Source organism: Ciconia boyciana, chromosome 14 (assembly GCF_034638445.1).
Source record: "Ciconia boyciana chromosome 14, ASM3463844v1, whole genome shotgun sequence".
Classification (NCBI taxonomy): domain Eukaryota; kingdom Metazoa; phylum Chordata; class Aves; order Ciconiiformes; family Ciconiidae; genus Ciconia; species Ciconia boyciana.
In genome coordinates, this window is record NC_132947.1 from 17,397,061 (window position 1) to 17,966,389 (window position 569,329).

Consider the following 569,329-nt stretch of genomic DNA (forward strand, 5'->3'; position numbering starts at 1 on the left):
GAAAACCAAAGCAGCTTACGTTCAGATTAACCACTTTTTGGTCAGTTGGTCTCAAAAGAATGCCTAAGGATGGTTAAGTGACTTATTGCTGTACATGCAAAATAGGCGGGCCAGTTGTTAGGAAACAGTAAAACAAGACACAAACAAATCCCCTCCCGGATGAGAATTCATCTGGCAAATATCATTTGGGAAGACATTTTAACACCTTTGTTCCAGAATTGCAGAAGCGTTGGTGGAAAGGGACCACAGGAGGTTGTGTTAGAGATTTCCAGAGGTCCCTTCCCAGCACCACATTTGTGACCAACACAAGATGAGATCAGCCATGGCTCTGCCTACCTGAGCCTTAACACCCTCCACGGCCAGAGATTCCCCCACCTTTCTGGTGACCTGTGCCAAGGCTGCACCATCCTCCCAAAGAATGGGTTTTCCTAACATCCCACCTGAACCTTTCAGGACTCACTTTGTGGTTATTGCTCCTTAATGTATCACCAGGCACTGCCAAGAAGGATTTGACTCCATCATCTTTGCCCTTCCAGTACGTGTACACTGCTGTTAGATCAGCTCCTAGGTACCTCCTCAGGTAGAGAAAGAAACTGGCCCAGCTCCTGTATTCAAGGGCCCTGTGCCCATCTTGCTCATCTGTCATCTGTCACTGATGCCTAGAGAGGCATCAGTGACAGATGATGCCCACAAAATTGGCTTCTCAATTTTGTGGGCCCCAAAATTGGACACAGTAAAGACAGAACATACGATTTTAGGATGGAAACTCATCTACTAATCCAGTCTTAATCCAGGCCACGTCTGTTTTATTATTTACAGAGTGGGACTGATGTCTTTTTGGACAAGGTGATTTGAGAACTGTCCCAGTGTCGGTATTTCACTGTGTTAGCAACAGCCAAACAGGACTGAGTGGTGCACCCGAACTGGGACCATTCCCACCTGGTCCCCTCACAAGGCCAGTGTGAGCTCTGTTGTTGGGTGGCCGCAGCACACTTTGACGCCAGTACTGGAACTGCCCCCCTCAGCCTCTCTGGAAAGCAGGATTAAGTCCCGAGCTTGGCTATTCCCAAATCCTCCTGGGTGCAGGATGTAACCCCTGTGAGTGCAGGATGCTCAGCTGAACAGAGCTGCAGTCAGGCATCACCTGGAACACAACCTTGCTGCCTGCAGCCATCGTCGTGCACAACCTTTGGGATCACTGCCTTCTGATCTGATTTGAAATAACAACAACAATAACAATAACAATAATAATAAGAAGAATAATAATAACAATAACAATAATAATAATAGTTTTGGTCTCTGTAAAGAGGGATTGTGACAGTCTCCCTCGGCAAACTCCTCTGGGCTCAGGATACCCCCATACCTCACTGCCCACAGGGGACCTGCCTCGTCCCGGGGAGCACAGCCAGCTCTGCACCAGGATGCATGGAGGGGCCATCGTTCCTGCCTCGTTACCTGCAATGTGCTGGGTGGAGGCTACTGTGCTGTCCACCACATGCATGAACATCCACCGTGGCCCTGATTTACAGATGTGCCCCATCCCGAAGGAGAAACGTGTTACTGTTACGTACTTACCTTGAAACCAATGTTAACTAGAATCAGAAAAAGCAAAATGCAAATGAAGGTGGTTACTCACAGCATCTCAGCTAGGCAACAGCGAGAAATGCAAAAGAAAGCAATGAGAAAATAAAAGAAATAATACGCTTTGTTGGCTTGCACAGAACGTCAGTGGGAAAGGCGGAGGCTGATCTGCAGCTGAGTCTCCTCCCGGGACATTGGCTCTTTGGGTGCCTGTGACTTTCTCCTGGCCAGTGTCCCTGAAGCAGAAGAAGCAGCATCATTTGGGACCTGGTGGTACCCAGGATGTGTGCTTGCTTACAGAGAGGTCCTGAGGACTCCCGAGGTCTGCAGGTAGTTGGGCACAGGCTCCTGGGACGTGTCCCAGGGTTGGTGGTTGTGACCTGAATCATGTTCCCTGTGCGACTGGGGCAGTGACTTTGCTCTAGCAGCTGCTGCACACCAGCACCCACCACCACACGACTGCCTGCAGGCCACTGCGTGCAGCTCTGCGCCTGGGTGTGTGAAGAGCAGCAAGGTCTGAGCTTGCCACCAGGGACGGAGACCTCTGACATCGCATGCCACTCTTGCAAACGTCACTGATTTATCCAAGGCGCAGATTTTGCAGCAGAAGGTGCGGCCTCCCCACCCAGGAGTGCCCAGGCTGGGCAGCAGCGCAGTGCCATGCCATGCCTGCAGGCTAGTACCGACCGCGCTGCTTCTCCTGGACAGGAGCCCCGGAGATTTCCAATATCTGCTTAATATTCAGTGGCAGTACAGACTACCCAAGCACACCTCAGTGCTGCAGCACATTCGGCTGGGCGGGTGCGTGCGCCCAGGCCGGCGCACCGCAGGTCTGTGCAGCCCTCGGGCAGCCACACGCACCGTGCTGGGCATGCTGCTGCTGCAGGAACAGGCACTGGCTGCTGCGGGGACAGCTTTGGCAGCGGGAAGGAAGGATTCCCTTGAGGCTGAAGAAATGCCAAGTGTTTCCAGGCTAAACTTGTCCTCTTGCAGGGAGGGATGCTCCAGTGCTGCCTGCAAGAAATGTGCCTGCCTGGGTGCTGCTGAGCCCAGGGTGCTGAGGTTTCTGCCCACCTTGCGGGCAGGGGCAGGCAGAGCGAGTGTGGTTTCCCTCTAGCCGATGTGCCACCCTGCGACACAAGCCCAGGGAGATAAAGACTTTTCTCCGTGGTGGCAGCCCTCAGACAGGAACAGGGCAGCCACTCCACAGGTTTTGGAGGCAGCCTGGAGAGGCCATTAAAGGAGCAATTAACTGCTGTTAGCCTTGGGGTTTTTTGGGTACAGGGATGCAGGGCTTTGTCCACCACAGTAAATTAGTCTCAAACGCTGATGTAGCAGCCCTTTGCTTGTTGTGGCTGGCTGTACATTTGCGCATCTCAGAAGGGTCCTTCACTTGCCTGGTTCTGGGGAGGCTGGGTGTGTCTCTGATGGTTACCTGTGGCCCCCTTACAAGCCGGTGGCTTTGCTGGGGCTCTGGAGCTTTTACGCATGGAATAGTCTTCCCAGGCTGTTGTGGACGTTCGTCCCAGCACAAGGTGAGTGAAGGATCCCTCAGTGCCTTTCTACCATGCATCCTCCCATGCCAAGGGCTTGGCCACACAGTGCTGGGTCCCTGCTGGAGGGGAAGCTCGGCTCTCATCACCACCAAGTTGCTCTGTCCGACCTCCATCCAGGCTCCCTGTGCACAGGCTCTCTGGATGGAGGTTGGCAGGAACTGCGGACCAGGAGCCTCAGTTCTCCAATCCCTCTTTGATGATCCATTTGTGAAGCAAAGCAGAGGGGTACGTTTGTCTATAGGCTGTCCAGAAGCTGTCCTGCGGATTTTATAGTGGACGCACAAGATTGTTTCCAAATGTGGACCTTATACTCAGATATGTAACTCCCTGTCAGATGCACATCAGCAGACAGTTCTGGTTTCACTGCATCCTTTTTCTCTAGAAGCAAATTTCAAGACGGATTACTCATGCTGATACAAACCTGGGCAAAACCACCAGGGTTATTGCACTGGAGTCATCGGCATGAACGGACCATGTTCTGGCCATAGCAAGCGGTCACGGCCAGCCCGGGCATGCTGCACCTGGCAGTCAGGACAGCTCGAGCATCCTCAAGCATCCTCTCCCCATACACACCACAAGCGCAACCAGAGAGTGCCAATCTGTCACTTCAGACCGGAGTTGAGTGTGATGGGGCTGTTGGGCTGCTCAGCCTCAGCTCTTCTTCTGCCTCCAATGGTTCAGATGTTGACAGAAGGCTTAATGCGAGCCATGGGGTTTGTACAAGTACTGCAGTACGTGAGCCCTGCGTCTGTGAACCAGATACCACGCAGAACCATCTCAGGCCTGGGGTTTGGAGGAGGGTTTGAAGCCTGGGGTTTGGAGAGGGGTCTGAGGAGCAATTGCCAGAGGTCATATAAAATCACATCTTTTAGAGCAAAACTTAATGTGTCTGTCTCTCCCCTAGAACAAACCCCCTTAAGTTGATTCAGGAATGTCACAAAAGTGATTTTGATTTTGCAAAGTTTTGTGCTGCCTGAAGCAAAGATCAATTGCTTTGGGAAATGCTTGGGCTAAACCTGTCTCTGCCTGCATCAACCATCTCATGCCCTAGAAGGGGATATTCTCTAATGCTGAGCATCCGAAGGCTGGAGCTGTGGGATGTGTGCTCCAAAGTTATGCTCTGGCACCAGAGATGGGGGGTGACACCCGGTGACCACGGCCCAGTGCAAGGTGCAGGGAGAACTGCCTGGGACCCACCACCCAGCGAGGCTTGACCAGGGCTCTGCAGACAGGCCGCAGGAAGATTTACCAGCCCTCCTTGCCGATGCTGTTACATCCCCAGAGCAGATGCATACTTGCTGCTTGTGCTGGTGGCCCTCCCTGTGCACAAGCCCATCAGCTGCAGCCATGGGTCATCTTCAGCAGCTGGGGAGCGGGGGCCATGTCAGAGACAGGAGCCGGGAAGCAGAGATGGAGGCTGTAGAGTCACACCGGCAGTAAAAGCATCAGTTGTGTTTACAAAGGTCTTTTGGGAGGATTTTGCTTGGGAGCACTTGATGGTGGGCAGTGACACCCAAGCAGCCTGGGCAAGGGGGACATGCAAGTCCAGCTGCCAGGTCCTGCTGGAGACGGGGTGTCAGCCCAGCCCCTGCCATGCTGCAAAGCGGGTGAGAAGCAGAGCTCAACAGCCGAGTGCCTCTGGTGAGGCAGCAAACCAGAAAGGCACTGGAGCTGCCCCGGCAAGCCGCTGGCTGCGTGCAGGGCAAGTGGCCAGGGAACCCCCTTTCCTCTGGCTGTGGCCGTGGCCAGGTCCCAGCCAGCCTGGTGCAGCAGGAAGGAGGGGGAGTTACTCTGATGCAGCAGCACACGTCCTTCCCTTCCAGGCTGTTGAAGCACACCTAAGCCCCTGTGAAATACAGAGCCTGCAGGCAGCTGGAGGGGGAAGGAACAGACTTTTAAAGACCCTGCGCAGCCTGTAAGCATGCATGAGTAATTAACCAGCGTTAGCATCAAGGCAGAATTCAGCGTCTTAAAGACCAGTGTGGCCGGTTGTGTTAAAGTAGGCTGACTTTCCAGTGCAAGGTCTGAAGAGCGGCTCTGAACACAGGCAAGATGCTTGGATGCCTCTGCTCAGGCCTGTGGGCACTGCAGGACCCCCCGACTCCAGGACTCACCCTGGGCTGTTGCAACTGCCGTACGTCAGGCACCCTTCACTGGAGCCAATAGCACGGAGGTGGTGGGCTCCTCTGTGGGCAGCTGAAGCGGTGGGCAAACCATGCGTGGGATCGGAGACACCCCAGCCCAGATGCCTCTCGGCCCTGGCTTTGCTTGCTGCCTGCAGGGTTATCCTGCCCGCGCTTCCCGCTGCCGGGCTGCGGCAAGAGCAGTCGACCTCCAGCCTATGCAGGGGACCCCAGGGGTCCCACAGACCGGTGTTTCCTCAGCCTTGGTCTAGGGAGTCTGTAAGGCAGGCTTCAGCTGGAAACTCCCCATTCAAGGACGACGGTTCCCTTGGATGTGGTTATTTGAGGAAATTCCCCTGCCCTCAGGAGCTTCTATCAGATAAATTACATGATTGCTGTTGTAAATTTTCTTGTGGGACTATTTGGGATTATTAAGCAGTTTCCTGGGCTTTGCTACCGCAGATGATTGATGGCAGAGGAGATGGGGTGCTCCCAGGAATTGGGAATTTCCTGGCCAATCCCTCGCGCCATCGCGGTTCCCTGACAATGAGCTGCTGTGCATGGGGCTGTCGCTTGCCCTGGCCCCGTGGTGAGCCCTCTGCTTTGTCGTTGCTGTCCTGTGGACTGTCCAACACTACACCCTGCTCATGGTGCGGGTGTAAGTTTGTGATGGATCACAGAGCTAGGACCTGGGAGGCTCCTTCCCACAGGGCCCCCACGCGCCCTGAGGGAGGCTGTCCCACAAGGCACAGGGCTGTTCCCGGGACGCAGTATCGCAGCCCACCTTATCCCACAGACACGTACGGGGCACAAATTACACAGAGAAGTTCATGTCTACGGAGAACTTAGCCTTAATCTTCTTTTACTGCTGCTCTTCTGCAGCTGCAGTCCCAGGCTGGGAAGAAGTCACTGAGCCGGCAGCTGCGATGTGCTGCATCCTTCTGCCCCACGCCTGCATCGGCACCCACAACCCTTGCCGTGCAGACCCCATGCAGCACTGCTGCAGCAAGCAATGGTGGCAGGAGCTGTTGTCTTCATCTGGTCAAGCCTAAACCCAGGGCCACCCTGCGGGCAGCAGCTTTAGCTGGGAGAGGAAGGATTTTCCAGCAGCAGTTTCCCAGTGCTCTCAGTGAAATCCCCGGGACTTACTTTCTGCTCAGATTTTGTGGCTCCTGTTGCTTCAGAGCTGCCAGCTCACAGGTGCTTCTAATCGCTCCTCCAATTAACAAGAGTGAAAGGTGCTTTACCTGCTGCTCATCATTAGCCAAGTCCCTGAACATCCATCACCTACCTCCCGTGAGCTCTGCTCATCCTGTGTGTGCAACTAAAGCGGAGCCACCAGCCGTGACTGCCCCTGGATGGAGACAAAAGAAATAATTTCACAAATTCAAATTACACAGCCCTCAGCTCTTTAAACACTGTTTCTCTCCCGGCACATTTTCCTCTCACTGACTCCAACTGATTTTGCTTCCAGGCAGGTTTCCTCACGAGGCTCCTCTTTCCCCAGGCTCCTGTTGAGCACCCAGCATGACATGGGGCCTGCTGCCCACATGAGCTTCACCTGCTTTGCTTTACCCCAAAAGGTCATTCTTGGGACTTCTCCAGCCCTGGCTTCACTCTCAGTTCCTGGGGGAAGCTGGTTTGATATCTGACCCCCAGCACCTCCCTGTGTGGCTCTGTGGGATGATGCTGGTGTTGCCCCCGTGGTCCCTACAGACCCTTTCATCCCTTTGGGTCTCTAGGGGTTATTCTCTCAGGGCTTGCCCAGTTGTTCTACCTTTCCTTCTTTGCAGGCTGTGAAGCTAGCCAGGCCCATGCTTTAAGGGTTTTCCATATGCTTGTACCCAGAAATGGTAAAATCCTAGAAACGAGGCAACCTTTGGGACCAGCTAATGCCACGCTGCCTGGGACCTGGCTCTCCCAGAAACCTCGGCAACGGAGAGTCCAGCCCCTCCCCCCTCATGACTGGGGAGATTTTTCCCGGTACCTACCTTGAATTTCCCTGTGATAATTTAAGCCTGCTTCTCCTTACATTACCCGGCACAGGCAGATTAATCCTTTCCTCATTGCAGGAATCATTTACATTCCTGCTGACTGCTGCCGCAGCCCCCTCCACTCTCTCCTACCAATTAAGCAGTCCCACGTCTTGCTGGTTTTTCTTGGCGGTCATGTTTTCCAGGTGCCTGACATCTTTCCCTGGATCCTCTCCAACTGGCCCAAAGGGCAATGTCCAGACATGGCTGCCTTCTCCAGCCACCACTTCCCGGTGCCGTGGAGAAAGGCAGAGCTGCCTCCGGCATCTCCGAAGCCCTCCCGGTTACTCATCCCGGCATCGTGTTTGCCCCGTTTTTGCTGTTAGCCCCCTGCTCTGCTGTGATTTATTAGATTGTCAGGTCCTTTCCTCCAAAATTACTTACTTGCTTCTTGCTCCCCATTTCTTGTTTGTACGATGGCCTGGTTGTGCTGGGATGCTGCCGGTGTTGGGCTGTGCTGCATGGTGTCCTGCTCCCCAAGCCTGTTTATCTAATTTGTCAGTGAGGGTGGCATGGAGGGAGAGTTTGGGGTTAGGAATCTGCCTTTCAACATAATTCCCACTCTTCATATCTTCCTATTTTGTCTGCAAGTCCGGTATCCCGTTATCTCACCTACTGGCAGCTGCAGCCCAGAGGTGGTTATCCGAGCTGGGACCAGCACTCATTTTATAGCAGGGTTAAGCTGAATGTGATATGGAACGTGCTTCTAAGCTTCTTTTATGAACCCACGTCAGAAGCCTTACAAACATCAAGATAAACACACTGTGTTTCCCGTTCTTCTGTCAAAGGAGAAAATCAGATTGAGTTTGCCACGTTTTGCCCATGAGAAGTCAGTGTCGGCGGCTGCTCCTCCGCCTGCTGCCCTGCGGGGTCCTGAGGCTGCTTCGCTGCTTGTCCTGGTGTTTCCCAGGGGACCAAAGCTGCGCTGGGCACTCTGTGGTTTTCTCTTCTTTTCAAAGAAAGAGCCGCACAGCATTGCCCTTCTGCTGCTCCAGGCCCCCCGATTTCGGCTATACCCCTCCTGCTTCGGGCTCTCCTGCTGCCAGCTCTGCCTGCATCTGCTGAGAGGGCTGCCAGGCCTGGCCTGCCTGGACTGTTCAGTCTCTCCAAGCTCCCCAGCCCTGTTCCCAGCAGAGCTGTTGCCCTTTTGCCAGTGCTAATTGCACACCCCGGCTGATCCAGGCTGATGGCCTGAGGCAGTGAATGCCCCCAGCACCGCAGTATCCCTGTCAAGGGCTTCCCCTTCCCACCCCGCAGCATCAGCCCGTCCCCTTCCTCCCCACATGCTCTCATTGCCTTGCTCTCTGAATCCTTTTTCTTTTCCCTTTGGCCTTCTTGATTTCGCATTCCAAGCTGATGCATTTACATTCAAACCTGCCTGTCTGCTTCCCAGCTGCTCCCCAGCCAACTGGTCCAAGGCTGGACCCAACTGGTCCAAGGCTCGTAGTTTGGAGAGAGCACGGGATGCTCTCCATCTTGCCATGACCTTTGGCGTGGCCTTTGGGATGGTCTCCTGCAGCCTCCTTGCAGCCAGGCTGGTGAGATGTGGACAGCAGAAATGGCCAATAATGGGGGGTAGGAGAGGGCTGGAGCATGGGACGCTTGGGGTGCAGGGGGGCAGGACAAGACCCAGCAGGCTCGGGGAACTTGATATAAGGACAAGACTTTCCCCATGAGGGTGGTCAGCCCCTGGCCCAGGGCTCACAGAGGTTTGGGATCCCTGTTTCTGAAGATATTTGAACTGTAGCTGAACAAAGCCCCGAGCACCCTGGTCTAACTGGCCCTGCTCAGAGCAGCATGTTGGACCAGGCATCCCCAGAGGTCCCTTTTCTCAGTCCCAAGTTCTGGCTCTTTCCCTCCACAAGACAAGGAGCTCCTTCATGTCTCGGCTGCATTCATCCCACTTATTTCCCCCCACCCTCTGCATCCACGCCCTGGAGGTTAGAAGCGAAGCCAGACCCTTTGTCGTCTACTCGCCTCTTCCCCAAAAAAAAAACTTTTAATGCCTTGGGAGTATTTGCTGGACAGTCTGTCCCTGCTGTCCTGATTCCACACTGGCCGCTCGGGTAGGGACATTCTCCATCACCACGATGTCCCGGGCTTTGGGTGAGCCTGACGGAAAGCCCCTCGGTGTGCAGTGCAGCCGCCGCGGCAGGATGGCAGCCAGGTTCTCCCTGGATTGCAAACCAAATGTATCCAGCCTTAATATACAAAGCAACACATTCCTCCTTAATCCCCTGCCTGTCTTTCCAGAACAAGCTGCATCCTTCCATATTAATATTCCAGTCATGTGGCTGAGCCCACCAAGCTTTTGTTATGCCAATTAAATCATAATCTTGATCACGCATTAAGACTTCCAGCTCCTTTTGTTTATCCCTCCCGAGCACACCGGTGGGGCAGGCATGTGGTGGGCTGACCCCCTGTCCTCCTCTGTGCCCAAGGGCTGCGCTGGAAATGCCACCTCCAGGGTCACCTGCGGCTCCTTTGAGCTGCGGACACGGGGCTGCAAACCCATCCGTGCACCAGAGCCAGTGCCAGGCCTGTCCCGGGGGAGATGGGCAGCGCTGGGGCTGGTGCGGCCGGCACCCCTTCTGCTTCCATCCCTGATGCCAGGAGGTGGAGTGAGGGTGGCCAGGGAGGGAAGCAGAAGGAGGGTGAGCAGCGAGCACCCACGCTGGGCTCTGAACATCATCTGGCTCTGTGAAGCAGCCCCCAGCACTGCTGCAGGCAGCTGTCGGGCAGGGGTGGTGCTGCCTGGGGACTGCTGTCCCCACACAGGCATCACGGCAAGGGGCCAGCGGGAGGGACGGGACCCCCAAGGCCCCTTTGTGCTGGCTGCGGAGTCAGTAATGGTGCAAGAAAGGGCTCTGTGTGTGCGTGCACGTGTGTGTCTGTGTGCATGTGCGCATGTGTGTACATGACAGGAGTGTCCATCTCAGTCTGCAGCAGACTCCCGGCACAGCATCGGAGCCGGGAAAAGCCACGTTTGGGTCATTCCAGCTGCAAGGCACTACTTGGGCATTTTAAGTATCTGGTGTAAATCCAAGCTCTGGACATGCTTCCCTGGGGCATGAGCCCTCTCCCAGAGCTTTGTGCTTCGTCATTAATACTGGTTTGGAAAAACGAGCCCCCCCAGCCCTGCCCGGAGCAGCCCCAAGCGGTGGGGTGCTCCCTGCCCGTGCCGCGCCAGCGTGTCCTGTGGATTTAAGGCAGGGCTCTGCTCAGAGCGGCCGAGTTTTCATTACCCAGAGGCAAGCCGTCTCGCAGCAGAGCCCAGGGAAATCAATAGTGTGAAGGAAAATTAGCTCATTAAACAGCCATCAGCGCAAATGCGAGGAGCACTCATATCCTTCCGCTGCATCCGTATGATTGTTTGCTGCCCTGCCTTGCTGCCAACACCTCCCTTTTGCTGCAGCACCTTGCAGAGAAGCAAAAAGCTGTTGGGCCCCGCTGGCCCTCCGGGAGAGGAGCCCGGCCGCCCAAGCACCCCAGGCCAGGCTGTTTCCACAACTTTCCAGGGTGGGTTTTTTTTCCCCGTGGTCCCGGGGGACATGCGTGGGGTGTGAGCCAGCGGAGTGGCCTGCCCACAGGGGACCAACAGCATCCAGGGCTGCGGGAGTGGAGCCAGAGCCAGGCTCTTTGCTGTGCACTGGGAGGACAAGGGACAACGGGTGGATGCTGGGACGAGAGAGGCTCAGGCTGGGGCTGGAGACCTCCAGAAGTCCCGTCAGTCACCCCGCGATCATCTGAGACAGGGTCTCTGCTGAAGACGAACTGGGAAGAAAATAATAAGGGAGTTTTTTAAGGGCTCATATTTTAGGGCAGCAATGCTGTGCTGGAGCCCAGTGCCCTGTGATGGGGAAGTTTCTTCTCTGAAAGCAAAACTCATTTTCATTGTCCTTGATGCAATGAAATAATTTACTCCTTTTGGAGCTGTCATAACAATTCTTAGGGAATTAAAGCAATTTGATTCCTTATCGTTTTGTTACAAACCCTGGCGAACCAGCACAATTATTTAGCAGAAACTAATGGCACTGAATATTTCCAGTTCTCCATGTGGGCAGAGGGTTGAGCTGTAAATCCCCCGCCGCGTGCCTCTTGCCTGCCTAAATGCTGCCTTTCAAGCAGCTGCCTGTCCCCACTGCCAGGCGAGGGGCTGGTTTGGCACCTGCGGTCACCGACGCCTGGCTTGGTGCGGGGCCTCGCCCTGGAATGGCACCCCAAGACTCCTTGGGCACCGCGCACCCTGGCACCATGCAGCCCCGGCAGATGCGTGGCATGGCCCTGGGGCATCAGCTGTGTGTGACTAATGGGGAAACTGAGTCAGGGAGCGGCCAGGCCGTCACCTCCTGCCCACCACACCTGTCGAGGGGCCAAGGCTGCCGGCAGCATCTCCGTCCCCTGCCAGACAGGGGTCTGCAGTGGGAGGATTGGAAAAATGAGCCCCCGCCAGCCCCATCCCGATGCTCTGTGCTGGGAGCACACGGGCACAGCCACGCTGAGAGCACGGCCGTGCCGAGGGCTCATTAAGCACCGGCCACTGAAGAGAACAAAACCCAGAGCCATGAGGGTGTCAGTTAGCACCGGTTCATTACTGAGCCCGGTGCTGGCGTGAGGGAAGGGCCTCACTCGCCCCGTTTTGTCCCTGTCGGGCGGGCTCTCGCAGGGGGGACAGTGATGCAGTGCTGTCACTGGCAGCACCGTCCCATGGGAGGGAGGGCAGGAGGACAGGATTTATTCGGGCCCAAAGCAGATAAGTTGTGGGGGAGGAGGAAAACAGGGACGGGGCAAGGCAAAAGCAAACAAGAAAAACTTCAGACAGGTATTTTTGGGGCGAAAGTGTGGGTTTCCAGCAGGACCGGTCAGGCAGGTGGGAAGGAATAGGGGCATGAGGAGCAGCCACCTCCAGCAAGTTCCCAGCAAGGGCAAACTCCAGGGGAACGGGGCGGGGGGCTGGGGGTGCGAATGTGCTTTGAGGAGCCCCTGGTGCCCTTTCAGGCTGAGGGACCCTGAAGGACCCAAACCTCAGCCCAAGGTTGCAGCACACGCAGGAGAACACCTTGCGACACCGTGCAGGGAGGTGGCCATGCTCCCCTGCGTCTCCGCAGTGTCCCCAGCCGTCACCCTGCCCCACCGCTCACCAAAGGTGACCCTGTGTTCCCTGGCCCCCCGATCCTGGGTGACCCTGGCTCCTGCAGCTGTACACGAGGGGGCTGGTGTGTGGCACCCAGTGAGACAAAATTAGCTCGTCAGCTGCTGCCGCCCCTCCGAACGCTGATGGCTTTTATAGCCAGCATCTGGCTGCAGGCTGGGGCTCGTGCCGCCATGAGAGCAGTCGCGCTGGTGCATCTCAGCAGCTTGCAGCCACTGCTCCCCCTGTAACACCCCTGTCAGCACCATCCCGGTTTGCACCACCCCCGTGTGCACCATCCCCATGAGCACATCCGAGTGTGCGCCATCCCTGTCAGCACCATTCCCCAGGTGCACCATCCCTGTGCGGTCATGGTCAATGGCAGCTCAGAGGTGGCCACGCGCCATGGCAGTTTTATTGCCATCTGAGCTGCCACGAGGAGCCCTGTGCAGGAAGAGGCGCATGGCTGGACTGGCAGCACCTCTGCTCTCCTGCTCTGGGGCTCCAGGAAGCCCTTGGTTTGTAACACAAAGGGCCGGGCTGGGCCATTGGCACGACGGTCTCCTCACCACCCATGATCTCCTTCTGTCTCCCTGGAGGGGAGATATTAATAGAGAAAGACCCGGGTCCGGAGCAGAGATGGCTGCATCGGGCAGCGAGCCAATCTTTGCTAACCCTGGGGTGACTTTCTGCACCTTGCATTGCACCCTGCCCCCCAGGGAGACCTTCAGGCTGCCCAAGGTTCAGCCTGGATCAACCCCTCTGAGATGTCCTCTGCTCCGACACCAGCGCGGTGCCCTCATTCTTACTGCCACAAAATGCCACGCGGGTCGATGCTGCCTCTCCACATTCATAAAACCGCAGTTTGGGGTTCATAGCTGGAAATCTTGAAGCCAAACATCCTAAAAATGCTTCAGCAAAAGCGAATCTGTGTCCAGGGGTGCCCGACAGCAGCAGCATGTCCCCCGGCACGGGGCCTCATCCTGCGGCGGGGCCGTGCTGGGGTGTCCCCGCTCCCATGGCCTCGCTGGCCTGGCGGGGGGGCGGCACGGGACAGAGGTGGCCGCACAGCCCTCGCAGAGTCACTCGCTATCGTAATTAGAGGCAGTAATTAGGATGCTCCTCTCCGCCCTGCGCTGTGGGAGACTGGAGCTGGGGCTGCTGCTCGCAGGCAGTGCAGGCAGCGCGGGCAGCTCATGGCCTCTCGTGTTCCCTCTCCATTTCACTCCTCCATCCCCAGGCGTTCTGCTGGCGCAGGAGGAGGATGGGACCGTGGTGCTGCCGGCGGTGCCCAGCGCGTCACAGCTCCTGGTGCTGAGCTGCCTGGGCTGCCTGCCCTGCTGCCAGCCTGCGCCTGGCCCCCGGCGTTCCCAGGGGAGGTTTTGCTCCAGCTGAAAGGTCACGGGTAAAGTCAAACAAAAACCCAGCGACTCCTTCCCTGCCTGCCTGCCAGTGGGGCTGGGGCTCCCCTTCCTCCCCACCGCGGGCAGGCTGGCGCTGCCCGGGGCCTTGGCACCGGCTGCCTGTCGCAGAGCTGGGCTGGGGACGTGCAGCTTCATCAAACCCCGTCTGCAGAGGCAGTCAGGGTGTCCCTGCCCACCATGCGGCGAGGGGGGGGGTCAGCACGGAGCAGCGCCCCGGGAGACCCAGCACCCACCAGTTATCATCCCCAGGGTCCTGGGGCAGCCTGGCGCCAGCCACCGCCTCGCGTCCCCTCTGGCCCCCGCCGCCGTCCCCACCGCCGGAGAGCCCTGAGTGCAGCAGCACAGCAGTGCTCCGCTCCGACCTCCTCTCTCACGGCAGTCAACAGCCATAAATATTGCTTAGAACCTGAACGGCTAAGCAACTGCTTAGGGAGTGAATTACTACTTAATTACACAAAATTACGAAGAAATTTATTTTCAGAGTGATAGCGGGTCTGGTCTGATGTGAATTCCTAACAGCATGACATTATTCTCCCTGGGAAAGGGAGCTGCTGCCGTGCCGGGGTTTGTGCTGGCACCGGGACACAGTTCAGCACAGTTTTGCTGCAACAGGTTTCTGCAGAATCAAGATGGGGCTGTGGGTTGCAAACGGCCACGCCAGGGTGTCCCCACGTCCATGGTGTCCCCAGCCTCGCCAGGAACATGCAGGGGATGGATGTGCGTGTTGGCTCTGGACCAAATAACTAATCCCATCCCCAGGGCAAACCAGCCTGTAATTATCATCAGTGTTTCAGAAACAGTAGCACCAGCCATCGCCGCGGTGGATGTGAAATTTAAGGCAGAAAAGCTCTAGTATTCCTGAGGGAAAAAGGCTCCTGGCGTGCAATGTGCACTCGCAGCCCAGAAAGCCAACTGTATCCTGGGCAGCATCACAAGCAGCGTGGCCAGCAGGACGAGGGAGGGGATTCTGCCCCTCTGCTCGGCTCTGGTGAGACCCCCCCTGCAGTGCTGCGTCCAGCTCTGGAGCCCTCAGCACAGCAAAGACACGGAGCTGCTGGAGCAGGTCCAGAGGAGGCCACAAAAATGATCGGAGGGGTGGAACAGCGCTGCTATGAAGAAAGGCTGAGAGAGTTGGGGTTGTTCAGCCTAGAGAAGAGAAGGGGCTTATAAGAAAGATGGGGACAGACTTTTTAATAGGGCCTGCAGCGACAGGACGAGGGATAATGGTTTTAAACTAAAAGAGGGCACATTCAGACTAGATATAAGGAATACATTTTTTACAGTGAGGGTGGTAAGGCACTGGCCCAGGTTGCCCAGAGAGGTGGCAGATGCCCCATCCCTGGAAACATTCAAGGTCAGGTTGGACGGGGCTCTGAGCAACCTGATGTAGTTGAAGATGTCCCTGCTCTTGCAGGGGGGTTGGACCAGATGACCTGTAGAGGTCCCTTCCAACCCAAACTGTTCTGTGATTCTATGATTCTATAAGCACCATCAGTAGGTAGGGATGGAGCAGGGTCTGTGTGGGGAGGGCTGCGTCCTCCCTGTCCCTCATGGAGAGCAAAGCCAAGGGACGAAACCCAGCCCATCCTGCCCAGGACCTGCAGCCCTGAGCTCCTGAGGGTCACTTTCAAACTGTGGTGAGAAAAACTCTGCTCCGTGTCTCTGATTTGCCCCTCCCAGCAAGGTGCTCAGCTTTCCCCTGCAGTTTTTTGGTTAAACCTCCCTTGTCACTATTCCAGCTCATTTCTTTTGCTCTCTGTCCCAGGGAGGTGTCCCATGGCAGCGGGACCGGGCAGGGTCCATCTTCATGTGGGTGACCCAGTGGTCAGGGGGACCCTGCGAAGCTGGAGGGATGCGTGTGGGGTTGCAGGGCCAGGCTGACCCCGCTCGGACGAGCTCAGCCCCAGCACAGAAACTCTGGGTCTGGGGTGGGCCAGGAGCTGGAGAAGGACCTGGTGCCCGTCCCAGCCACCATCCTTCTCCCTGCCCAGCTGCTACCACCAGAAAATAAGGAGCTTTCCTTGGTGTGGAGCTATCTGGGGTTTATTAACCATGACCATGGTGAACAGGGACCTATAGACACATCATTTTGGCTGTCCCAGGCAATGCCACCGGACGCAGGCAGCAGGAGCAGGGCTCTGCCCACTCCGAGAGGCAGGTGATAGAGCTCACATGGGGCTCTGCCCAAAAAGATGCTCCTGAAGCACATGGGAGCTTCAAATAAGGCAGTTTTCAAGCTGTGCATAGAAATGAAGGTAGCAGTGGGTGATGGCAGACGCCGGCAGCTGCGGCAGTGGCAGCAGGGGCTGTGGTGCTCTTGTGCCCACCGGGCTTGGCAGTCACCGGCTGTGTTGCAGGGGTTTTCCCGTGGGGTGGCTGGCACAGCCAACATCTGCTCCCACTCACTTGGGTGCATCTGTCCCCAGGAATGCCTGGGCAGGGGGAGTGGCTGCTGCCAGGGGCACCACTGTCCCCGCCAGCCCCTCCTCACTCTTACACTGACCACAGCACCGGCACCGGCGCTGGCTCCGGGCAGAAGCTGGGTCTCCTGGGCAGGTGCCATGCCGCGATGGCATGGGGGTCCGAGGGCCTCAAGGGCTCAGGCTTATGGGGTGATGAGGTCCTTTGGGTTGGACGGAGCCTCAGGAGATGCTTTGTCCCCCCTCCTGGCCAAAGCAAGGTCACCTGTGGAGTTGGAGCGGGCTGCACATCTCCTAGGATGGAGCCCGTGCCACTGCGGGAGTGTCCTCAAGGGGACAAATATTCAGACTAGAGGTTTTGGAGTAGCTCTGCCTGGGAGTGCGGGGCTCACCGGGCTTGGCACGGACCACAGGGGCAGCAGGCCCTGCCTGCCTGCCTGCACTTCCCGGCAGAAAGCTGCGGTTCCTGGGCACCAAGCAAGCAGCCGTGCCGGGGCCGGGCTGCTCCCCGCTCCCGTGGCACACACCGCTGCCCCGTCCGCCAGGCACACCCAGGGCTGTGCCTGCGCTCCCCAGGAGCTCCAACATAAACCATTTTGGGGCCATGCCCGGCGTCCGGCCCTGCTGCGCCCCAGCCCTGCTTCTCCATCCAGCCGCCCCCAGGGCCCCACATGCCCCGTCGAGCCCTGAGCCTGTCCCCCCTGGTGCCTTGCAGCCCCTGGCAGGTTTATTACCAGGGTTTATTTTCTCTGTGCGTAGCCCTGCTGCCGGCTGTGACTTGGTGCTGGTGCGCAATGCACCGGCGAGACGCTGTGTTAGAGCTGCTGAAGGCGTGGGCTGTACCTGCAGCGGCCAGGGGACGGGGCACTGTGGCCCCCTCCGCCTGGTGACACCGTGGCACTCTGCGGTGCTGCCTTCACCGCGTCTCCAGCACGGACCCATTCGGACCAGTAAGCCAGAAGGAAGTATCCCTGTGACGAGTTCTCAAATCCTGTTCACCCTTCTGGGTTGTTATAAGGCTGTGAAAAGCCACCTGCCCAGAGAGCTCTTTCCCCCACTGGTATAAATTATAGCTGTTATTTATGAGCAAAAGACTGGAGGGAGTAAAATGCATCCCCTGCCCCATCCTGCCCGTGCCAGGGAAGGGACCCAGGTGCCAAAGCCGAGGCCAGGAGCACCAAACCCCCCAACAGCTGCCACCCGTGAGCCAGCAGTGAACTGGAAACGAGCCCCAGGAGCCATCTCAGCGGGCACGCGAGCACGTCCCGGGCTCCCCAAACGCAGCGGCTCCTGCCCACCGCCGACACCCGCTTCGACACGACCTGCAGCGCCGTGGCCCGACCTGCTCCAGGGCAAGGCCGGCAGCCAGCAGCAGGCAGCAGCACGGGTGGGACCCTGCCAGCCCCAGGGTGAGCAGTGGCTCTGCCGAAAGCCGCTTCTCAAAGGCAGGCGACGTTTTCCCAGCTGTTGGCTGGAGGACCCAGCCTGGGCCCGTGGGGAGGGGACCCCAGCGGGGTCCCAGTGACAGAGGGGATGGGACAAAATAAAACTGGGGCAGAAAACCCAGCAGATGCTGCACAGAGGTGCTGGGGAGCAACGGGGGGGGGCCTCAGCATCCCGCGCCAGCCTCTGCCGACCAGCTGGCTCTTGGAGAAGGAAACCTCCAATGGAAGCGGGGGGATGCGAGGCTCCCCGCCGCACCGATGCTGCTGCCCTGAAGTGCCCGTGGCTGCGTGGATGGTGTCCGATAGGAAGGGTTTTCGCACAGCACTGTGCACGGCGCCTGCCCTGCACCCACCCAACCGCTTCCAGACTCCCGCAAGGTGCCAGGAGCTGCTCCGGGTGCTCCAGGATGGCTGGACCGGAGCTTGGGATCACGGGGCACATCCTGAGCAAGGAGGGCCCCTGAGGAAGAGGAGTCTGGGAGGGCAGCACTCCTGCCCCACCCTCTCCCCCCGCCTGGGAGCCCCCCGACTTTCAGCTGGAGCCCTCAGTGCTCCTGGCTCTCCTGCCATCTCCGACACCCTCCCGCTTGCTGGCCATCACCGCCGTTAAAATAAATCGACAAAATAAACCTAATTTGGACCGTAACTATATTTTCTTAATCTGAAAGGAAGAGTCCTGCAGTCAATAAGCAGCAGAGTCCCCAAGGGCTCTTGCTGCCGAGGAAGAATCGAGCCATCGCTATGCTAACAAGTATATTAGCTAATGAAAACAGTATTTAAAATAATCACAATATTTCTTTATTTGCATGTAAAGATGACATAATAAAAGATAATTAGCAGCATGTGAAGCAGTTCTACTACTCAATTTTCTCAGTTTAGCTAATTAATTATCTTGGTAAAATGCATCATTATGGCTAATTTTAGAAAATCCAGCAGCTGCAAGGTCATAGTGGGAACAATTTCAATTTGTAATTGGAAGAAACATGAAAGTGAGTCAGATAATCTTTTATTAGATAATAATAATAATGAATCACACAGGCACGTATATTAAGTACTTTAAGAGGCAGAAAATGCACTGAATCATTTAATAATGTCGTCAAATGTGCTTCCATCACAGGCTGTTGGGGGAGCGTGGGGGCACTCGGCCCTGTCCCTGCCTGAAAGGACGCACGTCCCAGCGCCAGCTCGGGGAAGCCTCTGGCGGGACGCGGGGGCGGGAGTGCCGCAGAGGGGCTGCTCGGGGCCCCCGGCCCCCCCAGCCTCCACCCCCCAGCCGTGCCTGCAGCGCCCCAGGGCCGGGCAGGAGGGTGGCCGGGCAGGGGGGCCGCAGCGGACCACCCTCCCGCCGGCTTGGCTGGGGGGCTGCCCTGGGCCCCTCTGCCTCGCTGACCGCGGAGCAGCCCCAGGGCTCGCCGCAGCCCGCACGTGGGGGTCCAGGGCTGTGGGCAGCCCCAGGAATGAGGGGGAGGAAAAGCACGTGCTGATGGGTAACAGCTCCCTGGGGATGCTCCTGGGGATGCTGGGGGTGGGCACAGGCGGCCTGTGCTGGGGGAGTCAAAGCCCAGTGCGGGGCTGGGGCCGAGAGGAGACCGGGAGGGAGCAGAGAACCCCCGTGCCGGTGCCGTACCCCGGCCCCTGGGCGACGCCCCTGCTGCTGCTGGGGCTCTGCCCTGGGGGGGAGCGCTTTTACCACCCGAAAGCAGCCTGTTGCCCCCAGAACTGGCGAAGGTGGTGGTGCCCACACGCTGCGGCTCCTCCCGTCCCACCGGCGCTGGCTCTGGGGGCAGCCCAGCGAGCCTTTCCCTCTGCCGCCAGGATGAATTGGCCCATCTCTGCCTTTCCCAGTAAAACCTTTGTAAGAAAACCTGGTGTGAGCCCCAGAGCCGTGGTACATCGCCTCTTCCCATCACACCCCCGTCTGGGTTAAAGGCAGAGCTGGGCCCCCGTGTGCGGGGCAGGTGTTTTTGACACAGCGCACGTAATAAAGCAGAAAATATCACTGCTCTCGCTGGAAGCAGAAAGCAGGTCTAAACCTCGCGTGCACCCGGGTGAGCTTCCACCCAGCTCCCCTCGGCCGCTGCCTTGCCCCGGGTGCTGCCTGCAGCTTCTGGGGCAGCACTGGGAATGAGGGGTTTCCCCCAAAGCGGCATGCAAAGCCACGTTGTCGCCCCAGCCGAAAGCCAGGACCGAGACCCCCGGGATGCTCCTGGTTGCCACGGCAACACGCTGCCCTCCTCCTTGATGCTGGTGATGGGGCCCGTTGTCGTGGCGATGACCCAACCCACAGCCCTGGGGTGCCCTGCCAGTGTGGCCCATGGACACCCCAGTGTCACTGGCACAGCCCAGGGACATCCCAGCAGCACTGATGTGGCCCAGGGACACTCCGGCGGCACCGACATGGTCCAGGGACGCTCTGGCAGCACCAGCACAGCCCAGGGACACCCCATCAGCATCTGCCTGGCCTGGGGGACACCCACACCTGGGGGACACCCACCACCAAAGCGGGTGCGCTGGAGGGTGCCTGCAGCCACGGCTCAGCCCAACTCCACCTTCAGCCTCTTACCCCCCTCCCAACAGACGCATGTTCACTGCCAGCAGCCAAATAATATTTTCTTGGCTTAAAGCAGTAACTAAATTACATTTCACCCTGGAAAATTATTTGTAATGCAATTTGGTTCCATTTGTGGTCAGAACTAGCCATGCTGCGGTGAGAAAAACGGGTGTATTGGGCGTCAGCGTGCAGTGTTTCTCCAGCTTTCACTCAGCAAGTTTATAGGAATTTAGCTGATGAAGAGGATTGCGGACGGTGCTGGGGACGAGACGTCTAATCTGCATTCCCCGGGGCAAAGGTCCTGGGCCCCTCCACTCGCCCGGGCTGGGCCAGACACTGGGTGCGGGACATCTGCGGGGTGCATGCCCCATGGATCAGCTCCCCTCAATTAACAGCGAATTAGAAATTAATTCTAATTTCTGGCAATGGGAGAGGGCAAGGCTGACTGTCCCTGGGCTGCTCTGCACTGCGGCCACTCCTGCCTCCATCCCTGGGTTTGTTACTCCTGCTTTTACAGCAATTGTCTGCGTGGTGCCTCCAAAATGATGCCCCGGTGCACTACAGGAGTTTCATGACTCTTTACTGCCTCAGCATCAAATACCTTCAGTGCATGAGAGGAGCTTTAATAGAAAAACAGCCACCCAAATTGCTCCTTGGTGCTGCTCCCAGCCAGGCTCTCGTGCCCCAAGGAAGCCGGGCACAGAAGGAGGCACTTGAGTTGCTTTTGAGCTCCTGGGTTTGCTTGAAGCTGCAGTCTGGCCACCACCGCACACCCACACAGCCCCCCCCCCCAACACCTCCCATTTCTGTGGGCTCTGCTGATGAAAAGGCACTTACAACCCAAGGCCCTTAAGTGAGCTTTCCTTAAGTGAGCCCTCTCTGCTACTGGCCCTACACTTTGGGCCTGCAGAGAAAGATATTTAACTATTTATCACTCATTTCTGTGATTCTTCAGAGATCAGTGTGGGAGTTGCCCTTAACCTTCCCTGGTAGCAACGTGGTGAGTTGCTGAAGTTATCAGAGGGGGAGCTGGCAGGAAAACCAACGTTCACATTGCCCTGTTTGAGGTTTCTGGAATGGTCAGTTCAGTGTTTTTCTTCCAGCCCTCAGGTAAGGAGACATGTGGACAGCTCACGAAAGGCTAACGTCCGGAAGGCAGCATCTCACTTTAAGAGCTGCTGTGAAGTGCCACAGGCAATGCAGGGTAACTACCAGGTAACCACTGCCTGGTGCCTCCGCCGAGACACAGGCAGGGTCCTGCCAGACCAAACACCGCAGCCCTGACCCAGGGAACCCACGGCGAGTCAGCCAGAGCTTGTCGCCTCCCTGGGGAGCCTGGAGAGGGGCAGTGGGCGGTTTGGCTTATTGGTCCGACGCTGACAAACCCTGCCCTTGACCACAGGTTTCCAGCAGCTTTCCCAATTCCCCAGAGCTCGCTGGGTGCATCGCCTTCGCAGGACACAGGACGCTGCTGCACTGCTGCCCAGCTCTTCTCCTAATCCAAACAATTGAGAAGTCTAATTTTTTATCCTCACTCTGCACAGAAATAAGAGCTGTCTCTAACACTCACAGGACTCCGCGCTGCATTTTAACTGCACGGCTTTATCGCAGCAGCTTCCCCAGTTCCACTCGCAGGGTGCCAGCAAAGCCAGCTGCACAAGGGGACCTATGCCTGAGAGAGGAAGCAGCACATTGAGTAACCGGAGAACATTTGCATTGCAGGAGCATCGGGTCTCCCTTTAAAAGCTGTGTTTCCATGTTTTCATTCCCCACACCATCGAGATGCAACGTGATTTCCTTAAATATAAGCTGCTGCACTGTTACCATAGCTGCTGCGTAGTAGAGGGTGCACAATTTTACTACATCCGTCTGCTATTTCCCTGGGAAACATCTCTGTTGGCTGCTAATTTCAACCAAAGGCATTGGAAAAATATTAAAAATCAACAACTGCAAAGTTACTAGATAAGAATCTTTAAAATTTATTGGACTAACTGTGTTACATTCAATATTTGATGTGTTTCTCCTGGACAAAGAATTGGCATAAATACAAACAAGCCTTTGTGTGCCTTCCCTAAACAAATAAGAGATAAAGTACTAGAGACAAGAGAACATAGTTCACATCTTCATATTTACATTTTGCCTTTACTTTACAACTTAGCGCCAGGAATATTTACAGAAAAATACAATAAGAACAAAAAGATCATGTCTTGGCAACATACAGAAATTCATACAAATTGTATATGATTTGAAGCACATGGTATCCGGCATTCTCATTTCTAATTGCTCCTGCTAAAATCCATGTGGAAAAGGTCTGTGTTTGCCTTCAAAGACATCACTCAATTACACCATCATTAAATCACATCAGATTTGTCTGTTAGGTTGAAATTTAGTTCTCTTGTCTTTCTGGGCATGCAGAACCTCGCAGGAAAGAAAAGCAGTCACCTATGGAGAACCCAGCACATATAGCCAGTGGAGCAGCAAGGGGCTGCTCTTCCCTACGGCCTCGTGCACACATTGCTATCCACACAGACACCTTAATTTCCACAGGCGCTGTCCTTCCCATCTCCTGCTTGCTGTAAGGTTGTGATGCCTTTTTTAAAAGTACCTTTAAGAAAAACGCTTTTCTTTAAAACAGAGTCTTTATTAAGGTACTAAAATTTCTGTAATTTCATCACTGCGTTTAACAAGGTGACAATGGTCCCCCCTCTTTCTGCACCATTTAAAGGATGCCATCATTTAAAGCAGAATTATAAACCCAAAAAGAAAGGTCTTATGAAAAGAGAAAGTCTCAGTTTAGTTATTATGCAACATTTGCAAAACTCAGCTTTTGCAGCACTATGTTACCTGTGGAGCCTAGACTAACATCACGCTACGCACAAAGCAAGTGGTCAATGCTCATCACCTCCAATGAATAGGAACGTAAACCCAAGCCACACAAGTTGTCAAGTTGAAAACTCAATATAGCAGTTTGTGATGCAAAAAAAAAAAAGTCTGTCTTCTTGACTAACATGTTCTTGCAATCACAACTGAAATGAATCTCATTTGCTCTAACCTTTGGGGAAAAAAAAACCTCAAGGCTGTACCCTGGACTAGCTCTGAAGCCATCAGAGTTTGGCCACTGACAGGACAAGGATTTCATTCCCAAATTGGCATTTTACATTTTATCATTAAGTCAGAGACCTCTCCATGCGCAGGGGAAGGAGGGACACTCCTTGCAGACACCTTCCACCAGCACAGGTCTGCCAAGGGTTTGGATGCTGCGACTGGCATCCAAACCAAGTGGGATGGCAACACGTTTCTGTAATCGCAACATTTTTATACTAAACTGCGACTTTCTTGAAGGTTCACCTTTCCAGATAGCAAAAACCAACACTTATGGCCAGTGTGTAACGTGTTACCCAGCTGGTTTGACAAATCAAATTAAGCACGTTATGAACGTCTACTCCCCCAGCAGTAGGGCCAGCAGCAACAGTGTGCGCAAAAGGTACCTTCTTTCAAGACTTCTGAAAAGTTGCATTGCTTTCACGGGTGTTACTGCTCAAGTGGGTGCCATACCCATGTTTTAGATGAACAGGGAAATAGACCCAAGACTATTCTTCAGCCAAGCACAGGCCTTGTTAACAACTAAATTCTCAGGCAGTCCATTTGGCTATCTTGGACTTTGCGGAAAATATCCGGGGTTTCCCCAAATGCACACGTCTTTACGTTACCAACTGTACCCGAATGCCTGAAAGAAGTATCTTTTGCAGCTCATTACTATATAAACCAATGACTTTGCATATTAACATACACTTAGCTATGGTATGTGGGTTTTGTTGTTACGTTGTTGAAGATGTGCAGACATTTGATTGCTCAGTATGTTTATTTGTTACACATGCATTGGTCATGCCTTTTAAATCAGTGGACTAGTGTGTTTGGCCATTAATTAGATCCAATAGGTACATACAAAATGTGGGTAAATTTAGTGTCCGTGCATTAAATGGATACTGGCAAGAGTTCAGCAGAGGAATGAAGCTGTCCCGGTTTCCCTTCACAGCTTTGCCAATACACCCAAACACTGCCTTGCAGCTCCTCCTGCCATTTGCAACCTGGGCATCACGCAAGTGCGGGCCAGCCATCATGCTTACTTCTACAGTAGTTTTCTTTATGTGGTTTCATTTTTCCACTTGTGATTCATCTGGATCAAAATCCAGAGCTCCTGAGTTGAGAGGCTACTGTGCTTGTCCCCTGCAACGAGCACATCACCTTAAACCCCTTTGGTTGACATCCTGAAAGTCCTTTCACATGTATTTTTAGGGGCCTGTGTTTCCATTAACGCTTTGTGAAAAACCACATGAAAAGACAGGAGCAGGGTATGTCCTTGGCAGGTAAGTTGTAATGAAACAATTAAGACTGTTTCAGATCAGAACTGTTGCAAAAAGTAACTCTGAAATATCAAAATTAAATGCTTGACAGCTATTACTGCAATGCATATTAAAAAGCTAGTAAAACCACTTTTGGAATAACATGAGGAGCTCCCCAAATTCCTGCTCACACTCATACTCTTACAGTACCTGCTTACTGGAAGGAAAGGGACACATGCTGCTGCCAGTGATCACAAACCGCATCTACCCGGGAGCACCAGTGATGATTCATTACTGCAACACAAGTTAAGATTGCGCTGGGAGCCTGAGAGCACTCCCAAGGCTGCCAGCACCCACTGCAGCTTTTATATTCCCAATATTAAATTTGTAGTTGTAAACATCTTTTCCCAGCGCATCCTTCAAGTCCTGAACACGTGAAATCCACAACCTGAAAATGAAAACTTCTGACCTAGGTGAAAGGGAACCACCACTGCTGAGCATGAGAAAGCACAGTAGATTCAAAACAATTTTAAATTATAACTCCAAAGTGGCTTCCATGGAATGGCAAGTTAATGGGGAAAAAGAAGAATTCTTGAATTTTCTTTTCGAATTGTTTTAGTCTGTTTAACAGGAGCTTCTGAAAAGTGTTGTAGAAGCTGCGAAAACTGCTTATGCTATAAATATCAGGCAGGAGGCAGTCCCAGAATCTCAGATTTCAATCCAATGGAAGGAAAGCAAGTGATGTTTAGGCTTTTTATGGAAACGGTAAGTAGGTGATAAAGACAATTCAAAATAAATTAAGTAGTTGCATAAAAAAAATTAAAAAAAACAAGCTACTAAAATTAAATGTGACATTTTGCAACAGACCTGAAAGTCATAACCTTGTTTTTATATAACCAAGAGCTCTTATCTAGTAACAACTTATGTTGGAAAGTCAGGTAATTTCAGGTGTTTGTTGTCAGCATGACAGAAATCGCCTGTGTAGACGGACTCACTCCCAGCCACGGAGGGAACTGTAAAATACAGCATCTTGGCTATGAATTTCGTGACCTGATGTTTCCAAGCAATTTTCCTCTTCTTGCTTTTGGTACACGAATTGGTTACAAGCAGTGAAGGATCTTCTGTTGAGCTCTGAAGCGGGGCTGAAAGTGTCTTGAGTTCTGGCAGGGATAGTTAATGCTCTGAAACAGACTCTCTCCTCAAAGGAGAGATCCTGCTCCCTTCTCCTTTAACACGTGGGTGTAGCAAGATGTCTGAAGGCAGGTTTGTTTGTATTTTGTTTTCCACCCTTATATGCAGAGATGGCTTTGTTTTGATTGTTTTCCTCTCACAGAATGAGAAACTTACAGTTCCTAATTAGTCTGGAATAGATGATTGGGTGAAGCGATTATGTTGCTAGCATCCAGGAAGACTGGAATTAAGTAATCTTTTGAGGGTAGGTGAATTAAGTCAATATCCCAGCTGCAATGTTTTGGATTCATTTCTCATTCCTCCCACATGGTATCTGCTGACTTGTGCTAGAATATGATTTCCTGAATTCCAGAGGGCTGAGGAAATTTGTTGTTGTTATTTAACTGTTTTCATTACTGTAGCCACCAAGCTCTGATCTAATTGTCCTGGAAGGATAATGACCTAGGGGTTGCAGTTCTTGAGCCCAACCTCCTGGAAAAGCGAGGTATAAAATTCTGGCTCCAGCTGCCTGTTCCGGTATTTATTGACAATGTCTGCTATTTTCTGTTTTCGGCGGACATGTGGGGGGTTGTATGAATCACTTTCCAGCCTCTTTCTCCGACAAATATTTATTACCGTCTGCCTCACTAAAAAACCTGAAAAAAAGAAACAACATTTGAATCAAGTTTAAACAAATTCAAGCCTGTGCCCCTTTGCTGGCTTCGCAGCTAAAGACAATTTTGGGTTCTGTCCCATCTAGAAACCCAGGGGAGATACTCAGCACCACCAAGTCAAGAACTTTTCTCAGTGAGTAGTTCATAACAGATAACCATGGTCTCCAGGCCTGTAAGGACATTTTACTGTGAAAAATGAGTAAGAAAGGGACTAAGTCAGTGGTACCCTAAACTGGCTGGAGGAGGAGGAAGATTTCTCTGCTTTGCCAGAGCCAAGCAACTGCCCACAACAGCACCGTCAGGACCAAGAGAGGAAAGAATCCAGGGCAGCTAATACAAGAATCGCAGTACTACAGCCCCTGGCCGTGCAGCACGAGGACATGCAGAGCTCAGGTGGGTTGCACTGGGTAATGCCAGGGGAGCCTTCAGGATGAAAAAAGTACCCGTCGGTACTTTTTTCCAGTAGGAATTGCAGAGCCTTCCTTTTGGAACAGGGGATGAGGAAAGACTTGATAGGTTGTGGATGGAAACAGGTTGCTCTTCCCCTCACTGCTCTGCCACTGTTGTTACCTCTCTGTAACTCATACTGCTGTATATGGCAGGGAGGAGAAGGTCAGGAACCAAAGCAGTAACATTTGGTCAAAGCTAGCAGTGGACTTTATTCTATTTTATTCTGAAATGAAATTCCTATGCCTCTAATGAAGCAAGTGTCCGTTAACCCCTTTGCTGTTTCACAAGCACTTTCTTACAGGCAGAAACAGTGTCTTCCTTATTTAGAGGACTTGATTCCTGACTGCACACAAACCACATCTGCTGAACTTAGAGAAGAGACAAATTTCATTATATTAATAGTCCTGATGCAGCTGAAAAACCAGCCCAACACTAGGAACACACACCTGATTCTTTTTCAGTACAAGCCATTGTCATCAGCTGAATTCACAAGTTTTATTTGAAGGCCCAGTCTGGCTTCTATTTCCACATCACTAAGTTAAGCATGCAAAAACCAGAACCTGAAAGTCACCCCCAACAGACCCCTACAACATTATTTTTATGGTTATGTACAAGTATCCCAATGTTCGTTTATTCACTTCGCTCTGTCTTGTCAATTGCTGTCACTGGAGTGAGGTTTCCAGTTACTGACTCTGTAGTAGCACCGATACCAACACAGATCCATTAATCCATCCAGAAACACAGGAAAAGGCAGAGAGCACACACAGACCCCCTGTTAACACACGCCTGCATAGTAGGTTAAGTATTTTTATTGAACACATTAGAAAATCCTCAATTGCTGTGGCTTTTAATCACTATCTGGCTTCTAAAACAGAAGGAACAAACACAGCATGCCAGCACAGTCCAAAAATTCAGCAGTACCCTCTTGGCAGTCAACTAGCACCAGCACCTTGGCTCTCAATGCTAAACATTAGGGTCACATTTCTGATCTCTCTTATCTAAATAACAGGCATTTACCTTTTCCTTCTACTGTTACTAGTTCCAACCCTTCACTTCTCTCCTACTACAATCGCAGCGGAGCCCTGCTATGCTGTCAGCTAAGTGCTGACCCACCTGCTCCCTCTGCTGTTCCTGCTACCACTGTTGCAACAAGAAGTGTGTTTTTATTTTGTTCTGCCATGCCCAATACTTTTTCCAATGAAAGATTCCAGCCCATGTATTTTGCAGATATATTATTATTTAAAAAAAAATCAAAACATGAATGTTCCTAAAAATCTTTAGCTTACCAAGAGCTCTCCTACTGACTATCATTCCATCCACCAATGGGATAACCATATTGAATTTCCCAGTTGCTCCTTGTAGTTTTATCCTGAATAAGCCAGTGTTTAAAGGATGGATGAAGATCACAGGAACTTCCTTCTCAGGAATGGTAGATCTTAAGGGAAAAACCACAACTGTTAAATCAGTTTTATAGCACTGTTTCAATTAATCAATAGATGAAAAATGACCACTTTAAGTGTTAAAAGAATGTTAAAAAATGTCTTGTGGCTAAACCAGCAGGACTCCTGTGTGCATCCTCTGGACTTTAGAAGGGTTATAGCAACTGTACTGTTTCTATGACCTCCTGTCACCACAGAATTTGAGAGTCCTGCAGACAGGGCTTTAAGCCTCACAACACGTATGCAGCATTAACCACCTCACAAGGGAGTAAATCAGGAGGGAGGCTAATCACAGACTCAAGATAAAAGCTACACATTTTCTGTTCCTTAATTTATGTTTAAACTGCAGCGATATGAAAAGCTCTTTCATATTTTCAACAAAAAAGAATCCACTGAGGAAACTCATCTGTCTTTAATATGACTGCCTAGAGTTTTCAGGGTTGCCTGTGAAAGCTGAAGAATGCAAATAATCTCAGTCATGACTTCTTCTAAAGTGCAGCCTAAACTGTTGTCCGCAAGAATCAAGAAAATAATGAAAATAAGAGCAGTCTTACCTTAGGGAAGTGCTACTATTGGCTGTAGTTTCAACACCAGTGCTAGTCTCAGACACCAGATCAGGGAGGGGGAAGTTTTCTGTAAGAAGAGGATGCACTGAATAAAGTTTATCTACCCCAGTTTTTGGGGTTCTTTTTGGTTTCGTAGAAAGAAAGATTATTTATCATCAGTCAAAACCATGCAGTCCTCAAGCATTTATACCAGAGATGTTCTTGCACTGCTAGTGATGCAAAGTCTGTCTTTGTTTTTAAGCTTAAGCATTCATGGAGTGTATAGACACACCTCAGCCATCCTGCGTTCAACAGATTAGGTAACACATGTCCCAAACCCTCAATTCCCTCAATCCCAAAGATCAAAGTCTCTAGAGGAACAGTGAAAGCAGGAAGGAGATGAAGTACTTCAATCACAAAAAGAGATTTCAAATTATTATTCAACAGCATCTTCACCTATCCACAAGCAATCCACCTTAAGAACAGTGCTGGGAATTTCAAATGATACCACCACTCAACATCTACAGTTCCCTTGAGCCCCGCTCCAACAAACATGGTATCATTCCTCAAATCCAAGCTCTGTAGATCCTCACCGTAACCTACAACTCTGCTGCTATGCACTTGGTAACAAGTGACTGGAGAATGAAGGTGCAGGAGGAGGAACTAAGAACTCGGATCCCTGGAAGGGGATGTGGCACTTCCCATTGCCTTGTTTAGGGGCAGGAACCGAGACAGATGTTGAGAGTCATTCACAAAAGTACAGTTCAGACAGCAGGACAGTGCCAATGCCTCTTCCAGCAGAAAGAGTATAAGGCCCGAAAACACCTTTTGCCAGAGCTGGGATGCTAAGAATACACAAAAGCTGGAGCTAGCAGAGGGAGAGCACGGAGGGCCATGGAAGTACTTTGAGATAGAGCAAGAGGGAGGGCAGGCAGTTGGCACAGGGACGATAGCCTAAACTACAAAGTGACAGCTTTTCCACTGTCCAGATTCAAATATGTACCAGAAGCATAAGGCAAGAGCCAAGAACATAAGGAGCATAAGGCAAAGCCTCTGGGCTAGGAGCCCCTTTCATGAGCTCCCCCCTCCCCCCAAATCCAACTGCCATGCTTACTGAGGCTCACAAACTCATTTCTTCAGCTTCAGGCCCAGAGCTTTGGGAGATTCCTACAGCTGCTGAAAGAAGCAGCCAAGCAGAAACATGCATGTGTAGCACAGTTGCTGTCTCTGCAGTGAGCTGGCTTTAGCTGCCACCCAAGAAAGCAGTGGGTCAGGGACACCAGTCCAGGAATTGAAGCATCTGAGGGACTCTTGGAGCTAGGGGAACACCCTCTGGGCCAATGTCTGGATAAGGAAATGATGCTGCAGAGCTTGATGTTCACCTCCTAATCCCAGTAAAGCTCTGAGGGATGTGCTGTAGACAAAGTGGTCTTGAGAATTTACACCTATGCTTTACAGGAAGCTTCCTCTTGATTGTTCCCATTGTCTTGGTTGCTTTCCTCTGGGAGGAGCTAAGGGCTTAATTAAGGTCCACCCTTACTGCCAGACTGAGAACCAGGATTAGAAATCAAAGACAGAATAAAGCATCGGTTACTGGCCAGTGTTACAGGCTCTGCTGGGCTAAGCCAGTACAGAGAGGCTCTCGCATAGTGCTGAAGCCAGGCCATAGCTTAGAACCAGCACACGAGAAGCTCTTGGGGACAAAGGACTCCTCAAGCCTAGTAGCCAGCTTCCCACCATTGTCCATGCCATGGCCGTAACAGGATGGGCAACGCTGGGTCTCTCCCAGGTCAGTCAGTACCCAGAGTCAGAGAGGAAACACCAAACTAAAACATTAAGCTGCATGAGGAGCAGGACCCTGCCTGAACAAAGGTGCAGAAAGGAAGCTGGACTGCATAGCATGAAACGGGCACCCTGAGCACAGAATAAATGAGCCCTCCTGCAAGGGAGAACACAACAGAAAGTTTCAAAGGTACCATCAAACCCAGAAGGATGACGATCCCTTCAGCACAGAAGCAGCAGGTGTCAGAAGTCTTTTTTTTTTTTTTAAAAGGAAGAAAAACAGACCCACTCTGAGGAGACAGCAGCTATGGGGAACTCGAAAACAGGGGTGCACACTTGCCTTGCGTGTTAAGCTCAAGAAGAAGGTGCATGATGGCATTTCACATGTACTGCCAGAGCTAAAATAATCTTCAGACCTACATGCCACTGATTCACATACACCCCATGGACCACCACTCAAATATCAAATAACTGTTTTAGAATCTTAAAAGTGTTGGTTACAGGTATTAATAAGGATTTAGCATTTTATAGAGGAATGGAACAGAGTTTTTCCTCTGCTTCCTGCCCTGCGGTTACTTTAGCAAACAATAAAAACTTCTACGCACCTATATCATCATAACGTTCCACCCAGACCACATACACTTTGGTTTCAGGTCCCATCGGTGGAATGGTCCGGCCCTGAGGCACCCTCTTGGATCTGGAAGTAGGACTGAGCTGTTTTGAACACAAGGGAAGAGTAGCATTTGCAAACATCATGAGTCCAGCAACGCATCCAACAAGCATTTCCACAGTTGCTCCTTAGTCTTTCAGATCTCAGACAGGTACAACCTCTGCCAACTATTGAGACGGGGCAGCTGCGGTGGAACGACCCACTGAGAAACAGTAATCTGGGTCTCTGCAATATTTATATTCAACAGAAATTAATATATTCAATCTTAAAAAACTGGTTCTAGTTTTTCTTAATGTTCTAAAAGACCTTAAATCAGTAACTAAATATACATTTGGAAGTGAATTCTCTACAAGAAATAAGCAGTTGTAAATCCTTTGCTATCTGTTACAGCAGTTCATGGTTTTATGCTTTGCTACCATACAAAAGCAACTTCACATCTGATACTTTAGAGGCAACTGACACATACTATTTTAAACTGGGTAGGTATGAAAAGTGTTCATGTCTATCCATCCTAAATTTCCAAGCATGGATTCGAGTCTGAATTACTTTGTAAATACTGCATAAACTTTTTCCTGCATGCATTTCAAGATTTCAGTATGCAGAGCATTACTACTTAGCATGTTTAAGTTTTATATTTCATTAATGTAATCTTGCAATCTCCTACTGCAGGTGCAAATTCTGGCAGGACCAAAGCAGATGTTAAAGATTAATGGCTAATGGCTAGGAACAAGTAGCTCCAAATGCTAGGAAACCAAATCATATACTATCAAAAAACACTGTAGCATTACCAGTGTACTTCTTGGGGGGGAAAGCCATTTTTCAATGCACATTTTGCCTTACCCGCTGGGAGGGATTAAGATTGTCTGTATGATTGGGGAAGAGTTCAAGTGTCAGAGGCTGCTGCTTCAATATTCCTGGCAGCAGATCCATGTTGGAGTCGCTTTCTTGGTCAGAGACATTGCTTTCCAGTGAATCAGCTGTAAGCCAGAAGAAGAAGGGTGGGTTGTCTTTTCTTCTGCCAAAAAACCTAAACTGTCATCATATGTAAGGTTTTGAAACTAAAAAAGCTTGTCAGGTTTTTGAATCTATACATACATAGATTTATGGTCAAGTCAATATAGCACTCAAAAGCAGGAAGAGTATTCAGCAGTTGACAACTGCCAGTTATTCCAGAAACAGACAGCAATTAAAGCACACTATGGATTTAGAAGTATCCTATCCATTTCCTATGGAATACAGTCTCCTCCTCCCTCCGGCCATCATTTCCTCACAGCCCTTTTATTCCAGGGAACTTTTGCACACTGGTTTTAGTGTGCAAACGACATTGTGAAAGCTGCTGCTCACCTACATACCAGTTGTGCACGTGCTCCTCCACGTGCTGCAGGAGCATGTCATCAAGACAGGAGAGGAAAAAAAAATTGCATCACCAGTTGATGGTGAACCATACGTCCAACCTAATGCACCCAGTGTAACAGCAATACTGCTGTGCAAACCTGGACACATACTGAGGCTTAGACTGAGAAAGAGGGGCATAGAACAGATACCACCTTAGGAAGGAGTTTAAGGATTAGGATGTTGTAATTTAAAGATCAGTAGCTTTCTGACAAGGATCTTGCTAGACACACTACTAGTTAGCTTATTTAGGTTCTGCTTCTGAAAAAGCTCTCTAACAAAAAATGTGGTTTTGGTTTTTGTAAACAGCATGTACAAAGTTATCTTACTTAGGGACTCCACTGGTGATGGGACAACAAAAGCTATTTCTGTCAGGGCATCCGCATAATACAGCACCTTCTTCTGCCCATTGAAGATACTTGCCCCAACATCTTCTGAAATAATTAGATCATCTGAAATGGACATAAAAGGAAAGCTTAGTAAAAAAGAAACTCTACTTCTTGATACACTGCCTCAGGAGAAGACCTTCAAATAGAAGGTGCAATCAATGAGAAGAAATCACACATTTTAAAATGAGAAGATTTCACAGTCAAATCTCATGGCTAATAACCATTCTCAGATAAACTTTTTTCTAATCTTGAAGGAAATGGTATTTTGGATTGGGAGAAGATTTATTCTGAACATATTTCCATTGTACTACATACCCTATTTCCCTCAGTTTGAGTAGTCTAGTAAGCACACCTGCCACAAGAATTGACCTAGTAGCTATTTCTAACCATTCCCTCTAACAGACATCATTCAGTTAGTCATTAAATTTCCAAAGGATTCTAACTCTTATAACTTCAGTCTAATACTATTCTAGAATTCAAGACCGTTTCTACAGACTCTCCTCTATGTCCTTTCTTCTGCCAAGGAGAGTTAGAAAAAGGCTATCTCCCATCAAACCCAATGCAAGAAAGCTCCTCATTCTCAGCCCCCATTTATTCCCATCAACAGTTGGCCAGTACATCAGGCCTTCACAGTACAAAGAGAAAACAATTCTTTGGTGGAGCCATGCTGTAAGTAAATTACATCCCCATCCCCCCTTCTTCCTTCCCCATACCACCTCCAGAAAGACTAGCAAGGACTTTAAGCTGAATTATTTCTCTGATCCAGTTTACAGAAGCGTTCCTGGGATAGCTGCCTCAGCAAAACCAATGGAGCAGTGAAATTCAGCACGCTGACAGAGGTGGCCAGAGGCACACAGGAGCCTCTGAGCCATGCTTCACAGTCAGGGAAGCATTCCTGCATCTCCAGTCAGTAGCTCTAGGGAGCAGCACCACAACCCAAACCCAACTGTTTAAGAAATTCTTTGCTTTTGGGGGTGTCCAGGGAAACAAAACCAAAGCATATGCCTGTGAATTTATTTTACTCACGTCTTACTGGAAGCTATTCTAGAATCATAGAATCATCTAAGTCGGAAAAGACCTTTAAGACCATCTAGTCCAACCATAAACCTAACACTAAGCCATGTCCCTAAGCACCTAATCCAAACGTCTTTTAAATACCTCCAGGGATGGGGACTCAACCACTTCCCTGGGCAGCCTGTTCCAATGCTTGATAACCCCCTCAGTGAAGTAAAATGTCCTAATACTCAGTCTAAACCTCCCCTGGCACAACTTGAGGCCATTTCCTCTCATCCTGTCACTTGTTACCTGGGAGAAGAGACCGACCCCACCTCTCTACACCCTCCTTTCAGGTAGTTGTAGAGAGCGATGAGGTCTCCCCTCAGGCTCCTTTTCTCCAGGCTAAACAACCCCAGTTCCTCAGCCGCTCCCCATCAGCCTTGTGCTCCAGACCCTTCACCAGCTTCGTTGCCCTTCTCTGGACACGCTCCAGCCCCTCAATGTCTCTCTTGGAGTGAGGGGCCCAACACTGAACACAGTATTTGAGGTGCGGCCTCACCAGTGCTGAGTACAGGGGGACAGTTGCTTCCCTAGTCCTGCTGGCCACGCTATTTCTCATACAAGCCAGGATGCTAGACTCCTGAATGGGTTTTTAATCAGAGACATCCACAAAGAGAAAATACATTTAACAAAATAGATAGCTTTAGTCACAGCAAAGACTGGAGGAGAAAAAGCAAACAATCTTCACAAGTTGATCCAAGTCTACTTTAAATATACCATTTAAGTTTTTTAGCCACTGCTTGCTAAAGGTACAACTCCACTCATGGATTTTTCCAACAGCAGAACCAGATTAGAAGTAGCCCTCCCTCCCTCCCATCTCTGAATGCTTTTTCTGTTCCTTCTTCCCCCAATATGTTGAATTAATTCAGCTATTTGGTGGTCTGATCTAATCCAAATGGCTGAAAAAAATCCAAGTTAAAAAGCCCACATCAAAACAGGTTACCTCACTAATTTAGGGCGCTGCCTTCCACACAGCCGCAAGGGAAGGGAGAAGGCTCTGCCTCTGAGTAAAGCACAATCTGACCCTGTCCTCAAAGGAAAATTAAACCAAGATCTGGCCATTTTGTAACCTCTCCTGACTTGTTCAGAGAAAGCCATACCTCCGTTCTCTTAACCTCTCCCCAAGATTTCAAGCCTTCTATCATTTGTAGTTTTAATCTACAAATGAATACAGAAGCCTTTAGTTGGCCAGTAACAGGTGAAGAACATTTTTAAGGCACAGTGAAGGGAAAGCAGAGCCAGAGCGCTGCTTAAGCAACTGCAGCAGTAGTGGTGTTGCACCTGATGCAAATGCCAGATCAAAGATGCTGAACAAGCTGGACCAGCCTGTTCAATGCCTTTGTGTGGCCCACAGCAAAAGGCTGAGGCTCTGAAGATCACTAAGAAAAGGCCTGGCCCTTGGAGTAGTGACGATGAACCACACTGAAACCAACCCAGACACTGTCAGAATCCCAGGTACTCCAATTAAGTTGTTCAAGGCAGAAACTAAGCCAACCTCCAGTTCACCACCCTGGGATAGCAATTCACTACCCTGAGGATTATTTTGGTTGACAGAATGGGGAGAGGGTGGTATATGACAAGCCCAGAGGAGGAGTTGCTCTAGTGGAAAAAAGCAGAGTAAATTAAGCAGGACATAAGAGCTGTGTGTGGGCTCCAACCACTGTGACCTACAAACAGCAGTTTGTTTTCATTAATTCCTACCAAGCGTGATTACAAGGCTAACTTATTAGTCAACATCTCATTTTAATCTACTTACAGAACACTAAAAATTGCACAGTATTTCAAGTCTGTCTGCCAATATGCAGCACAATCTGTATCCGATTTCACCTGAATACTGGTTTTGGATAATATATTAAAGACTCATCAAGTCTGCTAAAAATACAGCACAGAGGTATTTCTTGCTGAGGCTACTTCCTCCCAACAACATATAGACATTAGTTTTGCTCACTTTGACTTGAAGCTTAATTTACTAGAAAGGAATGTGTAAATATTAAACATCAGCATTTATCTGAAAAAAAATATGCAAGTGCTTAGATAGGTATCCAGGAACAAGAAATTTTAAATTAATTGTCTCCTAAAGGAGCCTAAACATTTTAATTTAATATTACACCATTTACTATGTCTCACCTTGTTCAGGTCCCTCTTCATCACTGCAGCTATTGATTGACCAGCTTGTTGAGACATGGCCAGTCCACCCAGGGTGCTTCCCCACATCAACAGACCAGCCAAGAGACAGCAAGAACTCCAGGAAGTGCGGCTGAACAGTTCTGGAAGACTCCATGTTCTTCAGGATCTGAAACAACCAGCAGCACTGGGGTAGGTACAGGAGACTCCAGGAAGCAGCTCTCTTCCTCCCCACTTTTTAAATTAAAATTGGGTCACCAACATGGTTTTGCCCAAATATAGCTATTCAGCAAGCCTGGAACCCCAGGCTTTCTACGTGGACACTATTCCCCGTTGCCCAGCATCCTCCCATCCTGCCTGGCAACGTCCTACTTGATCAACTTGTCTTTCTGCCATCATTGCCGAAGCCTGTAACATAGTTAATAAAACTGCTAGAAAGGGCAATTTTGGTTTTATCCACCCATCAGGGATAAACCACAGACCTGTTCAGTCTACAACCTGCATTAGCACCAAATGTAACATGAGAATTTACTGGACAATTTTCACTACTAAACTGAGGTGAAATTTTAGGAGAAAGGTATTTTATCACTACTCACCTGTACATGACAAACAGTGATTTAGAAGTCAGGCTTCACTGCATATTACATTATGAAACAGATTTTGCAAAACAATTTTCAGCAGGACTGCGCATGCACTTTAATCAAACATCACATTGCACTGTTCACTTTAAACCTTAATCCTACTTCTTATAAAGATCTAGGATGTTTCCACATCCAGAGGCAATTTTTATCCCACTGTGACCAAGCGAAAGGTGAGACCTTCACCAAACGGCACGCAGGGAGACATGGATGATTTGTGATTTGATCTACCCAGAACCACTAGGATTTGTGCACCAGACAATGCTGTGCAACACATCCATCCTCTCTGGGCCATGTGAGAATTTGTTTTGTCGCAGGAGCGTCTTTGATTTTGGTTTGTGCAGGGGCAGTACACTGGGATGCAGGTTCCAGCAGAGCAGAAACTGCAGGGACAGAGATAGGCACTGGAGGGAAAGCTTCCAGACAGGAGGCTCCTCATATCCACATGGTCCTGGCACCCCATCCTAATGCCTCGTACAATATTCAGCAGTGACTAGACACACTGCATTGAAATATTACTATTATTCTCATTATTGAGTGCACTGAAGTCATAGCGATGCTTCAGAATGAATCGAGACAAGTGCAGTTTAGAAGACAATTTCAGAAAACAGGCAAGCTCAGGCTTTATACAACTATATGGTTTTATATCTGAGCCCATTCAAAAAAAGAATTTACAGTAAAACAAGGACAAGGAGATATTTTCAAAGGACATCTAATTATGTGAAGTATAATGATGTAAAGAGTATGCGGGCAGTTTCATTATCCTGTACAAATATGTATAAATGCTATGAGACCTGTCTCAACTGTAAAAGCCTACCACCACAGAAAAATATTTGGGCCCAATGCAATAACCAGCAGGCTAGGTGCCACTATTCGGGGCTGTGCAGCATCAGATAAAACATAGCTGACTCCACTCCTCATGAAAGGACAGTGGATCACCTCTCAGAACAGAATGAGGTCCTGAGCTGAAGTGGCACGAACTCACACACACAGAGATGGCTGAGTAGGACCAGGCAGCCAGCCCTGCTCAAAGCAGAAACCGTGTCACAACTTGGCTTTGATCTCCTCCTCTCTTGATCGTTAATATTGAAAACGAAACACGACAGAAATAAGTCACAGGTCTTTTCAAAGATAGGAGCAGTATCTCACTCAGCTCAGGTCCATAGAGACAAGTATGTTACTAACTTGACTGCCACCGCGACTTTGCACAACCTGAAAGGCTTAGGAATCACAGCAAGATGTCCGGGGATCTCAAAGCAGGAGTGGCATCTTTATACCGTGTCTAGACGTCCAGAATCTCCCAAATACAAGATTTTCTTAAATCTACATGGCAAAACCCACGCTAATTGGGTTTCTAAAGGCCAGCAAGTTCTGCAGGACTAAGTAATCTCATCTGTCTAAATCCATAAGAGCATACAAGCATCAGACGGGAAAAAAAAGCAGCCTGCTAGCTCAGCAAGAGCACATTTCAGCTGGAAGGCAAACCTTGTATATCTTGTTTCATAGCTGACTTTGGAGATGGAAAGACCGTGTACTGGCTACTCTGAACTTCAACTTGAAAACTCACAAACAGCACGATCCTGGTTTCAAGAATTAGTGTATTCCACGCAGAAGCAGAAGGTGCTATAGTGTTCTGTCAACTGTATGTTCGCAGTAACACGAGGAGATGGCACAATAATTTATTATGGAAGCTATGCTTCTACTCTTTACTATGAGAATTATGAATGGAATGAGGAGAAGGTACTATAGAAACAACCTTTTCTAATGAGCCCATAAGCCGTCTTAGTGAGTTTCTAGGTCACCGTCTAAAGAAGTCACAATTTCGATTTGCACAAATTAACCTGATTAACCTTATCACATTTGAATGTAAATAGTATAATGTAAAGACTTACAAAGCAATAATACTTTCTTACTTGCAGAAAGCTTTTCATTCCTTTAATGTGTGTTTAACATTAGAATCAAACCAAACTACCTGGACATTGCACATTGCTGGAACAAACCGCAACCTGGAACAAACTGCAAGCTGAGCCAACAAATCTGAAATGCATTTCTGATATGAGTATTTGAACTGTACAAATAAGGACAATAAGGACAGAACAGATAACAAATACTATTAATAGTTTTAATATATATAAAAAGATGTTACAACAATCCTAAATGTGGGTAATGTACTTCAACCTACAGATGAAAAGAGTATGCAGTGACTTGTTATAGCTCACACCATAAACAAACACAAAGCCCAGAACCCCCGGTTCTGATACTCCACTCTAGTCATCAGCAGTGATGCTTTATTCACTTGAGAATTAATTAGAAACAAGACAATATAGGCTAGTTGGCACCCTACACTTTCACTTACCTCCTGGCTTGTTTTCTGGCCTGCCTTCATGTAGAAAATGAAAACAGTATCAAAAGGACGACATGGTAGTAAATCCAAGTAGCCAAGGTCATCAAAAAACCCAGGAAGAGCAGAGTCAAGTGCAATCAGGTGAGGAGGTAGACGACTGTTAGCAGGTTCCTATCCAATAGACAGAGTTCAACAGCTTTAAAAAAAAATCTTTCCTAACTGAAAAGGTCTTTATGGCTTCCATAGTAATCCATTAAAATACAAAAAGACAATTTCCGTTTTCTCCTAAGAGCAAAACCATACACAAATTTCTGATGCCATATAATCCTGTTACTGTAAATGAGTAACAGCAAACATAACAGTTTGACAATTTGTTGCATTCTCCTCATTAAATAAAAACGGTATTCTGCCAGCGACATAACGGACATAACATTTTGCTCGAAAAGAGTGCTAGCTACCACAAGAAAAGCAGCAGATATTTTGAAAGTATCACAACTATACAGTCACATGTGTAGTTTCACATTATATACCAATAATATGTAAAATAATAAGCACTTTTAGACATCATTTTTGCAAAAGCTCCATTGTCTACTTTTGTTGACGGTTTTCTGGAAGGAAATGCAACAAATAAAAGGGAGAATCCACAGGTAAAAGGCAGAATTTCAAATTAAGAATACAGATCATCTCTATAAACTGTTGCTATTTTAACTTTAAAAAGAAAGCTCTACAACCTATATGTACTCCCAGATGTTTATATATGATTAAACCACTTCAGCACAATCATCTCTAGAGCAGAACTTCTAAGGCAGTCATATTTCAGAAACTCTTAAAGTACCACCCCAAAACCTAATTCAAGCTGAGGGAATGATTTCAAGTGTGAACACATGAATGTGATAGCTTATGTACCCACTGCAAAAATAAAAGATACAGCCACCTATTCAGAGCATGTTCAACTTGAGGCATGGCCTTTCACAACCCTGCTCTCAATCCCGGAAGACCGGAATCCATCACTTTATTTGATTAGACTACAGCTTAACAGTAGTTGGAATTACACAGAAGATCTTCCACTAACAAAACTTAGTTTTCTTCTTTTGCCAAGCCACACCATATGGGTACTGAGGCCATTTCCACAACACTAAGAAGTATCAGGTCACCTTCAATGCCTCTAGCGAGAGAAACCCGAAGTGAGAGAGGAACAGGCGTGCTGTCTGGAACTCCTGTGCCGGTGGTGGGGGCTTACACTCCGTGATTGGATCGGGAAAGCTCTTCTTCCGCCACTCCTCTTCACTTTTCTGATCTATAGAAGTCTCAAAAATAATCTGCTGGGCCATGCCATTCCTCAGCTTCTCGTGTCGCTCTTCAAGCTGAAAAACATTGCGTGAAATGCTGATTCCACCATGATCATTGAGATCCACTAAGAAAACAGCTCCATCATTTAGGAAAGCTGCAAGTCACAGATACAGCCGCAGCTGCAACTCCACCACCAGGATGTTTACTAAAGCACTATCAACAAGACCTTGCAATGTTACAAAGTGAATGTCTAAAAACCCTGTTTGCAAGGGAGAGCTGTTACAAATTGATGTATCCAGTGTTAGCTACAGCTTTTCCCTTTTAAGGGAACAGAAACTACAACACATTTGGCACTGTTAAACTTTAAAATATTTTGGAGACGCACACCCCCCTCCTCCCCCAGGAGGTCTCAAAAAAGCCCCTTCCATTTTCACAGAAGCAGCAACAAAATGCAAGTCATTGCTTCCTAGCAATACCAGGATATTATGATCTGTACTAAAACATGTTGAGCAGTGCCTCCCCAAAAAACCACATCCACAGCATTATCATCTTCCTGGAGAAATGCAGATTTCATTAGTTTGCAGAGGTTATTATTCCATTAATATGAAATTAGTCAAGCTAAAGGGTAAAACTATTTACAGTAAGACATTAGTGTATGATTTGTGAACAGACAAAAACCCAAGAACAAAATTAAGTCAGAGACTAAGAGTGAGTTACCTCCTCATTCACAATTTCATGTAAATCAGGAATGCTCAAATCAGCTTTCACAAATGGGATCTTGTCCACTTCTTCAGGAAAAGGGCGGTGCTTCACACTGTACTTCAATCCAACATCATTTTTAGGAGCTGGTCGAGGTTCTGGTACAAAAGTCTGACAAAACAGGGGAAAAGTTTTTACATTCAAGGCATCGTACCACTAGACAATACTTTATGTTAATAGATGGAAAATGTTCTCCCCCCCTCCCCGAAGTACACTAATCCGTTAGTGAGAGATACACTAAAAAAACATTCAGTAAGTATTTTAAGCTAATAGACTTGTATTAAAAGTGTGGCTGTAAATTTTAAGAGAGACAGTTCTGCCCATTTTGGTGGCTGCACTCCTGGAACCTAGGAACCCTGCTTACCACCTAAGCAGTTGCACATCCCAATAAAAGTGGCAAGCTTACATGGCAACATCATCTTTTCAGCCCATTCTAACTATATTGAGCGAAAGCTACCAACTGTTTGCGAAGCCTCCATTTTAACCCTGCTGACTATGATGATCACAATAAGTCAACCTGAGAAGTCCTGGAAGAGAACAGCAGCAATGCTGTGGGTCAGGAGTGAGAGGCACTGCTAGATTATCAAAAGGGCTTGCATCATGTACTGTAATACAATTTTGACACTGTTACTACATTATGTTCTAAACTGTTAGTATGTAATTCAAAACCTGAAGTTACCAATGAGAACAACAAAAGGCCTAGGTGCAGCTTTGCAGGTATATAAGGTCCAAGCAAGCAAGACCTTTAATTGTATCTTGAGTGCTGCTTTATAAATTTATTAACTACCAGTTATGCTTCAAAAGGGCAAAACATTAAAGTTACAGAATGCCTTTGAGATGGAAAAGTTCCCTTAAAACTGGTAAGGAGGTAAGCAGCAGGACATGACTTCTCCTTTGGTGGGCAGGTAGCACACCTGGACTGACACTATTCAGCAGAGTGGCTCAGCTTCAGTGACAGCACAGCTCCAAGGGCATCACGTGGAGGGTCTCCCCAAAGGCTGTTTTGCAGAGACCAGATTCATCTAAATGTGAACAGGACAGCTAAGACGGACAGGCCCTCATTTCAGCTACATTATTATTTCCTTTATTTTATTAAGGGACATGCGAAGAGTTTGAAGATTTGGAGTTCACAGACAGAAAATTTAATAACTGACGGACATGCTCCACTAGACAACTACAGTAAGAGATTTTACTGTAAAATGAGATTGGGGTATTTCTCTTCCACTATTCCTCTCCAGAGCCGTTCCTGAGTTCATCTAGATAATTTTTTTCCCACAGCAGGTTTACAGCCATCTTTGCAACATTGGGCTTTGTAGCTTGCATAGCTGTTCTCTCTGCAGCTTCTCATTCTATACCTGCAGACTTTGTTCCCTCTGCTGCAAGGGCTTTGCCTGACATCCTAAAATCGGAACCAACACTCATGCCTACACACTAAATACACTGTCTATTGCCCCATCACCTCACAGGATGCTTTCAGAAAAAAAGGAGAATGCCCCCTCCCCTTAAACAAGTCTAGAAGGCAACAGCACTTTCACAGCCTGTATTTAATGTTAATGACAAGTCGTAAAGAGTCACCAGAGATGTGTCACATTACCTACAGCTAAAGGCCCCGTGGCTCAGCCTTAATGTATAATCACCAGCTCTGCGGGGCTGTCTCACATTAGTGGAATTTCTGCTGAACATCTCTAAGTTAAAGATTTCTTTATGGGCTTTGATAGAGACCTTTTGATTCGCTTTAGCTCCTCTTGGTAAAAGACAGAGTTGCTGGGCCCATGCAAATCTTCCAGATGTCCCACGGATCAAAACCGTGACAGAGGGGAAAGAGTCATCTGCAAAGCACATGGGTTAAGAGAATAATACATCATCATAAATTGCAAACAGTTCACTGTGCAACAATTTAACCGGAAACAAACACAGGCATGATGACAGAGGTTTTGTTTTCAGGGTTAACTCCTCCCTGACCCTGAAGACAATTCCTGGTGAGGAGCAAGCAATCCTCCTCTCTGCAGCAGGGAAGTACTAGTCTACTTTGTGCTCCGTTCAGTAGTTGCCAGCTCAGTTTCATCGCTAAAAGTAACTTTCATCCAAATTCATGCAGATCACTGTTTCTCTCCAAATTACCTCCAGGAAATGAAAAAAGATTGTCCAGCCACTGCCTGTTTAAGTAAGACAAATAACCATATGGAGACACAGTTTCCATTATACTTCCATGACCTTCTGTAAAGGTTCCACACAAATAGCAGCAATAAGAACAGCAGAAGGACAAGAGATAATGGTCAAACTAAGACAAGGGAAGATTCTGACTTCATATTGTGGAAAGTTTCTCACCACAAGGAATAGGGACACAGAGAAGTCATCCTCATAGGTTTTCAAGATCTACTTGGACAATGTCAGGTTGCATTGTCCTGGTCTGAATTCGATATTGACCTTGCTTAGAGCAGGAGGTTAGACTGCAGATTCCCGAGGTGCTTTTCAACATGCACAATGATGGTTTTAACATTGCAGGGATTTCAGTCTTCCTTCGAGACTTAAAAGGCCACTGATATTAGCCACCTTAGAAGAGAGATCATCATACCTCTACAGCTTTTCTTTTTAAAATTATTTATATTTATCTTTTGTGCACGTAAACCACAAATTGACACCATCAGGTAACTAGCAGATATACATTCCTTCCCCAGTATTTCATGGGAAGTACAGGGTGCAGCATAGCTACATAAGCACACATAGGCAAACCAGACCAGCTCCCCACAGTCATCCACTTCAGTGATCTGCCTCAAAAGTGACCTGACATACTCATGCATTACTCCAATTAATCTTGTAATTCAAAAGGGATTTGTAAGCAAGTTACACACAGCAAGAAAAGATAATCTAATTTGAGATTCCAATATCTTTACAGGATTCCTCAGTAATGCATTTAGCAGAGGCAGAGTAAGGATGAGAATTGCTCAGCTGTTCTAGCATGCTCTAATCCATTCTAGTCAGGAACACGCTTGCTCAAACACAGACTGTGGGTAGACATGCGAAAATGGCTCCCAGCATCAGCACTTTCTGCAAGATTTATTTAGTGATTCTCAACGAGGTTGGAGCACTCTGGACCACAACTCAAAACAACAACTTCTCTTAGCCAGTTCATGAAGTTCTGTACAATCTGTTTTCAAAACTAGCATCTAGACTCCATCTTGTCCACAGAGAAGGAAAATATCTATCTGTGGCAGATCAGCAGATCTAACATCCGTTAGTCTTAAACTGGGGTAGCATATAAGAGAATTTTCATCTATTCTGTTAGGTAATGCCACGATACATAAAGACTTACAGGGGGAGCAGTTATTCAGTTCAAAGCATCATGTAATTTAATACCAGATTTTAATTCTTGCTGCTCAAAGCATACGAGGCTGACGCAGGCTAGATTCAGCTGTGAAAGCCAATACCTTGTGACAGATCTCCTTTACAGTAGGTGTCACTGATAGAACAGGATGGTACATGGGAAAGTTTTAACAGCTCCTAAGCAACCAAAACCATTTGAACTGAAAGTACCCACAGAAACATTTAGTAACAGGAGACCTAACGCAAGCAAAAGCAACTGTGCAAGCATAAAGGTGTCACATCAATCATCTGTTGAGCACTTACCCCTATCAAGCCTCCTATACTCTTTATATTTTCATTCTTTTATAAACAAGGATGTTTTCAAAATGTAATGCTATTGCTTTTGTCCCTCAGCAATAATTTAGATGGCAGTCAGCTGCAAGTATCTGATCTAACTGGGTGAAGGACAGAGACAACTGCACGAACAATTTGGATGGGCTTGTGCATGTTTGACTACCAGCAGCATTAAAGATATTCCCACCACTTCATCCCAGAACACTCCGCTCAATCGCACCCCTACAGAACAGGTAAGCCCCTGAAATGAGAGAGACACTTGATGAAGTGCCTTTGTTTTGCAGCTCTATATAGCGTTTTAACCAGAGGAAGAAGGAAATGGGAAGTATGAACTTACTCTGTTCATTCCCTAGAGGCTGCTCCAACATTGCCAGGATGACACTATTATCCAAAACGAAGTAACGGAAACTATGCTTGTTTATGGTAGGTAGACGAGAATATTTAATTAATGTGGTTTCATTCACCAAGCTACAAGGAGAAGCAGGGCCACTGGGAGAAGGAAATGCTCCAAGTAACTGCATAATACTGCAAGTGAGAAAAAAGTTAAGAGTTATGACAGATTAAGACGATGAACTGTTCCAGCCAAGCACAGACCTTCACTCGTATTCTTCATTTGTATCTTGACATAGCAGTTACCCTATCAGGGCAAGCCTGCCCTCTTCCAGCAGCTTGTTTTAAAACAACAGAACTAGCAACTTCAGAAAAGCATACATGAAAACCTATGAAGAAGGGTACTCTGCCTAGAGAATGAGTTTCTTAGGTTATAAAGATACTAAGATATGCTTTAAAGCACAAAAACCTGTACCCTTCCACAGCTTTTTAAATGTTCATTCTTATAAGATTATGGATGATTAGAGATAATCGTCCATACTGTAGCCCACTCATATCAAAAAGCAAGGCAGACATAGTAGATGCACTAGTTATGATTGTCTTCACTTTCTTCAAGTACAGATTACATTAAGTTAAAGCCCTTTAAGAAAGACTCAGAATCACACAAGCATGACTACCATAGATGGATACCTTCCCTGGGAGAAGGCCTCCAGGCATGGTCCAACGGTGCCTACCTCCTTGGAGCCGTGGCCTTGGGAGGCTCCTAGAAGTACCGATTTAAATAATCTGAAGTTGTACAGGATCTACCTAATACTATTAGAAATTGAAAATTTCTATGGCAGGAACCAATAATGAGAGTTGTTCAGTGTCAGACTGAAGATCATATGCTCTAACTCAGGACTTTACTCTTAACACCACCTCCCAGACCAAAAGTAAGTTTATTGAAGCCCTCCCCACACACTTTTCCACTTTAATCTGAGAACAGATAGTTTCATCTCTCTAAATGAAGACACACACTTTCAGGCAACAATAAAGGTTTGTCCACAAGTTCCAATGAGTAGTTTTTACCTTGGAAATTACACAGTTGTTTTTACTAACAGTAAAGTTTATAACAATTTTATTGCAAAGCAGAGCAAAAAAGAAAGCAGCTATTGCCTTTTGCAAAACATATTTATCCTACCCATCCTCAATCTGTCCTGTCTACCATCATGCTGTTCATCCAGTAAAACAGTGCTTTTCAACTTCTCTGGAGCAAATCTAAATTTTTCCTCTCTGTGCTTCCCCTCCCCAACCCACACATTATCTGTTACTGCATTTCCAGCAGAACCTCTCAAATATATTAAGCAAGCCCAAGGCTGTGGGCAGAATGACATCCCATCCTGCACCAGCTTACATCTGCTGCATGTGCCATTCCCTGCTTCATTACACGAGACAGTGTCTATCAGTTTCCCAATGAGTGTGGGGATGGCATATCTTGTCAGGCTGAGGATAAGGATAAGGGGGAATGGAAAGACAGAATCAAGTGGGAGATAGAGAGAACTGCTGTCTGCAGAGAGGACTGGCTGAGAACAGAATACCAGGGGCTGCAGGAGGGCTTGGGTTTTGCTCTCAAGGAAGAGAACAGGCAGGAGGGGAAGATCCCAGCAATCACAGGGATCTTTTTTCTGTTGAACACCTGTAATGGGAGAGGGAAAGACAGCTAAGGCAGAGCACAGGACAACCTTGCCCAAATGGCAAAACAGAGGGAGCTTCTGGCTGACTTTTCAAATGCTCTTGCTACATCACAGAGATCTCACCAGCTGGGAACTCCTAATTAAAACACTCTCAGACAAGGCAATGCTAAACAGTAAACATGCTCTGACAAATTACATACCATGTTAGCGTAGCTTCAGCAGCATCCTTCACTCTCATAGATGCGGGGTTTGGCTCCTTGTCCCCTTTGTACTTGACCTCTTGTTCACTGTTTTTGGATTTACTTCCCGAAATGCCCAGCTCCACAATCTCCAGTACCTCTTTTAAACAATCCTAAAACACAAGAGGAACCACCTTAAAGCAGCAGCACTCTGATAAACGTCTCCAAGACCTCAGTGAAACAGTGATACACCATCAATTAAAATAAAGTACTGCTGGTAGTACGAGCTCAGAAATAAAGGCAGAAGATTATTCTAACAGTCTTGGAATAAGATCACATTTGCTATAGGTATGATATTTTCTCCATCTATAGATGTCTACTTGTTTGTATTTTAATGGTAGAAAGTGCTCTGAATGAATATATACACACAATATATTCCATTACATATGTACAAAATTGCCAAGACAACTACTAAGAGTGCAACTGAAAAGTGTAAATATATTTAAAGAGATAATAAATGCATTTCTGAGAGACTCTGCAGAACTTTTAAGTTTTAAGCACATTAAGAATGAACTCATCTGGAAAATTGCAAGAAATCCTTTTCCAAATCTTTCAATTGCCAACAGATTTCATAAGTAAAATATATCATGGTACCTAATTCATCAAGAGAACAACAATAATATTCTAAAAGTACACGGCAAAGCTTCAACTAATCTACTACAGGAGAGGCCAACACTCATTAGAACTGCAGGTATGACTCAGAAGTGTTGCTCATTACAAAATAATTTGCTGAAAATCTTTGGATTGCTACATCAAAGGTTCAAATCTCATGGCTTGAGCTATAGAATAACAAGGAAAGTGTTCTCATTAATAAATTACTATCTAAAATCTGAACACAAGTAAGTGGTCAGTTTTTACCACCAGAGACCAGGCAGGGTTCTATGCCTTGGCCTGTGTCACTCCTTATATTCCTAACTGATGTAGAAAAAAAGGTGAAGAGGAAGATTAAAGTTTTCTGACAGAGCAAAATTAATCAGTGTCGAGATCCAAAGACTGGCCACGAAGAATTACAGAAAGAGTTTACAGTGTTGGTTAGTAAAATAGCAGGTGAAATTCAAAGCAAATATGACATGAGGCACCTGGAAAATTGCAATTCTAGTACTTGCAAATGTAATGGAAGGTTCCCATCTGACTATCGTGACTCAGGAATGAGCTATTAAGTGTCCAGTATGTACTACAAGAGTATGTAACACTACCTCGACATGCAGTGATAATTAAAATAAAAAAATAACCTAATGAAAGGAAAGAAAGCATTATGCAACTGAATGAACCCATACTGTGCCACATCCAGGGAAACCATCCTGTCCTAGTCACCTACTGCCAAGCCAGTATCTGCAGAAAGCATCTTTATTTCAAGTTCTGCTTGTGGGTTTTCAATTTTCATTTTTTATATACACATTTTTATATATGTTACAGAATATATAAACAAAATATAAAGATATACAAAATATACGTTCTATATAAATCTACATTAAATATTATATAACACATACTAATATACATATATATAAAAATTTACAAAGACTGAGCTGTCTCTGCAAGGAGACCAACAATGAAAATATGCTTTAGTCAGGTAAGAGCTGAGAAATGAGGTGGCACACAGCTTTTAGTGAAGTTTATCTGCAGCAGGTAGCTATACTATATATACACCATTAATTCCCGTATTTCTCTTTTCAGTTTCTGTTTTTTCAGGTTTTCTTTTCTTCTCTCTTTTTCCAGTTTCACAAAGCAACAAGACAGACCAAGACATTCTTAGAAATATAAAAGGTAATTTTAAAGCCAAAAACATTCTTGGTGAATAAAGCAATCAAAATTCAAAACTATTTTTGCATGGCAGCTTGTTTTGAAAGTCCTAATATACTTTTGAAAACCAAGAAAACCACATTATTTTAAAGTATCAAGAACAGACAGGTCAGGCACAAAAGGCATTAGAATTTAGAGTACTGAAAATACATACACCAGAGACTCTTACCTTTTCATCCAGCATGTCAGGGTGCTCAGTGAGCCAGACGCAGAGGCACTGGAAAGCTGCCACTATCATGGAGTGAAGATCACGGGAGTGGAGCGGGGCTGGGCGGCTGCACTGGTACACTATGTAGCTGCACACTGAACTAATAGCTCTCTTCCGATCAGAGGAATCAACCACCACTTTCACCTGTGTAAAGCAAGCAGGAGAGGATGAGAATTCCTCCACAAAAATCTTTCGGAGAAGAAATAGTTTTTAAAAGCATTTTTAAATGCAGTTTTAAGAAATAGGAATAAACAGTTGAGCTCTTTTATGATTACAGGTTAAAAGCTGTGGGTAAAAATATTTAACACTGATGGATATTGAAACTTAAAGGAAAGAAATGCTGCATTGAGGTGCCACCACATTGCATGGCTTGGTTTCCAAGAGCAAGAGTGGTACCAATATGGTTTGATAAGAAACTAATTGCAAGCTGAATAAATCTGCATTTGAAACTTATTTTCAGCAAATACCTCTCTCCTTCAGCTATAGTAACCAATTCTGTATCTCTGAGAACCCACTCACTGCCAAGTCTCCCTTCCACAGGGTTTCATTCTGCTTGCGTAACTTTCCACTAGGCTTATTTTGTCAGCACAGTAACTTTCACCAGTGAAAAAGGGACAGAAAACCCACCCTCAGACAAGCAGGTTGGCAAAAAACCCCATAACCCCTCTCCCAAAACTCACTGCAAAAACCCTTCAGCTTCTCTCCCAGCTCAGGGCTTCAGGGAACAAGGCTCCAAACCGGAGGGTTAGTGAAGCAGCATGTACACTGAGGATCTACATTATAAAACTGAAGAACTGAACTTCTCTTCTCTTTTCTTCCCAGCCTGTGACTTGGCACAGGAACAGTCAGTTAAAGCTGGATTTTTCTACTCTGTAGCATTTGACCATGCCATATAAAACTTTACTCATTAAGGTGCACTCTTATCCAAGCAGGAACACGGATGGTCTTGCTGGTGACAACACCGGAGCCAGGCAGCTGTACTCCACACAGCAGGGGGGTGACAATTCAGAGCCCTAGGATGAAGGCAGCATTTCCTTCAGAAGCATAAGATCTACAGTAAATAGAGTCCCCTCAAGAGGAGCTTATGAAAAGCAGGTTTGGTTGGTGAACCAGCACCCTTGCAGGAAACAGGACTTTTGAATTTACCAAGTCCCACTAATAACCTGGTGCTGAACAGACACAAGACAGGGCAGCCTCTAACCTGAGAAGGGCTTTGGGAATTGTTACCTCCAAAGGCACAAGCAGAACTGGTTCTCCACTCTGCAGTTCTGCAGTAAGCGGTGATCTCTCACTACCTTCTTTGTTACAAAGGGGAAAGATATCCAAGATACCCCAGAAGAAGAATTACTTCAGTTGCGTGAGAATGATACAAAGATTACAATATTTAATATTAACCTGGGTAGACATTTGAAAAGATAATATATTTTCATATTCCATCTCATTGGAAGCCAAGGAAAAAAAAATAACCCTGGCTTAACCACACAAGCTGCAGGAACCCCTGGTTCTGTAAGACCCCAATAACCATACATTAATTCATTACAAAACACTTTCAAATGCATCCCTCAGCTCATGCTGCTGCACTAATAAAATAAGCACTCAGTCCAACATGGCTCAGTGCTGACTCCATGCTCTAAAAAAATGCCTGAGACACACGTATTTCAAAGATCTGTCAAGTTCCCCAGGGGAATATGACAGGAAATGCTGAACTGTCACGCCAGGTCATCGTGGCTGCTGTAAATACACTGCTTAACAAAAGTCATGAAGTCCAGCTTGAGGACAAGAGCCCTCAAGCAGAAAAGGGCATTTCACCTCTCAACAAAAAAGCCCCCCCCGCCCCATAGCTTTAGTTCAGTTATTTGCTGTTGAATCAAGGAACTGTGTGCAGATAAAGCTCTGAAGGTGACACCTTCATATTAGAAATATGCTATCATTTTCTAAGCTCAGAAAACTATTTCCAAGATGATATGGAAGAAAAAAAGCAGGTATAACACTTACAAAAAGGGCAATTAAGTTAAAAACCCTGACATATTTGTAATCTGCCAACTAACAGCAACAAAATCTCTCATTTCTAAGTCTGGCTAGACAGTGAACACACAGACTGGCCCCCCAACCAAGCAAAACAATGATAAATGGTTTACAGTGGGGTTGAGAACTAATGGCTCAAGCCCCTACACTGCCACTGGAAGTTTAGTGGCAAGTTTTTCGTCAACTGTGCAACCTAATATGGTTGCATGATGCATCCCCTGTAGTGTAAAAACAAAACAAAAAACAAAGCCAGACACATGGAAATCCATGAGAAAGGTTAAGAGCCATCCAGCGAGCTCAACAAAACCAGCCAGAATCATACAGTAGAGCCACGTGTATCTGAGCAAGCCACCCTGAGCTTTACTTTCAGCCAAGAGGCATTTACAGGGCACACATCATTTGAGCCACAAAGCATTTACATTAGAAGATGAAGTACAAAAGTAGTACTGTTTTTTCTTGTGTCCAAACAGAACATTTGCTGACAAACTCAGACACAGACACCTGTTGGTGGCATGACTTGCACCTAAACAGGACTATAATCACCCTTTGAGAAGAGGCCAGAGCACACACAGCTTCACCTCTCACCTTTGCCAGTCCAGACAGAAGCTCCAGTGCAGCCAGAGAGATACTCATGTCCTGCCTCCACTGCGAGTTGAGTCTTTGGGTTACCAGGTGAATACTGCGTATCAGTAGTCCAGCAGCTGTATCTGTATTAAGAGCTAGGATATAACCCCAATACCACATACCACAGGGAGGGAAAATAACTAAGCATTAGTGACAATAAGCAAAGCACAGGCACAAGCCAAAGCAGCCACAATACACACATAAAATAAAATTATACACAACCCAGAATCCAGAAGTTTAGTTGGTCACTTCTGCACATCCTAACTCCCTTATATACACCACCAGACATTATACAAATACATTCAGACTAGCTTATCTGAATTTTTTTTTTATTTTTTAAAAAAGACATTTTGGATAATCCCAATAAAATAGACCATCTTGTTTTCAGTTTTCTTGTTTGAAGCATCCAGCTTCAAATTCTTTTCACAAATTTCATACACCTTTACTTTCTGTGCACAGGAAATAAAAAAATCCAATAAAATGAATATTACAAAAATATCTTTCAAGCTATGTCATGGTTTAAAGACTTAATAAGTCAAATATTTTTAAAAAAATTTTTAACCTTACAAAGGGATATTTTTACAAGGACTCGTCAATGAAAACCCATATGAATTAAACACACAATTCAAATGGTATGCTGAAAACGAGCACTTTAATAATTTCAAACAAACAAATCCTGTAGGGAAAGCACCAACATGTTTATATGAATCCCTAGAATATACTGAAATCTTCCTGCTAATCTCCCTCCTCTCCTGAGTTATAGAACTAGAGGAAAAAAACCATTTTTGGTTGGCAAAAACAGAGTTGTCAACCTAGGTTACAATATAATAAAGGTGATCTGTTCTCACATTTATTTGGTTAACATCAGTTAAACTGAAGACCACCAAAGGAGCAAGTTAAATTCCAGGATCTCTACATTTGGCCAGCTTACTACACACAGATTTAGTAGAACATGGATTTTATTACAAAGATTCAAAAATGCATGGTACAAGACATAGCAAACTAATGTTAATTAAGAAATTCTCTTGTTATAACAAATGACACATCACAAACATTCTGCTTACTTGCTCTATAAAAACAGGAGTCCCCCAAATACTCTTTAAATACAGTTTAAGAAAAGGTGCTGCAAAAGTCCAGTAAGCATTTAGAATGCTACCAAAACAAATGAAGCGATTCATTTACACTTGGTGTACATTTATCCCATTTTTGTTCGTGAAAACTAAGCGTCCTGAAAACATACGCTGAAGTAAAACAGTTTGCAAACACCTTTTTCATAAGCTTTTACATTCTTATTTTTAAAATGTTCACAGAGTCCTTTAGTAGGATTAAAAGCCAACCAACTAAAGGGCACATATGAGCACAAACTGGCAATAAACAAAGGGGCTATCCACCCTGGGTTCAAAACACCCATGCACATTAATGTATTAGCCAGAATTAGGAAGAGAAAAAAAACCCACAAACCACAAAAACATCATCCTGACATATAAAGACAGAGTTTTTTTCCAAAAGAGCTATACTTACCATAATCCCTCAGAAGGGCTTGTGCTGGTCTCTCACTATCTGGTGTTGTGGGCTCTGTACTGCCTCCACTTGCAGTGCTAATGCCACTGTTAGTACGACTGTGGCTTTTGAAGAGGTTATTTTCACCACCATTCTGCAAATTGAAAGTCAGTTTTGAGCAATAAGAAGATTTTTCTGAGTAGAGTTCCCTATACTAGAGGATGCTCTCAGATACAATGGAGAAAAAAAGATGATCAAACCTCAAGATGCTAACCGAGCACCTTACAACAGCAGGTAAAATGAGTAATGCATTCTTTCTGAAGTGGTAACTTCATAAACAAAAAATACTTACCGTTTCCATCTGACAGCCAATGGCTTCTAACAGTGCTGAATCTTGAACAATATTTAACATTGCACCTGAAGAATCAGATATAAGAAGGTTACTAAAGATTGCAGTAGAATATTCACTGCTAAAATTTACAAAGAAGCACTGAAGGTCTAACATACAGGATCGCCACCCTGTTTTATAAAAACTCTTATAAAGAGTTTTATAAAACATAGGATTTGCTTCAGGCTTAGCCATTTGAAGCAGATGAGAGCTGAGATAGAGTGCTTTCAGCTATTTAAAAAATGCTTTGAACATAGGTTTTTCAAATTCCTCAGTTCAGAAAGATTTTGCTTTCACAGAAGGGCTGGAATCATTCCTTGTCTCCCATCAGATTGTGCTCATTTAAAAACTCAGGTTACATTTAAGGATATCTACTGATTCTGTGAATAAAATAACAGTATTTGTTAGATAACCAAGAGAGCTAAAATGAGCTGCATAGTCCAAAGCAAGGGTTATACAGAACATAGCCTTGGCTATGTTCTTTGTGCCTAGCACAAAGAGGCTCCCTTCCCCAGTTTGGCCATTAGGAGCCAAAAGGCAGCTGGGGACTGGCAAACAAAAACATGTTTTCAAGTCTTAATGAACTAGCAGTACAGACAGCAACCTGCTGGAAGAGAAAGTGAATAATGTCTGGTCCATTCAGCAACCCTTAAGGCATCAGTGCAAGGGACCACGCTTGTCTCATACTGATGTGTGACCAGTGAAATGAACCCCCAAACCACCATAGCACAAGGAGTTTTATACTCATAAAGACATTTCTGCCCCTGCCCCACAAAAAAAACCAACCAAAAACAGGACTATCACAACAAACTACATCCTTGATAATCTGTGGGTTTGTAGAGCAAACTAAAAATTGCTTTCATTTCAATTTGGCTAAAATATAAACCCAATTTCCTAAATCAGGAGGCCAGTGAGGTGGCATATACTGAAATTCTCTCTACCTGGAAGTCATCCCAGCCTTTTGCTTTGTGTGCTTTGTTTTCCATCAGTGCCCAAAATACTGTATTGAAACAGCTGAAGCTCTAAGTGCAGGGGTAGTCAACCCTACTGCATCCAAACTAGCCAGCAGGCAGTTAATCTCTCCCAAGATGGAAGAGATGGCTACACAAAGTGTAACACTTAAATTAAAATTGCCAATGCATTCAGGGTGCCTTAAGTCAACTAGCGTGAACAGCCTGTATCTGCTTGGCAGCATCACCCCCAGGCAATGAGGAAAGAAGCAGTAAGGACACAGACCTGTAACAGGCTGACACTGATGCACCCAGTGGCATCAATTTTAATTTTCTGTCATGTTCCCTCCCCCAACAATGAGTGTTTAGGAAAACACCACTTGCTATAATGAAGGGAAATGCACCACTCACTGTCAAAAGTTTAGTGAGCAGCTGGAAACAAACACTGATTTTTGTTGAGAAGCCGGTGGCACGTGTGAGAATCTCTGACTAAACTGGAGATTCATCAATCCTCTCCAACCAAAGCCAGAGGAAATAACTTCACACACGGAAACAGGAGTTTAACAACAGAAATACAGGGGAGATGGATTGGTATGGACTATCGTGGAAGTAGTAATGGTAAAAACCATTTGAGACAGAGCATCTACCCAGCTGGATGCAAGCACCAACTTGCAGCGGAGGCGTACCGGAACGCAAGGGTAGGATTTACCAGAGCATCACCCTGCGGTTCCCAAGGTGCTGCAACCCCCTGTGCACCGATGCTCTGTGGGTCTTGCTTGGAGGATCGCTTTGAAACCATAAATATCCTCATCCCTTCACCAGCAGTGGCTGCAAATCATTATTTCAAATCATTCTCCCCTAGTCTTCCACCAGTAAAGGAAGTATGTCAACCACTGCAAGCAAACTTTCCGAAAGCCTTTGCAGACTAGATTTGTTTCTATTTACTTCATTGCTCATGCCATTTTCTTTCCCTCCCCTATTAATCAGGTAGGCTCTCTGTCTTCCAGAACAAGGCAGACACCTCCTACCGCAGTGCAACTCCATTTCCTTTTTAAACAGACAAAAGCAAAGTAGTATTGTAATTATTGAAGGACAAGAATACCATAATGTGGAAAAAGGCACTTCTAAATAAAGAGACAAAAATAAGGGGGACGGGGTGGAATAAAAGGCAAGTACATTTTTTACTGGTCTGAAAATATCTAACTTGACAGATTATGCACTATTGAAGCTTTCAGCTTCTACTTTCTGAGTATTCAGAATAATGTTAATACACTCATTTCCTCAAAGAGCAGCTTGTTGCCAAACTACAACACAACTCCAGACTCTATTCCAAAGCTTTGTCTGAGGATTTACACAGTGCTAAACAAATGTCATCTGCATTCTGCCAGTGCTGGACCACTAGCCATCCAGTATTTCAATTTGTTTCTAGGCTTAATCATGCCAAAAACTAAAGTGTCCCCTGTAACCCACTAGTCAAGAATCCTTCCCAACATTAAAACAACATTTTTTTCCTATTTCCATTCCTATTTATGACTGACTTTTCCTGCTAGAATGTGCTTTACTTCTGCCTCTACTTTTCACGTACTATTCCACATTTGTAAAAAGAGGGAGATAACTTTAACAAAAAAGTGAGGCTTTTCAAGGTGTTTTCACAGTATGAAGGAGATTACATAGATGACAACCTGCCAGGAATTTTATCTTTTTTTCTTGCAAAGCAACACATGACTAATAATCTGTCCTGGAATAATATGGTTTAAGACAGACACTTCTATAACACAGTTAATAAATTAAAAAAGTTGAAATAACCTAGTATCATTTGAGTGTTGTTGGGATCTGTTTCTGTTTGCAAAGCTCCTATAAGTATATTCACAAGCCTCAGCTTCAAGGAAAGGAAGGTTACTGGCTTATCATACGTTGAGCTGTCATCATTGCTGAACTTCCCTTCCAGGACAACCTGAAGGAAAAATACATTTATTTCAGTTTCAATTAGAGATCACACCAGCATGGTATTGGTTTCAAAAGTCAATATCCACAGCACACACTGGTACTGACAACTTCTAACACAGTCTTACTGTTACACACTTGCTGTAAGAGTTTCAGTGCTAAATAGAACACCAAATAAAACCCACAAGTCATCCAAATCCCACTCCAAAACATCCAGGAAAACAAAAATGGAAATGCAAAACAAAGTGGTAAGTTTACTACCTCAGACTTTATGGTTCCAAAGTGATGAGGGAGAGGCAACAGAGACAGCAAGATGTTAATTGAAGCTCTTCTTAGCTCTGTGGGGTTTACATAGATTTTAAACTTTGAGAGTTCTCTGCAAATCAAAGCATCATACAGTTAATCAACTTTTCACAGGAATTTGGAGCCAAATTTAATTAAGTTAAAATTAAACACACAGCCACCCAGTGGTCTTAAATAATTTGCAGTATACAGTGTAGCTATTTCTTTCTGGGCTCAGGATTTTTTTTTTTTAAAAACAGCAGCAATAACACAATGAATTCATGCAGGAACCATCACTTGCTAAGGATTCTGTACCCCATATAAAAGCAATGAGCTGAAAGTATTATTCATATACTGCATCTTCAAAGCAGGAAGTTTCCATCATGAGCCTCTACCGGCTTATTACAACTCAAACCCACCCAGGATTATCAGAGATCCACAGAACATGCCCCTGCACATATTGCATAAAACACAAGCTGCTTAGCGAATAGATCAACTTTTGTCAGTAGCCACCAGCAAATTCTTCTACTTGTAAGACCTATCCAAAAGAAGCAGTGGCTCAGATTTAAGACCAGAAGATAAATAATATTTTATGCATAACTTAAAAATGAAATGCAGTACCAAGACATAAAACATATGTTGAAGAAGGCATGCACAGAGTAGTATTAAGTGCCTTAAATTACTTAGCAAAACATCCAGAAATCCATAAAGGTCTGACAAGTGAGGTTATTATCTTCTGGTTTAAGAACCTACTCCAATTTCACCAGCCTAAATTATAAATTGTTCTATTTAATGATGTGCAAGATTACTCTCTTAATGAATTCACTGCAGCAACAGCCACTAATGAATATCCTGTGAAATTTTACTTAAAAATCAGTAGGCTTTCAATATATTTGAGCTAAATCACTCCTTTTCCCTATTCTTACAGGTACTGCTTTCCACCAGTGGATATGTAAATAACACAACTCACATATTTCATTTAAAATAAGCACTACTATTGCTTTAAAGAAAATTTCATTAAATAAAATTAAAAACCAGTGGTAATAGCAGCACTTCATAAGCTCTATCAAATACATACATAGTATGGAGCCCACATTACAGAATTCCTTCAATGAAAACTATTAAAGAATGACAGAAACCCCAAAAGATAAACACCTCCCCACATTTCTGATGAGATTTATATGGAAATAGCAATTTACCTGTCAGGTAAAATAGTTTCAAGAGCCGAAATGAAATAAGGAACCACGACATCAATCCCTTTCAGGTCACAGCAGAACAAAGGAGGGGAGTTTAAAATAACACTGGCAAGAACGGGGTGGCAAACGAAATCTGCTATCTGCAAACCCTGAATTAAAAGCATGTAAAATCTGACAAAGAAAGATAAGATTAAATTATTTGCACATAAAAAGCATCAGCGTCCCACATGAACAAGAATGTGCAGCCACTATTTGATCTTTTCTACATAAAATAAAGTTTCAAAATCAGAGCTAGGAAACATTTATATGAGCATTCCCCCCCAAGTTACTTTAGCACAGGCAAATGCACCTAACCAGCTTAACAAAAAACCCCTCACAAATCACATGTATTTTATGTGAAAAGCCAGTGCAGCACAGTTTTATTGAAACCTTTGTTGCAACTCATGGACCGGGAGCTGTGCAAATACAGCCCAGATGTTTACTAACAGCGCTTGGATCATGTGCCCTCCCACTACTCCCTTCCCCATGTAAAGACAGGAGTGAGACCTTGATTTTAACTCCCCAACACAAAGGAAAATACTGCAAAATCATTTTTTTGGGGGGGAACAGGACAGGACACATTGACCAGCAATTTGGAAAATGAGACCAAACATATCCATCATAACCAGTTCAAATGAAAAAGCAGGGGGGCAGGAACCCAGCTGGCCATCATCCTAAAGCAGTTAGCTTCTTTTGCATTTTCTTATAGAAATGTTAGAGAATACTTATATCCCCTTTATTTTACTTTTTTTTAAAAGCTTGCAAACACAAAGGAATCTCAGTGCTCACTGACTGGGAGACTGCTCACTGACTGGGTAAGAGAAACATGAACTATCTATACACAACACACTACAACATGCAAGAAATAAAATAGTTCAGTCTTCCAGGAAGTTTTGATGCCATCTGGGAGAAATGTACCTGAACAGTTTGAGAGAGTCATGGCTTAAAGTTGATTCTCTGCCTCTAGCCTTTGCTAGTCTCACTTTTTAACAAAAATTTGGAAAAAAAGGTACACTATGATAGGCAGGATTGCCTTATTTTATTAGAAACAAAACTGTAAACAGAGGTAGTTCAGAACACAATTGTTTTAAATAATGGAGTATTAGTGCATTTCTGTATTTAAAGAAAAAAAAAAACAACCCACAAACACATTCCACCCCAGTGTTGTGGTGTTTGACAACATAAGACCCTTCATGGTCTAATAAAGTGTACAAAGTCTGCACACTTATTTTTTCTACCTGAACAATATTCAGTGACAAATTAAAAAAAAACAAACAAAAACCAAAACAAGAATACAAGAGACAAGAAAGTATAAAAAGACAACATTCTTTCCAGCTGGGAGGCACTTTAAGGGACTTCCCTTCAACTGAACTTGAAGAAAACCCAATGAAAACCAGCATCATGAGAAGATGAAAGGAAATCACTATTTGGTTTAGCCAGGGATCCCCACCTACAGCATCTGAAGGCTAACCAGTTTTTTTGAATTGGCAACACCGGATTCAGACAGCAACCGAATGCTATTCATTGTGAATTAATTTGCACCATAAAGTTATACCAATAAAGCAACTGGAAGATAGGTTAGTACCGGGATAAGTAAGCTGGTAATATTTCCTCCCCAGTCTTCTTGCTACAAAATATCCTACACAGTGTCCCGCATGCCTCTGCCCTTCCCGCTTCATAGTTGTCTGGGAATTCACTTGCATCAAACATGGGGTTGGAAGCCATTGTGTCTGTGGACATTTGTGATCCTTTCCGGCGAAACTCCACGCTAGCTTGAGCTGCTATAGCTGGGAAGAGAAAAAACAGTGTTTCACTGCTTTTGTTACATATATTATAGGCTCATGGGATCCTGGACACAAAGATCAAGTCAAATTTAGTAGTTATCATGAAGCTGTTAGTTCACTATATTTGAGTCAGTGCCTCTGTTTAGAAAGTATTTGTGGGTGTAACTGACTTTTTTCTTTATAAGGATGACAATAACTGACCTTCATATTCTAGAGCCTGCCCCAATTTTCTGCTGGGAGAAGTATGCTTATATCCAATATTAGCCTCCTACCCTCTCTGGAGGACAAGGATCTTCCCTCATCTAGTTCTCATCTCCAGAAAAATGAAGTACCACCTTGCCTTGCTGCCTTAAAATACCAAAAAACATTTAGACAACACCATTATTGTGACCTCCAAGTAAGTGCTTAATTTTCAACTGGCCAACTGATCTCTAATGCTGCTCTGAACACCAAGCTGCTTTGATCCAGTTTTGTTGTATAAACTTACTTATTAAAAAAAAATCCAAAAATTCTAAGGACCCATATCAGAAAGAGAAATCTGCTGAAACCCACTTTCCTGATTTGGTCCCTCTCCCCTCACATGACTACAGAATTGCCAAATGAGTTTGAGGTTAGACAGCCTCCGGACAGCAGCTACCAGGGAGGCTGGCCCTCTCCTACTCCCTGTCCCACAATACGCTCCACAGAAGTCTCTCGGGAGCCTGCTGTTACCTAAACGGAACGTGGTTCTGCCGAGCTTTGTGCTCCCTCCCTGCAGGACGGTTCTGCCAGTCCAAGCCAGCTGAACTCGCATCTTTCCAGAGATATTTCTGGTGCCCTTTCACTGTCACGTGCATACGATGCAGGAGGCTACTTGCTTTACTGGCTTCATCCTTTCTTCCAGGATGGCAACCAAAAAAGATATATTGCTCTCAATGTGATTTTCCCCCCCCCCTTGGACAGCTTCATTCTTTGATTATTAATGGCAGAAAGAGCACATTCCTTCTTATTTTTAGCTAAGACTATATTGATTTTCAAAACTGTCTTATTTAAAAAATAAGCTGCAAAACCAAACAACAGATAATGCATGCTCCTAACAGAATCACACCAATGTAGTTCTACCAGTACCAGAGAACTTCTCATATCTCAAGCCTGGGACACTGGGGAACATCAGGTTCACAATCAGTCTTGCAAACAAAAGGCCCGTTAACACTTCAACAGTTGGAATAGTTGTTAATTTACAGATGGGGGGGGGGTTGTTTTATTTTTAAAGGAAACATCCTAATGACAAGTGTCTACTCTTAATTTATTGTCTTTAAATTCGTGGTTTAACCTACTGTTACCTTACAAATTTTCATGACGTAAGTAGCAAATAAGCACAAATCTTTATGCATCTTCCCATGAGCCATTTTTTGTCCTAAATAAGCTACCCAGCAATATATTGTAGTTGGAAAAAAACACTACATGCACAATGCATACAAATCAAACACTAGGTCTGTAAAATAAGCTTTAAGTAAAAAAAACATGGTTAGTGCAAAGTCCTGAAACTCATGACATGATCACAGACTAAAGTACAGAAAAGATGGGACTGATTCAGGCAGATTAATTTGCTTTTGCCAACAATCCTCCCCATTCAAAAACACACACAAAAAAATTACTTGTCTTTTTCAAGTAAAAGTGCAAAAGCTACAAAAGACAATGAAAATGAATTTACAAATAAAATATGGGATTATGGAAAAAGAAAAGCATGACCGCAATTAAGGAAAAGCTACTGGTTCCTACTTACAAGATTTATAAGAAAGAAGAATTTGGATAAAAGATGCTGCAAGATAATAGAAATAAAATGGAAACAAATCAAAGGACAGCAGTAGTTATAAAATACTTTTAAGATGGTGAAATCGTAATATAAGTTAAGAAGCTTTTAGCTTTTTTAAAAAATAGATTAAAAGCTTTATGATATAGCAAGCTCGTTAAACACATAGGAAATTGGCATTCAGGTCCAAAATTATGGTTTTGAAAGTACCATGCAAAACAATGAACAAAAAGTTACAAAATACTAATAAGATTTAGAGCTGTTCATATCAATGCACATCAGTTCTTTAAATGGAGGTATTAACCCTTCCCAGCTCAAGTACATTTCCCTTTGTTGCACTGTATATGGAGTATACACTAGGCTGTCCTAAGGCTTCTGTGACTTCTAAGGGGAAGGTTACTTACCTGCAGAGTCTCCTCACAGCAATACTCCTGCTTCCAAACCACGAGCTCCTGACCGTATTACAGCTCGGTCTTCCCTAACCCCAGTTGCTAACAACCCTAAACAGCAGCCAGTATACGTGGGCACGCCTCCCCTGACCACCAGCTTGATCAACAGTCTTCCAAAGCAGAAATAAAAGGCAGAACACTACCAGAAATATTAACATCTCAAAAACAATCTCCAGAGAAAGGAGAGGAAAGACTCCAGCAGCCAGGTACCAGGAGAGAATGCCACCACCTCATAAGAGCTGCTTCTTTGAATGTGCAGGGTCAGATCAAGATCTGTGACCAAGCCTCTCGGCAACACTCAAGATGTCCCTAATCAGAGCTTCTTATAGTTTGCTCCTAGACCCCCCAAAACATTCTTTGGGACATTAACATTAATGACAGTAGGGCCAGAAGAGATGAGGGTAAAACTATACCCCAAGACTCCCCCACTGCCAACAGCACCTGGGTGATACCAGCAACCCTCCTAGGTAAGACTCCTTCAGCTGCTATAAAACACACAGCTAGCAGGCTTGTGACTGATACTTTCAGTACAAGGATTAAAAACAAGCCCATCAGATTGGAAGATTCAGTTGCTGAAATGCTGGCACAAGGTATTCATGAGTTTTTCCCAATTCTCACAAGTTGCTAAAGACAGCAACTAGCAGCAGCATGCACCATATGGCCAAGCTTGTCTAACTGAAACACATCCTGCCAATGAAGTTACACTCAGCACATGTACACACACCCCAGAGCTATCCTATTCAGGGTTAACTTCATAAAGGCTTCATAGCAAGTTTCTTATGAAGGAGTTCTCAAGTACCAATCATAGGGAGCTATTTATGCCACACTAACAGCTAAATACATACCATGCAGCCATCTAATTCTAAAGACTACACCAGCAGGATCCAGCTTCTTTCAAACCCACTACGCATTTTCAAACAGATCATCTTTCCTCTCTCACCACAATACAGAGTAATGTTCATTAGCTGACTGCTATAAAGTCATAAAGCTTCACCATCAAGGTCTCATTGCAGAAACTAAAACCTGATAAAGGACACTCGAGGCACAAAAGCATTACACCAATGATGATAAGATCACTGTTTTGCTTCAGAATCCAAACAGTGACACAAGACTATCTTGAAGGACGGGGCTCAAAGAGCAAACAGGAAGACTGCTCTCCAGGTGATAAACTCCACCAGTACTCAGCCATATACAAGTGACCTCCAGCTAATCTTGTGGGAGAGAACAATTCTCTCTTCCCAAAGAGACAGACAAAACCACAGCAACCACAAACATGAAATACATACAGTTATCCTGAATCAGGCAAGGATTGGTACAAGAAGTTTACCAATGAAGATGACAGAAAATTGAACAGCAGTGGGGCAGCTGTTATACTGACAGAACCAGAGAAGAGTTGAGGCTGGAGGGGACCTCTGGAGAGGATATAGTCAGTGTTCCACCTGCCTGCCCAAAACAGGGTCAAGTAGAGCAAGCTTAGTTACCCTTTCACCCATCCAGATATTTTTTCAGCTCACCACCTACAAAAAGCTGCACATTTTTTCCACCACAGTTGTTTTTCTTGACTTCCTTTCTGGAGGTTAAAAAGTTCAAGTAGTAAGATGTGAGGCTCCAGGACAAGGAGAAAAGCAAGGGTAGATAGGTACTCATTCACATCAGCCTTGATCAACTGCTCTTTACTTCCTAAAGCTCATCAAAAAGACTTGTGTTGTAAGATGGGAGAATGACGACATGCTAGTTCAAGTGAATCAGCAGGGTTCGTTTAAAAGAACTGAACTAAATTCTGAACTAGAATTCACGACTGCAGCTCATCCACAGGGTTACTTGTTCAGCACTCGCATTTAGCTCATGAATACCTCTTTAGAAATCATGTCATATGGGTTCTCATTGAGAATGTGTCACATGACAGAAGAGGAATGAGAAACACACACTAGAAAACGCAGTGTTCCAGAAAGGTGTCCCAGGGCAGGGGATCTCTCTGCAGGACCAAGGAGCAATCTGTATCAAGATATTTCACCTCTTTCTTTTTCAAAGTGGTCCTCAGTCCTCCAGCCAGCAATGAACAGAGAAGTCATATCAGAGAGCTATGAGAGAAGAAATTCTTAACTGCATGGCATTGAAACAAACTCAACATTAGAAGGGTTTAAAGCTGTTGAGATCTTGTACAGCTACAGTCCCAGTCCTAAAAGAAAAATAGTGCATGTGGGCCAGTGGAAGACAATAGTACATAGCAAAGCTGATTTTAAGTGCAGACACTTCCCAATCATAAAATATTTAAAGCATCCATAAAAATAATAGCGCTTCCTGAAGCTAATGCAAAGATTATCAACAGCAGTGTCAAACACACTAAGAATATTCAAGCTAGTGCCAAAAGCATTACTGTACCAGGCTACGGAGCATAGCAGATGGACCATATACAGGTATAGAGCCAACCTGCAGCCAAAAAGAAGTCTTATAACAAGCAGATTTATTTTTGTCCTCTTTCCTAAGGGTAGGGATTGTGGCAGCTAACTGTCTCTTCTCTGCTGCCCTCTTTCTTCAAGCCACATCTGTATTTGGTAGCATGAGCAGAGGCAGGTGGAGGGGCACAACATGCAGATCTTGATTATTACTGATGGGCCCCACTTGTGTGATGGAGCAGGACCACAGTACACAACCCTCCAGGCCCACCTCATCAGTCCAGCACAGCACCTCCTGTCTTACACTGCTTGAGGAGGAAAAGACTTCACCTGGAGGCATCAAGCTTCACAGATTAGACTCCCAGAACAGAAGCTTTTCAATTTGGACTTAAACCTGATTTAAAAGACACTGATGCTTCAAGTCAACAGAAACTGCAGGAGCCTAGCCCCTTACAAGTCTTGCTACATTTTCCCACCTAAAGCAGAGGCTGAGCAAGAGGATTTATCCAAAAGGATCAATCAGGCAGTCCGACTTTGGTGCCTCTCTACAAAGTTTCAGCAGTATGGGTCCATCTTCAGTTCACTCTTGTCCAACAGCTTGCCATGGCATTGCTGTGACCAGTACTTTACACAGCAGTAACACTCTTGGCATCCTGGAAGGGCAGCAAACACTTGACTAAATTCTGTAAGTTAATTCTGTCTTCCAAATCGCTAGAAAAGCGGGACATAACACAGCCAGTTTTCTAGGTCTCCACCAGCATAATTCTCTCAGATCCACTGCTGCTAATAAGTGGCAGAACACATGACGTGCAAAGACTGGTCTCACTATGGACAGCTCTGAAGAGCATGGAGGAGGAACAGAATCAAGCGATTTTCAAATAGTTGTTTCTAGTTTTCAGGAAGGTAGTGAGTCCCTCTGTAAGGCTAGCAATTACCATTTTCTGACTGCTGGTAGGTGACTTAAGACATTGCATATAGGAATAGAAGGCCCCGGAACCCCTTGAAGGATGTCAATCGTTTCGATTGTGGATGACACTACTTCTGCTAGAATCACAATACCTCTGTTTACAGCTGACACTGTTGCATGAGCAGCATCCCAGCTGACATCCTTTTTATGTTAAGCACTTCATTAAAATTGCTCAAGATACAGGTTATGTCAAAATTAAAGTGATCCAATCAATCTGAAAAGCATTAAATTCAGAAATACATCAGCTGCATATGCAACTGAACACACCCTCAAATCATACTTTACTCCTTCCTAAGCTCAGCTATTTCTCTAGCAATGTGTCATGGGCCTTTTACAGAGGGACTTGAACCTCCTGCCACAGAAATCCATGACTGAACACTTTCAAAAACCACATGCTGCATACCCAGAATTACCTTTAACAGCCCCCAAATCCTAAACCCATCGCCTCCATACAGGGATTTGTGACACAACAAACAAGGAAGATCAGTTTATCTGCTGCTGTCAAGTCCCACTATAAACCCAACTTGCTACAACAAATCTCGTCCTGCTGTTTTCCCTTACTTAGGCCAGTGAGCTCCTGATAGCTAGATCTCTTGGAAGAGTTTAGCAGACATTCAAAATACTACTTGAAGAACGGGGAAAAATGCAAGGAGTGAGAAAGTTTATTCTTTTCTGAATATCACCACCAAAAGGAAGAAGAGTGCTAAAAAGCCTCCCTGAGCAGAGCACTAATTCTGCTATCATGTCTCAAAACATCTAGCCTCTAAAGCTGAGCAAAACATAGGAGACAAAATAAATCTACCAGTTAAGGACTGAAGACAACCAAGGTATCAAGCCATATATGGAAACACATCGCAACCGTCACTGAGAGGCAGCAACTTCACTTGCTATTTTAAGGACTTCTGTTTTCATAACACTCTCCAAAAACCAAGAAGTACTACTTTGTGCAGTACCTGGAGTGATGTTTGACAATTTTTCAAACATTAAAGAGTCACTATAAAAAGCTGCTGTTACTCAGACCTACTCAAGTGGATTTCAAATTAGGAAGTGGACTCTCATCACATTATTTCCTTCACTTAACAAAATTTTCCCCACTAGCATAATTGCGACTGCCATGCTTGTTAGAGCAAGGGAGTGTTTAATAGTAAAAAGTGATTTTTTTTTTTTAATTTTAAAGCCCCCAAACATCTGCTCAGCTAATAACAGGTGCTGGCTCAGCTGGGAGGGGTTAACTACAATACAGCACTTGAGATTTTTTTTTTTATATGCATATGTTAATCTTGCAGGTAGGAAATGTCAATAAAACAAGGAAAAAACTGTACGTATATTTTTCAGTAATATTTACCAGTCATGCTGCTGTCTCGGTTTATTCCATTATGAAGTTTACAGTGAACAAATGCTGCATCAAATAGCCACGATCCAAAGAGGTTCAAGATGCTGTTAACCTTTGGCCTGCGAGGAGCTGGTAGTGGCCGTGGCTCTGAACTTGTCTGGTTTGGGCTAGAGAGCGGAGAAGTAGAGGAGGGTTGGTGCTGCACTTTTGAAGTGTGTGCAGTAGTTACCTGTTTGAACAGAAGAACAGATCAGCTCCTAGAAGGAAGGAAGTTACTTCCTCCAACCGAGGAAAGCATCAAAAGGGTCAGCTACGTAAATACAGAACGTGAAATCTTACAGTGCTGGTTTTCATTGTTGCTTTATTCACAGTCACTGCCCGATGCCTTCGGTTATGGGGTGGAGTGGTGTTGATAGCAGTGTTCTGGGGCATGCTCAGCCTATTTACTGGCGTGGGTGGTGCGCTATCTGACCGGGGTCGTGAAATGCCTGTAGATCAAGAAATAAAGCAAGCTTTCAGCAAGAATGCCATAGGCTCATACACAGCAGCGCAGTTAGAAAGCATCTGGACCTTCCATAAATAGACAAGCTTTCTCCCTTGCCCCCCAAAACAGCAGTACTAAGAAAAAACATCTTTTCCCTTTTACTATTAGCAGAAATAAATGCACAAGCAAAAGAAAACCCTGCTTGCATTAGATAATAAATGATTAAAAAACACACCAAAGAACCCCACACCTTAAGAACATGGAAAATGGCACACAGGAGGACCAATTCTAGGAGCAGGCAGAGGGAAAGGGGCAAGGTTCATTTGCCAAAGCCAATTTAACAGCTCACTCCTGCCAAAATTCAGATGCCTCTCACCTTTGCCTTTCTTTCCCAACCATACCTCCCACGCCCTGTTCCGAGACAGCTCTAAGCTTTCTGACCCTTCAAAACCAACTTAGCTCACTAACTTAAGATGAAACCCATCCACCATGCAGTTTTCTGCTGTTTTTGTGAGCTGAATCAGGTTGCTGAACAGTTAAATACTAAGTCAGTACAAGAGATGGGGTAAGAATGCAGAGCAAGCTATAAGTTTTCTGGCAGCAGCAGGACATTAGACCAGTCTTTACCCAGCTTCAGGGAAATACCCATGGTGTATAAAGCTACTTTTCCCAGTCAGAATCAGAAGCAACTAGCCCTCTGCAAAACCTGAAGTGACAAACACCACTTTAATGAATACCACCACCCTCACACCCCATTTGAGAAATTAAGTGTAGAATTGCAGTGTGCTTGAAGATTTGACACAGATTTTTTTTTAACAAGTTAAAGCACACAAGTACTTTTCGTAACACATTACAGAACAACTAACTCCTGCTAAACCATTAGTGTTACACCCCATGCAGAGGCAGAGTATGCACTATGAAATGTATTGTTTTGGTACACTTTTTTGGAAAAGAGGATGCAGTATTTTGCCAAGTGCACACATCATGTAAGTACATATCAGTGAGGGTGAGATAAAAACCATGCGCTTTGGCACTTGGGGTAGAAGGCAATGAGATCTCCCATTAGCCTTAGCTGAAGGGGTCCATACTGCAGCTCTAAAGTCTGCCTGAGCACACTCTCACATCCACACCTACAGCTTGAATGTAATTTCACCAAAGGCTCTCCTGTGCCCGAGTGCATCATAGTCAGCAGTCTTTGTCTTTGAACTCCAGGTGGGCTATCATCACCCTAGGTGCCTCATCTTGCTACATGAGATCTTCAGAAGTCTGAAGTCCCCAGTTCAACATCCTATCAAAAGCTCATGTAGACAGCAAAGCTCCTGGTGTGCTTACAGGAGAGTCTGGGCTGCCAGGGGCCCACAGCAGTGCTCCACAGCTGGCCAGCGTGGAAGACCCCAGCCTCAGATACTGTCACACCCCCCCACCACTGCATCCAGACAAGGAGTTGTGTATGTGGCCAGTCACCCCCGTGGGAATGGAGTTGCAGGCAGCCAGATGCAGAACACAAAGACTACCACACCGTTAGTGGGTTAAAAGTCTCAGAGAAGAACCCCAGACTATTTTTAAGGTCCAAGAGGAATTAACTACAACAGCTATCCCAGTAGAGGTGCATGCACTGTGCAAAGCTAAAAGCTGCTCAGCTTCTTCCTCTGCCTCCACTACAAGACACCCGCCTCATGAGTCTTACATTACAAACTATTTTATTCCCTGAAAATTAATCACTAACCACACTTTCACAAAAAACCTTGAATATAGTATTTTTTCCCCTCAATACATACATACTATATTTAACAGCTTTTTCAAAACATTTTTAATTCAGCTTACACAGCCAGTAAAAGACACTTCAGAGGAACACCTTCTACCAATGCTCAGTTGGACTTTTTTAATTATTGTTTCAGTGCAGACTGCCAAATCCTGTTATCATAGGTAGGAAGATGGAGTTTGACAGAGTAACAAGGAGGTTGTTTTCATAAGGTTAGGCCATATATTGCCTATACAGAATCCTTCTTTAACAAATTGTGATATTATTTGACAGACTGCTGAATATTTTAAATCTCACATCTGGTATTAGTAAAAAGCAATCATTAGAACTCCTTAAAATCAGTGGCAAGACATCCAGAAGAACACAGTGGATGCAACAGGTTTCAAGATTCTATATCACAGCTTCAGAAAAATGATCATTTGCTCTTTTACATCACTTAGCTTTTTAAAGAAAGCTATTTCTACAAAAGTGGAATCTATAGTGACAAAAAATTGTTTGCAGTGGGGAATACAGTACCAATAAGCCTTTTCCTTGCATTATTTTTTACAGAAACACAGAATGTATTTCTAGTAAAAAGGATCTTTTAATTCAGTGAGACAGGAGGATCTTGAGGTACTTTGCTTAAAAGGACTAAATCATTGAGGTTTTTCCAAAAGACAAACAACATGTAAAAGCTGATAGTCTAATTCCACAGCCAATTTTTTTTTTCTGAACACAGTTTTTGTGTCTGCTCAAGTCTTCTGCAGTCTCACATCAGCTCACACTTCTGGCAGATGACAACATTTGTTTGCATACATTTAAGCAAAAAAGCAGTAGGAGACAGGCAGCTCTTCAGAATTTACAATAGCACATTATCTCTGAAGAATTTTTAATAAGCCTGAAGCATACCAAGAATAATGCGTCAGATTTCAGGTGCTATATAGTGTTACTTAAAACTTACCAGCCAGTGTTTACATCTACATTACCTTTCAGTCAAATTTGAGCTACTTAGTTACCAGTAGACACAAAGAAACACAGCTTTTCTCAGCAGTACTAGTCACCCACTAATCATAAACTAAGTGAAACTGGCACTTGTAGTATAAAGATCTGAAGATGACAGTCAAAATACAGTACCTTATAAAAACAGGTACTGCACACAGCTGTTGCCACAAAGTTTATAAACAAAGTGGTCAGTGCTCACAAAATGCTAAAAGCATAGCACTTGCATTGTTGATTAGACAAAAAGAGAAAGAAGCCTTGTTTGGGGAAGAGATAGCTGGCTTTATTTTAGACTTCAGATTTATTTATTTGTTTTGTATTTGAAATTAAAGCCATCTACAACTTCATGCATTCAAATATTATTATTGTGTATACAGATGGTCATTTAAAAGTGACCTGAGGTCCCTTCCCTATCAATTCCAGGATATACTTGCAAATGATAAATTGTTATGGCTGTATTTATGGAGAAGATAGCCATTTTATTATCTTTAAATAAAGAGAATAAAATAATGATTCAGTTACTATTCCTAGCTATCCACAGGTAAGACAAAAGCATTACCTAGGAATGCATCCACTAAACAGCTGATCCCACGCATGGCACGAAAGAATATTTGAGGCAGATGTTTAAGGCAGGGGTACTGATTCAGTTCTTGAGTCATCCCACTCACATTCAGAAACTGCTCCTGAAATTTGGGGGTAGAGCTAATAATGGCTGGGTTACTCAAATCCACAGGATTACTGCATACAAAGAGAGCAAAATATATTTTAGTCAGTTTAAGAACAGCTGTTAGGATTTTTAAAATACTTAAAGACACAATAGTTTAAGGCATTTAAATAACAACACAAAACATCATCCAATATCAATATATTTTTAGCTGTTACTCCATCACAGGAAGTCAACTAACTTCCTGGTTGTCTTAATTTCAAACATTATCCAAATTACACTGAATAATTTTATTAAGATCCAATGAACCAGAGCATACACTTGACAGAATAATCCCACCGCTGCAGTAATATTAATAACTTGTGAGGTCTTTTGAACTCAGTTTAAGAGGTCCTCACATTGATAGAATTATTCCTAAAAGGTAAACAATGAATTAAATACTGCCAGCAACCAGTGACAAGAAAGGGAGTAGGTTGTAAGAGTTTGAGCAATATTTCCTGAGTGATACAAATCCTGTAACAGCAATTCCAGATTTGAAGAGTAGGGTACTTGTGACATTACTATCACAAAAGAAAAACACAAACTTTTTTTTTAAGTTAGTCAAGAAGTAGATTTTGAACAGTGCAATGTTTATCTAGCTTTAATTAGTACATAATGTTTATATTAAAAGGTTATTATTCTGGCCATTCAGAACATTAATGTCATACCATTCCCGAGAATCTTTAAAACCAAGCATGCCGCTTGGTTCAGTTGTGTATTTAAGGAAGAGTAACATGGATGTTAAAATTAACTGTATAGCTTTCTTCATAGAAACAAACATACACCCATTTTAAAAATAATCTTTTGTAGGTTAAATTTAACACCCTGGAGAATAAATGGAAGCAGTATACGTCTCTGAGCTATTGTTCTGCTTTTCCTGTTTGCTATCTCAGAGAAACAAAATTGTATTGAAGTCTTGTTTTTCAGATCCTCCAAAATGCCAAATAGCTAAAAACTTTTTAATTAAATGAACCAGTTTACATTCTGAAAGAGTCAAAGAGTTCAAAGTTGAACAACCTACTCAAAACCTTGTCCTGGACTACTGCAGGGCACTGGTACAACAATTCTCTCGTGCTTTATTCTAATTAGGTGCTTAATCTTAGCAATCTTCAGATAAATTTTTCATCTGTCATGCAAATTTATAGAAATGATGCAAGAATATGAACAATGGATGGCTGCAATTACAATACCTCAGCATGTGTAAAAAGCGAAACCAAGTTTGTGCAACACACTCATTATCCATTTCAGGAGGAATCAGACCAGCATCTTCATCAGGAATTTTAAATGGAGGAAATGAAGGTCCATATGTAAAACGCAGCAATCTAGAAAGCAAGTCAGACAGATCTGTCATTCAGTTAATACTCCTCAAAAATTTAACAGTGCATTTGAGCCTCAAAGGTATCAGCAGTCCACAGGTGACCCACAAGCAACACCACCAGATCCCAAGTTTTCCTAGAGATCCCCGTTTTATACAATCATTTAGCCCTCTTAAAGCTTTGAAGGGTACGTGCCTTGGAGCCTGCTCAAAGGTCCAACCAAATCAAAGAGCTGCTAAGGCATAACACCCCATAGCAGCTCTCCCATCTGTTTAGCCAGGGGGGTTACCAATTAACATAGGCACACACATAACTGACAAGATGTTACATAAGAAGGGAGAAGGGGGGAAAAAAAAAAAGAAGGAATTTAAGCCTTTATTCTCTAGGATCTTTAGCTAAAGTGTCCAATGACACCAACAACTCACATTAGGTTACAGGTCTAAACTCCAAGTTACTGATGACTTGCAATTTACACCAGCACACTGAGCAACACTCGATGCCATCCTACAAGCAGCACAGGATTTGCAAGCCACAGAGCAGCAAGCTCTTCAGAAAAGATGCACTATGTTTTGCAGAAGCTGGGAGTTGCAGAACAGTGAAGAGCAAACCCACAGAGGGCTTCACAGTAATGCAGTATCATGAGAGTAATAGTTTTGACAAATGGAGATCTTTCTCTAGATGTCCTGTAACTACCTGACAAGTCACCAATAAGCTTCACTGAGCCACTGCTGTCTGATTCAACCCCTGCTTCATTCCCAGCTTTGCAAACTTACAGATCAATTTCCCTGATCAACACAATCTTGGTGTTCTCTAAAAGGATGGAAAAGATCTGAGTTGTACCTTCTCAATATTCGAGCACTCCCAGAAATCAGTTTTTGTCTTTCCCTAAGCTAAACTCACTTTTAGCACCATTTCTTGCTTCAGTTATCATGCCCTTATTTCTAAGCTAAGAGTTGCTTGTAATGGACAAGTGTCCCATTTCATCGTTGCCCACTTATAAAGACATAGTTTTACAGAGGTAAAGTCATTACAACTAGGAGAAATGAGGAGAGCAGAAGTCTATGGCCAACTCCTAAACCAAGAGTTAAATAGGCTGAATTACCATCTTCCACCTTCCCCAGCACTGGGCACTACAGTAACTTGGAGCCAACTAATGCAAAATACTAAAAATACAACTAAGTGTGTTTCAAATCACAGGCTATCATAGTAACTAGCTTGAATAGAAAAGCAAGTGAGCTTTAGAACATGAGGCCTTCAAGTCCAAACCAGAAACACACGCACCTGTACCAGGCAGTAACTGCTTTCCAGTATGCCACACTGATGCCCCAGCACTCATTTACATTTAGTGCCCCACAGGCATCACCCCATAGTAGGTTTCTGCTGAGGAATTACCTAGCTCTGACAAACCCAGAAAAGTCTGAGCACACCCCATGCAAAGTCATGCCTCATATCTCTGTTCTGCAGTAGACGGCACTACTTCACAATTCTCCCCTTATGAGCTGCAAGAAATCAGTTTTTCAAGGAGCACGGCCATTTCAGTTATAATCTTAACTGAAGTTTGGGACATTTTCAAGATTGACTGAAAACAGAAATAAATTGCAGTCCACACATCCAAGACAGTTAAAATAGACTTAAAGCACCCTAGATGGGTAAAAGAAGAATCTACTGGTATGGCAACACAACTAAGAGCCTAGTTTCATCCTGCTATGAAGTCATAGCCATGGACACAGATTAACACTGCGTATGTGTACAGATTTCCAAATATAATTTTCCATATGGTTTTAAGTTGAGACATTTACTCTCAGCTTATTGCTAATATCCCAATTCAGAAAACTGTTTACTAGAACAACACTAACTGTTTGAAGCTGGAGCTTCATTCAAGTATTAAAAGTGCAGCTTAAAATACCACTGAATTTAGAGTTAGCCTCAGAGGAGTTCAGCTTTCTGTGTATTAGGCGTAAACCAACAGTACTGAACAGCAGACTAAAACATTACAGAAAATCTGCAGATTACTATGCATCAACAGAACTAAGACTGCTAGTCAACAGTGGAAGATAAAGCGTGGGCATAGTGCATGGAGCAGAACACCAACGCATGTTTTGAGACAGGGCTGTTCTTTTCAGATCAGTGAATCATAAAATATTTTCTGTTATGCAACGCTACATCTAATGAGCTAAAAATAGCTAAAGAAATAGCGTGGGAAATATGCAGAACTTGTATTGCAGCTTTATTTCCCATAGGTTTAACAAGTAGCTGCATAACCTGGGGGGGAGGGGGAAAAAAAAAAATCTATCCACACTTGGAATTTTGACAGGTAATTCAAAAGCAAGAGTTTTCAGAGTAAAAATAAACCCTTACAGAAAAGCATACTATTGAATTTTTCACAGTGCAGCAATTTTAATACATCTTTGAACTTTCATAGAAATGGTTATGGACGTCTCAGGACAGCTACAAGGAGGAGACTCAGACCCCTGCTCCTCACCACTTAATCTAGTTCTTTCCTCCAAGAGGCTGAGATTTGTCCCGCAAAGACTTCATACCACAAAGACCCCAGTATTAAGGGCACTGAGACTCCCCTCTGTTCAGGGCCTTCTATACAGCCTAACCTCTCCTGCAGCCTCCCTGTTCCCATGCCCAGCAAGGCTTGGTACAGCTCTCCTCCAACATTCTCTGGACGAGAGTGCCACTGCTCAGAGAAGAGCCTGCAGTCTGCCTCTGGCCCATCGCATCCCTACTGCCAGGGCGCAAGCGCCAGGCAGCTATAGCACAGCTTCAGCTCCACAGGGCAGGAGAGGCAGAGTCCAAGAGTCACCTCAAACACGGCAACACGCAGTAGTAACAAGCACCTAATAATTTTGGTGGTAACTGCCATTAAACATACAGACTATAATGCTACACTAATATTAATGAGTCATTCTTCATGGGACATGATGAAGAGTCAGTGATGGAGATTAATATAAACACACTGTAAAGTGCTAAATATCAGAGAGATGCTGAGATTACACAATAACAGAGACAATCCAGTTCAGATCCAGATCTTCACTTGCGGAATGAAGACACGCACACAAACAGTAAAAGCCAAGGATACTAACAAGATCTCTCACTTTGTTTTGTTTGTTCACTTTTGGATTGCTGTGCATTCCACAAATAAGCAACTCCAGAGAAAAACATGTATAACCATGATCATCCCCATACATGTGTGTTTATTTCCATGGGATTTCTCCTACCTGGAAGTAAGGGCACAGATGACCTTGCTCCACTGCTCAACTACTGCAGGGTGATGTCGCCAGTTGGCCACCATCTCTTTGGCAGTTTTCCAGTAAGGTGGTGTCGGAAAGCACCGTGTACAAGCTAGTAACCACACCTCAAACAGCACGCCAATTAATTTTTCAGCCAGATTCTCAGCAATGCCACCTTATAACAGAAACAAAGCGCGCCTTTAGTGTGTATTCAATCTAAATAACTTAAACTGAAGTCTCCATGAGGAGATATTTGAAGCGTGTAAAGATTAAGTTCATTTTTTTCAACATTTTTTGTTTAAGAGTGATTCCTGATTGCTTCCTACAGCCAATTAGCCTTTCTACAAGACCAAACATAACATATAAAGCCCAGCCACATATGTGTGTCACTAAGGGACACTGGGAATTCACTGACCTTAGCCTGTCTTCTATTGCACTCTACCTATATTGATGCCTTTTTTTTTAAAATAGGTATAAACTGGCAATATTATTTTCCAGTAGACAGGCCAAACAGCAAGACATAGGTGTTTCAGTGAAACAAATAGGGCACAACATTATCTGAAACCCTTTACCATGAACTGTTCCTGTACAGAGTTCTGCAAAAATACATTTAAGAGAACACAGCTCCAAATCATTCAGTCTTTTCTGACAATGCTATATTTCAGGATAGTGTAGCAGAATTAGGAGCGAGCTATTGTGCTTTGGTGGCTGCTAAGAGCTTTTAACAGGCTTCTCCCCATCCCCCTCCAGGCACCTCAACATCAAGCAGAGCCAAAGGTTTTCCAGTAATTGAACCAAATGGAAGTTGAACATGAACCTTGCACAGTTGGAGCTGCTAGAAGAGTGTCATTGATCTGAAGAAGGAATAATAACAAAACCTCCCAGGTTTCTCTTGCCATAATTGTCGATTCACGAGCCAGTTTCTGAACGGCTTTCAAAACCTGCAAGCACAATCTAATCTGACTAGATCCTGGGTCTGGCCTGCAAGAGAAAAAAAACAGTACTTGAGTCTCTAAACAAGAACTATAAAGTGATGCATACAATAATCTGAACTTTGAGCAATTACAAGAGGAAACATCAATATTATTGAACAAGAGCCAAGAACATTAACTAATATGCTTCTATACACCCTAACTCTGTTTCTAAGCAGCCTAACTATGCCTTCATGAGTACAAGATGTACCGTAACATTCTTCCCTACATGACACAGAACTCACCACCGCAGAGTGAACACTAACTGGAGCAAACTCAACCCATTATTCCAAAGGAATTTATCTTAGACCAAACAATGAGAATGTAGTTGAGACATCACTAATTGTTACATACATAATTCAGAAGGAAAATAGCAAAATTAGGAGAAAATATTGTTAGCAAACTAATCTTAATTCTTCCTAGTTCTCCTCTTACTTCCAAATGTAGATCCAACTCTTATCCCCAATTCCTTGGATTTAGGGGGGAGAAAAAAAAAAATCTAGAAGAGGGTCATTAATAGGAAAATCAGACTAAAGGAAGAGGGGATAAGCAAGGAAGCCAGGGAACAAGTTGATATGACCAAGGTTTTCTCTATAGTAACAACCAGTTCCACACTACCACTGCTGAGTCACTCAACATGAAGTGTTGCAGAAGCAGCACAAAGCAGCATGCTCTCTTCCCATCAGTTTGGACAAGGCAGAACAGGTACAAAATAGTAACATGAAACATTCTGGACAGTATCTGAGGATACTGGTAAACAAAGCTGAGGAAGCCTATAAGTTTAAAGGGTGAAAGAGGAGACTACAAATTAGAGCATGCAATATATGCAAGCCATATTTCAACTTGTAAGCCATTTCCTCATCCTTCCTACCACTTACTGAAAGGATGACCAAAAAAAATCATAAAATATTACCTTCCACTGGACTACTAAGTAGTATTACAAGATTCCTACCAAACATTTTCAGTGTGGTATAACCCACAAGTCCTGTTGCATGGTAAGCATCTTAAGAACATGCTGATCCACTATACAGGAGATCTGCTTTTCTCAGAGAATAGTAGCTTGCATTGAGATCACTTATCAACAGACACACTTTAAAAATACTATCAACTCTTATTTTGATAGAATAAATGTATTACAGTACTGGAAACAAGATTACAAAGAGACAAGATAATATCTAATGCAAAATTGCAGACTACTTAATCGCAGTTCAGCACTTCAGTGGGTTGCTTGATGCTAGTGCTACATCCTAATAGATAGTCTCCGTAGAACAACTTGGGACAAGTAAGCCCTGCCTTGGTTATAGCACTATTTTTTTCCCTGAGCAACAACAGAGCAGATACTTTAATCAAAAGAGATCCTTAATCTTGACAGGCTTGAAGTTTCAAAGCCTGTTTCAACACTTGTTTCCCTAATGATTTAGGGAATCTGTATGAAGGGGGCTTACATGTAGAAGCTCCATATGCAAGATGACTAATGGGATATTTCTGAGCTAATCTGGTAAAGGCAACTCTAAAGTCCCCATCCATCTATGAGTTCCTCTTGTCCACATAGTCAACTGAATGGCAAACTTTGGTTGCAGCATTTTGCAGACTCATGTCCAGATTTCTACACAACCTGGCCTTTTCACTCCCATTCTCATGATTTCCTACGAGAAGCAGAAGTTATTACAAAAAAGCATCTACTACACTTGGACAGTCACATGTTCCACGGTCTCTCAAGCAATTCCAGACATTTTAGTTGCACAGAAGACCCTGGTATCTACACCTCAATCTCCTGGGAAGGGGAGGCAGGAGGAGAGAGTTCTCGTATTTGCCTTCTGTGCTTCCAACAAGAGTTTGTGGTACCGAAACTTTATCTGACAGCAGTAACTACTACTGCTGCTTAAGTAATCTGCAAAGCTTCCTGAATATCGTAGGGTTGTTAGAGACAGAAAGCTTGGAGGTTGTGTGGGGACTGCTCAAATACCTCAAGAAAAGAAGTGTTCATTTCATCAGGGTGGACAGAAGGTCAGTGCTGGAGGGAAGGACGCAAGCACCCTCTCTCTAGTCAGGCCAGCAGACAGAGGAAAGGCAATCTGACTCACCCATCTTTCACTGTTATTTTTCAGCACCACACTATTTCAAGGACTGTGCACGTAAAAATTTGACTAGTGAAGAATTCATTCTCTGCTATGCCAAGGGAATAAAGGTTGCCAGACAGCAGACTCTATTCTGCATGTATTAGAGCTTAGAGAACTTCTGCAGAAGTCTAATCCAGAAGCATGCTTTCCTCAGATTTGTGCCATTGCCCTGACCATCTTTTAATGGGAATTAAAATGCTTTTTTCACTACAAGTTAAGAGCAATGACAACTAAGGTTAGGTGGCAGACTTTGAACCAATCAGTAAATAGCAACGAACTCCTCATCTCAATTTGTATGAGTTATTATTCAAAGCCCTTTATTAACAAAGCCTGCAGGTAAAGTTGGATCACATTAATCCAAGCACAGCAGAGCACTTTGAAGGCCACTTGCGGTGATGCATTATTAATAATGATAAAAGCAGTTGATCTGGTACTTACAGACATACACTAAACATTGATCTTAAGTAATTTCAGGTAGCTAATATTTAGTACTGTTTCACAGGGCACCATTAAATAATCTCCTCTTACTCATCCAACACATGTTTTCAACAGCAGCAGGTAAACTTGTCATAAACTAGAAACGAAGTATGATGTTTGAGCACTCTGACAATATAACTTTGTCCAAGACCTAGAACCTAGAAGTGTGTGTATCTGAACATCATCATCCAAGGATGTCCCATAACACCAGGCTGTCAGATAGCAAGCACTCCTCCGCAGGATTCTTTCAAAACTACCACTGCAAGACGGTCAGCATAATTACGCCCATTTAACATGCAGCAAGATGCAGGCACAAAGCAGCCACTTAACTGCAAGATCCTCCAGCACATCAGAAATGTGGTCAAGTGTTGAGCAAACAAGGCATGGGATTGCCATGACATGCTCTTAGTTATATCAGTTTTACACAATACCAAGCACGTGGTCACACAGTGATGCTATTTAACCTTGCCCCTGCCCTCCAGTCATCTAATACAGATGGTTCTTGAAGTTCTTAGAACAGTAAACATTCAAGTCTAAGAATGATCTGTAATTCTAATTACCTAAACACAGCAGCAACAACTCAATTTGCTACTGAAAATTACAAAACAGGTTTGGAGAGACACCTTCCTCCTAACTTTGCAACAATAGCAGTCTTACTTTCATCATGGCTCATCAGGCCTCTGACAGGTTACCTGCTGACTACAGCTTCGAATTCCAGAGCCTCCTGAGTGTCCCAGCCCTAACACTTACCTTGGTACAAAGAGATTTTGGAGATGTTTGAGAATGCTTTGAACATAAAGGTTTGGTTCCTTAATAACTGGTAAAGGAATGGAGTCCTTAGGTAATACAAGAGCCATAATCCAATCTGTATATACATCGACACAGTATTTCACAGTATCGCCATCCAGAGGGAGGGTCAGTCCGTAACAAACCACCTCCATAGTCCATTTTACCTAACCAAACACAAAGTAAAAGTTATTAAAAATAAATATTAGCAAGTAAACAATAGTCAGTGCACATTGGTTCTAACTCAACAAAATAACAGTAGTTTTGTGGTACAGGCAACTCTAACATATACTGCATTAAAACACCAAGTCATTAATTTGTATATCATGACATTATGAAGATTATGAATAAATGGCAAATCACTCTAAATCCTGAATCTCTTTACTCTAACCTCTAGAGAGAACTCTTCAGAACACACAAGAGCTGATGTAATGGAAGATTTTCAAATTCTAGTAAATATTTGTACTATACAAAGACTTTTAAAAGTCATGTACTGTTGCTTTAAAAATGAAGGTAATTAGGCTTTGTGTTAACTGCTAAATTCCTTGGTTGTTTTTTGGGGTTTTGTTTTTTTTTTTCTTTTTGCTTTAGCCTGAACTTCCTGGTACAGTAGTTCACATAAACACTTACTACTAGGTCATGAAGTACACTGTTGCTATGAAATAGCTGTTAATAGAAGCCTTATGTAGACTACTAACCTACAAATACAGTACACTTCATAAAATTTGGACTATTAAAGAGAGGAAAATAAAAGAGGCTACAGAAAATCATTAAGTTGCTACTCTAGCATGAAGGAAACTATGATCTCTAAGGAAATGCACTTACTTCTTTGTCTGTTTTTAGTAAACTCTCACTTCCAACCGATGATGTAATTAAAGCTTGTCCAAGAGGACGCACCACTGCATTTGCCACTTCTCTCCCCACGTTTTCAGGATAGCTGTGAAGTACACTGGTATTACCCTGATCATTTTGAATGACAAGATGCAAGGATCTCCACTCTGAGTACATAGTGCCTCTATGCTACAATCCAAATAAAACCTGGGGAGCAAGGAATAGAGACATAATTAGTAGATATAACTATGACATGAGTTACCAAAACTGAGGCTGTTTGCCATGATACAGACCCTTGAAAATTCAAGATGCACATGTCCATGTCACACATTTGAAGACCTAGAAGAGATTCCAACAGCTGTTTTTCAACCTTAATATGTTTTTTTAATATAGCCATAAGCTTGTTTTTTTAAAAAAAAAATATTACAGTAAATTTCAGTTAGGGACTAGCAGCCCATTTGAGACACTTAAACTTAATTAGGTATGCCCTAATGCATTTCAAATCCTTGTAAAGTCAATACACACACAGAGTCACTCCCTAATCTACATTTGCCCCAAAGATTCAGGATAGAAAAGCCACTAGGAAGTCTCCCAGATAGCGCACTCAGAACTAGACAGAAGCACCACAGAGTTCTCCTTTCAACAACCTCCCAGTGCAACTGCAGTGGTGCGTTTTCCCTTATTGCAGATTGAGCCAGCTCAGGAAGCCAAGCTGACAGTGAACTAATCAGGTTTTTGCAGTGGTGGGTTTTGGGTTTTTTTTTTTGGCATTGTTGTGAAACCACAAGCAAGAGAGGTGGATTAGAATCATAGAATGCTTTGGATTGGAAGGGACCTCTACAGGTCATCTGGTCCAACCCCCCTGCAAGACCAGGGACATCTTCAACTACATCAGGTTGCTCAGAGCCCCGTCCAACCTGACCTTGAATGTTTCCACGGATGGGGCCTCCACCACCTCTCTGGGCAACCTGGGCCAGTGCCTTACCACCCTCATTGTAAAAAATTTCTTTCTTAAATCCAGTCTAAATCTGCCCTCCCTTAGTTTAAAGCCATTACTCCTTGTCCTGTCACAACAGGCCTTGCTAAAAAGTCTGTCCCCATCTTTCCTATAGGCCCCCTTGAAATACTGGCAGGCTGCTATAAGGTCTCCCCGCAGCCTTCTCTTCTCCAGGCTGAACAACCCCAGCTCTCTCAGCCTGTCCTCGTAGGAGAGGTGCTCCAGCCCTCGCATCATCTTCCTGGCCCTCCTCTGGACCCGCTCCAACAGCTCCATGCCCTTCTTGTGCTGAGGGCTCCAGAGCTGGACGCAGTACCCCTGGGGGGGTCTCACCAGAGCCGAGCAGAGGGGCAGAATCCCCTCCCTCGACCTGCTGGCCACGCTGCTTTTGATGCGGCCCAGTTGGCCTCCTGGGCTGCGAGCGCACATTGTTGGCTCATGGCCAGCTTTTCGTCCATCAGTACCCCCAAGTCCTTTTCCGCAGGGCTGCCCTCGATCACATCATCCCCCAGCCTGTATTGAAACTGAGGATTGCCCCGACCCAGGTGTAGGACCCTGCACTTGGCCTTGTTGAACCTCATGAGGTTCACAGAGGTCCCCTTCTCCAGCTTGCCCAGGTCCCTCTGGATGACATCCCGTCCTTCTGGTGTGTCAACTGCACCACTCAGCTTGGTGTCATCTGCAAACTTGCTGAGGGTGCACTCGATCTCGCTGTCAATGCCATTGATGAAGATATTGAACACCACTGGTCCCAGTACAGACCCCTGAGGGACACCACTCATCACTGATCTCCATCTGGACATTGAGCTGTTGACCGCTACCCTCTAGATGAGACCATCCAACCAATTCCTTATCCACTGAACAGTCCAGCCATCAAATTCATATCTCTCCAATTTAGAGAGAAGGATGTTGTGGGGGACCGTGTCAAAGGCTTTACAGAAGTCCAGATAGATGACATCCATTGCTTTTCCCTTGTCCACTGATGTGGTAACTCCCTCGTAGAAAGCCACTAGGTTGGTCAGGCAGGACTTGCCCTTGGTGAAGCCATGCTGGCTGTCTTGAATCACCTCCCTGTCCTCCATGTGCTCTAGCACAGCTTCTAGGAGGATCTGTTCCATGATCTTCCCAGGCACAGAGGTGAGGCTGACAGGTCGGTAGTTCCCAGGGTCCTCCTTTCTACCCTTTTTAAAGATGGGCACAATGTTTCCCTTCTTCCAGTCTCCAGGGACTTCACCTGACTGCCATAACTTCTCAAATATCATGGAGAGTGGCTTGGCAACTACATCAGCCAATTCCCTCAGGACTCTGGGATGCATCTCATCAGGTCTCATAGACTTATATATGTTCAGGTTCCTCAGGTGGTCACGAACCTGATCTTCCCTTGCAGTGGGAGGGGCTTTACCCCCCTGGTCCCCAACATGTTGTCCATTGACTCAGGAGGGGCGAGGAGAACAGTTGCCAGAGAAGACTGAAGCAAAAAAGTTGTTGAGTACCTCAGCCTTCTCCTCGTCTGTTGATACTAGGTCACCATTCTTGTTCATCAGTGGAGGTACGCTTTCTTTAACTTGCCTTTTCTGGTTGATATACCTGTAGAAGCCCTTCTTGTTATTCTTTGCATCCCTTGCCAAGTTCAGCTCCAGCTGCACCTTGGCCTTCCTGACCCCATCCCTACACAAACGGGCAGCGTCCCTATACTCTTCCCAGGTTACCCGTCCCTACTTCCACTGCCTGTGCAGTTCCCTCTTGCTCTTTAGTTTGACCAGCACGTCTCGACTCAGCCATGCCAGTCTCTTCCCTTAGAAGATTAGAAGCAGCAAGAGTTAAGCTATGCTTCCACAGTCACTCTCAGCCAGCGTTTGCCCAGAAGCAGGGCAGGGTATGCCCTTCTGCTCCAAGAGCAATGGATTGTGCTGCACCATCAGCACATACGCAACACCTACCTGCTGTACAGAAACAAGCTTGGGAGCCTGGCCAGAGCAAGCAGCCCCAGGCAGCAGGGAGGCACAGTGCGACAAGGCCAGCTGCTAGTCACAGGACTGCCATCCAGTCTCACCAGGCAGCACTATGCAGCTCAAGGAGATCCGCCATGCACTGCCAGTTTGATCTAGACATAAAAACATTCAGAAAGCCAAACCGGCACAAACATTTTGTCTGCCGAGATAGTTTTTACCTGAATCAAGATCTGATATAACTCATGTGAGATGAGCATCTGTGCCAACACAAAGGAGCAGTGAGGACACATGGCCGGGAGGGGTGGCAGGAGCATCCTTTCTGGCAGTAGCAGGCCTTTGTACCCACTCACAGCAACTTTAAAACTGCAGCTTAAGCAGGTGTACCACAGCAGCCTAAGCCATCAGAATTGGGACTGCTCTATCTCCCCCTTTCCTCCTCTCCCACCAACACCGGTAGTCTTTTATCATTTATCTGAGCCAGCTGACCATGTGAACAATGAAACAAGGAAAACAGGGTCGGCACAGGAGAAAAGCAAGGAGTGTTCAACAGCCACAGCTTAGATCAGCTCAAGCTGTTACAAATGGCAACCCAAGGACCATTCGCCAACTACGCTTAGCTAGCACATTTTGGAAGCCAGTTAGTTATACAGGGAATGTTTTGAATGCCTCCCTTAGACATTCCTTGGCCCAAAACCAAATGAGAAGCCAGGCCTGGAAATACACCTTCCTAGGGACAAGCCACCATTTAAACAGGTCTGCCTATTTAGCTGACTCTGAGTGTTTATTTACACCCAAAACCTACATAAAAAGCCTGATGATTCCCTTCAAGGGAAGGAAGAAGGCAAGGTAGCAAGATCTTGGTTTTCCAAACTACATCCTTCCTGGTCTGAGGCAGCAATCACGTGTGCTCATCTGATAGCAAATTAATCAGAGCAGCCACAGCCTGCAGGAAGCATATCCTCTCCATCCTTTAGGCATTTTCTCTCCTCTGGGGGCTGCAGCAGGGCGAACATGCATGCCACTGTAGTCAAAACCCTTAGGCTTAGAGGAAAACAACAATTCCAAGACACTAGCTCTTGGGACACAGAGAAGTCACAAAAAAACCCCTAAACAAACAAAAACCCCAAAATGAACATGATTCACAATCCTTAGCGATGGCTTCAGTCACTGCTTAACTTATTATATAGGTTTCCCTACTGCTATCTTTTCCCCTTTCTTCATATCCTATACCCACTGGGCCTCTTCATCTTCCCCTTTCTGTCCCACCTGAACACTGCCTTTGTCTCCAGCTTGTGTTTGGAGTGGAAGGAGGGACAGAAGTGAAATACCATCCACTTTGTAAGATTTCCCCTTCCCCTCTCAGGCCCAGAGCACTGCCTCTACCCCCAGAGCAGCGTGCCCCTTTCCCCGGCCCTGCTGCTCAGCACAAGGGAAGGGCGAAGGCACCCTCCATCCCTCCCATTTGACACTTGAACTCATTACAGAAGCATGTAACACCATTTGAGGTTTAAATAAGCTGATTTCAACCGATAAAGCAGCATGTACTTTCCATTGCCACACTCCAGCTGAAGGACTGGCAGTTAACAGCTCATGGCAGGACCTTATCAGCGTGCTGATAACTGCAAGCACACTTAGAGAGACTGCCCTAATACCAGAACAGGGTTCTCAGAAGCATGGAAGTGTTGCACAGTACAAGCAAATTGTAGGCAGCGCCTATGTAGGAGCTTTCTTGTCTAGAAAACAAAAGTCAGAGAGACAAGGATTCCCAAATCCTGCTGCATTTTGGAAAACCCTCACTGCACTAGGGCAAGGCAATAAGGGGACACAACCACCTGCCTTCGTGCAGCTTCCTGCCACGCTGAAGCAATGATGCAAAGCTCTTTTGGGTGGCCCTTCCACACTTCTGAGAGGAGCAGCATTTGTAACAGATACACAATAGATATAATACGCCACATTTAAGAGAGGTTTAGCAGCAGGACGGGGTAGCCAAAAACTCTGGTGCCACATACACCCAGCCTGCTGCCCAACCTTCATACATAAATTTAATTATCAAATCTGTATCAGATTAATATTCAAGACTTCCTTTGGTCTTGCCATAAAAGAAATCCTCTGTTAGTCTTACCAATATACAAGGAATACTGAAACAAGTAATTGCTTCAGATGCAAAAATCCTTTTGAGGTGGGATTTCCTACACTATTGATTTTATTTGCCTCCTACATTTAGCAGTAAGAAGTTTTTATTTGCAAGGAGTAGAAGTTACTTTTCATTTAAGACTCCACTTCAACTGCCATTTGAATTGGAAATTGCTGCCATCTGTTAGGATTGGGGTATAGCTAAACTCATCTACTATACAGCTTCTTATAACTGGACATAAGTTAAAAAAGGCTGGTAAGTCTCCCCACACAATTGTATCTGTTACGATGTTCTCTTTCAACAGATTCAATATACTGACAGTTCTATAACTTGCTTTAAACAAAAGGCACCTAATGTTTCATAGAAGCAGGACTCACTCCCTCAGAAGAGGCTGTATTTATCACAAATTACTTAAACAGCAAATTGAAAAAAAAATGCGACTGTCACACCACGCAAACAGCATACCCCGATTTTTACTTCTGTTTTTGCAATGCTTCTGCATTTCAGCTTCAAAAAAAGCATTCTCACTGGCCCAAATAACATCTCCTAAGTTTCAGGCAGCTGAATATTCATATTCCACATAAACATATGTCTTACTGAGGTTCAAATCACTAAGGACTCTCAGAATGACAGGCAACCTAATTAAGAGGAGGGGTGGGAAGAAGAATAAAGAAAACCCTGAAGTTTACCAAGCAGTTTTACACGCTCTCAAGTTTGGAAAGGGGTCATGTTAATGTTCCTGGAGGCTGCACTAAATAAAACATCCCCAGATTCTCACAGACAGACAGATCTGGAAAGAAATTGTCAGTATTAACACTGGCAGAACACTGAGAGATGTGAAGTTAAAATATTTACCATCTACTATGAAACTGAGCATAATTCCAATATTCCTTAGTGTGATAAATAATTTGGGTTTCAATATATTCCCTCCAGATCCATTTCAGCTTAGGAATTTTAGTAGCTATCACCATATAAACCACTGAAAATGGATGTTCCAGCATTTAAGACTAAAGATCCTCAGTTCATAAACACTGTAGAAGCTAGTGAGCATGAAAGAACTTACTAATGAGCCCATAAAACTCCAAAATAAAGATATTTAAGTTCTATTTCCAGTCCCCAAAGACTTAATATGAACAGCTGCAGCCAAAATATTTAAACTCCTGGATCAGTAAAGTTAGACAGTGAGAATTACCTAAGTAAATAACAGACCCACATTCTGCAACTACTTTGAAGGAATACACAGGAGCTCAGAGCCTAAAGCAGAGGTGAGGTTTTTGGAGTGTGTGCAGGGGAGCGGTCAGGGAACCAATATTGGTGTACAAAGCAGCTCCTCAGAAAGCATGTGCTGAGTGAGGGGAGTGTTGCAGGCAAACATGAACAGTTAGCCCTTCGTGCTCAGCAGCTTCATACATAAAGTGAAATGTTTGCCTACAATGCAAAAGGATTTCAAGCACAAAGACAAGCTGTCCCAAAAATGGATGCTTCTTAGGTTTTATCAGAACCAAAAAAAACAGAGCCTGAGCTGAAAATTCAACGGAGGCAATTGTTATTAATATAGCAGATGCAAAGACCACCAGCAGAGAGATGCTCAAGGAAGACTGAAGACCTAATAGTGTAAACCAGAGAAGCATCAACATGAAGGGTCTACACCATAAAGTTCTGGGATATTAGATATACTTCACAAGTATTTCACAGAAAACAAGCAATCCCTCTCTCTAACATGACCCCTACAACACCAATAGTACTGACATCTGCTCTCTAGAGGTGACAATTACTGTCAGAAAGCCATCTTGCCACAACCCATCTTCCCTGGATCACGTACCAAAGAGGTTTATGAGCAATTTTTCAAGCCAGCTGAGGCCTACGATGTCCCGAGCATGGACAACTGCCATGTGCCCACTTGTCCCACCTTGAGGCTGCTGCCCCTCTGCCCTCCAAGTTTCTGCTGCAGGGAGCGACTTAGATCTTGCCAAGACTAACTCAGCACCGCTCATATTAAGCCCACCGGGACTGAAGAAGCGCAGACCCCTCCAGGCAGCTCACCTTTGGAGCCCATCCAACAGGTAAGCTCAGCCCTAGGCACGCACCATGTGTAAAGGACAACAGGCAGAGCAGATAGCAGGCAAAAAATAAAAAAGGCAAGAGCCAAACAGAAGACCCATCTGAGAGAAACACTAGCAGAATGTTGGTATTTTGTTAAAGAATAAATGAAGATGCACGTCAGGATTACTATTAAATGAAAAAAAAAAGAGTCTAGATTCAAGGCAGGAAGAGATTAGGCACAGAAAAAGACAGGAACTCGTGTCATCCTTTCCCAGCCCATTCAGCCACAGTGCTACTGAGTAGAAGAGAAGAGGATCACAGCTCCCCTTTCCCAGGGAAGATGAATTCGTCTGATTTTATCAACTAACTGTAGAAGAAGTTAATACATTAATCTGATGCAGGCAAGGCTGGGTCTCAAACATAAGGTGCCATTTAAGCCTCAGGGCTTGGGTCTCACTCTCCCCAGCACTCCCTACGTGCTGACTTCAGAGACCCCACCACCATTCTGGTTCCCGAGAGCACCACTGGACACCAACCTTCCCAAAGCAGGAAGCAGGGCACCTGCCACAGAGAAGAAAGCTGCCTAAAAATTGCATACTGTAACATCTTAGGATTAACAGAGCCATAAGAAAGCAAAAACATCAGTCAATTTTGTATGTTTTGGTTACTACTCTGCTTTCAAGCTTCATTACTCAAACATCAGTACTACTTTGCTTTTCGCTGTCATTCTCATCTTTAAAAGCAGGGTTGAGAAAATTATCTTCCAGGCAGGTCATCTGAGAATTTAAGGAGTTTTCACATCCCTCCCTTGTGCCAAAAACCACGTAAGGAACTCCATCACAAAACAGTGCATTTCCCTGACCCAGACTGAGAATAATTTTTACTCAACTGTTTATTTTACATTCGCACTTCTTCCTCAGTACAGTTCCTTGTGCAACTCTACAAACTGCACAGCCAGGAAGGGACCTCCTGAAGCCGCTGGTCCCCTTACCCCGGGGAGCAAGCCTTGCTGTGCTTTTACTGCTGCTCACCGTTTTCCAGAGGAAACCTGATCTACTGCCCACAGGCCCTGACGATCAAATGAGACGAAAGATAAGCAAGGGAAAGCAGAATCGTGGCAAAGCCAGGAGGCCTGCAGCCAGGAACACAAGGCACCACCGGATTATTCGTAAGAAAGTCTGCAGGGAAACAGCGACAAAAACTTTTCTCCCCCTCACGACCGCACTCCTGCTCGCGGCAGCCGGCACGGGAGTAAGGGAGCTCGGCGACCGCGGGTGACACCTCACGCTCGTTTCGGGGACCCGAAACGCGGCTCAAACCCGGTCTCCGGGCCGGGGAGGACCCCAGGGCCGCGGGCCGGTGCGAGGGGGTGCCCCGAGGCCCGCTCCCGCCCGCCCTGCGGCGGCTCCGCGGCCCCGGCCGGGCCCCCGGCAGCTGCCCGAGGCGACCGCGGAAGCCCCTGGGGGCAAGCGCGCTCCCCGTCCGCTCCAGCCCGGCCCCGCCGCGCCCGCAGGCCCGGCCCCGCGGCCGCTAGCGCAGAGGTCAGCGCGGCGGAGGCTCCCGGGCGGCGCCCCGCCGCCACAGGCCCCGCCGGCGGCAGGAGCGGGCCGGGCGCGGGCAGCGCCACCGCGGGAGAGCCCGGGCCGCCTTACCTGCGCCGAAGGGCCCGGCGGGCATGTCGGGGCAGGGCCGGCCGCTCCGCCCTCAGGCCGCCGGCTCCATGGTGCCCGCGGCGGCCGAGGCGACACAGGGGAGACGCCGCTCCGCGCTGCCCCGCTCCGCTCGGCCCCGCTCCACCGCGGCCGCTTCCGGCAGCGCCACAAAGCGCACGGCGGGCGGCCGGGCCCGGCGGCGCCCTGCGCATGCGCACGGGCGCCCTGCAGCATGGCTCCCCACCCAAGTACGCGGCCCCCTCCGCCGGTGGCGCCGAATAAGTCGCGGGGGAAGGCTGCGCGCGTGCGCGGGTCGGCCGCGGCCGCCCCTGTCGCCGCCGCCGTGCTCTTCCTCTTAAAGGGGCCGCGCGCGCCTCGCCCGCGCCGTCCAGTCCCGCCCGCCGGCCGCAGCCCCCGGCGCCCTGGGCCGCCCCGCGGGTCCTCGCTGTCCTCAGCCGCAGGGAGGCCTTCGCCTTCGCCTTCGCCTTCTCCTTCTCCTTCTCCCCCCTCTTCTCTGGGCGCTGCTGCCCCTGGCCTCAGGGCAGGGCCCCGTGAGGGCTCACCGTGACCCCACACAGGGCCCGGGGCAGCAGCCTCGGCACAGCAGCAGGGCCCGTCCGCCCCCGGGTGCCCCCAGGCGTTGGGAGCTGCTGCCGTCTCCACGAGAGAGAGCCGGGCTTCATCCAGCCTGAGCCCTCATGGGCCGGGGGCCGAGAGCGGGCAGCGTGCCCCTCCTGCCCTCCGGCAGCCGGCGCCTCTTCCGACTGCCGCTGCTGAGGCCTCCGTGGAGGCCGAGGGGGTCGCAGCGGTGCGCTGGTGGCCAGGCTGGCCCTCACCCTGTCCTCAGGCACCGCTGCTGGCTGACACCCCCAGCAGCTGCAGCCGAGGCCAGCCGTAGCAGGGGGAGGTAACAACGAGCAGCATCAGCTCTGTCTCCCCTTTCTGTGGGCCGTGGGCCGTGTTTCTCCCTCCCAGCTTGCTTTGTGCCCACCCTGTTCTCGTCCGCTGTCTCCCCTGTCCCTTGGTATCGATGGAAGTGCTCTGCAGGCTCTGAAAGCACTGAGCCACAGCGTTAGGAGTCACCCGTGTTCAAAGACAGCCGGTAGAAAAGGCAGCGCAGGGCACTCTGCAGGGAGCAGCGCCCACGCCAGGCATCGCTTTGCATGAGGTGGTAACCAGACGGTTGAGGGAGGGTGCGAGGGCACGGGGTCCTGCCAGCCGCTGGCGATGGGCCGGAGGGCCGCAGCATGGCCGTTTTGGTGTCACTCCCTGCAGCGGTCGGTGAGCGGCACCGCACGGTTCACTGCGTATCCCCCGTGGGGGCATGACACCTTCACCTCATCTCCTGTATTCTCTGATCTCTGCAAACCGCTTCGGCGGGCGCATTGCTGGGGAGGTCGGCCCAGTCTTGCAGATCCCTTAGCGGCTGCTTCGCAGGGGCCGGGTCTCCAGGCCCCTTCTGTAGCGTTCACCTGCACTGCTCCTTATTCAGTGCAGCAGGAAAATGTCAGCCCAAACAAACAGCAGCCTGCAGAGAGATTTTTAACCCCTGCTATTGCTATCCATTGAAGGAACACCATGTATCACAGTGCAAACTGCACCCCTGTCCTGCAGCAAGACCTCTGTCCTTCTACGCGCCCTGTGCACAGGAGGCTGCTGATGGCAAGGGGCAAGAGTTTTACAGTAAAGATTAGCTCAGTGCTTTCACCGTAAATCTTTTCTGCCTGTTTGTTCTGCCCCCAAGGGGAGAGGGGGGCCCTTGCAGGACACAACCCTTCATAGTACCATGAATCTGATGCCTAATAAAAAGAAGTGTTCTGGAGAGGTGTTACTGAGGCTGCTGGGGTGCTACATGCAGCAAGGACTGAGAAGGCTGAGTGGAAAGAGAGTTTGGTGCACAAGCAGAGGCTCAGAGAGCCAACAACCACACGTGCAGAGACATGATGCAACCAAAACCATGCAGAGCTGGCTCACGCATTCCCCGTCCCCCAAACCACAGTCTGCCTCCTGAGCCCATCTTCCTCTCAGCCCCTTGCCTGCTATATCACAGAGGTGCAAACACTCCTTCCAGTCTCCTACGTTAAGCTCGACAGCAGCAGAGGAAGGGAACTCAGAGTTCATCTGCAGCAGCCCGTGGCAAGCCGCCTTTCTGCTCTTTTCCTTTGCGCTCACTACGTGTGGTTTTCAAAACCACTGAGAATGGCCTCAGGGCTGCCTGCTGCTGCCCATGTGCTGCCTCCCCAGCTCGGTGCAGTTTCCTCTGCTTGGATTCTCAGCGTCTTATCACAGGGTTCGTGCACTTTACCATTGTCAAGTTACCTGTATGTATGTATAAAAAAAGGTAAGAAAGATCACTTTCTCTTCCTTCCCTGTCCATGCAGGGTTCCCTCTCCAAAGCCAAGCCACAGCGGGACTGCTCTAGGAGCACGCTGGAAGATCTCCATCCCCAACACCTGCATTGATCCTGACGGGAGACTGCTGGCCATCGAGGGGCCAGTGACCCATGCAAGTGCTGACCCGAGGGGTGCAGGCCTGGCCGGGCTGTGCGTGCCGCAGGGGGAGCTCGGTCTTCAGGCCTGCACCGGGCTGCACGCACCCCCTGGCCGCAGGATGGGCTTCGCCAGCTAATTGCACCGGAGAAGGCCGTAGGCAGCTCCCACTCGGCACCTGGCGATGATGCCACCGGCCTGTCCTTGTCTTCATCTTGAAGCGGTGTGTTTTCATTAAACAGCCTTTTGCTCAACTGCAGAAATGATGAATGGAGTTGTTTACTTCGAGGAAAACCCTATAAAAATCCTAAAGACCACGATGCTGGTGGACTTCTCCCCTGCACTCTGTGCCGTGCCCTGGCTGGAGGTCCACGTGATGCTGCACGACTCGGGGTTCCCAGCATCCAAAGGGACATAAGATTCTACTCTTTTTTCTTTCTCCTGTTATCTCCAGGTCTTTTAATTTAAAGGTATTTTAATTAATATCTTACAGAGTCTGAGTGCCTTTCTTGCTGGGATCCCTAATGAGCAGCAGCCCCTGTGCTTTATATTTGGTGTTGATGGCAGGATCCTAGCCAGGAATGCCTTTCTGGAGAAAGGGCAGTGGGGAAAAGAGTGCTGGTGTCCCCGGCTGGCCCCACGCGCAGCCATGGGCAGCCGTCACACAGGTTTTGGCCTGGCTGAGCTCCCTGGGAAGCTGGGAGAAGGAGTTATCCATGTGTCCTACCCCTACCGAAATACTCCCTAGTCTCTAAAAAGAAGGGGCAGGGAAAGAAAAGGCTCAGCCGCAGTCGTGTTGTGTGCGGTGGTTACGGGCCTGCTTGCAGCGGACGTGGGAGAGTTTCCATCTTGTGTGAAGGCAAGCGTAGGCGCAGTGGAGCAGGGGGGCCCCGCGGCAGCGGGCAGCAGGGCTGGTGGGGTGCACAGAGCCTCTGCGAGCGGAGCTGCTGAGGCCCGAGCCACTCACCACAGGAGTGAGCGGTGAGATGAGTGCCTCTGGGATTTGGGTGCTGAAGAGTGGGCAGAGGGCTTGGAGGATTAGTATGGCAGCAGCATCGCTGCCCAGCCATCAGTGATTAACAAAGCAGAGGGGTCCCGGAGGGCAGCCCAGCACACCCCCATTTTCAGACAAACCGAGTTGCAAAATTTGGCAGAGACGCTGGGAGAAAGGCTGGCACTGCGGCTGCTGCACGCCCGGGACCTTGGGGCAGGCAGCATCCATTCAAACCCTCAACACTTAACGTGCTCAGGAGCCACCTCACCAAACCTGCCGCTTGCCCAGCAGCTGCAGGGACCCTGTCCCTCACCCTGGGATTGCGGCAACAAAGTAGTGCTTTGGAAAAATACAGGCGAGGCTTGCCAGGACGTAGGGGAACTCGCTGCACGGCAAGGCAGATATCCACACAGCTCGGTAAGCCCCCTCGGGGAACCTTTCCCCCTCGGCATGAACAAACAGGTATTAGCGGCTGCCGCATTTGCTTTGAGGGCACCGCTAGCCCCCGCGCTGGAGAAGACGTCCCCCACTGCCTTCTTATCGCTGTGGCAGCATGGTGGCTGCCCGGCTGAGGGGAAGGGAAGGAGCTGTAGGGCATTACAGGTGCAAAAGCAGCAGAGGACGGTGACTCGGGAGGAGACATTCCTGGCATGAGTGCAGGCAGTGATGCACAGGCAGCGGGTGGATGGCAAACCAATGCCTTACCTGTGGGGCCTATATAAACAAGCAAAGGGGAAGGGGCAAAGGAGGGGTGCTGGGGCACGGGCCCTGCCTCCTCTGACTGCTGTGCGTGCATGTCCCCCTCTTCGCTGGAAGCAAGAATAGGGGACGGGCAGCCCCGGGGCTGGGGCCATCACCTCTCTGCTCTGCTTGTAACCCCTGGCGCTGGCAGAATGAGCGCTGGGTACGGATCTTATAGATGCCAGGGCCAAGGTAACCCTAATTCACAGAAAGCCATGTTGTTACCCCAAGAATCAAATGATGAATATTTACACACTGGGGAGCCAGGGGAGGAGGGGGATCCGTCTCAAGAAACTTTTCTAACCTTTGCAACTAGGAAACTTTACCGTTTACTGCTCAAGCGTGGATTACCAGATTCCTGAATATATCGCAGGTGATGTTTTCTTAGTGGCACAGACTTTTCATACCACTGGGGGAAAATGTCCCTTTGGGATCTGATCAGTCTGGGCCTGGGTGCTCGTAGCATGGAGGTTCACGCCCTGCAAAGCCTGTAGCCTCAGAGCAGCACACTCGACTCCTTACAGCCCCATCTGGATCCTGGTGTGGGACCATCGGCCAGCGGGTGTGAGCACCACCCGGGGCTGTGGCTGCTCTGGTAGTGTCACCCTGCCGGGCCAGCACCTGGCTTGGTACTGCCGATTTGGCAAATGCCTCCTTCAGCATCCCTGGGGCTGGGGAGTCACAGGCTGTGGTGGGATGACCTCGGATGGGGAGAAAATAGAAGGGAAGAGAGAAGACTCATGGACTGAGATGAAGACAGTTTAATAGGTGAAGCAAAAGCTGCATGTGCAAGCAAAGCAAAGAAGGGATTTTTTCACTACTTCCCATCAGCCAGCAGACATCCAGCCACTTCCTGGAAAGAAGGGACCAGCATGCGTAACGAGTCCTTGGGAAGATGAAAGCCATAACCATGCATGTCCCCTTATGCCCTGATGGCATTAGGGTACGCTCTGCACCTGTGTCCCCCACAGCCCTGTAGTCCATGGATCCGATGTGCCGGGCCATTGAATCCACACAGTGCAGTAAATCCGGTTGTCCCTTTCACCCGCCCACCCAGAGCCAGGGACCCTCTACTCCTGGTCGGTGCATTCACTGTTGGATTCCTGTGGTTTTGGACTAGAAGTCCCTCCACCAAGATCTGGAGGAGAGGTGGTCTCAGCCCTTCTTCTGCATCCATAACGATGATGTAATCGATGTACTGCAGATGTTCAGGGGCATCACCCTGTTCCAGTGCCGTCTGGATCAGTCCATGACAAATGGTAGGACTGTGCTTCCACCCCTGAAACAGTCGATTCCAGGTGTATTGGACACCTCTCCACATGAAAGCAAACCGTGGTCTACGCTCCGCTGCTACAGGCACTGAGAAGAATGCATTGGTAATATCATTTGTAGCATACCACTTGGCTGCCTTGGACTCCAGCTCGTACGGGAGCTCTAGCACGTCTGGCAAGGCAACACTTGGTGGTGATGTGACTTCGTTCAGGTCACGATAGTCCACTGCTAGCCTCCACCCTCTGTCAGAATTTCACACTGGCTATATGGAACTATTAAAGGCTGGCTCTCCAACTGATGAATCAGATCATGGATGGGAACCAGGGAGTCTCGGTTGGTGCAGTATTGCCACCAGTCCACCATCATGGTAGCAACTGCCACCTGCTGTTCTTCAACCTGCGGCAACCCCACAATGGAGGCATCCTTCAAGAGGCCAGGAAAGATAGACAGATGTTTAATCTTCTCTGTATCGATGGCAGCTGCACCAAAGGCCCACCAGTACCCTTTTGGGTCCTTGAAGTACCCTCCCCTGAGGTAGTCTATGCCAAGGATACATGGGGCCTCTGGGCCGGTCACCACAGAATCCCAGAATCATAGAACAGTTTGGGTTGGAAGGGACCTCAAAGATCCTCTAGTTCCAAGCCCCCTGCCATGGGCAGGGACACCTTCCACTAGAGCAGGTTGCTCAAAGCCCCATCCAGCCTGGCCTTGAACACTTCCAGGGATGGGGCATCCACAGCTTCTCTGGGCAACCTGTGCCAGTGCCTCACCGCCCTCACAGTGAAGAATTTCTTCCTTATATCTAATCTAAATCTCTCCTCTTTCAGTTTAAAGCTGTTACCCCTTGTCCTATTGCTACCTGCCCTTGTAAAAAGTCCCTCTCCAGCTTTCCTGTAGGCCCCTGCAGGTACTGGAAGGTCTCCCCGGAGCCTTCTCTTCTCCAGGCTGAACAACCCCAGGTCTCTCAGCCTGTCTTCATAGGAGAGGTGCTCCAGCCCTCGCATCATCTTCGTGGCCCTCCTCTGGACTCACTCCAACAGGTCCAAGTCCTTCTTACGCTGGGGGCCCCAGACCTGGATGCAGTACTGCAGGTAGGGTCTCATGAGAGCGGAGCAGAGGGGCAGAATCCCCTCCCTCAGCTGCTGGTCACGCTGCTTTTGATGCAGCCCAGGATACGTTGGCTTTCTGGGCTGCAAGCGCACATTGCTGGGTCACGTTGAGCTTCTCATCAACCAACACCCCCAAGTCCTTCTCCGCAGGGCTGCTCTCAATCCATTCTCCGCCCAGCCTGTATTTGTGATTGGCATTGCCCCGACGCATGTGCAGGACCCTGCACTTGGCCTTGTTGAACTTCATGAGGTTCACACAGGCCCACCTCTCCAGCCTGTCAGGGTCCCTCTGGATGACATCCCTTGCCTCCAGCGTGTCGACCGCACCACCAGCTTGGTGTCGTCAGCAAACTTGCTGAGGGTGCACTCAATCCCACTGTCCATGTCACTGAGAAAGATGTTAAACAGCGCCGGTCCCAGTACGGACCCCTGAGGAACGCCACTCATCACTGATCTCCACTTGGACATCGAGCCGTTGACCGCAACTCTTTGAGTGCGACCTTCCTGCCAATTCCTTATCCACTGAGTGGTCCATCCATCAAATCCATGTCTCTCCAATTTAGAGGCAAGGATGTCGTGCGGGACAGTATCACATGCTTTGCACAAGTCCAGGTAGATGACATCAGTTGCTCTTCCCTTATCCACCAATGCTGTAACCCCATCATAGAAGGCCACCAAACCTGTCACCATAGGTTGCTTGTGCCACTTATCCGCTGTTAAGTTCACTTCAGCCTCCAATACAGACAACTGTTGGGCTCCCCCCACTCCTTTCTTTCAGCTTTTATTGCTGAGCATGATGTCATACAGTAGGGAATATCCCTTTGGTCAGTTTGGGTTAACTGTCCTGGCTGTGTCCTCTCCCAGCCACCTGCCCATCCCCAGTCTTGGCGGGGAAAACCCTTTTTCCCCTTGGCGGGGAAAACCCATCCCTGCAGAAATTGTGGCACGTAGGCCAGGAGCAACATACTTCATCTTGGAAGAACAAGCAGACGCCCCTCACCATGTCCTTCAACGTATGCGGTATGTAAAATAATTTATTTGTTTTATCTAATGCAGAACCGCTGTGTGGAGCATCACCCAGGTTTCAGATACGGCTTTCGCTCGCTGTTTGCTGTGTATCAGCAAGTGCGAAGTGCTGGATGCCCCTGCGCTCTTGCCACTCCAAAGCTCCTCCTTGGCTGCTGGACCACAGAGGACTGCTTGGTGGAGTTTGCACCATCACCGAGTTGTGGGGCACGCGACTAGGAGCAGAGCTCGACGGCTCACAAGGGCGCAGGGCAATAAGCTCAGGCTGCACCAAGCAGGAAAGGAGGTAATCGGTGACTGGACTGTGCATAGAAAAAAACCTTTGATGTAGGATGATAATCAAGCACAACTGTATATTAGGCACAGCTGAACCTCTGTAATGATAGCTTTAAATTTCTTTTGTGTGGACCACACATTTTATAACACAGCCACCAGGTACATTGGAATCTAGTCCATGTTAACTGTTTCCCTTCCCAGGCAAAAATATACCGAGATTCCAGATGCACCAGAATACGACTAAAGCTGCACACAAATCAATTGCTGTAAACCACTTTGCATTAGCCAGCACCATGGTTATAATTGTTGAAGGATCAGGAACTACTGGATGTGGTACAGTTACCCATTTATTCATTGCTCGTAAGTCTTGGACAAATCTGTAACCTGGTTTTCCATCCAGGCCTAGTTTAGGTTTTTGAACCGGCAAGATAGGAGTATTACAGGGATACTCACAAGGAATTAAAATCCCTTTTTGCAGAAAATCTTCAATTATTGGTCTATACCTTCCCTTGCTTCCTGAGATAATGGATATTGTTTTAAGGAGGGAGGTTTGCCTCCCTTCATTTCTCTCTGTATTGGATTAGCTGACTTTAATAACCCTACATCCGTAGAACTTTGGGTCCATCTTCTCCTTAGGGCACCCTGCTTGTGTCCCTTCTCACAATTGTTATCTGGCAGTCTAGGCTGAGCTCTTAACCCTTCCACCACATGTATGTACTTCAACAGCTTTGTAAGATAAGGTCACAATTCTCACCAGCTGGGATGTCTGACTTTGTGTTGTTCCTATAGACCACACTGGGTTTTGTAGTACACCTCCAGTTCACAAGTGTCATGATAATGTTGGTGTGAGAGCAGTTGGTAATTGTGCATACCACACGTGGCCCAGCGTGTGCTATGCAGTCCTTCCGTGGGGCCCCTACCATGGGCCCTCCTTGGGCTAAGAACAGGTGGTTTCCTTAACAGCACTCTGTGGTCCACAAGAACTTTAGAAGGTAACATACAGTCATTGATAGAAACTGAACAGCAATGTGATGTTGTAGAACAGCAACGTTCTGTTGTTGATGTAGATGTCTACAACGTGATGTTTAAAAGTACAAGTGTTACATCAGAATCAACACCTCATCCACACCACAAGGCGAGTAGCTGGTGCTGTTGCTGCCCAATGGTGGGACAGCTTTTGTGGGTTTAGCTCCAACGCCACTGCTGGTGTACACCTGTTCTCACACCCAACAATTTTTTCACTTGTTGCTACTCTTGTATTGCTAATTGTAGTAATGACTGTGTATATACGGATCTTTCTAGTAGCCAAAAAGCTTACTGATGTAAACTGCAAATTACAGTATCCTTAGGAAAGGTCAGCCAAATGTGGATCAAGGGGTGGAGTGTAGCGGTCCTAACCAGAAGACCATTGTACATCGAGGAGTCAGTGATCCACGTAATGGCTGACCTGCACAGGAGCAGACCAGCACCGGGCTGCACGCACCCCCTGGCCGCAGGATGGGCTTCGCCAGCTAATTGCACCGGAGAAGGCCGTAGGCAGCTCCCACTCGGCACCTGGCGATGATGCCACCGGCCTGTCCTTGTCTTCATCTTGAAGCGGTGTGTTTTCATTAAACAGCCTTTTGCTCAACTGCAGAAATGATGAATGGAGTTGTTTACTTCAAGGAAAACCCCATAAGACCCTAAAGACCACAATGGCAGGGGCATAAGGCTGTCTCTGCTAGCCTCTTTTTCCTTCTCGTGTTCCCTCCAGTAAAGGGTATTTTAATCGATTCCTCACAGAGCTGGAGCACCTTTCTTCTGGGGGCTGTACCAAGCACCTGGGCAGCGAACACGAGCCCGAGGTGGGTGGTAGAGGACAATGGCCATCCAGGCTACAGGGTGGCAGGCTCCATTGTGGCAGTTACATGACCTGCTATATATAGAGATATTTATATATACAAACCTATCTCTACATATGCAAAGCTGTACAAATATGTATAAATATATTCTACAGATACAGATGCGCTTTTATATATTTTTTTATTTGCAGAATGTAAATATATATAAAAGTGTATGTATGAAAAGATTGTTTAATTAGTGGTGACCTTAATAATTAAAGTTTAAAGGCAAACAGAAAGAAAATGAAACAGAAGAAAAGGCAAGATCAGGGACTGTGGTTTGCAGGTCTGCTGGGCAGTCCCAACCCCGTGGGGTGCAAACAATCTGTACATGGCCGGGGCTCAGGGCCAGGCCTGTGGGCTGACCGAGAGGCACCCACCCAACCCCAGCCGTGCAAAGGAGAGACCAAGCCTGTGTCTGGTCAGGAGGCTCCCACGCATGGCTCCAAGCCAGCTGGGTGACCAGCCGCTGTTACTGGGGCAGCCTTTGGTGTTTGTGCTGTGCAAAACACAGGCACACTGCCCACAGAAATGGAAAGCCAGAACTAAACGCCAGATTCCCAGGAGCATGTGTGCAGGGACAATAACCCAAAAGGGATTCCGGAAAAAGACCACGTGTGCTGGGAGAAAAGAGGGCTGGGCCGGGGGATTAGAAACAAAAAACTGGGGCCGGTATCAGGTGGGGATTCCCTTTGCCCACAGCTGTAAGTTGAGCTTAAAACTGCTTGTAATCACCATTTTGCAGTACCAGCTCGTACTAGCTGTGCTTTCTTATCCTTTGGCCAGTGAGGATTTTACGGTGTGCTTTCAAAACACAAGCCTGGCTGACCAGGTAGAAGACAGCAGCGCTCAGCAAACAGTCTTCAGCCACGTTTTGGAACCACAGCTCTCAAAGAAAGGACAACGTCAGAGAAACGCCATTGGCATTCAAAGAACAAAAAGAAAAGGCTTGTTTTAAATTTAAGGCCTTTTTGCATGCTAGAGAATGCCATCCGTCCACTAACTGGGCTATTAACTCTGGTCTACTAGTTACATTCTCCGAGAAGCCCTATTGTGGTTTACATTGTATGCAGCAGTAACTGGGATGAGATATTACTTAAACTCAACTGAGAATGGGGAAGTAAAAATGCAGTTTTCAACCCTATCTCAGGAAAGCTCCTTTCAATCTTCATGGCTCATTTTCAAATCTCATCTGAGACGGTTTGGTCTAGAGTCACTGCTTTCTCCCCATCCAGTGGCTCGGTACTGAGAGCTGCAGGCAGGGGGCATGGCCCCTTACACCCTGTCTCAGCCCCCTCATGCTTCTCCCCAGCAGCACAGCCAAGGCACCCCAGGGTGCTACCACCCAGCCCCCTTGCGAAGCAGGCGGTGAGCACAGCTGCCAGGGAGCAGCAGCGCAGCCAGGGAGAGGGGACGGGACTCAGCCCTGGCCTCGCCGCTCCCCAGCCAGGTGCTCTGCTCTGTCTCCTGGGACCCAGATGGACCCCTGCCCTCACTTGTGGGGGACCTCCAGCCTCTCTGCTTCGCCAGTAAAGCGCCTTCCCCTCTATAAAATCATCATGACTCATCACTATTTTACCATATTTTTTCCGTATTTCTATGAATTACATTCTTTGGTATAGCTTCCATACATTTGCCTGACAGAGACACTGAAGTCAATGGTCTGTAGTTCCCCAAATCCCTTTTAAAAAGCAGAATCACATTTGCCATGTCCCATTCCTCGCCTATCAAGGGCGTTTTGTTTTATGGTTACATAAGCAGGTAGACGACTTATTTCTTGTTTAGTCTACAACACAGGAGCTACAACACAGTGTGTCTACAACACACTAGTATGATCTAGTGCTAGCAATTTCTTCTTATGAGCAATTTGTCTTAAGATTTCTTCTACTTACTTCAGTTTGAAACAGATTTTCTGGCTGACTCATTCCCCATAAAGAAAAATCTCAGCCAGGAATAGCCTGAAGCTGTTCTGTAGTAAACAGCAATGCAAAGGCTTCAGCTTGGCTTCTTGAAAACCTTTCAAATTTTCTCTTGCCGTGAACCTCCATGCATTTGGATAGTGAACAGACAGAGATGGGGGTCATCTTGACCTTGGACCTCACGGAGAAGTTTATCATCACACCTGTGTCCAGCTGCTCCTCCCAGAGTCTGCTTCTCCCCCTGCCCCCTCCTGGCACCCAGCTGGGCAGAAATTCTAGGAGCATCATCCCACCCTGCACGCCCAGAGAGCAACCGCTGCCCACAACTGTCTGCTCCAGAGTCAGCTCTGAACCCTGTGACGAACAGGACTGCTTCTGGCCAGCTTGATTAGACACTAGATTTGTCATGCAGGTGTCCTGTAGACAAGCAAGGGGTGTGCTGTGACTGAGCTTCAGGAGGTCAAATATAAGCTACGGCTCTTTTATAAGCATTTCATCAGTTCCTTATTACACTGCACCATGCATTTTCTTATAGGCTGTCTTCTGTCATTCATGTTTTAATTCGCTAATTATTTTACACACATTGAGCATATTTCCAGTCCAAAGCTCCAGCCCAAACTACTCAGTCTTCAGGATCATGCATTCAGTTGATTCTATATCCATATTACATCAGTTCACTATATATCATATATATAATGTATCTAAGTAACATATCATTAATATATGTCATATATAACATACCTAAAATCATAACCATTCATTGATGTACATATACATATATATGTATAGCTTTAATCTAGATATTTTGACTACTTCCTTAGCCTGCTCTTCTGCATCAAGACAATACCCCAGCTGTCTTTTGCAGATTTTCTTCCACCCTTTATTGTAACCCTAGTGTTGTTGTCCCTCTTAGAGCTTTTTTGGGAAAAAAAATGTGAAAAAATGCTGTCCATCAGTTACATTCTCAGATTTCCCATTACTTCCACTGCACACCTCTAATACATAGCTATACTTTCAGGCATGCTTAGCATTCATTGCTTTAGTTTCCCTTAATACTTACTAGGAAGTGAACACAGGGAAAGTAAATACTAAACAAGTAAACATTTACTGAACAAAAGGCATGATTTTATAAAAGAAAAAGGAATTTGATGCCATCTATTTTCTAGGCTGGAAGATAGGGAGCCACCCCTATTTGCACACAAAGAGCCAACACTCCCAGGTGCTGTGCCCAGTGCGGCGCCCAGCTAGGACAGAAACAGGGGTGTGTGCTGAAAATGAGCAGAAGAGTCTTTCACGTTCAGTGGAGCTGCTGAGCAGGTATATGGTCCTTTCACTCCTGGTCTGTGCCCCTCGACCATAAACCATCTAGCCTACACAAGGCAGCTTTCTGCCTTGAGAAAACAGAGCAGCCAACCTCAGTGTTGCCCTTTTTTGCAGGTCATCAGTGCTGCCCCACTTCCACTTCTCAGTAAATGGTCAATACAATGGATGTGCAGTGATGATGTGGAAAGTGCTTTTCAACATGCCAGTGAAGTAAGACGAGTGCTCCTTCCAACTCTTTCACTTTCATGAAAGCCCCAGAAAGACACAAGTGAATCATCGGCTTTGATACAAAGAAACGAGGTTTGTGGAGAGCAACTTTGCAACCCTGCCCTCAGACCATTGCGTTACGGTGCTGTCTTACAGGGAAGGAGCAGCCTTTTGCAGGAGTTCTTTGAGCAGCCGGCTTGAGCCAAGCCAAGCTCCTTTTGATGCTGGCACACCATGCAGTGAGCTTACTGGACTCGAGCAGTCCACTGCTTTGGAAACACATGCCCTTACATCAGGTCCTCTTGCACAATTTACCTTATGGGCTTGCCATTCTCCATCTATCTCTGGCCTCACAGTGTAGCACCCTTCTTCATTTCCCATCTGTGACTGAAGATGAGCAGTCATGGCTTCTGTAGCCTGGGAAGATGCTTGAAAAGTGCAGCCAACAGGAGAGCCTCATCCGGGCGAGGCAGAGCTGCAGGCTGTTCCTGCAGGAGAGCAGGCTCCAGCTGCTGCTGCTGGGACAGCTCTGCCCTCTGGATCCAGACAGCTTTGCTCTCTGCATAAATCTGGAAAGGCATGGGAAATCACACTGGCCCAGTAGATTTGAATGCACCCAGTGAGGCATGTGTATGGCATAGTTACATTTGGACCCCACTGTTCCCCTGACTACTGTAATAGAAGACAGAGGTGCCTGCTAAGGGTCAGCCCCCGGCTCTTCCCAGGCTGTTACCTGATCCCTGCTGTCCCTTCCTGGTGTTTGGTGAAAACAAGCTGTCCATCATCCAGGACAGCCCTCAACGATTCCAATGAGTTTCCTGTGGGAAAAATAATGGAATAGGCTCCCTTTACCTTGCACTGCAGCTGCATATGCTGCATGCTTCTTTCTGTGCTGTCACAAAAGTTATCAGAGGGAGAAATGTTAGATTTTGCAGAATCAGACCACTCACAGCAGCCTTCTAGCTCAATTAGATGCTTTGATGGGGAGTCGGCTTTGTCAAAGCTGGTATCTCTGGCAGACACCCTCTCCTTGGAGAGGGATGAATGCAAATATGCAGAGAAGACACTCTAACACCTCTGACTAACAAAAACCAACAGTATTTGGGAAAATCTGATTTGGATTAGGCAGAAGAGAGGTTGACAGAGACAGACTGAATTCTAGCTGTTATTTTCCAAATACAACTTTCCTCTGAATGCAAACACTCCAAGCATTTAACTGCGCTAAACGTGCACATTGCACAAGTGATGGATGAGGGTTAAGTTGGCTTAAGACAGTTTTATCACTTTGTAGTGAACAATTCATTTTTCTACAAAGCTTGAAAATTAATTAATTGAATTAAAATACAATATAATTTCAAGACCGTCTTCGTATTTTGAACTACAGACCTGGATGGGTAGAGTAGCTGCTTCATTGCTAGTGATCTCCTAGATCGACTTGTGTAAGCTGTAAATTTTGGAAGAAAGAACATTCAGCCAAAGCTTTCTGAAGGATTTAGGCTGACATGAGAAAATGTGCAGTTACACCCTGCTTGTTCAGAAATAAACAACCACCCATGTTCTCCTGGTGTGAAATCATCTGGCCCATGCAGGGCTCATGTGAGAGCTGCCTCAGCAGCCCCATCCCCCTTGGTGCCTTAGCCCAGAGCCACACTGTGCCAGGGCACAGGGCACCCATGCTGACATGCAACCGAATGACTGCAAAAGCATCGAGGAACCCCAACCCTGACTGCCTTTACAGCCACTGATGCCCACAACATGGTTATTACTACATTGGATCATCAACACAACAGCATATGGTTCTCTAAGTCATTTCCAGCAGGAGTTCTTTTTATTGGTGTTTTCTCTGAGAAAAATAGGAAGTAACACTCTCTTCTGTGAGGACTGCAGAAAAAAAGACACAGGTCAGCCAAAAACACATGGGGAGGAGGTGGTGTTAGTCTAGTTAGGGCAAATGCTGCTACCTTTTGCAGGGTCCTGGACTGCTATGCTGTAGCACATGCACAGATTAAATAATCCATGTTGACAACAGCAAGCACAGCATAGGGACCAGCCACACCAGAGAGCCTAAAACCAGCTTCCTGGGCTGGAGGACTATTGCAATGATTGTACAGTCTTGTGGCAGGAAATTTCCCTCTTTCCACCTCTGTTCAACAGCCAATCTCGTTTGCATAATATCTAAAAATTTAAGCAGTGGTACTGACTGTTTCTGCATATAGTACCTGCACAGGTCCACACTTACCCCTCTTCCTTTCCCTCCTGTTCTTGGTAGCCCAGGCAAGCACAAAGGCATCGTGAAGAGCTGGAGTTATGCTTGGGCCTGTGCAAGAAGAGGCAGACAGCACAAGGCATGTTACTCTTTAAATGCTTTTATATGAAAAAGTGTCTATAAACAAAACCAAAAAATAAAAATTAATTGCTCAATTAGGATAAGGTTGGTGGGCTATGACATACATTGAAGGGATCTGTCCAAGAGACAAGCTACGTAACAGCCAGGGTCCAGCCAGAAGCCAAGGTGAGAGACATAGCTGGAGACAGGCACCCCCCACACTCAGGCAGGGAGGGAGGGCCCAGGGCTGAGCTGGAATGGGGCCCCTGGGCAGGGATGTGGGGGTCCCAGGTGAGGCTGGTCAGGACTACTCAGGCTTCTGCTGGTGCACTCAGGTCCATCACAGGACCATCTTAGCCAACATGTTTAGGGGCTGGCTGGTGCCCAGTGATCGCTTACTGCGCACTTCTCACATCTTAAGAGGGATCTGAAAGAAAATCACTGTCCTCGTAGGTGAGGTACAGCAGGTACAGCTGGTACTGTCTACCCGAAGTGCTCCAAGACTTGTTGAAGGGCACCTGGGCTCCCCAGGAGGGAGGTGCAAGAGGGGAACCTGCCAATTCTGGGTGAGGAGCAGGGAGTGGATATCAGACCCATGCACAGTGCATTGGGTAATCCCATACACAGATTTTTAGGAGGTACTGTCAGGGCCCTCAGTGCACTAATAGGCCTTAATGGCCCTGACCAGCCTCACCTGGGGCTTCCACACACACATCCTACCCATGGGCCCAGGAGTCCCATTTAAGTTCAGATCTAGGCCTTTAGTCCCTGCCTGAGCTATTTTATGAGAGAACTGTTCTCTAGCTTTGTCTCAGCTATGCCTGGCCCAAAGTGATCCTGACCCACAAAATTACTTTCCAGCTTGATCTTGTACCTGCCTCATCCCCATAGATTTGCCCCCAGCGATCACTGGGCTGTACCTGACCCTGGTTATCCTCACCAGACCTGACCCAACCTGCAGATTGATTTGGACCTGTCTTATCACCATGAACTTGCCTGATGATCTGGACTCCCAACAGAACCTGGCTACCATCTTTAGGTCTGTTCTGCTCAACTTGCTTGGGTATGATGGGATGGTGTGCTGGCTAGCAAGGCCCCTGCCCTGGCCAGCTCCCCCATCCCTCAGGGAGCGGCCAGCCCTCGCTGTTCCCTGGTATGTACACACTCACCTTGGATCCTGGTTTCTTTTTGGCAGTTCCTTAAAAGAAGGGGAAGGTGTTTGGGTTGAACTAGGAAATTTATGGGAGAGATGGTCACCACAGCCCCCTGAATTTCAGTATATAGCCCTGGCAAAGCCAGGTAATGGTGCACTGTAAATGAATGGGTGTGTTGGGAGGGTTGTACTACTCTCAGTTGGCAAAATGGAGCATTGCTTGCCTCCAGGCTTGAGTGTGTAACACTGCCTAACTCTGTGGTGCTGAACTGAATCTGACTCTCAGGAAGCAGACTTGGCTTTGCCTTGCATACTGTGACCTACAATGAAGTGGACCATTGAGGTGGATCACCTAGATCTGCAGGGTGGTCTCCAAAGACCTGAGGCTCAGGCAAGAACTGGGTTCACTCGAGCACCAGGAGCCCGAGAGACAACTAATGTACTCCACCTTGCTACCAACACCTGGGAAGCATCATGTGGCTAACAAGGCCAAAGAACTGGACTTGTCTGCCTGCTTATGGGGGTGTTATTTACCTAACATGCCTCCCTGGGTGTTCCTGTGTTGCCCTCACTGGGGTCTCGGTGGCGGGAGGTCAAACTGCACCTATTTGCAACTGCATGAGTGGAGGTTTCCCCAGTAAGGCAGCTTCTGATAGCACCTCAAAGCGGGGGGGACTGCTGGCAAATGAGAAGGCCCTGGCCTGATGTTAAGCTAGCTGGAGAGGGTGGGAGAAACTACCGAAAAATTGCTAGAGATAGCAGGTAAGTGGGAAAAGATGATAAAGTAGCAGCTAGTGCCGAGGGAGGTGGCAGGATTTCACAGGCTATTCAGGAGAGTGATGTGAGGAAGGGCTGAGGCTCAGAGAGAAGGGGAGGGGAGCACTGGGCGCTCAGCGATGCTGTGTTGGGCCGGGATGACCCCAGAGGCAGTATGGTCCAGTGCTCTTCTTTCTTCTACTGGGAACCCACTCGGGAACGGTTTACCTACATACCGTCTCAGCTGACTGCCTCCCCTCCTCCATTGCTCTTCAGTAACAGCCTTCGATTACTTCAGAACCGCTAGAAGCAGTACGTAGGACCACTGGGTGGCACCAGAAACCAGAATATGGATTAAGTTTGGGCAATATGCTTTTTTTAAATATTCGGGGGCAGGGCCCTACCAAGGGTAAGGTGAGAGGTACTGGGTATATGCTACACTATCCTGGGAACCAAATAGTTCCACTTCCAGATACTCCTAAAGAAGGGAAAAAAGGCAGCAAGAGGTAGAAGATAGCACATGCGCTCCTTAGGGGTGCAGCTGGAAATGCCGGGCGTTGCACAGAGCTTGCTGTCTGTTTGGGATGGCTACCCCCGTGGAAGGAGCGTGGCCCCGGCGTTAGGCAGTGGGTGCGGGACAGAGGGATAAACGTGACCTCGGGGAGCGCTCCCCCAACATTCACACTTGCACGTTGCCAGAGCCTCCAGTGCGGGAAGGAACAAGCAAATTTGTTTGGCCTACCAAGAATTTAGACTAAGCCTTACCTCTGCAGGGGAAAAAAAAAAAAAACAAACCACGAAACAAACCAAAACCAACGCAAGAGGTGTTTCGGGCTTTGGAGCGGCTCCAAGGATTGCTGCAGGCACGCTCCCTTGGTTTGCAATTCGCCTGTCTCCGGCCCCGGTAACCCGGGTCCCAGCTCCCTGTGGCGGGCTGCTGCCCCGACCTCGCTCACGACTGGGGCGCGTGGGCAAGCGTGTGGTCGGGGCTCCGGTGGCCCGGCAGCGCGCCGAGCCGACCGGGGAGTCTTCTCCTGCTCCGAGCGTTCAAGCGATTGCTGTGAGAGCGAGGGGAGCCGAGGCGGGGAGGCCGCAGGGAAGAACCGGGCCCGGGCGGGTCGCGCCCCAGAGGTGTGTGGGGGGGGAAGGCGCCGCTGAGGAGGCGCTGCCGCGCCAGGTGACGGGGGAGCGGCCGCGGGGAGCGGCGGCGCCACCTCCCGCCCGGGCGGGCCGCTGCAGGCCGGCGGGGCGGAGCCCAGCCCTCCGGGCGGAAGGCGGCCCGAGAGGAACTACCCCCAGAATGGCGCTCACCCCGGCTCGCCGCCCGGCCGCCATCTTGTTTGTAGTACCGACCCCCCGAACGGCTCCCGCGCATGTGCGGTCCCCGCGGCGCAGCGCGCAGGCGCAGAGTGCCCCACATGCCGCGGCGGCCGCAGCTGCTGAGGTACCTGCCGTCCAGGTGAGCCCCGCCGCCGCCCGCGGGCCCGGGCGCGGCCCGGCAGCGGCTCCGTACGCCCCTGGGGCCGGCCCCGCGCGTCCTCCGCGGCTACCGGGTGCCGCCGCAGCGGCGCTGAGGCGCTTGGCTGTCGCTCGGCAGCAGGTGCCGCGCGGCGGCTCCGCGGGAGCCGGTGCGGCGGCGGCGGCGGCGGCGGGCGGGCAGGCCGGGGTCAGCGGCTTGCGGCGGCCGCACCCGCGGGCGCCGTCTGTCCCGCCGAGCCCTGCGGCCGCTGCTGCCGCTGCTGCCGCTCCCTGACCCCGGGGCGCCGCCGGTGAATGGTTACGCCGCGAGGGTTACCTGAGCGGGGGTGGGGGGTGTTCCCGGGCGGGTCCCGGTGAGGCGGCCGCAGCCCGCAGGGGCCCGGGCAGTCGGTGCCGCCGGCGTCCCCCGCCGAGAGGCCGCCGCTGAGGGAGGACTGCGCTCCGCTCCTCTCCTCTGCCGTTGTGAGACGGCGGGGGAAAGTACCGCTCCCTCACGGAGCTGGGTTTAGGAAATAATCCCTCGTCATACCGAGCTTCGTTGGGAAAAATGAGAAACGCCTCGAAACGGCCCCTGTTTTTATCGCGGAGATTATTTTTTTTCATGTAAATAAGGGACTGGCATGCTCTGGGTTTCCTGCTTGCTCTCATCTGTAGCTTTTCTTTCTGGTATTCAGATCTCAAAATTCTCAGCTGTATTTACTTTGGACAGTGAAAAGAGGGTGTTTTTCTTTAGTTCAGTACAGTCTTGTCAGTATGTGAATAGGAAAGGACTAGCTTGTAAAAATTTTTTTGTTGACTTGCATCATCGCTTTAGGTCAATGGCTGTTTCTTTTTTTATATTTAATGTAAGTCATGGGGAGTAATTCAAAGCATTGTAGCAAAGTCAGACGTTTCTACTATCTTAAAAAATCATCATTATAAAGTCCAGTGCAGAAAATGTGCTGTTACAAAACAAATGATGCTGTGTAGCACTGTCACTGGCTTCCGGGGAGGTGTTGGGAGTGCCGTCAGCTGGCTCAGTGGCAGTGCCTTGGGGTGTTGCATTGCTGATTGAGAGCCTGGCGTCTGATACATTTTTTTGATTCCCCTCAAGTCTGAGGAGTCTGGAACTGGTGCATGATAGTTGTGATACAGTGCGGTCACAGCACGTGAATCACGGTCAAAGTTTGTAGCAGAACTGGGGCGACTCGGTCACACGCATCTTTGCTCCGTAGAACAGGAAAGGTCTGGTAAGTGTCAGGGGGTTGCGTCTGGGAAGCCCAGAAGAGTTTTTGTGCTTGAACACTGAGGTGATGAGAAGATGAGGGTTACAAGCGGAGAAGAATCTACTTTTGCTTCCTGTGTCAGGCACGCTTGCGAGTCTCCCGTGTTCAGATAGGAGGACTTGGGGGCTCATTACTTTAGCTTCGGCCTTCCCTTTTCTATAGAAACGAGAGGACAACAGTCTTCCAAATCCTGGAGCCTGTCAAACCATGTTTAGCCCTAGTGTATTGGTCTATGGTGAAAACTCAAAAGGTAATGTTAAGTTGAAGAGCTGTGTTTAAAATCAGCTTGGAGCTCTCTGTCACAATAATTTACTTGGACTAGGGGAGCAGAGCTTACCAAATGTGTGTCTCTTACTGAGTTGGGGGTAGACTCCTGAAGAAGCAAGACAATCACTACAATTCATTTGGATTATTGGCCATTGGACTGGGATTGTAGAGAGGACTCAGGATTTGCAATGACTGTTCCAATTTCATTTATTTGTTTGGGATTTTGAAACTTAGCTTGTGTGTGGCAGAGGAGGCACTGAAACTGTCTGTCTTGAGGGCAGAAACTTAGTGTGGGCTATACTTGGCATGTATTGAGATGTTTACAAGTGTAGAAGCTGGAAATGTTATAAAATGAAAATTAAACAACTGCTGGAAGCAGCTTTATTGGAGGCTGTAATTATATTCCAAGCTACTCATTTTGTATCTAAGGTTAAAAACTAATTGAAAAGAACAAACCTGTTAAATTTGCATTTTCCTAATCTCAGATCACCTTCAGAAATCCTCCAGTGCTTTTGTTTGCAGCTCATATTTTACATTGGTCATACATGACAGGATCTTTAATGTTTTTCATTGGAAAGCATAAGTGTAGTGGTACATTTAGATTTCAGAGACTTTATTACATACAACATGTATTTTGGTCCCTTAACGATACACTAGGAAATTTTCTTAAAGATGCTTCTAGGACAGTTTTCTTAAACGTTCCTCTGTTGCATGCTCAAGGTAAACATTATAGCAAAGTAATAAAGTATAGGTATGGTATTTTTCAGTAAGAAGCTCAAAAAATTATGATCATAATATAGTCTAAGCATAAAAATTTAAAAAAATGAATAGGAGACAGTGAATCAGCTTTAAAATTTGGGGGGGGGGGGTTCAGTTTTCATGTGTAACAGAATAGGGATTTTAATTTTTAATTATTTAATTGTCATTCTCACAAACAATAACTCAGCTGGATTGCCACCACTGTTGCTTCCTGGAAAAAGGTAAAGCCAAACACTCAATGAGTTCTATTTCTGTAGGCAGTGCTGACACCATGACCCTCCATTATCAGGGTTTATCTCGTGCTCATCATCTGTCAGCTCTGTTTTGAATGTAAGTAAATATGCCTCTGCTTCTTACAACTCTTAAGCCTCGTGTTGGACAGTTGTGCAGTACTGCTTAAGACTATTTGTGTCTGTAATTATTACAGCCTGGTTTAATCCGTGATAGTTAAAGGAGAACAGAGGAGTGTTTTGCTACTGTTTCTCTGTGTAACGTTGAAGAAGATGTTCCTGATATGTGTCTTGATGCATCTCAGTGGTCTCATTTTTGTATGAATGTGGTTTGGGAGGAATAATAAAATTCTGTATTGCTTTTCCCTGGGAATTCTCAGTATTCTGGCCAGATCAGGTCAGTTATTAAGCAAAGCAGTTGTGATTTGGTCCTGACATGGGAATGACAGGGTGACTGTGCCCTCTACTGTGCAAATCGGAGTTGATGAGAGATTTTAATAATCTCACTTGGTCTTCAGTTCTGTTCTCGTAAATTCTGAATTGTAAATGAGACTTGCTGGATTTTTAATAATATATTCTTATTGATCATTCACCTTTTTCTACCTAGTCATATTCCCTTGGCTTCTGTGACTGATGTAGCACCATTTAATGTAGTAATCCAACTGATGCTGTGGGAAGCATGGGAAGGAATAGCTTTGCTTTCATTTGGCTGTCGTCCTTACCACACTTGGATGCATTTCTGTATTTACAACAGGTTTTAGTTCGCCAAAGGGGTGTTCCTTACTTTACATAGTATAAATACAGTAGAGGTTATAAATGTGATGTTTAATTTTAAAGTAACCTTTACTATTCAGTCGTGTATAAACCAGACTCTCTTCGTAATTACCAGATGGATTAAAAATGTGCAACTAGTCCTTTTTTTGTTTTGTTTTTCCCCACAAGCCCTGGAATTGTGGCTTTTCTCTGGGTGTTTGAACAGAGGATATAGGCAATCTGCTGCTTCCTTTTCATCTGTATTTTGGTGGTGAAGCTGCGTCTTATATCTTAAACTGATCTAATGACCGGTTGGCATGCAAAAGGGCTGATCCTATTCTTGCCCTGTCTTGTACCACCTCCAGCATTTACTGGATGTTTTCCTGAACCAGTTCACTTTGCTAAATAAGCAGAGCACAGATCCAGTCCCTCTGTGTCCCCATCTCCCCAGAAGATCAACTTTTGCCAGGTAAGCAAGTTGAATGAGTTCAAAGAAGGGCTGAGGAGTACCAGAGATGTAATTGATTTTTGCAGTGTAAGAACAGCCATAGAATCATGTGGAACCATCTGGTCTGCTGGTCTTTCCTGACAGTGACCAAAAAGAGAGGAGCATAAGGTGAGGATAAATTATGTAAACCTTTGTCTGATAGCCCTCTTGTTTCTCGTCAGCTGTAGGATGTCAAGAGGTAGATGTGTTGTTTGCATTTATTTTGTTAACGGTTAATGTATTTTTCTTGTGTGAACTTGCCCATGTCTCCAGTCTATTCAAATGTATAGCACTGACGCATCCCAGGGGAGACCTTCCAAAGCACAAAATAATGTTGTAGGTGCTAACTACCTCTGCTTGTTTTCTTTTGAACTTGTCAGCTGCTAGCTTCATTTCATATCTCGTAGCTTTTGTATTGTTTGGAAACAGTGAACAACTGATCTCTGTTTACCTTCTCCATGCAACTGATGATTTTATAGGCTTCTGTCGTATGTCACTGCAGTAATGTCTGTTTCTAGGCAGAATAACCCTAGCCTAATTAATTATTCCTCATTATTCATCTTTTCAAATCTTGTTTCCTTTTTAAAAATATTTTCCCCTTCCATTATGTCCTCTTAAAATGAAGGCACAGGCGCTGCATCCAGGATTTAAGCTGCAAACGTTCTATAGCTTTATGTGGTGGTTTAATTACTAATCATTTCCTAATGTTAGGTTTATTTTTTTTATATGTCGAATGGTTGTGAGCTGATGCTTTTATCAGTCTGTCATGACTCCAGCAAGACTTTCTGAATGTTAATGATCAGTTTGGAGCACATCACTCTATATGTGAAATTAGGATCATTTTTCTTTGGACTGCTACTTTATTTGTGCTGAATTTTATCTGTCATTTTATTTCCCGACTATTCAGTCTCATATGTTTTTTCTGCAGGTCTTCAGTCAGCCCTTCTCTTTACTGTCAGAATAGCTTGTATCCTCAGGAGACTTTCACTCCACTCCTTGGCCCCTTTTCCAGATTGTTTATGAATACAGTGTATAGCAGACCACTGCAAAAGGCTCCTGGCAGTCTCCCTCCCTGTGAAAACTGACCATTCAAGCCTGCCCTCTGTCATCTGTTTTCAGTTAGTCCAGGCGAGGGCTTTCCCATTTACCCTTTAGCTGCAGAGCTGCTGAAGCTCAGTAGCTATCTGAATGTATCTTGTGTTGCAGTTTCATCACTGCTATAAACGCACGCCGTGGATGCCCCTGCTAACCAAGAGGTTCTGCCTGTCCTCGCAGCCCTGTCTGATGTTCCTCTCCAGCAGTCTTGCTGCCGTGCAGGGAATCCAGTCTGGAAACAGATCTGGCTGGAAATTAACCCAACAAATTATAAATTAATGCTGATTTAGTGTTGCTGTACTGATAGTATACAAATGTGTGGATTTAATTAGAATCAATTCAGTTGGATAAGTGCATATTTCTGTGCTTGCTGATGATGATTGAAATTGTGACCTTACAGGCTCAACTGTAGTCTAGACTCAAGGCAGTGTGTCTGTGCACAGACTTGCGCTTTTTATTTCAAATTGACATGAATTTGATGCTGTAGTTAGATTAGTATGACTTGTGTATGAATCGCACCTAGGTACTAATTCAATTGATTTTGTGACTGCTTCTTGGACATTTTCATTATGCTGAGGCAGAAAAACAATCTGACCATGGGTTGATACTTAGAATTTCTTAAACAAAGACAGTGAACAAGGATGGATTTTTAGTGCATTTCTGTGAATTAATAGGGATCTAGTATTACTTTTTATCCTATATATGGGCTTTATTCTAATTTATTAGGAACAATTGCATCATAAATATTTCAAAAACATGTAACTGGAAATTCACAAATTTTGCTACTGATGCCCTTGTGTTATTTTGTAAATGCTAGAATTATTTGGGATTTGTGTACATTTAAGTTGCCTAAATACAAATGCTACAGGTCTTTAATGACATTTTTGTTCACTAAACAGGCTTTTCAGGTGTGTTCTTGAAAATTTATATCCAGATTCACCAGTTCTGTTGTTGTACATAATAACAGTTTTCTGCTGAGGGGGTTTTTGGGTTGTCTTCATGTGGAGAACTGAAGTTAGATGCTTCTGTTTTTAACAGTTTATTTTGGCTGTCGTAGATTTGAAATGTATTGCTTGCTTAGCCAATAAGGTCTGTTTTTTTCAGGTTTTGTAGGTGCTTCTACCTTTGCATAGGCAAAAAGAAAAACTTGATTTGTGTAAATATATGGTTATATGACTTGGATCGGTGTGTTTCCTTCCAGAAAAGGAGGGCTTGTATGTGGTTTTGTGCTTTATTTTCCAGATGGTAGAAGACAGGGGCTTGGGGAGTGGTTTAAGTCTGCTTTTCTGTGCTGCCAGTTCAGGTTCTGCATGGTTTGTCTCTGCCATGGCTGGAGAATTAATACAACAGTGTTGGGAGTGTTGAGCAAGCACACATTCATCAGTTTATAGAGGTGTTTTTAAACCTTGTGTAGTACTCTACCTTTGCTACTTTGCTCATGTAGTTCATTCTGACATGGTTTTCATCAAATAAATGGTCCTTGTTACAAATTCGACTTCTTTTTTCCTTCAGTTTGGATGAAAAGGTTACCAAATACAATTCTTATGGTCCTCAGGAAAGCCAGGAAAAATTTTTTTTCTCATTTTACAGTGCAATTGAGCTTTATCCATGGGCTGACAGAGAGAAAGGCACAGGGCTTGGTGAAAACCTGCACATGGATTAGCTCAGCCACAGAACAAAATTATACTTTCCTGACATTTTTAAGATAAATAGTTAATTGGAAACATTCATTATTTTAAAAAATAAGTCAGTAAGAGAGCTCATATGCCCTAAATGGTTTTAGTTACTTCTAGCAGTAAATGGATGGAACGCCCAGCAAGTATTCAATCCAATTCGTGTTCAGCTAATGAATCAAATCATTTGCCATATCACCTGGCAGTGAATGGCCTCTCAGTTCTGTCCCCACAAAGGTGAGTGTGGTCCTGCTGCTGCTGTGAGATCTTGGTGCGTGGGGACTCTGGGAATACCTTGGAGTTGGGAGCTGAACTGTGGGACCACTAGGTCTGCTGTCTTCTGGTTTGCAGCAAGGACATTGCTTTAAAAGACAGCAAATTATCCTTCAGCATTTTACACAGCATAATACCTATATAAAGCAAATGCTATAGCTGCTTTATGGTGTTGGAAGAAACAAAAGGAAGGAGGGGTTGTTTAGAAGATTGCCTGTCAAGATGTCTCCTTGGTGAGACCTTGCGCTCGCCTGTGTCAGTCTGCTAATGCCGGGTTGTAACATCGTCTCCCTGGCTACAACTGCTGCATTTGTCACTTTGTAGTGTTTGGTACCACACTCATTCATACTGCTGTGTCATATAATTGAATGATTATGACTGAGGAGTCAGCATAGAATAATCTAGGACTGTCAACTGCAATTTTGCAGTTACTGACCCATCATCATGAAGATTTCAACCCAAATGTCTAAATTGCAAAAATGGCTGGAATTTTCCAGCAGAGTGAATATAAAAGCACAGTAAGAGAGGTTTGTAGGTTTGTCTGTACGAAAGAGTTAATGAAGAAGTTCAGATTGTCCCTGCCTCCAAGAAAAAGTTAAAGCAATTTGGGTTTTTGGAGAGCTAAGTGTCGTTTTGTTTTTTTTTTTTTTTTTTTTGTGGCATATTAAAAAAAAGAAAGTGAGGCCTCCATCCCCAGGGAGGAGTGAACATACGGTCTGTGTGCTGTAGCGACTCAGTTGTACCCCAGCCTGGGAACTCTGCAGTACGTGGGGTCTTGCCATAAGAGAGTGAAGGTTTAAAAAATTATTTTGACCACCCTGAGCAGAACCACTGCGCCAGCTGGGTGGTACCCACATGTTCGTTACCTTTTGGAGACTTAATTTCTGCATTTGTAACTGTTTTTAAATGGTCCTGGAGCTCATGGCTGTTCTGCTCCTGGACTTGGTCATGGGCCTGACCACGTGAAGCAGGAGCTGATGCAAGTTGACGGTGATTCCAGGGGATCACAAAGTTCTTCTCAACTTCTACTAAAATGCCACAAACAACATGCAGTCTGAAGTCCTGCTGCTGGTCAAGCTTCAGGAAACACCCAGTGCTTGTGTGATCTCTCTTGCCCGCAAAAGCTGTCTCTCTGATGTCTTCAGCAGTGTTCCAAATCTTAGAAAATGTAAACCATCAGCATTTCTCCTGGTTTCTACACCCAAAAGGGTTATTTATGTGCAATTGCTGACAGTGATGCTTGCAGTTGGAGAATGCTCCTTAAAAAAGGAACTACTGGGGCTTAAAGCCAGGTTGATTTTGTTGTCCTTTAGCTCAGGTTATCCATTGTATTTGAATATACGCTTGCCTGGATGTATTGCACGTGGTAAGAGGGTATGTGTCCAGACTGCTTTGTGCGAGTAATTGCTGACTAATTTTTCTGTGGATGTGCTCAAACTGAGGGAGCCATCTCAGATGTGGATTCTTGCTCAGAGGTGTTACTTGCCTTAAGAGTGATTGACTTTACTGCAGCACTCCCTGTCACTCAGCCAGTCTGTGTTCCGGGTTTCCACCCTAAACCTGCAAGGAAGTCAGAGACCTTTGCTGACATTATTTCCTTGGATAGGATCCTGATGGTTCTGAACTTCTGTGGTGGCATGCTGGAAAGCATAGGTGGTGGAAGTGTGGGAATAAGAAACACCATTCCTCCCCACCCCCCCTCCCCCACCCCCCAAAAAAAATATTCTTCCTTTCTGAAATAACTACACTTTGGGTGGTGAATGGAAGATTTTTTGATTTTTTATTTTATTTTATTTTATTATTGTTTTTTAAATAAAGATTACCTGGCTGGGTGTGGATGCACGCAGCCTTTCTGGCCCCTCTCTGGCCTAAGACAGTCATACCAAGGCAGTGATGGAGGCTTCTTGCACCCTTCTTACCAAATGTTTTTTGCTATTTTGGTTTTGTTTCCTGTTCATGCATGTTGAATATGAATGGATGCATTTTGTGTGATGTGTACTCCCATGTTGTCTTCATGAATTCTTTGCAAATGCATACAAATGTTGGCAGTGATTCCCAAATTTTGGATAGCCTGACAGTTGCTGTTGTGGAGGATTATTAACTACGTAATAGATCCTGTGTGCGTGTATTTCAGCAATCCTTTGAAATCTGGGAAGCAACAGCTTCAGTGGCAGAGCTGTCTGGTCATGTGTGTACTACAGGAGCTTCACTAGCATAATGAGACCATCAAGCCCTTCTGATAGTGATTCAGCTTATGCTGTGAGAAATGGCTTTTATTGTTATGCTTGGTAGTAATTGCCTAAATGAAGTGTTTCCAAGTGTTTCCTAGGCCACTATAATTATATGTATGCTGCCACTCTCACCAGTATAAAAATGTCTTTAAAACAATTTGCAGAGCTCACCAGTTGGTTACTCAGGAAGGGGGTCCTGTGCCTGTTCCACATGAATGCATTCCATTTTTGGCGGTGTTTTTAGGTGTTAGAAAATGATAGTTCCTCACTGATTTGGCAGTGCAGCGACCCCTAAAGACTTCTAAGAAGTCTGTTATCCTGCTTTTTTTCATTAACCATGATATCCCAAAGGGAGCAGAATTCCTGGAGGACACTTACCCATCTGTTCTTCACTATCCAGGTTTATCTGTAACACTTTGAGGCGGAGCAGAAGATGCTTGTGGAAGGGACCGTGAGCTGTGCGCTCGCGTTGCTTGTGGCCGAGCTGCAAACAGCATCCTCAGCTCCGCTTCCAGCAGAAACGGTGTGCGCAGTGGTGCTGCAGCAGAGAGGCAGAGCTGCTCTTCTCATCTATCCTAAGAAGCTCTTTTGGTCTGGAAAAAAAACCTTAATCTTTTTTTTTCTCGTTTAAAAAATGTTTTATGAGGTTGCAAAACAAGCACAAGACAGCCTTCAAACGTCAGCTTTTAAAATTGTGTTGTGCAGGATTTCTCAGGCAGATGAAGGAGGCATTCACTGAGCATTCGATTTTTTTTTTTTTTTTTTTTTGGTCAGTAGTAGAAGTATAGTGGAGGTTTCTCCTTTGGCCTTTCACAATATAACTGCTTTTTACCCTCCCTTGACTTTAATTGCTTCATTCTTCTATAATAAAAACAGCAGTTTCTTAACAGTGAAAGCAATAAAACAGACAGAGAACCTTGTACTCTCTTTAAAAAAAAAAAAAAGAAAAATTAAGAAATAGAATATAGTTCATTGTGTTTTATAGTAACCTTTGAAGAAATTCATAGTAGAATAGGAATAAGAATTTACGTAAAGGCAGGAGAAATACTGTCAGTACTTCATTTTCATAAAATAAGAACTGTTTAGGCAGAAATATTATTCAGCTTTTTATGGAGGTCTCCAGAATATAAATCTCTGCACTTTGTCTGATTGGTAGGTAGTAGTTGTTGGGGAAAAAGAATGAAATGGCTTGAAATATATGCACCAGAAAGCTTAATTCGTGACCTAAGCATTAATTGCCTGAACTGAGAAGTGTTGTAATGCAGGTATCTTGCTTTTCTGTAGTTTGATTTCTTTGATGTGATATATTAATATTTCTCAGATCTCTAGCCTTCAAACGTCATTCTGGGCTGTGGACTGATTGTAAACATGGCACTTATGCTGCTATTTTTATCATGTCTCCACATTAAAATGAACTGCTTATGTAGAAGCCATCATCAGTCACCTTGTTGGCCTAAAAATTATTTAAGTGAATACAGTCTTAGTATGGTCAAAGCTTTCAATAAGGAAAGGCTCACAGAGTTTAAATCCTGATCTTGGAACATTTCCTTTAGTGAAGTTTGAAGTATTTTTATCCTATCATAAATCAGTAGGCTCAAATTTTCTTTTGCATTTTTAAGAGCACCCCAGGTCTTCCCAGCAGTAGTGACTCCGAATTGCTTTTTGTAGTCTGGGGCCTTAGCTTTCAAGACTGGCACTCACTTTTCTGTAAATCAAGGGACTTGTTCCGCACTCTTGGCCTCTACATCCCTGCAGCATGGTTCAAGCATCCATGTGAGTAAAAGGTATGGGGAAAGCCAGGGTGTGGGGAGTGGAGGTGCTGTGCTCCCAGTGGCTGGTCGGGAGCTCTGGTGCCTCCGAGTTCCTGAGTGTAGTTGCAGCAGGAGGGGGATCTCTTTCTCTTATCTGGCCAAACAGACAAGGACCGCAGTGATTTCTGTGCGGCTATTAGAAAGTTCCATCCTTTTTTTTACTGGCATACCTGTATACTCATCATTTTTAAGGGATGAGCAGTTACATCTCATAAATGACAGCTGCTGCCTCTTCCTCTGAGCACCTGCATTAACACAACTGAGTGATCACCATCACCACTGGCCTATTAAGGAGCTTGGTTCTATAAGCAGCTGGGAGAAGCCTCACGATCGCTAGCCCTTGTTCTTGTGGGGGACTTCAACCTGCCGGATGTCTGCTGGAAATACAATACAGCAGAGAGGAAACAGTCTAGGAGGTTCCTCGAGTATCCTCGAGGCAGATAACTTCCTGACACAGCTGGTGAGTGAGCCAGCTAGGGAAGGTGCCCTGCTGGACCTCTTGTTCACAAACAGAGAAGGACTTGTGAGTGATGTGATGGTTGGAGGCCGTCTTGGTCAGAGTTATCATGAAATTATGGAGTTTTTGATTCTTGGAGAAGTGACGAGCGGAGGTCAGCAGAACTGCCACCTTAGACTTCCGGAGGGCAGACTTTGGCCTATTTAGGAGACTGGTCGACAGAGTCCCCTGGGAGGCTGCCCTAAAGGGCAAAGGAGTCCAGGAAGGCTGGATGTTCTTTAAGGAGGAAGTCCTAAAGGCACAAGAGCAGGCTGTCCCCAGGTGACAAAACATGAGCTGGCAGGGAAGAAGACTGGCCTGGCTGAATAGAGAGCTTTGGCTAGAATTTAGGAAGAAGAGGAGAGTCTACAACCTCTGGAAGAAGGGGCAGGCAAGTCAAGAGGACTACAAAGGTGTAGTGAGATTGTGCAGGCAGAAAATTAGAAGGGCCAAAGCCGAGCTAGAGCTCAATCTGGCTGCTGCTGTTAAAGACAACAGAAAATACTTCCTCAAATACATTAGCAGCAAAAGGAGAGCTAAGGAGAATCTCTAGCCTCTAGTAGACAGGGGAGGCAACACAGTGACAAAGGTTGACGAAAAGGCTGAGGTACTTAATGCCTTCTTTGCCTCAGTCTTTAATAGTAGGGCCAGTTGTTCTCTGGGTACCCAGCCCCCCGAGTCAGAAGATAGGAATGGGGACCAGAATGGAGCCCCCATAATCCAGGGGGAAATGGTTAGTGACCTGCTAAACCACTTAGACACTCACAAGTCTATGGGGCCTGATGAGATCCACCCGAGAGTACTGAAGGAACTGGCAGATGTGTTCACCAAGCCCCTTTCCATCATTTACTAGCAGTCCTGGCTAACTGGGGAGGTCCCAGTTGACTGGAGATTAGCAAATGTGACACTCTTCTACAAGAAGGGCTGGAAGGAGGACCCTGGGGAACTACAGGCCTGTCAGCCTGACCTCCGTACTGGGGAAGCTGATGGAGCAGATGATCTTGAGTGCCATCACACGGCATGTAGAGGATAAGCCAAGGGATCAAGCCCAGCCAGCATGGGTTTAGGAAAGGCAGGTCCTGCTTGACCAACCTGATCTCCTTCTATGACAAGGTGACCCGCCTAATGGATGAGGGGAAGGCTGTGGATGTTTTCTATCTTGACTTCAGTAAAGCCTTTGACACTGTTTGCCACAGCGTTCTCCTGGAGAAAGTGGCTGCTCATGGCTTGGACAGGTGTACTCTTGGCTGGGTAAAGAACTGGCTGGATGGCCGGGCCCAAAGAGTGGTGGTGAATGGAGTTTAGTCCAGTTGGTGGCCGGTCACAAGGGGTGTCCCCCAGGGCTCTGTGCTGGGGCCAGTCCTGTTTAATCTTTATCAATGATCTGGACGAAGGGGTCGAGTGCACCCTCAGTCAGTTTGCAGATGACACCAAGTTATGCGGGAGTGTTGATCTGCTGGAGGGGAGGAAGGCTCTGCAGAGGGACCTGGACAGGCTGGATCGATGGGCCGGGGCCAATTGCATGAGGTCCAACAAGGCTCAGTGCAAGGTCCTGCACTTGGGCCACAGCAACCCCATGCAACGCTACAGGCTTGGGGAAGAGTGGCTGGAAAGCTGCCTGGCAGAGAAGGACCTGGGGGTGTTGGTTGACAGCCACCTGAATATGAGCCAGCAGTGTGCCCAGGTGGCCAAGAAAGCCAATGGCATCCTGGCTTGTATCAGGAACAGTGTGGCCAGCAGGAGTAGGGCAGTGATCATGCCCCTGTACTCGGCACTGGTGAGGCCGCACCTCGAATACTGTGTTCAGTGTTGGGCCTCTCACTCCAAGAGAGACCTTGAGGGGCTGGAGCGTGTCCAGAGAAGTGCAACGAAGCTGGTGAAGGGTCTGGAGCACAAGGCTGATGAGGAGCGGCTGAGGGAACTGGGGTTGTTTAGCCTGGAGAAAAGGAGGCTGAGAGGAGACCTTCTCACTCTCTACAGCTCCCTGAAAGGAGGTTGTAGAAAGGTGGGGGTCGGTCTCTTCTCCCAGGTAACAAGTGAGAGGAAATGGCCTCAAGTTGTGCCAGGGGAGGTTTAGACTGAGTATTAGGACATTTTACTTCACTGAGGGGGTTATCAAGCATTGGAACAGGCTGCCCAGGGAAGTGGTTGAGTCCCCATCCCTGGAGGTATTTAAAAGACGTTTGGATGAGGTGCTTAGGGACATGGCTTAGTGGTGGACTTGGTAGTGTTAGGTTTATGGTTGGACTCGATGATCTTAAAGGACTTTTCCAACCTATACGATTCTGTGATTCTGTGATGGGTTGAGCAATGCTGTGCAGTCTTTCTCTCTCGTGCAGCGGCTAGATGAAGAGCAACGAGTTTTATTACTGGTGATTGGGTAATAAAAGGCAGAAAACAGCTTTCAATCTGTCTGCAGAGTCATTGCAGGGGAGGTGGCCTTGGAGCTCTTACTTCTTTCTCTGTTTCTTCCCTGATTACAGCTTCATTTGAAGGAAAACCAAAACATTTAAACTCTACCTGAGGTGAATATTTAACAGGAGGAGTATCAGGTGCCAGTGTATTGGGATGCAATGGAAAGTGTTGGTCCATTCATTAAATGGAAAATTATTCAGTGCTGACTCAAAAGATCCCAAGAGAAACGGCACTGCTCAATCCCAGCATGCGTGGCTTGGTAAAGGAATTATACAGAGAAATCCATTATCCTATGCTAGGCAGGAGGGTCAGACAGATGAATGAAACTGATCTCTTCTGACTTTGCTGTGTTGAATAATATTGGCATAAGAAGCATTACCTGAAGGGTCCAAGAAAACCAAGAGTATAGCCTGAAAATAGATTAGGATGAACTACTGAAACTAAATCAGATCAACACGTTGTTTTGAAAAGAAACGAATGCCTGAGCCTGTAATAATTCCCACTGCATCCTTCTTTTGACTGAAGCTCTTGAACAAGTAGAGGAGTAAAGGACTTCTCCACTGCTGTAGTGAATGGATACTTTTCTCTTTGTTTGCAGCTACCGGGCCCTAGCCTAGTGTAGTTCATACACAAATGCAGAAAATGTACATAAAAGGACTAATTAAAAAAAAATTAAAAATTGAGGTCAACTTGAGGTCAAGAGGGAAGAATATGAGCAGCTGAGATTTAAAATTATGTAATAAAAAATTATTTTTAACAAAATTCCCGATTCTGGGAGTGGTGGGGGAAGCAGGGCATTATGTAGAAGGTTGCCTGCACGTTTATGAAGGTACATGGCAGTATTAAGGCACGTTTCTAAAGAGGAATTCTGATATATCTCCCTGAGGAAGCATGAAAAATGGTCCTGTAGAGCAGTAAAATCTTAGACATAATCTACACTGGAGCTCATTATCAGCATAATTATTCTGGCAAATTCTTCGAGTATAAGAGAACTAAAAAAAAAAGAGAGAAAGGTGACAAGAGCGAGCAAAGGCGTGGAATGAGAAGAAAGAGGAGAAGACATTAAACAGTTTAGGACTTTGCACCTTGGAAAGGAGCCACTTGGAGGACAAAAGAAAGTAATAAAGCTTTATGAAAGCGTGACTGGCACAGAAGATGAGTAAAGAATAACCGGCATTTCTGAGAGTGAGGGCTGTTGGGACATCCAGTAAAAATTTACCTGTAAATCAGACAAAAGGAAGATTTATTTTATACAGTGTTTTCACAATGTTAGCTGTTGCCAGCAAATCATGCTGAGGCCAAAAGCACACAGAAGTCTAAGTTAGAAAAATAAATGGAAGGGAGGTGACAACGTATGTTTGTTTTATAAAAAATACATTATTTATGACAGTCAATAGAAGAGTTAACTTTGAGGAAATGTGGAAAAATCCTATGGCACTGAGTCATAAAATAACATTTTAAATTCAGTGTAGTGAAGTAACTCACCTGGAGAACAGCCCCCACTGTATGTATACAGTGATGAGCTCTGAATTGGTTTTCCAGTCATAGATGAAACTTGGGGGTTATAATAGGCAGTTCTATCAAAATATTATCTCAGTGTTTGGAAAAGGAAATTGAAGGTTAGATGCTTGTGGAAAAATAATAGTGATCACACTAGGAAACATACTGCTGTGTAAACCCATAGTGCACCTGTGTTGTGGATGGTGCGTGAGTACTGGTCTCATTGCTCGTAAAGACCCAGTGAAACTGGGAGAGATCCTGAAAAGGTTGACAAGAATGATCAAAGGTGTGAAATTAGTTCCTTGTAAAGAATGATAACTAGATCAAAACTCTTCAGGCTCAAAAAGCTATCTTTGAAGAGGATATAATGGAAGCATATATGACCCCATTATTCACTGTCTCTTCCGATAAAAAGACTAAGACCAACAAATGAAAGTAGCGGGTGGCAGGCTCAAAACAAAGTGAGATATTTATAAAGTGGGAGCAGGACATCCTCCTTTCTCTTTGGCGTTGAGGTTTTAATCTGTTGGAACAAATCCCTGGATTTAGGCTGCTTTATTCTGCAGTTAACACTTCATCAGAACGCTGTTCACAGGGCTTTGAAAGCTTAGCTCTAGAGCTCGGTTTGTAAGAGAAATCCTTTCGAATGTTGGAGTAAAGATATGACGCCTGGCAGGCTGAAACAGCCCCTCTGATAATTTTTCATTGGGCAAAATCAGTGTAACTTCTCAACAAAGTATTTTGGTGGAAATACCCAATAAAGTCAAATACTGTATGTACAGATCATAACATACAGCCTAGCTTTGTGTCTGGTATTTTGGAGTTGTTATTGGAGTATTAAAACTTCTGAGACAGCAAGAGCTAATGTATCCTCTTGGTCTGACAGTGAGTTGGGATGGTGGCATATTCTTACAGTTGTGGTAGGTAGTTTCAGCTTCACCTACTACAGAAATAATACAACAATAAAATACCAACCAGTGGCAGTAGTGTTAGTTTAGGATTGCTTCCCAGGATTTAGAAAAGGACAGACTGAAGGAGAAGGTTTTGGATTCATGGAAACTGGACATGGTTCCAATGTACACGTGCTATTTGTTTGTGGTTTATTACCTGTGGTTTGTTGTGCTCACATATTCACTGACAAAATTAATTTCTTGCCATTCTAGGCTGATTCAGATCACCTTGCTAAACATTTCTTTACTTAATTGTAAAGAGAGATATCACTTACCTAAACTCATACACTGCTCAGGTGAATTGTGCTTTGAGTTGTATTTCAGTTTGTCTGCTCCTGACCTAGAGAAGGGCTTCTGGTCACAAAAGCTTATTTCCAGCTAGTTAAGTAAAATATATTGCCTCAATCTGCAAATCTTTGAGCTATTCGGAGGTTGAAAGAGTAGGGAGAGGAGTGATGGGGTCTGTTGGTGTTGTCTAGATAACCCCTCCACTGTAACCGCTGTAACATGTGCTGGGCTGCAGTGTGAGCATGTGGCCTCCGGGACCTCGCTGATGTCTGCCTGGGGACACCTCGCTTCTGAGCAGGGTACAGCTGTGCCCGAGACTGAATCAGGCTCTTGAGATGGTGAGGGAATATTCTGTGGTAAGGTGGGTTATTATCATTTTACTTTTAAACTGTTACATATGATCCAGAGTAATTGGATTACTGGGGCTTAACTGATAACTTATGCTCTGTAGGTGCTCTTAGACCTCTCCACCATTCAGCTAAAACTGATTAGCTTAAATTGCTGTGGAGGAGGCTCAAAAGAGAATCTATACTTTGGTTCCATGATGGTGGCTTAAACTAATATGATATTCTTTACAATTGGGTTTGGCAACTGTTAGTGCCACAATTCACCTGACTTAATTACATCTTGCGGTATGACTACCCTTCTTCAGAACACTTTAAATCTCATTTGAGGGTTTTTTTAGAATTCATGGCTGTAGCATTGCAATACTGGACATGGGGTAGGTAAATATATCTGCCATTTTCCAAAAGGGTAAGGCAATGAATCTTGGAGAGGGAGGGGAAAAAAGTAATATTGGCGTGAATAAAATCAATCCAGAACTAACTAGGTGTCTTATTTTATTTCTGAGATGACTGTATCAGCAGTGTCTTTAAACTAAATTCTGCTTAAAAGTTAGTATGGGAGAAATGTGTATGTATGTAAACAGGAAGGAAATACTAAAACCAGGTGAAAATATTTGATAATTTCTCTTCAGGTGAGTGTTGGCAAGCTAGCCTGTCTTTAGAGAAGGTATTATCAACAGGCTTTTTTAGGGTTAGGGCTAGTGTTTTAACACTTGCTGTTTGCCTAAGGGCCTTGCATTGGGAAGGTCCTTCTCTGGACCACACACACTGACTTCTGGAAAGTTTGTGGCTGCTCAGAGCTGTTGAAATGGGCTCTCGGAAAGAGTTAGTCTTTGATTTAGCCTCCAGAGTGTGTTACTTGATACTATTTTTTGGTTTTGTCATGTTGGGATGAAAGAGTATTCTGTGTATAATAGGTAAAGATGTTCATAATTTTTTTTACTATCAGGGAGAGAGAGAGGCATCAAACTAGATTTCATGGGTAAGCCTGCCTTACCAGTTTTTCTGCAGCACAAAGCCTGAGAATAAATAACCTCTGTGTTTAGAAAGAACAGCAGCATTTCAGTGCACTGGGGAAGAAGCTTCTACAGGACCTGAAACAGACTGATGCTCGTCTGAAGTATGGATGTGGATGTACGAGCAAAGAGGAAGTCTCACTAGGTGCTATCCTTTTGCTGTTTCCTAGGCATTTGCTCTTGAACTGTATCAGACCAGACGTTGCACTACACAGGTCCTGTGCAGTTCTTCATGTGTTCTTACTATGGAAAGTATTGAATATTTTTCAGAGGCAGGGATCAATTTAATATTAAACCTGTTATTTTGACATATTTACATCTGCCCTGAAAACTCTACCAGGAGATGAATTTCTGCTCCATCTACGCCTTTAATGTGAAGTATCTGACTTGATTCCCTATTTATTATTAAACAGTTTTAGAAAGGGAATTTTTAAATAGTGTTGATGTGTGGCTGTAACAGTCTCTACTTTTGGATTTTCATTTTTCTTTTTATGCTGGTCTGTGATATTTTCAGGTTAAAAATCTCATTGTTTATACATCTACCTTCCACTTGCAGCAAGGGAAATTCCCATTGGATAAAAGGAAACAATTTTTGCAGTGAGAGTGGTGTGTAATGCTGGAGTCTACATCCTTAGAGATTTTCAAATCTGTAAGGCTCTGAGCACCTGGATCCAGCTTGGAGTACTCCTGCTTGGAGTAGGAGGTTGTGCTAGATGACCTCCAGAGATCCCTTCCAGCCTACGTTGTTCTGCGATTGCATTCAGATCCCGTAAATGGAAACCTTGCAATGCCTCTGTCATGCCATCTTCACCTGCAGAAGAGGCTGTGGACAGAGTTCTGAGAAACTTCCTCTTAGTAGTTCTTACTTGAGGAATTAGTTTTAGACTTTGGTGTAGTCAGCTTTATCCTTCGCTGTTGCCTTGGTGTGGTATGTCCTCCTTGTCTCATGCGGGTTTCTAGGGAATGAAATCAGGAATTACTCTGTTGTAACGCAGTCTTCCTAAATGTGGGGGGGTTAAACGTGAAACCTGTGTCATGATTCAGCTTCATTCGGAACTAGAGTATTGAAACTAAATCACTTGTATTGAGATCTACAGCTACTTTTGAAAGAAGTAAAATCTTTGTGTTTTAACATTTTCAGGGCTTTGTTTACAATAACTGCATGTCCTAGCTGGAGTGTCCATGGTATTGTTGTCCCAAATCTGGGTTCTTTACCCAGTGTGCAAGAAGCAGAAAAACACACAGAGTTGAGATATTTGTTTATTTCATGTCTGCGCAGAGATGGGTGCTAGGTGGTAACTCCACAAATCTAGCACACCCTCCTTGTGAAGTTACAATGTTTATATACTTTTACAAAACAAGGAAATGTTATACATTTTGCTACATACTTCTCTTAAAGTTGTGTTACCTTTTTATTCAACTACACGTGCTCACTAACTTGGGGGGGCAGCCAAACGTAGGTTTCTTTTCCTTAGGGGTGTGTATTTTAACATTATAATTGTATTAAAATCAGGATAGGTTACTTTTGGGTAGTTTGCTTCAGCGACTGGTGGATTAGCAGATGCTTCCCTTATCTTAGATTTACAATGTTGACTCTTCAGGGTTGCTGTATTAGCTTTTACTCGCTCCCTATCATTTCCTTGCATTCTTTCTCAATCCTCCTTCGGTCATTTGTCATCAGTATCATGGATTTCCACTCTAAGATACGTACTATGAAGCTCTCTTAAACTTGTGAATGTTTTGGCTGTATTCCAAGTATATGAAACGGAATTTCACTTAATGGGAATCACCTTAACTTACACTATTGTTTCTTAATGGAAACTAAACTCTGAGTTGGTCTACACCATGGACTTTGGTTTGGAGAAGTTTGGGTGAGGAACAGAAGAAAAGATGACTTTTACCTGATATTGTAGAAAAAATTATGGAGATTCAACCTACCTTTGTTCTTTTCTTGGTAGAAGTTGTTTACCTAGTCCAGTTTACTCACTAGATAGCTTTGACTTCTAACTTTGACCACACAGATTTTAATGTGAATCAGTGCGGGGATGAATGGGGAAAGGGAGGAGAAGAAGGATGGAGAAAAAGGGAAGAAGTTCTTTCCTGCCTAAAATGCCAATGGGGCTTGGATGTGGAGGGACAAGATCTCACCAGGGCAGGAAGCACCTTCAAGAGGATGTGTCTGTCAGACTTTGGCAGATCTCAGGCACTAATGGCCAGGGCTTTTGAAGGAAGATCTAAACTTGCAAGCATCCAGAGCCAAGAACAGCCACTGGAATCTGTGGAGAGCAAACTGAGTTTGGGTGCACATGGCACCTGGTAATTAGGTCCGAGATTCCTCCTTAGGCCTTATCTTTGGGAAGGCATATTTGGTACAGAGTGCCATCCTCCTTTAGTCTCCAGCTACTTTCAGAAAGGCTAAAAGTATTTAATTCCTATAACTATTCCAATAATTCCTAATTTGATGAAAAACATCACTTTCCTTCCAAAGATATTTTAGGTACCTATTTTATATGTAGTTTAATAATTGACTTCAAACAGAAGTCATTCTTATGAATAGTGATTTGAAATCAGTTACTGATGGCTAGGAATGAGACCCTAGAGACTTCCATGAGGCTGTGCTGAGGTTGTTAAACGCTGCTCCTTGGGCCTGTCAAGGGTGACAAGTTACTCGAGCAGCCACTAGTGGCAACGATCAACAGAGCTCAGGCCCATCATCAGAAGGAACTCCTTTTTTTATTTTGGGTAAAATGCCACTTGGTCATAAGAGTTTATGAAACAGCAGCGGATGGTTCCCCTGTGCCTGCTTCTATGCTCAGCTGGGACCTGGGCTGCTCAGAGCTGTGCAGCCACGTCAAGCAGGGGCATCTGAGGCAGACTCTGAGCCCATTCTGCTGCTGAAACCTCAGGAGCAACTGATGTCATTCCTGAAGCAGTTAATGCATTTTGCAGGAAAATAATTTTTCTTTCTTTGTTCTTTGTTGCCTGATAGAATGACCAACACTGAGGAAACCCACATGAATGCATTATTTCTAGGCAGCTGCCACCCAGATTCAGGCATCCGTTTATCTCTCTCACCTCTGCATTTCACCCTGAGGTGACTTAATCTGGTGATAGGGAGGGACTTGGCTGTCCAAAAACTGCCATCTTACTGTATATGGTTGGGGGTGTTACAGGGTGGTGGCTCCCTGCTCAGGTGATGCTGTTTCAGAATTGAAGAGTAACTGGCCAAATCCAGGCCCAGTCAAAAACAATTTGGTGCTGGTGGGCAGGTAATTCTGCAGTTTCCTTGCAGGCTGAGCACCCCAGGCTGTGCCGAGGAGCTTCTCGGCTATTTTCTTGTTTCAGCTTGTAGAGAAATGCATGGTAAGAGCTTCACGTAATGTGTTAGATAAAGACAGGCATAAGAGGGACGCTGTTTGGCCTGCCCAGCAGTGCATCTGGTCATCCAGTTCTCCAGCAGTGGCAGTGGGGGAAGCTATTTAGGGAGAGGCTGTGAGCTGGGCAGCTTTCTGCTGCTTTTCCCCATTGCTCTCCCAGGATCCACAAAGGTTGGACTATGGATACTGGAGGATATATCCATTTTATTATTTTTTCCCTGTCTAGTGTCTGTTTATGAACCTGTTCTCCTGAATGTATCAAACAATTTTTTTTAATCTCCTGAAATTATTTACCTCCAAAACCTTGAATATTTGAGCTCTATTAATAGTTCTCCTGGATGGTGGGTCGTATCCCCCTTTCTTTTCTCCTCACTCCCATCATCGCACTGGCTCCATTGCTCCTGTGATCACAGAGTGAGCTGCTTCAACTCACTAAAACAGCAGAAAGCAAACCTGTGCCTTAGGAAAAACATGCGCCACCCCCAAGTTTTACAAATACAGCAGAAATAAAAATGTGGTTTTAAATTAAACTCTTCAATGAGTTTAACTTTCAAACATTTTCACAAGGAGTGAACTGCCTGATGTATCTGTGGATAGCTCTAACTCCTGCGCTCTGTCTGCACCACAAAACATGCTGGTGTGGGATTTTCCTGGCGGCTTTGAAAGTGATGGCTGATGTCAGGTATTCGCTGGGTGACTGCGATGGCTCTGCCACTCCACAGTGCCCCTTGTACATCGCAGTGGTCGGGTGACCTCATCTGCTCTGTAGCTGGCTTCCTGGTTGTGACATGTTTGAGTAACATAGTCAGCAAGTGAACAAGTAACACAGACTATCGGTTTGAACATCCTTTGCCAAGGGACCATTCAAATTCTTTCTTTTAGACCTCTTAGCTTCCCATTTAGATTTGGTTTGCTGTGCTTTATGGGATTTCCTGTTTTGCTCATCTGGACAAAGTTTTCACTTCTTTTAAATTCCAGCCGTTCCCAGGATAGCCTCCTTAAACTTCCTATTGAGTCATGCAGGGTTTGTATATAAGGTGTCTCTGTCTTTGTGCTTGCATAGTGGCGCACAGATTACCCGAGCTTCCCATAACAGCACTTTTAACAGTCTCCAGGGTCCTTGTAGGATTCCTTCTTTTTGTTGCTTTTTCTATTCTTTTATTTTGTTTTGACAAGTTGCCTCATTTTTTATATAGTTTCTTTTCTTGAAATTGAGTGTCTATGAGCCAGATTTGCTGACTTTCTGTCACACTACAGCATTTAGCCTAATTGTATTGTTTCCTGTTGAAAAGCAGATCTTCCACTAGTATCCTTCAAAGGATCATTCCAGTGTAACCTATTCCACAGGATAATGTTTCCTAAAAGAGCAACTGTAACAGGCCTTGCTTCAGTTTGCTTCTGAGAAACAGGTCACTTGGAGCCCTTGTGTGCCCACTCTCACTTGAGGGAAGGGCCAGGGTCTGACACAAGTACATCCTGGTGACCTCTGTGCAGTTAACGTCTCAGTACCTGGGCAGATATACCTTGCAGGGAGCTGGTAGCCCCGGGCACGCTGAGCAAACTCAATTTACGGCTGAGGCAGTTGGCATTTTCCATCCTATGTCTCTGTTGTATTCATGCAGGTGTTTACAAACTGCTCCCCTTACTCATAAGGGAGGATGCTCACAATGGCTGGAAAAAGACGTGGTCAGTTGCTGCATCCCATATCTGTTTCCACCTTCTCTGAAATAAGACATTATTACCTGTATTATAAAAGGCCTTCTATCCACTTCAGAAACTTACAACATGAATGCCCATGCTGCTGCGTACTAGATGTTAATTTATAGCCCTAGTTACTTGTATCCAGGGAGCACCATGAAGACTGTAGTTAGTTAGCTATTTGTATATTTGCCTACTCTGTATGTTGTACATGATCCTCAACATAGACTGCAGAATTTGGAGCTGACTCCAGAGCTCATTATGTGTCTGGTCTTCATTATGTGAGCCGGTCCTGATGCTCATGTGATAGTCTGATAGGCTCATTCAGTTCACTAAAACAGCAGAAAGCTAGCCTGGCAAAAATCAGCATTAAATCTGCTCACATTGCAGTCAGGCATCCCAGACACTGCTTAAGGCAGGGTTTGGGTCACAGGTGCAAGGGGATGGAGTAGCAGGGCAGAGAAGAGAGCTGGAGGATCTGATGTTCCTTTTCAGAGACTGTGAGGTAAAACTTTAGTTCCTTTGTATCCTGAAATAATACCCTACAACAAGGCAATTCAGATTAGCAAACTGAGTTCTGTCTTATATTCTGTATATGCTTTATCTAAATGTATTAGATTTAGCAATTCTTGAAGCTAAGTGCAGGCCCCTGCATATCATCTGGCAGTGTCGTGAGCACATACTTTATCCACTCTGTGATTCAACTGAAGAGCTAACACTGCCAAAAAACCTGCTTTCTTACAATCAAATCTCAAAGCAAGGTCTTTATACTTGACAGATTTAGAAAAAAGGTGGTACACAAGGAGCTGAAGGAGCCTTTTCCTCAGTCAGTTCACTGATCCAAGTGAAAACTAGTCCTGGAAAAAACAATTGAGGAGGCAGTAAGCAGATTTGACTTGCCACGTTACTGCATAATCATCAGCCTGGTACAAGGGAAGGAGAGGAAGGAATTTCTGGCTGGCATAGGGAGGGTGGGCAGGAGCATCCCTTTTGGCAACAACCCACAATTATATTAAATGAATAATGAAATTACACCCTGAATTGATTCTGAGTTGCCCTATATCCGTTACTGGCTTTAACTATGTTAATTTGAGTTGCCTCTCCTGCGCTGTCCAGCTGCCTGAGAAGGGGCATAAAATTCAGCCTGACACACACAAGGATGTTTTCTGCTTGGAAGTTAATTCACAGACTGGAAATGATGGAAGTGACAGCAGTACAGCAGTTGTGATGGTTTTGAAGTAATGGTGCTGATACTTGAGAAGAGATTGTCCTTCAGATGATGCCGGATGGGCAACAAGCCAAACGGAAAGAGCTTGTTCTGGGAAGCTCCAAGGAGCAGTGCTACATGGGTAAGGGAAAGATGCATTTAATTAATGAGGAAGAAGGGGAAAAAGCACATAATAAAAATCTAATTTTAGCAATTTGTTTTTCATACAATGTATGTGTTCTTAAAATTTATGTCAATCTTGTGAATGTCCCTTTTGCCAGCAGCCTGCAGTTAGAGCAGATTAAAATAGTGAAACTGCATCCTGAGGGTTAAATCTGTCTTCTGTGTACATCTGTATTCTTATATTCAATAGACATAATTATTTAATACTAAACAATATGTATTTGCTCTGATAAAACTTAAAAGGTCTCTCCCATGTCTCATGGATAACTTGGAATTGGAGATGTTGAAATGTTTGATCAGCTTTTGACTGCAAGTATACTATTCTCTGATGGCCAAAATCCATTTATTCAAGTTTGAATGAAGTAAGAAGAAAAGGTTGGTTATGCTCTGTGAAGGCCTTAGGAGAAGGGATTTAGATGTATATACATATACAGCACAATGAAAAAGTGTTAGTTACCTGAATGAACTGATACCAGAAGCAGTTGTGTTGTCTTAGCTGCTGAGGAGGAGAACATATTCATTCTTCCTGAGCTTTGCACATGTCTGTGATGATTTCTGTACCCACATTAAGCTAGGTTTATCCAGGCTGCACTATATTACACTGCACATGCCAAGAGATGTGCCCAAAACTACTTGGTGCAATTCCTTCACTGCTGAATATATCTTATGACATCAGTTTTAGGTTGTACAATTTATATATATGAGTGAACACAAAGAGTTTAAGGTAGTTTTATTTTTAAAATGAAAGTGACTCTACAAACTTTTCTTATGCATTTGATCTGAATATTTTCTTCCATCCCGATAGCACCTCACACAAATGAGTTAAAAAAGATCAATCACAATTGCATTACAAAATATGAAAACTGAGGTCTGACTAAATGTTTGTTTAGCTATACCATAACTTAAGTGGTGGTTCCTCCCACACAGCAAGAAGGCTCAGTTGGGTGTAAAGGCTATATTTATCAATGCAATTTAATGTTCAGTAGCCAGTGAAAATGCAAATTTTTCAATAAGATAAATAAAATGCAAAATCAGCGTTAAATTTCAGTAAATTGAAATGTGCTGCTTGATGATAAAAATCATTGTTAAAATCTCATTTAAACAGGTTTCCAATCCATCTTGCTCTGGAATGCTTTATTTTGCTCAATGGGATACATGGTCACATTTGATTAATTTTTTCACTTAAAATGTAAAAATGCACAGTCAATTAGTAGGAAGAATAGTTGAAACAAAGCAGAAACAAGCTTGAAAATAAAACTGCAAAGGGACCTGAAGGATCTGGTGGAAAGCAGCCAGATTTAATCATAAGCTGCTTAAGAGTAAGGTGCTGCCAAAGAGACCGATTTCCCCACTTGCCTTGTGTCAGATCAGAGCCTGTGTGCACGCAGAGCAATTGAGTTCAGCTACCCATACTGCCTCTATGTGGGTGAGAGCTTGAAGGTGTTGTCGCAGGACAGATAGAGGAGATGGCGTGGGGAGAAGTTGCGGTGAATGCAGTGATGGTAGACAGTGCTGATGAAGAAGCTATGAATGTTTCGGTTGGGGCAAACGTCCAACTGGAGCCTTCTAGAGCCCTCACCCATACCTGGGTGGGACCTCCTGAACTACGGGGGTTGCAGAAGCAGGTGGCTCAATAGAGGAGAAAGCATCTTTGAACAGAACCATTTGAGCATGTCCTTCACCATAAAACTGATAAAAACAGCTCTGTGGTTTAGTTTGAGCTGTGTGAGCTGCTGACACTGCATAATGCAGGTATTGCTTTAGAGTGGTGCCACTGGGCAGGAAAGGGTCGTGGAAAAATCATGTGAATAACATGATTATACATTGATAATAATAGCCACTGCTTATTTCATTTGCAGTGGGGAGAACAGCTTACAAGGGAAGTGCTGCAAAGCTATTTGAAAGAGATACCATGACCAGAAAAGGCTCTTTGGGAGACAATAATTTGCATCATTTTCATAGGAGAAATTTCTCATTCCAGTTTATATCCTGGATATCACCACTCTAAAAATTCTTGGACTATACTGTACAGGGGAGCTCAGCGTGGTTCAGTGTTTTCATGGGCAGTGGTCCAAGTAACCCAACACAATTTGAAGACTTTTACATTTTTCTTGGATACTGGCTTCATCAGCTCTATAGTTGATGCCTGTTAATTCAAATGGTGACTAAGGATGACGTCCTGCTAGCTGAGCTCAGTTACGCACATGGCAGCATGATGCTTCTTGTAATTAGAATTGGATTCTTTCTCCAAAATTAATGGAAAGCTAGGCACGGACATTTACCTTACATTGTTAAATGTAGGTCTCATTTAAACTCCTTAGAAAGTATACTTAGCAACTGGCATTTCTGTCCTGGGTGAGGCCCAGATTTAAAGGAGGTAAAAGCATGCTGTGTTATGAAGCTGCTGTCACTCGTGTGCAGTAGCTGGCACTGTGCTGGTTAAGCAGAACGTAATTTCTCTCTGCAGGCTGGCAGTTTGTCTTGGAGGTGGAGCGCCATGTGGTGCATTCCCAAAAAAGCTGGAACACAGAGTGAGTAACCTAGGAAAATATTGTGAAACTGAATTTGGACCCTTTGCCTCTTTTGCTGGAAGTTTACCATGTCAGCCAGCATTTCAGGGTAAGAAAACAGAGTAGCCTATGCAGGTGGTTAGGAAGCACACTGCTGTCAAGAGGCTTGCAAAGGACTGAGGAGCAACATAACGGGAATGCCCAAGGGTCTCAAAGGCCATAAATGAAACTTATTTTACTTAAGATCTATATGCCAAGACTGCAGTCTGCCCAACCAGGCTGAGGAGCCTCGTCAGGCGGTTTGTCTTCCAGTGTGTGTGAGAGAGAAGCAAAAAAGACACAGGAAGTGGGAATCCCCTTATGTAGAAAGGAAGAAGCTGCAGTGAAAAGCTACGCAACACACAAGGCTGAATAAATGCCTGAGCTGCAAACCTGAGGACTGTAGGTTCTTGCACTGGCTGCAAATTCTGGGTTTGTCCCTGTCTTCCTTTGCACACCCTGGAGCAGCATTTCTTCTTTCCATCTTGTAAGAAGTGGGTAGCTGTGTCAGAGAGCAGTTCTTGGAAACCTAACCCAGATCGTCATAACTGTAAGTGTAGTCAGTCCCTAGAGAGGAGGCTTCTTCAGCTGGCCTCTGCTAGGCTGAAAAACAAGTAAGCATATATTTAGGTACATTTAATGCCATGTTCTGGAGCATAGCTTGATAACTGTCTTGTGTAATTTTGCCTCAATGTGGTTAACATACAAAGCAGGAGTATAACGGGCTATGGAGTTAACGAATTAGAAGCTGTAGTCTAGTTAATGTACAAGTCAAGAGATGAATGAACAAGAATTTTCAGCCTCTGAATACAAGATTTCGTTGCACTGAGTTCCTAAACGGCATGGAGTGATTGCACCTCTGTAATAGAATATTCAAGGAGGTGCCCGGAGAGTTGGATTCAAGATCCAACTCTTGCAGCTTGTAACCCTGTGGGGAGCGGTACTGCTAGAACTTCACCAAATAGAAACCGGAGCCCAAGTACCCACAGGCAGTGCAGTTTACACTGCTGGCTCTGTGGCTGCAGGTCTGTAGTACTCATGCTCTTGACTTACTGAACTTACTTTAACACAACTTCTTTCTTTGTCTATCGAAATTATGTAAACAGAGCACCCTTGTCTTGGAGTAAGCATGTGAGCACATATTTCAGATCTTATTTACAGGTAGATGGTTTCTTTCTGAGGCTCACCTGCCTTGGTTTTTTGCAGCCTTCTGTGTCTTACCCTGATTTCTAGTCTCTGTGCTAATGATTCACCAAATGTCTTTCCTTGATTCTTACTGGTTTTCAAAGAGCATAGAGTCTACTCCAGCCTTCAGGAAGCCTTTGGAAAGGGATGGAAGGTTTAAATTGGGGTGTTTGAGTGTATTTATAGTCATATATAAATTGAGGCAAGAGAAATACTTGCAAAGCAGGTGGTACTGGGACATTTATAGAAAAATGTATGATTTATACACAGATCATTCCAGGCAAACCTTTTGCTTTGCCTGTAGCCTGTCTTCTACAGAGCTCTTCTGTGTGCTATGAATATTTATGCTGCTTTGTTGTGGTATTTTAAACTTGCTTTCAGCTTATGAAATGACATGTTTGTTTCCTTAAATAACAGGAGAAGTGGAGGGAGAGAATTGATTGTTTCCTGGGCAGACGTGTCTGCAGATCTTTTACAAGGAGTCTTTAACATGGTTGGCCCAGAGGATGGCCCAGGTCACCAATACCTCACCCTTCCCTTTGCCTCTGCATTTGGAGATGTGCTTTACCAGGTCTCTCTACTACAAAGCATCTCTTTTGAGAAATTTTTTGGCCTTTTTTAGACAAATGTGCCCCTTTGCCATGTTTCAAACCAAAAGCCATGTTGCTGTTAGCATAGCAGGGTGCTCAGGTGAAGTTGTGGTGAATAATCATGTAGAGTGAGTCAGATCTCATGCTGTAATAACAAGTTACCCAGATTTGGTCCAGGGCAATCACATTCAGAGTGCTAAGACCTTGGGAAGAGAAAAGTGTGTGAATCTGCCTACAGACTATCCTCTGAACGGATTCAAATGCAGTCCTGAGGCTGTGACTCAGCCATTTTCTGGAGAGTTCAGAAGTGAGTGGATTGGGAAGAGTGGGTTCCACAATCTAAAAAATGCTGCTTGCAAGCAGTGATGGGGACCCCCTGTACCTTTTCCTTCGAGAAACCTTCAAAAAGCTTTGAGTTTCTAGGAAAGCAGAAAAAACTCAGATTTGCTGGATGAGCAGATTAGAATGAAAAGGTTTAGAAAAGAAATCCACCATCTGGCTGTTTGTGGCTGTGCAGACTTAATCTTTCTGTCCGATTTTGCTCTCAGATCAGCAATTTTCAGTGGCTTCCTGGCTCACGTCAGCATTCGGTCCCCTCTGGCCCCTTCAGAGGTCCTGCTCTTGCTCCTGCAGCCTGGGTGAGAGTCTCCTTCAAGCCAAGGAGGTCTCCCAGGATGACTGTGCTGCAGATTCATTGCAGAGCTTCCTGCTCTTCCTACATGCTCCCCTACAGAAGTTTTCCCAGCTACATGAGCCCAGTTGGTGTTAAGGAAGGTGGTCTCTTCTCTCTCAAGGAAATTTCACCTAATTCTAAGCACAGCATCCAAAACAGCAGCCTTTCTTGTTGCTGCCCAGCTTGTTTTAACAAAGGAGCAACACTTAGTGCAGGTATAACACAGCAGTTTGTTGCAGTTTGTTGCCTTAGCCCCTGGAGAACCCCCTTCCCCTGAAACAGTATTTGGAGCAATAGTGGACCAGGAAGACAAGCATCAGATTAATTTCTGAGTGACGTTGTTTGTGTGCACTGTAGTTGCATTCAGAGACCAAGTATGAAATCGAGGTGGTTGAGATAAAAGCATTTGATAATCCTTGGTTTGAACACCTACGTAGTTTTTTATTATTCTCATATAACAAATTGTTAACAAAGTAGTGCATAGGATTTACAAAATGTGTCTGTCTCCCTCTCTCTAGACTTTACACACTTTGTGGTCTGGCATGCTTGTATCAGCAGCAAACGATGTCCCCAGGCGGGTTTATACAGGATGCATCCCAAGGCTCTCTGGGAGTTACTGCTCTTTGTAGAGCTCAGGGGAAACTAGGAGGAACATCTGCAAAGTGTTAGCAAAAGTATCTTTGAGCAATGTAATGCAGAGCTATTGGCACTCTGGGTTGTTCTTTGGTCAGTCAAAGCTCAGTAGAGAGTGATTATTAGATACCCTGCTTCACTGTAGACTCTGGTTTAGGCAAAAATGCTAGGTGTGAGCCTAAGACTCATGAACCACAAAATAAGCGTAACTTACCTCTCCCTTGTGTATAAAAACCCACAGAGAAAAGTGGCTGGTGTGTGCATAGTTTTTTAATCCCTTTGAGTAGAGTGGACAACTTCTTGGTCTCTTGGGTGACCCCAAGAATAAGCATCACCTTCCTGCCTGCCATCAGGTCCAGTGGGTGTCTTCTCAAAGGAACATAAGAGAGGAATAAGCTCTCCAGATAATAAGGTGGTTGTTCTAGTACTGTCTGTCACCTGCTGTGGATAAACTTTGTGAGGCTTGTTTGAAACTCCTTTGGTGTCTGTAACCTTGTGGGATGCTGTTTTGGAGAGAACCTGGTAGATGTTGAGCTATTAATCAGTCCCAGTGTATACGGAAGTTGTAATTCCTTAGTAGAAAATACTTTTTGGTCTCCATAACGCCTTATCAGAATTACAGTAATTACCTCTTCCTCTGGGGCTTACAGTGCATTATATAATGACTCCTACCGCTCTTATGAATAAAAATTCATCATGGGGCAAGGGGGGTGTTACCTATAAATTAGCTGGTTTCTTGGAACTCTCACAACTGATGTGTTTTGCAGCAAAAAAATCTGAAAAAGAAGAATAATTTCAAGTTTCCCAAAGGAGCTAAAAAAGAGGGGAGTTGCTATGGCTGATTTTCAGAGGGAAAAGGCATTATGATTTGTTTTGTGACAGACTGCCTTCAGCCACACCAGTGTTAGTCCTGGCACAAAGTGGGATGACAGGAGTGTGCAGCTTTGCACAGCGTTTGGGGTGAGGAGAACCCCTCCTTCCTGGGGCAGTGCATGTATGTGTGGAATTAAGGTGGCTGGAGAAGCACAGTTGCAGTACCCTTTTTCCACTTTTTTTTCTTCTGTGGTTAGCAGCAGAATATTATCTTGGACAAATAATTTGATTTGTGACAGTATTTGAGAGTCTTTTTCTAGCACAGTCGGCTAACGCCCAGGAAGCCCACCACATGCCTATTCCTGTCCCTACTTATGTCCATTACTTCTTTTATTTAATCTACTGTAATATGTATAGTGTTCCTGAACAACCAAATAACCTGCACCATCAGGCATGATCATCTCCTATTGCCAGAGCACTCTTCAAATTGCTACAACTGCCTGCTCTGGAAATTCTCCTGTCTAGAAACACAGGTAGAGCCTCTAGAATAAAAATTTAAATCCCTGGTAAACTCTGCCGTATTTTTCCTCCATCCTCGTTGTTGTATTTATGCTAGAAGATTTCTTCCCTGACTCTGTGGCAGCAGTGATTTCCCATAGATGTATGGCAACCTCACATACTTTTAAGATTTTTTTCTTTCCTTTGATGACTCTGCACCACCTGATGGAGAATGATTGTTTGGGCTGCACAATTAACAGTGTTACCCTGCACGTGTTCGACTGGACCAGGACTATCTGGGGGCCATTTTTATATCCCACCTCATAAAACAAGGGCTGCCTTGGGTTCTGGGCTGTCTTATGTTCTGCCAACAAGGTACTTGGATCTCCACACCTCTCTCTCCCATGTGCAAATGCAGTGTTGGCTGCATGTCTCATGGGTTACAGGCACAGCCCTGTCTCTAGTGGCTGGATGCTGTGGTTAAGGTGTGTCAGGCATGGCAGTGAGATGTCTGTACTCCCCCATACTGAACACAGTTTTTTAGTCTGCTGACCCAGTCATTTCCAGTTCATTTCCAGGCAGACTATGGCTGAAGTACCAGCAATGCATGGAAGTGAATCCAGACTTTCTGAGTAGAAAGGCCTGAGCTTTCAGGGACAGCTTTCAATAGGCAAGGCAATGCGCAGGGTAAGGAGTAACATAACTAACACACTCAGTGCAAGCATGGCTGTTTGCCTTCTGCAGTTACAGGTGCTTTGTGTTGCACCAAGAACCAGCTTCTTTCAGACTTTCAGGCTTCAGTTTGGGCGTATGTATACGCCCATGTCTAATGAAAGATCTTAAAGCTTTCTTTGGCTAGCATCTCTTGTAATACTGTTTCTAACAATATGCTTTTGTTTCAGAATCACCCACTTGCTGCTCTGAGGGTTAATTGGCTCCACTTACAGCACCATGGATGAACTGCAGGATGTTCAGTTGACAGAGATCAAACCGCTCCTGAATGATAAGGTAATGCTAGCTGCTCCTTTGCTCTCACAGGTGTACTCTGGCTGACTTTATGTCTGGCAAGGAGCTCTGAATACCAGAATCTGTTTACAGCTTGAAGTACCTTAAGTACTGAAAAACAGTAAACAGTAAATGCTTCCCTACTCTGATAATCCACCACCACATAACTCTTCCAAAGTCTCAGGGACAGACAGACCACCACAGTTCAGGTGAGTTTGGAGTCCCGGCCAAACAGTATGTCATGCCTGAACTAAGGATTTACAAAGGCAGGGCAGAAATTGGAAAGGTGATACCATTCCTGACCTGGTGAAGCTGTAGAACCCTAATAAGTTCATGCTTGGTAGAGAAACCTTGGATCGTATCCCATTTTCTTTTTTTTACTTTTTTGTTTAAAATCTTTTGTCTTCAATTACCCTTTTATGTTTTGACCCCCAAAACAACCCTGTCTCCCTGGATTTAGTAATGGAGAGCCACTTCCTTTTAATATCTGCAGAGCCTAGCTAGAGCAGTCCAGATTCATGCAATACTGAAACTTTGGAAAATCATTGTATTGCAGCAGCTGTTTAAGGCTTTCACTCTGTCTTCTGTGGGCTGGAGGAGAGCCATCTGGGCTTTGAGAAGGCCGTAGCCTCACTGGATTCTGCCACGAACTGTTGCTCTGAGTGCCTAAGTCATTTGTGGCCATCCCAACAAGATCTAGAATCTTGCATCTGCAAATTGTGATTATGAGCAACGTGGTTTGGTCACTTTTGATACCTAACAGCCGAGTTTGATGGTATGTGAAGCAGTTCCCAAAGCTTTGCTGCTCTGAAATTCTGCTATGTTTTAGTCTGTGCTGCTTAGTTTTTGCTAATTTCTGCAGTGTGCTAGCATATCTGTTTAGTATCTGTAAAATCTAAAAATTAATCTGAAATCTGCAGTCCAGCTGCCTATTCTTACAGTCTAGTGCTGACTACTAGGCTTCCACCATAGCTTAAACATAACTTTTAAAAATGTTTCCAGCAAGGGTGAGCCTTGGAAGAACAAAATCAGTGTAGATCAGCAGATAAAAGTATGGAGAGGCCTTGAAAACAGTTTATGGCTTCAAAATGAGAGATAAACGTTTACAGAAGACATGCTGCCTAAATGCAGGGCCCCAGCTCTTGCTCATGATTCTCCTAGGATTTTCCATGTTTGAGTTCAAGAGGGTAGATTTCCCTTGATTCAGTGGGCTGACCTAAGTAGGAGGTATGAAAGTGTTGTTCCCTTTATAAGTTTTCAGTCTCTCTGTCAAGTATGGCCTGACCAGTCCCATCAGGTCCATGCCACGGTGTCATCTGCACAGCCTTAGTCTCTTAGCTAATAGCTGGGACAGTTCTGGTTTAAATCCAGAGTGCTTACCTAACCAGCCCAGTGGTGTTAACCAGCATACAGAAGGGCACATACGAAGTGATACTTGGTTTCCTTGACTCAGTTTTGAAGTTTCAGGAAGTATATACTATGTCAGTAGGAAAAAATATGTAAGAGTGAGTCCAGAACCATCATCAGCACTGCGTGGAAGAGAAGTGTGCTGTGGCTCTCCTTTTTACACTTTAACAAAAGAAATGCCTCAGGGAGCTACCGTCTCTGAGGTCTGGCCCATATTAATGCTTTCAAGCTTGAAATAATACACATGTGCTTTTTAGACGTATGGAGCATATGGGTGTGGTGCCATAATGTGCTGGTTTGCACAGCATATCAGAGTCCAAAAGGTATTGAGCTGGCAGTTCACTAAGATTTTTACTGACCAACCCACTTTGGATGTCGGAGTTTGAGCCAGCATGCGTTAATGGCCAGAAATAGTACAGAAAAACTCTTAAGGTGCTAGTGGGTGAGTGCTCATGAACTCTTCAGATCCAAAGGCTGCTGTACAGAGAAAAGGAGCTCCGGTGTCTTAATATTCAAACTCTAAAACCAGTGGAACTGCCTGGGAGATGGAAATGGGTCATACTTTGTTCACTTGTCTCAACTGTAGGAAGTGCCACTGGGGACCACTGAGTCCTGGTTTTGTTTTGTCTCAAATCTAAGTCAGCAGAAAATTACAAGCCTGACTTTTGAAGAATACAAACAATCCTATGTTTGTGTGTAACTTAAGCCTAATGCAAGTGCAGGGAAGTAAAATACATTAGATTATACATGTTCACCTCATTCAGGCTCACTAAAATGCAGTGACTTTATACTGGGAAAGAAAATCAACTTCAAATGTTCCCATTTCATTGAAAGAGAAAAAAAGAGAGTACTGCCTGTAACCTGATCAGAAGACTTATCCCAATGACACTTTATTATTCTGGCTGGTCCATATTCTGGCACCTTTGACTCCTATTTATATAGCCTCAGTGAAAAGTTACTGAAATGCAACAGCATTAAATTCAGGAGATGGAATGGACATCCCTTAGCCTGGATTGGGTCATTCCAGCTAGTTCTTTGCCTTTGAGGTGCAGCCATCACACCTTCAGAGGACTGAGAAACATGCCTTAATCTTAGACTTTCTCAAGTTAAGATAATGAATAGATTAATGGTTTAAAGTCAGATTTTGGTGTGTTAAAACCAAGTATCCGGGAGTCAGGACGTGTCAGCACTAATGCTACTTGTGCATCGTGGTGTACCGTGATGACAAGCAACACAGCTGCAGACCTTTGTTCTTTGCTTTGTGTCGTTTCCTCCCTGCTCCCCACCTGGGGAATCTTGCTTTTCTCAGTACAAATTCAGATCAGCCTTTTCTTTACTTAGCATGCACCATCAAAATCCAGTGCTGGGTACAGAAGTTTCTCATTTCTTCATAGGCTTTTTTACAGTCCTTAATCACTGTGGCATTGGATGACTAAATTTACCTTCTTTACAACCTGGTAGATGAGAAGGCTCTACTTTCTGTGTTTAACAGAGTGGGGAAAGAGACATAGACAGAGTTGTCAGAAATCTCAACTAACTTCAGGATCTCAAACTGAAGTTAGTTTGAGAATAAGAAGGGGCTGCTTTTTATTTTCTTTTCCCCTATCCTGAGGATTTGGTGCTTTGTGCCACATCACATTCAGAACATTGACACAGTTCAATACTTAACACTAGGGGGATTCTTAAAGCAGATTTAGAAATATCTCAACTTAAATGTCTCAGACTGAAGAACATAGGTAGCAACCTGTGTTCTTGCTAATGCGGCAAGGCTTTGGGGGGAAGAAAACAGGGCCATTTGTTTACATGTGGAGAGGAGTTAGAGTGCTCAGCCAGAAGAAACGTTTGGGGTGTTTCTGTTGTGCATACATAGTCCTAGTTGTAATTTTAGCACTAAAGTGCTATGCCTAAAACACATAAGCTAGAATGCTGTCTCAAATGATTTGCTCAGCCTTTTGCAGCATTTGACAGCACTCAGTAGTGTAACCTACTCTGGTCAGAGCCAGAGTCTTATGAAGCATGTGGGCATATGGACAAGTTACTGCAGACCTTGCAGTATGCCAAATGTGTGCTGTGCTCACCTGTATGCATGGTGTCACCCTCTGGGAAAAGGCAGTTGTGAATTGCTCAGCCCGGTTCCCATGCACTCTGGTTTCAGTAGCTTACAGGTCACTATGATTGCTGTGGAATGATACCACGCACACAGCAGTTACTGCAGAGTACCTGACTGCATAGCTTGTTTTCTTGCGCTCATTACATGAGATTGTAGTGGTAGTCATTTCAAAACTTCTGCATTCAAATTGATAATGAGCACCACAACCAGACAAAACACAACCTCATAGCCAGCCTGACTTTGGTCAGGGTCCTTCCTATGTGCATCTGTCCCTGCTGGAATGCTCTTCACTCTCAGCTGTGCCCACAGGTACTCTCCTTAGTTGGCAGCCTTGGGACAGCCCCCAGCAAACTTGCTGTATAGTAATGGACAGAACTTGGATGGAGTTTTCTTGTATGGGCTTCACATTTCATTGCTGTCCTGACTTAAGTCAGGCTAGACTGTGCTGAAGCAGAGGTCCCTGAGGGGAACTTTCATGATGTTGTTGGGGGTGTTCTGGGGTACTGTGCTGAACTTTTTTTTTTTTTTCTTTTCTTTTCTTTCTTCTGTTTTTTGTTAACAGAATGCGGCTCGCAACTTCCAGGACTTCGACTGTCAGGTAAGACACGTGCAGGAGACAAGGATCTGCGGGCTTGCTCCCCGTGGCCCATCAGTAATGCTGAGAGAGAGAGATGAAAAAGCTCTGTATCTTAATTTTAACTCCTGTTAAGGTTTAATCAATAAGAACTTGAATATGTCCAGTTGGCAGAAATTGCCCTTCACCCTTTCATGCAGAGCACATTGTTCTGAGCTCTGAGGTGCAGACCTGGACTGCTCTGCTGAGGCTCCACAACATCTCACAGGATGGCTGGTCTCCTGAAAAGCAGTTTCTTTGAGACATGCAATATGCTGAAGAGCTGCAGCTCTGTCACATCCCATCTGGTTCACTGGCTAGGAAAGGAGGAGCCTGCATGCTCTGTCTATTTCTGTTGAGAGGAGATGGAAGTCACCAAGCTGCCCCAGATACAGCACCCCTGCTTTGCTGGGCCTGGGTCATGACAAAGCCATGGTCATTTTCTGGGAGGTTATTCACCTGACAGAGTAGTGCAGAGATGAGCCTGATCACTCTGGTTGCTATAGGAATAATCCTTTTAGAGGAGCGGTTGCACCACGAGCATCCAAGACAGTGGACACATTCTTTGTTAGGCGGAGCACAGCACTGAGGTTACACAGTGCATTTTGTAGAGCACAGGTTCATTTACTGTGCCGGATTACCTTGCTGACTTCCCACTCAGCATGCTGATACGCAGCCAGCAGCTTTTGTTTCTCTTCAGCTGCAGAAGGCTTCTGTGTCTGTAGTGTTCTGCTTAGCACAGGACAGGCTCTTGCCTGTATTACACCAGTGGTGTGGCCAAGAGGTAGAGCTGTCAACATCACACGATAGTTTTTAATAAAAGTCTGTTGATGTAGATGATTCCAGAAAACCTGCAAGCCTATGCAGAACAGGAATATAATAAATACAGTCCTAAGAAGATAGTTTGTATTTTTTCCATCTCTTGATAACAGACACTGAAAGTACACCCCATCTGGGCAGGCACATGTCACTGTACTGCTTTAGCTTGATTCATTGTGAGTTTTAGTGTTATCTTAAAGCCTGTAAGTATAAAAATTACTAATCTTAGCATGGTGTAACGTTAGCGTCTAGTCTTAGAAGCGACAACAGTGTTAGGCAATGATTTTTCTGTTCTACTAAAGGTAGATAATGTGTTTAAAACACTTCCCTGTACCATCTTGTCTCCGTCTGTCTTTCTGCATCTTCTCCAGCTCTGCCAGAGGTACGGTGTGCTCCCATGTTGGACGGGGAATGGGTAAAAATAGGTGCAATGCTTTTGAGTAAGAGCGTTAGGGAGTACAGGCACCGCCTATTGGGGCCTGTCTGCCATGATTGGAAAGAATATAAATGCAGTGCCTGAGAGTCTGAGTGCATTAGCCTTCACTGCAAATTCTCTAGTGACCCAACAAAGCTCTGGGTTCGCCTGTGCCCTGCCTGTCTGTGAACAGGCATGGTCTTCAGAGCCAGAACAGAGTGGGAAAGTAGGAAGAAGTCCCTGTAACAGAGCTGTGCATCACTGCTGCCTTTTCACTCTAAAGCCCCAAGGGCTTTCCCTCTACAAGCAAAGCCTCTTTGTGCCCTTCTGTAAAGGACACTCCAAATCTGAAGCTGTGCGAGCCCCCAAGAAACTGCTGCACTCCAAATCTGAAGCTGTGCGAGCCCCCAAGAAACTGCTGCAATACCGACTCGTGCTCAGCATGTCCCGGTGCCATTGTTGTCTCGGCTGCCTGTCTGCCCCAGGGCTGAGCTGCGGGAAGAGCTACCAAGCGGCCCACAGCCAGGGAGGGGGGCTCTTGGGAGCGCTGGGCCGGGGAAGGAGGTGCTTGTTGCTTCTCTGTGCTTTGATTTAGATCAGCAGTGAGCTGGTGGCCATGGCAACAGTTGGGCAGGAGACAAGATGTTCCTTCCAGGAGCCCTCTTGGTAATTCATTTAGAATATTTTTTTTTTTTAGCAAGAAGCTAACACAGTGTCTCTTGTGACTGTGAATGTTGTCCTAGCCTCACCTTCCTCCAGCATCAATCCCTACAAGGTGTGGTTTCAGGGCACACCTGGCTTGGCCCCCCATCCTACCTGGAAAGTACCCCCAAGGGCTGGATTAAGTCTGTGTTTGAAATCTATGAGAGAGGATAGATGGTGCATTGGGTCCTTGGATTTTCTGCCTCAGTTGCTAATACCAGGAACAGTGCTTAAAACTTGGAGGTTGAGCTCTTCTGCTGTCCTGTGAAAAATTACTGCTGCTTTTTAATCTGGCAAAGCATGTCTGGCTGCCACATTCAGGCCTCTCTGAAATTGGTGTGACTTTACTTACCAGTGTTTGAAAAGGGGAAATTCGAAGTGAAGACTTTTGCTAGGGCTTTTCAAAGGAAAGGAGATCCTGGTGTGTAAAGAGAGACTTAAAAGCACTTAGGCTGAGGGCGGGGGTTTAATTTGTCCAGAATTTCACAGGGAGGAATAGCCTTGGGGACAACCTCAATTTTACAAGAACAGTCACAAACTGGCCACAAATTCATGAAGGATGATAACTGGAAGATGGTTTCCAGTTACAGTGCAGTGAAGTTCTCGATCAGCTTCTGATAACAGTAACATCTGCAAGTGACCTGGTGGGTTTTAAGACAAAATTTATCCGGTTTGTGGGATGGATTGTATTATCTTATACAGGGTAGTGTTTGCAGTATGAGAACATGGCATCAGTGATGCAAGACCTGCATTTCAGACCTTTTTATTTTTCTAATACTCAAAAGCAAGCTGTTTTAAATGGAGATAAAGCTGTGGCTTTGCATGGGGCCAACCACTTCCTGGGCTGTGCTTGCAAGGCTGCAGCCAGCAGGGTAAGGGAAGGGGGTGCCCTCTGTCAGCACTGATGGCAACCCTGTTGACAGTGCAGGTCGAGTTTGAGTTCCGCAGTATAAGACACTGACATACTGGAGTGAGTCCTGTATTTCAGCCTGTGTTATTCTGTGCCCTCGGCCATGAGGTGATTTGCTGGAAGTCCATCCCAGCTCCCTCCAGGACTGACTGATGCCCCTGCAGAGCTCTGCCTTGATATCGCCAGAGCAGTAACACAGCTGGCCTCAGCGTTTGTTCATCCTGCGGTGCCTGTAGACCTTCTTCTGGCTGGAAGCTGGAGTTTCAAAATATTTTCTGCAGTTGATCCATGCTTATGACTGGGAGAAGTGTTTAGTTTAATCCCAGCTCACGAGCATGTCGTTAGCACTGTCACTGACTCAGAGTTGTGTAGCACCAGGCACACAGGCTAGGTACGCTGTTTTCTCTAAAGCTTTAGCATGTGTTACTTTTCAAGGTAATATGCCTATTTAAGGTTTGTAAGATTTTTTTTTCCCCTTTGGGGAAAATGGGTGATGCTGTTGTGAATTTCTATTAAATACCCGGTGTGTTTGGTTTTAGTTTTGAATAACTTGCCAAGATCAGATCCGGGCAAAGTCAACAGAGCAGGCATCCTCTTGTTTCTGAAATTTGTTACTCTGGGTTAATGTGGTATGAAAGAGCTTTTAGCTTTTCTGATACAGCTGACTTTCAGATACAGATGCCCTGGTTTTCTTAAACTGTTTATCTACAAGCAACCTCAATTAACCCCGACAAATAACAGATTGCCTGGGCATCAGTTGAAACAACCCCCACATAATCTGATAACCATTTGCAATGGAGATAAAAAGGAGAGCTAGCATGGTGGCTTAGGGGTCTTTATCAATATGAATCTAGGTTATTCTCAGAAATAAAATGTATAAACCTAAATCTGAGACCTACATTTTACTTGAAAGCTATGTGAACCTAATGAAATCTAGGTTTGGCTTCTTCTAATGTTCGTGGGCAGATGGTGGATTAAATGGTCTGGGTTGCTGATGGACAGATGGTGTGGTGACCTACACAGTTAATAGAGCTGTGTTTGTGCTTTTATTATCTGCAAACCCTCTTCAGCTGCTTTAAGAAGTAGGTGATTTGCTTTAAATACCAATGAAGGAATATGCTGATATATTTGTAAAACTGTCCAAATAAATCTGCTTTATGTTTCAGTCTGACATAAGCTAGCATTTGATCTGATCTGTAGCTAGTACTTCCCCTCTGCTGCCTCCCACCCACGTGAAGGGAGAGAAGTGTTTTGCTCTCCAGCACACACCATGCAGAAGAGGACCTGGGGTGTGGAGATGAGTCTGGGATTTGGCAGAGTATTTGCAGGAAGCTCACAAGGTATGGAAGAGGTGGGAATAACTAAGTCCAGGACATGCAGAGTTCAGCTGAAATGGAAAAGACAAGTCATGCATAAACCCATGGAGGAAAGAAATTGAAATTTCCCTGTGCAACAACTTGCTATGCATTGCTGGAATTAATTGAAAATGTAGAGTTACTCACTGTTGCCTGTGCTCAGAGTAAAACACAGCAAAATGCTTGAAGAGTTAACGACAGACCTCAATGAGGAATTTTTTGCCACTTTTTTCCACTGAAAGTATAACTTTTCAGTAAGCACATGTTTTTACTGATTCAATTTTGGAGAAGTTCTTCCGCAAGTATGTTTGTTTGAAGCTTTTTAATCTGCATTTTTAAAAGTTTGCTTATCCTTGCCCAATCTCTTTGCTTTATTTTTGCTTGCTGTGCAGCAGGAGATGGTATTCTGCTATTGAGAGGTTATTGAAATGTCCCATCATGTGCATTTGCTGATGTCATAGACATTGAATTGAAACTGTGTTCATTTTTTAATGAAATCATTAAAGCCAGCTTGTGATTGCTACACAGTGGTGTTGAATACAAGATGTTTTAAAGCATCTTCTGTTTATTATAACGAAATAACATGACATGTAAGCACTTTGAGGAAGGGTTTGCTTTCTCTGTATGAATAACAGGGGAGCTGTTCTCACCAGCATTGAAACATTTTGTCTAGGATATTGAGGACCATTGTTCTTCTGATTTGTACAATGAGTTCTTTTGTTTTCTTGTTCAAAGTGCTAGAGTGAAATTAATTACCACACAGAAGATGTTTTGATCTAGAAAGCAAGTTTTTTTAATGCCTGCTAAATTAGGAGCTGCCCCTAATCTTATTAAAACTAGTGTCACCACTAAACTACTGGTTGTGACTTCTGCTGACATCACAGCAACAAATACTGCAAAGCCAAAAATTATTAAAATGGAATTTTATTTTTGAATTTTTTTTTTCATTATTCTTATTTCTTGGGAAGCTCTTCCTCTGATTCCTCCTGTCACTGGCCTTCCATCTAAAAACTCTGTTTTCTTAAAACTGCAGTGTTGAGTTCTGGAAAGCTTTTGCTAGCTGGACTTGGGCTGAAACATGATTTTTATTTTTAAACATATGAGCACAGTGCTTCCACAGGGTTTACTTAAATGTTACTTTTGCTTTCTGTATGCTTGTGACAACAGTGTGCTAAAGAGGCTGATTATGCAGATGGGGTGTTTGAAGTTCCTGTGCTTTTTCTGCTCTTGTCAGTGAGTTCTTCCAGCAAAGCAAGTGTATGTGCTTTAGGTTGAGAAAGGGATTTGCCTCCTTCCTGCCTTCAGAAAAATGGATGGTGCCTTTCCACTAACAGTGACTGATCTGTTTCCATCCATTTCGTTATGCAACACCCATTAATGGTATTTCAGAGCAGCTAATGAGTAATTGCAATACTAGTTATAATTCAATGCAGTTAGACTCCGTTCTAGTTCCCAGGGACATTGAGGGTTTGGAGACACAGAACATGGCCCTGCTTTCTCCTCTTCAGGAGATTTTAAGATGTTCATGGTCTTCAGCAAGATACTGAAATGTAGTTTGGCACATCATGTCACCAGGTGGACTGTCCTGGGCTGGAAACAGGGCTCCTGGCCTATCTTCCAGGTTGCCTTTAGGGGTTAAGATGATCTGGGGTCTAGCAGTCACACAAAATATTTTTAGACTTGCCTGTGTGTTAGCATATTCAGATCTTCCTTGTGTAGGATTCAGGTTTACAAAGGCTGTGTGTCTGCAGGTTGTGGCACCTGGAGCCCACTGTCCAGGGGATGGAAGAGTGCTGGAGGCATCAACCTGTTGTTTGCAGCCCATGGGGAAGGCTGCAACCTGATACTCTACTGACTCAAAACAGCGGTGCAGAGTGCTGGGAAGAAACAACCCACTGCCAGACTTGTGCAGATGAGAGCTGATCTGCAAGTGGTTTAATTCACCCTGAACTGTTACAGATCTAGGCAGGTCCAATTTCCTACATTAGCTGGGAAAGGGGGGATTTACCCTCAGAGCAGGAGTAAGCAGCACCACGTATTCCTAAGTCTGTGCTGGATGCCTTGCTCATGACATTGGATACTTGACTGAAGTGCAAGAAGGTTGTGGCTTTAACTGCTTCTTGTACCACATGGGCAGGGCAGGAGACGCAGAAATACATCTTGCTCCATCTCCAACAGGTAGGTGTTGTCATTAATTGCTTATCTGTCTCAATATTGTGTGGTTGTAGGAGTTCGTGATTTCTGATTTGGGAGCACAAACCCAACCTGTCAGCTGTACTCCTGTTGCAGGTCACTTGACTTCAGTTCATTTGGCTGCAGAGCCAGTATCTGTTCTCTAGCAGAATCTGTGTTTTGGAGGCGACTTGCCATTTCTCTCTGGCTGACACAGAGCATTGGACAGGGTGACAGATACGCACTAGGTCTGTCCTTCAGCATCATGTGCCTTTGGAACAGGAACACACAAATGCTTGTTTGTATATACAACAGCAGGTTGGGGATAGCCTAGGAGCACCTTTGTCTCCTGATGCTTTTGTGTTTGGGTAACCAGATTACGCACATCGTTCTTCTGCTGCTCTTGATTCTCACCCAGCATTTCTCTAATTTAAGACTTAATCCAATTACCCAAAGTACTAGAAACCATTGCCTGCTTGCATAGATCGTATTGTGTTTTCTATTAATAAATTTCTGCTCTGTATGGGAATGAATAATTTAGTTCAAGATGTTGCTTTAAATCTCATTTAGGCTTGCTTCCCACGCAGACGTCTCCTTCAGCTCTACTATTTCCAAAATAATTTTGCACAGAGAGGACATGGTAGGCACTTACCTACCAACTGCATTAAGGTCTGTGGTACTGTAATGGTAAGAGTTACCAGATGGTGATGTTTTACAGTCTTACAATATTTTTTTCTTAGCTTGTAGGCATAGTGGTGTTGTTTTAGTAATGAGTAGAAATTTGAGGGCAGCTGTTGCAAAGAGCAAGACAATGGAATCTCTACTTTAATCTGTCCATGGTTAATAGCTGTGCTAGGTTGCCTGAGGAGCATGCTGCAATTGTTTTCCACCTTTGCCAAAACTGGCAAAGATGACATAAAGTAAATAATAGCTGTAGCTACAGTATCACTGAAAAAGGGGAAAAGCTGACCTAAGTAATCTGCATCTCCTCCACCTGACAGCAAAGCAGCGGTGGCAGTTATCTTTGCCTTAGGTGAACCAGGACCTGAGTGTCCTTAAGCTGAATTTTTTGGGGGATGTTTCTAGCCGTCTGCTAGCACAGACATTCAACAAACTTGAGCAGAATGTGAGCAACAGACACCTTACTGCTCTGTGTTCTGCCAGATTTGAATTTAAAAAATAAATAAATAAAAAAAATTGAAGGGATTTCACAGATATGTTCTTTATTGTCGGTCTCCAAATTAAATCAATTCTCAGTTTTTCCAGGGAATTAATTTTGAACTTTGAGCAGCTTCACATTGGAAGTAAAACTCAACTGGTAATGCCAAAAAAGAAGCTTAATAAATTAGTCATGAAAAGCACTGGTAATATGAATTCTCATCATTAATCATTCCCACTGTGAAACAAGTGGTTTACTTCAGACTTTAATAACTTTTAAAACTTGAGCTCTGGTTCACACTCTGACCTGGAGCTGAGGGAGCGTGGCTGGAATTTGAACTGCTGCAGTCCGGCACCCAGGGAGCTCTGTTTGCTGCCTGGGAGTCCCTGGAGCTCAATGCATTAGCACCTCTGGAGCTGCTGTTGGATGCCTCATTCCCTCACTCAGAAATATTTTTTTCTTAAGATGGGGAATTTTCTGTGGCACTTGTCAGTGGCACTGTCAGTGCTTCCCTTTCTGGCCAAAGTCAGAGATGATTCCCTCATTTGAACCTTTTGCCTCATTGGGAATCATTTGATGATTCCCTCATTTGAACCTGGGCATGTGCCCACTTCTTCCCATAATCATTCCCACAGTAAATTTAGACTTTGGCAGTCATAGCTGGGTGTGTGTTTTCCTCCTCAGTTTAAGAATCATTCAAAGATGTTAAGGCCAAATAGGATAATGTCCCAGTCTAGTCTGACCTTCTGCAAATCCCCAGCAAGGAATACCTCCCAGCAGTTCCTGCTTGTGTTTAATTTGAAATGTTTTAAAGCTGCTGTTGGCTTGTGTCTTATCACCTTCCAGTGTCTGAGCCTTTATGGTTCACACACATCTCATTTTCTAAAGTGTAGGGTGCTCTGACTAAAAGCAGTGATTCTCAGGAGCTGGGACCATAAGGCTTATAGCAAAAATCAGGCTTGCAGAGATGGTCAGTAGCATTGGTGGCCTTTCTCTGGCTACTATCTGTTCTTCTGCCCAACCTCTACCTGAGAGTATGTCTTAACAGTATAGCTAAGGCAAGTCAGTGCTCTGCCGCTGTGTGTGCACTCACAGTGCTTATCTTCCATCCGAATGAGATCCTATGGGTCAGTTGCTTTGGTTTCCTGATGTAGTGGGACAGCAAACCCAGCCCTCCACTCCCATTACAGGTTTCCATGAGACCATCAGCTCACTGGACATGGGGTGGGGCAGAGGGATGAGAGAAGCACTCTTTTTGATAGCACTTCATCATCAAGTCACCCAATCTGTGACAAGAAGTTGCACCCAAAATCTCAGTTTTGTTTTGTTTCTGACAGTGGTTATTGTATTCTTGTGAGATCACAGAAGAGAGTTGAGGTCTCTCTTGGTGGACACTGACAGTAGAACACTAATACCTGGATACAGTCTACAGGAAGGAGAGGGAGGATGCAGGTGGATGTTAAAGGAAGCTTGTTGATATGATTTGGCTCTAACTAATGTTAGTGCATAACTTGGATTCCCCTTAAACTGAAATCCCAGGCCTAAATAAGAAATTTGTTTTGTCTGTAATTGTGTGAGTGCCCAAGATGGTGATTAGAGAAGCTATAAGGCTAGGAGACAGGACAAGGGTAGGAAGCTTCAGCTGCCCTGTGTCCATTAGATGTGGCTGTGGGACATGACACCAATACTCCATTTTAGCCGCAAACGTCTATGGAGCAACGAGTTAGGGAACCCCAGGGAGGAGAAGCCATCATTGACGTGATTCTGAGAAGGGCAGAGAAATGTGTTCAAAACAGTGTTTTCAAAGAGCTGCTCTGTGATGGGAACCATAATGTGCTCCAGGTCAACATCCTTGGGAAAAAGAAAAAAAAAAACCAAACCATGGAATACTTCACTGGTTTTGTACTCAGAGTTAAACAAGAACTGCACAGAAATGGAGAAGCTTGTTGAAAATAAGCTAAGCAGAGAGCAAATGCCCACCATCTATCACAGCAGACACGAGAAATGGTGCAGGGAAGCCAGCATGACTAAACAGAAGGGCATGGAGGCTATTGAAAACAAAAAAGCATTTTTCAAAAAGCTGGAGAAAATGGAAAAGGTTATAAACTCTAGCAGATTAAATACATGAACAGAACAAAGCAAGCAAAAGGGGATTTTGAGAGATGACTTGCAAAGGGGGAAAAAAATAATAGTCCTGATTCAAACGTATCAGAAATGGAACCATGTGAGAGAATTTGGAGAGTGCTAAGGCTGCTCAGGCTCTGAAAGGAGGACTCAGGGAATATCTAGCCACAGCAAAAAACTATGCAATATAGCAAAAAACTACTTTAATTTTTTCTGCATGCGAGCTTGCCACAGAGCTGCTCACAGAGGTTACCATGCTGGAATGCTTTTTGTGGGGAGTCAGCAGAGACCCTGCCTTAAACTGCGATGCCTATTGCAGAGGCTGTAAAAAGCTAAAATGTATGCTTTTATAGCAAGTTGACAGGACTGGATGTATCAACCCAGGAGTTTTAAATGAGTTTAAGGATTAAACAGTTGAGTTGTTAAGTGAGAGGTTATGCTCCTCTGTTGAAGGTGCTGTGCTTCACCTGTAACAGTTTTTAAAACAGATCCCAGAGGAGTTCTGGGAATTCATTGACCTGCTGTACCAGACAGACTGATAAAACTAGCAAGGAGTATAGTGGATGAATTACACAGATAAATATTGGGAAAGGGTCAACGTGGTTTTTGTAAAGGGAAGAAGTCCTGCTCTGCAGAGCTGTTGGAATCCTTTGAAGGAGTCAGTAACCATATAAATAAAGGCAATTCAGTTGATGTGGCCTACTTGGATTTCCAAAAGACAAGACCCCTTAACAAAAGGGGTCCTAAGACATATGTCTTAAGGGACTCGGGTGTCTGCATGCGGTCAGAGGAGAGGTCCTTTCATGGATGAAATATTGATTAAAAAAGAAAAAAAAACCCAGCAATTATTTTCACAGTTGTTTAAGGTGTTCCTCTAGTGATCTCAGAGATCCATGTTTGGACCTGTACTGCTTAAATCTACTCATAAATGATCTGGAAAAAGTGATGGAACGTGCAATGGCAAACTTTATCTGCCTTTGTGTAAACATAAAGTGGGATGCATGTTGAGTAAAACCATCCTACAGTGGAATATAAAAGGGCAGGCTCAGAGCTGATGATAACCTAGAGGCGTAAGACCTTAACATTGTGAGAGATGAGTGAAAGTGTCAGCTCAGGGCTCATGGCTTTCAACAAGCAAATCAATTCTTGTTCATCAGGAACAGAGAACAAAGCAACCTCATTGTGCTACCATGTAAATCCACAGCACGCCCATGTGTGTTTGACGTACTGCCAGCCCCCTTGTCTCAGAAAGGACAGAGCACAACGGAGCAGTTTTGGAGAACAGCAGTATGGTCAGAAAAAAGCTGCTGTACGAGGACTGGCCAGATAGTCCAGAGCACATCAGCCCAGAAAGGGGCACACGAAGGGGAATTCCAACAAGCTGTTAGGTCATGACTGCTGTGGGTTACGGAAATGGGATCAGTTGTTCTCCATCTTCCAAACCAAGGACTGGGGGATCTCATGCAACACCAGCAGATACAAGGTGGGGGCCAAAGTGGTTCTTCACCCCACATGTTGTTAAGCTTTGGCTTTTCTGGTCACAGGGTGAGGCAGATGCCAAAGGCGTGGGTTGCAGGGGGTGACTGCCCAGTTCGCAGAAGAGAAGGTCAAAGTGAAGATCATGCCTCCAGTTCAGGAAGTCTCCTTGAACTACAGATTGTTGGAGGTTGGGAAAATTAAGGGAAACTGCTACAAGATGCAAGTGTTTGAGAAGTATCACTACATGCTTGCTCTATTTTATTTTTCCACAAGCACACACTCTTAAAGTCAGACTAGGAGGCTGGACCTTTGGCATGACCGGCTACAGCTGGTCTCCATACCTCCTGATCCTCTTCTCATCCATGCCCCGAGGGAACTGCTAGTTTTTGAAGTGATGGTTCCCAGCTTATCTGAGTTGATCAATAGTAGCTGCCTGCGTAGGACTCATGTCTCTGCTCTGTCTCCCCAGCAGCACGCTGCTGTTCGGCATGTGTGCGTCACAAGCTTTGCGCCTACGGCCAGCGAGAGCAGGCTGCTGAGAGCAAGGCTGCCTCTGCTGTTGAGTTCCCATTTACAGTGGGTTGCCTGCAGCTGCTGTTTATTTTTTACCTACTGTACGAATAAGGGCAAAAGATAAAATCTCTTCAGAGAAACCTCTGATAAAGTTTCCATTCCCTAAGTGAAAATTAAATTTTATCAAGCTTTTCAAAACACAACTGCAGATCATCTTCTCTTGCCTTCATCTCCCTTATTTTGCAGACTGCACATTTGTTAAAGTCTGGCTGTCTCCTGGCCACATCTTTTCCACCTGCTTTCTCCTGTGACTGCTTCCCTGCACTATGGACCAGATCAGGGTTCAGACCATAGTTGGAGTTAGACAATCTCTGTTCAAGCTACGCTGCTGCAACATGTCAAAGCCGGCCTGAAATAAAGCATGCCAGTGTCTGAGAAATAAAGACGACAAGTGTCTGATACTTTCCAGCACTACATTTCTACATGAGCAGTGGGCAAATACCAGGAGAGAATATGCAGAATTGCGGGTGGGCAGTGGTTATGGAGGCAGTTTGACACAGGCAGGACATCTCACGGGGTGGCGGGGAGGGAAGGCTTATCTACAAGAAGGATGTGAAGAAAGCATGTTTGGCAAGGGCAGAGGGTGCAGCCTGTGAAGCTGCTGTTCTCTCACTAAGTACTCTGGCACCCATTGTAACTGGGTTATTTTGCTCCATGTTTGGAAGAGTAATAAACCAGTAATGATGTAATGAAATAATAACTTTTTTTTGGCCAATTCAAGGTAGCAGTTGTGTCTTGTAAGTGTAGAGACTGTCGTTGCCATCCTAAGCACGATACCTAAGCTCTGTATTGAGCATCTGCCTCATGCTGTCCTTTGGCTTTGATATGTGGAAGAGAGCTGTTTTGGAGAAAAGCAGGTGACAGGGAAGTCATGTGTGCTGTAATTCTGTGACGTGCGAAAATGTTTTTGTCCTTTGCAGGCATAGGTCAAGATAAAAGCCCTAAAGCTACAGGGAAAAGTTTCAGAAAAAATAAAGTTCACTGGGAAAATGGACATAGAAGTACCTGCAGGGAAGCTAGGGGTAAAACTCTCAGTCTTATCTCTCCAGGTAATCTTGAAAAAGGAGATCAGCACGATGTTGCAATGTGTAGCTAAAAAAGTGAATGTAAAAACCCTTATTTCGAATGTAGTGCTAGCTACTTGCTTTGTAGGGCTTGGAAAAAGCCTTTAAAAAGTAAAAGGCTTTAACCAGAGGAAGCAGAGGAGGGAAGCTCCTTCCGAGGAGGAGGATTTCCACCTTGCCTGGGAACTAGCAAGAGGAAAAAGAAATAACCTTAAGCACTCCCAGTCTAAGGCTTTGTCATTGTACAGGGCAGAGTAAGAAGTCTGCAGATTTAGCATCTTAAATTTTTTTAAGTGCTGCTCGCTGAGATTTGTAAAAGATGGGATTTCTCAAGTTGCTTCCATCTTCAGTGGACATTCCCTATATTTGAATCACTAATGAGATTGAAGGAGTAGCAAGGTGAGTACCCTTCAGTTTGGGCTGGTGCCTGGTGGTGACATGAAAAACCTCTTCTCAACAAACTGTCTCATTTCGCCAAATCACAGTTTACACAATCTGAAAAGTCAAAGTAAGTGGAAGAGCAAGGATTGATTTTTAGCTCAAGGAAACTCTTTTCCTTCCCTACTAGAGAGCTAAGACTCAAGCTCAACTGCAGAAAACAAAAATGCAGGGTGTTGCAATATGAAGCACATTGAGGTGCTAGAACAAAAGCTCTGAAGAGAGGTGGTGTTTCTGTTTCCAGTACCTTGTCCAGTATTCTACCTAATGGAAGCACGTGTGACCTTAGCAGTAAGTTTGAATGAATTCCAGAAAAGACACTGTATTGCTGACTTCTTTCAGTATGGTCAGCTCTTTTGTTGATTTCTGTGCTTTTCTCACTGTTGGCTCAGTTTGGGTTTTGTGCTTCTGTTTGATAGTCAACCTTTTGCTGCTGCTGCTTATAAAACCCTCCCTAGTCCTCTGGAAGTGCAGTTTCATGAGACGTGAGTCAGTTTAACCAGCCTCGTGCTCAGGGCAGAGTTATTTCTTCTTCCACCCCATGCACTCCCCTTGGGCTCTGAGCCAGAACCAGCATTTGCCAGACCTCTCTGTGAGCTTCTTTACTCATTGACCTGGCAGAAATCTAACAAAGTAAGATTGGAAAAAAAAAATAAAAGGCAGCTGGATAGCTTCCCGCCAGGTCAGTGAGTTAAAGCTGTTTATGGAGGATACCAACAACTGCCAGAGCTGGCAGAGACACCTGCTTTCAATGGCAGTCAGCCACTTGGTTAGGTCGGATCTGCAGGGAAGTGCAGCTGGGGGTTGCAAGCTCTGGCTGCTTTGGCACTCGCTGGACTCTTCCATGAGTTTGGTGCGCTTCGCCGTTTCAGCCGCGTGCACTGCCAGTCACCACCCTCGGCCTCGTCCAAAAGTTGCCAGTTTTGTTAAAGGACTCGTTAACACCTGCGAACTTGGAGAACACTAAAATCAGCGCCACTGCAATGGCTGCACAATGTGTCCCGCTGGAGTACAAAACAGGACTTGCCCAGCTTAGCAGAGCAGTCCAAAGAGCTGAGAAGATGGGCAAGGGACAGAACCTGGTGGTTTCCCAGAGGCTCAGGAGACGGAGGCTGCACCCTGGGCTTCCTTGTGCACCCTTGGTGCAAGGGCAGGCAGTCCTGCTGCATGGACCCAGACTCACTTTGCACACATGGACTAGTCATTTCCTACCTGTGCAGGATGCCTTGACCCACAGCCCCCTCCTAAGGAAAAGGGAGCCAGCTGAGCATCAGGCTGGATAACCTCACCTGCCTTATTCTCTTGCCTGCATCTAGTGCAGGCAGGTCACTGCTGCTTTGTAAGGGACTCCACGGGCACAGTGCAACAGCTGCATGCAAGTAAAACCCAACCCCTTTCTGAGGACGAGGGCAGTCACACGTGTCTTTTTATCCTTCAAAGCCAAGCTGGAGAAGGCTTCAGCTGATTTGGCTGTGGCAGCTTGCTCCTGTTGCCATGCTTCTGGGAGAAGGGGAGAGGCTTTGAGGCCCCCAAAAAGAAGTACAGCTGGGGGAGGAGGATCTTTCACTGCAAGAACTAAAGCAGTCTGGCCCACAGCCAGCCCTTGGGAGTGCCCAGAAAGGAGAGGCAAGATGAATTCCTGATGTGCTGCAAGCCACGTACGCTCACCTGTCCTGTATTTGGTCTAATCACTTTCAGGTTATTGGAAATTACTGTTTAAAAAAAATTCACATACTTTGTGTAAACTAGTAAAAAATATTTTTGAGGTTGTAATGTCCTGTCTTCAGGCTGAACCATGAGGCTATTCCCTAAGCAGATATTTTTTTAATATCAAGAAAATAATTGGTGCTTTTTACAGTGTCTGTAAGAGCATGTCTCTCCTTTGATTTCTGTAGGTGAGAGAAAGGACTTACAGGTGGCATTGTGTACCCAGCCATACTGCCATCTCCACAGCTTTTCCAAAGTCCGTAGTTATCCCGGATCAGTGTTTGTCTAAATGTGTTTGGAGCTATTTTAGTTAAACTCAGGCAACTTTGTGGGCACTTCTGTTTGTCATTGTGAGGTTGTGGCTTCTGTTTCTGCACTGGACAAGTATTGGAGAGGTACTCAGAGGCCTCTTGCTCTCTTATGCAAGGCACAGTGCAAAAAGCCCTCTATATTTTGCTTGGGAAAAGGCACATAGTTTTGCTGGCCAAAGAGATCATGAAACTGCTCCACTGATGCCCAGCTGGAAACCAGCATAACCTCCTGTATCTGTGCCAGCTGCTGGAGGAGCCTAAGGGTGTTTTACTGTCACATTACCAAACCTGGTAGCAGGGAAAAAAAGTGTTTGGTTAAGGTACAGTGCTCAGCCTTCCCTAGGGTGACAGGTCAGGGCTTGTGGGCCAAGCTGCAGCAAACATTAATGCAGCAGTGTGGTCAAGATCTGATGGGCTCTTGGCCAAATGGCCAAGGTGGGTCTGCAGTAGACAGGCATCCCAGGAGAGCAAGACATGTGGATCTGTATCTTTCATTTTTAATGCTGTTGAAGGGAAAAGCTACCACCCGCTTCTCTGTGGAGGGGTACAACCTCCCAGGCAGCCAGTGGTTGGATCTGCAGAGCTTGGGTCTCTTTGCTGTCCCAGCCATCTGCCTGCTCTATGTTGTCATGCTGTTTCCAAAACACTGGTACATGGTCCCCAGGGGCTGGGGCTGCTGCCAGCCTCTCAGACATTGCTGTGTCCCCTCGCATCATTTTGCCCACGGACAGGACGTTCTCAGGGGTGTGGGTTGGAGGCACACTGAAGAGACTTGTGGGCTGGGGGGTTGGAGGGAGAGGGATGCCAGCTGGAGACCGAGGGCTTGGTTGTGGGAGTGGAGCTGCATTCGTGATGCTGTGAACCCCTAGAGACAGGTGGACACATGACACCCGGCTTCTGCTATGGTGCAGCAACGTCACTAAAGGCCACTGAAATGAGATCTTGGTCACAGGAAGACAAAGCCCCAAACCCTTCACACATCTGTACAAAAGCAACCTGCTTTTAGCAGTAGTTGGAGAGAAAAATTTGATAGGGTTGCAGATTGCAAAAGCTATACTGAGCCACCAGCTGTGGACAGGAGAGCAGTGTTAAAGTGTGGATGAGGCCCTTGCTGCTGGCCCTCAGTTAGGGTTCCCTGTAGTGCAGGCAGCACATGTAACACTGAGGCTCCTTCTTCTCTCTCTGCAGGAACATGACATTGAGACAGCTTTTGGAGTGGTCCATGTCACCATGCGGGGCGCACCCAAGGGGAACAGACCTGTCATCCTCACATACCATGACATTGGCCTCAACCGTAAGCCCTTGCATTCCCAGGACCCTGAAAAAGTGGTTGTTCATGGTATTTGCTTTTGAGTGTGGAGACCAGCGGGACTGGCCTGGAGCTGAGATGGGACAGGTCATTCCAGGGTAAAAAGATAAAAGTCTGCAGGAGAGAGAGCATGTGGCACGCTCCTGTCCATTCCAACAGCCCTTGAAAGGTAGGGCCAAGGTGAAAAGGTGAAAATAGGTCGACCCACCACACTATAGCGGTCTAGCTGACTTGTTGCACTGTGCGATAGAGCTGCCGCAAGGCATCTGTTCCCTGGATGCTGGGCAGGTGAGCAAGTCCCTTCTGCAAGGCTGCAGAAGTACTGTAATGTTTGTAGTGGGCTCAGTTGCTCTTTCCACATGTCTTCCCACCCAACATGTACTGTTACGTTCACACAGGTGCTCCTCAGTATGTACTGTGAGTACCCAAATGCTGCAAGACCCTATTTTCACGGGCATGCATGCTGGGGTGTCATTTGTCTGCCTGCCCTCCAGTCGTGGCAGTTACTTTGCTAGGACTCACTGCTGTGTTGCAGTCAGTGGGGCACAGCGGCATGTATCACCCAGCATCCACTGCCCCGCAGATTCAGCAGAGGGGGTAGGCTCATGCAGGTGTGTGCCATGGTGTTTGGAGGGTGGATCTCAATAAAACTTCAGGAAATGTCTTATTTATTTTTGTTGTTGTTGCAGACAAATCCTGTTTTAATGCATTCTTTAACTTTGAAGATATGCAAGAGATCACTCAGCATTTTGCTGTGTGCCACGTGGATGCACCAGGCCAGCAGGAAGGAGCCCCCCCATTCCCATCTGGGTAAGAGCTCTGCAGAGAACCTTGTTGTTCCAGATGTGGTCTGGACTGCAGTCTGGACTGAGGTAGCACCCAGTTTAAGCCAACTGGGACTGCCAGGCTGAGCGTAGTGGGAGACAGCTTTCAGGAGCAGAGGAAATGGGAAGATGAGGAGGCTTCCCAAGGGGCATTCAGGGAACTCTCCTATTACTGAGGCATAAAGCCCTCACTAGCGTTGAGTGCTGGTACCAACTTTCTGACTTAAGCATGTGCCCATCACATTGCAGTCTAGCTGGTGTTCCTTGCTCCGTCTGTCCATCTTCCCACAGAAGTCTGCCCAAAAAACCACAGCTCTGTGTTAGTCTTGCTCTGAGGGATGTGATCCATGCAGTTGTCTGGAATATACAGTATCATTGCAAAATCATCACCTATGCACATGCCTGTCGGATGTTCCTTGTCTCTCCTACCTTGGGTAGAACGGGAAGGTAACCTCTGTCAAGCTGTATTTGGAGGTGCTTTAACTTCAGTCTCTCTTGGTTTTCAGGTACCAGTATCCCAGTATGGATGAACTGGCTGAAATGCTGCCCGCTGTTCTGACGCACCTGAAGTAAGTCTCTGAAAGGAAACAGGGTGAGCAAGCTGGATACAGCCATTCCAGCACCTACCTCTATCTCTGCTTGCAGCATCTGATATGCTCACTGAGTTGTCCCAAGAGGGCTAAGCATCTCCTAACCTGTGTAACCCTGTCTGGTCCTTATGCTGGGAACATTGTCTGCCACGTGAGACAATTTATGGCTGTTGCATCATTGCTGGATAGTTTTGAAAATGAACCATAAGTGAACAGCTGGATGCAGAGAGGGGAAAGGCTTTGCCTCTAGGGATGCTTCAGCTGTGAGCTTAAGTTAGCCTTGCTGATTGTGAAATGCCTATATTTCAGCCTGAAAAGCTTCATTGGGATTGGACTGGGAGCTGGTGCTTATGTCCTCAGCAGGTGTGCAGTAAGTATCTCTTCATTTCCTTGTGACTTATATGAGCTGTGGTCTTCCACTGATCAAACAGAGCATTTGTGGGGCACCAGCAAAGTAGCAGTAATTACAGTAGGCCTGCAGGGAGCCATGTGAGAGCTACTTCGCATCCGGATGGTTAAATTGGAGCAGCCAAGGCTACTCTGAAGCTATGCCAAACGTGGAAAGATTGTAATGTGATATCTTCGAGTCAGCAGAGCCCATCCTGGCTGCCAGGAATATCCAGCCTCATGTCTTCACAAAGACCAGCTGCATTACTGTATGCTGTTTCCAGTATTTGTGACACCAAACAATTGATTCAGTGATGTGCTGTGAACCAGCGCTGATGAGGAATGTGCTTTTTCACTGGAAGGAAGTAGATTTTGCACTCCAGCCTTTGACGAGAGAGTGCTAGCTTTATCTTGGTTCTTCCTTCTACATTTCTCCCTAGTGGAGTGTTTATAAGCATGTGAAATCAGTGGACGTAGTTTAGCAGGAATTTGCCTGAGTCTTTCAGAGATACTGTTACAAAAAAACCCCATAAATCTGACATTCTCAGTAAAGTTTGCTTCAGGTTGTTGAGTGCAGAGAGTTGCCGATGATTTAGGGCACTTATTGCTTCTTAAAGCCACTTCATCATGCAGCTGCCCCTCCTACAAGAAGTTCTCTGCTTCCCATTTCTTCCAGTCAGGGTTGAGCCTGGGGCAGTGTGAGGCACTGGTGTTTGCTCTGTTCCTTGTCTTTTGTATCTTGTGTAGTTTTCAGTCTTGAAAATAAGCCTTTGGCCTCAGCTCAGTGAAGTGCCAGAAAGCACTTGCCATGCTACCTGCATTGAAGACAGTTTCCTGCTGAGGACAGAGTTGTTTCCTTCTGCTTAACCAGTGCTAATCTATACAATGGAGCAGAAGAGCTGCCGTAAAATTTCAGCTGTGGAGTGAGCCTAGAGCCTCGAAGTTCTCTGGTTGTGTTAGATTGCTGGGTTTGTGTTTGCAAGCAGTTCTCAAAATATTTTGTACCCGTGCTCTGCACACACACCCCCCAAGGTAAACTGCAGGGTGCTGGGGATGCCAGGCTGGAGAAGGGGAAGGGGTGTCTGCAGACTGGGGGGCAGTGGGGGTGCCCTCTGGTGAGCCCGGTGCCCCTGCAGCTGGAGCTTCCCAGGCCTCTGCTGAGGCTGCAGGTGCTTGCGGGGCCTCAGCACCAACTCCTGTGCCATTTGCCAAATCTTGCCATTTTGCCACATCTCCACTGGGAGACTTCCTCTTCCTTGAGGAGTGGAAGGGAGGTGCTGTCTGGGCACAGGAGTTTGTCCAGGTCCTTCCTGGAGATGCCAGATTGGAGCAGAGAGAGTCACTGCTCACAGCCCTGTAATACACGGGAGCCTGAGCAGGACCTGTGGCTGCACCAGATGCATGGGTCACCAGAAGACACTTCTGAGGCCTGCTCAGGCTGCAGGTGCTGTGTGAGCAGTCAGTCCCTCAGTGCCAACAACTGAATCGAGTAAGGTCTGGCTGGGAGCCAGCTTTGGGCCAGGCTCTGAAAAGGCCACTGGCTGCCTGGCACAGAAGAAGCTGCCCACTTAGTCTTCATTTTACTCTGTCTTACTTTTGCAAGAAGCTTTTCAGCTGCTGCACCTGCCGTTGACCAACGTGTGGGCTGAATCATCCTTCTGAGTGTGCCTGTCCTCTCTTCCCACAGCTCAGCCACCCCGACCTGGTGGAGGGACTCGTTCTTATTAATGTTGATCCATGTGCAAAGGGCTGGATTGACTGGGCAGCATCCAAGGTGAGATTCTCCTTCCCCTGCACATCTCCTCTCCACAGTGCTTAATGAATAGTGTGTAGAGTAAGAGGAAAAAGGACAGAGTACAGGAATTTGTCAGTTTATGGAAAAAACTGTACCATCTCATTTCTGTCCCTGCTGTGTTCTCAGTCTGGGTGTAGTACAGCTTCCACTGTAGGAGCAGGGGTGAATGAGAAATCCTGGTAAACTGCTTGGAGATGAGTGGCTGTTGAGCACTCAGCTTTCCTCTGATTTAGTACTCATGCTTGCAGGCTGAGGTTGAATGGATCTTTTAATTATTCTGTTATTTTGGCCACTTGCAGTTATTCAGGGTTCCAAGTTTCTGGAGAGCTGTGTGTTGTGTGTGCACAGGCTTCTTTGGAGCCTTGCACACCCATCCCAAGTTTCAGGCATTTGTTTCTTGTATCGCTTGAATAGTTTATTTTTTATTTTCTTTACTCTGAGGAGCTGCTTTGAAATTTTTAATGAAACTGCGTTTTCCAGTTACTCTCCCTCCTCCTCATTCACGGTCACTCTTCAGTTTTCAGGCTGGACAACCAACATAGTGGATATTGTCTTGGCACATCATTTTGGCCATGTAAGTACCCAGCAGGTGTTAATGTTGCCCGTGCATGGAGCTATAACTCCTGTATACACCTGCTCTGAAATAGCGTTGGTCCATCAAGTAAGGGTTGCCACAGATAGTACTATCTTCTCTGTGTGGCAAGCTTGCATCACACATCACTGTGGGGACTGTGCACACTTGCCCTAACTGTCTCCAGACTCCAGACATGTTAAGGAAGTAGTGTCCCACACACTAGTGCTAGAACTCTTGTCTCTGTGGTGCCCAGGCAACTGTCTGCAGAAACAACTGGCAGCTGGTTCTCTGTAGCCAGCATGGAAGCATTTGGGCTGTGGGTAGAGCACAGGTCAGCTGGGAGTTGACAGTGGGTTATTGTATGTGTCCAGATGTTAAACTTCTGCTTTCTGCTCTTCATCTTCCCCTTCAGTTTTAGCAGAGGCAAACCAGCCTCTCCTGCAAACTTCGCATACAGCAATGCCTTCTTTTTGGGATTTGCTGGCTCACAACCAGCAAGCTTACTGGGCAACTGAAAGGGTCTGTGCCTCATGCACACTATATATGACACACAGCAGATCAGTCCCTGACCTGTAGCCCTCCTGCAACAACACACATCAGCATAGGAAGTAGTCATGTAAATTCCTCCTGCTTAGAGCACACACTGTTCTCGCCCTGCTTTCAAACCCCTTCATTATATGTAGTGCTTCCTTGCATTCCATTTTCTCTCTGCCTCTCATTGGAATGCAGTTTCTTCATAGAACTGGCTGTTGGGATTAAATTTTCCTTTGGTCCCAGTCTTGGGTCTTACCTATAAACCTTTGCTTCTTTAACATTGAGCATAAGTGGAAGACCTTCCTAAAACAGAGTGATTTGTATCTGTATAAGCACTACCAAGGCTCAGGAGCTAACTTTTCTCATCTCAGGATACCTTTGTACTCCTGCAGCAGCATGTGCACTGGCATTTGTGAAAGTGTAGTCACATTACCAAAGTATGGCACTTAACAGTCATATCACAGAAACACTTAATGTAGCCTAGGTACTAATGCAGTCTAGAGTCGCTGCCCTCTGTATTATTGTTCACAGGGGAACAATGGGTATGGAGGCAGTTTAACGCTTCAGTATTTTTATGAGTATAATTTCTTTACTTGTGAAAAAGATGGTGTTCCCTGCCTTTCTATTCTTCTGCTTTTGTACAGGAGGAACTGCAGGCAAATCTGGATTTGATCCAAACGTACAGGCTTCATATCGCACAGGACATTAACCAAGATAACCTTCAGCTGTTCCTCACCTCATACAACAGGTACAGGATACCTTTTTGCCTGCTAGGTTGCTCCCATAGCTTCCATGCTCAGTAGATTTGCTGCCGTATGTATTATTCTATTGGATATTGTGATGTGAACCTCTGTCCTAAGCCTAGTCTTCAGCCATTATCCTGAGCCAAGCTCAGCCTCATGCCTGGATGACCCTTTCACACCTCAGTAGATCGTCTCTCTAGGTACACAGCAAGCTTGCCATGAGAGCATGGATCCTGTTTTCTGGCAGTTACTGCTGGGGCTCCTGCTCATGACATGACACAGGGAGTGATAACCTGTTGCTTGGGTGCTGGAGCCAGCGCTCCTGGTTGGATTTTGTATGTTCCCACAATAACCAGTTTCCTCTGCTGATTTGATGGAGAATTGTTCTGTTTTGTCTTTCAGTCGTAGAGACCTGGAAATTGAGAGACCAGTTCTTGGCATCAATGAAAATACTGCAAAAACACTAAAGTAAGTTGTTCTGCATCAGCCTGTATCAGTTACTGTGCAGTCCCTTCAGCAGAAAAGCTGTTGGTGCTTCTCAGCAAGAACCCCACAAGCCCAAGTGCTGGGAAGACTGTTCAGATTGTCCCAGGCTTTGGTGCAGTGCTGTCAGCTAGAGTGGGGCAGAGAGGTGTCTGGAAGCCCTTTCATTAAGAAGACACTGAGATTCTCCAGAAGGCAGGGTCAGAGGAATAAGTGTGTCCACCCAGCAGTCACTGTACTTGCTGAGCTGTTAGTTTGGTGGTTTTGCATGAAAAATTAGGGAGGCAGGTTTTTGTTTGTTGCCACTGACTGCCTTCCCCCACCTTGCCAAAAAAAGTTACCTGCACAGTTCTCCCAGAGATGGCAGTGGATTCTGAATGCAGAGAATGCAGTAGTGTTTTCCCACCTTGGCAGTCACTCTTTCATCTAGAAGGGGATAGTCTGTGCAGGGTACAGCTGAGAAGGGACAGACACTGGAGAGCTAGTGATAATCAGCACAGGGGAAGTATAAGTAAATTTTCAGATTCCAAGCAAGAAGGCAAAAGGGGCAAATTATCTCCAATGTGTAGAACACCTGAAGACTGCGAATTGCAGTGCTGAGGCAGGATGCCTGGGCTGCACCAGAAACTGCTGCCCAGGCTCTGCTCTTCGCTCCTTGGAAATTGTATAGACTTCTGCTCCTGCCAGTCCCAAGAATGTTTTAGGCATCCACAGCCAAACCCTCTGGATCTTGGCTAACCTAAAAGAGGTGGATTTCCCTGCTTGGTCTCCAGGCAAAGCCAATCGTGCTGCTCTCTGTCATGCAGGCAGCCGTAAGTCACAGAGCACTGTCTGTCCCTCCAGGTGACTCACAGGCATCTGCAGACCATTAAAATATGTCTTGTGGAAGTGTGGATCTCTGTGCCAGTAGACTTGCATATAGATCCTCTGTCTCCTTAGAGGTGGTACTCCACTGGCTCTGAGGTCTGTGGCTCACAGCCTCTCTAGCCTAATCTTTGTCATCTAGTCAACACACAAAAGTGGGATCTGTAGCCACCCCTTTGTTACCTCGATCTGTAAATGAATAGTGTAAATTCACGGCCACTTGGTCAGTGACCGCCTGTGTATGTTTTATGCATTGAATGTTAATTGTTCTTCTAGAATTACAGTACATATAAAAATGGATATGAAGGCACAGATTTGCCAAGAGAGGCTTTGATATTGTGACATTTTTCAATATATTCCCCGACATCTTTTGTGTTTCTTTCTAAAATCCAAACCAAAATACAGTGCTGAGCATAGCTAGCCTCAGAAGCATTAAACTCTGTTGGATGTAGTTATTCTTAAATTCCTAACAGACATTCATTTCAGAGCATGCTCCCTTTTGCAGCCTGGGATCGTGTTTCTCCCAGCCCTAGGCATATCTTGTAACATGTGCAACAGTAGTGGTAGTTGGTGTGCATGGAGGGGACACTATGGGTGCGTGTGCAAGCCCTGGAGGATGTTTCGGTGCAACAAAATGCCATGATGTGGTGGCAGGTAGGGATTTTGCTGAGCGTTGTTAACCTTTCATGAGGCTGTTGGTTCACAGAGCTCAACCTTCTCAGAAATCCCTGAGATGCACTGTGAGTAACATCTCTCTGTTTTGGGTTTTGACCAGGTGCCCTGCCTTGCTAGTGGTTGGTGACAACTCACCTGCTGTGGAAGCAGTGGTACGTATACGTGAACTCTTTCCTCTCATGACATTAGCACCACAAATCACTTAGCAAACCTGCCTCACCCAGCAGTGCTTTCACCTTGCCCAGAACTAGTCACAGTAGGTGGCTCTTTGTCCCAAGCTCTTTTCTAGTCCCCCAGGTATTGAGACCTGTCAACCACTAGTGGGAGAGCCGAGGCTCGGCAGGCCCTGTAGGGCAGCTCTAAGGTGAGGATGACAGGACCTGAATAAGAGTCCTTGTGCCCCAAGCATCTTGCTCAACAAGTGGTGCAGAGGACCCCTTTCAGGAGCTTGCGTCTTTCCTTGAGGTCTGCCAGGCTTCTGCCTGGAGTTCAGCTCAAGTCATGAATTACTGTTCTCTTGCTGTTGTACTGAGGCTACGTGGGGTTTAAAAAAAAGCAGTGTGACTCCAGCTCCTGTGGTGTGGAGTCGCATAGAGCTCTGCAAAAGCACTGTATCATAGAGAAGGCAAGACTTAGAAACATCTCCTTCCTGTTGTTCTCTGCAGACACCTATAACCCACTTCCCTCCCAGCACAGTTATAAATGGGGCATGGCGCAGTGCAACATGGTTGCGGTGGATGTTGCTCCTCCCCTTCAACCAGTGATTGTGGGGAGACCAGGGGTTTGTGAACAAAAGAAGTTGTCATAGGAAACCATGGAAGAGTGTAGGAGTCTCCTAAAGGAGTAGCTTGGACCTAGCTAACTCCATGGAGAACTGCTGCAAGGCTTTTTCTGGTCATGGCCTGTTGCCTTTTCATCAGTCTGTTTGGTCTGGAAGTCTGAGACATTCTCCAAGTTTTGACTTTGCTAGGATAATATTCCTGAGGATTCTCATTGCTTCCCAGCCACAGCTGGGGGATGGGATAGGGTCTTCTGGATCTTGGCTTGCCTGTCTGGTTGCCCAGGTCCCCAGTTCATAATAATCTCCCCTGCTGGGGTTGCTTTTCCTATGGGGCCCCCACCTATTCCCTTTTTTGCAGCAGCCTTACAGAGAAGAGGTGGCCATGGCCTCCTTGTCTGCCCAGGGGATTGAGTGATCTCCCTCCATGCTGCACTGCACAGAAGTCTTCTTCCCTCCCACTCTTGCTGTCAGAGCCAGAAGGTGCTCCAGGGTTTCATGGTGCATCCCCAAAACCAGAGCATGATTTCCCTTGAAGTCACAGCCCCATCTCTCAGAACAGTGACATTCTGTCACCACAAGGTCCCCTTGGATGGGAATACCTGCCTTTCCTCTCTGCATCTTTCATTCATTGTTCTCTTCCTACATGCTCTCTGCTTTCTTGCTTAGTCCTTCTTGGCCCCAGAGAAGCTCCCATTGCTGAAGACAGCCACTGCCTCTGGTGCAGCTGCCCTGCATTTTACATATGACTCTTCAAGTTTTCTGTGTGATATCATGTCCCTCTTTCCTCCTTTTATTTTAGGTTGAATGCAATTCACGTCTTGACCCAACCAAAACTACCCTTCTGAAGGTGAGTGCCACTCCAGAATCATTCCAGCCTACACAAAGACATTATTTTTGCTGAGGCTAGCTCCACTTAGGTTTTCGCCTTCCATACATTTAGCTTTAAGAGCTTTGTGGACAGTCATTCATGGCTGTGTTCTCTCCTGTGTGGAGCCAGACTTGGGAGAGAAGAGTTCATCAGGGGGTTCCTGAATCCCTGCTTTATGGCCACTTCTCTGTTATCTTCAACCATCAGGGAAGAGCTGCTGAGAGTTAGCAGAGGTGCCCTGCCTCCAGCCTGCTCTCTGCCAGCAACAACATCACTTTTTCTAGCTTTATACCAGTCCTTCCCATCCTCACCTATGGCTCTGCAGTGTGGCAGACAGCTGCTGTATAGAAGTGTAAAGTGACAGGTTTGGGAAGAGTGGCAGGAGGAGCCAGGACAGCGGAGGGTTACTCCTGGGCTTCTAGCATATGGCCTGAGTTCGCTTGGTAATGCAGCCTCCAAGGTGCTGGGTTCCTTCAGCAACAGACTCCCAGAAGAAAGTATCACAAGGCCTTGCTTCATGTAGCAGTGTGCCTAATGTAGCAGTGCAGCCTGGTGCCATCAGCCCCGGGTGGGGTGGGCAGTGCTCGCACAGTTCTGGGGTTGTCCTCCTGGGGTGGGAAGGATGGTTCAACCTCCCTTTCATTTCCTGTTGCAGATGGCCGACTGCGGGGGCCTGCCCCAGGTGGTTCAGGTGAGAAACACCTCTCGACTGTCCCACAGCATTTGAGTTGTACAGAGCCCCTTGCTCTGCTCACACTAATCCCGCAATTTCTGTTTCCACAGCCTGGCAAGCTGACTGAAGCCTTCAAGTACTTTGTGCAGGGAATGGGCTACAGTAAGTGGCAAACAAAATTTTCTGTTCTGGAGTGGGGTTGTTGTGAAGGGAACTCAGCCTTTCTGGTCCATCTGAGCCCATTGGCATCTGTGTCCCCACCCGTGAGTTAGTGTGGTTGCCAGGAGATCCATCCATGCTGGAAAATCAACTAGTGTGTTAACAAGCCTTAGCAAACCAATGTTGTTCCCTGACCTGTGTTTAATCCGCACTGCAGCTGGAGTGGTGACCCCTTTTTGGTTGCTGGTGTTGGTAAAATCTTATAAGTCCGTCTTTGTGCCAGTCCAGAAAAGTGTGCTCCCAAGAATGGTAAATCTTCTGAAATCTTCTGTGCATACCTTCTCTGGAGGGGAAGGAGTTAGCAGTACAGCTTCACGGTTGTGATGGGTACATGAGAGCTCTTTTCTTTCTCCTCAGACATACCTATTTCTTTCAGGCTCTCACCAGGGGTAAGCGGTATCTCAGAATGAAACCCTCTAATGGCAGAACAGAGAGCTGGGTGACTTCTGAGGCACCCGGAGAGCCCAGAGGGAGCTGTGCTTTGATCCAGTGCATGCCCTGCCCTATGACTTCCTCCTTGTGTGTGGAGGCAGAAGACATGGTGTCCTGAGTGTGTCAGGCTGACAGCTGTTCAGCTCTTCTGCCCTCAGTACTCCAGAGACGGGGGGACGTCAGGAGAAGGGCTTCTCGGTGCACTAAAGCAACTCTGTCTCCATTGCAGGCACCTTGGCACAGCTCTGTCTTGCCTGCCAGGGGCCAGGGCTAGGAGTTCCCTTCTGTGGATGATGACCCTTCAAAAGCTGAAATTATGGGAGGTGTTGGTTCATATGACTGGTTAACCACCAGCATGGCCACCGTGGCAACTGTGACACTCTCAGTGGTCTCCACACGACCAGAAGTTCTTTGCCAACTCATGGATGTGAGGGCTCAGAAGAAGCTGTCTTTCCTTAGAGCTATGTGTAGTTGACATGAATGTAATAGGACAATTGTGTTCTCCAAGGCTGGCCAGAAAAGCCTGGTCCTGCAGAGGCGGTGCCATGGGAGAAGGCTCCCTCAGCCTCACAGCCTGAGGGCATTTCAATGTTCACATCTCTTGTGTTCCTGGTGTTACTAAAGTCAGCAAGTGCTGTCATCAGAGCAAGGACTTCAGTAGCACTTTGGGGGTCAAATCTCTTGCAAATCATGTGTGCAGCACTGGGGAAGGACGGGGTAATTTTGTACTTCCAGAATTAGTAGCTAGTCCCAGAATGGCTTTCTTAGCTTTGGTGGGCAAGACTGTGTTGGCACTACTGAGCTTGGCCAGCAAGGCCTCCTCTCACGGGGAGAACAAGAGAGAAGCAAATCAGCAGCTTGCCATTTCTAGAAATGCACAAGCCAGTTCCTCAACAGCTATTCTTGTGCCTTCTGCACATTGGCTAAAACAGTTGGACCTGCCTGTGCTGACACTGCAGGTGGAAGGTGATGCCTTGCAGGAGGCTTGTAGCAGAAATCTGATGCTGTCAACTCAAGGAAAGACATGAATTTCTGTTCCATATCTGGAGTTACAGAGTATACCCCAGTTTCCCTGCCATAGGAAAATGACATCTCTGTTGAGCAGTTGTGGTGTGTACAGTGGGGAGGTAGGGTCACCAGGTACCTTGCAATTTCCAGCTAAAGGCATTGAAGAGATCTGGCCCTGATGGATTTTTGAGTCAGCTTGGCATCTCCCTGAGATGCTCATTAGCAGCTGTTTTCACAAATATTGGGAGCTTTCAGTGCAGTGCGTGAGCTGGGAGTGGAAGGCAAAGTAGCTGGGGATCCCAGGAGCAGTACAGCTGCTAGTCACACACGGCAACTAATTGGCTCTTTCCTGTATTCATCCCTTTCCTTGTCTCATGTTGTTTCCAGTCCCTTATGTGCAGCTCAGCCACCTAAGCACTGAGTCAGGTACCTTCAACTGTGCATCCGCCTTGGCCCAAGTCTGTGATTCTTCGGGTGCATTGCTCTGTCTCAGCATGTCCTGCTGGCCTGCTGCAAGCTAGGCTGATCCATTGTTACAACGTGTATGCTATGGTTTTTCACCTTTCATTTGTATTTTGTTGATTGTTGCATGACTTCAGCTCTGTGGTTTTCTAGAGTGACGAGACTGACTTTCAAAAGGTCATCTGTACAACAGCTGCCTTGGTTTGCACAGACACCATAACTGCACTTGCAAATGATCAGTTACACTTCTGGCATTTGCTCACCTCAGACCTTTTGAAATTGGGCCTTAAACATCTTGCTTTAGACGTGCAAAGACTCAATTTTGGCAGTGACGAGTGAGTTTTCTTCCTGAGGGTATAGCTCTTTTTGTGCTTACCCAGTGACACATATCTGACTGTGATACTTGCTCTAGGAACTTCCTCCTTTTCTAAGTCCCACACTTGTTCTTTCTTGCAGTGCCAGCAGCTAGTATGACCAGGCTGATGCGCTCCCGTACTCACTCCTCCTCTAGCGTGGGCTCTGGGGAGAGCATCCGCAGCCGGTCTCACACCAGCAACCATGGTGAAGGAAGTGCTGGAACCCCAGAAGGAATTGACCTCCAGGATGCACCTCAAACCATGGAAGTATCCTGTTAGGCAGGAGCCCCTCTTCTGGATTCAGACAACTCCACTTGCCCCCACTGAACCCACTCAGAATCTAGCATTCATCCAACACGGCATTAACTGTTCTAACTTGTGCATGCCCATCTGAGCTGCCACCTCCTTGGTAGTCTGTACTTGGCATTACTTTGGTCCTCTCTGTATGCCCTTGGCATCAGAGCCTCTTTAAAACTCATTAACATTCCGCGGTCTTAGTAAGTCATGTTACTGTACATGCTGATACCATCTCCTGTCTGTGCTGTATATCGATCCAGATGACAGCCGTTGTCTCCCCTGTTCATTTAAATATAATTTCTGTGGCTTTGTGAGGTTTAGAATTGCTTTGTAGTTGTGCTTCTGCTAAAGGACCCTTGTGGTGCAGTTGGTATGGCATCTGTGGGACGTGGGAAAGCAAGACCATGATGATGTGAAACTCCAGGCACTGGAGCAGGCAATGCTCTTTGGCAGGGTTGTGCCTGGAGTGCAGAACCCACCAGAAGGTCTTTGTGTTCCCAGGACTCTTGGCATGCCAGGCAGCCATGGGGAAAACAAATGGTCAGAAATACTGTCTTGGTCTCATCTCTGTATGTGTGTTAAGAAGGAGCAGAGTGATTTCTTACCTGAGCCTCCTGAAAGGGCAAAGCAATTAATAAGTAAACTTAGACTAACTGAGGTGCACTGTTAATCAAGTACAAGGGATTAAACTACAGCAGCCCTGGCTTCCAGACCACCTCTGCCGACCCTCTGCCTCTCCTGCAGAAGGGCCAGATGCAGTTAACACCTAGTCGCTATTCTACCCTGGCACAAGTGCATCTTTAACATCGAGTAGGTTGTGAAATGGGCAGCAGTGCCCCTTGCCAGGTGGAGATCCAGAAATCTCCTGCACTGCCAGCTCTGCTTCCCACTGCTGCCAGCCCCCAGTAGGGTGTCTGCACAGGGTATTAACCGAGGCTCAGGAAATAGCAGCGAATGTAAACGACTGTCAGTAGGCACATGTTCTTCATGTGAGTCAGGTCAGAAGTGTGAGCAGTGAATGCCTCCGTGCAGGTACTATTTGCTGTCTTCATGGAATTCACGATTCTGCTGCCTTTTTACATCTGGCCGGGTCACAGAGGGCAGGAGGCAAATGCCTGCTGCATGTCAGGGTCTAGCTGTTAATGGGAGAAAAGGGATGAGTGGTCAGGCTACTACAGGTCTCGATAGATGAGCGAAACATCCTTTCTTAATTGTTGAGCAGTCCTGACTCACTGGGAGCCAGCTCTTCCGAGGGTCACGCTCATGTTCTGCTCCATTTCAGGTAGGGAATGGGACTGGGATGCTCTGCCTGAGGGGGACTTTGTACCAGTTATTAAATAAAGCTATAACTGAGTTTCATTGTTACCCTGTGTGCTCGTGGTGTTTCTCTCGCCGGGACCTGACACCCTGCTGGTTTTGTCAGTTTTGGTGTCTCCTACTGTGAAAGACAAACTCTTCCCCGTGGAAGCGCTAGCACTGGCCACCTCTTGCAAGAGGCAGCTGTGCGGGAGCAGCGTGGTCGGGTGCCCCCGCATCCCCTGGGAGAGGCTGTCTAAGGTGCTGGAGAGCTGGCTTCTGCAGAAATGCGAAAATAAACTTCCAGCTTTGACAGAGTGGAGGCTAAACAACAGGTTTGCTGCAAAACAGGCACACGGACAAGAATTGCCTCCAGACAAAGGCAAGTGCTAGGATCCGCCTTCCCTGGTGAACAGTGCTGTGCACCAGCGTGCTTTACGGGTATAACAGAAAGTTAACCTGTAAACCCTGTGACAAGGCAGCTGTCGTGACACGGAAAGGCAGAGGGCAGTTTGGAAGGCAGCGTGAGGTCTGTTCACACATCTGCCCCCTGCGCCGCAGCAGGTGCAGGTGGAGCAACGCGCAACAGCCGGTTGTTTAACACAACCGTTTCTTCATCTTCTGCTTTTCAGATCCAGGTTTTGCTCTCAAGTTTCAGACGTCTGTCATCTTACTTTCACAGAAAGCTAGCTGGGACTGAAGAGGGGTTAAACCGTTGGTCACAGATTAGTCCAGGTCTTGCTGTCATGCCCATGGGGTGGATTCCTGCCGCCTCCTGCTTTGGGGAAGGTCTGCGTGGGAGAGGCCATTGCAGGAAGTGAGACAAAGTGTTTTCATGAATCACAAGCTGAATGAAAGGTGAGAAATGGGAGAAATTGGCCAGTTGTATTAATGAGTGAGTAGTGAAAGTGACAAAGTGATTAAATGAACAAAAATATAAGTTTGAGTCTACAGAAGACAGGCGACTATCAAAGAGACCAGGCCACCAGATACCACGTGAAGTTCATTGCTGCTAAATGCAAGTGCTGGATGCAAAGCAACGTACGCAAGAGAAGAGCTGATCTACATGCAGCGCTGTGATTTATTGCCAGCTAACTACACTGAGAAACGATTCTTCCTCGAGTTCCCTTATGAAAATACAGCAACAGACCAAAAGAAAGGCAAACACAATATTAAAATGACAATTAAATGAGAGGAAATCGCAGTGGTTGGTGCGAGCTTGCCGAGTACTGTTTATGATGATGTGGAGCAGGAGAGCTCAGAGCTACAGGCTGCCCATGGACAAGGAACCCAGCAGAGTAAATAGATGAGACTTTAGCAATTTAAAAGAGGGGTGATTAAGGAGAGTTTTGTTGCCATGGTGGTTCATAGGCAAAATTGGTAGTGATGGTTGTCATGTATTTTATTACCCCAAAATAACTGGAAAAGGTAAACTTGTTTTCACATAAGCACGTGCTTTTCCTGGTAAAAATACAAAAATCAAAGCTAAATACAAGTTGAGAAATTAGTTTAATAAAGGACAAAATGTTTCTTTGGGTGGTAAGAGCAATGCCAACCAAATCCAGGAGAGGAGCTTGAGCTTGGGACAGGTTTCCCTGGGCTGTGATCCCGAACCACACTGGCGCTGGTCCTGCTAGCTGCGGGGCTGTGAGCGGGACGCCCACCGGCTGGGGACACGGTTCTGCATTGCCACAGCTCGAGGGGCAGCACTGAGGGTAGAGTCAGTCCCTGTGAAATACCGGAATGTGTCCAAGACCTCTTTCTTCTGGATGGACTTGGCACCCCTGGGGGTGCTTAGCCAGGGGTGGGCATGTGGATGGAGCCAGCGCTTTCCAGCTCTCCCACACCCTTAGGAATGAGCTCCTGATTGCTCAAAACCTTGGGACAAGCTCATTCAGAGGCACTCCCAGCCCAAGCTCCCAAATCTTTGTATCAGTAAAAGTGTGCACCCTTTTCTCCAGCAGCACAGGCTCTCTGGCTGAGCTCAGCTCTGCTGAAGGTTTCGCTGGGTCACTGTCGGAAAAACACTTCTCACAGCCATGGGCTGAGGTTTCTGCCAGGCGGCTGCTCGGCTGCAGTGCCTCTTGTGCTGTAAGGTGCTGCACCTTACCCAGAAAACCGCAGTCTTTGCGAGAAGGCAGCTTCGCGCTGCTGACCCCAGCGCCGTGCCCCCAGCTGCGGCCGCGGGCAGCCCCTGCCCGGGCTGGAGCACGCTGTGCACTCACAACTGGACGTGCTCCTTGGTGAAAGGTGATGGAGTCAAACTCTTCTTGGTGGTGCCTGGCGGCTGCGAGGAACAACAGCCAAAAATTTTGGTTTGGGAGCCTCAGAACTGATACTGGCATTTTTCCTTGTTTTTAAGGCAAGAGGGTGGTGCAGCTGTGGGATGAGCAATCGGGAGGGATGTCCATCCTTGGAGGGTTTTCAAGATGGAGCCACAGCCAAGCTGGTATAGCTGGTGTCAGTCACACCCCGAGGATGAAGCAGGACTTGGGACCTCAGGGGCTCCTTCCCCCAAAAACCTCCATTATTTGATCTTAACTCCTGAAACAACCTGCAGGGATGGTTGCTGTGGCTCGCTTTGCTTGGAGCCTTGTCCCTCTCTGTTGGATCAGAGGAGCATAAGCCAGTATGTTACTGCTGCCCCTGCCTGCTTGTGGCATGGGGCTGCCCGGCAAGGAGGGGACAGGGGACCGGGGGGCAGGGGGCAGGGGGACATGGACGGATGGACATCCTGTGGCCAGAGAAACCCACTGATTATGCTTTTGCCAGTCCTGTGTGCCGCCTTCCCACGCATGCGTTAAGATAAAGCCCCTTTGCCCAGCCCCGCTGTCCAGGTTGGGGAGGGGATGACTGGGGCACCCCATTTTAGTCACCAGCACTAATCCAGGAAGGTGCTGGGCAGCACAGAGCTGGGGGGGGGCTGAGCCACATTTGGGACGAGCCATGGCACACCAAGGGTTGTCCCTTACAACCCCAGGGACCCCAGCGGGGTTTCACCACCAGTTCCAGGAACAAATGCATCTTCTCCCAGAAATAATCAACCCCTTGCAAGCGAGCAGTGTCCGAGCTCACAGCAGGCTTGGGGAGGGGGCCCTGAACCCCAAGAGCGGCGTGAGGTCCCAGTGAGTGGCTGCTTTCATAAAAGCTCTTTTTTGTGTGCATTTCACACCGTCACGGTGGTGAAAATTGATTGACCAGAAACTTTCAAGGTCACAGCAGAAATAGCAGCAGGATGTTCAGCTGCAGCAGTGTGCCTGGGGCAGGAGGCTGCCGAGCAGCCAGCCCCGCGGCAGGGACACAGCAGCCGGACAGTGCTGCACAGCCAGGCGTGAGCACCAGCACGGCATGGCCAGTCCCAGCCCAGGACGGCAGGACAGAAGCTGCCGAGAGCACATACGAGGCCTTTCCTCGGGGTGGGCATCAGAGGGTCCTGCCCTGAGCCTGGTTGGCTGTGCCAAATGGTGTTTGCTTTGAAAAGTGAAATAGCCACACGCATTTTTTTGGGAAATGGGCAGAGGGATGGCCCACGCCAGGGCGGCAGCTGCTGGCACTTGGCTGGGTGGTGGCTGGTGCTGGATGAGGATGGGAGTGTAGGGCTGGGCCTGGGTGGGGCTGGGACAGATACGAAGCTGGGGCTGTGGCTGCTCCCACACACAACCCAGCCAGGCACCGGGCTTGGCAGCGTGGGGGGGCACCCGCAGATGTCCATGCAGCATCCCACCCTCCACACCACAACCAGCACCGCACCCCATCCCGAGGGCAGCGCGTGGCCCTGGTGCTGCGGGGAACAGCTCTGGGCAGCGGCGCCCTGGGACCCCCCCGGTTTGTCCTGGCTGGAGACAGCACTTGTCCAGCTTCAACCCCCCCGTGGCTGCTCCCACTCTCACGTGCCGCCCATCCCTCCCTCTTAACCCTCCCCGAATCCATAGTGCCTTGAGTACCCTGAGGGGTTTTTCTTAGGCCTTGTGCCCGGTGCCGAGGCCCCCCAAGGGGCACAGCTGAGCAACCTGTTGGCTGAGTGAAAAGCGAAAAACCCCGCTCCGGTGCACGCACACGTCACAGGAAACAGCGGCAGCCCACAGCACCGGCTCCAGCGCCTCGCACCCCTCGCCGGCAGCACTGCCAGGAGCAGCCCCAGCTCTGGCACCTGAAAACACCCAGCCCTAGAGCAGAGGGACGAGGGCGAACCAAGTGGGTCCTGCAAGGGCGGGGGGTTGACCCATTGCAAGGGAGCCCCACCCTGCCAGAGGGACCCCCCCCCGCAACCTGGATGCCCTGTGAACCCACCATGCTGGAGCAGCACCCTGCGGGGAAGAGCCCGGCCAATGCCTGCCTGGCCCTGGTGGCTCCAGCGCAATGGTGACAGCAGCGAGAGGCAGGTAAGTGGGGTTCGCCCCCCCCAGAGGGTCTGGGGCAGCAGCGGGTCTGGGGAGGCTCAGCCCAGGGTGGGGGGCGGGGGGGTGGGTTGTGGTGCCCGACACACTGGGATGGCGGCATCCAGAGGGTGAGCATGGCCAGTTGCTGCCCACCACGGGGACGTGGATGGAGAGGGTCCCCAGCTCACCCCAGCTGTGGCCATGAGTCCCCTGACACCCTCTGGGGCGGGGGGGCTGGTTTCCTCGAAGGGCTCCCTGGGGAGCTGCCCGCCAGCTCAGCCCCAGCGCAGAGCCCTGCCTTTCTCGGGAGCCGTCGCACTGGCATCACCCTTCGGCGATGCCCTGCCCTGGGGCACAGTGGGTGACTGCGACCCACGAGCCCGCATCCTGACACGGCCGTGCTGCAGGGCTCGTGGCCCCGCTGGGGGCCGACCCCTCTGCCCAGCGCCCACGGTGCTGCTGGCGCCGGGCCTGAGCCTCTCCTTCCCTCCCAGCTGGCAGCAGCCGAGGCTGGGGGCAGGGGTGCGTGCTGAACCCGAGGGATGGGGAGCCTGCCCAGCCGGAAGAAGCCGCTCAGCGTCCTGCCAGCGGTTGCCGACACCATGCAGCCCCCACTGCCCGTGCAGGCAGGTAGGCACCTGGCAGCTGCCAGCTTGGCCAGCATTCCCCAGTGTGCACAGTCCTGCCCCAGCTGGGGCTAGGTGGTGCCGGGGGAGGTCTGAGCCCCCTCACCTTCCCCGCAGCCCCCAGTGCCTTCCTGGCCCTAGCCCTCTGCGACTTCCCCTCCGGCGCGGGGGCGGCCGCTGTCCTGAGGATGGGGGAGCAGCTCCGTGTCCTCTCTGAGTAAGTCCCCTCACTGAGCGGGCACTCCTGACCAGTGTGCAGCCCGTGGGGCCATGATGGTGGCACCCGTCCTGGGGGGTCCCGTCCCTGTACACAGCAGCCTCGGCGCCTCAGGATGGCTTGTCCCCCTTCCCTGCAGGGACGGGGAGTGGTGGCTGGTGGCGTCTGAGGTCTCCGGCACGGAGTGCCACGTCCCCAGCAGCTGTGTGGCCAAGGTCAGGCACAGGTAAATGCTGGGAAGGGTCCGTCCCAGGGTGGGCCCCAGGGGACATAGCCCCACTGCAGAGAGCCTGGCCAACCCTGAGGCCAAACGCCAGCCACCATGCCGGGACATCCTGCCCTATTTCCCTCCCTGGGCTGTGGAGCAGCGCTGGGGCTTGGGGAGGCAGCACGGCATGCCAGGGTGTCCCCAGGACATGCGCTGCTGCACCCCAAGCTGTCCCCTCCGCCCCGGCTGGGGCAGGACAGGCCCTGGGGCGCTGGGTGTCCCTGCACAGCCGGGAGGGGCTCTGCCAGTGCCTGCTGCCTGCGCAGGTGGCTGTACGAGGGCGTCAGCCGGCAGAAGGCGGAGGAGCTGCTGCTCCGGCCAGGCAACTGCAGCGGGTCCTTCCTGATACGGGAGAGCCAGACCAGACGAGGTGAGAGCCCTTGGGAGAGCCGTCTCCTGTACCCCCTCCCAGCCATCCCCACTGGGGTGCCAAGGGTGTGAGTGGGGCCCCAGTGGGGCTGATGCTCCATCGCTTGCACCTGGTGGCAACAGCCTGCCCCACGTGGCGGTTTCCTGGTGCCACTGCTCCCCGCTTCGTGCTGAGCCTCTGCCTCTGCCACGGGGCCTCAAAAGAACAAAACCACCAGGAGGCTTCCTGCAGCTTTTGGTTAAGCAGAGAAGTGAAAAGGCTCAGCCTCTGAAATGAAACGGGGCACCCATCACGACAAGGTGCTGAGGGGAGCCCGCGAGGAGATCCTGCTGGGTGACCCAGTGCACGCAGCTGATGCACTGGCATGGTGCTGCATAGCCCCACAGCTGCCAGGCACTGAGCGGGCCGTGGGACTGGGGATGGCCCATCCATGCATGGCCCCTGAAAGTGGAGACTCGGGCACAGAGCCACAGCACCTGATGCTGAGGGCACGTGAGACACAGCAGGCAGCTGCCCGAGGTCATCCCATGTCCCAGCACTCCCACATCCCCCATGCAGCCCCACAAGGAGAAGGGTACTGCCAGCCACCCCCATGGGGTGATAAAACCCCTGATGTGGGAGAGCGCAGGGCAGTGGGGCTGAGCAGCGTGGGTGCCCACAGTAGCCCGGCCACGTGCCCCTCATCCCGGCAGGCTGCTACTCGCTGTCGGTGCGCCGCAGCGAGCGCGCCTCCTGGGACTCGGTGACACACTACCGCATCCACCGCCTGGAGAACGGCTGGCTCTACATCTCGCCCCGGCTCACCTTCCCCAGCCTGCACGACCTGGTGGACCACTACTCGGGTAATGCCCTGCCAGTGCCCCAGCACCCCCATCTGTGTGTGGGGGGGATGCCCTGTGCCCTGCAGAGAGGGAGGGGGAAAGGTGGCAGCCTGTGCCCCACCTGCATGGGTGCCCCTGGGGTTGGGGTGCAGGTGGGGTCACCCTGCTGATGCTGCTGGCTCCCCACCCAGAGTTCGGAGAGGGGCTGTGCTGCCCCCTCAGGGAGCCCTGTTCCATGGAAGGGGTGAGGGTGGCCCCAGTCCCCGCCATGCCCGCTGTCGTGAAGAAGCCATCGCTCAACTGGGACAAGATCGACAGGTAGGGACGGCCGGGAAAGGGGCTGGGGCTCCCCTCATCACCCATGCCGGACACCCGGGGGTCTGGGGGCTGCCCACTGACCACCCCATCTGCCCTCCTGCAGCTCCCTCCTGTTCTCGGAGGCCACGTCCCCACCGGAGGAGGAGGACTCTCCCATCAGCCTGGGCCTGCGGGAAGCCATCAGCTCCTACCTCCTCCTGACAGAGACGGCCGCCCCCAAGGAGGGCCCCACGGGGAAGGGGGCAAAGAGCAGCTGAGGGCAGGGACCCACTTGGCCACAGCCCCACAGAGGACACCTGGCCCTTGTTACAGCATTCACCTCGTTTCAGCCACGATCACTCGTTGATGCCACGGGAGCCAGGCACTCCGGGGCCATTGGCCTGGACAGGGGACAGCTGAGACCAAGGTGGGGACAGGCAGCCACCAATGCTGGAGGAAGGGGCTGCCCAAGAGCCCATTCTCCCCAAAGCCGGGTGCTTTGGGATGTGATGTTTGACCACCCCAAGCATCACCCAGCAGCCACGGGAGAAGGCAGAAGCTGTACATAGAAGGAGCTGTGCCTGTCCCACAGGCTGCAACGGGGCCCCGCCACATCTGTGCTCCCACAGCGGCAGGGAAATGGGATGCAAATGTTCAACAAGCCAAAGCCTGGCCCAGGTGGGGGAACAACCCAACCCCATCAGACCCCTCATGTTCACGCACAAACTTTTTTGGGGTACCCTACCCCAAAAAAGCCGTGCAGGACCGGGCCTGTGAGCAGCAGCCACGGACCCTCATGCTCTCACCCACCCATAACTCACCCCTCTGCTTGTTGGGAGCAGCAGAGCAGCAGCCAGCAGGAAACCAGCCTCTTACTGCACCCGAAGTAGCTGATTTAACACATGGATTGTACTGGGTTTAAGGTCCATAAAACAGGATCCTGCTGGACATGCAGCAATAACCATTTATAATATCTTAATTAAAGGGCATCTCATTCACAGTTGAGGGTTTGTGAATAAATTGTGAACCACCAGCTGCAACTGCGGGGCAGGTTTCCACCCACCGCAGCCTGGGGGTTTTTGCTCCTGCCACAGCCATCGCCCCCAGCCCTGCCACCAGCTTTCCCCAACCAGGTCTGATCCTCAGCCACCTCACTTAGGGCAAATTAATGAGCCCTAAAGGTTTAAAAATGTTTTAAACATCACAACTGCTGTTCTAGAAGCAATGGAGAAAGAAATGGGTCCATACCAGGACTCAATGATCCAAAAAGGCAGAATGCAAATACTGGTGTCCAACCCCGATCTAAGCTACACCTCTGGGCTAGAGGTGGCAGAAATGCCTCAGAACAGCAACACACCTGAGCCTTTGCTTTCAACAGGCCCTTATCAGCAAAGCACAGCCTGGGGAAAGCTCCTGAAGCTTCCTCTGCGGTGAGAACCGGTGCAGAAGCAATGGTGTTGCTTGGCGACATCCCTCCCTTCCTTTCTTCGCTCTATGCCCAGAGGCTGGTGCGGCAGGACCCCCCCTTATCTGCAGATTTCCTGCTTCTGACATGCTTCAATCTCTTCATTTTCATGTCTGACAAGCTTGCTGTTGCAACCCCACCATCGCTTCCTCATTTCCTTCCACGCAGCAGCCCACAGCTTTACAGAGCTGCTCAGCCATCAGCCTTGAGCCCAGGTGTCTTTTCAGCACAGGACACAGGTCAGGGTTTATCCCTCAGCCTTGACCTTGCCCCACAGCCAGCCGAGCCCACTGCTGTCACCCCTGGGGCCCCCGAGGCACCTCAGAGGGTTTTGCTTCCTTTATTTTTGCCATTAACCCACATTGGCTCTTGGGCCTCCTTCCTCCGCTTCCAAGCTGGATCCAGGTTCTTGGGTGTTTTACACCACAGTGATGGTTCTACCTCAGGCTGGAGGCAGCCACAGTCAAGAAACCGCTTCTCTGCTATTTGTATCCTGGTGACTGGTAAGACAGGAAATACCTGGTTGGAAAGCCTATTTGAATCCTTTCCCAATGCCAGCAGCTTCTGAGCCCTCCTCCTTCCCAGCCCCAGAGCAGCTCTCTCCCCAGCCCCAAAAGCTCCTTTCTCTGGGCATGCTTCACTCATGCTGAGAAACATCTTCACAAGCCTCCAACAGCGGGGCTGTGGCACCCTGGGCAGCAGAGGGTGCTGGGGGGGATCCCAGGGTGCCCAGCCTGGGGTGCTGCTATCCCCCCCTCCCTGCCTCCCACTGTTAAACACTGCAGCCCCCAGTTAACATCACAGGCACAAAGCCAGATGCCAAACCAGAATTTAACAGCTGGAAGAGGCAGAGAGCAGGTCCCAACACCTCCTCCCAGCAGCAGCTCTCGCCCCAGACAGGGGAGGACAGAGAGGAGAGGCAAGGGCTGCAGGGCTGCTGTCCCAGGCAGCGCAGGACTGGGACACCGAAGGCTGTGAAGGGACAGAACAAGCCCTGAGGAGACCCACCCGTGCCAGAGCAGCAAAGGACCTGCCAGCTGCCTCAGCCATCCCAGGGTGGGCGGCTGTGGAGACCCAGCAGGGACGGGGGCTGCCGGCTGTCCTCACCAGAGGCGCTCCAAGTGCCCAGGGCGCTCCTGGAAGAGGAGCTTCTCGGATGCTCTCTGCTGTGTCTTGGGGGCACACTGGGCTTTGCAGAGCTGCGGGCGCTTCAGCCAGATCAGCCATACTGTGGGCAGCACTGACCTCCCGAGAGCTTTGTCACCGACTTTCTCTGAAGTGACAAGTACGTAGTGACATCCAGCTGCGCAACCTCGCCATACAAGCCTATCCTCTGCCCCCTCACCCACCCGGAACCAAACTGTCCGAGCATTTCTTTCACAAGAGCAGCCACCAAGCAGTTGCTGGGATCAAAGGGACTTCTGAAGGTATTTGGACAAGCTGCAAAATAGCCAAAGTATCTCCAGTAGCTTTGGACCTCTATTCAGAGGGGACAGGGAGGGGACAGCCATTTCTGGAGCCTAGATTCAGCATGGCATTTGGCAAACCAGTACTCCAATTGACACACGAGGGTACAGAAACCCACCACTTCACAAGCAGGTCCTTCCCTTGGTGTCCCTTGCAACAGTGTATGTACTCAATCTGCACAGCTTAAAACCACCACAGTCTGAACGCTCAGGAGGTGCACACAACTCCTCCTCCTGAGCCCAATGCCCCAACAGCCCTCAACGATGGGAAACAGGGCCCACGCCATCCTTAAAAACTTGCTGGGGAGTGTTAACCAAGACAACTCTGTGGCATCATTCAGCCTTTACTGACCAAACACCTCGATGGCACACAAGCACCACCAGCAGAAACACCCTGCAGGCACAATATTATGAATTCCAGGTTTTTTTGTTATTTTGTTCTCCGTTTTGTGGTCTGCATGTATGTCCAATAGGAAAAAAAACCATGGTATTTTGTTTTTAACTACCTGCCTGTTTGAACACGGACTTTTTTTGGTTAGCTGTAGCAGGTATTAACCAGACAAGCGCTGTACATAGTTTTTTCCCTTCACAAGAGTTGCTATGCAAATACTGAAGGATTAGGACAAAGATATTAAATACTCTTCTGAACAACTGCAATACCTTGAGGTGCTCAACAACACCATTGCAAAAAACAGACCACGTATCATCAGTCAGGACCACTTTCACAATCTGATGAAATGCCAGTGCTGCAGCAGCAGGGATGGTACTTGAGCATCAAACCGAGCATGAACAAGATCCACAGTGAGGACAATGGCCAACAGCAAATCATGTAATTAGAAGAGATGATATTCTGGGCAAATAACAGCAAGACTATTAGAATGGTTGTGTCAGATCCTTAGGCTGAGGAACTTCAAGGTGAATCTGCCCACATGAAGGCTGACAGATGGCTTAGCACCTGCCTCCTGATGTGAGAGTCTGCCCCTACAAGAATCTTAGGATCAAGCAAGTAAAATAGGGAGCTTGGACAAGCTCAGACCAGAGGGCACACATTCCCAGAAACATGGCTAGCCACAGCACATGTTTCAGTAAGTTATTTCAAATTCAGATCATGCCTTCAAAACCTGATTTTGACATTTAAGTGATCAGCAAAAGCTACATGATTTCATTGAACCATGAAACACATGCCTGGATCTGCCATCAGTGGCAGAAGTTTCTCCAGACTTCACAAGCCGGGCTCTAGCAGAATGATGCAGCCTTTTGCCTTAAAAATTCCAAGAGTTTTACAGGAATCTTGTTTTGAGAACAAAATTAGGAAGGGCGATTTGTTAGGACATGGGAATAAACTTGTTTTTCTCCTACTGGGGAAAGTGAGAGGGGAAGAGATGGAACCACAAATGCATCTGAAGGCCTCCCCATGCCTATGCATTTTCTTGGTATGGATTGTTCAAATACGTCAAAAGCTCTTTCCTTTGCATTAATGCTAAAGCAGCACTCCCTCACACAGTAAACAGGCAGCTTCTACACCAAGCTTGCTGCTGCTGCCCACGAGTATGACAGCAGCTTTCAGGAGCACGTCACAGGCGCAGCACTGACGTGTTGTTCCCTTCCAGAGCAATCCTCCCAAACCTACCTGAAACTCAACTGCTAGCCCACTGCTACATGGGCAAGAGACATTTCCACCTGAAAATTGTCTAGAAATTACTATTTTTCCTCTATGCAGTTTGCACTGTACAGCTGACAGCACTTGTCCTAATTCACCTGGTCTTAGGAACTGTTCAGGGAAGCTACACCTTCAGGTCTCTGCACTCTGCATCCTGCCTTCACACTTGTCTCGCAGCGCAGAAGTCTCATACACACACTTCCAGATGCTACCGTGCTGCGCTGTTCTGGTTAGAGCAGCTTCCTACCTGCAACACTCAAGTCTTGTGTGAAATGAATCGGCAGAGGGATGAGCCAGTTGCCCCTCTGTCACAGACGCTGCCAAGTGCTCAGCAGCAGCCCTGGGAGACTATTTGTCGAAATAGGAACAAAAATTCTGGTAGGTCCTAATATATGTAATGTATTAGGATTTGGGAATAAAATGTATGAGCTCCTCGCTAAAGCAATATCCAACATAAACCAATACATAACAGTTTACCTATTATTTATATGAGACAGATCTGGAAAACAATAATTTCCATACTTTAGGAACAGTTACAATCTATATTCCTGTCACACTACAGTACCTGCATTTCTATGTGAAGAAACTATGTGAAGAAAAAAAGTCCAAAATTATTTTATTGAATAATCATTAATTGAAACAAAGACTTTACTAAGACTTAACCAACAAAAACCTATTTATTTATTCCAAACACCAAGATACAGAAGTTTTCAAGTTTTGCAAATATTGCTCCAAAGCAAAATTCTATATACAGCGCCCTCGGTTCTAATAGTGCATAAACAAAGACAAATATACTTATGTATCTACAGTGCAATGTTTGCTCATTTCATCAAGGCTCCACGTTGCATTCACTTACCAGTGATTTAAAGAAATAAAAAAAGTGACCTGCCAGACCGAACAGTTGGTCCAGAACTAAGAAATAACAATGTGGAAACTTGCAATAACAGGGACAACAATGAATCCAGGCAGAGCACAATAAAGAATCTTTCCTGAACATGAGAAATGCTACTCTATTTTAAATAAATACTTTCAGTCTTTATCTGCAAGGGCTTTCCTAGCTCTACTAAAGGAAAACAACTCTCCAGTATTTGCTGTTTGATTCACCCATCAGAACCGCCTTTTCTTCCAAATCTTACATACTGCCCTGAGCAAAAATAAACTGGCAAAGTAAAAACATACAATGAACACACCAAAAGCAGTTGCTTGGGAAGAAGTTCCACTCTGGAGTGAAAAGTCTGCTCAGGAATTTAACTGCTTTCAGGCCCTCAAACTGTAAGCACAGCTGACTTGTTAACAACACAGCTACGTTCTTCTTGAGAGACGGCCAGTCGGAGTGCTTGCTTTACAGGTTTCAACCAGGGAACACCTTTCTGGTCGAGCTCACCTGAAAAAACCCCAAAACCTTCACGTTGTCTGGGGTGCTCCTTCTGACGCTGTTCTGGTTGTCTGGTTACTGCCGCCTGTTCTAGAGCTACACAGTATACATGAATTCAGGTGTCACTAACAGGAATGAGACAAGGTATAAGCATTGGTCTCATCTTCAGAGAGCAAAGTGATTCTTAAATATCATGTAAGCTTTACTCCAATTGTGTTACAGAACAATAAGTTTATTTTTCTGCTGTACATATGTTGTATTTACTATATACCAACTAGTACTATAAAACTGTGAGACAAATTATTCCCTGAAATGAATCTTGGCACAGAAGCCTTAGTTACTACCTAGAGTAGCTTAATTATTTTGTTTTCTGAAGGAAATAAAATATTCACTGTGTAGATACTGTTAACTCCTACAGTAATATTGGATATTTCAAGTTTAAATTATTCTTTGCAGTATACAAATATTACAGATTCCTATCCAAAATTAGTAATTTGTACAGTTATGGGCCTTTCAATTACAACTGTGCTTAAATTTTACCCTTTGGTGGTACTAATCACACACAATAAAATCAAGGTAACAAATCCAGCTTTTTAAGGACACCCCCTCACTGCAAAACCAGCTTACCATTTTCCACAGTGAACTTAACTCAGCAACGTTTGGGAAGGAAAACTAAAGTCACAGCCATTATTTATGGAGCTATGATCTGCAGCTGAAAGACTTTTAACGTCTCAAATACTTACAATACACCAACGTTTCAAAAGGTACTGTATAATGTGACTTGAACATAAGCAGCATTTTCACCTTGCTCTCACAAAGTAATACAAACCAGAAAATTAAAACTTAAGGTATAAAAAGGGACTTTGTGAACATACACCATTTAAGATAATAACCCAACTCACTGTCTGCGAGGACAGTACCTCATGCATAGATCTTGAGGCTTTATTTACACAAATATAAAATAAACTGATTCCCAAAACCACACATTCATAGATTAAGTCTTTACAATGAACACGTTCAGAGTATTGAAAAAAGTCTACACTTCAAAATATAACCGGAATGGCAATTATTAACAAATGGGTAGAAAACTACATAACGTCCTTTACAGACCTTGTTGAAGTTTGGAACTCTGAGCACATCTCCAGTCTTTTCACAGCGGTATTTCATACTGCCGCAACAAGGGTGTCCCGCTAGCACTGCTTCAGGAGGCACAGTATGGCCATACTTAAGAGCTCAAGAACGCACACAAATGCAACGTTCATGGGTTTCCTCAGTACCAAGTCATGTGATAGTGACAGGATAAATATGGAAAACAATCATTTATTCTGAAAATAAGTGCAATCCACCTGTGACCTTCTGCTACATTATTTAACGTAATAGAAGTTGGGTTTAGGCCACTGTTACTTGCAAACCTCCACTTAACAGTTTATAGTTAAGAGCTGGACATTCATACTTACTAAGTCTGAAAACTGTTATAACATTTCCTAATGATTAAATACTGTGTGCTATTATGCAAAAACCAGAAGGAATAAAACATGACACAAGTCACTTAAACTATGCAAAGTTATTTACAACCTCTGTCAACTAAACATTTTTGGCTCTTAGAACTCTGTTCTTCAGTGGCACAATTTTTAGTCAATTTAATTGTGAAAAAGTCTACCGTTTCAATGAACAACTTGTAAGGACTGAAAATTTAAGTATAATTTATCAACCAACACCCAACCTCTAAAGACAACAGTATGACCTCTTCCATATCGTTTTAATTGCCTAATAAACCCAAAATGACGATGAGATAAAATAACCTTTTTGCTGTTCTTTGAACAGCACTTCTTCACAAATCCCTGAAGTCAATCTGCATCACATGCAACCAGCATGCTCATTTCATTTAAATATACAGAGCTGTGCACATCAGATGCTCCAACTTCGCACTCAGTAACAGTCTCCAACATTTTCTAGTCTCACGTTGAGCAGCAAAGTGCAATCTGTTGCACTTTGCCTAGGTCCGTTATAAGCTGCTTTATACAATGTTTGAGTTGTGGAAGTCGAGCTAGCGGTTCTGGTGGTTCCAGCTCTCCTGTATAATCCAGCCAACTCTCCAAAACTGCAAAGAAAAACAAAACTGTCACTACTGCAGTTCTCAGCAAAACAGACAACCTTAAGTCACAAACCAGGGATTCTTTAAATTCTTCTGTGCATCTTGAGAGAGCGGTGGGCAATATTTTTAACACGTGGTATTTGAGAAATCAGAAAACCAGGCTCCTCACACCAATCTTTGCAGAAAAAAAAGCAGATGTTCCTAGAAGAAAGCAGGGAAGGAAAACACTCAGGACTAGATATTGTGAGAACTGGTGCTAAACTTCCTCTGATCTGTATCAATCCCAGAGCAAGGACACTGCGGTACAGGAAGTTTATACCATCAGAATACCTTTAAGATTAGCATTAGATGCAACTACACAGTATTTTCAATGAAGATCCTAAAAGGATAGGATTATGCTAATGAAAGAAGTTTGTCGTCAATACAGAATACAATTGGCCAAGACAGAAAGAACTGGGTAACAGAAAATGGGGATGAAATCCAAAAGCACAAACAGCAGACTACTGCACGAAGAAAAATTAATTCCTGCTCTAAAGCTTCTCAGCAGGAAACAAGAACCAGACATACTACTGACCAAAGACAACTCAGGTGACAGTGTAATACGACCATGAGAAAGGTGGTCACATTGAACTACAATGAGTTCAGGGGACAGGGCAGTATTGTGGAAGAAGACTGAAACCTTGAAGACAGAATACATCTACCAAGAGAAGCAGCAATATCAGCAGATACTGCCCTTAGGTTAAGGGCTGAAGAACTGTCTGAACTATCTGAAGAACTAGTGGGCATTACCCAACTATTGACACATCCAGCCTTGAAATAAGAAAATTCCTGACCAGAGTAGCAATGCTCTGAGCAGCCCTCCAGCTCAGCAGTAGATAAAAAAACCTGATATAATTTATGAAATAGGCATTATGATTACAGGCCTGACTGATCTTCATTACCTCAAATATTCCTTTAGTTGTTCAACTTTTCAGTACCTCACCAAACTACAAAAGAGAGGACTCTTACTTTGGCAAAGGTTAGATTCCCAATACCCTTGCAAGAAAAGCTGGTGCTGTAACCACTATACAACCAATGGTCAGACTTAAAGTTGCTAAGAAAAAGAACTATCCTTGATCGTTTAATGTAACACATAAAGGGTTTAGAAGTTTTCCATTACTAGGAAAACAAATTTCAAGAGACATTTAAGTAAAGAATTTGGAAGAGACAGGAAAAGATAAGAGCCTTGTGCACCAAAGAGGCCACCTAGAATAGGCTGAAACAGACAGCAAGCCCCTGAAGAACAAAAGGGAAGTTCAGATACACAGAAGCGCTATGGAAAATGACAAAAACCTGAAAGCAAAAAGACATGGAAGATATCCCAACTACCTCATCTGGTGCAAGTATTTAGAGGTGATCTAACTGGAACTTTTCCTATAAAATTCTGCTCAGTTTTAATTTGATCTTTGTTTTAAAATGCACCCCCCCAACATCAGCAGCATGTCTATTTTCTATTAGTAAATGCAGTAAATCTGACAAAGTAACACTCACCTCTTCTTACCTCTGCAGAAGTAAAATTGAAATTAACATGTTTTGAACAGGTAGTTCAGTTAAATACAGTTATTTTTTTAAACAGAAAAATGTTACCTACCATCTAGCTCCTTCTCAATGAAATCCATTCTGTGTATGACTTCATCTTGCAGAGATTCCACATGAGCTAAAAGATTAAGCTGCCACTGCAGCTGCGAGTTCACAACTCCTTCTTTGTCTTTTTCCAGCAATTTCATTTCAATAGCTTCCTCTGGAGCGACTTTCTTAGAGACAGACTCTCTTACCTAGCAGAAATACATACACTGAATATTCATTACAGTGAAATAGAATTGGTAAGCCAGACTGTCTGGGTCCTTACAGTTACCCAAGATAATTGCTCAACTAATCTTAGGCTAGTGGAGGATAAAGACACACAGAGTAAAACTGAAGTTAACATCATACACAAATATTAAGGCAATTTGGGCAAGAGGATCGAAATACAGACATGCTTTTATAGGTATTTTGCTAAGACCTACTCTTTGCACTTCACAAGCATCTGATTTTCAAAAGATAACATATATACACGTAGCTAGCTCCCTGCCAACTTCCAGCTGGAAGATACTGCACTTAATCTGTGCATCCTAGGGAACATATTAAAGCCATTTTTAACATGACAGGAATCAACTAAAGAGCAAATGAGTTTGCAGTGAGAAGGGATTTTTTCTGAAGGAATCTAATCTCAATTCTACTAAAACTCTCATCGAAGCACCTAGAGAAAAAAACATTACCACCACTTATAAGACTTGACTACACTGTCAGTGTTGAGTCTACTCCCCTACTTTTTTTTTCATCACTCAGCTGAAATATGACAGGATTTAGAAAAAGGCTCCCAAAAGATTGAAGAACTGAAATACATGCCTTTCTGGGAAACACAAAGCAATCTCAATTGATTTGATAGAGAAGTCAGAAAGAACATAAATTACAGCTTACACATGCATGAAATAAAACCTAAACAACCTTTTAGTCTAAAAAATGGGAGGTCAGGATTTCCCAGAGGCTTTCTAACATTTGTCAGCCTGTATTTCATATGACTTGGCACTAACTAATCAAAGCAAAATTTTTGCATTGGGGTGTAGAAAGAAAGGCCTCTGATAGACCTTATAAAAGCTGAAAACGAGAACCAAGAGTTGAAAAGATAAAACTAGAGTTCTCCAGTAGGAAGAAGACACAGGACTGTTCAATGGGATCATTCTTAAAAATCAGTTCAGGCTACTTTTTTTTTCCCCACCATGAAATGCTGCCTGAAGAAGCTGGAATCAATTTAGCTAATGTAACTATTAAAAGAAACATGGGAACAAGATGCAAATAACTAAAAGCTGGAACACCAGTGTATTTGGTAGTATCATACATGCTTGCCCTGTTCTCTATCCCGTTTATTTTTACCTTTAACACACAAAGGTAAGAAGCAATGAACTGCCAGTGGACCATAATGCATGTTCCACAGACTGTGCAGATGATCTAAGGTCCTCTTCAACCTAGATTTTTTTAAATTATTATTATTATTTTGAAATGGAGAAGCTGGTCATGCCTATCATTTTAATTCGTATTGGCAACTTAAATTTAACAGTATAGGAAAAAACTAAACACAAATAAATAAACTAAATACTACTAAAAAGGGTTGAGTTTTGCACTTTGCCAGGCAAACACATCCTCCATGCAGAGAGGGTTATTTTAATACAAATACCTTAGAGTAATTGTGTTTGGATTCATTTTCCATCTTGCATATTTCTCGGTCCAGATTCCAGCCAAATCTCTCTGACAGAGCATCATCCCCATTTTCCCTTATTCTATTTACTCCATCATCCATGGCTGAACCTCTTGTTTCCACAACCAATCTCTGCTCTATCGCAGGGTAGTAGGCCCGAGGCTTCTGGTAACAGTGTTCACTTGTAATGTAAGATTCCTCCACAGAAGGAATGGTTGAGGGTTTCTCAACTGTCCCATTCCAAGTTCTATAACTTGCCACCTCCTCTTTGCAACAGTTTTCCTCAATGTGAATGATGTGTTTTGTATGAAGTTTTTCATCCACTGTAATGTGCTTCCATGGATGGCACCAAAGCTTTAGGTCAGGATGTTCTTTATTTCTGTTCAAACATAAAAAAAACACCCACCAAATTTAAACTTCACGGTGACTGAGCAAACTATCCTATGACATAAAGAAATTAAGTAAGAACAGTTGAACTACTATATTCTTTAGTCATCGTAATCAGTAAAAAATACCCAAATATTCTGAAATAATGTAATTTTACTGACCTCAATTGCCTATCTTCCTACAATGTTCTGTTAGGTTCACTATTTTCATCTCTATAACATGGTATATAAGCCAAGTGTTGGCATTAAGAAAAAAAATTGAAGAACAGGTTTCAAATAGATACATACAACTTTTCACCAATGTTGCCCTTGAAGGAGCATTTTGCTTCAATATTTGCAATTTATTAACAGCATAAACTCATTTTCACTGGGATATTTTTAGTATTTTAAACAAGTAAGTCAAGTACACTGAAGCTAAACTAAGATTTTAACAATTTTAAACACCAGTAAAACAAAAAGACCCCCTCAAACCACTCAATATCAAACTTTAGCCTGTAGTTCCCCAAAAACTTTAAAATTCAATCCACTGATCTTTTATAACCCTCTAATAACAACAACAACTGGGGACTTGGGGTGGTGGTGTAGAACTTCTTTATTATTTCTGTTAAATCCCAAGATGCTGAGCAAACTCTACAGCCTGGTACACCAACATGCCATAGTCCCCCCACCTGCTTCTTATAAAAATTCTTATTTTAATTGTTTTCAAATTGACTAATGCATTATTTATTCCAGCAGCAGGGACAACTACAGGTGTCAGATTCTTACACAGATGTAACAAACAAACGAAAATTTCAAGTGAGCATTGTGACTGGTACTGTTCTTCCACATGTCTGTCAGGCATTAAAACAGCAGTAAAAAGGAGAGCAAAGCAGAACCAATCTGCTTATCTTCAAAGGGCAGGCAGGCAGCTTATCTGCTACAGGCTGCAAGAATGCAGCAGAAGCAAATCCTGACCCTAAAGCACCTGCATTCAGCTGCACAGAAAGGAGGGGGTCTGCCCCAAAACCCCATTCTGTGCTTCCTTGCAAACAAAGGCAGATGAAATTACTCCATTAAGCTGATCCAGCTTTTCCAGCTGTTAGCCAAACCACTCAACAAAACATGACCATTTTACTTCCAAAGTAACTGCTTTCTAATCCGTTCTACAGCAGCTAATGTTTCTTCAGTGTCTATCAGAGGAAACTACAGTCAGTGCAACGGCCAAGGACTTGCTCAGACCGCTTTATACAAGCGCCTCTGCCTCCAGGGACTGCATGTCTATGATGTCCTTGGTGAGCAATCCTGAAGGCACGCCTAGAAAAGTGAAAGCCAAGTGTTCATTTACCAAAGCTTTCTATTCCAGCTCCACTTACATTCTACACCTAAAGGCACTACTTTGCTCAGCAAAGAGCAAGGGATAACTTTACAGAAGACAGAAAATTGAAAGATGATGCACCAGCTACATAAGGATGAAAATTTGAATGCTTAATAATTGAGCAACCTTTTAACTATTGCCTTCTGAAGGCTGGCTCTCCCTCCCATTGACACCGAAGCTGTCAATGCCACCTCTGATCCTTTGTCACCTCCGTGAAAACTGAGCAACACTCTCCTAATAACTTCAGGCAGCTGTGAAATCATCTCCTCTCCCCTAGATGGTAGATATGCATCAACAATATAATAATTCTTCTAATTCAGCAATTTTTAAAATCCCTTCTGATTTATGTAATGATAAAGAAAACAGGGGCTATAGCTTTTAACAAGATGGTCCTAACAGGACCACACCTCATCTTTAATTAAACCAGGTCATCACACCAACTTCAGGATGGGAGAGAAAAGGAACAAAGTCTGTAACAAGCATCACATACTTGCCCAGTGCTCCACACCTTAGTGCTATGCAAATCTCAGTTTACTCTACAATTGGAAAGCCACAATCTGAAGTCTTGCTATTTAAGAAAGGCCTAAGGAGTGGTCTTACAATATTTGTGTTCCACCATCTCCAAAGAGAAAGAGATTACTTACAGGTCTGACTAAAGGATACCATAATGGAAAAGCAGAACCCTATGTTAAAATTACTACTCTTGCTTTAAGCATTATTCCATTGTTTAAGCATTTCAGGTACTGCCAGTGGCCCTACTGCATCACCACAGATTAAATTTAAGGGAAAAATTTCTCAAGAACACTGGAAACACTAAAAGCTTTGCTTTCCAAATAGCTGCTGCTGTGCAATTTATCAATTTATAAATATGGAATTAAATCAATTTAAAACTGCTGGATTTGAGTTAGAAAAAGATTTTTTCAGTCATCAGAACCCAGGGATGACTTTAAAACAGGAATGGATGCAGAAAACCTGATTTCTACAGTGATTACAGAATATGTTATTTTTTCATATGTATCTGTAATAATCTTTGCGTAGAAATGAATTGCTACAGGTTGCTGAAGGTGCAACTGCTCTCCCACTACAACAGAGCAACACATTACACCAAACAAAAAGATCTGATTTCTGCTGGAAAAGTTATGATTTAAAATTACTGGAATGGAGAAGGCAAGTGTTATAAGAATGCTGCCATAGGTTATATGCCTATCCTCTTCTTGCTACTTAGATCTATTTGTTGTTATTGGTTTTCTCCCTCTTTCCTTCATACTTTCCCAACCCCTCTATACACATAGTCAATTTACACTCCTCAACACACTTAAATAGTTTGTAAACAGCCAAGTCCTTTTCCAAGATAATGTTAGCAATTCAAACTATGTAGTTATATATCCACAAAGAAGCACAAAAATAAGTCTGAATTTCTGGTTATTTTTCTACTATTTGAAATCTAATTCATGTTGAGAACATGCCAACTGATACTTAAATACTGCTTACTGTAATATGCTCATCTTCAGCTGCAGTCCATGCAGTACTTCTATCACTCTCTGTACATCGCCAAGAAGTTGGTGAGTGGCTACTATCTTCTTGGCATTCTGGTGGGAATAATTTTCTTCCAAAAATGCTAAGCCATGCATGTGACCATTACTTAACCACTCCTTCTCATACCAGTACTTTAAGCTGGACCTCTGACCTAAAGCAACAGTAATGAGTGTGTTAAAATGAAGCATTAACTATGGCATGTTAACATTACTGGTAGTAATTCCTATTATCTCAAAGTCTTGCAACAGCTTGTTTTTCTTATCAACAGTACCAATAAAGATCCTATAATAGCAGACAAAGCCCTGAAGTCATGAAGAACTTGTAAAGTGGGAAGTGAGATGATAACCTCAGTCAAAAACCTCTGCCCCACTGTAAAAGCATTCAGACCCCAAATTCCATCAAGGGACATCCACAACAGGTAATTGCGGCTGATGCACAGAGGAAAGTGTATTTTTAGCAGGGTATCACACTGTCTAGTAACCATGGTTATAACTAAAGCTACAGTTTGAATACAGCTCTCTGCAGACAAAAATGCAGCAAAAGGCAGTAAGCTTCCCTTCTCCAGTGGTCTTGTTTTAAGCATCATGCATGTATTAGTACAGTCATTCAAAAGTAAATTTTAAAGGCATCAATGATGAGGTTCTGATGAAGAAGTTACCTAAGTCAGGCTATTAATAATGCTAATTCTAGCTTAAGAGGTTGGACTATCAACAGCAGCTGAAATGAAATTATGTTAAATGTGATAAATGCATCAGTAAAAGTAACTTAAGCCAAGCAAAATGGTATTAGCAGGAAAGAGGGGAACTTCAGTTGCTTGCTAAATTGCAAAAACACAAACAAAAAAGTCCAAGCCAAAAACCCAACAAAAGCCCACACACACCCTTACAGGGTTGTTACAACAGGTTGTTGTAATGGATTGTTACAACAGATGTTCTCAGAAGCTCAGCACCCTGAGAAACACCACATCATTCACTGGCCTATATACAGCCCAGTCAGCGAACCTACAAAACGAGAGACAATATTGGAGCACAGACTCAGATATTCACAAAATGTCTCCAATATAAGCAGGTTAATACTGACTAGAAGTTTCAGCAGTTAAGGAGAAGCTAAAAAAAAAAGTTACTAGGCAGCAGAGTAAGAACAAGGGATTGCACTACATGCATATTAAGTAGCATTGCTGCCCATGCTATTAACTTTGGCACAATGAAGCAAAACAACTCTTTGGAAGCTGTACTGAGAAATGAGCAGAACTTGGTCACAGGTATTTATATGGTTTTGGATGGTAGTTATAAAACAGCAGCAAAATGGTTTCTATATCATGCCCTATATGAACATCCATGGACATAAAGGACACTTTCAAACTTAAATTCAATACTAATGCTTTGTCTCAGTAAAGGAGTAAAAGCAAACGAGTGCGCTTGTAAGCACACTCAGCCACTAGGCTGTACAGAACAATACTCCATGTTTTGAGGCAAGACCTCCAAAAACTCTCAAACAGAAACCCACACAGGGAAGAATGAATTTTCAAGGCTATAACAGCTCAACTTTTCAGGCAGATAGGCTGTATCAAGCAAGAGATCTAGGTATGGCCAGAACCACTTTGGAGACATTCCTAACATACCTGTATTAACCCTTACGCATTTATTTTTGTGTTAGAGAAGCTACCATCTGTGAGAAAATGAAGTTCAGTCCACAAGAATAAAATCGTGAATTTTAGAACTCCATGGTCATCTTAACACTGAGATTATCCAACAGAAGCCCATCCATGGCATTGTTTCCTTACTGGTGTACTCAGAGACAAAAAGTGCTCTCTTTCTAGGTGTATAAGCTTAAGAGAAGACACAAGATGATATCCCACAATGTATGCTCTCTATGGCTTGAATGATTCTGTCACATCATAAGCATCCTGATCATCTTTAAGCAAGTGTAAATGTTAACAAGTCTCTTAAAAATCCTACTTGACTCAAAAAAACCCCCAACTGTCTACAATGACAGTTGGTACAGTTTTTAGGCATAATTACATTAAACTTGCTTTTATTTCCAATAACATGAATGGTGCTGTTACAAGTCCCAGCACTAAACTGGGGAAAGCTCCTAAATAAGAGTTTGCTGAATGGCCATGCCCAGTTTTAAAAGCAACTTCTTTGCAGATTCATAAAGCCTATTTATCCCATTTCAAGCCGACAGCAGATCCACTGAAACTGAGAAGCCGCTTTTGCAGTCAAAAAGTTGGATAAGTTTTTCTTTTCCAAGACAGAGGTAAAAATTAAGCCCTAATAATAATAATAATAATAAATTAAATTTCAGGATCTTCAAATCAATAGTTAATAAAAGTGATTAAACTAATGAAGCAAAGTGTTAGTTGTAATCAGCTTTTACCAAAAAGCATTATAAAGTTCTGAAACTTCTGATAAAGTTTCTCACTAAGTACAAATAGTTCAAGTGTGATAGCACAACTTCAGTTTGCATGTGCACTTTAGTTAAGACTAACTCAAATTGACACAAATCAAAGCAAAATATCTTGAAAATAGAGCGTTAAAATCCTGGACACAAGATACTGTAAAAAAAAAACTTAAACAAATGTTAAACTATTTTACTACTTAGATAACTGAATGTAAGCACAGCATGTCTTCCTTGCTATGAGTACAAACAACATTAGTATACGAACTACACAAATCAGTGAGTTAAGCTACCAAAGACTTGGTAGTTTTAAACAGCCAAAAAAAGCAGAGATCACAATGCAAATACGTATATAAACCAAAAAGGTCTTGTGATTAGGCAAACAGAGATCCCATTTTCTCATAATTTATGAACATGGACTCAAGCCCAAACCTCATCTGTTTCACATTCAGCGAGGCTTTATAATTCATAGAGTAGGAAGTCAGAAGAGATCCACGATAAGTGTAATTTTACCTGCTGCATAAGATGGACTAAGACATTTTAAAATACATAGTTAGGAGTAGAGAACGTATTGCTTAATCAGCTCTGACTACATTGCCCCAGACAATTTATATTTTTATTTATATATATGGACTGCAAGTGCTTTTCCATAACAAGCACTAGCACATCACGGCTGTTGAGAACCAGCAAGCCTCTTGCTGACTTATTTTAAAGAATGCATAAGCCTGGTCTTGTTGGAGGAAAGCTGCAGTCATATCCTGTAAGAGGTGCCCATGGGGAGGGAGTCTTCGCTTGTTTCCCGAGTGCTTCTAAAATAATTTTCCATAGCCAGACAGTACAATCCTTATTACGGACATATATGTGACACATGGTCATCACAGTTAAAACATTCATTTCCATTCCTGTCCAGCTGTAATTCCACAATATTGACTCATGTACATTCACACAAATTAAACTTTCTGTATCTATAACTGAACTCAATTACCTATAATGACAGACACAGCTAGGGGAGCAAAAAAAAATTTTAATCTTTGCAATATATATATATATATATATAAAAACTAATAAAGTTACTACATATATAAGAAGGCTCTGTAACCTTAAATTTCTGTACCTGGAGGATCTTGACAAATATAGCAGGTATATTTCTCAGGTACATTATCTTCCAGTAAACCCATACAGACTCCATGCTGCCAGCATAGACACTCTTCACACTGTTTAAAGTCAAGAAGTGCACATCAACAGAAATGAAGCCTAAGAGGAGCTCAATAAATTACCTCAATTAAGAGGCATCATCTACATATTTTAAGACAAAAAGGTGTATTAATACCCACACCCCTCTTCCAGCTACAAGCAAATACATTAAAGAATCAGACTACAATAAAATTTGAACCCTTCCCCACACACTTTTCACATGGATTTCTGGAGAATGACAACAATTACAAGTGGAAGCAGAGATCCCGAAAGGTGCAAAAATGTTCCCTTTGGAGATGAAAATCTTTCACAAGATGCATGCACACATAATCAGGACAGAAAACAGTATGCAATCAAGCTTTCTTTAGCAAAATATATCAAGTTTTCTGAATTAAAAAGTTCCCCCCTCAAACAGTAAATCATATTCAATTATAAAATCTTATGTCACATAGGACTAGCCAATATTATGCTTTAGATACTTGTATCTAACATTTTCTCTATTTCACAGGTAGCTCTACAAAAGTCTATAAAACTAAAAGTACAGATGCAGTTGTACTAGCTTTAAAACTTCTGACATCCTTCTAAGTGTGAGCAATCATATTAGCAAAGACTGAATATAACCTGGCCCTACTTTTTTAGCATGGTTATGCTATTTAAAATGCAACCACTGTACTTAAAGTCATACAGGTTTAGAGCAGGAAAAACTATATCCACATGTTCTGTTTCAGACATTCCCCCCCCCCCGGCCCCCCCTTTAACAAGCAGACAAAACTTCAACTATAGCCTAAAGACAACTGAAACATGGGACAAAACCTCACATAAGAATATTAAGTCAATTTTGATTTGAAACTGTGGTGTCAGCTCAGAATTACTATTTTGACAAGCAGTGAGACACAAGATCATAACCTTCATTTCTTGGAGCACAAGCCAAAAGCTTAATGCAGAGATCTCATCCATACTGGCAAAGGTTTTCAAAATGAGCTAAAACAAACACAAGCAGCAACCGCAAGTAATCTTAGATGCTGCTCTTCACTGACCTACAAAGATGCTGACTTGATAAACATCTCATCTGTGCTGAACACCACTTATACCACTTTTATTAATGCTGCTCTTATCTGCTGCCTTTCCTCAAGCTAGGAGAGACAGAAAGGGACCATCAGTTTTTGAATACATCATTGTATTAAATTAGTGGTCTAAGTGTGGAGGAAATAGAAGCACTGGGAATGGAGAACGTAGAAGGTTAGAGAGAAATGGGTTTCTGAAAGATGGGACTAACAATGTTTTGCCTTACAAAATGGGTAAACAGTCCTAAAGCAATAAGGAGATGTTTTCAAAAAAAGGCTGAGAGACCATCCTCCTTTCACAAAGATGATTGGTAGAGCCAGAAAAAGGGGTCCTAAAAGGAAGAAAACAGATTAAGAAAAATAGACTGTGTGCTAAAGAATACAAAGGGAGCTCCTAGACCTAGTTACACTTGCATCTTGTAAATCATGCCATATGGCACAGAGCTACACTTGGTGATTTTTCCAGGCAAGTTTGCCTAGAACTCTAATGAAGCATCCCAACTTTTTTTATTTTACTCAACTGATATTTAAATATCCACCTCATCAGGGCACAGGTCCTTCCTTTTATCCACATGTTCTACTTCACAGCTTGGCTGGCCAGGCTACAGGCTTATTGCTGTGGACACATGCTACACAGAAGCTACCCCCTGCCCAGGCAGTAGTAGGGAGATTCAAAGCAAGCCAAATAAGAGATTTTGAAGAGGAAAAACATGCAGAGTTGTGCAACAATATTTAAATCGAAGTTCAAATGCGAAAGAAACAACCGAACCCAATGGGCATGTATTTGAAGCAGCTTTTCATCTACCAGAACAAAAATATCCCAAGTCCATTTACAACCATCAGCTCCAAGGTCACCAAATCCAGCCCCAAAATTCTCTACATCACACACAAATTCACCAACATTTAGGTATAAAAACCAAAAGGAAGGGACAATTACATTTCGTCTGGACTTCTCCGGGCCCAAGCCTTACCCTACAAAGGGAGCCCTGTGCCTTCAGAAGTAACACAGGGCAATGCTAAGCTACTGCTTTACACAGGCTCCATAAATGAAGTCTAGTAACCTCCTTCCAAAGTTATAGAGACTGGAATGAAACAGTATTGACCAATGATATATCATTTTTTATACTTTTTTCCAGTTTTATCTTCTACTAACTGAGGCATACCATTACTTTAAATGTAAAACCCTGTTTCTGCATCCCGGTGTAATGAATGGTATTCTTTATGCACGAGTTGCTTGAGACAATTACTTTAAGGCAAGTTCAAGATAAAGGAAGAGTTTTTTGCAAAATCTCTAGGCTGAATTTTTTGGGGGTTTTATTATTAGTTTAAAGATCTAAATGGAACAAACTGTCGGTTTAACTGTGTAAGAGTTTCATTAAACCTTAATGGTCCCCAGTCTTTCAGAAAAAAATAAAGGTGCTGCTTGTTTTTAAAATTAACTTTTTTTTCCTCATTATTTCTAAATTCGGCACATTCATGGAAACGAGCGCAGTTCAAAGAGAGAATGACTTACCATTCTCCCTCTTGTAAGAGGGCACCACACACGTATCCTAGGAGGAATGAACCTCCAGTCACATGCACGGGAAACTGCCCTGGCTCCTAATTTTGACACCAAGTCAAGGCAGATTGGCACACAGGCACGTGCTCAAACAAGTACCCCAAGCATCAGCGTATTTCAGTCAGATCTTGTCAGAGTAATAAGCAGGGGCAGAATAAACACCCCAATGGAGACAAGTGCAAAAAATGACAATATTCTTCTAAAAACCCATACACTGAGCAAAATTACATATCTTCAGGAAAGGAGGGCAAGTCTAAATGCAAGTTCTTTAAGGTAGACACTTCCAAATTCAAGTTTCCAAATGTCAAATTAAAGTCTGAGTAGGAAATAGGGAAGGAATCTTTCCTTCTTATAAAGTTATGACAACTACACAGGATTCTCACCCTATAAAGTCAAAACAGAAGTGTCAATCTCAGCACTACACCTCTGAAAAGCTGAAAATAGGTTCCCCTCGTCATAGTTCCATAGTTCTATAACATAGCATCTTTGCTTTGTATTAATGCTCTGTACTTAAAGAGCCAACTCAGACATTTCTACATCAACAACAGAAGACCAGACTGTTCAAAACATTTTCCCCAAAAACTACAGGCTGACAGAAAGGTGTGGGGACCACAGCATTTGGTATCTTAAGCAACCTACCCTCCCAAAATCTTGTTACCAGCTCCTTGCTCCCCAATTCCTATTGCTTCAATCCCTGTAATGAATGCAGGTACTCACCACGCAGCCAATCTGCATCTCCTTTCCAGAGAGAATACCTGCTCTCCTAGACAATTCTTTTACAACACAGCTAAAGTGTTTAGAACTTTGCAATACGCTCAAAAAGACCCCAAACTAGTTCAACCTGGAAAACCGATCTCAGAAGCAGCCCATGAAACCTTACATGAAAGCTATCCATAGACTATGTCCTGAGCTAGCTAACAGTTCTCTGCATTCTGCAATCACAGACTAGTGTTGAGCCTCCATTTGCCAGAAAACTATACTCCAGACTATATCTTTGTGTTTTTCATTGAACCATCTCCTCAGAAGGCAGCCAGCCCCCTTTATTCCCAACTGTCAGACTCCTTTTCCTCCTATACACTCAGATGCTATTTATCTAATTTTGACCACTGCCCATCACAGCACCCTTTCCTAGTAATGCACAAGGTATCTTTTGCCCTGCGTTGTCAGGATCCAACACCAATACAAAGGTGCCCATCAAAATGAACTCAGCACTAACAGAAAAAGTGTCATACCTTCCAGAGCAAATCTCCATAAAATAGCATGGAAGGCCAAAGAAAACTACCCAGTGAAGTTAGCCATTAAACTCGACTGTTGAGGACAAAAATCAAACTTAGCTGCATTAGCTATCCCTATTAAAAATTTTTAGAATTAGGCTGTTGATGTTCAGAGAAAAAAAGGTGTTTCTACTGTCCTGCTGCAGAATTCAAGAATTCTTCACACTACAATTTAAACAGTGCACCCCCTCTTCTCCTTAACAGGTTTCTGCCTCCATTCAAGCAATAAAGTCCACCAAAAAATCATCAGCAGCTGTGAGGTAGGTATAGATCTGCTTCTGTCTTTCCTCCTAGTTCCAAACAGCAAAAAAGAAACACAGTTCACAGTAACATGCCAGCAACTATCTCAGTAAGGGATCCCATAAAGTGGGATTCAAACCTCACAAAAATTAGCAACAGAATGCCTGGGAAAGTGAATTCAAAAGTTGCAGATGGGGGTGAGCTTCTCATGCCAGAAAAATATTTCTGAAGTCAGTGTCATGCCATATCCTTTCGCAAATAAAACCACCTTCTCAAAAGAATGCAGTAACTACCTTAAAATTTGCAATGAGCACAGCTGCCAAGCTACACTGCTGTCACTTTGAACTAAGGTCCCACAACAAGCAAAAAAGTTATCTAGATAGGAAGGGTGAGAGCCTCCAAAAAAAAAAAAAAAGGAAAAAAAAGAAAAAAAGAAAACTCATTTCTTCAGAAGGGCACCTACAAAAAGCTCATGATCTAGGTTCAAGAGTATCACACACTTAAGCCCCTGCATATGCTTCTTACAAGACTTAGGGGGAATTACCAAAGGGGACCATGCAGCTCACATCAGCAGCAGTGGCAAAATGAACTAGAGCAAAAAAATGCCGAATAAGTTTTTTATTTGATATGTTTGACTTCACTATTTGAAATTAATAGGAACTGGGTGGAATGGCTGAGAGCAGCTATGTCAGGAGTGGTTTCCTGATAATTTACAAACATCTCAAAAAGCAAAAGTAAACAGCCAGGACAGTTCCAAAGAGGCTTTTATTGACAGTTTTAAGTGGGAGAGATAATAGATACTGCTCTGGCTGGAAACAGTTTTCTGTAAAGTTGGTTTAAAAAGAGTACATATATTGAGAACGGACAGATGGCCTTATGCAGATTAGGAACTCCAAATTTACAAACTACAGAAGAAGCTGCAGAATGGACGAATGCATTTCTGCTTCAAAACAAAAGACTCAAGTCATGATTTTTTTTTGTTCATCCTATCTAGAGGAGTGTATGTTTAAGTCAAGCTTCTTGCGAGGGCAGAGAAGTGGAAGGGTATCACCATCTCACGGCAATGTTCTGAACATGCTCAGAATTGGAAGCAAAAAAGCCAGATAGAAAGCCACTGATTTTAAATATGTATTCTCTAAACCTAGGAAGTGTTCTAATTTTTAGAAAAATGCAAATCCACAAGTGACAAGCCAACCGTTAATGGCTGGTATAGAATTGTCCCTCTTCCCCCACTTTCCTTCGATAAAAAAAACAAACTGAAGATTTTTCATAAACTGTATCAAAACACAAAGTTTTCCACCTATCATAGCAGCTGCTCACCCTGACAAGTTATCTTAAAAAATTTTATGATTTCAGAGGACAATAATAGTTTATTTCATGTACAGAATGTACCTGTGCATATTTCTACAATAGGTTTTCCACTGACACCTTTCACTGTATTCACCAAAATGTGCATTCACCCTCCACTTCATACCTGAATCATGAAGTCATTTTCTTCTTTTACTTCACAAACACACCGAACAATCTCAAAATCACTTTCTTCAACTTCTTCATCAGGGTTCGTGGTTACATCAACATCCTGACTGCAGTCATCATCACTCCAAAGCAAGCTATCCATAGATGACTCACTCAGGGTGTCATCCTCTGTACAAAAAGTAGTTGGATAAAATCCCAAGTAATTACAAAAAGGTCGCATAACTCTCAAGATTTCATCCCGAGTATGCAAGACATACATTTCTAAAAACATGAGTTCACCGTGTAATTTAAGGAACATCACAACGTTACTACATTGTGCATATGCATAAAGAAGTTTTAGATTCTCATTAATAGCTCCTTCAAAATATTCCAGCTTAACAGCTTCTGTCATTAAAGCTGTGCTCTCAACATATAGTGCCTCAAACCAAAGGCACAAAGCCTCTTTAGACAAGTAAGTATAATAAACAAAACCAGATTTATAAATTCAAATAGGATTCAGACTACTTTCTGCAATTCGTATAGAATTGTAACTTGGTACTTTAAGTGTAGAGCTCCCAAAAAAGAGATAAGAGGGTTCTGTCTTATGAACCATTTGATCTCACAAAGTAGCGTCTCCATTACAGAAACATTCAGAGTCCAACACAGAATTTAATCCTGCTTCAGAAATGATTATTTTCATTTAGGCTCCTGTTGAGGACACATCTATCAATTCAGGGGCAGTGCACTGCCCAGGGTATTCATTAAGAATGCTCCCATGCTACTTAAAGCATTAATGCATCTCTGTGGATTGAACGAAACTGCCAAGCAAATGTTTACTGAACAATGTGCTAAATTGAGATGCTTACGTCAATAATATTAATGCAACGTCTACACCTTCCTTGGGGATAGAATGGGAGGGTAAGAGGGAGATGATAAGGATTTTAATTATTTGGGAAATACTCTAATGAGCTGGAGGAGAGTGGAAGGTAAAAATTTTAGTTACTCTTAACTAGATTGTAGTCTCTCACCTATATTGGGTAAAACTATTTTGATCACAGCCTGTAAAACAGGACTGTGGAAATAAAAAAATTAGTCTGTGGTATAAACTAGATATTTTGGAGAAACATCTGTTCTCAAATTTAAGGGGCTGAGAACCCAATGCATTAGTTAATTTTCATGTTTAAAAGTTTTATTTCTCCTCTGAGATACAACACTCTTTCCTGAAGTACTCTGGAAGCAACAGGTTAAGCACACTGCACTTTGATTCTACACAAGGGTTTTACTATTACTTACACCACATCTTATTTATATAGGCACTGCTTTTATTGTTAGTACAAGTTCTGCAGATGCAAAAAGCAGCAAAGCAGTTGTGAAAAGGATGGAGTAAAACCATTTCCAATACTTTTCACATCTTTCAATGTCTATGAACTAATCAAAAGAAGTCAGAGCAACTGATGGCCGAGTTACTAAACTGCGAGTACGTTCTATGGTCAATATGCTCCAAAAAAGCACCTGATCAGACTTGCAGAACATGTTTTAAGACATTATCTACACCTGCGCTTCAGTAGTTCTTAACTTTTCCTCTTTTCCCTATATAATGGAATTAACTGAACTTAATTTTTACATTTTGCCTAATACCAAACAATAAAACAGTTGTGTCAAAAAAAAAAAATCAAATGGTCACCAACAGTGTATCTGTACAATAAGGAATTTAAGGTTCCTGTACATAATCAAGCTGTCACACATCTACCATTTCCTTCAAATTTGTGAGCTTTAAGAATAACAAAAAGAACAAAATGTTTGTCTTCCATTTTTATTGTACCAGCTTGTGACAGTAAATAGCAAGATGGACTAAGATATTAAAAATTATGAAAGCTGGAACAAAGCAGACACATTTTTATGAGCTCTGTTTATGAAGTACTATGCAGACACTAATAAATAGTTACTCAAGAGCTTCTCATCATTATGAAGCTCAGAAAGCCATTATAACTGTGTATCATACTGTATTTATGCAACTACACATAACCGCATCCGGTGGTGTCTCGAACACAGCACACATACTGTATAAAACTTGCATAGCATCTATTTTTAACTCTGAATGAGTTATTACTTTGAGGAAACCTTAGGAAATATGAAAAATTGAATTACTGAAGCCTGAACATTGTTATTATAGAGTTAATAAGGTTCTGCAAAAAGGTGCAAAATGAGTTTGAGTTCTGAAATAAGGGCAACAGTCTTAAAACTTCTGTGAAGATAAAGCCAAAGCGAAAAGCAGCAATATCAAGCTGTGGCAAATGAACTGGGCTCAACTTCTTCAGGCAGGGGAAAGGAAACGCACAAAGTCCTGCGTAAGAATAGCCAAATTTACATCATGAGTACTGGCTTTTGTGTATATTAGTGCAGCTCACACATTTACTGGTAAAAAAAGACAGAATCAGCAAACCATAGAGGAGAGTCATTGTACCATTTGTTTTTGATTTTCCTCTGTGCTGTCCAGAATCAGAGCAGTGTAGCAGTGTGCTTGGGTGGGCAGATGATTTATTTGAAGAAATACATTTTGTGACAACCGATTTTTCAGGAGAAAGCTCCTGCGAAATATCTGTGTTTTCTTCACTGCCAGAGTATTCTGTAAAATTGTAAGAAGCATTATTATTAGAAATCTGTGCAGTTGACAGAAGAAAAAACAGCCCATGAATGCCCGTAGCAGACATGTATAATTCACTGCGACAGTTTCCACTTCAATATGCTAGGACTCTAGGACTTCACTATGCTGCTGAAAGATTTGCAAGCTTTCTAGAGGCAAGAAAGTTATTGTCTGAACCAGAAAAATCTTATGCAGCTCAGCATTCCTTCACTGCTGACGTAAGTGAGAAAGGCTGAAAAGACTGGTTACTTAAACCTAACTATTCTTCAGGGTCAATATGTCTACAAATGCTTTTGGATTACAAGCACTTCTACACAAGCACTGTTGACTGCAGACCTCTCCCTCACATCCCACTATCACTCAGATGGGCTACACACATTCCTTAATCTCACAGGCTACAGAGTGGACAGAAAGCATTTCTTCTCTTATTTTCCTCGTGGATGTATGGAACAGGATGAATGGATAGAAAAGAAAAGCCCTGATTAGGAACGTGTGGAGAAAACACCTACAACAATTCCTCTGTGAAGCACCTATTCGTCACATCCTGCACTGTATATAAATTGAGGCTGTCTGCCATTATAAGCAGTACCCTCCAATCAGTTATCTGAAGAAGGCAGATAGTTCAAAGTTCTATGGACCAGAGAACCACAAGGGCAACATCAAACACAGGCAAGCAACATTTTAGAACCCAAGAGTAGATGGACAAGCGGTTTGTGGGTATTATTTGTGCAACTATTGCATAAGTTTACAGATTATTGTATTTGAGGGCACCATATAATTAGAAACTCACTAAAATGATTTGTTTCAGTACAATTCTGAGTCGGTCTGCCCGTGGTTCTTTCCTCCCCTCTATTCTCTCATGACAGCTTGCTCTATTTATTCATGGCAGCAAACAAAAGGTAAGGTATTTTCTCTCCCATCTCAGAAACTCCTCCATAAGGAGCTCTAGTTTAACAAATTATGCATACCAGATTGAAACGTGCTGTGTTAATGATCCTACACATCCATCATGGCAGAGAGAGTTGCCACATTTGATCTGCAAACATTTCACTAGAGAAATCTTTTAGAATAAATTGTGATTTTCAGAAGTGAAGAACCCAATCACCAATTACACCTGGGCCTACATATGAAGTTCAAAGTATGAAGTGGCCCGAGGAAAGCAGAGAAGACATGTTCCTACTACAACCCTATTAATGTAGGTGGAACAGCATGTTACGAGACAGAGGGACAACAGTATGAATATAGATTTTAAATCAGGCTTTTACGTCATGTCTCCAGGAGAGGAGAGATTTACTCTCTAGGCAAAAAATTTAGGATGTGACAGGTTTAACAGAGCTCATTGTCACAGCCTCTGAAATTCCATACTAAGTGAAGATGTAAGAAATAGCAAGGTTAACAGCAGAAAAAGAGGGCCCATCAACATTTCCAAACTCCATCATTCATACAGGAGCCCCAAAACTAACTCATATAACTGAGAACATCTGGTACATTTGTTACTGGGTACTCGGTAACAAATCAAGGGGATCCGCACCCTCTTTAACTGGGTAAAACTTGCATATAAGTACACTTGCTAATGAAAAGCCAGACTTAAAGACTGACATATCCATTTTGGAGTTGGATTTATTCCGTGCCATTACAGGCACTATTATAAGCTGTCATCCAGCATTAATGATACACCTCAACCAGGAAATAAATTATCTTGCCAATCACAGCTGAACATTAACCACTTAATAAAATCAGAAATAACAGATTAATTAAGAAACAGTCTTATCTGCAAGAGCATGGAACTGGGTAACAGGCAAAACAAAATAATGAAGCTGTTTTCCTGTACAGAAGAAAAAAGGACTTTACCAGGTTTAGTTCTCTTTTTCTTTTTTTTCTTTTTCTTTGACTTGGACCTTCCATAGTCTTTGGATTTTCTTTCTTTGTTCTTCTCATGTTCTTTAACAGCTGAAATTAGACAACATTTCAATTTAATTTTTAAGATATATACACACCTATTATACTTATTAATTTTCTTAAAGACCTCCATGGTTTCTTTGGACAATCAGGGCCAGTTCACTGCAAAAAAAAAAAAACCAAGAAAACTTATTTGTAAGAATTCCCAGCTCTCAAAATTGGTATGGTCTGTTTTAAGTTCTACTTTGATTGTCCCACAACAAAATTACAATAGCATGTGGGCAAAATCAACTGTACACCAGTGCCCATTTACTACTTACGTGCTTCAGAGATTACTAAAAAAGAAAATACTGGGGGATTTGTTACATCCATTTTCTAAATTATTATGCCTGAACATTTCAGTAGCATTGTGACAAGAAGTCTGACAAACCCCAACTCCCCAAACTCTAGTACAGTTCTTCAGTCAAATATTTTGTTTTCATTGAAAATGGAGTAACAACTGGTTCAGTTGGCTTTAACTGCTATTCTCTCACCATCTATTCTCCATCCTATTTTTATGGGAATTAAAAAAACCCACCATAATTTTTGAATGATTGGGTGATATCTTTCAATCAAGTCCATCCTCAAAGCATGCTTCCAGAGCACTTGCCATAAAGTATAACCCTGCTGCAAGGTAATGTGCGCAAACCCTTGCTTTCCATATCTGGAATCAAACAGATGCAATCCTTGCATTTGTTTACAACTCATCTTTCAGATTTAGGTCTCTGCAGAATTTCTATAAATACTTATACAGTTCCTTAAGTAAATTATCCTGATTCAGCCGAGACTATAGGTGCAACCATAAAATCTATTACAGAAGGATGCCTTGCATCTCAAAAGGGCTCTGCTCTCAGAGTGCTTAGCTGATTAAGCCACTCACCATCCCATTTAGAAACCTATTTCAATTTCTCGTTATTGATATCAGAATAAGCACCCAAAGACACTCTATACTGTATGAAATCTTCTCCTACACAAAACATTTAAGAACCCCAGCTGGTCTGTAACCACTCATGAAGCAAACCAGCAATACCAGTGTATTATGTTAACCTCTTTCCTACATGCTAATAGTAAACTCCCCAATTCACAATCTAAGGCTTTAGATTGTGAATCTAAATTGTGGTACAACCAGCTCGCTCTGAGAAACCGGAAATCTGTCACATTCTACCATCTGTGATGAGCATGCAGGAGACGTGCTCACTAGCTCCTCCTCATGACAGTCTTCCGCTCTGTATCTCCCCATCCTCTTAGTCCTTGAACATCTCCTGCTACTTTGCCACTTATATTTCTCTTTTGGCATGTCATTAGTGATGGCTGCTAAAACTGTGCATTGCCAGCAAACACGTTAACTTCTGACACTGATGGCAGCCTGCCATACCAATTACATGTCCATCAAAGGGTATATCACTGACAGCACAAAAGACAAACTTCACCCCCCCCCTCCATTACCATTTGTTGAGGGGGAGAGAGGGGGAGAGAGGGGGAGAGAGGGGGAGAGAGGGGAGAGAGAGGGGAGAGAGGGGGAGAGAGGGGAGAGAGGGGAGAGAGGGGGAGAGAGGGGGAGAGAGGGGGAGAGAGGGGGAGAGAGGGGGAGAGAGGGGGAGAGAGGGGGAGAGAGGGGGAGAGAGGGGGAGAGAGGGGGAGAGAGGGGGAGAGAGGGGGAGAGAGGGGGAGATGTTAATCTTTTAAGTCTCAGCACAGAGCTTCCAACTTCCTTCTTACTTTCCTTTGTTGTCATCTCCTAGTCCTCCAGTGGCCAGGATCCTCTGGGTACCATTTCCTTCTCCCTGCTCATACACAGGGATGCAAGTAAGTTCTGCCATTTTATTCTTCCATAAGGGCAAAGAGAATAACTGAGGTCAACATGGGTAGGAAAATTTTGCATCTTTTCACTTGGGAACTGAAATTTGCATGGTCAGATCATCTGATTTGTTTTAAGATATCTGAAAGCGCAGAGTATGCTACTTCAGTTACTATCAACATATCTGTGATAAATATAACAAAAATTTGTCATTTTGTTCCACACTTTATCCCCTTGAGCTTGCCCGTATGTCTTTTAAAAAAAATGAAAAAATCCAAGTATTTGCAAATTTCTGTGTACAGCTATCTTCTTAACTGCACACCACAGTTAATGCAGGATTTTTTTTTTTTTTCAAAAAAAACCCCCAAAAACCAAAAAACCACCCCGAAAACAAACAAAAAACCCCCACAAACACAAAACAAACCAACCTGCAAAGAATGAGTATTATAAATGGGACCTTCCAAAAACCCTGTACTGAAAAATCTTTTTGTCTCAAATTGTTTCTTACAGCCACTCTGAAGTCTAATGAATTCTCACTGAAAAAAGACCAGATAAGGAGGCTACCCAGTTTAGGAACATCCTCACAGATTCACATGCTCAAACAGAAAGGTCAACTGCCTTATGTAATCCTAAAACTTCATCACGCAACAGCCATATTTTTAAAAACGATTTTTTGGCAAAAACATAAGACGACCTAAGCCCTCTCAATTTCCTTGAATGGCAGAGACACTACTCAGGACCAGGATGAGTACTCAGTCACCTCTTCCACCACCACTGTGAAAGTTTATTTTAATCTCTATATGCCATACTCTCAAATAAGAAATGCCCCACTGAGTCAGCCCAATGAAGAGACACTAATGGATCTCGTTCAGACCTTCGTACACGGGAAGACAGCAAAGGATGCCCAAGAATAAATAGAGGCGGTAAGTACTGACTGACTACTATGACCAACAGTGACAGGCAAGTATGGTGATCTTCTCAAGACTATCTCCAGAACAAAGATCACTTGTTTCAGATAGACTATTCTAAGCACGGATTTTTTTGTGTTTTCCTCATCACTGTGACTCAAATTCTCACCACATATCTGAAGGAAAGTGGTGATGTAGTAAATCTGGAAGTATGGAAATAATTTTATATTATTTTTGTATATAAATAATATATTTAAATATATATTATTTTTATGTATGTCTGTATGTATACACACACACACACACACCAGCCCCTGTATGGCTGTTACCCACCTATATTATAGTAGATTCCAGTATAATCAGGGTTTACACTATACCAGTGAACAGTCAACGTCATGAAGTAAAGTTGCTCAGAGATGTTTAGTAGCAAGGAATGTTGACTACCAGAAGTAGTCAAATGCTATTAAAAAACCCTACAAAAGAACAAACTAGGTCATCCTGCCCCTCTCCCACTCCTCCCCCTTTTTTTTGCTTTATTAAGGTTAGGTATCTCAAGTTCAGGATTACTTATTTAATGCTTTGGACAAAAATTAAGACACATGTATCAAACAAGCAAAAAATAAGCAAGAACCTTTTCACACCCTTAAATACTTTAGTACTTTTTACATCTTAAAAATATTACACACTGACTGGGAAGATTAAACCCCAATGCATATAAGCAAGAAAACTTATCAAATTCCCTATATTTATTCTTCATTCAAAACTACTGCAAAGAAACAGTGAAAAAACACCACTTACATCTCATACTGTACATTCATAAAAAATTAAACTCTCTAAAAGAAGGTACACCGAATACTTTCTGTCAACATTATCATTTCCTCACAATGCTTAAAACTCTTCCAGAACTTTTCTAAGTTTAACTTTTTCAGGTTAAACTAAAAAGGCGTACCATTTTCAACTCTTTCTTTTTCTTGAGGCTTCCGCAGCGATCTCGCTATGTGGTTCTTGGTTTGTTCTCTAACAGAATGTCGGTGACTATTTAATGCACTTACAGGAGTTGAAGTTCTTCTCTTTCCTATTTTTTCATCTCTATATGAGGTACTCCTTAGGGCTATGTGCAGAGGAGCATCTACAAAGAGAATAAAGACGAAGTCCAAGCTTTAAATACTTTCAAAATGTAAGTCTACTTCACTAGCAGCAGCTCTGGTAGTCCATGTGGAACATTTCTGATCAGACACATTGCTCAACTCGCAATCCTAGCAACTTGACCATGGAAAAGCTTTTAAACAGAAGATGATTTAAAGGCCAAAACCTGTAATGCTTTTGTTGGTTTGGTGGTGGTTTTTTTCCCCCAAAACAAACAGTGGATGCACACACATTTCCCAAAGCTCTATTCTTCCAGAAATACTGCGGCTTTGAAGAAAGATGGAAAGAGAAACAGTTCAGTTTGGCAGAGATATGGGTCAGGTAATTTTTATTATTAGTTTCTTTAAGAGAAAAGGGATCCCATTAATTTAATTAGAGTTCTCAAAAGTGTGCTTTGTAATGAGGCGTATAGAAGTGGCATAGAGAAGCTCTGCACATCTAAGGAAGGGCAATTTTTAAATACATACCACTGAAACTAACAGTGTTTCAACTGAGAGCGAGATGCAAGAATTCAGGATCACTACCTCAAATTCACGAAAATCATGAGATACAGACATGGCTTCATCTGAGATTCCATTTACTATGTAAGTCAAGTCAAATAGTTCTCATTTTCCTAACTACAGCTAGCAACTCCTACTGAAAGACCCCTGGACATGGAAAAAGAGAAGTGAAGCTGATAAAAGCTAAGGCTGCATGGCATTGCATGACAAGTACATTGCCATTTTGGAGTATGACATCAAGTATCTTGGTCAAGGAGACGCAGTAGCCAAGGTGACAGCTTGCTGACTTTCATCAAGAACATCCAATTCTATCATCATAAGCATCTCAAAAGTTCAGTGGATATGAAAGGCAACTTCCTTCTTGTCTGAAGACTTACATGTCAGCTGGAATTTCACTTGGACACCTCTAACTAAATAAATGTGAGCGGTACCTGAAAGTGACTGAAAACAGAAGGAAGAGAGTCCAAGAGAACAGACTTAGGAGAAGAAATGGGATCAAGCCCTCTGCCCTGACCAACATTTCAAGTTGAAGCTATAACAAGGCACATTAAGATATATCATTATAGAACTTTCAGAATCAAATAGATCTCTTCAGGCAAAAGAAATTCCAAGATCTAGAAATATGAAGGCTATCAGATGAATTTTTCCCTGGTCCTCTCACTCTGAAGTTGCATTAGAACTTGAAGGGAAAAAAAAGAAAAAGAGCCCTTTGTAACTATTTCTGTAACCAAACAGTTCCCTTCTACTCACCTGCCATAGTACTTTAGAGCAGCCACAACAGAAAACAGAAGTTAGATCAAACCCCAAATTTCCACACAAGATAATCTCATAAAAGTACCCTTTGTCTAGTCAGGCAACTGACTGTTGCTTTTCCCTGAGTGCTTATTCACCTCAAGAACTGCAAGACTGTAGAAAGTAGCATGTTTTGTCCACGAAGAATTATCAAAACCAGAAGATACTCCTTGATAAGATTCTGCAGTATGCAGAAGTATCAAAACCAGAAAATACTCCTTGATAAGATACTGCAGTATGTGTATGGCCTTCCATTTTGAACAGGACTAACTTCTCTCTTGCAGAAATAAGTATAAAGAGAATTTTTGGTTGTTGTTTGATTGTTTGTTTGTTTTTTTTTAATACAGGTCTATTTTTGTAGGACTTCTTCCTAACAGAATTTGCTCATCTGAGGACTTCCATGATTAGTGGGTTGAACAAGACGTCATCAGTTCACACAAACAAAAATTTTTTCCATGGTAAACGGTAGCCGAAAAATAAGATTAAGGTACTCCATAACCTGTTTGGGAACACCAGTGTCCTAACAAACTTTCTGAAATGCAAACTGTTTGTAGCAGTATAGGGTTAGAAGTCATGTAAACAAGCCCTTCTTGAGCTTTCCTGATTGTCTACCATTCTGTATCAAGTTCCAAAAATATTTACAGAACACCATCTCAGGGAACCCCAAAATTACAACAGAAAAAGCTATACAAACCAGACAACCTTCATTTAGGCCTCCTAACTTTCCCCTCTCCCAACAGCTGAACTCAATTTCAGGACTTAACATCTGAAGAACCCCATGGCCACCCTGATCCCACCACTCTTTCAAAGAGCACAAGGCATCTGGGCTTCCTGTGGGCTGAGATCTGTGCACACAGACTCTTGGTGGAACAAAACCATATTTTGCTTCCATTATGTATTTTTACATTTGCAAGACTGAAGTTTAAGGAGATTTTTGCCAAGAATGTCATATCTTTTATGACACAGAAAGGTTAATACACTTCTGTAAGATTTTTCAGTCACCAGTTAACACTATCCTGGGGGAGTTCAAGGGTACTCTATCATACACCAGATGTATTTTCTTCAATAACTGACAAAAAAAAGTTAACAAATTATGTTAAGTTTTGAAACACCTTCTGTTCTATTGATAGAAAAGTTTAGAGGGTCTATGAGATCTTTGAGCACTCTGAAATATATTTTAGAAGTTGCGACTAAATTTGATAAGATGAGTTTTAAAAAAAGGAAAGTTATCCTAAACTTTTTGGAAAGTAAACATTAAAACTTGTGCCACGAAGACCCAAACTTGTAAGCCTTCCACATTTAGTGTCCTGTTTCCTCTCAATACAACATTTTCAAGTATAATTCAGACAGGCCAATTTATAAAGTTACCCCCAAAAGGACAAAGAGCAATTACTTACCTTAACAACTACAACCAAGAACTTGTATTTAGGTATATGCCTTTAAAACCTGCATATTTCCCCAGCTCAGACTTTCTGTGTCAGCACCACCTGCAGAGTGTGCCATGTGCTTTCATCCTCCCGACTCCCTGAGCCAACCTTCACTCTCCAGAAGGCTTCCTACTCCTCTGCCTCCTCCCAGTCACAGGAACTCCTGATTTGCAGTTTCAAGAAAGGCCAGCACAGAGCACACAATACACTGTATTTACGTAGACAAAACCTTCAACTTTTGTTAGTGCTATAACTAACAACCTCTCTTGCAAGTCACTTGTCCCTGTAAGCACTCTACTGAGACTACCAGGCAACAAGAGTGTACTGTGAGTCTGTAGTGAACAGCAGGACTACGCTCACAGAGACTCCCTTTATGAAGTGCATAGGAGACTCCTATGCATTTCCTAAAGCTGTCTATCAAGGTCCCATGAAGACACCTGCACTTGTCTTAAGAGATATCCTGAGGTGGGACACAGGTGGCATGTAAGCTACAACTTCCACACATTCCTGATGATGCCCAACTCACAAAAAACAAAACAGGTATTAGTACCCTTTAATACCTCTATGATCCAGAATATAATTAATCATTAGAATTATACGACTCTCTACAAATAGACCACAAAAGCCCTCCTAACATCCAGGGCAGTGAACAGTTTCACTGTTCTTGAACAGTAGTGTTGGAATTAAACACCAGCAGGTTCATTTCTAGCTCAGATGACGCTGAATACCACTAACAGGAACAGGAGATATGTTCATAAACTGGAGATGAAGAGGCTTGCTGATTAACTGCCCACAGCCTTCTTCCACAGAGTTCTTTCAGGCCTCTCTTCTCTGAGCCTGGGAGAAGTATCCTCTTCCATATAAAGAGCTGATCCAGAAGCAGTGAAGGACCTTAGAAACTAACAAATACAGACCTGAGATATGAAACCACCTCAACCATGCAGAAACCACAAGGACAGAGCCTTAAGAGAACTTCTACCTAAGTATGTCAAGACTCAGTGACAGGCAAGGCAATAGCTTTCTGTCTGATGGAACACAAAAGATGTCAGACCTCAGTTAAGAAGATAATTCAGCCCTCACAGGAAGCAAAGAGACTGAATTCCCAAGTGTTATGAATTAGACAATATTCACCATCCACAGCTGAGAGATCATTTGCCGAGAATATCTACTGGTATTTTCAAGAACTGAAATACCATATTTCGCCTTGGCTTACAGCTGAACTATTTCACACAGCCTTCCTCCACAAACTAAATGCAATATATCTCAAGATAAGCCACAAAGCCGATCGGCAATTCTGCAGAACACAGAGGGTGTTAATGCCGATCTTCACCTACTCCAATGAGAAACCCTGTGTTTGTAGGTCACCCATGCACATTCCACCGCCTAGCAAAGAGGCATCCATCAGCCAATATTCAGAGGAAACAGGAAACCCCCCAAAGGATCACCCTGAAAACCCCTAAGCCACATGCCAGAGGTTCACACGTTAACAGCTATCAGTTGACAACTGGATGCCTTATATGTTTAAGCTGTCAAAGCAAGTTTGCCAACCTGTTCCCTATGCATGCACGGTTAGGATCCCATCAGTAACACAGATAAAGATGAGACCCCTTTTTTCTTTACATGTATTCCTGGCATTAAGACACTTGTGCATTAACATGACATATTGTAACTAACTTTGAGTAGGCAGAATTTTCTAATAATGAAGTCACGTACAAAAATGTAAACCTACTGACAAAATGCACATTTTTTCTTGAAGTACCTTTTGTGGACTCCTCAGTAGGGACAGATTTTCTACAGTCTCTGAACTACAAATTGTAGGTCTGTTGCTTTTTTTTCTTCCTCATGGCAAGAACAGCAGAGCCAAGACTGGCAGCAACTTGCCAGACTCATGCTGCCATTATATATCCACATACCAAAACTGCAGCCTAATACTGCACGGCATTTTTGAAGTCTCAAAACCAGGTTTAACTTCCATTAGAGCAAGACTCCTCAAGGGAGCTGAACTATGTCCTGGGAGTGTAAGGGTATCAACAGATAAGTCCCTGCCAGTACGACAGTTGTGCTGAGGGCAGTATCAAGTCTGTCAGCACTCCTACAGCACTCCTACGTGGGTATTAAGAGTACACCAGCCAGCTTAGTGAAGGTTTTGATGGCATTTCCTTGCACACACATATCAACTCCCCTAGTTGTTCACATCTAATGAGGTTAGAGTTTCCCAACAAATCTTCACTACTTACCAAGTATAGAGCCTCTCCAAGGTCTGATGTGAGGTGCGTCAGCTGTGCAAGCACTGAAGCCTGGTACAAGTTGACTTTCAGATTTCAGAAAAATTGTTCAACACAAGGGCATGAACTGAATTTTGTTGAACCTCCAAATGAAAAGATTTTACTAAAAAATGAAAGCCACCAATTCAGAAAGACTCAAACTCAAAAAAGAGAGACAATTCAGATGTTAAAATTATGAGTTGCAGGTACAAAGAATGAAATGAAGCTATTCCATGCCTCATGCCCTTGGAGTGGTCTAGCTCAGGAAAAAAAACTAGGTTTATTAAAAATAACCTTTTGCAGGCACTTCACATAAAATAACATGGACAGATATCTGAAAGAGAAAACTGGCACCTTCAGAGGAAATTGTTTACGGTGTTTGTAGGGCACAATTCACAGGATGGGATGACATATTTCAACAGTAAACTAAAGTGATTGTGCAGAGAAAGAGAATGGATCACAAAGAAAAAAGCTTATCTTAAGGTTAATGCATATGAACATGGAATGTAGTTCTACTCCTTTTTTTTATTACAGCAACCAACAAGTAACTAGCTGCCAAAAATTTTAACAGATACTATACCACATTCAATTTCCAAGTGATAAATTTGATAGAACACCTCAATTTGAACTGTCAAAAACCTAAGCAACCCTCTCCTGCAAGACAGACTTTGAGAAGCCATCTGCAGCCTATGCTCAAAAAGCTTGTTTAAGCTTACGCATCCACATACATGTTTGTGCAGGTCTTGATTCTCCTCTTTAACAGAATGGCTGCAGGTGGCTCTATAATGCACCTGCAGAGGTGCAACACAACCTAAGACCTGAGGGCAGAAATGCCTGCATCTCCCATATTCCAGGGGACACACAAAATCAACTGCCTTATTCTCTATCAGGACAAAAATTCTTTCAGTAAAGACCAAATAGCAGCACTACTTGCAGAGGTTAAGTATTATAACATGGAGCTGGGGGAAAGAGTTGTTTCATCATAATGAACTCATAATATTCCCTGATAAATTAAAGAGAAGAGGTATTGCCTGAATGCATTCAGTAGCCATTTAAGTCTGCATCATTCTGTTCAGAGTAGTAAGGCATATCTAAAATACAAGCTAGGCAAGGGTAGTTCCTTCCCCTCTGTTCAATGAAGAGCCACTACAGAATTTAGAGAGGTATCTGTCAAATTTGCCACCACAAAGGTAAGATCCTTCTTAGGGAAAAGGGAGAGACAGGACAGATGAGTTCCACATTAACCTTTCCAGCTCACTCAAGTTTTGAAGCCAATGCCAAATGGCACAATTTACATTTCAGATGTTGAAATTTTGACTCTCCACTTTAGTGCAAAGTAGTTACACTTAAATTGGTCCTTCCTGCATCCCACAACATGGTCACTGAAGACCACTTACATCCATCATCTTTTCTATGTGTTGAAATGCTAAATTTTAAGCACTACAATGAAAAGGTTTTCCTACTGTTCTGAATATTGCATAATTTCCTAGAACTTTAGGTATAAGTATTTTCACTTGAAATCTAGCCAACAATCCACCCCACCATTTATTTATTTATAATTTAATGTGTAGCAGAAACAGTAAGGGGTCCCAGAACTAAAAAAAAAAAAAAAACCAACCAAAAAACTTGTGAGATAAGGACTTAAGTATGACAAAGCTTCTAAAGCAAGAGTATGTCCAAGCTCATGGAATAACAAGACTCATGATTTCTAAAGTCTTATCTCTTAGAAATTGCCACCTTTTGTTAAGCACTAAAACCTATCTAATATAGTGAGGTATAAGAAAAGGAAATTTGTACCAAAAGGTAAAATTATTTAAATAGATTCACTCTGAACAGGAGAAGTTTTGCTCACAAAAGGATTATAAAGATGAAAAGTAAACCCACCACATACCATACTTAATTATGTATTTAAAAGCCTTCACTCTCACTAAGCAGTACATCCTGAAAAGCCTTTTAAAAAGGTGACATAAAAGTGTTCAGCAGACATGGAGAAAGTCTTGCTTAGCAGGCTGTCTTCCTATACATGCCATTAAGAACAGAAGAGATGCTTGCAAAAAGACAGGAGAACAGAGCACAAAATGCAACAGTATGAGCTCATAAACCCCATTAACTCTACTTTAGAATGTGTGGTACCCCCACAACAAAAATTAGAAGAATTAAGAACACGTTGAGTTAAAAACCAAATGGCACTTAATATCAGACATATAACTAATATATCATGACATTACTTTTCTTCATCAAGAAAAACCTTACTGTAGCTCCACAACAGCAGGCTTTGACAGTGAAGGTGACTTGAAAAATTTAAAGTCCACCTTCCACCTTGATGCACTGTTCAACAGCTGTCAGCACAACCCAGGGGCTATTTGCAGGGATATGCTATGAAGCACATCATCAAAACAATCCAGGTTAAAAGTATCCATCCACAAATGGGGAAGGAAAGGGGTGGGGCTTAAAATAAGCAAATATGGTTACAACTCAACACCATAAAGAATTGCCTGCCAGTGCAGCCAGGATGATGGCATCAAACCAACAGTGTGCACTTGGGGGAAAGGATAAATGAAAGGGTCAAGATCTTGAGTCACTAGTCAGTTCATTCAAGACAATCACAGGAAAACAACTTCTCAAACTGAAATAATTACACAGTTACAAAAAGTAGAACAGGTCTGTTTATGGAAAAGCACGCCATGCAAGAAGCCTATTTTGATCAGTGTGCAGTTACTAGCAGCTATTCTTCATAAAGCGCTCCTCTCAGTTGTGTTTCTCAAGGCCATACTTCATTTTCATTTAAGCTGCATGCAAAGCATAATACACACAAGTTGGCACATCCTAATGCATTGAAAGAAAAATCTTCCTCTACTTAACCAAATCCATTATTTAAAGTTGCAGAAGTACTTGGGGTATAGAAGTTTACATGTAGTAGCAGTATGTTAAGTTACACTTATCTTGTTAGGAACAGGCAGTAGCACCTCAAATGAAAAAGCGTTTGCTGGATACATTAGGAAAAGCAGACTTGAAGCAAAGTAAGGCTAGATATATTCTGCCGTACTGAGCTGTAGCTCAGTGAACAACTTGCAAGACTTTGAAATTCTTAATTAAACAGAATATTAATGAAAGATCAAATGCAAAGACAAAAACCACCACGGAATTCAGCAAAGAGAAAGCTGGATTTTATAAAACAGACTCAATCAGAAGACAAAAGCGATGACAATTTTTATGGACCTGCAGTACAAAGAAGTCAGTCCACAAGAACAAAGTCTGGATAGGTTATCAACAACACTGCAGTCCACAACTAGACCTAGATTGCCACTCTGATGTTACACAAGACACTATGAAGAATGCACTTCAGAGAATGAGACAGTGAAGCAGAAGTTAATGTGATTCTGAACACTGCAAAGCAGCTATAACTTAAGAATTGATTTTTTTCCTAACCATTAAGTTTTTATCCCTTTCCACTACCCATCAGTTGTGTGAGGATCTTTTTCAAGTACAGATGTAGCAATTGCATTTGTTAAATACTAGGACTTTTTTTTCCCCACAGGTCCAGCAATGAGAACTGTAAATACTGCAGAAACTGGTACTGGATTTCTAGCTAAGTATACATTTCATAGTCTTTACTCTTGAAGTCAGACTAAGTAAGAAATAGGAGAGAACTGGAGTTACCCAGACTGTTTCCTTAATACAGAAAAGCACAAAAGTCTTTGAACAATACTATTTAGATGTTTGTCAAGCCATGGGGGGGGGAAAAAAAAACAACACCACCCCACAACAACAACAACAAAAAAAAAAAAAAAAAAACCAAAAACACAAACCACACACATCAGAAATTCAGGGAATTGTAGTTTTGAAAAAAGAACAGAGGTTTAATACTCAAGTGAATTGTTACAAAGGAATAAGAGAAGCTGGGTAGTCAGTTCACTACAGAACATGATCTATATTTCTAGATGAGGGAATTTCTTCAGTTTTATCTTCTCTAAAACATAATGTTTACACATATTATGCTTCTTCTCCACAAAGAAATATGCTAAGATGGAGCCCTAAAGACACTCCTTTGGCCCGAAAGAAAATAGATTTCTGCTCTTTCCTGCTTGCTGCTGTTTAAAAAAAAAAAAAAACAAAAAAGAAAAGAAAAAAAGAAAAAAAAGAAAAAAGTAAAGAAAAAGGAAGAGATCAGCAATATACTTACACAATGAACCAGTTGTGGTCCGTCCTCTTTTTGACCTTTCTTGATTAGCTTTTTCAGAAGCCAAAGAAGCTCTGGTTTGAATATTTCTTTTTACAGGGTTCTGCTGTGATTCTGCAGCCTTCTCCACTCCATGCAAATATTTCATGTGATAATGCAATAACTTGGCTTTGCGGAAGGATTTTGAACAGTCCAAGAACTTGCATCTAAACTTGTGATCTTGATCAACACTTGCAGCTTTTTTTGATGCAAGAAAATCTGCTCTCCTACAAGGTTTTGTTACTGTAAGAACAAAACAGATAAATTCCCCCATGCATTTGCTATTTTTATCAAATGGTTTCCTAAACTTAAAACAACGAAAAAGTTAAGAAATGAGCATGCATTCGAACATATTAGCTATGAAATGCTAAAAATAAAATTTTAATGCTGCATCTGCCTTTAAGATCAATAGCTTTTAAGGGAAAACTCTGCCCTACCGTGCTCTTAAAAATTGGCTGTCACGATGCCAGTGTTTTTATGGATGAGTTGCTGTCAGAAAACAACATTTACTTCCATGAGTTCCTTGCCTGACAGCCAATATCACTGTATATAGTGCTACTATAGATACGAGACTGAATTACATAGAGATTGTGTATTTTAGTCAGAACACTGAAAATTATGTTCTATCATGTACTTATTTAATAGTTTGTAACTGTTCACACCTTTGGTGAAAGCACTTTCCAAGGAAAAGAGTTCTGCTTCTTTGCTTATAACTGTTGTGCTGCCTACTTTCTGGATAACTTGTCCTACCATCGAAGTTTGGTTACTTCCAAGAACAATGGAAGCAGTATGGCAAAACTACATTTTTCAAGTAAAATTTAAATTTATTTCCATTTTCAAGCAGCAATGAAAGAATGAAATTAAGCAAAAGGAAAACTGCTTGCATCTGTTAAAAAAAAAGTCCCCTATGAGCAATAGTTAATTAGTTTCTCAAAAAAAGCAAGGGAAGTCTTCAGACTCAAATGGAAGAACGTTTTAAGGCATTTGTTTCACAGAGCGCTGCTGTGCAACCCAGGGCTATACCTAAACTTGACCTGGTAAATTCTTATTTCTTCCTCCAGCATTTCAGAAACTTTTAATTCATGTTTTTGCTAAGAAATACACAAAAGAAACATTTTGAACTAAGAGTAAATCAGATTACCGTCACCAGTCTCTGTACCCATTACAACAGAAGAGAGGTAGAAATTTGGAAACACACATATATAAAGAATTCAGGCAATTATCCATCACTAATACACACACAGCATCAAAAAAAAATCCCTCACCAGTGAGAAGACAATGGAAAAGAGGTGTCATTTTTACAAAACAGCTGCCAAATATAATTTTTCCATTTGTTTTGCCAGTACTAAAATATTATTTCCATATTTACAAGTATTTTCAAACTTGGAGGATTAACAAAGAAGTGTTTAAAGCTAAGACCCAGACCTAGCAACAGTGACACAAAACTGAAGGTATGCAGAACATGAATGAAAATTAAGACATTATATTAGAAGTAGTTGAAAACAAGGAACACAAAAGGACCCAGAAACATTACAAACAAGAATAAGTGCAGAAAGAGTAAGACTTTCCACAAGTGCACATATGCAGGAACGCATAGAATGGGAGTGTTAAAGGTAGTGTCAACACCATTTTGGTTTAAGAACACACGACAGCTTGTTCAGAAATTTTTAGTATGTAGCAACAAAAATGGTGAGCTGCATACTTATAGGTTATGTCACAGTGAAGAAAAGCATCCTAGATGCTGTATCTGAAGCATACTCAGTTTAAGTACTGTGTTATGACAAAGAAACAAAACCTGAAGTCATTCATAGAGAGAAAAAAAAACAAGTGATGGTACTATGGAGGCTGATGTACAGGGAAGGATTAAGAAATCATAGGCACATCACACTGGTTAAAAGAAAGAATATTCAGTTAATTTTGAGAAGAAAATAGTAAAAATGAAGACATTGTTTTTGGGTGTTTCACAAAGGTAAACGACAAGGAGGAAGAGAAAGACATTTTGGCATAGCCATATTAAGAACATCCTGACAGGGATGCTGCTTCAAGCAATTATGGTAATAAGACTGCAAAGCAGCCAGACAACTGGATCACACTTGCAGAATGACAGAGTTTGCCAATACCAAAATCGAAATATACTGTACACCATCAAAACTTGCATTCATAAAGAATGAAAAATATTTCAGGAACAGTCAGTGAAATGGCCTACAGGTTTAGTGAAAGCAAGTGCAGAAAGGTTCTCTCGACTATAAAGCTAAAAAACCAGCATTCAGGACAATGAAAGAGAACTTGTTTCTATTTAATAACTAACATGAAGATGGGAAAACTTAACGGCAGCAGAAGGGGATAATAGGGTCCAAAGATTTAGCCAAAAAATATTACAAAGATGACAAGGGAAACTGTTATACCATCACACAACTGTCATGATAAGGCCCTGTATCCAAGCTCACAGCACTTCCCCTCCATTTAGATGGAGAAATTCTTGAGAAGATACAGGGAATAGCTTCTAACGGATCAGCTACAAGTTAGAAGAGGAGCACAGGATCATGTTAGACACAGGATCACGTTAGCTGAAGTTTAGAAACAGAGGTAACAGAGACACAGGGGAAGGAAATAAAACAAAAACTTAACTGCACATGCAAAAAGAATCTATTCAGAGTAACAAAAACACACACAATGCCACAGTTTGAAACAAAGTTTAAATTATTAGCATCACTATCGCATTTGGGGGCATTTTCCTTCTTTACAAGTAACACAATAGAACTCCCTGATGCCAGGGCACAGCCAGAAGCTGATGCCCAACTCTGCCACCCAGGAGAGCCTCTGAAGAGCCTGTGCTCCCAGCCAAATGCTCTGAAGCTGACTCATTACACCAACGTCTACAGGGGGGAACTTCCATCCTTACACATATATATACAATTTTTGCTCACAACACATGGTACTAAAACTGGTTTCTATGGAGAGAAAGTTTTGCTCTATTAGCTTCAGATTTTCAGGCACTCGCCTTTTCAGAGGAGCTTGCTGGGTGTTTTCTCTGAGTGCAGAGCAAAGTTAATGATAGACCTGCTATCTGCTATTTCTTCCATGTTTATAACCAAAATTAAAACTCCTCACCTGGCATTCAATTAGCCATTACAATATTAAGCACAGAGACTCAAGGTCAAACAACAGTGTCTCCTTTAACTTTCACTACAGAGAAAAAAACCATACCTTCAGCATTCAAGTCAGCAACCTCTCTCACTTCTCACTGAACCCTTACCCAAGGTTCAAGCTAAGACCACATTTAATAGTAAGTTTACAGTAAAATGTCACCATGTGAAGCTTCTGAGTCCCCCCCACACACACGACCGATTCCTTGTTTGAATTGACTCCTGCTGGGACAGGAATGTTTGGTAGCAGCACAGTATCTTCAATGAAGGTCTGCCACGTGGAGACATCTTCTGCAACACATTGCTAAGCTATCCCAGAAAGCCAACAGTGCACGTAACAGCATTTTCCCCCAAATAAAGCTGGCCTTGCCGCAGTTTCTAGCCCTTAGATCTTCACACACAATTGCCTGTTAAACTGATGAGACTTCTAGTCCCTATTTCCTGGTCTCCACAGAAATATTAAGCAAAGATCAAATTATTCCTTCACCTGCTGTTAAACTAAACATATCAAGTCTAGACATAACTAAACATATCTAAACTAATCATATCAACTAAACATATCAACTAAACATATCTAAACTAAACATATCAAGTCTATCTCTCTAGAACATATGCTTTCTGGTGTTTCCATCTGTATTATTTTCAAGATTATTTTGTTTGTTACCATTACCTTTCTTGAACTGCAGACATAAATTTTACATATCCCAGGGATAACTGCACAGGTGATTCTGGATAGCAATGACAAAACATCATCGCTCACATTTCCATCTATTCACACAAATGGGAAGTTGAGCTGTGGGATCTAATGTTACCAGTTCAGCACAGTCAGTTTCAAAATTCCAAGAACATTTTGGAGCCAGTGCTTGCTTGGGAATACATCTATTCCCATAACAGTCCACATTTTAAATACAGCTTTCTACTCAGCCCAGCTGACACTTTTTATACTGTGCTTTGGATCTCTTCACTCTATTGGGCTAGCTTCCTCATTAAGTTACCTATTTCTTTGGTCTTATTTCTTCTGAAATCTTGTGTTGTTTTTCTTGAGCTCACTAAAAGTGTTCCTCTTCATCATTTTAGCACCCAAACTATGTTTCTTCCTTTATTTTCAAAAACCTCTAGCTTTCAAGATCTCAGTTGTGAAACAAAGAACATCTTGCCTAATTGCTCTTCCCAAACTACTTTAGGTAAGGACAGCATCCAATCATTTCCAGTGTGTCCAAAATCTACTCAACTACCTAAAGTAGATGCATGGTGTAATGAATAGATACAGCATCAATAATCACAGATCCTTACATGTTCACAAAGTTTTGATTTTTGAGCCTGAAACATTACTTGACATGGCAAGAACTACTCAAGACAGTATTTCATTGGATCCTCCACTCACCATTTTCTCCCTGTGCTGGCACTAAATTTGTAACAATAAGAACAGGAAGGTCTATACTGCACAAAAAACTTGTAACTGTGCAGTGCACTACTGTGCAAACCTTGACATACCTTTAGAGGGGGCTAGCAGCTGGGTGGATGAAATGGCTTTACCTGCACTTTGAGGTGTAACTGAACCACTGTGTCCAGATCGTGGTGTCTAGCTGTAAGAAACTTTCTTAAGCGAGCAAGGCAGGATGGACTTCTTTATGTACTATATTGTTAGGCTTAAAATGACAACTTTTACACTACCTTGAAGGAATCAAAGCCTACCTAGGTAAGCTTGCAGGATACACAGCTGCTCTCTCAAACTGGATGCAAACATATTATGCTTCTCCTTAACTGAAACCCAAAGCTAAAAGTGACAAAATTAGAAAAAAAATGTGGTAAGTATAAGGCAAATGGCATCCCTGATGCATGTCTATGCAAATAAAAAATAATCTTAAGAGTTCTTGGAAAATACAACTACAAACACAACAGCAGAACTGTGCAAAGCAAAGGCCGCTCACCTTTAAAGTCAAATCAGTTCATAAGAATAAAGCCACACGAATAGCTGTAGAGTGCTTCTAAGCCTGTTTTCACATATATGAAACAGAGCTTTAAACAGGCTGCAAAAATTTGCCAACAGACAGTCACCCAGTTTTTTGAAAGACAACTCGATTTACCTAAATCCTAATCACCAATTCTGGTCCCTAAACATTAGAGGAACCAAAAACCAGCAGAATAGGATTTTCATCCTCTAGTACATGTAATTAATCAGAATTTTGCTGAAAATTGTAAAAAAGGAACTTAAGTTTTGACAAGCAACGCTATATTGCCCTTTCAGAACACATTACAGACACATACATTTTAAAATATACCAAGCATATAAACATTCCAAATTGTATTTGCTGTTACAAATCTCTGCAACTACTATAAATCTGAATCATCTTCCAACCAGTGACTGGGAAAACACTCTTTAAAAAGAGCTTTTGTCCTTAAAAATTCCTGATATTCAAATGCTATAAAAATAATGTTCTTCCTATACATCATGCAAGTTAAAACCAGTAGTACTACCAGGGTGCATCACTCACCCGTGCCAACACCAACACAACACACTGAATAGAATGAAGGTTATTAATTTTATTATGTTTTGTAGTATTTTCCTACAGGAAGAGAATTCCCATCAAGTGACTAGAATTAAAGCCTATAGACAAATAAAAAAGTTAGTACTGGGTTACAATGTAGAACTGTCATGGTTTAGCCCCAGCCAGCAACTAAGCCCCACCCAGCCACTCACTCACTCCCCGCTGTGGGATGGGGGAGAGAATCAGAAAGGTAAAAGTCAGAAAAGTTGTGGGTTGAGATAAAAGACAGTTTAATAGGGAAAGCAAAACCTGTACACACAAGCAAAGCAAAACAAGGAATTCCTTCACTCCTTCCCGTGGGCAGGCAGGTGTTCAGCCATCTCCAGGAAAGCAGGGCTCCATCACGCATAACAGTGACTTGGGAAGACAAACGCCATCACTCTGAATGTGCCCCCCTTCCTTCCTCTTCCCCCAGCATTACATACTGAGCATGGTGCCATATGGTGTGGAATAGCCCTTTGGCCAGTTGGGGTCAACTGTCCCAGCTGTGTCCCCTCCCACCTTCTTGTGCCCCCCAGCCCACTCACTGGTGGGGTGGGGTGAGGAGCAGAAAAGGCCTTGACTGTGTGTAAGGACTGCTCAGCAGGAACGAAAACAGCCCTGGGTTATCAACAGTTTTCAGCATAAATCCAAAACACAGCCCCATACTAGCTACTGTGGAGAAAATTAACTCTATCCCAGCCAAAACCAGCACATGAACTTATTCTAAGTAAGAGAAGTTATCCCTGACCTTAACTTCCATGCTTTATCTTGTGGGAATCTTGTACAGAAGAAATACCCCTTTTTTCCACCGGCACCACCTACTCTGAGAATATACTTCTCCCCTTTCCAAACCCCCAATCTCTTTAATACACCTGGCAGTCTGAGAACATAACTGCTTGACATAATGTTATTAGTATTTGGAGAGATGTCTATCTGTTCCCTTGATAATTACCCATGAAATCACTTAACTAAGCTTTCAGCCTTCAACACCAGTTATTTTTAGGACAGCATGCTCAGACTCTTACAAGCTCCCCCAAGAGCAGGAAGCCACTGGTGATTTTGAGACATTTTTAGATCCCACACCAAGGGGCCTCTGTCATGCTGCTGTGCACACATGCTACTAGCAGGTGAAAGCCCAAGCCTCACTGTTCCCCCATCAGGCTGCTCATCGGCACTGGAGTGTACAGACACGATCCACGAGCAAGACAGAAGCACATATAGGAAAACGTATATCCACTCTTAACTACAGAAGATTTATCCACGATAGGATCTACGAATTTTAAAACTCTTCTATCAACAAACCATTCATGAATAACATTTTTAAAGTTGGTTAAGTATGGAAACGTAGATTTTTGTACTTGGATTTCAGGTGAGAGTTATTTACTCAAAAAGACCCTGTACAGTTCTTATTCCCCATCCTTAAGAGTTTTCTCCAATAAAAACACCTGCTTGCCACATCTGGATGTCCACCCAGGTGGATGTCTGGCATTTCTAATGTTAAATGAGATTGCTTTAATTAAATGAAACAAAATCCACGCTCAGAAGTGTGGATTTTCAGACACCACCACAGTGCTGAACTTCAGGTCAGAATTCAATGAATGCATATTCCTGAATTAACTGTAATCCTGCTCACTCAAGTACTGACAAAAGTGCCAGTGTCAAGAGTGAACAAGCTATACCAGAGGCATTGGGTAGGCAAGTAAACCAAGTCATGTTCCCCAGCTTTGTGTCTTGTAACCAGTTAAGCAAGCTCAGAGAAGTCCACATCCCGCACATAACATCAGTGTGGCTGAAACCATACACGTAGGTATTGCACATTCAGCTGGAATTCTCCCCAATTTAAGCTCAAAATACAAATGCTCAGCAATATATACATTAGGAAGTGAGAGTGAAGTGGTATTAATGGCAAAAGATACCCAAAGGGATCACAGCTATTTGAACTCCCAATGGTTCGGTTGCACACCAGCATTATACTAGTGTCCTGCTCCATCTACCTGCTACCAAAATTATGCTCCCCAAATGCTGAAAAAGCAGAATTGAGAAATACTATCTTAGAAATTTCAAATGTACAAGTGAATTCCTCTCCCTACTTCCTCCCTTACAAAACACAGCATCCCACCCCAACACTTATTATACAAGTTCAAAGGCATAAAACAAGGCAATTGTAAACTGTATCTAATTTCAAGCAGGATGTAAGTATGCAAGTAGAGGAAAAACATCTGCTGGTATTTTAGTTTAACCTAAATCCTTAAATCTATCAATCATTTCCCTAAAGTTTTTTCATGGAAGGAGAAGAGATTTCCCCATCAGCAACAAATAGACAGAGAAGTAACATTTTTAGACAAAACAGGCTTGGCTGTGTATTTGTTCTTTCATAGTCACTAGAAGTGATTTGTTTGCTGTAATCACTAACACATACTGCTGAGTACATACTAGCTCTCACTACATTATAGCCCTGATTCAAATCCCCAAACTTTTCTTTTTTAAAAGAAAGAAGCCTTCTCTGAAGGTGACCATACATCTACAACACCCCAGTTCACGTACACCAGTAAAAATTTTTAAAACACCTTTGATTTCATAGTTAGTTGAAACTAAGACATTGTGAAACACCCTGAAAAGCTCTCCATCCTAAACAAGTACTTAAGTTAGAAAATAGATGCCCTTGCTGGAGGCATTTTTTAAACTAGTATTTGACCACTAACCCCAAAGCTTTGAGATTATGTGTTACAGTACCAACTAAAATCTCCTTTATTTTTGAGAATATTCCATGACTACTTCTGGATTATTTTACAAAGGCGATGGCAGCAGATGCCTTCTTAATACTGCATTAACTGTTTGGAAGAACATCTGTAACCATTAACACAGTTTTTCCATACTGTTAATACAGTATGTTCTTTCAAAAAGCCAAGATTTACCATTCTCAGACCTTAACAAAGTTGTGGTTTGTCAATCTGTAGTTCAATGAGTACCTCCAAAAGATTATACAAAAGATAAGTGTCATCTTAAAAATGCTACACTTCAAACCGAAAATTAGCAGGAATTTACAAAAGAAAAGGCTAAACGGTTGTCAGCTAAAAAACACACTTTAAGAAATGCAGTAAGTTTGTCATGCAAGATCACTAAAGTTAAAAAGCATTTTATCATATTGTTTTCCTACACAAAGGATGTCTGAAAGGTGACTGTATCCACTGTAGTGGAAAGCTTTGCCATACCTTCTCGTCTATTAAACAGTTTGGCAGAGGCTGAAAAGTGAGTATTTTCAGACATACTAAAAATTCTTTCAGTTTTCAAAACTGCTATGATCTGCTATATCTCTTAGAAGAGCTGTCTCTAAGGTGCAAGTCCTACACACTTCACCTCAGAGCAATTCAGTTCACTGTACCTGTTTGGAGCCATGCCTGTACCTGCACACCTTCTCACATGCCTAAGACTGCAGTCACAACAGCCCCCACACTTTCTGCTTGCCTGAAGCACAAGAATCCAACAGGATCAAGAAGCATCACTGCTTTTTAGCATTGCTTTACACTCCCAGTGACGTGTCTGCAGTCTTTCTGTTAAGAACTCCAGGGACATCTTCCAGAGATCAAATGAAGGGGAAAAAAAATTAATGCTCCTTTGCTGCTACAGCAGACAGCTCCTCCTGCCATCCGCAAAAGCTACTCCAGGGTATTCATCTTAACAAAATTACATTCAAGGATGCCTGTTCAGTTTCAAGGGCACCTTGGAGGAGAGGAACTTCCAATTCCAAAGGAAAGAGCTACAAAGCACAGCACTAGCTGCTAACATTGCTGGCGCTGCAAACTTCTAGTAGACAGGGTACCAGTTTAGCTAACCCGGACGGCAGACTATTACAGAAGTACCTGACAAGCGCTTGTGAGGAGCTTCACCAGTTGTGAGCACATGAACTTCAGGAAACCAGTGATGTTACACTGCAATTACTCAGAGGAAGTATTCAACTTAAACTTTAAAGCGTACATTAAGTTGGTTCCACCTGCTACAAGAAGGGGAGGAATAAATTTGTAGCCACTGGAAGGAGCAACACTTTTTACATCCTTCCTTTGCTTCGGAGATTTGCAGTCAGGCTGTCAATAGCTCTTGTACTCAGAGCTAATACAGAGAGTAACAGCATTTCCTTGGTACTGGAGAGATTAATGTTCTGTTCAGGTACAATAACCAAACAGTGGTTTTGCGTTCACGAGCCAAAACAAGCTACAACCCATCAGTTAAAAAAAAAAGTTAAACTCAAAAGTACTTTACGGACTGAAAAGGACACAGCAGCCTGACTAGCAAAAAGATCTGCAGCCACTCTGTATCTTCTGAACTCACTGCCAGAATGCAGGGAAGGAAAGGCATGGCCCCAACACACATCAACCAAAAAGACTCTTGATATACCATAGTTAGAATACAGGTGGATAGATCATCAGCCTGGTTAGGAAGGACAGCAAGATCAAGAGAGCTCTAATTTTTGAACAGTAAAAGACCATTTACACATCAAACCTGTGCAAAGGAAAAGCGGTAAATTCCTTCCTGCACTGAAGGTGGACATCAGTGGGAAAGGGAGAGGACATTTCACTTGTACAGTTATACAAGAGTGGGTGAAAGAGGACACGTGCAAACAGGAGTGTAGATTTGGAATAAGCAACAAACAGGATGAAAGCTAGCACATACAGATTACTCTAGCAATGCTGAGCAACTGTAAATCCCTCTAAATGCTCTGTTCCACTTAAAACTAAGCTTCTTTGATAGAGCATAAACTAGGGAATTTGTAGGGCAAGTTTCCCCAGTTAGGTGCAGGTCCAAGCATTAAAGTTAGGAGAAATAATCACAGGACAGCACTATGTTTTGGCATAGTCTACTACCTGTATAGGAAATTTTAATTTGAAAAAGCAAGGTAAGTACCCTCCCCAGCTAAGACAAAATAGAATATACACATCATTAAGAGACACTGAAATGTATGAACTATTTCATAAGTTTGCACTAAAACCTCTAAATAGTCTAGGGCTTAAGTATAACAGAAGCCAAAACATAGGGATATAGAAATGCACAATCAGGATTCCCAAACATCAATGCTACCACGTATCTGCAGCACAGAAATGACAAAAGAACCTCATCTTTTAAGATGTTAGTCCAACTTAATCCAGAATTACAAACGTTAAATTATAACCTGAAAACAAGCACTTGTTAATTTCACCATTCACATGCTAAAAATATTACACCCAGTCATTTAAAAATTACGATTCCCACTTTTTGGAAGATTGCTGTCAATCTCCAAAGATAAGATCAAAACTGAGCCAGTAAAGAATAAGAGTACGCATTTTCCTCCCGTGGTTAACACTGCAAGAACACACAATTTTTGTTAGTGACGCTCATACAAGTACGAAACACCTGGCATCAGTTGCCTTCAGAAATGCATCAATATTAAGTATGCAATCAAAATTTGAACCTGTAGCAGCAGAAGGTTCTTGAGTTCTGACAGTAACAGAGGAAGACTCAGTGTCTTCAACTTTTTCTTCCTGTAAACTGGCATCCGTACTGAGTACTGTGCTATGTGATGTGTTTCCAGGAGATCCTTGTTCACTGAAACTTTGGTCAGATTCAACAGGAATTTCTAACTGGACTAGAATGGAGGAAAAAATTTTTGTTGAGTAAAATGCACACAAAAGCATAGTCCAGAATATTGATGTGTGTGTTCATCACATTACAGTGGAGACAAATATCCATCCATGCTCAGACTGCTTGCTGTTGTATTAACACAAAATTAAGTTTTTACAATACAGCTACTTGTAGCAACCCCCTAAATTTAGAGCTGCTTAGAAACACACAGGCTGCTAACTCTTTATAGCCTAAAATGGGACAGGTCTCCTCAAACCATTATCAGAGCTCCCCCTGAAAGGGAAAGGCAGTGAAGCACAGGGCAAAAAAGGGAGCATTATCTCCACCCAGTCTAAGAATAAAAGCATCCCGTTTGGTGTTTTTAGCATTCAAAAAGAGGATTAAACTGTAAATTTAGCGTTTGGGCCACTTCTTCAATCTAAAAGTGTTAAAACTTTGTAACTACCTCATCTTCACAAGCATAACCTGAATCCCTTAAAAAAAAAGAAAAAAACAACCAACCATAACATTTCCTTTAAGCTATTTTACAACCTATGGAGCTCTCCTTTTGCAAGGCCAGTTATCCCTCTACTGGAAAAGCTCCCACCACGCAAGGGAAATGCTAGGGTTACTGATGGAGAGGGAATCAAAAGCAAAAGGCAATCAGGGCAGCAGAGATAAAAAACCCCTTTCCTTGAGTTTTCTCTGCGCTGCTGATGAAATCAGGTTTTAATTGCAGACACACAGCCTGCAGGTTACGGAAGTGATACAGTGCTTGCAACAACTAGATGACTACCACGCCACCACAAATCTGGAGTATACCAGGAAGCTGCTTACCCTTCTCAGATTCCTTTTGGTTAGATATCGCATCTTTCAAAGGCTGAATTTCTGTTGAAGCTGTGATATGATCTGTATTTAAAATCTCATGGCTAATACTAGATGAGAGTCTTGAAGATCGTCTCCTGATCTGGTCTCTTTCAGGGTTATCTGAAGAACTCTTCAATTTTTCCTGAGCTGGAATAGACAAATTTAACAGTACCATGCAGTTACAGGATTACTAAATAGCTTGCAAGCAAACTTTAAAGACCTCCCATCCCAGTGACAGTTTGAAAGTGTGTTTTTTAAGGACTGCAGTTAATAGCAAAAGCTGAACAGCCCCGGTGATTACACCTCTCCGTAAAAGCTACAATCATATTAACAGTTATAGGCTTTTGCTCTATTTTTATGCTTATTTATCTTATAGGTGTCTCAACTTTTTATTTTAGGAACAGATTTGAAGTAAGAATACAGATCAATATCTTACTGGTAAAACATTGCTTTAAACAGCAACCATCCCACAGACATAAGTAATACCAGAAGTTAGATGAGACAATTCAGACACACATTCAACTTTCACCCTAAGCTGGATAACGTATGCACAGTGAAGTTTTAAGACTTTGTGGTCCTAAGGAAGGGAAAGACAACTTTCTTCAGATCTTTATCTCCTTGTTCATGATACTACTACGGAGAATGTAATTTTCTTTCCTCACCAACACACTCAAGTTCTTCAACATCACTACACAGTATACCAAGATCAAGTAGAAGCTATTAGACTGCAATGACATGAATATTGATCTAGTATTAAAGTTTCTTTGCTAGGCAATGTGGTAGATCCTCCATCTAGTAACTGAAGAGTTTCTACAACTAGAAAAAGGCTTTTATAACCTTCTATGTAGTGGAGGCAATATAATCACTGCCTCCCCTATGTCTATGAACTTCTGCATCAAGACTCACAGCTTGTGGCTCCTTTACCCAAACCCAGCTTCCAAGGTTTAGGAGGGAATTTCAGCATGAAGATGCTACACATGAATGGCCAATTTAAGAAAAACAGGTGCTGCATTTCAGCCACTTCATATATCACAGTTCAAGGTTAATACTACAGACTTTTTCTTCCCCTCCACTTAAGCTTCAAGAACTTACATGTAAAAATACCGTGAGAGTTTAATACCAAAAAATACTCACACAAGTTTTTTTCAATCCTGGGACGCTTTGATGGAACTTCACCTCCTTTAGGTATTTTCCGACGTCTTAACTCCAAAGTTATGGGCTGCAGTGTCTGAGAACTTGGCTCTACATATTTAGATAGAGAACAAAAATTGACTGGATATAAAGCTGCAAAGCTCTTTAAAACATAAATTCCCAAGCCTCACAACTTAAAATACTGGACTTGCATAAATACAGTTTCACCTGACTTTCCAACATCTACATATTAGCATTTAAACCTGCTGCAGACGTGTTTTATAATATATGAAGATTACTTGCCTAAATCTAATCTCTGACCAAACCACTGAAGCTCCAAACCTAACAAGTACGCTCTCAGTTGTCCTAACCAAGCCTGAACAAAGATGAGTTTAAAATTTTTTAAGTTTCTAGAGACTTAGGCTATGAAAGACCAAGATACTTTTCATTCCTTTAGGTAAATTTAGGAGGGTTCTGATATATAAACTTAAATGTAAACATTTAAGTTTAGCTACATACCTGTTGGAGGTGTTATTGGCGGCCTTCCACGTTTTCGTTTAGTTTCTTTTGCGTTTTCCTGTGGACTCTTTACATTGTCATTCTCAGGCTTCTTCTCAATTTGTGTATCTACTGAATATTCCATATCATTCTCTGATATATTCTCTTTATCTTCTTTTCCATTCTTAGATATATTCTTTTCTGAGACCTTGCCTTTTTCTGAGATGACTATCAATTTTCCTTCTTTATCAGGTTGCTTAACTGTTTTCTCAGTCTTTAATGTCTTTTCATCCTTGTCTTTCTTTGCATTACCTGTTGCTTTCCTCTGTTCTTTAAATTTCTCCCGCTTTTCAGGAGATGACGGAATTTCATTACCTCTTTCCTTAGGCTTCGCATTATCCACAATATTCTAGGAAAAAAAGAGAAGGACATATGAAAATTAACTTACTGCAACCTGAAAGTCCTCCCCTTTATATTTAGCAGACTTGATCCTCGTCCAATTTTTCAAAGGACAAAAGCATATACTCTATTGCAACCCACAGATTAAAACTTAAAGGTGCTTGAACTGTTCAAGGACCCATGCAGCTTCAACAGGACAGTGCAACAGATTCACTCTTTTCACAATTCAAGGGCATAAGAGATTTGCTGTTTCTTCATTCTCATGTGCAGGTTAGGTCCATACTTGCTTGCGCAGTACTACTTAAAGCCTACTTTAAGGCTTTAAAAAAGCTGAAGAAAGAGTGGGAGTCAGGAGCACAGAAAAGGGCAAACAGCTCAATCACTTGGATGCAAAATGTATCCTCCTTTCACAGAAGTGTCTCATTCAAAATAGACCAGTATTTAGCTTGTAATTATCACTGCTACTGAAGTATGCTAAGTAAAGAGTAATCTAAAGCAATTGCAATCACCAACTTCATCAGGAACCACATGATGTTAAAATTTACACATTTAAATTTAAAAACAAAACTTTCCACTTTGTCTTTCTGTAATTTGTGTTCAACATGAGAGAACATGAAAATCCTCAATAGTCCCTGGCCAGCAAGCTACCGATACAATATTCAACTGTAATGTCATTTCTCCGCAGTTCTTACATAATAACACCAAACCAGGAAGAACACCCCTATATCAACAGGTCACTGCTACTCAATATCCTTCCCTTTTTGTGATCAGGTTTCATATTAATACCACCTGGGGGGATGCCGATTTTGGTTTTTTTTCCCCTTCCAATGATCCTGCTACAGGCTGTCCCAGAAATTCTCTGCTCTGATGAACAGAAACCTTCTAACTTTGCGCCTGGATTAATAATTTCTATTTGGTCGAGTGTCAACACTGCCTTCAGTTGAACTGATTTCCATCTTTCTGTTGCCTAATAACTTGAAGCATTAAAGAGCAACCATACTCCTTTCCAGCCACAGCAAGGCATGTTGTGCTTAAACTTTGAACAAGGATCAGAGGACAAGAAAGCCTAAAAACCTCTTGATAGCTCTTTGGGGAAAGACAGCAGAACAGCTGACTTGAGTTATACAAAATTCTGAGAATACACTTAGGACTCACCATCTCCTTGTACTACACTGCATCTTGCCTCTTCCCACCCCAATCTTCCTACCTATATGTGGCTTACATGAACTGATACCTTTTAAGATTGACATTTTCAGACCACAGTCCTAAGAAACAATCTTGATGCAATAAAATGGTGAATGTACAATCTGCTCCACCCTCTACGATATTATTTCAACCACACTTGGCACAGAGATGATAAAAAAATAACTTTTAAAAAATGTGAGATCAAATTGCTGTATATTTCATGAGAACAGCTAGGCAAAGGGGAAGAAAGTCTTTCACCTTCTTAGGTGCCTGAGCACCACTTTTCTGACACACTTCCTAAGTATCTGAGCACCAGAGACATCATAAAAATCCGCCTTCTGTAAATTCCTTAAATGTCACAGCCATGGGGGAAGCTTCAGTGGAAACTCAAACGTTAGTAAGACCACCTCAAAAAAACGCCCCAGACATTAGCTTTCATCAGTTGTGCTGCTCATAGAACCATCGAATTTGAATCACATATGTGGTACTGGAACACACATGAACCATCTTAATCAAATTATTCTCAAGAAACTGAACCATAAATGCAGTATGTCTGAATTACCTCTTGATGTTACTGAACTCTTAAAAGCTGTGTGTCCTTGCATAAGTACATCCACACTGCATTAGCATTAGGTCATTAGCATTTTACCATCATTGTTCAATAAAGCACGTTACGCCCTCTACACAGGGATAGAGTAATACTGTCATTAAAGAAAAGACAACCAGCTTACATTGCTCACTTTAGAAATCAGGTGGGGTTTTTTTGTTGGTAGTGGTTGGAGGGGGATGTTTGGGGTTGGGCGGGGGGGGGGGGGGGGGATATTGTTTGTTTGGTTTGTGTGTTTCATTTGTGGTGGTGGTGGTTTTTTGGTTTTTGGGTTTTTTTTTGTTTTTGTTTTTTTTTTAAGAACAGCTAAGATATGAGCCATGTGTGTCTTCACGGCTACAGTCTCTCCTACTGATGAACAGGAACAAGACACTTTCCTTCCACTGCCAGTATGCTGCTACATTAGTGCTGTATCTGAATCCATACCTTAAGTAACTTACATTCACAACTTAATCTTGAGCTTTCCAGTGGCTCAAAAGTATTTTTTTTAAACTTTGCTTCTGATTGTGTAAACAGAGCTCACTAGGAAATTCTCCCCTTATGCTTTTTTATGCTAAAGGACAGGAAAAAAAGTTCTAGCATAACTTATCTCTTGGCTTCAGGGAAATCTTCCCAGCCAGTGGTTAAAGGGAGAAGAAAATTTAAACTCCTTTCAAAACCTACCCAAAGCTATGCGGAAACATGAAACTCCCTAAAGGAGAAAGGGGAGACAAAATATTTTGCCTTTCTTATGCAGAACATTTCTTAATATTGTTCAACTTCATGTATTTAAGGTTAAATATGGTAGAAATATTTCTCATGGGAATGAAAATTCTTCAGGTAGTTCCCTTGCGAGTATTAGCAACCCTTAACCAGGCACAATTGTTACTATTTGAAAGCTATTAAGAGTACTTTGTGGCAAATCTGAAATAGTTTTCCCTCCCAGCCTGGCAGATACACAAACCTGGAGACCTCCAAGGAATGGCATGTCTCTTCACAACAGTGACAGATTTAAATTGCATCCATTAATATTCATTATTGGAATCTGTATTTAAGACTTGTGCTGGGGGGAGGGATTCAGTTTCTTTGTTCAAACTTAAAAGTTCCAGAAAACTAAAAGCAGAAGGCATGACTAAAAACACAGGCTACAGGTGCCACACAGGAATGTGTGGCAAGATCTCAAACTTAACACCATTCCTGTAATGAAAATTATTCTGAAGCAGGTACTTAAGAAGTTTTAACCAAGTTACACAGGACTAGAACTTGTCAGCCTTTCCTACAAAGTGCCCGCACATGAAAACTGAAGTACAAAGCAGCACTTCTTCCTTCTCACCAGGAGCAGGACAAAAGTTTGGGGGGGGTTTGCTTGTTTGTTTGGGGTTTTTTTTTGGGTTTTTGTTTGTTTGTTTGTTTAGAATGGCTCACTACTACTTTCCATCACAAGCTGAAGGTTGAAACCACAGCACTGAGCAGGTGAAGGATTGGTAGAATAGCCAAACCATAGAAGCAGAACATGGTTTAGTAAGAAAGCTTATCTTCTCAAAGTTGTGAAGTGAAAGATTACTAGACAGCTTCCTTAAAAGTCTCAGGACAATCAAGTAGTTACTTTGGGAAAGAATATTTTCTGTCCGCTCCATAGTTCCCATCCCTTCATTTTTAAGATGCATGTATTCAAACTAATCTCAAACAGGTGAAACAACCAAAGTGTGTTTCAGTAACCTGCCACTAGCTTTAGTATGTACATTCTGAATCTTCCAATGATTTTTAGAAAACTGTTTTATTTATATGCCTATGAATTCTTTAGTTTAAGAGGTGCATTCATGAGCATATGAACCCAAGAGCTTTGCAAATCATACCACAAAGATTTGCATAACCTTTTCATTTTAAGATTTTATTTCAGATGTATTGTATGTTAGCAATAGGGATGTTTCATTAACTTCATATTTTATATTTCATCAAATCTAGCCACCTGAACTGCTAATTTTAGAGTACACTAGTAGCACAAACACAATACTTACCTGATCTTTGGAAAAAGCTTTGACATGAATGTTTTTGACAGTCTGAACTACACCATCATAAAACTTCACAGTGTATGTACCTAAATTTCGGAAATAAAGCGTAAGAGTTTAAAGATCAGAAGTTATTTAACAGAGCACCTGTTAACAGCTCCAATACTCTAGCTGCATATTTAGTTCTAGATCAAAGCTGCCATATCTGCGGTGTTACAAACTTCAACAGCAGAGGTCTCATCCCCGGCCAGGTAAGGGAGAAACAGTGAAGTTACCAAAAATAATTATGGTAAACATAAAGGTGCAAGTCTAAGCTTGAGTTGCTCCTTAGATATATACTTTCCTCACAAAACCCCCAAATATTTTTGGTGGAATACTCCAATAGATAATTACACAGACTTTTGCTCCTTGATCTTACAACATATAGTCAATCTAAAGAAAGCACAGCACAAGAACAGGTCTTTCATGGTTACTTACTGGTATTCAAAAAGGAGAAGCATGGCTGTGCTTCACTCTCCATTCGTAAAGGGTCTTTGCAGCTCTGACACTAGTTCTACTGCGGTTACATGCATCTCTTGACAATAAACTTAAACAACTTTTCCCAAAGATATACGTAAAGCAATTACTGACTGGATATCCCAGCAGAAAGTTCTTTTATCTCATGAAAAGGGTAAGAGGTTAAGTTAAAAAAGCGGATGGCAGACTAAAACATATAATTGAAAATAAAACTTTTCACAGTTGTGTTCTGTCTGCTGTACTCGTCTCCACCTAAGCAAAAATGTTAGAATACAATTAGAAACGCATTACTAACAAGCACGACAAAACCAAAAGTGACTCCTTACCATCTTTGTTAACAGAAGTAACTTTGGCTGGATAGAAGCGACAGTCAGACCAGCACGCCAATACCTGATCATTTATATGAAATCCCTACAAGACAGTAGTTAAAAGTGTTTTAATCTGAGAATTACTGAAACATACAACTTAATTAAAACATCAAAATTATTAGTTTTCCAATATTTAAAATAAATCATAAAACTTATACAGCAGGCAACACAGCACCAGTGAAGCATTTTAATGGTCATAATTCATGCAACTGCACATTAAACTGTTACATACTCAAATGTCCTCTATTTTCCACTTACTGCACAACCTTCTTCCTCATGTAATCCTTCTTTTCTTAACTGTATCTTCTCTAAGGGACGCAAATAAGGACTGTCCCAACAAAACCATTCATCATATCTATGGTTCCAGCGTTTGAAATGGATAAGTACTTTTCCTTCTTCATAATCAATTTCTTCAATGTGAGCTGGATACCTGGTCAAAAGGCAGATTAAAGTATTTCAATTAAGAGTAAGGTAAACTGTCTCTGACACTTAACTACAGTACAAAACATTACACAAATAGGGCCTTCTGCATGATCAAAAGGAAAGTATCTGAAGACCTGCTTGATCCAGTGTGATGGGGAGCAGCATTACTACACCTGACAACCTTTAGTTTCTACAATCTTATTATTAAATTTGATGTAGTACTTGTATAAGCAATAAAGACACTACAAAATGGCTAAGAGCTCAGCACAGGATGAATCCCAAAACTGAACAGCAAAGGCAAGTATTGGCTGCAGGAAAAGGAGACAACTAAGGAGTTCGTATTCTGGGGTGGGAAAAAAAAAGTAAATAGAGATCAAGTCAGAAAAACCTTTCCTACACCTAGAAATGTCACATATATGAAAAAACAGTAGCTTCAGCTCCCTCTTATCAAGAGTAACACCTGGAGGTCAATACACTCACTTCTCTCAGCGATATCCATCAACAGGCACCATGAATCATTCTTCCCAGTGTAACAGCAAAAGTCTAGCATGCACACTAAACCTAATTTAAGTTTTAGATTCTCGAAGTTAAATTTCATCCACAAAGTCCTGGGACTTTTAAATAAAAATCTCTCAGTATATTAGAAGTACAGGAATCTGAGAAGAGTCAAATCCAGTTGTTTCTAATCAGGAAGACCTTATAAACTATGCATTTCTTTAATTGCATTGGTAATTTGTAACTTCAGTATTTCAGAATCATAGCATATTTCACTATCCCAACTGAAGATAACAACCCAAGTATTGATGTTTTCTCCTCCACAATAGTAGTGCCAGGAGAAAATCTTCACTTGTCAGTTATTTGTGGAAGAAAGGCAAGGCCCACTGAATTCTTGAACAAAGGGTTGAAGACAAAAAAAACCAAATCCACAAGTATTCTTTACCTGGTAAATCACACTTAAAAAGATAGAACAAGGGGCAGAAAGAAATGGCACCTTGAAAGGATCAAGCCTGTTGCTAAACATAAAACCAAGACATGTCAGAATTAGGACTTAAATGCAACAGACTACCATTCTACAATCCTACACAGATGAAAAAGCTACCTACAATTGAAATTCTTCAGGAGATCCGAGACACGTCCAATCACAACTTGTTCAAAAAGAGCTACAAACAGGCCACGCTAGAGACTTACACTGCAATCACAGACTAAGGCCCTGCCTAACACTCGATGCCACGTGCCTCTAGCTATGCCAGTAGTTCATCTCAGTACATTATCAAAATGCATGCAGCAAAGGCTGTGGAGGAGAGGAAGACAAATGGGAGATACTTATGGCAGGGACATCTCTAACTCGTTACCAGCTTCCTAGGAAGGAAGTAACTTCCTTCGTGTGACAGTCAACACATTTCATATTTAGGTAACCCCAAGCACTGCCCTGCACAGGTTCACGAGGGGGGAATATTCAGAGCCTTTCCATATATAACAACATCTTTCTATTAAACATAGTTTATTCTTAGACATCTCAACAACTGCCTATCATTAAGTACAGGTAATGACAAAAATCAGTGTCCAGCTCTCTGCAAAGTGCAGCAAACATGGGAGTAGAAATTCTCAAGTCCTCTCAACAAGAGACTAGCCAGAAGGACGCTTTTGCCATCAGGACTGCAATGGGCCTAGGGCTTCTCCAGATTCTCAAAGATCAAGAGGGAAGCTGATGAAAGTGACAGAGTACTAGCTCAACATTAAGCTAACATTCATACCCAATAACGGAGGAACCTTCTCTGCCAGAAGAGCCATCATCCCAGAACCATGCACCAGTATCATCTATACCTATCCCACCTCACCTTCTAAAGACTCCCTGATGGGGGAAGAGATGCTGATTTATCATCAGGAGCAGCAAAAACATACCTGACAATGAGACCAAATTTCAGCCTCATTGAGAGCCAGCATGGGTGAACTGGAGCTCTCAGACAGCTCCTGGATAACACGCTGCACAGTCTGAACACATCTTTTTCTGAAGCAACATCAGCAAACATATTTTCAGTGCTCTTGGCTGGAACAGTAAGCCTATCAGAAGCTGTGCTAGATCTATCCACAAAGTTTGACAGCCCTCTCTCCCTGATACCACCTTCCTTTCAGATGCAAAGCACAGCGCTGGCAACTTCGAAAGGTTCATAGGTTCTCAACAGCTCTGAGCACCACATATTGACAGTGATAGCTTCCTTCCTTCATCCAACATTTGTTCCCTAGCCTTCAAAGTGTTGAGCAAGCATGCCACATCAGGAGGCACAAGCCGTCAAAGATCTATACAGAAGAGAAGTAATAGAGCATATCCATACACATGTACCAAAAAGCCTTTGAACATGCCAAAGGGTAGAGGTAACTTAAAAGAAATTCATACTTATTTATCAAGAAAACATACTATAGGCAGATACACAAAGTGAAAGGCCAATAGCTGAAACCTGGCTAACGCCTGGGGCGGGGGGAGAAAAAAAGAAAAAAACAAACCACAGTACAACTGCCATGTGTCCAGGGATGGTCCAACATATCCTCCCCCAAACCACAAAGGAGGCATTTAGCTGACTCCATGGGTCTTCAACACAGCTAACTGATCCTGGGTAGGAAATCCCCAACCGGTACATATGTGAATATTTATCTAGCACACTGTGAAAAACAAGCTGAAATCAAATACAACTTCTTGCAATGTATTGGGAGGCCAAAACAAGTAGTTTTCCAGCTCAATTCAAAAGGAATTATGAACTTGTACCTTTCAAGGCCTTATGCACTGGCTAAACAGTAAGGGAAAGCCTCCAGGATGCCCAAACCTGCTGGCATTAGTTTTGGTAAGAACCCAAGTGACAGACAAAAGCTCAAACAGCGTAACTCAACAGACAAGGGTTAGCAATGACTGGCAACTACAGACTACTGCTGTCAGAGCACAGCAAACAATATGAAAACGAGCTTATTGTAGATACAAGTGTAAAACCATCCTCTTCTGTGAAGAGGTAAAATATCTAGAAATTTAGAATCAGGGTGCTGACTGAAGAGTTCCTATCTCTCAGTTCTGGACTACTTTGTCTCCATTCTCCTTTCCTATATACCAAAATGGAATTGCTGTAAAACCCCTCTCTCTCAGAGCTAGGAAAGGACAAGCTTACTGCAGTCAAAGCAATGCCGAGAGGAAAGGAAGCATCTAGGAGAACCAGTACTATGAAGGACAACAGCTATGGGGTTTCATCTTTTCAGTACTGAGACAAAGTCCTGACAGCACGAGCAATTAAACTCATGGGACTGACAATTTCTACCTTAACAGGGTGGCACAATAGTCTAACAATACTAATCTTGTTCTCAATACTCAAGAGCCTCAACCAGAATAAAAAGTCTCTTCATATCCATTTTACTTGCACAACAGACAGAAGGACTTGAAAGAGGTGTCAGTACAATAAGGTAACACAAGAGGCATCATCATTTGCCTACTGCAGGCGTCCAGTGCAGTCATCCTCTTTTCGGTGAGAGAACGTCTGCAGCTAGCCAGCACTGAAGAGTTCAAATGATGCAATGCAAAAAGTTTCAAGGACTCAATTCAGCCAGGACAGCGTGTGCACATACATCATTACAGCCTCTCTGGGATCTCTCCATTTAGGACTGCACGACTGGAGCAGTCCCACCACTCCATCCTCTGAACTCCAGCACTGTGTACCCAAGAGACCTTTCAGCACGCACAGAGGCGCTGCCTGACAGCCAGAGCTCTCCCCCTTTAGTGCCCTCAGGTCAACAGATATTGTCACAAGCCTTTCATGACAGCTTTAATGCATCAACCAAGTCCTAAGAACTAAGCCAAGTACCAAAAGTACTCACTGTACTCCCTGGAGTTCGAGTCTAGGAGGTGACAGACAACTCTATCAGGAATTGAAGTGCACTTCTAATACATTACGATTCCAGATACAACCTTCCAAGCAACCAAGCAACCTTCGATAAGAGCTCTAAAGATGCAAAATTCACTTTGCACTTTGGCAAGGAGCAGATTCTGCACTGACTACTCCGCTGGCACACACAAATATTTTTCCTCTTCAATAGGGTTGGCATCACACCCAAACACCCTGAAAGTCCTGAACTAGCATTTCAGGGCACAGGCCACTGCCATGAAAGGCAGGCAAATGGGGCTCCAAGATGAAATACTTTCCAAAGCACTACTGCCATTTGAGAAGCAATAGCGGTCCCTGAACTGACTGGTGCATTTGGTACCGAACACAGAAATCAAAGCCAGCCCTTCGATCAAACAAGAGACTTCTGCCTATGTTTAAGTGCCAACATAGCAACAAAGGTACACACAAGAAAAGCCCGGACCTGGACCTCTGAAGGTCTATCACTGGGAGAAGCAAGTATCAGCAAACAGAAAGTTTTGTATCCACATAAAAGGAGTGCATTGTAACCACACCACAGAGTGGTCCTGTTCACATAGAAGCAGGTAAAAGTAGCAGGGGAAAAAAAAGAAGAAGTCTGCTGTCCTCTACAAATCCACACCTGGGGACGCGTATCAGCCTGTCACCACTGATACTGCTAAGAGAAAATAAGCCCCCAGCTCTTACAAATTTTGGTTCACAGACCCTGAAAACAGAAATACATGCAGATCACCAGTCAAGGAAACACGGACTTTCTGACCCAGGTTTCAAAAGCTTAGCAAGCAAAAGAAAACTTTCAGAACTGGAGAGTTAATAACTAAGTTGTGAGATCAAAGAGTTGCAAAACACTGGGCATAAGACAGGTCATTTAAGATCAAGCATTTTTAAAAACCAAACAACATGGCTTGGTTTTGGACATGCAGCATATCCAAAATTCAAATTTAAGCCAAGGGATATGTGGAAAGTATAGTAGGTGTTGAATTTCTCCTCCAAAGTCTTCCCATGCAAGAGCTGTGTACTCCCATACTTTGAGACACTGTTGCTGTCCAAACATGTCAGAAGGATAACAGTCATGCATACAAGTTATGAGCCTTACTCAAACATGGTCTGTACTAAACTGCATCTTTACTAAGCCTACATTACAGACAGGCTAAGAAATCTCACTTTTGTAGGCGTGACTGTTTTCTTGCTGTATAAACAAAGCTCAAGAATACAAAAGATGCATGCAGATTCAGATCCAAGTCCTATCTACACAACTCTTAGTTACACAGGAAAGCTAACATAACATGCAAGTATGATTTAATGTTTGTACTTCATGTTCTTTCCATAAAGAGCTATGTTTACTCATTTTCACAATGCCAATCCCCTTGTACCTGGAAAGTACAAAAATACTCTGCATGCAACCAAGATGTTCTGGAACAAGTGTCCTGTGTCTAAGGCACCGCTCCATCCTTCTGGGATGTCCAGATGGTTTTCAACACTGTGACTTCTGCACACTTAACCTTGCCGGCAGGTTCAGAGCCTAAAGTACAATCATGTCTAACCCACACAGACTTTTAAATAAAAGTCAACTAGAGCTGACTTCAGGAGAGAGAAGACAACTTAAGGAACCAACAAAATCAAATTAATTCCTGTATTTAGGAAGTCTTTGTATCCAGCAATTTTCATTGTATGCTTCATTCACTGAGCATTATTAAATACTAATTTTTGAGCTGACTTCCTAAAACGAATAGAGTCAGAAGGCTCAAAGTTAGCCCAAGAAACTTTAGGCCCTTTTTCCGCTTCCTACTGCAGTGGTTAGTCAAGAAAAGTGTTCTTCCTCACAACTGAAGTCTGCAAGACAGGCTCCAGAGCAGACTTCTTAGTGTGGAATGTGTTTCCCCACCCAGTTCTTTAATTCTAAAGCTGATCACCCTCACATGAGCACAGGCCATAACAATTTCAATCAGACTTTAAAGCCTATGAATTCACAACAGCAATGGAAAAGAATTAGTAAGGAACTACCTTGGGTATTGCGTACTGCAAAGGATTTATGTCATCATAATGTCTGCTCTGCAATCTGTGTATAGCACAGAATTTAAAATGTGATTTCAGGAGGACCAGAGTCTGAAGTCCCCCTCGACTGGTGCATAGTCCTCTTTCCCAGACACAGATAGCACCAGTACACTTCTTTTTAAGAGCCAGCACAACATATCAGCATCTATCGCCCATTTCAAACACTGGTATATAAACTTTTATAAATTAACTACTTTCCTACAAACCAGGACTCTCAATACTGTACCAATACAAAATGTTTAAGATATTAAAGACTTAAGAGTTAATATAATATGAATGGTTTTAAAAAAATACCAGTTTTTTAATCTGTCACGGGCTTCCAACTGGGCTCCCACCTCAAAGTTGATCCCTCTTCTATTCGGAGGATGTTTTGTCATTTTGTAATATCAACACTGCTGATTTTATTCCCCTGAAAAATGCAATTAAATATCAATCACTAATCAAGACATACACAAAATAAGCTTATGCACCATAATCCCCAAAAGCTAGAGTTAAGGGACCTCTGTATTTTTTGTTTGCAAAGTAATGGGGGCAATTATCTCTTAAACAAGGGTTCCCAAGTGACAGTGTGCAGAATCATTCCACAAACGCGTTCAAAATGGTAGCTACTGGACCATGAAAAATTGAAGCTCAACCTTTGTCCATCGGTCCAAGCTCCAGGTCAATTAAGAACTCTGTAACTCAACGTTTATTCACAACTGAGATATAAGTTTCATGATATTCTCTCCCCCCTCCCGGTTTTGATGAAAACAAGGAATTCAATAAACAGGAAGTGGGCAAAACCAAACACAATAACAATCTTCCAACAGCTACCATGTTAGTGAAACACGCAAGAACACTATGTCACCTCTTCGCTACAATGCAATAGAGTTCAAAGTGGTTAGAGATATGTAGTTTCTTTAACCAATTTTAGAAGACTGTCTATACTGCTTGCATATTTGCATCGCTTTCTTCCCCCTTCTCCACCATTTTAACCAGAAAATAAAAATAGTCTTCATTAAGACATGTTTCTGACAGATAATATAAACATTTAAGAAATCTTGCCAAAGTAGTTTCTCTCAAGGTACATTTAGTGGAAAACCTAATCAGGAGCTGTTGTCCCCCAAATTTTTGTCAGTCATTTCTCACAATTATAAGATACAAATTATGATCCATTCCTGTAGTCTTCAAGCTCACAAGATCCAAAAATACAAGTTTTATTCAATACTGTCCTCCTTACAGTAAGGCTATATCTTGAAGATTCAATTAAAGATGTATAAAATGGATGCAAGTTAATTAAAAAACCTTCTAGTCTCACACTACAAGAACAAGGAGACATGCGCTGGCAACAGAAATAAGCAGCAGCATTTTGGTTCACAAAATGCATAAACAGCAATGATATCAATTGACCTGCATCTATAAAAGGATTAACTATTTTATGAAGAACTACTCTTAAGTTCAAGTGTGGTTCAGAAATCAAAGACCTTTAGGAAAGTCATAAAGCTTCTATTGCAGGGAAAAGCCACTCCATCGACACACTTTTTAAACCAGGCCATGGAGGCACCCCCACCACCTCAAGTATCATAACCACACTGCAAAGAAGCTTCTCTACCAGAAGATGATCTGCTGTCTTCCTCTAAAGCACTGCTTTTAAAGGAAATCTTCACTACTGTTAAAGCACCCTGCAATGGTATGGGGGGAAAAAAAATGCTATTGCCTGTAAGCTCAATTCACAACATAGTGATTCACACCAAAAGAAGAAATATTTTAGCCACCTAGGAACTGTGAAACATTGCAAGTTACTTTTCTACAGTCTCTGATAACGAACTGTGAGTTTGCCCAGCATGGGCCTGAATCAGTCCAGGAATTACTGTCTTCTAATACGGCTAGAGGTTGGGGTGAGGGGATTTACCTACCAACTCCATAACTTTTAATTGGGAGGGGAGAGGGAGAAGGAAATTAAGGAAAAGTTTGGATGGCTGGGGTTTTACGTTCTGATGAAAAAGAAACAGTAAGAATTAAAAAAAAAAAAGAAAATCTGGAAATCCAAGAAGCAAGTGCAAAGCTACGTTTTCTTTTTTAAGCAGTTTATCCACCCACACCTCAAACATTCGCTATTTTCTCTGCGGATTTACATCATTAAAATACCACTTTCTCACAATAGCAATAGAATTCCATGCCTCCAAATGTGGAGCAGACACACATTTTGCTTAACACTTGCAGGAGAAATTACAGCTGCAAGATGACTCTTGTCCTAGTAAACTTCTTTTTCCTTTTCACTAAGTAGGGACACATAAAGACAACATACTCCTAAAAGTACTGGAAGTACATTACTGAAGCTCTCTGCAGTGGTCCCCTTTGGTAACAGCTGCAATCCTGAAGAATAGGAGTCATTTCAGCCCACCTACATGAGGCTGGAAGAGGAACATACACATCTCCTGACTTCAGTAGCAGGATCTCATACAATAGTGCTTCTATAAATAAACATCAGTTTTGGTGAGGAAGGCTTTACAATAGTTTCAGTCAAATATTAAAAAACCTATGAGTATCACAGCTGAAGGGAAATCTGAAAAAACAGCAGAAGCCATTTAACTATATTTACAGAGGTTGCAGATTCTGTGAAAAATCTGAACTCTATCCACTTTACAGCTACAGTCAGCTCAACACCAGCATTTCTCAGAGCACAAACGTATTGCACCTCACTAACTCGGCCAAGCTTGTTACAAGGCAGCTCATCAGAAACTTGAAAGAGAGGAGAAACTGCACGGGCAAAAGTCTCATGTCACTGGTCTCTCCCGCAACATCTTCCTTCCTCTCTTCTCCCAAGTGATGAAACTTGGGCTGCTTTGGGCTCTCTCTCACATCCCACAACTAGATTTAACTTGATCCAGCAGTCCCTATAATCAGTATGCCTTGCAAAGCAGGCTGTCTTTTTCATTTGCAGCTAATTTCAGGAACAGCTTTCTCAAGCAGTACATACTTGGTAGAACACTACACGAGATAAATTACTGAGGATCTCAACAATTTTACCCTGTAACATACAGCCTTAGAGCAAGATTGAAACCATACGATACAACCTTCACCAGGAGCCATCACATAGGTCTTCACAAACAAGGCCAATAGGCAACACTAAAGTCCATCCACGGTTCACCAGCATGACCTTGACCATATGGAGAACTTTGTTTCTCAGAAAGCACTGAACACAGGGGCCTGCCTCTGCCTCAAGATTTTGTGTTTCAGTCTCTGTCCTCTCCTGCAAGGACTACTTAAAAACCTTGAACTACATCAAAACAGACTGCTAACAAACAATCCCAGACTAATCAGACGCAGTCATAGCTACGACTTGGAAATAACACTTCACCAGAACATCTCTTCTAAAATTTTCTTCAGCAGAAAATGAATCTGTACTAACTTGGTAACTGAACCGAGACATGAGTAGGCTTTTCACTTCGGTAACTCTGGGAATCCATTTTTCTCAAGTGCTCAAGACCACGATTAAAACAAGGGGTAGTTACTAGGCCCATCCCCAAAGCTGTACAGCTTTTCTCCAAAACTTCCTATTGCACTATGAGTACTAGACCTGTTTCAGGAACAAATACTCCAGGATTTAGACAAGTCACTACTCCCAACAGAAAATATTTCTAGATCTACATCACTGAAAGTACGCATTTCTGTTGTTTAAAAGGGAGAGCCTTTTCTTCTCCACAAAATCCACCATGAGGTAATTTATCTTTTAAAGACTATTCAACTATTCAAATACAAACAGGTATCAATCAGGAAGGCACATTTATATCAGGGCAATGCAGAGGAGAGTACGCTTACATTAATATTGATCCCTTCAAGGATCATGATTTTTGTCTTTTAAAACTAGCTTCCTGCTCTGCTAACAGTGTGGGTTCTGTATACCCACACCTGTAGTTGTTCTTATTCTCTTCAGTTTTAAGCTCTGTCAGTGCTGAGCCCCAAACTCGGCACATCACTAAGTCCCAACAGAAGAGGGTTCCTCTAGAAACTGGAGAAATCTTCCGTATTATCCCATAGAGCAAAACCAAGCAGTTACAGCAAACTTTCTCTTTCACTAATAACAGCTTCTACTGTTTTCCCTCTGGAAGCTGCAGAATCACTGCAGCCTTTTTCAAAACCTTACCTACCTTTGCAAACACTGTTTTCCAAATTGCTGGTATGTACGATTAAACCATTCCCTACATACTATCACATCAAAAAACCTGCCTTTAAATCAGTCCCACTTCCAAACTTAGTACTGTCTCAATTCAGTGCTTCATAAGCAGCTCAGAAGAAAGGCAATTCACTCCCACAATTCAGCCTCTTATCTCCTTCATTCTTTCGTGTATCTGTGCCAAACCCAGGGATTTCCCCCCTGCCATCAGAGCACAGAGGAAAAAAAAAAAAGAGGAACTCCATGAAAAAAACCATAGTTCTCTGGCTTGATAAAGGAGCACAGTAAACTTTGATAGTTTGTATAAATATAAATTTTCAATGCAAGGTAGTATTAAGTTTTATCCTGAATGATAAGCTTGCTGTCTGATTCCTATGAGGCATTCAACATCCCTGGTGATTCAGCAGGACTACATGGTAGGTAGGACACGTAGTGGGTTAATAAAAAGCAGTGCCAAAACCAAGGAGTAAAAGCAACTAGCAAGAGATTGTCCTGTGTTCACTGGAGATGCAGCACAGGTGTAACTGAACTGGGATACTAAAGACAGCCCCAAGATTTGAAATGCAGTTCCTACATAAGCAACAAGACACAAGCTTGTTTTGTTTCCCTCACGTATAGCGGTATAAGCAGCTTCTATGCCAAAACAGGTTTACAGTCAATTCCACAAAGCCTAAGGTGACTCTGCCATTCACTCCAGCATCAGACAGCATTCCAAAACTGCTAGCATATCTGTGTGCCCATTTTGAAACTGCCAAGGACTAAGTGCAATCACATGTTGCACGTAAGATTTTTATTGCTCTGCAACAGTTAGTTTTGACCTCTTACTTATACCGTCTGCATACATGATACCAAGCCTTGCATGTTCATCGGTGGTAAAACGATGAAAGCCTCACCCAGTTCACCCCCTACAATATGCACGCCCCCATCAGGAATGGTCAATCCAGAGAAGTCCATGGTCCCCACCACAATCGGAAGACCTTGCAAGTGGATGACCACAGCCATGCTGTGCTGAAACCATACACCTGCAGATGAGAAAAGGTAATGGCTGTATCAGATGGCAAAACAGTATTTACAGACACCATTTATATTATACAATCCTAATGGCATCTTATGAAGACTAACTACAAGTCTCAAACATTTAAACACCACTTTTAAAAGTTTTGGCACTGACCTGGGAAGCCGATTACAACAGACTTATTGCCTGCAGACAAAAAAGTCTGCCTACCAGGTTGGCCTACAGCAGCGTGGCTACCATGAAGTATGCCTCACTGTATTTTACCCTACATATAAAAACAGAAAAAACCCCCCACACCTGTTAAAGTATTAACCCAGGAACAGTTTCTGTACTAGCTATTCGTCTAAGGATCCCTATGCTCCTGCCTCATGTTTTGTTTATGCATACCATACCATTTCATAGCAAGATGAGTAAGTTTTAGGACACAAACATGAAGTTTCAGATGTCCTTCACACTGGTATTTCAAAACACAATGCCTCAGATCTTCAGTCAAGTTTTTTTTTTAATGCAACAGGAGCAGAAACAGGAAAGTGTCAAACTGCACATAAAGACCATTAGACATTTCAACAGATTCCAAGAAATACTGCACCACCTCCCTTTTCCTATCCAAAAGACACACTTCAAACAAGACAATGGACTACCTGCAGTTATCATTTGCACCATGTAGGATCCTCAACTAGATCTTAACCAGCACTCACTCCTTGCTTTAAAAGTTTCCCAGATTCAATCAGCAACTACACAAGCAAACTCTTTGACTGAGCAACACAACACTGAAATTGGATCCCGAACTGATACCTACAATTTCCATAACAAGAACACTGTACAGCTAATTCCTCACCACTGAAACATTCCCTCAAAGCATAAGACTTAGTATTTTATTTCAGACTCCTATTTTTCCTCTAGTTTATACAAGTAGACTAACAAAGCCAACAGCAGTAAAAAAAAAAAAATAAAAAAAAATCTACATTTGCTCTCCTCTTCAGGCAGAAACCAAGACTTACTCAAAGTACTCGGTGACAAAAGTGAAAAGGTGTCAGCAAACATAAGTTACCCTCCCCAGATCAAGATCCTCACAGTCTCCCTAAGATTACAGGACATTGAGAATGTTATTTTCATCCTCTCAACAACATCCCATTTAACTGTGCTGTCAATTCAAATTGGTGGTGAGACTGGGACAGACCAACATGGAAGCAGAACTTATGAACATGGGCAATGCAACAGAACAGAAAAAATATTTTTTTCTATAATAAAACCTATTTGAATTACCAAGTGCAATTAAAGAAATTAATACTCATTACTGAAAAGAATTATTTTCAATCATTTGATCATCTCATTTAGCTGTTCTGGTTTCCCCTCTTTTTTCCTGTAACACACTAAAGGTAAAAGCCAAACACTCTTAAACACTGAACAAGCAAAAATATTTGGGAAAAGGGTTTAAGTCACATGAAATAAAGCAAGTTTTTCCTAAATAAAATAACATTCAAGAAAATCTATTTCAACAAAATTACCATTTTTTCCTCCAACTGAAAATGTGCAGTCTTTGTTTTAAGAATATAAGGATTTAATTTAGAGACATATTATCCACAGTGCCTCTGCAAGAATTAAGAAAAACCTGAATTTTAAAGCAAAACCAAAATCTTAAAGAAAAGCTACAATTAACAAAACCAAGGATCCATGCTTATACTCACCAAGAAGAAACTCGTTGCTTATATGGCTGCAAACATTCCAAACGCTGTTGTACAACTACAGGGAAGGAAAAACATGTCATGTGAATTCTGAGACTAAAAGTAGTTTCGAGTTCAAAAAAATATTTTCTCTAGAGCCAACGATATCCCAGCCATACAATAACACCTCTAAAACATCAATTTAATCTGAAAATATTTCAATACAGAGGGTCAGGAGGCTGCTGTGATCCAAACTGGAGAGAAACTTAGAGATCCTTACAGGCACACAGAGACTCCCTCTGCATATCCACATCAAATTTCTCCATCATTTATTTACCCTTTGCCAAACAGATGCCACCAGTAACTTTATCATTACTCCTACTTTGGTGCACCAGATATTTCAGAATAACCCCATTAACTAAGCAAGTGGACAGTGTAACCACCAAACTTTGTATATGCAAGTAACAAAATTCAAGGTACTGTCTGCAGACATTTAAAGAATAGATCACCGACATGTTAAATCCACCCTATGGGCCAAGTTGCACCTAAAGGAAATTACAGCCTACAGTCAGTTTTATCTTGTACACTGAGAATGTATGTACACTAGGTGAAGTGACAGGCTAAAGATCCAGCACAGATGACCATAATGAGTTCACCATCTCTTGCAATAGATTGCTAAATATGAAAACAAGAGTTCCTACTGTTGGGTGTCCCCACTCTCCTTTATCTCATTTGCCTTTTTTTTTTTTTTTGCTTTCCCTTTCTCCAGTATTCCAAGTCGCAGAAATTCTTAACTGCTCTCCCCACTTTTCTAACCAACCGCTACTTGGCACATAAGACTGTTAAGCAAATGTATCTGAAACATTCAAAGATACTAAACGCAACCAATCTGCCCCAAATCTAACACCCTCTTTTCCTCCCAGGAGTTTAATGAGAACTACTGAGAAACCCCCCAAATATCACTGCATCAATTATACTCCTATCGCCCAAACAGTCTTTAACTCTCAGGACAGTAGCTAAAAAACAGAGAAAGCTTCAATTCTGAGATACCAAGTATGAGAAGCATCCCATAAACAAAATCAAAACTGCCAAATCTGAGTCAAAGGGCTAAAATGCCTGAGTGTTCTAGATTTGGAAGTACATCAAAATTCTTTTGAAAAACAATTACAGCAGACTGGGATTTGCACAAGTGAAGTCATCACTTCTGATGTAACATACAATGCCTACTCATACTGGTGGATCTCTGCTGCAATACCATGGTGGTTAACGAACTTTAACCTGTACTGAAAGATGACTTGTTATTTTAAAAAACCAACCAAAACCCTAGGTCAGATACAAACTTTCGACAAGCTCAAATTACAGATATACTCTTATTTAACAAGCATGGCTTTTCAAGATAGATCATGGCTAGATGACTAATACTTTCTGAAGATTTAAAAATATCTTTTAAACTATTCAGAAAGACAGGAAAAAAACCCTTCTTGCATTTAGAAGTAATTCCAACTGCCACGAAAAAAGCAGCCTAACAAATCAGGGAAAAAAAACATTACATGAAACACTTCTTTCATTGAAAAAGCTTCTAGCAACTTAAGACTCTAAACATCTCTATGGTTTTAGATCTTCTTAGTTAAGAAAGAATAAATTCAATGTGAATGGTATTTTAAGGTGCAAATTAATATATCAGACAGCAAGAATTCTCCCAAAGAAATTAAGAGTTCAAATGTTTAACAACTGAACCACCTGCAGACAGCTCAAGCAAGCTGCAATGTTTCTTATGGAAGCACAATCTCCAAATTGTGAGAGTTCACCACATCAATCCATGCACGTCCAGCCATATGAACAAACACGAGCCAAGATGACCAAACGCAGTCCTCTCCTGCCAACGAAGGCATCCTCAGTTGGATAAACTACGTTCATCACACAGCAGAGGGATCTGCATTTTGGTCATACGAGAAAAACTAAAAGAGTTTCTCCAGAACAGTTTCTTCATCCACAAATCCAATTCATGTCAATACATGCAAGACTTCTCTGGAGTGCAGAAAGAGTGGCAGAAACAAGCTGCAGCCATTTGAACTGTGCTGAGAAGCCTAATTTAGCCCACAGATTGGGCACCCCAATGCAATTTCTCCTGTTTTTCTACCTTAAATGAAGCTGTATAAAACCACTCCATGATGCTGAATGCATCAAGTGTAACTGTCCTCAAAAAGACACTTTCGCCCTGCCTAATGGGTACCTATGGGCTCACAGTGCCTTTGTCAAATAAAAATGAAATCAGGAAAAGGAAAAAAGTGGACTGATTCTCATTGCCATTCTAGACTCCCTCAGAGGCAAAAACAACAAAAAATCCACAGAACTCTTTGGATAAACTTACTTACAGTGGGACTATATTTAAATACTTGGTTTAGGGTGGTATTGCAGCAGCCTAAGGTTGAACCTATCGAACAACCCTGGACAAGGTGCTAACTGTCAGAGTGGCCTTGCATGACAGATGAGGAAAGGAACCACACGTGGGCTCAAAAACTCATCTGACAATTTTGCAAAGACGACGGGTTTCTTCTTAAAAGAACATACCTTTAAGAAATGGGCAGGGTGCAAGAACATGACTTCCATTTGCCTACATATCATCTGCTTGGTTACAACACCGAGATTACTGAGTCTAATTCCATCTTACACTCAATGCCAATGTTTTAAAGTCAGTACAAACATTTAAGTATTAAGTGGCTCTGAAGTATTACCACCTACATCCCTTCTGAGAGCAATACCTTGGTGTTCTAGGGAAGTCCACATTTGAGACAGAAATGTAATACTTAAGGCTATGTGTTGGTCAGTAAGCTGACCAATTAATTCCTCAGTTTTGACTAGATGTCCTGCCCTCGGCTTTGAGGTTGCTCTGGGTGTTCCAGCAGCACACTATACACTTACAGCAGACTGTTGAACCTAAGATTGTTCTTATCAGTGAGTATCAACATGTATTTTAGCTATTAGAGGAAAAGATTATGACTGAAAATGGAAGGAGCCAGTAGGAAAGCACAAAAGTGATCTGGTAACAGTACCTGCAGCAGTAACTGGACTTGGACTTCTGCCTCTTAGGAGAAGTCTACCTGTAAAAACATCCATTTAAAAAAATCTGAGAAACATTTTCACAGATAATTTATAGCACCTGCAATACTGTCCACCAAAAATCCCACAGGGCACTGTTTCCAGACAGTCAGTATATAGCGTTCTGACACTTAGACATGGCATTCTCAGTTTCATTATTCAATTGCTTCCCAACCGGACAGGACCAAGTCTACCCTACTTGTTGATAAAGAGGAGGATATTTTCATGACATTAAAACAAAGGGAAATCTTGCAAGTTACACCGCCATGAGCTTTGATGAAAAATTATGTCTTCATTTAAGATAACGCATTGAGCAGACAAATCATCTGTGTATGTGCCACACTGCAAGAAGGATGCAACTCCCTCGTTTTATTAAAAGAAGGAAAGAAAGGGGTGCGCTTCGAGGCTGCTTGTAGACTTGTTCCCCCAGCTCAGAGATGAAAGGACAGCAGGAAAAACAAAACCAAAAAACAAACAAACAGAAAAATCAGTGCATCTTTTTGCAAGACTGATGACAGCAATACTGAGATGACAGACCTGCAATCTAGGCAAAGGACTGATATAAATACAGGGGATCACATAACAAAAAAGCCATTAACAACTTGCATTATAGTGAAGAAGCCACTGAAGTCTGGTATACTTGCAACCTCTGCTATGCTACCAGAAGCCTTTAGGCCTTCAGCTTTAAAACTAAAAACCTTAACTTAAACCCTATCACTGGCACTGTCTTTGTGCCACTGATGCACAGGTATAGGCCAAGGATGCTCAGTTCTACATCTGGAGCACTAGAGGTGTTTCAAGATAGTTTCCTCACTCACGCACTCTGTGGAACAGGAGGATATTCTCCATTTCCTTGGGAAAGAAGTGCTGAGTATAAGTACCAGAAACAGAAGTCTGTTTTGAAACTAGTATTTTAACATCAGCAACAAGATCAGGAAAGCTCTTTGGTGCTAACTTCATACTGGAAAAAAAGAAACCAAACCATCCCACACTAAGCAGTAGTGCTTCCCCTGTTTTTTTTAATACAGGCTACCCAGCTAAAGACACAAATGGAGACAGTTATATCTCTTTTTAACCAATTTCATAAACCTACCTGAAATGGAGTTCTTAAAAAAAAATAAGGCAGACTGCAGCTGGCTATACTGAAACAAGTCTGGCCAAAAGTTCTCAAGCCCAGTAAAACCACACAAAGGCATGTCAACAAACTAACAAGCCTCAAAAAGAAGTAATTGTATTCCAACATGCATTATTTTCTGCCACACACATCTGCAGTCAGTCAGCATGGACACATTATACACCCATACGCACATGATCACTTAAGTCTAGTGCTTGCACCCACAAAAAAACTGAAAAGCCAAAAGTTTTTTGAAATATATAGGCCATGTAGCTATCGGCCTTTTGACAGCAAGGACAAACCAAGAGCTCCAAGTCACTATTTCTTACCTGAAAAGTGTCTTTTCCCACAGGAAGCACAAGAAGTCAAAATAAACCTGTAGGCAAGCAAGGAACAGAAGTATGAAGATAAGGAATAAATTGAAGCAAAAAAGAAAGGAGACTTGTTCAACTGTTGAATGAACTATTACAAGCACTTTATAAGACTTCTCAATATGATGCACCATTAAGTCCAAAGTATATGTAACTTTTCTTTTTTCTTTAAGAAAACCACTGCACCCACGCAATTAGGCAACCATCAAGAATGCATTTTAAATACTGATGACAACCACTTGTAGGGCTGAACAATAAATCCTCCCCCCCGGCTACATTCTTTAGCTCAGCTCACAACACTGTTGTACAAGTGCTCACATCTGCACAGGACAGTGCCATATGGGCAGAAATGAGGAGACAAGTAGCAGGACAGCTTTCCTACAGCAACAGTGTCAGCACCTGTCAAGGTCTGATAAATTACAGCCACAGACAATATGTAGCTTCTAGAAACACAGTTATAAATAAAATATGCTGTTACAGAGAATTTATTGTCCCCTACAATTAAGTTAGGGATTGCACCCTCCTTTCCTGGCCAAGGGGGAGAATGCAGGTCAATATCATTGCCTAGGTTATCAGGAACTACAAGAGCAAAAGAAAGTGCTTCAGAGAACTTATCCAATTTAAAGGTAAGAATTAATTACATGCTTCTTACATTTCAGTCAAGGCAGCACTGTTATGAGCAATTACTATTCTAGCCTCATTCCCAACTTGACCTTAATTAATTACTCTGGATTACAGGCAAGCAGATTTTACTCTCAGACCACTCAAGTAAAATTTTATTTCCATTCAGAAGACATCAACAAAGTTATCAGCAAGACTGTAAACTGAACTCTTCCACAAGCTGACTTAGGTCAAATAATAAGTATTCATCTAAACCACCTTCAATGCCAGAACTATCAAAAAAGTCACACAAAAATTTGAGAGAGAATTATACTATGAGTGATCTTCGTTGCAAGTCTTCTCACGTGGCTTTTTTTGGAAACTGATCTTGTGAAAGGATCCTTGCTCATTATAGAAAATTAAATGAACCCAGGTCAAAAGTGTTTCTGTTACAGAGATGCTTAGTTACAAGATTCTGTACAGATACCTACAAAAGGTTACTTCAAATCATTAGCATCATATTTAACATTTGGTTTAATTCTCCTACTGGATACAATACCAAATTCCGTACACAGAAAGAAGACATTTTATCCAGCTTTATTTTATCCGGCTTGGACTCATCAACATTCAAATATTCCTCCTGATCTATTTTCAAGCGTTAAGCGAGAAACAATAGCCTGGGATCACAGAAACATCGCTGGTACCAGGAAGATTTTCAATAAGTAAAGGAGATATAACTGTTTCCCAAAGTTGTACTGACAACCTGCTTCAATTAACCAAGCCCTGCTATGGCTACGGGTTGCATGTGCATGCCAAGCCAACTGGTACAATAATCCATTTCAGTAGCAGTAAGCCACATCTGAACCCAGGCCTGTCAAGAAGAAGAATATGGCACCTCCCAATTCCATCTATTAAACAGGTATGACATGAAGCAGCTTTCGGGTTAGTGCAAGGATCCACCATTATTTCTGTTCCTTAAAGACATTCCGAAAGGACAAAATGCAGCGGGATGGAGATGTGCTCCAGACTTCACGGACACAAAAAGCCTAGAAGCCTCCAGCTGACGGTGCTGCCTACGGAAACCAACCCCGGCCGCAGATGAACACCTTGCGGAGCAGGTACCTGCGCCACGCGAGGTTCCTCCCCGCTTCGTCCCCCGGGGCCGGGCGAGGAGCAGCCGCCGGCGCCCCGCGGAGTCCCACCGGGACCGGCCCCGCGCCGCCCCCTCCCGCGCCGAAGGGACGAGGCGCCGACAACACGACCGCGCCGCCGCGACCGCCGGGCGCGCAACTCCCGCCGCTCCCCCGCAGGTCGGGGCCCGCCAGGCGCCGCTCCCGGCCTGCGCGACCCCCACACCGCCGCGGCGCCGCCCGCGCCCGCCCAGCCCCGGCCGCCGCCGCCAGAGCCCCCGCGCTCCGGCCCCGGCTCGGCCTCCGGGCCCGCCGCAAGGTCACTCGGCCGCCCACGCCGGCCGGGCCCTCGGCGCCTGCGCTCGGCCCGCACATACTCACCTGCCCGCGCCGGCCGCGCAGCTCCGCGAGCCGCCGGGCGCGGGCCGAGGCGCGGCGGGCGGGAAGGAGGGAGCGAGCGAGCGAGGGTGAGGGCCGGCCCGCGGCCCAGGCCCCCCGGCCTCAGCGCGCCAGGCCGCGGCGAGGCGGAAGCGGGCCCCGCTCAGCGCCCCGGGCCCGCAGCGCGGCAGGCACCGCCCGGCCCGGCCCTTTGTGCGCGGGGACGCGTGCCAGCCGCGCCGCGCCCGGCCTCCCTCCCCTCGCCTCGCCTCCCCTCCTCGCCTCGCCACGCCACGCCGCGGGCCCGCGGGGCGGGACAGGGCAGGGGGCCCGGCCTGCCCGGGCGCCGCCGCGCTCTTACCGAGGGATCTGTACGGGAAAAAGGGTTAGAACGGAGCCGAACCGCCCCGGGCCCCGCTCCGCGCCGAGCCCAGCGCCACCGACCGCGCAGCGCCACAAAATGGCCGCCTCGATGCGGCGCCGCCAGGGAGGGGGCGGGGCCCCGCGAGAGGGGCGGGGACGGGGAGCCCCTCCCTCTCGCTGCCGGGGCACGTGGGCGGGGGGCGCGCTCTTCCCGCGTGGCGGCGGCGGTCGCGCGCGCTGGGGGCGCGAGACGGGGGGCGGGGCCGGGCGTTGAGGCGGGGCGGGGCGGGAGCCTCCACCCCGGGCGGCGGCGGCCGCGCCAGGCGTCGTCCTGTTCCCTCCACGGGAATGGCACCCTCCCACGGAGCCCGCTCAGCCTCCTGCCGCCTCAGAGGGAAGACCCCGTGCCCCTCCCGCGGCTGCAGCTTCTCACGCCGGGCCCCAACGGCGCTCTCGGGGAAAACACCCCTTGGGTGCTCCGTCCTGCGTGCCGGGGCCGCAGGGAGCCCTGCCCAAAGCCGGGCAGAATTCCACAGTGCAGCGTCAGATGGAGCACTCTGCGGCCAGGACCGCGAGGCGTTTCGAGGTGGCGGGGGCCCATAGAAGGGTGAAGTACCGGCAAAAAAAGGCAGTCTGACACTTTTGGTCCTCCGTGAACCTGGATGGCCAGGCCGTGGGTGCTCCTCCTGCACACCAACCCTCTGACCGTCTCAGCAGCCATCTGCTGGACTTGGTCCCCTTCGTTCATGTCCTGGGGAGCCCAGACCTGGGCACAGCACTCCAGGTGAGGCCTTACCAGTGCCAACTGGAGGGAGAGCGTTAACACCCCTCAGCTGGCTGGCTACCCTTTGGTACAGCCAGAGAACTGGATGTTCTGTAGATACAGAATTGTACAGGGGCAAATTATTTTTTTTTTTCTTAGTTTTATGCTAGGTTAAAGCCAAAACCAGACTGACACCGAAAGAGCAAAAATCTTTGCAGGCTGAAGTTCTTAATGTCAAATATTACGGTGTTTGTCACTGTGGGTGGATAAAATCTTCTGGTTCAGGTGGTTTTCCAGGGATAATCCTTCATTTTCTGCTCAGAGGCCACAGACAAGTGGATGATTGTTGCCTGCCAGGTTTCAGGATCGAAAGAGTAACTGCTGCGGCCAAGGTGTCTGCAGAAGCAAGGCTAGGGCTGCATGTGCTGCCAGGCTCGGGAGGAGGGCACAGCACAGCCCCGACTCCAAGTGCTTTTCTCTCCTGTCTTCCTCCTCCCGAATAGCCACAGGAACTGCTGTCACTGCACAAATCTGACTGCTCCCATGACATCAGCCTCAGCCCGGTGCCATGAACAGCACAGGACCCAGAGAGCACAAATGATGGTTTAAAGCAGAGTGGCCCCCATCGCTGCACAGCAGCTTGTGTGTTAATGCTTCTCTGACAGAGCCTGTGAGCTGTGTGCTGAGAATTTGTGGAAGCAGAGTGGCTTGCTAAAAATACCACAACATGAAAAAAATGTGGCAGAAAATGTAGTTATCAGTTTGGATTTATTTTTTAACCTGTAAATCTCACATGGGGTTTTAATGTTGCAGGTTTCTAGAAGCAAGAGAAAAAAAATGCAGAAAATTAAAATAGAAAGCAGCTAAAAAAATAACTCCAAATTTTTGAGGGAGATAGATATTTATTTTTTTACCAAAACATCAGCATAGTATTAACGTATTGGGTGTTTTGAGACCACTATATTTCATTCAGGAGTTTTCATCATTTAAAAAAACCATGGAATCTTAGCACATGTCAGAAACCACTTCCTTCTCCACAGAAATGGGTCTTCCTAGATCCCACTGGTTTTGAGATGTGGGAAAGAATCCTTTGTTCTGCTGTTCCCACTGAGAGCACACGGCTTTTGGCAGTCCAGGGATGTGTCTATGCCAATTTGTGATCTGTTTCTCCTTCTGCACTGTCCAGGACTCCAGCTGCAGTATCCGATGTCAGCAGCCATGTTATCGGAACCCCTCGGATGTTAGACATACCTATTTTGGCTGACCACGGAGTGGCAGCCCTTCCCAGGGAACGGCACTCCTGCGCTGGCAGCCACCATAAACACCGGTGCTGCCTCTGCCTGTCCTCAGCCGTGTCTCAGACAGATCCCGGCCCCCTCCAAGAGTTTCTGCTCGGCTCAGCTGGATCAGTTGGGATCCAGCGTTTCCCTGCACATCAAGGAAACCAATAAATACACCTGTGGACAAACTGAGCTTTGCAGCCTGGGAACGGTCTGTCTGCCTCCTCTGGAAAGCAATTCTGGTCTCACCTGCAAAGCCTTTATTTATGCTCAGCACGGTGTCATGAGCCCCACCTGGCTCCCTGTCAGGGAGTGGCAGGAGTGGGATGCTGTCCCAGGACAGGCGAGCTGGAGCTGAGCGGGCAGCGGGACAGACAGGGCACTGCCCTACCCAGCACGGTGCAGGCCAGCGGGAAATGGGAGCAGAGCAGGTCCAGTGACAGTGACCAGATGAGTGTGCAAGTCCCACAGTGATGAGGCAGGTCTGAGGTCAAGAATGTCAGTCCGTGGGCTGGGGTCAGGGTCCAGATCAGTGCGGGAATGGCTGACCTGGCTCATGCAGAGACCAAGGACGAGGGTCTGCGATTAGGCAACATTCCTGAAGAAGAGGGAGGAAGCTCCCAGTGAGGCATCCTCCAGCTCTTTCCCTTCAAGGCCAGCTCTACAGCTGTGCTATCAAAGAGCTGGCCTTGAGTGCAGGCAACCACACTGCTGGCACTTCCCTTGCCTGACAGAGAGCTGAGCTTGTTGGCCGGCCTCCCCATAACTCAACAGAGAAAATCAGGCACGTGGCAAGGGCAATGCACCCGGCCAGCCTTCTGCCTCCACTTCGGCACCAGAGGAACTGTGCTCAGAAAACGCCTCTTGCATTGACTATAAAAGGAGGCCAAACCAGCTCCAGTGAACGGTCTGCGAGGCCGCCCTCTGCACTTGGCTGGAGTAATCCCCTGCAGGAGACTCTCTCCTCCTCCCTGACTGGCCACCCAAGGGGCCAGCGTGGCAGTTGCGAAGGGCTGGCTCTGTGCCCACGGGGGTTTATCTTCGCCTGCACAAGGGCCTCTGCCAGCCAGAGGTGGGGAGCCCTCGGCTGCCCCTGCGCAGCCCACGCGGGGTCACTGCAGTCCGCACAACTGCAGAAGCTGACTGCTCTGCTGCCAAGAGAGGCGACGTGTTGTGCAGATCATCAGCCCTGGTGGGGATTAGATGAGGGCCAGCATGGGTCAGGGGGGTTTACAGACTCATCTGGACATAGTCCCTGCCCTCCACACCAAAGTGTGTGCAGTGGTCCAGGAATGAGTTTTCAGTGTCCAGCTTTCCCCACCATCCTCACCCTGCTCATACCTGCTCTTGTCAGAGCGCTGCTGGAGGTCCCCAGAGGTCTGGCTGACCTCCAGGCCTGGTCCCAAGGTGCACATAAGGGTGGGAGATGAGGGACTCACCAAGTCAGTGTGCCTCACTCACAATAGCACTCCACATCTGGGCAGTTTATACCTCAGATCACTTTCTCACCCCTTCTTTGTTGGCCAGAGCATGCAGAGAGGCTGGGAACCGGCTGCAGATCTCCAGGGAAGGATGTCCACCCTCAGCCTGTGCCCTTGCTCAGGACAGGTGCAGCCCCATCCGTGGAGTGGCATGGGGGAGATGCAAACAAGTGGACACTTCTGCATCAGTGCACCTAGAGACACCTCCCTGATTCAACTGGGAGTGGGGGCAGGCTGTAGCCCCCTTCATCTCCTCATCCTCTTTGGGGCTGTCTGCCTGCAGGCAGACCGACGGTAGAGAGGTCGACAGGTCAGTAGAGACCAACCCTGCTCTATAGGCCCTTCTGTGGTCCCTGGGGCTATAGGGTCTGGCTGTCCTGCGCCCTTCTGAATGTTTATCCTGCCCTGAGAGTGGGGAGGTAGCATGCACTGCAGGGACACCCCAGCCCAGTATTTGGGTACCGTTTGCAGTTGCAGCACCTTTATGGTCCCCAGGAGGCACCAGGGCCAGGTCATTTCAGGGGAAGTTGTACCTCGCGGCTGAACCAATCCAAGAGCTCACTGCCCTCAAAAGAGAGGGCCCCGCTCCTCCTCCATCCCCCCGCCCTCACATCCCCGCCATGACCCACCCGGTCTCCCCTGTTGCTTGTGATCTGAATGAAGCACCAGATGGGATGGAGGAAATGGGGCTGCAAGTGGAGACGAGCTGACATAAGCCACTAGTTCTCCTTTGGGAGAAGTAGTAGCTTGTAAGACCAGTCTTGGTCTTGGGCTTCTGAATACCTTCATGGATTTGCACCCCGAATCCTGCCAGCACCCAGCCCCGACAGCTGAGGTTGCACAGTTCTCAGTCCTCAGACACAAGCTCTCTTTACAGTACCAGTAAACACTAAGCACTTCAGACAAAGTGGGATAGCTTTGATTGTGAGATGGAGGAAGCTCCAGGTGGAGGCCGGGGCAGGAGGAGCCCCTGGGAGATGCAGGTTCAAACCTTTGCAGGCTGGGCAGAGTCTTCAGCTGATGAACCCTGCTTTGAAAAGAAAAGTCCAGCTGATGAGTGACTCCACATGTCCCAAAAGTTTTCCTGCACAGCCACCTGGAAGCACGCAGTTCCTCACTCTGAATGCCTGGGCTTTTCCCTGTCCCCTTTTTGTGCCTGAGATGGTTCTCCAGCTGCCTGCACCCACACCCAGTTCTCTCCACCATTAGCCATGGTTGACAAATGCTACAGGACAACAAGAGCTCTAAAAGCAGCAGCGCTCAGCAGCTAAATCAGCTTTCTCCATCTTATCGTTGACGGTTGTCCCACAGACAGCCTATGGGTGTGCCAGAGCCTGAGCCCTGCTCTGCAGAGCCCCAGCTCAGTGCCGTCTCCACTAGCCGGTTCTGCTGAATCCGCCACTGCTTTGCTGTGCCCACATCAAACCCGCACGAGGGCAGCGTCAGGACAGGGACCCTCCCATCTCTGCCTCCCTCTGGTGCCGCAGGGCTCCTGACGCAGGCTTGCTTGTTCCTCTGGTCTCTGTCTTTCCACAGGGCTGATTTAGTGCAAAGCTCGACGTGAGGATTAGGCTAAACACTGGCCTCCCGCTGCTCTGGATTTCTGGAGAGATGGCACAGCCTCCGGGCATCTCTGGTTTGAGGGAGGAATGGAGTATCTCTGGTGTGTCAGGAGGAGGGAGACCCCTCACATTTGCAAGGGGAGGAGAGACTGCAGGAAGCTTCTCTACCAGGAGGGGTGGTGGGTGAGCAGGATGGGTGGCCTTGTGGTTACCACGTCCTGTAACACACCAGGCAGTTGCCAAAGCTGAGCCCTACCTTCCTTCATCTCAAGATAAACCTACAGAGAGGTCCAGAATCCACCCATCATCCCCCAACAGCTGCCCAACCTCTTCAGTAGCTGGGGTGGAGCATGGGCAGCAGACCTGAGGGCACAGTGTCCATCAGCTGTAATCAGTAGCTGGGAGAATTGCTTTTACCATTTTTGTTTGGAGATTCCCAGGACATGATCACAAAGACAGCAAAAGGCTCATGCCAGGCTCTGTGAAAAGGAGACTTAAACTGGCCAGAAATTCAACAGCACCAGCAAGAGCATCCAGCACCACAAGGGTGCTGGCCCTCTTGGGACACATTACCCTTCCATGACTGGTGGCAAGTCTCAGACAAGCTGCAGGTGCCTCCTCTCTACAAGGAGCCAAAGAAGTGAGCTGTGTCCCAAGCCACCCTCTGGCACAGGGTCTTACTGCGTTGCTGGTGGAAGCTGAGAACAAACCACAAGCTCGTTATGAGCGCAGCTGCTACTCTGGCCGTTAATTTTTTAAGCAATCCAGGTAAGGAGGCAGGCCAAGGTGACTGCAGGAGTGAGCCCAAGTCCCTGAGCCTCAGCTGCCGCACTTGGTTTGTGAGCTTTTTATCAGCTCATTTCACAGCAAAGCCTTGGGGAACACCTAGACATCAGCTGCTGACATCCACCTAGGAAAGGGCTGCGTGAGGTTATGATGCTATTGGTCTTCCTTCTGCTCTCACTTGTCATTGCCTGTCTCCTGAAGGCTGCAGGCCACCTGCCTGTCCCTCCTGCCAGCAAGGCTGGTGTGAAGACCCAGTGATTTAGCCAGCAGAGGTGATCTTACACTGCTGGAGTGACTGAGCAGCCCTTACCAGCTTTGCCTGAAGTGCACCGTCTTTTCCCAGTGCTGCCAGGACAGCGACCACCCCTAGGGCATCAGCAGCACCAGCCAGACCCAGGGCAGTAACTCGTCACTACGTGGCTGAAGCGGCACAGCCAGCACTTGCACTGCAGCCCCACTGCAGTGTGTAACCAGAGCACCAACACAGACTGCTCCCAGCTGCTCCTTGGAGCAGCGATGGAGGAAAGATCAGAGAATCCTCCAGTCTGAACATAAGAACGTCCCAGGTGGGTCAGCCCAACAGCCTATCTAACCACATCTCCAACAGCAGAGACTACGCAGGGGAAGCATGCGTGTGTGGCCACCTCCTGCAGTCCACTTGCAGCACTCACAGCTGCTGGATGAGGGACTTCAGCAGTACATCCCTCTCTCATCCTCTGACTGCCCATTTGTGGAGCTATTGCCCATAAACTTCTCTAATCCTTTTTTGACCCTGAAAGGCTCCAGAAGATCCTGTATAAAGAAGTATTGTCCTTCATCTGTTTTAACCTGTTCTCTTCCAATTTTCATCAAGTGTTCCTTAGTAGCTGCCTGGGAGTTAAGAACAACAGAACCAGCCCACAGCTTCGTTTCCAAGTGCTTACGTCATGCTGGTTCCCAAATGTTATTCACGAACACCGACATCCAGGCTGAAATCCGCAGCTCCAGGTGGGCATGATCATGCTTCAGAAATTCACAAAAAAGACAAGAGACAACCATGGAGATTGTATTTATTATTATAACAGAGGAGAGGCTGCTTTACTGATTCGTATTTACACATCTGTTGGCAAAGAAAATTATATCCAGTGTCATTTATTAGCCTATTTTACAGCCCTGGCAAGAAGCATTCATTTGTAATAGCAGCAAATGCCTATGGTTTGATTGCCTGCTACAGCTAAGTGCAAGGAATAACATGGATCACCTACGCGGTGGCTGGATGCAGGCAAAGCCCGACACAGGCGCATGCCCAAAGAGGGGGGCAGGCACCACATGGCTGCTCCAGCCCATGGAGGGGGCAGGACGTGGCACAATTCAAATTTCAGTACGATATGGCAGAGCCGGTAACCCCCTGCCTGTCTACATTTCTGGGAAAGTAGCCCCACATCTGAAGTACAAGTTGTTCAGCGCTTCAGAAGGCCAAACCGACCCGAACGGCTTCAAAGCACTGGGATGGGATGGGATGGGATGGGATGGCTGTGTGAAGCAGATCCTGGCATTTTTGGGGGCACATTTGACAGAGCTAATCCTGACATGGGAGCAAGATTTCCTGGCCCACTGGACGACAGAAGCATCTGGTACAAGGAGAGGAACCACAACCCTTGTTCAGCTGGGCACAAACTGAACTCCCGCTGTAGAGTTCATCTGAGCAAACGTGTGCCCTGGAAACCCTGTTCACACACATCAAGAGATCCAAGCAGCCAGCAGGCCCAGGGCACTCTCTGCATGTGGCACCTTATGCCCAAACTTTTGGTACAGATTCAGACATCAGCTTTAAACCTCACTGCTGGCAGGGCTCCCCACTGCAATCAGGAGAGGATGATCCCAGGTCCCCACCTGAAAGGGAGGGAGATGCAGAAATGCAAATGCAAGCTTGCATGCTACCAGCAGACTGAGCATTGCATGAGTAATCCCAACACGCAGCTTTTTGCAGCAGACCTGCCTCCAGCAGGGAAAACACTTCAAAGGAAGAGAAGAGTAACACCAGGATGCCACAGAATTAGAAGCTGCTGCTTGCTAAGGAACATGCAACAGTATCTGGAGACTGCGGGGAAATCCATATGCTGCCTCTGGAAGACACTGTCCTTGCTGTGCCACAGGGGTTTAACAGCAGCAGTGAGAATGCTGAGCTGCTTGCCTGACACCACCCCTATGCAGGCTCCACCACACCTCAGCTGCTCAGACCTACCTCTTCCCTTCTCTTTCCTTCCCAACCCCCCTGCAACTCCCGTGGGAATTTGGTGGGAAAAGCACGGGTGCCACAGTTGACTCCAGGCAATTCAGCATTTCACGAGCACATGGCAATGCTGCTGCTCTGCCTGGGAGGGCACATCCGAGCACAGGAGCACTTCTTACTGTTGGGGGCCTTCCCTGCTTTCTTTAGACCTGGGCTGAACCAGGAGGCTGTGGCAAAACTGGTATTCAGTCCCCAGCAGAGCAGTCTGGGAAGGACCTGGTACCAGGAAAGGGGGGTGCTGGAGCCGTGGAGGCTGCTCTGAACAAGGTCTCAGATGCTCTTCAGGAAAGCTGGTGTCAACTCACACTGCCCATAGCAGAAGGGAGCTGCAAGGCCGCTGGGGTTACCCCTCCAGAGGATATGGCCCTCGTTAGGAAGATGCCAAAGAGGTGGTTTATGTTAGTTGTCAGGTGCGTGGCTTTCCTCTTGTTCCCAGCCCTCATGGCATGGGTGAGTGCTGGTTTAGCTCAGCACAGGGCTGGTCCCACATGCTGACCATATGCTGCTGTGCAGCTCTGAAGCTGCCTAAAGGAGAAGGTGAGGTGGATGCTGTGTGGATCTGGCCTGCCAGGGCTCCCAGCTGTGTGATGTCTGCCTATCCAGCCACCAGCAGTGGAGGCTCAAACACCTCCTCTCCCTGGGCTGCAACGTGCTTCCACTGACCAGGGCAGTCCAAGGAACTCCTCTGCCTCAGCAAACCCCGTGCACCTTCGCATCCCTCTACCAACAGCATCGCGAGGTGTCAGAACAATCCTCACACCTCCAATCAACAGTCTGCAGAGGTGAACCAGGCTGACTCCATAGCAGTGGAATTATCCCCAATGAGGCAGCATCTCCCCCAGGACCAGCTCATGCCACAACACAGGAGTGATGTCCTCCTACCTGAAGCCAACTCTGCTTCCAGAAGGGAGATGGAGAGTCTCACTGCCCCGGGTAGCAGTTTCTCATGGATGTCACAGCCCTTTTGATGAGCAACCAGTCCTGTGGCTCCAAGGAGGAGGGCTGCCCCCCTCTGACACACACTGCAAGGCCAGGAACCACTGAATCTGCCTGGCATGTCCAAGGACTTCCTGGTGCTGAACAGCCTGAGCCTTCCAGGATTGTCTAGTCCTTGTCCTCAAGGTCATATGCTGGGAGATGCTCAGGGTGTGACAACAGCAAGGACAATGGAAGAAACCTAAGTGGAGGGGAGAAGACTTCGGGCACCCAGCAACTCCCCAAGGCAATGTCTTGGACCCCAGGGCCAGCGGCTCAAACCAGCCCTTTGATGAAGCTCGTGTCCAAGTGCACTATCAGCATGCGAAGAAAGGACATTTCTTTGCGCGTGTTCTCAAAGATAATGCGAGGGTCGTCAGACTGGCAGCGCAGGCAGTTGGGGGCCATCACCATGGCCAGGTTATTCACATCCATCTTTGTTCTGCCCACATTTGATGGCTGAGCAAAGATCTGCAGGTAGTAAGAAGACATTCAACTAGAGCAGCGGAAAAGGGCAAGAGACTCCAAACACGTGGCCTAAGCAGAGGTGCAAGGACAGCACAGATGTGGCGTCCCTGAAGGACAATGCCCCAACAGCCACACATTCACAGGGGAAGACCACTATGCTCTGACATAGCTGACAGCGTGGGAGCCTCAGCAGACAGGGAACATCTTGCAGATCTCAACCTTTGGGACCAGCCCCATGCTCCACAAGATCAGGAACACTGTTTATTGCTCCCATAAGGGCCAAGGCCAGCAGACCCCCCTCCATCAATCCCACCTTAAATAGAGGTGAGAGGTCCTCAAACCCTGCCTATGGCCCACCACAGCTGTCCCACTAACTGTGCCCTGTGTGCTCCAGGCTCCTGGCTGGCGGCGGCGGCGCAGGACTGCAGGGGCTGCCTACCTGCAGGAAGTGTATGAGGTAACACAGCACCAGTCTGTTGAGCTCTGGCAAAAGCTGCACCACAGCCACGGCAGCATCAGGGTTCTCGTAGTTGCTGATGCATTCTTTGTAGAACTGCTGTGGGATCACGGGCTCCTCCAGCTCCCGATACCACAGCTTGAGAAGAGAGGCTGGGCAGAAAGCAGGGTGCATGAGAACAGCTCTAGTTACCTCCCCACCACCTTCAGAGGAAAACCTGGCAGCAAGACTGAATGCCTCAGGAAACAGAGGGCAGAGAAGGGATTCTGCACTTGTGCTGTTTCACCTTATTTCAGTCTTGTCTCTGAAATTCTCAGGCAGCCAGACTGGCCAGTTAGAGGGAAATGCTGGCTTTTATCTACCTGCTCCTCCAGGAAGCGGCTCTGGGGCCACCTGAGGAGAGAACAATGCGACCTTGGAGCTAGAATGCTGCTGCTGAATGACTCCCAGCCGCTCTGCACACTGCCCAGCTTGCACAGCCGCACTCCATTGGAGTCAGCTGGAGACTGAGGTTCCCCCATCGCCCCCAGTGTTTTACTATGGGCAGTATTTGGAAAGGCAGTGGAAAGGCACAGAATGAAAAGCCAGTTGGTGAAGACAGCCTGTGTACACACCCACAAGCTGCAGCACACCTCCTGGGCTGCTCCTGTACCTTCCCCTCCGCACTCTACCATGGCTGAGGCTGCAGCACACGCGCCTGCCACATTCCCGTACCTGGGATGTTGGGGTCACTGAGGCCACTTGGGATTCTCCACTGATCCACCTGCAACTTCAATGCATTGACTTCATCTATGTCACCAGGTATCCTGCAAACAGAGACACAGCAAAGCACCTTTACAGAGCAAGCAGGGCAACGTGCCTGGCGTGGCAGCTGGCCGGCAAACCGTGGCTCTGAAGCTGCTTCCAGGGCCCCAGGGAGAAGGGAGCATGCATCAGTGGCAGCTACAGAAGCGGTTCCTCAGAGAGAACGGGTTGCCTGTTTTTAGACACAGCTTTAAAGTGGGGTAGAAGAAACACTCGTCTCCTTCCTGCTAGCTCAGACATCAACTGTCGTTCTGTCCTCAGGAGTGATTATTTTCTGTAACTGGGCCTGTCTGCAGCATGTTCAGTCCAAAGATAAGAAGCATCTCTGGCTAAATATACCAAGATACTAGAAATCCTTACAAGGCAAAGTTGAGTCTTTTGCTAGCTACCTTAAATCAAGTTCAGCTACTGAAAAACTAACACAAATGTTAAATAAAACAAACAAAAATACCCAACAAAAAACCAAACACAAAACAGAATCCCCTATGTTCACCATACAGATTCTTTGTCTCTCTTGACTCCTCATGCCTTGTGCATCATCAAGGCTGATGTGCTGCATTTGATGAACTGCTCTGCAAGGAACCCAAGAGCTCGTCCCTTCCCCGTGTTGAAGTTGAAAGTTCAATGCCTTGCCTGGGTGTGTGCTGTCCTAAGTAGTTCAAGTCACGTCTATGCTGTCCCCTCTGTGCAAACGCATGCAAATGCATTAGCATTTAGCACACTTTAAGAGGTGATTCCTGAACCTGGTCAGCGATCCGCAGTGGAGTGCTGTTCTCAGGGAAGAGGAAGCACGTGGAGGTCAATCTTGATTTCTCGGCTTGAGGACTGACATGTGGTGGCTCAAAAGTAACACAGCGCCCCAAAAGCTCACCTGAAAATCCCCTCTGTCTGTTCTCCTCCCAGAGCCAGGACCTGCTGCGATAGCTGCGTCTGCACCCAGGGCAGCTTGTTACCCGGGTACGTGTCCTGCTGCCGCAGCATGATTTCCTCCAGAGAGCTGCCAAAGAGCGACGGAGTCACGATGGCATTCCTGGCATGCGTTATCTCTTCCACTGTTGGTTTACGGAGGCCCTGAGGACAGAGAAGAGCTCAGTGCAGCTATGGCACAGCCAGCCCACAGAGAAACAGCGACCTGGGGATGGTGTCGGTGAGTGGCCAGGACGGAGAGGGCTGCCCATGCACAGGGACACCTTGCTGGCCTCCTGGCAGCATGGTTCTTGCTCTGCAGCCTCCACCTCCTAAAATCAGGGGGGGTTCAACTCATCAGGCCCAAGAGGAGCAGAGAAGCTGCTGCCTGTTGGCAGGAGACCACTTTGGAGAGTTTGGGCTGTTTTTGCAGGGATTCTGTTGCTGTGTTTTGCACATAGAGGGGACTGCTCTAGCTGTAGCTCTACCTGCTGGCGTGGCAGGAGGAAGGATGGAGCCCAGCCCATCCCCAGCTGTGGCGAGGTCAGCAGAGGGCACGTGTACACCAGCCCAGAGCTGGGTGAGCGCTTGGCCATGGGACAGCTGAAAAACAGACATTTGGAGAAGGGAATTCCAGCTATGTCCAACTCCAGGGAAAGCTTCGCTCTGAGAGGTGCTAAAACTCTCTGAAAAGTGGGCACTGGGACCTGTTGCTTCTGAAAGACACTGACACTTGAAAGGGACTTTGAATCTCCCCTGGCAGAGATTCAGAGAAATGCAGAGCGCTGTCGTAGGGGCGGCAGGCTGCCCAGCGCAGTGGCCACTTGGCAGCGACCCTGCGGCTGAGCAGGAGGTGCGACGGGGGAAAGCTCCTGCCGACCCCTCAGAGGGCAGCAGCTGCCAGGGCTGCAGTTGTGTGCGATGCGTGTCTGGACGTTTCCTGTCCTGCCCCTGCAGGGATGTCGGGAGCCTTCACCCCTCCCGAGGTATTTCAGCTATTTGCTCGCTGTGCACGGAGTCCAGATGGCAGGGAAGCCCCAGAGGGATTTGCAGAAATAAAAGACGACCGGATCTGGCTCGAAGACCTAGGACGGACAGGCTGGGGCTGCCTGCCAGCTTTCACAGCCCTGCACAGAACTGCATGGAGGAAAGGGAGGAGGGGGATTTCCAGATAACGCAGAGCACAGAGGCTCCCCTCCACGCCAGCCATCTCCGCTGCACGATTTTTTGAACTGGGAATGAACAACTGTGCAATAAACCAGCTGCAAGACCCAGCCCGTGCAAGCTCTCAGTGGCAAAGGGAGACTCCTCCCTCACCTGAAGAAACCAAGCGATGGGCATCCCCTGCACAGACAGCTCCTCCTACCCTGGAGATAGGTAAACATCAGGTTTGTCCTCCATGTCCCTAAGGCCAGTGAGCGCCCAGCCACATGGCTGCCAGCGTGGCAGGCACTGCTATCTGCCAGGAAGATGGTGGGACGTGGGCAGCAGCCTTCTCCCACACACGTTCACGGGGAGACGAGCCCTGAGCAAGCCTCCCCCGGTCACTCTATCTCCATTTCCCATTGCTGAATCAGTGGTGACCTGCGAGAGTCACAGGACCGACTGCTCTGGGACCTGAGAAGCAGAGTGCCATGTAGGAAGCCTACGGGCCCCGGAGCCGGGGCAGCTGCTCACCTTTTTGCCTCCGGTGACGGCCACTTTCTGGAGTTTCCGGTAGCAGTACTTGGCATAGGTGCTGATGGGCAGACCTGGCGGGAGGGAGAAACGAGTGGTCAGCCCACAGTGCTGTGCACCCACCACACCAGAGCCCTTCAGAAGCACCAGCGCAGCAGTTCACTCTGGCACAAACAGCCCCCCCGGTTTGCGCCTGTTGTGTGGGCAGGGCAGAGAGACTGCTGAAACCTCACACTGAGCACTCCGAAGCCTCCCAGCCCTGCAGCCCCGTGGCAGGCGGCATCAGTGCAAGGCGGTGCTTGGGCTTGGATTTGTCTTCTGAATCAAGGCTCATAGCTCTGCACCTCCCACCCCTGCTCCTGCAGATCTGCACCTCTTGCACAGGCAGCCTGACCCCAACCTGACTCAACACAAGGCACCCGTTCAGCATTCATAGCCTGGGCACGCATGTGAGCGTGAGTCCTCGCTCCTGGCAGCGTGGCTGGAGTTACGTGGCTCACAGACACAGGGCTGGGTATTTATGTGTTGCCCGATCTCAGCCAAAGAGCACACAGTCCTGCTAGGAAAGATTTCAAAGTGTTTTAAACAAATTGTTTATGATTCAAGAACTGCAGTCCTGGGCTAGTGAGAGAGGCAGCAACACAGAAAGGTGTGTGGGGCCAGACAGCCAGCACCAGTACCAAGAGTGAGCTCAGGACACAAGGAGAGGCACAGGAAGGTGGCAGGGTCTCTCTCATCTTCCCAAAGCCCTGCAGAAGGCTTCCTCACTCTCCTGCCGGCAGCCTCCTCCAAGCCAACCTTGTACTGCAAGGCTGGGGCGTGCGCTGCAATACGAGGAAAATCGGACACACTGGAGCTTAGGAACTTCACCACAAAAGCTGCAGCCCTCCGCAAGAACGGCTGCTCTGGTTGCGCTTGGTTCAGTGAACTCTGACGGTGAGTGGAGCCAGGATTCACAGAGCTAATCCCCGCGTGACACCAAGAGAAATGTTTGCACTGACAGAGCACTGATTGCTGGGAGAGTTTTTCCAAAACCGTTGGCCTTTTGTTCTTTTTCGACTCAACCCCAAATTTCTTGCTGAAAGCAGTGAATAGATCTGCCCTATTTGATTCCCTGCCAGTCTCAAAGCTTGCAGCAGAGTTCAAAATACTTGTGGCTTTTAAAATCTACATTCTGGTCAGATGCTGCGTATTTCAGATGAGCCTTTCACACACCCTACGGTTTTAGGTAAGCTTGTCAGGAGCCTGGAGTTCCTCAGAGCCTCTCGATGCAGAGGGAGGACAAGCTCTTCCCAAGCAGAACAACAATTCACAAAGGTGAGAGATGCACTTCCCCCCATTCTCCTCTCAGCCAGCAGACAAACCACAGTCCTTGGCTCCCCACGACGAAACAAGCCCCCCCTGCCTCAATCAATCTGCTTGACTGTCACAGCTGGAGCGGAGCCTCTCCATAATGCTGGAGCAATGCCGAAGGAGGTACAACAGCATCCCCCTCTCCCGCAGGCAAAGGGAAGGAAAGTCAGTTTTAAGAATTTCTCTCTCTTGGGAATACCTAAAGCAAAATACTCCCCATATGCAAAAATCCTGCTAATCCCAGGCATACTGGAAATGTCTAAGGATTAAAGAAAACAAAACCAATGAGCTGCTTTGTGATGCTTCACTATTTCAGGTTATGGCTTCTGTTGTTAAAATGTGCAGACACACCCCGATGCAAAGTGTCATCCACTTCACGAAGGAGGGAATGGGAAAAAGACTGGACTGTGTCTCTGCATCACAATTACACAGGAGGCAGTACATTCAAAACTAATAATAGGAAATGTTTTTTCACACTGTAATTAGACCATGAAACCCATAATCACCCTAAGAGTTCAACAAGGTTTGCAAAGGAACTGGTTGCCTTGAAAAGCCTGCACAGCTGACGCGTGGGCAGCAGCCAGACATGTCTGCTTGCAGCCTGTTCCATACTTTCCCAGAAAGCTCCCCAGGCCTGGGAAAAGCGTAAAACCTACATCCTGCACTTTCTGCAGTGAGACGTCCTGCTCCCAACGATGACCAAGCTGCAGCCTCTCACCCAGAGGGGAGCGTCAGGGCCACGCGTGGAGCCGACTGAATTTCAAGCAAATAAAGTGAAAACTAAACTTGCCCCGTGCGCAAGAAGCTGAATCCGTTACTGCCCACAGACCCAAATCGCCAAAAAATCTGGGAGCCCTGAGGAACGGGGTGACTGGCACTCTGCCACAGCGGGCACAGAATGAATGGCTCCCGCAGGGGCTCACACCTTAAACGCGCAGCGTGCAGCCTCCCTGCTACGTAGCAGAAATCCTCTGCCCCAACGTGAGTGCTCCCGGCTCCCGGGGCACGTGCAGAGCAAGATGGGCGAAGGAGATGCGGAGAGGCAAGTGGTGAACTGGAGAGGGAAACACGAGGGAGAGGAGCAGAATTCAGCTTTAGCCTCTGCTCTTCCAAACCAGCGACCTGACTAAACCGTCTGGCTGCTTTTAAAATGCTCAGCTAGAGACTGGCTCCTGGCATTTCGCTCATCACGCACGGTCAGTTCTCCTAACAAGCAGGCCAGGTACTCCCTCTGCTCCCCAGCTCACACCCCTCGGCGCAGGGACGGGCAGCTTTGCCTGCCTGGGCTGGAAAAGGCTAACACTGAAGGCAATTCCACTTCCCTGAGCACATCATGAATCTGTGAAATCCAAGTTGATCTGTTATTTCCTGTGATACCACAGTAGCCCCAGGAGCTCGGGAACAGAAGACTACTAACAACCCACACAGTGAAAAATAGTTTGCAAAGGAAAATATTTTTCCATGTGCTGGCCTAGAAATACATGCGAGGAGCTTCTTAAAGAACCTCTCCTTTTATAATAAGTTAAAATCCAGGCAGGGCACACACAGAAACATACCTTCTGGAACAAACTTGAATGCTCTCTTGCCAAAAAATGGCTTAAAAAATGCAGCAAACAATGTGGATTCAGAACCTGGCCATGGGACACATATTTGAGCACAGCAGAAGCTGTTGTCTTGGTATTTCTCCGATCCACTGCAGCGTCTCACGGACCTCAGCCTAGCACAGTCAGAGCAGGCTCTCGGACTGGGGCCCTGTCTCGCTGTGCTCTTTAGCACAGGGGTAGGTGCCTCCTGAATGGCTCAGCTGGGCTTTGCACCAGTGCTGCTCTCCTGGCTTTGATCTGCCCAGGCACACCCATTTTACAGCAGTGTTTTAGCCCTTCTTCCTCACACCACCAGTGCATCCTTCTGCATCCCAGCAATGCTGCTCCATCACCATTCCCTACATGGGAAATGCCACGCTGCGTCAGCCCAAAGGGCCATATGAGTCAGCAGCTTGCATCTGCCACCAGGAGGATAAGAAACAGATACAGGATGTCTGAAAAATCAGTATTCGCCTTTGAAAATCTCCCACTTAACAGCAGGTGGGAGATACCCCGAGGCACTGTTTCACTTGGACCATTAACCATCAACTGACAGATCTCCCTTCTTTGAATTTGTCCCATTTCTTCCTAAACCTGTTTATGCTCCTAACCCGTGCAACACCCTGCTTTGCCGACTCTTAATGATTTAATTTTGTGCTTCAGGACAGAGTGCTCTTAAGCCTGCTGCCCAACAACAAAACCAGGCAGTTTCCAATTCTTCTGCTACGCAAAATGACAAGAAATTTTCTTCCTCTCGCTTTCCCCAGGCGATCTGCAGTTTCTTTCAGTCCACTGACCTTCTCCCCTTTTCTCTCCCCCAGGTCCAGCTCCTGTGGGGCTTCCCCTGCCATACTCATCAGCCCTGGAGGGGCCACGGGCAGGACATGCAGAGCGGGCACAGCATGACTATGGCCAAGTGCTGGTTTGCTCTCTGTCCCTCTTCTACAAGCTCCCGATCCTCTGTTTGGTTTCTGACCGCTTCCCAGCACCGTGTATACATTTCTGGAAATTCATATACAGGCTGCAAAATGTCTTTCCCTCCTTGAAATAGCTACATAGGAGCCTGCTGCTGCACATGCAGTTAGGGACATCTCCCCCACGTACAATACTTCGCTTTGGTGACACTATTTTCTCTGTCGCTTGGTCGCTCAGTTACTCACCCTTGCAAGATCCCTCTGCACCTTTAGTTTTTACAATCCTGAATAATTTTGTACCAACACCAAGCTGCCAGCTCATTATTTGCCTCCTTGTATAGACCCAAAGCCCAGCTTACATTCCTGCAGGATCATCAGACAATCCTCATCCTGAAAACACTCATTTATGTTATTCTTCTGCCTTTCAATGGGTTATTGATCCATGAAAAGATCTTGCACCAACTTCATATTTCATTTACTCACAGAGAATTATGCTAGAAGACAAAGGTTGCAGAGGTAAGCATGGGAAACCTCAAAATTATTTCTTTGGGTGCATGTCAGATGATAAATGTTTACTCATCCAAGTGTTCACTTACAACCCTGTGCACTGAAGGAAGTGGTGGTGGTGGGGGGTGTGTATGTGTGTGTGTGAAATCACTGCTTTAACTCCATTTTTCACTGAAAGACGTACATACATATCTACTCTCCAGTTCTGTTTGAAGACAGTACATTTAATTTCCTTATGGATTTCTCTGCTAAATTGCTGCTACAGCATCCATAAGCATCTAAGTATTTCAGAGCTACTAATGAACTTCTTCTCACAACAGCCTTGCAACTTCAGGGAGCTGTGTCCTACCCACCCCTCACACGTCCGGCAAGCGGGGCCGGTGGAGCGGGTGTAGGCGTCCCGAGGAAAAGCCCGACCTTTCCAGCCAGCAGCAGGTAGCACCTGACGTGTTCCTGCAGGATCCCCCCTTAATTCAGGTGCAGTCCTGAGGTCAGACCCCAGAAAAAAATCCTCAGCATTATCGGTCACTCGCGAAAAAGCTGGTTCAAGCGACCTGCCAGCTCTCCTGCCTCCTTTGCCATCTTTGCAGAAGCCGGCAGAAGCCTGCAGACCAGCTCATTTACTGTAAAGCCCCAGTGCACTGCCAGAGCAGGTCTGTGTGCCAGAAAGCAGACAGGGTCCAGCGAAGGGAACAGCATGTGACCTGCCATCAGAGCCCCAGCTGAGGCCACACAGGCACTTCTGACTTTCAGGTGCTTCATTCTGGAAACTTTATAAAGCTATCCTGGCATACCTTTTTCATAACATTTCATATATATATATATATATAAAAAAATAATGTTATTTCATACATATATATGGACTATATATAACAAATTATTTTATATTATAAAATAATTTATATTATATACAGCCCATATATATGAAATGTTTTCTATATATATAATATACGGGCTGTATATATCATATGTATATATGTATATACGTATATATACATATGTATATATGTATATATATGTATATATCATATGTATATATCATATACATATGTATATATATCATATGTATATATACATATATATCATATGTATATATCATATACAGGCTGTAATATACTAATATAACACATAATATAATAACAATATATATACAGGCTATAAAAATATAAATTATTTTAAATTTATTTTTTATTTTTAGGTAAAAACTACCTCTATCTTCCTAAGCACAACTCCAGCACATGCAACACAGACAAGTAATTGCACAGAAGAGCCTGCTCAGCCCACAGACAGAGCACACCATGCGCAGAGCAATCTCCGGGGAGTTGTCCCATAAAGATATCAAAGTCCCTCTGAGCACAAGCAAAATGACTTTTTGAAGGCTCATAATGGGCTGAACTCTCCTGGGCCTGAACAGGAAAGGAAAAAGACATATCCCTACCAGAAATACAATCCCTCTGTGTAATTTCAGGTCTCTGATCCGAATCCCACCGGAGACAGAGAAGCGATAGATGCTCTTACTGCAGGGGCTGCAACCAAGGGGCCTCCTCAGCCACTTCCCAGGCTTGCAGCTGCCTTGGGGGAGCAATGACACAGGGAAGCCACCACAGGAGAGCACAGCTGCGGTGTCTGTGTTTCACACGCCTGCCTGCTGGCATCAGGTAGGGCTCAGCAATGCAGGAAGCTGGACTCCAGCTCTCCCTGATTAAAAACACTGAGGTCACATGATATAAAGTGCTGCCTGATAGGAATTTACAGGGTTGGCTCAGGTTTCCTGAAAGCAATATAAAAAAAAATTTAATGGACTTTGTCTAGCAAGACTTTAGCCAGATAAAGTATTATCCTGCAGCCAGCAGTTAAAACCTGAGGCTGGAGGAATACGTGAGCTCTTGTTCACTTGGCAGAGATGCTATTGCAAGCCCTGGACTGTAGAGTCCAGGAAGCGTGGACAAGGGGAAGCCAATACGGGAGAGAAAAAGGCAGTGCTCTTTGCCAGATACCAGTGTCCCTCCTGAAGGTCCTCAGGTTGGGTGGTGGTTTACAAAACTCATTACTACAATTGAGACAGGTTGTTTTCAACACGCTGGTTCATATGGCTTTTAGCACTGGAATGTGCTATAGGAAACTCTGTGGCATACACAGACCAGTTGAATTACAGTCCCAGGTCTGCATCCAAATTAAAATCCCTTTTCTCACACAACTGTGAATGAAAGGGGTCCCGCCCTGCTGCCCGTCCCGCGTGCTGCCCAGCTGCCACCCACACTGCTGATCCACGCTCTGGTCAAACCTCTCACACCAGCCACCTGCAGTAAAGTTTCCTGAATCTAAGTCTATGCGCTTAAAGAAATGGTCTGATTTCCAGTGCAGCTCACCATCCCCGCCTGTCTGAGGTCAGTGCAGTCCTCCCTCCCTGCATGCCGTGCCTCCCTTTACCTTCATCCTCGGTGTTTTGTTTCCTCTTTTTTCTGGATTTTGAGTTCTTCTTGTTTTTCAGATCCACAAGCTCCTTGATGCGCTGGGCAACTGAAAATTCCAAAGAGGCTCTGGATTAATAACATGGAATGATAAAATACCAAAGCCCAGAACTGCCCTTAGACATAGTAGCCAGTCTAATTCCAGCATGAAGAGGTCTGCTCAGGGAAAGGTCCTGTACCACAGCCAGCTCCAAATGCATCTGAGTGAGGGGCCCAGAACATGACTCAACTTCTCCAAATGGCCAAATAGTTGAGAAGGGGCTCCAGGCAGCAAGCTTATACCTAAATAAACTTACTGCCTAAATACCAGCAGAAGGAACAACCCACTCAAATAGCTCAGCTTACTCCTTCTTGTTGCCTGGACCCTAGTGCTGGCAGGGTGATTTTTCACTCCTGGGCCAAGCATACCTGGAGGGAATGGTTTTGGGGAGAATTGACAAGGGTCTGGGATCCTCATGAAAACCCAAACCAGTACTGCACAGCCAGCAGTTCAGTGAAGGAATCCCACATTAAGGCTACAAGCATGAAACCAGAAGGCAAAAGTTGTCACTGCACCCCTGCTGCCCCTAGGACCCACCTCCACCGCCGCACTCACTGGTGGGGGCAGAGAGGTGCTGAGGCAGAACTTCTGCACCTGCCCTGGAGATCTGTGGGGGCTTTAACCTGTGTTTGAAGCCCCAGATGGAAATAGGTGCTCTGGTTTCTCGCCTGAGACTGGATGAGACACAGCGAGCACTGCTGAAATAGTGACAAATCCGCCAATAAATACTCTCCAGGCTGGCATGTGGCTTTTTTTTTTTTTTTTTTTGCACAGGATGCTATAGCAATTTAAAATTGGAGTAATAACTGAATATATGCTGGGCTGGTTCCCAAGGCTTCTGAAAGACAGATAAATTGCATATATTTACAACAAAATCCAGCATCCTTCAGGATCCCCGACTATTTGCCAAGCTAAGGCCTATTCGTAATGTTTGCAATGGTTCCCTTAAAAAATTCTGTATTAACATTCATCTTTTTTTTTTTTGCCTGCTTTAAGGAACTTTGAAGTAAATCATGTCTTCAGAGAACCCAAAGAAACTCTGCCCTTAGCAGGTCCAAATCAGCTCTTTTCAGTGCTGATCTTGGCATGCTGATCGGTGAGATGAGCACAGTCTAGGGCTGGCATTTCTTTGCCAGACACAAGTGAGAATTGCAGGGAGACGAGCTGGTACCAGCTTCATCCCACCAAGGAAGGATGAACTCGCCCAGCATATGGTGCTCTCACTGAGGGAAACCACAGCACTGGCTGGTGACTACCTGGTTTCTTTGAAAACCAGACAACCTTGAGTACATGGCACAACCCACCAGAATCCTGCTGGGGGCAGAGTGGGTTGTGCATGAAGCACTTACTATTTTCATCACTGTCAAGGTGCCGATAAATGTAACCTTCCAGATAAGACTGAAATTTGGGTGATGGGGAGAAAAAGGCCAGACTGATGGCCATCAGTTCCCAGCCCCATGCCAGACTTCGGTAGCACGTATTATCTGTTGTCTGCCGGATCAGTTGTATGTAGAGCTCATCCCGTAAACCTTGCATGCTCCAGCACTTGGTCACCATGACCAACGCCACGTGATTCCTGTCCATGCGAGTCTGACGATCTCCCATGTAGCTCTGCACCAGTTTGAACATCTCACACGCCTCTTTTTTGATGGTGCGGTTGCTAGTGATGAGCATTGGCTTTTTGATAGAGCCGCCATTCCAGGACAGCATGTTGGAGATGGAGATCCTTCGGCGGAAGATGCCCTGCGTGTGCATGTTCAGGTTTTTAGAAGCCCAGTCTGCCATGCTGCTCTGAGAGATGGGTTTCCGTAGAGTATTGTAAGGGAAATGATATCCTACGCAGCTGCCAGGCTGGCCACTACTCTCCTGCTTGGGGTCCAACTCTATTGTCCTGGGCTGCAACGGAGAACAGATGTGTTAAAAGCAGCTTAGATTACTCCCTTAGCCTGCTAGGAAAATTATCAACAGTGAGTTATGAAGCTACCAGCAACTGCAAAGTGGTGAATCTCTACAAAATATGATTTTGTGCAGAATCAGTGGCTGACATCTGTAGTTCTGCAAGTGCCTGGCTGGCACAGCCGCACACTGATGCTGTCCCCGCTGCACACTGATGCTGTCCCCAAGGGAAGCGTTGGGACATGGAGTAACAGGGCTGATTGTCCAAGTTGTCCCAGAGCTCCGGGGAACAGCCCAAGCAGAAGCTGGGCTGACTCCGAGAGCAGCAGTACAGCTCTGTGGCACCAAGCACACACCAAGGAGCCAAGTTTCTCCCCACTCTTCACCCCTCAGTTCCTGCGGAGCCACAGGAGCCCAGGAGGTGGGTGGGGAACACCAGGAGGTGGCAGAGACTAGATAGCCACAGCACTATTAGCACTATTTCCTTCTCACCTTTATCCTTTGTGGCCCCTACAATCCCATGGCTGGTTCCTGCCTTTACTGTTTTTCCAAGTTCTAGCAAAAAAACCCAACCCAAACCAAACCAATAAAAACCAAAAAAACCAAGACAAAACCAAATCAATGTGGCTAGCGACCATCAGGAGCTGCTGAGCTTTGGGCACCCTGTGCCTGGACAGCCTCTGCACTGAGGCATTCAAAACATGTATCTTAATTCCACCATGACCTTCCTAATGGAAATACTGGCCAGACACACAAACAGGACAGGAGAAGCTAAGAGAGGCACAGTGGAGCATGGGCACAGCTATTTTGATGGCAAGGCTGTCACCCAGGCAGAATAAATCATGTTTGAATTGGAGAAGTGAAGGAGATGGGATACCTGAGTCAGTCAACTTCCACCACCAGCAGAACTGGCTCTCACTGTACCCTACAGACACAAAACGACCTCCTGCTGAACAGGTCCTGGTACTCAGTGTCCGTGGGGAAGATACAGGCTGTGGCTACAGACCCAGCGCTTCTGTGAGTACCGCTGCACAGGACTCGGGGACATCTCTGTGATGGGCTCCCTACCATGTTTTCCTATCCAAGACAGGCATAACATTCCCCAAATTAAATCAGAATTATTCACAAGTACTGTGTTGTTTTTTCTTCACAGAGAACTAGGGGCAGCTGCTCCCCACCCGCAGTCTGCAGTGATCAAACTCATTTGCTCCAGGGACAAGCCCACTGATCACAAGTTTACAGAGATAAGCAGCAGAGACAAAGACCTTCCTTCCTCCCAGACTTTGTATGCAGTTTCTACATGCAGCCCTTGTCCATCTTTCTCCCCCAGCGATCGCTATGGATAACTACATAATTAGAGCTTTGGTAGTACTGATCCCAAGAACATATGTGTAGTAACTACTTGTGAGAATAAGACACTTATTTTGCCCACCCAGAATTCTCTGTTTTGGATGGAAGTGGCAGCCTGGGACACATTGAACTCAAACACCCAACAAGTTGTTTAAGAAACAGACTTTTTTGTCAGAATTGAAATTCCCACATACAGCAACTAAACAGCTGTATGTTTCACTCTGCGTTCTCCAAGGAGATCTCCAGCAAAGTAGGAAAAAGCCAAACAAGATAATCTTGAGGTTTTTGTTTTTTAAAGGAAGACAAACATAAATCCTGTAAATTTTGATTTTGCAGTGGAAAAAGTGAAATAAAACATGCATCTTCCTTCTGTGCAGATCACCTTTAACTTGCGTGCCACACTCTATTCCGGTCCTGGCCTACAGTCAACCCCAAAATACACGTTAGTTCTTAAACATTTAGAGCAAGTCAGTGTTTTCTTCTTAGTAAGGAGGAACTACTGAACTCACGACAGAGGCTTGTGCGGTCCAACCCTTCCCTATCTTACACCAAACATGTACCTACATGTCGATGACAGGATTAGCACACATCACACTCCACCTCTTATTGCCAGCCTGGGGCACAATCATTTCTCCTACTTTTCTACTTAGTTTTGTTTTTTTATCCCTTGAGTTACCCCTCTACCTCCTCACTCTCTGAATTCACTCAACATGCTGCCTAAAAATCCCTGCCTGCAGTTCTTCTCTGCCATCTCCATCCTTGGTCTCCTTCAATCCACCTCCCATGCCCGGGGTTGATTTTCCTCCTACCACCCTAATTGCTCCTTCAGCATGTTACTTCTGAGGATCCACGTCCTCAAACTCTCTAGAGGTTCAACAGGCTCTTCGTTCTCTCCTCTTCTCTTTCTAGAGTTTATCTCTCAAATCTCGTTCACACAACTACCCGGCTATTATCTTTGTGCTGACAACAGTACATATCCACCTCTGCTCAGCCTGTCCTAGAACTTCTGCCCACCCTCCTCACATAATGAATTTCCTCATCTCCCAGTTCTCCCCTCCATCACACAGGCCCAGCACAGGACATCGCTGGTGACTCAAGCCATACACTGCCATTTTCAGGCAAGGCAGCAATTTTGCTTCCGTATTCTCTACAACCTCCTCCCCTCCTTACTTGGACTCTTACATCTCAGAGTATTTCTGTAAAGAGAATATTTATTTATTGACTCACTGCCTTTACCACAACATCCATCTCCTTACCTCTTCCACTGTATTGTCCTTCTCCATCCTACCGCACATGAATTACTTTTCTTCATTTTCAAGGCTATTCACAGCCTATCCCCCACCCACCACCTCTTGTGCATAGTCAAGACATCAAGTCTCAGCTCTCCCTGTCAGTGCAATGAGGTGTAACACATCCTGAAGATCAGACAGCGGTCTTCCAACAAGTCTAAAGAGGCTGTGAAATGAGACTGCTGAACTATTAACTGTAACATGTGAGTCGTGTAAACTCAAACTGGCCCTGTATCTGAAAAATGGAAAACGCGGGAACATGACATCAGTTTTAAGAAGGGTTTCAGGTGAAAGCAAGGCATTATTGATCAGAAATTACAATAAGGAGGAGAACGTGCTCAATAAATCTGATACAGCTGGGAGGCATCAACATGGCTTTTAGAGAAAAGTTACACCTCACAGGTCTACTGGAGCAATCTGAAATGGTCAAGGAGCTTTGCCAAGTTTCTTCATGAAAGGTCGTGGACTAGTTAACAGGAGAAAAGACAGAACAAAGGCTTAAAATAAATAGTAACTTTTCACAATGGAGGATTGTTATCAGCTGTGCCTCAAAGAAGAAATGCAGAGACTCAGGCTGTTCAGCAGGAGTAAAATAACTGGAAGAGTGAGCAAAGAGAAAAAGGACAAAACCTTCACAGGATATAATATTACCTACGTAGCACCTAAATCTGAACTAAAACCATGAAGCAGGAGGTTCCTTCAAACCCAAACAGAAGACAAGATGGCAAACTAAGTTCTGCAGAAGTGCTGTGTTTTAGAGAAAAACTACTCCGGTTGTGCAGGCACACTAACAGGCTGTAAAATAGCTATTTCCAACAAGAAGATGCCAGAGTCACTGTCACCCGTTCTCTGAATATTTCCATTCAATGCTCAGGAACAATCAGAAGGGAGAACAGAATATGAGGAAGTATTAGAAAAAGAAGAGAGAGAAAAAATGAGAAAACACTGCCATATGACCACAAAAATCCTGATGCCTGCATCCCGTACCCCACCGATTCTGGCCATCCCAGTGCAGAAAGGACATGTGAGGGCAAGGGCAACCAAAGAAGACATGAGCACCAGTAAAATGCTCAGGCAGTAGCTTTACCCAAAAGACACAGCAGAGCTACCTGCAGCACTGAGGGCTTGCTGGACATGAGCCCCTCCACAATTCTCCCTCCTCTCACGCCACTGGCCTGAAATGGGGTCTCCAGCTGCAAAGCTGTGCAGCTTTGTGACCTGTTTGCTATTCTGCAGGCACAGACACGTTCTGCCTGCAGCACATCCACTAAACCCACCCAGGAGCAGACCAGGTACTTGGCTCTGCACCACGACAGTCCAGCAAAGGCATGCGATTTAACCCTGTGTAGATGGGGAGGTACCTGGGAGGAGCGGCGTGTAGCATCTGATGAAGCCAAACTTGTCTGGCTGGTCACATTCTTTTCTAAAGAATCTATTTTCTCAAAAGTCCTCTTCTGCCTCACTGCGTCCTGTGGAGCAGCCACATCATTGGGAAAGCTGCCCCTGCTCTCCAGGCTCTGTCTATACAGAGATCTATTACTAGCCGAGACGTCGTCCCTTGAGCTCCGGCTGATGCATTTTTTCAAGTGGTCGGACTGAAATCTGACTTTGCTGCTCTCTGCTGGGATGCCACTCTCCAGACTTTCAGCATCGAGGCTGGCTTTGCTTCCCCTGCAAGCTGCTGACCTGCCCACCACAGCACGCATCTCAGCAATCAGCTTATCATTCAAAGCTGTGAGCTCGCTGCTGCTGCCCACAGAGCCAGGTCTTCCTTGACCTGTCCCTTGTCTCCTTCCTTTCCTTTTTCTCAAGCTTGGAGAAGGGCCAGTCGAATAACCAGAATCCTGATGGCTTATACCAGTTGGGTACTCCTGAGTTTGCAGGCTGTTCTGTCGACTGTGGTGGGCTTCCATGTTCTTGAGGATGTTGGCTTCCAAGATCCTCCAAGACTGCTTGAAGCTGTCCTTTGAAGTAAGCTGACCAGGCAGTTTAGTAGAGGCATCAGCTGTTGCAGCAGAAGAGTGGGAGAGTTTGGAAGACTGGTCAACGTTGACCATGTGCTTTATATACTCTCTGCCAGCCGGGCTGTATTCAGTGGAAGGATTTCTTGCATGCTTCTTTGCAGCTTGCTGCTGTTGCATACCTGGATGCTGTAATAATTTGGTTGGTTCCAGGTGCTTTTTTAAGCTATTGCTTGGCGACCTTGGTGGAGACATCCCACTCATACTGACGCTTTCAGTGTCCATATCTACTGGTGGCTCATCATAAATTGGAGACTCTAAAGATGGTTCATCATATATAGGCGCAGGGGAGGCATACTTGGGGGATGCAGGCTGGGGGGTTCCTGTCTGGCTCCTTGGAGGTGTTTGAGAAGTTGGACCATTCATCAGCACTAGGCAAAACCCACCATTCTCTGTCTTTTTGATCTGCATGGACTGCTTTGTTTCTCCTGGAGGCATTTGCTTTGTGGCTCCAGGGCTCTGGGACGTGGATTGAGGCTGAGCATATATGGCTGGTTTTGGAAGAGATTTTTGGCTGTTGGCTTCTGGAGCACTCTGCAGCTGAAGCGAACTGTTTGAAGAGCTCTGTATCTGCCTCAAACTGTTCACTTTGACCAACATGGCTGCTTTTGTGCCTGGCAGAGGCTGCCAGTGGGTAGGAGTCTCCCTAAAGGAAGAAAGATACAAATACAGGGAATTATTTAAGAATTATATTAACTGAGGTACCCTCTACTTCTACCCAAATACCAGATTGTTAGTCTCAAAGTGCCTGGAGATTCCCCAACCAGTTGTATCAGCTCCTTGTTGTTTTTTCCTGGAGATCCCCCTTCCCGAAACAGATTGTTGTTACACTCATGATAAATTTCTGAGTTATGAACAGCAGAACAAGATGAAACAAGTTCATCATACTATAACCCATCTGGTATCAGCAGCACTGAGACAGGAAACAACCTATGCTTCCCAAGGCTCATTAGCTAGCACAGCACCCAGAACGACCAGCTGAGGACCAGTAAGCTACTCTGGACCACTCAAGCAGCGAGACGGAAAATAATCCCAAGTGTCTGCCTTCAGATTGTCAAACTATGATGACAGTCCTTTCAGACCACATTATTTTTCTGATCTAAGTTTCCAAATGCATGTTTATTTTGCAGAAAAACCTATGAGGTGTATCGGAGGTGTATGGGGGCAGATATCCGTGCCTCACAGGATGTGTGCTACACTCCCACACAACCCACCAAGCCTCTGTGTAGAGCATCCTCCCAGCCCAGTCCAGATGCCCTCAGATCTGGTTCCCTTAGCCAAACCTACTGGCTCTGCTCAGCTCTCACAGCTGTGAAATCCTCCTCTGCTGGGAGTATCCTCTGACCTGTGGTGGTACTCAGGATCCACCACAACCCAACGTGCCCACTGCGACATCCCAGTCCCAAAGGCGCATTCTGTAGTGTAATAACAACCTGCTGTCAGGATGCGGCTATAGCTGGTCTACTTTTGTGAGATCTGAGGAAAAGGGAATGGAAAGGCTGTTAAACCAGCCTGAGCTTCCAGGTCTTTAAAGGCACCACTGTTCCCAGGAAGGTCCCCTTGAACCTGGCCCCATTTTGTGCCTTCCCTCCATGTATCCGCTACCAGCTGTCACTGGGTAACACCTGAGGGCGTGCTGCACATGCCCCGTCTGCCACAGGAGATGTTCCCGTAACACCTTCACAGCCATTTTGCTCTATTTGAACCTTAGTACTTGTTCCCCATCCCGCGCTGCTGACCTGTCCTGCGTGGTCCCCACGCTGGCAGACAGACTCACCTCCACCGCATGCCCAGAGCTGCCTCTCGGTGATGTTATCCCCTGCTTGTGCCTTCTCGCCAAGCCCCAAGATATGTGGACATCCCAACCCTCTTCCACTCTGCTCCTGCTCTCCAGAGACATTTCACCTGCCAGGACCCAGCCCCCTCCTTCAGCATGGCTTCCCTGGGGCTGCTCTGTCCATCCTCCCCCCCGTGGCTCTCCCACCGGCAGGGTGCATCTGCACACACCCTGCTCTCCCCACACCCCACTCCAACAGGATACATCTGCCCCACAGCAGCAGCCCCACGTCACTGTGGGTGCCCTATTTCACCTGCTCACCCCCCCGGTTACCTGCCCCACATCCTCTGCCCCACACCCAATATCCCACATCCACTCCCACTCCACTCCTAAAAGCATGGCATGCCCCTTCCCCATCCACCGCTTACCATATTTTTGGCAAAACATGCTTCCGACAGCACTGGGTCGCTGTGAATCCCACCTTGGCACAGTGGCGCCGGGAGAGGCACAGGTGAAGCCTGTGCTGCCCTGCCACGGCGCAGTGGCTGGCTCCCGGCCAGGGTCCAAAGGCCCCTGCCACCCTCTGGCCACCCTGTGCCACACAGCTGCCTTCGCAGGGCCTGGCTCCTTCCCCAAGACAGACACGCGACTCTGCCTCATGCAACTACCCAGGTGACCGGAAAAGGTTTGAGAAAGGGCCGCCGTCCTCTGCTTCCCATCCCAGGGTCCCCCTTGCTCCGGGGACCTCCCCCAGCATCTCTCGCTAAGGCACAAAGTGTTTTATTTTAAGGGAGCTCCTGACACTACTTCAAGATGGAGATGCCAGCGCCGTGAGGAAGGACTGTCCCCCAGCCACCACCTCCCACCCACAGGCATCACAGCCTAGAACTGATCCAAGCCCTGTCCCGAGAGTGGCTGCCTGGGAAACACTGAGGGATCTGGGATTGGCCTCCCTCCACCTACCCACGCTGCCATCAAGCACAGCCCCTGCTCTCCCACTCCTGTTTTGCTATCAGCAGCTTGCCCTCTGCATGCTTGTTCTGAAGGCACAATGCCTGGAGCAGGGGGGTGACTCCCGGTGGCACCAAGCGAGGACACGGGCAGGGAACAGCCAGCGGTAACGGCAGGATGGGGGTGGCATTTGTGAGGACACGCGGCCCTGGAACCCGCCCGGCATCCCTCCCTGGAGGCCGCAGGGACCACTCCTCTCACCGATGTGTCCCTCCTACACGTGGCCAAGCCCTGATCCCAAGCACAGGTGCTGCTGAAGATCCAGTTGTTCCTCGAAGAGCTCCTGGACTAACAGGAAGAACCAGAACAGCAACATTTGGTAGGCTTTTAAATAAGTATTTCTGACATCCCTCCACCTACCCCTCCACTTGGCTGTACCAGCAGCTCATTTTGTGGCAGGGAAGTGAGACTGGCAGAGAGCCGTGTCAAGGACAAGCAGGACAGAGCCACTCATGGGCTCCTGACTTGGCGGGCAAGCCAGGAGTGATCGCATGGGAGTGATTTTAACTCAACACTACGGCCAGAGCAGCATCGCATCCGGACCAGCACTATCCAGCTGTTGGGTCCTGGGGGAGAAGAGCCACAGCCCTGCAGTGCTGCAGCTCCTGAGCTGCAGGTATGTCCCCCTGCCTCGAGAGACCCCCAGCTGTAGCAGGGTTGGAAAATAACCCTGTGCTCTGCGGGAAGGCACTGGACCCCACATCCCATGAGCCACCTCCCGAGGTTATTTCTCTCCCTGACCTACAACGTTGCACCTCCAGCCAGTTCTGCGCACAGCTGAACCACCTGCTCAGCGAAGGCTGGGCAGACCCACCTCCATCAGGCAGAGCACGACCAGACTTGTCCCCCTGCGCAGGCTCAGCGTGCGCCGGTACCCCCCAGCATCGGCAGGCCCACCAGCGCCTGCCACTCCAGCGTTCGCCAAACCGCTGCCGATCTGGCGCAGCAGGAACTCAGCCCGAAGCTCTGCCACCTCCTCGCTCAGCTCTGGGCCGCAGCGAGGAGCCTCTCCCTGCCTGCACCACAGGCAGTGGCACTGCCTCCTGCCCGATCAGTCCTATCAGCGCCTGTCAATTCTCACCCACGTGGCAGCACTGGGCACGTCCAGATCTGTCCCTGCTCGGGTGCAGGGCTGGGCATCTGAGCAGTGCCACCAGCCCGGCCTTCGGAGACAGGCTCCCACCCAGCACGACATTATGATTTTTGGGGTCCTGTGGGACCCCAGCTGGCGATGATGGCCACTGCATCCAAGCAAAAAGAGCAAAGCCCAGATTTTGGCCTGCAGATGAGCAACGAGGGATTTGATCTGGAAAAGAAAAGGGGGTGCTGTGCTTGCAGCCTCCCCCAGAGGAGAAGCTGCCTACCTGCAACCTGGAGCCAGCCAGAGGGCGACGGGTGCCCCAAAGCACGACAGCTCCTCGCTGCCCCAAGTCACTTCACTGGGGCAGGAGGAAGATGTCCCACACCTCTGCCCTGGGTGGGGCCTCGGCACGGGCAGGAAGCCGTGGGGAGTGGCAAGAGCTCCGCACCAGCACAGGGCTCTCCCTGTGCCTGCTCCATGGACACCCCGAGACCAACCAGCAGGACAGCAGGACAGGTTAGACAGACAGCCACAGCAAGGCAATGAGGCAAGGGGTTCTGCTGCGAGCAGCAAGTCTCCCCGCAGCAGGTTTCTGGCACTCGCAGTCTGTGCCCCAACGGGCAAAAGGGCCAGAGAAACAGGCTCTGCTGCCTCCGCAGACTCATGTTCCCTCCTTCGGGCGGAGGGGCAAAGCTCACATTGGGACCCGGCCCATCCCAGACCATTTCAGACCAATTGCTGCAAAGGCCCGGAGCCTGCACAGCCCAGCAGCGCTCAGGCAGCTCTCAGGGGATGACAGCACTGGGACCTTTTGCATGGCAGCCACGCAGGGCAGCCGAGCACGGTGGGCTGCAAAGCTGCAGTCAGAGGTGGAAGATGACCAAGGCCGCTGTGCCACTGCTCCTCCGTGGCTGTGACCGGGGATGTGAGGACTGGTCCAGATACCCAAGCATTTGCCAGGGGGTCCTTGGCACCTGCTGGGTATTGGTACCTCCCCGGGGTGCCCCTCTGCCCTCTGTGTGCCCATGGGCACTCCTACTTCAAGGAGAAGGTATTGCACCCAGGAGCTTTGCATTCACGGCTGGCATGGGACTCAGGCCATGTTCTTCATGCCATGGCAGTGTCCTTGCACGGCTCCACCAGGATATCCAGGGGGGACTCACAGGGCCGGAGGAGACAGGGGAGCTGTGCCACTCCAGTGTCACTGAGGGTAGAGGGAGCCAAGCTCCAGCCTGACCAGGGCCACCATGCCCCCCCCGACCAGGAGGTTTGTAAGTGACCGTGATGGAGAATCGAAACCCCTAAATGCGTGCTGTATCCCACTTCGCCTGTCAGTCCCATCCCAGGCACAACATGCCACCTCCAGCCTCCGCGGCCGCCAGAGATTAGAGGAAAGAGGCACCACCGCAGAGAAGACAAGGCTTTTTTGAAAGGAGCATGTCCACAGCCATGAACTGGGGCCACATCTGGATACAGCTTCCCTCAACCTCATCCCCAGGCTGCTGAAAAGACCAAACAAAGGAGAACGGGGTCTTCCTGACTTCCCAGCATGGAAAAAGGTTCAGCCTCATCCTTCCGAGCAGTGAAAGCCCTGACGGAAAGCAAAGCCAGTGGTGGAGAAACGTCCCAACGCAGCCTCTCGGCCGTGCTCTTCGGCCACTAGCAGGAGAGACCCTGCCGAGTCCCCCAAGACGCTTCCCTTCGAGGAATGCTTTCAAGTAGCTCCAATATAAACACGGCAGCCCAGCGCTGGCTTTCCCAGCCCGCACCCAGCTCCAGCAGGCCCAGCGGATCCGGCAGCTCTTCCCAGGCTCCAGAGCCCCATTGTTTGCTCTTCCCTCCCAGAAGCCTGGAGAAAAGGCCCCACAACTCAGCTCTGCCCTTTCCAGCAGTCGTTTTCCTGGTGCTTTGACAGAGGGAAATGAACAGAGATATTCGTATTTCAGCGGCACTGCTGCCGCTGCCTACAGCGACCACACCGGAGGCAGGGATGGAGACCCTGTGGAGGCAACCCACCCAAACCCAGGTCTGCACAGCCCTGAGGAGAGCTCTGCGGACATGTGCAAAGCACGCTGTGTTTGCACACCCTGCCCCAAAGCCAGTGGCATAAGGAGGAAACAAGCCTGAATTAGGAAACCTGATGGTGTTTCTTGCCTGATTATAAAGAACTTAATTTTGGCATTACTTACACTGGGCCTCGAGAGACGTAAGTCCGTAATGAGGCAAACCAGACTTGGAAGAGTCAGAGGTACCCTCACAGCCACCTTCACAGGCTTCACGTCATGTGTCCCCTCTAACTCCCCTTCCAGCACACCTTTCCTGGCATGGTAACATCAAGCCCCTTCTCCCTCCCAGCCCAGGATGCTGAGCCATGGGGAAGGTGGGCGAGGAGGGGACGGGCAGCACAACCTGCTGCCCATGCAGAAGGGACCCACGCCTCTCCTGTCCTGGGGGACGGGTTGTTCCTAGGGATGGTCAATTTCTACCTGGAGGATTTTGAGATGCATTATTATCACAAGGGGAACCTTGGAAACCCCACTCTGAAATGAGTCCCTAACCCTGCAAGAACCACAGGAAGAAGAGGAAAAGGGCCAGTCTGCATGGACAGCAGGGCTGGGGACAGCAAAGCCCACTTGCAGCCCTGACCGGTGGCGTGCCTGAATGCTGCAGACCAGCACACAGGCTCCGCTCCCAGAAAGACTGTCCTCTTCAGGCCTTGGCCCTCCACTGTGCCCAGCCCTTTCTCACCCCTGAGCTCTGAGGAGCTCCAGCAAACCCCAGCGTGGCTGCAGTGGCTCACAAGACACTTCCAAAATGCTACTAGCTGTTTTCAGTCCCAGGCTGGTCTCACAGTCCCCAAGGGAACATGTCCATCCTTTGCAGAGCTTTCCAGCATACAAAAGGATCATTTGTCCCCCATCTCCCCTGGAGGGAGTCCATCTTCCTTCCTACTAGGATCCCAAGTGCTTGGGAGGGGTCTGGAGCTGTAAGGCAAGTGCTGCCCACTGCCCCTGCTCCGGTGAGGGAGGAGCAGAGCTGGCGCTGGGCTGGGCAGCCCCAGGAAGCGCAGCTGAAAACTGACATGGGAACAAGAGCACGTGCACAGCCAGAAGAGCTTCCCCAGGAGGCTCCAGGGATCGCAGCAGCGTCTCCCCCTCAGCAAGCAGCTGCCATTTCCTCAGGGGAGTTGACCTCCCCGTACCAACCAGGGAAGACAAGGGCCAGTGTCTAAAGAAGGCTGCCCTGAGCTGGTGTGCTTTAGAGAGCTGGAAGAGCAGCAGTGAGCGGTGGGGCAGCAAGGGAGAGGATGGGATCGGCATGTAGACGGAGGGAACGGGCAGCAAAGAGCAGCGGTGCAGCGCCTGCCTGTCTGGGGAGCATCTCCGCTCCGCTGTCAAGAACAGCACGCAGAGGGTTTGGCAGGACTGAGATATGGCAGTGGGCACAGCAGGTTTGGCAGTGCTGATAGAAGGCACAAGAGAGGAAGGGTGGAAAAACCAGTCTGCTAAAAGAAAAAAAAAAACAAACCCTCAACCACAAAGTATTACTGAAAAAAGGATGAAATCCCTTCCCCCAGCTCTCTGTGGCATGTGCTTGCAGGAGGCCCCTCTTGGGGACCACGCTGGTCTCTTCTGGCCTCTCCATCTATCAACAGGATGACAAACACCAAGGGAAGAAAACCAAATCTTTTGTGCTGCTGTTAGAGACAAAAGCGAAACCATCTTGGGCACAGGTACCTGTAAAGATGTCAAATGCTACCAGCTGCACTCAATGTATTTGCCCTCTGTTTATACAGCTGTATTCCTGCCAAGGGAAGGAAGAGGACACGCTTTGTTTGTCTTTGGAGAAAAATGCAGACAACAGAGCTGACAAGCTTGGCCTGCTTTTGCTGTTACTAGACCAGACATCCCAGCAAGGGCATTAGATCCCACCTGGGAACAGTTGCTTTGGGCTCAGCTCTTTGCTCACCATTTTACAAGCTAGCAAAAGGCAAGAAATTTCTCCTCGGGTGTCAGACTCAGGCAGGAAAATTGTTCTCTGCACCATAACCGGACATGCAACCCCTTCTCACAAATAGCAGTGACAACACGTGATGGATGTGCAAGGAAACAATGCTCAGTCTCCTGCTTCCAAGAAAGCAGCTTCCATAGGCAAATGCTGTCAGCTTACTGGTGTGAGGATCTGGAAGAGCCTCGCATGTCCAGGCAGCGTGTTAGCTCCCAAGCAAGCTGCCACTCGCACCTTTCCCAGCACTTGCCCTTCAACGGAGTTCGCTGCAGGCTCAAAGTGCCCCACAGTTGCTGCAAAAACTTTGGCTCAGGATGGAGCAAGGGAGGATCCCTTCCCACTCCCCATCCTTGCAGGAGAAACGGCTGTGATGCCTGAGATGCTGCCTGGCACCAACCTGGCTGGCAAGGAAAGGTAAAGCAAACCCCTGCCCACGTTGCATCACTCCCCTTCCTCCTATACGAGGGGGCCTGCATGGGGTCCTCCCTGCCAAGAGCTGAGGGATGGGTCAGAGCCAGCATCACTTATCCTTTGACGCACAGCCGTTCCCCGGACTGAGGCAGAGGAGGCCACTTTCCCCTCCTGAGAGCTTGAGTCAGAAATATTTTGGACCCCGTGGAGCTAAGGATACTTTATGCCCTGTGCAAGGCTCTTGCACTCGCTCCTCTGGAAACACATAGTTTGTTGGTGCCCGTGCTGGCTGCCCCAGAGCACCGGGCTGCAGAGGGACAAGGAGGGGAAGCCGTTCACCTCATGGCAAATCTCATGTACCTGTGGCTCACCTGTGGTCACCAGGGGGGACCTGAGGAAGCTGGGAGCTACTGGGGTTCAGCTTAAGGCATTTCTTACTGTTCAGGTTTCTCCTGGCAGGGCAGGGATCATCCTCTGGATGGGTCTGGAGCTCAGAGGGGCTGCTTTTAGGGCAGGAGGCACTGGAAGCATCACAGGCACCAGTAAAGCTCTAGGCTCTTTCTGGTGCACTTTATGTGCATCACTAGTGTCTCTTAGTCACACAGATATGAAATGAATACCATAGCACCTCGCAGGGGGCAGCAGACAAGTGATAAACCTCAGCTTAGGGCACTCTAAAGCATATATTTTCCAGAATCGCTATCCTACATGGTTTTCAGCATCATGGCTTTTCTTCTTCTCTCCCACCAGCAGCAGGCACACAGAGAGGCAGCCTCGATCCAAAAACCAAGCTGTCAAAGAAGCCTGGCTTGCTGCACTGCCCAGAAGTGGGGACAAGGAGCCTGGCAGGAGTGCCAGGCTCACTGGAGCTCTGCTCTAGCCCTTGGGTGAGTCACCTCTCAGTGTGACTCAACTCTGCTCACTGCACGGCCTCCCCAGCTATGGGTACCACATTCTCCAGGGCAGGATGATGCCCAGACAGGGCAGGAGGGAGACAGGGCAGCCCCAGGCAGTGCCCTGGGTGGAGGGGCCATCCCTGCAGAGACCGGGGAGTGGATGCTTTTGTGCAACTGAAGCTGGCAAAGTTTCAATACATACCTCCCCCCCCCAGTTTTTGTCAGACTGGTCTGAGTGTAAGAAAATCTCTTAGCCAAACAAAATAGCATCCCGTTATTGTTCTTTCATTTTGGGCTTAATGTGAGCAAATAACTGTGCCCAGGAGCTCTGTCCCTACAGCCTTACCTCCCGCCCTGGCTGAAGCTGCAAGCACATGCAAGCAGCCGAGCAAATGGGCAGGGAAAGAGCCAGAGCTCACCTGCACCCTGCAGCAGCTTAACCCCTTGTACAGCAGCTCAGCCATCCCAGCAGACCCTGCCATGAGCATCCAACAGAGCTCTCGTCACTGTGTGACACTCCTGCCCATCCGCTCTCCTGTTTAGCACAAAGGGCTCTGGAGCGATGATTCACTTTTGATGTGTGTTTTGTGTTTTTATGGTGCCCCACACAAACAAGGCCTGGCCCAGACCGGGGACATCCAAGCGGTACTACAGTGGTGAAAGCAGACAGCTGTACCCCGTGAAGAGGAGGGCACATGATGGTGCTCACTGGCCTGGCAGCACTTTGCCTCAGCACTGCACCCTCTTGGGGCAGCGCAGCTTCCCAGCTCGTTTGCCAAACAGCCAGTGCCTGCCTGGCAACTGAAGCCACTCATTAGATATAAACAGAGAAGGGTATAACTCTCCCTACCTGCCAGGGTCTTTTCTCTTCTCTACGGCGCAGTCCCCCTTGCCCTTTTCCATCTCCTGCAGGAGGGCCATTTGGATGGGGGTGCTTCTGCCGTCGCTGCCGGTGCTGCCCCGGTGCTGCCGGCCCCGGCAATCAGGCTGGGAGCTGCGCTTCATGGCCTGGAGCTGTGCCAAGGGCACGATGTCGCAGCCCTGGGGTCGGTGCCACACGGTCTGCCGCGTGATGGCATTGTAGTAGTAGAATCGGTTGTTGTTCTGGTCGAAGAGCTCCCACCACTGCTTCTGGTCTGACTGGCGCACCTTCAGGTTGGGAGGGGGCTCCCAGCCACACTCGCCGGTGGTCAGGTTCACGTACATCCGCTCCTGGGAGCGGGGCTCGATGATCTCCACCCAGTCCGAGCTGCAGAGACATGAGAGCCGCATTAGTCTGGGCCAGAGCCTCGAGGCAAACAGGTTGTCTGACAGTCCTACAGAGCTGCTGCCTCTGGGTCAGGCAGCCATGCTGCAGATCAAAGCGTTGCTTGGGGCCATCTAGTGATCTAACAAGCTCAGGGGAAGATGAGGGGAAGGGTTTGAGATGGGGCTGAGCTAAATCAGCAGCTCCGTGGCACAGGGAAGGGGAGGTCATCCCCCTAGCCTGGCCCCGACATCCCAGCCCGGGACAAGCAGCATGGGGCAGGCAAGCATCATCTGCTGCTGATCTGATAACCTACATCAAGGGCTGGCGCAATCGCAGGAGTGCTGGCGCCTGGCGAGATGCACGGGGAAACTCACTCTCAAGAGGGGGGAGGATCTGCAAAGCAGGATCTGCTCCTTTTGGGAGCTGCACCCTGTTGTTAATGCCACCTCAGGAGACCAAACCCCTGGCTCCCGACAATGCGGGCAGCCTGCCCATGCGAGTGCCTGCCCTGCAGGGCTCACATGCTGGGGGACTAGAGGGGACCTCTGGGTCACCCGATCCCTGCTTGAAGCCCGCACCTGCTTGCCCAAAAGACAAACGCAGGGGGTGACTGGTGGACAAGACCAACTCCATCACAAGCTCTTCCCCTCCTCCCTTGGCTGATGGGACAAAGCCCTTGGTGGCCCTTTGGGTGTAAGGTGACCCAAAGGAGAGGCATAGCCCGCTGCTGATCTGTAACCCCTCTACTGCCCAGAGGAGCCCCTCCAGCCCCAGGGTCCTTCGCCAGCACCCACGCTGGCCCAGCCTAGGGCTGAACGAGAGCACAACGTGGGCAGTGCTGTAGTGGTTTTCAGGCAGATCAGCATGATGGGTTTGTGGCAACAGCGGTGTTGGGCTGCTCAGTCCTCATACATGGCATGTCAGCCTTTAACACTGACCCACCTAACCCAAAAGCTGGCCTGGGTGAGAGCAGAGGAGCTCAGCAAAGCAGACAACTCCATGATGCTGTAGCCAAAACCATTTTGGCTGGCCCAGGTAAACAGAAGGAAGTCATGCAAACCGCAGCAAGGTCTCCTCCTGCGCAGGAGAGATGCTGCCACTAAAGCAATGCCGCCCCTGGCAGCACGCTCGAGCGTGCAGCTGAAAACAGAGATAAAACCTACACATGCCCCCCAGCTCCTCCTCACATCCCCCAAGTCCTGGCCTTCCACCCTCCTCCGCCCTGTGTCAGTGGAGGCTGCAGGAAGGAGATCCTATTTAACCCAAGTTATTTTTGTTACTAATAAAAGCCATATGAAAAGGACGAGTCCAGGGCCACCCTTGAAACTCGCTCCTCCCCAGTGCCTCAGGAGCTCACCCTGGTGAGGGCATGGCAGCAGGACCATTCCCAGAGGAGCAGCAGCAGGAGATGGCGTTGCATCCCTCTTGCACACCCTCTGCTGCTGGCACATGGCTCCTCGGAGGGGTCTGGGTTGACAGTGGTGGCACTGCAGTGTCCGAAACGGCAGCCTAGGCTCCCAGTGCTCAGCCTTGCTGGCAAGGTTGCAGGAGAGGAGGTGTTTGCTGGCAGGGCAGCGTGGCCCTCAGCTCTGCCCCAGCTTTCTGGGGAAGGTCAGTGTGTCCCCTCCCACCCAGCAAGTCTGTGAGGGGATTTAATTGCATATCACACCTCCCCGCTAGGAAAACCACAGGTGTATTCCAGTCTGGCATGCAACCCTAAAGAGCAGGCTGCTCCTCGACTCCTTGAGGATGCAAAATTGATAGGTACGATGTCAGTTCAGCCCAAAATAAACCTGAACTGCCTCTGAAAAGGTGCAATTCTCCCCGCCATGACATCTACCATGCAATGCTGATCTCCACACAGCTTCATGGAGGGCAGATGTTGAGGCAGGTTGGCTGGGGAAGCTGATATGGGTGAAAGCCACTTTTTTTGTGGCGCAGGTCCGTTTTCAGCCAGATCAGCTCACCAGGCTATCACCACCACGACCGTTCGCACTGGTCCAACAAGCAGCTGGGAGCAGAGCACACCGCCTTCCCCCATGGCACTGATTCCTGCTGGGCTCCCACCATTGCCAGGGCAGGGTGCTGCCAAGAGTGTGCCTGCAATTGGATCCCACTTGGAAAACCCTGTTTCCAGAAAACATCTGGTTTGCTGTTTGGTATGTTTTGGTCAAAACTAGATCAGTTCCCCTATTTGATTTAAGGTGCAACATGAACAGTGTATCAGCACCCCATGTCATAGCTCAGGGTGGGAATCACAGAGCCAGTCTGATTATTTCCATGCAGTTGCAATGTCAAACCATAGGCACAGGAACAAATCAGCAAGTCACTGCTGTTATCAAGGGCATCATCAACTGCAAAGACGCGTCATCTATAAACAGGGCATAAAAGGGGAAAACGAGGGCAGCAGCAGAGCTCAGCAGTGCTGGGAGGAGAGCACAATGAGCACGTCCACGGAGACAGCAGCAAAGAAGCACAGGTAGGACAAGGAACTAGCAAAGAGGGTCCAAAGGACAGCTCAGAGGGGACACAAAAGGAGCAGTGACCTCTGAGAGCACCACAACTCTTCACAAGAAGGACAGGCAGTCAATAGGAAAAAGGGCACAGGGGACTGAAAATGGGACTTGGACCCAGGTGGCACACTGGCAGCTTCAGATGGGCAGAGGCTGCCGCTGGAAGGTCAGGGGCTTCACCCAAAGGTGGGGGGCATGGCCCACTGCTCTCAGGGGAGGAAGGGCTGGAAGAGGAAAGCAGGCGTGGCAGGATCCCCCCACACCGAAAGCAACACAGAAATGCACACACAGATGAGCTTGGGAGAGAGACAGAAGGTAGTTAAGGAGTATTTGCTTGGCATGGAAAAAAACCAAAACCCTCCAGGACCCAGCTGAGTGATCAAGGCACAGCTGAGTGATCAACATTTTTAATGTTCAAGAGCACACTGGTTTTGATCTGTTTTGCCAGCAACTGGATTAGCAAAGCTCTGAAACACCAACCGCTCTACCAGGGCTGTTGCTCCTTGGGAGGGAGGAGAGGTCAGCTATTTTCTGTTAAGTGCAAGCTATTGAAAATAACAAATTCTTCTCATGGCACTTGGCCACAACCAAGCATGTGTTGCTAACTATAGTCTTCCGTTTTAACAAGCTTACATTTATCTTTGCGTGCAAAGACACGTAAGTGGATAACTTGGGTTGGTGACCTCTTTGCTCCCCTTAAAATTGAGGGGCTGAGGATGACTGAGGTGGAGTTTAATCAGGGAAAAAGTCTGCACAGAACACGTTGAAGTACCAAAGAGTTTGGTACAATCACATTCATATGTAAAGAAAGAAAAGGAAAAGCAAGTAGCACATTCCTGGAGCAGGGCCAGCCCCAGGCTGCCACACAAGCCTCGAACATAACATCAGGAACTCTGGAAAGACGTGATAAACCCAGGATTGCAGAAAGATAAGGCCATAACTTGGACACACAAAAAATTAATTCCAACTCCCCTTCATGGGGTTAAAGAAGTTGCTTCCTGGGAACGGTTGGAACAACGGCAATGCAGCAGCACAGCAGCCACGGAGAGCGCACCCGCTCCCACCAGCACGGCAGCACCTGGTCACACCAGCAGGATCACCGTGGTGGTTTCAGTCTTGTCTCTTGGGACAAAAAGTCCCCAGGCGCTGGAATTCCCAGTTTGCAAACCCAGACTGAACCCCCATCACAGCCCGAGTGTAGGGACACACAGCCCACCGGCATCACAGCAGCACCAGGGAACTAACCCAGCCACCAGAGCCCGCAACTCGGAGGAATTTCCACAAAATCCCCACTTGCTTCCAAAAACAAACCCACACTCCCAGTGTGCATCCTCCTGTATTATCAGGGAGATTTCAGGAGTTTCCTCTGTGTCCTGAGCAAGTACACAAATACTTTTGATGCCTTGTAGCTTGTAAATAGGCCATGGCTCCAGCCGCTTGCCCGGAGCACCCTGAGACCCACCCAACTGCAAAGTCACTTGCCTTGGGCATGCTGATTTTTTGGAGGGGTGGCAGGGCCGTGGGGGGGGCTTGGTCCCCAAGCAGCAAGGTGCCGTGGGGGGATGGTGCACCAGGCGTGCAAAAAGCAGGAGGAAGTGTAGGGCTTTTTGTGCACAATTGCATCTCATATGGGCAGACAAGTTTGTTCCCACCTGAAGGCTTAGCCCTCACGGGCCAGCAGCTTGTTTTTTTATGAATTGTTGTATAGACAGAGCAGGCAAGAGGCCAAGCTGCTGCGCTCTGTCCTGCCAGCCTCTGGGACAGAGGAGATGGACATTTGCAAACTTTGCTCCTTCAAAAACAGCTTAGCCAGGTCCCTCCTGGCTGCCACTCCTGCTTGGCAAAGCCTGGGAATTAACAATAAAAATAATAATTTTTTAAAAAGGGTATTTCAGCCTGAAAGAGCATCCTGCTAGCATCTCCTGATTAGATCTTCTCACAGAGACTATAAAGGTTAGCGCGAGTCCAGGAAAGAATAAAATTGTTTTAACTAAAGAGAAGGGAGCAGGACTAGAAATGGAAGGGACCAGATACAGCAGAAGAGAAGAGTCACTTGCAGGAAGAGCTGAGAAACCCCAAAAAGTTGAACTGCAACTACTCCACAGGAGAGGTGGTTTTCTTGCCACCATCACCCAAGTGACACCGCACCCCGGGCAGCCAAGCACAGTCCCTGGACACTGCAAGTTCTTTGCAAGGCTATCCAAAGATAAGAATAGTAGAGAGATGTTTTCTCAGCTGGAGCTGTCAGCTTGAGTCTAGTGCGACATGACCACCCAGCCCTCTGCATGAAGCCTTCTCGCCACTCGTTACCTGTGCACACTGCTCAGCACCAACTCAAGGAGCTATTTACCTGCTGAGGGCAGGAGAGCCCCAAGGAAAGCTACGGGAAACCCCTGCCTCGGGGAGCTTCACACCAGGCTGCGAGCAAACCCCTCTGCATGGCTGCAAGGAGCGCTCTTATGGCTTGATCCCCCATTTCACTTCCATGTTCTGTAATTTTTGGACTTCTGTGCTCAGAGCCAAGATCCCACCTCCTTCCCCGACTTCCCTTCTTCAGGATGAGCCCTGCAGAGGGCTGGGGCAGTACCAAGTCCTCCTTGGCCAAACATGACTCCGTACCAAGTGAGATTTTTGAAGACTAATGCCCCAAAGGGAGCCTGCAGCATGCTCAAAGGTGGCCCCAACATGAAGAAAAGCAACTGGGAAATTAAGCTCTTCCTGCAGAAAATAGGATTCTGAACGCAGCCAGTGTATGGTCTCGTATTTAGTATCACAGAAAGATGGCTGCACTCAGAGGACAGGGGACCCTACTGGACAGCAGGAGACTGAAGAACTTGAGGGGCCATAGGCCAACATGACCTTTATGAGTATTGATGCTTCCCTTTACATCATCTCCGTACCTTGCGTGGACAAGGTGTTGCTACCACACCCTGTACAGGGCAGCCACCTTGCTGTGTCCTTGCACAAAGAGCTGCAGTTCTTTGCCTATGGCTCCAAGCCAGGGCTGCTGAAGCCTCTGCAAAGGCCCAAGAGGTGGTGGGGCCCGAGGACCAGGCGGATCAATCATCAGAGGTCATCTAACTGAGGATGGGTCAAGGTTGAGACTAAGTGCCTATGAAGTGGTCCTCCTTGAAGACAAGGAATGAAGAGTTTGGCCATCAGACACACACAGAGATTGAAGTACAACTCTCAAAGAGCAGTCACACTGTGACACCAGCTGGAGGCAGGGACATGTGCATGGGGTCCAGGGCTCCTCACTGCAACAAGCGGCTGGGGCGACGAGGACAGGCATCTGAAATGATCTGTCCTATAGGGACAGGGAGTTCAGAGCCTCCTTCGTTTGCTGCTAACAGACTGTATGATGAGGGGCCCATGAGAGGGAGCAAGAGCAGCCTTATGGAGAACTAAGACATGTTTACAACCCCAAGTGCTCCAAAGGGAGGCCCCAAGCAGCAGACCAAGGCAAACCAGTTAAGGAATGGGGAGCGGGTACCATCCCAGAGGCACCAAAGCTGCTGACATTGCTGCTCCTCTGCAGGTCCATGATCTCAGCTAGCTGAAGCGCAGCCCGGGCTGAGCTGAAGCACCCCAACATCAGCACAGCTTTTTTTTTTTTCTTTTCTTTTTTTTTTTTTTAAGGGGATCATGCTTGCCCCTTCACCTTCTGCACAACAGGCAAAGCCACCCCAGCACAGCACCCCAGTACACTGGGTGGGTTGTCAGACAAACTCTCCTTAGAAAAACTTCGCTCAGTGCAGACACTGAGCAATAAAGTGCAACCCCCAGGTGGCTCCAAGTCACTTAGATTTACACATCAAAGCCAGGACAAGGCCGTAAAACTCATCAGTATCCTGGATCTGCAGAGGGCCACCAAGATGGTCTCTAGCACCAGCTACTTGCAGCGATGCTCCACCAGCTGACTCAGTCAATTTAGACTTTATTCACTGCCTTCTCTCAGCCAAGTCCAGAAAAGCTGTAATTTAGATCTCAGGGTGAAGAAAAAAAAAGTACCCAAAACAACCCTCTCCCCCTCTGCCCCCATATATATATATATATATACACACAAACTTATTTTGAATACACATGCATCCTTCTAACAAAAATTACAGAGCAACTAAAATAAACATAATGTCAGCCTGTTCCTAAAACTCTCCTGTTTCTGAAAATAAGCATCGTGCAAACAAACCAACCTCTGCTTCACAGGAGACAGACCAGACTGTGAAAATATAAAACAAATGGCTGCAATTGCTTAAAGCCTGAGCATGTATGCTCAGCTCCAGCAGGAGCAGAACAGGGGCAGTCCTCTGAAAGCAGAGCCCAGCCCAGTAACACATTACAGAGAGAAGAACAGAGCACAGCGCCGTGACTTGGGTAGGTTAGAGGTAGGAGGGAGCCTGGAAGAGGTCCTATCACATAAAGTGTCTCACTACTTTGGTATTTTTAATTAAAAACGAAACAAAACAAAAAACTCAACTAAAGCCCCAAGCCTTCTGCTAAGTGGTATTTTCAAAGATAGAGACATCAGATGAGAAACTTGGTGGCCTTCTGGTTGCTCAGACTCTGCTGGTTCTTGCTCATTCCCCAGCTGTTCCCAAACTTTCCCCCAGCCCTCATGCCAGCACTGCCGGCTCCCATCTTGCTGCTGTGAGTCTCCCAATTCACCCGGGCTCCACAGCAGAACTGATGGCAATGGGGCAGTTCATCCCGTGGGAGCGGGTCAGGGCAGCACCAAAATTAACAGCAGATTCCTCCAAGATTCTGTCTCGGAGAAAAAGTAGTAAGAAACAAGGACTTTCAGGACACAGCTGAGATTTCCTGGGGTCTCCACAAGAGGACTGGGGGGGCAAAGGGGAATGCTCCCCAGGGAAAGACAGACACCGTGCTGAGTCGCACTACAAAAGATAAACAACTGAAAATAAAGCCCAAAACAGCCCCAAAGGCATAAGATCCTACAGCCTGACACCAGCACCTGAACCTTGGGTGGGATGGATGCACAGGCATCTCAGAGCACTGTATGTCAGCTGGGAGAAGGGAGGGCAGCACAGAAACTCCCACCACACCAACCTTCACACTCTCCATCACCTACTCTGCGCTGAGCACGACCCACCAGGACTTGCACAGCCCCACCGGCAGCACCAGGCTCAGACCGATCCAGACCCTGAAATCACTCCCAGGCAAGCCGTGGAGTCACACAGAGAGTGCCCCAGGAGGAGGGGAAGACACAGAGACTTGAAGTGCTGCTCGCCCCCACCCCATCCTCCATCCCTCCTCCACAGGACGGGGTTCTGTGACAGAGGGAAGAGCAAGGGGCAGGAAACATCCCCATTTTCATCACTTCGGGACAGGGTATGCTCTTTATGAAGCACCTGCTGGATGGGCACTACCAGAGCAGGAGGAGTTCAGGTACCAGAGATATGGGCTCAGTCACCAGGGGACTGCACAGACCAACACTAAAGGAAATTGCACCTGAGGGCAGAAGGAGAAGTAAAATCCACTCCCATTAAAAAAAAATCTTGACAATGCAGACTAGACATAGCTCTGCCTGCGCCTGCACAGCCAGAGTAAGCACAGGCTCTTGCCACAGTATCTCTGTTGGAGGCGCAGAGCAGGGCTGGCTGCTGTGCTCAGGGACAGGAGCAGGACCTGCTGCTCCCTTGAAGACCAAGGGCCTCTCACTTCTCTCTGTCCCCAAATTGTTGGTGAGGGTGAGCACCTCGGACTGCATCATGGCCAGAGACCAGCTGTGGCCACTGCAGCCTGAGCAGAAGGTGAAAGACATAAGATGTCAAAAAGCATTCAGCGTCAAAACAGTCACAGGTCCTTCTCTCCACTCTTTGTAAGGGTCCCCAGGCTGGCCAGGGACATGGGTCCGGCTGGACAGCCCCTCCTGCATATCTGTCCCAGCTGACCCAGGGGTTTTACATGACTGGGGAACAAAATCCCTTGTAGAGCTTGAGCCCCAGCCCACAACAGAGCAGTGAGCTAGTTTCCTTGGGCTACAGGATCTGCCTGGACAACTCGTCTGGCCCTCGAGCTGCCACCATGGCATCCAGTGGGTCCCTCCTGTCACCACAGCTGGAGTTTTTGTTGTGCACGTCAGAGTGTGGCCCAAACCCCCAATCCTTCAACAGCCTCCCTAAAGCTCTGCTTTGCCCCAGACGCAGCGGCACCTCCTAAGCTCAGTGAAGGCTTCAGCAGAGTCTGTTTTCCTTTTAAGGGCCAAGCATTTGAGAACAAGTTTCAGAAGAAGGGGGTGGGGGGAAGTACTGGCAGTTTTCATCCCCTCTCTCTCCTTCCAAAACGTGCTGCATGGATCCACAGCCCCATCCAAATCCCAGCTGCTGCAGGAGCGGCAGCTGCAGGGGAAGCTCGGTGCCAGCCAAACAATCCCTGCCCAGGGGGCATGGGGTGACCTGGAGGGGAGCTGAGGCCTGGTGCACCTCAGTGCTGTCCTACTGCCTGCACAGTCACGGGCTGCATCAATCCCAGGACACATTGCCAGGTCCGTTGCTGCCGCGACTTGGAGAGATACCAGCAGTGCCACACCCTGATGGTGACTGTATCTCACCTCAACATGCTCGTAACCAGACTTTGTCCCAAACAAACAGGATTTACATGGGAAAACCTCAATTTTAGCAATACCCTAGAGAGGAAATACTTCACAGCTGCTTAGGTGAAGGCATTACGGGACAACTTGCAAGTTCAGCAACAACTGACCACCACAGCTGGGACGTATCCTGCCCTCCCTCCATCCCCTGGTGCTGCCCCACCGAAGCATCCCGAGCTCAGCCCCAGGACAGCAGCCTGCTGCCTTCCCATCGCCCCCAGAGGCAATGTTCCCAGCTTCAGGGAGGATTTGTACAGGCACGTACACCATAAGCACGGCTTGAAGAGCGTCATTGCGGCCATCCCCCCCATCCACGGCCCCGCCGAAGGGGGCAGCAGGTACTCACGCGAGGCCATTGCCAGCTGCACCAGCCAGATCCTTTCAGGCGTGCAAATCTCCACAGCGAGGTACCCAAGGTCACACATCTGCTTTCTCCTTATGTCTTCTTTGGTCACACCAAGCTAAGACAGATGCTTCCAGCCAGAGCAAAACAGGGCTTTATCCGCCTCCGGGAGCGTGTGCTTGCACTGAGTCATACAGGATCTGCCCAAGATGAGACTCAAAGCACCGAAGAGCGTCCCAGCGTGAATGTAACCCTACAATTAGGCCTGGGTTGTTCCCATTTTTATCAGGGAGATGAACACATGGCAAGAGGAAGGGACAGAGCTGGAACACGCGCATGAGTCTCCTGCCTTCCCGATGAGCCCCAGCACCACAGGGCTACCTGCTGATTGAAACCCTGGTCAGTGACCAGAAAGCTGAACATGCCTTGTTTCTGTTTCCATGGACTTCTAAGTCCCCCACACCTCCCACTACCCGCCTAACAGAGGTAAATCAGACCCTAGCAGGGCAACGTTTCCCAATGCTGACAAGGCTGCGCCTAGGGCCAAGAGCGTCATGCTGATATGGCTGCAGGAACGAGGCGGAGAAGATGCACCTGCCAAAAGGATGAAGGGCAAAAGCCCAGAGCCCTGGAGAAGCAGCACACGCCAAGTGCTCTCCCTATGCCAAAGCAAGTAATGTCACACAGATTATATCCCTGCTATTTCAAGGACACAGCAGCACCCGCTGCCCTCTCTGTCATTCTAGGAATTACTGATAAAGGTCCTGATTTATCTAGCTTGCTGCCCAGCTGCTTCAGGACTGAGATTTACTCTTCACAGCCTCCTATATCACTGCTACCGATTTCAGGGATTCCTCCCAGCATTGCCACAAAGCCCTTGCAGCCGGGGACCCTGAAGCTGCTGCCTCGGCTGGTTGATGCCAAAGGAGAACAGCCTGGGAACAGGAGGCTTTACAACCAGAAGCTGTTCTGGAAGAGCTGGCCCACCACATAAACCCAGCAACTGCTCCACCGCCCCAGCAGCAGCCCACATCACTCATGCTGCATAAGGAACACAAATCTGCAGCATTAACTCTGCAGCAGACTGATTTTCATCATTTCTGTGCACATATAGATCATCCTGGGCTTAGTGAAACCATGTGAGGTGTTGCATGGCCACAAACATGCTGCGGTGCTACAGGGAGTATAGTTTCCCCATACAGGAGGGGAAAAGAACAATTTTTGTACCATCTTCATTGAAGGGAAGACAGAGCCCACAGCAGCCACGACAGAGGAAAGCAAACAGCCAAGTGCCAGAGGCTCATTTACACCAGGCAGAGATGTTCGTTTGCTCCACAAGGGAACACTGAGCAACAAGGAGGAAACATTTACAGAGGTTTCCAAATTATATTGGTGAGTGAAGACAGGGACAGAAAAGAAACCTACAAAACCAGAAAAGGCAAACCCATCAGCTGGTACCTCAGGACCAAGCAGCTGCCTTAGCAACAGCATGCAGGGACAGGGACTGAAAGGACCTCGAAACACCCACCTCAGGTCTAAAATAACTCCACCAGACCATAAAAAACCCACCACAACTTCAGCTTTTCTAAAGGAGGCGCAGGAGCCGGCAGCGGTGAGGGGCAGGAGCAGACCAAGGTTGTAATTACAGGGTGGAGCCCCTGCAAGGCAAGGCCGTACGCAAACAGCCCGGTGTACAAGGCCGTACGCAAACAGCCCGGTGTCACCGAGGGTGCCAGCTGTTGACTCCCTACAAACAGCCAGATCGCAGAGCATAAGGCTTTCAAGCACCAGTCTGCAAAGCTACGCATCCGAAGTGGCCACATTCCTAAAAGCGTGGCATTAGCAAAATAATGGCCCTCTGTCTCTCTTCATTTAAAGGGCTGCCAGTCATTTATTAGCTGAAACACAGAGCCCCTTGAAACCTCATGCACAACGCAGACACGGTTTGCAAGGGACCAGGTTATTTCTCAGCTAGTAGAGCCCACAAGACACTGGTGGCTGAAAGTATAAAACAAAGATTACAGTGTTTCATCACAACTTTTTTAGGCCGTTTCATTCTTCCACAAATCTCGCAGGCTGCAGCTGTCTCTGCCGTCTCTGTTGAAAAAACTAAGCAGGAACAAATGCAGAGAAGCTCTTGAAAGTATTAGCTGTCCAAGCTTGTTAAGCGTGACAAGTTAACCGCTACACTGCCGGGATGGCGGAGGAATTTGGCAGCGAGTCAAAGGCAATAGGAAACACAGAGTCTGCAAATGAATAACTCTTCCCTGCGCCCCGAGCTGCCATCAGGAAACTCATCCCAATGGGACTCCGTGCAGAGGAGCTGCTTCAGAGCCGTCATTTTCCCCAGCCCAAAGCACACTAATTTCCTCCAGCAAGGGAAGACAGGCAGTAAATAAATAGCCAAAAACCTCAGCCACAGAGTTCATAAACCTTTCATAAAACAATAAGCAAAAAAACCTCTTTTCCATGATAAGTTAATTTCTTACATTTGTTTTGCCTATAGGAATCGCTGAACGAAAAGCACATTGGACATGACAGAGTAAGGATGCTGCAAAGCCAATGAACTGGACTGCACAGCATCAGTCCCCTCCCGCACGCTTGTCCCATGGAGCAGTGCACGGCTCCCTGCTTCACGCACACCTCGATCTCTGAAAAGCTCACCTACCAATGAGTGCATTAGCAGTTTTGGATGAAAAACACAGCCCGTGTTTGATATTTTCCATTGTTTTTAATTCTGATGTAATAAACCATGAAAAAAAGCTTCCTCCCAAAGGAAAGGCGTGTTTAAGTGTTGCCCCGACCTGACATTCTTTTCCCGATTGTCTCCAAAACGTTACGGTGTGGGTAGGAGTCACATCCCGTGAGCTGTATTTCAACTTCTGCTTTGTGTGTTTCACACTTGCATCTGTAAGATTAGCAGTGACTATAGTAACACCTTTGAACTCCAAATAAAAATACTAGTTATGTATAGGTCTGGTGCTTTGTCATTAACAAGATCTGGCTTGATTTAATGAGAAATAAAGACTGAGTCGCTCAACCTTGCCTTAAAACGCAGTCACAGCCTTTTTAAAACTGAACATCTCTGCAATCTCGCATGTTGGAACAAAGTGCAATTAGTTAAAGCCCAAAATCTGCCTTTGCTCTCACCATGTCATAGAAACAAAGGTGGGATTAACCCTCCCGAGAGTCAGCAAGAAGCCAGTTATTGGTGAATAACTGTGTCAGTCTCCAAAGGCTCTCGAAAAGGGTCTCAGTTGTTTCTTGGAGACATCCAGGAGAAAAACGAGCTGGGCTGTGCGAGCTGGTACCGTTCCAGCCAGGCTCACTGGGCTGAGCTCCCCCATTGCGTGTGCTGCCTCCCCAGGGAGCTGCAGCCCTCGGCAGCACCTCCAGTGGAACCGCGTTCAACGACCCTCCTGAGAAACAGGGAGAGCAGCAACAGAAGGATGCAGTCACTCCCTGCAGACGTGACTGAATTATTTCTTGCCTTGGACAAACCTTTTCCAGGGCATATGCTCATTTCTTGAGCTTCTCCAGGGAGGTTGGTAGGATAAAAGATTCTGTGTTCTCACTAAATCTTTTTCTCTCAGTTATGATGGTAGGCTGTCAATTCATCAGGTCGGGGAGATCTGGGGAAGGGTGACGTCAAAGACAGTGACAGCAGAAGCAGCTGCAAGACTTGAGAGCGCTGGAAAATAAGGAAAACCAGAGTGCTCATAGAGTGTCTTCCTTTTAACTCTCAAGTTGGTGAGGAAAGGGGGCAGGGAGGCTTTTACAGTTAATAGCTACACTTCTGCAGAAGAAAAACAATCTCCCTGGGGAAGAGGAGATTGGCCTGGCAAAACAACTCGTTCCTCTGGAGGGATGAAACTGTATGACTGCACAGTTGTGACTTGTGTACAACCAAAGCAGTGCTGGGGACAGACTCATGACCCTGGTCCTCGCCCATCACAGTGCATCACAGATGCTCAGGCTCAAGAGGAACTGCTGGCAAAAGCCCGAGTCCCACCTTTTCCACAGCTCCTCAATCAGGTGCCAAAAGACCTGGCAATGGTATTTCTGACACACTTACAACTCAAAGGAGATTCATACAGGCGTGCTAACGTGGCTGGTAAAAGGTGGATGTGCACTTGGGGGTTTTAAGCATTCAACTACTGCCAAGAACAGTTGAACTGCAAATTTGAATACACAGGGTTTATCTTGCTGAAATGACTGGGAGATAAGTAAAGAAATCGTGCAGACCAGAGCCTGGCCCAGATCATGCTTAATTGGCAGCATGTTCTCCCCTTGACCAAGTCAGCCTGAAATAAACACTTAAGCTTCTGTACATAGCTGGAAGAGTAAATGTGTCATCTGTTTGTCCTGGTTTAAGGGAAACAAAACAAAAAAGGAATAAAAAAAATTCAGACTGGACTTTCTTATAAATAGCACAAGAGAGACAGCGTAGCTCAGCTCAGGAGGTGGCTGCAGAGCTGGCAGCACTAGACAGGATCTCCAGAACAAAAAAAATCCAGGAAATCCCCAGTGTCACTTCTCCCCACAATTGATTTAAAATGAGCTTATCCCTCGCACTTGGTACATGAGGAAGAAGAAACTTCCTGGCTATAAGGGGGGAACACACAGTTATTAATAGCTCCACAATGAGCAAGTATCAGAAGTTATGTTGCAGCCCTGGACGGTCTTGGCTGGATCTTGAAAATATCTGTTGCCATGGCAGTAATTGCTATACATGGTAACAGCAAACAGTGGTGTGAGAACAATTTACTTTTTGATTTGGTGCCCAAAACAAGTTCCTTTTGTTTTCTCTCACCAAAACCCCAAGCATTTATTAGTTTGTGTTCAGTCCAAAACTGAGCTTTTCACTTTCAGCAGTGGCAAGGAAGGCAGCAAAAAAGGGGAAAATTCAGAATGACATCAAAGCAGGCAGTGCTCTCTCTGTCCTTCTCTTACAGCATAGCTGATGGATTAGGGCAAAGATCTGGACCACATTCAACTCCCCTTTATATTTGATGTCCACCTAGACAGTCCTCATCTGCCTCCAGTACGTAGTATTTGCCACTGATAAAAAAATAAGAGCAAAACACCACAGAGGTACTTACTCTACTTCCAGCAGTTAGAAGCAAGGACTTTTCTGAGATGGGATGACCTGACACTCACTTAATATTCAACGTGACAGCAGACCACAGTGGTGTCGTGACTTTTCATTCTGTCCTCTGCTCCTCTCTTTGCTGTTCACAACCTCCTCTCCCCTTCCTGCAGCGCTGCCGAACACCGGCCGATACTTTTGCAGAAACACCTGTTACCCCCAACCTCATTCCTGAATTTCATTGCTCAGGATTTCTTCCCTCGTTTGCTCAGAGCCCCTCACTGCACATGTGGACTGCGGCATGCTCTTCCCCAGTTATCACAGCTATCGCTTTCATCCCTTTTTCTAGGTCACATACAAATGCTGTGAGTGGCAGAGATCCCAGCCTGGCTCCCCGAGGGACTTCCCTCCACTGTGAAGCCTGACAGCCTACTCCTCATCTTCGTAGCCTATCTTTTAACCATTTATTCACCCCTACATGCCATGATGGGCTTTTCTTGGATACTGTGTGCTAAAACCTTTCAGAGAGGTCCACCAGACCACTCCACTGGATCACCCCTGCCATGTGCTTGCAAACACCTTCCAAGTACCAATGGAGTCACGTGGCTCAATTTTGGTCTACAAAAGCCATGCTGGCTCTTCCTCAACATATCTATTGATCATATCTATCTACATTCCTACTTAATGTTGGTTTCCGGAAACTTTCAGGAAAGTAAGATACACATCTTGGGTGAAACGAACTGCCCCTCCATCCTGTCTACAGCCAGGACAACAGGAGAGGTTTGTTAGGCAGAGCACGTGAGCCTGGTCTACCCTCTCTCCATCTTCTTCCTTATTCCCCCAGAATCCACACTTGTATTATGGATGCTAAAGGCACATCCCTGGCTGTTTTTCCTAGTATCTGTTTCAGACTGGCTGCTGTAAGTTCACCCAAATGCTTTTTGAACCTGCTGATGCCTTTTGCATCCACAACCTCCCCCAGGACAATTAATTCAGAAGTTCATCACACTGTGTAAAATAAAAGTACTTCCTTCTACCTGCTTTAAGCCAATCTCCTATAGTTTCATCAAGTGACCCTGGTTCTAGTGCCACAAGACTTGGTAGATAAATTCAACTTAATCAGTGCCTTCATGATTTTGTATACCTTGATCATAAGCTACTCCAGACTTCTGTTCCAAACCAAGGAGTCACAATTTTTTTCTCTCTCCTCATAAGGCAGCTGCTCCATCTCTCAGGCATTTTAATTGTCTTCTCTGCAGCCTCTCCAACACCACTGTCCTTCCCAAGACGCAGAAAACTAGAACTGCATGCAGCCCCCAAGATATGCACCAAGGTGTCACGGAGGGTCAAAATTATGCCCTCTGCTTTGTTATTATCTCCCTTGCTGATGGAGCCCAGAATTTACTGGCTTTTTTGGCTAACATTGCACACTGAGCTGATGATTTCAGAGAACTGCCGATGATGACTCTGAGCTCCTTCCTGAGCTGTAACCACCAGTTCCAGGTTCAGCATCATACAGGCCCAGTATAAGTAATTTTCCCCTATGGGTACCCCACATTTTCCTACACTGAAGTTCATCTGCCACATATTTGTCCACTTGTTCAGTTCTGTGAGGTCCTTCTGGATTTCCTCGCCCTCAGTGAGGTATCCAACCACCTGAAGAAATTGAGGATCCTCTGCAAACCTGGGGATTTCACTGCCTGAGGTCACCCATAGGATGAAAACCAGCACCAGTCTCTGGGGCCTCACTGCTGACTCTTACCCATGCTGAAAAATTACCATTGAACCCTACCCTTTGCATCCTATGCTTTCACCAGCTCTCGGTCCATAACGAGACCTTTCCTCCGTGCCCATGGTGACTTAGTTTCTTAAAAGCCTTTGATGGAGAATCTTGTCAAATGCTGTTTGAAAACCCAGATATATGAAGTCTATTGGTCCTGCTACCCACATGCTCACCAAACTCCAGCAGGTCTGTGAGGCAGGGCTTGCCTTTATGTTAGCCCAGTTAACTCTTTTCCAAGAAGCCGTGCTTGGCCATGCCTTCAGTAATCTTTTTCTTCATTGCAGAGGCCCAGGCACAGAAGTCAGATGCACTGGTCTGTGGTCCCCAGGATCCTTTCTACAGCCCTTCCCTAGCAGTGTGCCTGGCACAGATATTGAGCCACCTGATGTGTACCTCCCTGATTTCCTCAAGATCCCCCTCTTCTAAAAAATGCCATTGCATTTGCCACCATCAATTTCTGCAATACCAAGGGCACTTAAAGCAACAGGATACACACAAAAGTATCTCAGCAATTTCAGATTTAAGATCCTACAGCACTTTTGAGTAAACACTATCTGTTCTTTACAGTTTCTTATCAGTTCCTCTGTTTGCTCTAACGCTGTTTCTACTGACATTCAATGCGAGACAACTTCTCAGACAGCTCTTTTGTAGCAAGCTTGTAGTTTGCAAAGCTACAAAGCTCCTCCACAGGAGTCCAGACGGTCAAAAAATGGTTTAGATTTTTCTGTGATGGCTTTATCTTCTGTGCCTCTCACACCTTGATCTCTTCTGCTGCCTGTCTCCAAAAGGTTTCTGATGCATTTGAAAATTAATCATATCTGGCAAATTCACTCTTCAAAAGTGTTATTCTGGCCTGCCTTATTTTGATTTTACATGTAATCTGCTGAAATATATACTTTTTTTGGTCTTCTTGTATGGATACAGCTTCCCCTTTTTGGCCAACATCCTTCTAACTCCACCGGCCTTCTTTCCCCTGGACATTTCCTTTTGCTTTCTGTCTTTCTTTAAAAGAAAAAAAATTTAAAAAAAAGGAAAAAAGAGACTTTGATCTTTTTTTGGTGGAGGTATCCATTCCTTCTGAGCTGCCAATGTCATCACCAAATAACTTCCATACCACCTCTGGTCCTATCAGCTACTCTTTAGCAGAGGGACAGAGCCATACAAGGCAGACAAATATCAGGGCTCTTACACGACTGCAACAACAGACAGCCCCTTTTTAGCAGACTCAGGAGTAGGCACCAGCTCTATGGCAGGGCAGACATAAGTCTCATTAATTTTATTAATGCTGCCAGTCATAAAGAGCCCATCATAACCACAGGCTCGGAGTTATCATAACTGTTCCTGGGCACATACGTATTGAGTTTTCACAGGTAACTGAATATTTTTCCAGACGTCCAAACTGACATGTGTTTCCAGCTGAAAACACATTACGTGACCAAAGCACCTCCTGAGACACCCACCAGATGAGAGGCAGAGGGGTCAAGGTTCCTCCTTCCTGGGGGAATACAGGACCACATCAAAGGGCAGCCAAGATCCCAGGAGAGCAGCACCCTTTGGCAGCGTCTCCCTTCCAGGGAGCAGCCACAGCCTGGACCTTCTCCCTTGTTTTCGGCACTGCTGAGCACACAGAGGTGCAGTCAAGGTCAAGGCCTGCACAGCTCCTGCCAAGGTCCTGCCAGAGACAAGAGGCAGGGCCCAATTGCTAACAAACTGCAAAACAGGTTTAGTCAGCAACAGGTTTTAATTTAAAAAATAAAAAATTCACCAATCAATTTTTGCCTGAAGCACAAGAAAAATGAGGGTTTGCATCTCCCAGCTGCTCATTACTCTTCTTGACATCTTCTGTCACAGCTTAGCAGGTGTGAGGTTGAAAGAGACAAAGCCTGATACTCTTTTCATCTTGAGCAGCACAGAAAACTCTGCCACAACAGGGCTACACCCCAGAAAGGGGCTGGCTGAACCCCAGCAGCACCCAATTTTCACAGCCAGCTGCGCTGACATTGCTCTTTGTCCACAGGCCCACGTGCTGCCTGTCCTAATGAAAGGCTGCACTTCAACGAGGACCAACAGAGCAGTCCAAGCTCTAGTACAGACACATCTCACCATTAAAGCTGTTTATGCTCACAGATGTCATTTGCCTTTCCCAGGGGAAACAGCCACACCATTAGGAGGGTTTACAGCTATAGAGCTATAGGCAAAGCAGCACAAGTTCCTACCGCAGGTAACAGTCCCAAAATAGTAATTTCAGGGGAATAGTATTAATTCACATAAAGCCCCTCAAATCCTCTCTGCAGTCCACAGAAAATCCAGGTTTAACCCAGGTCCAGCTGGGACATGGAGGGCAAGAAAGCAGCACCGCAAGCAGCTCCATAAGAAATTTGTCTGTTCTCTGACCATCCCCACACATTCACTTGAAGAAATGCCTACTGCTGCAAATAGTAGAAGTTTGAGCCAGGTAACAGGAATTAAATGCATGCTCTCCCCTGCCCACGCCAAGGGCCCACAGTGTGCCATTCCTGGGGGCCGAACTCTGCTTTGGGCAGGTGCTGCATGCACTGCGAGGACCGTGGTAACGGAGCTGCCACGGCCAGCTGCAGGGGCTATTTTATTTCAGCACCCAGAGTACAAGATGTACGTGGTATCAGGAGACACTCTCAAATAGGAAACTGTGCTCTTCTCCAAAGAGCCTCCGGTGCAGGATGCAGCCCAAAATCAACACGCCCCAACCACAGCTCACCGCCCAAGCCATCCAGGCCAGGCAGGAACAAGCTCATCAGCTACTGGAAATCGCCTGTTTTTACATTTCAAGCTGAACTCTAGGCTGTTTCACTAAGCTATTGGGTGATCACCATGCTGTCCACCTGTTTCCACCTGCAGTCTTTGCTTCATGCTCCACAGACAACAGGGAGGACAGAGAAAGTAGCCCAAGATGAAGTTTCCCTCTAGTCCCACAGCAAGCACACCTTGCACCAAACACGATGGGTTACCAAAAAACTTCTCCTCCCCCATGCGCAGACAGCTCTCACAGCTCAGCAAAAGCTTTCCTTATCCAAATGGAGACAAAAGCGAGTGATTTCATCCCTCCAAGACCAAATAAAGTTTAAGCACACAAGTGCTCAGCTGTTAGAGGCAGCACTGGGTGGCCAATGAGGGACTCTGCCATTGCACCCCGAGAGGCTGCCTTGCTGGGAAAGAGTTATGGGGAGCCAGAGAAGCTGAAATCACTGACATCTCCCCCTTTGCCGGACTCATCCAGCCCTTCTTGTTTCAACAAGAGCAACCTGAACAAGTGTTCCCCCACCAAAGGGAGCTCTGCCCCGCAGCAGCTCTCTGCCAGCCTCCCTCTCTTGCAGCATGGTTTTGGTATTCAAGGCCAAAGTCTCAACAACGTCCTCAAAGTCACACCTGCAGCACGGAGTCCAAAGCTGGCCTGACAGACCATGGGAGAGGGAACTGGATGATAATGTCATGGTACACTGAAAGCAGAGCAGATCCAATTACTTGCTACTGCTGGAAGGAGGGTATCCCCTCCACATCCCCTCTCCCACGCTCTTTCTCCACGATGCATCCCCAGCACTCGTCACACAAGGACACTGGAGCTCCTGAAATCCCGCATGGAGCTAATTCAGTTTGTTAACTAAAAACCAGCCAGTTTTCTCTTGCTTTAGTGAACTCAACCATTCCAGTGACAGGACCCAGGGCCAGATGAAATGAGGGTGGCAGTGCACAGCTTTACCTCCAGAAGATCGTCACTGTCTTCCTTATCTTTTAAGCTTATTGCCACCCCAAAACAGACTTCTGCTTTGGAAAAGCCTTCAGTCTCCAGAACCTCAAACCCAAGTTTTAGACTAATTTCAAATTACAGCTTTAGTGAATTTAGGCTGAGCTGTCAGACCACCACCCACTCACCAGGCATTTCCTCAGCAGCTTCTAAACCCACAGCACGGAAAGGACCATGGCACTTGCTTTTCACCCTCATTTTCAGTGATTTTAGAACTAATTTCACAAAAATTGAAGTAGCTTATTTCAGGGGCAAGCTTTCTAAGGAGTTTCCAAGCCAAAAGTGCAACTCTTATTTGTGCTCTAATGCAGGACTGCAGGCAGGAGCCCAAGGGCAGCACCGACCCAAGCACAAAGCTGTCCTCCAAGACCCAATGCTACTTGCTTCACACTCATTTTACTGTACCGACTAAACACAACTCAGCTGTATCCCAGCCAGACTATCTATTGTATTACGATGGTATAAATTGCTAAGAAAATGTACCTCCATATTACAACGTGCTTCTCATTTGTCCTTAGGCACACAGTAAGCATTTCTTATGCCAGCCGCACTCCAGGCTCTGTGCCTCAGCTCATAGCCCTTTTGCCATCTCTCTTTGCTTCATTTGATGTTGATTTATCACCAAGAATTCATAAAACACTTGGAGCTTCTCTTCTCACCATAGCTTAGAGCAATGCTTGGAAGGCCTAATAAAAAAAATCCCAAACCTAATTACTGTAGCTAGGGAGCAAAGAAGAGCTAGACAGTGTGGCTGATACACAGCTGGATATTTGTAGCTATCAAAGGACTATCAAAGAACTACAATATACATGAGGAGGAAACAGTTGCCGGACCAGAAGAGGACCCCAAATATGGCATTTACAGTTTTACAACAAACGGAACATGTTGAAACTAACAGCTGGACCTTGAGTTACTGTTTAAACGCATACAGGGGAGACTCAGAGCCTGGATTACAGTGTGTGACCACCTGCAGCTTACCCCATGTCTGGAAACAACCCTGCACTTGCTGTTTCCCACACAGCACCAAAAGCACATGGGGGACAAGCCCAGGGTAGGTAAGGCTGTGTGGGGGAGCACGAGCACGCAAGCAGATTAGCAGGGCGGTGAGGACCAGGCGCTGGAGCAGCTGGGGTGGCCAGGACCAGCTGGCTGGAGCAGGTCGGGCTCCCGACAATAAAACCGAGCCAGCCACCTCAAGGGCCGGCAGCCAGCGCAGAGGCACTGAAAACTGCAGCCAACATCCACCACCTGGTCTGGCCACAGCCTCTGCAGGGGCATCTTTCCAGGCAACACTATGCAGCACTGCTCACCCATTGCATCCCTTGGGTCTGTATTTAATTTTTCAGCTATAAAGTCTCCTATGATAACTTCTTTTCTGATTTCACTTTGTTACTGAAAATATTTTACATCAATTCATCCTTCTCCTAAACTGAGCCTTGGCTACTGCAACACACGAAAAGCCACACGCAAGACACTGCACTGCCTCAGAGTCAAAAAAACCCAAAACCAAGACACAGCTGAACTCCATGTGGTTAAAGGGGATTTGCTGAGCTCGGTCCCAGCTCATTGGGCAGCACTGTGCTGGGCTTTTCTTGGTATCACTCCATCACTTGGTGATGAAGACAGTAAGCCTCTTTGTCATTCTTCTGGGAAAAAAAAAATAAACACAAGCAAAACCAAACAAAAAAACAGATCTACAGAACAAAGAAAATATCCCTGCTACAGTGCACCTGGCCCTGGGCCACCAGTTCATGATGTCCAAGATGACACAAAAATCCCACTACACTGAGTCTTTTCTGCCTCTGTAAAAGGTTTCCAGCCAGAAAGCAACAACCTTGTTTGCCCAGGTAGGAAACAGCCCCATCTGCCAAAGCAAAGTGCCTTATGGCAGTGTCCCACATCCGCCAAGTTACACAAACAAATGAGCCCAGTGCAGGTTTGGTTTTTTTTCCCCCCCACGCTTGACTTGTTTGTTTTTGGTAGATCATAAACCCTGTGGCTAAGAAAAAGATCGGGTTAGAGGGGCCCAGCATTGCTCTGCTCCAGGCCAAAACAGGAACACGCAGCAAGTCCAGGGAGCATGGGGTGCTTGCTGTCATCTTCATTTCATCCCACGTGAGAGCAGTTTCCATCGAGGAAGGCAAAGTGCAGTGAGAGCTTGGCTCAGGGAGCTGGGCACAAGCAGAATACAAGAGGGGTCAGAAAATACACCCTCTACGTAGAACCAGCCTTCTATTCACCTCTGGTGGCTGACAAAGATGCCAATGAATAATTTTATTCAGATCTCTCTATTTCAGAATTTCCTCAACACTCTGCAGCATAAAGCCATCAGGGGAATTTCATACAAGACCTTAAGTCCAAAAAGACAAAAGAGCCTGAAAAAAAAATCTCAGCATGTTCAGTGCTTTGGTCTTTCAGCTTGCTTTTTTCAGGGAGAATTTTCTAAAGTTGATGTTGTCCAACTCGGATCCCTTCTTTTCACCTGAAGCACATAACTGTGGGAGGCCAGACGCACCCCAACTCCTGGAGCTGCTACACAAGCCATACCAACGCTCCCCCTGGGGATCATAGAGTCCTTTCCATCTCCCATGCTTCATTGCAAACAAGCAATCTGGATCTTCAGCTTCCTCATTATAAGCTTCCCAAGCCTCTTTTGGCTCTGTGCACTGCATAACCAAAAAATAGCAGCTAACAACACACAAAGAAAAAAGCTTGGGAGAGTAGCTGGAGGATGGTTGACACCAGCTACACTGGAATTCACTGGTCAATATTCAATTGGAAATATAAAACACTTATTCCCTACATCAGTAACCTCAAACACTTGGAACAGTAATTAGGATGAGAGAATATATCCCAAATAATGGTATTTTTTCCATTCTCCCACGAGACAAAGACCAAGCGCAAAAAAAATTTTCTCTTGAACTACAGTGTCTCGTTCCAGATGTACGAGCCAGATGGACCTCACGTCTGCTGCTTTAGTTAATACTTTCCTGCCACTCCAAAAACTGACTGCTTTAAGAAATTGCCCAAAGCAGAAGACTACTCTTCCCCATGAAGAGTATAAAAACAATCAGACAGCTTGCTTCAGTGGACACCCATGACTGAGCTACTTAAAAGCACAATAAATTGCTTGATCATTAAAGCAGTCTTTCCTATGAGGGAACTGCCTTTCTGAGCACCTTGACAAAGGCAGGAATTAACATTGAATGTGTAATGACAGCAGAGCTCAGAAACCCTCTACGAATGCAGATAAAACCCAATCCCAGTGTCTGCTCTGGAATTTATTTTTATTACAAATAAGAGGCACTGCACTATTCAAATCTGCCCAGAGGGCTTTTTAAAGAAACATGAGCTTATACATGTCACAACAAGGCACAAATAATTGCACTCCACCTGGGAAGGATTCATGGAGCCTAAATGGAACATTTCAAATTCTGATGGATTTATTTGCTGAAAGCTTGCAAGCATCTCCTTCTAATTGCATCATCCACTAAGAAAGCCATTTGGGTAGTACGACAGGAATGGACACACTGGGAAAGGAGACCACAGGGAGGAAGGAAATGCCGCTTCTTTCCTTTGAACTTCTGACTAGTTTCCATCAGAAGACTCTGGTGTGTTTGAAGGCGTTTCCCAAGGACCAAGCTTTATCTGCATAGAGTCAAACACTGTAACTGAAGGCACAACTTCACCTCAGGAGCTCACTCCAGGCCATGCTGGGCCTGCTGATGGGAGCAGCTTAGAAAGGATACAGCAGTGATGGTGGACAAGATGGCTACCTTGTCGTCCACAGCTTATCACCCCTCTTCTGCCTCTGCCAGTAGAGCTACTGGAGCAAAAACACACTCCTGGTTTCACTTAAAGCCAGTCGGTCTTTCACCCCTAAACCATTTCATCCCAAGGAAACTGCCCTGGCATGCTCACTGATAGCTCCAGCAGCAGGTTCAGAGGAGCAGGGATGACACCAGGAGTGCATGGCAGAGGTCGGGCTGCCAATAACCTCTCCCACCTGCACTTATCTCCACTGATGTCAGAGAGCAAACGGAGACCTTCACTACCGCAGCTCATTCACTGTGAAGTCAGTTACCACAATGCCCATCCAGGAATAGGCTCATCCAGCAGACGAGAGTGGGACAACCTGCTGGGAACAGAATCTTGTCCTGCAGTCACAGGTAGCTACAGAGAGGATGTTTATTCAGGGCCTTATTTAAGCCAATTAGAAGAGGGTACCAGAACAGGGCACACGAACCCAGCTCAGAGGATGTGGGGGGCTCTGTGCTAAATAACAGTGGGAGGTTCAGATGCCCTGCCAAAACCAGAAGACCCCTTTGCTGCAAAGCCATGGTGGAGTTCAGGCACAAGGAGTCCGTCAGCAGCTCCAGGGCAAGCTCATAAAGTGTGGAAGTTTTCATTTGTCCCTAAATTACAGCTTCTGAAAAAACCACAGAAACTAGTATTCAGGCAAAGACAAATTAAAGCCTGAAATAATCTGAATTAACTATATGTCACAAACTCATAATTCTGTTACTGAATCTCAGTATCTTGAGTAAGAGTCTTCATCGTAATCAGTACATAAAGCATGTGAATCCTTTATATTTTGTATTAATCAAATTAAAATGGCCAGCCAGACCAGCAGGTTTCCCACTGAACAAGCACACCATCCCCAGTCCTTCTACCCACCCAGTTAAGGGGACTTCAGCAATCCCCAGTACTTCTGGCGCAGGCTGGAAGATCTCCTTCCGCTCATGTCCCGAGGCTGTTTAATTCAAACAGCCAAAAACATGCTGCTAAAACAGCAAGTCCAAACTGAAAAGCTTTCTTCTCCATAGGTAAAATGGCAACCAAGTAGTATTCTTACTAATGCATTTACCTATCAAGAAATATAGGTATGACACATCCTTTTGTGACTTCAAAGAAATGGTTCATGAATATTTATTAAACTGCACTGCCAGGAGGAAAAAACACAAAACAAAAGACCCTCCTGGGCCAAAAAGCCACAATCCTACGACAGTTTATGCTTCATTATTTTTAATTACAGAAGCGATTCCATTAAAGATTCTATTAAGAATGGCAGGATTAATTAAAAAAATGCCTCAAAGCTCAGACACAAATACATAGAAATCTGCAAGATTTTCTTACCCATTAGGCAGTTCACTTACAGGAGTCTCAGTCTCTCCTCCTTTCACCTTTGCACCACAGCACATTACACTTTTCTAGAGATCAAGTAAATCAGTTGAATGGGAGGCAATTGCCTTTTGTGCCCCTAAAGCAGCCCAGATTCTGCATGTCTTGTTGGCACATTAAACGTGCAAGTCTCTCATGAGGTTTTCAGCTGCGCATCCAGTAACAGTAAGGCCGAGAGCAGCCTTTTGCATCACAAGGATGACCATAAAATTCTCTTGGTTACAAAACGCACCAGGCCAGTATACTTAGATCTCCCTGTAGCTTATGTGCTCCCAGCTAAGGCCAAGACATCTGTTTCAGCTAAGCAAACCTGTTGTGAATACAGAAGGCATGTGAACTATCTGACCAAAAACCTGGCTTCAAAATCTGCATTCCTATAATCCGCTGTGATCTGTGATCTCAGCATCACTCCATCCAACTGATAGGAAAGAGCAGTCTCATCAACCCAGCAAACACCGAACTCAAAAAGCACCAAAGAGACAGTCAGCGGGGATAGACTGGAAAAATTGTGCTGAAATCCAGTGCAAGAAGCCCTGTACTCCTCTGCACTGGCTAGCAGAACGATAGCCCCAAATCTACATGGCTTTGTCAGGTTTTCCAGTTTATCCCCTGAAGTGAGTAACCTGCAACCTCGATCCCTGAGCATCAAGTGCCCTTGGCTGTCACAAGCAGGGAGGCAGAAGCAGCCGCTATGAGTTGCTGCTGCTGGCGGACCGAGAGTGTGCTGCTGTGCTAATCATTTTGCTCTGGATGAATTCTGGTATTCTACATCCACTCTCAAGAGGACTTGCTATCCCTTCCCAAGATGCTCCTTCTTATGGACTAACTCAAACCGTGTTCTGCTGGAGAAGACGCAGAAGAGACAGAATAAAAAGAAACAAAACAACTTAAAATGCAAGAGAAAAGAAATTATTCCAAACACTTTGCACCGTCACCGAGGTACTGGGCAAAACGCCAGCACAGCCCTCCCTCCTCTCCCCCAGACAAAGAGAATGTGAGAAGCCAGCTGAAATCTGGTGCCCCTGGGGAGAGCTGCGCTCGCAGGAATGTTAAATCGTTCCGAGCTTTTAATCTAGGACGAAAAAAATGCTGGAAAAACAGGGCAACAGCAACTGGCATCAGCCACAGGGAGGACAGTGCTTCTGCCAGGCTCTGTACCTTCCTCCCAGCAGAGCCAAACTTAATTCAACCACTTCTGGCCAACGACCCGAGACACAGAGCGACCAGGAGGAATTCTCCCTGAATGGGGTTATTCAGAGGAGCCATAAAATCCACCCGTGTTTGCTGGAAGCAGGATGCAGGCTGGGAAACTGGCCTGGCCACCTGGCCCTCCATTTTCACTGCCAACAGGTGATGCCGGCTCCCTACCTGCTTCCAGGTGAGGAGTGAACCCTCTCCTGGCCACCCCTCTCCAGCAAACCAAGTGCAACAGCCACTCCTGCGCTTGACCAGGAAAACATTGCCATTTTGTAATTGTGTTTGCTTTTTAAGGCAACGGAGAGCAACCTACACATGCAACCCACCCGGGAGCCTGCGAGCCTGGTCTGAAACGGGTACAAAATCAGCGGGTGCTTCTGATTAACTGCTCGTCTTCAGCGGTGCGAGGGCACCCGGCAGAGCCCGGCTGCAGTCTCCGGGGAGGGCGACGCCGCCAGCTGCTGCTCTGCCGGACCCTCAAGGCCCAGGCAGGACCGGGAGCTCTGGATCAGGGTCAGGCCAGCTCAGACCAGTGAAACTCGGGGCCGCCCGCCTCGCTCGGAGGCTGCGAACAGCCCGGTCCTGGCAACGGCCGGCGTGCCCCAACGGGAGCCGAGCCTTGCGGGGAGCCGATGTGGTGGAGCCGAGCGGGTGCGGGAGCCTCCCCCCGCAGACAGGCCACCCCAGGCGGGAGGGAGGCGGCCCGGGGAGCGGCTGCGGCAGAGCGGCTCCTCGCACAAGTTGGCCGCCCGGCCCGGCCCTGCCCTGCCCTGCCGCCGCCACAGGGCCCGGCTCCGGCCGCCCCCCCACCTGCCCGCCGGGGCCCGCGGCTCGCCCGGCCCCCCCCCCCCCGGGCCGGGGATGCCTCCCGGCCCCGGCCCGCTCCCCGCGCAGGCCCCGAGGGGGTGGCGGCGCCTCCCGCCCGCCTCAACAGGTGCGCGGCGGCCGCACTCACCTCTCCGCCATGGCCCTCTCAGCCGCGCCGCCCACTCTGCCCGCGAGCGGGGCAAGATGTGAAACCCGATCCCGGCCCCGCCCGAGGGGCGGCGCGGCCCGGCCCGGCCGCCGGGACCCCCGGCCGCTCCCCGGGTCCCTCTGCTGGGGGCCGTCGCGCCGGGACGGGGCGGGGCGGGGCGGGGCGGGGTAGGCAGCGGCGCCCGGGGCCGGCGGCAGCGGCGGGGCTCGCGGGCCGAGGGCAGCCCCTGGCGGCGGCTGCGGCCGCTCCGGGGCCCTCCCGAGCCCGCCGAGCCCCGGGCGCCGCGGAGCCCCTGCCCGGCCCCGGCCCTGCCCCTGCCCGGCCGCGGTCCCGGCCCCGGCCCTGCCCCTGCCCTGCCCCTGCCCAGCTCGAGGAGTGGAAACGAGGAGGGGAGGAGCGGAGCTGGGACCCCAGTTTTGGAGAAGCTGCAGCATTATTTGAGCTACGGGTCAATGGCGACGGTCAGCTGTCGTGACCAGGTTTGTGAGAAAAGTCGTGGTTAGCGGCAGGAGCCGTACCTTCCGCCACGGGTGGTGTGGGGCTCCCGGGAGCGCAGGCGGGTCACACACCTCCCCCCCTGCTTTAGGGGCACAAGGCCACCTGGAGACTGTGGTTGGTGCAGGTCCCAGACGTAGCCTGTGCTTGCTCCTGGGTCAGAGCTGCCCCGGTAAATCGTTTGTCCCCGTGATGGGTGTCCCCGACGCTGCCTCCCGCTGCGCCCGGAGCTGGCAGAGAGTGTCCAAACAGGCAGCCGCCCCCCGCAGCGCCCCGTGCTTTAACGGCTCTGCTCTGCCCTCTCTTATTCCTGACATCCTCCAAGAGCGGGGATGGAAAGCGGGACTTAGGCAAGTGGGACTTGAACCAGCCTGGAGCATCGAGAGAGGAAAATGTCTTCGTCTGTGCTGGATGCTGGGCTGTCCCTGCGAGGTCACACGGTGGGACGACGAGCCTTGGGTCAGCCCCTGCTGTAAGGCTGACACTCATCTGCGTTTGCCCAGACGTGTCCTCTTTTTTTGCCCCGGCAATTTTGTCTGGGCAGATTTTGGGGACTTTCTATGTTCGTCCGTGTCCTGAGCACACAGTAGTCTAGTCAAGGCTGTGCAGGAAGACCAGGGGTGTCCCCCGTGCATACACGGATCAACCATCAGTGTACAAACAGCAACTCGGAGGCCTCGGGAAAAGGTAGAGCCCTGCTCCTCGACCAGCATAAGTAGTCTGAATAAACAAGCGGTGCACTAAAGGTCAACCCTGCTAGATCAGCTTCTGTCAGCCACCAGTTTGGAGTATGTCACTTGGCACGGTGGCACGGCAGAGCCCCTGTTATCTCAGTGACTGCTGCAATGTGGCACTGCTCCCAACGAATTTTGTACGGGGTCATGTTATTCCAGAATAGGAATATGCGGAGGCATATCCTGGGGGTTGAGCTGCCCAGATGCCTCAGACCCCTCTAACTGGAGTGCAAGATTTGGCAGACGCTCAGTGGGTTTTGCCACTAACAGAGTGATTTTTGGCCCCTATCACAACATGCAGCAAATTTCAGCTACAGTCAGAAAGGAGGCTGTTCAGCTTAGTAATCACCCCGGGCGAGCCAGCGGACAGTGTCCCTGCACAGAGCGATACCATGCTCGCGGTGCTCTCTTGCAGACAGCGTTTTGGCACTACCAAAAAACTTCAGTAACTTAATCTGAAGACATTAACGTGAAAGTCCCACTGCACTTTTAAATAACGAATAGAGAGACAGTGAGATCATGGCCGCTCCACTCGCTGGCTGAACGCGCAGCTGCGTTGTACTTACCAGGGGGGTCAATGCAGTGGGGGCTGGCGGAGAGCGGGGCCCCCGTGCGGGCTGCGAAGCTGCCGGAGATGCCTGTGGTGCTGCGGGAGAGCAGGCAGGGGAGGCTGACTTTTGCGGGGCTGCAAAGCTCGGGGACTGAGGCATAGGCTAGCAGGGAAGGAAAGGAAGAGTTAAACCAGGTCTGCATTGGAAACAAAAGTTTGTTGGTGTAGCTCTAACGTGGTTGAATTGGCAGCTTTCCTTGTGGTGATGCAGGTATTATTCGCCTTTGCCAATAAAGGCTATACCTGTCCTCTGAGGGAAACAGTGATACTGGGAAAATGCTTATAGCAGCCTGACAGTCTCTGTTCAAGGGCTCTTGTAGATACAAAGTTGGTGTGTAAAAACTTTAACAGCCTGAGCGACATTGCTATGCTAGCAAGAGCCTTTGGACAGTCTGAAAATAGAAGCTGCGGAGATGGAAGGTTGCAAGAGCCCTGGTTTCAGGGTCACCCCAAAATGAGTGACCTGATGCAGTACATGGGAAGTTGGCTTCCCATGGGATGAGACAAGTATTCTTTTCTTCTGCAATGTTCGCATTTTATTTTGTGTATTTCAGGGCTTGATAATAACATGTAGGCTGTTTTCAACCTACACCTCTGGCAGGCTTGCTGGAGAACCTGTAACTTCGTTGCTTAGCTGCTGTGGCTAAAACTCTTGGGAAGTGATTCTGCACATAGCACGCTAAGAGATCGCCTCTCTCTTGAGGCCAAAGCGGGCGAGTTGGAGGCACTCAAGGACACAGAGGACACACTGAGATGACATCTCAGATCAGTCCTACCCATGGGTTAGTAGCCTTGTGCTGTCTTGCACAAAGTCACGCAGCAGGAGGGCATCAAAATGATGAGCAAGAAAACCACCATGAAGGCAGAACCTCCCCGCCAGAGGATGGTCACATGCCCGCTGGCACCGAGGACACTCTTGGGAGCAGAGATCCTCACTGCTGGAAGAGGAAAGCTGGGTGAGGGAGGGTTCAATTACCAGGCACCATAGATGGTTGTGAGGCTGTGACTTGCACACAGGTGCAAAGCTGCCAGACCAGGGTCCACCTCTTTAGGAGAGCGAGGGCGTACTGGTGGACATGAGCTGTGTTGACACCAGTGACTCAGGGAGGGGGAGAGAAATCCCAGAGGGGAAAAATTAAGCAGCTAGGAGAAAAGCTTCCTTTGTGGGACCTCTGCAGTGACTTTTTCAGAGGCTTTCACAGCTCAGGTAGTCACAGGCTGAGGAAAACTTCTACTAGTGGTACCTGGTACCACACCTGTAATTCTATGTCAAGGGGCTTGAGGTTCGAGCTGGGCAGGCAGATATGGTGAATTCTCCATTATTTCATGGCACAGGCATCTTGTATCAAATGTCTCAAATACCTTATTGAACAGGACTAGGCTGACCTGGATGCAGGAGCTGCTGGCTGAGGTTCTCTGGATTGTGCGCTCTGAGAGTCTTCTCCAGCAAATGGTCTTAGCATGTACGAGGCAAGGAAAAAACATCCCTGTTCTTAATTAACCCTGTCTGTGTTTTGAAGCTGACTGAAGATATCAAATAGCCCAGGACTGTGCTTTGGAAAGAGCTAGTCGGAGATATTTCGCCATTTGTAAAAATACATGGTTTTAAGCAGCAATCAGCAGGTTTTTTTTATAGTGGGCATGATGTAAATTTATATAACAAGCCAGATGTTCTGCAATGGGGCCTTTGTAAAATCATCCCGTCCCAATTTTTTCCATCTTACCATCTTTAGCTCCCTTGCAAAGTAAGCAGCCATGCTATCGCATTACCAATTGGCAATGGCAGCAGCTGGCTGTAACCCAACCTTAGCAGCATGGGACGGGGAAACAGATGGAGCAGCAAATGCTCTTTGTTTCCTCTCCTGCTTTCTGAAACAGATTGTGACTAAAAACATACAGGAAAGGTTTCTGCCATCTTCCCTGCTCCCGTGGCTCCCTGGCTGCTGACAAAGCTACGGGATAAGCTCTAGCAGGGGTTACTGCTCCCCACAGCAAAGGAGAGCTCTGCCTTTTTAGAGAGGAGCTGCAAAGAGGGGAAGGGCATCAGATACAACAATTCCAAGCCCTTAGAGGGGAAAGAAGGGTGCAGTGGGTAAGATGGCTGAACTGAGCTGAGGGCTCCCCATGCATCAAGTCCTGCTCCTCCTGCTGCTCTGAGCCTTGGTTCTGGTGTTCATCTAAGCCTGGGTGAACCACGTCAGCTCATTAAACCAGCACAAAACAGAGGTGAGTGGTGTTTTGCCAGGCTAGTAACCTGAACTGGCCTGATGGATGATCAGGCGAGCATTGGGACGAGGATGAGGAGCAGAGCCACACATCAGAATGGGCTGGGAGGATTGAAGAACAAGGGAGGAAGGTGGAGGTGGGAATGTCCCTTGTGAACCAGGAGATCAACTCTGCTGTCCTGGGTAGTCCTTGTCCCAAAGGTAGGCAGACACAGGAAGGGAAGTCCATGCTCTCAGGTCACTTTCTATAAACTGAACTCTGAGGCTGCTGGCAATGAAGGTCAGGAAAATATTCACAGCAGAGGTTTACCTGCCTTGCTTCAAAATTCCCATGGGATGAAAACTCCCCAAAATAAGGTGTGTATGTCCCTGCCACCACATCAGTTACAGGTTCCCAAGGGACTTCTACTCTATCACAGCCTCTCACACCTCTTTGTGTCTGGTAAGAGCTCTGCTGCTTTCAGTCTACGTCCTCTAAGGATTTACCAATCGGTCCAAACGCATGAGCTGGGCAATGGTGCTCTCTCCCCCACAGGAGACGTTATACACTGGAAAACATGAAACTGTGTGTGGTCGGCTACACAAGTCCCACCGTCAGCTGTCTTGAGCTGGGGGACAGCTGCCCAGAGCAGAGGACACTTGCTGAGAGGCAGGTGGCCAAGGCCAATGACATGAGACTGAGCTGGCACTGCCACGTGCACCCAAACAGCAACGTGAGTGGTGGTGACACAGCTGTCCCATCTCACTGTAACTCCCTGCTCCCTCTCCCACCGGGCTGCACGAGCTGCCTGACCCGTCTGGCTTTGCTGTGGCTGATGTTTGTGCCAGATGATGTAATATTGTTATAGGTACTTGCCAAGAACTGAGTTTATTTTTTAGCCACAGACAGAACCTGTAATTCCTCAAGCTAATCCTGCAGTCTGATGGTTTTTTTCTTACAAGCTTTGACAAATTAATTGAATCCCCATTTCTGTGAGAAACCTGGAAGGAAAGTCCCACAGTCAGGACTCCAGAGTTAAAGACAGACGGGGATTCGCAAGGTCACCTACGCCATTTCTTACCAGTGCAAGAGACCCTTCTGGGGATATTTCTTGCTGGCCTTGTTGTCTCCTGGGGCAATCATTCAGACATCTATCTGAGGTTCCGTCAGAGTGTTTTGCATTATAATCTGCCTACATTTTCTCAGCTTCATCCCATTATTCCTGTTCTTCTTAACTATCACAAAAAATTTGCTCCATTTTGTTGTTTATAGATGTCCCCAGCTGAAATATCCGCAGGTTGTTATTTCTCACCATATCCTTTCAGTGAAATAATACAGATTTGATTTTTTAAAACTTAAACTTGATCCCTTTTGCCCTCAGATAGTGTCTGGAGTTCTGGCTGCATACCGCCTGCTTACTGATACACACTGATAACAAAAAGTCCTATAATGAGTGCAAGAAGTGGTTTATTACTCTTTATCTTTTATCCTTTCTCATACAGTCAGGGTTTGAGGACCAGCCATGCTCCTGCTGAAGTCAGTGGGAATGGCAGCAAGTTCTTTGCTCTACCACATAACCACAGGGAGAAGTTAAGTCTCTGAACCTGTGTTTGCCAGTGTTGCAATGCCAAACATCCCTGTCTGCATTTGCTGCACTGACTTTGTCAGGCAAGCTTGGTTCCTCTCAGCATCCAGGTATTCAGCTTTAGGCAAACCACTTTGAAAGCTGTTCTCTGCTAGTTTTTTAAACATCTTGGATATCTACTAAGCAGACCAACTCAACGAACAGGTTCTTGTATTTTGGGTGCTGTGTACACAGGCTGGGTGCTGATAACCTGAGCGCGTGCATCTCTGTCCAAGTACCTCCATGGCCGCCCTTTGTGAACAGCTGTTGTTAGAGGAGAGAGGAAACACTTGGGCTTACACCTGAGCAGCATCTCAGGGGACCACCCGATGCAAACCCCGGGTAATCCCCCATGACAGCACATCTGTAGGAGGCCACGGTCAGCCCCACCATGCTGGAGCAGTCCTGCGGGGCAGCCCAGAGCCCAGGCTATCAGGCAGCTCGTGGGGATGAGGCAGGTCTGAGGTCAACCTGGGGAGTCAGTCTGCAGGTCAGGATCAGGCCAGTGATGGTGACCAGGGTCAGACACAGCCCAGTGACAGCCGCGCAGGCCCGTAGTGACAAGGCAGAGCCGAGGCCAAGCCAGGCAGTCAGTCTGCAGGTCAGGGTCAGAGAGACCCAGGGCTGGGCACAGCCATGGGCATGGGCACAAGCGTATCGGTGAGAGCACTGGAGACAAGCACACTTCCAACACAGATCAGATAGGGACTGAGGGCCCAGGGCTGATCTGAATTGGGGCTCCTGGGCAGGGCTGGGGTGCAACCCCCAGGTGAGGCTGGTCAGAGCTATAAGGGCTTGTTAGTGCCCTTGGGGCCCTGAGAACAGCTTCACAGGCAGCTACAATAACAGCATGAGTGTGGTCAGTCTAAATGAAGCCAAAGGTCTGCCTTGCCCGGTGTCCTGATCTACAGGAGTGGTCAGTAAAGGGAGACCTTCCCCCTTCCCTCATACACAGTTCCTGGGCAAGCAGAGGTGGAGGTGCTAGCCCTGCTGCTCCTTCTATGGACACCTTCCCAGAGCTTCTGGAAGGAGAAGGAGCATCGTCCAGCACTGAGACTAGAAGAGAAGCTGAGGACAGGCAAGTTGATGCATGGGAGAAGCTCACATCTCGCCACTAGTGGTGCCAAGTCCTTAGGGAGCAAATTGCCCCTCATCTCACAGAGATGGACTATGATCATCTCCTGCCAAAAAAGCAGGGACATCTGACTGGCAGCCAGTCCCTCCCCATGTCCTTAGCATAGACCACAGCAACTTTGTGCAGGCCAATGGGCTGCAGCTGGGATCTACATGAAGAAACGAGATCTGCTCAGATCTACCTTATGCAGTTACCATCAGATCCATTTGACACCTTGGAACCTATTCGGGATCTTCTCTGGCATACGGATGTGGTCTGCACCCGTTTCACATTTTGAAGGCTGTTTTATTTTTAATTTAATATTTCAATAGCTTTCTTTACTGTGCTTTGTAGCCATACCAGCCTATTTTTAGTCTTTTTCTTCCTGGTGATATAAACTGTTCTGAGCCATTTTAGCAATCTCCATGCTTCTTACAAGCATGCTATCCTTTTGGCTTATTCATTTTTTAATAAGCTCTTTTAGGAGGAATTTCTTTGTTGCTGTTGTTCTTTGAATGATACCAGATCGAATACATTATACTTACTCTTATACATAGCTTTTTAAATAGCATGGTTCTGAATGAAGCCCCTCACACATCTCAGCACTAAACCCAGTTGCTTCTTTTATGTTCTCCAACCAGCTGCTCCAGAAATCAAGCCTTTGTGGTATCTAAAATGTAGCAACTACATTGCATGCTGATGTGACATTTACTCGCTCAATGTGGGGGTGATTGGAGACTCTTCATTATGATGATGTTTTCTGCCTCGGCAGCCTCTCTCATCTCCTAAATAGATCACTCTCACCACCACTGTTTTTGAAGAGTGTTCACCACAGTAGTCCTAATACTCCCCTTTGCCTATTTAGGTGTGAATTTTCTAACTATAGGGGTTCAGTGTTACATGTTGGAAGATCAAAATCGTTTAGGCACATTGACTCTGAGGTTTCTTTGGCATCCAGCATCACTCCTCCACAAGCACAAGTTAGTCGGTTCTTCCTGTATAGTCCACAGCCTGCTATTGCGACGTCCCACTGATCGTCTGCCTTGCGCCAATTTCTGATAAGGATGTTCTCGGTCAAAACTGGGTAGTCCAGTTGTTCCACCTTATTTTTTGATTGCTAGAATTTGTACAGAGGCACATTTGTGGCTGTTACCCCGTTTCTGTACCTTTTTAGGCTGGACTTCATTTGTTCATCCTCCCATTTGTCATTTCCTTCTTCTTCAGTTTCATCAACCTCCATCCCGATCTTTTAACTGGGAGAATTTTAATGACTTAGGGAAGGATGACCCTAAATTTTGTGGGGTTTTGCACATCAGTCTTCTTCACTTAGTGCAAAAACTCTCCTGTAACTTGATGAAGCGTCGGCGGCCCGACTCCTTTGCTCACAGCCCCTGCCCGTGTTCCTACGACCCGCTCCCGGCCACCTGCCCTGCTCTTGCCTGGGAGACCCTCCCGGCAGCCCCGCTCCCGAGGGTTGATTACTGCCTCCGGGCACGTCTGCACGGGGAAACGCGTCCAGGCCCCGGGCCCCCGCAGAGGGCAGCGGGCGAGGCCGAGCGGGCGCCCCCGCGCATGCCCCCTCCCGCACCCCTCCGCTCCCCGGCCGGCGGCGCGGGCGGCGCAGGCAGCGGGCGGCGCGGCGCAGAAAGCGGCCGTGCGGTCCCACATGGTCTAGCGGTTAGGATTCCTGGTTTTCACCCAGGCGGCCCGGGTTCGACTCCCGGTGTGGGAAACTGCTAAGCGTTTTTGCTTCTCCTCTATTTTTTTCTCCTTTTTATTTGTTCGTTCTGCGAGATCCTTTCCGCCATCCGCAGCGCGGGGTAACACGACCGATTCCCACCCCAGACCCTCTGCAACTCCCCCGGGACGTCTGCTAAGCAAACCCCCTGGCGCTCATAGCAGAGTCAGGGATGATGAAGAAACACCAGCGATGGCTGGCGTTCCCCTCACAGCACTGCAGCGAGAGCCAGGCTCTCCTATGCCTTGGGATCAAGGCATAGGATGGGTTGTGGGATCAAGCCATCCCACAACCGGGGAAACCTTTGTTCGGAAATGTGTTACTAAGAGCTTCCCCCTGGCCCTCCCGTCAGCTCCAGAGGTGAATCCAGCCAAGCGCGTAGCGGCCTCGCCGACAGCCCCGCAAGAGCTGAACATCCACAGCTGATCGGCCAGGGCAGCACTACCACACACCAGGGCCGGCGCCGGGGCTGGACATGGGGCTTGTGCCAGTCGAGGTCCCTCATTAGCCACCCCCACCTGGTCTGTGAATACCCAGCCCAACGTGTGTCAGGTTCATCCTTCCTCCCACACCGCCCGGGCATCAGCCAAGGGCGAGGGGTGCGTTAGTGCAGTAGACAAAAAAAGACACATCTGTGGCCTCCCTCTGGAGCCTGGCTCCATAGGCAACAATGGGAGAGAAAGCCCTTAGGGAAATCCACCAACATGAGCCTAAGCTCATACTTCAGTCACAATCATATGATGAGGGCACAAGGAACACGGAGCTGGTTACACCTGACCTTTGGGTGGCTGGCTGGGAGCAGCACTAACGAGCAGCGAGCAACGGCAGTGGGGCAAGGGACACGCAGCCAGTGCGGTGCTACGGGAACAACCACAATAAACATCATTTTGTCTGTGAGAAAATAATTAATTTTGTTTACAACCAACCTGTACAAAAATGATTAGGTTGGAATAGACCTGTTATAGTCATGCCTTTTTATTTTAATTTTTAAACAGCTCATTTTTCCTAAATGTCCCAAACTCAATTAAGGTGACCAGTTCAGCTTAGAAAGACTTGGAAACTGTGCAAGAGCTTCAGGATATTTTTTAGGCTATTAACATTTCAGGAACTTTGTTAGAAATCACATTAAATGACACAGTAGCCTGGGAGTTTTGTGAAAACAGGTTTTCATTTGCAAATCTATGGGCCTGAGTTCTTACACCTTAATTGGTTTCAGTACTTCTATAGGCAATAGCAAAATTATCCTTTCAGGAGGCAAAGTTTGTTTAGAACTTCTCTTTACATTGTTTCAGATTTGTAGAACAAAAAATAAATAACCTAAAACCGCCAGCCATTATTGCTTATCTCGTGCTGACTTCAGCAGGAAACCCGCTCAATGTTACCTGCACTATGTTGAACAATTGGCCAAAACTTACTCTGTATTATTAAATTTAAATACAAATGAGCCATTTTGTGGGCTCCCAGGGAAACAAAGCATTGTTAATGAGACGAGCAGGTTTCATTTTCACAAAACACTACTTACTTTCAGAGTTAAACCATTCAGCTTCAAGGCTCCAGCAATCTGCAGAGGCTTGGGCCAAAAGCTGCACCAGAATGCCAGGTCACTCGCAATTTAAGTTATACTTGGGACTATAGTGGCTAAAAAGCTGTCAGACAGTAGTGGCTCATTAAAGGGGGTTTCTAGCAGAAGGGTACAGCTGTAACACCTTCAGATGATCTTACTCTTTAAACTTACTGAATCCTGTCGAGCCCTCAGCCAAAGGGAGGAGGGTCAGACCACAGATGCTGTTAAATCCTCATGTCAGAAGAACCAGTCCTGAAGGAACACAAACAATTTCACCCACCTGCCCAATCTGTGACCTAATCTGCTCTATCCCTCTCTCCTACGATAAATAACAAGCTTGAAACAGCAAATCTTTAATGTTACCCAGACCATCATCCATTTGGCCCAAGACAAGATCAAAGTATTTCAACAAGGTAAGCAGATACAGTACTTCCTCCTGTGCCCTCCGGGTCCAGCATCAGCAGCCTGGGGACTTCCTGACCCAGAGACAACTCACACACCTAGCATGCTTGTCACAACAGTTCAGTTCTTTTCACCTGTTGAAAAGGCAGCGGGCTTTCCTCCTCTGGCATGAGATCCCCAACATGATTCTCGCCTGGCATTGCCACCCAGGATGTCATGCTTATGCTAGAAACGTTAGCATGAGGGTCAACTGGGATCTCAAGAAAGGTTGTTAGTTTTCTTTTACACTAAGCGTAGTTGTTTCATGTAACAGATGTGGGTAGAAATCTGGACACGGATGTTAAATGGCCTGTCTACACAGGATACACTGTTGTTGTTCCAGTAACTGTATAGTGCAACAAGCATTTAAACAGCGAGCACAGGTTTTGGAGTTAAGAGACCGTAAAACCACTTATGGCTACATGGTGCTCAAGAAGGGGAAAAAATAACACTTTCCATAGCAAATACACCTAACCTGGGCAAGACACCAGTGCACGGCCAGGACAGAGGCTAGGGCATATGACAGAACAAAACCTGGGAGAGGAAGAGTTGCAACAAGTTTGCTAGGAGGCGAGAGACCGTGATGGGGCTCCCCTCACGCGGGCCTTGGTGCTAGGGCTCTCGCTCCCAGGAACGCCCCGGAGCACCCAGGACGTGGCTGTTCCCGAGCCGAAACAGGAACGGAGGTGCCGAGCCCACAGGCACGCCCTACGAGGCCCGCTGCTGAACAACCACGCAGGATGGCGGTGGGCTCTCTGACACGAGACGCACCCGCGGCCCGCTCCGGCTGCGGGACGGCGCCCGCGGCTCCGCACAGCTCCGCGGAAGCAGCCGGGGGAGCCGGAGCCGGGCCCGGGCTGGGTGAAGGCCGCGGCACCCCAACGCGGCCAGGGAAGGGGCTCGGCGGCCCCAGCGGAGGAGCGGGCAGCCCTGCCCTCGGCGACGGCGGAGGGGCCGGGGGTTAGCCCCCCACGAGTCACCTTCGACCCTTCCGCCGCGCCCCAGGCGGGCGCGCGCGCTCTCGCGAGAGCGCGGAAGCGCGTGACGGCACCACCCGTCTGCCCACGTCTCGCGAGCGTTTGAGCCGCCGCTTCCGGGCGCGATGTCTCGCGAGAGGCGACGGGCGCGGGCGCGCGGGGCCTTGTCTGGCCCTGCCTCTCGCGAGAGCCCCTGCGCCGGGCGTTGGGCGCCCCCGTGCCGTGCGCGGAGCCTGCCAGCAGCGAGACGCGGCGGGCGCCATTTCGGGGAGCAGCCGCCGGTGCCAGAGCCGGGGCCCAGCCCGGGTCCGGGGACCGCTCGCCACGGTCGCGCTGCCCCTCGCCGCCTGCCGCCTTGGGGCTGGCCGCGCGGCGCCGTCCATCTGAGGTTTAGACGCCTGGAGAGGGCTCCTGAGCCGTCGGGCCCATCCCCCACCGTCAGCGCAGCCAGCGCCGGAACCGGGAGCCGCCGCTGCCGCCGCTGGACCTCGGGCGCCCGAGCGAGGACAGCACCCGCCCGCGGCGCAGGTAACTGCCGGGCGGCGGGCCGGACCCCGCCGCCGCGCGAGCCGCGGCCTGGCCTGCGGGGCGCTGCGGCCCTGGCCTGCGGGCGGCCCGGGAGGCCTGCGCCTCTCCCGCCGCCATGGTCGCCTCTCTCCGGCCGGGCGCCCCCGTCCCTCGCTCTCGGGGGCCGCCGCTGGCCTCCCCGCCGGTGTCCCCCCTGCGCCTTTCTGGGGCTGGGGCGCCCGGCGGGGCTGTCTCCGCCCCGAGGCCGCGGCCTGGCCGCGCGGGGTTTGGTTGTTCCTATGGCCACGTAGCGGGCGGCTCCGGCTGTACCCGCCGCGGCGCTGTCCCTCCCCGACTCCCCCCACGATGGCGCTGTGCCGAGTGACCAGCCCTGGCCGGTGCGGGGCTGTGGCCCTGCTGCCGCCGTCGCGGCCGGAGCTGACAGGGCCCGGCCGGAGCGGCCGGAGCGGCTCCGGGGCTGTTTATGTCGGGAGACGGGGTGGGGAACGGCGGGAGGCGGGGGAGCGCCGGGCCGCCGCGGGCGGGCGGCTCCTGGGGCTCGGCAGCCGGCGGGGCGGGCGGCGCTTCGGCCGGGGCGCGCAGGGACCAGAGGCCTCTGGAGGGTGCGGGTAAGGTGCGGTGCTCAGAGCAGGTCGGGAGCCCTGGCTGAACGGGGCGGGTTGGTTCTAGCGCAGCGGTGCCTTTGAGAACCCGAACTCGTTAAGTTCCGATCGCATAGGGAGTGTGTGTGTTCCCACCCAGGATTGCGGGTAGGAATCTGCGGAGCAGAGGTGCGTGTGCTGCTGGGAGCTGAGCTCCCTCCCGAAGCGTCGACGTTCGCCCTAAACTTTCCTCACGCTTTTCCAGGAGGCTCCTTGCAAAGCAAGAGTGGAATTGTTATTTCTTGGAATTTCCAAAGCAAATAATTTTCAGGAGAGGACCTTTTTAAACTCCTTTTACATAATATAACACAGCAAAAAGGGATGGAACCTGCCTTCAAAATACTGGCTAGATCAGTAGCAGTAAATTTCATGTCCCTTTGGGTTTTCTGTAGACCCACAAAGTTTCAAGTGTAGTTCATTCCTTGTTTGTTTTAATGTTTTGGGCTTTTTGGGTTTTTTTTTGCCTTTTTTTTTTCTCTAAAGAGATGTCAGGCATGTGCAGCTTTTTTTGAGCAAGCTGAAAGGCTTTTATGAAAATTATTTTGAGCTTCTTCAGCGTTTAATGAAAGGTACTTGAAAATTTGTCGTGATTTTCTACTCATTTGAAATTAACTCTTATTTGTGATTTTTTTTTTAAAGGAGAATAACTTGATATGTAGCATCACTATATGCATTACATGAATTACAACGTCAATAGTAGGTCTGTGTTACGTGAACAGAAGGTATTCTGATAAAAATGCGGTATTATACCAATGAAAGTGTTTTGTTTGGAGTACAAAGGGCACAGATTGCACGGGGTGAGACCAAAGGTCTGTGTAACTTGGGATCTTGTCTGTGATGGTGGCCAACCCTAAATGCCTGAGAGAGACTAGAAACACAGGGCAATCGTACAGTGATACTTCTCTCTGTGTGCTCTTAGTCGTCAGCTCGTTGTGGTTCAGGGTCACAAGGCATGTCTTTGTTTTATGAAAAGCTTTTTCTGTAAACTTTTGTGCTTTTTTTGTTTTGGGTTTTTTGAACACTGCATGTGTTTTTTTTTCTTTGTTAGCATGCACAGTGCTCTGTAACAGTGAATGCTATGGCTTAATGCTGTGTGAATAAGGACCTTTGTTTTGAACCCACCGAATGATAGTTCATTCACTCTTATTATTTGGGTGAATGCAGTAATAGTCAATTCCCTATGCGCTTTTCCATGCTGCTCATGATTTGGTGGTCCCTATTACGGCCCCCATCGCCACCTCTCTTCAGGATGAAGAATTCCACCCCAGGTGTAGCTGGATATGTTAGCTAAATTACACATATGAACATGTAATTGTGGGTGGGAGTTGTCACTGGTGGGAATTGTCTTGTAGAATTCTGGGTTTGGCCTGGTGCTTTTTCATAGTCCTTAATCATACTGATGTACTTGTTTATACCAAATACTGGTAGAGCAGCGGTGAATTAAATCATATGCATGTACGTAGATGACTTGAAAAGCTGAATGTAAACACTCTAGTAAAAAGTAAAATTGAGCCGTTGCACATAAACTAAGGATGATCATATGTGTAAGTGATAGCACTACAGCCCAAGAGGTAATAACTTGAAAATGAGGTTAGCGTGCCTTGGTTAAGTAATTGAGTATGAACTTCCAGTGGTCTGATACTGCTAAAGCATTATTCTTTATTCTTGATTGTATTAATGGGTGATGGTCAGATGTGGGTGAGGGAGTGACTTGATTCTTAGATGTGGTGCAGCTCTGGTATAATATCCTGAGTTATGAGGTTATGAGTGAACAGCTTAAAGGATCTTGAAATGTTGGAGTGATTTCATTATGCTGGCCCAGTCTCTGGACAGCACAGTTCCTGCAGCAATGCTTGTAACCAAGGTCCAAGAATTAACCTTTACGATTAAAAATCCATTTTATGGCACACATGCACGAAAATCTTCACTCTTGGGCTGTCTGACTCGGATCCAGAGGTGTGGCCATTTTTCAGTTTAAAAAAGAAAAAGGAGAGAAACTTATTAAGAGATTTGAGGAAGTTGAGTCTGTATACTTTAATGCAGAGAGTCTTGAGAGGTTCTTAATAGCATACCTGTGTAGGAGAAGGAAATTGAGTGTCAAAGGGATTCAGAGTGTAATAAACACAAAATTATGTTAGGGGGCTGAAGTTGAAAAATGAGAGGAACAATTAAAAAATAATTTATGGTGACTACTGTTACATGGCATGGTAGATCTTTTTTGTCTGAAACCTGAAGTTGCAGACTGGATGGATCTTGTGTATGCTTTAGTAGCTCTTAATGCTTGAATCATAACTGTTTCTTCTGTGGCCCCCATTATGCAGGAGGCTGCATTTCTTAAAGGACCGTGGTGTTCACTTTAAGTCTTCAGATCAATAAATGTGGTAGTAGCAAATGCTAGGAAGCTGTGAACAGGTTTGCCTGAATGTTTGTTCTGTGTTCTTTACATCTCTTGGGTTCCTTGGTCAAGCTCTAGGACGTCTCAAGATGGCCACCAGACCTGTGTTTCGGTATCATAAATGGTCTGTGCTCTTTGTTTTGAAAGAAATAGGTGGAACACCTCTGGGGTTTCCAACTGCCTAATTGTGTTCAATAGCATTTTGTTGTTCGCAGCTGTAATTGCTTTGTGTTGCATTCTTTATCATCTCACTGGGCAAAGCTTCATTCCAGTTCTTGTTGAAAATGTCTTCTGAGACACTGCCCTGTGAATTTGAGCCAATGCAGTGATAGCCTCTTAAGCAAAAGCCTTTGGAATATAAAGCACAAGGGTGTTTTCTGTCTCAGGTGGGTTTTGCTTCTTCTTTCAGGTGTCCTGAAAAATGGCTGATGATATTGATATTGAAGCAATGCTTGAAGCTCCTTACAAGAAGGTGAGAAAAATGTGCCAGTGAGGTCCTGTTTACCTTAATTTAGCATTATTCATGAAACTACTGCTGAACTGTAAACTAACATCCCTGGAGCCCTCATGATTTATCTTATTGGAGATGCATTACATGTAACTTACAAGTAAATATATACTGTTAATGTAATTATATTGTGCAGTAGTTTCACTTCAGAGTGATGAATAAATGCCCATCTATCTCTCTTTGTAGACTTGCCTAACGATATCTCACCTCTACTCCCATGAATTCACCTTTGATTCCAGTGTGAACTGTCAATCATAAGGTAGTAATTGAGTGACGTATCGCTGTACCGTGGTCCCCTAGGTTTAAAAAAAAAAACAAAAACAAAAACACCCAAAACCAACCAAAACAAAACAAAAAAAACCCCCAAAACCCCAAGAAACCAAAAATCTCTCCTAAAATTGCCAGGTCCAGTTTGGTATAGCAACAAGGTGAATGCAGTGGTTTGGGAAAACAGCAGGGTTCCAAGAATAACCTTTTCACCAGTCCCGTGGCAAGTAAATATTTGAACAGTCTGTTCAGTGCAAGAAGAGTGAGACTTGCTTTTAATGCAGAAGACTGGTGGTGGTTAATCTTTTAACAGGGCAGATGGAAATCAATTGCTGAGTGAACGAATTTACGGAAATTCTTGGATCCCTGAATAGAATGTTCTTAGCAAGTAAAAGACAGTATCACAGTCTGCGGTGTCATTCTAAAATAAGCTCTTGTATTCTTCTGTCCTAGTTGTTTAATTAGGAAAGGTCAATTTTCATGCAAAATTTTTATCAATTAGTGTAGTGATGTCTTTTACTTAAACCAGCAGCAAATGAATACTGTCTTTTTTTGTTTTTCACCAAATGGTGGTGAAGTGTTAACATTATGCATGCTTTAGCACTGGTTTCACAATAAATGTATATTAAGTTTAAGTTGCTTAGAAATTGTACTTTTGATGTAACTGATGTAATTAAACTGTAAAGCAAGTACATAAATTATATAGCAGCTATTGTTAGTCTATTCTGCAGTGTTTTATTACAACCATGTCATGAATTTTGGATGAGCATTTGTAAGTTTTAAGTGGTATATTTTATTTAGTTTATGTAATATTTAGCAGTTACATTAAAATCTTGAAGAGAAATTTGTAAATTGTTATGTTAAAATTCTTGTGTCCTGGTTTAACATGGATATTTTCCATGTAAACAGGTATGGAAATAGGGAATGTTTAGGCTGGACTGGTGGATTATTGATGACTTTCTTGGGAGTCGACGTTACTAAAGCAGTGTGAATCCCTGTTTGCTTCAGGGCGAGATGTGTGACAGAGGTGACATCAAGCTCTTACAACCCTTCAACGAAAATGAGCGAAGATCTCGGGAATGGCATCGGTCACAGGAAATCCATAGTGGCTGGCTGCTAGCGTAGCCACTGGGGCTTAGGCAGAGATATAGCCTTGGTACTGATCAGAGGGGCACACAAACACAAACCTGAAACTTCCTCTTACATTTTATAGAAATAAAATTTAACCACTTGAGTGCTGAATTCTGCAGGATAACTTGCTCTCTAAACCATGTAAGGAAGTATCTACAATTTAATATACACTTAAATGATGTAAGTCTTGTATTTTGTAATTGTATGACTTAAATTTAAGCAGCAAAGTGGTTAAACATGCCTACCTAAATTTTCTAAAGCTTTCCACATTAAACTGTAAACAAGTAATTTAGTATTAAAATTTTTGTTTTGTATTTTCTTATTCCTATTCCCATTACCCTTTGACCACTTGAAATGTTTCCGCTTCGTCCTCACGATGTTCTTCTATCAACCCTGCTTAGGATGAGAACAAATTGAGCAGTGCCAATGGCCACGAAGAACGCAGCAAGAAGTAAGTATTTTCTCAATTCTCTACATTTTGGGGGGGGGCTGCTGATTTTTGTGAACTTGCGAATGCATGTCAGTAGTGTTTAGGGAAATAGAATGGAAAAGCTTGATATTTGCAATTGCTACAACTGTAGCAATTGTGAAATTTTCTTTTGTTTATAAAGGTAGTTATGCCCTTGTCACTGATGTCATCAAAGTTGTGGAAACATTTAATGTTAGCATCAGATAAAAATACAGACTTGGTAGGTTCAGCATATTTAATTGCTTTTTTGTTGCTTTAGCAATGCAATGGATTTTGCATTTTAGAAATGTACTTAGTGTAGAATTGTAGGTGATTTGGAACAGTTCAAAGCATTTAAAGACACCAGCTCTTTCTTGAAAAGGTTTAGGGTGTTGGATCCCCTCCCTCTATTCCCCCCACCCCCCCCCTTGAAAATGTCTAAATTTTTTGTTTCTAATCTAAAGTTTATAAAATTATACTATAACCTTTTTAAAGAACCAGAGTACAAGCCCACCTTCTTCAGGAAGCATAATTCCAGGGTCTGAACACCTGCTGATGACCCAGTCTGGAATCAAATCAGAAATGTGAAGAAAAATGCCTTGTGTAAAAGAGTCTCTTAAATACCCCAAATAAATGGAAGGTTTTTAAGTCTGTAAAATAAATTCCTTACCTTACAAGCATCATTTGGTGATGAGATAGTTGATGTAGGAAGAACAATGATGAATTTGATAGTTGAGTAAACAGTAACCAGTGTGTTTTTGTAATATACAGCTAACTTAAGAAGTCAGCTTGTATGCTGTTGTCATCTTCTGAAATCATACAGATGAAATGCTGAAGGGATCCAAAGAACATTTATTCCCAGATGTATAAATATTTGGGAAATGAGAAGTCCAATTCCAACATAAGACTTATGTTGGAATCTAATAATCTAAAATTGATTATACCTTATGTCTGTGTTCTAAACAATACTGTGAACATCATTCTCATGCTAAATACTGAGACCCTAAAACCCCATCAAAAGCAGCTGCTCCCAATATTTTTAAGTTCTGAATTTTTATTGCTTTAAAATAGATATACATGGCATGTAAAACCCTGCTTTTGTTTGGATGGCTAGTCTCAAAATATAAACTGGGATCTGAAAGGAAAGCAGTGGTTTTTAAATTTTGGAGTTGGTCCTGACCTTGGTTCATGGTAGAATGATGAGAATACTAGAACATAGTTAATTTCCTTAGTTGCTGTAACATCTCTAAGACTAAAGCAATGGCATTTGTTGTCTTTCTGCCCACGGTCCCATTTTCAGGTTGGACCTGTATGCTCTGAGTTTGTATTTCTAATTCAGAAAAACAGTAAACGAAGTTTAGAAAAAAATTATATTGTTGTAAAATAGAAGAAAGCCAAGGTGTTTGCTACTGTTAAGTTTTGCAATGTTATTTGTTGTGTGGAGTTTCATCTCTTTTTCTGCTTTCCTAATTGTACTCTCGTGTCCATTCAGAAATGTTGCTCCTGTGGTATCTCCCCATTTCAGTTTTCGAGTTAGCAATTGCTAGAAGGTTAGTTATTCTTGTACTGCAGTTCTCATAGTATGAAGCTTTTTGTCCCAGAATTTATGTACTTAGTTGGACAATACTGAAAGAAGATTCAAACTGTCAGGAAAACAATAATCTACAGCAAACATCAACAACTAAAAAAATAACATTAGATTCAGTGTGCAGCTTTCAATAATTGTCAAATCATACTAAATTTCTGTTTTAGAAATTGGAAGGATTAAGAATCTGCAATTTTACTAGATGTCTGTATTATATGTCCAGTTTAATCATGATTGGAAGGCAGAATGTGGATCTTGACTGTTAGGAGTCTTTGCTGCGAAGAGTGTTCGGCTCACAGTTGGATAGTGAATAGTTGCTATCTTTACTGAAGACTAGCTGCAGTTGTTATTACTGGTCAGCATATGACCTTGAGCTACAGGTAGTATTTTTTTGAGCTATAATGATAGTGAGTATTTTCACTTAGGGATATATTGGTGAGTGATGGATCCTAGGAGAGAGACTATGCCTGCCTGTCTGTCACAAACTGCGTTACAGTAGGAAGTGCAGTTAAGTGATGTTGATGCAGATCATTCTGGATTTCTGGGTGGTGTCATCTTATCAGAGATTGTGAAGCTTCTGAATATTGGGTTTTGGTGCAGCAGCTTCTCTGTCCATACAAAAATACTAGAGGAAGTGATGGGATATTGTAGCTAAATAATAAATTAAAAATTAAATATTCCAGTTTTTAAAACCAAATCACAAAATGTTTCTCTTGAGAGATAAATACCAAGATAGTTGTAATGGATCTTCCTAGGTGGAGTTGGAGAGCAAAAGCTGCTAGCGATGATTAGGCTTAGTTACATGTGGTAGCTAAGAGATTTTTACTTTAGTAATTGAAACTAACTAGAAGTCTTAGTTCATATGTGGCCATAGAAAGTCATAGGGATGAACTTTTTTAAAAAGGGGGGGGTGGGTGTGGTGGTGGCATACGAAGTTTTTAAGTGTATGAGTGACCACTTTGAAAAAGAATGGTGTATGTAATGAGAAGGCTCAAAAGGAGGAGAAGAAAAATTCAATAGCAAAGGATGTTTTGAATTTCAGAAGTTTAGCAGCAAAGTTGGTTATTCTTTGTTATATTTAGTCTGAGGTTATATTTAGTTATGTTATAAATATGTTATATTTAGTCTGAGGTAAATTACTGTCTTAAGTAATTGCTTGAGTATGTGTTTAACATGTGTTTTATGTATACATACATATATATTTTAAAAATTAGGAGACTGTAAGTTTTTATGGTCCGAGACTGAGATAGAGGGGGGGAGGAATTGTAAATAACCCAAAAGTAGTCTGCCAAGAACAGAACAGTGGCTCACTGGTTTTCAAATATGAGGTATAATTGACTTGCAGATTTTAGAAGTTTAAATTTTCTAATTAAATGGTTAAAATTATGAAGATCTGCAGTTTGCCCCAAACCTGTAAGAGCTGCAGACTTAGAAAAGCAAGTGGCTTATGACTGGGACTAGCAAGTAGGAAGCAAAAATCTTAGGCAGTGTGTTAAGACTGATGGCAAGGAGTATCAAGAGAAAACAACCTTCCTTTCCCTCAGACTTGCCTCTTCCTTTCTATTTTTGTTGTGTTTTGTTTTACTTTGCTGTGAAAGTATAATTTATTCTTAGCATCTTGATGGTGTATTTAAAGAATGTTTGAAAGACACATGAAGTGCTGCATTTAGTATGTACTAGATCTAATGCAGGAAATATTTTTTCAGTCCTTTTACTCTTCCTGGAAGCATTCTTTAGCAATTACAAAATTTAAAAAAAAAAAATGCTTTGGAGCACTTTATGTTGCTCATGATAAATTTTAAAAGATTGCTGACATGCTTAACCACCCATTTAACAAAAGAAACTTGCATAAATACCAACAGGTAGAAACTGTTTCCTATCAATGTCTGTGACACCAGGTTAGAGGAACTGTGGAATGTGAGGTAAATAATAACACTGAGCTAGCTACATGTGTAACCAAAGTTGTATTTTTCTTTCTCAGGAGAAAAAAGAGCAAGAGCCGAAGTCGAAGCCATGACAGGAAGAGGAGCAGAAGTAAGGAACGCAAACGGAGCCGAGATCGGGAAAGGAAAAAGAGCAGAAGCCGGGAAAGGAAACGGAGCAGAAGCAAAGAACGCAGACGCAGCCGTTCTAGAAGTAGAGATCGCAGATTCAGAGGCCGCTATAGAAGTCCCTAGTAGGTTATTTATGTAGAGTTGCATGTGTGCTGCTTCAGTGTATGATGTGGAAGCTTAAAGTTTCACTCTTTCACTGCTTTCTAAATTGGTCACTAATCATCTCAGAAAAGAAGCTGAGAAGTTAAGGTTGAAGAGTGTCAATAAATACGGAGTGAAAAAGAGGAGGACAGTAACCTATCCAATTCCTCCTGCTAGTTTTCATTCTTACCTGAACGCAGAAAGATGCAAAAGCAAGTGAAAGAATGAGTACAACTGACTGGAAAACAAAGTTTATCACAAAATTAGAATAATGAGCACTTTTCTACACGTCCTAACTATCTTCAGTATATGAACCTGACCGTTTAACTGTCAAAAAATAAATTGTAGTCTATGACTTTGGTTACAGGCTCATAAAACCTTTTGCTTGTATTACTAAAAGTTTTTACTGGGTTGCTGCTCTTAAACACATACTGCGTAAACATTTCCTGTGTTTATGCATCCAAACTGGAAGTGTCGTGTCTTAGTAGTGCCCATGTGTTGCATATTTGCCCTGCTTTTTCTCAAACTTGTTTAGAGGCTGTGGAAGAATTCTTCAGTTCCGCTCAGATCTTTGGCTTGATAGAATTTCTGCTATAGGTAGTTCTTGACAGCTGTAAATAATTTCTCAAAAACCATTTTTTCTTCAGTATTTATTCTGTGTTTCTGCTGTTTTGTATTCCTGCCCTCCCCTTTGCTCCCCATCACCTCTTTTTACCTTCAAAGAAGCAGAAAAACAGTGAGAACTGCACTGTATGTTTGGCTTTCATTGATTACCTGAGGCTGTTGTTTGTGTCTGCTTTTGTCTGGGTCTCATCTCAACTTGTCAGATCTCAGAATACAAGATCATGTGAGAAGCAGGCATTTGAAAAGGATTGTTTTTTTTAATCACGGCATGTAACATCATCCACGATGGAGAAATCTCTCTCAAGATGTTTGAAAAGACAATGTTTACCTTCTGATAAACTGCAGGCTTGTACAGTTTTCTGCACATGAATGGTTTTTTTAGGTGTCTGGGTCCCAGTCCAGGGAACGCATTCCATTTAGGTACTCTTGGAATGCAGACAAAAAATGCCTGAGGTCTCAGGGTCTCATGTTGCACTGTCACCTGGATGTTGGCGTTTTCATAATGAAAACATACTGCAGCTCCTGGCTCTGCTAAGATGCAGTAGCATCCTGTGCTTCCATCAGTCCTGTGTACTTGGGGATCATAGAGCATATCGGCCCTGCTTTTACTTTGTCTCGAGTATCAGGCCTGTCAGAGCTGCTCTCTTCTTCAGCCTTGAAGATTTCAGCTGTGCACAGTTGACATGTTTTCTACAGCTCTTTGGCACCTGTAAGATTGCAGTAGCTAGTTGGGTTGTGCCAGTGCCACTGTTGTGGCTCCAGAGTGCCTCATAAACAGAGGACCTTGATCAAGATCTTCAGCCTTCCGTATGTGGAGCCTGCCAGTCTTCTCGCCTCCAATGTGGTGGCGTGTGGAGAGGATGTCCTTCATCTCATCACTTGGTTGGGAGTTGCTGCATTCTCCTAGCTGTGTCGGAGGGTTTTGTTCTTTGTTTTTCCTGTCGTCACTGGGTGGGAAGGTTCACCTGGAGAAATTTGGGAGTTTCAGTGTTCTGGTCTTCCAAAATAAATTCCTCCAAGTAGAGTTTGAAAGTATGGACATTACTACAATAACCCATGTCTGTTTTAATGCATCAAGATATGTTGTGCCAGGAAGGTAAATGATTGTGAGGGGTCTTTTTCATTGTTCTGATATTCTTCCATAGCTGCTCTGGGCAATTTCTGTGGTATTGAGACACAGTGAACAAAAAGGCGAGATAATCTAGTATCCCCTGAGGATATGAGGTTGTGCTTAGTAGTTTGGTGTAGTGTTCTCTCCTTCAGTTGTTGAATTGTTGCTTTCATTTAACCAAGTAGAATTTTAGCGTTTAAAGTAGTTTAGCGGAAGACCTGGTATAGGGCGACTATGTGCATCCCAGAGGCATTGGTCCTTTGTTGTGTAGCCTGTTGTAGCCACACTTTGTTGTGTGTTTGACTGTTGTGTAGCCAGCAGTTGGCTGTTGTTCCCTTGTAGGTCATGGATGATGCTGTTGAAGTGATACACATGCTAATGCGATTCCAAAATTCTGTTTTTGGCTCAGAAGGTGTGAAAGAGAAGGACCTCGGAAGACATGAGGGAAAAGAACCCTTCGTTTCCTGTTCAGGACTCTTGAATGCAGAGACTCACCTTTAAAAGCTGTATAACAGGTGCTGACTTTCAGGGAGGCACAAGTTCGGGAGATGAAGCCTCCTGCATCACCAGCCTCCTTTGGATCAGATACCTTTGGATCTACCAAAAATGGTGCTTCCATATGAAGAAACTGTCTCTGTAGCAGTGCCATCAGCTCAACATTTCAAAAGCAACTACCAGAATGTTCTTGCTGACTGGAGAATTTGAATCTGGAATCTCACCTTGTGGGGCTGTTCAGACAGTTCTGAGTTGGTGTTAGTGTAGGCAGTGTTGTAGCTGACTGCACCTTCTAGTTCAGAATGCTTTGTGGCTGAATTTTTTTTTTTTTAGTTCTTATTTTTTACTCTTCTTCCTTGTGATCTTTCTTATTTGCTTTATAAAGGCCCCTTTTCAAGCTAATATCTCTAAACTGAGATGTTTTTGCTGCTGGGGGTGATGTGGAAGCATCTTTGCAGTAGTGAGAAGAGAAAGTCTAGTATAGGTAATTCTGAAGGAAAAGGAGAAGAGTGTGCCACAGAGAACCTGAGGACTTTGAATTTGTCATCTTTAAGCATAAGACAGTGTTTAAATGTTTTAAATTTTTAAAATTGGGTGACTGGCTTGCATTGCTTAGTGTTCACAGGGTTTTTAATGTTGTGAATCTCACATATCTTGCCCCTTAAGTGTTTTACAGTTATATTATTAGGTCTCTTAGGAGAAAGAACTTGACCAAGTATTCTTGCTTAGACATCTGTCTGACAAGTCCCAGGTACTGGTAACGTACAGTAGAAGTCACTTAGACTGTCCTGTTGCTATTATGGAAACAATAAGTTGGGCAAAACTGCTGGGAAGACAGGCTTATTACATGAGGACTGAAAGTTCATTGTGGTTCTCTTGGACTTTGTTAGGCAAAGCTTGCCTTGTCAGAGACACTTTTATTGGAGTCTTGGATATGACTGAGCAGATGAAAGCTGATCTTTTACTGGCTGTCTTCTGACCTGACTGTTGTTCTTGAGCCATATGGCATCACATAGGTTTAGGAAAACATGTACCTAGCTGTGCTTTGGCTATACACAGGACTTAATGCGTACAGCTTATGAAGAAGGTAACCCCTAGACATAAAGATAAATTGCTTGTGACTTCCGTACATGATAGCAGGAACCGGGCAACAATTAGAAAGAGTTCTTACGCAGTAGGAGGAAAGAAGAAAGTTCCCCTGAGATCTACAGCTTTACATGCAAGTCTCCTTAGGAAAACCCAAAGAAATGCATCTCATTAGAATACTGTTGAAAAAGGATCTTCAGAAGGTAACTTGAGCCATCATCTTGCCCCAGGCAGCTTTCTGCTCAGTCTGTTCCAGTGGTCTGTTATGGCTTTAGTTTGCTGGGGTTTTTCAACATTTCTCTCATGTAGTTATGTAAATAAGATACAACTTATTTGTCAAGAGTGAAAATGGAAAAGAGATTTTTGAAGTTGTGTGGTGGTTTTTTGGTTGGTTGGTTTTGTTTTGTTTTTGTGGGCCCCCCCCCCCCAGTTGTGCATGTATTTGAAAACTGGTATGGTGTATCTTCTCAGTTTTTTTTCATTAGGTTTAGACAAACACTTAAAACATTTATTTCACTGTTTCCTTAAAAACTCATGGTCTTGATCATTGACCATCGTTTAGTTGGTCTGCATGTTAATATTCTGGAGTCACTGTAATTGGTTTGTCTTAATGCATTTGAATTTAAATGGAGAACACAATGTTCTACATCAGGAGCTGTGAAGATACAAGGCAATCCCATCTCTGATAAGAAGCCATCCTCTGGAATTAGTACCAACATTTCCAGGTGCAGCTTTTGGCATTACGTGTCATAGACATTGGAGAACATGAATAGATGCTCTCAGCAGTCATTTGTCTGAACTTGAATAGGAAATGGAATAATTTATCCTAGGCAAAAAAAAGTCTGTTTTTGATCAATAGTGATCTCATCTTAACATGTGCCTGTTTTTTATGTCTTGTTTTCTCTTAATAAGTAGTTATTTTCTCTTAAGTAGTTTCTAAATGGTGTTTTTTCTTTATTTTTTTTCCAGTGTTATACAGGGCCATATTTCCCTTGCTTTAACCTGGCCAGCACGGTTTTGGATCTTGGCCCACTACTTCCACCTGTGTCATGACATGTTTAAAAATGGGCATCCTCCTCCTTGTTGTGGATGCTGAGTTTAACTATAAGCATTACTTCTCCACTGAGTAGCAAGAAGACGTTTATCAGACAAATTGGTTGGCTAAATGGATTTAGTGAAAGCCTACTTAATGTCTTCAGACTGCCGTGTCTTTCAGGGTGTTTTCACATGAATTTATAGCCACAGCAGAAAGAATCAATTCTGTGCAGATGGAAAGACAAACCCCCTAGCATTCAGTCTGTGCAGCAGTGCCTCTGCCGTTCGGTGGATATACAGGAAGAACGTTAACAGGTGTTGTTCTTTGCCTTGTATCTACAAGGAGATCAAGTTCAGGGAGAACGTGATAGGATGAATCTTACTAGTCATGTCACAGTCTGTTACCCTGTGCCACAATAACTAGCAAGAGTACTGTCCTTAACATGGAAGCAATGGGCAGATTGCCATTTGTTCTTACAGCCTCTATGAAGCCTGGAGAACTAAAATTAGATTCAGCCAAGAGATTGGATTCCTTCTGTGGTGACATGCCTATATAAGGTTAACTGCTGGCTTAAATGGTTCTGTGTTTTGATGTCCATTAAGAACTTTACTTAAAGGAAGCTGCATTTACGTATTTGTAGCACTTTAAGTGGCTAGAGCTGAGGCAACGTTAGTGACTGTGTCCCTTGCGGATGTCTGCAGGGAGCTACTTTGGTTTCCACTTGCACCTTAAATTTCATGAAACTTTCAGTTTTAAAATGTTACGCTTGAGCAAATAGTCCTGCCAGCACCACTTTGCTCAAAACTCTGAGGCCAAGTTCCAGGCCATTAAGGTACTGCTTTGCAGTCATCAGTAGGTAGAATATGCATGTGGACAAAAAAACATGTAAAGAAGATTACAACAGTAACTGTAGCTCAGACTATTTTGCACAGGCAAGTGTGCCATGTCTGGCTGAATCGTGATTCAGTTCTTCCTTGGAGTCCTGCATATTCTGGGATTTTGCGATGCAGATGAAACTGAGCAGGGAGCATATTCTGTGCCGTATGGTTTGGAGTGCTGCACGTAGCTTATGCATGCTATGGGTGCTGCTAATGGAAAATGTTTACAAGTTCAGGTGCAAGGGTGGGTGAGCACTTGCAATGTAATGCGAGTACAGACAGGAAATCTTAATTCAGGTACTCTGGTGAGTAATGTCTGTCTTTGCTTTTGCCGTAGTTCTGGTCCAAAATTCAACAGTGCCATCAGAGGGAAGATTGGTCTGCCTCACAGCATCAAATTAAGGTTTCTGAGTTTTCTCTACTTTTTATTGTGTCATTAGTAGGTTTTGTTTAAAATCAGACTGGTATATTTGAAGGTTTTCTTATAATCTTGTTGATCTCTCTTTATAGCAGACGACGCTCCAGAAGCAAAAGTCCCTTCAGAAAAGACAAGAGCCCTGTTAGGTAGGAATTTTTACATGTTTGGGTTTGGTTGTTTTTTTCTTTTTTTGTCCAATTGAAGTTGGAAAAGTAATGGTGAAATAACGCATGACTTACGTGTGAGTATAAACTGGAGACCAAGTATGCTAGAATTCATTCAGAAAGCCCGTGAGAGGAGAGCATTGAAAAATGTTGCTTTCTCCCCATGTCATAAACTATCTCTTCCCCCCAATAGCAGTGTACAATTGTAAATAATGTCAGTTTGCAAAACATGTCTTGCTTTGCTTTTTGTCTTTCTGCATTCTCAAATCTTTTCCCTGTTGTGATTTAAATTAGCTAGCTTTTCTGCTAAATCTTACGTAATAATCTTAACTATGGAGTGGAATAGTACTGTACAAATGCATCTTTTTCCTATTCAGAATCTATCGATGTTGTTTGTAGAGAAGCCAGGTACCTTTGAAATCCAGGAGGTGCTTATCCATTCTTAGGCTTCTTGTTTAGGGAATTGGATTGAGATAGCTGCTGATGAGATTATTCTCTAAATTAATGCAGTTTAATTTAACCAATCTTGCTTTGTTGTTTTAATTTAGCAAACTCTTACTGAGATAATTCAGTTTAAATTTATTCTTGTGTATTCTCAGTGATTTTTAAAATATTTATAAAAATGTAAATACATATTACATGACTGGAAACTCAGTCCAGGATCCAGCATGCTAATTCTGCCCTGTACTTAAGTACAGGTCAGATTTTCTTAGATTTGAAGCTTTAACACCTTAGAAGTGGTGCCTCTAATTTCAGCTAGTGATCAATATTGAAATAAAATTAATCTAGTGCTTCTGGTGTCAATGATGAGAGTAATTATTCACTATTCATACTTTTTTATGGGTTAACAAGCTGAAACTATAAAATGAGGACTGGGAATTCCATTTGTATAGATGTTAGTATTGTTTATGCAGTGGCTGTAGTGATTCCGAAGTGACTGGGTTTTAGTTTGCAAAGATTTAGAAGATGTTAGTTTGCAAAGCCACAAGAAAAAGTTTGTACTACTTGTCTGAGAGTTCAGACAGCTAGTCTCTGCTAATTAATCCTGTTTTCCTTTGTTTTCCTGTCCTTTGATCTCATCTTTTTGACTGCAAGCTCCCTAGTGGTACTGTTACCTGTTCTGGACAGTAGCAAAGTGGCACCTCTGTTTAGTTGGGGCTTCTGTACTTAAAATACAATTTTCCAGTCATGTTTAATGCTTACAGTTGAAACAGGATGTTTAGTCATGTTCAAGAAGTAAAATTATTATATTAATATTAGGTGCTCCCTTCAGTTCTTGACCCTGCCTTTTTTTAATAGAGCAGGCATTTTTTTCCCCATCAGACTTTGAAGTACTGGTTATTTAAAGTTTCATGCATGGTCCAGAGATAAGTTATCTTAATTCAGATTATTTTTTAACTGAACTTTCCTCTTTCCAGAGAACCTATTGATAATCTTACCCCTGAAGAGAGGGATGCTCGAACAGTATTCTGCATGCAGCTGGCTGCAAGAATTCGACCGAGAGACCTGGAAGAATTTTTCTCTACAGTAGGGAAGGTAATTAATAGGGAGGTTAAAACAATGCTGAATACTTCCTCAAGCTGTCCTAGCACAGGATTGATACTCTGCAGAATTGTAAGCAAGTGGCTTTCTGGAGCTTCCTGTACAGGTGAAAGGGGGGATGAATGACAACCAACTAATTCTTAAAGTCTCTGAACATGAAAATGTAATTTATCAGGAGTTCATTGTTCAGCATGTGATGTGATGCAAAACATGGCAATGCAATTCTGATTCGAACAACTTCATTTTTCAGAAGTTTCAGTCTTTTGCAGATAGGTCTGCCAGTTGTAGTGTAATTTAAAAATTAGTTTAACTTTTAATTTTGAAAACCTTTTTGTTCCATCGGCTGTAAGGTTCTGGCTTAAAGCATTACAGTGCTGCAAGTATTCTATTGCCCCTGCTCCTGTAGCATACTACATTTGACTTTGAATGGCAACTTTTAATGCTAGCTTGCCTCTGGGATATGTTTGTTAAGATAGCTTTATGCTACTCTAGATTTGCAGCATAATTACAAAGCCATTGGCTTGGCAAATAATTGTCTTGTTATTAATACCTTTCTGAGAAATGGACTGTGTTAGTTTTTTTCCTTTATCAACAGCATTTCTATACTTGCCTTTCAGGTTCGTGATGTGCGAATGATTTCGGATAGAAATTCCAGGCGTTCAAAGGGAATTGCTTATGTAGAGTTTGTTGATGTTAGTTCAGTGCCTCTGGCAATAGGACTAACTGGACAGAGAGTCTTGGGTGTACCAATCATAGTACAAGCATCACAGGTAAGGAGTTGTAAACCTCGTTTTTATTCATGTTGAGTGATGCCTCTTTTGCTGGAAAACTTACTGTTTAAAAACCTGGTTAGCATTGAATGTTTGGAAAACCTTAACAAGAATGATTCTTTAAGCTCATTATAAATGGACTTCTGTTTCCCATAGTTGACATGCAAATTAAAGCAATTCAAAGTGATATAAATGCGTTTTGAAAATACAAATGTTAAGAAAGTAGTAATAATGAAACTGTGTAATAGTGTTACAGGATTGTGGTATATATTATGTCTGCTTTCCAGCTTGTGTAAAAAGTAAAGTGTTAATTTACTAGATACAAGTCAGAATTCTGCATGAAGCTGTTCAATTTGAAGGCTTTTGGAAGCTGTCTCTCTCTACTTAGTCGTGGTCTTGGATTTTGTAGATTTTAAGTTAAAGTCCAATGGATAATGTGCAGATTATAGAACAGCTTGTATTTTTTTGTGAATCTGGCAGATGTATACTGCTTATGTTAGAGTTTTTTATTAAATTCTTATAGAAGGTGAGTTTTTCTTTTTTCCTTTTCTCAGGCAGAGAAAAACAGAGCAGCAGCAATGGCAAATAATCTGCAGAAGGGCAGTGCTGGTCCTATGAGGCTCTATGTGGGATCATTACACTTCAACATAACTGAAGATATGCTTCGAGGAATTTTTGAGCCGTTTGGCAGGGTAAATTTTAATTTGGCACGTTGTGTTATGGTAGTTTATCTGAAAAACCTAGATTAGTTGTAGAGCACTCACAGTTTCTGGAAATAATTGAGCTTCACACCTGCAAAACATCCACAAGGCTTTAGATACATAGTTAGTGTTAGAGAACAAATGAGAACCTTGATTTGTGATGTGGTCCAGTGACTTTTGAATGGCAGACCTTATGAAGGAAAGCTGAGAATTCAGTGAGTACCTAAAATAGCAAAGCAAAACAAAAAAACACCCCAGACAGTCCCTGTGTTATATCCTGCTTCAGCATCTTGTAAATATCTCCTCCCCCCCCCCCCGCCCCGATTGTGAATGGGTCCCCATTTGACAGGTTAATCAGGTCTGAGTTCTGTTCACTGTGAATGTAGTAGTTTCATCTGTTTCTGAGGATTTTTGCTTAAGTTTTAGCTCATGTTACTACCATGAACTAGTGGTATGTCCTGTACAGCTCTGACACAGGCCCCTTTTCACTCCTGATCATTAGGCCCCAGTTTGCGGCATGATAATATGTTTTTGTAGAGAGAGTTATGGAAGTGAGCAGATCGAATCTGAAGTTTCCAGTGGAGTCATAATAAATGGTAGCCCTACTGTGCTAACTAAGGTATCATGGGTATATCGTTATTAGATAGGGAAAAAGTAATATACTTAATATGCTGCTTAATGGGGAAAAAAAAATTATCAAGTCCATTGGTGTTTTTTCCTACTATCTTTGGATATTAACCCTGCCTCATACATACTGTAACAGTGCTTTACAGATGTTTTATTCAGATTCAGTATGTGCATCCCTTTAATTCTGTTGTGCAAAAGCCTGGAAAATTGCAGCAATTTATTAAATTTTAGTCCACGTGTCTGTTTTTGTTTTCTTTTCTCTCAAGGTCTGGTAGTAGGATGAATGTAGCTTAGGAGGTTTACATGTAGAGTTATGAAGGTTTTTCCTTCTGATTCCATATGCTCCAGTCTTCAACTCAGTTCTTCCTCTTACTTCTGTGTTGCTGTCTCTTCCCAACACTGTTTTGTGGCTTGCGGATGACTTACTAATATGTTTTAAATTCAGTAACTGTAAACTTCTAGGAGTTCCCATATGCCAATAATTTAAAATATGCACCTTTTTCTTAAAGCCCCTGGTCAAAGTCATGCAAACTGCTTTTCTTACCTTGTAAAATGGAGTTTCTCAGCGTATGAGATACCATGACTATAATGTTTCAGTTAGGATTTGATGATGTCTGCATGCTCGTTGTCTGATAGAATGTTGCATCAGGACCAAGCCTCTGCCTGTAGTTGGACTCAAAGGATAAATTGTACATCACCCGTATGTTTACCTGCGTCTGTTTTAGTATCAGAGTACATATCTAGCTGCCTGTACGCTAATTTTGACTTGAGGAAGGAATGAGGAACTGATTTTAAAAAAAATTAAAAATATAGTGGTTTCATATTTATTGAAATATGTGGCAGGCCTGTATTCAGGTTTTGTTTTGATATCTTGTGGCTTGTTTCAAAATGTCTGATAATAAGTAGCTTTATTATTATTTTTAGATTGAAAGCATTCAGCTGATGATGGATAGTGAAACTGGACGCTCAAAAGGATATGGATTTATTACGGTATGACTAGAATTGCCAAACTTCTTAGACAATTTCTGAGTGTAACCTTCCCATGTAGTAGTACAGCTTACTCGGCAATCTGTTAAGTCTAATCTTAGAATTGTCATGTTGCAGGACATGCAACAATGGCCTTTTTCTTTGTTTCTGCCAGTTCTCTGTGAGTATTGTGGTTGAACAATGCACATGTTCAGAATGGAATAGTATACTTCGTGATCAGTGCCTGGTGATCAGTGCTGTCTTCTGCAGGCAAAGATACGAGACTGGCATTTCCACAGTGCTGTGAAAATGATTGAATTTGAGCTTTTTAGGGGAGATAAAATTTTAGAGGCTAAAACTTTCAGTTGAAGACATCTTTCCTCTTTATGCTCAGATACATAACTTTGTGAACTTGGGTTTCCTGACTGACCTGGCAGTTTGTCGTGGGATAAAACGTCTTGGCTGGGACCTCTGGCACTTGGAGACAAATGAAACCAAACTAACTATATAGCTAATATTTGACGGTTTTGACACTGACAAAATATTCTGTGTATTTAATTTGACATTACACAGCATAAAGCAGAAAATCTGTTAGGAATAGCCAGTAAATGCATGGCAGTTGTAAGGTTACAAAGGAAGTGACTGTCATTCTTGGAAAGTCTTGAAAGAGAACCACAGCCATGACTTCTGTTGATTGCAATATCTAGATGCTCTGGCTTCAACAGTAATGTATATTTAAATATATTCTTACCTAAATCTGAGAAAGTAAATATTCAAACTTGTGTGTGTTTGGTTTAAATGAAAAATACGGAGCTCATTTAAGTTAGCTTATCTTAAATTAGTGTTTCGCACATTTACGTAACTGTGGATATTACGTACAGTAGAAGTGTTGCTGAATCCTGTAGGCAGTATTACTGAATCTATATTTTTCCAATCTACAGTTCTCAGACTCTGAGTGTGCCAAAAAGGCCTTGGAACAACTCAATGGATTTGAGCTGGCTGGTAGGCCCATGAAAGTTGGACATGTAACTGAGCGCACGGATGCTTCTAGTGCTAGTTCGTTTTTGGACAGTGATGAGTTGGAACGGACTGGAATTGACTTGGGAACAACTGGTCGTCTTCAGTTGATGGCAAGACTTGCAGAAGGTATGTGTGTTGATTAACAGGAAGTGTGTGAAAATACAGAATTTTGCAGAATTTGAATTAATACACCCCACAGAATATTATGCTAAATGCAAGGAATGGTATTTTTAAACTTTTGACAACAGTAAGATTTCTGATACTTCTGTTACTGCATCCCTAACTGAGTGAAAAGTGGTTGCTACAAGGTATGTTCGTATTCTGTTCCAGGTACTGGTTTGCAGATTCCTCCGGCTGCACAGCAGGCTCTGCAGATGAGTGGATCTTTGGCATTTGGAGCTGTGGCAGGTAAGAAATGATGACCTATTTATTTTTCAAAAATACTTTATGCTTTATAATTTTGAGACAAGAGGTACTTAACTACATTTTGTGATCTTTTAAAATGAGAACATAAGTATTACAGCATGTTTTACAAACTGCAAAACATTGCAAATCCGTGAGCAAATAAACAGTGACAGTATATGACAGCTTTGGGTGTGATTTACTTTGTGTTATTTTTGGCAAGTCTGTTGCAGTTCCCTTAATTCATCCCAAGCCTTCACCTCTTTCTTTACTATTCCCTGTACTAATGGGGACTTTTATGTTCTACTGCAGTGTAAATGTTGACTGTTAAAAATAGCAGGCTCATAATTGGAAGGGGGTTGACCCTTATGAAAAAAACAGAGCTGTACCAGGGGCAAGAAGGTTATTAGGACTTTACGGGGGACATGGCAACTAAGACTACAGTATTGTTAGGTTTATACAGTGTATGTCCTGGTGAGGAAGGACACCTGTATGTCAGGGAATTTGTGTATTGCTTGGAATTGGCTATAGTTTGTGTGTAGGTAGGTCTGCAAGTAGGTATGTTGGAAGTGTTACTGAGACTTATTTTGTTGTGAGAGGGAATGAGGCTGAGGATATGATTGCTGCTGCTAGTTCATAGCTGGCCTACACAGCAATCTGTTCAAGAGGGCTTCAGAACTAGGGCAATGAGTAACCTCCCACAGGAGATTAGGAGTGGAGTTTCTTCTTCTTGTTATTTTTTTATTAATACAAGAACAAAGGGCATGACACTGTCATAGCAGTAGAAAAGACTTGAATGTCACAAATAACTAGATGCTGGAATGTGTGAGAAGTGTCAGGAAATAACAAAGAATAGGTGGCATTATTTTGTTTGTCTTCCAGCAGAGTTTGTGACAGAAGTGATTCAGACTTAAGATACACCTGGATCATGTTACTGAAGTTCAGGTGCAGTTTTGAGAAGAGCATACATATGAAAGTGTAGCTAAAAGTTGCTAAAAGAATATAACAGAGTCTTTCTATAGATATACACTTGGAAGGAAAAGGAACTGCCTAGTGAAAGAAAAATGTGGGTTGGGGAATAAAGTTTTTTCTATTTGAGAAGAAAAAGATGAAAAAGACAGTGGCAAAGAAAAAGTGTATCTAGTCCAGAAAGAGAAGGAAAGGTAAACAACACCAAAATTAGATCACTTTTAGTGTAGGTGATACAGTGGTGTGACAGTCTTGCTTGGAAACAGGTGTAGTCAATAAGAAATGAGAGAAATATTTTTAAAAAACACCAATCCTTTCCCCATCCCCATATTTGAAACAAACAAGCCAAAGAAATCCAAACTCCTCAAATCAGGAACATGGCCAAAAATATCTCACACAGCTGAACTGTTAGGAGAGCATGGAATCAGTATGAGACAATGTGGCTGTGGAGGAATAAATGATAAGGCTGAATGCAGGTTTTTGAACAATGTGCATGTTTAGTAACTGTAGAAATAAAAGTGGTAGGAGTAGCATTGTTTATTCCACTTGTATTGTACAAAAGGAGTAATGCAGACATGTGCAACTTAAGTAACTTTGGAAAAAGATAAAGCTTTTTAGTACCATAGAGTCATGAGCTATCCCCAAAGTGAGATTTGGTTATGGATTAAAGATCTCTTTACTCTTGTTAGAGAAAATTACTACCAGGAATTATGTCATTATGGGAGACTTTAACTTCCCTGATACAGATTGGAGAAGAATTGCTAGTAATAATGGTGGGGCCCAGATATTCCTGGATGTGATAGCCGACAAATTTCTTCATCAAACACTCACTGACTCATGAAGAGGGGATGCTATTTTAAACTCAATTTGGTAAGTAATGAAGATGTTATGGATGAGAATAGAAATGACCATTGACTTGAGGGATCATGAGTTGCTCAAGTTTAAATGGAAGGATAAACAAAACAGGTCTGTAACTAAGGCTTCTGATTTCAAAAGCGGTGGTTGAAGAAACAAGGCAATGAAGTCATCTGGTCTAAGCAACTTGGGTGTTTGAACAGGCAGGATGTAAAAAGCTTCTTCAGTTCCAAATTGCTAATGCTGTATTGGATCTGTATTCCACAGAAAGAAGAAACAGTCCTGTTAGAAATGGGCTCCACACCGAACTGGGTGATTAACTACCTCAAAAGAAATAAGGAATAAGCGCAGAGCCTGTGAAGAATAGGAAAAAGGACTAATAATAAAACAATATTTTTAGTTTGGGAAATAGATAAAATGAGAATTACCTGCCAACAGTCAGATTGAGTTAGACCTTGTAAAAGACATGAAAGCATAGATGAAGATTTACCAACTCTTGAAGAGAACAAAAAGGAAGCGGGGCTGAGGTTGAATGAAGAAATACTCCCAAGATGTTTCAAAAGAATCTCATTGCCTCACTTTGTAGTGGGGGCACTGGTCATAAAGTTTGGAATTTGAGGAAGGTAAGGTAGGAATATGGATTAAAAAAAAAGAAAATTATTGACAGGGTAGAAGCAAAGCTAAAAGTAAGAGCTGAATGTACTCAGTTCAGAGTAGTAAGAAAACTCCCATCAAATTAGTGAGGGAATAGGTACATGAAATATGAGGTTTGATATCTGATATTGTCAATAAATATTGTAAGTCTGTGATACAATATATAGCTGGAACATCTAATTCTAAATTACCTACACTTGGAAGGAAGGAAGAACAACATATTCTGGCCAGTTTCCAGTCCTGTTACTCTGACTTCACTTCTCTCCTTCAAAGGTCATACTAACGATGGGTGAACTGGAGAATATTATTAAAATATAGCATACTTTCAGAGAAACTGCATTTAAAGACTAACACTCTTTGATAAAACTGACTTTCCTAGACAGAGGAGCAGTAGTAGAACTCTTCTCTCTGAACTTCTGATTTGTGTCATTTGGAAGTTGTTAAACTAGAGAAGTGGGTAGTACAGGAAGTACAAGATATATAAAGAAGCTGGCTCAAAGAAAGGGATTTTTTTCAGGTGAAAGCTGGGAAGGTTAGAGGCTGTTGTTGAAGCCAGAGTCCAGGTGTTGGCTGATCTTGTTTAGCATTTACATGAATAACAATGGTCAGCAAGAGTAGGAGCGAGGTGAGTAAATACAGAGGTGCTGTCAATAAGGGATTCTTGGAGTGTTGTACATTGTTCACCTGCCTAAGGATTGAAATAAATTCTAGATAGATAGCCTGGGAGCTTAGTAGTGAAAGATGGCCAAGGAGGAGGAAAATATCTAAATACTCCAGTTTATCAGGGAGTGAATATGAACTGTCAGTGTGATGCATTTTTTGAAAGAGCAACTGTGTTCCTAGAGGTAGCATACTTGAGCATCTGAGATGTAACATACACACTTGTGAACAGTTCTGGCCACCCATGTTCAAGATGGTTGAATCAAACTAAAATAGGGAGGTTAAAGAATTAGTTTTATGGGAGGCGTGAGAACTTGGACATTACTCCCATGGAGAAAATTCCAGCAGGAAAAAGAATTGAAGCTAAACAGTTGTAGCTGTGTACTTTCTGTTCTCCAGTAAATTCTGTCTGAAAACCTGAAACTTGAAATAACCATGAGGCTATAGAACATTCTTCTAATGCTTCGTGGGACAAAACATTCCTTACTTTGGGGAAGGAACTATCTGTTTATGAAAAAGATTGAGGTAGTGTGCTGCAATAGAGGGACGAATAAGTGTTCTCATCCAGGACCTCTATTTGATCTGCTGTTCTGTTCTAAGTAATTACTTAGAAAACTGGGGAATACTTGGCAGGCTTTAGTTTATTTAAAGCTAGCTGTGTTTCAAAATAAACATGCAACTTCATTTTGGTTTAAGACACAAAATGCTTTGATAGATATTTCTGTATTTCTGCTTTCTGTCTACTAAGCATGTACTTAGTCATGCTAAACTTGCTACTCTTACAGATTGTATATACAGAACACACTGAAAAAGTTACTTTGATCTTAACTTGACAGATGTATTAATTTTAGTTTCCACATATTATTTAAAACTGCATGTAGGGAAGAAGAGTTGACAGTGAAGAGTGACAATGAATTTCTAAATTCTGAGTGAACTTGGAAGTTAGAGGAGAGGACCGTTCTTCAATCATGAGCAACAAGAAAATTCAGTTAGTTTAAAGTTTTGGTGGATGGGGGTTATGTTTCAGAGGTGGTAGATAATTAACCAGTGAAACTTGTTGCCACAAGATACTGTTAGCTGATCTTCCTGTGGTTAGAACAGATTTGACTCTTGGCCCTAGACAGGATTTGAACTGGTCATCTGTGTAGATTTGCCACATTTGGTTCAGGTGGGCTTGAGCATTTGGCTGTAGAGCCCCAGGCTGACCGACATTTGGTAAGTTCAGCTGTACATGATGTGCATGTGCAATTGTATCAGAATTGCAGAGGGAGAACTCTCTGTCCTCATCTAACTAGAGTGAGTTAGGAGATTTGGGGTTTTACTATTTTTTTTTAAATGCATTTGTTTACAAAAAAGTTTGGGTAGTAAATAACTAGGTAATTAGTTATAGATTTGGCCAAGTCCATGCAGCTTCTGCAGAGAATACAGGCTAAGACAGTCTTCCCCATTATGGTATTTGTCACTCTATGGAGCTGAGGATTTCTTTGTGTTCAGATCCAGATGGACAACATGCTAAATGTAGCCAATAATTGTTATAGCTCAGCCTTCAGAGCTTGCTCTTTCCATCTCTTTATTTTTCAGTATGGTTCCCAGTATGTGTTCTTCTGTGGAAGTCACTTGGGAAGGCACTTGAGGAAGACTTTGGTGCTGTCACTGCCTAATACTTAGAGCAAAAAAAAAGACTCCTGTTGATCCCCCAGTGTTGTGGAGGAGGGTTTATTAGAAAGGAAAAAAAAGTATGTTGATACCTGATACCTCCAGGTATTTCCAAGTACATGTGGAAGCTTGCTTGGGGTCCATCACTTCACATCAATTCACTTCTAAACCAGTGAATTAAGATGACAGTTAACTGTAGTCTGTTAACTCCTTGTGTTTGTGTGAATTAAATTGGAACATAAGTGAAGAGGCTTATGCTTACATTTCTTGCATTATGAAGTTTTCTGTTGGTTTAAAGATATCGAGTATTGGGGTCATATACTTGGAAATTGTTAGAAGGTCTGCATTTGTCTGTTCCCATTACTTCGAATTGGGACAGCTACATGTTATTAAATAAGTAATTAGTGTTTTATTGGCAAATTAAATGTTCTGAATACTTGAAAATATCTTGAATTTGAAAAATACCAAAGTAACTTGTGCCATTATGACATTTATATGGAATGGTAACAGGTGAAATACCACGCTATTCTACTTGAAATTAAATTTGATAGCTGCTTTCAGAATGTCACACTTGGATAACTGTGCTTAAATGCTTTCTGTTAGTAAAGATGTCAAACTTCTAATGCCTGTAAGAATTGCTGTAATTATTTTCTCATGGAACAAAATACGTCTTACAAAGAGTTCAAGCACAGCAAAGGCAAGGTGGAAATGATACATTGAATTAAAGGACATGGTGATGTCTCTCCTTTTAAGGTATTGTTTCTCTTTGAAATATGCTTACCTTTGTGGTCATGGAATCTCTATCAAGTACAAAATATTCCAGCTGAGAAGCTGAAATTAGTGAAACTACTCACAACTAGAGAGGAACAGTGAGAGTGGGTTGAGGTACTTGAACAAGCTCTTAACCACAAAAAAAGTTAAACAACCTGGCTGGCAGGTAAAGATACAACAATGCTAGCAAGCATACTAATTAACTTCTGTATATTTTTCTTTAGATTTGCAAACAAGACTATCTCAGCAGAATGAAGGTAAACTAGCATTTGATGTAACTTGTCACCAGTAGGTTTTGTTGTAGATGTCTGTAAGTGAAATGCTTCTGGTGTAGAGTTTGCCAACAGCCTGAGAAATTGTATTGTATTAGCATCTGTAGGAATCATACTATGTAGTGATTATTGACTGAAAATAACAGAATGTATGTTAAACACTTTGCCTTTTATTTGTGTAGCATTCCCTCAGTGTTGGTAACATTCCCCAGCCATATGTTAGTCCTAGAAAATGTGTGGGTTTGTATTTCTTGTTCATGGGTTCAGGCGTGGTTGGGTGTGGGGTTTTTTTTCCTGCCTTAGAGGCAGGGACTGGAGGGGTCATTTGAGAATCAGGAGGCTGGGGTTACTGTCCCTGGATTAATCATCATCTTACTCTGACTGCGCAACCCTTAATGTCTGTGTATGTAGAGAGCAGGTGGCCATTATTTCGGCTAAAAGGGCAGCCTACAGGACGGTGCTTATCTTTAATAAGATGTACTGTGGTGAGCAACAATAAATGAGAAGTAATAATTTCATAGTTACTGGGGAAGAGTATAGATCTGTTCTGCAGTTAAAATGTTTATGATTTTAGTTGTCAAATATTTCCTATGTTATGCATTTCCAAGGGACAAAAGTACAGCTATACTTTTTTGAAGGATAATTCAACATGCTTAAAATACATGTTGAGAGTTCTCAAAGATGTCTGTCACTTCCTGTGAAGTCAGATGGGGTGGTGCCACTCCATCCAGAGCTGCTGCTTGGCTTCCATGAGGAGAAAAAAATTAAAGGTGCTCTGGCATACAACTCAGGCAGAATTTTTAGATGCATGTGAAGATGCATGTATCTGCATTTAAATGTTTAAATTTAAAATCTGCCAAAAATCAATGTACAGGGTTATCTTTTCACTTTTCAGCTTCAACGGTAGTTCATCTGTGCTATTTTCTATATCGATCAATTTAAAATTTCCCTATCATAGATAGTGTCTAGTTACGAGTTTTGCTTTCCTGCCTTCAATTTTTGGCTTAGTTAGAACTGTTGCTATTATTGCTGAATGTTGGGATTTTAAAGGATAGGTAGAAGATACTAATTTAAATTGGAGCCATGCATAGTGGGTTCTTAGATTTGTTACTTTTTTTCCATTACAACAGTTCTGGCTGCAGCTGCTTCTGTACAACCACTTGCAACACAGTGCTTCCAGCTTTCCAACATGTTTAATCCTCAAACGTAAGTGATTTTATCATTGTCTGTTTGTTTGGCATTTGTTGATGACTTTAACATCTGAGAAGGGAATCAGAATGTTGCAGAGTTGTTTTTTTTTTATGGGTTTTGGGGTGGATTTTGTCCGAGTGATAACAATTCCATCTCTGCCCTGTTCTTCCTCCACCCCCTACAGTGAAGAAGAAGCTGGCTGGGATACAGAAATTAAAGATGATGTGATTGAGGAATGTAACAAACACGGAGGAGTTATCCACATCTATGTAGACAAAAACTCAGCTCAGGTATGCCTGGTTCCAAGGAGACACTGAGCAGGTTTTAGGAGTTTTGTTGCTTTGTAGTGTATAGAGAGAGCATTACAAATACTGTTTGGGTTGTGTTTTTTTTTTTTCTCCTAAACTGAACCTACATGTCTTGAAGTTACTTTGCAGTTTTTGCAGAGTGTAGATGGTTCCCTCCTGTTTTGAGTCATTGTGTGTAACTTGAATGCAGGTATGAGAGCAGTTTTGTGGTGCTGCAGTCTGCTCTTTCAGATTTACAGAGCTGAAGTTACTGTGGAAATACAGGCTGAAGAGTAGTGACCTCTTTAATTCTGGCATTTGGCATTTCCCAAAAGCCAGGGACTTCCATTTTCCTCTGTTTCTGGAGAATACAGGTTTTAGCACAAAGGAGACCCTGCTCCAGCAGACTTGAGATGTGCAGTTAAATGTGTGCCTAATCCCATGCTTGGAAACAATTGTGTTCACTGGTAATGTTGAAGTCTTGCAGTGGGCAGTAGGAGTGCCTAGAGTTGTAACAGGGAGGAGAAGAAAAAGTGCGAGGCTGAAATCTACACTACTGTCCCTGTCAGTATTGCTTAGATGGGATTGTCTTGCCCTGGTAATGCACTTGGCACTCTCAAACCTTTGTTATCATTGTGCTGCTTCTACGGAAGACTCTTGTCACCCGAAACCCTTTCACATGGATTATTGAGATGTTAGATTAGAGATGGTGCTGCAGTCTAGTACATAAAACAATATGCAATCTTTCCTAGCGTTTTGTAATCTTCAAGATCACTGCTATGTTGGACTGCTGGGCTTATGGGAGGTAGAAACCTTTCCCACAGTATATTAGTCTATTACTATCTTAGAGAAAACAAAGTGTCCTTTGATAGATGGACTTTGATAGATGGACTTTGATAGACTCCCCCCCTCCCCCTCCCCCAACCAACAACAACAAAACCCCCACACAAACCACCAACAAACCACCACCCCCAAAACCACAACCTCAGCATACCTCACATAGGTTCTGAGTGCATAGAGCTGCCAGTCTGGTTCACATTAGCAAGTGGATTTGAAAGAAGAAATTCCAGCTACTATATCATGAGTTGCTGTTTGTTACATGAAATCCATTTTGTCACAGTAGCACAGTGATGACCTAGATGTAAAAATACCCACTGATACTTAAAAATACTGTATTTGAACATAATTTTCCACTGTGCCGTTCTGTTTTCCAGGCTTAGATTCTGGTCACATTCTCTTTTAAGTGTTTTCATCTCCCATCTTTTTAGGGCTCTTTCCCAGACAGCCAGACTGCCCAGGCTAAGGGCTGTCAGTAATCAGCCCATGAAGATGTGATTTGTTGTGGGTGAAAAGATTGCAGTCCCAACTGAACACGTGGTCTCATGTACCACACCAATCTACACTGTGGTGTGTTAAGGAAAATGAAAGCTTTATATTGCTGTATCTCATTTCAAGGTTTAAGCAGCTTGGATGACTGTGCGGGGGGAGGCTGAGAACAGAACTGTGTGTGTTAATTGCTTAGTGCCTTAAACATCAGCCCTGGATCTCAAGTTTCCCCCCTGAGAATGAATGAGTTAGATCACAGTGGGAAGAGTTAGTACAGGCTGGCAAAGGCTCCTAAAGGGAAGGCTGGGTTCTGTTTCTTAGTACATTCTTTTCCTGTAAAATCTGTTTCAACTAGAATCTGATCTGGTTCAAGAATTACTGGTAGTCTATTTTTAAGCAGGCAGCCAGACAAATGCCTACACATTACTGGGGGTGTCTGTATGTCTTGCAGTTGTTGAATGTGAATATTGCAGTACTCTGGATTAGGCTGATTTAGTGCTTAATTTGTAGATGGAAAACTTCAGGTATCTCTGACAAAGTTAAAAGAGCAGTCTGTCATTCATGTTAGATATCGTCTTAGGCTCTTCTTGCCCTGCTGTAATGGGTTTTTTCCCTTCGTCTCAGTCCTTCTTCAAGTAAAGACAGACAAATGCTGAAGTTCATGTAGGAGAATTTTTACAGTACCAGTCTTCCTTGAAGTGCTGGACATCATTCTTGCTGCAGGAAATGGGGAATGCTTAATCCCTTTGAAAACCAGACTGTGAAGGTGCATATCTAGTTAAGCATTTGTGGTTAAAGTTGGTGATTTACAGAACTTGATGGCTCATGTGCAGTAGAGGTAGCTGAACTCCTTGTGCTTTCTGTTTCGCATGACATGTAATCAGGAACCATGAGATACTTGCTCATGATAACCCTTCAAGGGAGTAAGCAGTCCATTCGTTGTTGATTTCAGATCAAGCTTGCATTTGGTCTGTCTTGCAAAAATCCTATTTAGAAAAGTTTCATGCTAAGGTAACTTACAGTATGGTAACGCATGTCAGTAAAAAAACCTGCCCACTACTCTATTTTGTCATGCTCATTCTGCCTTATTGGTTGACACCAGCAGGAACATAGCAAGGCAGGTTTGCCTCCGTCACAACCACGTGAAGGAAGTGTCTTGAGGATAGACGATGGGGGATGTTTCTCAAGCTTCTAACAGACTGTCACACCTCTGTATTGCAGGGCAATGTGTATGTCAAATGTCCTTCAATTGCTGCTGCCATTGCAGCTGTAAATGCGTTGCATGGGAGGTGGTTTGCAGGTGAGTGGATTTCACGTAGAGACCTACATTTATTTGTTAATTACAGAAATGATCAAATACTGATTTTTTAAACTTTTTTTAATCTTCTGATTAGGTAAAATGATTACAGCAGCGTATGTACCTCTTCCAACGTACCATAGCCTGTTCCCAGATTCTATGACTGCAACCCAGCTACTGGTTCCTGTTCGACGATGAAGATGGATTTAGTCAGTTTTGTACATAGTTATTTTTTGGAGGAAGATTGAGTTATCTTTTATTTAGATAAAACTAAAGGAGAGGATTTAATGTCATTTTGTGTACACTTCCTGCTACCTTTAAAAATAAAATGAAGTAAGCAGAAATGCAGTGTGTTCATTCTCCTTAACTAGCATTTCCACTGTATACAAAGCTGTTGACTTCTTGTTCTGCCTTGTAATTCTTGTACATTTACTAAGGTGATCTGTAGGAACTGAGAAGTAGCTCATAGAAAACAAGTTCTCTGTAAAAGGCAGATGGGACATAATGACATTTTTTAATGTTTCACAAGCCTTTCTTTTAATGCAGCAATTACATTTTACATTTCACTAAATGTAGGTGATCTGCTAAAGGTTAATATCAGAGATAGACTTTATGAAGGGACATATTTAGTGTTTTGTATAAATGGAAAATTCAAAAGGCTACTGAAAGCTGACTCTGGACAGCCACTCAGCTTGCTTTGTGCTGAATAATTGGTAAGAATAGAAGGATTGAAGGGTTTTATTTCTTGATGGTAACTTTTGATTAATGTATCTGTAAAAGTTTCTTTGTAAATACTGTGTGAGGTGTGTCTAAGTTTCCAAACAAAACGATCTCTGCATTTCCAGATACGTTTCTGTGTATGCAGTGGCACAGTTGAAGGATTTCAGCCGAGTCTGAAAATCGGTAGGAAATACAGAAACATGTTTTGTTCTGGTTGCATATAATCTTTGCTCTTTTTAAGCTCTGTGAGCTCTGAAATATATTTTTGGGTTACTTCAGTGTGTTTGACAAGACAGCTTGATATTTCTATCAAACAAAGACTTTCATATTGCAACAATCTTTGTAAGAACCACTCAAATAAAATTCTCTTAAAAAGGCCTTCATGAAGCTTTATTTCTCTGCTCTCCTAATGTGACTTAAGCAGTGTGTGCTGAAGACTGGAGGTGAGTGATAGATGCTTTGAAGTGGTAGACATGCAGAATACCACTCCTCCAGGAGAAAATGCAGGAGCTGGTTCCTGCTGTTTTGAACCCTCCGTGTACTGCAGCCATAGCTGTTGAGGGCGTGTGGGTTTTCTCACTGTGCAGCAGTGGACAGCTCTAGCCCTTTCTCAGGCCTGCTGCAGATTCATTCCAGAGATAACTTCCCCCTGCCTCCCTCTGCCCCTGTCTTTCACAAATGGTGAACTGTGGGGATGTAGGAGTAATTTGTTGGCTTTTAGTCTGGTTTCTGTTGGGAAGCCTGCCCAAGTGGATTGCCCTTTCCCAGCCCCCTGTCACTTTTAACCACTGGCTAATAAAAGCTGTGTCTGACAAAGGTGTAGAGAGTATGTTCCACCCACGTGGGTGAAAATGGGCTGGGCAGTGATGCTGGCAGTGCTCCGAGATGGAAGGTGGTGGTGACCTGGTCTCCAGCCTCTCAGGTGCTGCCATTCAGTGTGTATGTAGCTGTGGCTGAGCTGCAGTATGGCAAGAGACTCTTCAGCAATCCAGGAGGGAGCCACAGGAGGAAATGACACTGGGCATCTGGAGGTAGTATGAAGGCAATGTGGGGAGGAGCCAGGACTATATACTAGAGGAGGGTGTCTTAAGAGTATGTGACACAGCTGAAGAAAGCCAAGCAAAGCTGCTCTCTAATTTTGCTTGACCTTATTTTTTTAGTTGCCAGTATTAAATCCACCAGTGCCAGCTGGAGTAAAACTTGAGCTGTTCCAGAGCAGCTGTGTTGCTTGACTTGGTTGTTGTCAGTTTCTCTCTCAGAGGTTGCTGAGCTGCATGACAGCAGAGAGAGAACAGGCTTTTAGTGGCAGATTTGTGTTTCTCCCTTAAAAACTGGGGAAACAGCACTTGTACTACGTAAAGGTTGTGTAGGTGCTGGGTCAGGTTCTGCTGCTGCTAACCTGTCCTGTCCTTAACCAGAAATAGAGCAGCAAAGATAAGCCTTGTTTCAAAAAGCAAATAACAGGAGGTTGCAACACTGATGGTTTCGTAGTCACCTGCAGGCAGTGCTACAGAGGCTGGTGAAGGGTAGGGAGTAATCCCCTGCTCCCTGGGAAGCGTTGAGCACCTTTAGACCCCTTAAGGCAGACTGTAGGAAGACTCTACCACAGAGCACTGTTTCTGGCAGCACAGCTCCTACACGTGAAGCCCCCTTCCCTTGCTGAGTGAATGAAAAAAGCCACTGCAAGCTCCTGTCGCTGGAGGCAGCTGCAACCACTGCTTCTGCCCTTCCCTTCTCTGGAAGGGCTGTACAGCAGAGTGCACCTCACGTCACAGAGGGTGTAAGGCTGTGCCCTTCAGAGCTGTGAGAGAGGCAGGGTAGTCAAGCTGTGCTGTTCTGTGCTGGTAACGCAGCAGCTTGCAGCACAGCTAGTCCTGAGGGGAGAGCTTTAGGAAAGGTGTTGCTCAAGGCCTGACAAGGAGGTTATCTCCCATGTCTGGTGTTGAAGTCATCCTTGTGACTCATCACAAAATACCTTTAGCTGTTACGTGACAGGAGCTGTTCTCCATTTTCCAGCAGTTTAATGACTTCCAGCTCTAGTAGCGTGGCTGTACTGGTAACTGGTCTTTGCTGGTCCCTGACTGCTTCCTGTACCCACATGCCACCAGGCTGGCTGGAAGGTGCCTGAGCTGCTGTAGTTTGCCCTCAGTTGCAGAAGGACCTGAGCAAGTCCTTCTGGGGTCCCTTGCTCACTCTGTGAGGGTTTGCCCTGTATTACCTGGAACTCAGAAATGGAGCCAGCTTCAACCCACCTATTTTTGCAAGAGGAGAGAAAGTTGATAGTTGATCTGAATTAGCCACAGAATAACTCTCCTAGACTCAGGAACGCACGAATGCAATGGAGCAGCAACACATTGGGAAAGTGAACTGCCCAAGTACCAAAGGGAGAAATGTGTGCGCTGTACTTAGGCCTGTGAAATAGGAACTTTAATGCAGTAATAAGGATTATTAGTTTTCATTGTCATGGGAGTAGGAGATGGGAGGAAAGTAGAAATTTGGTAAAAAGCATGTTTACAATCAGCAGAGCAAGGAGCATGTTGCTTCACCATTTCATGAAGAGCTCTCACTTCCAGGTATCTAAAGATTTTATTATGGTACAGAGGAGGAATAGCTGGACGGGGGCGCTCTGGATTAAAACCCAAGCTCCAGGTTAGCAGCGGATTCCCATACCAATAGCCATGAATGTCCCAAACGTCCCACCACTTTGCATCATCGTTTTGCCAACTCCACCCATCAGCTCTCGTCCTCTCATGCCAATCCTGAGATAAAGAAAAACACAGGAATTACACAAAAGCTGAAGCCTGACAGGTAACAGACATGCAGCAGAAAACATCTGATACAACCAGCTAATGGTTGCCTGAGTACCCAAATCAAACACCTGCTCTTCAGTCTAAATTTAAAATTATACCGCCTGCCTCTGCAAGGATACAGGCCATGGTGACCCATGCCTGAGCTACTGCAAACAAAAATGGAGCTGTTCTCTTTGGGGCACTTGAGTGACCCTCGCCAATGGCCCACATGTATTTTTTCCTGCAGTGGTACCAGCTGACGCTGTACCCTCCTGCCACACTATTAGCAGGAACAGCTTTACTTGCTCGTGCCCCAAATACCCTTAATTTGGGGAAAAAAATTGTGCTGTCCAAGTATTTGACTTGCCAGAGAATAAAAAGGGTCTGAGGTGTTGTATTACCATCCTGCCTGGCTGCAGTGGCAGTATTTTTAATACCACCAAGTTAAAACCATGTTGTAAACTAACTTCCTGTTTACCACTGACACCATATTTTTAATGAGAGAAACTTGAAAGGCCTTGAAGTGTCCACAGGCATTTCTGTTCTCCAGTTCCCACTTACCTGAGGTCAGATCAAAACAAAAAGAACTCTTCCTTCTCAGGAAGCACTCGTAGTATTTGGCTTTTAAGCACTGCGGTGACTGTGGGGTCTAAGGAATTTCATGCACTTGGTTTTTAAAACATGGAGATTTCACCTCAAAAATGGTACAGCAGAAGTAACGTAGCTGTGTCATTCAAGTACAACAGAACCACTGTCACTGCTTCTTCTAAATACCCTAAATCTGTATTTTCTGCTAGCATTGTACCACTTACAAATATTGTCCAGGATCTGAGAGAGGTCAGAAAACTTTTAAATCTCTATTAGATTAGACTTTGTGCCTTTTCCTCCTCACTACCAAATCATTGCCATGTTTAATCACAGATTAAGAAACCTCAAGCAGAAAGAGTTCTGCAAAATATGGAAGAGCTTATCTCAGCAATTCCTTTTCATGGACGATGTGTGCCAAAACCAGTCAGTGAGAGGCGCAAGAGCTAACTTGGAGCAGCAAGCATTGTTTGTTTCCGTGCCGGCATGCTGGGTATTGCCAGAGGAATGTGGAATATCGTCCCTCTTCGGTTCACAACGGGATTGTGCCAGTGCCAGCCACAGCTCTGCCTACCCTCTTGCAGTTGAGACTCGGGGTCAGTACAGTAATTGCCTCCGTGCAGGGGGATGGGACACCCAAAGCAACCACGATGCAGATACCTGAGAGCTTGCAGAGTACCTCAGGAAACTTAAGAGCAAGGAGAAGGATGCACGTGTATCTGCACAGACAATTCACCCAGCTCCTCCTGGAGCTGAGTGTCCACAGCCTCAGCTTCCCAATGCAACCTCCCTTATGAGCAGAAGGAAAAGGTCTGTGAAACTGTGACCTCTGTGTACACAGCTGACCCAGAGGCGATGCCCTGCCATTGCCAGATTTTCCCATCTGAGGCTGGGGCTGACAGCAGGCTCTCGAACTGTGGCTAATTCGGAGCCACTGGCAAAGTTTCACCTACATGACAACACAGGACCAGACCCGTACCTCCCTTCCCAATCCCAGAGCAGGAGCATTTCTTTCTGGCTATTGCTCTGTCATGACCTGTCCACAGAAGCCATTTCCTCAGCATACCTGAGGCACGAAAACGTGCCGAACAGCGCTCCTGCTGCCATGCCCACTGCAAAGCCCATCACGAAACCCATCTTTACTCTGTCAAAGCAGCTGGGCTGCGATTGCCCGTATGGGCCCACGGTCACAGGCATCTAGAAAAGAAAGCACAAAAAACCACATGGATTTACTGCTTTGTCTAAAATGCTTCTATAACCAAACGGGGCTGGAAAGCAGGCCTGCAACAGGTTCAGAGCCTCTTGTAAGTGTAGTGCCGGAGGCTTTGCAGGCTTCCAGACTCGTTTCCTTGCCTATCAAGTAGGAAAAGACAGGGAGGGAATGCCAGTGCCTCGATGACGGCCCCGTTTCGCCCTCAGCAAGCCCCTCAGTGAGCGCTGCTGTGTCTCCAGGAGCTGTTTCAGGACCTCACTCTCTGCTCTTCAGCTCCCAATGAGCAGCGCAGGGCGTCACCTGGCAAAGCCTCCGCTGCCGGGCCCGTCCTCCCGAGCTGCCACCGGCCTCGGAGGCAGAGCAGCGGGGCAGTGAATCTGCCCTTCAGGAGCCCAAGGTCAAGGCGGGGGCTCACGCCACAGACCGCCCCTGCGGCTCCGCCGGGAGGGGCGGCCTCCGCCTCCCGCCTGGCGCGAGGCCTCGCACCCGGCGCACCGGGGCCCTCAGTGCCCGGTTCACCTCACGGGTGCTTCGGCCGCGCCGCGCCGCGCCCCGCCCCTCCCCTCCCCTCCCCTCCCCCGGGAGACCCGGACCTCCGCCGCAGACCCCCGGGCCCAGCTCGGGAGGCGTGAGGGCCGGCGCCCCGCCCGTACCTCGCTCCCCCCGGCCGCGCCGCGCCCTCCGCCGCTGCCCGCTCCGGCCCCCGCTTCCGGCGCGCGCCGTGACGTCGCCGGAAAGGGCGGCAGCCGCCCCACCCAGCCCCGCGCCGTGGCCATGCTGCTGTGGCGGCGCCTGGCGGCCCTGCGGGCGGCCCCCGCCCCCCGGCGGCTCTCGGCGGCCGCGCCGCGACCGGCACCGGGACAGGCACCGGCACCGGCACCGGGTAAGGCCGCGGTGGGGGCAGAGCCGCTGTCCGGGCGGGCGGCGGCGGCGGCGGAGCCCGAGGCGCGGGCCCGGCCCGGCCGGCGGAGCGCGGGCCCGCCGCTGCCGCCGGCGCCTGACGGCGGCTCGTCCTCCCTCCCCTCAGGGCGAAGCGGCGATGGAGGCGGCGCCCTGCGGCCGCTCTACATGGACGTCCAGGCCACCACCCCGCTGGTAAGGGCCGGGCCCCGCAGGGGCTGCGATCCGTCCCCGGCCTCTCGCGTTCTTGGGTCGCGGCGTCGGAGCCTCCTGGCTGCCCGTGCTCCTGAGGCTGCTGCCTCGTCCCCCAAATCCACGGGTTTTCCCCCAACGAACAGAAAGTACAGGGGGGAAGGGGGAAATAAACGTTGTTTCCCTTCCCTTTTTTCTGGAGCGCCCGCGTGTTTCCCGAGTTTAAGGCTCTCCCCGCACTCCCGGGGTGGCCGCGGGTAGAGCAGCGCCATGTGAAGTTAGCTGTAGCGACGGATGCTTTTGCCTGGGGCACAGGAGCGTCTGGGTCATCCTGCAAAAGGCCTTTTAACTTTGCCGCGACGGTCTCATCGCCGCTGGCCCTCTCGCCGCACCCCGCGGTGGGCAGAGGCTCGGTGCCTCCGTTCCTGTTCTGCGGGTGCGTACAGGCTGGGAGCAGTGGCAGAGCCGCGTTAGAGCTTTCACCGAAATCTGTGGGCATGGGTATTGCTTTGAGGGGCAGCAAGAAATTCATTTAACCAAAATACTTACCTGTGTAATTTTTCCTGACTTTTTAAGTCTCTGTATTTCTTCTGCTCAGAAAATCCCGTTCTTCTGTGATCATCTTGATGCAGATTGAGGTTATGCGCGAGGGCACAGAACATAATTGCCGGATACTCGTATCTGCCAGAGGCAATGTTGTATATAACGTGCAGTAATCTCAAGTTTTGGAGATCTGCCCTGAGCTAAACTCTGCAGCAGAAGTGCTGCTAATCCTGGGGCAGAGGGAGGGGGTGTGTGTGTAGAGGGGACAGAGATGCTTTTCCTTCTCTTTTTCTAAGGCTGGGTGGTTTGTGTCCCGCAGGATCCCAGAGTCTTGGACAGCATGCTCCCATACCTGACGGCCTACTATGGCAACCCCCACTCTCGGACCCACGCCTATGGCTGGGAGAGCGAGGCTGCTATGGAGAAGGCGAGGCAGGTGAGTCTTCGGCTTTCTGCAGGCGTAGTGGTTTTCCTGCTGGCGACGAAATTCAGTGTTGAAAGAAAATCAAAAGCAATGATAAAACTGTTGTAGTTAGTTCTCTGTGGGCTGGATTTAGCAGCTTCCTCTTTGCTCAGCTATACTTTAGCAGATTTATTATAAGAAAAAATCGTGAGATTAGAGCAAGTGAAATGTCAGAAACCAATACTTTAGGCAAAGGTGCCTCAGGATTTTTGGTTTCCTGAGGTCACAAGCATGCTGCTGCAGTGATTGGGCGAACTTCATATTTTATCATTGTCCTGATCTTAGGTAGGGGTCTCCGTCATGTTTTTTGGAAGTAACATGTACTGGGTTTTTGTCTACTTAACTTTTATGTTCTTAATGCTTAATACCACTACTGCTAATGAGTATGAATTCATTATGTATTTTGTATTAATGCAGATATTTAGACTATTGTACCTGTAGCATAACTTTTTTAGATACTAGCTGTAATCCTTTCGAGGCTCAAGGGGGTATTCTTGAAAACATTTTGCGTGTGTTTTGCTATGGTGAATTAATTGTATTTTATATTAACAAATCAAATTTGTGTTTCTTTTTAAACAGCAAGTTGCGGATTTAATAGGAGCTGATTCAAGGGAAATTATATTTACCAGTGGTGCAACAGAATCAAATAATATGGCAATTAAGGTAAAAGGTTTATACTGATAGTTATTTATTATGTTAAAATTATGCTCTGAAGAACTGTATGCATCTTTCAACAGTTTAAATGTTAATATGTTGGCCTAGTTAGCAAATATTTGCATTCCTGGATTTACTCCTTGTGGTATTCTGCTACATACACATACAAATACTGGGATGTTTTGGTGCCCAGGACATGGTTTTGAGGACAGAATATAATAATGTTTATCTTACATGCACCAAATACAATCCTTCCGCTTATGTAATTAAAATCTTTATCGTGAAATATAGTGGAGATGCTGATTACAAGCTTTTTTCTGACTAAGACTAGGTAGTGCTTTAACCTTGTGTGTTGTTAAAGGTATGTGGCTGTTCAGACTTCTCATTGTATATGACTCAATTGCAAATGTTTTTAGAAAAGTATTTCTGTTAATAGTGTCTAGAACTTACATGTATGTTAACATTTTCACAGGCTTTTTGAAAAGTGAGATGCTTTGAAAAATGAGTGCTGATGGACATATGTAGTGTGAATTACGTGTCAGTACCTTTTAGATTCATGACTTTGGGGCAAACAGGGAAGATCCAAATGAATTATGTCTAAATAGCAATTTCTTGTTTCCGATCATTTTGCGTAAAGCTTGCTTTCTTCAATGGTCTAACAGCAAATTTCTTGTTCATGGATTGTGCCTGACAGGGTGTTGCAAGGTTCTATAAATCCAGAAAAAAACATATAATTACTACGCAAACAGAGCACAAGTGCGTGTTGGATTCTTGCCGTTCCTTGGAGGCAGAAGGTTTTCGGGTCACGTATCTACCTGTTAAAAAAAATGGGCTCATAGATTTGAAGGTAGGTTGTTTACTGACAGAAAGTGAAAATAGAAAAGGTTTTTGCTTCAAATTGATACTCAAGAGGACCTTGTGTCATCTTGATGATAAAGAGGAAAGGATAATAAATATCACAAGGTAGAATGAGAGTCACAGTCTCTGTCACAGCTGGAGAAGGATTTTGTGTTCTGTCTGGTGCTGTAGACTTTTTCTCAACCAAAACATCCATCTCTCATCCCACCGTTCACCTGCTGTCATTCATACCTACGCAGGTGGAGCTGTTGCATACCCTATAGAGAGCCCAATACATGACTAGGATGGAGCTGGCTTTCACTACTAACAGGAGTTAGTAGTGAAATTTCATGACCTGAGCTACTCAAGGCATCAGACACAGCAATTACAATACTCCCTTCCGATTGCCGTCCATGAACTGACCCTTCTGGGTGTACTGGCTGCAGTCCTGGGATTTAGAAGCTGTGTATGCTTATTTCATAACTTGTGTCCTGTAATGCAGGACAGCATCAGTTTTATTTCTAGCCCTGTCATCTGGCTTGGAGAGAGATTGTGTGTATGTGGTGGGGTAGAGGGATCAGGCCTGCAGGCGCAGAAGTGTTAGTCATGTTCTCTGAGAACTTTGCTGGCAGACTCCTTTGCATCATGCTCTCTTGTATATAGTGCAGTTCCTTTATAGCCAACTGCACTTTGTCTAGATGTGGCTTAAGCTGTTTTGTGGGTGGTTAATTCATTAAAGAAAATGGTTCAGATGAATGTATGAGACATAGCAAAAGCCTGTTCTGACTTCATTTAATCAAGTCAGGTGGCATGGTGCCTACCAGGGTTAGGATATGTAGAAATGGAATTTTAATCATGCTCCTCTTCCTACAGGAATTTAATGTTCACATGGATTAGTGCTCTCACCAGGACTGTTTGTCAGAACCCAGGGAGTTTGTTGGTAATGCGCAAGTTAGGGGGCTGGTGGTTAAGTTTTGCTAGCAAATTGAAGGTGTGCACAGGAATCTTGCTTCTGCTGTTAGTCACAACTTCTGTGTGTTTGAATATTTCACCAGGAATTGGAGGCTGCATTCCAGCCAGATACAACTTTGGTTTCTGTAATGACTGTGAATAATGAAATAGGAGTAAAGCAGCCAATTCATGACATTGGTAAGTACACCATGGCTTCCAGAGGCCAGCTAATGTTGCCTCTGCTTCCTTTTACTTAATATTTTCATAGCGAAATCTACTGATGCAAAAGATTAGGTGTAATATAGTTAAGGAATAAATAATAATGCTGTCCCAAATAAAAACTTATTTTAAAAGGGAAATGAGGATGAAATTCAGTACTTTTACAGTGAGTATTGCAGCAATTATAGCCTTGTAGTACAGATCAGCTGCAGTGTTTCTAGTTTCATTCTGAATTGTACAATGGATGAAAAAATTGCACAGAATAGCTGGCCAAATTGAGTTTGCATACTGTAATGGTTTATTGAGCACCTGTAGCGTTTAAGAGGAGAAATGTGCGGAATTTGGGGCAGGAGGAGATGGTCAGCACCACACTTACACCCCTTCCCCCCCAGCGTTGCCATATGCAGTCATGAACAATTGGTTTGGAGGTCAAAAGGCTGCTGAAGAGCCAGGTTTCTAGAACAGGAGGCAGGGAGAGTGTGAGCCAGGCTCTGAGCAGGCAGATGGAGGGACAGGGACCTCAAAGCAGTCTGGCAAAGCAGGTGAAGGGAGAGCTGGAGAACCAGGGTTGTTGGAGCAGGCAGGGTGAGCGGGTGGCCCACATATACAGCTCCCTGGATCTCATGGTGATTCCTTGGTAACATTTCCCATGACAGTGACAACTTCTCCCCCCCCCGACGTCCTTTCGTAAGATGTTGGAATTTTTAGACAGTTTTTAGGTTTTGGCCTCTGTCCTGAAGTTTATACTGCATGGTTCTGGAGGGTATTGTTTTCCCAGGCTGTGGCAGGCATCTTACCCTCTTGTGCAGCTGATTTTCCTCTTGCTTAGCTGCTGCATTTTTTTTTTCTGTATTATGCTCAAAGCAGCATTCTCCCCAAGGCTCTTCAGGTTATATTTCTTAATTGACAAGTAATTGATCATCAGCGAGTTACTTATAGGCCTGAGGACTCTGTTTTCCTCCTGTGCTTATATTGTCAAGGCCGTTACTGTTGTCCCATGCTTAAATGCCAGAGATACCTGGTACCAAGCTCTGGTTCCCACAGTAAGTTCTCATAATGCCTTGATAGGCCAGGACTGGGGCCTTGCAGAGTTAACCTAAGGCCCTGTTAGGGTGAGGCCTATGGCCTGATATTAGCAATAGCAATGCCGTTCTTGCTGGACCACAGGAGGACTTCTCCTGTGAAAGGTAATGCTGAACTTGTGCAGAGGAGAGGTCTGGGATGCAACTGTGCTAGGTATGGATTCTGTGGAAGATGAGTTGTGAGATTTTGATGACAAAAATAAATAATATTTAACTTCACTGCCCATGAACATTACATTATTTTGTTCCGTAGTGTATTTTAGCTCTGGATGCAAAAACGTTGATTACAGGCTTGAGTGACTTCAGGTGGGAGTAATCAGTGTGTGTGAGGACTAGTGACAATTCTGAGAACATTTTTGAAGCTGAGTAGTGCAAAACTTGGAAAGCAGAGGAAATGGCAAAAACACTTGGCGACTATAAACTTGTAAGTAAGGCTGGCTTGTACTGGACTGGTGTTGAGAAGAAAAAGAATCAAGAAAAAAAATTTTAATTTTGTCCAGCTGTGGAGTCATCCCTGTGGGGAAACTTGGCTGTCCTGGGCAGCCATTTGTACTTAAACTTGGTAGATGTGGATTTGGAAACAATCTCACTTCTTAACAGCAGAAGACTTTTTAACTTTTTCAACTGAAGAAATTCACCATAGTCTTACCTGCTGACCTGCCTAAACCTGTGCCCAGCTAGGCATCAGCTAGAATAGCTCCTACACAGTGTTAGACACTTTACTGTAACAGAAACATGACAGCACCCATTTCTTCCTTTGTCACCTCAGAGCTGGTCCTTGCTATAAACTGATGCTTTAGATTTGTTGTTGAAATCATTGGAATCATAACGATTAGATGAGATAACATTGGGTTTTTTTGCTCTTATGTTTTTATTACAGGTGAGATCTGCCGTGCACATAAGGTTTTCTTCCACACAGATGCTGCACAAGCAATTGGTAAAATTCCTATGGATGTCAATGACATGAAAATTGATCTCATGAGCATCAGCGCCCATAAAATTTATGGGCCTAAAGGTACTTACTGAAGTGTTTTTCTAGAGAATTGTTGTTTCCATGCCTACCTTAAGGTAACTACACAAGGTATGAAGTCAAACCTGTCTGTCATAGTTTTCTATGGTTTAAGTAACAGTCACTATTGAAGACTGGTATTGGACTGACTTTGGAGTAGTTCAGGCACTGCTGCCAGACGTAGTGCTGCAGTAAGTGGATCTTCAGTGCTGATGGGTTGTGAGGTGGCTTCACTGAAGGAAGAAACAGTATCTTATAATGGTGGCAGCATTTAGGAGGAGTGGCTTTTCAGGAGTCATTTGGTCAGTGTGAGGCAGCATTGATGCCGAAACGGTTGAAGTGAAACCACTGGGTTATAGGGCAAAGTTTAGACCCAGGTGTAACTTGCAATGAGGAGATCAAAAGGTAACTGGAAAGTTTAAATTCTTAGTGATTTTGGTTGTCTTCTACTCCCAATGGCTTCTTCCCCCCAACTCCATTTGTGCATCTTCTTTGCAGAGTGGGGTTTAAAATCTGGCTATGGATTTTCTAGTTGACTTCCAAATGGTGAAAGTTCAGCTATTATCACTGTCACGGTCCATTTAGTTTCTAACACTGGATGTAGAAAGGCAGAAATCAGGTTTGCTGTATTCTATGTGCTGTGCAGAAACAAAAGGCAAAATTATTATTTTTTCCATATGTTGTCTTTTTCCGTACGAGCTCTCCTGAGAGCTGAAGACATATCTCCAGACAAGGACTAAGTTTTCAACCAATAACTTTGGGCAGGTGACAGACATAAGTTTTCACAACTTATTACGACCAGAAGTTGCAACCATTCTTCCTGTGGTGACAGGCACTTGTTATGTATGCCAAGGCACAATGAAGACATGGAAATCGAGTTTCTAGGTGAAGAGATGAGAGTGAAACTGGCTGGTTGTCAAAACTGGCTCATCTAATCTGCCTGTTAGAAATTGGTGCCACTGATGAGTCTCCCTAATGAGAAGAAAGGGAGAGGACTCCTGGGACTGGTGCTGGCCTGGGAATCCAGGGAAAGGAGTTCTTCTAGAGCTTTCAGTTGGAAGTCAGTAAGGGAACATCAATGAATGAAATATCTGCACATAAAAACTTCAGTGCAAAGGGATGAACTTCAGCTGTGCACAGTGTCGTGGTTTAGGCCCAGCCGGAAGCTAAACACCACGCAGCCGCTCGCTCACTCCCCCCCCCGGTGGGATGGGAGAGAGAATTGGAAGAGCAAAAGTAAGAAAATTCGTGGGTTGAGATAAGAACAGTTTAATAATTGGAACAAAATAATAGTAGTAATAATAATGAATTGTAATGAGAAGGAAAGCAACAAGAGAGAGGGAGAGGAACAAAATCCAAGGGAGGGAAAAAAAAGTGATATAACTGCTCACCACCCGCTGACCGACGCCCAGCCAGTCCCCGAGCAGTGACTCCTACCCCCCAGCCAACTCCCCCCAGTTTATATACTGGGCATGATGTCACATGGTATGGAATAGCCCTTTGGTCAGTTTGGATCAACTGTCCTGGCTGTGCCCCCTCCCATTTTCTTGTGCACCTGGCAGAGCACGGGAAGCTGAAAAGTCCTTGACCAGCGTAAACACCGCTTAGCAACAGCCAGAACATCAGCGTGTTATCAATATTATTCTTATACTAAAATCCAAAACACAGCACTATACCAGCTACTAGGAAGAAAATTAACTCTATCCCAGCCGAAACCAGGACACACAGGAATTGTGAGAAGTAAGGGAAGTACTGAGTCCTTAGGTGTCTGAAGCACACGGGGAGAAACTGAGCTTCTCCCATGGCTGAAGCTCTGGGAAACTGAATGAAGAGGAACATAGACAGTGGGAACAAACACCATTTCCTAGAAAATATTGTCCTTCTCTGTGTTCACTACGTTTTTTTCCAGCGAGGTGTCCAAATATGTGTTTGCTGTGGAAATAACAAATGTTTCCAAACCTTGGAGTCCTTTTTCATAATTTCAGAACTGTGAGTGTATGCTAAAACAGCTTTCCTTGTTTTCAAGGGGTTGGTGCTATCTATGTTCGCCGTCGACCACGCGTCAGGCTAGAACCCCTGCAAAGTGGAGGAGGCCAGGAGAGAGGACTGCGGTCTGGGACTGTGCCCACTCCTTTAGCTGTGGGCCTGGGGGCAGCATGTGAAGTGGCACAGCAAGAGATGGAGGTATGTGGGAGAAGATATTTGTCCTGGATTCCAGAAAATAATATGGTAGGGCCAGTTAGGTCTTAGATTCCTTAGGTCTTTTTGTGTCCGTGTGCCTGAATTAAATTTGATTCTCATGTTGTAACATTAAGTAAATGTTTTGAGATCTTCAAGGCTGGTTTTGGGTAATTGGAAGTTGATCTTCAGCTTTCTTAAGTTACTTTTTTCTTGAAGTGGTTTGAATCATGGTTTTCTACAATGGGTTTACAGTTGACAGTTTTAGTGAAATAAGGCTTTAAGTGCTTGTACTCGTCTCTCCATTCTGCACACATGTATTAACAGCATCTCTGAAATGGAATAAATCATGTTTATGTAATGTATATTGAAAAAAAAGACTTCCTAGTCCATTATCATACATAGTAAATGTATATAACTTTAAGTTTACTGCAGCTTTGCAACTAAGAACTTATTTTTTTTCCTAGCTTGGACAATGAAGTTTATTTGCTAGGTCTGGTGTCTAAGCCTCCGTGTGCTGCTCTATCTGTTTGTGGGCACCAATGCATTCTTTACAGGTGGAATGTAAAGATCCTTTAATATAGTGCCAATGGGATGCATAAGCCAGATGCCTGTACACACAGCATCAAGCTTCTTCCTGGGAGACAGGTGGAGATCTGCCATCTGAGCTGGGTGGTTATGGAAGCCTTGTTGGAGGCTGGAGAGCCTGCAGAGCCTGAATTCTGCACGAGCCTCAGATCTGGATTCTCTTCCTTGCCTGGCAGAGTTCTGGGGTTTCTAAACCAAATAATATTTGAGATAGCCTTGTTCTCTTCTAAAGCTTTTTCAAGTGTGTAAACAAGCGTGAATTGTGTGTGTGCGTCTGGCTGTTCCTGTGCACCAGAGCTGATATCATCCCTTACTGCTTTTTTAGTGTAAGTGACCTCATTTTTTAGTCTAGAATGAGATGCTGCATGTGGACAGTTCTTATTGCGTAGGTTACGTGTTGTAAAAGCTGAGTTCACAGTAATTTGTGAGTCCATGTCTGTCTTTATGTGGTATGGTTTGAGAGCTCCTAGGGAAATAAGAGGCACTCGCTATAATAGGTGCCCTTTCTTGTGTTGCAAAATGCATCATCTTATGCATTACCTAACTTGTCTTTAAACACAAAGAACTCGGTGCTTTTATGAAAGCAAATTTGGAAGCTTGTATATAGAGATCTTTTAGAATGGTTTATTTTTGAAGGCTGAGCTAGCTAGGACCAAACTGGTAATTCTCTTTGCCTACTCTAGAGACTGTTTTAAAAGTTTGACAGTTTCTTTTTAAGTTTCAGCTGTGTTCTTTCCCTAGTCTAACCAAACCCAGCTACTTCAGTCTGCTCATGGCTGGTGGCACAAAACAGTTTGAGTGAAGTCAAACTGTACACGATTTATTACTTTGGTCTCTTTTCTGGTTTCTTTGCTAGTATGACCATAAGCGAATCTCACAACTGGCAGAACGACTGGTTACAAAAATCATGAGTGAAGTTCCTGATGTGGTTATGAATGGAGATAGAGAGCATCGCTATCCAGGTAACAGCAAAATCCTGAGCCCATTAGAACTGTCTAGCTCCTCAGTGTTAATGGCTATGACTGAATAATGCTCTTTAGCTACATATTGTGCAAGTACTGCCATGTGGGGTAGGATTTGCCCTAGATTTCAGTTGATGGAAGTTTTTTTTCTATTTCATTTATTTGTATGTAGGATGCATCAATTTATCTTTTGCATATGTGGAAGGGGAGAGTCTTCTGATGGCTCTGAAAGACGTGGCTCTGTCTTCAGGAAGGTAGGTGGAATGTGTGGGAAGGATAGCAGTATATTTTGGAGAGAAAATAACTTCTGCTAATGGAGGTACAAACTAAGGAGTGGTCTCCTCTGTGCCTCATATTTGTGTATTCGGTTAATGAGTCTGCCTGGCATTGATTGCATTCTAAGATGGTGTTTCTCTGAAGTGGCACATTTCAAATGAAGATCAAATTTACTCATCCTGAAAGCAACCCCCCCCCACCTCCCCCCCCACCCCCCCAATAAACCCCAAACAAAACTGGAAAAAACAACCTAGAAATTCCTACCTGCCAGCCTTGCAGACTGGTTATCTGCAATCTGAGTAGCCTTGACTTGTAACTGTCGGTGACACTTTTTCTTCTAAAGGCTACCAGCATTTGAGCAGCTTCTGTCCTTCAGCAGGATTTCACACACGTGGCAGATTGTAACTAGAATCTAGTGATGCTGGAGAAATATCTGAATTAAATTAGCTCATAGTGCCTATGTTTAATGCAAAAGCAGAAAGAGAATTGAATATGCTTTTATGGAGCTCCGTTGGCTCTACAGGAGTGACGAGCAATGTTTCTGTTACTGAGACAAACTTGATGCTTATGATGAAGTTAATGGAGTGTAAAGATGCCCCCTTTCCTCACCTTTGAGAACAAAGCGGTCAGCATATCTTAATTAGAAATACGTTGGCACTATGAACAGGAAGAACAAGTCTCCACGTGACTGTCTCTGAAGCCGAACACTTCTGTAATTTAAAAATCTCTTCTGAGGCTCTGCTTTGTGCAGTAGAGTGCTGTAAACAGCTCTCCAGTTTGTGCTGCATGTTGCTACCTGTAAAAATTGCGTAACAACACATAACCAGTTTTGCTTACTGCTTCAAGGTGGAAGTTCTCTCTACTGATGACTATAACTAGATCATCTTGCTTTGGATTCCTCTGCACTGTTTTTCATTTATTTGTTCTGCTGCCAAACAGCAGCTTGTGAAGTCTTTTTTTCTTTTTTAATGTTCCTTTTGGTATGTTACCTTCTCTGGCTAGTTCCGTCTTGGCTCCTTTGTCTTTTTTTCATGGCCTTCACTTCAGCTACCTCCTGGTCTGCGTTCCCGCTGCTTCTGTTTGGCATTGTGTTTATTCTTATCTGTGTTCTCTCTTCTTACCTCATGCTCCTAATTTATTACCCTCGTTCCCCTCTAATGCCTGCCCCTTCCATTCTTTTTCTTCAGCAGCAGAAATACCACTCTTCTTGCTTGTATTCACTGGTGGTTTCTAAGAGGCTGGGAAGCTGATATAGGTTGTTGTAAAGACTCATAGTAAATATTAAATATTAAATTACTCATAGTAATATTAAATATTAAAGAACAGCGGGCATCCTGTTCTTTGTTGGAGGAGACTAGTGAAGTGTTACTTCAGTGTAGCACCTGCACATGAACAAAAATTTGAAACTTGGTTGCCTTCCCTTTCCCCAGTGCTTGCACGTCAGCTTCTCTGGAGCCTTCCTATGTTTTGCGGGCAATCGGAACAGATGAAGATTTGGCTCACTCATCTATAAGGTGCGTGGAGTGGTCTTCCCTAATGCTTCCAAATGTTTTCCTTTTCTGCTAAAAGTAGGTGGTAGATTTGTTCCAGCCCTCCATATGCACGTTATTCTGGTCCTTAATGGTTTTCTTTTGGTTTAGATTTGGCATTGGTCGTTTCACTACAGAGGAAGAAGTAGATTATACAGTGCAGAAGTGCATACAGCATGTTAAGAGGCTGAGGGAAATGAGGTGAGCCATCTTCTTATTGAATGTAACGACTTCTTAGGTATGATAATCATTTGAAGAGTTGGATTTAGTTGAAAGTAATTGTTTGTTTCAAAAATCTAGTGGTGTCTATGTATATAAGCAAGCAGTGTTGCCAGAGTGGGTAGTGGGCCTGATCTTAAGAGTAGTGACAATTTTTTAAGGAAAAAAAAAAGATAACAAACCTTCTCCCAGATCCTGCCTTTGTCAGGGAAAGAATAGGGGTAGGGCAAGCATGTAGGGCAGTACCTAGAAGTTTCTAAGCCAGAGATGGTATTACTGAGTTTATGTATTGATAAGTTGTTTTATTTTGGTGAAACTGAAAGACTCCAAACTCATCTGGACAGTGTCAAATGCGAGGGCTCAGCCTCTTAAGAGACACAAGTACTTTATGCCTAAAGTGGGAGCAGGAAATGAGGTGGAGCACCTGCCCTCTCACCTCTTGTATTTTGGGCTGAGGACACAGTTGAGGACTGATCGTCTGAAGTTCACTGACCTCCAGAAGGGGAAGATGGGTAGATAGGTATCTCTTAATTTCTTGTGTCATCGATGAAATTGTCTGGTTATTGTTGACGTCGTCCTGTACATTTTGGATAGCCCTCATTTTTCTCCTTTCTTTACAGTCCCCTCTGGGAAATGGTGCAGGATGGAATTGACCTCAAAAGCATTAAATGGACTCAGCACTGAGAAAACATTGCTATCCATGGACTAGATGTGGATATGGATGAAAATGCATTTTCTGTACATTCCTGAACAAATTATGCAGCACTTCTGGTTTTTGACACTTGCAATTTGACTGGAAAACTACCCTGTCTGACCACAAAGTCTAAAAAGCCAAAAATGAAACTAGTCTTTATCCTGGAGAAAGGCGGGATGATATAACACCCATTGCATTTATATTGACACACACAAATTTATGCTAAAACATGATTTATTTGGAAATGTGTTTTCTAATAAGAAAGTGAAATCAGTGTGTTACTCTTGGGCCAGTGGAATCCTGGTGAGAGGTTGTTGCTTCTCAATGTCAAACATCCCGTGTAGCTGTTCTGTTTGCAGCACAGACCTATTGCTGGGCCTCCCGTTTTTTCTGTTTGAGGCGGGCATCCTGAAACAGCAGCTGTTTTTGTGCTGCTCAAATGCATTGTACCGTGAGAAATGCTCAGATTGGAAGAAGCTTGGCATTTCTAGAGGAAAAGGATGCCTCAGTGTGGCTATGTGCCTTCACAGTTAAGTTGTACATGCAGTTAAGAACAATTTTTTTTCTGAAACTGAGCATTTTTGGCTCTTTTTCCTTGGCTTTATCTTTTTTTGGGTGATGCTTGTACAGACCAGTGTGCATTAATCCAAAACATCCTTCCGCATTACCGAGTTTATGATACAATGATGATGCACTTTGCTGTCCCCTCTATTGAGTTTTTTCCATGCAATTTTTTTCTAAGGACAGCAGATTTGAATGACTGGGCGAGGGGGGTAGGCAGAATATGTCAGCTCCAGTTGCAGTACCAGTTTAGCTGGAACACAAGTGGTGGAGGTGGTGGGGCGAGCAGGTGAAGTGCAATGTCTTAATGCAGTCTGGGTTTTTTGTTGTGTTTGGTGTGGTTTTTTTTTTTCCCTCCCCTTGTGATGAGTCCTTCGCTGTTACTTAGAGTTTGCCTATGGGTTGTCGGCTTCTGTCCCTTCAGGGAGTCTTGCCCAGCTGAGCCTGCATGTTCTGTCTGGAGATAAGAACATGTAGCTCTGGAGTTTTCTCTGCGTGACAAACTGTACTTCTGTCTGACTAGAGACTTACATGGGAATCTGTTCCCTGCAAATGCTGGGGGAAAGTGTCTGTTAAAAAGGGTTTGATGAGATTAATTAATTTCAGTGTTTCTCCTTTCTTACCTTTGTTGATCTTTCCAGTAGGAAGCTTAACTCTGTTTTATGAAGTGCCTTTGTTTTAGTTGCATAAGCAGACAGCTCTCAAATAGTTTTGTTGATTGATGGATGCTGTATTAGTTGCTGAATTTACTATACCCTATAGACAGTATGTCTTCAGTTCTGGATGGTACCTACCTCGAGGATGAACCATGTAATGTAAAAGCTGAAGCTAAGTCTCACAAGGTGGATTGTGTTACAGAAGCTTGTTCTTTTTTTTTGTTACCAAGGACAGATTTGGTTGTTTGTAATGCAAAGCTAATCCTCAGTTGTTCTATTTGAAATTATTAGCTTTAGCAGTTTTAATGTTGTAGGGCTGGCACCATATATTTCATCACAACATTTTTAAAACTACCATATGCATAAATAGGTTTTAGAGGTGTTGTACGTACTGTTTTATCCTTGGGCCATACATGTTTTCTGGATTAAGCATGTGATAACACTTTCCCAGCATGTGTTAGAACTATATGTTTATGAAATTGTTCTTTGTGTTTCATGGATGATAAAAAATATAGATAAGACTTAAACTTGGCTCCTTTTAGTCTTTTCGGATCCACCTTTCTGGCTGAACTATGCAGCACAATCAGTAAGTTGCTAACTCACAGCCTTTCGTTAGACAACAGAGGAAGATAAACTCTTAAGTTTTCTGTGAACACTGTTAGAAGCTCTTTCTGTCATCAAGTTGACATTTGACTTTTGATGAGTCATTCTTCTCAAACTCAGTGCCTGATCTGGGCTATTTTTTTTAAACTCAAATAGCTTAAATTGTGATTATTTTGAGAAAAGGGAGCCCCAAATCTTGAAGATTCTGAGCACCTCTTATGTGCCAAGATTTAAAATATAAATTCTAAATGTAAATGTTTGGGCAACTCATTCACACTGTTAACAAATGTTTGTTTGAAAATGCTTATAGGACAAGATGAGGAAAAATTTATAGTGGAGATGCTTTTCCCCATGACAGAAAGAAGTAATGCCAAGGATGAATGTCTAGTTGTGGACCACTGAATGCAGTTAAAGCTTTTTGTATGGAGAAGTAAATTTCTTTGGGAGGAGAATATTTACAAATGGAACTCCATGTAACTCAGAAGTGAGGGAGCTGTGGGGTTTTGTGGGGGTGGTTTTGGTGATTAATTGGAGCCATGTGCAGGGCATTAAATTAGTAATACAAGGTGAGGATACCAGGAAGGTGAGGATTTAGTGTCACCATTTTGCAAGTGTCATAAAAATTGAACTGATGTAACAAACAGGAATAAAATAAACTTCCAGTGGTGCAAGATGGTTAGGTAATACACAAGGGGAGCAAAAAATTCTCCGTGGCAGATTCTAAACGTGTTTCTAAACACTGATAGAGCATATCACCTAACTACAAAAATTGAGTATTTCTTCAGGAAGGATAATACAGAATTAGTCAGTTACCTGTTCTGGACTTGAGGAGACAGAGAGGAAGAGGGTCAGTTAACAGATTTGTTGACAATGTTACACAGCCAACTTATTGGGGATTTTTTAAAATGATAAATTAACATAAGCACTATTGCTCCCAACAAAATACCACCTCTTATCTTACATCTGCCTGATTGATTGGCTTCTGTTCTCAGTCTTTCTGGTGTGACTTCAGTCATGGTCCAACTGTTTTCCGTCAAATAGTTTCTGCTAACGCCATGTATGCCCCATGCTTTGAAATGATACAGTTTCCCAAAGCTGAGTCCCAAAAAGTTGGCCTAAGAGATCTCTTCTCCACTAAAGGCAGTTTTGATTAAATTTCAGGATGGTGAATAAGGTCCTGCACTGGAAGAAAGCAAGTGCCAGTTTTTAAATGGACAAGCTGAGTCCTTGGGAGAACTGAGCACTCTAACAGATGATGTCTCTCTTATCTATCCAAAACAGAGTAATAAAAAAGGCTGGTACAAGATGCTCTTATAAGGAGAAAAGCTCATCCTAATGAGCAAAGTGGTTTTGTGCTGAGTAGGAGTAGTAAAACAAACAAGGTGTTTAATTTAGTTTTAAGAAGTAATTATACAGGATCAATAAGGCACATCATAGCTGACTGACAGATTTTAAGTATAGATAGGAATGAGGAAAGTATTTCTGGGAGGTATCTGTGAGGATTATTTCTGTTGAACATTTTTAGAAATGATCTGGAAACAATTAAAACTTGCAGTTGACACATAGTAATCAGAAAGGAAAATACAAAGTAGGATGAATCATTTAGTAAACTGGGTTCATTCATCCAAGCCACATCCTTGTACAGATGAAGGAATAGGATCAGAGGTGGTGTTTACAGAATGGTATCTCTAGGGTGTTGGAGAAGCAAGGAGCCTGGGATTTGGGGTAGTGTTTCCAGACTAATGGTGGAACAAAAGTATAATGCAAGGAGGAAGACATTTTTGTTGGTTCTCTCAAGCTTTACTTTAAAAATGTCCTGTGTAACATTTTTTCCCCCCTAGTTGCGTACCTAACACCATACTTCAGTTTTGGTTTAGGTGGAGGAGACACATAAGTTAGCGCACTCTTAATAGTTTCCTAGTACCTAATAAAGGCAAATCCCATTCTTTTCTAACACCATTTTTCTCTGCCTGCCTTCCACCACATGCATGTTATAGGGGAGCATACTGGACATTGCTACCAATGATCCCTGTCTTTTAACCTTCTGCCTACCAGTTTTGCTTTCCAGAGATGCTTTTCCCCCTGCTAGTGGCACCGAACTGCACTGGTACTGAAAAGCTCCTCTTTGGTACCCTTGGTCACTTGGCATGCTCCTAGTCCAGGATTTTGTTCCCTCCCATCCACTCTGCAAACAAATCTGCTTCTGTTAATCTTGAGGGAACTAAATATTCTCTCCCCATGAAAATGTGGGTATGGCTGGAAAGACAGCTGGACACCTGTGGAGGTAATCTGTGTCACAGGCATCTGTTCCAGACCTTGCTCCAGCTGACCAGAATGCTTGAGGTGCAAGGACATGTGCTGGTCTGCAGCAGCTGTCCAGGGCATCAGGATTTGCTCTCCAGTGTGCCTTCATGGAGTCAGTACAGACACAGTCCAGAGGCCTACTGAGGATTATGTAGTTTGGTCCTGGTTTTTTTGCTGGTTCACACAGTAAATGTCACAAGTCTCTCCACTGGACTTTATTTCAGGAACAAAAAGCAATGTGGTGACTCATCACATTGCACAAAAGCTGAAAAGTCTTCATTTTCTTCTGACCTGGGATATTCCAGCACTGCCCTTTGTTATCCTACACCACCTCCCTGCTGCAGGGTGGCAGGTGCAGCCCGGGAAGTGCTGCAGTGCCTCAGAGCGAGGCCCTGAGCTGCAGGTGCTCCTGCTGCCCCTCACGTACCTTGGGCAAGCAGCTCTCCAGGGGGTTGGGCAAGCCTGGCTGTGGATACCTCTGGTGACTCCAATCTCCTGCTTCTCTCAGCTGTGTTGAAGGGTGCATGCTGACAGCTAACCCTGCCTAGTGTCACTAACGCTATAAAAAGATGAATTACTGGATACTACCTACAGCAATCAAGGAGTGATGTGTAAGCAGGTGGCACACCTAGCAAGACAAAAAGGAGGTGTTAGCTTGAGAGAACTGATACAATTTTCAGGGCAGCCATTATAAATACCAAATAGAGTACAAAATCTGTGAAACCAGGGAAAATAGGGAGAAGATAAACAAGTGTGGGCTGTTTATTGGGAGGGGAGGAGAGGAGGGTGGTAAAGGATGAGAATTTGGGAGCAAAAAGCGGGGATATACAGGGAAACAAATCATGGAGTGGGGGTTATTGTGGTGCCGAGTGGCCCCAGGCCCGATTCCATTGCCTCAGGAGAACACACCCATCACATATTGTGGCCCTGGTTTCTGTTAAGTGGTGAAAAACAACTAAGTTAACTGAATTGTTGAACTCCCAAATTTGCTGGAAAAGTGTTTGCAATGTGAGGCAATGATTCATTTTATTTGTTTCTTGCAGCAGACTATGCAGGGTTTTTTTTATTTAAAATTGGTGCTGCTACGGTACCCATGTCCACTGAAGTGCAGTGACAGAGCATCTCCTGAGAGGTGTCTAGATGTTCTTCAGCTCAGGACACTGTCTAGTTATTTATATTACACATGTATTTAGTCAAGCAAAGGACAAATATAGCATGGGGCAGCTACACTCAAAAGGGCATTGACCCAGGATAATCTGACTTTCATTTTAGTTTTGCAACCTGGTCCTAAGTGAAGATGTCAGAAACAACCACTCTCCTCAGGGTTCTTTTGTTCGCTGGAAGCTCGATGCCTCCTTTTGAGTCCCTGTTTCCTCAGCAATAACCCTCAGTTACACCATCATTAATTTCCAGAAAATGTGTCACACTATCACCGTATTACTATTATACCAGAGGCAACTGTACGAATCTTACACTGTGCGTCCGACGTTGCTCTTTTCAGCCTTCCAGCTGTGGTGTTGCCTTAAGAAAGGAGTGTGCTGACAGGGGAGGCGAAGGACGCTTTTTCACGGCAAAACCCCCGGCCTCCCGCCTCAACCGCCCCTGCGCAGAGACACCACCCGCCTCCCGCGCATGCGCCGTCTGACCATGAGCGCGGCCCCGCCTCCGCCGTGTGCCTCCTCGGGCCGCCTGGACCTGGCCCCGCCCCTCCCTGGCGGCGCCGCATCGAGGCGGCCATTTTGTGGCGCTGCGCGGTCGGTGGCGCTGGGCTCGGCGCGGAGCGGGGCCCGGGGCGGTTCGGCTCCGTTCTAACCCTTTTTCCCGTACAGATCCCTCGGTAAGAGCGCGGCGGCGCCCGGGCAGGCCGGGCCCCCTGCCCTGTCCCGCCCCGCGCTGCGGGCCCGCGGCGTGGCGAGGCGAGGAGGGGAGGCGAGGCGAGGGGAGGGAGGCCGGGCGCGGCGCGGCTGGCACGCGTCCCCGCGCACAAAGGGCCGGGCCGGGCGGTGCCTGCCGCGCTGCGGGCCCGGGGCGCTGAGCGGGGCCCGCTTCCGCCTCGCCGCGGCCTGGCGCGCTGAGGCCGGGGGGCCTGGGCCGCGGGCCGGCCCTCACCCTCGCTCGCTCGCTCCCTCCTTCCCGCCCGCCGCGCCTCGGCCCGCGCCCGGCGGCTCGCGGAGCTGCGCGGCCGGCGCGGGCAGGTGAGTATGTGCGGGCCGAGCGCAGGCGCCGAGGGCCCGGCCGGCGTGGGCGGCCGAGTGACCTTGCGGCGGGCCCGGAGGCCGAGCCGGGGCCGGAGCGCGGGGGCTCTGGCGGCGGCGGCCGGGGCTGGGCGGGCGCGGGCGGCGCCGCGGCGGTGTGGGGGTCGCGCAGGCCGGGAGCGGCGCCTGGCGGGCCCCGACCTGCGGGGGAGCGGCGGGAGTTGCGCGCCCGGCGGTCGCGGCGGCGCGGTCGTGTTGTCGGCGCCTCGTCCCTTCGGCGCGGGAGGGGGCGGCGCGGGGCCGGTCCCGGTGGGACTCCGCGGGGCGCCGGCGGCTGCTCCTCGCCCGGCCCCGGGGGACGAAGCGAGGCAAACGCTCTGCGCTTTGTGGGGAAGAAGGTCCCTGGTGCCTGCGGCGTTGCCACTGCTCGTTGGGGTTACCCTGTAAACACCAGCGAATTTGCCGTGCAGTAGCGTAACGCTCTTCTCCGCTACTAAAAATCAGCTCTGTAAAAAAACCAAGAAAAAACAAAAAAACCCACCCCAATCCCAAAAACAACCTAGTATAAGTGGGTTCCAGAAGTACACCAGGAGTCTGTGTGAGCTTGCTTTAGAAAAAACTCTTGGCTCTGGTTTTACTCACTCTTAAACTTATCCATTCTTCTTAGTGATTTTCTTACCCACCTCGATCTGCTGGGTTAGGCAGAAAAATCGGTGGGTTGTTTCCTTGGTGGAATCCTTTTAAGGTTGTTTCTTTGGCTATTTTGTGTCCAGTGGATGGTGGTTCTTTCTGTATAGCTGATAGGGTGTTGTGGAGAGTCTCTCCCATGAAGTCCCAGAGTTGTGTCAGCGTTGAGTGGGAGCACCTGTGCCCTAGTCGATATGTGCTTAGTTAATATGCTCTTGCGCATCAGGTTGATTGGAAAGGATGTCTTTACCTACGAGAGTGATGGATGTTTTTCTTTAAAGTTGAGAGAATTGAGACTTGCAAACAAAAGTAGATGGTGTTTGGTGGAAAGGTTAAACACAGTCGAGTGGAGTTTTGCCCCCTTTTTTGAAGAATGATGCTGGGTTTTGTTTATGTTGTTTCACATTATAGCATGTTGTCTTAGTCCACTGCAAATCTTCAGCTTGTTTTCAGTGTTGTGAAGAGGAACATATGCAACGCTGTGGTTGCTATACTGGAAATACATCAAATGATTTGAGTTTTTCTTCCAAATGGAAAGTTCCTTGTGCATGAAAGATTTATCTGCTTCTTGAAGCAGGTGTGTTTTTGCATGAAACTGTTTTTCAGGTGATTACATTCTTTCCTGCATTGTAAACTACTGTTGGACACTGCTAGATATGAAAGTATATAGTTGAATCCTTCTAATATAGGATTGCTTGTTTCTCTTAAAGGTCTAATTAAAAAAAAAGTCGTCTTTTCCTAAATGCATTTGCCATTTTAATATGTCTGAAGAGTGTAGTTGTCTCTTTCTCACTTGAAAGTTAATGTCCTGGAAGATCTGTGAATATCTGTGTTTGTTTTAATTCCCTCTGTTAGGGAGTTTGTGGATGGTTTGGTAGTACTTCTTTCTCGAAGTTCACTTTGGTAACAATGCTTATGACTGAAAACTGCTTGTTTGGGTTGTGTGAGGAGGAGGCAGTTATTTGTTCTTGGTGTGACTCACTCCTGGATAGTTTTCCAAAGAATCACAATTTTAGTATGAGATGGTCTACTAAGCAATGAAGGAGCAGGGGTTTTCCATTGCTTCTTTAAATACAAAATACATATGTTGCCACTTAAAATGTTTGGCTCTTCTGTCGAGTTGTAATTCCAGGAAGACAATTTTTATACAGGGATTAAAAAAATGGGCATTTGATCAGAATTTGGATAATGAAATGGGAGATTACAACTGAAAATACAGTATCTCGGTGGGGAGTTCTTACTGTGTGCTCTGTAGAGGTGACTGCTGGGCGGTGGCTGTGAAATGTCACTTAGTTTCACTAGTTTGTGTGACTCCTGAAGAATTGTTCATGTGCAGCTATAGGGAGGTTTTCTGAGGTGCGGCTTATGTTGCTTTGTTCAAGTAAGAATATGCGCAGTTGGAGGAAGGAATATCATTATTGATGGAGCAAGGGTTTGTTAAAATTCAGGGTTTTCAAGTACTTAATTCTTGCTCTGCCTTTGAAAGAGTGATTTGCTCACCTATTGGTGACGGGAAAATTTGAAAGATTCTTTGAATGTTTTCTAGTTCTTTTTATATTTGTGGAAGGCATATTCATGTCTTGAAACAGTACAAAAACTGTGCAGTGCAATTACCGACAAGTCATACAGGGATAAGATATTAGGAAATGCACTCTTACTCTTGTGGTGTTGTATGTCACAGTGCCTTGTGGTGGTTGCAGGTTTGAACTTTCTATATATACAGTTCTTTGTGGACTGTTACTGCTGTTGTGTTGCCTGCATTGATTTTTGCCTCCATTTATTCTTTATTGCAGTCTAAAAGTTGGTTTTAATTGGTTGCCCACAGGATTGGCTTGGCTTCTGCTACTTGTTAAGAAAAAAACATCTGTCTTTGCAGGTAAGAGCCTTTGAATTGAAGACTTCTTTATATGCATATTGAGTATATCTTAAGAAATATTTGAAGCTTTTGGAATCTGTGAATTGGTATCAAAACACCTGGGTCAAATAATCTATAGCTAGTCTCTTTACTTTGACTCCCACTGGTGATGGTGGTTCTGGCAATGTTGTTCTTGTAAACAGAATTTTCTGCCAAACTAATGTTTTGTTGTTTCATCAGCATGTGGTAGTCTGGAACGCTCTCCCAGTTATTTTGCACTGTTGGAAAATGTAGCTACTTTGCTGCAGGTCACAGGTCTGCATGTTTCTAACTATTGGAGTTTAGAAGTGTACAGTAATTGGTTCTAATTAGGTTTTGAAGCATTTAAAGGTATCAGATAGGTTCCAATTAGCTCAGAGATTACTATCTTAATCTAACAGGTGGATTTTAGCCTTTTTTTTTTTTTAAAGTGAAACTGTAGTCTGCAGTTTTAGTTTTTGCTAGACAGTCTCACCCTGGATACTTAAAATTCCTCCTACAATACCAATGTTATGCCAGTTCTTAGTCTTTGTCCAGAAATTGCCAGATATTTTGTGTGTGTGTGTGTACCACATGGGTATTATACTTTAATACTCCCCAGGGACTATGTTAAATCTTCTAAACTTTTCTTAATTTGAAAAATGCATATGTCTTAAAAGGCTAGTCTGGTGTTTTTATTCATTTATGCATGTGACCCAAATTCTGCTTATTTTACTGACTAGCACATTGATGGAAGAAGTAATATTGTCATCTTGTACACCTTTTTCCAGTGTAACATCAACGTTTTTAAAGATGTTACTGTCAAGACACATAAACATGCTGGTAAGGTTTATCAAATAAGTTGAATCAGATTGATTGTCGGCAGCCCTTTGCTCTCCGTTTTTGATCTCGGCTTGCTAATGGGGATGGCTTGTCCATAGTACAACTCTAGGATTTTGTGCTTCTGATCTCTCAAAAAATATACCAAACACACAAAATGACAACAAAACCCACTTTTGCTTTAAAGTACCTTTTTGTACAGGGGGGAAAAGCGGGCAGCCTGAGAATACCTCTAAGAGCCCAACAAAAAGCCTTTAATGCATACTTAGCAGGCGTGTAGCCTGTTCTGTGCCTGAAGTTAATGTGATCTCTGCACATATGTTGATCTCTACAAGTGAACAGTGAAATACTTGAGCAGGCTTTGCTTTTTCATTAGTTGGAAAATTTGAGTGGGTTATTGTTGCCTAAGTGCATTTTGGAAAAAATCGGACTTGTGAGTGCTTAGAAGTGTGAAATTTGGCCCTTTTGGTCCTTGTGATTTTTCTTTAAATCACAGAAGTGAACTAATGCTTTGTTAAAGCACTGAAATCCTGAAAAAATTGAAGCAGGTATGCTTTGAGCTGACGAAATATTTTTTTGCCAAAAATATTTGATGGAATAAAGTCCTTAAAATTCTTTCTATTCATACCATGCTACTGTTAGCTCTTGCTTAATATCATGCATGGAATTAACTACACTGAAGTCATTGCAGCTATTTTTTCTAGCAACTATATGCTTAAGCAGCTGTTTGGGTTTTTTTGTTGATAGTGATTTAGTGGACCTAAATAGAATACTTAGTAACAAAGCTTCAAGATATCTCTTAGCATTTATAATGAAGTTTTGAATTTAGTGCAAGATTGAAAGACTTGCATTATCCCGGAAGTTATGTAAATGCTCAAATGCTTGAACTCTTAATTCTTCTGTGACATTATCTGTTAATTTGTCTTGTGGGCTAGATTCATGGAATCATTAGTAAATGCAGTTATCTAGCAGGTGTCCATTTTGATGAAGAATGTGATGTTCTAAACGAGCAGATCTGAGCAGAAAAACTTTCCCAAGTTGCCTTTGTTCAACTAATGGCCATGTCAGATTGTCATCCCATTTGCATTAGTAAGGAAATAACTGAAGGTAATCTCCCATTTAACACAAGAAACTTCAAATGTCTAACTCCTGATGCATAAAATTTTCTGAAACTCATTTCTCTGTATAATAGGTAATAGAGAAGATGTAAACCTCATAGCAAGATTTGGTATTAGTATTATTTTAGTTTTCAAAGCATAGGTGCAAAAACAGGGATGCTTTTATACCACTTTTTTGCCTCAGGCTCATCTAATTCAAAAGCAATCCTGTAGCATAATGTCGTAGACTTCAGTTCTACCATCCCCTTTAGTATGGCTTCCTTAAAGTCAGCAGAATTTTCATTTTAACTTTAATTTCAGAGACTGCTATCAATGTTAGGCAAATTTAAAACAAAACTACAGAATAATTGAAAAATACTGCTGTTTTAAGACAGTGCAAAAAGTCTTACATGCTTTCTTAGGTGTGCACACAGCATAGATAGTTTTTACTTTGACTTTTTTTTCACATGGGCCAGTTATTTTGCTGTTGGAAAATGATTGGGCAATGAACTTTATTCTCAAGTTAAATGTGTTGTTATAAGAGATGAATGCAAGGTGTTGCTTTTGTTACCTTGCCATGGAGATGGGAAGGTTGCTTTTAAAAAAATAATCCCTGAGGCTTAGTATATATTCCCCTTTCTGTTGCTGCCATTCCTTGTTGGAGTAGGGATTTTCCTAGTGGTATGTACAGGTAGATTTTTTTTTTTCAGACCTTCTCATGTTCATCTTGCAAGTTCCAGTCTCTTTCAAGATGGTGTAGTAAGGAATCGGATGTTCATTTACAGCTGCTAGGGCAGCGGAGCTGACTTTGTGCCAGTGGGCTTGTCTTCTGTTTCCTTGAGGGAGAAAGGTTCTCTGCACTTTTCTGGTGTCAGCTGGATGTGGGCCAATGCCCGTTAATACCCCAGCATGTTGCTTGTTCATTAGTGTATGGAAGGGGTTAGCTCTGGTTTATTGGGGAACAAAACAAAATGCTTAAGTACCTGTTTGAGTAATCTGAAGTTATATCATGCAAACAAAAGTATTGCTTCTTTTTTTTCCCTGTAGAAGAATTGCTACTCTTGTTTTCATTAAGTACTGAATTCAGCCTTACCTGGTGTGGTTAAATTATTGGATAGTGGCTTTACCTAGTAGTTAAGGATATATTCAAGGCGTGTCTACTCTGAAGCAATTGGAAGACCTGGACAGGCAAATGCAGCTGACTTAAAGATTTGACTATATGCTGGGATACAATACTTAGCTGAATGTGAAATGTTGGGAGATAGTTACTGATCATAGTTGGCCATAGCTTTGGCATATGGCCAAAAGTCTTTGGTGGTGCACTGCCTCCTGGTGTTGCATTGTATCATCTGGTTCATCCTTGATTTCAAATGCTTAGTTAACACCGTTTGTATGTGACTGATGGGAGCCTTATACAGATGCTGAACTGGCTTGTACTTAGGAAGTCAAGAAGTTTCAGAGATGAAGTGGCTCAGGTGAAACAAGGTGCTACTGCTGACTGTTTAGGATGAGAGGCTGGCTTCTGAACTGGTGAATTGTGCTGGTACTAAAATGATGCTTTCAAGTCTTTCCTGAAGTTTTGTCAAGAATAAGTGAGAATTACCTAGTTTCCTGTTTATCTTGAACTTCTGATGTGACCTCACACTCTTCTGTATAATGTGTACAAGGTAACTGTCAAGATCTACCTGTTCAAAATTGATCTTAAGCTTCCACTAACCTCAGCTGCAGAGGTGAAAGTCATTTATGTGTGCCTGAGGCGGAAGGTGTAATATTAGAACATCTGCAACTATTAAAAAATTATACCTTGTTTTTGAAAGTTGTAAAGGCCAAATATCTAGCTAGGATATGCATAGATGTTAGTCTAGTTTAGGTGAGGTCTGTATAGTAACAAAATGTCTGGGGCTAGTTTATAATGGTTAGCTAGCTTTGTGGTCATCTAGACCTCTTGCCTTTCCTAGGAGGAAAACATGGGATCAGTACAATCTAGATGGTCCCTGTCAGGATGTCGTGCGAGTCTCACTGTTGCTAGTTGTCCATAATAGGTTTTTGTTTGTAACCAACCCACTGTTGTGTTCCTAGTCGTCTTAACCTCGCAGGAGATAAAATCCCTCCCCAAATGAAAGAGAACTACTTATTTCCCATAGGTTTGCAGAATTTTTCATGGTCACTTTGCCAGGTACAGAGGATACCATATCAGTGTATGGTAAATTAATTTTGTTTGCTTGGCTAAAATACTCATTTTGCTGATGTTCCATTAAATATTAAATTACTGATATAATAGTTATGTTTTTTGCTGTTCCTTAGTTTTTTTTTTACTGACACTTGTGGGTCTTAGTTTAACAGTTATTTTGGAATTTCTAGTGCAAAATATATATTAATTGTGTTGGTAAATGTTTAATACTTCAATCTGTATGAAGTAAACAAACATGAATAAGGAACTTGGAATATAAACATGCTTAATCTTTGCAAGATGATGTTAGGTGTATGTAAACAAATATAGTAGATGGTGTCTGTAGGTAATTGCATGGTGTCATAAACAGTAGTCTGACATAGCCGTTGCCTTTTCTCATCTGCAGGTGTGTGTTGTTTCAGCGCAGCATGGCTGTGGTCATCCGCTTGCAAGGTCTCCCGATTGTGGCGGGGACCATGGACATTCGCCACTTCTTCTCTGGATTGACCATTCCTGATGGGGGCGTGCATATTGTAGGGGGTGAACTGGGTGAGGCTTTCATCGTTTTTGCCACTGATGAAGATGCAAGGCTTGGTATGATGCGCACAGGTGGTACAATTAAAGGGTCGAAAGTAACACTGTTGCTGAGCAGTAAAACTGAAATGCAGAACATGATAGAACTCAGTCGTAGGCGTTTCGAAACTGCCAATCTAGATATGCCGCCAGCAAATGCTAGCAGATCGGGGCCACCACCTAGTTCTGGAATGAGTGGAAGGGTTAACTTACCTACTACTGTACCTAACTTTAATAATCCTTCTCCTAGTGTAGTAACTGCTTCTACAACCGTGCATGAAAGCAATAAAAACATATCCACATTTTCTACTGCCAGTATGGGGACTGCACCTCCAAATATTGGGAGTACCTTTGGTAGCCCAACATTTAGCTCAACTATACCTAGCACAGCATCCCCAATGAACACAGTACCTCCTCCACCAATCCCTCCTATCCCAGCTATGCCATCTTTGCCACCAATGCCTTCTATTCCCCCGATACCTGTTCCACCTCCTGTACCCACACTGCCTCCTGTTCCTCCGGTTCCTCCAATACCCCCTGTGCCCCCTGTACCTCCAATGACACCTATGCCTCCCATATCAGGAATGCCTCCTATGAATCCTCCACCCGTAGCACCTTTACCCACTGGAATGAATGGGTCTGGAGCAGCAGTGAATATGAACAGCGGCTTGAATCCATTGTTTATTGGTCCCATGAATCCTGTAAATCCTATCCAGATGAATTCTCAAAGTAGTGTCAAGCCAATTCCAATCAATCCAGATGATTTGTATGTCAGCGTTCATGGAATGCCCTTTTCTGCAACAGAATCTGATGTGAAAGACTTTTTCCTTGGGCTCCGTGTGGATGCAGTCCATATGCTGAAGGATCATGTAGGCCGAAATAATGGAAATGGACTAGTTAAGTTTTTTTCTCCTCAAGATACATTTGAAGCACTGAAGCGAAACAGAATGCTGATGATTCAGCGCTATGTTGAAGTTAGTCCTGCAACAGAGAGACAGTGGGTGGCTGCTGGAGGCCACATAACTTTCAAGCAAACCATGGGTCCCTCTGGGCAGTCACACCCTCCTCCTCCTCAGGCTCATTCTAGGTCCAAATCTCCTAGTGGACAGAAAAGGTCACGGTCAAGGTCTCCCCATGAGCAGGGTTTCTGTGTTTATTTGAAAGGTCTTCCCTTTGAATCAGAGAACAAACATGTGATAGATTTTTTTAAAAAGCTGGATATAGTTGAAGACAGCATTTATATAGCTTATGGACCTAATGGGAAGGCGATCGGAGAGGGTTTTGTTGAGTTCAGGAATGAAGCTGATTATAAAGCAGCTTTGTGTCATCATAAGCAGTACATAGGGAATCGCTTTATTCAAGTTCATCCAATTACTAAAAAGGCGATGTTAGAGAAGATAGATATGATTCGTAAAAGATTGCAGAACTTCAACTATGACCAGAGAGAAATCCTCATGAATGCTGAGGGCGAACCAGGCTTGCCAAAATTGTGTGCACATATATCTAATATCCCATACAATATAACAAAAATGGAAATCCTTCAGTTTCTAGAGGGACTGGCAGTAGAAGAAAACTCTGTACAAATTCTTGTTGATAATAACGGGCAAGGTTTAGGACAGGCACTGGTTCAGTTTAAAGCAGAAGATGATGCTCGTAAGGCAGAGCGCTTGCACCGTAAAAAACTGAATGGAAGAGATGTTGTTTTGCGTTTGATAACTGTAGAAGAAATGAGAGATATTGAGAGAAACCCACCATCTCAAGGGAAAAAGATACTGAAAATACCGATACAAGGAAATGCGACTGTGCCGGGAGCACAAGGCGCTGGTGGGGATGAGCATGCCTTCTTGGGGGGAAGTTCTAAAGATGCAAACAACGGTCCTCCATTTAATTTCCCTGGTAACTTCAGCGGGTCTGGCACATTTGGTCCCCCTCTACCACCACCTGGAATAGGTGGCTTTCCTGATTCTAGACCAGGAATACCTACAGTTGCAACTAGTGGTTTACCTGGTGCAGGTATTGAGGTCCCAGGTTTTGCAGGTGGTCCTGGTAATTTGAGTGGACCAGCAGGTTTTGCAGGGGGTCCTCAGACTTTTGGTAATGGTCCTGGCAATTTAAGTGGACCCCCCGCCTTTGGTGCTGGTCCTCCAGGAATTGCTAGTGGTCTTGGACATTTAAGTGGACCTCCAGGGTTTGGACCTGGACCAGGAAATATACATATTAGTGGACCCCCAGGTTTTGGAACAGGGTCTGGGAAGCCAGGACCAACTGTCATTAAAGTGCAAAATATGCCCTTTACTGTTTCGGTGGATGAAATTTTGGATTTCTTTTATGGTTACCAAGTGATCCCTGGTTCAGTGTGCTTAAAATACAATGAAAAAGGCATGCCCACTGGAGAAGCAATGGTTGCATTCGAGTCTCGTGATGAAGCTATGGCAGCTGTTGTTGATTTAAATGACAGGCCTATAGGCTCAAGAAAAGTAAAACTTGTTTTAGGGTAGCTGTTAATATGAAGTAGTTGTAGAATAGATATTCATAGTGCTGTGATAAATGCATCCGGATTGGTTTTTATAGTATTTCCAGGATAGAACCTGTGGATTGTTTAAATTGTAAAACAGATTGGTTTTGATAAGACAGAGCACTGGGTTAGCCATTACATAAGAAACACTGCAAGGATAGATGCGCAGTGGATTTTCCTGTACAAATATGTGGAGAAGCCAGGCAGATTCTTATTCATCATAAAAGTTTGGTAAACTATACTGGACACAGTGCTTATCAAGGAATTTAGATTGGTTTTATGTAGTTTCGGATAAGGGAAATAGATGAAGTCAGTGAAGCTCTTCAGTGGGTGCTCTTGCAAGCCATTGTAAAATAGATAGCTATTTCTAGATTTGGTTAAAAACTGGCTGAATTTGCTTTGTTTACAGGTCAAAGCTTTGTTTAAAGTCCTGATTTTACTCTGCAACTGAACAAATTCTCAGTGTACACAGATTAATTGTTTTGTGTATGTATCTTTATTTTTTCCAAGATTCTCACTGTATGAACAGTTGAATTATGCCCATTGCTGATGTGTCTACCAAACTAATTCCTATAAGTATGAGCAGAATCGTTCTGTAAAATTCAAGCTGTTCTTTGTGGAATAACCTTTAGTTATTTATATATTGCAATTATAACTGTGCAGAATAAGACTTTTGCCACAAGTATAGCTAACCTCAAACATCATACGAGTTTTATAGTACACTTATAAAACATTTGCAGTAGAAGTAACAACTTGAAAATACTCATTATTGTTTAAGTAGCTTGATTTGTTAGGATTACATGAATCGGTTGGGATAGGATCTTTGACACTAGTTGGATATTGATGTTGTATTTCTCATGTGTCTCTTCAACTCCTTACATAGAGTCTCTGCTAAGAGAACCAAAGTGGTGATTATTAGTAGAAGATTGGAGTCCAGCTAAAGTTTTAAATTAGTTTATATATGAAAGAAACTTTTATCTTCAGCAACTCTGTTGTGAATTACTGCTATGGGTGAATTCAGAGATACAATTTATTTTTCTCCAAAACTTGAAAATACTGAGTTTACTATATATTTTTGCAATAAAGTTGTGCTGTTGTATTCAAAGTCTGTAAAGAGTTGCCATTTTCTTTGCTGTGCAGTAAAACCTACCATGGAAAAAAAGAGAATTGGAAAGGTAGTAATTACACAAGTGAAAAGTAGATTTTTTTTTTTTTTTTGGTTCATCCTTGCTTAGCTTATGATAAATTTTAAGACTTGGGCATTGCCTGAAAAATCCTGCTATTCCCTGCAAATCATTGTACTTAAACATAGTAACCTTTAAAGTGTTTTGTTTTTTGGACAAAGAAAAACAGTGCCTTTTGGTGTTGCATATCATGGAACACTGAAGTGTATGGTCAGGCAAAATTGAGAGGTGCAAGTGGCAACAGTTTTATTCATGTGGTGTGTAGGAGAGATTTGAAAACCTGTGCAGCGCTGCATCCTGAGAGGATTTCACAGTACAGGAATATGTGGAAGGATTGTATAAAGGTGTACTTCAATAAAGAGGCGGTCTCATTACACAGATGCTTCTGTAATTCATTAGCATAATTTTGTTTTGACAGATTACTAGGTGGTCCCAATTTTGGAAAAGTCATGTGATTTGTATATACTGTTTAAAATTAAGCCTCCTGTTAATAAAACTGTCTGTCTCTGAAGCTTCATGTTATGCGTTTCAACAGTCTTTGGGAGTAATGTTTCAACAGCAGATCTTTGTTTCTTTTTTTTTTTTCCTTTGAAAGTCTGAAAGTACTCTTGCTGATGTCAGAAAGATGTGTGATTAGGAGTCAAGCCTTTCAGTTTATTTTTTAAATTTTGCTCTTTGTTTTTTAAACAACTTTTATTAAAGTTTCATACTATATTGGAGTTATTTGGGTGCTTGTTTCTTCATGTTTCACATTAGAATAAAATGACCGAAAAGGAAAACTTGGCTTCATTGTTCACAGAATTGATTTAAGATATTAGTGTGTGTTGACTTGCGGAAAGTGGTGATAACTGTTTTTTCAAGTTCAAATGAATCACAACAATGCTTGCATTGTTGTGAAATGTAACTAAACTACAGGTGTCTGGAATTAGATACACAGTTCTGTGTTACTGTCTTTTGATTTCATGTCTCGATCCTCTTGGTAATGGATACAGGGTTATTAGTGTTTGTGTTAGACACGGCATATGCTGCAAAACATGCTTGTGTGCCTGTTCCTTTGGACTTTCTAAAAGTGCAGGTTTGTTTTGGAAATCTTTCATTTTCTGATTCTTGCTTTTCTGTATAGTCTAAAGATGTTTAAATATGTATCTAAAAAAAAAGTGCAAACCAATGCAAAAAGCCATTGGTGTTGGGAACATCGATGTGGATGGAATGCTTAAGTGGAGGATTTGGGGTGGGGAAGGGGCTCTTCATCTTGCCAAGCAGTTGATGCTTCATATCTTTTAGCATAAATTAGTAGTCAGTTAGTTAGTAAATATCCCTTCTTCCTCGAGAGTAGGCTCTTGGAAAAAATAGGAAGTGGTAGCATTTAGAATTTCTGTATGTACTGTAAACAATACAGCTGCTGTCCCAAATAGTTATGGTTGGTCCTTTAAAGCTTATATAGAGAAAAGTTTGTTATCCAGTGTCACTTGCGGATATAAGAAGTTTTCTATAACAACTTGCTTTCCTGTTAGAAGCAGCCTTAAACTGCATGTTGTGCTAAATTATGAGGGATACCCTTATATTAACAGACTACATGGCTAGATTTGATAAAATTGCTCACTTTGCATGTGTTTATATTCGTGAACAGCCTTAAAAATAAGGGGTAGGACCTCTGAGGTCCCGTTTCCAGTGTGGAAGGTATGTAACTGCCCTTGCATATACGCTTGAAGGCTGGCTGCTAACGAGGTAGCAACAGAAAGAATCAGCCAATGGATCCTGCTCAAATTTGCAGTTGTTTTGGCCTTGATGCTTTGAGTGTCAGGCACTGACATCCTGCTTAGCCTCGTTGGAACAATACAGTTGGTGACACTGATGTCCCAGTTTCTTCAAGTTATGGAAAGAAGGTACTTGTGTTTGTATAATTGGCTAAGTTGGTGTTTTTAGCAGTTCCTTAAGTGTTAGTGTCTAAGCACTGCCTGAAAAAGAAAAAAAAAAAAAAGTGGTGAAGTGTTACATTCATGATGTGATTTCTGTTAAACGTGCATATTTTTGTCATCCCATTCACAAGAGAAAGTATGAATATAATAAATTATTCAATGATAAATTTGTGACCTACATGGAAGAACTGCAATGGTTAGATGAAAGTGTGACTTCAAAGTTACCAAGTTTTCAAGCAGTTACACATAAATGTCGCAGTCGGATTTTGTTTTTAACACAAGTCAATTCTGTAATATCACAGACAACATTAAAGCCAGTTCTTTATCGATTAATTGTTGTTGCCATGTTCTAAATGTAGATTTATGGGAGGTTTGAGACTTTATAGGTTTAAAGAAAACTGAAGGATACTTCTTTTTTAATTCTAAGTAGTGTTCCTTTCATAGCATTTAATGTTTTCCTTGAATGTCTATGCTCTGAATTTGTTGTGAGTGGAGAGGAAGATTGATGCAAAAATGAAGACTATAGTTGTGTGTCAGTTGACATTGAAGGTCTACCTTCTAAAGAATGTACGTGCTGGTCAGTTCTGCTAAATGGATCAGGCTGTCCTTAAAGAAGTTGTTGCCTATACTGTGTGAAATTAGCAGCTTGTTTCGCTGAGACTATTTTGGTGCACTAAAGACTGCAAACTCTAGAAAAGAAATACTTTTACAGTTACCTAGGCACACCAGTGGTGTGTTAACTGTAAATAATGATTTCAGTTTCTGTATTTTGTTCCTCCTCAGTCTTCTGCTGTGGTGGTTCCAAAGCTGCTGCTTCCCACAGTGAATGCTGTCGGTCCTCAGCGTGTGGTTCAGCAGTGCGTGCCTCTGAACCGTGTTGGCCTGATCTGCAAAATTGAAACAGCTACATATTATGGACCACTTAAAGCCTCTGGTTGGACAACGGACCACTTGTTGAGAGCAGTTGTTTACGATGATTATCCAGATACATGCATTAGACCCTGAATCAAGGGATTGCAATTCCTGTTTAATACAGACTCTAGTGCAAGCAAAAGACTAGTTTCTGTCTTTGACAAGATAATTGGTTGGAGGGAAGAAGTTTTGGAACTGGACTGGTGTATTAGGAAACATTTAATTTAAGCCTAGAGACATATACAAATTAGTTTAATGTCAGTTTTCTTCTTTAGATATTGTGCAGGTCTTTAAAAAGAAAAAAAAAAGATGCTAAATTCTGCTGCTGTAAGAGGTTTTTCAGAAACAGTGCCTTGGGCCTGGAAGCAGTGTTGCCAAATATATTTGCTCGTCTTTGCCCTTTTGCAGGTTTGCTGATGCTCCCTTCTGTTCTGTGGCTGTATGTTCTTTCATGGTTTTGGAAAACTGAGCTGGAGTTTAGGTACAGAATGAATGACCCTTCTTCCCGGTGGAAGAGGAAGTGAAACTGTTAAATGCTTCTGCAGGAAGAGTAACCTCGAGGGCTTCTCTTCCTATCTGTTTTTGGCAGTGAGAACGTGATTGTAGTTTAAAGATTTGGCTTTCCCATGGAATGAAAATCTGTTGGTTGGTAGTATGCAATCGACTTAAAGTTTGTGGCTGTGTACTGAACTCCGCTCCTCTTTCCCTATCTTATGATCAGGTAGGTATACTGTAGCTTATTTTCTATACAGATGACTTTGTCAGTAACTTTTCTTGGAGCTTTGTTAATACATGGAGTGTTTGGGTGTTGTTGGTGCAGGGACTGCTTCCCACCTTCCTACTTGGATGCTTTTCACTCATGGCTATAAATACCATACGTAAGAAAAGCAGCCCTAAAAGTGTTCCTTTTCCATAGCTCCAGACTGAACGCAGGTGTCAGATGGTTTAGTTGTGACTCTTTCACTCACTGGCACTCGCTTCTATGCAGTTTCCTTTGTTATCATTCTTCTGTTTTTATATTTGTATTCACAGCATGGCAGCTTAGGAGAGAAGCAACCAGATGAATTCTGTCCTGAGTTCCTTTACTGCTTCTGTGGAGTCAAAGCTTACTCCTTTGTGGCTGTTGTTCTCTTGTATGCTCTCATGTCTACAGCCTTAAATTCAAATGGTCTTACCAGGTGCTTCCCAAATATATTAAAGTAAGCTTTCAGAAACAGTGAATATATTTCCTTTTAATATGAGTCCGATTTCTACAAAATCAATTTTGTAACTCTATTTACTACCCTCGCACCGGCTTCACTGTTTTTTCCCCCCAACTTTTGGGAGGTCTTTTGTTATGAGTTACCAGTGAACTAGACTGGAGTTCCTCATTGAGTTGATAAAAGATCACAGCCAGGATAACTTCAAGGGGTAGAGTGGGGATTGCCTATGGTTGAAGGAGTACAATTTCCCTGTAAAATTTAAAACTGAAAACTTAGAACTTGGAAGGCTTGCATAGGGAAAACAGGAATTGATCCTGCCTGAAACTCTCTTGGTTGGCATAGTCTGGCTTTTTGGACCTGCCACTTCTGGAAGGCTGGTGACTTTTTGAAATCTTCATATTGTAGTTACAGTATTGTTAACCAAAGAATTGGTAGGATGGTATTGCTCCGATTTCTGACCGTCTGAAGGTAGGTGGAACTTCCAGCTAGCTATTTCATAGTTTTGAACAATTACTTTCGTTTCAACCATTTCCCATTAAATGTGACTGTGGATGTAGCATTGCTCTGTGTGACAGTAGAAAGCTTAGAAATGCTTTCTAGTCACTTAGAAATGAACGCAGATTTTGGGAGGAAAATAGCAATATAGTCGGAACCTAAACTACTTCAAAAATTCCTTTTAGGTAATTTTGATTGAGTGACTTTTATCATAAAAATTCTTAGGACTGCTGTCACTTCGTAAGATTTCGAGCCTCTGTGTAGCACCTGTTTGCTTAGTGACCTTCTTGCTGTGGTGGCATTTGCTAGAATGTGCTCCATAATGTGAGCTTTTTACAAAACTTGTTTTCAGCAGTATAACCAAAGCATTGCTGCTTGTTTTGACGGGAGGATGGATATGGAATGTGAAAAGTCCTTGCCTGTTTGAACAGAAAGCTCAGCTTGAAAGTGAAAATGATGCCTGCCGATAGCATTTCATTATTAGCCAAATATTTCTAATAAAAGGGCAGTATTTATAAATCCTGTGTTCTTGAAGAACACTAATGCAACCAGCAACAAAAGCAAAGAGGCTAATTAAAGTAAAATTAGGCACTGGCAGTTAATTGACTGAATGTAGGGGAAACCCCCTTCTTTAAGGAGGGGAGGCAGAGTTGTTAAATACTACTAATTCACTTGCCTAGGATTCCCCCCACTGCATTCCAGCGTTGCTGCAGAGCCAGTCTTCTGTGTTACAGGTCTCATACTAATAAATGGAGTGTTTTTTGTAGCATGTAGAGCTCTTTTCATCTATGGACTTGAATGCTTTTAGGAGGTGAGGTAAGTGTGTATGCAGGGTGGTGGTGTATAGCTAATTTGTGTTCGAGTAACCAGCAAGCCAGTGTCAGAATGTTTTCATCCTCGCGTTGAAGGCACATCAGCGTTAACATCAGTGAAGTGGCATTAGGGTTGAAGTTGAAAGGTTGAGGCCAAGCTTTCACTCTTTTGCTTTAGTAAAAACAACTAAGTGACACCCTAATCTAATGAAGAATGTTTGTGCTTCAGAAACTTCAGCACTGAGCTTCTGTGAAAAAGAGCAGAATAAAACAGTGAGTAGATAGTTAAATTCTTAAACTAATATGAAGTTTAAATTCAGTTGTTAATGGTAGAATGTATGAGATGTAATTGATCTAAATGGTTTGCTGTTAAACAGTTAAACCTGAGCCCTCCACAGTCTTATGTATTCTTAGATTGTAAATCAGAATTGGTTTTGATGGTCAAGTCTGTCTTAAGTTTCTTAAAGACAACTGTAGTTGTTGTCACTTAAGTCAGTGATAACCCCTGTGTGTATATAAAAGCATTTTGAGTAAACTGGATGCATCTCTTAAAGAAAAAAGCCTTTCAAGTATATCTGAAAAGTTACGCCATGATGTACTGCGCAAAAGTCCTGGATTTTTTGAAGGCCTTTTTTGTCATCTGGACACTCATCCCTCTCTTTGGGTAACTGATGCCATATTTTTGTTAAGACAGTAATCGAAATGGCATTTCTTCCTTGCAACCCAGGCAATATGTCATGCTATTTCTTTGAATGAGAAGGTAGTATTTGGCTACCCTAATCACTCCAGGAGCAGAAAGAGTGTGCAAACAATGTTTTCCTTCTGCTGGGTGGCTTGTGCTACTCTTCATGTTAAAATTTGTCCTTAGTTGTGCCAGTAAAAATAACTTCAAGCAGAAACAAGAGTGTTTTGGGAAACCAAAAATGCTTTGGTTTAAACAAAACCAATAATAAATCAATGTAATATAAATCGTAATATGAGTCTCCAGATAATGGTATAGCTCTATGAAATATCAGCTATTTTCAGTGCAGTGACTTGACTGAATATGACCGTAGTATCATCATTTAATTATGTTATTGTGAAAGGTGAGAAGAATCCCTGTAATCAAGTTCTGTGCCAGCCATGGTGTGGTGTTGTAGTATGTAACCTTCCTCTCAGTCTTGTTTAGTCTTGAAAAGGTTGTAAGAACCTGTTGTTTTGAATGTTTTTGAGCAGCCCACGCTCCAAGGTTGCTTACATGTATAACGCCAAGGTTGCTTACATGTTTAACGTGAAAACAGATACTGTTTTAATATTTTTGTGATCTTCAAATCCCTCTGCTGCTGCATTAGGTATGCATAAAAGCCTTGTTGGTGAAGAATCTGCGATGAGCAAATGGCTAACGTGCCGAGCCTGTCTGATGTTTTGTCCTGGCTGCTGCCTGTCTCACTTATTCAGCTGTTCTCTTACTATGCAGATAGTGCTCTGCTGCCCTGAGAACGTGCAATTTGTACCCTGAGTTTGCAGGTTCCACCTAATGGTGATAACTTCAAGTCTGTCTACTTAGAGTAAATGTAATTCATTTCATGCTTTTACAGCTGTTAAATTTACTCTAGGTTTGTCATCAGAGAGGTTTTTGCTCAGAGCACTTCTTTCTACCTTAGTTTGGCCATATTTATTAAAAAATTGTTGGAATTATTCATTTGACTTTGAGAAAATAAAGATGCTCACCTGTGGGAGAATCTAAGGCTTACCAGTATTGGGTTATAGGAGTTTTCAGGTTCTTAATTTGCAAAGGCATGTTTTCTAAAGGGTGTGTAACACCTTTGTAGTAAATTCAAACTTGACAACAGACTTTTTTAGGGTATAGGTTGAAAAATATTGCAGTATATATACTATGGATAGCAGACATGGAAGAAGCACTTGAGGAAATACCTATCTGTTTGCAGTTGTGGAATCTCTTCCCCCTTAATGCAGGGAGATAGTATTGTCATTTTGGCCTGCTTGGCACCGAGACAAGCGGAATAGCTTGAATCCATCGTCGTGATGGATTTGTGCTTTTGAGAAGGTATGCTGACAGGAGAAGTTGGATCTGGAGGAGAACAGAAAAGGGATACGAGGACAGTGTGGTGTTTTGTGGCCTTTAAATACTTCTGTTGTTAGTCTGGATGGGGGAGAGAAAAAACAACTTTTAAAATCCCGTGCCAAATCCTTTCCTTTGTTCTACTTGATGTCAGGTTTTTGTGGTGGTGGCTTTTCTGTAGGTTTTTCTGTTTTGAAGCATTATTATTCTGCAACAGATTAGGACGGAAAAGTGAAAATGTTCATACTACAGATGGTAATAATAAAGTGGCAGAAAAGTATTATGGGGGTGTGAATCTCTTCCTTAAAAAGAAGCATATACTCAAAAGGAGAAAGAACTACTGAAAGACAGTGTTGGCATAAGAAAGGCTGAACATGCAATGAATAAATTGAAGAAATCAATTTCTTACGAGCACTGCAGAAGCAATATTACAGGATTTTTTCCAGATCATATTTCATGAGGAGGTAGATTCAAGATTAAAGTCCATAAAGAAGAAAGCCTGAATTATATAATGTGAGAGATAGTGTGATTCTGTAATGTGTGACAACTTGAAAGGTTGCTTCTGCTTTATGTCCTTACTCATTTTTTTAGGCAAGAGTTATCACTGTGCAGTAATAACTCCAGGGCAACTGAGAATAGTCTAAAGAATTTGTCTGGAGTGTCTTAACCTTTTTTTTGGTGATCATTCATCAGTGCATTACAAACAAGAAATATGGCAAACTTTTAACTAAGTGGCTATTGGTACTATGTGGTCACCAAAATTCTTCAGTAATGTGAATTTGTTTGCTAAAACAGAAAAGACTGGTAAAATGTATTGCTGGCATATTTATTTTTTGAAATCTTATTTTGAACTCATGCTGTTCATACTCTATGTACTAGTCTAAACAGATAGACCTTAATGAGTTTCTGCCTTGAAGTCACCTGCATAATATCATGGCTACGTTTGGGGGAATGGGTAAAATCATGTGGGCTCTAGAGTGAGTACAGGATGGTTTAGATTTCCAGCCTTTGGGAAAGGTAGAGGTTGCTAAAGGGATTGGCAGAATGAATGCCAAGATGTTGCCTCAAAAATCGTGGGTGTGTGTAAGAAAGAAGCGGTATGTTGAGGTGCTTGCAGGTGAAGCTGCAGTGTAGTTGAAGAACCAAAGAGGAGGAATATGGCGTAGTCTGCAATCGCAGCTTAAGGAGTTCAGACTGAGAAGTGGAGGAGCCATAGCCAACTAGATTTATTTGAGGCATGAGACAGAATGTTTAGTTATTTTTGCCTGAGATGGCAATAGCTGGAGTTTTAAGGGAAAGAATGAGGCCTTACCTGAGAAAGGCAAAGAGTTGCAATGTAAAATGGCATGTTTGGAGTTGTTACAGAGGTCAGTGTGCTTGAGCTTTTAAGTCTATTTTTCAATTAAGTTGTTCATTACATTTGAGTAATAAATACTCGAGAATCACGAGTAGCGGCGGGGAGCAGCTGAATAAAAGAATATGAAAGGAATGAAGAAAATCTTTCTTGGTGGGAGAAGTCAGTGAGCACTTCCAGGATTGTGGTTACTGTTCCAACCTAAGCCAAATGAATGATTGACTCCAAAGCCTCAACCTGCTTTAAGCTAGTTTTTCAAGGAAATGTTTTTTTATATTCTGCTACTAAATGCTATGAAGACCTTTGAAACTTGTTTTCTTTTGCATGAAGAGCTTGAAAAAGTAACCTAGGTTTTGCTTAAGTTCAAGTGTTGATTTGAACCCCATTGTAATTTAATGTATTACAAACTAGTATTTGAAATAGAATCAATGTTGACCTATCAGTTTGTTTACTTATTTCTCAGAAAAATGGAGGAGATTGCGGGGGGGGGGGGGAGACAGAGGGATAGTAAAGGCATGCACAGGCCTTTCTTTGAGCTTGTTGGTTGTGATTAAGGGGGATATTGGTGGTGCGTAAGTTAAAGGTGAACATTGAACAGTGTAAAGGTGAACTTGTAGCAGAAGACGTTGTTTGCCTAGAGTTGGGACTTGGCTCTTGTTTGTTGAGGGGGGAAAGCTGCAGTAAAGAAGGTGAAATGACTGAAGTTCTTGTTAGCCTTTTCAGCTGGAAATTACAATGCCATTTGTGATTTTTGTGCTTTTTCAGCTTTTTTAAAACTGTTGTAAACTTGTTATTTTTATTATTATATAGGTACATATTATACAGATATTATCGTATAGATGCTTAGGGACACGGTTTAGTGGTGGACTTGGCAGTGTTAGGTTAACGGTTGGACTCGATGATCTTAAATGTCCTTTCCAACCTAAATGATCCTGTGATTCTATAAATGGGAGCTAATATCAAAACCCAAAACGTAACAGGCTTCCCCCTGAAAATTGAACTAGTAATCTGAGAAAGCATTGCTTTTGGTGCTCTGCACATTCAGGGATCACAGCAGGAGAAGAGAGAAGCTGTTTTGAAGAAAGTAGGATGGTAACTGCAAGATGTGGGATTAAACTAAGCAATGAACAAGGAGGGGAGTTAGGTTGTTGGGAAGTGCAAGATGTATTAACTGGGATGGTCTGTTACATGTATTGGGTGTATTTCTTGAGTTGTTGGGTAGCATGAGGCCAAGATGGTGATAGCTGCAGTTGGTACGTACTGCTGGCAGGATTGCTGGCATTTCTGTTGTGTTTGTAGGCAGAATATAAGGCAGAAGCTATGGTCAGCCCAGTACAGAATAAGCTCATTGGAAATCAGCTGTTCTTAAGCACATGTATTAAAGCCTCAATCTTGAGTTAACCAATTTCTTAAATTTATGTGTAATGTTTAGTGTACACTGAAATAGAGCGTGTTGGGTATCCTGTAGACAATGATGTAGTTGATGAGAATTTATTAGTGTGATTAACTAGGAACAAACTGCAGGTTTTCTTGTGCTGAATCCTTGCTTATATTCCATCTTACATGGAGCAGTGAAACGAAGCTGACCCACAAGACTGGATTCTGTGATAATGCTAACATTTTCTCTCCAGAAGACATCACTCCTGGCACTACTAAAAATACTGCTGTGGTGTTTGATGCCATGAAGTTACTGGATTTTTCTTGTCCTCCAGGTGACTCTGTGGGTTCTGTGAGCTGCCGTACTGGGGTGATCTGAGTCACAACCCCCTTCTCGCCCTGTGTTCCCCTTCACCCCCTTCTCTCCTATCTAAAGGGAGCCTCTGGCTTTCCGTGTGGAAGCGTATAAAAACAAATGTTATAATTTAGTAATTCTCACCTTATGCGGTGCAATGCTTGATCAGTTGATTACATGGTGGCATTCCTACTGCGGAGGGATAAGTACAGAGGAGTTTGTTTATGCTTCAAACACCCTTATGTGGCATTTTAGGGGAACGCGAGACCCTCCAAAGCTCTGAATTGGGACAGTTAAAATCTTTCAGCACTCTTGTTCTGGAGCTTTCTTCAAGCATAGGTGTACGGTGCTTTCTTCTGTTATATTTGATTTGCTTTTAAGCTTTGGTTAAGCTGAATCACTAGAAGAATAATTATAAATTAGTATTAGACTTGTCTATGGAGTTGATTTTGTTTACATTGGAGAATGTTCTGTATGAAAGGAAGTTGATTTTTCTGTACAATGATGTGAAAAGGGTTGGAAGTTCTGAAATGCTTATATAAAACTTGAGAAAGTAGCAGGTAATTCCTTATTCTTCTGAGTGTGTGACATGGATCTCCTATGTGATTTTCCTAGAATGTAGCATCTTTTTGGTCTCGGTTTGATTATTTAGGACCAACTTCTTTACTGGTGTGCTTCAGTTCAGTGTAGAACAGCTTTGGAAATACGGGATTTATCTTTCCATGTGTATTACACAACTATTGGAGTTCATGATCATCTTTACAGGGAAGAGGTGGTATGCCCAGTAAAAATAATTTTGACTTTTTAAACCGGACCTCAGTTTGGTTGTCTGAGCTTACTTAGTCTGGAGCCATTCGGTGTTTTACTTGAATATCTGCGAATGATGTCTGGTTGAGCAGTGAAAGACTTCCCTGGAGTATGTGCTTAGGATCTTACAGACTTCTGTGGATAGTATTTTGCTCTAAAGTTTGTAGGGTAACATGGGCAATGTATTATTTTTTCTCAAAATGTGGTGTTATGTCATGTGCAATTCTAACTAAAGGCCAAAAATATAGGTGCGTGATGGATCTGAAGCTGAGTGTTGGAAACTCTTCCCTTAAGAAAGGAATGTGCAGAATTCAGCTCAAGGTGAAACTTCACAGGCGATGCCTCTCAACAGTGAGATCCCTGAGTTGTGAGAGCATTGGATCAGATGTGTGCAGCTATTGCCAATATAAATTGTTGATCGTGGGTGTATAACATAACATCAGCTGTGATTTTACAGGCTGTTTCTAACAACAGCGCTTACCCAGTGGCTTGCTTATGTTGCATTTTCTTCTGAACACTATGCTGGGATGTACCCAATGGCTCTGTTCTATGTATTTTAAAGAGTTTGAATTTATTATCACATTTGGAGTTCATTTTTACTTGGCAAACTGAATTTCTGCTGCTAGAATAGTTTTGTGACTTCCAGACCATGCTGTACCCTGATCTGCCGGTGGTGAGTAAGTTGGAGAGATTGTTTGTTAAATTGTTGTCATTGAAAGCTGTTAAGGATCGATCTATAATAAATTCTTTATAAATTGAATGTGTTTTAATACCTTTATGGAAAGCAGTTTGCTTTAGCTGCTGTTTTTGCTTTGGAAATATCCATTGTCTTCTGTAAACCAGAAGTTTCAAGTAATAGACATCAATACTAGTTATCAAGGGTGGTTGTGAGGGGGGGAAATAAGAAATCAATGAATTATAGAATTCCTGGAACTGCTGGAAAATAGAAGAATTTGAGTGTTGCAACGAATGTAAATAATCTGTCATAGTAAAGATTAATTGTTGCCAGTCTAAAAGCTAAATTTATTTTGTGTGTATGAATGGTTATAAATATAAGTATGCTCTATGAAGACTAAGTGAAACAAAATGCAGTTTGTTTTTGAAATGTCTCGAATCTGCAAGCTGAGTGAGATTGGTGTTCTTTGAGTGCATGCCAAGGAAAAAAGGAAGGTTATTAATAAAAATAATAAAACCCCAAGTTCTTTCAGTTCAATTACACCAAACTGTATACTTAGGCTGGGATCAGAGCCTTTGTGCACTGTTTGAGCATAGTAACCACTAGAACCTTTTTCTCTCATCATGTGTCTGTTTTACAGCACTAGTAAGTGATGAAGCATTACTGCTCAGTCCACGTTGTTCAAAACCATACTGACGGTGCAGTGCTTCCTCCTTAGGAGTAAGCTGGCATATGCCAGCTGGGCAGCTTTCAAAGTGATGAAATATCAAGATGATGTTGCAGGGTTGTGTGGATGTTCAGAACTCAGAGGCTTGAGAGAAAAGAGAAAGCATTGCAGGCTTCTGCTTAAAGAGAAGCAGGATGGGAGGTTGTGTTAGGCATGGGGTTGTTCTAAGTACAAATGCTGATTCATGGCATTTTCAAAGCTTTCAGGATGGCCACTGCTGTCTGAGGAATTGAACAGAGCCTTTATGGAGAGAGGTGGAGATGAAAGTCAACATTTCACATAAACAATTCAGTGTTTTATAGGAAAAGAGATGCAATTACTATCAAAAAATACAGTTTACTATGAAGAATGAAAGTAAATTCTGGAATTTGTGCTTTATGCTTATCATCATTAAATTCTGTTTAAAAACAGGTGGTAACTGAACTTGGGGCTAGTTTTCCTAATTGCTGAGGAACTCCACTATTTATTTATTTATTTTCCCATTCAGTATTTTTGTGTGTGTGTGTTTGGAGATGAAAATATATTAAGCTTTCGATCTTTGTAAGCTTTTCAGATGCAGGCAGGTTTCAAGAGATTTGCACTTCTCCCCCTACTGTGTGAGCAGGATGACTGGGTGAAGGTGCTTACCTAGAGGCTAAGTGGATCTTCAGGCTTGACTGAGATGGATGTTGTGTCTCAACAGACCACCTACTACTTGCTTTTGCTGCTGAGATACCCAGACTAGTCTATGATCAGGATTTTCTGCTGCTATTATTCAAGGAATGGATTGAAACTGGAGAACACCATACAGTGTATTTGGAAAGCTGTGAAGTGAAAAAAAAACTTTGTGTGGGCTCTTCAAGGATGTCTGTAGGCAGCAATATATAAAAAATTGCTGGCTGAGGTTCAAACTGATGTTTTCAGATTAAACATGAATTTTTTATCTGAATCTGTTAAGGAGCTATCCCTCTTCTTTCCATAAGGCTTCTGTCTGTAGTTGTTAAACCTGCTTTCTTGTTATCCCCTGAGTTGGTGAGGAGGGAGTATAGCCTGTTAGAAGAACAGTTCCTGCTCAGCTGCTCTGAACAACCGGCCTGGCTGTACACTGTTGTGTCCTGATTGTCACATGCATCAGCTGGTGCCCTGCGATCTCCGAATGGGGCAGGAGGATGTAGTGGGAAAGGATCCCTTGTGGTTTGTAACTTCTGAGGGGTTCAGCAGAACACCTGGGCTATTTTTCAAGGGAAATCCTATGCCATTACTAAATCCAAAACAGTAGGATGAGACAGCCTTCTAGGTATTAGTGTATTGAAAGATAAATCCTTGGAACAGTGGAGTATTTCCAAAATTTCATTGCTACTGATCTGGAGAAGAGATTCAGATAGTGGATGGGAGGTGGCCGGGTTTGAGGACTTGCGTCACTTCACCTCTTGGCTTCCTTGTGTGGTTTAACAGTTCCCATCTCAAACTTTCAACTTTTCCTTACCGGTGTCTTTGTAACATGGAATAAATAGCTATGTACTTGTTCTGCGTGCAGCTTGAGGCCTGTAGTAATGGTTTCCTCCTAGAAAGGGACTGCTACTGTTTGGGGATGCTAAAGCTTGCAGGGAGCTGTTTCTTTGAGGTTAACTTTACTCCTGATCCTTTGTGCTCTACTGGGGAGGAAAGGTGGCTCCTGGTTCTGTCTCCTGCTGGTACAGAAATCCCTGTTGCAGTAGAGGAAAATAGAGGAGAAATGTTGCCACGGGAGCCAAGGCTGGCTGTCCTGATCTTCCTTGTTGTCAGACAACTGGTGTCATACAAATGTGTACAATTGTCTGTAGAGGTGCAGACTGTGCAGACGTGAGACTGAGATGTAAGCTGGTCTGGTGGAATGGTATGTGTAGGTAAAGAAGAAACCTGGTACCTGTGACTCGCGATTTTGGGAGGAACGTATTTATTAAGGCAATGGTTTCTTTTGTGAGTCTTATTTGGGGTTGAAGGCAACTGAAGTGGAAGATGGATGGCTCTAACTAGTAGTTTGAACAGTTGACCAGACTACTTCAAACTAGCCTCTCTGAAAATGCTGGCGTTAAAGCAGATGATGATGACAACCTAAGTAGAAAGCTGAACTATGATCCTCTTTGCCTAAAGCTTTGCTAATTCTTACTGAGCGCTGGTTTTGTCCTGCCGCCATCACTGGAGCATCCGAATGCTGTGCAGTAGCGTATTAAGTGATGTCATTAACATCTGTCCAGGGTAGATCGCAGACAGGGAAGTCTAAGGGATTAAATGTTGTCTAATAAAAGCTCATGTCTTCATTGAGATAAATACATACATCCTGCAAGTATGAAAGCGCCATGTGGATACTCAGATACTAGAAAGAGCAAACAGTTATCTCCTTATTTTCCAAACTCTGAAGGAGCTTCTCTGAAATACTCATGTTTAAAGTACTTGCTAGAGCTCTCAAGCTGTCCCATCTCTTGAATGTTTTGAGGCTTGAAGGCTTATATTCTAAATTCAGTTTTGAGAATTATATCTGTTTCTTGAACAGAAGTGTCTGCAGTTTGATATGTAATAAAAATTAGTTATCACCTTGTTATGAGGTTGTTACAGGTTTTTTTTGAAGGCCGCACCGCAAAGAAATGGGGCTCTGTAGCTCCCGTGGCCGAGCGTGTAAGGATCGAAGGGAGGTCTCGAGGCTGGGGGGCTTCACAACTCTTCCGCTGCGTTGAGCAAATTTCAGCCTCTTCAGCTTAGGGTGGCCGCTGCTGCGCTGCCTGCAGGCGCTGTCCAGACAGGGTTTCCTTTCCCTGTGAAGTGAAAGGCTGTGAGAGCATCTGCGCCGGCAGAGCTTGAGCTTCAGGAATTGTTTAATCAACAGCTGCCCCGATGAAGTGACAACATGCGAGAGAGCTTTTAAAAATTCATTTCCCCCTGGGGACAATAGGGCGGTAGGGAGAAGCGTGCCCCGAGGTGGAGGGAGGGGCCCTTTGCTCCGGCGCCTGCCTCCCTGCAGCCCGGCCGTAGGGAGCAGGAGTCGCCGGGAGCAGCGGGCAGACCGCGATGAGAATACGTGACTAGAAGAGGCGGAGGGACAGGCGGCGGGAGCGCGGGGCCCGGCCGCGGTCGGCGCCCGGTGGCGCGGTAGCCGCGCTCCTCCCGCCTGCCGGGGCTGGCGAGCGGGCCGCGGGCCGGCGGCGCTGCGCGGCCGCGGGGGGGGAGGGAGCCGGGCCTCCCGCCGAGGGGCCGCGCTCCCGCCGCCGTCTCGCTGCGGGCGCGCTCCGAGGAGCCCCGGCACCGTCCGGCAGCCGGCGCGGCCCCGCCCCCTCCCGGCCGCGCGCGCCGCCGGGAGCACCGGGGGGAGGCGCGCACCCCCCCCTTCCCGGCGGGGGAGCGGCGGGCGGTCTGACCCTCTGCTCTGCCCGCAGATGGCCGGGTGCGTGTCCAGGGTGGAGCTGTCGGTGTCTTGCCGGAGCCTCCTCGACAGGGATCTGGGCTCCAGGTCGGATCCCCTCTGTGTCTTGCTCCAGGATGTGGGCGGCGGCCAGTGGGCTGAGGTAAGAGCGGCTGTCAGCCCCCGCTTTGACGTCGGGTGCAAACACACTGGGTTTTCCCCGTTTCCGTCCCGCTGGTTTTCCCAGCGGGTGCATGATATGTTTAATTCAGGTTTGCATTCAACGAGCAGCCCCCGATGCCCACGCTCAAACTCTGTTTGGAGTTTTACATTCATTGATTTCGTTAATTGCTCATATGTTTGCTTAGAGTCGCATCAGGACATTCGTTTGCCTGTTACGATATGGCCTGTCCTCTTTCCTTTACCCCAGAGCATGCAGTCCAGAATAACAGTGTTTCACCAGCCTTTTTCCCCCTAATTTTCAGAATTTTTCCATACGCTAACGTTTATTATCCGATGCAATTTCCTTTCTTGGTGAGCCGTTCGTTGGTCAGCCTGGCAGCAGTGGCCTGGTTTGTTGCTGAGCAGGAAGCACAGTCCGGGGTGTGTAGCCCGGCTGGTGCCTGTGTTCGACCAGCACAGAGGCCCAGGAGCGCAGATTAAAAGCTGTGTGGGAGAAAGTGTGGTTCTTACTCATCATCAACAGCTTTGTTTCTGTGTTTGTCCAGCTAGATCGCACAGAGAGGATCAAGAACTGCCAAAACCCCGAATTCTGCAAGAAACTGGTTGTGGACTACTACTTTGAGAAAGTGCAGAAGCTGAAATTCGGCGTGTATGATATCGATAACAAGTCCTTTGATTTAAATGATGATGACTACCTTGGAGGGATTGAGTGCACGCTGGGACAGGTATGCATAGGGGCATGTTAAGTGATCTACAAAGTAGCAGCAAGCGCTGGGTTTATTATGAAAAATGGGGTGAAAAACTGCTTTATCAAAGGCTTTGACACATTCAAATTTGAAAACATCTTGTTGAACAGGTTAGTTTGCATTACTGTGGAACATAGTTAGAAAAATCATTGTGTCAGTCACAATGTGAAGGTTAGAAATACACATAGTTTGCTATAAATTGCCTTAACTTAGGAGGCGCTTGTAGCACTAAAGGCAGTCTGGGAGTAAGGAAGGCATGGTGCTTGGAGAGGTCTAATGGAGTTTCCTTTGCACAAAGTGATCATCAGGCAGTAAATTTGGGGAAATAAGGCTATTTGAGATTATGTATTCATTTCCTGAGGAGGGGTTTGTATAGCTAGGTAGGAGAAGAAAAGTGGGGCTTATGTTATTAAAGAAAAACTTGATAAATTAATCTTTTCTGTTTTATAAGAGCTTTTTGACTACTTGTGATGAAAATGCCTCTTGTGTCTCAGGAGTAGCAAAAATAGGAGGCTAAAGTTAAGTTTGGAGACATGTTAGTGGGTACTGTTTTGTGGATAGTGAGAGAAGATAATTTTCAGACTGTTCAGCCATTCAGGAGCACAAACTCTGATGGCTGTTGCTGTTGGAAATGCATTTAAATTCTTTTAGATCTTTCAGGAGAGTTTGAAAATTTTGCTCCTGTAGAGTAATTCTTTGCTCTTTGTCTAACTTGATATTTATATTATTTGTCCTTTAACATTAGGTTGTGTCCAGCTTGGTGTTCACTCGACCACTGGAATTGGAGCAGGGAAAGCCAGCAGGAAAGGGCACCATTACGGTAAATAAGGTTTTTGTGTGGGAAGAAATGGTTTCTCATTCTTTCATATGTTGTCTGGGACAAAGTAACATCTCTGTTTTTCTGTCAGTGTATCTTCAAATGCTACATGTGTACAGGAAAGATAGATATTTGTAACTACAGTTTCTTTAATGGACAAGGTATGAGCAAAACTCTGTGGGGTTTCTTGTTTAGTTTGTTTTGTTTTTTTTTTTTAAATTTTCGTGGCACAGATTTCAGCAGAGGAGATTAAAGATACCAGGGTTGTGTACTTGGAAATTGAAGCCCGAAACTTGGAAAAAAAGGTATTGATTTTTAAAAATTATATTGCATGCTTCTGCCATATTTACAGTTAGTGCCTTTTGGCCAGGAATCTCTCTGTATTTGCAGACATTCAACTAAGCTAGGTAATCCATGTATGAAACAAGGCTCACTGTGTTTCGTTACTTACAGCGAAGTAAACTGGAGATAAAATTTCATGTTGAAAACCAAAATGTCAAACCAGAAGCTCAACCACCAGGTTTAGGTTTTGGGGGATTATTTTGGCTTTGGAATATTCTGTATATTAATACAGTTCAGTTACATAATTGTGTCTGACGAATATTGTAGCTATGAACTGAGCTTTCTGTAATGTTATTAAGGAAGAAAAGGTGGAAATTTAGGTATGCTGCCTTGATGTTATTTTAAGCCAAAGACCAGTCCAGGGATTTAGTGACCTCATTGTTCAGTCAGCAAAATGATGTGATTTATAGTGACAAAAATGGACTGAAGCGGCTGTCTTGGAATCAGAGCTGATAAATTCTGATGACTTAGAAAGTGCAGCAGTTTAAAAGAGAAAAGTAAAATAAAAGAGGGGAAAACAAATGTCTAGTTTGACTTTGTGCTTTGTTTGAAGTATTGTGTACTGATTAGCCAGCTATTCTCTCATCCGAGTAAAATAAAGGAGGCTGATTACTTCTGTTGGGTTTTTGTTTGCAGGATTTCTTAGGTAAATCGGATCCATTTTTGGAGCTTTACAAGCAAAGTGATGCTGGAATGTGGCAGCTGGTGTACAGATCAGAGGTAGTATTTCTATGCTGATGTTTTTCTTGAGTTGATCAGACAGCTTCTACTGAAAGTGGGAGTCCCACTCCTGGTCATGCTTTGCACCAGTTCTGTGATGAAAGTTGTCTTGTATCCTAAAAAAGGGATTCTGCTCACTGACCTGGCAGAAAATTGTTTATTTGCTGCCAGGTGACTGGATTAAGCTGGCTCTGTGAAGAGTCCAGCCATGCATGAAGTGAGAAGAGTGGCAGGACTCTCCTCCCTTTCAGTGGTGATGAGCTGTTAGGTTAGCTTGGCTCTAAAATTCAACTTTACCCTGAACTTCAAGCTTTTATTTCTTACAGAGCTTTTGCTTGGCCATCCATGCATGTCAGGGTTGAACTGACTGAGGCTGTTCTTAGATAGCTGTGCAGAACCCTCATGTTATGTTTCTTAGTGACTTGCACACCACATCCCTCACATGACATTATGCTGTATTTTTTTTAAGGTGATTAAGAACAACTTAAATCCATGCTGGAGGAAGTTCAGTGTTCCCTTGCAGACATTCTGTGGTGGAGATTTTAATAAACCTATCAAGGTACAGCCTTCAGAAATTCTCTTTGTTTGTTGAAAGTAATCCAATCTCTGTTGATGTTAACTATGAGTTATCAGGTTGTCTAGTCATACTTAAAATTTTTAGATTGACTTTCTAGAATAGTAGTGTGGCAGATAAGTTATTATATGTCTATTAAGTATGAAGTCTGTATTAAAACATAATGAGTTGTCAAATTGAGAAGTCAGGAAATGCAGAAGTGACATACTTTCTAATGATTAGTCATAAGAAGAATTGTAACTGATTTCTTTCACAATTCTGGCCAGGGTTTCAGGTTGGGTTTTGGGGCGGGGGGGGGGAGGGGGTCCTGTTGGTTGGTTGTTTGGTTCTTGGGGTGGTTTTGTTGTTGTTTTCTGAGTTTGGTGGTTTTTGTGTGTTGTTTTTGTTTGGTTTTTTTTTTTAATTGTGACTTTCTAGCACTGTTTCTAGTTAACTGAGAAGCTCACGTATGTCAGACAAGCTTTAGTGCCTTAGGATACTGACATAGAGAGGACCTTAATGCATCTGTCAGATTCATCCATTCATGAGACTGGCAGGCTTGTCCCAACTCTTTTTCAATCTGTTCCAACTAGAAATTTGGTTTTGAGTCAGAACTGCAATTCCTTGTGGTCTTGTATATGATGACTCATTCTCTCTGGTCTTGGTTTATGGAGGTGGTAGCAGAACAATTACATCTTTTAATAAGTTTCTACAAAAGGAAATCTGATAGCAAATTAATTTGTTAATTTCTGTTCTAAGCAATGCATTGATAATGTAAAGGCATTTAAATCCATAGATAGTTCTATGTGAGTATAGTCTCTCTCTGCTTATCCAACTCCTAAACCCTTTCCATTTGCAGAATTTTCTGCCCTCATCCTGTCTGTGAAGAAATCTCATGCTGGAAGTTTGATCTGAAAGGTTTAGCAAAAAGCATGCATGCTGATGTTTTTATCTGTGCAGCATGGCAGTCCAAAGAATTCCTGAGATTCTTAACCTGGAAATAGATGTTCAGGTGTGCTGGGCTTGTTGATATGTGGCAATGTTCTGAGTGGTGTTCATGAGCTTTTATTGTTGGGGAATCAACAGTCTTAGGTCAGAAAGAAGTCCTCTTGGTCCAAAAGTGAGCAGCAAATGTGGAAAGGAGATGGCAAGGAGATGCATATTATCATTTGTCAAAACTGGCATGAGATGGCGTGCTTTACGCATTCTATTACATGAGACTGTATTTGCTATAGTCCAAAAAGATTTGTGTGGTTGGTTTGGGGTTTTTTTTGGGGTGGGGAGGGTGTGGGGGGGTGGAGGTGGTGTTTGTTTTCTGTTTGTTTGGTTTCTTTTGTTTTTTTGTTTTGTCTGGGGGGGGGTTGTTTGTTTTCCAGAAGCTGTCTGTGCTTTGGAATTCACTTTGGAATGATGTGGTGTTTAAAAAGGATAGATTTTTGCTACTAGTTCGTTTTTCAGCCAAAATTCTCAATGGATCTGCAAACAATCTATTAAGTTTTACAATGCAGCTGTGAAAAAGGATTATACTGTTCTTGTACTTAACAGGTTAGGGAAGTCAGTCAGAAAGGGGAATCCAGGCTGACAGGCAGGAGTTTCACTGGCAGCACTAAAGAATATAATATTGCACTGGCGTTTCATTTTTCATCTGGTATTTGCTGCTCTGAACCTCTTGTTTGAGGCTTCCAAAAATTTATGTAGGAACAATTATGCGTGAAATAACAGCAGTCAATGAAGGGAGAACTCCTTGTACTTCAGCACAGTGGAAACAGCCATTTTGATGTGTCCCCTAAACATCAGCTTTGCCAGCTATGTATGAGGATTATGTACCGAATATGTGTGTGAACATAAATTTTTTGATCAAATTAATGACACTACTTAATATTTTGGTAATTCTTTCTTCATTGTGATGCAGACTGATGTTCTCCTTGTTCTGTGTTAAGAACAGCTCAGATTTGTGACACAGCCTAATCTTCTTGACAGTTTTGTTAAAAATAGGGGCAAATGAAAGTAGCGTCTCTTCCCCATAGTTATTTAAATAGAAGTAGCAAATGTGAAATTTGTGGGTGTTAGTATTGGGACTAAAACTGCCAGTGCACATGTTTGATGGCATATACATAAAGGCAAATCCATTTTCTGTGAATTTTGAAAGTTCCTCCTGTAGATGAAAGGGGCATTTTACCTGCTGACTGTATTCCAAGGCCCATAATGAATATGGGATAGTTCATTTGTGAAGAAACAATTTGTCAGTAAATAACTGTATACAGTGTCCTGCAGTATCGCTAGCAGGATTTTGTTTGCAGCAGCACCATGCTTTGGACTGCATACAGTGAATCTTGGCCAGTTTTAGAAAACCCTTGCAAAAAGAGGTTTGTTTTAAGCCTAAATACAATTTTATTGGCATGGCTGAGAGGGGGAGCGGGAGCAAGCAGGAGGGGAGAGGAGGTGCGTGGAGGCGGCAGCTGCTGAATTCTCTGCAGCTCTCCAAGTGCATTGGTGCGAAGGAGACCCTGCACTGGGAGTCCGCACCCTGGCTTCTGCATGAGAGCCTCCTTCATTGGCCTCCCTGGCATAATCCAGTTGCTTTTGGGTGATGTTTAAACATCAGAATTGTTGAGAGAGGTGGAGTGGAGTTTGGGCAGGAGGGTGGGAGTTGCTTCATGGTGGAGCGTGCAGAAGAGAGGAGTGGAGAAGTGGTGGGTTGGGAAGGATAAAGGGGGAGAAGAAGGGGCACAATCTCTAAGGTGATCTTGTTTATCCATTAGGAGACTGAAGAATGACATGGTGCTTCCCATTTAGGTGCCTAGATCAGGCCATAATTTACCGGGCTTTTTGTACAGGTTTCCCACTCATACCAGTGGCAGATCCCTAGCAGATCAAAGTAGTTCTAAAAGAACCCTGTCTCAAATTCAGATATCTGAATTTGAAATTTGAAATTCAGCCACTGAATTTGACATCCTGATCGAGGTGTTACCCATGGGTTCCTCTTGTTCTTCGTCCTGAGGAGAAAGCTGTCACTGTGGTTTATCCTGGAGTAACATCAGTTTCTTGATTACTAGAGGCAGATCTCGGAAAGAGAGAGCTTTTGAATCCTGTGTAGCATGTGAACTTCAACGGGGGAGGAAGCAGCTGTTCACGAACTGTTTCTTGATTGACTGCTTCTGGAATTACTTGTGTTCTGCAGTCATGTGTATTGTGCATGTTATAAATGCTCCTCAGTTGATTTTGTGGGGAGCTCTTAACAATATACATCTTACTGTGTTTGCTCTAAGCCACAGTTATTAGCATATTATTATTTTTAAATGCATTGCTCTTTTTGCATTATTTAGTTCTGAAGCTTTCATACTGATTTAAACATGACTGGTTATTAATTTAATAATTAATAATTAATTAGTAAGTAATTATAATTTGATTGGTATAAGATGCAGAAAAAGGCAGACTTAGTGTTCTGTGGAAATTGCAATTTCTTTGTAAATTGATGCTATTGCTGGGCAGAAGAAAAGAGTATATTCAGAAAGTGCTTAGATAACAAACTTTTAATTGCTTCTTCCCATTACCCCAGTTGCATATCTTGTCCTGAATGATCTTGCATTTATACATCTGGGCTGTGAAATGTTAGGGGGTTTTGTGGGTTTTTTTGTGGTGTGTTTTTTTTTTTTAATCTCTTGTGTTTAAACTGGAGAAAGCTTTTAATTAAAACTTTCACTGTGTGTAGTTAAATGGGTGAGCAATTGAACATCTTCCTTTTTCTGAGGTTCACTCTGGGTGTCTCTCTTACTATCAGGTTTCAGTTAGTGATATGAATGACACCACCAGTTCAGATGTGATAGGGGAGTTCACTAGCATCGCTGCAAAGCTGTTGGAAACAGGAGTTCATGTGGTGAGCAGCTGCTCTTCTCCCTAATGCAGTACGCTTGCCCATTGCTTGCGCTCTCTTCCCTTTCAGGTACAGTGTGCAGATCATGACAGCGATGGGTCGCATGACTTGATAGGCACTTTTGAAACTAACCTGACTCAACTGCAGAAAGCAGGTGACGGCTCTCCGGTGAGCTTTCTCAATCCCCACTAACTTAGTCCATAATTCAGTCTTTCACAAACCCTTTTTAATATTGACCTCAGAGATATATTTTTAGTTGTTGCCTCCAAAAGAGAATTTTTCTGTCTGTATCTTTGTATTACTAAGCCAGCATGTGGGAAGAATAAAACCTGGTGTGGGAATTATATTGCTGTGTTTTCCTTGGGTACTGTTACCATTCCTATTCCTAAGCCAACATCTGGGAAGAATAAAACCTAGTGTGGGAATTAAATTGCTCTGTTTTCCTTGGGTACTGTTACCATTCCTATTCCTAAAGACATCCTTGAGCCCATTGTCTGCTGGCTGCCAGCCACTTTTCCCAGCAGTTCAGCTTGCCTTTGCCTCTGCTGAGTCAAGTGGAAATAAAAGGGTTTGTTCATGCTTTAACAGACAAGTGCAGAGGTAGGGCTCGTCTCAGATAACATTTGTGCTTGAGCTGGTCACCCTCACGAGCATTCTGGTCGCCTTTCTAGCTAACGGAGAGAAGCAGTGCTTCCAAGGGGCACTCTTCTTGCCTTGTCTTGGGCATCCAGTTTAGAATAAGTTGAATCATTTGCTGGTGGTGCTGGTTTCTCTCTGTTGTCTGCAGTGAAAACCTGAACTGTCATTCTCATAGAGGTGTCTCGTCTGAATGCAGACAGATGAATCCGCACGGAGGACACAGCCTAGGACTGCTTCCAGTTGCCAGCCAACTTGATTTCTGTGGTTGTAATCCTAAAGCTGGTGGAAGATTCTTGCCTTTTTCCCTAGCCCATGTGAAATGAGAACTAATGCGAGTGAAGCAAAACAGTGAAACACTGTCATTGGGAACCTGCGACCTAGGCTTCTATGGCCTCCCCCACCCTGAGATTTTGCCTCCTTGTTTTCTGTTTGAGTGCATTCCCTTCCCTTCACCGAAAAAGAACCTGATTATGTTAAGAGAAACGCATGTATTTGTGATCGACTTTTTTTCCCTCTGATACAATGACACCGTTCCATGATTGTATACAGAATAACAGTTATGTTGATGAGGATAGAGACTTTTCTGAGGTCTTTCCTTTTTTTCCATTACTGTTTTGCTTAGTGCTGGTAGCAAATGCATCCCATTTAGCTTGCCAGATAGCAGCCAAAGTAGCTGAAAACCTTTTTAAAATTAAGTTTCAGAATTCTGCCAGATATTTGGGTAACTCTGAAATTGTGTGATGCCTGACACCATTCTGTTTCAATAATTTGCCCTGCTGTAAATGCAGATATTTTGGAACTTGCTTCTTGCATGCTTGCTTTCTGTAGGTGGAATTTGAATGCATTCATCCTAAGAAAAAACAAAAGAAAAAGAGCTACAAAAACTCAGGCATTATTAGGATAAAATCCTGCAAGGTAGGAAGATTTTTGTTGGTTTTTGGCTTTTTTATTTTCTGATTGTAATTAAATCTGTTCTTATGGGGAGGAGGTGTAACATTGTCTGTCTGTTCCTCTAGATTGAGACAGAATATTCGTTTCTGGACTACGTCATGGGAGGCTGCCAGATTAATTTTACAGTGAGTTGTTTCCTCACTGCACATCTTTGTAGAGGACAGGACAAGAGCAATGAAGTTGTGATTAGTACTTTTCTTTGCAGTGTGAATGGCTGCAAACGCCATGTGAAATTTCAGTGATGAAGACTGCAAAAAAAACAAATTATATTTTTACTTTTTGTGATCAAGTAGCAACTTTAATGGAACTAGGTTTTCTTAAACTTCTTTTGAGAAATTGGTTCAGTCTATCAGTGGACAGGATTCCTACTTCTTAAACATGCATGTACCCCAGTGAGAAAAGTTACACAGGCTCATTTGGCTGTCCCTGTATAGGGCTGCCTGTGTGCCTGGGAGGAGGTGAGCTGTATGGGCCTGGTCTAACCCTCTGTTTCTGGGTATGGTTAGTTCTTATTTGCTTATGGTGATGCATCAGTAACTTCTGTCATCATCTTGACTGATCAGGTGGGTGTAGATTTCACTGGCTCCAACGGCGATCCCAGGTCACCAGATTCTCTTCACTACATCAGCCCAGATGGGATAAATGAGTACCTGATTGCCATCTGGAGTGTGGGAAGCGTAGTCCAGGATTATGACACGTATGTAATGATCTTAACTGATCTAGCCACCGCATCAAAAATGTGTGTCAGCGGGTGTCAGTGATCAAGGCTGATAGCTTGTTCCAGAGCTGTAGTGTTTGAATGACTGAGGTGCTACCTTTCCTTGGGAGATCCCTTCAGGAGCTGATACTGCTTCCTCCTGCTTCTGTCACTGCCAGGGAGGGCAGTGGCAGCCCTTCGTAATTTGGCATATTTGCTTGATTTGTCCTTCCAGGTCTGCCCTTTTATGGTCCTGGGCTACTCTGTAATGCTGCTTTAACTGGTTACTAATCCCTTGTTGCTGATGGTGCATTTCAAACATGAATGCCTTGTTTGATTCAATGAAAACATGTTTGTCAGCTCTGTCCTTTAGCCAGGCTGTGGTTGGGTTGGCTTTTCTCTTGCTACTTCGAAATCTGAGAGTCCTGTGGGGTGCTGCACTGAAATAAATTCTGAAACTATCAAGCCTAAGCCTGCAACCCTTGGGTAACTGGTGGCTGGCCATGGGGAGCTAGATGGTGTACCCATTCCTTGTGGCAGGAATTGAACCTTGGTCTCCAGCTGCTTTCAGGGAATGAAACAGAATAGTGAGTTACTAAAGAATTGCTCGTTCTCACTTCTTGTTATTGCCCTTTCTCTCCAGGGACAAGCTGTTTCCTGCATTTGGGTTTGGAGCTCAGGTTCCTCCTAGCTGGCAGGTAGGGCCTTCACAACACTGGGCAGTCGCTCTGTCCATGTCTGCATTCCCTTACTGTTTGTAATGTCCTCTTTCCTAGGTATCTCATGAGTTTGCTTTGAACTTCAACCCCAGCAACCCTTATTGTCAAGGTGAGGACACCTCTTCATTAATATTTCAGTGAGAGGGACAGATGTTTGAAGTGTTGTATTTCTTTCATAACTGGTGAAAAACAAATGCAGCACCAAGACATGCAGCAAACTAGGTTTACTCTCACCTGGATGCTGACAACAGTGAGTGTGTGTGGATGCAGACTTCTGTGCGGTCTACGTAAGCTCCAGTGAAGTAGTCTAGATTTAATTTGATTGTTAGTCTGTGCTGAAGTTTTTGTTGCTGCAACTTGGTTACTTCTGGTATGTTACAGGTGGCAGTGGATTCAGATCAGCAACGTGCCTGTGCTAGTCATGCTTCCAGAGCGACCATCTGCTAGGGCTTTTAGAGACCGTGGTTATTTCATCAGCAATGCGTATATGTTTGAATGTTTTCTTTTAAAGGGTTGTCTTAAAAGCTTATTTTCTTTATAGCCATCTTCTTTAGTGAAGGTTGTTTCAGCTGTTTTTAATGGCTGCTCTCTAAGCTGGATTATGACCTTTTAGGACTAAGAACTCTGTCAGCATGCAGTGACACAGAATTGTTCTTGAACAAGCATTTTTAACTCAGGTCAGTTTTTCTCTCTGGTCTAAGGCCAACAAAAAATGGAATCTGAGATTCAGTGTTAAAATCCAAGCATTTCCTCGGTCAGTTCAGCATTGTCTGCCTCATAGGGATCTGTGTCTTTACCCTTTAAGGGTCCCTGTGCAGTAGTTTTGAGAGTTACTGCACTAAAACCTGCATGGTGGACAATGCAAGCAGCAGTGGCAAATGAAGCTACATTGATACAAGCCAGGAGCAGGCCAATTTAGATGGATCCACAGAAGAATATGCACCATTTAAAATCAGACTTTTTAAAAAATTTTGTTTAGTTAACCTGAGAAAAGCTTCTTGCATAGCAAAAACCTTAGGGATTGCTATTTCTGTTACGGAAATGTTTGAATCCTGAATCAGGGATCACTGTCTAACTTTCACGCAAGGAAAATAAAAAGTTACTCTTCCAGAGAGCTTCTGACCTTGTTGTCTAATTAGTCTATAAGCAATTAAACAAGACAAATTGGATGACAAGGTAGAAAGAACAAAGTAAACGTAGTCATCAGTGTGCCTTCACTGGATTATTTTTCCTGCAACTTCCATGAGCTTTGTGATGTTAGAGGCACAAAGAGTAATGTGAAGAATGTACAATGGGGGAGAAACCTGCAAATCCTATCTCCGCAGATGTCCACTGGTTTCAGCCCTGTGCTTTGTATGTTTGCTGTTATTGTGCTGCTTATTTGTCCTTTAGGAGTTCACAGCTGTGTAAGAATTATTATACTTTTGCTGTATGATTTAGTAATGCTTATAAAATAATTACTGGAGAAGTTGTGAGGCTCTTGTGGCAGCTTACTTTCCTTGTGTTACAGGTATCCAAGGAATAGTGGATGCCTACCGCCAGATCCTTCCTCAGATCCGACTCTATGGGCCAACCAATTTCTCTCCTATTATAAACCACGTGGCAAGGTTTGCAGCGCACTCGGCACAACAAGGAACTGCTTCAGTGAGTACATGTCCTTTCCTGTGGATCTGCGTTGGGTTGATACTTATGTTTTCCATGTTCATGATGGGATAGAATGGAATGGTACAGTGATGTTGTCTTCCTTCCTTAGGATCCCAAATTTGGTCCTCTCCTACGAGCCTACAGAGAGGCTGTTGGTACTCTCTTGGTACATACTGATATGAACCTGTACTTGGTAGACATTGACATTAGTTTCCATTGCTCAGGTGATACTTATTTCTCCTTTTCACAGTCTGCTGGTGTTGTACTTACTGTTGAAGTATACAGGGGTGCTGTGTTGGCTTTTAGACCAGTTGGACTCTGTCAGCAGTTGGCTCGCTCTAACCTCTCTTGCCGAGCTCCATCACCTGTGGGGAATGCATACAGTATAGAAGGGCCCTATATATTTTATTCCAAACAATTTTGCTCTCAAGAATGTACACAAAGACTGCCTCCAAGAAAAACGTCAGAGGGCATGACTATCTGTCCCGCCATGGTGGCATGCAGAATCAGGATATCTAGAGGGCCAGATTAACAAAGGAGTCTGAGAACTGTTAAATCAGTATGCTAATTGCATTGCAGAGCATCTGTGCTGCTCTATAGCTGTGTTGCATATCTCATTTGTGTGCTTGCACAGCCACGACTGCTGTTAAAATTCAGCTCCATGTCTTTAAACTTCATTCCTATTGCTTAAGGATGAAGGGCTCGTATTTCCTGATAGATTTAACTGATTCCATTTTGACAAACCAATCAGAAGGAATTTTGATGTACACTCTGACACTTGCTTTATGGTCTAGCTGTGTCAGTATTTTCGGTGCTACTTATGTTTGTGTGTACATTGAATACATTTCCCACGCTTTGAGGTGCTTGGTTTAGGGAGATCCATTTCTTACATTTCTGAGGGTATTTTTTAGCCTTCCCAACACTTGGGGGAATCTTCTTATTTCTCTGTATGTGTTAAATATCTCTACTTTTTCTTACAGATGAAAAACTAATTATTTAAATAAAGAATCTGTCAGTAATGGGGTACAACCATAGTAACACTTATGTTAACTGGATTTTGGAATTGGAAATTCAGTTTTCATTGTGTGTGTCTCATTTCTTTTTTCATTTTAAGTCCATAGATAGCTGCTATAAAACGGTGGTTGCTCATTTCAGAACCAGGTACTAAACCTTAGCCTCTGGAAAATGAAGGAAATTTTACACACTTTACCATGCTAAATGTGTTGGTTTGAGGTATTTTTTTCTTTCTAGAAAAGCTCCTGTATTCTTCCCCTCTTGTTATCTCTGGAATATCTTTGTGTCGTGACATTTGTCACTGCTGTATTTTGAGATTTCTAATACTTATAATTTAAGTTATTGGTAAATAAAAAATTAGGCTTTTTGAGTTACTCTCCAGGGGTATTAAATATTAAACTTTAGCCTTTTTGAGATGTCAGTGAGTAAAGCAGCACCCATCAGTGAATTTTGTATGGAGCTTTGTTGTTTCAGTAGTACTTTGCTCATCTCTAGTACTTTCTGCCAGTTGGTGTAATTGTTCTTTATAAATTGAATTTAAGCCTCTATCTTTTTTCTAGTACAGAGGAAATCTGAAGTGCACAATGAAAGGTGTTAGGCATATGGAAAAAATGGGAATAAACATAAGTTTCTTTAATGTTCTGGTTTTGTCTTATCCACAGCACCATGTGATTTCTTTCTTAGAGTATGAAATTGCTCCACTTGCCTTCAGTTATGTGAGCTTTGGTGTTGAACTCCCTAACTGGGTGCTTTCTAATGTTTTTCAGCAATATTTTATCTTGCTGATCATCACAGATGGAGAGATCACTGATCTGGACCAAACTAGGCAAGCAATTGTTAATGCCTCTAAGCTGCCGATGTCCATCATTATTGTTGGAGTTGGTGAAGCTGATTTCAAAGCAATGGAGTTCCTTGACGGAGACAATGGTGTCCTGAAGTCCCTGACAGGAGAGACAGCTGCACGAGACATTGTCCAGTTTGTGCCTTTCCGCCAGTTAAAAAATGTAAGTTGTCTTCAACTTCAGAAGAGTCCTGGTGCTAATATATATGCAGTTATTACATCTAAAAAATGAGCATGGATCTAGACAAGGCAGCAAGCTGCATGCTCAAAGTGCTGTCCAAGCTGCTTGTTCCCAGTGAGAGTAGAGATGTTTGCCTCTGTGTTCAAAACTGTGTGCCTTGTCGCAGCTCTTTTGCAGCTTTTCTTAAAGGGCTCTCATTGTATCATTGATTTAGTGTGCTGTCTCTTGGCTATTGCAGAGTTAAAGGAGTAAAGGAGATGTTTTCTCTCCTGGGATGCAAACATCAGGCAAGGAACTGAGATCATATTGCCAGTCTCTGATGTTGGGTCCCATGAATGATTTAAGATGAGATAAGTCTTCCTTGCTGTTGAAAGCAGTCCTGTCATTCCCCAGCTCCTCCCTACTTCCACCGTTGGCGCTAGCATTCATGCACATTGCACAGTGAATTGGGTTGAAGAGTGGAGTAAAATGAAAACCCCAAATAAGAGAGGTTGCTAGTGGCTGGGGCAGTTTCTTACTCAGATCAGGGCCATATAAAGGCTGTGTGAGCCTGGGCTTGAGCTGGGAGCAGTGCAGGGGTGGGAACAAGTGATTTTCATCAGCAGTGCTTACTGAGACTGACTGGAAGTGCTCCTAAAACTGCAGCAAGGAACTCTTGAAACAGGGAGTAAGATGTGGCAGGTGGGGGGCTACACTCTGAATCTGTAAGAGAGTTTGTCACTGGGCCGATAAATTGTTTCTCTGCAGTATTTCTGATTTATTCTCCCTGTTCTCCTTGCAGGCTCCCTGGGAAGCTCTTTCCCAGATGGTTCTGGCTGAAGTGCCTAAGCAGCTGGTGTCGTACTATAAATGGCAGGGATGGCCACCTGTGAAATCACTGGAAATAAAGATGATGTAGATTGCAGCCTGACCCTGGCCACCTCTATCACTGGGGTGAAGAGAGTTGTCTGCACCCACACTCTCCCTTGCACACTGTGGGTGCTCAGTGCCTTGAGATTTTACCATTCACACTAATTCTTTTACCTGCTTGTGCTCTGTATCTTTGATCTTTCCTGTTCCTAATTGGATGAAATGTAAATACAGTAAAAACACAACTGCTGGCAGTTTTTGTCAGAGAAAAATAGACCTTGTTGGTTTTCCACCTTGCAACAGTGACACATCATACCATGCATCATTGCTTGACACGGCCCATCCACTGCTTGGTATCAGTGTGGGCATGTGCACTGAGCTGCTCACACCGCACTGCTTCAGTGCTGAGTTTGGTAGGAGAAATATTGCAGTTGTGTTTACTCTAATGATACTTATCATGTGTTCCTTGATAGGTTTGGTTTTTTTTTTTCCTTCTGTCAAGCTGCCTTGGGAATGGGGACCCTTCTCTACTGGTTGGTACCAAAGTCTGTTGGTTGGATGCCTGAGGTAGTTCCTGTTGTGCCTTCATAAAGTGCCAGTATATTTTTATATGTAGAGGTTTATTTTTAAATTTCAGTGACTGTACTTCACAATCTTCTTTTTGATCACATTTTTCTATTAGCAAAAATTGCTTCTGTGATGGCCTCTTGCTTGGAGCCATTGGTGCAATTTAAGAACACTGCACTTTGCTTATTTGTGGGGGGATTAATGAGGATTAATCATCAATTAACTGGGGGGTGGCGTGGGATTAATGAGTCACATTAATGTGACTTTCAAAATCCAGCAACTGGAAACACTGAAATAAAGATCCTGTGAGTGATTTCTTTGTGTCACAGAAGTTACAAAATGAAGAAGTAACTATCTGTGGAACTCCAGAGAGGTGCTTCCGTGTCCTCAGAAGTGTGAAGAGTGTGTTATGTGGTCTGGGGACTTATAGAACAGGCACATGATAGCAAAGCACAATTGTTTTGAGAGATGGGAGTTGATAGTTCATTTCAAAATAGAGATAAAGGAACTTGGGCTTGTCATTGCACTACAAGTGGTCATCGCTTTCAGTTTCATAAATAAATAATCTACTTTGACCTAGATAACATGTCTGGACTTTTACTTCCTTTCTGGGCTTTTCCTTTTGTTTTCCAGCAGTGTGGATGTTTTGGTTTATGCAAGGTCTTTGCTACAATACTAGCCTGGTGATGATTCAGCATCTGAGTTGAGTAGCCTAGGTTGAGTGTGATTAGCTGCAAAAGCGGAGCAAGTTGTCCATCATCATTAGATATGTTAGACTGCTGAATGTATATCCTGCAGCCCTGTCCTGCAGTAAGATGAGCTGTTTCTTTACTGTGAAATTACGAAAGAACTTGTCTGTTCTACCAGGTAAACCAGGAAATGGTGAGAATACATTGGAATACTGCTCTGGTGATTCAGGCTATGACACTGGTAGGTTACAAACCTGTGTGAAAACAGAACCTGGGTTTGAATCTACATCCTCAACTAGACTAGTTGTTCTGGAGGGTATCTGCCACAAACTAGTACATAGCTTGTGTTTGAAGGGCTGTGGGTTTAGGACCACTGCTGAGCAAAGATGAATTTGTGCTAGTTTTTTATTCAAACCTAGTTTTGACCACAAAGTGTTCTCCCAGGTTCCACAGGCAGCAGCCAGCTTCCTCTACAGAAAGCTGGTCTGTCTCTCCTGAAATACTCCATCATCTAGCCTGCAGCACCCAATTTTCTTGCACTTATTTAGGTTCTTAAAGGAAACCAAGCAACCTCTCTTCTTGAGTAGCTGCCTAAACTAATGTGTTACAGGTGTGGAAGAGAGGGAGGAAAACTGGCAAGTCTTCTCTGAGAAACTGCACTGTGGTTGAGAGCATCCTTTACTCATGTTTTCAGCTGCTTATAACCTGTAGGCAGAGCTCTCCTTCCCTGTATTATGCATGCAAGCAAACCTAAGGCTGTTTTTTGTGTACGTGTGTGCGTTGTATCTTTTTTTTTTCTTTTTAATAAAGTGTTCTGTAAAGGATATTTACAGCAGTAGTTCTGAAGGCTCACTAATCCCTTGTTTGACCCAAGAAATACTGGTGGCAGTGTGTAGTGCTTGGCTTCAGTGAATGGTTTCTTTGGCAAGACTTCAGAAGCACATTGGGACTTTCCTTTGCTCCAGCCTTGAGGGGCAGAAGATGAGCTCTGAGACAGCAGAATGCGTAATGGGAAATCCATTTCACCTCTCCTTTTTAAACCTCTGCCAGTTCCCACTCAAAAGGAAGAGAGTGAATCCTCCGTCTCTCTGCACTGGCTATGAGGAGTGGAGTCACTGTCTGTTCTGCAGCTAGCTGAGGTTTCTCCAGGTGCTGGACTCGCTGATCCTTCCCTGTTTTGGGGAGGAAGAGGCCAAGATGTGGTAGAGGCAGGTCTGAGGAAGTTCTTCCCCCTGCGGGAGCAGAGGAGAATTTGGAGGACATGCTGTTTACCCACAGGTAAGTGGCTGAAATGTGAATGAGCAAGGGGACACAAGTCCCGTGGTTGTCACTTGAGAACAAGAGCTGCACGGGTGTGGGCCCCGGTGAAAAGTCATGGGAGTGTCAAGCTTGGAAGCTGCTGAACTGGGATGGCACAGTTTTGCCTGTTTTCTCTCATTCTTTACTCCCCCCAGGGCTCCTGGTTTTAGAAGCAGTGGAGATGGCTGCTGGGCATCTTTGGTGAGAGGCTGGGAGGTATGTCTCCTGCCTTGTGCCGCCCTGGGTGTAGCTGGAATGCAGATTTACGGCATGGTTGTCGCTTTAGGTATTGTCGCTTTAGGTAGATGAGAGCTCAGGTTTTGAGCTTGGGTTTTCTTCCTCAGGAGAATGTGCTGTTCTCTCCTGATGCTGGTGCGTGCTCTCCATCATCCTGGATCACACTCTCACTTTATCTCCATGGTAAGCACAGGGAACACCCCAGAAATCTCTTTACGCTGGCCTTGGCTGAGATTGAGCAAGCACCCATGTACTTGTGGTCCCCAAAGGTATTTCAGCGTCAGGGCTTTGTATAAATCAAAAGCTATTGCACGTGGGAGCTCATCAGGGAGGGTTCCTCTTGCTTCTAGGGCACCTGGCAATAAATACTGGTGACATTTCATGCCAGACTATGCCATGCTACCTGATAGAGCTCCCTCCTCTATGGAAGATAATGCTCCATCCCCCTTCTTTGCCCAGACAGCTTGTTGGGCTAAGGGCCCTATTTGGGGTCTAAAATGTTTGGTTCCCCCAGGGACTGTTTCACCAAAACTGAGGCACTGTCTTCAGATGAATGCAAGTGATGGGACCACTCCAGGTGTTTGAGGAAGCCACAGAAACTCCACTGGGACATGATGGCTTTTGATCAGCTTTTTAGCAAATACTGGGTCCACCCATCAGCGGCACACTTTGGTGGTCTGAATGTCTCATTAAACAGCCTAAAGTGCCCCCCTTCCCCCCTCCAGCCATGACTGGGTGTGGGGTCAGTGCACTGAGCTTTTTGTGCTGCCCTGAGCTGATCAGCTCCCTCACAAAAGTCGTGCCAGCCTGCTACGTTTTGTTGCTGCACTGTGAAGTGGCATCCTCCCCACCGTGGCTTGTTTCCACCGCCAAGGTGCTGCTTCCCTGGTGCTCCAGAAAGCTCTTGGCTAAGAGGGAGATAAAGGGAATAACTGCAGGGCTTGCTTCAAAGCAGCCTGGCGTTGCACAGGCATGATTGACTCCTTGGTGTTTGCAGAGCAGGATTAGCCACCCTGGCCTGTTGCAAGGAGCCCTGTATGGTGTGTGTGGATGCAGATGTTTGGTGCTGGGCACTGAATGAGAGAGCCAGATCCGCAGGAGGAAGAAATGCTTTCCAAATCCTGCTGAGCTCATGATAGTACAATCACTTTAATCTGGCCTAAATCTGTGCTCCAGAAGGGCTCCAGCATCTCTCGTTTACCAGTTCTTGTGCAGGTGAGATGAGCTGGATCAGGCCAAGCCGGTGAGTACAGCTGGCTCCTGGCATGATGTGCCCCAGGTCTCCCTCCTGCACCCTCCCTGCTGCGAGGGCCTGGTGCCAGCTCCTGCGTAGCAGCTGGAGCTACCTTGCCGTCTGTGGATTTCAATGCTTGTCTCTGTCCTGTAGAGAGCTGGCACCCGGGCTGCAGCCTCTGTCCCCAGGAAGTGCTCTGGTGTCCCACCTACACCAGCTTAGCTCCTCTGGTCCCTCGCGTTGCTCCTGTGCGGGGTAGGCGGGAGGTGAGCCAGGGGCTGCTGAGCAGATGCCGGTCCGAGCGCAGTTTCCTCGTGTCAGGGGAGCACAACCCTCCTAAGCAGAGGGCCATGAGCCGGCCCAGCCGGCTTCCCTTCCCCACCCTCCCTCTGTTTGCTTTGGAGGGTTTTAACCACAGAAGCCGTGATTTTGTCCTGGAGAAGCCGCGGGGCTGGGAGAGAGCTGAGCTGGGCTCCGGTACTTGCTGCAGCGCTCAGGCCGGCACCCTGTAGTCCCAGCTTTGGAAGCCCCTGTGCCCTGGGCATCAGGCCTGCCCTGAAGCGTGACGGCCTCCGCTGGGGGCTTTTCCTTTCTCCTTCCTTTCCCAGCCCTGGAAAGGGAGAGCGCCCACCGCTGGGCTCCCTGGCTCCAGCGTCAGTGCTGCCCCAGGGCCTGAGGGGACGGTGCCGTCGGGGTCTGGCCGCTGCAGGGCACAGGGCAGACGTCTGCGAAGAGCCTCCCTTGAGCGCCCCGTGGCCGAGTGCTCCTCTCTGCCCGGCCGGGCCGTGGCCCCGGGGGGCTCGGGCCGGTGACCCCGCAGGGGCCATCCCCCGGTGCTCCAGGGCTGAGGAAGACGGAGCAGCCGGGGCTGCCCCCCCCGCTCCCCCTTGTCTTTCCGCGGGGGCGCCGGGGCGGGGAGCGGGCGGCCGAACCGGCCGGGCGAGTCGGGGCTGAGTCACGCCGGGCGGAGCGGGGCCGAGCGGGGCAGCGCTGCCCGCCGCCGGCTCCATGGCGCTCAGCGTCGGCGTCCGGCGCCTCTCCCGGCTGCCGGGCCGCGGCGAGCGGCAGGTGCAGCTCAGCTTCCGAGGTGGGCCCCGGCCACGCTGGGAGGGAGGGAGGGAGGGAGGGTCGGGGTCTGCCTTCCCCGCGGCGGGCGGGCGGGCAGGGCCGCCCCGCCGGCACCTCACGCCTCCCCTCTCCTTCCCAAGGCTTCACCCAGAAGACGAGGAAGACCCGCTGCGGCCCGGAGGCCGTCTTCGGGGAGGTGAGGGCAAACCGGCGGGGCGTGCGGAGCACCGGGGCTCCTCCGCAGGTGTCGTCTATGGGACAGGGATGGGACACGGCAGCGTCTCGGTCGATGCCTCGTGGGGCAGGGGGGGTAACGGGGGAAGCAGGGACGGGATGGGCCGGGAAGCGTTCCTCCTAGCGCCCGTCTTCACCATCACGTCCCTGAAGCCTGTAAAAGCCCGGCTATACCGGGCTGGTGGGTGGTTCCCGTCGCTCGTTTGCCGTCCCGTCCGGATGCCTCTGTCCCCGCCTGGGGAAAGGAGAGAAGGATTGGGGGGCAGGAGGGACCATTCTCACTTGCCAGCCGCAAGGCAGCCGGCCAGTTTGGGTGTCAGGTGAATCGCAGCCTCGGGGTGCAGCTTTGTGATGTACCTGAGCCTGATGGCTCCCTGCCCTGGGTGATCTCTTCTCCCCAGGTACCTCTGTACCTTCCCATGCCCCGTCTCACCCCACAACCTGCTAGCTCAGGGACCTCAGCAGGCACAAGCATCCCCCTCTTGCCAGGGTGATGATGCTCTGGCTTCTTTAGCATCCGACCTGTGGCTCTGTGCTGCTGCAGGGACTGCACTCACTTCCCCATCCTTCCTCCATTCTCAGCTGCTGGGTCTGCCCTGGCCAGCAGGAAAGTAACTTCCCACCGCAGCAGCTTTTTGTCATGCTCGTTGGTTCAGTCACCTTGCAGAGGAGACCAACCAGCTATCAAACAAGGGAAAGTGTAGCTGGGAATGAATTGTCATCTCTTCCTGCTCTGTTTGTAGCTCTTTCGCTGGCCTCACTATGGGAAGCTTGTCATGGGAGAGATGTTGTCCATTAAGGTTTACAACTGCAGCAAGGTTTTCAGTAACAGGTAGGTCCTTTGGTTGTTGGAGCGACCAGCAGAGGTGGGGGAGGAGACATACTGGGCTTTAAATTTTCTACTGGGAGTAGAAAATGTTTATTGGAAATTTGATGGAAGGAAGATGAGCAGGATACAAGTTATAGAAGAGGAATGGAGCTGCTTGTTCTGGTGGGGCAGCAGTGCTGTATATATTAAGTTAAATGAGGGGAATGATTTAGTTGTGCCAGCAGTAACAAAGACTACCTAAGGATCCAGATCAGACCCCCAGGTGGGACAAAGGTAAAATAGGGCCCTAAAAAATAGAGCTACAAGGGCAGGACTTGCAGCAGAGTGGGGACCTGCTCTCACCCACGTGAGACCATGGGTGAGATCCACGTGGTGACTGTGACCATGCTGCACCCAAATTCAACATGTCTATCAGCAGGGAAAAGCTGTGAGCCTGTGGTAGTGTTGTTCAACCTTAAAAAAAAGACAGCAATTTAAATGGTAAAGGATCAGCCGGAATTTAAAATGCTTCTAGGTGGCACAGACACAATAACGTGAACTCAGCAGCTATTCCAGCAGTTGTAAAACACTTCAGGGAAACCCAAGAGTAGAGGTGACAGATTGAGCAGTGGTGGTGCAGCAAGCAAGGGAGCAGAAGCATGTCTTTCTGGGACATGTGAAACACAAGGATGCAGGGAAGGGTGCCAGCTCTGATAAGCAAAATGTAAGAACTGAAGGGAAATCAATAGGAAAAACTCTCTAGAGGTAGCTAATAATACAAACTTTTTCAAAGCCATCACAAGCCTGCCAGAGGGGGTGTGGAGGAAACAGATGAGTACAGCACATGCGAGACACTTAAAGCCAGAGCAGAAAACGTGGTTGAACTTAGTGTCACTGTTTACTGGATGCTTTCCCTGTGGGAGCTGAATCAGAGGAATTGTCTCTGACTGAAATGTCAACAGAAATGGCTATAGGACAAATAGATAAAAGAAACAGTAACATATCACCAGGACCTGATGGCACTGAGCAAAGAAGTCCAATGGGAAATGGCTGGACTGGCACTGGCAGCATCTATCCACACACCTCCACCGCTGGGGAGCAGAGTAATGGCAGGTGACAAGACATTACAGTTTAAAAGCAGTTGGTCAGCGCACTGGGATGATCAAAAATAAATGAAAGAGAGTGTGGAAGGACAGAAGGGAAAAATTTGTTACGTCGCTGTATTGATCTGTGGTTTCTGGACTTCTGCATGTGCAGCCTTTCTGTGCTGGCAGCACCGAGCTGGAAAAGCTGGAGAGGAGGGGGATGAGCGGAGAGACTCCTTCCTTGGGGGTAGGAGACTAGACAGGCTCTGTGTCTTGGAGAAGAGGGAGGTGAGAGGGGATACGAGAGATCAGCAGCTCGCAGCTGAAATAGAGATGACTGGGGAATGATTCCTCCTGTCTCAGTCCTGGGCAGGCACTGAAGTGCTCCGATGGTGGTTTCCAGCAGGCAGCAGGAAGCTCTGCTTCACGCGGGGCTTAGCTCGGCTGTCAGCAGAGCTGCCAAGGGGAGATGGAGGCCAACAAACAGGCTCCAGACAGCAGCAACACAAGGTGGGGTTAGGAGCGGCTGAATGCCACTTGCAGGGAGCCAGATGACCCTTCTCCAGGGAGAAGCCCCTTTGAAGTAGGTAAATTTTGGCCTGACTTGCTGCAAACATCCCTGCGGCCATGGCTTTATGTCCTGTTTCTGTATTTCCTTGTGTGGAGCCTCTGCTTCCCAGTTTTGTCTGGGAAGAGTTACCCCAGCTCTGCCGGTTGCCCAAACACAGATTGGCTCCCATGAAGCCCAGCTCCGCTGAAGGGGAGAGCTCCCTTACACTCAGGGGGACTGGATTTGCACAAGCCTTTAACAGTAGATGGCAGCTCGGCTGCAAGCAGCTGCCTGGGCATGACAGGGATGGAGGCACGACCTGCTGCAGGGTCAGTGGGTCTTGGGTATTTTGGCTGCCAGACTCTCTATGGAAAGCACTGCCACAGTTCACTGCCTTCACCACAGCTCGGAGTGGCTGTGAGGAGGAGAGCGGAGATCCTGGTGCTGTCTTCCCCCAGGATGTAGGTACTAATGCTACACACAGTAATTGCTGCAGCCCCTGGTTTTGTTCCAGACTTCTCGGTACCCTTGTCCTCAGCCTTCAGCACCTGATGACATCCGGGAGGCTGATCCTCCGGGAGGCCCTCATCGACAGGAACCACAGAGTCACCGGTGTAAGTCCTCCGTGGGCAGCCTGGCCATCAGCAATCAGGAAGGCTTTGTGGGAAGCCTTGTGTGGCGCTTCCCAGGTGGATTTGGGGCTGAGGGGGAGTCCAAGGTGCTGTTTTGAGCCTGGGAGTGCTGTGGTGTTTTGTGCCCTCTCTGTGCAGGGGCGCAGCTACTTCACACGCATCAAGTGGTTCTAGCAGCATCCATAAGTGTGTGGAGTGGGCTGGGGGCCCTGGAGACCTGCCGAAGGCCTGGATGAGCAGAGGGAGGCTTAGTAAAACCTTCCTGGGTCTGGGTGATGGATGTAGGAGGTGGTGTTTCATCTGCTTCCTGCACCACGCAGTGCATGGGTATGGGCTGCTGCGGGTACTAAGCAGAGGGGAGCTGACGGGTGGGGCTGATGGTGGCAGGGTGCCTTGGGATCCCCAGTGAGCTTTTGGGTTAAACACCAGTGCTAACCGGATGGCTTAACCGGGGGCAGTATGAGCGGTTAAACACCAGTGCTAACTGGATGGTTCAGGGCAGCATGAGTGGCTCTGATGCCTGCCAGTCCCTCTGCTCTGTGCTGTCAGTCCCGCTCCCCTCCTGCCCTGGTGCCAGGGCTCACTGGGCCCTTTGTGCAGGTGGAAAATGAACGTGACCCAAAAATGAACTGTTTCCTGCCAGCTGGGCATGCAGGTGTGGTTCAGCGAGTGCTGGACAACCAGGGCTCCGTGCCAGGGCTGTGGGCAGGGCCAGGAGGAGGAGAGGCGGAGGTGGACAGCCCTGCAATGTGCTGCACCCCTGTTTGCCCTTCCCATGGGCAACCTGACTCACCCCTGCAGTAGCACATGGGATGCAGCTCTGTGGCCACCAGACCACAAGCCTGAGTGGCACAGGCACAGCTTTCCCATGTTGCCGAGCTGGCTGGGTCAGGGAGCAGGTCCAGGTGGAAGCTGAGCATTTCCAGGATGATTTTTAGCCCTATACAGCTCACTGCATAAACGTTTGTGCCAGCAAAGGGACAAGGACTAGGCCAACCCTTTGGCAGCACTCCATGCTGGCGCTCCTTTGAGTGGACTGAGCTAGGGGCACTTACACCGCTGTAAGGTCAGAGCTGCTCTGCAGCCCAGCCCTTTGCCCCTGACTGTCTCTTCCCTTGTGCTAACAGCAGCACTCATGCTGATGAGCCGCTCCAACCAAAAACCAACCGCATTCGGTTGGCTGATGGGCCGGTCCAGCCCAAAAACCCTGGCTGCGCAAGGGCTGCAGGGGACAGAAGTAGGGCAGGCAAGACTGGATGCCCAAGAGGAGCCTGAGACCCTCTTCCTCAGCTCAGCTGGGAAGAGACACGTCCCCAAGGGAGAGAGGCTGTTTCAACCGCTGCTCCTTTAGCAAAGTGGAAACAAAGCTGTTCCTGCTATTCCAAGTCCCCTTCTTCTCTGGGACCTGAGTTATTTGCACCCCTTTTTTCTCCTGGTGGTTTGAAGGGTTTTTTTCAGAGCCTCAGCTGTTCACCCAGCTTTATCTCAGGCTTCTGCATCCATCCAGCCTTTGCTGCTGCCTTTCCCAGCCACTGTACTACTGCTTTCTTGGGCTGTATTTCTCCTCCCAGAAACATGTTTTCCAGGGTCTGAGCTATGAACCCAGCTTGTACTTCCTTTTCAGCCTACTGAGAAGTGACCTCCTCCACAGCTGTGATTTTGGCCTCCGCTGGGAAATTCTTGTACGTTTATGTTGGTTTGAGATCAGGCTGGTCACCGGCAGACCAAGCGTTTTCAGACCCATGCTGGCTGTGCCGATACCAAACATGCCCCATACTTCTCTGGCCGTCCTTCTTCATCACTGACACTAAGTCAATGTCTCTTGTGATGCAGACTCTGGGTGTGCTTATGGCTTCTGTGGTGTTTTAAACCAAGCTATCATGCCTGGGGATGCTCTGCCAGCTGTCTCATGCCTCCCACAGAGAGACCACTCTAAACCCCTGCACGTTTGTTTGCTCTGCTGCAGGGCTCTCCCCACTTTCCTTGTCAAAAGTGCTCTGAGATGGCTCTCAGCGGCCTCTACATGGTATATTTTAGATTTGGAAACTTGAGCCAGCTTTTATTCAGTGAATCCTGGAGTTTGGGAAGCTGTAGGGGAGGGAGTTTGGTTAACTCTAGCTTGTTGACGCAGGTAGGCAAGGAGAGTCTGGTATAAATAGGCTTCTTGTGGGGTTGTGACCCCTTTCCTTCCTCTTCTTTCCACCAGCATCTCACTTCTTTTTTTTTTTTCTTCCGTTCTCCCTTTTCTGTGACATTTCTGCAGTTGTTTTGTGGCTGCCAAGCTCTCAGGCAGTTTCGTTTTCTGTTTGTAGATCTATATTGAGTTGGATTTGCGCTACCAGCCTCCAGATGGCTCAGCTGGGACCTGGGTTGAAGAGGACTTTGTCTATCAGATGAAAGACAGGTACTGAAATCCTGGGAGGAGCAAATTTCCAGGCAGCTTGTACAGCTGCCTTTGGCAATGGCAGCCTTTGGGATGCAATCCAGCCTCATTTACTCTCTACCTCTGGCCAGGTTGATGCATCTCTGCTCTACAGCAGCAATAAGTGAGCAGGGCTCTTGGAGAGAAAATACCTTGTCTTCACAAAAAGCCTGTGACTGCAACAACCCACTGCACCTTGGGAGTCCTTTTGGACTCAAGAGCATTTCTGCAGCCTTTCTGGCTGACGGGAACAAGATACTGTGGTTGCAAAGTTGCAGAGAGCATGGCTTTGGACTGTAGCAACCCCAGGCACCCTGCACACAGGTGGTGCCCAAAGCCAGGGTAGATGTGGGTGTCTGGGCGGACAGGATGGCAGGCAGCAGCAAGGTCTGGGGAGTGTCACTTCTGGAGTGCCAGAGGCAAAGCGGCAAGGCACACGGGGTGGACAGTGGAAAAGCATCACTTAGGAGGATGCTCGTATCCCTGCCAAGAGCCAAGCAGGAGTATAGCTGTGGCTCTGTTACATGCATCAGTGAACAGCCGCAACGCACTGGTTTTTTTTCAGCAAGGCATCTGTTTTTCTTACAGTTTGGAGTTAATCATCCACAATCCTGGATTTGAGGAGCTGGAGTAAGTCACCCTACTTGAGTGTATCAGCTCACCCTCCTGGGTGGAGAGGAGGGCACAACCCACTCATCAGTGCGTGACGTGGCGGGGGGTTTGCAGGGCAGCCGAGGGGCCGAGAGCGAGCGAACTGGACAGGAGGGCCGCCGCACTGGGCAGGAAGCTGGCCAAAGGCCTGGAGACTGATGAGGAAGAGGAGGAAGAAGATTTCTATGATGTGTCTGAAATGGAGGTCTCAAGCATTGTCTTCAGCCCTGTGAAGAGGTGTCCATGGCGCGCTCTTCTCTCTTGCCCCTGCTTGGGCCCTGGGGTGGAAAGTGCCAGCTCATGGGGTGATTTCTGGGGCAATCCTGCATCTCTTGGCATTCTGCTTCTGCAAAATGTCAGAAACCTTCAATCTCCAATGGCCCCAAACAGGGACTGTTGGGGATTTGCTTGTTTCCAGGGCAAGGAGCCATTATTTGCCAGGGTTTCTGTTGCTTCCCTTGCTGGGGGCTTGCTCGGGTCCATGTAGATGAAGAGACCTGCTCACCCGGGTTGTTTTTCTGTGCAGCCGCTCCAGACTTTGCTCCACACGGGACCTCTTTGCCACCCCAACCCCACAGAGCTTCCAGGTACTGCAGTGTTGTGTGCGCGTCCCTGCAGCTGCCTCTGGCCCCGCAGCTGTCCCTCGCTGCCTTGTTGCAGGTCTGGGCTTCTCCAATTGGCACATACCCCTGCAAGGCCTCTAGCACGAAGATGCCTTCTTGATTTGTGTGGCTTCCCTGGGCAAGGTGTGAGATTCCCTGAACAGACTGCATCTATGAGTGCTGGCTCCAACATCAGCCAGCCTAGAGCAGAATTTCTTTTTGGGCCATGTAGTTAGCTATGTACAGAAGGGAATCAGCCTGACAGCCATGTGTGCCACTGCAAAACACTGCCTGAGCAGAGCTTCGGAGAGCACTCAGGCAGGGCTGGTGCCTGCCAGCTTGCCCAGGGCCTTGCCTGGGCCCCCAGGGACATCTGTGGGACATGGCTGGAGGTGGAGGGCTGCTGCAGGGGCTTTTTTGGAGATGCTGGGAGGCTGGTATGAAGCTGTGGCTCTGGCCGATGCTCTGACATCAGTTTTATTTGAAACCACTGTGAAGTTTGGAAAAGGAGTTCAATCCCATCTTTTGCCCTGCAGATTTCAGGGCAGGTCTCCCAGCCTGGCTATGAATTTAAATCCTTCCCTGGTTCTAAGTAAACGTGGATTCACATTTGGGTCTCCTGCTTTTCAGGGCTGGGTCTTATCCACCAAGCAGGAAGCTTTTGTGGGGGTGGAATTTCCTACCATCCTTTTCTTGAAGCTACTATTCTTCACCTTAACAACTGCCTAGTTAGGTAGAGCAAATGTGAGAACATTTCTGCCATGTCTTAGACCCGTAACCAGTTGCAGCAAACGAGACAGCCACATTCCAATCTTTCCAATGGTGTCCATCTCAGCAGGATTCAAAGAGAAGTATAGACAGAAGACACAAAGAGCATCTTGTCCAAGATGGTCTGTGGACCCCACTATGTGGGAGGAGTGGGTTTGCATCACCTTGGGATCAGGAACTGAATGGGGACAGTGCTGCTCAGGGGACAGTGCCGGCTGGGGAGGGTGCTCTTGTCAAAGGTGCTGGAGATTTAACGCTTCATTTCCTTGCTTGTCTGAAAGAAACAAATATCTCAAATACCATTTTGGTTTGTCCTGGCCATAGCAGATTTCAGGAGCCATGCTCTTGCCTGCCCTGAGTGTCCACCCCTGCGGCAAGAGGGCCCTGCACATTTGCGTACTGGTATTGCTGAAACAAGCTCAAGATGCAGCTGGAAATGAGGAGAATGCTGATCCGAGGGTTTTCTCCCACAGATGGGATGTTTTCTCCTGCAGGTGACCTTTAAAAGGTCCCTTCCAACCTAAACTATTTTATGGTTCTATGATTTTCTCAGGTTGGGATTAATATCATTGAAGCGCAGAAGCTGGTGGGGGTGAACATTAACCCCTTTGTGGTAGTCAAAGTTGGAGAGGAGAAGAGGCACACAGCGACACAGAAGTCAACAAACTGCCCCTTCTACAATGAAGTACGTGATACGGACAGAGGCTCTGTCCTTGCCTTACCGGTGTCCCAAGTGGCTGGGGCCATCCTTGCAGGGGATGCTTGGGATGCAGCTGCTCTCAGGCAGAGGTGCTTGTGGGGCCATGTTGGGAGCCCAGGGCTCAGCTGTCTTGTTATTCTCTTTCAGTATTTTTTGTTTGAATTCCATGAGCCAAGGGACATTTTATTCCACAAACTCATAGAGATCTCGGTAAGTATGTCTTCTTCTTTATCCTCTGCTGGTAACTGGTGCAGCCTGATGCTTGTGTGTGTGGACGCTGAGAGCGATGGGCAAAGCAAGGGTACCAGTACCAGGCAGGTTTTCCAGGCAGAGGCATCTGCACTACAGAGAGACCAAAGGACCTTCCTGCAGCCACAGCAGGGCAGAGACCCGGCCCCACTCTGAGCCAGTGCTGGCCAGTGCAGTGCTGCCTTCCCACCTCCTCCGTGTCAGGTTTTCTCTGCATCCAGTGACTGAAGTGGGGCCTCTGGGGCGGTTTCTTGCCCATTGCCTTGCTGCCCTGCTGTTTTGGGGGCAATTCCCTGCTGCCCCTTACCCTGGAGCCTCGTCCTGCAGGTTGTGGAGGCGAATGACTGGTGTGAGGGGAGCTCAGCAGTGATTTGTGCTTGTAGAAAAGCCCAGGCAGGCAGAGAGCAGTCTTCAAAAATCCCCTGGCCCACAGCGCAGGGCCTTCCCCAAAGACATGGGGCTTTTCTGAAGATAGCTAAACCCAGCCAGCATCTCCTTTGCCACATGATCTCTAATGCTTTCCCTGTGAAAGGCTGCACTTCTCTTCTGCTAGTGTGGGTTCAGCAAGCACCGAGCAAGGCTTGGGTTTTGGGAGAAACACTAGCCTGGTGGGGGCATGGCTCTGCCCTGACCCAGCAGGGTATGGACGTAGGACTTCCTGCAGGAAAGCAGGTCTGCCCTTGGTCCATTGTAGGGGTTTGGCTTAACTGGGGCTGGCAGAAGAAGCTGAGTTGGTTGCACATGAATTTGCCTTGGCCCAGGTTTGAGTGAGGACTATGAGCTGGTGGGCTTTGTGGGAATGGTTGGGCAGGAACAGGTTTGTCCCAGGGCTAACTCAGATGCGTCAATGTGCATGAGGAACTTGCAACCGCTGCCTGAGCTGTGTGTTAGAATGGGCATCTCCTAGCAGTCCTGGCCTCCTCAGGGATGTCTGGATGTGTCACCTGGCTGCCTGCGTCTCTTGGTGCTCAGGGGGATTTGTGCTGTCTGCAGGTTTTTCACTCAAAGAAGATACCATTCCTGGGAACATGCATAGGAATGTTCAAGATGGATGTTGCGACAGTGTACAGCCAGCCAGGTATGACCAACTGCACTGCATACCTGCTCCCTGACCCCGGCTTTGTCTGAAACTGATGTTTCCTTTGTGCTCTGCTGGGTCTGGTGAGGGCCTTGTCTTTAAAGCACTTAGTTCACGTGAGGACCAGCACTTGCTTCTCCTCCTGGCTGTCTGAGGGCTGGTGACAGCTCCTGCACCTTCAGAGGCAGGGTCAGGGCTGTCTTTATGCAGACGTAGTTGGGATGTGAAATGGTAACCTGGGGTCTCCACAGGAAACTCCTTCCCTTCCCTCTCAGATCACAGGTTTTTCCAGAAGTGGGCTGTTATCAGTGACCCCACGGACACCCGGGCAGGCGTGAAAGGCTTTGTGAAGTGCAACATCTCTGTCACCGCACGTGGGGATGTTGTGGGCTCCCTTCCCACCTCCTCCAGCAGCCAGGATGAGGACATTGAAAGGTAGGTGCAGTGCAGTCTTGCCCTGGGGAAAACAGTCATGTCTCTCTTCATGCTACCTTTTTGCCCCATTTTTCCCTGTTCTGATGGGGAAAGACTCAGGGAAAGAGACCTGTGGTGGGGCAGGATCCAAATGTCCTGCCAGTCAGGGCATTTCCCAGCATTGTGTTTCCTGGGCTCCAGGAGAGAGCCAGAACATGAATTTGTCTTTCAGGAACCTACTGCTGCCTAAAAGAGTCCCTGCAGAGAGACCCTGGGCCAGGGTTTGCATCAAGCTGTATCGTGCTGAGGGCCTGCCCAGCATGAGCAGAGGCATCATGGGTGGTTTCTCCAAGATCATAGGGGAGAAAAAGGTCTTTATTGACCCGTACGTGCAGGTCTCGTTCTGCGGGCAGCAGGTGAGTCTGCCGGGGGGTCTGCATGGGACCAGGCGGCTCCTCCCTTAGCTGTGCAGCAGCACGTGCTGGGCTGATGCTGCCAGGAGCCTCCATGGGACACAGCAGCCACACCAGAGACAGGCTGGGAGACCCCAAGTCTTGTTGTCTTTGGCAGTGGCCTGAACTATGTGGCCTTGGGTGCGTGGTGTCTGGATGAGAAGGCTTTTATCTCTGCAGAGAGCTGCACGGGGGACAGCCCCAGCCCTGAGCACAGCCACTGGTTGAGCTACTGGCTGTGCAGGCAGAGATTTCATATCCCTAAATGTAGGGAGAGGGTCAAATAAATCCTGGAGCAGAAGTCCTCCGTGGCAAACTGGACTCAGCCTGACACCCTTGGGAGAGTTTACTGAGCTAATGGCCCTTTTCTTGCACCCAAGGCCAGCGTTTTGGGTCCTGTGATATCCATTAAGATGAGAATCAGTCCCTGGGCAGCCTGGTGGGCCTAGGGGTGCTCCCAGGGGACCCTTCAATGCCTCTGGGACTGGTGGTGCTGCCTGCTTGCTTTTAGTGTTTCCCTTGGCTGTGCAAGGCACAACGGCCAGGGCCCCCTTGATGAAGCACAGAGAGCAATTGCTGGGATGGGGGCAGGAGCAGGGACACTGCCACCTCCAGAGCCTGCCCAGCACTGTCTGCAGGTGGGACAGGAGGGCATGCCATTCCCAGAGAGGCTCTGAGGCATCCCTTGCTCTGCCTGCCAGCTGGGACTGTGTGGCTTTCACACATTCTTCTCAGGGGGAAACATCGGTGGAGACCAACACCACTGAGCCCGAGTGGAATGAACAGGTCAGCTTCATCGAGATGTTCCCGCCTCTGGCCAGGAAGATAAAAGTCCAGGTGCTGGATGATGCCAATGTTGGTGACGTGGCCATTGCTACACACTACATTGACCTGCAGCAGATCTCGGACCCTGGCAGGAATGGTGAGGCCTGGCATGACTGCCCTGGGGCAGGGCATCCTGGGCAGCCCCATGCTGTGCACCCTCTGCTTGGCCATGGTGGTCTCCTGGAGGTGGGAAGCCAGGAGTGGCCGAAGCACGCTCACATCCCTGTGTCCTGGGCTGTCTTCCTGGGGGAAGTTCTCTCTGCAGCAGCACCCTGTGGTGTAATTAGACCCTGTCCCTGTTGCTGCAGGCTTTAACCCCACGTTTGGCCCAGCCTGGGTGAACCTGTATGGCTCCCCCCAGAACTCAACTCTGCAGGACATCCACAAGGACCTCAACGAGGGCATGGGTGAGGGGATCTTCTACCGTGGGCGCATCCTCATGGCCATCACGGTGGAGATCTTCAGCAGCCCCAGTGTGGCAGAGAGGAAGCTTGGGGACAAGACAAAAGGTGCCCTAAGCAAACTGAAGCTGAAGAAGAAAAGTAAGAAATCCAAGGAGAAAGCCAAAGAACTGAGCCAGCTGCAGGGAGAGGAGGAAGCTAGGGGCTCTCAGGAGGCTGAGCAGCCCGGAGAGGTCACTGTGGAGGTGGAAGAGCTTCATCCACTCCCTGAGGTGAGTCCTGCCATGCCAGCGTGGCTAACCCACACCGGCCTGCGGCGTGCACAGGCCTCACGGGGAAGAGGCATTGGGATCACTTGCTGGTGTAACAGTGCTGAAGCAAACCCAGCCTGCCCATTGCTGGGCCATCCAGGGCTTTCTGAGCCTCTGCAAGGGCTGAGTGTCCCACAGTAAGGCTGGAGCATCCCCACGTGCATTGCCTTTGTGGTGCAGGGAGGACTTTCATGTGGGTGTTATTCCCAGGGCACAGCTGCCTTTGAGCATGTACTGTTTCTCCCCTGGAGCCAGCGAGCTGTTAGCTGGCTGTGGGTCCCACTTGGCCTGGGAAGGCAGGCAAGATGCAGCTGTCTTGGTACAGTAGCCATCCCTTAGCCTACAAACCTGCTCAGTGGCTTCACACAAGCATCAGCCAAAGCCATGGCTCTGCACCAACCCCCTGGGATTTCCAAGAAAACTTGTTTCCACGTCTGGCAGCCCAGCGGTGGTGACCTCAGCAGCGTCCCACTGATGTCCCTTGGGCAGGCACTGGCCATGCCCTGGTGCTCCGAATTTCTGCTGAGGCAGTGTTTTGGCACATGAGGCTCTCAGGCTGATTGCTGTCTCTTTGCTCAGAATGCGTTGGGGAGGAAGGAGGAATTCTTCCTCTTTGCTGCCTTCTTTGAAGCCACTATGATGGACTCCTCTCTCAGCTCCAAGCCTGTCAGCTTTGAAGTCTCTATAGGTGGGTATTTCCCAGGGCCCCGTATCCAGAAACGATGGGAACAGTGCGAATCTCCTTCTGAGAGCCCAAGTCAGCACTGTGGTCCTAAGGTGCCAGCCCCTGCACAGCTCGTGCCTCTGAAACAGGAACTCAGGAAGGATAGGGGACGAGGCCAGGGAGTGCACACAGCGCTTTAATTACCTTAAAAGTCTGGATGCTCTCCTATGGGATTAGAGATTTGCAGTATTTGTCTGAACTGCCTGTTTGGGGAGAGTGGTTGAAGGTCTCCTGGGAAGTGGGGATGAGAAGAGGTAGAAGGGTTTGGGAGCAAGAAAGGGAAGAAAAGGAGGGGAAGCTGGGATACTGGGGTTGGCTATGCGGTGCTCAGGGGCTGTGACAGCAAGTGATGGGGAAACAATGGTAGAAGAGCAGGTCCAAGCCCCCACCTGCTAAGCTGGATGGTTGGAGATGCTTGATGCTGAGAAGTCTCCCTGGGTAACTGCTGCTGACCCCGGTGTAGGGGTGTAGGTGGTAGTTAGCAGGCACTTGGTGGAGCTGGTGGAACCTGGAGGCATACACAAGGACTTATTTGCAATTGCCCACTTCCCTCTCAGACCTTCTGGTTGTCCATGTGATGATGCTCTGATGGTTGGATGCTACTGAACTGCTAGTTCCAAAAGCAGCGCATGCCCATGTGCTTCTCGTGGCAGGATGATTGCACTCTGATTTTGCAAGCTAACAAACTTGTTTAACAGTGATCCCACTTACCTGTTTCCTGTTTAATGCTTAACTTCAAGGAAACTATGGCAAAGCTGAAGAGGTTGTGACCAAAGTATGGAGAAAAGTGGAAAAGGGAGAAGTGAAAGAAGAAAAGCAGCCTTTGCTGGACTCTGGTTCAGATGGGGAGCTGGATGTTGAAGTCCTGGCCCCAGCTTCAGCAGCACTGAACAAGTCAGTGACTAAAAGCCAGAGACCAGAGCCCATGGAGTATGATAGGTGAGTCTTCTTCATCCTTCTTTCCCACCTGTCATGGTCCTGCCCCAGCTTCCCAGGTTGGTTAGTCCAGACGTTATTAGAGGTCTGCTCAGCATTGCGACTCCTGTGCAGGTGTTTCTCCTCTTTGCAACCCTGCAGCTTGCCATGGCCTAGCTGGTTGCCATTGCCCATTAGTCCTACAGGCCCTACGGTGTCTGCTTGATGTGTGCAGGTGGCCAAGGACAGGGTCCCAGGGAAACTGTGACCCATCAATAACAGCAGTCCCTTTTCTGGTTAACAAGCAGCATCCTAAGGCCTTGATTCCAGTGAGGAGGAAGGAGAGGAGTACTCCGGCGCATGCTGTCCTATGTTGGGCAGACGAGACACATGCAGAAGCTCTTCTGATGATATGTTTGCTCTGGGAATGCTGCCTGGTTTGTCCCACAGGCCTGGCAATGTCTTGGTGTTTGCGCTGTGAACCCTGTGCCTGCTACTACTCAGTCCCATAGCAGCAAGAAATCTCAGCAGCATCCCATGCTCCCTTCAGCCTCATTCATCTGGGCACGTGCTGCTCTCTCTGTTAGAAACCCTGTGTGCTATTTGGGATGGCAAAGGGCAGATCCAGCAGCTTGCATCCATGTCCGTGGTGCAGGGCTCAAAACAGCCAATTCTCTGCAAGGAGGACAGAGCCCAGACGCTGCTCCCTGTGCTTGGGTGCACAAGCGCTGCTTTGTGACATGGCACATGCTTTCTGCAAACAGCAGCCGTAACCTCCTGTGCCTGCTGCCCTTAGGTCATACAGCTACCTGCCCATGATGCATGAGAAACCCTGCGTGTACGTGTGGAGCTACTGGGAGGATCACACCTGGAGACTATGCAGTTCCAACTGGATTGTCAAGCTGGCAGAGTGCCTGGTAGCGATTTCAGGGTGTCTGTCTGTGGCACGGTCCTTCCTGGTGTGCTTTCCTTGCAGCATATGCAGTTGCTCTGTGAGACGTTTGCCTTAAACATGCTCACCCCCCATGCAAGTCCGTGTCTCTCACAGGGCTCAGTCCCATGTGCCCTTTAGACGTGTGGGGTAGGGCAGTGAGTGCAAAGCCACTGCCCGTGCTGTGCCGCAGCCTGGGGGTGTCTCCTGGAGGTGTAAGCGACGTCTGTGGCAAAAAGCTCCTCTGCTGCCAGTCCTGAGCTGCGTGTGCACTGGGGAGATGCTGCTGCACGCAGACTCTCAGCTTCGGGCTGTCATTCATCGGGGGGTGCAGTCTCTTCCCAGGGTCTCGCCTTTCCCTTTTGGGCTTAGAAACTGAAAGCAGAGCTTGCCAGTGTGTTTCAGTGGCTGCTCAAGGACTGAGACACAAGGTGGTGTAACAACCAGTGTTAAGGTTATCCCCGGGCTCCAGAGAGTCCCTGGCAGCACAGTGCTGACCTGCAGCACTCTCATGATTCCCAGCTCCACAGAAGGGCACAAGCCATTTGGGGCAAACGCATCCTTGCAACGTTTCACTCTCACCCCACAGCCAGGTGCGAGCTCCCTGAACATTGTACTTTCCCCACAGGAGCAGGGGCTGGACGACGTGGAGAAGCTCATGAAAAGGCCAAAGGCTAAAGCAGAAGAGCGGCTCAGAGAGGTGCTGGAGGAATTTGTAGCTGGATGCAGGTTAGCATGTCCCTGATTTCCTAAAGTTTCTTGTTTTCTGGTTAGGAGGCTGTATCATGTTCTGCCTGGGCTGTGCACAGCCTGCTCTCTTGTCCTCTTGAGGCAGCTGAGTGGAAGGAAAGCAGGACGGCCTGGGGAAAGGACCCTGTAGCTCTTCAAGCTTGGAGGGGAGACCCCAGTCCTGGGAAGCACAGGGGTCACAGACTGCAGCCTCAATGCTCCTGGACTCCTGCGTGTTTCTTAAATGTTAGGACATTTCCTTCACTCTCTTCAGTCACACAGACAAGAGACTAGTGTTTCAATCACTGGCACTGTCCGGAGGGGTCTGATACGCACGTCAGTGTCCAGCCTTGTGATGGGGACAGTAGAGAGGGAGCCTCAGGTGCTGAGCAACCCCCAGTGTACCTTCCAAATCAAAAACCTTGCAGAAGAGAGGGCATTGCAGAGAGGGGGGTTTCTGATGCATCTGGATTAGTACCAGGGATTTGGAGCTTGTGCCCCTGCTGTGTGAGCTGTATTCTGCCTGCTGGGTGCAGGGGATGCAGAGCCTGTGCTGCTTTTCTCATTGCAGGCAATATTCACTCAGTGCAGAGAGAAAAACAATGACACATCCAAACCACCTTGACAGATGTCGGACAAAATACCTGATGCGCAACATTGTAAGCTGTGGGGCTTGGTGGTGGTGGTGGGAGCCTGTGAGATCCCTGGTCTGGGGGATGCTTCTGGAGGACCAGCTAGAATTGATACTAAGAAGGAAACATGGGGCTAAGCCTCATGGTATCAGTCATAGGCTTTCACTGCAGCATCTCCCACTTCTGCTCAGAGCAATACAACTTCCAGCACAGGGAATAGAGGCAGGAACTGGTCATGGCTGCCTCCAGTTTTATGCAAATGCTGTGCCCTGATGCCATCCTTCCTCTCCTGTGGGGCACGTGTGGCTGAGCCACATGCATGTTGGTGCTCAGTAGGTGGCTGGAGGCCTTTTGGTGCACGCTATTCCTGCAGGCAGTTTTGGGGGAGCTCACTGAGACCCACTGCCACTGGAGACTCAGCCCATAGGCTGGGTACCCATCCAGCAGATCTACAACAGCCATCCACCTGCCTGTCCCTGGAGAGGGCAACATCTAGGCACTCATAATCCTGTAGACAAGGCCAGTTAGCTGAATGAGAGCACAGTTACATACCCTCCATCACAGCACAGCAGAGCATGGCTGTAGTCATAGTCCCCATCAGACTAGAAAGCTTTGAAAGGCTGACCAAAATGCAATGACAGCAGCAGGAAATAAAATTTAGGCATGTCTGGGTCCCAGCTCCCTTCCCTCTGCCTCCCTGCACATTGTCACCTGAGCTATGGTGAAGGTACTCTGGTAAGTCCGAGACTCTCTGAAAGAGAGAACCAGCCCAAGAGATGAGTTTTCTGTCCTTGTCAGTCCATACTGGGTTTGCACCCTGAATTCCTTCTGGATTTCATTGGTAGTTTTGGTTCATCACCAAGTCTCTTCTCAGATGTGTACACTGTCAACTAATGGACATGAAAGCCCAGCCCCATCTTCCAGTTTCTTACATCTTTGTATTCGCATACTTCTGTGGCCCCAAGTTGCTCCTTGTGCGAAGCCTTCCCCAGGCACTATCTGGAGCCTTAGACCACCAGGTTCTGAAATGTTTATTCCTTATACATCTTTCTGCCCCAAATGATGCAAAAGCTCATGGACTTCTGTTACTGGCTGGTATTGGCAGAGTTGTTATTACTGGAGGTTTGCTCTTGGCAGCTGGGGAGTGAGCTGTGGTGGAGGTCAGGGCACGATGGGGCAGGATGGAAGTGATCAGCACATGGGTGCTTCTCTACAGAGCCCCCACAAGGGGTGCCGGTGTGTCATGCCTGGGTCACGGCCAGGTGTGTGATGGCCGTGCTCTCTGTTCAGATCCTGTATGCAAAGCAAGGGCACCATGTGAGACGGCGGCTGACTCGAGCCAACGTCAAGGAGAAGGTTAAGGAGACAAGGAGAGTCCTGGCAAAGCTACGCTTCATGGCTAAAGAGGTACAGCTGCTCCTGGAACACCCCATTTCCGAGCAGGAGAGGGCATGGGCAAGTAGAGGGCACTGGACTGGCTGCTGGGGCTCTCGCTAGCCTGACTTGGGGCTTTTCCTCTGCTGTCTTTCCTTGCTATGTAAAATCCCACATTCTAGCTGCTGGAAGTTACCATATTTCATGTAATGGCTCTTATGAGGGATGAGGCTTGGCAGCTTTGCAGGGCTGTTAGTGACAGAGCAGGGGTCCAAGCAGCTCAGTGGTGGGTTGGAGGCAGAGCTGGGCCAGCTCCAGGCCACCCGGGCCTCTCTGCACGGCCAGTCCGAGGCTGTGCCTGCAGTAGGGCTGCAGGCAGTCTGCCTGGCAAAACAGCCTTGCCTGTGCTGCCTGCACTCCCACCAGGGACTGACTCTGGACACTTTCTGCAAATTCAGACTTGCATTGAAATAAGGTCTCTCATCCATAGCAGAGACTCTCCGGTTTCAGTTTCACTGGCTCTGTTTTAAGTAACTCTGGAAAATCAGTGCATTTGTGTAGTGTAAACCAGAATGCAATGTTTGCTGGAGTTAGGTGGAGAGATGTTGCAGTTTGAAGTCTTTCACTAAGTGAAATCAAATCATTTTCACACCTTTAGCTATGTGAGGGTAGACTTCAGCATGAACAAGATGTCACCCCTCACACCACCAGGAGGAGAAGTTGTCCTCAGGCTCCAGCCTCGAAGGCTGGCTGCAGCTGATCCCCTAGACAGAGAGGAACCTCCTCCCATTTTGCTCCCTGTGATCGGGTGGGAACGTTGCTGTCTGTGTAGAGTCAGCCCTGCACATACACTTGCCACTTTTAAGTCCCTGCTTGGAGGCTGGAGGTCTTAGTTTGGATCAGTAATAAATTGCTTCAGCTACTTGGGTACTGAAAAATTGCAAGTACAAGTACCAAGTACATGTGCAAACACTAATGGAAAGGAAACTGAGATGGGGAAGAGAACTTAGGTTAGAGTTTAAAAGAAGTCATTGCTTCCATCTGTGCATTTGCTTTATTGCAAGTCCTGCTCTCAACCTGAACCGCAGCTTTACGCTGGGCACTTATGTTGCTGGGATGCCAGCTAAGGTGGTTCCTTCCCATGGACCAGCACTTGGACTCCTGTCAAAGGTGTGGGGTAAAATGGCACTTCTCCTGTCTTGTGGGGTCTCCCTCTCCCCAGCATGACGTGGGGTTGAGTGCATCCTGCTGGTGTTCGCAGTGAAAAACAAGGCAGATCACAGATCCCTCCAAGAAACCTGCAGAGCCATATTGCAGGGCTGAGACTCTCAGAAGCATTTGCCCAATGTTAGGCCCTTCATTTGCTTCTGGATGTCCAAAGCGCCATGCAGCCAGCAGTACCTCCTGCGAGGAGACAAAGCTTTCACCGTGTCAGTGGAGGGAGGACAAGGTATGTGCTGTTCCTCTGCTGTGACATTCCCCTCTTTCCTCCCTCCAGCCCCAGTGCACCCTTCCGGATGTCCTCGTCTGGATGCTCAGCAACAACAGGCGTGTGGCATATGCAAGAGTTTCTGCACAGAACATCCTCTACTCGGTAGTCGAAGAGGAGAAAGGCAAGGACTGTGCGAAGATCCAGACTGTTTTTATGAAGGCACGGTTTATACCAAAACAGTGTGCTCTTGCTTGCTTCACGCTGCTTCTCCCTCCTTGCTTCCAGCCCTCCTTCCTGAAATCCTGGAGTTCAGAAGGAAACACAGCTCTTGCTCCACCCCTACCTTTTGCCGCTGCCAGTGTGGTGCTCTGTCTTCTGTGCTATTTGGTTGGTCATTGGCTGATGGTGATCATCTTGGACTGAAGGGGGCATGGCTGAGATGGGAAACCTGCTAAACCTCCTGTGCTTTCAGGTCCCTGGCTTACACACTGGTGAGATCTTTGCCAAGCTAGAAATCTACCTGTGGCTTGGGGTAACCAAATATGCGAAGAACTGTTTGGTGGACCTGCCCGAGGAGTTCAAGTACCTCTCTGAGAGCGGACAAGAGATAGCCCAGCTCTCGGCGTACAGTCCTCCCAGCCGGCTCAGCAGGGATGGTGAGTGCAGATGTCACTTTTCCGTGGCTTACCCGTGAGCAGGAGAGCAGAGAGGTCAGAGGTCCTGCCCCAGGGTCAGTGTCCAAGGAGTAGGACCTGACCTATCATCTCCACATCATCTCCACAGCATGACTGGGACACACAGGTTCAGTTTGCTCTCATGAGGATGTGTTTGCACACTCACAGCTGGAGCAGCAGGCAGGATGGGTGCTTCGTAGGCACTGAATGTGCTGCCAAACTGGCAATGGGCATGAGGTCTGCCCCTTTGCTGAGGCCTGGTGGTGCTCCCCCACAGCAGATGCTCACAGCAGATCACTGCACATTTCACATGTCATGTCCTTCCCAGAGGTGTCTGGGGAGCCTGCCGAGCTTGTCTTGCTTGGCCAAACCTTTTGAGATGTGCTGGCCTTCTAGGAACCACAGTGAGTGCCCTTAGAAGTGGTACCCATTCCTTGCAGGAGGTGCCCACTCCTACCTGGCTGACCCTCTTCTTTTGGCCTCACACAGGGCTGGACTGGGGAACTGGGACCTTTCTTCTCTTTTTCTTACCAGATTTCCGCTATTTCCAGCTCCGAGCCCATCTGTATCAGGCTTGAGGGATCCTCCCTGCAGATGACAATGGCCTTTCAGATCCATTTGCAAGAGTGGTGTTTTCGACTCATTGCCAGGCCACCAGGGTGAGACCACTTAAACTCTTGCCTCTGCCTTCTTGGGGACTTGGGGAGAGAAAAATCATCATGTCCTCACTGACATGTTGAAGGCCAGTGCTGTGGCAGTCCTCCTGGAAATTTTGTAACTCCAGGCACGAGGTATTTGTGTGCTCTGGGCAGTGTGACTATGTTCAGGGAACATTTGACAAAACATATATATAATTGAGCATGGTCTCAAAGGTTGATTGGCATGTGCTAGTTGGCCCCAAGTGTTGATTTCATGCTTTTACCATCTCCCCTGCTGCCACGCACCAGCTGGGTGCGGCTGCATGGAGAGGGGATCAGCCCACGCTTCCTCACTCTCTTTACGAAGTGCATGTGGTTTGTTTCCACTGGCTGTGGTATGCTCAGGCCTCCTGTCTCTGTCTACAGGTGCTGGAGGAGACTCTGAGCCCGATGTGGAACGAGCTACTTCTGTTTGACCAGCTCATTATTGATGGGAAAAAAGAAGAGTTGAAAACAGAGACTCCCATCATTATAATCAGCCTTTTCAGCCACAATAAATTTGTAAGTATGGCCATGCTGCCCTCCTGCTGTCGTTTCCAGTACAGGGAAGGCAGAGGAGCTCTTTGTGGGTGCTCCGAGCGGGCACTTAGAAGCCACATCTCTGGTTTCCATGACTCAGCTTGATCCTGGTCCGCCGGTGGCGGCGAGTCCTGGGGGCTGTGGCTGAGGCTGGGACTTTCTGCAGACTTCTGCTGTGAGCTGGGGTGAAGCTGCTGGCTGCAGCGTGCAGATGGCTCAGAGATGCCCTGAGCCAGGGCCTGACGAGTGCTTGGTGGATCCAGGATCTCTCCTCTTTGGAGAAGCCCTGCGCCTCTCCCAGCTGCCTGCCCCACTTCCTCACATTGCAGAGGGCTCGTAGCCAGGGGGAGACGATGTAGCTCTTACAGCTGTTCCTTCCCCTCTGTCCCCCAGGCTAAACATCCCAGGCTAAACATCTCTCCATCCCTCCTCACTCCTCCCTTTTCTCTCTTCATTAGTACTTTGAAGTCACACTCCTCTCCTGAGGCCTCTTTGTTATTGTCACGGGAATGGTGTAACTCACACCGGATTCTCCTGTGTAGCTCAGCAGCTTTCCTGGGTCCATTTCCTGTGTCCCAGTACAAGACAGACACTGACATACTGGGGTGAGTCCAGAGGAGGCCACCAAGATGATTAGGCTTGGAGCACAGGACAGAGTGAAAAGAGGTGGACAGCTGAGTTCAGCTGGAGAAGATAAGGCAAAGGCAGTGTCTTATTGCAGTCTGCAGCTGCCTGATGGGAAAGGGTAGAAAAGGTGGAGTCAGACTTCTCTTGGAGGTACCCAGGGACAGGATGACAGGCAACGGACACAAGTTGGAACAAGAAAAAAATCTAACTTGACATAAGGAAGCAATTTTCACCCAGAGGGAGTTCAAATGCTGGGCCTGGGAGCTCAGAGAGCTTGTGGGATCTCTGTCCTTGGAGACATTCAAACCCTGGCTGGAGGAGACTCTGAGCAACCTGATCTAGCTTTGATGTCCTCCGGTGCATGGTCCCAGGCCATTTGCCCAGTTCTCTGTGGAGATGGACTGGGAATTAAAAGGAGCTGCCTCAGGCACATCTCATCTGCTGCTAGCTCTGGATCAAGCAGAAGAAATCAAAGCAGAGGATGGCAAGAGTGGAAGAGTGGTCTTGAGCTGTCCCAGATTAGCTGGAATTAGTGATGGTCTTTTCTCTGAGGTGGTGAGATAACGCAGGGATGCTTTGACCCATTCTGCCTTTTCCTGCAGGGTTCCCCCAAGTTTCTTGGCCAGGCCTTTGCTGTCCCGCAGGTGAAGCTGGTCGATGAGCCATACACCAAACCTGCCCTGCAGTTCTTTGATTTCTACAAAGGCACCAAAGCAGCGGGAGAGCTCATTGCCACTTTTGAACTGATTGAGCTGGATTACAGTGGCTATTTGGAGGTAAGGGGCTTGTAGGAAGCTGCACATGGTTGCCAGCTCTCTGGGGAGAGCTGTGTGGGTGAAGAGCTGGTTGCATGGGACCCACCAGAGAATTCCCTGTTGAAAGCTACGTCTGGCTTTCAACTGAAGAGAGGCTGCAGGGACAGAGCCTGTGAGCACAGATCAAGAGGGGAGGGAGAGGGGGCATGGGATGGAGTAGAAATGGCTTTCATCGCTTGGTGTGCCCTGGCTTCACCTGTTCAGCCATCAGTGCCCGAGGATGTGGAGCCCAAGGAGCCTGACTACCTGGGAGACCCCCATGCTGGACGGTTCATCATCCCTGAGGGCATCCGCCCGGTGCTGAAGGAGTTTCGCATAGAGGTGCAGTGTCTTCTACTGGGCTGGCTTCCCACCAGACTGCCCCAAGTGGATAGCACAGCTGGCCTGTGCAGAGGGCAGGGCTTGGGGAGGGAGTTGGGTTTGGAGCTCAAATGTGCCTTTGAGGTCTGAGCAGATGCCAGAAATGGAGATGCTTGACATGAGGGAGAAACCGTCTCAGGAGTTTAACAGCCAGAGCTGTTGGGTGGCTGGGCTGGGAGAGTGGCTTCATGCCTGTCTTGGGGTTTGTGTCCTGTGGGTGAGGGGGGTGGCAGCACCAGCCAGGTTGCAGGCTGCGTGGCAGTGTCATGCCTGGCATATCTTGAGCAGCCCGGTGGCTTTGTGTTGTGCTTCAGATCCTCTTCTGGGGCCTGCGGAACCTGAAGCGGGTGAACTTGTTCGAGGTGGATCAGCCCCAGGTGATCATTGAATGTGCTGGCAAGAAGGTGGAGTCGGAGGTGATCATGGCCTACAAAGAAAACCCCAACTTCACCGAGCTGGTCAAATACATGGATGTGGTGAGTGGAAAGGGGGGTCCTGCCATGCCAGGGTGTGCTGTGGCTGTCCTGGACCCACGCACTGCCTGTCTGCATGGGGCAAGGTAACAGGAGGGGAGCTGTCCCTGGGGTTTTGCTCTTCTGTGGCCACATGGTTCAGCTGCAGATCAAAACTTTTGTGAAATTGCCCACCAAGAGCAGTCTTAGCCAGCGCCTGTCACTGCAAGGCTTTGGTTTTTGGGCAGAGCTGCAAAGCACTGTCAGACCTCCCCGTGTGTGGTGGGGCTGCCTCGGGTATCACCCTTGCTCTTACTAACCCCGTGCACGGTTCTTTTGCAGGAGCTCCCAGAGCAGGTCTACCTGCATCCTCCCCTCAGCATCTTTGTGGTGGAAAAGCGGGCATTTGGGCACACTGTGCTGGTGGGTACCCATGTTGTGTCCGATGTGATGAAATTCTCTCCCAGAGAGCAGGAGGAGGAACCAGAAGATGTGCCCAAAGGTGAGCTGCTTGGCGAGGTTCCCGTGGAGGCAGCAGGCAGGTTCTGCCTGTGGTAGAGATCCTTGGCCCTTCCGCTCCCTCCTAGCCAGGCAGCAAAGTCCTTTCCCCAGAGCCATAAGATGCCCAGCAAAAGCACAGTGTGGGGCAGGTTAGGGTTGGAGGCAGGTGGTGATCCTGGTCTGTAGCATGCTGCTCCAGACTGGTGTTCGGGAAGCAATGGAGTGCTGTGTAAGGGCTGGCATCCTGCTTTGGGGATGGCAAAGGGCAATTTACAGATGGTTTTCTCCAAGGTTAGCTTAACATTTGCCTCCCCACCACACCGGCAGGACAGTTCATTTGTGGATGTGGCATCTCCTTGGGGTCTCTTTCCAAGGCGCTGTTTGCCTTACATTTGTAGAAACTAGAGGAGGGAGAATGGCTCATGAAGACATCTTAGTCCATCAGGACATTTAGCTGGGGCTAGATACTAGACAGTAACTTATCCCTGTGGAAAGAGATGTTTAGCCTGGGAAGGACTATTGTATTCACCTATTTCAACCCTCTGCATAGCCAGACTGGAGAGCTGTCCCCAGTGAGACCTCCATCAGGCTTTAGGGAGCTGGTCCACTAGGACCAAGGATTGAAAGGATTTACGCTTCTCTCACATCGTTAGGTCAAGGCCTGTTCATTGGGTAATGGATTCACTAAATAGCTCTGTGATAGCAACAGCCAGAGCTCCTGATCTGGAAGCGTGCAAATAAATAAGGCACAAAGAGGAAGAAGCAAAGGATTATTGATCTGTGGTCATTTCAGAGTAGGGAAGGTGTATCTCATAAATCTGGATTCCTGGGAGTCAGCAACAAGCACATTGATGATGGTGGCCAGTCTCAGCACTGTGCTCAGATTTCCAATAATATTTTTGCAGGGTCTGCTATCAAAAGCTTTAAAAGCAATCACACTATAGTGGGGTGGCAGGGAGGGTTTTCCTGTGGAATAACAACTGGGCAAAAAGTAGGAAGCAGTGGGCAGAAATAAATGCATGGAAACATGAAGCTCTTTCTCTTCATCTCAGCTCGGAAAATCTCATCCCAGCGTCTTCTCTCTCAGACTGTGGTAAACATTGGCCTGACAGCTGGTGACCCAGGTCCCAGCCCTCACCCCCTGAGTCTTGTGAAGGTGAGTGATGTATTGGGCCCAGCAAATTTTGAAGTTTGGAAAGCCACACTGAAGGTTACAAACAAAAAAGGAAGTTCAGAAGTTCAGAATTAGGTTTCAACCACCAGTTTTTGCTCTGGACCCAAACGCTCCTCTCCCCTGCTTGTTCATCGGCGCTGCTGCGTGTCTGGGCTCTGGCACAGGGAAGAGAGCTGTGTTCCTTGTGCATTGAAAACTGCTGCTTTTTGTAGCAAAGCACAAACCTGGGGCTACAGGTAGCTTTGCACCTCCTGTGCTCTGCCTGAAAGCTGAGCCTCTGCCAGAGGCTCCCAGGGCACTAGAGTAGCATGCATGGATGTCCTGGGTGGTCATTTCCTCCCTCTTTTCTCTGTTTTTTTAAGGCTCCTTTGAAGAAAATTCCTATTAATAAGCTTGTAAAGAAGGAAGATGAATATGAAGAGGAAAAACCAGAGCTGGAAGAACTGGATTGGTGGTCCAAGTACTACAGGTCCCTGAAAGAGCTGTATAACCAGGTAATCTTTTGTGACAGCTGCCAGCAGAGAGGAAAAGGCTGCACTGGCTTGAGGAAGAAGTTTTCAACAGCACTGAGTGTCATGGGAGCCCTCCTGGCATGGATCTGCAGGAAAATGTGGGCTTTTGTGTGTCAAGCACACTTAAGGTAGCCAGGTATCATGCATCCACCAGGTGGACTGATTTCAGCAGGCAATGGATGTTGAAACATCCCTGAGGCTAGGTGCCCAAGTAGTTTTGAGAACGCGACTGGGCTTTTGTTGAGGCACTCTGGAAGTGTGACGTTGCTGATTTTAGCTGCAATGCAGGGGCTTTCATGCTGCTTACTCTCTGTCCTGGCTGTTTTCCCAGGATGTGCTATGGGAGCAGGTCTGCCCCAAATTTCCTTCCTTGCCCTGTGTCCCTTAAATCCCAATCAAAGAAGCCAGCGGGAAGATCTGGGGAGAAGAAAAGGTTATTAAGGCACTCATTGGATACCCTCCTCCAATGATGTTAATGCTAAATGATCTCAGGCTAGGTATTACTGACGCTGCTGGCAGGAAAGCTTTGACAGTGTCCTATGCTTGGATGGAGAAGTCTTTGCTGTCAGGAATGCAGAGTGACTGTTTGTGTGTGTTTCAGACATGCAGTGATGAGGAAGATGCAGAGAATGATGACCTGAATGATACAGGTGAGTCCTCTAGCAATACCCAGCTCTTCTGTGGGGAGAGCCAGGACTTACACCATCCCAGAGGGTGCTGGGCTTGTGGGAATGGGGTCTGAGCAGGCAACAGCTTTGCAACATTCAGCAAAAACAACACAAAAGGGACCAGAGAGACTGGAAATATTGGCAAGGGCTAACAAAGGCTATTTCAAGTTGAAAACACCAAACTTGCCTCAGAAAAGTTTGGAAAATTGTGTTGAAGCAAGAGTCTTCCTGAGTTAGCAAAACCAGCTGCAAGGATCATGGGATTGTCAGGGTGAGAGCAGGAAGCAAAGGTGGGATGGAGAGAGACAATGGTGGAGAGGCAAAACTGCCCAGGAGCTGGGCCTCACTCTGTGCACGTGGGATACTCACCTGGGGTACAGGATTTACTCCGAGGTAACAGAAATACAGTAATATACACAGATGATCCGAGAACAGTGTTACAGCTGTAGGCTCAGATTTGCTGAGGTTTAAGTAGTGACTTGCCTAGCAATGACCTGGGGAGGTGAGACAGTAAGTATAGAAATGATGTAAATCCTATTTAAGAAGAGGGCTGGAGGGTACCTGCATGCCGTTAGTGCTCAAGGGATCTGGGGTCTTTGGGAAATGGGGCAGGGATGCACCCTCTCTGTCCTTGGGTTGCTTGGTGCCCCAGAGAAAGGTCTAGCTATGCTCTCTCCAGGCACAGGTGCCTGTGCCCAAAGTGGTAGTGATGCTTCAGTTAGACATCCACCCAAAACAGCAGTCCATCAAATAAGTATCCATCCAAAGAAGAGGGTTAGCTCTCATTTGTGCCTTCCCTGACAGCACCTGTGGGCTGGTCCAGCCACCCTCCTCCATTTGGTCACTGCCCACTTCCTTCCTAAACAGTAGCCATGCAGGCAGGCAAGTCTGTGCTGATTTTTGTCCCCCCATCCATCCAGCCATGCCTTGCTGGAAAACCTGAGATGCCGTAAGGACACCTGTTACAGACGGTGATAGCTCCAGTTACCCTGGCACAGGCCAAAGCCCTGGTTGAAAGCAAAAGCTGTTGCTGGGGTCATTTCATGGACAGACACTTGAGATGATGGGAGAGATCAGAGCATTTCCTAATCTCCTATTGCCACTTCTAGACGGAGGGAATTTAAATGCATCCTCTATCGATCTAGAAGCAGAAGATGAGGCAGTAATTGAAGCTGAACCTGCTCGACCCAAGAGGAAGCTCATCGCCACCCTTCAGGTGATTATTGGGGTGACAGATCTGGCCTCTTTCAACCCTGGCCCTTTGTCCATGTTCTCCTCACCTCCCTGCAATGGAAGTTAGACTGGGAGGAGAACCTGCAGTGTGCGCTGGGTCCCCATTGTTGCTGGGCTTTGAAACAGCGAGTGAGACCTTGGAGCCAAGCTGGGTTGTGTGTGCACAACTGAGGCTGGAGCTGGAGGATAAGGGGGGGATAGGGAAAACCATAACACCCTGCACTGAGCAATACAGGGGTAAGGTAGGACGAGGTGAAATGGTTGAAGCAGGGAAAGGATGGTCTTTCTGACTCTCCTGCCCTTTAAGATGGCAGGAAAAGGCCCAAAATGACTTTCTACTTATTTCAGATCTACAACTCAGAGCTGGAAAATGAGTTCGATAATTTTGAAGACTGGCTGTGTATTTTTCCCCTTCATCGTGGCAAAGCAAATGAGGATGAAGATGGAAACAAGGATGAACATTCTCTGGGGAAGTACAAGGTCCTGTATCATTTAAATGATATTTGTGCTGCATGTGGAAGAAAATCCTTAGGACAACCTGTATCTCAGAGCATGCTGACACCAGCAAAGCCTTGGAGAGTGCATGTGTGTGCAAGGTGATGTGAGGCCATGGTGCCTGTTGAAACCATTGTGTACTGTGGTCCTTTGTTAGTTGATAAATGCACCTGATTTAGATTTTCTAGCTCTTGCAAGGAGAGAGCATGAAGCATAAAGGACTCTTATTCTGGCTGGGGCCTCTGGGTATGTTCAGTATGCAAATAAGAATTAGTGAGCTTCACTGGTTTTGAAATTAGTAAAACTTGTTTAAAAGAGGCATCATCCTCCCACCCAGGAGCTCTTGAAGACTCTGAAATATCAACTACAGAAGTTAATTTAAGAAGGTCCCTAAAAACCTCTGGTATTCCCTGCCTTTGGCAGTCCAAAGTGCCTTGAGATGTTCAGATCTGGCATTGGCAGTGGTCTGGCAGCCTGCAACCTAACTTGCAAACAGGAACTGCCTGGGCCATGTGGACATGACAGTGCCTTTGGAAAGGACTGTCCCCATGGGCACAATGTATCTGTGGTCTGCATGGGGCAATGGCTCTGATTTTCCAGTTGGCAGGTGAAGCTGGTCTTGGTGGCTCCAATCCCATCTGAGATATTCCCTTTTGTATCTAGTTCTAACTTGCAATGTCTTTTCTGCAGGGCTCCTTCTATGTCTACCCCACTGAGGAAGCTGGCACAGAGCCCAGGGTCTCCCAGGGCATTCCAAGGAACAGACCCATCAAGGTTCTTGTAAGAGTTTACATTGTTAAGGTAAGTCTCTGGTGGTGGTGGCAGTAATGCTTGGAGGTCTGTCCCCTCCCTATGGACCTCCTGCCATTCTCTGCTCAGTAAATATGAACAGTGGCACTTGTGAAAAGCTCAATGCTCTGTTGAAGGCTTTGCCAGCCCAGTGGAAGTCAGCTACATCTTGTCCATGGGGAGTCTTCCATGCTTTGTAGCTTCAGGAGGTGCTAAAATCCAGATAGGCATTTCTTGGCTCCTCATCTGCCTTGAGGCAGTGAGCAAGGAGGTGGGCTGACAGCTGGAGGCATTGGTGGCTTGTTGAGTGGGAATTTGCGTGGGAACAAGTGCCTGTTTCACTTTCAGGGCAGCTGCTGGAGGGACCTGACCAGCAGGCTTGGATGGTCTCAGGCCTGTGCAGTGTTCCTTGTGCAGGTTGCTCTCTGCAGCTGATGTATGGCAGTACCTCTTGTGTATTCCAGGCTACGAACCTGTCTCCAGCAGACCCCAATGGCAAGGCAGACCCCTACGTGGTGGTGACTGTGGGGCAGGAGCAGAAGGACACAAAGGAGCGATACATCCCAAAGCAGCTCAATCCTGTGTTTGGAGAGTATGCAGGAAGTTTTCATCTAGCAGGTTTAATAGGAATAGTGCAAATCTGGGGCTCAGGCTGTGGCCCAGCATGTGTGGTCTTCTGTTCCTTTCTGCTGGAGAATCTTGTGCTGTAACACAAAGGTGCCAGGCACATCTCTTGCCTCTGGCTGACACAGGAGCCATAAGTGTTTTGGGTTAGGAGGGAAGCACTGCCAAGGGCTTGGTTTACCAGACAAAGTAGCAATCCAAGCAGCAATAGAACATTGGAAAGCTTTTTTCCCTAGCTCCAGGACCTCTATCCAAGGGCATAAATTCCTGGAAAAGTAACTCCTTTGTTTGAACATGCACACTGAAAACTGCATGCACTGAAAACTGCACACACTGAATTTACGGAGAACCAAACCCTGTCAGAGGTCTTTGAGTTGTCAAACACAGTTCTTAAATGTGTATGATGAGCAAAGCAGAGCATGTGTTTCATTTCCATCCTCTTTGCTAATTGCACTCTCCCCATCTGCTTCTGTCCAGAGTTGTGGAGCTGACAGTCTCATTTCCCATGGAATCAGAACTCACTGTGGCAATATTCGACCATGATTTGGTTGGATCTGATGATCTGATTGGGGAGACCAAGATTGACTTGGAGAATCGATTCTACAGCAAGCACAGGGCCAACTGTGGATTGGCTTCTCAGTACGACATGTAGGTACTGGTGTGACACATTAGGGCTATGAGATGCATTCTTCTGCCTACTGTTTGGGCGGGTAACAGCACATGCAGCTTTGCAGGATGGAGCTTGCATCCACAGTATCCTTTGAGCAGGTGCCCCACAGATTCACTACAAGTTACACGGATAACTCCATCTCCTTTAGACTCCTACCAGCTTCCTGTGATAGCTCTAATTCCTACTGTGGACAAATATATTTTGCATATAGTAGCAAAAATTCCTTTAATGCTTTCATATTGGTGTTCTGTGAGAAAAGTGCTCACTTGACATTGATGTGATTTTGACCTCTTTCAGAAAGTAGGGCGGTTTCTCTGGCAGTAGCTAATTCTGTGAGCAGCAAGACTCATGACATCTGTTTTCCTTTGGCCTCATTCAGTATGGATTCTCTGGTGTCTTTGGCCAGTTTTCTGTAAACTTTTCTTCTCCTACCCTGCTATTGGAGAATTAGCTGTGGGCATAGAGTTGAGTCCCCAGCACTGTTAAAACCTCTCTCCACTTACGAGCTGCAGCTGGAATTGCTCCTGTTGCTGCTCTGAAGCTAATGGTTCTGTGGGGTGCAAGCCTGGCTTGTTCTGGGGGAGGAGAGCTTGTTAAGCTTTTCATTAATTAAGCTTTTGTGTGCCTGTGGTTTTCCTAGTGAAACTCTGAGCAGCGATCTGGTGGCATAGCCTGTGCTGTAGGGAAGGCAGGGCGTTTCACAGCCTAGGAAAAAACCTGTTGTGTCTAAGCTGAAGATGTTCTTGATGTTCTCCCTTCTATGCAGAAATGGCTACAACATGTGGCGAGATGCTTTCAAGCCCACGCAGATCTTGGACAGTTTATGCAAGAAAAACTCGCTCCCTGCAGCAGAGTACAGACGGGAGGAGGTCAAAGTGGACAATAAAATATTCAAGGTCCCTCCAGAGGCTTTTCCTGAAGGTACAGAGGGCTTGGAGAACAATGACTGCTCTCTTAAACAGCTGCCTGTACTCAGCAGTGCATGTGCTGGTGAGAGCTCTGGGAACCCACCAGCCTCTCTTCCCTGAAGTGTCCCGGCTGGCTGCCTGTGCCCTGCATGACCCAGCTTTCTGGGTCACCATGGGGAGCATCCTCGGTGCTCAGTGGCCTGGTTTCAGCGGATAATGGTGTTGCACTGGCGGAAGATGTGATCCAGGCCATTATGTCCCAAAGCGGCTTCCCAGGCAATGGGTGGAGCAAAGTAAACCCACTTGCACAGCAGTGATGTGCACGGGGGTTTGATGGCTTGTGCAGCCAGAGAAGGCATAGCTTGTTTTAGTGGCTGACACTGGCACAAAGCTGTACCTCCATCTCCTTGTGACCACCATCAGCAAGATACTGGCATCCTTTTTTTGGTTTGGTGTTTTTTTTTTTTTGGCTTTTTCAGTGTCCTTTCCTGTTTTTAGCTGGCTTTGTCCTTCAGGGATGCTCTTTGCTTCTGGTGGCTTTGGGTGCCTTGGGTGACTCCCCACTGTTCCTCACTACTGTTGATTTCCTCCTTGTGGGCAGCTTCTGCTTCTCATTTGCTGTTTTTCTTTCCTCCTCACTGGCATTATAAACCCTGAGCCAGGGCCACAGATGTCCAAGAATACAGCAACCTTTCAGGACCTCCGCCAGCAGTGATGGAGAACTTCCCTGAGCACAGGCCTGTCCCTGCTGTGCACATTCCCTCCAGTGGCCAACACCTGTGCAATTGAATCCAGCCTGGAGAAGATGGAGCAGATGCGGCCCGCTTGTGGATGGCTGGGTCCTGCAAGGCAATGCTATGTAGCCTGTGGGAAGGATGATCTCTGTGCCCAACCTGCCCAGAGCGGGGGACCTAGGTTGTACGGACAACTTTACCTTCTGGTCATTTCAGTGCTGCTGTTCCTCCGCTTTCTGCTGGCCTCTTATGGGTCATGTCATGACGGGGAAAGAAATCCTGCTCAGGAGAGGGCGAGGAGTCTCCAGAAGCCCTTTTGCCCTTTTCTAGGGGGGGTCACTGGATAGCTGGGAAGGGAGAAATGAAGTGCTCTCCTGGTGTTCCCCTGAGAGCTGGCTCTGGTTCAAATGTGGCTGCAGTTGGTGCCCCATGAACCTCTGCTGTGCTCGGGGACTGCTTGGGATGGTTTCGGTCTCAGACTGATCTCCAAAGGGCAGATGGTCTCCATAAACCCAGGGGTGGGTGGGCCACTGTGTCCTCACCTGTTTCCTGCTTTTCTCCCCACCAGCAGGATTTGGTCTTGAATTGCCATTTGGTTTCACTGTGCCAAATGAGTCAATTGTGCAGACTGTTAATTAATGGAGAGCACAGCTGCGTGTCACTGCCAAGTGACAAGTAGTGCTTTCCTGGAGCACTTCTAGGGCAAAAACTCTCGTCCATGGATCTGCTGGCACTACCACAGAGACATGGGGACTTAAGCTGCCCCAGAGGGTCACAGTGGAAAAGGAAAAGGTCCCCCTGGATCCTTTTCCCAGGGCCATAGCAAATTCTTTTTTTCCCTTTTCCTCTTATTTCTCTTAGTTTGTTTGTCTTCCTGCCTACAGTTTTCTTCATCACTGCAACATATTGAACTCATTCCCTTCATCCTCATCCTCCTGCTTCTCCCCATTTTGTTTTTCTGGGGAGGTCCTTTTTTGCCCAGTCCATCATCTTCCCTTACTTGTGCCTGTGACTAACATCTTGACGTGGCTCTTGCTGGCCAGATACCTTCATCTTCTACCTGGCTGTGTTCTGCTGCAGAGGCTTCTGTGAGGAACAAGAGAGAAGTGGCAGATGAGAACTGGTCAGTGGATGATGAACATAAGGCTTTGTACGTCCTGCAGCACTGGGAAGAGATGCCAGGATATGGGTACAAGCTGGTACCAGAGCATGTGGAGATACGGTCCCTGTATAGCCCGGAGAACCCTGGGCTTGTGCAGGTGAGACGTGTTTCCTTGCCTAGCCTAGATATTGCTCTGGGGAAGGGCCTTCAGGGCAGCTGGTTCCCAGCCCCCTGGCTGGTGCCCTGTTGTCCTTTTGCCTCCTCAACATGGCATGAATCCCATGCGTTGCCCCTTCCTGGGTGAGTGACTGGAGCTGTGTCTGTGGATGGCTGGCCCTGCTATGAAGTGAGGACTGTTGGCCTTGGGTGTCCTTTGCTCAGATCCACCCTTTGACCTCTCATGGTGCTTCTGAACACCCTTTCCTCAAGGGACCTCTGTCCATTGATATTGTGGTCACAATGCTGGTGGCCCAGAGTCCTTCCCGTCTCCTCAGGCCATGTAGTACTGCTCTGATGAGGATGCTGTGTGGGTGGGAAGTGATCTGCTCTGCCTTCTGAGCCCTACCACCATGCACCACAGTGGATGGTAGTATCCTTGCCTATCCCTGCCTCTTCCTCTGCTTCGTCCCCTATCACTGCTGCTTTGCTCCCCTGCAAGAGCCCCATTCTGCCCCCTTGGCTTCTCCCTGGGGGCACGATGTAACTGCTGGCTGGAGGAGAAACATTCCTCCTCAGTTTTACGCAGTGCAGTGTTCTGAGCTCAACCGTTTCAATGTCCTGCACTGAACATCTCCTGTTCCCTCGGGTACCGGAGGTCTGTAACAAAGCAGAGCTCTGTGGTCACTCTGGCTTTGGTCGGCATTGGAAACGCACGTGAGGAAGGAAAGGTCAGACCCATCACTTTTTAATTTTCTTGGTTATGCTGAAGCGTTGCATTGTGGTGTGCTTCTTGTTAAGACAGAGGGACACGTTTGCCTCTGTTTGAAACAGACTCAGTCCAGCTGAAATATTTTTTCTTGGGAGCAGGGTGGGGAGGGAAATAAGCAATTTTTGGTAGTTTTAATTTTTTCACATATCTAAAATCCAGTCACATGTCTCTCTGAAGTGCTGGGGATGGAGAGAGCCAAGCAGTGGCTTTCTAGTGAGAGCTTTCCTGGCAGGACCAAGCCCTTGCTCCTTGAAGAGCTGGAGAGTGGTCTGTGTTTTGAAGTGTCTCTGCTGTCTTCTCTCATCAGGGCTCCTTGCACATGTGGATTGACATGTTTCCAAACGATGTCCCCGCACCGCCGCCTGTCAATATCAAGCCACGACTGCCTGTCAGGTAGCATCCATGGGAACGGGGCTGGGGCTGGTAAGCCTGTGTGGAGGGTCAGTGGCACGTGCCTGGCGGGATGGGCCACTGAGTCCTGCACAGGCTGACGGTCTGTGCTAGCCTGGCATGCAGCCCTCCTCTCTGCTTCAGCTCTGGCCATGGGATGGTCTCTTGGGTGTATCAGCATGGGGCATAAGCGTTTCAGCTGCACAAGTGTTTATGAAGGGCAGGGTTAATCTCTCTAAGGCTGGACATGAAGGTAATAGAAACCCAGGTCAGAGCTACTTATCTAGCTCTATTTTGGCTAGTGGACAAACGTCCTCTAGGTGCCTGGAGAAGTGAAGCTGAAGGAGGGGATCTGTTTTCAATGATCTAATGGGGCTATTGAGATGGAGGGTCCAGATTCTTCTCGGAGGTGCACACGAAAGGACAAGATAATGGCAGATAATGGACACAAATTGCAGCAAGGGAAACTCCAACTGGATATAGGGAAAACATTTTCCCAATGAGAGTGAAGCTACCCTGGGATAGGGATGGAGTGACCCAGAGAGGTGCTGGGATATCCATCCTTGGAGATATTCAAAACTCATGCAGACAAGGCCCTGAGTGATCTGATCTACTATGAAATTAGAGCAAGAGGCTGGAACAGAGACTACAGAGGTCCCTTCCTGCCTGAGGCTTTCTGTGCTCCAATGGCTAAGTGGTGCTGGGTGGGTTTCCCATGCACCAGGGATTTGCTTTGCAAAAGCTGCCTGTTTTGACTGTGGGTGTTTGTGGGGTCTTGTGGGGTTGTAGCCCCCCAGGAAGGGCTTTGTGCATGGCAGCGAGACTGCTGGGCTGTGCTTGGCCAAAGGAGCCCTGGCAGCGGACCACAGTGCTAGGAGGGTTCAAGTCCTGCTGCTCTGCTGGTGTGGGCTTGACCTGCCCTCCCAGGCACTGGGGACAAGAGCATGTGTCTGTCTCACCCCTGTGTCCTTCCCACAGCTATGAGCTGCGTGTGATTATCTGGAACACGGACGACGTGATCCTTGATGACGTCAATCCCGTAACGGGAGAGCCTTCCAGCGACATCTATGTGAAAAGGTCTGATGGTAGCCAAAGGGATGCCAGAGCCTGGCTGTCCTGCTCCCTGCCCTGCCCCACACCCTCACTGCCTCCTCTGAACCTCTGCTCCTCCCTGCCTCAGCACCAGGTCCCTCACTCCAGTCCCCGGCATAGACTGCTGTACCCCCAAAGGTGTTGGTCCGGTTTGGCTCTTTGACTCTTCCTTTCCTGCTACCCCATGGGGTTCAACCCCTCCATCCTCCTGCTCTGCCTTTGGGGCTGGCTGGCAGGGAGTAGGAGATAACTGAGTTTCTCCTGCAGCTGGATAAAGGGTCTTGATCATGACAAGCAGGAGACAGACGTTCACTTTAACTCCTTGACCGGGGAGGGCAATTTCAACTGGAGGTTCATCTTCCGCTTCAACTATCTCCCGACCGAGAAGGAGATCACCTACAAGAAGAAGGACTCTGTCTTCTCTGTGGAGGAATCAGAGTTTCGGGAACCGGCTGTTCTGGTCCTCCAGGTCTGGGATTACGACAGGATTTCAGCTAATGACTTTCTAGGTATGGTGTGACCTGCTGGAAGTGGGGTGACCTGTCCCTTAGCTTGCTGGAGTTTTACAGTGTTTCCCCCAGGGCCCAGCTCTCTGAGAAGGGACACCAGGAGCATCAGATCAAGTTCTTCAGCTCAGCAGTCACCTGGGCTGGTTTTTCACATGTGAGCTATAGGCAGAGTCTGGAGATTTGCACCTCCCCTACACAGACACGTTGAGCTTGCATGGTTGTCCCAGGACCTTGGTGTCCTTTTTCAGGGCCTATCACGCCGCAGGACTTCCAGGTTCTGCTTCTTCACAGCCTTTCTGATAAACTTGCTCATTTTCCCTGCTCTCACTCAGATCTGCAGATCCCAAAGACTTGGCCAAAGAGCAGCTTTCCCAGGAGCTTATGTTGTGGGCACAGGGATTGGCAACCTTTGTGAGACCATTTGCACTTGAGTTGCGGCATCCCATCACTGGGGGCTCAGAGCTCTCTGGCTGCTCTGGTACTTCCCAGTAACCAGACCTGCTGAGCTGGGCATGCAGCAGGGCCTGGCGACGAAGCTGGGCTGGTGGTGATTCTGGCCACACTACGCTAGCACAAACGCTGCTGCTTCTCTCCTGCTTCTGCTGCCATCCCCAAGTCTGTAGCACTCCGTTCAGTTGTCCCTCCCTTCTTCAAACTTTGGCCTCCCCATTAAAAAGCAGCCCCTTTGCCCTTCTGTCTCTTGGGCAGGATAAAACTCTCCTTATTCATCAGCCTTCCATGGTGTATTTAAAGGTCTTTACCTCCATGAGGCACCTCCAATGGTGATTGGTTCAGCTGTGCTACTCAGGCACTGAAGAAAGTGTTAGACAGCAATCACAACGATTCCTGGCATGTACAATCTCAGGAACTTCTAGGCAGGAAGGGGCTTCTGCAGTCTTTATTGCAACCTCCTGCTCCAAGCAGGGCTAGATGCAATGTAGGTCAGGTTGCTCAGGGCCTTGTCTGGGTGAGTTCTGAGTATCTCCAAGGATGGAGATCCCAGCACCCTTCTGGGTCCCTTTTCCTGGCTGCACCATTCTCATAATTCTCAAATTTTTTTTCACTTGCAGCAGCTTGTGTCCATTGCCTTACATGCCTTCATCATCCACTTCTGAGAAGAGTCTAGCTCCATCTGCTCTATAGCTTCCTTTAGGCTATGGGAGATGCAGTAAGATCTCTCCCTTGACCTCTCTTCTCTGGGCTGAACATGCATGGGGGTCTCAACCCATCCTGCTATGGCACATACTCTAGCCTTGACCATCTCAGCCACTAGACTCTCTCTAGTTAGTTGACACCTTTCTTGTGTTTGGGGCCCAAAAATGGACACTATATGCAGTCTCACCAGAGCTGAGCAGAGGAGAACACCCACATCCCTTGGTTGCTGGCTATGCTTTTGCCAATACGGACCAGTACATGATAAGACTGATTTGTTGCAAGGGCTCAGTGCCAAAGCGGGACAGGAAGTCCTTCCAAGGAGGACAGGGGTGCAAGGCCAAGCAGGGAAATACACTGAGGCTGTTTCAGATGTAAAACAGACTTGAAACCTTTAAAGAGTTTTCCAGATTTTATAATTTTTTATTGACATTTGCAGGAACAAGAGGGGAACAAGAGAGGAGCTTGGACATATGAGAAGAGCAGGGTGGGACATGGTAAAGGAGTGAAAATAACCCACTGTACCACATGCAAACCAAACTGGCCACATCAGAGACGAGACAAGACCTGTGGCTTCTGCTTCTTAGTCTCTAACTCTTAGGCTGGTCCTTTCTTATGCTGAGCTTAAGGTTCTCCACCTGTAAATGTGCAGGACTCTGCTAGATCATTATGGCAGCTGGGACCTACTCGTGGTGCTGGGAGTATGGCTGAGACAGAAAGTCAAATGGTATGTGAGGCTGACCTCAGGATTTCACCATGAGCTCTCCTCTTCACTGTGCCTGCAGGCTCCATCGAGCTGAAGCTGCATGACATGGTGCGGGCAGCTAAGAGCTCAGAGCATTGCACCATCAAGATGGCCAAGGAGAATGCAACACCTCGCTTCTCCATCTTCCGAAACAAGCGCATGAGGGGCTGGTGGCCCTTCATCAAACTCAAAGGTCAAGAAGACAAGGAGAGAGAGGAGAGGGAGGACAAGCAGAAGAAGAAGAAAAAGAAGTGGAGCAGCTCAGTCAAACCAGAGGACGTGGAGTTCACAGACCCCAGTGGGAACAAGTACCTCCTGACGGTAAGGCAGGTTGCTGGCACAGGTGAGCAGAGAGCCAGTGTTTTGCCTCTGCCTTGACATGGCAACCTGTCCTGCAGGCACATAACCTACAGAGGCAGCAATGACCCAGCTGCCCAGGACTTTGTGCAGGGTCCTGGAGACTTGGCCCATCTGCTGCAAATCCAGCACTTCATCTACCCGGAAGTGCCAGCTGCAGTGTCATGCAGGGGGTGTCCAACTTCATGTCTTCTGAGCTTCCCATAGAGCAGTGCTCAGTGAGGGGAGCAAAGCAAGAGGCGCATGGCTCCCCATCAACCAGACAGGACAGCAGCAAAAGCTTGTCCTAGGGTCTCTGCCTACCCCAGACAGGCAGGTGCCAACTGTCCCAGGACAGACTCGCTGCTGATGGCCCTGCTAGTGGACCATTGTTTGTCCCCAAGGGTGAGTTTTGCTCAGTGCCAGTGTGGGAGGCTGCAGACAAATCCAGATAGAGGGGGAGTGCATTACAATACAGTGCCTTGTCTGCAAAACAGTTAGTTTCTGGCCAGGCCACAGTTTCTGCTGGCTGTGAAGTGAGAGACTCTGTAGCTAATGCCTGGAGAGAAAAGTTAATTGCTCTGAGCAACTGTAAGTGGAACTGGGAGAAAAATACCCAGTCCTGGCAGGGCATGTGGCCAGCAGGCTGGTCTGCGAAGCAACACATGTGGCTGTGGCTCAGACATGTTCCCCCTCCAGGGTAAGGTGGAAGTGGAGTTCCAGCTGCTGACTGTGGAAGAGGCTGAGAAAAGTCCTGTTGGTTTGGGCCGAAAAGAGCCTGAACCGCTGGAAAAGCCCAAGTGAGTATGTGTTATCACCTTTAACATGGATGGACAGTGCTGTGTGTTCAGCAGCTGTTTGTGTGGGGACAGGGAGCATCTGCTTGTCAGGAAGCTGAGAACAATCAATGAGGCCCTGGGCGGTGGGGTCTGCAGGACTGGGGCTGCCAGGGCTTCCTAGAGCTCGAGTGGGTCCAGCAGGACTTGTGGCTGCAGCATCTGGGCCGGGGCTGATCTCAGTGAGGTACTCAAGGCAGCTATGCCATAACATTGCTTGCACGAAAAGGGCAGCTCTGGTTTAACCATGTGAACGCGCCCGTTAGCCACATGGGTGCAGAAACAGCTCTGTGGGGGCAGTCCTGAGGCTCAGGTCCTGTTGTCTCCAGTGCTTTCACAGGCACTGTAGTCATTGCAGCCTCTACGGTGATCATGTCTGGAAGCAGCAGGAAGAGTTGGTGATCCATGAGGGTGGCAGGGCACCAGAGGGGATGATGTGCTGCTCTGTGGCTTGAGCCTGTGCTTATCTATTCTTCCATTCCTGTTCCAGCCGGCCAAAAACTTCTTTCAACTGGTTTGTGAATCCCATGAAGACCTTTGTGTTCTTTATCTGGAAGCGGTACAAGAAATATATAATTGTGCTGTCCATTGTCACTGTTCTGACCATCTTCCTGGTTCTTTTGATCTACACCATGCCTGGATACATCAGCCAGAAGATCATCAATGGATAAATGCTCTCCAGCACAGGACTACTCAAAGACAGGGGTGATTATTGCGGGAACTGAGACTGGACCAGAAAGTTTAAGGAAATCCTGCAGGTGCAGAGGCAACATTCAGAGTGAGAGTCCTGCAGAAGTGGCCTTTCTTTGGGGAGTCACATTTCATGCTAAGTACCCATGAGATGCTAAGAAACCAAGTAACCAACCTACTAAATAAGGCAAACTCCTTGGAGGACAGTTACAGCTTCAGGAAAAAAATTGTTCTTTGTGGGACTGGGATGGGAGGGTGGGAAAACAGGGTCTGCTGGGGCTGTCCCCACAGACTTGGCAGATGAAACCAGCTCTTGCCATTGAGAATGATTCTGGCAGAGATGGGGACATACAGAGCCATCCATGCCCTGGCTTGACAACACTTGGCATTTCCCAGGCCTTTGCCCGAGGAGTTCAAAACACATTGTATGAGGGGAAGGCAGGTCTGGTGTAGGGTTCTGGTGGAGGTACGACCTGGAAGACCTTTGAATGGGGCTCCCCAGGGAGAAGGACAACAGAGTCTAAGTAGCCATGAGCTTCCTGCCATGCCAAGAGCACAGGAACAGCTCTTGGAGTTGGAGTCGGCTCTGGACATGGTGGCACTCCCTGGGACACGGACTTTCTGGTTGTCACTCCTTACAAGCTGCTTAACAGCTTTTCCTGCATGTGCTGGGTTGGATTCAGGCTTGCTTCAAACTTCATTTTGGCTCTTCATTTCCACAGAAATAAAAGCTCCTTGGCTGCTCTCTCTGATGCTGCTTGTGTTTTGTAGCTGCTTTCTGGAGCTGGAGGCCACCTGCTGCAGGCAGTCCTCACTGATGCCCCTTTGCCCTTCCTCCTGGATAGCCCAGCGCTGGGACGTCAGCATGGGGTTGTCAGCACGAATCTGTATTGTGGTGTTGGGCTGATGTAAATTAAATGAGACCTGTTCTCAGCATGGTCTCTGGTGCCCCAGGGTTCCTGTCTTCTGCACAGACAAGCCCTGACATGATCTGATCTCAAGTGGAGGTGCTTCACCCTGAGTTTTGGCAGGACAGATTCCTTCTGAGTGGTCTCATCCTGGTGCAGGAGATGATGCTCAGAGGGACTGTTGCATTTCCAGAGAAATTAACTGACAATGGGGTTTTATAGTGAAGATGGCTGCCTCATTGGCTTTTGAATGGGACAGGAATAGAGTAAGTTTTGGGGAGAAAGCTAGCTGGGCAGAGCCAGGCAGGCACATAAGGAGCAGGTGAGGACTCTAGCTGGACCTGAAGCCAGATGCGAGTGTGGGGCAGACATGGTGCTCCCCTAGGGGGGCCAGAGTTCAGCTGCTGGGTGGGGGCCTCAGAATGGCAAAGGGGGAGCCCTCTCTCCCCCCAGGGGACCCTTGGGCTGCAGGGGAAGTGAAACAGGCTGCAAAGGGCTGCACGGGGCTAACGCGGGGCCCTGGGGTGCCGCAGTGCTGCGTCACCCCCAGCTTTCTGCAGGGCCTGTCGCATGGGACGTTGCCTTCACAAATGGTGCCCAGTGCACCCCAGCAGTGACCAGTGCATCCCAGCACACTTGGTGCACCTCAGCAGTGACCAGTCTATGCCAGCAAGTTCAGTGCACCCCAGCATGCCCAGTGCACGTCCCCAGGCAGTTCCTTGGCTCTTGCAGCCATGCTCAGCTGCGTTTTCCACCTCACCACCCAGCTGGGCCTCCCTGTGCCTCAAAGTGTGTCTGCCTCAGGCTTCCTCAAAATACTTCAGCTTATAATTGCAGGATTTGTAGCTATGCTGCTGTGTGCCTGGGTGTGTGGGCGTGTGTCAGTGTGTGCGTCAGTGTGCGCACACTGGGGGGTGTGTCTGTGTCTGTTCTGGGTGTGGGTGTGCAAGGTGAGGGGCTCCCTCCTGCCCTCACTGCTGGCAGCGGCGTGACCCCAGCCCTCCGCCCCAGCCCCCTGCCCAGCCCTGGCGCGACCGCGGCTCCCGCCAGCAGTTCCCCTTCCTGGCGCCACCTCGCCGCGGCACCATGGCGGCCCTCATCTCGGTGTGTGACTTCGTGCGGCAGGCGCAGGAGGACCTCAGCTCGCCCACCACCTCTGCCTTTGCCAGCCATATGGGCCGCTGCAAGGCCACTGCCAACAGCCTGGAGGAGGTGAGCAGGGGTGGGGGGCTGTGGGGGTGCACCCCGAGGGGTTGGGGGGGCCATCCCCATTGTGGTCCTGCAGGATCTGCACCCCAGGCATCACCATATCGTTTGTCACTGTGAGTGAAGAGGGCTGTGGTGAGTGAAGTGGTGCAAGTGTCTTCGGGTGTTTGCAAAACACTCAAAGCAAAGATTTGGTGAAGGCTTGTGATGGGTCTTGGTGGCCAGGTGACAGGCATCAGTTGGTGAGGACAAGAGCAAAGGGGGAGAGGTTTGTGCAGGAAAGCTGTACCTTCTACCAGGCTCACACCGCACAGTAAAGAGAGGACAGAACCCTTTGACCAGACAAGCATCAAACTAAAAGCAAAACAAAAAATTAAAGGAAGTTCTTGGGGGAGGCAGGACGGTTTCCCCACTTGTCCAGAGTTAAGCTGTGGGATACGTTGATGTGGGATGTTTGGAGGCCAAATGCATGAGTGGTTCCAAAAATTCACAGAGCCAGGGTGAGAGCTGGCTGCTAAGCGCAGCATCTGACGCAAAACTTATCTGGGGCAAACACATTTGTTTTCTGACCGATGGCAAAAGCCAGAAGACCCCGATAGGCATCATCAGCCACTGTGCGGGAGGGGAAGGGGTTGCTGCATGCTGCTGGCATGTGGGGGAGCGAGCAGCAGAGCTTGATGACCTGAGAAGACCATGAGTGAGGGCAAGATTGGCTCAGTGAAGCGTCCAGGCTTCCCATTGAGAGCATCCCACCACCCACCTAGACCTGCCTTGGGACTTGGCTGAAAACTACGCCCAGTATAGTGTAACCATCATGCTGGCCTGTTCCTGGGCATATCAAGGTCCTGGCCCCCTGTGGAAAATATGCATGAGATGTTACCGCTGTGGTGGGGCTCTCTGTATGGTGGTCCAGAGAGCTCCAAGTCTCTCAGTGCCTCCTCCTGGTAGGTCTGGTAAATGTGCTGGGAGCAAACAAACCACACCACCACCATTTTGTTGTTTCAGCACATGAGGGGATGGTGCCCAGGACTTTATCAGGGCCTGTCTGTGGGCTGAGACTGCTGCACTGCCCTGAAGTTCCCCAGCACCTGCAGGCTTGGAGCAGATGGGGAGCTGTGCTCCTGTAGGTCATTTTGTCAGTGGTGGTCACTGAGGTTTTTTTTCTTCTCAGGCCTCCGGAGGCCAGGACTTGCTCAGGAGCCTCTGGTTGTGGGGCAATTTCCTTATGTTGCTTAATTTTCAACTGTTACTTTATCACTTGCACCCCAAGCAAAGCTAAAGCTTCAGTCCTTTAAAACAGAGCTGCTACATCAGGAAGCTGTGGTTAGAGAGAAATAGTGCTGAACTTGTTCATGTATGCAGAGCTCCTGGCTTGGGACTCACATGTCAGAGTGGACATAAAACTTGGGACATGCTCCCGCAGCTGTGCGGCAGCAACCCCCAGCACAGTCTTGCTCTTGCTTGGGTGTTGGTGTCAGCAGGAGCTAGATGCCTCCCCTCTCTGCCTGTCCCAGAGGAAGGTCCTCTGCCTGCATCAGCACTGGCCTCTGCCTTGCTTCCTCCCTGAGCCCGACACACTCTTGCCGTGCAACCAGGTGAGGCTGACCGGGCTCTCGCCTGGGACTTAATTCCTTCGGACCTGTGCTCAGCTGCCATGTCTGTGCGCTTTTACTGGGAGGAAGACTCTGGTGCTGGAGAAGGGCAAGTGAGAGCCATCAGCTGGGAGCTGAAGCTGAAACTGAACTGAAAAAAGAAATTAGTTGCAATATTTTACCTGTGACTTCATGAGCTACTGGCGTGTGTTGCCAAAAGGTGAAGTGAATGCTTGGTCTCCATCCTCTTTAAACGCAGCTTGGATGTCTTTCTGGAGACCTCGGAGTCCCACACAGTACCCTGGCTCATGCAAGGTTGTCTTGTGAGTGTTAATGCCATGTCTATGCAGATGATCAGATGACATGAACTGATGGTCCCTCTCAATCTGAGTCTTTCTGCACTCTTGAAAACTAGTGAGAAGGGAGAAGTGTGCTGTGGCCCCAGCACCCTGGAAATCACAGACAGGGATGAAAACAGATCTGGAAGAGCTGGAGCCACAGTGTCCTTCTGTTCCTTGGTCTCACCTCTGAAAGGCAGAAATACCTGTGCTGGTGACTTCTGCAGTGGTTCAGCCAGTAGCTTTTATTGATGGTGTGGGGAACTTTGTACAGCAAAGATTCTTAGTGCATGCAAACGGCCGTCAGCAGGCGCATGCTTGTAACGGAGAGCAGCACCAGTGTGGGATAAAGCAGTAAACACAGCAAGAGCCCATCCTTGAGCAAGGAAAGCCCTAGCATGGTGTGTGCTGAGCCTGGCAGTGGTGTGGGCAGCAGAGGGAAGGAGTGCTGAGCTGCAGGGGGAGGACAACAGCCGGTTTTCCACCGCTGGAGACAGTTCCCCAAAGGGGAAGTCATGCAGCTTGGTTGAGTGCAGAACCAGATCTGTGCCTGCAAGGCAAATGAACGCAGGTTGAGTACAGGCAGGGAAGGGAGCTTGAGGTTTCCCGCGCCAAGCGCCAGGTATGTAATTTCCTGCCTTGTGGCCAGTGACATGCTTCACAGTCCTTGGAGGGAGTGCTGCCTCTTGCAGCTGGGCTCACTGGATGGGGGGAGCCTAGGGAAGTGGAGGTGCCTGTTGGTGATGGCCTCTGGGATGCTATGGAGCAGTTTCACCCTGGTGCTGCTCCTCTGAAACAGGGAAGCCTCCTGGCCTGAGAGCATCAGCCCAGCAGGCAGGGAATTGTCCCAAAGGTGGGGATGGGTCACTTGCGGACCGAGGTTACACCTTCAGGGAGGGGATTGTCAGGAGAAAGGAAGAGGAAGGCCATGGATGTGGGAGGTTTGAGCATCTGTGTGTAGAGAGCTGAATTTCTGGTAAAAGATAAAGTATAAACATGCCTGGCATCACAAGGGACCTGGGCAGGCTCCAGGGACATTTCAGGAAGGAGGCAGCCGTCCTGGTCAACGTGGGTCCCAGCAGCAGAGGGAAGTGAGGGGGAGAGAGGCTCTGGAGGCCACTAGGAGGTTGGAGATCAGGGTCTCAATGGCAGCAGCCTCCAAATTGCTCCCTCCCAGTGCCATGTACAAGGGCAGGCAGGGAAGGGAAGAGGTTGAGTCCGACTGTGTGGCTAAAAATCTGCTGTAGGATTGAGGGGATGCGAGACATCTGGAACTGGGAAAGCTGCCCTGGTAGAGGCTCTGCAAGGGAGACAGGCTTCACCTAAGCCAAAAGGGCTTCACCTGAAGAAGGGTGAATGGATGCCTAAGGTCAGCGAGATGAATCCCACATGCAATGGCTCAGACAACTGCAGGGAGCTGTGGCCCAGGAAGGGACTGTGGTGGCACTCACAATAACCATGTGGTTGTGAGGGGGATATGTTAGTCCTTGAAGTCCTGGATTAACCTGAAGTCATTTTCTGAACACGGAGGTATGAGTGTCTCCAACAGCTTTGCCAAAGGACAATGGTCAGATGCTTCAGGTGCCCTGTCCCACCACTGCCTTTCTGACCTTGGCTCATGGGGATCTCTTTGAACTATAATACTGGATTCCCTGGATTTGCAATGCTTGGTGTGACCATAGTCCTGCTGGTCCTAGAGGTCTGCTGTGGTTTAGCCCCAGCCGGCAACTAAGCACCACCCAGCCACTCGCTTACTCCCCCCGCAGTGGGATGAGGGAGAGAATCAGAAGAATAAAAGTGAGAAAACTCGTGGGTTGAGATAAAGACAGTTTAATAGATAAAGCAAAAGCCACACACGCAAGCAATGCAAAACAAGGAATTAATTCACTACTTCCTGTGGGCAGGCAGGTGTTCAGCCATCTCCAGGAGAGCAGGGCTCCATCACGTGTAATGGTTACTTGGGAAGACAAACGCCATCACTCCAAACATCCCCCCTTCCTTCTTCTTCCCCAGCTTTATATACTGAGCATGACGTCATGTGGTATGGAATAGCCCTTTGGTCAGTTTGGATCAACTGTCCTGGCTGTGTCCCCTCCCAGCTTCTTCTGCACCTGGCAGAGCATGGGAAGCTGAAAAGTCCTTGCCTAGTGCAGCAACAACTAAAACATCTCTGTGTTATCAACACTGTTTTCAGCACAAATACAAAACATAGCCCCATACCACCCACTATAAAGAAAATTAACTCTATCTCAGCTGAAACCAGGACAGTATCCACCCCTTATTCTATACCATTTACGTCATGCTCAGGTCTCACACTATCTATTATGTCAATTGCCCCAGGAATCCCTATCTAAGGGCTTGGCTGGAAAACCTCAGTCCCAAACTGGGCTGGACAAGAAGGTGCAGGTGCTAAGAGTTGTGGGTGGCAGCTCTTCCCTGGGGAGCAGAAAGTCTGGCAACTCCTGTTTTGGGGCATAAGTCCATAATTCAAGTTCTCAACATCCGTGCTGCACTGAACTCTGGAAACGTGCAGGCAGATACTTTTCCAGCACTATTGCTCCTTGGGTACCTAAATGTTTATGGTGATGTCCCTGCATGCCACAGTCTTGACTGTGCTGACCCATGCAGAGTCTGACTCACATCCTCCTCTACTACATGAGTTCAGCTGCATGGCTTGGCTGATGCAGTGCACAACAGAGGACAAAACTGGCGGTGGTACCACTCCCCTGGGTACCCACCCGTCCACTCAGCTGTTAAATAGCCTTAGCTGTAGCATTCAAGTCCACCCTGAGCTGTTCTTTGCATTCCCAAATTGCTGTAAAACTGTTTGCTCCCACAAATCAGTGTTTATGCATCTTAAAAGCCTGTGCCCTGTCTGTGAGCTCTGGCACTGTCAGGACAACACTCAGAGCGAAGCCCTGTCACTCCCTGCAGGGCCAGACCAATGTGGGAGCTGTCAGGGCTTACATCAGTCTGGTGAATGGGTCATACCTGAAACACTGTCCCCAGTCAGGAGTGATGTGGAGAAACCAGAGAGGGTCAGTGGATGGTAACAAAGCAGAGCTGGGCTGATTTAGCTGGGTGAAGAGGGAGTGTCTGACAGCAGCCCACAACTCATCTAAGGGCAGTTATAGGCAATGGTGTCAAGCTCTTTTGGGCGGCATCAGATGATATAACATGCAGCAATATCCACTTTGTGGCTCAGGAAGTTCAGGTTGGGTGTTAGGAAAAATTTCTTCTGCAGAGGGTGGTGCACCCCTGCAAGAGGTCACTAGAGAGGTGACCTCCATCCTTGGAGGGTTTCAAAGCCCAGCTAAGCAAAGCATAGCCAACCCGATCTGTTATTGACAATAATCCTGTTCCCAACAAGAGATTGCATGAGAGCCCTTCCAAGCAGTACTTGTATGAAATAATGTCTGTAATCCAGTCTCTCATAGAGGGTTTAGATGCCTCCAAACATTTCCCCTCAGTCTCCTCCTCTCAGCCCAGGAATGATACTGAGAGTGATGGAAATATAATTTGTAACTAACAGTCTCTTGCCACTGAAATCCACATTTTCTGTCAATGCTGTATGTTCCTTTTTCTAATATATTTTCCAATTCTCTCTTAATGCTTGACCACTTATTCCAGAAGAACATCAGGAAGGCTTGCAGATATTTAAGATATACGTTGACTACTACCACTAGATCATCACCTACCTGCTGGCAGGACAGTCCAGCTTGGGGATGCTGAGGCTTGTGCTAAGCCCTGTGGGTTACGGAAATGCGCGTATGGATGTAGTCAGTGACCATCTCCTCTGCATTTCTAGGCCTTGGATGCTGACCGAGCTGTGCTGCAGAAGATGAGGAAAGCAGCCAAGGCGGAGCACAGCTGTGGACAAGGTCAGGGCAGAACGGAGCCTCAGGACGGGGGAGACAGCAATCGATGGATGAGGGGGGTCCTCGCTGCAGGTCGGGTTGACTGCAGCAGGGAATATGGGTATCAGGGGTCCCTACAGCTGGGTGGTGGTGGTGGGGGCAGCAGGAGGCAACAGGAGCCAGCTCCAGTGCATGAGCAGAACCGGGCGTGGTGACTCCCAGGAGGGAGGCAGGGGTTGGGCGTTCATCCTGACCTTTCCCCTGCACTCGCTGGAGACCATCCGTGTTCCCCCAGACCTCATCAGCCACCTTGAAGCCCACATTGCTGCCCAGGAGAAGTTCTCAGCCAACTACCAGCTGGAGGGCGAGGAGCAGCTAGCCAGCGCCTTTAGCACCTTTGCTGCCTTCTCCCGGGAGCTGCTGACTGCTGTCAGGAGCCTGGTAGGCAGCTCCGTCCCCTGTATGTACATCAGAGTGGGGCCCCTGGCTTGCAAGGGGATGCTGGCGGGTGTCCCCAGGAAGAGCAGCAGGGACTGGGCCACAGCATGGAGGTCCAAGCTCATCCCCTTCCCCAGAAGGGGGCAGGAGGCCATGGCGTGCGGTTGCAGCGCCAGTGATGCAGCCTGCACAGCCGGGGCTGTCTGTGCAGACCTCTGAGGCTGCTCAGAAGAGGCCTCTAGAGGTCTCCTGTCCACTGTCCTCCTTGAAGCCAGGCTCTCGCCAACACCGGGTCAGGCTGGCTGTGGCTTTTTCCAGCTTGGTAATTTCCAATGATGGAACCTTTCAGCTGACTGTTTTCCAAACTAATTCCTCTGCAGGGTCACAAACAGCTCTGCTTTCTCTGCACGAGGACCTGTGCAGGGGTGCAGTGCTAGCGGTGTGATCTCTCTCTTTCCTTTCCTTTCCAGTGGCAGAGTTTGTACCACAACATTAACTTTTCCCTGGAGTCATTAATAAAGGGTGACATGAAAGAGCTCAAAGGGGTAAGCAGGGGCTGAAAGGGCTGTGCCGAGGTGGGGCTGGTGAGTGGCTGGAGACAGAGCGGGTAGCAGCTGTGGGGGTCTCATCCCCGGCTCAAGTCTTTCCCTCTGGCAGGGATATGTGTTGGAAGGGCAGGTCTGCCTGTACCTCCCGTGTGCCGGATCCTGCTCCCTTCCGAGGCTGGTGTCTCACACCGCAGGTCAAGCTAGTGGTGCCCCTTAGCTGGGACGTCTTCCTGTTTGCAGGCACCTGGCTGAATCCGGAGGAGTCTGGTGGGACTCCTATGCAGGGAAAAATCAGGTTGTTGTGCACCAAATATTGATATCTTCCCTGGCCATCAGCGCACAAACTCGTGCACAACCTCCCAGTGAGGTCCCCACCCCCGCAGACCTACCTGTGGCCCTTGCATTTACATGTGTGAGTACACGTGTGTTGGTGTAAATCTGAGCGTGCATGTGTGTATCTACCAGCTGCAGGTACCTCTCAGGGACTGCAGAGTAGCAAGTACTGAAGTGACTGTGCAATTTGATCTTCAGCACTGTAGAGATATCAGAGAGCTTCACAGTGCTCATCAGCGTAGATTTTAGGAAAAGCATCAAACTTGTATTTAATTTTTCCTTTTTTTAACACATGAGAAGGTCATCATGGTCCTTGGTAAGTCTGCACACAAGTTCCTGCCACTAAGTCCCTGTAGCTGTACTCAGGCCATCAGCTCTGTGTGATTGCCCCTGGGTGCCTCTGCCTGCATAGGGGTGCCCATGCCTGCGGGTGTTCGGGGTGAGGAGGCTAGACTGATCCTGATCGCGAGGCTGGAGCGAGGTCAGTGTTGAGGGATTGCTGATCATAGCCTGCATCTAAGGTGGTGGAGCAACTGCCAGTTGTGACCTGGCACCTTTCCTCTCTTGGTGGTTTTGGTTTTGGTTACCTTTTTAATCTTGTATGGTTCCACTCTATAGATTTTCTCCCAGCTTTTTCTCCCAGCTCTGCAGTTTCCTCAGATGCTTGATGAAGGTTTTGCAGCTGGGCTGTATCAGAACTGGGCTGGGGATTCTTGAGCAAACACCTGAACCGCTGGTAAAGTGGAGGGAAAGTTTTGGGCAGGATTGCAGAAAGAGGAGTGGGAACTGTGGCAGGGTTTGGGGACTTCCAAAGGACTAATTGCCAAATACCGAAACAAATTACAAGCATTTAGGCATCCATTTGGAAGCTTGTTGCTATACAGGAGCATGAAAGCAGAAGGAGAGAGCAAATTCTGGAACTTCTGGTGTGAAGAAAATTGATAAAAGAATATCAAACATGAAGGAAAAAAATCCACTATTTGCATTGTTAAGGATGATGTCAAGAAGATTGGGAACCAAGAAAACAGGCAGAGAGAGAGGAAAAAACCAGCTGCCTGCAAGGAGTCATGATCAAGTTGAAGGGATCCAACAGGAATCAGAGGCTGACCTGAATCAGTTTGACATTTTCATTAGAATGGAGATAAATGCAAGATCTGTCCTGACAAGGTTCTGCCCTGACGTAAATAAAGAAATTTCACCTCAGGGGACAGAGAGACATTGGGACAGGGAGCCAGAGAGGCTGTAGGATCTCCATCCTTGGGGTTTTTCAACATCTGCCTGCATAAAGCCTGATCTGAATTCAGTGCTGTCCCTGCCTTGAGCGGGAGGTTAGACTAGAGACCTCCTGAAGTCCCCTCCAACCTGATTTACTCTGTCTTTCTTTGACACAGAGGTTTGCAGAGCAGTAAGTGGTGAGAACAGGGCAGAACGTGGGTGATCTGAGTAAATGCATTTAATGGACAAATGCAGGTGAACATACCAAGATGGTAACCACTGGAGAGAAGCTAAAGTCACGCAAAGTCAAATGAGAAACAAATGATGGGTTTTTAGCAGCAAGACTAATTCACCATTAAATGAACACCCGGGGAAGAATCAGATTGTACTGATGTTGCCAGGTTTCTGATGTCTCTCTGAATGGCGTTTTGGTTAAACATGACATTCTGGCTTCAGCAGATGACAACCTGGTTGGTACTTTCTGGCTTGTGCATGTCTGAGCAATTCATTCTGCCCTTAAAATTGTGAGTCTGTGAAAGGTGTTATAGCTGAGTACTGCTAAATACATACATATGTGATGTACATATGCATGATGTATGTTTTGGAGCCTATTGTATTTACATGTGTGTGCAAGCACGTGCCCGTGAGTGAACCTGCACTGGTGAGCACACTTGTCTGCTGTGCACTGAGGAGAGGCGAGGACTCTCCTGGGGAGGGACACTCCTGTGGACAGCCATGTCCTGGGTCTGCAAGGGCCTTTATGCTAGGGTGGCCCAGTGGGAATGCAGTATGCTGAGGATGAGGAAGGCTCTGTCCTGGTTGTAGTCATTAAATGATGCCTTTGGCTCTTCCTAGGAGTTCAAGAAGCCCTTTGAGAAGGCCTGCAAAGACTATGAGAGCAAACTGTAAGTCTTCAAGTTCCCTCACTCCGAGGCCTAGACTTGGAGGCTAGTTTTTGTCTGTCTTCACCAGCAAGCAGTTGGATGGAGGCTTTCACGTGTCTCTTCTCTTTCCTTGAGTGCCAAGATCGAGAAGGAGAAGCGTGAGCTGGCCAAGCAGCACGGCATGGTGCGGAGCGAGGTGAGCGGGGGGGAGATCGCCGAGGAGATGGAGAAGGAGCGCAGGACCTTCCAGTTGAACATGTGTGAGGTAAGGACAGGGACCAGACTGTGCCATGTGGACTGGTGTTAGAGTTGCTGAATCGGCATCCAAGGGATGAATTTCCCTTCCATTGGTGCACAGCAACTGTGCCACAGCACTGGCAGAGCCTGGTCTGGAGCGGGCAGACATCAGCAGTGTCTCTCACACTGAAGTTTCTCACTTGCCCTCCAACCTGGGATTGTTTCAGAGCACCTTTTTTGTCTGAATCCACACTGATTTTTCATTCGGGGCCATCTTCTGTCCCTGGTCAGTGATTGATGCTTGTGTCCAGGGTATTGCAGGTCCCTTTCTGCCTTCCTGGGATGCTGAAGTCTCCCAGGCTCTGCCCTGGGCACCAGCAGCATCTGACAGCTCCCTCTGCTCGGCCCTTGGGGAGCAGCACCGACGTGGGCTGCAGGTCCCCAGGGACCCTTGCTCAGCAGGTCACATCCGTTGTGCTGGCGAGACACTGGGAATATTCTCTTAGTTGGAGAGCTTCCTGGGTTGTGGTAGGCTCAAGCCAACCTGGGGCAGGGGCTGATCAAGGAGTTTAGCCAAAGCTTGATTATTATATTAACCTATATTAACCTGGCAGTAGAGATAACAACTTGGGAAAAATCCCATTAAGGCTTTGGACCCAAGCTTCTTCCCCACTGCCCATGGTGGGCACTGCTGGCTCTGATGTCCCTGCTCCCTCTCAGATGGTCCCACCATAGCCCTCCCTCTGCTTGTTGGGATAAACAGCCCAGCTCCCCTGCAAACAGGATTTCCTGCTCCCACTGTCACACGTCACAAGCAAAAGCATGAATAAGAGGTTGGAAGATACCGATTTAATTCAAAATATCCAGCTCTTTGTTACCATGTTTTGGAAGCAGTTACTGTTTCTGTACTGCAACTGTTGTTCTACAGCAAATATCAGAAGCCCTTGTTCTGCGGAGCTGCATTGTCCTTAAACAGAGCCAGTAGGTCAGGTGGAGGTTTTGTTCTGTGCTGGTGTGAGTCCACACATGGCATTCAGGTTCCTGAGAGGCTATCTTCTAGGAAACACTTCTGACGAATTGAGGGTGTTTTGAATGATCCCCTCAGAATAAATACAGGGAAGTCTGAGGTTGGCCATGTTGAACATGTATTTTGGAAGGTGATTTACTATGTTGACCTGTGGGTCTTCTGGAAATGGTGGTAGGTTGCTGGTTTTACAGTAGTTGCAATGTCAAGAGAGCTGATGATGATGTAGGAGTAGTCCAGAGATGGATGGATTGAAACTCAACATGTTTCACAGCACAACACACTGTTTCATGTTGTCAGTCCACCGACTAAAACGGCCAGTGTTGGTTTTCACGGGTGAGGTTGTTGTGGTGGAGGATGGGCTAGGTGAGGTGTCAGATAAGTTTGGGCTGGAAATCTGAACCAGCCCAGGAGATCTGATTGCTTCTGAAGGTCCTCAAGGCAGGTGGAGATGCCAGCTGCGTGTAGGATACAGGCAGGCAGGCTCGCAGCACTGACGTTGTTGGTAGGGTCCAGTGGAGGTGGTGCAGTTCATAGATCAAGTCTAGTGGGTCTTGGAGGAACTTGGCTCTTGAGCGATGAGGTTTGAAGGTCTAAAGAAAGCTGGCTGTTCTTCAGTGAAGGTACCATGAATGGTGAATCTTTGAGGGTGTATTAACTGAGTGTTTGCCCTGCATAAGTAAAGCCTAGCAAGCCCAGGGTCCATGCCACCACCGTGGGTTCACCACTCTATTGGCCAGATCAAAGGACTGGGCCCTGCTTACCACCATCTTCTCACCCCATAAAAGCCACATGAGCTGCTCCCATCAGGGTGTGACTGCCAGGATGGGCCACAACACATTGGGAGGGGTGCCATCAAAAAGTGCATAAAAGGCATTTCTCTCTAAGATACAAATTCAGTCCCTGTGTCCTTTTCCCTTCAGTATCTAATAAAAGTGAATGAGATCAAAACCAAGAAAGGGATTGACCTGCTGCAAAACCACATCAAGCACTGCAGCTCACAGTTCAAGTAAGAGCGACCGGTAACCTGCCTGCACGCCCTTTCTCTCCAGAAGCACTGGTTGTAGAGGGGACCTGGGGGTGGCTTAACTTGCAGGACCTGGGTTCCTGCAGTCAGCTTGGCCTGTCCTGCAACTTGCTGAAAGTCCTCTTCTCCTGGAGGCAGTGGAGACAAGGATCTCAATGGGGTGTGTTTCCTTTCTTTAGTCTGACATTTTCATAAGCCAGTGTAAAGCAGAAATCTGGGATGCAAAGAAGACAGAGTCCTGAGCGCTCTCCCAGAATTTAACTGCCTCCAAATCTTTCTAAAATACATTTCCTAAGAAAGATTTTTTTCAGCTATGAAGTGAAAGCACTGCCTGCTGAAGGCATGATGGGCTCTGAGGCAGGAGCTCAGGGGAGCCTGGGGTCTGTAGGCTTCACAGCCAGTGCTAAGAACAGGATTTCAGGACATGTTCTTATGTTAGCCTGTCCTCTCAGTTTTTTCCAGGAATGTTTAAACACAACGGCAAAACTTAAGAAGTTTACAGAGAAGCTCATCCCAGAGCTGCAGAGTGTGAGTATTCATCCGAAGTTGGGTGCGGCGAGCAGGAGCAGGCTGGAGAGCAGGGATGTCTTCGCCAGGGCCTCCTCTTCCTCTGCAGAAGCAGAACTGAGGACTTTTGCAGCTCTTCGCATCTATTAATCATTATTTCCTGATCCTCTGATGTGCAGTGGCCCATGGAGGGGTGAAATGCAGCCATCACTGGGAGTGGGAAAATTACAGTGCCATACCCCAGGACACAGAGTAGGGTACAAAAAAGAACAAGCATAAACATGGATACCAAGGAGGCACTAACGTATTCATCTGCCAAAGCCCTAGCTACTCTGCAGACTTCCAGATTTCTCATTTGTGCTCTTAGCTTTCCATGCCTGTTGCTGCCAACTCAAGCTCTTAGTGCATTTCCTCAGGGGCTTTGTTTTGCTGTAGAGGCAGGTCATGTAAGCCTTGTGAACTTTAGCTTTTGACTTTGGGCTCTGTGAGTCATACACAGCCTGGAGGCAAAAAGGAGTTTTTCCAAGTGGCAAGGCTTTCAGAGACAGCCTAAGTACTCATGTCCCAGCTGGTATGACGTCCTCCAAGTGCAGCAGAGGGTTTATGTCGGTTTTCCAGCATTTCTAGACCTCCGTTCCAGTTTGCTTGGGCTTGGTCATCCTTCTCCATTCCTCCTTGCAAGTCAAGATTTGCAGAGGCTTGGGATATGGTCCTTACCCATACTGTGTCAGCAACACTTGTACTCATCTCCCTTGGTCCTGTAGTGCAGGTCTCCTCTGGGTATCTGTTGCTTTGTTTGAATTAATCTGCTTTAGAGGTGTTACCCTGCTTGTTCCATAATTTGTAATAATTCATATTGAAATTAATTATGTAACAAAAAGAGGGGAGGTGCCAGCCCAGAGCAGGGTAACCAAGCACATCAAGCACCATCTTATGGATCCCTCATGCAGACAAACCCCCAGGCTCTGTTTCAGGGCCACATTCCTGTGCCAAGGTCCATCAACTGTTTGATGGCTTGGAGACCTTTTAATTATTTTAATTACTGACACTACCAAGGGAAAAAAAACAACCACCACGGTGACCTTCAAGCTATTGGTTGTTTTTACACTGTGGAGAGCTGCAAACAGCTGTTTTCTCAGTAAAATGCAGGCTGCTCTCCGGTGGTCTCATGTTGCAGGGGTCCCAGCGCTGGGGACATTCCTGTTCCCTCCCCCCAATGAGGTTTCCACTGAAGTGCTTCTTGTATGTCACATACCACGGCACTGCAGGGGACAAGTGGCAACCTCCTGCTGTAGGAGTGGGGCTTGGTGCATCCCACGGACACGGGGAGGTGGTGAGGGCAGAGGATGGCGTGGGGGCACCTCTGCTGTGCACAGGAGAAAGAGTGGGATACTGCAGCTGAGGCAGGAGCCTCCTGCTGCCATGTGAGCAGCTCACTGTGCTCCGGTGCCATTCAGATGAAGATCAGGCAGGACGAGGAGAAGAAGCAGCTCTGCTCCCTTCGGGATCAGCTGAAAATGGCATTGCAGCTGGAGCAGAAAGAGGTAAAGTCTGATCCTTCTTGTGAGGGAACACGGTATGGTGCCTGTAGAGGGCAGGGCATGGCAGCTGCTTATATAGCGCCTGCCTGCCAATGCAGAAAGCCGCGGGGTTTCTGGTGAGCTCTGGGGGAGCACAGGGTCCCTGGCAGTCCCATGAGGACATGCTCTTGGTTGCCAGTGGTACTGGTGGAGTAGGACCTTGCTGCTATTTCTCTCCTTCTGCCAGGACCCTGGGAACAAGCACGTGGGGTACAACATGCACCAGCTGCAAGGGAACAAGCAGTACGGAACAGAGAAGTCAGGGACCCTCTTCAAGAAAAGCGATGGGTAAGTTGGGATCCAGCATGCCCCTTTCAATTGTGCTTTGGTGACCTGGGGCCAGAGCAGGGCTCACCCAGACGAACATCCTCTCCCTGGAATGGCTACAAGGCAGAGGAACAGGACAAGCATGCATGAAAGTGCTCAACACTGTCCAAGCCTCCAACAGCTTTCAATGCAGAGCTCTAGGCAGCTTGTTTCCATCTTTTAGCTCTGAGGCCATTCCTCTCCCGTGAAGTTGCCCAATGTCCTCTCAAGCCCTGTGAACACTGGGGACAAGGACCCCTGCACCCACCACAGGAAGCCAAAATCAGCCCCCCATCTTTCCTTCCAGCAGGCATCCCGCTGCCTTCATCCAGCATCCCAAGGTCTTGTGCTGGGAGGGATGGGGAAGTGTCGGTGCCTCTCCCCCTCTCCCAGGCACTCATTGCTTTCCAGAACCCCGTCCATTGCCTCTGCTCTGGGATTAAGAGCCCTGACCCGTCCACCCTTCTCGGGTGGGAGACGCTCAGGGAGGCACTGGGGATTTATATACGCTCCTGGTGATGTTTTCTGCTCTCTTCTCCCTTCCCTTCCTCCCCATCCCTGACCCATCCTTTGCCTTTTGGACCCATCTGCCCTCACAGTTCAGTACTGGGCTCAGCTCCCTGACTGTGAGAATTAGGGGAAGGAGCAGAAATGTGGGGTGAATTAGACACAGCGTGGGTCAGTGCTGCCTTGGAGATGGCATCATGGGCCAGAGGGGAGAGAGAGCCAGCAGCCATCTTGTGCTTCTCTCCTCGGAGCCAGACCCTGAGCTCCTGAAAGCACTCCACTGTCTTTGGAAAGAGGATCATCTCCCACCAGTGTGTGGGAGGATGCTTGCTGGCAATCTCAGGGATCCTGCACTGGGAGACTTGCACACCTGGAAAGGACTGTAAAGTGTCCTAGAAAAACCTGAAACTGGAGAGAAAATAATGAACTGGGGCTCAGGTGTCTCCTTCACTGCAGACTGAAGTTCAGTCTCTCTCCCCTTTTGCCTTCCCTTTCTTTCTCTCTTCCCTTTCTTTCTTTCTTCCCTTTCCCCTATCTCTTCCACCTTTCCCCTGTGTTATGGTCTGCCCTGAATGGCAGGCACAGGAAAGCCAGCCTGGGAGCAGTTTGGAGGTGATGGTCTTGGATGTTTTCTGAGGGCTTCTGCAAAGGGCTTCATGCTTTGCTAGCAGGTCCTGCTACCCTGATTGATGCTCTGCACCTGTATCACCTCCACAGCAGCTGTGCTGCCTGTCTGTACAAGCCTGTCTTATGCCATATGATGGGTCCTTCTCAGCCCAGAACAGACCAAGAGCAACAGACCCCATCCGTGGCAGCCCAGCCAGCATGTCTGATGAGAGCTGCAGCCCCGTGCTGTGCTTTGCATGGCTCTTGCATTTGCCAGCGCTGCACTGCATTGCACATCTGCTCCTCTGCGTGTGTGTCCTCTCAGCTCACCCTCCACTCGTTTCCAGGTTGAGAAAAGTCTGGCAGAAGAGGAAATGCACCATCAGCAATGGCTACCTGACCATCTCTCACAGCATGGTAAGAACTGCTTCTTCCACTCTGCTCCTGCCTGGGAGCTGCCTGCCCCTGCAGGGTCTGCAGAGCCTGCCACTGCCAGGCATGCCAGTGGCTTCCTGGGGCTCATCAGGGCCCTTGTGCCTGCTGCTTGCCCTACTGGGCCGCCATGGCATAGGAGGCTTTCTGTTGAGACTTAAGTCCCTGCAACCCAAGAGAGCTTTAGATAAACACAGGAGGTCCTAGAATGCCTGTGTGCATGGAGGGGCATGAGCCTGGGGACCTGGCTCCAAGCATGCGGTGGCTGCTGGGAAAGAAAAGGTCTGTGTTGCTATTTCTTGCATTGCTCCTGAGAGCAGAGCTAAAGACAAAGTGCTCGGCACAAGGCATATCCGTGGCTCTGCCTCCAGAGCCAGGTGGTGCTTGTCACCACTGGACCACTGCCCTCTGATGATTCCTCATTCTGCTTGTAGCTCAATCGCCCACCAGTCAAGCTGAATTTACTGACCTGCCAGGTGAAGCCGAACATGGATGACAAGAAATGCTTCGATCTGGTTTCCCGTGAGTGCTGGTGCCTGCCCTGCGGTTCCTCTGGGAAGGGCCCAGAGAGGCGGCAGTGCTCTGGCCTCAGAGAGCCAGCATGGGCAGGGATGAGGGGAAGCTCTGCAGCTTTGGGCCAGCTTGGGGGGATTACCCTGGGGAAATTGTGCCAGGAGGCAGCTCTGTGCAGGAGCAGTGATGCACATGCAGGGTGGGAGATAGGCAGCACTGCCGTGGGGCAGTGTGGGGTGCGTGGGAACCATACAAGTGTAGTTCCCGGGCTGCAGCTTAGCTAACACCAGCATCCCTCATTCCTGGTACAGGACCAGGTCCCTTTGCCTGGGGTGCACTGGGGAGGGGCTGAGACAGAAGTGACTGTCACCCCAGCTGCCCGGGCTGGAGATTACTCCCAGCTCTGCTGAGCCCAGCTCAGGCATGTTGTGCCCTGCTGTAAGCCTGGCAGGCGAGATGGATGAGTGGGGTGCCTAGAGGAGTCCTGCTCTGTGTATTTCAGATAACCGCACATATCGTTTCCTGGCAGAGGACGAGCAGGACTGTGTTGCGTAAGTACTGCCAGTGCCTCGCTGTGGACCAAAAAATGCTCCTCTGGCTGCCGATGAGGAGCCAGCTCTTTGCCTAATTGAGCAGCATGCCACAGCCCCTTGTTCGATGCCCTTCCCATCCTGACTGTGTCCCTGTCGCTCTGGGGGGGCTGGCTGGCCGCAAGCAGGACATGGAGATTGATGGAGGCTCCTGGCACCCAGTTTGCTGCTGGAGTCCCGTGCAGGAACTTTGTGCGTGGTGGCTGCTGTGCAGGCTGGGGCAGAACAGAATCTCCCCCGCAGCAGCGGGATGAGCCCTGCTGCCCTCCTCATCCTGCAGCCCAAGCACGGCCACACGGGACCCTGCTCCTAAGCCGCTTTCTGCCCATGCAGCTGGGTGTCCGTCCTCAGCAACAGCAAGGAGGAAGCACTGAATGTGGCCTTCAGCAAGGCACAGGGCGGAGGGGAGAGCAGCTGGGAGGAGCTGACCCGGGCCATCATTGAGGAGGTCAGAGGCATGCCGGGGAACAGGGAGTGCTGTGACTGCTCGGCCCCAGGTGAGAGCCAGCCCGTGGCTGTGGGGCTGCCTGTGCTTCCTCCCTCCTGGACAGGCAGAGCTCTGCCCTGCCCTCCATGGCATCCAGCTTCTGGAGACTCACAGGCATCTGGGGTCTTGCCCTTCCCCTCTGTCCTGCTGTAGAGCTTGTGCCCTGGGGTGGTGGGGGCTGGCGGGGAGGAGAGGCAGATGTGCATGAGCCCGACAGTCTTGTCTCTACAGATCCCAGTTGGCTCTCCATTAACTTGGGCATCCTGATCTGCATTGAGTGCTCTGGGATTCACAGGGAGATGGGTGTGCATCTCTCCCGCATCCAGTCGCTGTCTCTGGACAAGCTGGCAACTTCTGAATTGCTGGTAGGATGCTGCTGGTGTGCTCTGTCCTCAAGCCTCCCCCTGCTTCTGCTGTGGCCTTCCTGAAACTAAGTTACTTCAGTGGGTTTTTAACCTGTTAAACTGATCCATACCCACCTGTAATTCCCAGGGTTTAGTGGTTATTGTGGCAGGAATTACCTTCAAGGAGGAGAGGGGGAGAGTAATTTTGCTGTTGCTGGGTCACCTGTCTCCCTCAGTCCCCTTTCCCCTTCTGTGTCCCCTGGTGCAGGGGAGCTGTGGGGCAAGGCCAAGCTTGAACTGGGGTAGAGCAGAGTGTGGCACAGGCAGGGGGTTGGAGAACTTGCATGGGGCTGTTTTAGGGCCATGGTGCTCCAGGTGCTCATGGGTTTGGTAGGGCTGTGATGGGAGCTGCTGGCAGCTGGTGGGCATCAGGACAGGGGATGGGAGTGTTTGGCAGGGATCATTGTTTGCCCAGATCCGAGACCAGAGGTTGGCTCTGGGGTTGGTTGCACTGCTGGAGTTGGGAGATCTCAGCAGCAGGAGTAAGGGCAGAGTCTCTGGCCATTGGGCACACACATCCTGGCATGCCTTGACATCCCCTTGATACCTGGTCAGGATCTCAGCCTGGAGCTCCCTCTCCTGCTGCCACGCATGTCCCATGTCACCTCTAGCTTGGCTGTTTTGCAGCTGGCGAGGAATATCAGCAACTCTGGCTTCAACAACATCATGGAAGTGAATCTCCCCAGCTTTTCCCTGAAGCCCACAGTGCACAGTGACATGTGAGTTGCTTTGCAAGAGCTATTTTTTGTGGGAGGTTAGATACCAGGGCCCTCACCCATGGGCACATGTTGTGCGGTCCTGTGTGCTCCCTGCAGTGACCAGGCACCTGGCACTGCCCGATCTCCTCCTCAGACCATAACTTCTCTTTAGAAGCAATTTAATCAAGTCCAGCAGGAAAGGTTTGATAAAAGAGAGGAGTGAGGAAGAGCCAGCAGGACAGCTCAAGGATTGGCCTTGAGGTCAGGACAGGGATTGGGGAATCAGTGCTGGAAAGGGAAAGGCAAGAAGAGAAATAAGCGGAGCTGCCAAGCAGGACGGCCCTGACTGCACATCGGCAGGGCAGGGAAGGGCGGGACGGTGGAGTGGGATGGGGGACAGGGACTTGGGCGGTGCAGAGCAGTTCACTGTGTCCAGTGACTGGGGCTCAGGGTCAGTGGATCAGCATAGGCATTGAGCAAGGATCTGCTAAGGATGTGGGAACCCCTGTCCATCCTGGAGCGCCCCAGCCTCTAGGCTCTGCAGAGGATGGGGGAGAGCTGGGGTAGCATGGCTGGTACCAGCACTAGCTGGGGGCTTCTCTGAGGCTTAGTGCCATAAACCTGGGGTGCAGCGGAGCTCTTGGGGGAAACATATAGCTGGGGAGCTTATTGTTGGGGGCCGAGGGGACTTTCAGGAGATTGGAAAGCAGGCAGACCAGGCATGATCAGGTTCCATTAAAAGGCGTGTAAGTCCTGACTAGGGCACTGATTAGACAGCATGGACCTACCTTGCAGTGAATAAGTGGATAAGAAGCTGCACTTGGCAGGGAGAGAGCTGCAAGAGCAGGAAAATACAACTGGAACAGCATGGTCAAGGTTGCCAGATCCACCCTTTCACTTGGATGCTGGGGAAACAGAAACTGTGTGAAATTAATAATTCAGCTCTTCCTCAATGGCCTTTTGTGTTTGGAACACTCCTTTGCCCCCAGGGCACCTGCGGCCATCCCAGATCCCCTGGCCGGTCACCACTTCTGCTGTTCTTGACCTCTCCAGGGGGAGACCCCCAGCTCACTCAGCCAGTCCTTGTCTGGAAGCTGTTCCTGACTTGTGGATACTCTCAGACAGTTCATACCACATGGTGTTTCCCAGTCCTTGAGACTTCTGCTCCTTCCCCTAATTCTCATAGTCAGGGAGCTGAGCCCAGTACTGAACTGTGAGGGCAGATGGGTCCAAAAGGCAAAAGATGAGTCAGGGATGGGGAGGAAGGGAAAGGAGAAGAGAGCAGAAAACATCACCAGGAGCGTATATAAATCCCCAGTGCCTCCCTGAGCGTCTCCCACCCGAGAAGGGTGGACGGGTCAGGGCTCTTAATCCCAGAGCAGAGGCAATGGACGGGGTTCTGGAAAGCAATGAGTGCCTGGGAGAGGGGGAGAGGCACCGACACTTCCCCATCCCTCCCAGCACAAGACCTTGGGATGCTGGATGAAGGCAGCGGGATGCCTGCTGGAAGGAAAGATGGGGGGCTGGTTCTGGCTTCCCATGGTGGGTGCGGGGGTCCTCACCCCTGGCCATGGCAGTGCTCATGCTTTAAATGCATGAAAGTCAAGTTCTCATTTAATTGTGTAACTGCAGGAGAGGAAGCTTTAAGAAAACCACAGTCTAAGCTTTAAGAAAACCACAGTGTAACAGTAAGAGTTGTTATGAATGTTGCTGCAGAGGATTTTGGGGAATGGGACAGAGAGAGGAAAGGTGCTAAACTGGCTGGCAGGTCTGAAGGAGAGAAAGGGGAGGTGGCTGGGGCTGTGGGAGAGGAGGGGGGTGGCCCCAGGATGCTCACTGGGTCGCTCTGTGGCCTCTAACTCTCATTTGGCTGGTCTCTGCCAGGGCCTTTCGGAAAAATTTCATAATTTCTAAGTATGTTGAGAAGAAATATGCCAAGAGGAGCCCTGCTGCTCAGTGCTCTGGCCTCCCAGAAGCCGTCAAGGACAAGGACATATTTTCTTTGCTCCAAGCGTATGCGGAGAACATGGATTTGAGCGAGCCTGTGCTGGCACCTCTGCAGGTATGGCAACCCGTCCTGTGGGCCCATATGGCAATCAATCAGCTTTGCTGTCAGGTCTCCAGCCTGTCCATAAGGGTCCCTGTGCCTGGGAAGGGACAGAGTTTTCTGATGAAAGCAGTGCTTTCTGTGACCTGGGAGCAACAGGCAGACTCAAGCAGGGTGAGGAACATCATGGCAGAGGGAGGTTTTCTGGCTGCGACCCCACAGCTCTCCTCGTGCTGTGTGTGTTGGGGCCAGAAGTCATAACCACAAGCCTAAGGCTTTCCAAAGACCAATTTGTAACTAAGATTTACTTGTAAACTTCTGAGCAGATTTCCTCAGGACATCCAAGTCTCACTGTAGGCTGAAAAATCAGGGCAGCATTTTTTCCTGCAAAACTGCAGTGTGGGTCCTTGCTCTAAGTGCAAGAAGAGAATGCAGCCCTAACCCTTGGAGCTGTGGGCATGCTGCCGTGCCCAGCCCCTTTGCTGGCAAGGACGCCGGTGGGTGTCCTCCAGAGTAAAAGTGAAGGAGCAAAATGCTGCAGCGAGCAAGAAGCACCATCAGTATGAGATGTCTTAGGACAAACTGGCAAATGAGAAGCAGCTCTGCAGGGAGCAGCCATTGCACACCCTGGGGCTCCGGTGAGATCGTGGACTCGGCAAAGTTCAGCTGCTGGCCTGGGGAGAAAAGTCACCTTTGGTTGCCTCAGTTTCTAAATGTGAAAAGGGGATGATTGATTCTTCTTCATGAAGCAATAAGCCATGGCTCTACGCATGTTAACTAGGTTCTCACCAGCCTTAGTGGCCATGACTCTGAAGAGACAGTCAAACCTGTTCATCTCTCAGGGATTTTAAATGTGTAAGGACAGTCCCTAAAGGCCAGTGCTCCTAGCTGTGGTGGTGGTGCAGGCAGACACAGTCTCATCCTTGCTGCGTTTTTCTTGGTTACAGGAACCTGGGGAGACCATTCTCCACCTGGCAGTGCTGTTGTCTGATCGAACCTCTTTGCATATTGTCGATTTTCTTGTCCAGAACAGGTAAGCTCATGACACTCAGTCAGCTTGTCATGGCTAAGCCATGCTAGTGAAAGGTGCAAGACTGATGATCTCCAAAATGCTCCCAAAAAAAGAGAAAAATCACCAGGGCAGGCCTCCCAGCAAACATACCTTGGGCTGGGCTCAGGGTTACTATCCCTAGATCAGAGGGACCTTGGGTTTCCTTGTCTCCTCTGGGTTGAGGTATGACAGTGGTGGTGACCACCTCTTCTTCGGGCGAGGTGGGAAGAAGGACACGTGTGCCAGCACCTGCCAGTGTTTGCTGTGGCTGGGGCCGGCGGCTCTTCCCGGCGCTGCTGACATTATCCACCCTCTGCTGCAGCGGGAGCCTGGCAAAGCAGACGGCGGCGGGGAACACGCCACTTCACTACTGCTGCTCTCACAACAAACCTGAGTGTGTCAAACTGCTGCTGAAGGCCAAAGCCAACATCGCCATCAGTGAGTGGCTGTGGAACCCCCCAACCTGTGCATATACAGGGTGTCTTCTCAGCTCTTCTCTGGAAATACCTCCTTAGCCTTGCTAAAGTGCTCAGCAGTGCTTGTCTGCGGCTGGGGAGAGGCGGGTTGATGACAGTGTTGTGTGGGAACCCTGCCTGCAGGGTAACAGCCTCAGCCCCAGGCTCTTCTCTGCATGTCCAGCAAGGTGCCCTGTTCTGACACTGCTCTTGGTTGGCTCGCCAAGCTCAGCAGCGTTCACAAGCTGGTTTGGGGTGCACGTGGCCCGCCATGAGTGGGGTGACCACATCGCACAGGTTCCTGCTCTTGTCAGCCTGGGACAGAAGTGGTGGCTTTGCTCTCCAGCTCAGAGCAGGGGGTGCTCCTCTCTGCTCCCCAGGGAGGAACCAGCTTGGTCTGGGGTGCTCCTGACTCCAGGGAGCTCATGCCTCTGCCGTGCTTCACTTGTCCCCCTTCCAGGTGGGCAGCCACAGGCCTGCTTGTGACTGGCAGCTCCATGGTGGGCCTGCGCTGGGGTGGGTTCACCGAGCTGGCAGAGCCCAGCAAGGCAAACACTACCTGAGCTGCTCTTCCACGCAAAGCACATGCACAGCAGGAGCCAAAACAGGCACTTAACTCATTTTCAAAGCCAACTTCAGCCATCTTCAATGCTGGAGAGCAGGTGGAAGAGCTGCTAAAGCACTGGTTCAGAGACAGTGTGTGCTGGTGCTCTGGAGCCCAGGTCACAAGTGCAACCATTTATACTGTCTGTGAATCTCCTCTTTACAACACAGAAGTGAGCTTTAAAACTAGGATCCTGGGTGAAATGGGAGGGCACAAATGTTTCCACCATCAGGTATCAGCCGAACGTTGCTAGGTAGGTGCGTTGAGCTTGCCTCCCGTGATGCTTCTGAGATGCTCCCGTTTCCCGCTCCAGGCAGCGTGGTGGCAGCGCCTTGGAGGGCAGAGAGACCGTGGCAGGGTGGCAGGAGCTGGGTGCATGTCCCCCAGCCGCACAGTGATTTGGCAGCCAAATTTCTCACTGCCTTGGCCATGCCTGATCTGTCTTTGCTGACTGCCACTGGCACCCCAAGCATCTTGAGGCCACAGTGCAGACCCTGCTGCTGGTCTGGGGATGCTCTGCGGTCTCTCAGGGTGCAGACCGCTTGCTGTTCCCTTCTCCCACCCTCCCCCTTCCCCAGAGTCCCCCCAGCCAACCCTCCCCAGCCAGACTTGTGCTGCAGCTCTGCAAGGAGGGATTTTGCAGAAATAATAACATTGCAGCGTTACAGCAACACCATCACAGGTCCCACCCTCAGACCTCCCAGGAGTGGAAGGGGTTTTAGTTTAAAGTGAAACTGAGGTAAAACTGTTGTCATTTGTTTACACTTGCACTTACACCCCTGCTTGCAAGCACTGGGACCTGGGTGTCCAGGTGGTCTGTGTGTCTACCAGGCATCAGGACACACGTATCAAGTCTGCCCAAAGCTCCCTGCGGTGACACAGAGGACAAGGGGTGCCAGCTACAGAGTCCTCCTCTGGTTTTGTAGCCTTTAGGCTCTGGCAGTGACCGAGCTCTTCTGCCCCTCTATCCTGTCCCATCTCTGTGAGTCATCAGGATTTACTTGTGCTCCTTTCTCTCCGTATCTGGGTGTCTCAGCTCCTGCCCTCTTCTTCATCTTCCCACCACCATCCCTTAATAGCCTGAGACTTTGTTTTGGTCTGAGGTTAGGTCGTCCCTTTTAGGCTTATTTGCCCCGAGGTGCCCCGAAGGCAGCACTGCTCTTCAATTTGCTGAATGGTCTTCAATTGGGCATGCTCTTCAATTTGGGCATGCTCGGGGTGTTCAATGTTGACATTTCCCCCAACAGCTAACAAAGCAGGAGAGACAGCCCTGGACATTGCCAGGAGGATGAGACATCCCCTATGTGAAGAGCTGGTAAGACCCCATGTCTCATCACCCCTCTGGTTTTGGGACACATTCCAGTGGCAGAGAGCAGTGGGGGACCCCCACCCATGTGGACATTGTCCTGCAGGACCACCCACGCCCCTCAGCATCTCCAGTGCGGGATGCAGAGGAGGGTGTGGAGGGGTCCAGCGGATGCTGGCCCTACTGGCATGGTGTCCCTCAGGGCAGAGTGGTTTGGGACAGGCCAGGCAGGGGTCACACCGTGCCTGGGCAGGGGGACCTGGAGCTGTTGTGAGGCTGTGTGGGGTGAGTGCCTCTCCTCAGTGAGTCCAAGTCTTGCTTCTACCACGTCCCAATTTGTGTGTTTGGAGACCTTCGCAAAACTCCCTTGCTGCTGGGAAGCACTTCTTGCAGCTTGCAGATGTTGCCCTGATGGGCAGGTGGCCAGAGACGGGGCCAGCAGCTGCCTGTGGGGCTGGTGGGGAAGGACAGGGCTGGTGGGTCCTCAGGGAGCTCCTCTGTGCCCCAGCTGCTGCAGGCCCAGAGCAATCAGTTCAACCCCAATGTCCACGTGGAATATGAGTGGTGGCTGGGCCAAGATGACATGTATGAGAGTGACGAAGACCTGGATGAGAAGGTGAGGTCCTGACAGGCTCTGGCTTGGGGCCACACATGCCGCTGCTGCCCCCAGTCCCACTGCGCTGGAGCGGGTGCTCCTGTACCTGCCCAGTCATACCCACTCCGTCTAACCTGCAAATATCCCTTTCCAGCTAGGTCCTGTGAAGAGGGGGTCTTCCCGTCCCCAGAGCTACTACCACCCCCCTGCCGCTGCCCCCATGCTGGAGGCAGCAGGGGCAGTGCCCTGGGGGGGGTGGCCAGACACCTGCCCCCCACCAGCTGCCCACCTCCACAGCCTGGACATGCCGCCAGCCCCCTCCTGTGCGCCTCCATTCCCACCCCAGCAGGCAAAGCCAGGTGAGAGCCTGTGGCGGGGTCCTGCAGGGGCTAGCAGGGTGAGCTGCTGCTGCTGCAGCCTGGCTCCATCAGCAGAGGGTGGTCTGGGAGGGAGCTGGGCCCCTGACGGGGTGTGAGGAGTTGTCTGGTGCCCTAGGGCACCCTTCTGTCCTCTGCTCCTTGAGGGACCAAGGCTGGCTTGTGCTGGCTGGTCTGTCCTAGCACTGATCCCTGCTTTGAAGAGCAGTGCAGTGTATGCTCGCCCTTGGAGCCCCTATGCTGGTGCCATTAAGATGCGCTGTCCCCTCCCAAATGCTGCTACTGTTGGGAGAGGCAGAGGAGCACATCTTTAGAGACAAGGCTGGGAAGACAAAGCTGCTAACAGCAGTATCGCAGTTCTGCTCCTTAGCAGAACTTCCTACCCGCTGTCCTTGCCCAGCCTTCCCACGGCATGTCCCACCTCCAAGAGCTGCCCTGCTTTCTGGGAGACTCACCAAGTCCTGCCTGACTTCTCCTCTGCCGGTCCCAGCTCTGCTTCCAACCTGATGCATTTCTCAAGTCAGACCTACAAGCAGAGAAAAGAAAATTCCCTGCCCACGTATTTGTGCCCACTCTCCCCTGGAGCTTCGTCCCAGGAGCCCTACTCTGTGCCAGCTTGCTGCTGACCCCTGCTCTGTTCTTGCTCTGTGTTTAGCTCCCCAGGGGGCATATCCACCCTTTCTTACCAGCTCATCCGTCTTTGCTGAGGACACAAGAAGCAGGAAGAGCCCACCCCTGCCTCTGAGCATCAAGCACAAGCGCACATCCTCGGAACCGGCACCTTGGGTACCACTCAGCCCTGGGCAGCCCAGCCCGATCAGCCTGGCTTCAGGTAATGAAAGGACAGGCTCAGGAGGGGCAAGGACCCACACCACTCTAGTGGGAAGGACCTGCTGGAGGTTTGCAGCCCAGCACCTGCACTAGGTCAGGTTGGCTGTGGCTTTGTCAGGCTAAGCCTCATTCATGGATCAGGCCTGTGAGGCCTCTTGCTTGGGCACAGGGCTGGGAGAACTGTGGGAGCTGCGGCGCTGGATGGCATGGCCGCAGCTGAGCACGAGGGGGGCTCCCCGCACCCTGGCTGTTAGACACTGGTGCCTCCAGGGCAGGGTTATTCTGGGGTTTGCTGGGCTGTTGGAGATGCTGAATTTGGGGAGGGGAATGACCCTGTCCCCATCTTTCAGGCAGTGGATTTGTTTCCATGGGTGGCAGAAAGATGCCCCCCTCTCCGCACCCAGGCAGGGTGGCAGGCTGGGGGCTGAGGCAGTGGCTTGCAAAACACAACTCTTTGACAAAGGGGTGAGCGCTACCAGGAGCAGCCCTGGGTGCTCTGGGATGGAGGTCTGGCCAGCTGGAGCCTTCCAGGTGCCTCTAGGAAACAGCCTCATCCCAGCAGAGCTCAGGAGCATGGAGGGATGGAGGGTGCCAAGCGCACGACCCATGGCAGCTGCATCCTTCCCCTGGTGCTCTTCGGGCACCTTGGAGCTGCACAGCCCATCTCCCACCTCCTGGTAACATGCTTCTACCCCAGCCTCCACTCTTATGTCCTTCTGCTTCCTGGCCATGTCCCCTTCCCCTGCTTCCCCTCTCCACGCTGTTCCCAGTCCCTCCCCTTTCCAGCTCCCAGACTGATGGGGTGCTTGTTGCCCATGCTGTGGAGGAGGGCAACTCTGTGGAGGAGGACCACGCTGCACTGTGTTGCCTGACAGTGGTGGTTGCTGTTGTCCACTCATTATGAAAGGTGGGAGGAGATGACCAGCCTGATTGTGTCATAGGTGCCCTGAAAGCCACGGACGCCCTCTGCACACCTGGCCCCAGCAAAGTGGGACAGCCTGGCCCACACCGATCCCTCCAGGAGCCAGATCCATGTTCTGGCCGTGCCTGGGATGTCCCACCTCTTCTTCCTCGGAGGAGCAGTTTGGTAGGTGGCCAGTGGCCCATATCAGCTCAGCTCAGCTCCTACATCTGCCCATATTTATCACTTTTGGTTTTGAACTGAGCTGGAGTCGGCCCCAGGAACTTCTTCCAGAACTTCTGCTGTGAATCCCTGGCATTGACATCTCCCTGCTGGTGCTGGGAAGGCTACCAAAACCCCCATAAGGCTCCACTGCCTTTTGAGGGAAGCCTTGTTTATGATTTTGGGTTGTTGACAGTTCAGGGTGCAGTTTTGGACACTGACAAGGCTGCAGTGTCCACACTGGCCCTGCCTCTCTGTGCTCCAGGGGACATCCTTCTTCCCGAAGACACTGTGCAGAAGCAGAGCCCTTTCGTTAGGGGGACCTCACTTGGGTTGCTTGATCTTGGGGTTGTGCTGAGCAGCACTGCTGACTCCTTGCACAGAGCTGTCCTGAGAGAACCGGGACCCCAGACAGAGCAACTGCACATGCTGCAGTCCTGGGGCAGAGGAGCAGGTGCCTCTGGAAGGATACTCCAGGAGAAGGAGGTGTCTTCTGGATCCCTGTCCCACCCAAACTCCCAGCAGGTGACCTGCCACCTCTGCCCTCCCTCTGCACAGGAAACCTCCCAGTCTCTCATCTTTGCTGCTCACATCTTTGCCAGGAGCTTTGGGATCAAGACAGTAAAGCTGTTTTAGTTTGTGTCTGATGAAGCTGAGGAGGCCTGATGATGCTCTCTCCTGCTTGCAGAACAGACTGCTGCTCCGCAGGGTCCGCGCTCTCTATGACTGCAATGCTGACCGGGAAGACGAGTTGACTTTCCGCACAGGCGAGATCATTGTGGTGTCTGAAAAGGAGGACAGCAACTGGTGGGTGAGTGAACCTGCATATGCTGACCGGTGCTGGGATGCACGTGATCCCCCTCCATCCATCTCTTGCCTCCGTCCCATGACTGTCACACCCGTCGTCATCTCCTGCTCTGCATCTGTCTCTCCATCTTCCATCTTTTCCTTGGCAACCAAAGGCAACTGTTATATGGCCAGTTCCTCATCCCCCTGAACACCCCTGTGTCATGCTCACCACTCCTTTTCCTTCCTTTCTCCCCACAGAAAGGGTGGATTGAAGGACAGCCTCACAGGCAAGGTGTCTTCCCTGCTTCGTTCGTTCATGTGCTCAATGAGTAGGAGCTGCTTCAATTCAACAAGGAAGATCTGATCAGCTGTTTAAAATGCAATTCCCCAAGCTCCCATCTGCACTGGAGGCCACAGAAGCACGGTGGGAGCACCAGCTCACCTGGTGCTGCCTTTGTCACCCCTGCTGCCCCAGCATCCCTGTCTCCCAAGCCACTCCCCTCATGGGCTGCCAGTAGTGCCAGGCTGTCCCAGATGATCCCTTGGCCAGTCAAGATGAGAGAATACAGCAACCTACATGCTCCACAGATGTGCTGCCCCAGCCACATCGCCATGCAGGATACAGCCCTGGAGCAGTATGTTGCCAAATGCTTGGCTCCTGCCTTGCCCTGACCACGCTGCCTGTCCTGTGGTGCTTCCTGCTCTGCTAGTGCTAATGGAAATGACAGTAAATTGGACCAGGTCTGTGCCCTGTGAGGCTCTGGAGCTGCAAGTGGAGCTGTGCTGGCATGCAGACCCCTGGGAAAGGGGCTTCTGCTGAGGGCTTCAAGCTGGGAGCTTGGAAATGCAAACGAGGGCTGTGGAGCCAGCACCACCATGAACCTTTGCAATCCCTAATTCCTCCCACCCAGGTTTCACTGTTTGTGCTCCAGAAAATGTGCTCTGTGGCAGCTCAGAGCATTGCTCCTTCGGTGCCTGGCCCCCCAGCAATGGCGGAGGGGCCCTTTGAGCCCGCTGCCAATAAATACTGTCTCTTCGGTGCTCTGTATTTTGCAGAGCTGTTCTAGTTTGAGTTTCTAGATCCTTCCTCTTTGCTGCTCTCCCTCAGGCACCAAACCTCCTCGCAGGCATCAGGGCAAAGGGGGCTGACCTCTCCTTGGATAAAATTACTCACAATTCAGCTTGCATGGCTTTTCTCCACTGGCTATGTTTTTCCAGTTGCCGAGGCACATTTCACAGCCTTCCTCTGCTCTCTGAGCCAAAATTGCATCCAGATGAGTGAAAGAAACCAGCTGGTGAGGTGCTGGATGCACGAGGCTGTTGAGACCTCCGTGTTGCTAGTGTCAGTGTCAGCAGAAGCTGAGCTGTCGCAGCAGAACCCGTAGGGGCAGGAGGGCAGTTCCACTCCAGGCAGCTTCTCCCACCCTCAGAGGAACATTTTAATGATGAATTTCCTGATTTGGCCCTGGGAACATGGCCAGGGCATCCGGCTCCAGCAGGACTGGTGGCCGCTGTGGTGCTGGGCTGCGTGGCTGGGCCGTGGTAGGCACCACTGGAGGAGGGATGGCAGCCCTGACCTCACTGTGCCACTCGCAGTGAGGCTCTGTTCTCCCCTATCTCATGATGCAACACTTCCTCTTCCTGTGGTGGTTGTTGCAGCTTGCAACAAGCACTGGTGAGGCCACCAAGCCTGGGAGCGTCACCTTCGCCTGGCCCTGCTCAGTGGTGCTTCCTCTGAGGAGGTGAGGAGCCCTGGGGATAGCTGGCTGGGGACCAGGCAGTCAGGACACCATGAGGGCCTCTTTCCTGGCTGTGGGGCTGGAGAGCTCCTGGTGGTGGTCCTTGGGGCTGAGTGAGGATGGGGGCAGGTCTGTGGCCACTGGGCGGAGCCCAATGCAGCAGCTGCATGGCTGCTGTGCAGTGGCTTGTGGCCGATGGCACTGGGCTGGGGAACCCCAAGGCGAGGGCATGTCTGAGTGTGGGGCCAGGGTGGTCGTTTCAGCCACCGTGGGGGTGTGGGTGCAGGTGGAGAGGTCCTGTCCGTGGAGCAGGGGCTGCACATAGGCACAGACAGGGAGATGTGGCCACTCAACCCTGCCTGGCCAGAGCCCTGCCCTCCCCAGCAACGGGCGACTGCAAAAAGCTTCATGAAATATTCACTGCGCTGCCTGAGTCCCCTGGCTCTGGGCTTAATGGAGCTGCTGGTGCCGGCCGTACAGCCACCAGCCAGCTCATCCCCCTCCACGGGCTGCAGCTTAATAACCACTGAGGCTCCACCAGCACCCGAACCAGCCCAGAGGACCACTGGCTCCTGGCCTGACCAGCACATCAGATGGATGCTCTTTGCCTCCATCACAGCAAATGCTCATGGCTGCTGCAGGAGGGCAAAAGACTAAGTCACGGGGATCCCTGGCTGCTAGCGGGGAGAGCATCAGGGTCCCCCTGAGCCTGCAGGGCCCCCCTGAGCCTGCAGTGTGAAAAGCTGGCATTTCATGGCCACTTCCTGCTCCGGAGCACCCACATCTGCACTTCCGGTGCGCTGGCGGTGGCTTGTTTGTGCTTCCATTCAAGAAGAGGTGACAGTTCAGTTGCTTTTTGAAAGGGCAGGCTTGTAGGGGAGCACGAGCCACTGCAGCCACCTGGGATCGTCCAACACCTGCCCCCCCATCTCTTGTCTCTGCTCATTGCTTGGACCCCAGGAGCAGCAGTTTTGCTGTCAGGTGTGCATCCTATGGGTCAGATTTGAGTGCAGCTGGTTGGATGCCACAGCGAGCAGGTACGTCTGTGCTGCAGGAGCCGCAGAAAATGGTGAATGTTGAGAAACAAAGCCAGTGCTGACCTGTGGCCCCACGTCAGCACCTGGGGGACTGGGGGAAGCACAGGGTGCTCCTGTGAGGACAGGAGGGGTTTTCTCTCCTTCAGCTTTTCCAGTACAGAGGGGACCCCTCCCAAACCTGTTGCAGTTGCTTCTGACCCTGGGATGGAGGCTGTCCCTGCATCCCTGCTCCTCACTTTTGCCTTGGCCCGTGGGAGCCAGGTCCTGAGAGGCTGAGCACTTAATGAACTCCCTGAGGATGAGAAAACCCTTTTCCCTCTGACTTTAGATTTACAGGAGTGCTTTTAGATGTAAAACAGAAATGTCACTTAAATATGGGTATTGAAGAAAAGTTCATGCACACAGATGGCAGTTAGTACCTCCTGCTTCTTCCTCCTGGCAGTGATTCAGTGCCCTTGAAGCTGCAAAAGCCCAGGGCGCCTAGGGAGTGAGCACCTCACCAGCTGCACGGTGCCTGCGTGGGCTTGGTGGCGGCAGAGGGGCCGAGGGCTCCTCTGCCCAGCGGCTGCTCCGCAGTGCCAGCATGCATGAGGAGGAGGTCGCAGGGCTTCGCGGGTAGGCAGCTGCCACTCCAGAGAGGAGCTGGAGTTTGGCTCATGGCCGGGGCAAGGACGCTTTGCTGCTTGTTCGTGGGTCAATTTGCAGATCCTAAAAGTGTTGCAGGCCCTCGTACAGCACGTGCTGCCAGCCGGCTCTGCCCCGACCTAACTGCAGCAGTGCTAGAAGCAGAGCGCAGCAATACATTGAATGGTTTCAAAAGGAGATGCGTACCAGGCTGTTTCAGGTCCCTGCAGGGTTGGTGAGCAGCCAAGGGGTGTTCCAGGAGGCTGGGCAGGGAGGGTGGGTGGGAAGGTGTCCTGTGCTGCCACTGCCATGGGTCCCTTGTGACATCTTGCTGCAGGTTGCATGAGGGATGCTGTGCCAGAAGCGCACACAGGTGGTGCTGGCCCTGTGCCTGCTGCTGGTCCTGTGGCAATGTTTCAGAGCCCCTACAGATGGCCTCGGCCCCTTCCCTTGGACTCCCTCCCTCCTCAACGCCCCTGCTGCCCGCTGCACCGCTGGCACCAACAGCTCCGCATGGTTCAACACCCGCTACAACATGGCCATGGGGCCTCTGCTGACAGGCACAGCCCACGAGCTCTCCTTTGATGTGGTTCAGTGGTGGCTGGTGAGTGGGGGCACGGGCAGGAGCTTGTGGCTCTTCCTGGGCTCTCTGAATCCGTTTGTGGTGGGGCAGGGCCAAGGTCAAGTTGGACAGATGTGAATGGGGATAAAGGGGGTGCAGGGACCCCAGCTCACCACCGCTCCCTGCCCCCCAGGCTGTCTTGCACACTTTTCCTAATATCCCATTGGGTTTTTCTGTGCCTTTCCCCGGGCTCTGCTGGGAGGAGTGGGGCCCTTTGGTGGTACTGGTGAGGGGGCTGATGCTGCCTGTTGCTGCCCTTGCTCCCCTAGACTCTGCAGGGTAACCCAAGTGGCGTCCAGCTCCAGGCCGTAATTCAGCAGCTCTTCACTGTCCTCCCGGCCCCGACCAGTGGTGTGTGGGACCCATCTCACTGCAGGACTTGTGCGGTGGTGGGGAACTCGGGGCGGCTGAAGGGGTCCGGCCATGGGCTGCAGATTGATGCCCATGACTGGGTGCTGAGGTGGGTGACCTGAAGGGGCTTGGCCCATCCCTGTCTCCCTGGGACCCTGGCCAGCCTGTAAAATCCACCAACACAAGGCCTGTGATGGTGGGGGCTGCTGGCCCTGCTCCCTGCAGCCCCCCCACCCTGGGACACACACCAGCTCTGTGTCACCCATGTCCCCTCTTTGCTGCTGGCCAGGGTGACCTGGTGTCCCTGCCTGGTGGGACCAGCAGAGCGTGCACCTTAATTTCAGGACATGCCTTTGTGCTGTCCCCTAGGATGAACAGAGCAAAGATCGCTGGCTTTGAGCGGGATGTTGGCAAGAGAACAACCCATCACTTCATGTACCCAGAGAGCGCAGTGAACCTTGGGCCCGGTGTCCACCTCGTCCTTGTCCCCTTCAAGCCACTGGACCTGCAGTGGGTGGCCAGTGCCTTCTCCACTGGAGAGCTCACACAGTGCGTTGGCTTTGGGGGACGGCATCTCTTGCGCTGGAGACCCTGGGTATGGTGCGGGGTAGTCCTGGGGACCCTGGTGCCTCACTGAGGCCCTAGCACCATGGTCCTGGTGGGATGAAGGGCCCCCAGGTGAGGGGCCTGGCATCCCTCTGCATCACAGTTTGGGGAAGTGAGCACTGACCTGTCCCTGCAGGGCTCGGGCATCCTGCAGTCCCATAACCCCCACAGGTGGGATGGTGGCTGTCCCCACTGTGGGGCCATAGGCTTGACGAGCCAAGGCTTGATGAGCCAGGCCCAGGGATGCTGCTGGGCCAGCCCAAGGGGCCGGGGGTGCCATGGGGCTGTGTGCTGGTGGACACAGCCACCCTCTGCAAACCGGCTGCCTCCAAAGGAGAGGCCCCGGCAGCAGGAGTGCCCCACGCTCACTGCTGTCCTCTGGCTTTTGCAGCACATACGTGAGAGTGAAACAGTTCATCAAAGCTGACAGAAACAAGGTAAGGGCTCAGTGGGCTCCAGCTCCTCCTGAGCAGGCAGGGCGCCTCTGGGCAGAAACTGAGCTTGTTTTTCAGTGAGATGTGGGCAGAGCCGGAGAGTGGGAGGGCCACTGACTGCGCTGGTGGCAGGGGCTGGCTGTCCTGTTTGCAGCACGGTGAGCAGCTGATGGCTCCTCTGCTCCCCACTCAGGTGCTGATCCTGAGTCCAGCTTTCCTCAAGTACATCCATGACAACTGGACGCAGCGGCACGGGCGGTACCCCTCCACTGGCTTCACGGCCCTGCTCTTTGCCTTGCATGCCTGCCAGCAGGTGAGCGTGGCCAGCGGGACCAGGCGCTGCCACCATACCACCACTGCACTGCTTGTCTGCATGCTCTCAGGCTGACTGAGTGCCCATGCAGTGATGGCTCTTGCTGGCGTGTGTGCAGGTCTCTGTGTTCGGCTTCGGAGCAGACAGTGAAGGGAACTGGCACCACTACTGGGAGAAAAACCGCTGGTCCGGAGCCTTTCGCAGGACGAGGGTCCACGATGCTGATGTTGAATTCAGCCTCATCGAGAGACTGGCAGCCGAAGGCAGGATTTTATTCTACAAATGATGCATTTCCAAGAAACCAAAGCCAGGCCATTAGTGCAGGAACGGGCAGCTCCCTGCACTGCCAGCAGCTGCCTCAGCTCTTTAGCTTGCTTCTCCCTGCCCCAGCGCTACCATGTGCCCGGGCTCACAGGCCCTGCAATCCCCAGGCTCTCGGTCCTGCTTGTGCTGGTCCCACCAGCTGGGCACTGTGGGTGCCAGGAGGTGACACTCTCCCATGGCACCAGGGATGTTGCACTTGGCTGGACACAGGGTGGGCATAACTCTGCCCACACTGGCTGGGAGAGAGGAAGGGGAGATGGTGGGGCTGGAGGTGGGCGTGGAGCCTGTGAGCTGCTGTGCATGTCCATGTCGTGGCTGTGAAGCCGTTGGGTGACAGGGGTGGTGCTGACAGCAGCTGCTCAAATGTGGCTGTCTGCATGATGGAGCTGACATTTCCACCCACTGATGGCTTCTGGGGGAGGTTCGTAGTTGTTCTTTGGGGAGAGGGGCATCTTCCCTTCCTGTCTTTTTGTAACTAAGGAAATATTTTAAAAATTGTATCAAAGAAGAGTAAGAAAGGAAAAAAATCAAGCATGCCAAGTCAGAAGATGAAAGAATCAAGTACAGTTGAAATGATCTTACATTGAATGAACTTTGAGAACACATGTGAATCTATTATTAACATTTGCTTTACTTTTTAAGCCCTTACTGCTTTGAAAAGACAGCACAATCGATCTCAGCCCCACCTTCCAGAACAAGATTACAGACCCAGGAGACTGAGCTCCCTAAAGGAGGTTTTCTCCTCCAGATCAGGGTTAGCAGGATGTCTTTCTCTACTTTCAATCACAAACACGAACATCCTTGAATCAGACTCAGCTTTCCATGGCTATTAGTCACTTGGTCTTTCAGTCTATTAAAATCACCAGATCTCTCCTACTCATAAGCTCCCATTTTATAGCAGAAGCCTGTATTACTTAACTATTAGCTTCATTGATTTTTCTGCCTCTCCAGGTAGACTGTCCATTTCTGTATGTGTCTTCTGTTTCTCTTCTCCATTATATCCAGTTTCCCACACTGTGTACAAGTCTTGCACTTACCCGTGCCTTCACCTTCCCTCTATTTTCTCTAGGTGCTAAGCAGTGCTCTGTGCAATGCTCTCCAGTGCTTTCCTGAGGTTTACAATTGGCTTTCTTATGAAAGACAAGCAATTAGCTGGTAATTGTTTAACTGTGGGTTAAACTCCTGCTACATTATTTCCATTCATCTTCCCCCTTCTGATTATTCTTTTGAATTTATTTACAAAGCACTGTGCTCTCCTGAGCAATTGAAGTTGTTCAGGTCACTTTTTGTTCCTGATAAAACATAGAGATACTATGTCCCCTTCCTCACATTGTAGTAGTACCATGATCCTGACCCAATGGATTTATTAAATATCCTTGTTGCAAATGTATTTTTTTTTACAATCCCTTTTTTTTCAGTATTCTAGCTTGGAGATTAATCAGTCTCCTTGCCCACACCTCAAATTGCTTCTCTCTCCCATTGAAAAAACACAGGTTTTTATACTCCCTGGTTTGTAGGTAAGTTCAACTAATTAAAACAACCCCCAAAAAACACAAACAAAAACTACTTTCAAATTAATTATAAAATAGCTTTCTCTCTGCATTATCTGATCCTATTACACTATGCCTATTACACTCACTGTGCACTGTTGGACCAATTGCTTGGACCAAGTTTAGAGTCAATACCAAAGCAAATCCAGAGCTGAGATTTAAGAGTAATGAGTCTGTCTTGCCTCAAAATGAGGCAGGAATCCACAATATTTTATTTTTCCTAATTATTTTCAAATTTCTGCCAATATAATTTCACATACCACACACTTTACTCACTTGTGTAGATCATTAAAAAGAAAAAAACACCCCCATCATCATTATCATATCTACATACTTTGCCACAATGCAGGTGTATTTTTTAATCATAATTTCCAATTCAGTACCAGGATTAGTTCAAACAATTTTATTAATTCTTCCAAATGCTTTACCAAACCACACAGAGGACAGACTTTACTTCAAAATATAAACAGAGGAAAAGTGAAAAATACAATCCAATTTAAAAATAAATTAAAACTCCAAACACTTTTTTTGCTGAAACATCAACTTGCATCTTTTGTAAGAGCAATCTGGAGCAACTGCCCCATGGTACAGTAAGCACATCTCAAGTGCCAGGTCTCACCATGTTGCCCAGGACAGCTGGAAGGAAAGCACATGGGATTCAGCACATTTTTCACAGAGGTCTGGCATATAGCATCAGGACACTCAGAAACATTTTTTAAGAAAAATTTAAAAAGTAGAACTGATTGAACGTGAACTGACACGAAAGGGTTTTTACAGTAGGGTCTGCACAGCCAGACAAGACGGCTAATCTTTATAGCAGCAAGGTTCAAGCGGTTCCAGCCACAAATTAATGCCAAACAAAGAATGATGGGACAGTAACGTAAGAGTGGTCAGGGCCATCTGGTAATTCCAAACCTCTTCTCTTGTGCATTCAGAAGATCACTTGTGTTTCAAAAAAACTGTTCAGGTCTCCTTAGAGTTTGTTTTTTTTTTTTTTTTTGGCGTGACGTCGTTTCTTATTTATGTCGTCTTCCCAAGTTCAATCTTCTTCTGGATGGCACATGCTGAGTGATAGATCAAGGAGTCAATGAATCCTGCAACTAAAAGGAAAAAACAGATGGATCAAGCCAGACGTGCCTCAAAGAGAAAACAACTCCCACGGAAAGAAAACACAAACCCTTCCATCAGTGGAAAGGAATTCCAGCTCCCCCAGACAGGAAACAGCTGCTGCTGCTCAGAAGAGTAAGATCCTCATCTCAGTAGGACAAACAAGATCCAGCTTGCAGCGCAGAGGTGATCATGCTTCTAGCATGATAGATGACACGTCATGACTCCGAGCCCATAACATCCCTACATACTATCAATACCCTAACACAAGCTTTTGTCACCTTCGGCAGTTTTTGTCACCATTTTTGTTGCCATTGGCACTCCTGGGGGGGTCCGGCTCCCGCCTTAGATAGATAGATAGAAAGAAAATTGTTTATTAACAATTCATTAAATGATATGATTATGTCTTCGCCAGGAAAGATGACTTTTGGAGCGGGCATCTCCCATTCCAAGACTGGTTCCTTACCGCCTAGTCCCTCTGATGCCACCATAACTGCTTTCAGGTCCCATATGGATGGAATTTTATCCTTATCTCCTCCTGCTGCAATCCACAATCTTTCAAATTCTTTCTCGATACCTTCCTGCCGAACCACTGCTCTTACTGTCTCATCTGCACAATTCGGTGTAGTCTTTGAGCTTGTACACTGGGAATCAAACCAGAGAGCCTGGTAATACCTAGACCTCCACCCCGAGTGCTGGAATACAGGATGGCATCACAAGTACTCGCTGGAAGATGTAACCATTCCTTGACGGCTGCTTGAATTGCCAAGTCAAGGGTTTCTAGGTACGCTGCTTTCACATTGGCCTGGTCTGCCCAAGTAGATCAATCGCAGAATAGTGTATCCTTTCAAGATGTCAACTTTCTGAAATGGCTTTAATGCAGCCTTCCCAATTTGTTGTAACCATCTGTTCACTTTCTCCAATAGTTCCGGTATCGATATTGGGGTCAATACATAAGCCCAGGTACTTCTTGGAGCTACCGGGTTCAGTCATATTGAGGTGGGTGCCGTTAATTATCCATAGAGGACAGTCATTGATCGTATACGAGTCTTTCATTGGCTGGATGACGAAAGTCCCTGCAGAGCACTCACTGAAGCTCCTATGTCTGGGAACAAAATTTAAGACCTCCGAGATGCCCATGGCGACCTGGTTTTGGCAACCACAGATTTTACTGGCTTTGGTTCCACATGAAAACAACTATCTACTTACAGACACAAGCTGGCCAAGAAAACAGTACAGATGCATTCATATGGTATGTGAAAGACTGCATTATTTGAAAACAAAATATCCTCATCAAAATGAGCATCAAAATGAAATATTATAATAGGTCTACATCATAATGAAATGAAATATTTCATCAAATGAAATATTATAATAGGTTGACATAATCTACGGCATCTTAAAAGTCTGCAGTGCTAATTACAATCTGATGCCACTCCCATGGCTCTGCAGAACATGCTGTATCCTCTCCTGAAGGCTGAAATCATCTCTCCCCATCAAACAGGGATTTATTAACAGCCATGCAGACTTCAGAAAGAGTAAGATGACAAATGTTTATACTTTAGAAAGAAAAAAGATTGAAAGGTGTGATACCTGTAAATATGCCTCCAACAATGGCACAAACTCCAGTGAGAAAGTGCGTAAAGGACCTAGAATGAGGAAAACAATTTGAACAACCAGCATGAACTCAGATACCAATATGTCAGATAAGTAAAAATTAACTAATAGAAACTAATTCATAATTATAATAATGTTCATCATAGCACATAAGTATGCATAATATAAATATTAATAGCTGAAAATTAACAGATTTAACAATGAAATAACCCCTATTGGCTACAGAATGGAGTTTGTCACTGATACTGTTACTGAGCAGCACTGAGTAGCATTAGAACAGTGCGCTCTAATGAGCTCAATGGCAACCCTAGGAGACAAGTACTGTATTTATAAATCTAAAGGATGGACTTTTAATCCCTAAGATTTTATCCATTCCTACCCAGACAGAATGTACAGCAGGCTGCTGTAACACAAAAACTAAATTCCTAAGCACATGTTAATACATTTATGTATGTTAATACATATATGTTAATACAACCTAAGCACATATTAATACAACCCCAGTTCCTTTCAGATATCCACACTGAGAGGAAGGGCATCTGGGAGTGTCTCTTCCTCTCCACTGACTGGGAAGGGGCTTGGATGGCTTTCAGGCATTTGCACCGTCATGTCTAAGCAAGGATGGAGTTTTAAGCTATGCAAAATGACAACATCCACGGAGGGTGACTGAAATAGATTGAAATGTCTCTTACCTGTGTTTCTCTGTTAGCTTCACCATCATGGGCGAAAGTTCATATAGCACAAATACACCAGGCAGACCCTGGTCTCCTAGTAGCCCATTGGCTATCTTCTCATGTCGTGTAACTGAAAACTGGTTAGTCCTTACCACCTAGCAGGAAACAAACACAGCAAACGTTGTTTTGTTAACGAGGAATGGGAAAGGCTACTAAAACATGAGTGCAGTGAACCGCATCAATGTAGCCCTGCCCACTCACTTGTGGGGGGCCTGACAGTGGTTACAAAGGGTCATAAAGAGCACCATCAGGATCAGGTCTAGTTTTACCACAGGCTATTAGTTAAAGCCCCAGCTAGCCCAAAGGATGAGTGATGCACCAGTCCCCACACTGGACTGTTTTGGTCTCTGCAGGCAAGTAATGGCATAAGCTGTCCCTCTTGACCTCAACCCCAAGTCCATGTCATCGTCTACCAAAATGTAGTCCACTTCAGCGTGCTTCAGGAGACAGCACCAATGTGAGAAAGCCATATATATTCAAGAGTGAGAAAAAAGGAAATAATACATGAAGAAATACAAACTACATCTACCTTTCCAATGGTTCTGTTACAGATTGGTCTGCCCACACTGCTCTAGGATAGCTTCGCTTGAATGTCTATATTGTATCTACTGTGGCCACGTGGCTCCTCAGATTTGTGGTTCCTATGCAGCCTCTGACATAACTAATAATCTGCCAGTCATTTACATTTCAGAGTGCCTAAAGCAACATGAAGGTTGTGCAGATGTGCAATAGTACGTTGTTCTGATTGCAAGGATATGTGGTACGTGCCCGAGAGTGGCATGAAGAGAGTGGCATGGTGAAGAGCCTGAGGTGGTAAGGGTTCCCCAGTGTTGTGGGGTTTGCACAGCATTATTAAACTGCATAGGACAAGGGAGTCAAATTCCGGTGTAGTTTCATCCATACGTAGATCAGTCCTTGCACTGAATGAGCCCCAGAACCACCCTTGGGTTTCACCTCAGAGGAAACTGGTTTGGTGGTAAAGTGAAGCTGGGCATGGACCGCCCATGCAGCGTAGAAGATACAGAACCAAAACCTGGGAGACAGCTAGGGAGCTAAGCCATCTTGTACGCGAATGTTCACAGAGGTACTGGGGCATGTGGCACCTGTCTCTTCCTCGCAGGGTTAGATAAGTACACTAGGTAGCACTGGCGGCGAAGTCTGCACAATAGCAGAGCTCCTGCCTCTGCTGGTGTTTTCTTTGCAAAAGAAACGTAATAGCTTACATCATTCTGCTGCCTGAAGACTATGGGGGCCCAAATAATGATAACTGACAGGTTTGTTTTGTTTTGTTTTTCAAAAAGAGGTTCTCCGTAGCTCTTGGGATCCCCTGCAGAATGATGGCAACCAAAATAAACACTTCCAAATGAATGAAAGAAATCTCAGTTCTTTCTGCACCCTCAGGCTGGCTTCAGAAGAGAGCATAAGTTTGTCTCTGTTCCCAGGATCTTTGTTGCATCCTGGTATCTCCTTGGTAATTTGTTTATCCTACCTGTCCCAAAAGAAGGACATATTCTGAAAGCAGGGCTGGAAGCCACACTCTTTTGGAGGCTAAAGGAGTTTTTAAATTGGAGACAAGCTGATCTTGGGTTATTCTCCAAATAACATTTTTAGGATCTCCTTGCTGCTTTGACTTCTGAGCATGCACTAGGAGGGATTCATGAGGGAATATGATGAAAACAGCATGGACACTTTGATCTAGGTGGGACGGAGAAGGCTGAAATCTGCTTCATCACCGCTGCAACATTACAGATAACATTACACCACAGAAATTGTTATTCCTGCTGGGGTGGTTATATGAAGAAAGTCAAACAGATTGTGTTGCTTCCACCAGAGGTCAGGTATGGTCAGTGTCAGAGTATGAGGAGAAAGTCTGAAGGCTTTCACTTGCCAAAGCAATAGGGAAGAAAGGTACTTACTTCACCATCTACTTTCATATACACCGTTGGGACCACTTTGACAAAATACTGAAACATCATCGAAGCTATAGGCAAAGACAGAGAGACACAATTAATAACCAGCAAAGAGCTGGAAAGCTTAACTGACAGCTTAAGTAGACACAAATTGGTTTTGTTCAACTTGTCGGGGAACATCTTTCTGTACAGCAGCTACTGGAGGTTTTCAAGGACAGTGAAGTTAATGTCTGACATGAGTTTTTCTTTTGCCAAAGCGAATCTCGTTCCTGTTCCAACCAAAACCAAAACTACTGGCATTTTGGCCTTGACTAAATGGAAAGCTTTCTACAAACCAGTGATCTTGCTATAGTTTTACCAGTACAACTTCTTGAAAATTCTTATTCTAGCACATGGAAACCTTTATATTTAACAGCACAGCCCAAAGAAAACATAGTCAACACTAAATGAGTATCCTATATCAACTTCAATTAACACTACAGTTTATTCCTGTAGAAGCATGGGTTTTATCATATCAGGAGATGAAAAGGAAGATCTGGATCAGTGAAGAAAAAATAGGAGGAGAACTCCTTCTGCTGCCTCAGACCAGCCTGTCCCTTCAGTTCTCTTAAGGATAATGGAAGGCAGGAGTTGCTTTGAAAACCTATTTTCTATGAAATCCCCTAGAGGAGAAGATTATTCATCCATTTCTACAGAAGAAGTAATTCTCATATATAATATCTTCAGCTGGTCTGCAATAAACACAAATTTGACCTGCAATCTACTTCTCCCACTTCTTGTCCGGAGCACATCTTCAGTCCTAATTCCTCAAGAATTTGCCAACTGGTTCTCCAAGGCCCAGGATGGAAAGCTTCAGCCTACAGAGAGAATTTTACCAGCCAGCTACGGGCCCCCTCTCAGAGAGTTTGTTACTCCACAGAAAAACTACAGCATCACGATCGTATTGAGCATTATGACACCTTTTCATTTTTCTGTATTTTATTTTAAGCACCATCCTTTGACTTGGGTACAAGAATTAAAATCAACAGTGGAAAATTTAAAAGAATGCACTCAGGTAGGACTAACAATCCTACCACCACCTCAAAGCAAATGGCTTCTTTCTCCAAGCTTTATCATGTAACAGCACCCCAAGTACCTGCAAAGACAAACTTTGCAGACTTCAGCAGATCTAAAAAAAAAAACAAACCTAATCTCTGCAGTGGCATATAAAGTGGTATGGTTGGGATCTTTCACAGAAAGTGCACACAAGCAGGCTTGTGTGAATAAGCCAAGATTATAGTTTGAGCAGCAGTAGCATGAGGAGAGAATTGCCTTCCCTTCTCAAGCCAGCAAACTGGAGCTATCTAGATATGATCAGCAATATTTCAACTTCACTGCAGCTGTTCAGCTGTTATTGCTGGGTAGATCACGGTCAGGCAGACACCACGGCTCTCCAGCAACTATCAATTAGGCCTTTTTTCTCTACCCTGCATCTTCTGGTTATCTCCTACTGCACACAGTAGCTAGACAGGGCTCTCCATGAACTACACCTGATGTAGGTGTTTAATAATGCCGTGCTGTACCTGCTGTTGTGCATCTATGAAAACTGAAAAGAGAGATCTTTCAGAAAGGTCACAGAATCAAAACAAGTTGGCAGATTTGTTCCAGACGAATGGAGGCAGCTGTTCCAGAAAGAGCAAAAGGTGGAAGAGTCCATGTTTTACGCAACTCTGTCAGGGTTCTTGTTAAAGACTGGGAACTTCGCCCCTGTTCTCTTCTAACACTTATTAGTACAGACACTTAAAAAGAGATTTCTCTCAGCTGGCTTTTACCTTGCTGTGCAGTGACGTCCGTCCCATCCAGAGGGTTCACAATGCCTGGATAATCCCTTCCAAATGAGAGATGTTTGATATAGTGCGTCATATTGATCTGAAAGGAAAATGCTAATAACTCAAACAACTGCACAGCATCCAAGGGGCAAGGCAAAGGGCCTGAAGTTAATTATTTTTATATTTTTCTGAGTGTGGCTCTGGAACAGAGACAGGTCCTCCCTTACTCTGCGCGTCCTAACAGTAAACTCCAAAGCACTCACTCTTCTTTTTTATTCATGGGAGATTCCAAGATGAGGAATTTATCCTTTTCCTGCTGGAAATCCCCAAATCCCGGTGCCCTTCCCTCCCATGTACAGAGCAGGCTCTCCCACCCACTCCTCTCCTTGCCATAGGAGCACCACACTGTCAGCTGCCTCGGCGGCATAGGTATGTGTATTATCTGCTTTTCTCCCAGCACAAGGTAAACTCCAGCAGATCCAGAAGCAGTTGTGAAAATGTCAACCTTAGAAAAATGGGAAGCACAGATTAAGGAGCAAGGCAGTCTTAGGAAGGAGGGGACAGACTTGCCAAGCAACATGCAGATGTCCCAGAACATACTTCAGAGCCCTGTGTGAAAACAGGTCCCAGGTTCTGCTCAGACTCATAAAGCCAAATCTGGCCGGGATTAGTACACTAGGATCTCAATGTGGCAAAGGGAGGGAAATCCAGAAGGAAAACAGACCGAGAGAACTAGAACGCTATCTTGGGAACACTTACATTATCAAGTCCGAAGCTCTGCAGATCGTGAACTGTAACAGAAAAACAGTTTGACAATATAGTTCGGACTGTGATAACAAGCATATCTATTTACCTCATTCTAGCTTATGAGGGAGCTCATCCCATTTTCATCGTGATCTAAAATGGCAAGAAAATCACCTGGGTTTCTCTCTTGCTTGCAGTAGGGCATGTGATAGATAAAACTGCTGCCACTCCCCCCTCCTGACATAGACTAGCCACTGCTAGAGTGAAGGGAAGTAACTTTAATTTGGCGTTAATTCAGATTAGGTATTTCAGTCCTCACCTGGATGTATTCTTAATCTAGGGCAAAAACAAGACCCCAGGGGCAAGCAAGGAAAACTTCACTGTTATCTTGGTCACCACCTGATACACATAACTCCTGTAACTCCTGTAAAACACAGAGGCACAACAGATCTAAACTAACAACTGAACAGAGCGCGTGCCTTAATATCACATGCAAGTGCCCTAGAGAAATCATCACCATCTTAGCAACTCTCAGCGCTCTACCTATGAGCCTTGTTACTGCTGCCCAGAGAACGCACAGGGAAAGGAAAAGTCTTCGCAGGGACGGCCTGAGCAGGGTATTTGCAAACCTTGGTGAGGCCAAGGTGACTGTCACCAGTGCTAGGATTTGAGGAATTTGGCCTGCCCTCTCTCTGCCCTTCCTGCACACAGCAATACGATGACGCCGGCAGCACCACACACCCCCAGAAGGGGTCTGGCAATGGAAGGCAATGGATATCTTTTGGTTGGCTACTTAAATGACTTTATACAATGCCAGAAGCATCAGTCTCAGGGTGAAAATATAACTTACAACTTGACTTCAGTATCGCTCCTACCAGGTTTATCCAAAGTCACACCATCATCTTAAAGTAGCCAGAGGCTGCAGCGCATTTTAACAGGTAAATTCACATGCTCAGGAAGCCAGACCTCACCTTTCACCTTAGCAAAGAAAAACACACTTCAAAAATCGTGGGCTATTATTTTAGAAGCTGATGGAGTCAGATCACCAAGTGCTGCTACATGATTAACAAAGATTAGGAATGCTGCTCCCTTGAAGGGTTTCTGACATACAGCCTAGCACAAGACAGGCTTCAAAGCTAAAGTACTGACTGAAACTAGCCTCTCCTTTAAAACATTTACTTAACATGAGTGTGCTGTGAACTCATTTTTTTTCCATTAACATCTTTCAATAAAACACCAGAAGCTTTACTGGTATTTATATAAAACCCTTACTAAACCCAAAGATATATACATGCAAAACAGAAGGTGGAGTTAGAAAAGGAAATGCTAAGCCTAAACTATACTCCTCCTAGCACTCTGACCTAGGGAGAGGCCCTTGCATTTCACAGTTAAAATGTTCAGTGCTCAGAAACTAAGGATGCAGTCATTGGAATTAAGGCAATGGTGCTGCATTACAAAAAGCTCACAGAGCTGCACTGGCTTCAGATATTCCTGTTGCTTTCTCTGACAAGTGTGCAGACCTATCACTACCACTAGCACAGTGGTTTGCGTACCTGTGCTGGCAACTGGAACAAAGAACTCATTTGGCTTTAAAAAAGAAACTACTACTAAAAATTTTGAAATAGAATTGAAATGGTGGGCAGGGAAAGGAAAGAAGGGAGACATGGCCTTGGGATTATGCTATGCTGTTTTTCTTAACGGTTACCAGCAACACCCTGTTTCATGCTGCAGTATTATTTGCACTTCAGTCAAGAGTTAAGTGGCTTAGCTCTCAGTGAAGTGTCAAGTCCTGCTGCCTTTTGTGCAGACACCAGCAGGCTAACCTTCAGTTAATAACAAAGTTCTGCAGAGATCCTGACTCTGGTGGATCTGCATTTAAACTGGACCTACTGCCAAAGGAATAAAACAGTCTTTGTCCCCCATCTTCCTGTTGATGGTTCATTCCTGTCCCACCCTCCTTTCAGTCATAAGCCACATCAGAGAACATAACAGGCTGAAATGTAAGTATTGCATTATGTGAGGCTATTCTTCTAGCCAGAGTGGCTCCAAAGTATGGTTAATCACACAGCTGCACAAACACTTGTGCTGGCACAGTGCAGCAATGCATAGGGAGGAACAGGGATGCTCCTCCTGCTAACTGTGCTCCTAGAACCCTATGCAGGATTATGGTGTTTATCAGCTTTAACGCTTGGGTAGTCACATTCCTTAGTATGTGAAGTGGGAGCCTAGTCAGGCTGACAAACCTTACAGTAATAGCGCAGTACCAGAGAAATTCAAGGGCAGCACTTGAGAAAGACCACTCATTAACTAACCTGTTATACTAGATTTACATTGTGTGCGACCCATTTTAACAGTTACGGCTATCCAAAACAAAATTTCCCCACAGTGCTCTCCTATGTCTTCCACAGATAAAATGCCAAATTAGTTTTTATAAAACTCATCTCCAATAAATGATTTACAACTCTGTGAAACAGCATGATTTATACATTCAGTTTCTAAAACAGTCTTCCACCAGACCACAGGTTTATTTATCTCTGGGCACTGAGGATTATGCTAAGCACATATGTATATACTCCAGGTTGCAGATAAAGGTTTAGCTAGCCATAGTTTGCTTAACATAAAACAACAGGCTATTTAGCCTGCTTAGAGAAGAAACAGAATGAGGAAATGGAACAGAAGATCTTAAGAGACTGTCAGCTAGGACCAGAGACTGTTATTTCTGAAGAAACATGAACACATTCTTTCCTTTCCGTAACTGCAGCCAAGCGCCTAGCTAGGTGAAATAGAGACCTGTAAAACATCTTAAATTTGTCAGGAAGACTGTTTTTATGCAACCTAGTTTTCTTCACTGTTTTAATAACACAGTTTTAAGAACTGCTGTCTATCTGAAGAATTCTCCCCATTTTGCATTTCTGACCTGAACAACCACAAAGCCTCCTTAGACTCTGAAATTCAGTCCTTTACCTGTAAAACAGGGTCAACAGCACTTACTGCCACTCAGGACTCTGTCAATAAATGCATTAAGACTGCAAGAAACCCAAGACACAGCTACCCAGACATGTTGCTCCAAGGTGAGCCAGGACACCAATTTTCAAACTGGGGATGAATTTTCTGGAGGAAAATATCTTACGGGAGCACAGTGGCAGGAAGATGATGAGTGGCATAAGGATGCATCATGAAGAGGGGATTGAGGCAGGGAGCAACACAGAAAATGTTGCAGCTAGGGGAGGGAGCGAGCAAAGCCGAGAGCCTGAGCCCCCTATCAGATGATACTGAGTCGAAACATCACATCTCAACCTGTAATCACCATGATTACCTTTAAAAAAATCCAATGGCTTACAAACCCTCAGAAAACCTCCTACCGAGTACTCTGAGATTAGCAGGCTTGGTGCATGAATTCCCAGGAGAAATTCTCTAGCCTGTTGTACAAATTAGATTAAATGAGATAATTATCCCATCTGACTTCAAAAGGCAGAAGTCTCTCCAATGTGTCACCATGTCCCCCTCAATTACATGATCTGCACAGAGCAACTAGTATTCCGCCAACACATTCTCTCCAACACTGATATATTAAAATAATTTAAGACAAAGATTCTCAACCTTTTCCATCTGGTGACCTTGTTTACTACAGAAGAATGACCTGGGATGGCTCTCCTTTTAGCTTTCAGAAAATCTTCTCAAATCCCAGCCTAGACCAACAGCTCCTCCCAAAGGAGATTTATGGGCACAGCAAATAACAGAAATAACGTTAGTTCTGTAGTAAACAGTTTTGGGCAGGGGGGAAGGATACAGCAACACTTACTCTCAACAGCGTGCACTGCAAAAATGAGCAGAGTAGGAGAGAAAAGAGAAATATTCAGATCCTTACAATGAAAAGATACAGAGATTCAGATAGAGCAGCATTTAAAACTCGTACCAAAAAGGGGAAGAGTAACTGCTTTGCTGGTGTGCTTTCTAGGCCATATAAAATGACTCCCTAGCTAGCCAAAGGACTGATACATGGACAAGCAATCGTTTAAAGAGTAACAGAGAAACAAAAATGCAGGAATTAATCACTTAAAGGAAAAATACAGTGGGATGTCCATATATGTTAAGTGAGCTCTAAAGCAGCATGCCAGATAACAATGCTGGTTATATTTAGATTCTTTTTCAGCCTTAAGGTAACAGAAAGGTCATTTTAGGAGCAACCAAAGGTATCCAGAAGTGCACTCAAGGTTTACATTCACAACATATTCACATTCAAAGCTGGGTAACAAGTTTTTATTCTTAATCAGTCCTGTGCTTCTTTCATCACACCTGATGCACAGAGAAGGTAGCAAACCAAGAGGTTGTTTTTGTTCATTCTGTTGCGAGATCCCAGCAAAGGTGAATACCTGGAAGGATGGGGGCCAGGGGAAATGTATGTTTGGACAGTGTATCCCAAAGGAGGTTAAGTAACCTCCTTTTCTGTTTGTTTCGAAAGACTGTTCACGTACATTCAACGCTGTGTGTGACTAACCAGTAACTGCTATAGACTTAGACCTCCTCAGAGATGGGCCTCTGAATCCTTCACACAGCAATTTCAATTTGCTTTGCCAAATGCTACATCCCTGGTGGTGCTTCTACAACAGCATGGTTTTTTGTATGGAGAAGGTATGGAAGGTATGGAGAGCCTCCAGATGGCTGCTTGACAAACACTAGGCATTCCCAACAACGGGTACAACTTGAGCTCTGATGGATTGTAGTCCAGTGACAAATGGAAACGCCACATTTGTGGTCTCCAAAACAGACTTGATATAACTTGAAAACAGTTTGTCCATCTGCACAGAAATGGGTGAGACCTTGTGTCTTTCAGCACCAAGACAACCAAACTCTGAAAGGAGTTTACCAGCGTAAAAAGAAAAGTCCTTAGCAATGCTGAGGATGAAATAAGAATCTCAGCCTCCAGTATTCAGTTTGGGGATGAAAACAGTTAATTCCATGGCAGACACTACTTTGGGACAGAAGTTAGAATGAGCTCACACAAACACCCTCTATGGAAGGAATACTGTACAGGTGATCAACCAGAGGATTTGGATCTCCTCCACACTGAAATGGTGTCCTCGCTTGATGGAGATTGAGTCCCATGTTATTTTTTTTCAAGAATGTCGATGGGCAGAAGAAGAGCTCAGATGAGGAACTGGTGTCTTGTAGAAGGCCTGTGCAATAGTAACAGCCCCACAAATAGTAGGGCTCCAGGAAAGGAACAGCGAAAGAGGCTGCAGTCTCTGCAGGAAAAGAGAATTAGTGTCACTTGCTCTTGGTTGCCAATGAGAAGATGCCAAGGGACCTAAAAAATGACAACCAGTCTTCAGTCAAAGACCGTGTGTCCTTTTGCAATTCAGCATTCAAAACACTAAAATGTATGCAAAATAAGAGAGGCTATTAGGGGTCATCCATAGCGTCTAAGGATGCCTCCAAATAGGTTCTGGCCGTCAAACAAATCTCTAGTCAAGAAGGGAATAAACCCCCCCTTAAGTACATAGGCAGAACATTACTAAAGATGTACAACTGACCAGTGAATTTGTGCTCTTAGAGAGCTAACAAAGCTTTGCACGTTTCTAGGCAAAGCTCGGTGGCTGAGTAGGCGGCTCCTTTTCCAAAACCACTGTCGTCTCAAAGAGCAGCTTACTTGGGTTTTTTCCTTCCACAATCATCACCACAAACAAGGAGGAAAACAAATGGTAATCACAAAAATAATGCCTTCAGATATAACTTTGCTCCCCCAGTTGACCATGTAGGGTGTAAGAAAACCACAAAATTCAGACCACATACAGAACTGCTTCACCCACAGAAACCATCACGGTCATTGAGAGTGTGTCTTTAGGACAGAGAATGTCCTGAATGTTGTCATCAGCTTCAGCTTCTTTTCTAGGGAACTGAAGGAATCTAATGATACACTTTAAGGAATCCTGAAAAGCTCTCTGGTTGTCAATAAAGCATGATGGGGAATGTCTTCCCTAAAAAATGGTGGTGATGGCACCTCAGCAACAGAATGGTCCAAAGATAATCTAAAGAATGAATGAGAAGCCTCAGCTTCCCCTTGACTAGAAGAAATATGGCAAGGAAGAAGGAAGTGATACGATGATCATCTCTCTCCTGAGGAAGCTATCACTAAGGACTCTCCCGCATGCTGGAAACTCGCTGCCAACCACCGCAGCTGAAGCAAGAGATGGCTGCTACTGTACAGGCATGGACAGAAATGGCAGCAGCGCCTGAACCACAAACCTCCAGAGGTTAAAAAGCTAGATCATTCAATCATTCCTCTTTTCTCTGAGACAGGAAGGAAAGAGAGAAGGTGTGAACCGCTGCAAAGAAAACAGCTATGATACCCAGAATCACAAACAGGCACAGTTGGTGCTGGAGCCTGTCCTTACAGAGGCACAAGTGAAAGAGACAACTTCACCAAAACCTGCAGCACCCTGCATAAACTGAACATAAAATCTCAGTTTAGGATTCAAAGCCTGTGGAGCAGACAACAGTGAAGCAAGCCCAATCTCAGCTAGTGCCAAATGAATAAGCAGGGCTTGAGGCTGTGCTGCTTGGAACAGAAGACTGTTAAGTATCAATAATGGTTGACTCTGGTTTTCCCTTGATGCAGCAGAGCCAGGACTACTAGTTCTAGTGCCAAAAATTCTGCTTGGAAGTGCTTCAGTCCTCCTTATGACCTCCTTCAGTCCTCTTCCTAACGACCTGGGATTTCTCAGTGCAACTGGACCACAGATGAGCTGAGGAACAAGACAAGATCATTTGCAGCCCGTACGACATTCAGGAGTGGGGGTGTTCTCTGACACTGAAGACAGAGCATCACGGCGCAGGCTTAAAGCGACCAGTTGTCAATGCTTCCAATAACTTGGGAGGAAAATCAGCGTCACTGCTTGCTTCAAAAGCAAATTCCCAAAGTTTCAGCCCGGATTCTCTGCGAGCACAGCATGCGAAGGACAGACAGACAGAGCACCCATCCAAGAAGCACAAGCAGTATATTTACGCACTAGCTAAAAGGTAATTAACCACTATAGATGGCACAAAGGCATAAGATCAGCCGTGTGAATTCTCCTAGAGAGAACAATTCCAATGACCTGAGATGAGGAATGAATAGCAACACATGCTAAAACATCTAGTAATGATGAAAACTACGATAAAATATGAATAAAGTCTATGCTGCAGAAATACATCTAGTAATAAAGTGCTCAGCCTCCAGTGGTCAGCTGAGAAGAACAAAGCATCTCCTTACTCATGAACCAACCAAGAGGGAAAGTACAGTAGAAGTCTTTTCTAGATACAATAGGTGTTAAACTTTATCAGTTCTCGAGTCTCCCAGTTAGGTATACTAGAAACGTGAATATGGATGGATGGATGGATAAAAATTGCATTAACCCAGCAGAGCCGGACCTTTCTCTTCAGTTATCTAAAGACAGGAAAACACCCTCCCTCCATTTCCAAATTACATTTCCTTCAGGGCCTGGAGATTATGAGAAACCAAAAGGAATGCAAAGTTGTATTTAATGACCGTGCAGAACAACTTTCACCTAGGTTGGGTACATATGTATAAATATGGAACAAACCTCAAAAGAACATGAGACCAAAGGTTATATACAAGCATAGAAAAACATCCACGCAAACAACAAGAAGTGAAGCGAAATCATCTCACCTGGATTTAACATTCATGCTGGCAGAAACAAAATAAAGTCAAAAGGGCAAAATAATTTCTTTCTTACAAGTGGACAAACTTTTTTTTTTTAACACCGTTTCAGTTTTGCAGCATTTCCTGTGTTTCTTGTTCCTTCAGACACATGAATGTTGCATAAAGACAGGGAGGAGAACTTGTGTTAAAACAAGTGAAATGTCAAACACTTACTTTGCAAAAAAAAAGATTATCAGGATACCATCAGAGGTCCTTGGGACATAAAGATTACCATGGTATAAGGATATTTAAGATAATATAAATCACGTAAGATTTCGGTAACGCATTTTGCTGAGAAAGTTTGAGATGTTGGGGGCTTGATTTTTTAATGAAAAACCCTCAGGACATTTAGAATGCCAAACACAAGGGAAATGTGGTTTGAATCTATTTCAGCAGATGTTACCCTGTGATGAGATAACACACTTGCATCTCTTAAGAGCATGAGATTCATAGGCTACCTGTGTCAAAACTTTGACTCCCATTAGTCGATATACACGTCTGCATTAAAACACATATACATACCCTATTGTCAATAACTAACTCCAAATATCCAAATGTGGTTGTAACCAATAAAACCTGATACTCAATAACTCTTAAGGGCCTTCATGAGGCTTACCCACTCACACAGTATTTAGAAATGAAAAAAATTGGCAAGCAATTGCTGATAATCTGATTTCAGTGGCTACTCACTAGCATTCTCCTGACTAGGAAAGTAACTGAATTTAGCTAACGTTAGCAAACTTGTATGTAACTTCAATTTTTTTTCCTAGTTTAAACAAGGATCTCTGATCTTCTCTGCCTTAATGGAAGGACTTCTGCCAAGCCAAAGACAAAGAATCAAGGCTCATGGATGTGAGAAATGGGATGAACTCCTCTCTGGGCAAGGCTGCTCCCTGCCTTTTACCTATACTCCTCTCACATTCAGCTGGTGCCATCAAACCTCACCTTACGATGAATATTAGAATCTATAAAGCATTATTTAAGGAAAATTATTTCTGGGGACAAAATACGAGTATGCAAGAACAAAGACACAGGCAAGGAGAGAGAATTGTGTACGGAAACGGAAGTCCAAACACTGAAAAATAAGACTTCTTCTGGGTCACATCTATCCTAGGGCAGCTACTCAAACAAAATAAAAGGACATAAAGACTGAGCTACACACAATTAAAGCTAACACAACTAAACAGAAATAAAACTGCACTTTATGCAGTGCTGGCTCTGGTTTGCATGTGTGTTAGCCCCATGTCTCCTCTTAACTTCTCATTCTACTTTCTGAAAAAAGCAATCTCAACTTGCTTCTACCCAGGAGAGAAGTTACAGTTTTGAAGATGTTAACACCAAGCACACGACAAAAGTTCAGAAGCTCAGATCAGAATTGCATTTATGGTCAGATTTAAGAAGTGTGTCTGAATAGGACCCTTTGCACTGTCACGAAGACGCCTGTGCAGATTCCCTAGCTGGAGATCTATTGAACAATAGTATCCCTCAGGAGAAGGAGAGAGTAACAGCACAAGAAACTGAAAAGCTGGTGTGCTAGCTTCAGTACTTGAGTAGCATCAAAAAATAGAAGTATGGACTTGGGTCTAACCATCAGCTGTACAAACATGGTATAGCTACTCCAACATGAGGCAAGGAGAGTGGTGCAATGGAACGAACTTTCCATAGTACTGACATTTTTGTTCACCCCCCATTCTCTACTGATTCAAATCGGTAGGGAATAGAAGGCAGGAGCAAAAATACTGTCAGTCATCACAGTTTTGTGCCAAATAGGCCTAGTAAAATTATTATTTTGGTTGGACTGTTAATGTGGTTTATGACAATAAGAGTTTGGAATATTCAGACTTCTCTTAGACATTCAACTTCACCCTGCATGACATTCTGTTAAGTGTATTAACAGGACTGAGCATTAATGTAGACCTTGTTAAAGGGATTAAAAATCACACACACATAAGTTCTTGTGTGGAATTATGATCCAAACGAGGTATTTCCAGAGGAGCTCTGGAAATATCTCACAAAGCTCTGTCCTCTGACTAATACTAGTCAAGTCCTTTATCTGTAACCTTCCTCCTTTCAGTAAACTTTAAAAAAAAAAAAAAAAAAAAAAGATTATGAAGAAAATTTATACTGAGGCAGAAAACAGTCTCAGCTTCATGTACAAGAAAAACACCAGGCTCTGAGCTGTCCATTTCCCTCAAGGGTCAGGGAGAACTCCTGGGTTGTTGGTTGGTGCCATGAAAACATTGCCCAGGAAAAGGTTGGGAAAAAAGGGAAATCATGTGTTACGAATAACTAGGAAAGCAAGAGCGAACAAAAGGAAGAAAATCATTATGCCACTCCCTACGTCATGCTTAGCCTGGATCTTAATCTTGTGCAGTCTGGTACCTCCAGACAGAGGTACCAGAAAGGAACTGACAGAGGTTCAGAGAAATTCAGCAAGGAAGCTCAGAGGTCGAATGGCTTCCACAAAGGACCATCTGCGTAAGCTGGGACTCTTCAGCGGGGGAAAGACACGGCCTGTAGGCTGGCACAGGAAAGGTCTATGACATCCTGAGAGGCAGGGAGAGAATGGGCAGTGACCGTTCGCTCTTTCCCAACAGAGGCACAAGGGCCATCAGGTACAGCTAGTGGGAGCAAGCAAGTGAGGGGAGGTGTTTTTTCTTACAGCAGAGCAGACCTGCTGAATGCCTTGCAAAAGGGTGTTGTAAATGCAAAATGTTTACGTGGGTTCATGGTGAGATGGGAAAAGTACCTGAAAGAGAGCCGCTGAGGGATCACAATAGACCGTAACAGAATCAGGAGATCCTGACAGCTGAAAACAGTTGCACCTGGAGAAAAGTATTAGGGGCCTTTATTCCTCACTGTTTAATGTGACAGAATTCCCAGAAGTGGAAAGTTTGTCTGCCCATCACCCCTCCTCCTACTCCTTTTCACTGTCCTCAAAACACTAATATTCCTAACTCTGCCTCCAAAAGGTTGGCAGTAACTACATAGTCCTTTCTGGTTTTACCTGTATTTTCCCCAGTGTAAGCCCTTCATTTTTCAATTCAGTTGTGCAAGACTTCTGGGGCACACGCTATCCTGACCTCACCCCCTCCTCTCTGTACACAAAGCCCTTGCTCTCAGGACAGCCAGCTTGCATTCATGCCTATTACAGAAAATAGACACAATACAGAGATGCTTCTTGTTAACTTAGATGCATGCTGTGAAGTTGTAAATCCTGGCTGTAGTAAGGTTGCTGTTGTTATGCTAGTTTAAGCACATAGAGCAAGTTCTGCAGGAAGAAGTGAAATATTTTATTATTGACAACAATTAATATTGTGGGGAAAAACAGGCATAATTTTTCTTTTGCACAAAGGTGCTTTTTCATCTGTACAAACTGTGCTCAAAAGCTTGCTAGTTTTTCTCCAAATACACCAGTTACTCTCACAAAGCACATTCACGTTCTCCCCTGACCTTTACCTCAGTGGTATAGGTTAAACTGGAGTGATTGATAGGAGGGGGAAAAATCAGGCTGAAATTAAAGCTCTTTGTGAAACCTGTACTACAAATTTCACGCTTCAAAAACTTGATCAAGGGAACTGTAAACATTCCATTAAACCACAAACATTTTTAACCAAGTTCCTGTTAAAGATATAAGGCAGGGACTGAGAGAGCAAAGTCCCTCCCACTGTAAGAGAAGATCAGGTTCGAGACCACCTGAGGAACCTGAACATACATAAGTCTATGGAACCTGATGAGATGCATCCCAGAGTCCTGAGGGAATTGGCTGATGTAGTCGCCTTACCGCTGTGCCGGGGAAGATCACAGAACAGATCCTCCTAGAAGCTATGATGAGGCACATGGAGGACAGGGAAGTGACCCAAGACAGCCAGCATGGCTTTACCAAGGGCAAGTCTTGCCTGACCAACCCAGTGCCTTCTACAATGGAGTGACTACATCAGTGGACAAGGGAAGAGCTACTGATGTCATCTATCTGGACTTCCATAAGGCCTTTGAAATGGTCTCCCACAACATCCTTCTCTCTATTGCTTTGAGCAACCTGATCTAATTGAACATGTCCCTGCTCATTGCAGGGGGGGATTGGACTAGATGAGCTTTAAAGGTCCCTTCCAACCCAAACCATTCTATGATTCTATAAACTACCACTATTATTCTGGCCACTGTGTATTCATATAGATACTTGAGGAATTCCTTTACAACTTAAATTTTACTCTAAGAGTTCTGAATTGCTTTAAAATTCTCCTGAGGTATTCTCCAAAATATCCCTTCCAGAGATATTCAGGTCCTGGACCGAACACCTTACTTGATATTGTTTTACAGCAGAGCAGCAAAGTTTTGTGGAACAAGTGAGACTGAAAGACTGCCCAGTAACATTCTCCTCCAAGTTCTTCCACACCCATGTGGCAGCACCTCCAGAAACCACTTTTCTATTTGTTCATGATGGTTCTAAACCTCTGTAACCAAACTTCAACAACATCCTCCACCCCACTGAAGCAGTCCTGTTACTATTACGGACAGCAATGCAAAGATATTCAAAGAAAAGGGTCAGCTACATTTGGAAGCTAAAGGTCACAATAAGCAGGAAAAGAAAATACTTTACCATGTACATGAGACTGCTGGAAACTTTTTCCTGGTGCAAAGTGGAAATTTCCAGCTACCTGCAGGAGACAGTACTCTTTCATTAAAAGGTCTGAATCTATATAAATAAAGCAGTCATACTAGTGTTTGGATTTTTAAATTTTTGTTTAAACAAGATAGACACCAAGCAACTCATTTTCATAGGTCACAATATCAGCAGATGTTGTCCTAAGAGAGATACGAATTTCCCTTGATCCTCACAGGCAGTCATGTGGAAAGCCATAATTACATACTGATGTTGATAATAACCGTTCTATGCAAATTATTTTAGTGGACATAAAAATGGGAAGAAGGAGGAATTAACTTTACTAGCAGGGAACTGACTGTTGCTGCAGGAAATACAGGAAAACAGTATCACAGAAAAGGAGCGGATAAAGTAACTGAGAGGGAGAGTGAGCAGTGTAAAAAAAACCCTTAATACGATAAACAATGGTGATCCTATGTATACACCCATGAAAAAAAACCTGCATATAAAAATAAAGTATTAAACCAACAAAAAAACCCCTCCAAACCCAAAAAAAACCCCAAAAGACAAAGGTTGTTAAACTTTCATCCTGGCATCTGAAAGGGATATGGATATTAGGTGCCAGTCCTCCCTGACACTTACCAGCAATCATACACACTCTCTCCCCTAGAAGATTGGAATGTCCCAAGCTTACATGCTACATTACACCTTCGACGTCTGTGCAAACCTATTGCTGATGTTAACTGCAGACCTAATGAGAATGGGAGATGTGCAAAATTCCAAGTGCATAACAATGGCTCCCAGGAATTTCCCCAGCGATACCCACCTTTGGACCCTTGCTACCTCCAGCATTCCCCTTTGAATCTTTCCTGCTCATCAGACTCTGTGACAAAGGGTCCTGTAACGGTTCGGTACCCATGATGATGCTCAAATCACCATGTCTGGCTTTGTGAGCAAAACGTTTACTTTCCAGAAATAAAGAATGTGGTCTCCAGGAGGAGTACACAAAGATGTAGAAGAATTAGCCCCTTCCCACCGCTTTTCCTGACTCTCTCCCTGAACTCCTTTACAGGCACACATACCTTGCTGAGCCCAGCGGTTATTGTATGACAGTCCTAAAGCTGGAAAAGGAAAGAAACGCCCTGACTCTGCCTTTTCACACTCATCACCATCATGCAGCAGGTTCACAGCAAAGCCCGTCTCTCACCTTGTTGACCTCTAGGAAACCGTACACTTGGCAGCCCTCATTCTTCTGCTCTTGCATTTTCTGGCTAAACCCTTCCCTCTTGCACTGCTCTATGGTATCCGGGTTCTTGAAGGCCCAGCCTCGCCGCCTGTATGCTTCTCTGACATCGTCACAAGTATTACAACACCTGCAAAAACACAAGCACCTTCTTACCGTCTTTATCACTAGAAAGAGATGCTCCAGCTCAGGACCTGAATCCTTGGCGGATTCTTCTTCAGTGAAGCACTAAAGCAAACATCAGGGACTGGACCTTGAAAGCTAGCCTAATACTCCTGAAGGAGCTTGAGCTTCTTGATGTACTTTTTGAGATTTTGGCATGAGGATGCAAGCTGTTTGAATGCTGTTCTAGAGTCTGAAAAGGGCTTTGCCTGTCCATTTAGACAGTTACATCACTCCTTGGCAAAGAAATTTGCTGCAAAAAATGACATCAGTGTCCCACAGTTCCGAGCAGTTTGGAACTTCCCCGTGTGAACAAAGCATCTGCCTGCTGCTATTCCTCCTTTCCTCTGTTTTTAGGCCAAGACTGTCAACATCGGAGGGAGGGTTAACGGCAAACTTTCGTCATTACTTTTCGACCTCTGGATAACACTTTGGTCACTGGAAAAAAACAGTTTTCTTTCTTGGTTGCATGTTTTGCTGGGCCAAAGAAAAAGTGGAAGGCTGGAATCATGAATCCCTCAAGATGGAAACATCTCTGGGGAAGGACGCAACTTCACAGATGGGAAAACCCAAGTTACTAAAGAGACAATAATAGCAAAGGATAGCCCAGAACCTATGGACTATCATGGATCCACTCTCACAGGACTTTGCAGGTAGGACAAATGAGAAACACCAAATGACACCCGTTATTTGTGTGAGCGATAGATGTCTGGTCTTTGCTCCCGTAAGGACGCAAAGCCTGCAGCAGAAGTGAGAAGGCAAGGCCATAACCAGGTTTTATTCCAAGATAGCTCATGTAACAGTGAAATAATTTGCACAGCTCCCCTCTGGACATCAAATAATCCCAGAAAAGATTCCGTTTGCTGAGATACAATCTCTGTGCTACTGCAAAGGTAGTGCAATTTGCACTGCCCTTCAACAGGCATGTAGACAACTAGACAACCTAACTCTGCACATTCTTAACAATCATGAGCGCAGCTTCCAAAGGCATACCAAAACCACTACAGTTCTCATCATTCTCTGAACATGTGCCCGGGAGGATTTCATTGCACAGACCTTCATAGACATTTTTGAAAAAAAAACCAAAAAACAAAACATAACATGCAACATAACAGTATGAATTCAAGTGCTAAGAAGATATGAAAAGGTGCAAGGGTTACCGAATGTCCTCTGACTCTGCCCCATAACAGCTCTCGCAGCGATCAGCATCCAAAGAATTTGGATCAAACACTTTTTCTTCTTCTTTCCCCAGCTCTAAGACAAAAGAGGATTCGAAGTGATGAGGCATGTCTAGAAACGCTATCTTGTACTCGTTTTGTTCTATGCACAGTAACTGTTCTACACATGAATGCAACAGTTTTGTGTCGGAAGCTGTGCATCCTGCACACAAAGCCCACCTGAAATGGTATGCATAGAGCCTGCTGAGGTGTGAAGTAAGACCAAGAAACAGAGTAGCATTTATCTCAACACCCCGCATAGAAAGAACTGGCTATCTGTAAGCCTTGCTGGAGCACTGATCAGATGTTACTTGCGTTAAGGCTTTGTTAAAACACTGTCTAAAGTAGACCCAACCAGTAAATTGCAACTGATACAGGATCTGTTACACAAACAAAATTTTAAATAGCAGTCAACCGCACTCAACAGTGCGTAACGCATAATCCTGTCCCAAGACGTGTAGGGAACACGGTTATATACTGCTGTGAAACAAGATCAGAGTAGGGGTCTCCCAAGGGGAAAATTGACACCCAGTCCTCCAGGATGGCAATGCTGACAAGGCACACCCATTAACCACTGCTCACTAGAAATCTCCAAGGCACTTCTACCTTCTTTGTGACTTAACAATTCTGCCAATGTCTGTGCCACAGGTGTGCTGAATGCACAGCCACAGTATGGCTGTGGCATGAACTCATGGAGTTTTATGTTCTTATGTGCAGAAGGCTGAAGAGGGACTTGTAACAGAGGAGATGAGAGCTGGTGACAGCTGAAACCCACCAAAGGGCAGGAGACGCCTACAGAAAACTCAAACAGGACTTTTGTTTTGTCAGGGACCAAAACAGATATCACAGGTCTGCAAATTTTGGAGTTGGGAATAAGTGAGCCAAGGAATTTGGCATCTAAAATTTTCAAAAACAGTGGCTCTTATAATAAGAGGCCCCTTAAAATCAAGCTATTTCAACTCACAACTCCTGAAGGACAGGACCAAGTCTCTTGGGTTACAAAAGCCCTCTACGGCTAACTATCGAGGCACTGCTGCACTACCCTCTGTAAGCCTTGAAAAGATGTCTCTTGGATAACTAACGCTGGGGGAGGTGATAAGGTACATAGTCAGACACTGCTGAGGGGATAAAACGTTACCAGGGCCTTGTTTGTTGAGACTGGGAGGTGTAACAGGTGGACAGAAGCGAGTATTAAAGATGTCTGTATTTCATATTAAGTACAGAAAAGATATTTTAATTAGAAAGTATGAAATATGCATGAAAATCAATCACTAACCTTATTTCATTAATCAAATACTTTATGGTAGCTATGATCAAGCAAATAAAAACTTTTAGGAAAATACACCCATTATTAAACAACCATGCGAGATTTTCTTTCTAAAGCTTACAACATTCAAAGTAGTTGAAAGTGCACTTCAGAATTCACTGTTTCAAAAGTGGTATGGCTTTTAATCTTGTAATTGCACTAAAAGACAGTGTCAGGAAGAATACAGCTTCGTAATTCCTACACTTTGTCAAAGCCACGATTCCCACCATTTGAACAAGAACACCTGTACAATACACATACTCTTTCAAGATACAGCAACCAGTAACAGCTTTTTAAATGGAATCAGTAGCTGCCTGTTGACCTGTCTCAGAGGCAGCATCCAGGGGTAATGCACACAGTTTTGATACCATAAAGAAACTGCAGTACATAAAACTCTCCATGCAGGGTTTCTTGCTGTTAACATGGTCCTCAACTTGCATGCAGATATCATATGTGAAATTGGAAAACTCCATCCATGTTGGAAGGAAGGGAACGATGAGAACCACCAATAAAGAATTCAATCGTTTATTGTCATTCAATCAAAATGAATAAGATGACATCCAAGCACAGAATGCAACCTATCATAGAGATCATTAAGCTATTAACTATTTTAATGTAACTACGATACTACGCCATAAAATTTGGGTATGCTTTACTAAATTTCAGGTCAATACTGCTACAGTTGCCATTTCAATAACTGACTGAATGTCAGTGTTACTAATAGAAACTGAAAATCATAGAGTTTAATGAAGATGGGTGGATACTTCGGATCTAACTTGCAACACGAGTGATGGAAACCGAACTAGCCCTGTGCTTTTTCCAGACAGCAGAAGAGATTGCTTGTTGCATGTGATGCATCTGATCTCTTTTAAAATGCTTCTTCTAGGTGAGATGGTTTGCTCCCTACAAGTTTCTCTTCCTCTCCATTGATTAGATAAGGAGTCAGAGCAATCCCTTCACACAGAGTAATCCTGACCGAGACTGGCAATACAAGTAAGGCAGGAGGCTTACATGTGTTAACAGAGAATTAGATACAGAAAAGCTGGTTTTGTCCCCCGACATTAAATTTGCCAGAACCTCTGAATACAGAAAGGCTGCCAAGTGACACAGCAGTAAGAACACTATCACCACATTCCCATCACAACTGGAGAAACCCTCGTACCTACCGATCGTTCAGCTCTTGGCTTAGTTTAGCCTTTCAATTTCAAGAACAGAAAAGTTAAATCTGAGTGATACAAATCAACAAATGTAGTTTATGCTGATACGTAGAACTACACTATCTCCCAGAAGAGGTAATAAGGAGCTTGTGTTTTGGAAAAAAAAAGTCAGGACAGTATTACTGTTAGGCTGCAGCACTTTGCCAGAATCATTTCTGGTTTGTATCGAAGTACAACAATGAGTCATAACATGTAAAAAATGTAGACGAGAGGTTTATGTAGCCAAGGACCACTTACTACAACTTGTAAATGATAAATCAACTAAAATATATTTATCAGGTATGCATTAGCACACACAAAGTAAACGTAGTAAGGTGCAAGTTTAGGCTTAAGGGCCGAGTCACTGGAGCCCTCCCTGGAGAGAGGCTCTTTCCTCTAACCAGGTCATCCCATTTGTCAGCCTACTGTGATTTACAGATATGACCAAAGCCAAGTTTTGCCAGAACAGCTGCTTGATTTCTAGTCGTAAAAGACCACTGACTCGGCAGCTTTATTCCTGAAATGCATCCATGAGCCCTTGTCGTAATTTCAGAGGGACTAGGCAAAGATTTGCCTTGCAGAAGTAGTGAGTATAATAGGTGGTTGTCTGATCTGCCAGTTTAATAGATCTGCATGCTATAAACTTTTCAAGAGTTTTCAGTCTTTTAATGCTCTTCAGCTGTGACTTGTTCCCACAAATCTTAAAACAGGCATGCAGTGACAGAAAGACTACGAGAGCATCCATCCAAGAAAGATAGAATAGCATCTTACCGTGTCTCTCGGCCTCTGGAGTCACACGATTGCCAGCTTTATCCAAACGTTGCTTAAACAGGTTGTGCTCCACATCCAACTGCTGCTCTCCTGCTACGTCCATGGCATCGATGCTCAAATCTGAAACCAGTGAGCAAGGAAAGTGGTCTATAAACACACATTTGTTATGGTCTGTGGCAGGCTGAGGAAGCATTCAACCAGTGAAAACACAGAATCTTTCAGGCAGGGGGATAAGAATGTGCCAGACCGGAAGAGTGTGTACGGCTGGGGCCAAGTGATGTATAGGGAATAAAATGCACATTGCAGCACCCTAAACGACTCTTCCAAATACGAGGTTTGGTGTACAAGAAGGACTGTTTGCAGCTGCCACAGAAAGCGTTACCCTGAAAGGTAGATACACCTAGGGCAAAAAACCAAACCCCCAAAGCCCATAACCATTTTCAGGAGTTAAGCTTAAAACTGGTTGAAAGCTGCCTCCTACCTCTACCCCCCCACCCTTCCCTCTTCAACATCAGCATATTTCCTTGTGATTCCTTTTCACAAAGAAGACTGAGAAGGTCTGTGGTCTCAGCCTGGTATTGAAGCACCATGATGCACTTGCTGGCTACATGCTCTCTTGTAAGACTGACAGCTCCTCTGCACAAACCAGCAGAGGTTCCCAGTCTCTCTGGCCTTCCCACACCCTTTTAAATGTGAGAAGACAAAGACCAATAATATCTTGGGTGGCCAGAAAGAAGCCAGATTCGCTACATTTAGAGCCCAATGCCTTACCCAAAGGAATGACTACAACAGAACAAGAGGCAGGGAAGATTAGTGGACAGTTGGATAACGTGCACAGCAGTAATGCCCAGTAACACTTGCACAATTTTCCATCGCTTCGTCCTGCAACTTTATTTTGAATTTGGTTAAAAGGTAATCATTCCGATTTTAAAAATTTGGGAGAAAGGCCATCACGTGGCATTGGCATTACAGTCAGAATTTAAGTACAAAAATAATGGAAAAGCCGTCCCTTCTCAAGTAACTTCCAAAGGAGACTCTGCAGTTTTTCAACAACAATACAGTCAAATCTTGAGTCCCAAGTGAACTCTGTGCCAGCTTTTTCAGTATCACTGAGCTCTCTGACAAAGTGCAAGTGGATTTATACTTTAGCTTCACTTATAATCTAGAAAAATAATACTGCCTTGACTGGAAGTGCTGGTTTAAGCGCCCAGCGGGCCTGGCTGGAATCCCTGCGTAACCACACGGGATCACCAACTCCTCCCTGTCTGTGGCCCAAGCAGCAGCGCAGCACTCGGAAGCACCAGGCACGCTGAGCCTGTCAGGCCCTCAGCTAGTACGAAAATTACCCCAACGTTCAGAAGTCTGACTCACAAGCACAAGGCATATGTGGAAAAATAACATCTAGATTGATCTTCAGTTTATCTCCCCTTGATTTGTCAACATACAATTCCGGATGAACCTAGGAACAAAGGAAAAACAGAGTCCCGTTTCACTCGGAAGAGAATCAAAAGGCCTCTTGCCCTCCACTGCTCCGGCTCAGGAGCTGATTGTTAAGAGGTGGCATTTGCGAGACACTCGAGTTGCTGCCTCCCACACCTTCCAGGGCAGCTAAGCGGTTGCCACTTGTCCTGCTTTTAAGAAAGGGAATCACCTGGGAACCTCCGAATTTGGGGTGGGGACGGGGGTTCCTGCGCTTGCTTTCTGTTCTTTGCAGTGCCTGCTTGGAGACGGTGGAGACAGCGCCAAGAGACCTTGAGACGCTCTCCTGCGACCGCGTTACAGGCGGCCACAAGCCAGCCTTTGCGCCCAGCGGCTTTCGGGGAGGGCAGCCCGCTCCCACCGGCAAGGCGGCCGGCGGGGGGAAGAGACAAACCCCAGACAGATCTGCGGCGGGGAAGCTGCTGCGTGGGCAGCCCGCGGGAGGCGGCGGCGGGGGTGCGGAGGCACGGCAGGCCGCCACGGGCCGCAGGGCCGCCTCTCCGCCGGGGCTCCGCGGGCAGGAGGCAGCACCGGGGGGCCGCCCCCCCCCGGCCGCCGCTACTTACCTCCTTGGTGAGGTAGTACTGCAGCTCCGAGAAGAAAAGCAGCACCATGATGAGCCCGCTGACAGCCGTCACTGCCGGGGAGACGAGAACCGCCGTCAGCCCCGCCGGTCGCGGCCGCCCGCCTCGCCCCAGCCCCGCCTCAGCCCGCCCGCCGCCGCCCCGAGCCGCTGCCTCCCGCCGCCGAGCGCCGGCCCGCCCGCCGGCTCCCGGCCGCCCTCACCCCGCCCGCTCACCCAGCGCGCCCCCGCACGTCTTGACCCGAAAGTCTTCCAGGGTCTTGGGGAAGGCATCGAACCGCTTCAGCCGCCACAGCGAGTCCATGGCGCCGCGCGCCCCGGAACCAAACCCACCTTCCGGGGCCGGGCCGCCCCGGCCCCCGCCCCCGCCCCGGCCCCGGCCCGCCGGGCAGCGCGGCTCGAAGCCGGCCGAGGGGGATGGCGGGGAGGGGCTGGGGCTCCCAGTCTCCTCCGGGAGCCGAAGGGCCTCGCTGCCCTCTTCTCACCCCCCCTGCCAACCGCCCCGGGCCTCTGAAGGGCACCCGAGAGACGCTGGCTGTGCCCAGATCGGTTAGCTGGAAAGGGCTTGATACCAAGGCCAAGCTGCTGGTAGAGAGCAGTTTTCACTCGGTTCGACATCCTCCCCGTCCCATCCGTTGCCTCCGTCTTTGACAGGGCTGGAGCTTGGTACTTTTGAGAACAACCAAGCTGTCCCTCAGGCTGGCTGTCGCAGCAACAAAGCGGAAAGCAAAGCATCTCGGGAGAGTACCAGCGCTTTTTGTGCTGAAGCGTGGAAAGAAGGAAAAAAACCCCACTCTCTTGCCCCACCTTCCATCCCTGGCGTGTACTTTTCACCCCTCATTTCGGTAACGCCTCCGTTGTCCTCCCTCGTCACAGGGAACAGCTATGAACTCAAGAGGCTAAATCAGACAACAGCTCGTAATAGCTTACTTGTGCAAGTAAAGAACTAGCATAATATTTTCCTTAGCCACATATTTACCTACCACTTGCTTTTTCTTCCTGAAATAGTGCAGTCCTGCAAAATTTCTTTTATTAAAAAAACCCTAAAAAATCACTGACACTAGGAGATGCTTCCAAATGCAAACAGAACAAATGCACCCCCATTTCTCACAGCAAAACATGTACATTTCTGGGAAGGGCACAAGACAGGAACCATGTGATGCTGCAGCTGTTCCTTTACAGGAAAAGAAGGTTCAGAGGCTAACCCAGCTTCCGGGTCTGTGCCTCCAGAACAGCAGCTTTGGGCTCCCTGCACAGCTGCTAGGGAGTGAGACAGCTCTTGGTGAAGGGCTGACAGCTCCTGGCTGGTCTTTGCACAGCACTCTATATAGTCCTGCTTATATTTTTGTTCTTGCACCAGCCGCATCTGCAGAAGGGACACCTGAAAGAGGCAAAAGGCCGAGCTCAGACAAGCCCACGCTCTTAGGACCATCCGTAGCTCCACGGTACCGGCTGTCAGGGAAGACGCACCTTCTAACTACAGCCCTGACAAACTCTTTGTCCTTGTGGAATGGGAAGTAACAGGTTCCCAGAGTCGCCCTGACCTGAACTCGGATTATCAACAATTTGAGTTGCTTGCTGGCATACCACTCACACCTACAGCACTGAGACATGACAGGTATATTAAAGAGAGAGGTTCCTACAGGATTTGGTAACCCAACTCTTTTTCCAGAGAGAGATTTGAGCTACTGACACCTCAGTTGCACATGCTTTTTCCTCAGCATGAGGACTACTGGTTATACAAGGTACTGAAGAGCTGTTCTGTTATGATCTAGTTTAAAAACTTGAAAGCCAACACCGGAAAAGGAAGCAAATTCTCATTTTTCCTAACTTTAGAGCATTTCACAACTGAGCAGAGCATAACTGAGTGAACAATGCCCAGGGGGGAAAATGAGCCTTAAAGGGCTGCTGAGGCCTCGAAACTCCTCCAACTCTACTCTTTCCTGGCAACACGGAGTTGGGCCTGCTGGGCTTTTTGGTGGGAGAGACCCAGCTGCTCTCACCTCCTGTTAGGTCTGCAGTGCAGTGCAGCCACAGCAGCTCTGGCAGGTTGCCCTCAGCCTGCTCTGGAGTGGAGGAGATGCACACGGAAAGGAAGACATCAAAGGCACTTCACAACAAACAATACGCATAGGCTAGGGAACACCACCACTGAAGAGAGGGACAGAGCTGACCTCTCTGAAATAATAAGGGCACCTTTGTGAAACTGGGCCTGGAAGCCCGAAAAACCTTCCCACGCCCTGGTAGGTAACCCAGAGGTATGAGTGGGAGAAGTGGCCATCTGGGAGCATCTCCCAGGAAGTGGGAGGTCGAATTCCAGTTCCGCTGTTGCCCAGACCCAGAGGAGTGCCTTAACGAGACACCTGGGGACTATTCTTTGAGCAGAGCACCTGCATTTTCCTGCTGAACTGCGGAAGCAGGTCCACAGCGCAGGCACACACAACAGCCACAAGGGGAAGGGGGTTCAGTGAGTTACCTGTAGCAACGGACCTTCAGGCACGGAGGCTTCCTGGTGAAAACATCCTTAAGATGTAACTTGATGGCTTCAGCAGTATTCTCGGCTCACTTGCCAGAGCTAAGCGTCATGTACTTCACTCACGTGCATTTTGCCCTGAACGCCTGTGAAGATTCACCTCCTCAGGGAGACCAGGGTGTACCAGACCCATAAAAGTACACGGAAGAGAAGTCTGGCGACTGCTGCTACTGCCGATACCACTGTCAAAGGATGCAACAGGGTTCAGTAGCTGGAATGTACGCTCTTACACTGATAAAACAAATGTCCGTACAGTGCTTAGGTCTCTGACTCAGTCCGATATCGGGATCATGATTAGCGCAGCATAGCAATACAACACTAACGCTTGCCTGAAGGCTATAAGCTCTGGCACTGCCTCACATCCCTGGAGGCGAGGCAGGAGGACTAACAGTACCTCCGCTCACCAAGGCAAGGGGTTTGCCAGATGTTTGGTCTATACCAAGGGGTGGAGTGTGACGGTTCACTCAACTCCTGCTCACATTTTGGCTAACCCAGCTCATGCTAAGGCCTGATGTATGCTGGGAGCAGCGCCATTAGGTTGAAGCGAGAGCACCAGGTAGGCAGCACAGGTGGCCAGAAAGAGCTAAAGGGCCATGATGCAGCCATCATCACCTGCAGCTGGCTGTCTCCTGCAGCCATCGTCTTTGCCTGGCAGTATTGTCAGAATCTGCTGGCTTTTGGAAATGGTATAGACCAGACTTCCAAGCTGGAAGGTATAAAACATCAGCTTACCTGTGGGATAATAGCTGGAGGTGACTTAGAGATTAAACTTATATTCACACTTTTAGGTAAGGTAAGGTACAGCATTGAAGAAGATTCCCGGGTGGAATGCGGCTGACATGCAAGGCCATTCCATGGAAGTTCCCTAGGCCTGTAATCTTAGACGTCGGTGACGCCAGGGGAGCTTGGTGTACTGACTCTAAGAAGGTACTGTTCGGAGGGTGGAGCGGTGTGGAGACGCCGTGGCCAGGCTCTGCGATTAAATGGGAACTCAAAGGTACTGTGTGTGACCAGTAAGCTGCACATTTGCTATCCTGGGCCAACAGTCTGTCATGTTTCTGACAAAATGCTGTCCTTTGATGAACTTTGCTCATTATAACATCATTATAATACCAAAACACACCTACATGCCAAAAGCTACCCGCTTCCAAGGTGCGACCACCCCTCACTGAGCTTGCGCTTTGAATTTTTCCTAGCCTATACCTTTAAAAGCGAAGCGAGAAAACTTTACACCAATCCTAAACAAAGATGTATGACTAGAGTCACTCAAGCTCCACCCAAAAGGTAAACGATAGTATAAAATGGCTTAAGAGAAAGCGAATGTTAGGGAAGACACCATCGCGTACCACTCTGACCTCTGGGATCAGTCGGCGAGCTGAGCCTCTCTTCCCCCCCGTCGGGACGCCTTTGGGTAAGATTCGAACACTTGGTTATTCCAAGTGCCTCCCCGGGAAACTTAGAAATCTCTCTAGAGTTGCCTTATCATCTTTAACGCGTTTATAGCCGGCCGTGTCACTCATACTCTTGGTATTTGCACGTGCTTTGCAGACAGTAAATTTATCACCGGTAATCCAAAGGATCTGTGTATCTGTTGCTCTAATAAACCGCACTCTTTATTAATGTGGCCGTGATAGTTCATGCAACACGACTAGACTGGGGGTGCAGCGCGTTTAAATTAACGCTGTCGCCTTTACTCTGATGAATGGCTGCATATGCAGTCCTTAGAAAATAACCGTTGACCAAGTCTGAGACTAGGACTGGACTTAGCCGCACCTAGACTCCTCTCTGAGAAGGAGTTTAGAAAGCAAGGGGGTCCTGTCTGAACCTCGTGACTCAACGGGAGGGTTCCCCCCGCCTCAGCCACTCCTCAGACTCCTACACGACAGTAACTCTTAATGCAACATTACCCAAAAAGCCTTTGAAGCGGATCCAACAGCAGCTGGACTGCTGAGGCTTTTGTGCTTCCCAGAGTGATACAGGGGACACCCGCACCGTGACGGAGGAGGAAGGATGAGCACTCTCACCAGGCAACTAATTTTTTTTTTTTTTTTTTTTTTTTTTTTTGCTCATAAGTGCACGAATTAAGTGTTAGAGGTTGTAAGTTATGAAACGTCATGACCGGAGTGGTGAATAAGTGAATTCACGTAATAGACTAGTCTGGGCAAAGGGGACTGAGCCCCGTTTGTCCCGTTTGTTTGTTGTGTTTCTTCATGAGCTCAGGAAATAAAGCTTAATTTGCAGAGTACGCTGTCCTGTAAATTTGAAGTTTTCTCTCCCATACCGGTTTTTCTCTAACTGCTTGCAGTCTGTCCCGTTCATGCTGCAAAACGGGGAGAAAAAGATTCAGTAATTCCATCTAGGTATGTTTGCTTTTCGTACTCGACTGGAACTCCTGCTGCAGTGGCAGTCAAGGGCTGAAGTCTGAGCTTTTACTAGAAAGCTCTAGCTGTTCAGTTGCCTTCCCCGTGCGATGGACCTTTCCTACTGTCGCTGGGGTCCCCCCCTTCTCGCCCCAGTGTCCCCATACCCCCCCACCCGACGCTGTGGTGTCAGGGACCGTTTCCGCCCGCTCCTCCTCTCCCAGATTCCACAGGGAGCGGTTTTTGCCCCCAACCTTCTGCGGGGCCGTTAACGGTCTCTGAGCAGAACTCGCTGGAGCAAACGGCTGCCGGGCAGCCTCTCCGCCGCGGCAGCACCGCAGCCCGGCGCGGCACCGTCAGCGAGGAGCGAGAAGGGACCCGCTGCCACAGAGCGGCCCCGAGCGAGCCCGGCTCTCCCCGCCCCGCGCAGTGAGGCGCAGCACCGGCAAGCGGTGCTGGTGCGGAAGCTATAGGCAAAAGTGAGAAGCGAGGGCGCCTGCCCGGGGGGAGCTGCCCAGGGACGGGGCGCAGTGGCGGGGCGCCCGGGCCGCCCGCGCCGCGCTGAGGGGGGACTCGGCGGCGGCGATCTCGGGGGGCGAACGCGGGGCCCTCCCTGGGCGCCGAGCCCTGCCGCCGTCCCCCTCCCGCGCCCCTCTCTCGGTCGCTCTTTTCCGTGCTTAAACCGAGATGCCGGGCTTGCAAACGCCTTTGTTTGGCCGCAGGAGCGGGGGGCTGTCCCAGAGGCAGGAGTCGAGCCGGTGGGGGGGTTCGGGCGGCCCCGGGCAGAGGCAGGCAGCTCTGGCCGGGTGCTCCCGGGGCGCCGGAGCGCTGGCAGCGGGGAGGGTGCCAGGCCTGGGCGGAGGGTCGGGGCAGGCCGTGCCGTGCCCTGCCCGGCCCCGTGCCCGACGGTGGTCGCGGCACTGCTGTAAGGTCGTCCTGCTTTTCTTGCCGTGCTTGTCTTCTGCAGAGGCACAGAAATCCGCATTCTGCAGTGGCTGAGCAGGCCTGTGGTCAGGACTGACTTGACTTGCTAAATACTCAAAAGCAATTCTGAAAGCTCGTTTCTCTGACTTCAGGGACCCACTGGACTTTGAGCCCGTTGGCAATACTGATTTGGGGTACGTGGTGGCCATAGGCCGGGCATGGCTGTCTCGGTCTGTCTGATCATTCTGCTTGCCATCGCTGTCTTAGGATGAGCAGATAGCACTACGTGTGAAAGAAACCCTGTCTCACTTTCTTTCATATTAGATAAAGTGAAGCTTCCCTATATCGTAACGACGTCTTGTTGACTGTATCGGCACCACTGTGAAATGTGCTGGGCTTGGGCTCTTTGCTTGCGTCCCTACCGATAGCTGCCGCAGCACTCCTAGTTGAACAGAGTGAAGACGTAGTGTTCGGATCCCCTCTACTGGTCCCAGTACCACATGAAATTGAAATGCTGCTGTCACAGCACCTTACCCAGGCAATGTCACCACAGCAAATACATCACTATGAGCTGATTCGCTTAACAGCAGCAAACATAAGAATTAAGTGATGTAATACACTGAACCCTGCTGCTCTGCTCCCCGCACCTGGGGAAAAAACTCCACGTCACGATTGTGTGGTACCAACCCGTGAAGCTGAACAGGCTCAAAAATAGTTAATGGATGGGCCATTTCCAGATCCCAGTCCTGAACTATGTATAGACGGGTCCTCACATGATCTGAACAGGAACTGGGTTACAGGCTATTCAGGAACTACTGAAAATAAAGTAGTGGAGGCTTCACCACTCAGTCTGTAGCAGGGGGCTCGGGCTGGGCACCGAAAGGCACGCAGAGGGCTCCGGGCCGCACCAAACGGCACATCTAGAGCTCTGGGACGCACCAGAAGGCAAACGGAGGGCCCTAGGAAGCACAAAAAAGAGAAGAGGGAGGTGCCTTGGGAGGCACCGAAAGGCCGTTTGGTGGCCCCTCGGTTGCCCCAAAAGGCCCACGCCGGTCCCTAGGGGACATGGAAAGGCAAACAGAGACGCCTTGAGGAGGCAAGAGGAGAAGAGGAGTCCTCCGGGAAAGATGAAAAGCTGAAGGCCGATCCCTTGGCGGGACACCGAAAGGCCCACCGAGGGCCCTGGCTGGGATCCCAAAGGCCCATCAGGAGGTCCTGAGGGCGGCAAGAGAATAAATGCACAGAACAAGGCGCAGCCTTCAACAGCACCAACATATGGGACTCGCATAAGGCTTTAGAGAGTATAGCTTTACAGAGCTGGACCAGCCCCTCAGCCTGGCTGCAAAGCTTTCTAAACAAGCCAAAACCGCTGGCTACTTTTCTCTTCCCTACTTAAGGTGCCCCGTAAAACTGGGTCTTAGCCTGACCGAGGCTGTAGGAGGGAGGAAGACGAAGGAAAACATTGCAGGGAAAATGCCCAGACACAGTATGGCCTGGCATTGAACAAATGTAGGCACGAGCAAGCCCTTGGGAGCAAACTCTTTATTCTCTGCCTGGGGAGCTGCCCGGGGAGTCTGTGGCCCTGGAGCCGCACACCTCCTCAGGACACGCTCCGCAAGGCTCCCAGCTACCGCCCTCTTTAATGACTCGGGCTGCATGGGCTCCTGCAGGAAAAGCTTTAAACGCACTGGTCTGCGCCGGGCTCCTGCCTGGGTGGGGGGCTTTGGACCCGCTGGAGGCATGGGCTGTCTTGGAAACTGCGGGCCCGTGGAGGCGAGGGTGCCTGCGGTGCTCCCTGGCCTGAGTATACGCAGAGTTTCCCACGTGGGCACTGAAGACCTTGCTGTGGCTCCAGAGGTATAATCCTGGGACTTCTGAAGGCCTTCTGTTGGCCGGCGGGCATCTTGCTCAGCGCCTCGGAGGAGAGATGGGAGGAGAGTACGTGAGCTCTCCTCTTTGAATTGTCCTGCTTCCTCTGAAGGCGTGACTATTGCAGGGAGGCTGAGAGATGGCAAGACCTTCCTTGGTTGAAGCTCCTCTGATTTTTGCTTGGACTTCCTTTCTTCCTCTAACTTCTTCTTCGTGGTTTCCAGAACTTCAAGGACAATGGTTCTGGCATACCCAATCAATTCTGCATCCAGCTGCTGAACTCTGGAGATGGCTTTTGGATGCTCTCCTTGGCAAGCTCACGACTCACTCGTGAGACATCAGCAGCGTTTTGCAGTGCTTGCAACACGGGCAACTTTGCTCTCTCGCTTGCTTCTGGGATCGGCTGTTGCGATGCTCTGGGTGATCTTTGTCCTTCTGTTACGCCCTGAAGCTTCAGGATCTCCGAAAACTGACAGTGAAAGTCCTGTTGAAACCGAGAAGCTACAAAGGATGACAAGGTGGAGCTCACACTCTCAACAGCCTCTTGGGTCATTTTGTCAACAGAAGACTGCGAAGATGCTCTGTTGGAAGCTGCTAGTTCCGCCTCCCTCCATCTCTCTTCTCTGGATTTGCCTGCTCGGGTGGCTCTTCCAGCAATGAGCTCTGATAGCTTCTGCCTGGCTGCCCGCCCTGGCTCAGCTGCATCAGACATGCTGGATACCAAATGCTCCCCAAAGCTCTCCAAGACGGTCGCCACAAGCTCTCGAGCCACCAGTCTAATTTCGTCCCGGCGATCCACAGGAGAAGTGTCCAAAGGCTCTCCCCCTCTGGCACTGGCAAACAACCTTCTGCTGACCTCATGGGGAGCCCTCCTTAAGACGTGGACGGACTGATCCAGCGCCTTCACCCGCTCCAGCACGTCCTGGACCACGGTCTCAGCCATCTCTTTAAGCTCCGGGTCTTCTGCCAGCGTAGCCCGCAGCAGCGTAGGCTGTCTGCTGTTAGGCGCTTCTTCTGCAGCACGCTTGGGAGACTGAAATGAGGAGCAGTTGATGAGTGAATGTGTTCCTTCACCTCCGTTTGCTTTCCTTTTCCTCCTCACAAGACCCCTGCCCAGACGAGTCCCTAGCAGTCAAGCTTGAAAAACTCTGCTTTCTCTGTAGGCCACCTGGCGCACAAGGTTTCTCATCTCCCGCGGCCAGGAGCCAAGTGGCGTGGGCACCTCTCAGAATCAAGCGGGTGCCATTTTGCTTAGAGCAAAGGGCGCCGTAGCTCCCCTGGACCTCAGCACGGTGAACCAGGTGCCACGGGCCCTGAACTGGAAGCTAGTGGCTGCCTGGGTACCGCTGATCGTGGCCGGAGGACAGGCCCCAGGGCACAGCGGGCCCCTGCAGGGGCTGGTACTTCCAATGGGCTCGTTGGCTCCAGCCGCGGGAGGCACTGGGCAGGATCGAATAGCGGAGGGAAAGCCGTGGAAGGTACTGCACCAGGCTCTTGGCTCCAGTCTCTTCTGCCACAGGTCCCAGCCGCTCTCAGGGCACTGCTGCCCTGCATCGGGGTGGCCCGTTTGCCCCTTTTCAAGGCCAAACGCCAAGAACAGTTGTTTTGAGAGCAGAAAAGGAAACGATCCTTTTTCGCCAGCCCAAGGAAATGTCCTCGGGACAGGAGGCAGTCTGAAAGTCCACCACGGGCTGCCAGCCTCATGCAAAGTGGGGAGGAAGTCACGAGTCAAGAACAGAGACAGGCGGCAGCCTGAAACTGTCCTCTCCCGTCACTTGCTCTTTTGCAGCCTGGCAGCCTGACTGCCACGGCAGAAGGAGCTTAACCCTTCACCCTGGCATAGATACCACCCCACACTGTCCGGAAACCCCTCCCGAGAGGCTGTTGCAGGGGATGGAGCCGGGCAATGTGTAACAGGTCTCCCCCTAAAGAGAACTGGGCAACAGCAGGCTCTCTGCTAAGCTAGCTGAAGACTTCCTTGAAGAGAAAGTGAACCCATGAATGGCCAAGCACCAGCACTCTCAGGTTCAGGGACGCTGCAGCTTTGGTGCAGAAGTCTTTGGATGAAAACCAGAGTTTTTCAACCAGACACGAAAGCAGCACCATGGACCGTGCGGCCATTTAGTGCAGCTCACAGGTCCGTGCTAAACGTGCGAGTCTGTGCGCAGAAGTGGCCACTGAGAGTGCCCGGGCACACTTTTGCGTCAGTAAGGGCTAGTGCCTGGTGTCCGAGAGACACAGGAAGGAAAGTGCCCGCTTCTTGGTCTCTGACAGCCACCCTCAAACGAGGACACGTCGCACACCAGCCAGGCACCACCTCCTCAGCAACCAAGTGTGACGGTGTGCTCTCCCCCCCCACCCCCACCCGACCTTTGTCTCCCATAACCCTGCTCAAGCAATAACCACCAGTGGCGGTCGTAATGGATGCGTCTGGTCGTGATGGCTGCATCTGGCTCAAAGTGGCTTCGGGAGACAGATAGCAACACAATAGCCAAGAGCTATTGTGCGATGCGCCCACCTAACCACAGTGAAGAAACTAAAATCTGTGGTCGGTATGCAAATATGACTGTGAGGCAATCATCTTACCCCCATAAATAGTGAGCAGCCCAAGAGCCCTTTGAGCTCTCCTGCACGGCAGCAGGCTGCACGCCAGGATCTCCCCTTGAGTAGGGACGCCTCTCAAGGTTACTCCTCGAGGCTGAGAGATTCCTTGCCGCAACAGGTCCTCGGTAAGTGACTAATAGCATGCTAAGCTTTGAAAGCTTAGCTAAGTGATATAAAGGATTGATTGCGCATATATAATCCTTTAGACATAAACCGCTGGCCAAGTCTGGGACTAGGATTGGACCTAGCCACACCTAGACTCCCCTCTGAGAAGGAGTTTAGAAAGCAAGGGGGTCCTTCTGAATCTCATGACTCACGGGAGGGTCTCCCTGACAGTTTCGTCCTGTCCTCTGTGCAGTAAATAATCAAGTGTACCCTGCCATCGAATATTGTTAAACCACTGTTGCATTTACCATTGAACCTTGTTAACTCACTGTTTTATATCAATATTTTTGCTTCTCTCTTACGAGTGAAGTGCATCGCTCCATCCGCGACACCAAGCACCGCTCGCAAGCCCCGAGCGGCTGGGCGTTGGTACCCTGGCCTCTCCTGAGGCCAGGGTGCCAACAAGCTGCCACACAGCAGAGGCAGCCCCCAGCATCCACCCAGCTCCTACTCACCGGCCTCCCTTTGAGAGCGGACTTTTCAGAGCTGCTCTGGCTGCCTGGCTGTCTCCTCTTTCCCAGCTGCTGCTGATGTTGGCACTCGGCCTGCTGGAGGAGGCGTTGCGCTTTTTCAAGAGCCTCCAGTCTTTCAATCCGCTTCTTGATCACAGTGAGATGCCTGTTAAGAGAAAGGAAAGCAGCTGAGAAGGAGCCGCTCTGTCCATCTTGCCCAGGCCATTTTCCGCTCCACCACTCCCGTCATCCCGCTCCGGGTTGCTTTGCTCCAGTAGTCCCCGCAGCAGCTTCCAGCTGCCTGTCCAAGGCTCCAAACACAGACTGCGCCAACGTGTTCGCAGCTGGCACCGGCTCCTTCCGCCGCTGGGCTTTGTTTGTTTACTGGAACACGAGGCTCCCAGGACCTCTCTGAGGAGCCACGGGCCCCCTTCAAGAGCAAGCGTTACTTGGCCTTTTCTTACCTCTGCCTCCTCTTCCTCTCTCCACCTGGCAAACTCTTTCTTTGCTCCTGCAGTAGCCACTTTCGCAGGCGAGAAACATCAGTCCCTCCCGGCAGTTCGGAGGCATCCTCTAACTTGGCCAGGTCTTGCCGAAGCTTTTTCTGAAAGGTGACACCGGGTTGTGGCTTGCTGTTGCCTGGACAAGCGCTCACGCCCCTGAGTGCTGAGGCATCCCGCGGGCCCAGGACAGCGCTCTGCTTCAGCCACACGAGGAGGGCAGAAGAGAAATGCTTCTCTCGGGACTCTGCGTGCTTGCACGTGACTTTCCTGCCCATGCCAACCCCTGCACCCTGCGCTAGCGCAGCTCGCAGCCCAGTAGTCCTCTCCCTGCCACAGCGCCCGGCCCAGCAGCACAGCCCTCACCTCTTCTGCATTGACCACCGCCCCTCCCCGAGATGCCGCAAGTAAAGCCCCGGCCTTCGGCACCGTGCCACTGACCGGTGTCCACCAACGCTCCACTTTGCCTACCTCCTCTCGCATGAACATTTTCTCTGCCTCCAGCTTGCGCGTGGTCAGATACTGCCTGTAGTCATTGAACTCCTTCAGAGTGCAAACCACCTATGGAGAGACGAGGGGAGAAGTCCCCCAAGAACTGTCAAGCCAGCTACATAGACTGCCTTCCCCAAAACAGCCCAAGCCCAGCGGGAGGGGAGCTGCTCCTCTGCACACCCTCCCCTCCCCGGTGGCAGCGCCCCTGGCTCCCCGCCTGCCAGGGCTGAGCACTGCTCCTCACCCCGGCACCAGGCCTCGCACCGGCTGCCTCCTCAACACTCAGGCAGCGCGGGGCAGCCTGAGAAGAGCAGGACTGGGAATTGCCAGAGGGACGCTGGCACTACTTCTGCTCCCAGGGAAACCAGCCCCACAGCCCTGTGCCCTCCGCCAGCAACAGGCGGCTGTGGCAAGCGCTCTGGGAACCCCGCTTGATGAGGGCTGTTTTTATCAGCCCGACATGCAAACCTACTTTGCTGTCACTGGTGATGTAACCCTCTCTCTTCAGCCTCTGCAGGTTGTCCTTGCGTTTGTGGTAGGCCCGCAGATGCGGGTCATGCAGGCTGTTGTATTCTGTGCTCAGTAGGCGGCAGCACGGATCTCCCAGATTGAAATAACCAGAGGGCTGGAGAAGCTGAGAGAGAGACATTCCAGAGTATGAAGGGGGTAGGAGAGAGCAGAAAAGAGGTGCCAAGCAGTACTTGTGAAAAGGTAAAGGTAGTTTGAAGACTAACACTCTTCTCCATCCTTCTGAAGGCACAGAGAACACCACAGCCAGGCTGCAGGGCCAGGCTGGGCTGGGCTGGGCTGGGCTGGGCTGGGCTGGGCTGGGCTGGGGGAGAGAAGACAAACCCCACCAGCAAAGTAGGCATCTTAGGCCACTGGGAAGAACTGCAGACCTTGCCACAACAGAAATGAGCCTTCAGAGTGAAAAGTTCAAGCCCGGCAGTTCAAACGCAGCAAACGGATAATGCACTGAAAACAGTCTCCTCCAGGTTAGGCAGGCCCAAGGGGGGTGTCAACCTACTCTGCCTCCAGGCACTCTCTGCCTTGCGAAAAATACACCACAAGCTGGAGCAGAAGGAGGACACTGCGTGCATTCCCCAAGCAGAGAAGCCCGAGCTTTTCAAGTACGCCAACAAGGCAAGCAGGAGAAGGTTGGACTCCCCCTCAGGAGTGCCCCGGAGCCTGGCTCAACATTGCTGGATGAGTGGGAAGGGCACATTGCCCCGGCACGCGGACACACTGCCGCCTGCTGCAGGCAGGGGCCCTGCCGCACGCTTGCACGGTGCCAGAAACCAGTCCAGAAAACTGACAAGTCCTCCTTTTTGTCTCCGCACCAGAGAGCCAGGAGCTTTCCTCTACTCCCCAGCGCTGCCACATTGAAGGGCTGCAGCGCCCACTGTAGAGCAGGTGGCCACAGGGACTTCTCTGAATGACAGGGACCCCGTAAAAGAAGAGAGCTTTTCTACCCCTTTCCACTTCCTTTACCTTTTCCCCCAGCTGTGTCCTGCAGAAGACAGGCTTGGAGCCGGGCAGCAGAGGGATCTTGACCCCAAGTGGGAGGTCCAGCAGCCCAGTACCTCCTTCTGCCAGTGGCTGTCTCCTGTTCCCGAGCTAGAAAGAGGGAGACACTCATGGGCACTCAGGCACTCTCTCCATAAGCCTCCTGCACGGCAGTTGCTAGAAAGGCTCCTGGAAGACTCCAACCAAAGGGACCGCCAAGAGCGGCCCAGTCAAAAGCTGCTCTCTGCTTCCTCGCCCCCGTCCCCACAACTCCTATCCCTTCCTCATCCCACGTCCGTGTCCTTTCACAGCAACCCCTCCCACCTGCTTAGCCGTAAGCCAGGCTGGGCAGAGAGGCAGGACTCCTGCAAACTCTCCCCGGCCCGACCACCTTTGGATCCCTCCCAGCTCCCCCGGCACGTCCCGAGGCCCCAGAGCAGCCCTGCGTGTCCCAGGCTCCCGGGCTGCGCCCTCTCCATCGCCCCGTTGCTCACCTCTCCCCTCTTCCCCACAGTGCTCGGCAGTGCATCTACGTTTTGGACACGAGCAGTGAGACGGTGCTTCATGTCTCCTTCCAAGAGCTCTCCTGGAGCTGTGACCCTGTGCTGGCACCCACAGACCCACTCGCTCCAGAGGCAGGCAGCTGCAGCCACCGCGGCCAGCCGCCCAGCGAGCAGCTATATAGAGCGATCACACGTTGTTGCATCATCACGTTGCTGCACCACCGCACTGTTGCGTCGTCACGTTGCCGCGCCACCACATTGTCGTATCGTCACGTTGCCGTGCCACCGCACTGGTGCATCATCGTGTTGCCACCCCGCCACCCGGCTGCTGCCCTGCCACCCCGGGGCCCACCTGGACGCCCGTCTGGACACGCACGTGGGCCACGTGCTCTCGCTGACCCTGCTTTGAGCAGGAGGCCTCGACTAGGTGCTGACCTGCTGCCCCTTCTTCCTCCTTGTACCTCTTTTTCCCAGCTTTGGCCTTCAGATGGCAGGGCTGGAGCTGGGCCGCCCGTGGGCTGCTGCTGCACTGGCTTTTGCAGACCGTTTTTAGACCATTGCCCTGTCACAGGCAAAGCAGCCTCCACTCAGGAAATTGCACTGACTTGGCCCCCAGACCCAAGCTGCCAGTTCTGCTCCGTACCTCCCCAGCTTTCAGCTGTAGAGGACAGGGTGGGAGGCCACTCCAGCCAGTCTTGAGGGGAAAAGAGGATAAAAGGAGTTCCCTGGGCATACAGCAAGGCAGAGGGAGGGCTCTGCCTCCCTGCCGACTATTTGACTTGTCTTCTTGAGGGACCGAAGGCCTCCCTTCCCTGGGGGATGCTGCGTGTCAGAGGGTCAAGGACTGAGCCTGCACCACAGCAGGGTAGTGAGAGGGGACTGATCCCTGTTCCGATCCCCTCCCTCTCAATCCCGTTCAGAGAGGGGATCGATCCCCTCCCTCTCAATCCCGTTAGAGAGGGGATTGCTCCCACGGCTCCCCTTTGGGTGAGCCCTGGAACAGGCTGCTTGCACCTGCTCACGTACACGATTCTGGGCCTCCGCAATATACCCGTCTCCCACCTCCGGGCAGACGAGACCCAAACGACATGTGGCAGAGCGGTCCCCAGGGGGAGACACCACTGTCTATCCCAGGAGCGGCGAGAACAAGTATTCGTGCAGAGCTTCTTGGTCTAAGGAGAAAGAGCCCTGGACTGACTCAGCAGATCCGAGAGCTGGAAACAAGCTGGAACAAGAGAGGTTCAGACTGGATTTAAGGAGGAAATAAACCTGAACCGTGATGGCAATCATGCAGTAGAACAGGTTGCTCAGAGAGGTTGTGCAGAGTCCACCCTTGACAGTTTGGAAGACCCCGCTGGGTAGAGCCTTGAGCAACCTGGACTGATCCCATAGCTGACCACAGCTGCTCGGAGCTGAAGATTGGGCTAGAGGCCTCCTGGGGTCCCTGCCAGCCTGAATCATCCTGTGATCCTGTGATTATTGGATTGGAAATTCATACACATCTCCTCCCTGAGTAAACTGCAAGCTCTTTCATCGTTTCACTGCTGAAGGCAAGAGTAATTGTGGGAATATTAATCTGGAGTTTAGAAGTCTGTCTTACCCGAAGAAGAACTTTGGAAAGTCTTGTACCCAACGTATGAAAGAGGAGGGAGAGAGAACTAACAGGCAGGAAGCTGTTACATTGAGAGTAGCTGAACCGTTTGGAAACGTTCTGTGATTTCTGGAAGCTTGTTTTACTTTCTCGGTGATGAATGTTTCAGCTACATCAGTGACAGAGAGTGATGCAGTTCTAGTCAGGAAATTCCAGCATTCTTTAGGTGTAAACAGAAAGCTGTTGGAAATCTTTCCAACTGCCATATCTGGGACATGCCCCTGTAGTCGGCACTGGTGAGGCCGCACCTCAAATACTGTGGGCAGTTTGGGGCCCCTCACTACAAGAAAGACATGTGGGTGCTGGAGCGTGTCCCACGAAGAGCAACGAAGCTGGTGAAGGGTCTAGAGAACGAGACTTATGAGGAGCAGCTGAGGGAACTGGGGTTTTGTTTAGCCTGGAGAAAAGGAGGCTGAGGGAGACCTTCTCGCTCTCTACAGCTACCTGAAAGGAGCTTGTATCGAGGTGGGTGTCGGTCTCTTTTCCCAAGCAACAAGTAATAGGATGAGAGGAAATGGCCTCCTGTTAGGTTTGCAGTGCAGTGCACAGTGCAGCCACAGCACTTTGCTGTTCTGGGGAAACCAGCTCAGGTCAGAGTTTTTCCTCTGTTTTCAAAGCGACATGTGCTTTGCTAAGGGCTGTGTTCCACATGGGAACGCAACCCCCAACCTCAAGCTAGGAATATGAAAATATTCTTTTGTGGCGAGTGAACTCAAATACAGAAGCAATTCCTAAAGGAGTTTTAGGGCTTATGGAGCCTGCTACATTTGAATTACAATACCCAAGTCTGTCAACATCAAGCCAACCCAGATAAAAGTGGGACCCTAGTCTGCTAAGCATCTAGAGCAGACTAGATGTGAAACTCGGGCAGCCAGCTCCGGAAGGGGAATGCGCAGTGCTGAATTAGGAGCCGGTAGCGCACACGGAAAGGAAGACATCAAAGGCACTTCACAACAAACAATACGCATAGGCTAGGGAACACCACCACTGAAGAGAGGGACAGAGCTGACCTCTCTGAAATAATAAGGGCACCTTTGTGAAACTGGGCCTGGAAGCCCGAAAAACCTTCCCACGCCCTGGTAGGTAACCCAGAGGTATGAGTGGGAGAAGTGGCCATCTGGGAGCATCTCCCAGGAAGTGGGAGGTCGAATTCCAGTTCCGCTGTTGCCCAGACCCAGAGGAGTGCCTTAACGAGACACCTGGGGACTATTCTTTGAGCAGAGCACCTGCATTTTCCTGCTGAACTGCGGAAGCAGGTCCACAGCGCAGGCACACACAACAGCCACAAGGGGAAGGGGGTTCAGTGAGTTACCTGTAGCAACGGACCTTCAGGCACGGAGGCTTCCTGGTGAAAACATCCTTAAGATGTAACTTGATGGCTTCAGCAGTATTCTCGGCTCACTTGCCAGAGCTAAGCGTCATGTACTTCACTCACGTAAATCTTACGTGCATTTTGCCCTGAACGCCTGTGAAGATTCACCTCCTCAGGGAGACCAGGGTGTACCAGACCCATAAAAGTACACGGAAGAGAAGTCTGGCGACTGCTGCTACTGCCGATACCACTGTCAAAGGATGCAACAGGGTTCAGTAGCTGGAATGTACGCTCTTACACTGATAAAACAAATGTCCGTACAGTGCTTAGGTCTCTGACTCAGTCCGATATCGGGATCATGATTAGCGCAGCATAGCAATACAACACTAACGCTTGCCTGAAGGCTATAAGCTCTGGCACTGCCTCACATCCCTGGAGCTCTGATATGACACAAGCTCCACTGTCAATGGAGTCAAGGGAAAAAGGAAACAGTCAACAAGATGAGTAAGACTCAAGGGGAACATCCTTAGAATATTCTCTATTTTCAGGCAAGTTCCAGTTTTCTGAACTTCCTCCAATCCCTCTCCCACCCTGCCTGACCTTTAGGCAAGTTAGAGACTAGACCTAGGTGAATGATGTTGTTAGGCCGTGGCCAACAGGTGTGTCCGACACTGCCCGGTGTACTTGCTTCCTGACAGCCAAACCAAACTCGGGCTGTAGCATCGTGCAACGTTGTGCCCATCAGTACAGCCACAGCAGCTTTTGATGAGAGCTTTCCTACTCCTCACCTGGTTCTGTAATTCAGCTGATCGACGACTGCAGCGAGTGTGAGACTCCTGCTGTGAAGAACACGCAAGAATTTATTTTTGCTCTCCAGTTTCGCCAGGGCCATGGTCTATATGTGACTATGATTAGGTCTATACTGAGGAGCTGCTGCCTCTGGGATTTGCCATCATTCCTCTGTATGGCCAGAGCCTCCTCCCACCAAGTAAGATTCTGTTCTCACCTGGCTAGAAGCAGGCATCTTGTGCTGGTCAGAGAGAGAAAATCCACATGCATCTGGCGGCGACCAACCACTATAATAACTCTTTAGTCTCCTCTGTTCACGTTCCACCTGCACGTTGGACAGGAGAAAGAGTCACAGAAACCTGCCACCAAATACGGGCCTCTGGACATCATGGCAAGGAGATGTCTGCTTAGAGACCGTTAATTGCACCAGAGAACATTGGGGGCAAAAAGCACTCTGTGTAGACTATGGAAGGGAAAGAGCAAGAGGAAACACTTCCTGACACAAGAGAGTCAAATATGTGTGTATAGGGACACTGGGGCAAGAAGGGTGGTACCGGAGTGAATGTGCATTTGTGAAGGCAATGGGGTGCCAGGAGAGAGAGAAAATACAAACGTGTGTATCCACAGGGGAAAGTGGGAGAGGGAAGGAAACAAGCAGAGGACTCCAAAGTGCTGTCTGTGGAACCGTGTTGCATTCCAGACGACCATGAGACTGTGCAGAGGCAGTGAATGCCTGTTTTACCTACTCAGGAGTCCTCCTGAGCTCAGCATTGAGTTGCTTCAGCTCAGTCTTCTCATGTTCTAGCCTTGCAACTGCTCGCTGCAGATGTTCCAGCCGCTGCAACAGGAGTCTCTTCTCTGAGAGCCATGATAGTTCCTCCCCTTCTGCAATAGCCTGCTGGGTGAGGCTATTATGTGGAGATTATGTGAGCTGGTGCCACATAAAGGTTAGAAGGGCCAGAATCAACACATCGGGGAGAGTGACCGGACTCAGGAATGGACAGCGCTAAGTCCCTTCTTCTCCTCCTGGTCCACAGGCCCAAACAACACACTCTCTTCCTAGGGGTCCTCCTCCAGATCACCTTGGAGAAATCCACACAAATTTGCCTTCATGCTTTTTGGACTACAGCACAAGTACATCCTGAACGCGCAATGAAGCCTTTAACCTGATGAGGCAATGGTATGAATTCCATTATTTTTAATACACTGGAAAAGCTGTACCTCAGAAATCTGAATCTCTGAAAGCATCCTCTAAGCACCATCAGTGTAGCTACGGTTCAGCCATCGTTACAAAATTCAACTAAGTTTAGTACATTAGTTTGGTCAACTGTGCCCTTTCCTTTCCCTGCCAAATCCTAATCACGACATGTTGGCTAAGCTTGCCTAGATAGGAGGGAACCAATTACCCATCCCCAACTTTTGGACTTGACTTAATTTTAACAGCAAGCTCCATAGTTCTTTCGGTAGTTCTGGGCTTGACAGAAAACATTCTAGCAGGTGAATGGTCTCTGTCTGGAGCTACACAGACAGGCAAGCCTGCTGGCTGCACTCATAGCTTCTTTGGCCAAGCAGGTCATGTATTTATGGGAATATATATTCTCATATCTTTATGGGAAACATCTTCAGAAGCCTTTGTAGACATTTTAGTTGACTGATGATCGGTCACAGTGCCTATCTGATGATGCAACCGGTCCGTGCCCCTCTCTGGAACCATACCCTGCAGGATGGCTCTTTCTTCCCTCAGGGTCCCATTGGCCATTTCACTCTTGGTAAGGGCAAGAGTCAGTGCTTGTGCCTTCTCCTTCCATTCGATTTCTCCGCTTTCAGTCTGCTTCAAAATAGCAATCACACGCTCCAATTCTTCCGCCTTTGCTTTCCTCTCATCTTCCAGTTGTTGGGTTAGTTTCTTCTGCCTTTGCAAGAGACGGTCTCTCTCCTAGAGAACTTTCCTCTTCTCTGCTTCCTCTTCCTCCCATTTTTGGAGTGTCTGGATTTGTTTCTGTAGGCTGTCCCCTTCATCTTTCCATCACAAAACTGATGTTAATTGTCTCAGGAGTTCACTCTGCCTCCTCAGCTCTTGTTCTCTCCCTGTCAGAGTCTTCTCTAAATACCTGACTCTGTCTCTCCAGTACTTGATCTCTTCATCCTCCTTTGTCAGAGTCTGCTGAACATGCTGGAGATCTTCCCGAAGACCTCTGATTTCCTCTTCTAGCTCTTTTTGCTCACCTTGAGCCTTGGTCTCTCGTTCCCTCTCATGCAAGGCTTCTTCCAGGAGCTCCTCTTGCTCTCTCTGGTGACTACCCTCTTCAGTCTTCTTGGTTAGCCTAAAGCTGGAGATTCCACAAAGTCTTCAGTTCTTCTTGGTGCTGGAGTTTTTGCATAAGGGTTTCATTGTCTTCATCTCTCTTCCTCACCACTTCTTCAAGCAGATTCACTTGCTTCTGGCATGATGTTAGTGCTACTTTCATGCTTTCTTCATTAAGCTGGAACATGTTCTTTTGCTCTGTCTGCCTGAGGAACTCCAAACGGTTCTTCACTGTTTGGCTCATTTCGTCTAGATCCTGCTCTAGACTCTTGGCCTGCTTGCCTTCTAACTCCTTCTGCTCTCAGAGGTCCTGGACCTGCTCTTGCAAAGACACTATCTCTTGATCTCTAGCTTCTAGAGAAGATTTAGCATACTCTAGTTTTTGCAGTATAGCTTTAGTCTGCATCGCTGCCTCCTCCTTTTGCTGTTGAAGCTTCGAGATAGCCTCCTCCAGAGCCTCTATATTTTTTTATCTCTCTTTCAGAGTCAGTTTTGTTGCTTGAAGATTTGTTTGCTCAGCTTCACGCCTTTCCTCCTTTTCTTTGTGTGCTTCATATTGCTTTCTGAGGGATACAATTTCTTGCTCTTGTTCCTTTAATGCCACTTGGAGATGCTGCAGAATTGCCTTCTGCTGTTCAGAGTCTTGTTCTTGTTTTCGGAAGGTCTCAATCAGTTTCTTCTGAGATTCAATCATGACATCCTTTTCTTTCAGGATTGCTTTAGTATATTCTAAGTCTCTGTGTAAGACATTCATCTGTTCTTCTGGTTTTTCCTCATAGTTCCGTGTTTGTTGCTTTTGGATGTCCATAAGTCTGCCCTTTTCTTTTAAGGTTTCTAAGGTCTGCTTCAGTTGGTCACAGACAGTCCTTAACTGCATTCCCATGACTTCTTCAGATTCTTGGATTTGCTTTTGTTGTGACTCAAGCTCTTGGTCTTTTTCAGAAAAAGAAAGTGTCATCTTTTCTATCTTTTACCACGAAGCTCTTGCAGGTGCCCCTCTTGCTGTTCCTTGTACTGCTGCAAGGGTCTTAACTGATCCTTTTGAGAATCACACTCACTCTCTCTTAAGAACTGCCCTCAGGTGTTCAAGGCTTGTGTGCAGAGATTTCACCTGTTCTCTATCCTTTTCCAGTTCTTGGATCTGCTGAGTCAAAGACATAAGTTCTAAGTTTTCCTCCTTCAAGTTTCCTTTCATATGATCAAGATCCACAAGCAGATTTCTCACTTGAGATGTGCCGTGTTATTCTAGAATCATTATTTTCCCCTCCTGGAATTTGACCTCCTGGTCTCTCTCCTCCGGCTCTTTGCTCACCTTGCTGACAGCAGTCCTCTGCATTTATTACTGCTTCTCCAGCTCCTGTATCTGTTCCTCCTGGGATCTGACCTCCCGGTCTCTCTCTTCCAGGTCTTTGTTCATTTTGCTTACAGCAATCCTTTGTTTTCCTTGCTGCTTCTCCAGGTCCCATATCTGTTCTTGCTGGGATTCCATCTTCTGGTTTTTCTCTGTTATGTCCTTAATAACCTGATTGAGAGTACTTTTATGCATTTCTTTCTGGTTTTCCAGCATTCTCATCTGTTCCTGGTATAACTTAATTTCTCCCTCCCTCTCTGACAGGATGGCATATGAGACTTTCATATGAGTGAGATTCTCCTGCAAAGCTTTTCCCTCTGCTGCCTCTTTCTGGAGCATTTGGATTTTCTCCCACTGCGTTTCCACTTCCTCATTCTTAATTTTTAAGATAGACAATGTAGTTTGAAGTTTTTGTTCAAGGCAGTGATTCATTGCTGTATTTGCTCGGGTTTCAGAGGCTGTGACTGATTCCTGAAGAAGTTTCATCTCCCATACCAGTTTTTCTTTAATTGCTTGCAATCTGTCCTGTTCATGCTGCAAAAACAGCAAGAAAAAGATGCAGTAATTCCATCTATATATGTTTGCTTTTCGTAGTAGATTTGAACTCCTGCTTCAGTGGCAGTCAAGGGCTGCCCCCTCTCTCCCTGCCTCTCGGGATGCTGTAGACCTTTCCTGTGCCACCCTTTAGGTTGTGCCTTTCCCAGCTTACTCAGCCAGTCCGATCTTCCTTTTTGCCCTTCTCTGAACCTCTTCTTGCTGTAGTGTGTTCTTTTGTGGAGGAGCTGCCAGAACTGCAGCCAGGATTTGAACTCCAGACTAAGCATGATTTAGGCAGTGGCATGATGATGTTCTCTCTATTAGGAAGGAAGGGAAGAGAGAACAACCCCAGCATTTGATTTCCCATTTTTGTGGTTGTTTCGGTGTTTTTTGGACCTCTACTGTCTAGGGTTTTCATGGTACCATCCTCTAGAACCCCACTATCGCCTCTTGAAGGAGTAACGGTCAGATCACAGTCTGTCCTTCTGTGTTTGAAATCAGGACTAGTTTTCCCCTTGCAGGCATACATATTTATCTGGATCAGCATTTTTATTTCTCAAATTTCTCTACTTTTTCCCCCACTGTCTGCTCTCAGATGGGCAATGTTGAAGAGCTTTCTATTGTTAGCAAACTTTGTCTTCTCACCCCCTTTTCCAGATCCAGACATTGAGAAATCTAAATATGGATTTGGACACAAATAATTGCCCAAACCATGCAATGTAAATAGAGACACGTTTGAAAATTACTTTGACTAAAGCTTCAAGGGCAGAAATCTTTGGAAGTGAGGAAAATAAGCATCCTGAATCATAACTGAGTTTTATATGACTACTCTCTCAGCTTATGTCCAATTGCCAACGGCCTGTTCCTTCTACCTACCCTACTAGTCAGACTCACCTGCCCATTCTCTTGCTGCTCTTCCACCTTCTGCCTGAGCTGCTCTAGCTGCTGCCAGGCTTCTGTTAGCTCTCCCTGAGTTTGCAGTAGTGTCTCTGATAAAGCATTCTTCTCATGCTCCT

General features: G+C 46.5%; 14 protein-coding genes, 1 non-coding gene and 1 pseudogene across 51 annotated transcripts; 10 read left to right on the plus strand and 6 right to left on the minus strand.

Moving 5' to 3' along the window:
• Window positions 1-22,223: 22,223 nt before the first annotated feature.
• On the minus strand, window positions 22,224-89,510 carry RALGAPB (Ral GTPase activating protein non-catalytic subunit beta). 4 transcript variants are annotated; one of them, XM_072878846.1, is made up of 30 exons: window positions 89,354-89,510; window positions 80,570-80,782; window positions 79,709-79,911; window positions 76,208-76,371; window positions 75,379-75,565; window positions 72,026-72,157; window positions 70,692-70,870; window positions 67,248-67,396; window positions 66,921-67,137; window positions 59,773-59,974; window positions 58,152-58,319; window positions 56,932-57,046; window positions 56,533-56,680; window positions 53,741-53,805; window positions 53,410-53,542; window positions 51,850-51,971; window positions 49,201-49,383; window positions 47,190-47,341; window positions 45,324-45,511; window positions 43,052-43,158; window positions 41,288-41,440; window positions 40,435-40,644; window positions 39,293-39,451; window positions 36,302-36,467; window positions 33,059-33,181; window positions 32,178-32,314; window positions 31,273-31,381; window positions 28,895-28,973; window positions 28,188-28,336; window positions 22,224-26,433 (listed from the first exon to the last, which is right to left on the minus strand). In XM_072878846.1, the coding sequence occupies exons 2-30, from the start codon at window positions 80,750-80,752 to the stop codon at window positions 26,240-26,242; spliced, it is 4,476 nt and encodes a 1,491-aa protein (XP_072734947.1). In that variant the 5' UTR covers window positions 80,753-80,782; window positions 89,354-89,510; the 3' UTR covers window positions 22,224-26,239. The 4 variants fall into 4 exon arrangements, with proteins under 4 accessions (XP_072734947.1, XP_072734943.1, XP_072734945.1 ...); XM_072878842.1 differs by having other exon boundaries at window positions 51,850-51,983; XM_072878844.1 differs by lacking the exon at window positions 89,354-89,510 and adding an exon at window positions 83,513-83,642 and having other exon boundaries at window positions 51,850-51,983.
• Window positions 89,511-108,142: 18,632 nt separating this feature from the next.
• On the plus strand, window positions 108,143-175,153 carry NDRG3 (NDRG family member 3). 3 transcript variants are annotated; one of them, XM_072879153.1, is made up of 16 exons: window positions 108,143-108,283; window positions 140,465-140,570; window positions 144,647-144,682; window positions 161,114-161,219; window positions 161,924-162,044; window positions 162,565-162,627; window positions 162,958-163,018; window positions 164,723-164,809; window positions 165,348-165,404; window positions 166,583-166,686; window positions 167,084-167,149; window positions 168,804-168,855; window positions 170,284-170,331; window positions 171,008-171,043; window positions 171,136-171,187; window positions 173,603-175,153. In XM_072879153.1, exons 2-16 carry the CDS (start codon window positions 140,514-140,516, stop codon window positions 173,779-173,781), a joined length of 1,125 nt encoding a protein of 374 aa, XP_072735254.1. In that variant the 5' UTR covers window positions 108,143-108,283; window positions 140,465-140,513; the 3' UTR covers window positions 173,782-175,153. The 3 variants fall into 3 exon arrangements, with proteins under 3 accessions (XP_072735254.1, XP_072735256.1, XP_072735255.1); XM_072879155.1 differs by lacking the exon at window positions 165,348-165,404; XM_072879154.1 differs by lacking the exon at window positions 144,647-144,682.
• Window positions 175,154-179,454: 4,301 nt separating this feature from the next.
• SLA2 (Src like adaptor 2) lies at window positions 179,455-183,052 on the plus strand. Its single transcript, XM_072879542.1, has 7 exons — window positions 179,455-179,477; window positions 179,976-180,104; window positions 180,457-180,543; window positions 180,852-180,955; window positions 181,648-181,797; window positions 181,968-182,094; window positions 182,198-183,052. The coding sequence occupies exons 1-7, from the start codon at window positions 179,455-179,457 to the stop codon at window positions 182,349-182,351; spliced, it is 774 nt and encodes a 257-aa protein (XP_072735643.1). The 3' UTR covers window positions 182,352-183,052.
• Window positions 183,053-187,308: 4,256 nt separating this feature from the next.
• Window positions 187,309-262,749, minus strand: PHF20 (PHD finger protein 20). Of its 10 annotated transcripts, XM_072878772.1 has the most exons (23): window positions 262,596-262,749; window positions 260,085-260,131; window positions 258,596-258,643; window positions 255,567-255,621; window positions 253,757-253,885; window positions 249,002-249,116; window positions 242,592-242,763; window positions 242,292-242,376; window positions 241,459-241,538; window positions 237,292-237,679; window positions 236,776-236,883; window positions 235,612-235,788; window positions 234,626-234,799; window positions 223,470-223,748; window positions 214,107-214,286; window positions 210,365-210,463; window positions 208,334-208,495; window positions 205,889-206,058; window positions 200,199-200,298; window positions 196,640-196,835; window positions 193,388-193,787; window positions 191,765-191,948; window positions 187,310-190,140 (listed from the first exon to the last, which is right to left on the minus strand). In XM_072878772.1, the coding sequence occupies exons 6-23, from the start codon at window positions 249,082-249,084 to the stop codon at window positions 189,998-190,000; spliced, it is 3,180 nt and encodes a 1,059-aa protein (XP_072734873.1). In that variant the 5' UTR covers window positions 249,085-249,116; window positions 253,757-253,885; window positions 255,567-255,621; window positions 258,596-258,643; window positions 260,085-260,131; window positions 262,596-262,749; the 3' UTR covers window positions 187,310-189,997. The 10 variants fall into 10 exon arrangements, with proteins under 10 accessions (XP_072734880.1, XP_072734879.1, XP_072734873.1 ...); XM_072878775.1 differs by lacking the exon at window positions 258,596-258,643; XM_072878771.1 differs by lacking the exon at window positions 253,757-253,885.
• Window positions 262,750-269,510: 6,761 nt separating this feature from the next.
• On the minus strand, window positions 269,511-327,491 carry LOC140659474 (rho GTPase-activating protein 39-like). Of its 3 annotated transcripts, none has more exons than XM_072879170.1 (10): window positions 327,335-327,491; window positions 299,487-299,885; window positions 288,793-290,098; window positions 284,246-284,792; window positions 282,816-282,905; window positions 276,029-276,102; window positions 274,317-274,516; window positions 273,356-273,447; window positions 272,624-272,793; window positions 269,511-272,187 (listed from the first exon to the last, which is right to left on the minus strand). In XM_072879170.1, the coding sequence occupies exons 1-10, from the start codon at window positions 327,343-327,345 to the stop codon at window positions 271,993-271,995; spliced, it is 3,084 nt and encodes a 1,027-aa protein (XP_072735271.1). In that variant the 5' UTR covers window positions 327,346-327,491; the 3' UTR covers window positions 269,511-271,992. The 3 variants fall into 3 exon arrangements, with proteins under 3 accessions (XP_072735271.1, XP_072735272.1, XP_072735270.1); XM_072879171.1 differs by lacking the exon at window positions 327,335-327,491 and adding an exon at window positions 326,706-326,837; XM_072879169.1 differs by lacking the exon at window positions 327,335-327,491 and adding an exon at window positions 312,850-313,085.
• An 8,306-nt stretch (window positions 327,492-335,797) lies between these two features.
• On the plus strand, window positions 335,798-335,869 carry TRNAE-UUC (transfer RNA glutamic acid (anticodon UUC)). The gene has a single exon. It is a non-coding gene; the product is annotated as a tRNA-Glu (tRNA).
• Window positions 335,870-339,062: 3,193 nt separating this feature from the next.
• RBM39 (RNA binding motif protein 39) lies at window positions 339,063-371,431 on the plus strand. Of its 10 annotated transcripts, none has more exons than XM_072879569.1 (17): window positions 339,063-339,385; window positions 342,831-342,893; window positions 344,729-344,782; window positions 348,345-348,536; window positions 354,123-354,188; window positions 354,296-354,349; window positions 355,786-355,903; window positions 356,527-356,679; window positions 357,234-357,371; window positions 358,932-358,997; window positions 359,915-360,119; window positions 360,324-360,401; window positions 366,185-366,217; window positions 367,363-367,438; window positions 367,608-367,713; window positions 370,258-370,336; window positions 370,431-371,431. In XM_072879569.1, the coding sequence occupies exons 3-17, from the start codon at window positions 344,754-344,756 to the stop codon at window positions 370,529-370,531; spliced, it is 1,494 nt and encodes a 497-aa protein (XP_072735670.1). In that variant the 5' UTR covers window positions 339,063-339,385; window positions 342,831-342,893; window positions 344,729-344,753; the 3' UTR covers window positions 370,532-371,431. The 10 variants fall into 10 exon arrangements, 8 of the variants coding, with proteins under 8 accessions (XP_072735670.1, XP_072735666.1, XP_072735667.1 ...); XM_072879565.1 differs by having other exon boundaries at window positions 344,729-344,778; window positions 348,342-348,536; XM_072879566.1 differs by having other exon boundaries at window positions 344,729-344,778; window positions 348,342-348,536; window positions 354,299-354,349.
• A 2,020-nt stretch (window positions 371,432-373,451) lies between these two features.
• ROMO1 (reactive oxygen species modulator 1) lies at window positions 373,452-376,447 on the minus strand. 2 transcript variants are annotated; one of them, XM_072879034.1, is made up of 3 exons: window positions 376,234-376,255; window positions 375,494-375,624; window positions 373,452-373,812 (listed from the first exon to the last, which is right to left on the minus strand). In XM_072879034.1, exons 2-3 carry the CDS (start codon window positions 375,622-375,624, stop codon window positions 373,704-373,706), a joined length of 240 nt encoding a protein of 79 aa, XP_072735135.1. In that variant the 5' UTR covers window positions 376,234-376,255; the 3' UTR covers window positions 373,452-373,703. The 2 variants fall into 2 exon arrangements, with proteins under 2 accessions (XP_072735135.1, XP_072735136.1); XM_072879035.1 differs by lacking the exon at window positions 376,234-376,255 and adding an exon at window positions 376,294-376,447 and having other exon boundaries at window positions 373,454-373,812.
• NFS1 (NFS1 cysteine desulfurase) lies at window positions 376,388-390,674 on the plus strand. 3 transcript variants are annotated; one of them, XM_072879032.1, is made up of 13 exons: window positions 376,388-376,523; window positions 376,668-376,735; window positions 377,595-377,711; window positions 378,318-378,401; window positions 379,087-379,239; window positions 380,285-380,378; window positions 382,362-382,496; window positions 384,517-384,674; window positions 386,113-386,218; window positions 386,391-386,472; window positions 387,925-388,008; window positions 388,135-388,224; window positions 388,863-390,674. In XM_072879032.1, exons 1-13 carry the CDS (start codon window positions 376,415-376,417, stop codon window positions 388,924-388,926), a joined length of 1,344 nt encoding a protein of 447 aa, XP_072735133.1. In that variant the 5' UTR covers window positions 376,388-376,414; the 3' UTR covers window positions 388,927-390,674. The 3 variants fall into 3 exon arrangements, with proteins under 3 accessions (XP_072735133.1, XP_072735134.1, XP_072735132.1); XM_072879033.1 differs by lacking the exon at window positions 379,087-379,239; XM_072879031.1 differs by having other exon boundaries at window positions 376,415-376,735.
• A 4,096-nt stretch (window positions 390,675-394,770) lies between these two features.
• CPNE1 (copine 1) lies at window positions 394,771-439,073 on the plus strand. 5 transcript variants are annotated; one of them, XM_072879355.1, is made up of 17 exons: window positions 394,812-394,897; window positions 397,768-397,818; window positions 422,282-422,410; window positions 422,976-423,155; window positions 423,922-423,996; window positions 424,227-424,298; window positions 424,972-425,055; window positions 425,525-425,614; window positions 429,552-429,650; window positions 430,950-431,036; window positions 431,138-431,197; window positions 431,636-431,769; window positions 432,413-432,467; window positions 432,546-432,597; window positions 433,999-434,132; window positions 435,914-436,150; window positions 436,950-439,073. In XM_072879355.1, exons 3-17 carry the CDS (start codon window positions 422,282-422,284, stop codon window positions 437,064-437,066), a joined length of 1,605 nt encoding a protein of 534 aa, XP_072735456.1. In that variant the 5' UTR covers window positions 394,812-394,897; window positions 397,768-397,818; the 3' UTR covers window positions 437,067-439,073. The 5 variants fall into 5 exon arrangements, with proteins under 5 accessions (XP_072735453.1, XP_072735456.1, XP_072735454.1 ...); XM_072879353.1 differs by having other exon boundaries at window positions 394,838-394,897; window positions 397,736-397,818; XM_072879352.1 differs by lacking the exon at window positions 397,768-397,818 and having other exon boundaries at window positions 394,771-394,897.
• On the plus strand, window positions 402,351-406,913 carry RBM12 (RNA binding motif protein 12). The gene has a single exon (XM_072879351.1). The coding sequence runs from the start codon at window positions 402,351-402,353 to the stop codon at window positions 404,991-404,993; it is 2,643 nt and encodes an 880-aa protein (XP_072735452.1). The 3' UTR covers window positions 404,994-406,913.
• On the plus strand, window positions 438,506-481,494 carry LOC140659667 (fer-1-like protein 4). The gene is given in 46 exon segments (XM_072879544.1): window positions 438,506-438,514; window positions 439,404-439,551; window positions 442,252-442,307; window positions 443,089-443,177; window positions 445,303-445,402; window positions 447,733-447,824; window positions 448,431-448,472; window positions 448,569-448,730; window positions 449,020-449,080; window positions 450,417-450,548; window positions 450,711-450,773; window positions 451,806-451,890; window positions 452,166-452,325; window positions 452,537-452,720; window positions 453,492-453,678; window positions 453,890-454,254; window positions 454,873-454,981; window positions 455,758-455,956; window positions 456,729-456,849; window positions 457,492-457,592; window positions 458,164-458,251; window positions 459,515-459,631; window positions 461,097-461,249; window positions 461,503-461,686; window positions 462,239-462,363; window positions 462,769-462,903; window positions 464,151-464,324; window positions 464,568-464,684; window positions 465,038-465,199; window positions 465,518-465,677; window positions 466,729-466,832; window positions 467,213-467,344; window positions 467,964-468,012; window positions 469,140-469,246; window positions 469,612-469,743; window positions 470,449-470,559; window positions 471,012-471,139; window positions 471,649-471,819; window positions 472,608-472,762; window positions 474,564-474,742; window positions 475,821-475,906; window positions 476,882-476,980; window positions 477,263-477,504; window positions 479,442-479,722; window positions 480,437-480,537; window positions 481,064-481,494. Coding segments are annotated over 46 exon segments (6,138 nt in total). The 3' UTR covers window positions 481,245-481,494.
• Window positions 481,495-483,257: 1,763 nt separating this feature from the next.
• Window positions 483,258-511,011, plus strand: LOC140659402 (arf-GAP with SH3 domain, ANK repeat and PH domain-containing protein 1-like). Its single transcript, XM_072879038.1, has 26 exons — window positions 483,258-483,383; window positions 489,116-489,188; window positions 489,460-489,605; window positions 490,073-490,147; window positions 492,554-492,603; window positions 492,718-492,847; window positions 494,767-494,852; window positions 495,323-495,398; window positions 496,835-496,921; window positions 497,145-497,245; window positions 498,724-498,793; window positions 499,243-499,330; window positions 499,824-499,872; window positions 500,245-500,408; window positions 500,630-500,763; window positions 501,430-501,521; window positions 503,385-503,562; window positions 504,495-504,580; window positions 504,921-505,036; window positions 506,905-506,972; window positions 507,472-507,579; window positions 507,713-507,917; window positions 508,591-508,767; window positions 509,708-509,853; window positions 510,578-510,700; window positions 510,937-511,011. Exons 1-26 carry the CDS (start codon window positions 483,258-483,260, stop codon window positions 511,009-511,011), a joined length of 2,829 nt encoding a protein of 942 aa, XP_072735139.1.
• Window positions 511,012-511,023: 12 nt separating this feature from the next.
• Window positions 511,024-518,076, plus strand: LOC140659404 (CMP-N-acetylneuraminate-beta-galactosamide-alpha-2,3-sialyltransferase 2-like). 2 transcript variants are annotated; one of them, XM_072879044.1, is made up of 8 exons: window positions 512,348-512,420; window positions 513,286-513,454; window positions 514,416-514,682; window positions 514,970-515,160; window positions 515,421-515,600; window positions 516,049-516,094; window positions 516,285-516,404; window positions 516,523-518,076. In XM_072879044.1, the coding sequence occupies exons 3-8, from the start codon at window positions 514,428-514,430 to the stop codon at window positions 516,688-516,690; spliced, it is 960 nt and encodes a 319-aa protein (XP_072735145.1). In that variant the 5' UTR covers window positions 512,348-512,420; window positions 513,286-513,454; window positions 514,416-514,427; the 3' UTR covers window positions 516,691-518,076. The 2 variants fall into 2 exon arrangements, with proteins under 2 accessions (XP_072735146.1, XP_072735145.1); XM_072879045.1 differs by lacking the exons at window positions 512,348-512,420; window positions 513,286-513,454 and adding an exon at window positions 511,024-511,313.
• Window positions 518,077-518,494: 418 nt separating this feature from the next.
• Window positions 518,495-547,160, minus strand: ERGIC3 (ERGIC and golgi 3). 4 transcript variants are annotated; one of them, XM_072879039.1, is made up of 13 exons: window positions 547,033-547,160; window positions 546,444-546,514; window positions 545,770-545,857; window positions 544,399-544,518; window positions 541,069-541,162; window positions 539,711-539,876; window positions 538,501-538,558; window positions 526,214-526,245; window positions 525,458-525,554; window positions 523,653-523,717; window positions 521,695-521,831; window positions 520,979-521,034; window positions 518,501-519,378 (listed from the first exon to the last, which is right to left on the minus strand). In XM_072879039.1, exons 1-13 carry the CDS (start codon window positions 547,076-547,078, stop codon window positions 519,299-519,301), a joined length of 1,110 nt encoding a protein of 369 aa, XP_072735140.1. In that variant the 5' UTR covers window positions 547,079-547,160; the 3' UTR covers window positions 518,501-519,298. The 4 variants fall into 4 exon arrangements, with proteins under 4 accessions (XP_072735144.1, XP_072735140.1, XP_072735141.1 ...); XM_072879040.1 differs by lacking the exon at window positions 547,033-547,160 and adding an exon at window positions 546,677-546,817 and having other exon boundaries at window positions 518,504-519,378; XM_072879042.1 differs by lacking the exon at window positions 547,033-547,160 and adding an exon at window positions 546,702-546,783 and having other exon boundaries at window positions 518,504-519,378.
• A 500-nt stretch (window positions 547,161-547,660) lies between these two features.
• Window positions 547,661-569,329, minus strand: part of LOC140659668 (uncharacterized) — a 27,403-nt pseudogene continuing 5,734 nt past the window's right edge.

What these genes read in the sequence shown, in the direction of transcription:
- LOC140659474 (XM_072879169.1), bottom strand. An exon ending in ACAAAACACCGAGGATGAAG is followed by an intron (nt 276,103 to 282,815) that starts GTAAAGGGAGGC and finishes CCCTCCCGCCAG; the next exon opens with GTCTGCCCATCAGCACCTAT. An exon ending in ACCTCATACACTTCCTGCAG is followed by an intron (nt 272,188 to 272,623) that starts GTAGGCAGCCCC and finishes TACTACCTGCAG; the next exon opens with ATCTTTGCTCAGCCATCAAA.
- ROMO1 (XM_072879035.1), bottom strand. Translation starts at nt 376,416, where the DNA reads ATGGCCACGGCGCGGGGCTGGGTGGGGCGGCTGCCGCCCTTTCCGGCG. An exon ending in GCGCGGCCGGGGGGAGCGAG is followed by an intron (nt 375,625 to 376,293) that starts GTACGGGCGGGG and finishes TTTCTTTTCTAG; the next exon opens with ATGCCTGTGACCGTGGGCCC. An exon ending in GGCACGTTTTCGTGCCTCAG is followed by an intron (nt 373,813 to 375,493) that starts GTATGCTGAGGA and finishes TCTTTATCTCAG; the next exon opens with GATTGGCATGAGAGGACGAG.
- SLA2 (XM_072879542.1), top strand. Translation starts at nt 179,455, where the DNA reads ATGGTGACAGCAGCGAGAGGCAG. An exon ending in GTGACAGCAGCGAGAGGCAG is followed by an intron (nt 179,478 to 179,975) that starts GTAAGTGGGGTT and finishes CCCAGCTGGCAG; the next exon opens with CAGCCGAGGCTGGGGGCAGG. An exon ending in GGAGAGCCAGACCAGACGAG is followed by an intron (nt 180,956 to 181,647) that starts GTGAGAGCCCTT and finishes TCATCCCGGCAG; the next exon opens with GCTGCTACTCGCTGTCGGTG.
- NFS1 (XM_072879031.1), top strand. Translation starts at nt 376,415, where the DNA reads ATGCTGCTGTGGCGGCGCCTGGCGGCCCTGCGGGCGGCCCCCGCCCCC. An exon ending in ATGGGCTCATAGATTTGAAG is followed by an intron (nt 379,240 to 380,284) that starts GTAGGTTGTTTA and finishes ATATTTCACCAG; the next exon opens with GAATTGGAGGCTGCATTCCA. An exon ending in TTGGCTCACTCATCTATAAG is followed by an intron (nt 388,009 to 388,134) that starts GTGCGTGGAGTG and finishes CTTTTGGTTTAG; the next exon opens with ATTTGGCATTGGTCGTTTCA.
- NDRG3 (XM_072879153.1), top strand. Translation starts at nt 140,514, where the DNA reads ATGGATGAACTGCAGGATGTTCAGTTGACAGAGATCAAACCGCTCCTG. An exon ending in AACCGCTCCTGAATGATAAG is followed by an intron (nt 140,571 to 144,646) that starts GTAATGCTAGCT and finishes TTTTGTTAACAG; the next exon opens with AATGCGGCTCGCAACTTCCA. An exon ending in TGGCACATCATTTTGGCCAT is followed by an intron (nt 165,405 to 166,582) that starts GTAAGTACCCAG and finishes GCTTTTGTACAG; the next exon opens with GAGGAACTGCAGGCAAATCT.
- RBM12 (XM_072879351.1), top strand. Translation starts at nt 402,351, where the DNA reads ATGGCTGTGGTCATCCGCTTGCAAGGTCTCCCGATTGTGGCGGGGACC.
- LOC140659402 (XM_072879038.1), top strand. Translation starts at nt 483,258, where the DNA reads ATGGCGGCCCTCATCTCGGTGTGTGACTTCGTGCGGCAGGCGCAGGAG. An exon ending in CTGTGACTGCTCGGCCCCAG is followed by an intron (nt 500,409 to 500,629) that starts GTGAGAGCCAGC and finishes TTGTCTCTACAG; the next exon opens with ATCCCAGTTGGCTCTCCATT. An exon ending in TTCCTCGGAGGAGCAGTTTG is followed by an intron (nt 509,854 to 510,577) that starts GTAGGTGGCCAG and finishes TCCTGCTTGCAG; the next exon opens with AACAGACTGCTGCTCCGCAG.
- CPNE1 (XM_072879352.1), top strand. Translation starts at nt 422,282, where the DNA reads ATGGCCGGGTGCGTGTCCAGGGTGGAGCTGTCGGTGTCTTGCCGGAGC. An exon ending in CCCGAAACTTGGAAAAAAAG is followed by an intron (nt 424,299 to 424,971) that starts GTATTGATTTTT and finishes TTTTGTTTGCAG; the next exon opens with GATTTCTTAGGTAAATCGGA. An exon ending in CTTTCCGCCAGTTAAAAAAT is followed by an intron (nt 436,151 to 436,949) that starts GTAAGTTGTCTT and finishes TTCTCCTTGCAG; the next exon opens with GCTCCCTGGGAAGCTCTTTC.
- ERGIC3 (XM_072879040.1), bottom strand. Translation starts at nt 546,764, where the DNA reads ATGGACTCGCTGTGGCGGCTGAAGCGGTTCGATGCCTTCCCCAAGACC. An exon ending in CCAGCAGTCTCATGTACATG is followed by an intron (nt 526,246 to 538,500) that starts GTAAAGTATTTT and finishes TTTCTGTTACAG; the next exon opens with TTCACGATCTGCAGAGCTTC. An exon ending in ATATGAAAGTAGATGGTGAA is followed by an intron (nt 521,832 to 523,652) that starts GTAAGTACCTTT and finishes GTTTCCTGCTAG; the next exon opens with GTGGTAAGGACTAACCAGTT.
- PHF20 (XM_072878774.1), bottom strand. Translation starts at nt 249,084, where the DNA reads ATGACAAAACATCCTCCGAATAGAAGAGGGATCAACTTTGAGGTGGGA. An exon ending in AAAAGAAAGAGTTGAAAATG is followed by an intron (nt 210,464 to 214,106) that starts GTACGCCTTTTT and finishes GTCTAATTTCAG; the next exon opens with CTGTTAAAGAACATGAGAAG. An exon ending in CTGAAGATGAGCATATTACA is followed by an intron (nt 193,788 to 196,639) that starts GTAAGCAGTATT and finishes ATGTTTGAACAG; the next exon opens with AAATAAAGAACATCCTGACC.
- LOC140659404 (XM_072879045.1), top strand. Translation starts at nt 514,428, where the DNA reads ATGCTGTGCCAGAAGCGCACACAGGTGGTGCTGGCCCTGTGCCTGCTG. An exon ending in GCCCATGACTGGGTGCTGAG is followed by an intron (nt 515,161 to 515,420) that starts GTGGGTGACCTG and finishes GCTGTCCCCTAG; the next exon opens with GATGAACAGAGCAAAGATCG. An exon ending in TCAAAGCTGACAGAAACAAG is followed by an intron (nt 516,095 to 516,284) that starts GTAAGGGCTCAG and finishes CTCCCCACTCAG; the next exon opens with GTGCTGATCCTGAGTCCAGC.
- RALGAPB (XM_072878842.1), bottom strand. Translation starts at nt 80,752, where the DNA reads ATGTACTCAGAGTGGAGATCCTTGCATCTTGTCATTCAAAATGATCAG. An exon ending in GCTGAAGCTACGCTAACATG is followed by an intron (nt 45,512 to 47,189) that starts GTATGTAATTTG and finishes TCTCACTTGCAG; the next exon opens with TATTATGCAGTTACTTGGAG. An exon ending in AATAGTAGCACTTCCCTAAG is followed by an intron (nt 28,337 to 28,894) that starts GTAAGACTGCTC and finishes TTTTCCCTTAAG; the next exon opens with ATCTACCATTCCTGAGAAGG.
- RBM39 (XM_072879565.1), top strand. Translation starts at nt 342,843, where the DNA reads ATGGCTGATGATATTGATATTGAAGCAATGCTTGAAGCTCCTTACAAG. An exon ending in TTGAAGCTCCTTACAAGAAG is followed by an intron (nt 342,894 to 344,728) that starts GTGAGAAAAATG and finishes AACCCTGCTTAG; the next exon opens with GATGAGAACAAATTGAGCAG. An exon ending in GGCCGCTATAGAAGTCCCTA is followed by an intron (nt 348,537 to 354,122) that starts GTAGGTTATTTA and finishes CTTTTGCCGTAG; the next exon opens with TTCTGGTCCAAAATTCAACA.